Here is a 576,716-nt window from a genome sequence, read left to right as displayed (position 1 = left end):
CCCTCCCCCCTCCTCTGAACCACATGAGTCATGCTGTGGGAAATTCCCAGCCGGGCTTGCTCACATTGTACTCTGATCTCCTCTCTCTCACCCCAGGTGCTGTTCATCTCATCCTATTCCCCGGAAAACCAACTAAAGCCAGCCACAAAACACAGCATTAGAATCAACTTCCTCGGCAGCAAATCTGTAGTTCTTCAATTTGCTTATGGTTACATGTAACAAATTTGTAAAAAAAAAAAAAAAAAAACGTCAGTTTTTCAGAAAACAGTGTTTTCTGTAGTAAATCAGAGAAGGCAATTTTATTGCACATATATTACTCTTTTACAGCTCAGGAAACATGGAATCCACCAGTTACGGTACACGTCAGTGTTATTTTTTAAATTAATTTTACACTATTATTATTTTTTTCATATTATGAATGAGCTCATTACATTTTTATATTTTCAGTTTTCATTTTAATTTTAGTTTTAATTCGACTAGTTTTATTATGTGCTTTTGTCAATGTTTTTGGATCTTTTTAAATATATTTCTACATTTTAGTTTTAGTAATTTTATAATTTAATAAAAATGCTCAATTTTGATATCTTAGCGCATCACTGACACGTGATCTGAGATTACAAGGGTCATACCTTTGATGTCCAGGTGAAGGACGCGCTTCCTATGCAGGTGATTTAGTGCCCCCAGTACTTGCTGAAGGTAGTGCAGGGACAGATCCTCTGGCAGGCGGCCTCGTTCCTCCACCAGCTGTCCTAGAGAACCTGAAAAGAGTGCAAAGGTAAAACTCATTTTACATACAGCACACAGAGAAAATGACATGAATGTGGCAGTGGGCGAATGCATAAAGTGCAGCATAATCTGAAATCACGAGTTTAAAGTTTAAAGCATTTAATTCACACAGAGAACATGTGATGATGCTGGATATAAATGCACACTTCACAAGATCTCACAGCTGGATTCGACTAAGTTTGCAAGGTTTCTGATATTAAATGTTCATTAGTCATTCAAAGATTTGTTTAAATTATATAAATGCGTATTTGCTTAATGCTGACGGCAAACGATAAAGTATTATAATGTTTGCCTTTCTATTACTAATAATATAAAAGCAATCGTTATAATTCTTTTATACATTAATTCCTGTTTAAACATTCTATTTGATTATTAGACAGACTTTTATCTATATTAGACAGAACTGTTAACAATGACAGTAAACAAGAGGGCGTGTGAGCACTGTGTGCAAATATCGGCCGATATATCGGCCTTGGTGATATATCGGTTGACCACTATAACTCTACGAAGGCACTTCTGAACACTTACTGGATTTAAGGTCCATGAAAAGGATGATGGAAGGACCTTCACGCACAACACCAAAGAGTTCCACCACCTGAGGAGACTGCAGGGCACTCCACGAGCCCACCTCCTCACTGCTGAAACTCACCAATGGCACCTGAAAACACACACACACACGAGCACCAAACATCAACAGACAGTAACTTGCATCTGAATACCAGCTCTGCCATCAGCCAGAACAATAAGATGGACACAAAGGAGGGCACAAATACCTTTTTGGCAGCACATGTGAAGCCGGTGCCTTTGTCTTTGATGCTGTAGACTTCTCCGAAGGAGCCCTGCTTGAGAAATCTACAGCGTTCATAATCCCGTCCCTCTCTGTACTCATAATTCACTGGTTGTAGCCCCTAAAAAAGGGATGTGAGATGTTGATGTCAAATGATGTTATGGTTGTTGATTGGCAAATATGGTGTTCAAGCCATGTTACAATACACAATATAATGACCCATATAACAAGCGACTGTGTTCATCACATCACAGCATGCATTTCCACTTTTTGTCACTTTTATTTTTTTATTTCTTTAGATAGAAACAGAACATTTAGTATCTAGTTATCTGTGTGTGTGTGTGTGTGTGAGTATGTAACTACACTACCATTCAAAAGTTTGGGGTTTGTGAATTTTGATTTAGTTATTTATTTATTTATTTACAACAAGCAAAATACAGTAAACTTGTTAGTACTTGCACTACTGTCTGTTCATCCAGAAACACTGAGTAATCTATTTGCACACTGAAATATTTTCTATGCACTTTACTGTCCATTGCACTAGTGTAAATTATGTTCATATGTTCACAGTTTCTGCCTATAGTGTACATACACTTGTACATAATCCATTTGTATAGTATGTTCATAGTACAACTATGTATATCATGCTGATAGTATTTAAAATCTGTAAATTATGTTCATAATACTTATCTGTATAGTTATTGTACATATTGTAGACCTTGTATATTCTGTAACTGCTTATTCCACTTCTGGTTAGATGCTAACTGCATTTCGTTGCTTGTACCTTACATGTGAAGTGACAATAAAGTTGAATCTAATCTAATCTAATCTAATCTAATTTCTAAAGGAAGTCTCTTATGCTTACCACGGCTGTATTTATTTAATCAGAAAATACTGAAATAAAATAACTTTTTTCTATTTAAGTATATTTTAAAATGCAATTTATTCCTGTGAGGTAAAGCTATTTTTTCAGCATCATTACGTCAGTCTTCAATGTCACATGATCCCTTCAGATTCTATTATGCTTAAAAATCATCATCATCAATTTTAGTTTATTTTAGGGTTTCATTTGAATATTTCTTAACATGAATGAACATGAATTACATTAGATGTATGGTATCTATCATGTTTTATAACTTAATTGTTAAAAGGTTCTACAGAACAACTGAAAATGTCATAATTCAGAGCACATGACGAGCACAGTAAGAGTGTGAAGATGTTTTTACTGTTTGCTTATTTCTATTTGCAAGGAAACTCCCTAAGCAGAAGTAGGCTGGTGAGGTTAACACGAAACCCCACTGAAAGCAAGAAAACAGGAAATCGACAACCGCAAGTCAACTAGGGCTATGTGTGTTTCTCACTCTCTCTCTCTCTTCCTCTCTGTATTAGTAAGCCTACGTTGTCTTTATCTGCATTGTCTTTCTAGAGGATTCAGTTTGTGTGTGCCTGTATGACTTTTAGGTTGTGTACTTGTATGTAAATTTGTATCTTTGCGTGCAAGACAACACATCTATGCATCATGCTCTTTCGGTATGAGTTCATACATGGGTCAATTTCAACATGCGTCAACGTCATGTGTTTTAAATGCCATTTCAAATCACCTCTTTGAACAGGATCCCTTCGTTCTTGTCGCTCTCCTCTCTGTCATCCTCATCCCTCTCCCTCTCCTCTCTCAGCACATCTTTGACAAAGCCGTATGCGAAGCAGCGGCCTTCAGTTGTAACAAAGTTCCTCAGGGCTGTATAAACCAGAGGGCATTCAGTCTCACTTCTCAGGGGAGAACTGAGCTCCTCACTCTCTTGGCCGAAGCTCTGGCAGGACGAGAGGCTCTGTAAAGAGGTCCGCTGGGGCTCCCACTGATAAGAGTCAGATGGCCCCTCTGTTTCCTGCACAGACACCCTCTCTGTGCTGAGGCCACTGCTGCTGTATGCAGCACCATTTATACTGCTGCTGATGCACACAGGATCTATAACCTGAAACAACAGGACACAACAAAGTTGACTGGACTGTTAGAGAGAAAGACTTTGAAAAGCACTGTATAAAATCAATGCAGATAACAGGAAAAATTTACTGGATCTGGCTTTTTTTATGATTTTCTTTTTTTTTTTCCAATTTATTTTTTTCAGTTTGAAAACCTCCAACCTAGGTAACATTTTCAGACATCAGCAAATCTACGCTGATGAGATACAGAGAAAACTTAAGGTGGTATCTCATGCATCCCACCTGCATAACATATTCCCAGGGTGCATTGAGATAAGATCAGTGAAAATTTGTATCCAAAAATGATTACCGTATTTTCCGGACTATAAGTCACACTTTTTTTCATAGTTTGGCTGGTCCTGCGACTTAAAGTCAGGTGCGACTTATTTATCAAAATTAATTTGACATGAACCAAGAGAAATGAACCAAGAGAAAACATTACCGTCTACAGCTGCCAGAGGGCGCTCTATGCTGCTCTGTTCTCATGTAGCCTACACTGAAAACATAGAGCGCCCTCTCGTGGCTGGAGACGGTAATGTTTTCTCTTGGTTCTAAATAAATGCAACTTATAGTCCAGTGCGACTTATATATGTTTTTTTTCCTCGTCATGACGTATTTGTGGACTGATGCGACTTATACTTAGGTGCGACTTATAGTCCGGAAAACACGGTAAGTAGAAAATCTGTTTTAGAAAAAATCTAGTTTTATTCACTAGTGAACAGTATTAACAGAAATTGTGCCGTTTTAGTAAAAATGCACTAATTGAGTTAACTTTGTGGTGCTTATTAGTTTAAAGCTGTTATCTTAGCAACATGGTTATGTCAGATTCTGCTGGATTCAACTGCTTAGTTCAATAACAGAGTTAAGGCCTGTTCACACCAAGAACAATAGCTATGTTAAATGTATCAGCATCCGCACCACTTTGGCTGACAAATCTATTTATTGTTCATAATTGGGAAAAAAAATTCTAAAAGCAAGTCCAATGATATCGGTCCTCTGTCGTCATACTTATAGCTGTGGTGTGGACTTTGGAATTTCTTACATAATCAGAATGATTATTAAAAACTACAGTTAACTTAATAACCTTGTCTGTCTGAAGTCACACGTCACCTTTTCTGAGTCCAAGCGCTTTATCAGATCCCAAAATCAAATGACAAAATATTCGAATATGAAGCCGTGGAATATATATTTTATTAAATTCAACCCAACCTGTTTGATGCCCTCCCCTCTGCTCTATGACAATTACAGCAATTAATTCGGTCTAACCTGAATAAGAGATGATGAATGGAACTCGCCGCTGTCCTGTTCTGGCACTCCGGTGACTTCCACAGACTTCTCACCCCGTTTTCGCCGATGTTTCTTGTGCCGCTTCTTCCTGGGCCGACTGCGAGAAATAGCGCCAAGAAGCGACTGGGAGGAGATGCTAAAATGCGACCCATTTTGTGATGGAAAAAATATGTCAGAACACATGAAAACAGAAGTAAGTTGCAGTGATATATTAAAAGAGAACATAATGAGTCATGCGTTTGTGTAACACTCATATACGACTTTACCTGCCATTGGGGCAGAACTCCTGTGAATCCTGGGACTCACCTGCGGAAAAGAGAAAAATTTAGCCCAAATCTATATTTGGATATAAGCACTGAGAAATCATCTGTTTGAGTCGGTACTTACACTCTGCCTGGGCAATAATGGATTGTTTCTCTGTCCTGTGTGTCCACTCATAATTGGCAGTTCCATTGCACATGACCTCCCTCAAGTAGTTTTGGAAGAAACTCAGATGATCTATTTTGTCTGCCTCTACTCCCTTGCTCTCTGTGCGAGATGCCGGGCTCGAGCCGGGGCAGTTTAGAGCTTTAATATTTCTTTGGGTCATGTGGGAGAACGGCACAGTGGAGTTCAAAGGTCGCTGCATCTTGAAATTCTACAAAACAAAGAAAAAGGTCAATACATCAGTTTAGTCTCATATTGCTCAAACGACAGAAGTATCACTAAACCTTACAGTGCTTAAATATGATCCGTCATTGTAGATAAAGATCCGCACCTGGCCTTTATTAACCGGTGCTTTTAATGCTAACTGGCAGGGGAGGGTATTTTCTTTCAAATACAAATGTATTAAATCTTCCCTCTAACAGTGATTGGTCACAAAGCCTGAACTTTGTACCTGCTGAGGGCAACAGAGGACATTGCTCTCAGTGTTTTCAGTCAACACAAAGACTCAATTCTTCACTCTTACACTTCCTGCTCCTCAAGGTTGATCTACGGTGCGGGAGGAGCCGCGGAGGGCGAAACATGAGCCTTCTGCAAATCGAAATGAAGGCGGGCCCTGTGCGGATCACACCACCGCAGCTGTGTTTTGGCACTGTTTGACAGGATGTTGTTGTACAACCCACATTAAACTAAGCTAACCAGTCTGACTATAAGGACTCATTTTGGTACTGGAAATGTCCTAATTTAGAGCAGTATGTGAAAGTATTATCTCTGATGAATTACAGAAGTAAGCTTGTTATCATAAACCTGACATCAGTGACTACTTCTCACGGCTTCATTGTGAGTATACGTGGGAGGTAAACGTATCAAGAAGATCTTTTTTCCTTGTTTGACTGGTTTATGATATATTTTCGAATCAAATTCCTCAGGTGTGGTTGAATTTTTCCTTCTACTTCCTCGTTGTTTTGAAATGCAGTAATGCTTCTGATAATGGGACTTAGTATGTATGAGAAATAGTAGTTGTGCGTTGCCTTAAGCATTAAACATAAAACACCTTAAGGCTGGAATACACCATTTTTGCCCCGATTTACAGTCTGGAGAAGCTGACCCTAGTTGCTGAAGTCAGAGCCAGTCTGCAGATTTTGTTAATTGCCAGATATCATAGAAAAGCACGCGGTTTATGATGGTCACAGACTGCACAGTGGCCAAGATCACATTTGCAACCACTAGCAGCCGCCCACAATCGCTCTAGCATTGAGCCGGCAGGCCCTGCAAACATCCACCACATTTTCTTCTGTCTAGCTTTTATAACTGCGCAATCTTTTACCTAGGTAACATTGCGTTTATAAAATGAATCAAATATGCAAACTGAAAATTTTAACTAATTTTGTAGCGATATAATTATTCCTAAAGGCTTTTCATGATATGAATACTCTCAAAACCTGACCAAGCAAGTCTTTTTCTTCTGTTCAACTGGAAAGATCTGCACAGCCTGGAGAAACTCTGCAAGGTCTCATGCAGTTACAGCATGTTGCATCAGTGAGCCTTTATATGACCCCAGTTGATTTGTCCCACATGCTCCCTTTCCCTTCCTCTCTCTCTCATACCTCTACACTAAGAGAAAACAGGCCTCCATCTAAAACCAACGTCATCCGTGTAGACGCTGCCAAAGGCTCATTGGCTCAAATTGGCGCAAATCCTCCATTTTAATAGCTAACGGAGAAGCTGTTACATCATCAAAATGACTTCAGAGAGCACTCACAGCACAGTGGGAAGATAAAAATCCATCTGACAGCAATCCATACATGAGCAATGGAAAAATGTTGCAAGAAAGTCGTGCAGTCGAGCAGCCTGTAGTTCCTCACACTGAGAGCAGTTTCACACAGCGCGATCACATGAGTCCTTTCCATTACACTAAAGCCATCTGCATTCAATGATGATTAGCAGAAACTCACCCATTTTAATCAGGCTCACCAGAAAAAGCAAAAGAGAGATGAAACATACCGCTTTTTAAATGCACAGAGTAAAGCGTGCGAGACCTCATCTGATGTGATCCAAACAGTCGTTTACTAACACTATCACAGCCGGTCCCTCCTCTCTCTCTTTTAGTCAGCTACACTTGTCTCTAACGTCTGATCCTGCTGGCACTCTGCCATGTTGAGAGCGGCTGCACTCTGATTGGATAGAGCTGATTTACGGGAAATCCATCTCCATTTCCCCTCTCTGCGGTGCCCTCCTCCTCCTCCTCCTCCTCCTCTCAGTTACTTCACCTGCCTGAAAGCCTCTCGTTCTTTAACTGAACTTTCTCTTGTACAATTAGATCCACTTCAAATCCTTAGTTTCCATTTATGTCTGTCTACGACTTTTAGCATTTATCATCTTAAAGGGATAGTTCACCAAATTATTATTCTCTCAACTTTTCCTCACCTTCATGTCATTCCAAACCTGTATGACTTTTTTTCTTTGTGGACAATCAAAAATATTTTGAGAAAGCGGTGTTCTTTAAAATATCTTTAATGTTCCAGAGAAAAGGTCCAATCATATGTTTTAGAACTCCACAAGGGTGAGTAAATGTGTTTTTTTTGGGGGTGAACAATACTTTTTTTTTTCTTGCAGGAATGTAGACATCGCTCAACCAAATATTAACAGCTTTTCCATGAAAGCACTAGCAGTGGCGCTTAAAATGTCCAGTTTATATGTTGAAGTGATGAAGACTTCATCAAGCTGAAAAAGGTCAGATCTTGCTCATCTGCTGTAGGCTAACCTCACAATTCGCTGACGTCAAGTCAGTCACTTGTCAGTGGATTTCCATATCTAAGCCTACATCCAAAATGCTGTCGTAATATCCTACTGCGTGCACAAAGCTAAGCTCAGTAACTGAAGCCCAAAGTGTACTTTGGTTTTTATATGTAGACACTAGACTAGGGCATGCATATAGTACAAAGTACTAAGAAGTTATCTAGTTGAAAAGACATTGAAAAAAAGCATCAGGGCCAAAATTCTCACAAAATGTATGCAATAAAAAAAGCAGCTAAAAAAAATACTTTTGTCCCTAAATGACTTCTATGTACGTGCACATAGCAGCTACACATGCTTGTTTTTTTTTCATGACTGGTTTGACTGAAAAGTTTTCAAGTTCGAAATAACTTTGTCAGCTAAAAGGTATGTCAATACAACAAACAACCTCATTACATCACTCTTTTCTCTTTGAAGGAAGCTGAAACATTTTTATGATGTCAAACCTTTTTAGAAAACACGCTACCATTCAAAATCTTTTTTTTTTATTAAGAAATTTATAATTTCATTCAGCAAGGATGCATTAAATTGATCAAAAGTGACAGTAAAGACATGCATGATGTTACAAACTATTTCTGTTAAAAATACTGTTCTTTTGAACTTTCTAGTCATCAAAGAATCCTGAAAAAAAAAAGTATTACGGTTTCAACTAAAATATTACACAGAACATCTGTTCTTAGCAACATTCATAATAATAGGAAATGTTTCTTGAGCACTAAACAGCGTTTCTAGATTTCTAGCATTTCAGATTTCTAAAGGATGATGGGAAACAGACATGTTTTTAACTGCATTTTTGATCAAATAAATGCAGCCTGGTGAGCATAAGAGACTTCTTTCAAAAACAACTTACTGACCCATACGTTTAAATAGTTGTGTGTTATTAACATATATGTATATTATTCAAAGCCATAAAAAGTGAGCAAACACAGCTAGTAAAGCCAATTTCAAACTGCAAACTTTTTCTAGGCACGTTTGTCACAGTCAATTAATGTTCAGGCTACTACAGAACGGGAGTGAAGCCGCACCCTGCATCTGTCATTTCTAATTAACAGTTCAGGGAAATGGTGCGGTTTGACTTGTAACGCTCAGACAAAATCTCGTTATTGTCAGTTAACTTTTCATCAACGCATCAAAAACTCACAGCCTGTAATTATCAACTAGTTAAAAAAAAAAAAGTAGAAATGCAGGTTCTGCAATTTTTATTTTTTTTTAATGTCGAAAGTTTTTTGCAGAAGTGAGAACACACAGCTACAGGCGGATGAGGAAGAAAGCACAAAACGACAAACAGTGGATTCAACGATCTATCTATGGTATACAGAAATGTGGATGTTTGGGCAGCTCACAGAGGAACAGTGTGGTATTGAGGCCAGGGATAGGGCCGAGAAAGAAAACACACATGCTAAGAGGGATAATGACAGCCTTTTACCACTGAAGTGTGTGACAAAAAACATTGGTTTAACCAAAGGGAATGTCCACATCACAATGACTGTGTGTGTGTGTTTGCAAGACCAGACATTAGGTAATTAGAGTCTTTATCACTTCATAGACCAAAGGTACTAAGTGGAAAAACAGCGGTTTTGTTGGAAAAGGTGACACTTGGGTCAGTGTGTGTGTGTTTTGTATATGATGCTCATAGACTTAGAAATGATATATATCAATTACTAAACTGCTGCCTTTTCACTTTACACATTCAAAAAGAGCAAACAGGTTAAGACATAAAAACCAACTCAACACACTACAGATGGATAGGGTAAAATTCATAAATATCACCCTACTTTCCCAGTTAATTAAATCACATTACATTAAGACATGAAGTTTTGTATTACAAGTTTTATAAATTGTTATGCTTACATATGCAAATTAGGAAAACAAATCTTATTAAAAGTGCACTAATTTGCACACATTTCCAGAACAGAAACAGAAAATTGGATAAATCAAGGTTCAAAACTCCTGATTGATTTTGTTGGCATGTTAGATCCATCACTCCATGAATCAGAAAATACTTTCAAAACGGCCAGGAAATAAAGAAATCACCATGTTTTTAAGAATGAAATTTCATATAAATCAGGTGACTTATATATGAACAACCAGCTCGGAATGAAGATAGGGATAAAACTGTAAAGTTTGGTGTATATATGTGATACTGAAGTGGAGATTTCTGCCTTCTGCATGAGGAAAGGCATGAGAAAAGGATTTTAGAAAAATGCTTTCAAAGATCCAAGATTGAAATTTACAGAGGCAAATATATGAAATGTAATAATTTAAACACTTAAACGTGTGTGTGTTTTGGATCTTTGCTTTCTGCAAGTCTGAAATAATGTGTGGTATTAAAACAAAACATATTAAAAATTTACCAGTGCATGAAAAAAAAAACAATCGTTTTGCCTATAATATCATGCATTGAAAGAAAACCGATTGTAACACACACACACACACTGAGACTTTTTAAATTAAGCAGTGAGTCAACCACACCCCCACACATGAACAAGATGCTTTTAGCCTGAGTAAGTCATGCTCTAAAGCCTAAACTCGGGGACCAGAGCCCACTGAATACCTGTCAGGGGCCCTTCTGCATATTTGCCGCCAGGAAACACACAAAACATAAAAGGATATTGCTATGAGACACTATTTCCATCGCATGACATAAAAAGCTTTCAAAGTTAGACAGTAAACACGTAATAATAGACTTTGGCTCTTATGTGTACTGTATATGAAGGGGATATGGACTGTACTTGCACGCGCACGCTCGCACCCTCAAGATAACTGTTAAAGTTGCGCGACTGAATATACGATGTCTGTTTGATAAATGTCACACATAATAGGGAGAAAATAAAAACTTGTTTTGTCTTACACATTACACGCCATGTCCAAGCGATGTGTGCACGAAAAACCTTTTCACAACGACTTTATTTCTTAACAATCTTTTAAAAGTCCGTGAGTTTTTGCATGAGGTAAAGCGCTGAAACATTTCTAAACGAAGAAAGGCAGAAGCGTTTAACTTCCTCCTCCGTGTCTCCGCCATTTCGGACAAAATCAAAAGAGAGAAAATCATTCTTTAATAGACTTCACGGGTGTGTCTATTAAAGACAGGCGTTCGTGACGGACACTATAAGGGTAATACAGTAAAGTCAAGGGGACTTACCGTAATTGTAAGACAGGAGAACGGTGTTGTGTCGGACGCTGTCGAGCTCTTCTGATCGCTCGCTTGAGAGACAGGAAGACGAAGGATGCGTGTAAAAACCTTACAGACTATGGTCAAAACCTAGTAAGCTGCCTACATAGATAGCATGCTTGGGCATCACATGCGCGTCCACGCGGCTGTCTAGATAGACAGCTCACCAGATTTTCAGACACACGAATGTGACATCACGAATGAAGATTCATTTTGAAAGTAACATTTTCTGAAAGCAGAGCTGAGGTTGACGTTACATGGCCAGATTGACTGTTTGTTTCAAAAGTGTTTTGTGAATTTTAATTAATTAAAAATAAGCTGAGAAAATGCAATAAAATGCATATTAAAATTGTACTGTACAATGCATGTGGAGTACCCATAAATATTTTTTTGCCTTGATAAATTAGTAACATAAGATCTCAATGTGGAAAACTTGTAACTTTGTATTCTTCTTTTTAATTTAATTTCACCTTTCTGATTTTATTTTATTCACCTACATAAAGGTGTTTGAGGTATATTTAATGTGAAATAATGTAAACGCGACTACCCACTCATACCTGCTCAAAAATGTAGGACAGTGTCCATATCATTATATTATTTCATATTATCTCACAGCATTTGAAACTGTGCAGGGAGGCTAAACTAAACTAAACTAAACTAAACGTTTTATTTATTTATTTATTTATTTAGAAAGTTAGAATTTAAAAAAAAAGTCTTAGTTTTAATTTCATTTTTAGGAAAATAAAAATTCTAATTTCTTTTTTGTCATTCATCTGTACATACCTAAGTTTTCAGAGTCCAATGTTTTGGTCTACAGCACCATCTACTGGTACTTTGGCATGCACACGTTTGCACAAAAGCAAGAAATATCTCATGAGAGGGTGTGGAAAAAATTGAAAGTAATATAATTCTGAAACTGGGCCACAGCCAGCCAGCCTGAGAATCCTGAGGAATGTTTTCAACTCATGTCCAACTCCACGTAATAGTTTCCTCTGCTCCATCCATCTTGGGTCGAATACAAGAAAATGGACTGGATTATGTAGAATTTGATCTATGATCTAATCTTTGACTTAATTATCAAATATATTTGTTGCTTTTATTTTGTCGTACATATGTTTTGGATTAAACTAAAACCACAAAAACTTTGTTTACTTTTCAGCTGTGGGAAGAATCACTTAAAAAATTTTGATTAGCTATGGGCAATGTCATTTGAATGACATTTGTTGAGCCACACCAATCATGTCTTTTAAAACTGGTGATGCAATACAATTACATATGAGAAATACTCCTGCTCCTGTGGGATGAGTATTTGACACTGCTTTGTAATTTGTCAGTTTTTGGCTTATATGAATGGCTATATCTATAACAGGTTATGCTGCAGGCCTACACTTTAGGCTTTTATGATGTATACTAACTTAGTACTTATGCTAAATTTATAAATAGATTCTGTCCCAGTTTTACTCCTTTTTAAAATACCTTGTACAATAACAGTTCACTGATTTTATTGGAGAAAGGTTGGATGTGTCACATTACAATACTATTGCATTAATGATTTTTATTTATTTATTATTTAGCTTAATACTGTTTTATATTAGCTACAGGCATATAAGGATGGGCAAGAAAGTTGAGATTCAAGAGATTTCCATTTTATTCAAAGGTTGTCTTTTTTCCTCTTTCTTTCTTTTTGTTATTTATTTATTTTTAAAAGCTTGTGAGCCAAGTATTTGTAGTTTTTGTTGTTGTTTTCTGGCACCAGAAGGGGCCCTCAAAGTACTAAAATGCAGCTGACAAAAATAATCACAGGAATGACAAATTTTAGATATATACACGTAATACATTATTCAGTCATTCATTCATATTAAATAGGTTTAAAAGGTTTATATACAATAATAGCCTACTAGGCAACTTTAAGCCACATTTTAAAGCGAATGCGAAAATGTTGTAAAAGTGTTCAGTACCCTTCTCTGCAGATGAAGCCATTGATACTGTGAACAATAAACTCCTGCGATGGTTCAAAATGCTGTATTCCAGAGCCAATGCGTTCGGAGTACGACGCGCTCAGGTGATTGGACAGCCAGCCCATCAATCAACAATGGCGCACTGCCATTGGTCTATCGCCCATCCGCTTACTTTACTGGACGATTCGGTCAACAGAGAAACAAGTCGGAACGCAGGAGACGAGGCGAACAGGAGAGAAAATGGCCGACAGATTCTCTAGATTCAACGAAGAACGTGATTTCCAGGTAAAAATGCTGCACGAACTGCACGTATCCGAAACATATTATATGAACGTCCTTTTTGGAGAGCCGATTTTCGTACAGTTTGGTATTGTTTGTTTGAGCCGTTGAGCTGGCGCTGCCTCTATGACACTGGAAAAGAGCAGTCGTCCCAGTTTAGCATTGACAAGCTCGAGACCAGTTGAACTGTACGTGTCGCTTTCCAGTTTACCTCATACATTTTTAAAAATTTCCAGTGAATATCCAGATGGTCGTCGAAGTTTGAGAAGTGTCGTTATTCGACCCCTTTGACGAGGTATGATGTTAATTTGAGAAGAGGTTTTGACCGCAGCTGTCCCCGGCCTGGCACTGAGACATAAACTCCTCCGTCAAGACAATATGAGCAAACGGCCACCTGACTGTAATATCAATGATTTGAATGTACAATGTTTGCTTTTACTTGTGAAGCTTCAAATAAATAAATAAATAAGCTATTTTTACTCAAAACTGCGCTTTAACTTTGCTAAGACGTTAGCCTTGATATATGTGAATAATACAGGCATTGTTTTGTTTTTTTTGTTTTTTTGACTCGGACTGATTCTCGTCTTGCACAATGGCATGTTTGTGCTGTATTTTGCATACCTGATTTGCAAGTAAGGCCAGCTGATATAAAGACTACTTGCCTGTCAGTTTGCAAGGTCTGTAGCATTGATGCATGATGAGAGAGATCCGTTGTTTATTTGCTGATGTCAGATCTGGCATCTCTTTGGTCAGTTGAGTTTTGCCATGTCATGATTAAAATAGTTTTTTTTATTGAGGGATGCGTGTAAGATTTTCTGTGCATCTCTTGAGAAACTGTGCTGTAGACCTTCTTTGGCAATGTAAGGAGGAATGTTGTTTTTGTCTTGACAAACCATGTCAGAGGGTTTCTTAATATAATTCTTTATGGTCCTTCTGGGAAGGATTTCTGTTGATTTATCTAGAGGCTGGGATAGTTTTGTCCTGCACTGATGTGTAGGCAGATGGTCCATGTTGTCAAAGAAGTTGTCCAGCCCCCATCTGAAAGAAGGGTTTCTAAAACCACCCAGTTGAGCTGTGCGTGGAGTGCTGACAGGAACAAACAGGCTTTTATTAGAGTGCCTACGAACTGTGTGAAGCCCTTAGTCTAGATTAGGGTCAGCAGACAACTGAGAGCTTTGCCTTGGCAATTTGTCAGGGGCCTTCAACAGAATTAACAGCATTTGTTTATTCTTTAAACAATTGATAACAGAGTGCTGGAACTACGACACAGGCCTATCGGCTGTTGGGATCACACTGGTACACTCGACAAAACCCATTATAATTTTTCCATAGGCTTTTGGATTATCGGAAAAAAATAAGCTCTGTGTTCAGCCATAGTTCATGATACTTGCACGTTTTGCTCAAGATAATTTTCACAAAACAAAGTTAGGCTATAAACAAACTACACCATGGTCGCTCACCTTCAACTTCACTTTATCAAACTAATTTTAGAAACGTATGCCAAAATAAAGATTTACTCTGTGGATGAATTGAATACAGATTTAATAAGTAATGAAAAAAAATACTATTTTGAATAGTTTTCATTTGGGGAAGAAACCATTTTTATGTTGCTTTACAGTTGTTTTAAAAGTTTTGTATTTATATTTGGTGCCTAAAGATTATTATCATGATGCATAATTGAATGATTGTGTAGCGTGCATGCGTTCCCCTGAAGTACAGCCTCTCTGAAGTGTGAAACCCTAACTATGGCTCTTGTCAGTTTCCAGTCTCATGTCATTTTTCAGATGACAGAAAAAGCATAGACAGGGGCAAGAATCGCTATAAACTCTGGGCATGTAGAGCACTGCAGGCTGCGCGCTGGTCTACTTATCTGTGTTGTCACTCAGGGCTAGCATGAGTGACAAGTCTATCAAGTGCTGTCAGGAAGAGTGGACAAAGTTATAATAGTTACATTGAATGTGTTCAACTGAATTTATATATATTTTTTTTAAAACTTAAACAAGATGAACAATCATTTGAAATTATAGGTTAATATAATAAAAAAGGATCAAGTTGAATTTTAGTGGGGGAAAATCAATTTCAGGCCAATTGCATCAGCAAATGGTTACTTTCCCAACAGTAACTATTTTTTCACATTTGTTTAGTTTATAGCCTATATTTTCTCCTGATTTTATTTGTTTATTTCTCTATTTTTCAACTGGTTATCCAAATACCCCCAAATGTGAGAAGCAGTGGTATAATAGCACAAAGAGGGTTTGTACTTCGAGCTAACCAGAAGCAGAAACAGAATGTACTATAGCAGACTGTTTCTTAAAATGTTTAAAAAATAAATTAGTAAAAAATAAAAATGATATATTATAATTGTCAACCTTTAAACATGAATTTACAGATACAGCTACAGGTCTGGGAATGTGCACTGGGCTTCCTGTCTGCTCATCTGGGGCACAATACAAAATATGCCAAATTAGTTTCATGAAAGATTAACCTTTATTATTCATATAAAAACAAAAGGAATAAATACAAAACTGGATGTAAACTAAAACCGAAATGAAACAAATTAATGTGTAAGTAGTAAAAAAAAAAAAAAACTAAAGCACATATGAAATGACCAAAAAGTTAATGTAAATTACAATGAAACCTTGAAAACATTAAAATAAAAGCCAATTCAAAACATGAATAAACATTAGTATATAACATTTAATAATTTAATATTGATAGGAGCACACATATCTAAGACTGCAATAATTAGGTGTAGCGATATGCCGGTATCAGATTTTCCTGTTGCGATTAATTGCTAATGCTTTTATCACGGTATTAAAATGTAATTTAAAAAAAAAAGGTTTTAATACAGTATAACAGGTTAAATAACATTTGTCTTATAACAAAAATAACTGAACATTCAAATACAATAAAGCAATACAGAAAAATATATAAAGTTAAAAGTTTTACACAGATTAAAGTGCAAAAGAACTATAAAGACCCATAGGTATCACTTTACAATAAGACTTCATTAGTTAACTTTAGTTAATGCATTAAAATTCACAATGAGCAATAGCTACATTAATATTTAAGAAATTTGAAATCATTTGACAATGGATTAAACAATAAATGTGTAAAATAAACATACTTTAGATGACAAGGTATTTTTCACAAATAAATATTTAATACAAATATAATAAAAAGGAAGTAAACACTGTAATCAACATGGCACTCAGTATTCTGGGAAGTTTGTGTGCACTGGGAATCATATTTTTCAAATAAAGCCAGGGTAAAACTCATTTTTCATACATCACACAGTGAAAATGACATGAATATGACTGTGGGCAAATGCATAAAGCGCAGCATAATTTGAAATCATGAGTTCAAAGCAGTGCTTTAAGTGGCCCAAAAGGGGTGCCGGTACTCTATTATAGCCTCTCTCTCAAGAAACAACAACATTAAAATCATGAACTCAAATGTCATTGTAAAAAAAAAAAAAAAAAAAAAAAACAATGACTGTTGTAACAGTGCGTAAATCAGACCTTTCTGTAACGCTAACGCTAATAAGCTTAAACGAAAATAATGAAATAATTGTGTAACGGAGTATTTTTTGTACACAGTGCCGCGAACTGTCAATCACTCCTCTACGCGTGCATCACTTTCCTCCTCGCAGCTGCAGCAACTTGCGCTCTCTTCATCAAGCTTTAAAACAAAAAAAGGGACAAAAAGGTCGTGTTGTCTTTGTGCATATAGATTAATTAGATAATGAATATCTAAATTCGTGCCTAGCCGCCTACGGTATTTTTTTTGAACTTAGAAAAAAGATGCTGCAGCCAATGAGCAGCCGGCGGGGGCTGGTTGCAGGACGAATCAACCTCCGCAGACAGTTTTTAATGTTTGTCAGACAATAACTACTCAAGATTTTGCTTTAGTATAATTTTCGGGAGAATTAGGGCCAGATTCGGGATTTGGGACAACAGTTTAGATTTCGGGACTGTCCCGAATTTTTCGGGATGTCTGGTCACCCTTCCTGAAATAGCTACTGCATTACTTCATTAGCTTGCGTCTGACCTGCAGTGATATCATTCAGGCTTGGTGGGGTGTCAGCCAGCGAGTCATCTGATTCTGACCGTGTTGTTCTAGTGCTCTGAATTTGAAGCCGGGAGAGCATATTAAATGTTGTTCACTGTATTTGAATTATTACAGAGTCGAGTGTGCGCATTTCACACACTCTCTCCGGCCACGTTGAGTTGTTGACTGACTGCGGCAAAAGCGATGCATGCTCTTTTCATTGGAAACTCAAGGTTGTATGGGTAATGTAGTCTCTGCTCTCGGTGAGACTAATTAGGAGGCTTGCATTGTGAAGGGCGCTCTGAAAAGCGGCAGCGGTGGCAAAAGATTAAAACCTCTATTAAAACAGATGTCCAAATGAGCGTACCGGTACGCTAAAAGCACGTTCTGGGCGCACGGAGAGGTCGCGGTAGGGCTGTAGCTATCGAATATTTTAATAATCGAGTATTCTACCAAAAATTAATCGAATAATCAGATAAAATGTGTTTTTGCTTAATTAAAGTGCAATATTAATTATGCAAGAGAAAATAAGACTCCTGGGTCTCTTAAAATTAACAACTAAGTTTCCTTTTTTAGAAAAAAAATATATATTTTTTTTAATGCATAGAATACAATGCATACATCAAAAATAAACATTTAATTATTACCCATTGTTTCTCTGTCTGTACTTGTACTGTGAACAATGACAATAAAGTTGACAGATGAATTAAGTGCATTTAAGTGCCATTCAGTTGGGGTTTTAAATAAAGCATTTTCTGAGATACACATTAAACATTAAACACATACAACATTAATTTAATTTATCTTTTAATTATTGAAAATTAACTTAACTTTTTTGTAAACAAAGGGGATTTACTATTAAAAATAAAACATGGAAGAAATGTTGTTCGATTAAACCTTAAAAAAAATAATGTTGGATTCTTTTTTTTAGTAGTAGGCTATGTATTCTGCTGAACAATAATCTTTAACCGGACTTTTATTTTGACGGGTTGGCGTACCTTTACAGTTCTGTGTATGTGATGTGACGCTAGTTTTACTCAAATCAAACGGTCAAATGCTCATGAAGTGACTGTCAGGGCAGTTCTGGAGATGTTGTTCGTGTGTTCAAGTCCTTATTTGGTGAGACAGCAGACGCTGAAATCACCGAAGCGTCACGCACGCTTCCGTGTATTTAATGAATGAAGACGCGCTTTTGCTCCATTCATTAACACAGACACGCAGAACATGCAGGATTCATATTTAATCCCTGCGCCCTCAAATCAAAACACTGCTGACTCCTTGCAGTATGTGATTTCGGAAGCAGCGCTTGTGTCTCCTTCTGCTTTCTGGGTGACGTTACCGCGTTGTCACATAAAAAAAATAATTGCGAAAGAACCTGACGTGAGATTTAAAATAAATTAAAAGAGGCTTCGAGGAATTTGCCTCGATCATTTTTTGTAATCGAATTACTCAAGGAATCGTTTCAGCCCTAGGTGGCGGAACGCTCAAGAGCTATATTTGGAAGTGGCGGTACTGAGTACCGGTGCGTACCGGCCCACTTAAAGCACTGGTTCAAAGTTTAAAGCATTCAATTCACACGGATCGACCATCACACAGAGAACACACGAACACGCTGGATACACAGATTTCACAGTTGCATTCGAATAAGTTTGCAAGGTTTCTGATATTAAATGTTAATTAGTCATTCAAAGATTTGTTTAAATGATATAAATGCGTATTTGCTTAATGTTGACGGCAAACAAGAAAGTATTATAATTTTTGTCTTTCTATTACTAATAAGTCTAATATAAAAGCAATCATTATAATACTTTCAGTATACATTAATTCCTTTGTTTAACCGTTCTATTTGATCATTAGACCGATTTCTATCCGTGTTAGACAGATCTGTTAAAGACAACTGTAAAAGACAACTCAGGCGCTGTCGCTCTCAGTGCCATCAAAATAAAAGTCCTCAAACACATCGGCCAACCAAAAAAACTTGTCGGCCTTGGGGATATAATTCGGTCGACCACTACTTGACACACCAAAATTCCGTCACCAACGGTCACTGTCGCTCGTGTCGCCGGAAGTCGCCAGCTCTTCTTTGAAAATGCATGGGATTATGTTGCTCTGTAGCTGGTGGTGTGAATGGGGCTTTACATCAGTAGGAAAGCGATAACGTAAGCATCTTCCATTCAAAGGCTTCCATTCAAAGATTTCGGGCATGTGGATGGATTATTCTACAATTAATTGTATTACAAATTTGAAAGTACTGTAGTTGGAAAATACTATAAATTGATAAACTGTTCAGCGTCATGATATCTAACATCAACAACGCCCGTAGTGCCATTTAGAAACTTTAAAGAAATGCCACAGCTTAAAAAAATCACAAGTGGGGTGTAATTGGTGTGATTTATGTCATAGAATAAAACGTGAAACTATCTTGAGCTTGTGTTAACCACAGATCTTATTTTAGAGGATTTAACCAAAATCCCATTAAAAAAACCCATCAAACATCCACCTTATTCCTACGCCCCATGGTGCTTTGTGTGAATTATGGGAGTAACTTCCATTTAAGATGTAAACAATCAGTGAAAGGCTCGCTCTATTTTTTATTTTATTTTTTATAACTGGGTACATGGAGATGACATTATTCTAATCACCCTTCAACCATCGAACATTAAAATGGCATCTTAAAGTATAAAAGCATAATCAAGATACTTTCAACAGACCATTAACCTCAAAAGCGCAATTGTTTGCACCGGAATAGCGGACGGGTAAAATGTCACTTTAGTATGAATCTGTATTAGGCCTACGTAACATACATTGCCTTCTCTTAATTTTACAATAAGTAGTGAAACTTACCCAAAATAAAGGCTTAAATATAAAAAAATGCACATTTAAGGGGCTACTCTTTTGTTCAAAGTTCTCAGACAGCTTTCAAAATTGCCACCAGACAGTGCGGACACATAGAGACTCATATCTCAGTGTGCAATGATCTGACTAACTTGAAATTACAGGATGTTTGTGGCTACAAACACATCGAGTTGTTAAGACATCCAAGTACAATAATACATTGTTTTCTTTTTCTAATTTGAGCTCAAATATGGAAGTGTGCTTAATGGGTGCGTGAGCTGAATAGGTACGTTTACCCTATTTACCTATAAAAATAAACAAAGCTGAAAAGATTTTGTGCATTCCAGTGAATTATTAATGGGAAATATATCGTAAGTTAAATCGAGAGAACAGACCACAAATGTGCAGTATTTGTTGTCCTTTTTCATACTATTACAGTGGAATGCAAAGGGGAAAAAGAAAATAAATATGAGGAAAATAATGCAGCGACTGAAAAGCCCTTGCCATGGATCTTCTTGTTATAACATGTCACGTTAAAATACCAAGCGTTACGTTATTCTCATGATGTCTGAAAATGAAACATGAAGGAAAATCGACAGCTCATTCAGTCAAACAGACGGATTAGTTTTATTTTGATTTGAAATGATTTGTTTCAGTCTCCTTGAATGGAAGTTCCCCAAACCGGAAGTGCCACCCATAATTCAAGATGCAGTCCGGAGTATGGTGGATGGTGTTTGGACACTCTGGTTTTTTTTTTTTTTTTAGTTTATTAGTTTTTTTTTATTAGTTTTTTCAGCCTTGTTGTTGATCAGAAGTTTAAAGTCAGCGAGATTTAGGTACTTTTATTTAACAAGAACACAGGCTCCAGACAAAAACAAAAAAACAATTAAGGAGCCATTGGCTCCTATATAAACAAAATTAGATGTCAAATTATTTTTATATGTGCCATAGAATAAATATGTTGTATTATTATTATTTTAACACTTTAACATTTCAGTAATAATGGCAATGTGTTTGTCTCACTTTTTCTTGTCTTTATCAGCATTTTAATCCATCTTTTAGATGTCCTGGGAACTATGGTTCAGTTAAATTGGGAACTAAGTGTCTTTTCCAATTTGATAACTGAATTCATTCACGAAGATTGGTTTATGAATTTGGCAGAATTTTAAATCTGATACTTTTAGTAAAATGAAAAAAAGCACAAAGCATATTGTGATTATTGGATGCACTATCAATAATATGAAGTTCACGCATTAACAGAACACAGCACTTAGACTGAAGATATTGAAAACAAGAAGTAGTAATGATTATTAACTTATTATTATTAATACAGGTGCTTTTCAATAAATTAGAATGTAGAGGAAAAGTTCATTTATTTCAGTAATTCAACTCAAATTGTAAAACTCATGTATTCAATAAATTCAATGCACACAGACTGAAGTAGTTTAAGTCTTTGGTTCTTTTAATTGTGATGAGTAGGGCTGTGACGGTTGCCGTGACAACCGCGTCACCGCGGTGGTCGGTTGCTACCGCGGTTGTCTACTGCCACCGGCGGTAGTGCACGTGACGTCACAAACATAATACAAAGTTTTGTATATAAGTGTAATAACTGTAATAGTTGCAAATTCTAAGTCTATGGTAATTAACAAATTACCTCAAACACAGCGTTTCCTTTAGATTGGCAGATTTGAGCGCGGGAAAATACAGTTTATACATTCAACAAATTAATTTAGTGTTGGGCGATGGATCTTGTTGGGAAAGCAAATACCACATCACCGATCTGGAGTCATCTGCATTCATGTCACCCATCAGCATTTACACAAGTTCTCGTGATCGCAAACGCTGGCTGGTAAGGTTTGGTGAGGCTTTCTCCAAACTGGCCAAATACAAACGAGACAGCGATAAATAAAAGATGGTAACAAGAAATATGGCAACGATTCCTATTTCAAAGAGAGCACGTGCAGATGAGGAGTTACTGAGCTTGCTTGGTGGCGGAAAAGTAAACCAGACGCAACAACCGCGTTGCGACAGGTTTAGTCTGTCTAGTATCTATACAGGACATTTGAACTCTGTGTCAGTAGCCTACATCACAGACCGGACGGGGATTTATCATGTCGTGTTGTGCTGCATCCAGTGTAGCATCACTGATTATAATGAGTATTTTCTCGTGTTGCGTCGCTCGCGTCCGTTAGGGTGTATTTAACTTTCTTATTTAGGCTACTTTCTTGTAGCCTAAATAAACATTATTTCTTTGATATTTATTTTAGTGTTTTGCAGGCAGCGTTCACTGACAGAAGTGCTCAAATAAACACGAACTGACAAGTTAAATAGGATGTGTTAGATGAGTGAGACAGTGCTGGGCTGATTTCTAGACGTGCATATAAATATATCCTGTATATAATATATATAAAATATATCACATGCATGCACAGTTTAAGTCAGCTTTAATCACCTTTTTTGGTAATTCCATGAATTAACTGACCACGACACTGCTTGCACATAGTTTATTTCACAGTTTGATATGAAAGGATACGCACAAAGGAAGCGCGCACCGCCTTTGAGCACAGGACCGTCCGCGCTCGCTTAACTTGCACCTGATAATAAAGTGAAGTGGAAAAAATTATCGCCTTGGTTAACGAGCAAATTTTGACACTAATATATATATAATTTTATTTTATTTTTTTCAAACACCGCGCCACCGGCGGTTGTTGGTCCATGACTACCGCGGTGGTAAAAATCAGCCACCGTCACAGCCCTAGTGATGAGTTTGGCTCACACATGGGCGGATCTACCCCCCCAGCTGCCCCCCTAACTTTAATGATCCAAAAACAACCCACCACTATGTCCAATACATTTACCAAAAGTGAACAATTTATTTTTAATTTTAAATGTATTATTCGCCCTCCCCCCCCCTGCCCCTCAAATACTTAGTTACGTCCCTGATTCAAACGTGCAGAGCGGCGTTCGCTCAGTCTGGCTCATACACACAGCGAGTCTGCTTCGGTGCGGTGGCCCTGCAACCAGAGACTGAGCTGCCCCAGACAGATCCTCTGAAGGTGAAGTGAGTTTCCCCAGGTGTAGTTTAAACACACGTTTAACTTAGTTACATTTGTAATGAATGTATTGTATGCTAAAGACGATTCAGCATCAGCAAAAACAGCGAGTCTATTACGTTCAGCGGTCAAATCGCTCCCTCGTGATTTGTAAGAGCACTCTTCTCTTTGATTAGCCTGATTTTGATTTTAGTAAAGACAAGAACAGCTTAATAAAAAATATAGAATATTGAGGGGCAGCGCTAGGGCTGGGCTAATGGGGCTTAAGCCCCGAAAGTTTTTAGTAAAGCCCCGAATATTTTGTTAAATTGTCTTTCTCACAGAGCAAAACAATTCATCAGAAAAACAAATGTGAATAAGATTACAGCGGCCGCGATTAACTAATCATGAACAGTGCATATTACATTTTCATTTATATTTTTCCCTTTGCATTAACGGTACTTTTGACGTGCTTTTGCAAGGTTGAGCATTGTAGCCAATCAAAGACATGTCTGTTGATCACATCGGCCAGTCAGAGGCGATTAAATGAGTCGCTGTGCTGAAGATGTGTTTTGCGTGAGCTCACCGAGTTCACGTTCGCAAACCTGTCATTATTATTGGCAATAAACTTAAGATGCAGATAAGAGATTCACTTGATATTATTATTGATGCTGCTCCGATGCACTACATTACGCAACGCTCTGTTTGTTGTTAGGAAGACTAAAAGTTCAGCAGTCTAGCTCATCAATGTCAAAATTATTAAATAAGTTAACAAATGCCTGGTAAAATGTAAGTAGATAATTTAATATTTGACTGTTTTACAATAGAAAAGTTCAACTTTTTTTATTTATTAAATTTTGCCTTTTTGAATTGAAAATATGCTATAATTTCCTTGATTCATTTATGTAAATTAAAAATAAAATTTTAGTTGCAAATAGTTACAATTATTTCACTAATACAACAAGCCTTTCTTTTTCTTTATTCCCTTAAATCGCTTTAATAATTAATTAATTACTTTAAATAAAAATACCCAATTTTAGTTTGGGCTGTTACGTTACAACACACAATACAGTGCCAGTTAGGAGATCGATCATTTGATTAGCTAAGCCTAAGCAGTCCTATTAAATCCAATTCCTCTCAGATATCACAGCAATGAAACCAGGTTACAACTGGGGAAATAACAAATACAATAGAATTAAGTAGTCTAAACATAACTGGTGTGTGTGTTGTGAATTAAAAAAACGTTGTAGTGTGTAAGGGCATGATTAAACAATAACTACTGTAGTTTAAAAGTGTTTTTGTGTTTTTTTTTTTAAAGCAATTCATATATAGGGATTCCATGTACCCCTGCCACCCTGCCACCCTGCCAAGACCTCTTGCCACCCCTTTGCCCCTCCATGCAAAATTTTCTAGATCCGCCACTGGGCTCACATTTAACAAAAACCCACCAATTCACTTCAACAAATTAGAATACTTCATAAAACCAATTAAAAAAAACATTTAGTGAATTGTTACGTATGTTAATTTACTCTACATGTACTCAATACTTGGTAGGGGCTCCTTTTGCTTTAATTACTGCCTCAGTCTGGAGGTGATCAGTTTGTGGCACTGCTGAGGTGGTCTGGAAGCCCAGGTATCTTTGACAGTGACCTTCAGCTCATCTGCATTTTTTTGGTCTCTTGTTTCTCATCTTCCTCTTGACAATAGCCCATAGATTCTCTATGGGGTTCAGGTCTGGTGAGTTTGCTGACCAGTCAAGCACAACAACACCATGGTCATTTAAACAACTTTTGGTGCTTTTGGGAGTGTGGGTAGGTGCCAAATCCTGCTGGAAAATGAAATCAGCATCTTCAAAAAGCTGGTCAGCAGAAGGAAGCATGTAGTGCTCCAAGATTTCTTGGTAAATGGGTGCAGTGACTTTGGTTTTCGGCAGATGACATTGCACCGCAAATCATCACAAGACTGTGGAAACTTAACACTGGACTTTACGCAACCTGGGCTATGAGCTTCTCCACCCTTCCTCCTGACTCTAGAACCTTGGTTTCCAAATGAAATGCAAAACTTGCTATCATCTGAAAAAAGGACTTTGGACCAATGGCAACAGTCCAGTTCTTCTTGTCATTAGCCCAAGTAAGAAGTCTTGACCCCAGTCTCAGAGCATTCCTTGTGAAGTTCTTTAAAATTCTTGAATCCAGTTTGCTTGACAATCCTCATAAGGCTGCGGTTGTTTCAGTTTGGTTGTGCATCTTTTTCTTCCACACTTTTTTGTTCCACTCAACTTTCTGTTAACATGCTTGGATACATCGCTCTGTGAACAGCCAGCTTATTGGCAATTCATTTTTGTGAAAGGTGTCAATGATTGTCAGAGACCATTTTGAAGGCTCAGGAAACCTTTGCTGGTGTTTTGCATTGATTTGCTGATTGGCATGTCACCATATTCTAATTTGTTGAAGTGAATTGGTGAGTTTTTGTTAAATGTGAGCCAAAATCATCACAATTAAAAGAGCCTGTATATTGTAAATGGCCACACAGCTGACAGCTTTACCTGTTGTAGTTTGTTCAAGGTGAACACTAAATAGACACTGCTTTTCTTCACTTTTACTTTGCATGTTTCTGCTCTCTCATGCCGCCACAACTGGAGCTGCTTTTAACAGGTGTGCTGTCAACGCTGCTGTTCGGCAGAGTTTTCTTCCAAAAATTTTGATGCACTTTGTCTCAGTTTATTACATCAACATAAAAAAGATGTTTTCACAAAACAAGCAGGAAAAAGTCATTACATGCTAATTTTTAAATCATACCATGTACATTTCTTTAGTCGCTAGTGGCGACCTCAGCAAAAACTTCACTTGCAAATTCATATTTTGTTGCAAATGCTGTCACAGTCCGTTGTCACTTTCCGAAATGCATAACTACTGTGGTCATTTTCTCTTGGGTCTCTGTCTTAGTCTACGCAATGCATCGTGAATTCAGATGCTTTGTGTGTTTACCTGCATAGAGTATGTCTATCTTTAAACAGCAATGCCTCTTGCTGACTGTGTTTAGCACTCAGCATACCAATGTGCTAGTCTGTTTACTTTACTTTCAGGTCTTGATGGAGGGGTCTGTATTGTCTGTTTGTTGCTTCGCCTTTATAACTTTGGTCCATCTTTATTCATGAGGTATGATTATTTAAATATTTTGTTTTATGCAGAACATACAGGCAAAATATGCACATTGATTCGTCGACCTGTTTTTATTTCTCTAAAAAACGTTTGCTATAACATTTACCTTATGTGCGCTGAATATACGCGATGGCCGGATCAACATTCTGTCCAACGTTATATAACCAATCCAGGGGTTTTTCTGCATTGATCTTTTTTTTTGGCGGCTGTCAAAGCCTTATTTGATCGGTGAGTGATGTAGAATAGAATGACTGTGCTGCGCCTGACAGGGCGCGTACGAGAGAGAGCCCCGGCTGTGCGCGCGCACTCACAGTCTTCAAACAACACGAGCGCTTCTTGCTCTCTCTCTCCCTCGTGCATATTAATCAAAATCATTAAACACGATAGAAAAAGGGCGAAACACCCAAGTTTCATGCGAGCTCGCGCACTCACAGTCTTCAAACTACACGAGCGATGTCTTGCTCTCTCTCTCTCGCTCTCTCTCTCTCTCTCTCTCTCCCTCGTGCATATTAACCAAAATCATTAGACACGATAGAAAAAGGGCGGAATGCCAAAGTTTCACGTGGAGCACTCGGAGATTTTTTTTTTCTCCATGACAGGCTGCTGGCTCCCACGGTTAATTTTTATTTTTTATTTTTTGGAAAAGCACTCTCTGTATTAGCTTAAAGCCCTAAAGTTTACATTGGTTACTGTATTCTTTCAATTGCTCTAAACAAGTATTTTGGGTGAACTTTTTTATTGAATGCTAGACATCAAGTTGTTGTTATTTTCATCTGAAAGAAGAACCTTTTTTCAGCAAGCTAGGCCCTATGTGTTCAGTAAGCTTGTTTCAGTAAGCTATGTGTTTTCAAGGCTTCAAGGTTTTATTGAATGCTATCTCTATACAAGTGCAAAGTAATGCATTCTTAGTCAGTCTTTTATTTTGTAATTTTAAGAGCAATAAACATATATTGCAATCTTAAGGAATTCATGTTTTTTTCATTCAGATATGTAAATCAACATGTATAAATTGTTAGTAGTCAATTAATGGGGAGATAATCGAAATCGAATCGGTCTGGAAAAATTAATCGTTAGATTAATCGATGCACTAGTCGATGCAGATACGACAACAACACACAGACAATAAAAATAAGATGAGAATAAAACTGCCCAAATTTAAATATAAATAGACAAAAATAGAATAAATAAACAATTTAGTTGATTGAAAGATTGGACATAACACCATGCAGTTTCATGTGGATTGTTTCTGCATTACATTCTGCAGCTTGCTCAAGGTTGAGATGTCTTTTATTGGGTGATGGAGTGGAATTATTTATCTTTGCTTTAGTGGTTTCTCGCTCCATGTTTGGTTGTGTTTTCTAGCTGCAGACCTGAGGTGTGTGCAGGATCTCAGAGATGAGTTGCAGAACATGGGTTGTGAGTTCAGCTTACAGTCAGATAGCCACATGTTCTGCTTGCTTGATCCGTAACAGAAAACCATCACATTTCTGCTTTGTGCTTCTGTCTAGGCTGCAGTTAAATAAGGGTTTTGTGTGCATATTGAGAAATTTAGGTTAATTTAAAACCCTTTCTGCTTAGAGCAAATCCTCAATTTAGATTTCTGACCACTTGATATATTTCATTGTGCCCCATGCCATAGTCTCTCAGTGGTTTTCAAAGTTTTGCTGATATGTGTTCAGCTCTGGCTCCTGAGGGGTCTGGACTCAAACTGTCACTGATCCTGCTGTCGCCGGGCTGATGTCTTTGCTACCAGCAGACGGGATGAGAGTAGAATACGTGTCGGATTGAAATGTATTTCCCAGAAAGGACTCTGACAAGCGGTGTCCGTGTCACAGTCTGTCTCCCATTTTCTTCTGGAATTATTTGTCCTCATTAGGTGCTGTTGGTCAGCTCTTTTAGTTGATTGAAAGATTTTTGTTTCTGCCCCAAAGAAGTGTCTCCTCAGACTCCTCAAAATCTTTACTGTCCATTTTTTTTATAACAAAAACAAACTGTCCCAAGCTGAACCGCTGTATTCCTGTAAATGATTCCTTTATTATTACAATATAAGTTTTTGTTATTTATCTGCTAAGTTAGATTTTAATTGAGATTTTTCTGTGGAGTTGCGTGTTTCTCTAATATGGTCTTAAATGATGGGGCTTATGAGCTGTTTTGTTTTTTAATGTCTGTGGAGTCATGAGTGACATGGAAGTAGTATGTTGCCATGGACAGCAATGAAATCCACTTTCATTGGTCTAGGCTTGCTGCGATAGTTGGTGTAGACATTGTTACCAGTGTTAAGCTGAAACACTTATCTCACTTGTTTTCTCACAGATTTTGGTTCAAAACTAAATGCAGAAGCACCTGTTTAGCGATATTTCCGATTTTGAAAAGCTTGTTGACTTTTGCTGTTTATCCAAGGTGATTTTGTAAGTAATTTTTTTTTCAAGATCTTTTTCTTATTCATTTAGTTCCACAGTGTTAGCTGATTTTAAACTTTGTAATTAATTTTATTTTGTCTAAGTTGTTATAGTAGGCCTATACACAAATCCGCCGCGAACTCTGTGCGCCGCCATCTTGCCTGCCGCCATTACTGCGTGCCTGCGAAATGTGATGGTGTGATACTTGCCGGTGCCCTCTAATGACATTTCAATGAAAGCGGATCCTGCTCATTAAAGAAAATGTCTGGTGAAAGGGAACATTGGGTAGATGATGTCAGGCAGTGGCCAAAACTTACTGATAAAGGTAAATTATTGACAACATAATGTAATAATGTAAAAATATGTAATGTAATTAAGAAGTGTATTCATTTATGACAACAATAAAACCGAACGCTGTCATTACAAGCTGTGTTGCTAATATGTTCACTAGGGCTGTAGTCAACCAAAGAAATGCTTAGTCGACCAAAGTCCTGTCCTGCGCAACGATCAGTCGACTAAAAAAAAAAAAAAAAGACGTGAAAAAACGCGATGTTTTGCATTTTGATTGAACATTTATTAAACAATTGTCATAGAGTATTTATAAAACAACAACGAAAAAACATCAATAATACATAAAACTATAATAATTATACAATTCTTTGAAAATTAAGTGATTTTTTTTAACTGCAAAGTGTGGAGCACACGTCTGGCCACTGACCGGATCCCTTCAGTAATTCCACCGAGAGCATGTTGACAGTGTTGTCCGTTACCACTGACACCCGCTTCTCTGGTGAAATGTGGTAAGCGTCCGCGACTTGAGTGACATTTTCTCCCGTGTGCGCTGCTTTGTTTCTAACACAACGCTATTCATTTTACAGTCCGCATCGATAAAATGGGCTTTAACTGTCATGTATGCCTCCATTCGAAGCGAAGATCACAAATCAGATGCGAGACCTACAGCCAGGGAGGATTGGAGTAACGGTCTTGTCGTTTTTTCTTTTTTTTTTTAAATGCGGCCAGACAAAAGATTTTAATTCCTTGGACATTTTGTCGACAAAAGCCAAAACAAGTAGCGTTCTAACTGAATGAATACAGAAAACCTACCTATATTCCTTACTGAGCGCGAAGCAGCAGTGCAGCCAGCTGCAGGTACAGTTCCTGAGTGTTCACGTGGTGCGCTAAACTCTGGCGCTGTTATGTCTAAATTAAAGCATTTAAAGTTTGGGATAAAACATAGGCTAATTATATTTAGAATGCAGTAATATATAACTGGTAATAAAGGGAATAAATATCAAGGAGTAAATCAATGAAAATGTCTTCATTGGTGAAAAAAAAAAAAAATGCAACAGGTCGACCAGTATAAATGTCAGTCGACCAAGACGTCATCGACCGATTAGTCGACTAAATGACTAAAGTTGACAGCCCTAATGTTCACAAGCTTCACAAGTTTCAAATAACTATAAGGCCATCCTTAAAAAATATTCTTGTTTGCCAATTTTTTCCCCTTTAGTCCAACCGACTTGCCGACTGTAATTGCGTTACGAACACAGTCTATGGTTAAGACCCATGGATTTTTTTTTTACTCTTCAAACAACTAATACAAATGCAATAAACGCTTTTCACATGCTCTCACACCACACATCAATTTTATCATGCACAGAAAAATCGTGAAGCAAAGAGGACACGGAGACCGACATACCAGACAGAGCAGGTTACTTATGATAGGAAAAAAAATTCAGCTCTCATATTCTGTCAATTTTATTTAGAAATTCAAACAATAAATACTCCTCCGCTCGACAAGGAACTCTGTGTAATCCATATGGCCGTAAACATGGGCAGTCAATGTGCAACAAAGGCTCGTGAATTTCACAAGTGGTTTTATTCCAGGCCTGTAGTTTTGTGCTGTTGTTAAAACAGCCAACCACACAACACGCTCTTCCCGGCATCACTGGACCGCATACGTACTAAAAAATAAAAATAAAAATAAATTTTCGTACAGCTTGAGCTAACATCTGCTACAGCTGCCTACAGGACCAACACGCTACTTCTGCTACTTCCTTAGCAGCAAAGGCACGCAGTAATGGCGGCACTGCTTTACTTCTGCGTTTTTCCGGATTTGTCTATAGCATGGTGTATTTTTTTTTCTTTTGTTTGTTTCGGTTTTTTTTTTTTTTTTTTACAAAAGTTCTGTTTAATATAAGTGTTTGTCGTTGTTGTACTGCTTTGTTGTTGTCCATTCAGGCAATTGATGCTGAATTGCTGCTAATTTGAAAGTGAAAGTAAAATGCGCATGGGCGTTTGCAAGCTATTTAAAAGTGAAGGAAAGCAGGTTTACCGGTGTCGTCAGACGTCGATTAACCATTGGGAAAGTTCCCTACATTGGTCATATCTGACTGTTCGATGCATCAACTGACCAATCAGAGTCAGGTATTCTAGAGAACTGTGTAATACATGAGTGCTGCCTACCTTGTTCACATTATCATTAGTAGAAGATGAGCAGCGGAATCATACAGATTCTAAGGATGGGGGCGTTTTCCACAAATATCACATTCGAACATTTGAGCTCACAAAAAACGAATATTCGAATATTCGTTTATTTAAATTAAGTTTAATGAGACAGATATTATTTTTCAGCAACATTTATTGTCTCCGCCATTTTTGAACAAGCTAACACACAATAAGCTTGCACATTACACATCGTGTTTTGTAGCTGAAAATCTTTACCAATTCGTGCAAACAAACAAAAGCAAACAAACAAAAGTACAGATTAAAGTGAACAAAGAAAAAACGTAAATAAAGCAGCCTGCAGCAATTAGGCTATTGTACAGAACGTAGCCTACACATAACTTTGAAACTTTTAAACTGTCTGCAAATCTTTTTTGCTTTTTTTCTATTGTTTTACATGTTCTTGTTAAGAAACACATGCATATAAACATGATCGGGGGAAAGTCGGCTCCTAGTCTGTTAACAATAAGGCTGGCCACGAGAAAACGCGCTCTGACAGCACAAATGTTGGCGGGACTCACAAATAACGGTGTACGAAGCAAATAAGTTTTGTGAAGCGCTTCATGTTTTCGGTTCACCACTGAATGGGATCCTCATCTGGTGGAATACATGGCTCCAGCAAGAACTGTTCCCACTCGTCTCGGCTGGACTCTCTGTATAATCATCGCTGAAGAACTGGCTCAGCCTTTTCCGACGTGGGCATTGCATCCTCTTCATCATTGGTGGCGGCGGCTGCACCACTCGCATCAAGGAAAATGTTCTGATAATGTTCAAAAAGTTTTTTTTTTTCTTACTTTTCTCATGTTTTCATCGAGAAACCTTAGATGTTTGGGCCGAGGGTCTAGGGCGGACGCGAGAAGAGGAGTTTTCACTGCATTCTCCAAGTTAGCGGTGTTTATTCGTTGCTTGAGAGACGCCGCAACAATGTTCTTGAATTCGGTCACTTTCTGTGATTCTCCACGGCATATTTGAAGTGCTGTAGAAGACCGCAGTTCTTATTCATTCATTCATTCATTAATTATTTTTTGCTTGCATACATCTTCAAATATGCCGTGGAGAATCACAGAAAGTGACTGAATTAGGTTTTATTGTGGATTTTTTTTTTTTTTATGGCAAGCAAAAATATAGCGAAATTCGAATATCATTTTTATTTATCGAATAATTAGAGCAGAACGAATATTCGAATGTTCGACTATCCGTGCACACCCCTAACAGAGTCCATAATGAGTCTGACCCTTGTCATCAGCTGTTCGGGTGAACGCAAAGCAAGCTTTCAAGGCGGGACAGCTACCCCATGATGTTTAACGGAGTTTTTTTTGTGTGTGGATGTGAGTGCCGTGCGGAGTGTAAATTCTCGGAACAGGTGCCATTTCATGCCTAACAGTAGGGCTGTAGTGATACACTAATCATACGATACGATACACGATATTCAGCTCACGATAAGATATATATCACGATATTCAGCCAACGATACGATCTGATATAATTCAATGCGATTCTATATAATTTGATACGCTTACATCATTTTCTGATAGATTTAAAGGGGACATGATTTTGAGTGATTTTGGTGACATCTTGTGACTGTTTCATTTACTTGGGTTGAATTAATCTAAATGAAAACTCAAAAAACATCAGACAGCTTTCAAAATAAATGCTGGACAAAATTAATCAAAGATGTGTTGAGAAAATTAGTTCCATTTATTGAAACAGTGCAAACTGTAGCTTACAAGCCTTTGAAAAGTAAATAAAGTGCAACATTGCAAGTGGCCTGTTCTGAACAGTTTCTTTGAAAGCTTTTTAGCTTGACACTGAACATGAGGTACCCAGTCTAGCCAGCAGAAAAAATAAACCATGGCAGCCAGACAATAATTGGCTGGGAGGCTTTAACCTGTGTCCTTGTCTGAGCGTACAGCCCGGGAATGCAAACCTTGGTGGAATAGGATAGCGGGGCTCCATCGCGTTCACCATGTGCCTAAAGCCGGGGTTTTCCACTGAATACGTGCTCAAATCCTGACAAATAAAGTAGGCAATGGACTCTGTAATTTTCTGCGACATTGGTGAAGCAGATGGAAACTTGTGGGAAAAACCACCATCGATGTCCAGCGTAGCTTTTTTTTGGGTCACACGGCCACTGCTGCTTTGGGTCCTCCGTAAGCATAAACTTGTCCAGGTGGTGACGTTTTAGGTGCGCTCGTAAATTTGTGGTATTGCCGGAATATTTAACGTTAGTGCCACATAGCTTACAAACTGCGACGGTTTTATCCAAGTCGTTGCTTTCCTTCTTTTTTTTTAAACCAAAGTGCTCCCACAGATCTGCTTTTAAGCAGGCGGGTGCCGGATTTATATTCGCCGCCATTCTCTGAATATCCTCGCTCTGACTTGGTAAACAGGAAGAGGTAGACGTCTGTGTAAAGTTAGTACGGGGAACTTGCTCTACAGCAACACTAGCGGCTGGCTGACCAAATCGCTCTTCCTGCATGCGGGTGGGTGTGTGCTTGTCATTGGCCTGTCATTGGGACGCGTAGACTCCCCGTAGCAGCACACAGAGCCGAAGAGCAATGGTGGTGTACAAAAACAGCTGAGAGCTTTAACCAGTTTTACATACTGTCAGGCTTTTGAGCTGTTTCTGTTTGTATTAAATCAATTTTCTGTACTCATTTGCCATGATCCTGTGCTTCATGAATTTTGACATTTTTATATCAAGATGCAAAGTTTCAGGTGAAGCTTAAATTGTGCATAAATTAGAATAAAAAAATATAATGGAAAGTCTGCCAATTTTGTTGACTTTTTTATTTTTTTTTGGACTGGTCTCTAGTTTATATTGTAATACACTCAATGTTTAAAAGGCCAAAGAGGTCCAATGGTTTGGATTTGAGCTGTGGCACTCGTAGTAGAGACATTCCTGTCTGATCTCATTCAACTGCCTGCAGATTTTCTCTGTAATATAGCGAGTGGCAAAAGATAAAAACAACAAGAAAAACTTGGAAAATAGTCTAGATTAACTGACCCATCTTTCTTTGAGGAAAAAGATGAGCAGGTGGATTGGAAATCACCCCTCTTCCCTTTCAAGGTGACCACATTTTTTTCTTATCTGATTAATATATTTATATATTAATATTATTTATATCTGCCCTTTTTTCCTCCCTAATAACCCATATCGGTCAGATGCTAATATTGACACACATCAGATTTTCTCCCAACTGTTTTTGTCCACTTAAGACTTAAACTGTGTTTTAGTAAATACTCTCCAAGCCGGCCATTTTGGCATATTTGTCTATTTTGGACATGCCCCAAGCTCAAATTGTAATTATCTTGTCTATTTTGGAGTGTGTACACATTTCAGCCTGGGGAACAGTGTCTCTTGGGCAGATTTTGCTTTCAACTTTTTATAAAATATGTCCTGCAATTTAGCAACAGACTTTAAGCATCTGACTTTAAGTTGGGTTTTAGGGAGGAACAAGTGTGCACCCCTGTGATGGGAAATAAGTTGCGCTAGAAGAAATGCAGCTATAATGCTTGGATGCCATAATAAAAATAAATAAATAAATAAGTTTATTAAAACAGCCACAGGCCTAACGTGTAAGCAGATGTTTGAATGTTGAGTTCTCTCTTCTATCATAATTAAGCAGCGCTTTCATGTTGCACATGCTGAAACTCCTCCGCATAAAAGCCTGATCTAGCTTCTGAATTGTGAATGGCAAAAATGCAAATAGACAAATGTTTGAATATTATTGCATATAAAAACAGCTGGCAACTTTTGTGAGATAGAATTTGCAAGATAATGTGTATATAACAATAATAAATGTATGTGTGTGTACTTAATTTCTCCAGTACCGATAGCAGATTCATCAAGGTCAGAGCTTATCAATACTCCTGTCTTTTATAGTTTAGCCGATTGAATATCAGGTTTCAGTACCCATCCCTAGATGAATGATCCAGTTAGTCTGAAGTTTAGCTTTGAGCATGAAGCTAAAAATTGGTTCACAATAACTGGATGTCTCTGTTCTATTTGCTCGTTTCCTTTTTAAGAAAAATTTTGTTTTGTATGTAATTTTATTTTTAGAGAGGAAACGCTAACAGGACATCTTTCATTTTAGCATATAAATCTTTTTACTGGTAATGTTTGCTATGCTTTAATCTGTCATCTTCCCCATTTCTCTCTCCTCTCAGGGTGGAAATCACTTTGATCAATATGAGGAAGGTCAGTTGGAGTTGGAACAAGCGTCTTTGGACAAGCCCATAGAATCGGTAAGGCTGCACACCTCACTTTGTACTGTTGACTAGAACAGCTGCTTCCTGTGTGTGAGAGTGTGGATGATTGGTCCAGTCAGGGATAGCCCCATCACCTCTATGGTCAGCCCCTTCCCTTATTTTAGAGAGAATTCAAATCACCTCCTTTACAGTAAATATGTCAGCACTCCCTTTCTGGAGGCCACCGTAGACCCCTTCCCTGTTCTCCACCTGTTCTTCAGTGAACACATCTGGTGTCATCACCTGTGTGACTCTATAATGAAGACATGGGTGAAGGAGATCTGTTGGATTGTACCAATCACTGTGATCAGCTTGTTTTTGTTTTGTTTTTTGATCACAGACGTGAGTGAGTATGGATGTCCACGTGTTATGTTAGATGGTATTCCACAATGAAGCATTTTATTTGGACACTTGTTTGAAATGTGGTGGATGGCACACTGTGGAAAAGGAAAACGATGCAAACAGACATGCGCATACAATACATAATTCAACACTGGCGAGACTCTTTGACTGACATACAGATTTTGATCTGTTACCCATGATTGCTTAATTTTATTGGCAACAGCCTTATCCAAGGCTGTTTCAAAGAACAGACCTGGAGTGTTTGTCTGCATGTACATGAGTAGGTCCCGGTTGACCTGGATAAGTTCCATTCACCTGCAGTGTAGGAGGATGCTAATGGCCCTCATGATAGCCAAAGTATATCCAGACCACGGTACAGTTAGCCCTCTTTATTTAAAGGTTACACAAGTTAATGAAAACCTGAGGATGATTACAAATACAACAGGTTGAAATCAACCTTGCAATCCAGAAATGACCTTCATTTGTTTATATGCTACTGATCAAATGTTTGATGTCAGTAAGTATATATATATAAATAAATTGTTTTTCAACAAGGATTCATTACATTTCTCAAAATGGCAAGGGTAAATTATCAAACAAAGACTTTTATAATGTTGCAGTAGATTTTTATTTTAAATAAATGCTGTTCTTTCTAATCATCAAAGAATCCTGGAAAAAAAATCATGGTTGCCACAAAAACATTAGGAAGCACAACTGTTTTCTACATTAATATTAATAAGGAATGTGCAAATCATCATTTTAGTATGATTTCTAAAGGATCATGTGACGCTGAAAACTGGAGTAATGATGGCTGAAAATACATTTTAAAAATATAATATTATATATTTTTTGCAACTTTGGTGAGCATAAAAGACCTCATTTAATAATCCAAATAATGTATAGTCTTAGAAAGTTATTATTATCAGAGCATGTGAGCAGAGCATAGCTTCACGAGAGGGTTACGTCATCTCACCAGCGTTGCGCAGTGCAGCTCTACTACACCATTTTAAAGCACAGTAGTGCTATTGCAAGCAGGAACAAATATGCTACATAGAAATTCTCTTGCTTTTCCGGTGAGCATGAGCAGTAGAGTGAAGCAGTTAGGTGCAAAACTCACGGTGCATAAGCCACCAAATAGTGGCTATGTTGTAGGTTTAATGTTGAACTGTAGTGGGCCCTGTAGTTCACTTTGCGCTCCTGCAAATAAACTCCCCTAAACATACAAGGCAAAGAAATAAAACTGCTCAACCATCCCTTCAGAAGATGTGCTTCAACTCTGAGTTCGACTTTGATACTAAAGGGCAGTCATCTATTCACACAGACATCCAGTGGTTCAACTTAACCCAGTCAGATTTGTCAGACTCTGAGTCAGACCTCTTATATGCAAACACACCACCAATTCAGTTGCAACTGGTCTGTGTGTCTGCTTCATTTGATTCAAACTAGACTGACCTGATTTAGATATAAACCACTTAGTGTGTCATCCACCTCACATAGTGGAGCTAGAGATAGTGTTTGTCTGTTTTGACTGAGAGAAAGTGGTGTGTGTGTGTGTGTTTATGAGCACATTAGGGCCCAGTATCTTGTGTGTGTTTATTTGTTTTTTTGTGTAAGTGCTTGTGTAGGACAGTTTATTTCAGATATTTTCAGTATTGTACACAACTTGGGGTGTTCGACATTTCTCTCCTGCAGCGAATTGGCCCCAATTAGCTAAGCAGCTCTGACCCGGTTTGTATCTGCACGCTCTGCTCTCCTCCTCCTGTCTCTTTAGGGGCTCCTTGTAATGCTTTCTCACTCTCTCTGTCTATCACCTTTTCTCTGTTAATCTCTCTTTCTGTCTCTCCCACTATCGCTCTGTCTCTCTCATCATTCTGTCCCTCTTTCTGTCTCTCCAACACAGTGATTCGGTGTACAGTACCCTCTGTCATTATGTGCTGGCATGGTGCTTGTGCAACTGGGACTGCATTTTTCGCTGACTAGGCATGTAGATAATATCGCAGGCAGCTCTGGTCTCTGTTTCTCTGTCTCATCCCTCTGGTTCGCTCTGTATTTCAGGGACTTGCATGCCTGATGCCTCTCCTCCTCTCCATGTTGTCCTTCCTGCTCTAGTTACACTCAGACCCCTTGACAAAGGCAAATTTATGTAAACATGATTAGGTAAATTGCCTGAAAATTCCTGTATCTTTCTATTCTATTATCAATTCACTTTTTGTATTATAGATTAAGTTAAGATGCTGGTGACATCTTTCATGAGTTTTGTCCCATATAAAACAACTACAGTCGTGTCTTTAAAAGCAGGTCACCAGTTTATATTGAAATGATTATTTTTCCATGTGCATTATTATCAGGGCTCAACAATAAGGAAAAAATGTTAGTGTCCCAATTGAGACAACAATTAATGAAAAATTTTATATTAAATTATGTATATTTGGATTATTTTGTTTTGTTAAATGGAATGTTTGAAAATTGTGAATACAAATTACATCACATAAAATAGCATTTATTTTTATATATGTAAATGAAAAAGATAATTATTTTTGGCCAAGGATAAGTGAAAATGTAAGTAATACAAATGCAATGAGCCAAGCAGCCTGGCCGAAAAAAAAAATATTTTTGTTGAGTATGACGACGAAAGTCATGTTAAAATAAGATAAGTTTCATCCCATAGTAACATCACTTGCAACATGTCACACTCAACAAAAAAGATTTTTTTTCAGACAAGCTTCTTGGCCCATTCTGTAGCATTTGTTAGCCTTTATTACAATGAGTCTTTGGCTTTGAATTATGTAATCAGGTCTAATAATCCCTTTTTTTAATGCAAGCTGTAGAAGCATGTTTACATGTGTCCAGCCATGAATTTTTTTTTTTTACATCAAGATTTCTCAGATTTCATGGTTTGATCTATTCTGTATTATTTAGAGCAGCCACCATCCCAGACTTTGGGTCAGCAGAACATGAGAGAGAGCTGGAGAGGTAGCCTGGCTGCCTGCCTGAACCAAACGATTCCCGCTCCTGCACTATTGTCTATGGAGGGGTGTGGATAATAGAGCTGCCACACGCAGTGTTCATGAAGAGCAAAGACGCCCCACACAGCAGAAAACGATGGCTGTCACTGTCAATAATTTTTCACTCATAATACACAGTTAATAATGTTTCCTCAATCACACAACAACATATGAACTTTCATTTATTTACCACCCATTTCCTCTACTAGATCTAGAGTGTCAGGGCTATTTTCCACCAAACAGCAGTGGTGTATTTATATCGCAGAAGTCCAAGCAGCTGGTCCGTGGATGGTGACAGCCATCGTTGCATATATGTGTGTGCTTCTTGTTTGAGGGCTGTGTTTGCCATGCTCTTGTTTTTCCCATGCCCCTCCTCTGCCAATCATTGTGTGTGATCTGTAGGCAGCTAGAGGTCTGTGGTAATCGGGATCTTCTCTTATTTTCCCCATATGCTTTTATCTACTCATCCCCTCTTCTTTCTTGCTCTCTCAACACCTTTGTTTGTTTGTTTGCATGTTAAGTCAGTAGCATTAGTTTCTCTCACACACTCCCCTTCATCTACTATGAATCTCAACCCTCATATTCCTTTCTCCCGTTCCCTGACCCAAGGAGATGTGCACTGGGCAGTGACAGTCAAATGACAAGCATCATCATATAAATCACACACATCACAGCACAGTAAGTGCGTTTTCTTTTCGGGTTCTGGTAACTTGCAGCGATGGTGATATGAGCTGTGTGACCTCTTAAGGTTTTGAATCCAGTTGCTATTGTTCCTTAGAGCAATAGCAACTGGATGTTTGTGGTCTGGGACCCAAAACATTGCACTATATAAATATAAAAAAAGAAGCCTTCAGAGTTGCCATCCATTAATCAAGATTGGAGTGATAAACCTGACTGGGTAAATGTACCCCATGAGTGACTATGATTATATATCTCACTGGTACAACAATGTACCGCTCAACAGACCAGAAATTGACACATGCATTATTTTAAAACATTCACTTCACACAGTTTAGCTTTGCAACCACATGCACACATATCCCCTTAATGAAGCTCTTGATGATCTTCTGTATGAAAGTTAAACCCAGGAATGTTCTGATGAAAAGGTCAAGGTTTGCCATTTCGAGACCGCACTGACCTGTTGTTCTGCTTGTTAAGCTCTGATGTAACGCATACTGTTTCCGGGTCAAAGCCTCCACTCCGTTTCGGTTGAGAATATTATCCCAACAGCCGTTAATGAGGACTATTTATTTATAGCACAAATTTAAGTTAAGCTTTTATAAACGCACAGACTCTTGGCTTGCGGCATCCCAGTCACCTATATTTTAATGATTCAGAAAAGAGGAATCAATCTGTCTGACCAACAGAGATTTCACTATGGTGATAAAAGTAAGAATAATGATATTTTTGCAGTATTGCACACATCTGACCCCAAAATGGTTACATGTGACATCAGTCTTAACAAGCAGATAGCTGAGATGTGTTTTCACTCAACTTTGTTGACAGTGACCTTTTTTTAATGGAAAGTTAAGAGGATTAATGTTCACCAGAAATAGAAAATTCTCATTTGCTCAACCTCAAGTTGTTCCAAATCAAGAGTTTCTTTCTTCTGCTGAATTCAAAAGAAGATATTTTGATGAATGTGGGTAATCAAACAGTTGCTGGTCCCTATTGACTATTGAAAAATATTTTGTATAAAAACCAACTAAAATGCATTAAGAAACACAGCTCACTTTTTAAGCAAATTTTTGTTGGGTTTTAAAGCATGCAGTCATATGTTTCAAATGAGTAGTTTGTTCAAAGTAAAATAACCTTAACCTTGCTCTAGCGTAATTTTTCAAATGTCTCTTGGTTTGATATTTTGCTCTCAAATTCGGTTACATTCAGACATTAAATTATGGCTGAAATACAGTGCATTTGTGGCCACTATGCTTAAAGGAACACTTTTTTTATGAAAATAGGCTCATTTTCCAACTCCCCTAGAGTTAAACAGTTGAGTTTTACCGTTTTTGAATCCATTCAGCCGATCTCCGGGGCTGGAGGTCTTCGGGTCTTTTAGCTTATTTTAGCATAGATCATTGAATCGGATTATACCATTCATTAAATCGGATTATACCATTTGCATCTTGTTCAAATATCACAGAAGAGCGTCTATATTTTTCCCTATTTAAAACTGGAGTCTTCTGTAGTTACATCGTGTACTCAAAATTAATAGTTGGGAGCAGCAGGCACAGTGATATTACACAGCGCCTGACTATAGTCCCCAGCAACTCTGCTATTGCTGCTACTACACAAACTAGCTGGGGACTATTTTCAGGCACTGCATAATATCACTGCGCCTGCTGCACCCATGGAACAGCAGCAAAGTTCCTTAATTGCTACGTCGGAATGAGAATATAGTTTCTAGACAGATCGGCCTAGAACATCGCAACTTTTCATTTTCTGTCGGTCTTAGTACACAATGTAACTAGAGAAGAGTCAAGTTTTAAAAAGGAAAAATCTAAAAACTCTTTGGTCATTTTTGAGCAATGCTAACTGTCTAATCAGACTCAATGATCTATGCTAATCTAAGCTAAAAGTGCTACGGCCAGACCCAGAGATCGGCTGAATGGATTCGAAAATGGTAAAACTCAACTGTATCTCTAGAGAAGTTGGAAAATGAGCCTATTTTCAAAAAAGTGGAGTGTTCCTTTAAGACAGAGAAGTGAATGTGACATTAAAAAGCCATTCTGCCATCTTCCCATTTGGTCCTGAGCAGTTTACACATTGTGGTGGTAAGGAAAGGGAATGTGTTAAATTTCCCTCTCCCCCTCTCTTCCATCAGCACACTGATGCAACACCAGCTGTCCAGGTCCCCAAACAAACACCCACCCCTTCCCCCAAAAAGACTCAACTGGCCCATTACCTCACCTCAACTTGTTAACACGTTCCTGATGTGATCTCTCTGGCTCTTTTCTGGTTATTTCACTGATTAAAGGACTGACCTTTTGGTGTCCAGCTATAGAGCATGAAGGTCAGCATGAACATTGTCACCTTACAAAGTGTTTCATTATCAGCCACCCCTGACTGACTCTTAACAGTTATTTGATGTGACATTTCAATTGGTCACTGAGACAATTCCTAGTGTGGTGATGTTAAGGTGGTTTTTATTTCCAATATATCAGAGTAATGGTTTTTATGCAAATCGAGAGAGCAAATGCTGTTTTCATTTACTTATTTTCACATTTTTCATTGATAGAAACACATTAGATATTAGAAATGGGTGGTTATTTATATTTTATGAAATAACATGTTTGTGTAATAGCACTATTGTGAATTTCCCATGGTTCAGTATTGCAAATTCCCAAAGTCAAATTTAGTGTGATCTCATTCTCCGAGACTCTGTTTCAAGCTTGTCTTAATGAAGCTGTCACAAACACCTACATATTGGAAATCCACTAGCTGCCCTGCACATCTCTGTCCTGTTTTAATTTAATTCCACCTTTCTCTCCCTCTCTCACTCCCTGCTATTACTATGTTGATAACATCACTCTCTATCACAATTTTCTTGTGGGAGTGTGTCTGTTTGGAAAATATAACATTCTTAATGTTGTTTTTAAAGATCATTTTATATGAATTAACTGCCAGTTAGTGGATGTGTAGATGTGTAGTGAATTCACTGTGGTAATGTAGTGGATCAAAGAGACAGTGTGACCAGTAGAAAGCTGAGATTGGCCAGTTTCCTCAGTTTGTGTGACGTTTGACTGTTCTTTTGACAGCCCAGGGTTTAAAAGCCAGGTTCGTATGGACATGTTTTCACTCCACTTGCACTGCTGTTGGATTCTTCAGCGTTGTTGCTCTCCATCTGTCTGTTTTCTTTTAGTGCATTCATCCCTTTGTCCCCACAAAACCCACCCGCCTCCCACGTCTGCCTGACATGCCATTCACGCAGCCGGAGATTGGCCTCTGGCCACGTTTGACTGATTCTGATTGGCTATTATGAAGAATTAGACTAAACTAAGACAGCTCTCTTCATCAAGTTTGATTTCTCTTGATCTAATGATCTCCTGTTCGGGAAAGAGAAGTTCACAATTGCTATGTAAAGTGCTCCACTCAGCAGGAAGAGGTAATATTAGGTCAGCTCAACACACACCCTGTTTAGATGCTCCTTCAGTCCTCAGAATGATGAAATGCTGTGTGTTGTTAGCAGAGGATGCTGCAGAGCCACTGCATTGCAGGCCTTTTGGGCTGGGCTTACTGCAAGTGCTTCTGCACTGCTGATAAACCAAAGATCCTGGGACTTGTGCTCCTTCGATGCTGCAGTCTGTCTTCTCGTCTGTAAGCAGTGAGCTCATGTGATTAATTTTGTTCTAACGTTGAATTTTTTGAGTCCCTTGCTGCAGCTGGCCATATGCTGGTTTTGATGTGCACTCTGTGGTCTCCTCTGCAGACTGTAAATACAGAAAAGGAAATGATCATTATCACAAGGTCTTGTTCCTTTTTTCATCTCTGTAATTTAAATGGAAGAACATGCACATAAATGTTTGGATGTCCAGAGGCCCAAAAGGGATTTTGTATAAGACAAGCATTAGCCCAGCTCCCCATGCTCGAACCATCTGGATAAAACTTTTCCATGTTCTATCACCACATACAAATGTATGCAGGTATGAAACAAATGTTTGAGCTGAGATATAAATGAACTGAAGATTGTACACTATTGTTCAACATGGATTACTTTGAGATATGTAAAAGGAGAGGCCGACCAACATTCATTCTGTATGAACAATAAGATATTGATTGTTTTGGTATGATAGCCAACATGCAGAACTGATTTTTTTAAGTAATTGTCAGTTTTGCTTTTTGACTATATACAGTACAGACCAAAAGTTTGGACACACCTTCTCATTCAAAGAGTTTTCTTTATTTTCATGTCTATGAAAATTGTAGATTCACACTGAAGGCATCAAAACTATGAATTAACACATGTGGAATTATATATGGAATAATATACATAACAAAAAAGTGTGGAACAACTGAAAATATGTCATATTCTAGGTTCTTCAAAGTAGCTACCTTTTGCTTTGATTACTGCTTTGCACACTCTTGGCATTCTCTTGATGAGCTTCAAGACTGTTGGAAGACCATTTCAGGTGACTACCTCTTGAAGGAGTTCCCCGAGAGATGCTTAGCACTTGTTGGCCCTTTTGCCTTCAGTCTGCGGTCCAGCTCACCCCTAAACCATCTCGATTGGGTTCAGGTCCGGTGACTGTGGAGGCCAGGTCATCTGGCGCAGCACCCCATCACTCTCCTTCTTGGTCAAATAGCCCTTGATGCCTTCAGTGTGACTCTACAATTTTCATAGTCATGAAAATAAAGAAAACTTTTTGAATGAGAAGGTGTGTCCAAACTTTTGGTCTGTACTGTGTATATATATATATATGGAATGATATTCCGGACATTTTTCAAAAGGAATTGCAAATTGTATTTGCAATTGCGTTTTCAATTTGTGGATGCATAAAATGTGACCAAATGCAAACCGCGCATTACCGTTTGCATTTTCGCTTTCGCGAACGCACAGTGGGTGCCAAATTTCAAATTGAAAAGCAAAGTTCATTTGCAAATGCAATTCTCATGTCTTACGAGCTATGAGCCTGTCATATTTAAAAAGCTTTTTCACTCTCTCTGCACAGCGCATGCAAACTGCCAAAACTCAAATGGAATCGCAATTCCTTTTGCATTTGAATTTCCGACGTCTACACAGAAACCTGTCAATCAAGTGACAGGGGTGGGGCCATTTTATTGGCCGTGTTTCCATTGGGATGTGACGTCACTCATAGTCGACCATAATAAACAATTATTAATAGACGATTTTGCACAATGTTTTGAAAAATGGAAGTAATCAAAAAGTTATAGAAGCAATATATATATAATATTTAGTTTCATTGTAATGGCTGAATATATACACATTTCTGAAGCTATTAATATGTTTATATGAAAAAACGAAAGGAGGCAGTGGTATTTTATATCCTTTTTCGTTTTATTGTAAATGTTACAGTGAGGAAAATTGCATTCGCCAAGGCGAGCTGACTGATGTTATTAAGTTCCCTGCTGTTTGCAGAATTACCGGATTTGCGTCGTCACGGACATCACACTCCCAAGTCGAATGCACAAAGTCTGAACTACCGAGGATGCACGTCCAAAATCAGCGTGCTTTGTATTGAGAAACATGCGCAGACCTACATCACCAGACTATTTTCTTAATCTTCCCGGTACTTTAGACCGCGATGGAAACACAGAAAGCAACAGGTTTGGGGGGAAAAAAGTTCCTGGGAAAAAAGTTTGATGGAGACATCGGAAATTCAAATGCAAAAGGAATTGCGATTCCATTTGAGTTTTGCAGTTTACATGCGCTGTGCAGAGAGAGTGAAAAAGCAAATGTGGTAATTAATATTGCTTTTTAATGACCAGCTCATAGCTCATAAGACAAGAGAATTGCATTTGCAAATGGAGTTTGCTTTTCAATTTGAAATTTGGCACTCACTGGGAGTTTGCGAATGCGAAAAAAAATATGTATGTTTTTATATATATATATATAAATAAAAAACAATATTATTAGTTGCTGTGAGATGCATACTACCATTCAAAAGATTGGGATTTTCATATCAAGACTTATATCAAGATTTGTTCTTTGTTTAGTTGTGAAAAATTTTCAAATTGTCAATTTTATTATTAAATTTAAACATAAAAATGCCAATTTTGCACTCTTTAATGTAGCATGATGGATCGCTGCAGGCCCCTCTGTATAAGTGTTAGTGCGGCGTGCCAGTGAACCAATCCCCTCTTCCTCTTTACTATCAGTTACTGTGCAATAGTGACTGTTGAACTCAACACTCAATCTGTGTTTGAACCACAGAAAGAAGTCAATGAAATTCATCAAAGGAAGAAATTATATTTTAAATTGTAATAATATTTCACAATACTAGTGTTTTTACTGTTTTGAATCAAATCATAAGAGAGTTAAGTCAAAAACATTGAAATGATTAACCCCCAAATTTTTGAATCTAGTATACAAATAAAAATTCACATGCAAAAAGTTCAGTTTTTATACAAACAGCAGTGCCCAGAGGAAATGTAACTTACATAAAGTTCTGGTTTAACGTACAGTAGTGTAATATCAATTTGGGCACTACTGTTTAGAAATCCATAAAATGGCATGCTTGATTATTGGTTTATGTAACAGCTAATTTGCATACCCTTTTGTTTAATTTCTTAAGGTGAGATGAACTTAGGAAATGGTCTTTTAAAATTTGCCACATTTAATCACAACCCAGTTGTTTAGCGAGTTAGGGACTTCTCAGGAGGCCTATTGCAATAACTCAGTTAAATAAATGGAAAAATATGATTAAACGCCAGTAGCAATCTTAAAACCAAAGCAAGGAAAATAAATGGAGTAGCTATTTGAAGCTTTACTTAAAACAAGCCTTGTGGACTGCTGACTTTATTATGTATTTTTATAATAATCAACATCCAATTTGGCCAGACTGCTGAAGAACGTGGCAAACAATAGGCAGTGCTAATGGAAAGTGGGTGTGTCTTGTGGGGATGAGCACTTCCTCCCTACCCATAATGCTGTAACCTAGTTCTTGCTCCACTCATCGCCTCTCACACAACACTCATGGCTGCTCCATCTTATGCTCACCCTCTGTAGGTTGTGACATCTGTTTAGATGACCTTGTGCATCACGCTCAGCCTCATCACGAACAACATCCTGAGCTCTCTGCTGCCCTCTCCCTCCCTGTATATGCATACTACTAATATACAGACATGACTAACACCGCCGTTTCTTTTTGTTAAAAGTGGTTTAACAAAACGCTGCATGCTGGTTAATGGTTTTTGTTTTCATCGCTTTCGTTTTTCTTCATAATGGCCTTTATTTGTGGTGTGTCTGTGTGAGTGTATAGATAATTATTATTTTTTCTCTCAATGCACATTTATTTTTCTTTATGGTTGTATCAGATAAAAAATATATATAGACTTTAAGCTTGATTTTTTTTTTTCTTGCATTTTCATAACCCCCCCCCCCCCCCAATATTTGTATTATTATTATTTTTTTTAATATATATATATACAAGGAGTTTATATATATATATATATATATATATATATATATATATATATATATATAAAGCATCAGATCAGTATGTAAAATGCAAACACGTACTCACCCACATGCAGATCGGGCCTCTCAATGGTAACCTGAGGCCTCCCTCTCTGTCCACTTTACTTTTTGTCTCTTCGTAAATCTGTCGATCTACTTGTCTGACTGTCTCGCTCCTCGATCTCCTCCTTTCGCTCTCGGTACAGCTAAACACTTTTTTTATTTTTATTTTTTTGTGGTGCCTCTTGTCATGATGATGAACTCACATAAAGCTTGTGAAAGTTTTTGTGTATGCAAGCTTTATGTCTGTGCCGTTACTTCCCCCTTAGTTGTTTGTGTATTAATCTCCCTCTCTGAGATGGTTTATATATGTATATTTGTCATGATACATATATAACAGTATGTCCCTCCCTCCCTCCTTTGAGACTGAAAGTGAATTAGTAGACTCAGAGGTTGGTAGCATTTACATCCCTTTTCATTTAGCTGTTACCTCCACTAGTTCTATTGACAAATGACCCATTTAAGCTATAGATTAGAAGTCAGACTATAGACTTTAGTATGAAGTTGGGTTCAATTAATCCTGCACAGAAACAGATGTGCCTTATTACAGAGCCCAGAGACTTTTCCTCCTCTTGTTCTTTCTTTCTTACTCCCTCTGGTCTTCCTCCCTCTCTTTCCCTTCTGCACCCCATCTAACAAGGAGTTTAAAGGTGTAGCAGATGTTGCTATTGTTGATGACAGTGAGAGAAGATGTTTTGACAGTTGAATGGCCACCACATGTACTTATGACTGAGTGAGTGTGTGCGTGTGTGAGGAAAGCATTTCTTATTATTGGAATATTGTGGTCTTTCTTTCCTCTCTTCCTCACATCAGGATAACATTGGGCACCGGCTCCTACAGAAACATGGCTGGAAGTTGGGTCAAGGCCTGGGCAAAACCATGCAGGGTAAGCAAGCAACCTTCTCTATCAAACTCAGTCTCTCCTACTCTTTCTCTCTCTTGATTTCCACCCAACAGCATCGATGCCCTATGGTTTGATCAGTTGTAAAAATGTATTCTTTCTTTTCTGATTTCTCTCTATTCTGTTCCAGCACACCCATTTGTATTCCTCATTTGTACTGACACGAATGTCTATGTGAGGAATGAGTTTGTTTGGGCTGTAGTGTTGATATATACAGTGAATGGGGGAAGACAGGGTGCGATGGATAGAGGAAGGAGTTGGTAGAATGGCTATGGGGAGGTATCAGATAAGCACTGAGTGTACTAGCTTTCCTGTGGAGCTTTATGGTTTAGAGTAGATATGGACATGAGATGGGCATCTGAGTAATTTTGTAGTCGAGTATTTGTAACACACAAAAAAATTATATATTGGTTCATCAATCCTCCTAGGCTGTTTGGATTTGATCAGTTACATTTTTGATTATTAAATGCAAATGGTTTCCTAAATCGGAGTCATTCAGACTTGATGACTTTTTAGATGCAGAAAAGCAAAACAATAAACTTCACAAAAAAAAAAGCCATAACTTTACCATTTAGTCCAAATAAAGCAACCATGGGACATGAATGGGAAATATATGAAACATCCAGAGTGCAAAAGATTCATATCCACCCAAAAGTTACACATTTTTTCTGTTTGCAAGGGGAAACAGTCGCAAAATTACCCCAGTTTAGGAGGGTAAAAAGTGCATAATTTTAAATTTTATTGTTACTACTTCACAGAAATAAGGTGCGACCACTATTTCATAGAACAGCCAAGGTGTGGCCATTTTTGAACAGCTTAGGAGAGTTCAATTTCAACTGTCATTTTAAAATATGTAGCCTATTCATTACAGAATTAAGGTATTGATTCAGTGGGAAGTGTTTCTACTACTTGACTGCTCAATTACTCATGAACATCCCTGATATGGAAAGACATGTTTTTATGTAGCCCAGGATTAAAGAGAATCCAAAACACAAACGGTCATGAGATCTTCTTGATCATACCAGGTAAAAGAATTCATTTACTTTGTGTTCTTTTGTAGTGCCTTTGTTGAGGAAGATCAGCTCTTTCGTTTCTTTCTCCTTCCCTCTGTCCTCTCCCAGTTCCCCTTTTACTTTCTCCCCTGCACTTGACTTGTGGCCTGCAGAATGTCAGTGATGCTGTATTCATGCAGTCTTGTTGTTGTTTGCATGTGTGTGTGAGAAAGTAATATATAACATGCACATGAGCCATTCTTCCCTACAGAAGATCACTTTCTCATTGTGCAAAAAAAGTTTTACAACCCGAATTCCGGAAAAGTTGGGACGTTTTTTAAATTTTAATAAAATGAATACTAAAAGACTTTCAAATCACATGAGCCAATATTTTATTCACAATAGAACATAGATAACATAGCAAATGTTTAAACTGAGAAAGTTTACAATTTTATGCACAAAATGAGCTCATTTCAATTTTGATTTCTGCTACAGGTCTCAAAATAGTTGGGACAGGGCATGTTTACCATGGTGTAGCATCTCCTTTTCTTTTCAAAACAGTTTGAAGACGTCTGGGCATTGAGGCTATGAGTTGCTGTAGTTTTGCTGTTGGAATTTGGTCCCATTCTTGCCTTATATAGATTTCCACCTGCTGAAGAGTTCGTGGTCGTCTTTGACGTATTTTTCGTTTAATGATGCGCCAAATGTTCTCTATAGGTGAAAGATCTGGACTGCAGGCAGGCCAGGTTAGCACCCGGACTCTTCTACGACGAAGCCATGCTGTTGTTATAGCTGCAGTATGTGGTTTTGCATTGTCCTGCTGAAATAAACAAGGCCTTCCCTGAAATAGACGTTGTTTGGAGGGAAGCATATGTTGCTCTAAAACCTTTATATACCTTTCAGCATTCACAGAGCCTTCCAAAACATGCAAGCTGCCCATACCGTATGCACTTATGCACCCCCATACCATCAGAGATGCTGGCTTTTGAACTGAACGCTGATAACATGCTGGAAGGTCTCCCTCCTCTTTAGCCCGGAGGACACGGCGTCCGTGATTTCCAACAAGAATGTCAAATTTGGACTCGTCTGACCATAAAACACTATTCCACTTTGAAATAGTCCATTTTAAATGAGCCTTGGCCCACAGGACACGACATGATAGAGCTTTAGTTGGCATCTGCTGATGGCACGGCGGATTGTGTTTACTGACAGTGGTTTCTGGAAGTATTCCTGGGCCAATTTAGTAATGTCATTGACACAATCATGCCGATGAGTGATGCAGTGTCATCTGAGAGCCCGAAGACCACGGGCATCCAATAAAGGTCTCCGGCCTTGTCCCTTACGCACAGAGATTTCTCCAGTTTCTCTGAATCTTTTGATGATGTTATGCACTGTAGATGATGAGATTTGCAAAGCCTTTGCAATTTGACGTTAAGGGACATTGTTTTTAAAGTTTTCCACAATTTTTTTACACAGTCTTTCACAGATTGGAGAGCCTCTGCCCATCTTTACTTCTGAGAGACTCTGCTTCTCTAAGACAAAGCTTTTATAGCTAATCATGTTACAGACCTGATATCAATTAACTTAATTAATCACTAGATGTTCTCCCAGCTGAATCTTTTCAAAACTGCTTGCTTTTTTAGCCATTTGTTGCCCCCGTGCCAAATTTTTTGAGATCTGTAGCAGGCATTAAATTTTAAATTTTAAAATTTCTCAGTTTAAACATTTGCTACCTTATCTATGTTCTATTGTGAATAAAATATTGGCTCATGTGATTTGAAATTCCTTTAGTTTTCATTTTATTAAAATTTAAAAAACGTCCCAACTTTTCCGGAATTCGGGTTGTAGGTTTAATGTAGACTTTTCTTAAGCAAATTGTAACAGTTTGGCACTTGTTAGGAAGCACAGTTACTTGGAAGGGAGTGTCTTATTTGGACAAGGACAGAGTAGATGCTTAAATTTTCCCCAAGACACAGAAACATTAGACCGCTATATACCGCTCTGTTTTTGGTCATTACCTCATGCTGATGCAGTCATTGGCAAACCAAGATCAGGAGTTTCTGAGACACACAAACACATCAGTCCCCTCAGGATGCATGTGTGCTGCAGTCACGATGCAAAGCCTGCATGAAATAAAGCACACAATGAGGAATGCTAGCATGCGCCATCCTCTTAATAGTAAGTGCAGAATAAAAAAAAGTAGTGTATTATAGCCTGAAATGATGTCTAGATATCTGAGCACATTTCAACAGGAGGAAAGATTTGTGATGTTCTAGTGGTCTTGATCTCTTTCTTCTGTTCTTTTCCTTTATTTCACACTACAACTTAAAACTGTGTGGAAGGTTTTGTTTGTTTGCACAGAAACATGAAAACACCCTCATGTTTCAGTAAATTGATGTGCCCACATGTAAATCAATACGATCTGTTCTCAACACAAGGTTAAAGGAAAATCCAGCTGCCTTTCTGACATGCTGCCTTTTTACAATGACCTTTGAAGATCGTTTTAGCGGAAGGTTTTGATTCAAAGAGAAATTGTTCTGACAGAAATCAATGACAGGAATATGAATGGCTCTCTCAAGACCGCTGTTGAATGTAAACAGTAAAGGTTTGTGTCAGCTAACTTTTGCAAGGTCATTTGGCCCATAGGGAGAGGTGTGTCTCTCCCTAGAGACTGCTTTAATTGCACACATGCGCACATACTCTTTAGACACTGCCCTGCAGCTGTTAAGATAGCTCTGGTGTTCAAGTGCTGAAGTCAGCATTGTGTAAAAGCCTAAGATCTTAATTCAGTACTCCGTGTGCATAAAAGGGGAAAGGCATCCGTTTTAATTGTTTTCAGTAAACACTTCCCTCATAAATTTATGAAAGAAATTACTATTTTTATTCAGCTAGGATGCTATAAATTTATCAAAAGTGACAGTTAAGACATTTATAATGTTGCAGAATATTTCTATAAATATTTTTTTTTCCAACTTTATGATATAATCCTGAAAAATTTATCAGCTTCCACAAAAATGTTAAGCCGCCCAACTGTTTTCAAGATTATAAAATAAAAATAATTGATTTCTGATGGATATGTGAAGAGTAGGAAGAAATTGCTTTTTACATTAAATTAAAATAGAAAACGGTAAATAAATTATAACACCACACAATATTTTTTTTTAGAGATGCATCGATCCGATACTCAGAATCGGTATCGACTCCGATAATGGCATTATCTGCGTATCGGGTTATCGGACTGATCCAAATCCGATATTGTGCGTATACTATCCTGTGTAATTGTTGAGCCCCACGAAAGGCACAAAAACATTATAAAGCGCCAAAAAGATTTTGTGCACTATATTTAAAGTGTTCTGAAGCTGTTCCATGTGAGGCACAGATTAATATTTAAGTCATTAAATTCAAGTTCACATTAAACTTTTCTTTCCACTGCGGCCTTTTGTCATTCTCCATTCAGCAATCAAACTGCGTGTTGCGTTTGGTTACTAAAGTCAAAACGATGAAACTCTCTTTAAGTGCGCACAGTAACTGAGGTTTAAAACTGTTAAAAGAAAAAGGCTCAAACTAATGAACAGATTTAATACACTATGTATTAATATCTCTCCCCTTCAAACTTTTCTACACAGGGTTTTGCAGCCTGCGCACTTTGACTCTGTTGTTTCAACAAATCATTCTGCGCATGAGATGTGCATAAGTGCTCTCTGCCGCTCAGTATGGGTGCCTTTAGTATTATAATACTTTTCTAGGCAATGAAAGATTATTAGTGTTTCTTGTTCTTTCATATCTATCATATGTTGTTGCCTTCATTACTGTGCTATACATTTAAAAGGAATGTCTGTACAAAGTGTGAGTAAAAAAGGAATGGAATAATTTACAAATCTCATAAACTTATATTTTATTCACAATAGAATATAGAATAAATTTATTAAATTTAAAATTTAAATTTATGCATTTAGCAGACGCTTTTATCCAAAGCGACTTACAGTGCATTCAGGCTATCAATTTTTACCTATCATGTGTTCCCGGGGAATCGAACCCCCAACCTTGCATTTGATAGCGCAATGCTCTACCAATTGAGCTACAGGAACACTAAAGTAGATAACATATCAAATGTTGAAAGTGAGACATTTTGAAATTTCATGCCAAATATTGGCTCATTTTGGATTTCATGAGAGCTACACATTCCAAAAAGGTTGGGACAGGTAGCAATAAGAGGCCGGAAAAGTTAAATGTACATATATGGAACAGCTGGAGGACCAATTTGCAACTTATTAGGTCAATTGGCAACATGATTGGGTATAAAAAGAGCCTCTCAGAGAGGCAATGTCTCTCAGAAGTCAAGATGGGCAGAGGATCACCAATTCCCTCAATGCTGCGGCAAAAAATAGTGGAGCAATATCAGAAAGGAGTTTCTCAGAGAAAAATTGCAAAGAGTTTGAAGTTATCATCATCTACGGTGCATAATATCCTCCAAAGATTCAGAGAATCTGCAACAATCTCTGTGCGTAGGGGTCAAGGCCGGAAAACCATACTGGATGCCCGTGATCTTCGGGCCCTTAGACGGCACTGCATCACATACAGGAATGCTACTGTAATGGAAATCACAACATGGGCTCAGGAATACTTCCAGAAAACATTGACGGTAAACACAATTCACCATGCCATTCACCGTTGCCGGCTAAAACTCTATAGGTAAAAAAAGAAGCCACATCTAAACATGATCCAGAAGTGCAGGCGTTTTCTCTGGGCCAAGGCTCATTTAAAATAAACTGTGGCAAAGTGGAAAACTGTTCTGTGGTCAGACGAATCAAAATTTGAAGTTCTTTTTGGAAAACTGGGATACCATGTCATCCGGACTAAAGAGAACAAGGACAACCCAAGTTGTTATCAGCACTCAGTTCAGAAGCCTGCATCTCTGAGGGTATGGGGTTGCATGAGTGCATGTGGCATGGGCAGCTTACACATCTGGAAAGGCACAATCAATGCTGAAAGGTATATACAAGTTCTAGAACAAAATATGCTCCCATCCAGACGTCGTCTCTTTCAGGGAAGACCTTGCATTTTCCAACATGACAATGCCAGACCACATACTGCATCAATTACAACATCATGGCTGCGTAGAAGGAGGATCCGGGTACTGAAATGGCCAGCCTGCAGCCCAGATCTTTCACCCATAGAAAACATTTGGTGCATTATAAAGAGGAAGATGTGACAAAGAAGACCTAAGACAGTTGAGCAACTAGAAGCCTGTATTAGACAAGAATGGGACAACATTCCTATTCCTAAACTTGATCAACTTGCCTCCTCAGTCCCCAGACGTTTGCAGACTGTTATAAAAAGAAGAGGGGATGCCACGCAGTGGTAAATATGGCCTTGTCCCAACTTTTCTGAGATGTTGATGCCATGAAATTTAAAATCAACTTATTTTTCCCTTAAAATGATACATTTTCTCAGTTTAAACATTTGATATGTCATCTATGTTGTATTCTGAATAAAATATAGAAATTTTAAACTTCCACATCATTGCATTCTGTTTTTATTCAAAATTTGTACAGTGTCCCAACATTTTTGGAATCGGATTTGTAGATTCTATAAAATTGTGCACGTGTGATTTTTCTAGAGTATCTCTTGCTGCTAAATTATCCACTAACCTAGTTTATAATGTTATTTTTAGTCATAGACTATGATTATATATTTTTTCATTTGTTATTTTTTATTAAAATAAAGTTGTCTGCATGTAGTAGAGTGTGTTTAACACACACAAGACTAATGATCAGCTCAGCACAGAGAAGTATCGAAATTCTACATTGATTAAAAAAAAAAAAACTGTGCTGGTATCGAATGGGATCATATCGCTAGATACTCAGAACTAACAGTGCTAAGAACCCAGAGGAAGTAGCCATAGCCAGAGGTTGACATCCTAGCCAAGTCAAGTGTGTGACAGATTAGGAATGTTGCCAGTGCACACCGGCGCTCCCGTCCATCTGTTTTGTAGCTTGGCAAGTCACTCAAAAGATCAGAGTTTTTTCCTTTCTTGGTTGTCATCATCCTGTCATCATACTGTTTGTGTTTAATACACTGAGCAGACAGGGAGTGGCTGATGTTATTTGCAGTGAGAGAGATTTTCCAGATCAGATAAAGTCCTAGAGCTTCCAGCGAGCTTGAGGAAGTAGATTAGTTCCATCTTGCAGGAGAGAAACAAGGGGAGTGGTAGAGTGAGAGCTTGTGCAAAGTGTGCACACCAAATTACACACAAATCACTTTTGTGGAAACAAGGAGTAATTGAGTCAGGCTTTCTCAGATGAAGGTGACCAGCGTATGTGTTTTGACTCAGTCAAGTGTTAATGTTGGGAACTATTTGAGAAAACACTCACTCTTTGTGCAAAGGGCTCTGCTGCATACATGCACAAACCTACACACAAACAAAACACATCTGTTCACCCATTCTGGTGCTCATGCCATGGTGTTTGAACCTTCTTTTTCCTTTTCTCTCTATCTTTTGGACAGAGCCTTGGTACTGAGTGTGAATTTGCTGAAATGTCTCCCCAATGCTTTGAGTTTCCATTGTATTGACTCTGTTTTTTTTACTCTTCTTTCTTTTTTACTCTTGTTTTTTAGGTAAGGTTTGTAGGACCTCCCCCACTGTATGTTTGTGTGTATGTTTGAATAAGTGTGCGTGTGGATGTTTTTCTTGAAATAATAAGTAATAACTCTCCCCCTTTTACAGTGTAGCCTAACGGCTTCTCTTAGTTCTGCTCTCTACGCTTACAATCACTAAACACTGCTTAAAATACCAGCGCTACGATTTGAATCTCATACCAAAATGGAATCAGTAAAGTATTTTATAGAAATGAATACTCAATTTTTTTCCCCTCTTGATTGTGTTCAGAATTCACCCATGTTAGAATAGTTCTTGTAAATATTTGGCTGCGATGGGGGTGTTTTGATTGGCTGAGAACATGAGATGGGGATATGATTCTGCCTCTTTCCCATGATTCCCCTGAATGGCTTGCCAGAATGAGCCTCAATCTCCTGCCCATCCTCTCTCTCCTTCCGCCTTCAATCGGTCTATCTGCCTGCGTCCACTTTTGTGAAGTGAATGTACACCTGTGGTACATGTGGGAGTGGAAATTGTATGTGCTGAATGTGTGTGTGTGTGTGTATGTGTATCACCTAAACAAGGGGTGGGGGCTCAGGTGTTTTAGCTTGCAGGGAGAAGTCTTCACACCATCTCACCTGCATCCCACTTCTCCTCTTATAAATGTATTTACTTGTGAAAGCCTCACCTGACCTGACCCATCTCCTTCCCCCTCTCCTGCAGAGAATGCTGGCTGTAGAGACCCAGTCTTGTGAAACTGAGTTTTAAGCAACGCAGCATACCACAAAACAGATTGGAATCGATTCTGGATAAATGGCGAGATGAAAACGCCTATGAAACCGATCTAGTCCTCTAAAGAACGATGCGCTGCTAAAAGCTCACTCACATCGTATGCTTCTCATAGCTCTTACAGCTGCGTGATGAAGTATGCATACGACGACCTCTCTCTCAACACTCATGCAGAGCCATGGACCCGCAGGGGGGATTGGAGGAAGGCGGGAGTGGGGAGGAGGGTACTCATTTTTTGAACTAAGTGATGTTTGATACATTTCTGTTGAAGGACAATCAACAAAGAAAGGGAAAATGAGAGAGCGGACAGCTTTAGAAGCGGTTTTCAGGCTTTCCTCGAAAAACCTTTGTTTTAGAGGGAAGTCTGAAATTAGTAACTGTATCCTCCTTACTTTATTGTGCAGGAACCCAGAAGCCTGAAATTATAGTACCAGAAATCAGCAGTAAAGAGGAGGAGAGAATGAGTGTCAGGGATGGTGAGAGGGTATCCCTGTAATCACCCAGGCCCATTGGTAGGGGGTACACCAAAGCCCCTGCCCCCAAACCCGACCCCTAACCCTTTACCCCTTACCCCTGAACGCTCTCTTTGTGCCTCAATCTTCCTGCTTAACCAATTGGTGTTTCTTTTTTGCAGCATTATGATCCTGGCCATGTTGTGCTGATGGTAAACTTAGTGGTAAATGTTATTTTTACCCCGATTGAATTGGTTATTTTATTTTGATTTGATTTATGCTTTCATTTTTTTGTTTTGTTTGATTTTACTTCCCCCATTTCTTGTTTTGATATGACTCTCATCATCAGAGCACCAGTGTTTAATAGGCTTAAACAGTCTCTACCTCTCTTTGTATTAGTCTTCATTCTGCTGCCCGTCTCTTAGTGTTCAATATGCACTCTTTTAGAACACTCTCATTCTGTTTGTTTTCAGTTTTTTGGGGGGTATTTAGATTTACTTCCCCCTTTTTGTTGCATTGCACCCTTTTCGTCCATTCTCATTGTTTTTTCACTGGAATGCATAATGCTAGTCTTGACCTCACATTGTTCCCAAAGATTGTTGGGAAGGGAAAGGATTGAGATCGTTGACTTGGGGGCCTGATTTTGGGATTCCCACCTACATTTTATGGAAAATTCTCAAACAACCATCGGAAATAATCAATATTAATCATTACAAGAAGATGCAAGACATTTCCATGTTTGCAATTATATGGTAGTGTATTACAAGACACTATAACCAGATGCCTCGGTATTGTTTAGTTATACAATTCATACCAGGCTCATTTGTTATATACAGTTTCTCAGTTTTGTTATGGAACTCTATTGTGCACCCTGGTGGTAGGATGAATCCCTCAGCACACTTTCCTGCAAGCTCTGGTGGGGGCTGGAATCCCATCAGGCCCTTATCGTTTCCGCACACGCTCCTTTATCATTTCATTACAGGAACAGTTATACCACTGGGCTGAAACTCAAGTCTCTCTCTGCCACAAATTAGACTGTTAATTAAGTTTCGAAATTGTAATGCAGGTCTTTCTTCTCAAGGGCTCAGAATTAATGCTTTATCTATCATGACTCAAAAAAAGCTTTCTCAAATTGTATTTGCATTACTGATGTCTTAATTCCTTTTAATTTAGAGAAATGTGAAAGACGTAGTTATACACGGTGAGTGTTAAGACAGAGATATTTTTCACTCAGTTTTCGAAGGTCTTCGGGATTCTGTTTGTGAAACTGATTTTAAAATTATGGGCAATACCAGTGGACCAATAATTATTTTCATATTATGGCATATTTGGAAAATCTACACCAAAACTCGTCTTTGTCAGTGTATTTAGGCCTCACACAATTATAATGTACATGGGTAATGGATAAAGTATTATATATAATTACATTTTACAATATTATTAGAGAAGAACATCCTTAAATATCCATCTGATCTGAAAAAAAAAATAAAAACCCTTATATCAACCTTCTTGGTTTGTGGATGTGTAGAGCTCCTAGCCCTTTAGTGTGTTCAGTTACTTCCAATGTTATTCAGAAGTTTTTCTTTTCTTTTGTCATTAGATCAGTCCAAGGGTATAAACTGATCCTGCTTTTAACTTTAATCACCCCCCCCCACCCCCCGAAACAACAAAAATTGTCAAAAAAAAGAGGAAGACTTGCAGAAATAAAAAAACTGAAATCCAAATGATTGATTGGAGTCTGATTGACTGTGACAATGGTGCTAGCCTGTGCAGACACAAATGATTATGACTTCTGTTCTTGTGCCTTTTCTCCTTTATTTGAGACCCCACCCTTTCCTGTCTGTGTCTGTATGTTTGCCACCCCCACCCCATTCCCACACTCTCCCAGGTAAGTACATCCTTTCCCCCAACCCTGCACTGTCACCATGGCAACCTCTGGCCTTTGACGTCACTCTGCTGCTGTAGCTCAGTGCTTGTGTCCTTATTCTCTCTGTCTTTGTCTCACTCCCTGTGTCTCTTTCTTTTTCTCTCTTTCTGCTTCGTTTGGCTGGTTATGAGTGGATTAAGCAATTATGTGTCAATCTTCAATGTAGTTTTGATTGTCCTTTTTTTCTTTTGTTTCATTCTGATTTGTGTTCATTTTTCTGATGTTACTTTTCCTCTGATCTAGGTCTTTTCACAGCTTGTGTATATAAAACATGACAGACTATGACTATCAGTAAAACAGAGTACTATTTCAGGATATCATATGGGTCATAAACCTTAATTTGCATCCAGGTGTGGCCTGCAGTCAGCTAGAAAAATTAGTTGATGAGCAGAGCTCAGAGAGGGTTCAAACCTAGAAAAACTAGATAAATGAAAAAAAAAAAGAGTAATATGAAAGGCATACTGTGGATCAGGCAGTCAGTGTTGTCGCAGTACTGTGAAAAGATACAGTGAATGCTGATACCTACTCCCTCCGGCAACCCAAATGCCTCCCTGTCAAAACAGTTAAAGGGTTAGTTCACCCAGAATCAAAATTATGTCATTATTCACCCATGTATACCATGCACACAGTTTCAATGGAGGCACTGAGAGCTCTCTGACTACATCTAAAATATCTTAAACTGTGTTCCGAAGATGAACTGAGGTCTCACGGGTTTGGAACGACATGAGGGTGAGTCATTAATGACATAATTTTGATTTTTGGGTGAACTAACCCTTTAAGAACATGAGTTGAACAGAACACAATGCATACTGCATTGAGACATGGCTAAAAAGAGAGGGAGGGAGATAACAGAAAAATTAAGGAAGTAAGAAAGGAAGCATAAACACCTCCTTAAGCAGGCCACTGTAGAGACGCTGTGGCAAATTCATTGAAAACTTCGGCCCAACCTTCCCCTCCTTGTTTTCTGTTCCTCGCTTTTTTAGGGTATTTAGTTCATTACAAAATAAATTGGCAGCAAACTCAAATGGTAAACAATTAAAATTAGGCTTAGTTACAATCACATCGCAGCACCTGGAATGGCCTTTCAGAGGAGAGCTGCACATGAAGCTGTGAGAATGGCTAGAGGTTGGTTCACTGTAGCTTTCTGGTCTCTTGCACTTGAAGGCAGTCTCTCTAACCCAGCACTCTGTGCTCTAAGCAGGCTGTCCCGCCCCGAGTTTTCTCTTGCATCGAAACAAAAGTCTAATCTCTGCCCTATCTCTCTCTCTGCCTCTCCCCCTAACCTCATAGGACGAACTGACCCTGTGCCTATCATCCTCAAATATGACGTCATGGGAATGGGGCGCATGGAAATGGAGGTGAAAAGATTGTTGTTTCTGCTTTTCTTACTTAATGTTAAAATTAATGTATGACCTTCTAACCTTTTTGTGTATGTGTGTGCCCACAGCTGGACTATGCAGAAGATGCCACAGAGAAGCGCCGGGTGTTGGAAGTGGAAAAAGAAGAGACAGAGGAACTGCGTCAAAAATACAAGGTGAAATTCTATGATAGCAGCATTATTCACCCTTTTCTGTCATTCTAAAAAAAAAAAAGGTCAAATCTATGCACATAATTTATCTTTCTTTACAGTCCTCCCCAATTCCCTGTTTTGTCATAGAGTAGCTATGAGACTTGTAAAAATTCTGTGAATGTTTGAGATCGATTTGTCACAGTCACTACCCTTGGACAGATACAAAGCTTCTCTTGTTCCACTGCAGTTCAACCCACATACAAGCAAACATACAAAAAAATAATTGAGGGTAACTGTGGGTAACCGAAGCAAAGTGTGTCTCTCTCTAAAGCTGTGTAGTGTTTGAGATTATGAACATGTTGATATGTACGCTGCATTCTCCTTCACACAAACTCAGTGTTTTTTGACAAAATATCCTACATATGCAGTACATGACTCTACATGTTTTTTTCCTTTTGCCACTAATACCAAAAATTGCCTGTGCAAGTCCGTTTTCCATACCCATTCACCCTCAGACCATTATTATTTCATGATATGTTGTTCTGTTGTTTTGCAGGACTATGCAGAGAAAGAAAAGGCCATCGCTAAAGCTTTAGAGGACCTGAGGGCCAATTTCTACTGTGAACTGTGTGATAAGCAATACCAGAAACATCAGGAGTTTGACAATCACATCAACTCCTACGATCATGCACACAAGCAGGTATGAGAGATTTACATTGGCATGACTGTACTTTAACAGCATGAACTTTTGAACAAATTTGAAAAAATAATTTTTTTCACATTCAAATATTAACTTATCTTGTGACGCTACATCCCATAACAAGTTCTTATTCCTCTCTGATTAATCCTACAGAGACTGAAGGAGCTGAAGCAGAGAGAGTTTGCTCGGAATGTGTCTTCTCGCTCCAAGAAGGATTGCAGGAAACAGGAGAAGATGTTGCGGCGGCTTCATGAATTGGCCGAACAGAGGAAACAGCGAGACCTGTAAGTAAAATGAAGTCTGCCTTCTACTGTTTTTGAAGGAATTATTGCCAGTTGTAGCTCAAGATCTCATGTGTCTCATCTCTTTACTTTATTTCTCAGTGTCCCTGGTAGTGGTCCCATGTTTAAAACTACCACAGTGGCAGTAGATGGAGAGAAGGGGGAAGACTCCATGGATGGTGTGCCTATGACAGTGGATACCAACACAGAGGCTATTGAAGATAAGGGAATCTGTGGTATTAGTGGTCAAAGTTCCCCTAGAACAGACCTTGCCATCAGTTTTGGTTTTAACAAAACTAGCTCTTCCCCAACACCTTCTGGAGGCTCACAGGCTCCCAAAGTGAGTGTCTCCTTCTCTTTTGCTAAGAAAGCCCCAGTCAAACTAGAGACGACTGCAGCTTTGTTTGTAGACCATGGTGAAGAGACAGTGGAAGGAGAAGAAGGTCAGGAAGAGGGAGGAGAAAAGACTGGAGGAGAGGACGTAAGTGTGACATCCACCACTGATATCCCCCAAGCAGCAGCAGCAGGAGAAGGAGGAGGAGGAGGTGGAAGTAGTGGGAGTGGTGGAAGTGGTGGTGAGGGTGAGGAAGAGCAGTCACCACCAGATGATGGAGGTGCCCTGGCCTCAACTTTGAACAAACTGAAGATGATGATGAGAAAGGAGGAAGGTTACTCTGGACAGGAGCCACAATATTACCATTATGTACCACCTGCTCATTGTCGGGTCAAGCCGCATTTTCAGTTTCTGCTTTTCATGAAGGCTTCAGATCAGTGTGATAGCAAGGAAGAGAATGTGGATGGAGTAAAAGATGAGAAGGCACCAGCAGGTAAAGAGGGAGAGCAAAAACATATCAAAGTCACTAGATGCACATCTGAAAAAGATGTGGAGAAGGAACCTGCACTGACACAAAACACAAATCCTTCTCCCACATCAGCTAAATTGATGACAGAGGAAGAATCAGGTAGTACACCTGCAGGGCTAAGTGATACAGCAGTGGAAGATAACTTGTCCCAGCAAGCTGATCCAAAGCAAGGAATGTCCAAGCTTACATACACAGGTCCCCGCATGCCAACTGGGCCTTTCTTTCCTGTGCTAAGTAAGGATGAAAGCACGACCTTGCAGTGGCCTTCTGAATTGCTGGAGTTTACTAAGGCTCAGCCATCCCTCTCCTACAGTTGTAATCCTCTTTACTTTGACTTCAAACTGTCAAGAAACAAAGGAAACTGGGCAGGCAAAAACAGCAAACCTGCCAAGCCAGTTAGCACTGATGGACAAGAGGGGTCTAAGCATGAAAACACAGACAGTGCTCCTGTCACTAGTGGAGAGACTTGCACTGCTACAACAACTGCAGGACCCAGTACAGTTCAAAAGGAACAACCACCCTTGGAATTGGAGGGTGCTGAGAGTGTGAACAACGAGCAGAAATTACAAAGTAATGAAGATGTTTCTGCAGTGTCTAAGAAAAAGAAAAAGAAGAAGAAACACAAGAAGTCAAGCAAGCATTCCAAACAAAAAGAAAAAGCAGCAGTGGAGGGGGAGTTAGAAAAAGATATTCCAGGAGAGAAAACTAAAAAGAAGAAGAAACACAAAAGAAAGAAAAGCAAAAATAAACCACATAGCACTGATGATATCGAAGCAGAGGGAGGCGACATGAAGGAAAAAGAGAAAGACAAGGATGACAAAGATGGAGTAGCCATCTCTCAGTCATCAGGAATAAGCACATCCCATGAAGGAGGAAAGAGAAAACGTTCCCACAAAATGTCTCAGCAGTCTGGAGTTGAGGAAAGCAGTGCAGGAAAGCCTAGCTCTACAGATGAACACAATGGTGCTAAACGTCTTAAACCTGACACCAATACACCTGCCGCTTCCTGCTCTTCGTCAGCCCAAAAGAGCATAAGTGGAGGTCGACCTCCAAGTAGTGACAGCGAGGAGGATGGTGGATCATCCTCTCAACGTTCTAGACCAGCTCGCCGTCGCTCCACACCACAACGTGAGCAACGAAGACACGGCAGTGACGATTCTGGACGATCAGGACGTTCACGTAGTAGGTCGTCTCGTCGAGGAGACCATAACCATAGACGTCACAGAGGTCAAAAATCACGCAGTCAATCCTACTCGAGTAGCTCTGAACGTTCCTCAGCTGGGAGCAGTGCTTACAGTCGCCATAGCCATAGCTACTCAGACAGTTATAGTGACTACAGTGATGAAGACCGTCGCCGCAGCTCAAGAAGACCTTCATCAGACTCCGACTATGAAAGGCGTGATAGTGGGCGATCCCACAGGCGACGTTACACCTCATCTTCTTCAGAGGAGGACTCTCGTTCACGATCACGCTCACGCAGCCGCAGGAAGCATGATCGGCGGAGACACCAACGGAGCAGTAGTCGCAGCTCCAGTCGTAGTAGTAGGAGTAGCAGTGCTCGTTCTTACAGACGCAGCAACTACAGTCGCAGCCGTAGCTCTGCTAGTCGTTCATCTAGCTCTACCAAGGGCTCTCCACAACGGCACGGTCACAGTCGCCGATCTGACAGCTCAACACGGCGGCGGAATTTCAGCCGGTCACGAATCTACCGTTCCCAGTCTCCAAGGTCCTCTTCCCGCTCACATACCCGAAACAGCAACTCTTCATCGGCACAAGGAACAAGAGGTAGTGGGGGTGCTTCCTCAAAGGATGGAGGAGGGGCTGCAGAACATCGAAATTCATTCACAGCTCGACAACTGTTGGAGAAAATCCAATCTAAAAAAGAAGGGAATGAATCCGGTACTTGCACCAAGACAGGCCTCAAGTTCAAGGACCCTCCACGGGGATACTTTGGGCCCAAACTCCCCCCTGCCCTTGGAAACAAAAATATGTTGCCCCTTTTTGGCAAGCTCCAAGCAGGGAAGAAGCTACCATTACTTCCTTTTACACGTTTAACTGAGGGTGAAAAATCGAAGCAGGGGAAAAATTCGGATAGTAACGAAGTTATCCTGGTAGAACCCATTCGTGAGTTTCCCCCACCACCTCCTCCACCTCAGCCACCAGTTCAACAACAACAAAAGCAGCAATTGGAGGAAGAGGCTGTGTCAAATGCTGCAGCATCTGAAGAGACAAAACATCCACCCTCAGACCCTCCAGCCCTTCATGAGTCTCAGCCGCAATATGAGCAGGATCCAGCGATGATGATGTCTCAATACCAAGGTGAACCAAGACAAGACCCCAATAATCCCATGTTGGATGGACATTTAATGGTTTCTGAAATGGGTCCCCAGCCTACTATGCACACCTACCCTGGTTACCCTCCCAACATGGAGGATGGGGAAATGGGCATGGAAGCTGAAGAGGATGGTCTTGCACCTTTAGAAAGTCAACCAATCACCTTTACCCCAGAGGAAATGGAGAAATACAGCAAGTTGCAGCAAGCAGCTCAACAGCACATTCAACAGCAACTGTTAGCAAAGCAGGTGAAGACCTTCCCCTCAGCTGCAGCTGCTGCAGCAGCAGCTAACTTGGCAGCAGTGGCTAACCTTGCCCCGGCACCACCGCCACCACCAGCTGCACTGCAGCCTATCCACATTCAGCAACCCACAGTTTCTGCAGCTTCTGCTACCTCTATTACCACAATGCAGCACGCCATCCTGCAACACCACGCTGCTGCCATGGGACTCCATCCCCATAACCCACATCATCCCCACCCTGCCCATGCCCAGCTAGCCCAGGTGCATCACATACCTCAACATCATCTAACCCCTATCTCATTGTCGCATTTAGGCCATTCTTTGGGTCATTCACTGGGTCACTCTTTAGGACACACTGGCTTGATTCCTGCCCACCACACTGCCTTCCTTTCAGGCCAACCCATACATATTATACCAGCCTCTGCGCTCCATCACACTCCTCTTGCTCTACACCACTTCCCACATGCTGCCCTTTATCCAACTCTCTTTGCCCCTCGGCCAGGCACTGCTGCGGCAGCAGCTGCTCTACAGCTACACCCATTTCTTCACCCTATCTTCTCAGGGCAGGACCTTCAGCATCCTCCAAACCATGGATCCTGAAAATCCATCTCCTCTCAAAGAAAGGGCCTGGCCCAGCAGTGTGAAGCTTGGGTGACACCATCTTGGGGACCCACTGTCCTCTACATGCTGTGCTACCTTACAGATACTTCAACAGTGCTGTGTAGGAGTACATTTAAATTGAGGAAAGAATAAGATCTTATTGGCTGCCTTTTGAGATTGCAATTAAATGGTATGGCCTGAACCAGAAGGTAGGTTGGCAGGTCGACATATGTAACATCGTATATATTTTCACACAAGGAGTATGAGTTGCAAGAGTTGGTTTATAGTCCAAGACATGGATCTTCATAGATCAACTAGGAAACCACTGGCATATTGTTTAATTTTCTATGGTATGTCATCTATTTTTGTTCATTTGTCTAATGTGTTTATATATCCAGAAGCCCACTGGCTTAAGCCATAATCAAGATCTTCATGTAGGCTTTTTAGTGTGGTTTGCTACAGTTGTTATGGGTGGTCATTTTTGGAGACTTGGTTTTCTGTGTACTAAACATTCATGAAAGTTGCAGAGTTTATTAACTCACTGTATGAATATGCAAAGATACACTTCAGCCTGCTTTATAAAACCAGTCTGTGATAAACTGATGTTTGGTTTGCTGAAATATTATAATATTTGATCATTTTTAGCTCATTCCAGTCATCAAAAACAGTTTGATCAAAGGGTTTCACAAAACATGAACAAGATTATTCAAATAAAAGCCATACTCAGCACTCAACTGTGTTAAGCTATTTTTGCTGATTGGTTGTAAATCACTATAAACTATCTGAAAATGGTGAATAGAAAAGACATGTTGATGTCAAATGATTTATGTCACAGGCTGGTGAAACTATGTAACAGGTTACACTTTTGGGATTTGAAGGTTCCCTTCCCTTGTTGAAATTGTGAAATCTTGCACTGAAAAATGTACATTAAGATGCTGTTTTTGCATCTTGTAATAACTGTATGATTGTAGTATTCTGCAATATTTTTATTTTCCATTTGATTTTAAATTATTTTCATTTTTTTTTCTGAATGTGTTTTCTTTCTGTACAATTAGTTAACTGTAAATAAAGTTAACGTAGTGAAACTATGTAAAATAAAGGTTTGTAACACCTGTTTAAAAATGCTAATAAGAAAATTATGAAAAAATTGATGGAAAAGCATATGTAAACATGATCAGGGCTGGTACTACCAAGGTCAGGAGTGTCTTTGGAAAGTGGATGGAAAGCAAAATGTGGCAAAACTTGTTGACATTGTTTTACTGTAAATGGCAGCAATGACATTAGCTTCTTTTTTTTTTTATTCCTCCTCTGCATCAGCAAATAAAAACTTTTGACTTGTAATTCTGGTGTACAGGTGTGATTAATTAATTGAAGTGTGTGTGTTTGTGTGTGTGTGTGTGTGTGTGTGTGTATATATATATATATATGGTAGTAAAATAAAGTAATAGTATGAAAATGTTGCTACAGCAAACCACCTTGTATAGTACATATACATTATACTAACATTCCATAATTTAAACATCAGCACTACCGGATATTTGCAATGAAATTAGATTAGAGAAATACAGAATAAATGAAATTTCACTCTCTAATGACAAGCTAGCTATTTTGCAAACCACCATGAACCTTTCCCTCACTATTTAAGAAGTGGTGAACCCCAGGAAGTGCAAGCCATCAGAAAAGGACATGCAATCTGTGCCTGATATTGTTTTCATTGGACAAATAAATTAAGCTCTGGGCATTCGTAATAATAACCTGAAAAAGTAGCATACAAAAATTGTTTGTTTTGCAAATCACGACAATAAAAGTAGTCTATGCATAGTCTGGTCAGTGTGCAGGTACGGATGTTTAACCTTTTTATTGGCAATATTAAAATGCCCATCAAACATAGGCATTTCAAACGTTGTACCAGAATTGTGTGAGTGTAAACTTTTACTAAGCGTTTGGCAAGGTAGCCTAATTAATCACCCCAAAGAGATTCACCCGCACACTCAATTTTAAAGCTGTCCTGGCTCTTAACACTAGATGGCACTATTGGCATTTTTCTATGTGAAATATGCTTACAACTGCTTACAGATTACAGAGGTGGGCCTTTATAAGACCTTAAAATCAGTATTTGGTCGATAAATAAATTTGTTCTACTCTTCTAATTCGATGATCTGTCTGTCCGTCTGACTGACTACAGTGAAAAGAACTCTAGGAGAATCTTTTTTTTAATTAACTTTCACATCATTTTTCACAAATAATACAAATAAACTTAAAATAAAATGAGTCTACATTAAGAAATTATGTGGTATTTTTTTTGATGCATGTCTGTTGCAGGAGGACATTGTTGAGGATTTGCTGCTGGGGTCTTGAGCATGTGTGAATGTGCGCACACAGAGTGTCAAGATCCATGCAGCAGATGTCCAATAAGACGTCTCATTTCCTGTTTGCCGGAGGCTGTGGCTCCTGCTTAGATCCAGGCGTACACACTTGCAGTTTAACAACATGAAACAAGTGTAGAGTTTTACATCTCAAGGCAGCTGGATGTATGTGGCTATTTGAGTTTATTGCACAGACATTTGTATTTAGAGGTTAGGACCTTTATGAACAATACAGTACACAGCACTGAATAACCAAACATTTTTGGTTTGTTGTCCATGTGGCGGCAATGAAGAGCCAGATAACAGACCAATTCTCTAACCATTACATTTTAAATTAAATTATTATTTTTTATTATTATTTGCTCCAATGCTTTTATAATACCGGGGATAATAAAGGTTTTAGTTCAGTCTGGACTACAAAATAAAGAGCAGTAAGACAAATTTGCTGCTTATTTCTGAATTAGCTCAGAGGAAAGTTATGAAAGGATTTCAAAACACATTTAAAGACGAAAGACTAGAGACACAAAAGGTTTGTGATGTTGAGAGTGGCAGTCATCCTGCAAAGAGGCAGTTCTGTTATGTTTCTTTCAGGACACCTGTGCAGTTTTCATAGATGTGATGCATGTGGCATGAAAACCGCAATGATCCACTGACGCGATCGAGCAGCAGGGTCGGATAAAGCTGGGAGAGTTCAGCTCAGGTATTTAACCACCAGGAACATGACAAAGCAAGTAGCCAGCATTCCAGCCATCATGATGAACTTGTCCTGTGACGCTCGCTTCTCAATGAAACGCATGACCGTGTTCGACAAACCCAACATGTTCGCGACATCCAACATCTTCTTATGGGTACCCTAAAAAAACAGAAGGTGTGGAATGTTACTACAAATCTGCCGCACCAAAACAGACACGGAGAATGATTTAATCAGTTAAGCGCTAACATTTAGAATAAGTTCTTAAATTTCTTTTACTTAGAGCTTTGTAGTCTCACTAAATCACCAAGACAATTCAAACTATTTCATGATATTGAATTTAGAACTGTTTCACAGCCATCACTGTTACCAGAAATAAATTTACCCAGCGAGGGTCAATCCGGAAGCCAAAACACGGAAGTGTGAAATTGGCCTATAGTATTTTTTTTTTCTTTGAACACAATGAGCAACAGATAAGCTTTCATTCACTCAGTAAAATATCTGAGGTACACATCACCCCCCATTTCCCCAAAAGCACAGGCGAGGCAGTCTCTCACGCTCTGAGATAATCAGAGGAGCTTCAGGAAGAGCACACACTCCTCCCTGGAAACACACAGTCAGTGTCAATATGTGCAAACCTAACCTCAAACCAGTGGTGTCATTGATAGCAAAACCTAAAATGTTTTCCTTAACAGATATAAAGCAGAAATAATATATATTTAATGAAAAAATTACTGTCAATTTAATTGAAAATGGATCGATCTGTTGTGTCAATTAATTTGATTTGGCTATCATTAAAATGATTAAATCAGCCATCAGCACTTTATCAGTCAAGCACTATTTGAAATGTTTAGAAACACCCTGATAAGAGGATGGGGAAAAAAAATCCCCTTTCCTGGTGTATAGTTCAATCCGCCCTGTGTTGTGAGCGTCACACACACCTTAAGCGTGCTCCTCTGGTCTCTCAGGCCGTTAAGGATGCTGGAGCCAGAGCCCAGCAGGTCGTCCATTCCTCTGTGAGCGTTCTGTAGACTGCTATTAAACTGCAGGGTTTCATCAATAGGGATGGAGGTGTCTGCATCCTACACATAAAAAGCACACAGCACTGTCAAAATCTTGCCTTCTAAGTAGTGTGATGTGCGTTTATAGACAGAGAAAGTATGCAGAAAGAATGTGTGTGTGGTCTACTGACGTTTGTTGTAAAGCTTCGGCTCAAGAGCTCCTCTCTTTCTCTCTCCTGAGCCTCGCGAGCGTAGCGTCTGTGCTGGAAGTTCCTCAGGGCTGTCTGAAGATGCTGCACATCATACTTCAACTGATCAACACGCCTACAGAAAGAAAAACACACTTGAGTGTTCTTCGGACCACACAGCAGCCCACAGGGCTTGCTAGGTGATGCAACAGTTGTAGACTACCAGCTCATTTATACAGAAAGAAGTGTTGCATTCAATAACGGCTAAAACTGAATTTTGAGTAAAACTTTTCACATCTTGTTTACGCCACTCAGGATTCAGCAAAAAGGATGTTCTTTTAAAATTCTTTTAAAATATATTGCAATTGTTATTATACATAATTCTAATAATGATGTTAAAAAATATATTTATTTTTAATTCAAAATAGTTTAAATTATTATATGCGCTACTGCTTAAAAATACTATAATTTATATTTTAAAATAATGATAATCTAGCTAAAAATGCTATTTCTTTTCTTTTTAATTATATAAAATATATATAATATTTGAAAATTAAATATTTTTATTACCGTATTTTTCGGACTATAAGTCGCACCTGACTATAAGTCGCATCAGTCCAAAAATACGTCATGATGAGGAAAAAAACAAGTCGCACTGGACTATAAGTCGCATTTATTTAGAACCAAGAACCAAGAGAAACGTTACCGTCTACAGCCGCGAGAGGGCGCTCTATGCTGCTCAGTGTAGACTACAGGAGCACTGAGCTGCATAGTGCGCCCTCTGGCGGCTGTAGACGGTAATGTTTTCTCTTGGTTCATTTCTCTCGGTTCATGTCAAATGATTTTGATAAATAAGTCGCACCTGACTATAAGTCGCAGGACCAGCCAAACTATGAAAAAAAGTGTGACTTATAGTCTGGAAAATACGGTATATAAAATCTGAAAAAAAAAAAAAATTTGTTGTAGGGTCAATGAAAAACATTACAGGACAAGTACAAATTTGAACTAATGGGTTGACTGGGTGCAGCAGACAAAATCCTTATTGTTGAGCTATTTGGACTTAAATGCATAAAACCCATGGGTTATTAGAACAGATAAAAATATAACAATCACTTCAATGACAAAAGTGTCTGAAGCTCCCTCTGTTAAACTAGGATTCACATTGTTAAACTAACTTATTAATGTTAACCTGAAATGTGAAAAGCCTCAGTTGTTTCTGGATAGCGTGAGTGTTTGAGGTCATCCACACACACACGCTGTCACACAGGAAGAGTCTGCTCTTGGTCTGTAACAGGTGTGTTGGCCTCAGCTGTGTTTGTGCAGTGCTTTAGCCAGGCTTTGCCACACATGGCGGGAATGTTGGTGATGAGGTGACTGCAGACAGCATGTTTTCACTGGATCCCACTGCCACGGGGAGCATTCAACACAAACACTCTTCACCTTCATCACCTCACATTATTCTTCATTTGGCAGGGGCTTTCTTATTTAAAGTTATTTAGATTATGTATTTACTACAAGATCAATCCTCCAAGAGCAACTCATGTTCTTATGGGTTATGTCATGGTAGAGAGGCCTCCTGATCTTTGAACCTACAACATTCAGGCAGTCATCTATCCAACACTACTATAGTCCAGCTTCCACATACTCACATACTGGACTGTGTGTGGTTAATGATTACAGATCAAACTGGATTCTAATTTTATCTTCTGACAGGAAGAATCATTTGCTCTAGTTGGCTATTCTCCAGAAACCAACCTCAGTTTATGACGAGGACCTTTGCATCATTTAAGAAGGCACTAGTGGATATTTGTACCAATGCACTCACAGTTTTGCATTTTGCCAGCGGTTTGGCGGCTCTTTACTGGCTAGTATCTCGAGACGCTCCAGCTGATTAAAGATCTGGTCAATTCTTGCTTGAAGTTCATTCTCAAGTACTGCAGGGAAACAACCATCAGAAACATAAGTACACAAAGAGCAATCATATCAAGTACATCACAAAATACTTTATGAACTATTAATGGTTTTAAAAGAAGTCTCTGATGCTCATCAAGGCAGCATTTATTTGATCATGAAAACAGTAACATTGTGATTTTTTAAAAACATTTTAAAACTACGGTTTTCTATTTTAATCCATTTGCTGCTCAAGAAAAATTTCTTATTCTCAAGTTGAAAATAGTCAAGCTTTACATCAAATTAAGCATACTTGCTGTATAAAACAAATGTAATTTCTTTAAAAAAATCTCAAACACCAAACCACTGAATGACTTTGTATATACAAATAATAAAAAACACCCACGTATACATACATATACATATATATCTATACACACACAAACACACACATATTATATATATAGAAAAAAGTTAAAATCAGGCATGCACCAATGTTTTTGTAATACCCATTTTAATTGCTACAAGTGAATTTAGTAATATAATACACAGTATAAAAATATATATATATTTCTTGCCAAAGCTTACATTTAACAGTGTTTTTATTTGAGTGTTAGATGACGGCAAAAGTGATCTAAATGTAAAAGTAAGGGGAAATGAGCACATGTATTTCCTTAATGTATAATTAATGCATAAAAACGTAGCACTAAGCTGCAATGAGTTAAAATAAGTAGCAGGCAGAGTTTGAATCAAGCACTAACATGCAGATCTTCTGATTGGGACTGAGTGCAGCTTCCTTGGAGAGAACCACAGACTGGTGGGAAAGTTTTAATCACACATGCAGTCTGCCCTGACCCCCACCCTCTGAGACAATGCAATCTCACACTGGCTCTCACACAGACATACGTATGCACACATTATGCATCTATCCTGCCTGACGACATCTCATATGATGTTATCTTATTCAGACTCACCACAGAGCCACGACACCACCTCAAACACACACACACACACACACACACACACACACACCACAACACTCCACATGTCTCGCCCTCCAGCATCTGCATGAGACTGAGGCTTCTCCATGCCCTCACACTGTCACTCCTCCCTGTCCTTCCTGCTGTGGCACCAGCCTGGCTCCTCTACAGAACAATCAGCTGGTCAGTGGCACCACCATGACTCTGCCTGATGCTCCAAGCAGATTGGTTGGAGCCAGTGTAGATGCGGTTTTACATCTAGATTATCCAATCACGAGTGAAAAATTTTGGGGTACATGGGGCGATATGATTACTGAAACCACATTAGGAGGTCATGGTAAACATGCAGTGGATGTTGTGGTGGTCACATGTAACCACACAAATTGTTAATCGTTACACACGTGTAAATAAGATTGGGGTTTCCCAAAAGCACTGTAGGCCTAAATAGATAAACCATTGGCACAGATGGTCTATACAAACTAATTAGGCTTATGAACCTTTCGGGAAATGCAACACTGGACCGGATATATGTCAAAATATTCTGGTGTTATACCTGGTGCACTTTCTTAGTTCTTTTAATATGTTGCAAAATAAAGATTTATATTTATATATGATTTATATAGTGATTAAATACAAAAAAAAAACCTGAGAGTAGGATAATCTCGTAATTACATTCATTGCAATTATACGTTAACAGAAATGGTTTGTTGTAGGTCTGCACAATTATAAATCATAATGGTCGATTATTCCCTTGAAATTGTAATTGGGATTATTTATGATTATCACAATTTACATTGAATGATGTTTATACCATTGTTTGCTGCAACTGCATGCCGTATTTTTATATGAAAATAAACAAGTTGAAAACACTCAAACTGAAAAACTTTTAGTGCTTTTCTATAGTATTAAGCCTCAAATGTCAACTATACATTTGGATTGGTTTCTTCTTTAAATTGATAAAAAAGTAAAAATATGAATGGTATTATAATGTTATACTAAAACTAAAATTTTAATAATTGGAAAAACCCTTAAGATGACATGTAGGGGAAAAAAACGCATCTTAAGCACACTGCATAACATAAATGGACTTCGAAAGCTTAATTGCCACTTTGAACGATTACATAATTGTGGCATCCATAATTGTAATCGCAATTAGAAATTTGATAAATTGTGCAGCCCTAGTTTGTTGTATTTAAGTTTATTGCTATATCAGCTTCACAGAATTTTGAATGGCATGGCAGATCCTCATTTAACAAATACAAAACAAAACATTTAGTAAAATTCAACTTAACAACTTAACCATTTTAGATATAAATAATAACTATATAAAAGATTCTTCAATTGTACTTTCTGGGTCCATCTTACAAAACAAGCCCTTCAAAGTTTGTCCTATTTAAAATCATTGTTTCATGACATTAACAAAATTTTAAAGTTGTACGGTCAATGTAGTGCTAAAATATTGACATTTTGGTGGTTCTACACACTTCATTAAATACTCATGAATCAGTCTGATGTGACCTACATGACACCTTGCACACACAATTGAGTCATATCTGGATATAAATGTCAAATCAATTAATTGGCAGATTAGAGCTGGAGAGATTAAATAGTTTACATATTGCAATGATATTCAGATTTTGTATATAGTATATATCGCTATATTGTATATATTCATATGTACATTGTATAAAATATCTATACATGAGTGCACTAAGTATTTGCTAGATGGAGATTTTTTCCCCACCACAGGATTTATTTCAAATAATTTGTTATTTTGACACACTTCCCATTCTGCTAGCCATTTATCTAATACATACCGGCAATAAGGGCTTGAAAAAGAAATGGAAAAGCTCAGTCAAAAACTACTAATCTACCAATCTGGAATAATGAAGTCGCATTTGGATGATGTTCATATTCATAAACCACACTGCCTAGCTCTAATTGTCATTATGCTTTGGAGTATATGTCCTGTTTGTATCCTCTCGTGGGATTGAGGATATTTATTCACTCCCCCTTACACACACACACACACACACTTACAGTGGACTGATTGTCGATCTGTTGTCTCCAGTCGCCCCATCTGAGACTGAACATCCTGAATTTGTCTAAAAGTTAAAGACATGGACGATTGAGAAAAGAGAGGGGGTTAAATACACTGGGCATTATTAAAGTCATGATTCACTGAATGAATGGGCCCTTCAGGTTCCTACAGGAGTCCCTCTATCTAGTGTAAGGTCTCTGCTGTCAGACAGATAATAGCATTATACAAGCTCTATCTTACTGACAGTACAAACACACTAAACAGCTGACAGACCGTGATGAAGCATAATATCAACCAAACATGCTGATTGGAAGTCATAAACAAAAAGAATAGAGAAATCTACATCATCTTTAATTCACACACCCTGTCAGACCAAAGCAGCTTATATTGCATTTCCATACAACAGATTTCAGAGAATTTTAAATGTTACATGTTTATCGAGCTTATGAAAACGTTCAGCTTTTGATATCAGAGTACGTTATTAAATAGTTATGTTTGCTGGTAAGCCAACAAAATCAGCAGCAGTATGAACAAACTCACTTATTGGTCTGATGGTAAAGCATATCCATCTTCAGTGACCGTTAAAGACGCCACCAAAACACGGTAACAAAACAAACAAAAGCCTGTAAACGAAAGTTATGCAATGTATTGTTTTCTCCGTTTCGTTTAGGTTCACGTTGATCTTTCAAGCATACACATCATCAGGAAAAAGGACCTCTTTTAGGCGCCTTCTCCGCCTGCCTAAAAACACTCCGCTAGAAACAACAGCGCCAGCAGTGGCGGGTGGTTTTCAACATTACCTATCTAATTTTAGTTAGTTAGTTAGTTAGTTAGTTAGTTAGTTAGTTAGTTAGTTATTTAGTATGGTATTAAACATTACTTTCTTATTTTTTTTAGTTAGCTACAGTAAGGTACAACAGACAAAGGTTAAAATACATTCAGAACTACAATAATATAGTGTAAATGAAAGACAATGCTTAACAAGTGAGATAGACTAACCATTATAGAAATAAGCATTAAAAATTACTTTTTATTTGAATAGAGAATAATTAAAATTAAACCATCAACATTTTATTAATGATAGCCTACATTATTTATTTATTTATTTGTATTTTTTATTTGTATTTTATTTATTTGAGGTGACATTAAAGGTAAGTGATATTCATGAATACCAATTTGGTCTATAAGGACTACATATATACTGTGAATTAATGTTAAAAAAAAAAAAAAACATTTTACCTGAGCAGTGAGACACATGTGGTGTAAGAGCCTTTATGCTGAAACCTTTAAGGTTAAGTGCAATTTCAAGTTTTCCTTTCTCATTGGAGTGTTACAAACTGTTAGTGAATAGATACGATCCCTAGAGTTGCAGTCTTAAGTCTCGAATCCAAAGAGATATTCTTTATAAAAGTTAAGACTCGCTCCCGCCCTCCTAGAACGTCTCATTCTAACACGCCCCCACATGTCTACTTCACTGTGTGGGAAGATTTGCATAATGCCGCCCAAATGTTCATGCAAAGAAAGAAGGTGTAACTTTTATTCTCGCTGCAGTATTGGTGCTACTGCCATGTCGTGGAGACGCTGGCTGCGTGTTTCATTGTGAAAGTGAAATTACTTTGTTTGTTCTTCCAAAAGAGGGCACAACTAGAAATCAGTAGTTAAGTTATATTTATGACACTGTTCCAGAACAGTTCAACCCAAATATTCAGATGTGTGCTGCGTATTTTACAGATGACTGTTTCCTGAAACAGTAATCTACATTGCTTCTGTGCACAAAGGTTGTTTCTATAAAGTGGGACAATTTCAACTTTGCAAGGACAGTCTGGTGCTTCTGACTCACAGTCTGTAAGTACGTTTACATAATTAAAGAATTTGCCACTGATTATTCAAACATGAGTTTTGAGCAGTGTAGAGTAGCGCTTGTTGCTTTTCAGATCACAAATGCAGACATGATTTTATGTTTATGCAGCACGATATGCAACACATAAATAAAAAAACAGTCAGTGATTATGTCCCCACTGGATGCTACAAATTCCTCGTTTGTAATGGGTTTTATTGTTTCGTTTTGTTTTGTTTTCGGGACTCAGCATCACATGATGAGGGGCATAACATTTCCGTCACATGCTTGAAGTATTCAGCCAATCACAATGCACTGGAACACTGGCCAATCAAACCACAGCTCACTTTTCAGAACGATGAGCTTTGTAAAAATCTAAATGTACAGTATGTGGAAAATTATGGGTATTTTGTTATCTTAAACTGCATAAACACATTGCAAATACACAATATAATGTTCGTTTTAGCAACGTCATATGACAACTCCCACCCCCCCCCCCCCCATATGGAGATCAATTTGTAAATTACACATGAACTAAAATTTTAACTAAAATGCACACCTTTCATTCAATAATCACAGAATAAAACAAAAAGTACGAAAATAGTAGAGAGAGAGAGAGAGAAAAAAAAGAATGTGTCAATTATTTTGTTGTTGGATGAGGTCCATAAAATTGTGTCCCCAGGAAAAAAATGCTTCCCTGTATTTTGGTGGAAACTATTAATTATAGGGTTAACTTTTTGTAAGGAGGATCTGAATGTTTAGTTTAGAATGTGAATAGCAATTAGTAACCAGCTTTAATCTTAAATAATGTGAATTTTCCCATATGATCTCTACATTTAGAAATGACAGCTATTAATATAAACCTCATTCCCATTCATCATTTATGTGAAACATGAATCATGCAATAATTGTAGTTTTATGAAAGCAAATACCATCATTCTTATAGTAATGGTTACAGCTTGAAGCCTGGGGGAAGATGTGTCAACTTTCATCCCTTGATGGAGCGTCAGTGACAGGAAGAACATAATGACAGAACTTCTTAAGGCTAGATTTTGTCAACTCTTTTCACTCGTCCTGGCCTTGTCTAGTTATGTTGGTTTCCGCAGCCTTGTATCAGAACAGACCAGTCTGATCTGGTGCCTCCCATGCCTGGAGACACAGACACTAATGATATCAAAATTTCCAAAAGGGAGACAGACAGACGAGGTGGTTGTTTGTTGACTTGTTCATCACAGTTTGAAGCGAATGAGTGGATGAATGTGACATTGATTTCAGCTTGTTGGGTTTCTTTGCCCTGTGGTGAAACCTCAGCAATGTCATCACTGAATTATCCAGAGACAGGTCTGTGTATGAGTATGTGTAAAGAATAAGACACGGCGGTTTCATACAAAATAAAACAGTTGTATTATTCATGTTTAGACTTTTTTTATAAACTATGCTGTCATCTGATTAAGGCTTTTTATTAAAAGGTTTACCTGACATTCTTAAATATGTACAGCTCAAGCTCAGGTATTAAACATATGACTTTTATAAATAAATCAATTAACAGGATGTGTTTTATAGAATCAATTTACATCAGAGTGTCAATTTGAATTAATTTACTATGTAAATAATCTGTCCAAAAATTTAAAAACCAACAACAACAAAAAATTGAATATATATATATATGTACAATAAAGCTATTTAACTTACATGTACTAAATAATATTGGGCAATTATGATCAAATATATATATTAAAATGTACAGCAACTTCATTAATTTAATAAAAACAGCAATTCATTTTATTCATGATTATTCATCATTATCTTGTTGCATTTTTGCAGAAAATCAATATCTTGCTCCAACCAAGGTTATTTTAATGCAATTACACAACAATTACGACTCCCCAATTCAATAATACAAATTTCCCAGTTGGACTTGAACACGTCATTATCTCCTCTAATGTTGTGTTGAAAGAAAAACAATTCATATGATTCCATCTTTAAAAATTGTGAACTTAATATTTTTTCTAGTACTTCTAGACATTTATAATGTGAACAATATAAAATATAAAAATATACTGCATAGCAGGAATGACCCAGTCAGTTTGATCCCAGTCATTCTTCTGCGGTCAGGTGTGTAATTATAGGTGTCTGTATGTGTTCCTTAATGTCTGTGTGTGCGTGTGTTTATGTGCTACTCAAGATCATTTTGACTGGTGTTGATGTGCCCCCCCCCCCCCCAACCATTAGTGTGGTGGGTGAGACAGGCAGGTCTCAATGGAGAACGAATGGTGGTTGATGTCTGTCTCTCCAGGCTAGCTTTCTGAAACAGTCCCCCCTTTTTAAGTCCTGTCTACCCTCCATCCAGCTCGCCCCCAGCTCTACCTCTCTTCATGCTCCTTCTTGCTCTTCACACACTCCATCCTTACTGTCATAACACCTCCTGAGGCCAAGAGGGATATTCAGGGAAAGAGAGAGGGAGGGAGACTTTCCCAGGAATAAGCAGACAGGAGTAATGAGGAATGGAAGTGAGGAGATTACTCTGGGAAGAGAAAGTTGATAGAGAGCAATAAGGATGGTTGATGTTTTTCGATCATATTTTCTAAGGTTGGTTACACATGTCAAAGCAATCAGTCCTCCAGCAACTAAGTATAATTCAACCTTCTGCCATCACACACACACATAGGCACAAACTCACACAGCTGTGAACCTGAGGCAGGGGGTTTTGTCAGGTACCAATGATTTGATTTGTCCCTGATGATCTGTTTTACTAATAAATTAATAAAAAAATGCTACAAAAAGTGTGTTAATTGCTATTTTTTTCAGTCTTAGCAACCATAACAACAACTCTATTGATCAGTGGTGGTATATATATACAGCACAAGGTGTTTTTGTGTCTTTTTCACGCATAAAGAGAAAATAATATGTAATTAAGTCACTTGAGTTTCATGTTTGGTGGAAAGAGCAGTCGGTGTCTTTTATCTTGACAGCAGGTGAAGGTGGCAATCCATGATGTCATGATGAAGAGGATCACGAATGCTGCTGAAATCGCTCCAGGGAAAAAATGTTTGGATGTCAGATGTCTGTTTTCTCATTCATTATTGTTTTCTGAGGTTTCTCTATTTGCAGAGAAGAATAAAGCACTTGTGTTTCAGATGATGATAGGTGTACTGCAGAACTAATAAAAACCTGTAAGCCTTTGTGATTCTGCCTTTGTGTTTTTAAGTGGATTGTTCAACTGTGGGCCCACTCAAATACATATTTAGGCATAGATTTAAGATTTATATATTTGCAATGCATGTTAAATTTATATCCATTTGGATCACACAGTTTTATGATAAACTGAGTAAACTTAATGTGATGCATATGTGTCAGTCATAGGGTACTGTAAACAGGTAAAAAACGTAAGATTTCTGTAATAGTAACAATAAACTGAATGTGTTTTAAATACACAGTGAGCAGGTTTATATATCCAATTTGTGTCAATCTCATACATTTTAATTAAATGAACATTGCTTGTTCCACAACTGTATCCCTGAATTAAATGAATTTGGGGGAACCTGTCCCGACTGAACTTAGTTTCTCCCAAGGTTTTTTTCTCCATTTATTGAAATAGTTCATTAATAAACTATGTCATGATTTTTTTTTACATTTATTTTTTTTATTTATTTTTTAATAATAATATCATTATTATTATATTTTATTTTACCTTAAACTGTGTAATCCAAATGGATTAACATTTTATATTTGTAAATCAACAACATCAATCTTAAGTTAAGGCATTCTATTTATTTATTTATTTATTTATTTATTTATTATTTTAGTAATTTAGTGTTTATTTTAACTTCCCTCAAACTTTGTATTGAAATCATCTGCCTCCATATCTCTCACACTCAGTCTGGGTCTCTAAAGCTTGAGGAACTTGAAGATCTTGAACTTGAAGAACTTCTGTGAAGAACAGCTGTGGGTAATGAACACACACACACATACACACACACACACACACACACACACACATACAGTCCTGTGGTCATATACCACCTGTGAGACGAGCACCTTTGACCCTCCAGCACATATTCAAGATGAACATGTCACCCATTCCCTCTGTCTCTATATTATAAACATAAACAATAACCCAAATCTATGATGATACCCACATACCTTTCTGAAAACTTTACAGTACTGAAAGAATTTAAAGTTAAAAAGGTTACATTACAATAGTGTAGCACTATTTCAAGTCCACAGTGCACATCACCAAAACCTGTATGTTTGTTTATTAAATAGTTTGACTAATTACTTTTAAATACAAGTAGATGTGTTTAACTCTGAGCATCATTTAAATAGAAATACATAAATAAACAGTCTACAGATACTGCCTGGGTTTACCACTGAAAAGACTAAAGGCCTATTCATATTAACAACGATAACTATAACGATAACTAAATTAGCGCCCACACCAACTGACAATAACCGTCTGTTTATTATAAACATGCACTGCACTTGTGACCAACCAAAATAAGTACATTTGATCATATTTAATGCAGAATTTTGTATTTCTGTCAAATTCAAGTCTTAGTTGTTTTATGAGTTTAAAGGGTTACTCCACCCCATAATGAAAATTTTGTCACTAATCACTTACCACCATGTTGCTCCAAACCCGTAAAAGCTTTGTTCATCTTCGGAACACAATTTAATATATTTTGGATGAAAACCAGGAGGGTTGTGACTGTCCCACTGAGTGCCAAGTAAAATACACTGTCAAGGTCCAGAAAAGTACGAAAGACATCGTCAGAATAGTCAATCTGCCGTCAGTGGTTCAGCCGTAACATTATGAAGCGTAGAGAATAAGTTTTGTACGCAAAGAAAACAAAAATAACGTGTCTCTTGCAACCATTTTGGAGAATATGAGCTGAACATAGGTAGTGTACGCTCTTCTGTGTCAGCCCTGCCACAATAATACGATTTTTTAATCAAGATAAGTGTTTTTATGCTGTAATTTGAAAGAAAACAGCAGCTGATATGTCTGACTGTTGTTGACAGTCTAGTGTATTTTGCAGTGTCTCACATACAACACAGAGCTCTTATCACATAAGATGTTTAGGTGAAAACGTCATTTGTGTGTGTATGAAACTTTGAAAGCTGATGTGAACAGAAGAGTGCCTCCTATCTGTTGTTATCTTCAGTTCACTTCATGATCAGTCTGGGAAACTCTTTTGTTTTCTCTGCTAATGGAGGTCAAGTCAGGTCCAATACTAGATCTGATCGCACAGGTGCTGAATATGATTCTCTGTGATTTTTAGTTAAATCTTTGGTTGTACATGGTATTCCAGTTCTCTTAAAACAGTGTAGTGTATTATATGTGTGGAATGAATCTTATGCCGGGTGGCTTTGGGTTTTAATCCAGCAGTGTTTCTTTAACACTTTGCCAAGGCAGTTTTTCCAGCCCTCAGCCACCCAGTCAGGATCATGAGGTTAAACTCTGTTAAGTAGTGAGAGATGCAAGGCCGTAAAACACAATGAATGAAGAATAGGCTGAGAAAGGTGTCACTACGGCATTTCACACCGCTTTAGTTCCTGAACTAAATGTTCAGTACTAAAGTACTGGAACGATTTTGTGTGAAATATTTCCCAGTACAAATTAAAGGATTGCATTTGCACCGACAGTGTGTACTAGGACATGACGTAAGCCAGTCGACAGCGATGTCATCTTGTGTGCGGTGTTCAACAAAGTTAACAGAAGAAACAGGAGGATGGAGGACGCAGTGATTGGAGCTGTGTTGTTGTTGTGTCTCACAGGTTTCACAATAATGGACATAGAATGTCGACGTATACGTAAAGCGACTGAAAGAATCGAAAGGAGGACGACAACTGGCAGTGCTACATTTGATACAAGTGCCTGTGTGGGTAGTGGGTAGTTCCACAATTAGTTCTGGTACTATGAAAAGGTTCCCGTGAAACAGACTATTAAAAAATACAATAATGCAAGATTGAGGCTGATTGTGAGAAAAAGGCGGGGTTTAAGCAGACTAGATGATTAGAAAAGTCTGGCATAACCAGAAAGATGCTTAATTGTTAGTTCACTGGAAGATTAAGTAATAACATTTTTTTAAACATATGCATTGACAAATTGTTTAAAATAAGAGATGAGGTTTTAATTTCATGCCATCTTTAACTCACTCATAGCACAACTGTAGGAAGGATGCTGCAGGTAATCACAGCAACGCTGATTTTCAGACCAACAGCAAAATTGTGACAGCAGCATTTCTTAAGTGTTCATTAAACAGTATTTTAACTTACATTTAGACCCAATATTGCCAGTTACTGTATTTTTTATTTATTTATTTTTTTTTAACCCCAAAGGAAAATAATTCCCTGTTTCCTTCTTTACTGAATCAGTCTTTTGAACGAATCAGTAGAGTGAGTGATTCAAATGAGTCATTTGTCGTCACCTACTGGCATAACTATGACAGAAAAAGTAAAATCTCCACCACTAGAACAAGACTAATGGTCTGTCTGAAACATGCAAACCCTGACAGGCAACAAGCTGGTATATATCACTCATAAAAACACTGAAAAGACCTGTTGGACTGTTCAGCTTATTAGTGGTCTTTGAAAGCCACTGTTGTATCCCTCTATAACTTACTCTACAGGGACTGGATATTAGATTAAACCTTTAACTTAAAACAGATACAGTACCAATAATTATAGACAGCTGGACAAATGAAGGGATAAAGAATGCAAAAAGTACACAGAGATGTGGGGATGGATGGAGGTATGAAGATATGCACTCAGCTTTTCATAGCTCCAGGCATTGTGATGTGGGTTGAGCAATAACATTACTCATTTCACATTCCAAATTCTTAACCTGTGTCAACGTCCACCTCTCTTTCTCTCTCTCTCCCTCACTCCCTCACAGAAACTTTTCAGACAATGCAACACTCTTTTTTCTTTAGCATTTCATGCGGTAGTCTCGTAGGGTTCATAAAACATAAGGTAACAAATTCATAGAAATGTGTTCTTGCTCAAGGCTAAGGAGCTAAGCATTAGTTTGTTCCAATAGGTAACACATAAACCAGTGATCAATGTAAAACTAAGCCATTTTGGATAAAGGACATTTGCCAAGCAACGGAAAATATACTAATATCGTAATATTTATGAAAATATACACTATAAGTGATCTACTTACTCTCTTAAAAATAAAGGTTCTCTATTTGCATCTATGGTTCCATGAAGCACCTATAACATCCATTAGAAACCTTTCACTCTAAATATATATATATATATATATATATATATATATATATATATATATATATATATATATATATATATATATATATATAGTGAAAAACATTATTTATATGATTAAATAGTTCTTTATAATAGGAATGGAATGGTTCTTGAAAATTCACTGAAACTGTTCACTTAAAATTTATTTGAGAAACACGAAAATGGTTCTGCGATAGCATTGCTGTGAAAACAACCATTTGGTGTGCTAGTTCACCCATAAAATAAATGGGATAGCTCACCCAAAAATGAAAATTCTATTATCATTTGCTCTCTTGTGTTGTCCCAAACCTATATGAATTTCTGTCTTCTGTGGAACACAAAAGGAAACATTTTGAGGTTATTTATTTTTAATACAATGAAAGTCTGTGTAGATTTAGACACTTTTGACTTTCATTTATGTAAAAAAAATTGATTTTGTATTCCAGAATAAAATAAATAAATACAACAACAACAAAAATCTTTTACATATCACTGTCTATGACTGGCTTGCAGTGTTTCATCTTATCATGAGCGTAAAATTAACTTACTTCTAATTTATCAAAGAGCTAACTGGTATTTTTATGCTGTGTGTGTCTGTTTTCTATCCAGACTGACGATGGCAGATAATCCTGTCCCCAGAGGGTAACAGCCCTATACCTGCTTGACCTCGCTGACCAGGCAAAACATTATTACATAACAAACACATTGTGATCACATTAACACATCCTCAGGTAGTAAATATTTAAATATCCGCAACTCAAAGAAAAATGCACTTGCATATAAAACTAAAATGAAAAATTATAAGGATGAAAATACGCACATCGAAGCCGCTTGTTGAGTAACACACACTCTCCCCCGTTGCAGCCTCTCTGTAGGGGATGTGTGCGTGAGATGATGGCTGTGGGGAAATGAAGGCTTTAGGATTCATTATTAAACTTGTGCTGTATCATCCCTCACAGACCCCCTGCAGTTTATCACAGCAGCATATTAATCTACAGTTTTGTTGCTTCTGTGTGAAGCCAACGTCAAATAGTAACTTATTTACAAAGTAACGATCTCACTGCTGCACAATTTTCATTTATTCATCCATATGCTTACTCACTCACTCACTTCACGTCACTCACTTCACTCACTTCACTCACTCACTCACTCACTCACTCACTCACTAACTTCACTCACTCACTCACTCAGTCAATCACTCACTCGCTCACTCACTCACTTCACTCACTCACTCACTCACTCACTCACTCACTCACTCACTCACTTCACTCACTCACTCACTTCACTCACTCACTCACTCACTCACTCACTCACTCACTTCACTCACTCACTCACTCACTCACTCACTCACTCACTCACTCACTCACTCACTTCACTCACTCACTCACTTCACTCACTCACTCACTCACTCACTTCACTCACTCAATTCACTCACTCACTCACTTCACTCACTTCACTCACTCACTCATTCACTTCACTCACTCACTCACTCACTCACTCACTCACTCACTCACTCACTCACTTCACTCACTTCACTCACTTCACTCACTCACTCACTTCACTCACTCACTCACTCACTTCACTCACTCACTTCACTCACTCACTCTCTTACTTCACTCACTCACTCACTCACTCACTCACTCACTCACTCACTCACTCACTCACTCACTTCACTCACTTCACTCACTCACTCATTCACTTCACTCACTCACTCACTCACTCACTTCACTCACTCACTCACTCACTTCACTCACTCACTTCACTCACTCACTCTCTTACTTCACTCACTCACTCACTCACTCACTCACTCACTCACTCACTCACTTCACTCACTCACTCACTCACTCACTTCACTCACTCACTCACTTCACTCACTTCACTCACTTCACTCACTCACTCACTTCACTTACTCACTCACTCACTCACTCACTCACTCACTTCACTCACTCACTTCACTCACTCACACTCTTACTTCACTCACTCACTCTCTCACTTCACTCACTCACTCACTTCACTCACTCACTCACTCACTCACTTCACTCACTCACTTCACTCACTCACTCACTCACTCACTTCACTCACTTCACTCACTTCACTCACTCACTCACTTCACTCACTCACTCACTCACTTCACTCACTCACTCACTTCACTCACTTCACTTCACTTCACTTCACTCACTTCACTTCACTTCACTCACTTCACTCACTCACTCACTCACTCACTCACTTCACTCACTTCACTTCACTTCACTTCACTTCACTCACTTCACTTCACTTCACTTCACTTCACTTCACTTCACTTCACTTCACTCACTTCACTTCACTTCACTTCACTTCACTTCACTCACTCACTCACTCACTCACTCACTCACTTCACTCACTCACTCACTCACTCACTTCACTCACTCACGCACTCACTTCACTCACTCACTCACTCACTCACTCGCTCACTCACTCACTCACTCACTTCACTCAATCACTCACTCACTCACTCACTTCACTCACTCACTCATTCACTCACTTCACTCACTCACTCACTTCACTCACTCACTTCACTTCACTCACTTCACTCACTCACTCACTCACTCACTCACTCACTCACTCACTCACTCACTCCACTCACTCACTCACTCACTCACTTCACTCACTTCATTCACTTCACTTCACTCACTCACTCACTCACTCACTCACTCATCCCTCCCTTCTGTCTGAACTCTACCTTTCTCTCCTTAACATGCCCCAAGGGTTAGAAATTCCTTTGTTGAAGCATGCGTGTATCAGTATGCGCGTTTAAATGTAGTCAATGAGGCTTAAGTTAACTGTTTTTAGACTTTGGTTTTGTACCAAATTGGCTTTTATTCACAAAGCCGCCACATGACCTGGCTGTTGTCTTGTAAACAACAAATCTCTGGTCCGTTTCACCTCCAACCTTTTTCTGTGTGCCTTTAATAAAGGCAAGTACTGATAAACAGCCATTAGACAAGGTCTGGGTTGAGGATCTGGGCAGACAGTAAAAGCACAGATTTGTTTGATGGAGCACAACTATTATTCTCATTATGTCTAAACAGAGAATGGGAGAGACTTTTGGGGCTATTACCTTTAAACGCATCAAACACGGTAATACACACATGCTTTAATGTGCAGATAATAAAGTTCTTTGTACATGTGAACATGAGTTCTGTGATGAGTTAGCTTGTGGATGTCACCAAGGCCAGATGGTATCTGGACACTCCTTTCTGTGAATATTCCAGAATATTTAATAAACTAACATACAAGGGGCACTTTATGAATGATGGGTGCTCCAATTACAACTTATAATTTTTTTCCCTCATTCAAAAGTATTGAAGGGTTTACAAACAATGGACAATCTCCATAAAATTGACATTTTGGATGTCAATTTAATTTAATTTAGTTTAATTTGGCTAAATTAAGTGAACTGAATTAATGAACCAATACACTAGAATTAATCTAACGTCCTTTGTTACTCGAAAGCTACACTATTACATTCTTAAAAATAAAGGTGCATCACGATGCCATAGAAGAACCTTTTTGTCTAAATGGTTCCATAAAGAACCTTTAACATCTGAAGAACCTTTCTGTTTCACAAAAGGTTCTTTGTGGCGAAAGAAGCTTCTTCAGATTCCAAAAACATAAGAAAGAGATGGTTCTTTAAAGAAGTTCTTTGTAGAACCAAAAAATGATTCTTCTACGGCATCCCTTGAAGAAACTTTTGAAGCAACTTTATTTTTTAAGAGTGAAAGTAGCTGAACTATAAGACACTCACTTGGATCATGCCAGATTCCGGAGTCCATTACTTAGGAATTGTGTTTGTGCATGTATTGTGGCACATCATGTGCAAGCTCAACAATTTGTATATGTTTTGGGTGAGTGAAATTAGAATGAGGCTCAAGTTGAGAGTAGGTCAGGATCCATCAGCTCCATTATTAGCTATTTAACTAGGTGTTTGTGTGCAGAGCTCTGGACAGGTGTGCAAACACAGCAAGAGAGAAAGTGAGAGACAGAGAGAAAATCAGCTTTTTAAATTTAATTTAAAGAGTTTAATCTGTTGTCAAATGTCAGACACCATTTTTACAAATGTACTGTTTTATTTGAATATGATACATTGGTTCTTAAATAAAGAAATAGGTCACAAAAGTTAAAAAAGAAAAAAGTAAATGTAAATCTGTATTTCAGGCTAAAGCTTTTAAAAGAAGCATTGTCTTAAATATCTAAGAAAAAAAGAAACTACTTAGTACTTAATTTCCCCCCTTTGTATGGGTGAGGTAGTAGCAAAAATCCCCAGCATGAAAACACAAAGTGAAACATTACACTGTTAAAGCTATGACAACACAAACAAACAAACACATAGACTCAATAACCCACAGTTTGACAGAGGGTTCATTTCTCATTCAGTTCATTTAGATATCTGTGCTATAAATGTTACCATTTCGGCTGTTGCAGCAAAGAAACACACTCACACACACACACACACACACACACACACACACACACACACACACACTCAGAAGTAGGAAACTATCTAATTTGTATTTTCACAGCCACCACCGGGGTTTCAGATATTTGCATGTGCTGACTCAGTGTGATAAATCTCTTTCTTTAGTCTCTTTCATAGAAACGGAATCAATTTCAGGAGAAAGCTTTCATAACATGCATATGTACTTCAACAAGTTCAACAAGTCAGCTGAATGACATGTCACTGAAGGCTTGGACTTTCTTCCACTTGATTGATGTGGCCAATTTTACTGCAGTTTTCTGCCTTCCCAAAATCACCACACACACACACACACACACACACACACACACACACACACACACACACACACACACACACACACAAACAAGTAGACAAGAACATGCTCACATTCACATACTTCAAATTTGAGTTTCAATTGTTAAGTGATTAAATGCATGTATTGTTTCATTTGAACAGAAAATATTTATGAGTAATACTTCATTGTCTCAAAATGTGCCACCTATACAACTGATTTTCAACATTTCCACTCATATTTGGCCTTCTTAAAAAAAACTAAATACTTTTAAATAAGAACTATACAAATGAAACAAGAATGAGTTGAGCAAAATGAATAAAAAATGAAGCTAAAACCAAATATACAGTATATATAATTACTATTATCTATTTATTTTTATTTGTAAGTCTCCCTGTAACAAAGGCCTCAATTGGGCATCCAGCATAACAACTTTGAACTTCTTCTGCTTTCGGCACATTCTGAAGAAAAAGCACTGGTATTTGCTCTGATTGGTAATGGGCTAATAAGGGACTGGAATGGAGTTTGTCAAAGGCTTCACACACATGAAAGAGCTTACGGACTTTATAGGCCAGAGAGCCTTGCTTACTAGGGAAGGAGATGTTTTCCTTTTGTTCTGGATGGGACATACTCACTTTCATTACCCCTTGATGGGAAACTGAATAGAAACTACATACTCAGAAGCCCAGATGTTTGCACACACTATACGCAGCTGTAGGGAGAGGTGATGTTTGGGTCATGCTGTAATGACACGCTTTGTTCTGGTCGATCCCTAATGCTTGTGTTTTTGACATACTTCTACATCATGCAGCAATGTGGCAAATGAATGCAGTCTGGAATACACCAGCAAGTATACATGAAGTTGCAGAAGTTGATCAGTTTTATCTAATTCTAATGAATACATTCCTATCAGCCATTTAATGGCCATTAAATATATATATATATATAACATTTCTGATTATATAACTTTCTCTAACATTCATTAGAAGTCTATGAATCAGACTGTTTCCCAGTAGATTTCCAGTTTATCAGCATAACCCCCCCCCCCCCCCCCACACACACACAATATACAGTATTTGTAATGTCTTTGTTAAGCATTATAACTGTGAATACCATAACAGATGCATGTACTTTCTTCCTTACATATAAATGACTATTCACAGATAAATGCATTCATAAGTGCTTCATACTCTCAGTATATTTTGAAGCCATAAGTGGACTCTCAGAGCAACAGAGAGATATGCATGTACATTATAGGCAGGTAGAGAGATGAGCAGTCAGAAATGTAAGTGAGCAGACTGCCATCTCTCTTTCAACTATTAGTTTGAGTATAACTAAACCTTGCAGATCACTAGTCCATTTCCATAAGTGTGCAATCAACACAGACCGTTCAACAGGCAAGCTCCCAGTGAGGCTGGTTTATCACTGCAGAAGAAAAGAGTAGTCTGGTTCAATTCAAACCTCCACTGCGTGTGAGAAGCTGGGAAACGTATGAAACGTCCTATTCGGGTTCCTTGACAGCAGAAGAGCAATTTTCATTCTAGAAACTCTGGGACCCATGGCCAGGTTTGTCCACACTTGTTTCACAAGTTCACATAATCTTTTATGGAGAGGAGGTATACATATTTGTCTTGCTGTCCATGTTAAAGGGTTTGATCTGGAGACTTGACCCAAGCCCGAAAGTAGGAACTCCTAGGAATTCCTTGACTGGTTTTAGACTACTTTAACCAATCAAGAAGGAGAAGCTGGGGTAATGGAGGAATGCTGGAAGAACTGTCATACTGTAGGCTTTTTCAGGCACCAATTGGTCATATTAAATGAACATGTTCCTCCCAAACTTTTGTTCGGAACAACCTGTATCACAACCTCCAAACTTCTCAAAATTCTACCAGATGTCTAGTAGATGCCTTAAAATCCTCAAGCTTCCTCACTTTCCACTTCTTCTTCTCAGTTTCCTTCTTATCAATGTTTCTTGCAGGTGTAGACCTCTTCCTCTCGGAGGCAGGTTTGACACTCGACTTGACAGCACCAGCGGACCTGGCAGTGGCAGGAGAGGGTGGTGAGGTGGAGGGCCGTGTTGTAGCCCCGTCCACAGCACAGGCTGCTGCAGCTGGTGTCCTTTGAACATGGTCTGCCAGCCGTCCCGGGCGAGTAACGCGACGGCCTGCAAAAGCTGGGCGACTCCTCCAGAAATACCAGCTCGGTGTGTCGTGGGCGGGGACCCGTGTTGCTATGACGCCATGGGCTTGCCAGCTCGCTCTCCCCAGTGGCGGAATTGGTAACACTATGCACTCGAACGGCTGTGTCATAGCGGAACTTCAGCAGGTGGCCTGTGTCTTGAAACAGGGAGAGCTGCTTCCAGCATGTTCTCACAGCACATGAACCGGAGACACCATGACATTTACAAGTAGTCTTAAGACCACTCTTCACCGCCTGAGAGGAAAAGAAAAGACGGAGGTGAAGACATGAACACAGTACGCCAAATACAACACTATGATCCTGTGAAAATGAGACAGAAACTAAGAAATCTGAGGCGAGGAAGAGAGGATTCGATATGGGATGCTGAAATTTGGTCTCACTTTTTGGATTGGCTATGACCCTTCCACGTGGATATCTGGTACTGAAGAAGACTTTAAAGAGAAACAAAGCTTAAAAATGACTGTGAGTTTCACTAGAGTATACTCGAGATTCACAAGAGTATACTCAAGATTAACACACAAATCATGAGTGGTTTCACTCTTGGTGTGAAAAGACCTTTTTGTTAGTGATTTATTTTCATTTGTTTCATATTGCTTCGGTGTAAGATCAGTGGTTCTCAACCGAGGGGCCAAGATTAACTTCCAAGGGGGCTTCAAAATGACAATTAAACTTCAAATTATTTCTTATTTTATTTCACACCTCAACAACAGTTATTTCTTTAAGGAATCCGGATTCCCGTGGCCTTGGAAAACTGGTATAAATGAGGTTTTAAAAGAATATTTTTTATACCTTGTCATGTAAAAAGTCATGTAAATTAAAATCTTAAAGCTCCATGGGCTTTGAATATATAAATGAATATAGATTTTACTAGTTATGCCAAGCTCTAAAATGTTTAATTGTTTAGATATTTTGAGTTCAAATATATATTTTTAAATCCTTCTCCTTAATCCTTAGTCAAAAATTATGAACAACTAAAAAATTTATGGGGCCTTCAAATATTGGAAAAATATTTAAATGTAAAGTCACAACACCAAAGCTCCAAAGGCATCAGAACTTTATTATTTAAAAACTATAATAGACTGTGTCTGATGAAGAGCCTGCGTGTTCGAAACGTCACATAATTCGGTAGTTTTTAAATAATAAAGTTTTGATACCTTTGGAGCTTTGGTGTTTCCGACTTTACATTTAAATATTTTACCGCTTGTTTCTTGGTCGAGCATCCAGTTTAGATTGATGTGCATGCTTTGGCCTGCTTCTTTTTTTTTGCCTTCAAATATTGGACAATTATGGGCCTTGGAGTCCAAAGCATTGAGAACCACTGGCCTAGAAAGAACTATTTTACATGTTTGGGAGTGTCACCTGAATACACTGGTTTTGATTATCTTAAAATGGGGAGGGAAATTGTAAAAGTGGGACAGCATGTTATCCAAAATTGTTCAAGTAATTCAGCTTATACTAAGACTCCATAGCCCTGAGTTAAAAACATTGGGTTAACATGGTGTAGATGATGGATGCAGGGGGAATGCCTGAGCTGGCAGTCTTCCAACTCTGACCTGCACCTCTTGAAGACCACCATCCCTGATCTATGCTCAGATCAGCACATTTCCATCTTTGAACTGATGCTCTCTCACTCTCTATTTTCAATTTAGAAGTATTGGCATTCTGAGTTTGGGAGTCAAATCTCATTGTTTAGTCTATCATAAAGTGCCCAGGGTGAGATGGGGAGGTCAAATGGTCGATGGGCGTGTTCCACCCTACACAGGTATGAGCTCCCACCCCAGGGCCACCTGAGCAATACAGAGGAGAAGCAACGGAGAGAATCTGAAAGAAGGGAAAACAAGACCTCAGCCACCTTTGCTTGTTTTTGTTAACCGCCATCTGTGGCCTGAGGTGTCAACTGTGGAAAACAACAAAACCGGAGACTGATAAGATAAGATCCGAGTTTGTCCAGCTATTCTTTTCTTACTCTTTCTGTGAACCTCATAAACATTCCCCTTTTTTCGTTTTCTCTGTCTTTCCCTGAGGCTTTCAGTCTCCTGGTAACAGAACTGTTTCGAGGAATGTTTATGAAAGTTATGGGAGAGTGGCGGCGACGGTGGCAGTGGCAGCAGTGAGACTTGTAGAGTGGGAGGCATACAGTAGGTTGAAAAAATGCTCATATATTACAGAGGCCTCTGTATAATCGCCCTCATGGTAGACCTCTAATTTTGAAGAGGGTCCCCACAGCAAGCACTGTCATGCCTGGACCAGGGGAAGGAACACCTGGCTCCACAGAGCTGGCCAATACCTGCTCACCTACCTGCCTCACCCACCCACTGAACTCTCCTTTGGGCTACAATAAACTATAAGACTGCACCACATCAACCAAGAGAGGATGGGAAGGTGTGAGACAGTTAACCCTTACAGATGTTCTCTTCTATGAGTTTTAGAGGAGAATGTGCCCTGAACACTTTTTAAAATAAAGATAACATATTTGCATATATGGTTCCCAAGAAAAGGTTCTTTAGATTATTAATTTTTTTTTTTAAATCTGCATACAACTGTAATATTCTCTGTAAAATTGTTCTTCTATGGCATTGTAGCGAAAACCCCTTTTGTAACCTTATCTAATCTTGATTATTTTCTTTTTTTTATGTTAATATCTTGCTTCTTACCCGGATGCCGACGTTAATGTTGTGAGCGTCGATTTGGGCACGCAGATCCTTGCTGACCCGTTTTTGCCCCAAGAATTTCTTGAGAAACTTAGTGCTGTATTTGAGGTTGTCCCCGCATACGCCCCACTGCCAGGCCTCGCGCTGCTGCAGACCAGGAGAATCGTCGCAGGTGCAGCGCTCCATGCGCCCTGAGCTGCACGCTTTGGCCAACGCGTGAGACAACGCTGCTGATGACACCGCGTGCAGAAAAGCCGTCTCCTTAAAGCCTGATGAAGTGATGCATTCATGAGCAAATGTGCTAAATGTGAACATCTCTCTTTACACATTAAAAAGTATACACGTAAAAACATCTGTGCTTTTGAAAAATATGTTTTGAATCACGTAGGCTACATTGAAATGAGATGACGACTCACTCCAGTCATATCAGTAACGTAATAAAAGATTTTATATGTTATAAATCGCCTCAGTGGGGCGACATGCTGAGTCCACATGACAAGCTAAATACTAAGCACTAATTGGAATATTAATAAAAATAATCATCACTTATTACAAATAATGCAAATCTCAAACAGTACCAATTACTGATAACAAAATGGATGAGTATAGGCATGTCCACAATAATATAAATATGGATCTGTTTCTATGCGTTATTGTTTCTTTTAAAATAGTACATTTCTATTACCACATTAATAAATTTAAAACTCACTTCATGTAGATTTTAAACGAAAATGCTTCCCTTATCATGCCTGCAAAATGGATTTCTCTTACATTTAAACACTGAACTAGCTCCAACTTTTCCAATTAAAGGGATAGTTCACCCAAAAATGAAAATTATGTCATTAATAACTCACCCTCATGTCGTTCCAAACCAGTAAGACCTCCATTTATCTTTGGAACACAGTTTAAGATATTTTAGATTTTAGTCCGAGAGCTCTCAGTCCCTCCATTGAAGCTGTGTGTACGGTCTACTGTCCATGTCCAGAAAGGTAAGAAAAACATCATCAAAGTAGTCCATGTGACATCAGAGGATCAGTTAGAATTTTTTGAAGCATCGAAAATACATTTTGGTCCAAAAATAGCAAAAACTACGACTTTATTCAGCATTGTTTTCTCTTCCGCGTCTGTTGTAAGACAGTTCAAAACAAAGCAGTTTGTGATATCCGGTTCGCGAACGAATCATTCGATGTAACTGGATCTTTTTGAAACAGTTCACCAAATGGAACTGAATCGTTTTAAACGGTTCGCGTCTCCAATACGCAATAATCCACAAATGACTTAAGCTGTTAACTTTTTTAATGTGGCTAACACTCCCTCTGAGTTCAAACAAACCAATATCCCGGAGTAATTCAATTACTCAAACAGTACACTGACTGAACTGCTGTGAAGAGAGAACTGAAGATGAACACCGAGCCGAGCCAGATAACGAACAAAAGATTGACTCGTTCACGAGTCAAGAACCGGTTGCATCGGTTTTCAGATCACCAGTAGTTTTTTCTGACAGTTCGATTCAATAAACCGGTTGAAGAAAACGGTTCACCGGTTCTTTTGCGCTCGACGTAATGGCGTCATTGGTGATGACTGCAAGCCTTCGGTTTACCTGGGCCCATAACATTAGCACAGAATCAGTTCAGAATCAATCACCAAAAGAATCAGTTCAGTTCAGACGCTCTGTGTGTCGGTCTGCTTCACGCTGAATCACACATGCGCAGTATCATCAGCTCCTCAGTTCTCGAATTGGACACGTCTGACAGAAACGGTTCTTGACTCGTGAACGAGTCATTATCTGGCTCGGCTCTGTGTTCATCTCTCTCTTCACAGCAGTTCAGTCAGTGTACTGTTTGAGTACATGAATTACTCCGGGATATTGGTTTGTTTTAACTCAGAGGGAGTGTCAGCCACATTAAAAAAGTTAACAGCTTAAGTCATTTGTGGAATAATGCGTATTGGAGACGGGAACCGTTTAAAATGATTCAGTTCGATTTGGTGAACTGTTTCAAAAATATCCGGTTACATCGAATGATTCGTTCGCGAACCGGATATCACAAACTGCTTTGTTTTGAACTGTCTTACAACAGACACGGAAGAGAAAACAATGCTGAATTAAGTCCTAGTTTTTGCTATTTTTGGACCAAAATGTATTTTCGTGTTCCAAACTGTGTTCCAAAAATAATCGGAGGTCTTATGGGTTTGGAACAACATGAGGGTAAGTTATTAATGACATAATTTAGCAAATTGGGCGAACTAACCCTTTAAGTGTTAAGTGCAGTGTTTTGTCACGATCCTTTAACCATAATCCCTCCTTCCAACCTCTTCTTATTGTTTGTTTGCTTAGATCAGAGCTGAGACAAGGCGTGTATTTTGATCCAATCCATTATTATTTTGACTAAGTTTTTCTGTCAGATGAAAGCGCTCGATCAAGCCGCCCTTTTCCTCTGAGAACTGGGTGCTTTTCCGCGAGATAAAAATACTTCAACTGGCCCCGCGAGGCCTCACCGCACAGGGATTCCGCACTTCCCAAGTCCCTAATTACCAGCGGACTGACCTACGCATGGCTTTCACATTCACATCCTGCACACTACGCACATGTTCGTTTGGAACTTGGAAGCATGCACCACATGGAGGTTTCTGCATAGTTGTTAATGCTAAAGCATTCCCTGTCTGACAAATAAGTAGGCCTACTGACTTATTTCAGGCTACCCAACAGCAAATTATACAATTGTGTTTTGTGGATTTTAAATTCATGTATTTTAGTGGACATATTTTATTTGAGAGAGAAAAAAATATTAACATTTCAAACAATTTCCTAAACAACAGCTTATAATTTCATGACCTTGAGAGCAAGGCTAAAATTGATGAACTGTCAACCCTGTCATAGCTACATTCTAACATTTGTAAAAAAAAAAAAAAAAAAAAAGAAAAAGAAAAAAGAAAGATTGGAACACCTATTTTGTGCGATTGGTATCACATCGTACCTCGTTTTAAAAGGCTTCCACGGCCATCCATACTACAGTTCCAGCGCTCGTTGCGGAACTGATAGCGGCACTCCAGGAGGCTGAGACGGACAGATTCCCTCAAAGTCTCCGCCAGCCCAGGTTCTCGCCGGCACAAGCGTTTTTGCCGGCGCGTCAAAGTCATCTGCTCGCATTGCTTCAGGTGCGCTTTACTGTTCGGAGGCTCGTTGGCAAATGGACCGGCCAGAAAAACCATGGGCTCGCGACCTGTAAGGCTAAAGACAACATGCACAATACAGTCACTGAAACTCTTTACATTTAAACCATTCATTTATTTTTTCAGCGGTGGGTTCATTTTGATTTGTTTACAAACTCCATCCATACATTTATACACTAAAATAGACCTTCAAGACCTTTTAGAACATCACATAAAGTGTAAAACGTTTTCATCATAATGTTATGAAACATCTTTGTTTCAGTTTAACTTGTCACAATTATTTATCTAACCCCAATTTCCAAGAGTTTAAACTTTGGCACTAAAGTTACTGTATTTGAAAACTTAAGGCAGCAAATTAACTTTTTTTCTAGAATGCACGAGTGATGGCGCATGTACTTTGAATATGTTTAAATACCTTATTTGAATAGTCGTGTTTGAATAGAGAATGCACCAAACTGCACGTGCTCTTTCCCCAGTCACTCAGTAGGCTATCGAGCGCCCTTGGCTTTTTAAAACGCTACTGTGGCTCTTAACAAACTTAAGCACTCTTAAATAAAGCCCATTGCACAGTGTTTTTACGTGTTTATATGATTCTTATTATAAAAACCATCGGGCAACTACCTATGAACGTAAGCCAGAAAGATCTTAATTATCAGGTAGTGCGAGGGTAAGGACGCGGTGCCAAACCATCAGAAAACATCTGGATCTATACACTGCACTGCGCTCAACTGCAATAATCGAAACAACAACTATATATACCATTATACATCAAACTATATATATATATATATATATATAAATGATAATGGTGTTACTTGTAGCTAAAAAAAAAGTCTAAGCTTACACATTGAAATAACTTTAGATCTTTTTAAAATACCACCTTCAACAAATAATTATTTATTATTGCCTCATTTGATTGTTACAGACAAAATGCAACGTAGGTTTTAAACATGATTAAACATACAAGATATGCGTAATTGCGCATGGGATATCCAACATCACCAAATATCTCCACCTGTTGCCGCAATCTAAAATGATTATATTCAGTGTAAAATACAGCAATAACGCACTTAGAGGCTGTTTCAATTAATTCCGAGATGACAGAGGACATAAAAGTCTTTGCTGACCCGAAATAGGCTGCTGCGTGGGAGAGAAGGATGCAGAGGGCAAAAAGTCGCAGCGGACAGGCAGTCCTCGGAAGCCCGGTGCACATGATGACGGGTCGACGCTGCTCTTCATTGCGCTATCTGTCCGTGTTGAAATCCCTGTTGTGCTGGACAGCTCAACTTCTTAAAGGGGCAGAAACTCCTTTCAGCCCTTGGGGAGGCGCGGTCCCGAGAGGGGTGATGAGCGTCAGACTTATTGGATCATCAGTCCATATTTCCCTAAATATTAGCAGGTGCGTTTACCTTCTGAAGGGCTCATGTTTACTTAGGGCTGATTCAGACAACTTTACTTTTCTTTCTGATCTGGATTATTGTGGATTATTTTATGGATTATTTATCTGAAATATCTTCCTCCGGTTTCACAGATAACTTAAAGCTAGTCCCAGATTAGAATGCATGTTTAAACTGTCTCAACTGAAAATAACTTGTTCGGACATATCTTAAAAAATGGCAGTTCCAATTTTCTGTCTCAAGATCCACACATGTAACGTTTTCCTCTGAGGCATTTTTATAAAAGCTGCTTAAATATCTTAATTTAAATAAGACCTCGTCCTGTTAAAATAATACAATAATCCCTGTTTGTGAAACAGCGCCCTTATGGATAAAGATATTTAATTCCCCAACAACAAAATAGTAGGTAAAGTGCATTTTCTATAGGTCCCAGATGCAGTTGTCATTATTAAATGTCCTAAGTTTGGGACCGAATATTTAATGAATATTTAATATTTTGAATATTTAAATTCAAAACATTTAACACACATTTTCACCATTAAAAGTTTAAATAATTCATTCACCTTCTAGAGTTCACTTCCGAAATATTCAGTCTGTTTAATAAATATCATGTATAATGTTCGACAAGGTATTCTCGGTCCATATAGACATATATTGATAACGGTTCGCATTGTTGCCTTAACTTTTTCTCATGGCTTGTGTGATGTTGCGTTGTAATCGGGCTTTTTCATTCACGTGCGTTTATTATGTGTGACGTCACACCGTTGCATTGGAGCGGTAAATACAAATTAAATAAAACAAAACAGGAGAAACAGAATCAAACCAAAGAGATACGATAATCTCAGCAAAGATTTCAGGAAAAGTAATTTATATAAATTGATTAACACATTTGATTAACACTGGTCCATACAACCTGAGGCATTGCTGCCTCCAAAATATTTGGATATTTACAATATAAAAACTTATATGGTTAACTTATACTTGATTATATATTCTGTTTTGTCTAACCTTTGATTTGCACACATAATTTGCACAATTGCAAGTAATTACGTCATGTGAGTCACTACCACTAGTCAAAACCGGTTTGTTCAACATTTGGTTTCTGTACTTCATTTGGCTGTCAAAGTACTGGTAACAAGGAGACAATCAAAACACATTTATGAAAATGGCATTGTAAATACTTTATTCCTAATGCAACAGTGGGTTAAACAGTAGTTTTAACATGCATAATAGAAGACGTGACAAGCTTGATAAACCATCAGCATACTGTTTTCTTAAGTGGACACAGAGTAAGTACAAAGAAAGTTGAATAAATTAAAAAAAGAGAAGATTTTATGCTTCTGACAAATATTTCTGATGACCCTTTCTACATGGATACTTAGATGTGCTAGATGATCGGTCAAATACTTAATAGTGCAACGGTGCTTGGTGCATTTGGTTTGATACACACTTTGATTATGAAATGAAAATGTACAGAAATGTTCAGTTTGCAAAAATGTTGTCAATATTTTTCAGAATAAGAAGTAAAAAAAAATGTTGTCCTTGGAAAATGTATTTAGTACTATTTAGTATAGTAGTATTTAGCAGTAGAAAATCTCTTACTTACCATTGTGAAAATGTTTGACATAAAACACACATAAATGGAGGATTTTGGCAAAAGTGATGGTTTTGCATATAACCGCTGTTAAACAGGCCATCCGATGCTTCTTGGTTATTTCCGCTACATGCTGTCCATAGTTTTGTAACGACTGGGGTGAAGGAATGGCAGGAAGCAAGTGCGAGGTTGAGGTAATTTAATGAAAACAATGAAACAATACAATACTGGGACACAAATAATGCTGGGAGGAATGCACAGTCCAAGATGGTGGTGATGAATGACGAATCCGGAAGGCAGAGGTGAGTTGGCAGCAGGAGAGGGTGACACAGGAACTGCGGGGAAGCGAGCCAAAGGTAAGTGGTGTTGCTTGGTGGTGGGTTGCGTAGAGTGCACGGGGTTCCGGGGAAACACGGACATCCAATGCAGAAACACACAAGAAAGCAAAGCACAGGTCACAAACATGAAACAACGCTCTCACGAACACAAGACGCTAGATAAGCCAATATATAGGGATGAGAAATGAGTGACAGCTGTTGCTGATGACAATTAACGGAGACGCCTACAAACTAATCAGTGCTGACGCGTAACACACAGACTTCACCCACAAAGTGCAAAACCCAGAGATCACGGTTTACCAACCGTGACAGTACCCCCCCCCCTCTAAGAACGCCTCCTGGAGTTCCCAGAAGGGCCTACCTGCTGATTGTAATCATCAATAAGGGAGTGATCCAGTATGTCCCTAGCAGATACTCAACTCCTCTCCTCCGGACCGTAACCTTCCCAGTCCACCAAGTACTGGAATCCTCGTCCCCTCCGTCTCGAGTCCAGAATACGATTAACCGAATAGGTCGGTTCCCCATCTACGAAACGTGGCGGCGGGGTAACCGGGGTAGGCGGATTAATACGTGAATAAAACACGGGTTTAATTTTGGACACATGGAAGGCGGGATGTATCCTCCTGTACGCTGGAGGTAGTTTGAGACGGACTGTCACCGGACTAATGATCTTGGTGATAGTAAACGGGCCAATGAATTTGGGAGCCAATTTGTTCGAAACGGAACGGAGAGGAATATTGTTCGCAGAAAGCCACACTTTTTGACCCATGATGTAAACGGGAGGCTTTGACCGGTGGTGATCGGCCTTGGCCTTAGTGCGTTCACTCATCCGGAGCAGAGTCTCGCGGGCTCTGGTCCAGGTGCAGTGGCACCTCTGGACAAATGCGTGAGCGGAGGGGACCGCAACTTCAGATTCCAGACTAGAAAAAGCTGGTGGCTGGTAACCTAAGCTGCCCTGAAACGGAGAGAGGCCCGTGGCTGACACTGGTAACGAATTGTGAGCGTACTCCACCATAGAGAGTTGTTGGCTTCAGGAAGAAGGATTCTTGGAGACCAAACATCGCAACGTTTTCTCTAAATCTTGGTTGGCTCGCTCAGATTGCCCTTTACCTTGGGGATGATAACCCAAAGATAGGCTAACCGTCGCTCCTAGCAACTTACAAAATTCTTTCCAAAATTTGGATATGAATTGGGATCCCCTGTCAGAAACGACGTCTACCGGGAGGCCATGTAACCGAAAGACGTGATCTAGGACAGTGACTGCTGTCTCCTTGGCTGTCAGTAATTTGGGCAAGGGAATGAAATGTGCCGCCTTCGAGAACCGGTCCACTACAGTCAAAATGAATGTCATGCCATTAGAGGGCGGGAGGGCGGTAACAAAATCTAGTGCGATATGTGACCAGGGTCTCGAAGGGACAGACAGCGGTTGAAGAAGCCCATCAGGAGGCCGGTTAGACGACTTACCACTGGCGCAAACTGAGCAAGCCAAAACAAAATCATGGACGTCACGAGCCATAAGTGGCCAGAATCATTGTTTAACTAACCCCTTGGTTCGGCTTATCCCTGGATGACAAGCAACGTTAGAGCAGTGACCCCACTGAATAACTTCGGACCGTAACTCTTCTGGCACAAATAAACGATTCGGTGGGCAACCGGGCGGAGGCGTTACCCCTTCTAAGGCCGTCTTGACCTTTGATTCGACCTCCCATATGAGTGCTGAGACGACTATTTTCTCAGGTAAAATACACTCGGGAGTCACCGGGCGGGCGGAGGGATCAAAAAGACGTGACAAAGAATCGGGTTTGACATTTTTGGAACCCGATCTTGTGATCGGTCCAAATAATGAAAGGTACCCCTGAACCTTCCAACCAGTGACGCCACTCCTCTAAAGCTAATTTGACGGCCAACAATTCTCTGTTACCAATGTCATAATTGCGTTCAGCAGGATATAACCGATGAGAGAAAAATGCGCAGGGATGCATCTTATCGTCTGAGGCAGCACGTTGGGAAAGAACTGCTCCTACCCCCACCTCTGATGCATCGACCTCCACCACGAACTGCCATGTGGGATCAGGGGCTACAAGGATAGGAGCCAAAACGAAGCGGCTCTTGAGGTTGGTAAATGCAGTTTCGGCTGCATCCGACCACCTGAACGGAGTACTGGGGGAGGTCAAGGCCGTCAGAGGTGAGACTAGTTGGCTGAAATTACGAATGAAACGTCGATAGAAATTGGCGAACCCCAGAAACCGCTGTAGGACCTTACGGGAATCTGGAGATGGCCAATCTATCAGAGCCTTAAACTTGTCAGGATCCATTCGTATTCCCTCAGACGAGACGATATACCCTAGGAAGGGGACAGACTGTGCATGGAATACGCATTTCTCCGCCTTGACAAAAAGCCCATTTTCGAATAATCTCTGGAGCACTCGTCTGACGTGTTGAACATGTTCCTGGAGAGATTAAGAAAAAATCAGTATGTCATCCAGGTAAACATATATAAGCTGATCTACCATGTCTCTCAACACGTCATTAACGAGTGCCTGGAAAACCCCTGGCAAGTTGGAGAGCCCGAACGGCATCACCAAATATTCAAAGTGCCCTCTAGGAGTGTTAAAGGCAGTTTTCCATTTATCCCCCTTCCTTATGCGGACCAAATGATAAGCATTACGTTAATCCAATTTTGTGAATATGGATGTTCCCTGTAACCTCTCGAAAGTTGAAGACATCAATGGTAACGGATAGGTGTTCTTTATCGTGATGTTGTTCAGCTCTCGGTAGTCAATACAAGGTCGCAAAGGACCATCCTTCTTACCCACAAAAAAGAATCCCGCCCCCACTGGAGAAGAGGAAGGGCGGATGAACCTCGATGCCAAGGAATCAGAAATGTATTTCTCCATGGCCTCCCTCTCCGGAAAAGAAAGAGTGTAAAGCTTGCCTTTAGGCAGAGACTTACCTGGCACTAAATCTATAGCACAGTCGTAGGGACGATGCGGAGGAAGAGAAGCAGCACGGGACTTACTGAACACCTCCTTCAGGTCCAAGTACTCTGCGGGCACGTTTGATAACACCATGGTCTCTTTCTGAAAGTCAGAAACAGGCACAACAGGACAAGCAGAAACCAGACAAGACTCATGACAACTTTCACTCCACAAGGTGACTGTGTTGGAACCCCAATCCACTCGTGGATTATGTTTGATTAACCAGGGGTGACCTTAAACAATGGGAGCTACAGGGGAGTCCATGAGGTAAAAGGATATGGTTTCACTGTAGTTACCTGAGGTGAGCAGAGTTATGGGTTCAGTGTAGTGGGTGACGTGTGGCAGTTCCTTGCCATTGAGTGCGGTGACATGGATGGGATGAGACACAGGAAGGACAGGAAGGTTCAAGTGACGTGCAAGGAGAGAGTCAATGAAATTATTTTCGGCCCCAGAGTCCAGAAGGGCGTGACAGTCGTGAGTGTGATTCTCCCACCGCAGTTTCACCGGAAGGAGAGTCGATGATGTGGTTGAGGACTTCCCGGTGGAGATCCCACCCGATAGTAGCCTCAAACTTACTACCGGGCTGGCTCTTTTACGGGGCATGAATGGATGGAATGCTCCGAGCCACCGCAATATAAACATAGTCCTTGGGACTCCCTCCGGGAAAGCTGAGCTCTACCCACCTGCATGGGTTCGTGATCGTAGACGGGACCGACCATGTTCTCTCGACTCAAGCGGCCCCTTTCCGGGGAGACGTAATGGCGTGTAGGACTGACTTGTCTACCCAGGCGGTTAATCTGAGCGTCCACCCGGAGTGCCAGGTCAATTAGGCCATTGAGCGTTGGAGGCAGCTTGAGGAGGTAGATTTCCTTCTGAACACGGTCGGCTAGCCCATGCAGGAATCGATCCCACTGCGCCACCTCGTTCCACTGGCACGCTGCCGCCAGGGTGCGGAACTGAATGGAATAGTCCGCCACTGATGATTTTCCTTGTTTAAGGTCTGAGAGCTGGTGAGCGGCCTCCCTGCCGGCCACGGCTCGATCGAAGACCCGTTTCATCTCTTAAGAGAGGGAGTGGAACGAGGCGCAACACGGATGTTGATTCTCCCACACAGCCATCCCCCATAAGGCGGCCCTGCCAGAGAGTAGGCTAAGAGCAAACGCAACCTTGGACTCCTCTGTCGCGAAGGTGCGGGGCTGCAATGCGAAATGCATGGAACATTTGTTAAGGAAAGTCTTGCAAAAGTTTGGCTCACCGGAGTAACTCTTTGGCGCCGGAAGTCGCGGCTCTGGCCGGAAGTGGTCCTGGGAGGTCTCCCGGGGGACGGGCGGCACAGGCGGTATGGTGGGCGCAGTGGGAGAGGTGAGTTGATGAATCTGCTGGGTGAGCTCGGACACCTGTGTCACCAGTGCTTGGATCGCGTGTCCAGTGTTCACGATGCTCTCCTGCTGCTGATCCATGCGGTTGACGCTGTGGTGAATGAATTCAGACAGTGAAGTGGTGCTCGCTGCTTCCATGTTTGGGTGAGAGCGTTCTGTAACGTGAAGTGGGGTGAAGGAGTGGCAGGAAACAAAGTGCGAGGTTAAGGTAATTTAATGAAAACAATGAAACAATACAATACTGGGACACAAATAACGCTGGGAGGAATGCACAGTCCAAGATGGTGGGGATGAATGACGAATCCGGAAGGTGGAGGTGAGTTGGCAGCAGGAGAGGGTGACACAGGAACTGCGGGGAAGCGAGCCGAAGGTAAGTGGTATTGCTTGGTGGTGGGTTGCGTAGAGTGGACGGGGTTCCGGGGAAACATGGACATCCAATGCAGAAACACACAAGAAAGCAAAGCACAGGTCACAAACATGAAACAACGCTCTCACGAACACAAGACGCTAGACAAGCCAATATATAGGGATGAGAAATGAGTGACAGCTGTTGCTGATGACAATTAACGGAAACGTCCACAAACTAATCACTGCTGACGCGTAACACACAGACTTCACCCACAAAGTGCAAAACCCAGAGATCACGGTTTACCAACCGTGACAAGTTTTTCATCTAAGTGGGAGACCTAAAATATCTTTCTTCATGGTGAGTGTGATTTAATATCGCAGATTTTTAAGTACCAGAACATAACATTTTATAATTGATTCATAATATATAATTATTATATATTTTTTTTCCATACACACTGTCTTGATATCTTTTTATTGGCGTCAAAAATAAATAATTGAATAAACATGAAAATAATTCAGACTTTGAATGTCATCATCACTAAGTTGCTATAAGTATTATTCAGTATATACTGAGTGTCTTTTTACTCTTGTTTAATTCCAACACCTTGTTTACAAACTGTGGCTCCATTCTCATTTCCTCAGCATCATTAACACACTGGCGTCTTTGATGCTGTTGTCATCACTATAAGCACGAGATATAATGAGCTAATCATGACTGATCGTTCATCTCAGTTCCTATTGCCTCCATCAGTGATTGACCAACAGGGCTCCACATTTCCCCTAAGATGTCACCTTCTTTGTCTAAGACAACCACCTTTACGACGGAGGTGTGCCAGGTGCACTTCCTGCTTGTGCTAACCAATCCAAACAACTCTGCTTCTGAAATGCGAACAGTGTGGGTGAATATAAAGTTTAAGAGGAGGCACATTCCTCTTTCTTTCATTAGTGTTGGATTCCTGAATATAGATTAATTAGTTTAGTTTAAAATAGTTTTGATGTCTTTGAAATGATACAGCAGATATCACTTAAACTGATACTAAATTTAAGAATGTTATGCATGTCATTATTAAAATAAGTGTATCTTGTTGACAGTAAAACCTTGCATACCTGACTCTAGATCAGCGCGACTGTTGGTTGATGAACTTATATTTTAGGAAGTTAGTTCTTGAGAAATTTATTTTTCACACTCAAAAAAAAAAAAAAAAAAAAAAAATTATGTTGGGTTGATATGTTTTTAAAATGGAATTATCATTCCAACAATTGGCTCATTTATGTATTTTTTAGGTCTGAACTCGAAAAGGCCCAATTTGGTCATATTTCTTTGTCACTGCTGTTTGGTGTTTCTTGAAAGAAGCTTCAGCCTAAAAATAGAATTAGCTTAATTTAATGGCAGATTCTCCAGGTACCCAGCTTTTATGTGAACAGTCCACTGCTTACACATCCGAGTATAATTTCAAATAAATAAATCAACAACAAAAAGAGTAGCTTCAGACAGGGGCGTAGTTTGTGGGGGGGGGGGGGGGGGGGGGGGCGAGATAACCCCCCAATATTTACATCTATGCATTACAAACCCACCCCCCCCAATATCTATACCATGATCACAATATCAGGAGGCATACCCAAACGTCAACCCCCCCAATGTTCAAACCAAATCTACGCCCGTGGCTTCAGATCTTCAGTGAATTGACAGTCGTTGTGGCTTCAGTGGACTGGCAATTGCTTGGTTTTGTCTTATCTGTAGCACCCTCTGCTGACTGAACTTTATCTCCACACGTGGTCCGAATTGTTGGTACCCATGGTAAATATGAACAAAGAAGGCTGTGAAAATAAAGCTGCATTGTTAATCCTTTTGATCTTTTATTTAAAAAATCAATTGTAAAATCACAAAAATTACAAAATTATTGACACCCTAAAATTCTTATGAATAAAATATCTGTGAGGTATATTCCCATTCATATTTCAGCAGCGTCGTGAACACACTCACAACAGACCCGGAAGAGAAGACAATGCTGAATAAAGTTGTAATTTTATTTATTTTTTTATATTTTGGAACGACACCAGGGTGAGTCGTTAATGACATAATTTTCATTTTTGGCTGAACTAACCCTTTAATGTTGTGGGTCTGTATTTCTGCTTCTGCTGGAGGTCCTGGACATCTTATTTAAATGCATGCCATCATTAATTCTATCAAAAACCAACAGGTACAAAATCTAAACCTGACTGCCTCTGTTAAAAATCTTATAATGGGCCATGTTTGGATCTTCCAACAAGAAAATAATCTCAAAACAAACCTTAAAAAACAACACAAAACTCGGTCACTGAGCACAAAACCAAGCTTCTGTTATGGCCATTTCTGTCCTCTGACCTGAACCCTGTAGAAAATGAGTGTGGTGAACTGAAGAGGAGAAGCTGGGGATCTGAAGGATCCGGAGAGATTCTGGATGAAGGAATGGTCTCTGATCTCTTGTCAGGTGTTCTCTAACCTCATCAGGCATTATAGGAGAAAACTCCTATACTATTTTAGCAAATGGAGGTTTCAAAAAGTATTGAATAAAAGTTGAATAAAATACACATTGTGTCCAATGTGTATTAGAGAAAAACATTTATTTCATAATTATATTTTCCCCCATTTTAAATTCTTATTCTCCAGTGAAAGGTTCGATTTTTGTGATTTAAAAAAAAAAAAATCAAAAGGATTTACATTGCAGATTTATATCAACAGACTTTGATCACATTTAACATGGGTACCAACATATGGAAGCAGATTAGTCTCAAATATAATTCACGCAAAAAACATGATTCACACATGCGTAGACAATTTTACATGCATGAAACCTAATTCACGTACACACAAAAAATATCCACGTGCGTGAAAAAAAATATATTCACAAAAAGCAATTCACATGCGCAAAATAAAATTATATACTCGTAAAATACATTTCACAAATGCAAAACACAATTCGTAGATATACAACTGTGCACAAAAACCTTTGAATGTTTAAAATGTATGAGTGTATCCTTGCATTTGAATGTGCAAATCGTCATTCACGTACGAATCGCCTTAGATATGTGTGTGTGTGTTTTTGAGACTTTCCTGGCAGCATAACACTCGTAACACAGAGCATTCGTACTCTTTAGCCAATCAGATTTAAGCTTATCAATCGACCAATCAGTATCACGTGAGGGCGGGCCTACCTGCATGTTACGTCATCAGCTTTCGACCAGTTCATGGCTGAGCAGAGGTAAGTGCAGTTAATCGTTCATTTCTGTGTTAACTGAAGTTAAAGAGTTCGAGATCAGTTGAAGCAATAGTTTATGAACTATTAACTGATGTAAGCAAGTGTTGTTGTAATCAGATGTCCCATATCGTGTCAAAAATGAAGAAGAAGGATGCTTGTTTTGTTGTATTTTAGCTGAAGGTACAGACAGCTCTCACAGCTACAATCACGCTAATGATTGCAAAACAATCATCTGTGGTCAATACCCATAGAGATTGTTCTTTAAATAGTTAATAGACCTGTTTTAATGAGCAGCCAGTGTTTTTTTTTTGCCATTTGTGTATGATGTTAAATTATTATTAACACTTGTTTCCCTGCATTTTTCAGGATTACTCACCTTTGGTGTGACATCTGGATAGCAGTCACGAAAATCTTAATTCATGTTGTTTCTTTATATTCTCTTTTATACTTTTTTTGTATTTATGTCTTAATTGGTAACACTTTATTAAAAAGTTTCATTAGTTAACATGAACTAACAATGAACTGCATGTGAACAGCCTTTATTATTTTTTGTTAATGTTAACATTTACTAATACTTCATTAAAATCTTGTTAACATTAGTAAATGCACTGTAAACCAACACTGAACAGCTGCATTTTTACCTAACGTTAACAAAGATTAACAAACACAGCAACAAATGTATTGCTCATGGTTATTTAATACATGAACTAATGTTAACTAGTTATTGTACCTTATTGTAGACTGTTACCACAACATTAATTTCCTTATGCTGTATTGTAATGTCAAGGTTTTTAAATAAGGTTTTTATTGTCATCTTAAGGTCTCACAGGACAATATTGTGAAGCATTCATTTTACTTTGCCTAGTAAAATAGGCAAATCTGATTTTATGCTGATAAGACAAAGGTACTTATCATAGAGAGGCAATTAAGATTATGCGATTTAAGATTACTCAGTAAACTCTATTCAAATACCATCACTTAATTTCCCACATCCTCTGTCTGCACCTCTTGTACTATAGGGCTTTAGTACTTTAAATATCAGGACAAAATCTTATATGTCCTAACAGAGAGGTCTACTGATGACCAGACTGAACACAATTCATTTTTTAACTTTTCACTTGATGTATTGCAATTATATTTATATACTTTAAAAGCAAAGTACACTCTGAATGGATCTCACAACTCCTGAAGAGACGTATATTTCTCTGTACTGAATATTGTGCTTCACAGTTTAGACTGTCAGTTCATGATCATATGTAACAGGAACATTAATCATGATCAAGTCATTTTATATATTTTATTCCCAAATGATTCGGAAACTTTCAAATTAATAAAACGTGTACAAATTGAACTATGTCTGAATCTTATAATTCTTACAAGAACATTTAATAATGCATGCATAGCAAGGCTTTATTCCTAAAGCGTGTACATATAGTCCGCAGGAGACAAATTAATACAGTAACAATGCATCACTTTCAACCACTTGTTGAAACAACTATCAAAATGGATTGCTTGCAACATGACTTTTTATAAAGAATTACAGTAGAAATGGTAAGATCCCAGTACTGGTTGTCTGCATCTTCATATATCATCTGTCTTGGAAATCTGAAACAATAAAACAACATAATATATGCAGATCAAAACATGTCTCCTATATGCACGTCATTACATACATTATCATCAGTTGAATGTGTGGTGGACAGGACATGAAAATCCATCAGTACTAAAAATAAATGTTTATATTCACATGTCGACTAAACAGCAGTTAATAAACTATTGCTTCAACTGATCTCTAACTTCTAAACAGAAATGAACGATTAACTGCACTTACCTCTTAGCTTAGCCATGAACTGGTCGAAAGCTGATGACGTAACATGCAGGTAGGCCCGCCCTCACGTGATACTGATTGGTCGATTGATAAGCTTAAATCTGATTGGCTAAAGAGTACGAATGCTCTGTGTTTTACGAGTGTTATGCTGCCAGGAAAGTCTCAAAAACACACACATATCTTAGGCGATTCGTACGTGAATGACGATTTGCACATTCAAATGCAAGGATACACTCATACATTTTAAACATTCAAAGGTTTTTGTGCACAGTTGTATATCTACGAATTGTGTTTTGCATTTGTGAAATGTATTTTATGAGTATATAATTTTATTTTGCGCATGTGAATTGCTTTTTGTGAATATATATTTTTTTCACGCACGTGGATATTTTTTTGTGTGTACGTGAATTAGGTTTCATGCATGTAAAATTGTCTACGCATGTGTGAATCATGTTTTTTGCGTGAATTATATTTGAGATTAATCTGCTTCCATACCAACAAATCTGACCATGTGTGTATATTCTGAAAAATGTATGCTGTATCACTCAGTAGATCAAGAAGAATATACCATCTGATAGACTATTGATTTTATGATTTGATGCTATTCATATATTCATGACCAGTAGGTCATCCCAATTTAAGACAAAAATTACTAATAAATAAATAATGTAACAAAAGGAAACTTATTTTATTTCACTTAACGTTAAATGGTTTAGGTATTTTTCTGTATTTGTGTTTTTTTTTTTGTTGTTGTTGTTTTTTTTTTACCACAATAACCTTCCTAAGTATTTGCATAAAGGATTGAAGATATGAAAACAGCCTATAATGATTATATTATTATTAATATTAAAGGTGACGGACGGGCACCTGACACGTTGTAGCATCTTTGTCACTAGAGAGTAACCTCATACAGTACAAGCCTACATGTTAACGTTACAGGCTGCACTCAAAACAGCTAATCTGTGAAATATTTATAAAATCGTCTTGCAACATAACCTTCAATTCAGTTATCCAGTAACTTTATAATTGGTAATCCCTCTGGTTAGCGCGTTTCGAAAACATGATGTTCTCATCAGGGGCATACATTTGCTAAACGTATTCAGGTCGACTCCTCTTTCAGTTTGCATGGGAAGAGGCTCGGCCCTCACGCCCGAGTGGGCGGGGTTTCGCATACACTTTGTGCAACGTGATTGGACAGCACTTTCGCGAGGGCGGGGCCCATGACGCCGCTGACTTGGACTAAAGAAAGACGCCATTTTGTTTTTAGCGGCGAGGAGGAGAACCGGAAAAAAATTGTAGCGAAACTGCACCAAAAGGTAAATAATGGCGAAAGCGACACATTTTGCGTTGTCATTAGACCTTATGTATTACGGAGGTATTTTCATGTACATGTCGTCTACATTTGACCAACAGAAAACCAGACTTCGGTTATGAATTATTTCTTTCAGGGAGGCTAACAGGCTAACTAACGGATGTTTGCTTAGATGATGTGGAACTGCACAACCAGTTCGCGCTTACTTAACTCAATATACAGACATTTTCAGCGCCCCCTTTTTGCGTAAATATGTTTTTACCGTTTTTGTATAGCTCTTCGGGAGAGAGCGGAGTAAAATAAGTAACTAAGCTGCCAAATAAACAGTAGAGTGATCTAACGTTGGTTACCTTGCCTGCGCCCTTAGCACATAGCAGACGACAAGGTGTCGCTCCCGACACAAGTAGAACGCTCCCTTAATATGACGGTCGGTCTGCATTGTTTATGCGATCTAGTTCGTCTCGTAGCAGTGTAAATAGAAATGTTTGAGAAATTGAACAGACTATTAGATCACAGTGACTCACACTCGGGCACACAGACTCGTATGCATGCACTGTTCGTAGTCTTATCAGTGTGAATGATTCTTAGGCCGTGTTTGAGATCGTTCGGCACGAAGAAACGGACGTTGATTCTGTTGCGTGTTTCAGATGTTAAGTATTTGTTTTTGAGAGTTCGCCAAGAAGTGATTCTTGTATAATTGTTGGTAAGAGGCTCTGTGTATATCTAGAGTGGTTTGTTTTTGACAAGCGAGAGCAGGTTTGATCCAGTCTTTGGCCTCATGAGAAACTAGAAAACAGTATGTGAAGCCAGCATTTTTAATAATGCTAATTGCTTTTGATTGTGATAATAAAAAAAGTGATAGAATGACATCTTTCACTAGTCTATATTACTAGCAGGTGTCAAATACCAGGTTTCTACTGTAATGCATGACGGGATCGATAGAGTGGAATATTGTGTAATAGTATTTCTCTGGTAATAATACTTCATTTAACCCCCCATTCAGTTCTTGGTCAGATTGGAAAACTAACTAACTAACTATCTGTTTTTATACGCGTGGTTGTACCACTTGTGTTGAATTGTAAGTTGTTTCTCAGTTACTGTGATTATGAACGACTGACGTGTTGATTTTTAGTTAGGAAGCATTTCTCGCTTTTATTTGTGGTGCCTGTCGCAACATTGAAACTGTGGATAGGATCAGATGTTGTCTTGTGATTTTTCTCTGGCCTCTGTTATACTCTCACTTCCTAGTATGCCTGATAAATGTGTTGTCCTAACCATTTCAGTCTTTGATCTTTTTGCACATTTGATGAGCATTTTCATTTCCATATAGGAATACCTCATATTTTGAATAAATGTTCTTTTTAACTTTTTATTCATCAAAGAATCAAAAAAAAAATTTGTAATAATACATCAGCATATTAGAATGATTTCTTAAAGATCATGTGACACTTTATACTGGAGTAATAACTGCTGATGGAAATTCAACTTTGCATCACAGAAAAAAAAATATTTGAAATAGGGCTGGGCGATATACAAAAAAAATTATATCTCGATATTGTCAAAAGTTTTACGATATTCGATATATATCTCGATATGTTTGCATTTGCATTTATATAATAAAAAATAAAACATGATTTTCTTTTGCCCATTAAAAAAAAAAAACTATTTAGATTAAACAGCTAATTTAAGCAGTTAAAAAATCTAGACCAAGAGATCACTTACTGCTTTTTATTAAATGAATACATGTAGGCCTATATGTAACTGAAGCAGTGCAAATTAAGTAACAGTTACAGAAAGTGCATTCTGTCAACTTTTTAGTGCATGCAATTCACAATTTAAAATATGCAACTAGGATAAGTATTTTATTTTAATTTTTTTAACAAGTTTTTAAGCTAAGAACACAAGTCTGTCAACTGTCTGTGGTTTTAAGAAAAGCTCTGTGGCATGAAACTATGTTCCTACTGACACTAAAAACCCTCTTAGATGGGGAGCTAGTTGCTGAAGCACATAGCTATTTCTTATATATAAATATATATAAATGAATACCAAAGACTTTTGCATTCTCTCTGTCTATATTATGGGAACTGTTAAACATATCAGTGAAATTCCCCAATAGTAATTCCAAATGGCCATAGCCTATGTTTCTCTATTCAAACATCAGCGGTCGAGTAAGTGCATTTATTTTGTTATTTACAAGTGCATGTAAGTGCATTTACATCCGGCGCGTTCTTTTGGGAAAGTATGCTTGAATTTGAAATATTCGATATTCCCGATATATTCAAATTGTACATCGTCGTCAAAATTATTCCGATATTATCGCTAATATTCGATATATCGCCCAGCCCTAATTTGAAAGGATATTAAAACAGAAAACATTTTATATTGTAAATTTCTTTTTCAAGATTACTGTTCTTTTTCTGTATTTTGATCAAATAATTGCAGCCTTGATGAGAAAAAAACATTACTGATCTTAAAAATCTTTCTTATCCCAAACCTTTGAAAGGTAGTCTTTATATATATATTATATACATACATACATACATGCATACATGCACACTCACACTCAATGGCCACTTTATTAGGTACACCTTGCTAGTACTGGTTTGGACCTGCTTTTGCCTTCAGAACTGCCTTAATTCTTCGTGGCATAGATTCAACAAGGTGTTGGAAACATTCCTTAGAGATTTTGGTCCATTCTGACATGATAGCATCATGCAGTTGCTGCAGATTTGTCGGCTGCACATCCATGATGCAAATCTCTCATTTCACCACGTCCCAAAGCTGCACTATTGGATTGAGATCTGGTGACTGTGGAGGCCATTTGAGTAAAGTGAACTTATTGTCATGTTCAAGAAACCAGTCTGAGATGATTTGAGCTTTGTGACATGGTGCATTGTCCTGCTGGAAGTAGCCATCAGAAAAGGGGTGGACATAGTCAACAATAACATTCAGGTAGGCCTTAGTATTTAAAGAGACAGAGTGGGATTATGGCGTCTACAGGGTTAGGTCAATAGTTAGGCAAATTAAAACTAAAGAAAAACGTTATGTAACTTAAACTTTAAAGAGACCGACAACGAACAAAAAAGATAATTTTACAAGAGCTGCGTCACAATGCATATCCATGCATACCCTTATTGAATGTTCGCTATTCCCCATTCAGAAGACCGCACGCACAGCCTGTGTCTCTAAATACTTCTCATACTCGCTCCTCTCTTACGCAGCCTGTTTCGTAATGCTCAGTTATATTCTCGCGCGGCCCTGCACCGCAAATCTCCACGAGCGCATCTGGCAGTATGGATGAGACTCGCGCCTGGCTTGGCGTTTAAAACTAATGTAAATTCAGACTAACTGCTTGCTAACATTTTCCACTTGTTCTTAAAATCCCAAAATACAATAAAATCTATATTTATCTATAAAAAATATTTCCAGTGAAATTTAGTAACTAAGTTAATTCTATAAAATTATTTATACCATTATAATCCTGTCTGCTAAAAAAAAAAAAATATATATATATATATATATATATATTAGTGGTGGGCCGTTATCGGCGTTAACGTGCTGTGTTAACGTGAGACTCTTATCGGGCGATTAAAAAAAATATCGCCATTAATCTATTCTCAGAGTTGGGTTGGGAGCTGGGTCTATACTAAGCAAGCTATGATGACTTTCACCTTGATATTTTATATAACCGACTGGCTGAGGCCAGCCTAAAAAGATGCTCAGGACATTTGGCGGGCCACTGCTGCGCATAGTCACGGAAGCTTATCTTTTTCACGTGTTTTTAAGCCTTAGCGCTTGTCGATTTAAACATTAAAGCATCCAAACACTAGGGGTGTAACGGTATGCAAAAATCACGGTTCGGTACGTACCTCGATTTTAAAGTCACGGTTCGGTTCATTTTCGGTACAGTAAGGAAAAAGAAATGCAAACATTAAACTGCAGGTTGTTTATTAGTATAAACTTTTTTTTTTCAATTTGTTTTTAATAAAATATATATACAATAAAAAAAAGAATAAGAAATAAAATACTGCTGCAAAGTTCTCCACTAAATAAAATACTCTCAGTCTCAAACCAATATCATATAATAAAATATAATGAAATATATAAATAAATAACTATGATTAAAGTGCAGCATTACCAATCCCAGCTTGTAGGCCTGCTCATATTTAAAAAAATATATATAACTTTTCCAAAGTGTAAAGTGCAGCATGAACAGTTTCAGTTTTTAGACCTGCTCAGATTTCGTTACCGATCAGAATTAAGAGCAAAGGTCTGTTTAAATGCCGACGGGAGCTGCGTTTGAATTACAATTGTTTTTTTCCTAGTTGTAGTGATGTTCACACTCGCGTGATGCCTTTTGAAAACCTTAGGCCGGTGACTCACTGGCATATTGCACCTGTCAAACATAGTCTATTTTGCTGTCAATACTGTTGACTGTGTCCTTTATCAGTAGGCTTTATATTTATGCTCAACATGAAGTATAGATATTCTTGTCGTCTGTCGGCGGTCTCCCTCTATGTCACCTACAGTAGCAGCACCTCGCCAGCGCAGCGTCAGGCACGATTCTGGTGTGTAAAGACCATAGACTGTATAAACTGTATAAAAACATGGACGTAGTGTCCGTGACGTCACCCGTAGTCTCCTGAAGTGTGTTTTTGAAGCCTAAAGTGTGTAGAGCGGGCCGTCGCCATCTTGACAGCGCCACGCAGCCAGGTGTGTCACCGGCCTTAGAATCAGCTGCAGGACGGGATTTGCGCTGAACGCGGAGACTTCCGCCACTTAATATGTTCGTTTGGAAACACGAAAATGTTGTTGTGCAAAAAAAATGTGTTCCGCAAACAAAATACTGCATTCGGTCAATCAGTACACACGTGCACTGTACCGAAAGCCCTGTACCGAAACGGTCCGGTACGAATACACGTACCGTTACACCCCTACCAAACACAAGACGCGGAAAAGCTGAACAGATTAGCTGGTTACTCGCACGCTGTGTTCGGTGCGCAAGAGAGAGAGAGAGAGCCGCTTATCACGGACAGCGACACTGAACCGAGCTCTCTTCTGCGAAGTTCACTTCGAAGTCCCTCCAGCACCTGAACGAACTAATACAAATCGCAGTTTGAACAAACAAAAAGATGTGAAAGAGCCCAATTCATATGGCGTTATTTTTGTGCCACAATCCTGAGCGAGTAATTGTACGTTTTGAGCAAAGATAACTATATTTTCATGCACATTACAATATATTTTGAACAGAAATTAACAATCGAAAAAAAAAAATTCGCTTGAGCAAAGAAAAAACGATTCCGTGCTCAATAAATGTATCTATTATCCATATTAACATGCAGTAATAACTCCTCTCTCGCAGTTTACTCAGGTGCTCTCTCACAAACTTATTCTCTGCGCTCCTGTCAAGTCCCTCTCTCTCTCTCTCTCTCTCAACCTCTTAATTCTGTGCGCGCTCAACACTTGATACACGCTCGCTCAACTTACAACAGCGTTACAAGTGTGCCACAAAATCAACCAATCGGAAAATTAAAGGTCAATTGTGATTGGCTGTTGGTCTCCAATCAAATCGCTAGTAGAACCAAAGCCCTATCATTTCTTATTTAGAATTCAATAACGAGAAATGGAAAAATGGCTCGTTTATTCGTTTTTCCGTTTAGTTTAACAAACGGAAAATGAGTTTTTGGCTCTATATCTCATTTTGTCTTTTGGGGTTTACAAATCGGCTTATGGCTTCAATATTTCATGCGCACTTGTGGGCGGTGCTGAAACGCTGCTTTCATCTGATTAGTCGAATCGCTCCGCTTTCAGCACATCTTTTCATTCTTTCGGCAGAATAAGAGTCAGTACGAGTGCGGCACTGTAATGTCTGAAACCACCACTCACTGTTAATTAGAACAATATTTGAAACCGATGTGGCTGGGCACATAATTCTTGCTGCTGTGACTTGCAAGTGACCCCTTTAAATTATTTCTAGGTTATAGTATTGTATGAATATTGTCCCACTGTAAATACAGTGCAAATAGTTCTGTCTCCTTGAATAAAAGTGAAGTGGAAATCAAAATAAATAATAGACTGAACAGTTCCATGATAATATGTCTGTAACATTTATTACTTTCGTCTTTTAAGTCTAAAGGCACTAGGTATGTGTGTGTGACATTAATAAATAATTGTGAAAATTAATATAGTTAAATATATGAAATAAATTTGTAATATTAGTTTTATTACATACTAAATTGAATGATGTTTCTCTTCTTAGTATTCTCTGTTGGGCTTGAGAAAGCCAACATATATTTAAACATTATTATTATTATTATTTATTATAAGAGTAATTGACACCGACTAGAACTTTAATGTTTCACCAAATTCAGCTCAGATCTTCAGACTCATCTGACTCGCGTTGCTGTATAACTGGTCAGCCTTAACTTCCCAAAAAATCCTAGTGACTTTTGTTACCCGAGCAATGAAGGCCTTAACACTTAATGTCCACTAGAGGGGGCGACAGGATTTCTGTTTACAATAGTTTAAGGGACAAATAAATACATGAATTTCATGTGTACTGCCATGAATATACCATATCTGTGTACAAGAATAAACTTCACACTTCAAGCTGTACAACTTTTTAAAACTTCCCAATCTGGCTTTTTCAAGCTACCTCCAAATTTATTTTAAGATATAGTTTATTCACACTGGTTTATGCATTTAATGATTGTCCATCTGGAACATTTATTTTTCATGAGCGGTATATTTTAAGATGTACTAGGTGTTGATAAATCACATGCAAAGAATATAAAGAGCTTTGACTTTTCTAAATAGAATTCTAAATAGGAAATGAAATGATCAAAACGTACACTGACCAGACGGGCTTTGGTTCTACTAGCGATTTGATTGGAGACCAACAGCCAATCACAATTTACCTTTAATTTTCCGATTGGTTGATTTTGTGGCACACTTGTAATGATGTTGGAAATTGAGCGAGCGTGTGTCAAGAGTTGAACGCGAGAGAGAGGTACTTGACAGGAGCGCAGAGAATAAGTTTGTGAGAGAGCACCTGAGTAAACTGCGTGAGAAAGGTTATTACTGCACGTTAATATGGATAATAGCAAACAAGCAAATACATTTGAGCACGGAATCGTTTTTTCTTTGCTCAAGCGAATTTTTTTTTTTTGCGATTTGTTAATTTCTGTTCAAAATATAATGTAATGTGCTTTCAAAATATAGTTCTCTGTGCTCAAAACATACAATTACTCGCTCAGGATTGTGGCAAAAAAATAACGCTATAAATTCAGTACTCGCGGTGTTCTGGTGTTCAGGACTCACGCAGAGAAAGGCGTCTCAAAACACTTGAACACCGAATTTGCTTATTTTTGCTCTTGTGCCGACAAATACATACAAAATATGTGCGTTACATACAAAATAACCGTGTGCGTTACGTATGTGGTGCAGCACGGACTCGATGTGTAAACGATTGCTGCACTGCTGCAGACGCAACACTCCTGGAACGCAACTGGAATCCGTTAACATGGGTGCGTAAAAAAATATGCAACGATACGCACTGCAGACGGAGTATGTGTGAAACAGGTGTAAGGTTGTTTGCACTTTGTGCGATGTGGAATTCGTTTACAACTTTTTCAAGCACTTTGTGGTGCATTTTGGAAACAGGAGATGAGCCCCTTTTCTAATGCACCAGACTTACTGTTTGTCAATTTTTTTTGGGTAACACACATATTCTGAATGCCGTCGGCAGAATTCGAATGAGCCATTTTAATCTAGATTAATCTAGGTTAATTTCAAGATCACAGTGAGATTAATCTAGATTAAAAAATTAATCTATGCCCACCACTAATATATATATATATATAGAACCCTCCAAAACACAATTGAAAGGATTTCAGGGTTATAATGGGAATTGTATTGGATAGAACAACAGTACCGTATTTTCCGGACTATAAGTCGCACTTTTTTAGTAGTTTGGCTGGTCCTGCGACTTATAGTCAGGTGCGACTTATTTATCAAAATTAATTTGACATAAACCAAGAGAAAACATTACCGTCTACAGTCGTGGCCAAAAGTTTTGAGAATTACATAAATATTAGTTTTCAAAAAGTTTGCTGCCAAACTGCTTTTAGATCTTTGTTTCAGTTGTTTCTGTGATGTACTGAAATATAATTACAAGCACTTCATACGTTTCAAAGGCTTTTATCGACAATTACATGACATTTATGCAAAGAGTCAGTATTTGCAGTGTTGGCCCTTCTTTTTCAGGACCTCTGCAATTCGACTGGGCATGCTCTCAATCAACTTCTGGGCCAAATCCTGACTGATAGCAACCCATTCTTTCATAATCACTTCTTGGAGTTTGTCAGAATTAGTGGGTTTTTGTTTGTCCACCCGCCTCTTGAGGATTGACCACAAGTTCTCAATGGGATTAAGATCTGGGGAGTTTCCAGGCCACGGACCCAAAATTTCAACATTCTGGTCCCCGAGCCACTTAGGAGCCACGGTGCTCCATCGTGCTGGAAAATGCATTGTTCTTCACCAAACTGTTGTTGGATTGTTGGAAGAAGTTGCTGTTGGAGGGTGTTTTGGTACCATTCTTTATTCATGGCTGTGTTTTTGGGCAGAATTGTGAGTGAGCCTACTCCCTTGGATGAGAAGCAACCCCACACATGAATGGTGTCAGGATGCTTTACTGTTGGCATGACTCAGGACTGATGGTAGCGCTCACCTTTTCTTCTCCGGACAAGCCTTTTTCCAGATGCCCCAAACAATCGGAAAGGGGCTTCATCTGAGAATATGATTTTGCCCAGTCCTCAGCAGTCCATTCACTATACTTTCTGCAGAAGATCAATTTGTCCCTGATGTTTTTTTTGGAGAGAAGTGGCTTCTTTGCTGCCCTTCTTGACACCAGGCCATCTTCCAAAAGTCTTCTCCTCACTGTGCGTGCAGATGCGCTCAAACCTGCCTGCTGCCATTCCTGAGCAAGCTCTGCACTGGTGGCACTCCGATCCTGCAGCTGAATCCTCTTTAGGAGACCATCCTGGCACTTGCTGGACTCTCTTGGACGCCCTGAAACCTTCTTTACAAGAATTGAACCTCTTTCTTTGAAGTTCTTGATGATCCTATAAATTGTTGATTTAAGTGCAATCTTAGTAGCCACAATATCCTTGCCTGTGAAGCCATTTTTATGCAACGCAATGATGGCTGTTCTTTGCAGGTCACCATGGTTAACAATGGAAGAACAATGATTTCAAGCATCACCCTCCTTTTAACATGTCAAGTCTGCCATTCTAACCCAATCAGCCTGACATAATGATCTCCAGCCTTGTGCTCGTCAACATTCTTATCTGAGTTAACAAGACGATTACTGAAATGATCTCAGCAGGTCCTTTAATGACAGCAATGAAATGCAGTGGAAAGGTTTTTTTGGGATTAAGTTAATTTTCATGGCAAAGAACGACTATGCAATTCATCTGATCACGCTTCATAACATTCTGGAGTATATGCAAATTGCTATTATAAAAACTTAAGCAGCAACTTTTCCAATTTCCAATATTTATGTATTTCTCAAAACTTTTGGCCAGACTGTACAGCCGCGAGAGGGCGCTCTATACTGCTCAGTGCTCTTGTAGTCTACCCCTAATAAACAGAGCGCCCTCTCGCGGCTGTAGACGGTAATGTTTTCTCTTGGTTCTTGGTTCTAGCTTCTATAGCTGCGATATTCTAGTGTTAGTAATCCTTCGTCAAACTCTTCTGCAATCAAAACACTGACCCATACTCAAAAAGCAAATTTCACAAGGAGATTTCAAATAATGTTTTCACCATGGCAGTTCTTAGGGCTCCTAAAGTAGTTTAACACCCCGAACAAAGCTTATTAAGGAATCTTTCAGAAAATATTTTCATGAAGAATAAGAATAAAACAGAATAAATTTGCAGTACATTGCATTTTATTATTTTTTTCCTGTAAACACACAACTGGGAAACAGCTTTATAGGTTATAAGCTCCTTTTGCTGTGAAATTGTAAACAATCCTTCGAATAAAGAGCCAGTGGCATGAAACCTGAATGGAACTAACAATTTAAAGTAAAATCCATCAGAAGTTTGTAAAAAAAAAAAAATATATATATATATATATATATTTGACACACAAAAAAACCTGTTGTGTGAAAAAGAGCAGTGAATACTTAGGAAAAAAAGGGCATTTCAAATACATTTAAACATTTACCTCTCTCATTCAGTCATAATTAGGCTGCAAGACTGAATTATGAACGGGTAAATGACAAACTGATCACAGAACATGTTTGTAAATCTTTAAATGTTAACTGTTAAAAAGCAATGTTATTAGCTTTTTCGACTAAACATTTGCAAACAACAACATTGCACTGGAGAATCTGCACAAATAAAAGTCTTAAACAGTTCAGTAGTGCAGAGTTTACAGGTTACTCTTCTTTTTTGAAGGCTCAGAGTAAAGTTCTCCCACACTTTGGATGACTTTGTTCGATTAGTTTTATCTTCCGCTTTTTTCTTTTAATTTCTTTTTCTTTCTCAAGCTTACTCCACTGCCGTCTGTCTCAACCAGCTATTGGCTATTCGCTACTTCTCCTACTGTACTGGCTGAATAAAACCTCTGGTGGCTCATTACTTTGGTCACCGCAGATTTAAAATATGCACAAAATGAGCCGCTTACGGCAAATAAGTTATTTAGCAACTAATCGATTACTAAATTAGTTGACAACTATTTTAATAATCGATTTTAATCGATTAAATCGATTAGGTGTTTCAGCTCTAATGAGCAGCAAATCAGCATATTAAAATGATTTCTGAAGGATCATGTGACACTGAAGGCTGGAGTAATGACTGCTTTGCATCACAGGAATAAATTAAATTTCGAAATATATTGAAATAGAAACTAGTTCTTTTGCATTGTAATAATATTTAACAATATTACTTTATTAAACAAATGTAACCTTGGTGAGAATTAGAGATTTCTCACCGACCCCAAATGTTTGAATGGTTGTGTATGTGAATGTTACACTCCTTTTTGTGTATTAAGCTGAAGATTTCAGAGTAAGAATAGGGCCGTTAAGATAGGGCTTAACTTTAAATGCCTTCAGTTTCAGCGTGACTAGTCCAGTCTGTCATAACCAATGTGAGGAAAAAAAAGAAAAAGAGTCAGCAATACTCATCACATCTGATGCATAATTTTTAAATGTGTCACTGCACAGAGAGACAAAGTGAATCACAGTGGAGAAAGCTAAATTTCACTCAACACAACCATTTTTAAAAAAATGTTAAGACACGATGATTGAAACATGTTACTGCATAATTTCTTTGATAAAATTTAAAGGCACTATGTAAGTTTTCGCTGCTCAAAGTCACATTTTCAAACAATAACAAAAGCAAAGCTTGATGATGCTATGAAGGAGAGTGGAACGAGTGGAGATGTCATTTTCATCATCCAGAGATGTCCGAATCATGTTCACGGATGTAATGAATACATGTTTTATTACCTGTCCTGTACCTTCCAAAGTTATTCAAACAGTGAATAAATTATACAGAGAAAGTGAGCAAAGAACATTTACATTGTCAAGGAACAGTGAATGACTGACTTCAGTCTAGCACGAGTTTAAGCGCTCTCAAAAAACCTCCCCTTATAATTAGTAAAGCTGTCTATGTTTGATGAATGAATCTCCTATTTAGATCATACTTACATCTGCACTTTATTTATGATGAGAGAATTTGCAAGAGAGCAGAATTCAGTCAGTGAGTGTGCACAATGAACAATAAAAATCCGGTGTATCAACAATGACTCCCCTGAAACACACATTGACCATAATGCAACCCATCTGACTGATCAGTGAATCAACCTGTGAAAATATGTGCAAGTTACAGAATGAGTCTTTTTTTTTTTTTTTGTAGAACTTCCTTGTATTTGCATGGTCTTCTTTCAGTGATGTTGACCCTTGTAGAGGACATCATTTTTTTTAAGGGTGTTTTTAAAATAGTTTGAGGGTTAAGTAGTAGCTTTGTTCTGTTGGGACATTGTTTCAACTCTAGTGTCTCTGCATTCTGAAACCCCACCTCTCTTCTTTTTACCTAAAGGACACTGCTCTCACAATATCAATGGTTGTGTTCATCTCACACCATTCTTAGCGCTTAACTTTTGTGCCACAATTAGACTCGGTAGACAAAGTAAAGTACATTCCTTCACATTAAGTACGACATCTTTATCTTTTGTGCTGCTGCAGTCTTCTGAATTATTTTGCATAGGGCAGGGTATCACTAACTGCTTCACAATACAGTACGCATCATGATATACATGTCACAGTTCAAAATGTTGCAGTGGAACATGGCATCATAATTGTAAGGCTGCTTTATGTTTGATTTATGTTGAAGTGTTTAATGCCTTTTAATGATGAGACTCTTTTTTTTTTTTTTTTTTTTTTGGTAATCAGGCTCTCAAAAATTATGTAAAACTGTATAAAAAAGATTTATTGGCCAACATATCGGTTTTCATATTTAAAGAATTATTAAATAAGGCTCTTAGCTTAGGCTACTCCTCAATGAAAATGTTTTAAAAATGTCTTTTAAAACTGGTTTATTATAGCCTACAAAGAATTATAGGCTTATGGCCTAAATAAAATTGTTACACTTCAGTAACACTTTATCAATTTTATGCATCAAATTTAAAAAACAACCTGTTCAACATAAATAATGTTTCTTCTCATTGTTTACACTATGTTTGGGCCACAAGAGAAACAAGAAATAAATTCAAACAGTTATACATACCACATATTAGGAGATTCGTTGAGAGAAAAATCTGATTTATATTTACAATATTACAGAGTACAGTTGCACATAGACTGTTAATGCATTCTGTAACATTATTTTACAGTAGCTAATAATCTCATTATAATATGACAGACTTGCCCTGCACATGTTGCAGTTCACTGTTTTTTTCTTTTCAAAGTGTTTCCAATGATATTTCAAGCAATCAAAAACCATCATGGTGAACAGTGCGCATCTAAAGTGTCTCAGCAGTCAAATCCTTTTCGAAAATCTATTTGTGGCTGTCAGTTTTGATATTGTTGCAGGCCTCCACAAATAAATCAATGTATTGGGAAACACTGAAGTCTCATATCGTTTAGGCACAGTAAAGGAGAGATGTATTGACTGGGTGAGTAAGGATATGGTGGCCTAATTGTCTAAAACTGTAGTTTATTGCTTGAGTTACAATTGGGATTAGAGTGTAACTCAGCTGATGGGGACCAGGCTCTCTAGCCCTCTTTCTCTTTGTCTCTGATTAATTCAGAGGGCAGGTGTCTCTTCTTACAGGTTTGTCAGGTTTCTGGTTACCTCATGTACTCTTCTTTCCATCTTGCATTCACATCATTACTGGGCCTTTTGTTTCTCTGACCCCAGCCCCCCCCCCCCCCCCCCCTCTTTTCTCTACACATGGTGAATCAGTCTTGACCTACACTCAGATGTTCCCCAGCGTCAGATGTGGTTGAACCATAATAAGCATTCAAGGCACATTAAACGCTTAATCAGTTCCTGTGTAAATGATTGTGGATTGTGCCATTTGGGTTTTAAACTTTTTGATACTATGCATTTATTTAGCAGATACCCAAATGTGCAACTTATGAAAGGGTGATTTGAGGTTGAATGCTTTGAAGCATCACCACTCGCAGAGTTTAAGCTTCTGTTTTTCAGTTTACAGCCAGATCATTACTATTATGTGACACCATCTTCAGGCAGTCAAAATATTGCTTGCCAGTAAAAAAATGTTTTTTTTCTGCCGTTGTCACTCTGTTGTACTACGGAAGCTCCTGTCATGATTCTTTCATGATTGTCACACAACAAGTTTCTTGTATGTGTAAACCTACCTGGCAGTAAAGCTAATTCTGATTCGGTTTTCATTTGGTGAGTAATTTTAATTGGATGGTCTTTAGACCGTATCTTCAATGCTGCACTAGTTTTCTTCTGTCTTCCACCTGTATTTCCGCAGCGTGAAGGTAAGGTTGTACAAATTTATGAATGAACGACTCGCTTTAAAATCTTCATAGTTTGCTGACATTTGTTATGACATCTGCTTCAAACATTAAAATGCACATTAATTAACGCTACAGTAAGTGAATCCACATCACCAGTTTATTAGTCTTCAACACTGATCCGCAAAAACAGAAGTTCAAAGACAAAATTCTAAAAATGGCTGTGCACTAGTTTCTCTGATATGTAAGGTGTATAACCCCATCTACCTTCTCTGTTCTTCTCTGTAGATCTGCCACCATGGGGAATATGTTTGCAGGCCTCTTTAAGAATCTCTTTGGGAAGAAAGAGATGAGAATTCTGATGGTGGGCTTGGATGCTGCTGGAAAGACCACCATCCTGTACAAACTGAAACTGGGAGAAATAGTCACCACCATCCCCACCATCGGTCTGTGATTCTTGCACTTTTACTTTGCTTTCTTTTTCAGTCATCCCCATTTCAGACTAAACTTGTTTTGAACCATGTATTGCTGTTTTTTTTTTTTCTCTAAGTGGGCTTGGTTGTGGACATATTATTTTCTCCATGGACATAAAAAAAATCTATAGAAAGTAATTAATCAAACCAATCAACTCAATTAGATAATTTGATTAAAAGTGGTTCCCTGTACATTGAACTTTTTTTCACACTTTTATTCATTGTCCCTCCCCCTCTTATTCCATCTTTTTGTGTCCTATCTTATCTTTCTATCCCATCTCTTTCTCCACTGTCTGTGTGTGTATATATCGTAAAATTCTTTGCCTTTGGACTGTAGTGTAATTAGAGTGGGACCCCAGCATGAGAGACAAGTTTATGCCTTTTCACCCTCATTCCATCTGCCCCTCTTTTCTTTAAACCAGTTTTTAACTTGCCCCCTCTTTTCTTTGCAGGTTTTAATGTTGAGACAGTAGAGTATAAGAACATCAGCTTCACTGTGTGGGATGTGGGTGGTCAGGATAAGATCCGGCCACTTTGGAGGCACTATTTCCAGAACACACAAGGTCAGTGTCCACACAAACACATACCCAGCAGTTTGAGTGCTGGTTCAGAGCTAGAGCCTAGTTTAAAATCTAGGAGGGGTTACCGTGAGCAGCAAGATGAACAGAAACATTTGATAGCCATTTTTGAAATAGCAACTGAACACGTTGAATTGGCTGTGTTTGGATGCCATGAACACCAATAGCAATGAAACGTCCATCACTGTTGATTGTACATTTATGCTTGTTCGGGATGCATTGGCGCTGCGCGGACCTGTTGGTGTGCCGTGGGAGTGACTGAAAAGCAGACGACTCTTTATGCTTTTGGATCACTGTCGCCGTGCTTTGGTGTCTTGCGCCGATCGGTCTGCATGGAGCTGATGCATCTCCAACAAGCCTGTTGTGTTCGGCGCTGCCACGCTAGCATTACTAGGGAAGATGAAACGTATTCAGTGAGGTAAGACCTGTCTCTGTGGTGGCTCTCTAGCTAGTGGAAAGGCAAACTGGTTCTCAGAAGGCTCGCCCGTTGAACCAACTCAATAGCTATAGAACCAGCAATAGCAGTGGCTCTGAACTAGCACCCGGTTCATGCTGGTGGAAAAGAGGTAACAGAGAACCGGGTATGGAGCAACTCTTAAGCTCATATTCAGTCTCTCGCTGTCTGTTCCACAGGCCTGATTTTTGTTGTGGACAGTAACGATAGAGAGCGAGTGAATGAGGCGAGGGAGGAGTTGACGAGGATGCTGGCAGAGGATGAATTGAGAGATGCTGTGCTGCTCGTCTTTGCCAACAAGCAGGTAAAAGAGAGAAAAACCAAATTCACCATCAGCAGCCGAAGTGTTTATGTGGTTCCTTTTCTGACTTATGCTAGGGCTGTTGTCATTTATGACTGTTCCATTGATTGGTCTGTATATTAATGGAGTTGATCTTATTTGATTTTAATTCTGATGCACCAGCTCTTAATAAAATTCTGATTGAATTTCATTAAATTCCGATTAACATATATTTCAGATTTATAGATTTAGCTTACACTGCTGTTTGAAAGTATTTTTAAATAATACTTTCATTCAGCAAGTATTTTATTCAGCGGCATTAAATTGATCAAATGAGCGTTAAGACTTTTACATTACAAAGTATCTGTTTTAAACAAATGCTGTTCTTTTGAACTTTTTATTTATCAAAGAATGCTGAAAAAAACTATCACTGGTTACACAAAAAATATTATGCAGCTCTTTTAAACATTGATGATAAAAAGAAATGTTTCTTGAGGACCAAATCAGCATATTAGAAATAGTTCTGATTTGCTGCTGAAAATCCTGCTTTGTCATCACAGGAATAAATTAAAATGTATTCAAATTTAAAACTGTTCTATTAAAGTATAATATTTCATGAAAATACTGTTTATAATATTTTTTGTTTAAATAAAAATTGCCCTGGTGAGCATAAGAGACTCCCTTATTTTATTTATTTATTTTTACACTTTCGATGTAAGAAATTCTCTCTCTGGTAATGCTGTAAATGCTGTAGAGCCAGGGCTTTAGACTGATTCAAACCAGTAACTCATCTTTTTTTTTTGGTTATGTTGTTGATTCATTAAAATGAACCAAGTCGTTTAAGTTTGTTTAGCAGAACAGTGACATCTGCAGGTTGAGCAGCACATTTTCACACAGCCAGTTAAAGTGATAAGTGATCTTGGGATTTTATGAATCAATATTGCACACATTAAAATTGATATTTTTAAGAAACTCAGTGTTTGATTGTATTGCCCTTTCCATCTGTTTCACTACAGGATCTGCCCAACGCGATGAACGCAGCCGAGATCACAGATAAGCTGGGCCTTCATTCCCTGCGTCATCGTAACTGGTACATCCAAGCCACCTGCGCCACCAGTGGGGATGGCTTGTATGAAGGGCTCGACTGGCTGTCCAACCAGCTCAAAAACGCTAAATGATCCATTCCAACCTCTTCTCTTCTGTCAGCGCTGTGTGTGTATGAATGTGTGTGAAGGGTGACAGCACTGGTTTCAGTCTCGCCGGTTACCCAGTTGATCTATTTCTTTCTCTTGTTCAGTCTTGTATACATCAGAGGCTCTGCCCAGTGCTGTCTAAAATGCACATGCAAGAGTGTGTGTGTGTGTACATGTATGTGTGTGTGTGAACTGAGGGTGGGAGTAGCCTTGCTGTGCCTTTCAAAATAGACACTCAGTGTACAGCACGGTTCTCTCTTTCTCTCTCTTCTCCCTCCTCTCCCCGTGGTTTTCTGCACGCAAAGAATGACCCAGGATGTTAAATATTTGTTACCTAATACACTGAAACCAGACTATAGGCCTGATTTGTCCCTTTCCCAATGTTTAAAGCAATCACGCATGTCTAAAATGTTGCAAGGTGTGAGTTGCCATCCTTTGACCCCACATTTGATAGAACTCATTGTAACCTGCATCAGGTTGGGAAAAAAGAAGGAAAAAAATCAGACAATAAAGTGACATTTCTTTTGCATCCATTCTTCTTCGCGTTATTTGAAAATCATGCTAATGCTTTTAGGTATGTCACATGATGCTTTCCATGTGAACACCAGCTCTCTTTCCCTACTTCGGTCCTCAGTATAGCACATTCAAGCACAAGCCTGTGAAACCTTTCGTTTACACAAAGTCAGTTTGTAGAATGTCTTAAAACTATTGCCTGTGGGGAAGAAATCATTTGACCCTGAGTTTTTTTGGATCTTGCTGATCATCCAAGCAGATCCCAGGCACTAACTAACAGCCTTACATGTGTTTTGATTGCCATGTAAGAGGCGACTGCAGAAGTGAGGAGTGTTTGTAGGAGGATGGAAGGAGTGAGCGCCTTCTGCTGGAGTAGCGAGGCCTTTTGCGAGCTGCTCCCGCTCCAGTGATTCTCTTTTAGCTCTTTTTCTTTTTTTACGGTTGTGATAATTTTTTCATTATTATGGTCTCTTTCAAGTTGTCCTGCATCATATGTACAGTCAGAATCTCATGAGTGTTCAGGTGAAGCCACTAAGGGCTTTTTGAAATGCAAGATAGATAGATGAAGATCCAGGCTGATGCAGAGTCGCCAACGAGCTCCAGTGGTTCCTTAGTTGGTTCATGATGTATGAGAGAATTGCAGAACAGCTGCAGGTAAAAATGCTAACTCGTCCAACCAGCTATAGTCCTCCCTGTTTCATATTTCACATTTCTTTCCTCCTTCCTTGTTTATCTCTTTATCTGTTGATGGCTGCTCTACCTGATGCACCAGTCCATTAAAAAAACAAGTCACTGATAGAATCAAGCACCAGCAGAGAGTTGTTCGCTTGAAGAATGTGTGCATGCATCTCCTAATATTCTAAAACTGACAAACACGATTTATTTTCTGTCATATTCCAAAGGCAACTGCAGTGTTGAATACAGCATTAAACATTCTGCTGTAAAGATCCCAGTGGTTCTAACCCTGTACTGACCTCTCACAAGGGAATAGGTGACGTTTTATGGTGTGTGGAACTTGATAGCATCTTGAATGCATTTTATTCATTTGTTTTCTTCCCCTTTTGTCTGTCACCAAAATTCATGTTTCATAACTCTAATAATAATGTTTTTTGGCCTTTTAGTTATTATGATACAGATCTACTGTAGATAAAGATTTATTTGAATAAGCATCATCAATGATAAGTAATTAAAGTGTATGAGTATGAAAATGTATTTAGCTTGCAGATTTCATGTAGCTATCCTATGTTCAGATGTGAAGCTTTAATTTCAAAAATTCTGTAAAATAGTAGAAGCAAGGCACGTGTACACGTTTTCTTTTACTTAAATGGTTTTTGTTTAGCTTTTTTTTTAAAACCCCATCTTGTAACATCTGATAAATGCACTATAATAAAGAGATATCTATTACAATTGATTTGTTGTTCTTTTATTTTACAAGTTATCTATATTCTAATCTGCATGGTTCCTATTGGTGGAGCTCAGATGTGTCCACGTCGTACTCTAGTTCATCTTCCCGTCGTTCATGATTGTGTTATGTATTTGTTCTATTTCACTTGATTGTTTTATGGAGGTGTAAAATTCTTTAGCATGTATTCTAATCATACCTCTTTTAAGGGTGGCTTGTAATATTCTGTCCAGGTACTATGGATGAAAAATAGCCTTTTGGCTAATTCTGGTACACTTCCAGAAATGTTTTAAATGTACAATGTGCCTGTTAATAACTAAGCAAAATAAATCTTTAGGTGGTGCTGTGGAGCTGATTTTGACAGTGCCAGTGTTACATAATTATCAAGTTATCAAATTAATAAGCACGTGCCTTATAAAGCCAAGACAAAAGTTTGAGCATTCATCATTTATTTGCCTATTTGCTTCTTATTCCAGTCTTTTTGATAAGTGGACATCCAAACAGGTTCTGCATGAGACATTACAGCTTTCAAATAGAGCCACTTATACACATTCTAGTATCCTGGATATAATGGAATAATTTCACAATGACCCTCTTCTCAGAGCTGTCATAAATCAATACTGAAATATTACATTTTCTATTAGAGGCTTTTCATTAATTAAATATACCCCTTTGTCACATGACTCGCCAATTCAGTGGAGATGAGACTTTGCATCTTATTTCCTATCATTAGACAGGTGAGCTATTTTAGCATATATTTGACACTGGCCAGCAGGTAATGCCATTTCGTTAAAACTTCATGTTTAACATTTTTTCATGTTGTTGAATTATTAATCCAAGTTTACTCAAAAACACCAACGTGGAGAATGAATTAAAAGTTCAAAAGGACATATCTATATTTGGTTCCATTCAGGTTGTCCTTGATGCTAATAATCTTTCCAGTTCCTCCTGTTGAAATGAATGCATGATGTTGCCATCAGTGTTATGTGAGGGTTGAACTATATTTCGTTTGCACCCAATATAGTGCTTTCCTTTCAGACAAGAAAGTTCAAGGCTTCTGCAAGCTTTCTTTCTCTTTTTTTTATTTCTTACAAATTCAGCTCTACAGCCCACAGACAGCAGGATTAATGTGTACTTCTATTTCAGTTATAAAAGCTCAGCCGAGCAAAACTCTCAAATTGGAATTAATGATGCCATCTAGCAACTGAACACAGGTGGACTCGAATAGTTGTACCCTGTATAGGCAATTAGCTCGATTGCTCATAATAAATTACTTCATCCAGTTCATTCTGTTAAACACAAGGGCTTGAAATTAAAATTAATTCCAGAAATTAATTTTGAAGTTGTCATTAAGTGTAAAATTCACCATATCTATTTTTTAAAGCATCTTGTTTGGCGTGAGGTTTGCTGGCCTTCACCAGTCACTGGGCCTGTTGACACTTAATGCATTTTCTCAGATCAGTTTTGATATCTGAGTTGTAAAAACTGTTCCATTTACACTTCAAAGATATGTAAAAATTGCATATACGACTTAATCAGATGCATTTACACTTGTACGGTCATGGCTGGAATGCATCTCAAACCTCTTCCTGTAGATTGCAATCCATCTTGAATGTGTTTCAGAGGGCATTTACATCTGGTTACGTTTTATAATCGGATAGCTACAGGATCAATATATCATGATGTGGCCAAGTGTAAATAGGTCAGTTTAGTCTGCTTAAACCCTCTCCATCTCCCAATGAAACCGCACCTGTCACAAAAATGAAAAGACAGTGATATTATTTTCATATTAGCAGCTTAATATGGAGAACAACTCATTATGTGTCGCCAAATTGAAAAAAAAAACACTTCATGCTTACTAGAGGGCATGGGAAACTCTCCCCAGGATTGAGATCCCGTAGAGGAAACTGATTCATCTACCTGAAAAAACAGAGAAACATTTTGGCCAAAAGAGCAAACTTAGTCATCTACAGTACCAGGGGCCAGGGTGAGAAAAGTCGCTGTTGGTATGGATCGATCTCATTACTTACACTGAAGGGTGTGTGTTGCTCCGGAGAGATCTGGTGTGAATGCTTCATTCTTGTACAAGCTTCCTCATGTCAGTCACACATTAGAAGAGGTGAAGAACCATCATTACACATTCGCAAATGAGGTTTTGTTAAATATCAGATTATGAGCATCCAGTTTTCCCATTTGTCTCTCTCTCTATTTTTTGGTACATACTGCATTGTTTCTACTACACCTTCACGGTACCCCACCCATCTCTTTTCCCTGCATTTCCCAATCCCCTTGACTGATATTTGGGATGATCACTGGATAATGACTTCAGGTGGACTAATTGTGATCATTTAATGCTTTGATGTTTCATGGGATCTGCTCAGCTAAAAGATGTTAATTAGGCTTATCGAAAAGAGAAAAGACAAGGAGGGATTTTATGCTAGATACTCTTCCCACTAGATTTGGTGTGTGTAATCAGAAAGTTAATACTGTATTCTCATAATCCCTAGTGTACTCCATTAACACCGTAACATAGATTCTTTGACTGGAGCACATATTAATCTTTAGCTTCAAGAAGCTTACTGCGTGCAGACGAAGTCAGTACTTCATTACTAGAAGAACACATTCACCTAAATAGGGAAAGGCAGCAATTTCCTAAACAGTTAATATAAAATCAAATTAATAAAATTTTACAGCAATCATATATCTCTCTAAACACACTGTTCAAGATACACTAAATCTACATTTACAACTAGGCCTCAGTTCATCGATTTAGAAAAATAGCCTAGCCTAATCATAAATAAACATGTTAGGTTATAAATGAATGTTTCTGAGCTATGTGTATTTTTTTTTTTTTTTTTATGTTAAGATGATTAGGCTATGGTAAAATTATGTAATAGCCTAAGGTAGCGTACTCGTGAACTGTTTTGACCGGATATTGAGTCATTTAAAGGTTCCATGGGCAGGTATTAAACTTAATAAAACGTCTTCAAGACTGAAAAACGATAAAATGATTTTGTAGGTTTGGGTTAATTGATTAAAGGTAAAAATTTAATTCATCCAGCTATTTTTGGTGTCTGTGTCATAAAATGTTTTCTAAATCGCTCCAAACGATTCAGCACGTGATTGGGCTGTCCGAACGATTCATCTGAATCGCGAATCGATTCAGACCGTTTTGCTTACGTTTTGCCCTAGTAAGTATTGGAGTGACTCGTTTGTGAATCAGTAGTTCTGATTCAAAACAATCAACAGATAACGTGGCACAGGTGTTTTTTTTCTCCAGACGCTGTTTATTATAATATCTCTCGTCAAATAAACACTTGTGAGTTAATTTGACTCAGGTATACTAGTGTTTTACTGGTCAACAGCCAAGTGAAAATGGCTTGGTTAAATCGACCATTCAGCCGAATGGATTGTTCCGGGCCACTGATCGACTTTCAAACACCAAAACCACCACAAGAGGGAGCCGTTCACAATAACCGCAGGTGAGAGGCCTTATTATTTATCCAGAACTCGTTAATGCAACTACAATGTACCTGTTAATGCTTAAATTATATTAAGCTTCTTTGGTTTTATTAACAATATAGAATTGAGCAAAGTCAGCAGTCAGATATATGAACTGCAATAAAGAGTTAATTGCAGAAGCAGCATTCAAATAGCTATGGCTTGGCATCTGTTCTCATTGTTGCTGATGCTGTAGCAGTGTACCTGTAAACTTCCCACCAGTTTATGAGCACTTATTCATGCATCTCAGCACAAAGCCGTCCCCATATGCTGTGATTTAAAGGGGACTGCTGATAGGAAACGATGCATTGACGGCAACACAAACACGGCAGGAGGGGATGATGGGAAACACGAGGCATAGATAGATTCATGACTCCAGCTTATGTTTGATTGTAAACATCTGTGTATAGATAACGTGTGTTGAAGTTGCAAGAACTGTGAGACCTGTTGTGTTTTGGTTCCTCTCGCACCTTTTCCCCCTAATAGTAGAAGGGACCATATCTCAGGGGGCTTGCTACCTTGGAAACATAACCTTATTTATTTATAGAGTCTGAGAGGAGAGAGAAAAAGAGCAGGAACAGATAAGAAAAAGAATCCCCCTGTCTTTCTCTCTCCTTAACATCTGGGGGCTGTTTGTTCGTTGAGGCACGTCTCTTAAATATTCATATCCTATTCTGCATCACACACCTCTAGTTCAGTGCCATAATAACCCCACCCAGTGTCTCCCAGGAGAGAAAACAGGCACATGCATCACACATGCACGCACGCATGCACGCATCCACTGCCCCGGCATTAATCGCATTGATCGCTGAACCTATGGGCCCTTTCAAATTTGAGGGCAGTTATTCATTTGACAAGCTTGACAACTCCACCACACAGAGCCCTCTAAATCCCGAAGGAATGTTTGAAGGCCATCGTGGAGGAAAGATGGATGGATGAGAGTTTTTTTCTCCATTATTCCCCACACTGCCATAAAGGAACAAAGTATAATTGAGAAGACATGTTTCTTCATATTTCTTTGCAAAGTTAGTGTTTTGTTATAGCTGATCGAAGTATGTTAAAGGTCAATTCATAATTCCATGCCTTCTTTTTATGGAGGACTAGAAGTGACACATGGAAATAAAATGAAGGAATTTGTTGTTCATTAATTCAAGAATTCAAACATCAAAAATGTAAATAGAAAAATTAAATGAGTAGAAAAAAAATGATCAGATATTTGAAACCATTTAATTCATGTAGTTAAATAAAAATAAAATGATAAAGTGATAGTTTATTTATTAAAATATCTGAAATAAATATTTAAAAATGTTTATTTAATTCATGTTCAAATAGTAAATTCCACCTTCATGCACATCCATCAATCGCAACAAAATGTTTGCTCTACAATTCAAATTGAGTTTTTGTCCTATAGTAGGCTTTGTTTTTTTTTGTAATTACAAGTTCAGAAATTTCTAAGAGTTGAGAAAAGGCTTATTGTAAATGTCTGTTTTATCTTGAGTGCCCCTTTAGTTATTCATTGTATGCAGGTGTGAATGTGCACGTGTGATCTCACTTGTATGCAGGTTTGATGCATTTTGTGTTTTTTATATAGTAGGAACATGGTTTTGCTCTTTGCTCAGTTTGAGTGTTTGCACATGTGTGAACATTTCATTGGTTATCTGACCTCTTTTAGGGTGTCAGATCACATTTTGCCCTGCATCAAATCGACAGCTCGCACGCAATGCTAATGTGTATATTTAAAATGAAAACTAGAATAATAGTCTAGAATAGTAGAATCATGGAATAAATCCTGCATAAAAAACAGTAATACAACTTTTTTTATTAGTACAATTTATTTGTGTATTTAAAGACTTATTCTAAATGTCAAAGTAGAGAAAAATTTACATTTCGATTCAAGACATTCCATTTTTCTAAAGGCAATGTTTTGATGAATAGTGATTTTTGTGCACAGACATGCACAGGTTTGACATACATGAGTGTGTACAGTAAATTAAATTTAGTGTCTGTAATTCTGATGCCTTTTTTTCTGTCCCCTCCTAGAACATGCTGTGCAACAGATGCTGTAATGATCTGATCCGTGCCTTGTAAACACAGCTCCTCACAGTTTCTTTACTTTCCACATCTCACGCAACAATGTAAAAATAAAGCACCCCTCCACCATCATCATAGTCGCCATGGAAACCCAAAGGTCTGGGTTGGTGTTTGATGATGTGTGCTGTGCTTTAAGGTTATGATTTGAGGGGAAATTCACTCTTTATATGTCAGAATGGTCGCTCCATAGAATCTGCAGAGATTAAGCTATTTTACATTTTCCAAGGTAACAGTTGTAATGCAATATTGTGAAGGGACTGCATATGAATGAGGCTCGCACAGAGATGGGTGGATAATTATTATCGAGAGAGGACCTGAGACTAATGGCATATAATATGCTGATAATAATGTGCTTTATTGGTCCACAAGGAAAGACAGACAGCTGTTATTCTCATTCATTATAGCACAAAACAAAAAGAAGAATCCTTAATGATTTTGAAGCAAGTAAAAACAGGATTTATGGAGAGCTGTGATTGGATGCACAATATTCTAACGATATTAGTTTTTTTCCTCAAACATTAGGAATTGGTGAATTGAACTTGATGTATCAAATCTTTTGATATTAATGGTATACTGTTATATAACATATCTTATGTGTGTGCATTTTTAGTACGAATGATTTTGTTTATTTAGCACAAAAATTTATGCATTTTGTAATGGCAGTAATCTGTTTTTAATAACTCTGCCATGTCTATTTTGATCAGAAACACATGAAACCACTAATTTAAAGTGTAACAGTTTTTGCTCATTTGTTTAAATACAGAAAAATCGAACGTTTTGCAAGCTTCAAAGTGAACATGATTTCATGCTCTAGATGGTCTAGATTAGCATATTTAATATTTAAAATTTATGTTCATGCATTTAATAATCTACATAATTCTGCATAAACATACACACTATTTAATATGTATTTCATGAATCTGGAGTCTAAATATTTTAAAAATGCAAACTTAAGCATTTAGAAAATATTCTTAATATCATAAGGTCAAAATTCGTAATTAGAAAAATATTAAGAATATTTTATGGCCCTAGTTGGCTCTATTATGGTTGAAAATTTGAACTATGTAACAGGGTTATTATTGTTAATTTAAACAAAATAAATTTCATTACATGAAATAAAATAAACATTAAATAAAATATAAAAACTTTTAGTTGGCTAGTTGCCAAAGCATTATTTCTCATGTTTGTTTAGTTTTAATAAACTGAATCTAAAAACAAATTAAACTGAAACTGAAAAACTATAATAAAATCTAGACATTATTTAAAAATAACAAATAAAAACAACTAATTAAAGCAACAACAAAAAAAAATTACTATATCTTTTAAAGATGAAAACAGAATATATATATATATATATATATATGTATTAAAATATTAACAAACTATAATAAATCAATGATACTAAAATAACTTTTTCTGTTTTGGGTTGGATAGGCAATATTTGTCCTTTTATATGTTGATTTTTGTTGTTGTCGATGACTGTAAACACAAAGGCTTTTAAATGTAAAAAGGTTATAATAACCAATTTTAGCAGAACGCAGTCAAAATAATTTGATGTTTATTAGAGGCATTAGCATTAGTATCAGTATTAGTGATACTGACCCTAATAGTACTTGGAAATAATTTTTTGGGGCCATTTGTATTGTCATGATTTGTATTATGCATAGCTTGAGAAGTGTGTGTGTGTGTGTGTGTGTGAGTGATTACTGTCCCACTCAACTGCCCTGTCTGATCCAGTCTTCTCAAGCCACAAGCCCAGCATATCACATCATCATCTCCACCTCCAGAGGGCTAACGATTGCCATAGCAATGCTGTCACTATAGCGAAGGAGAAATTCTTTTAGTTGAGCTGCTGTTTAGTGCGCAGCATTCTTCAGATGGGCAGTGCTCGAAACAAAGTTCTAGTAGAAACCAGTTTCTGACACATACACATGCACAGAAAGCAATCGAGTTGAGCTGCTCCTGGCCTTTCTGAGGAAAATGGCAGGTGGAGAAAAGAAGAGGAAAGCAGAGATGAAGAAGGTTAAAGAAACACTTGAATCTGTTCACTGTGTTGTCAGAGCTGTGAAGGAGGGATGACATGTTATTAGAAGGCAGGAGGGAAAGAAAGGTTGCAGCAAAGAGCCTGAGGGAAGAGAAAGAGGAAAGCACACCCTCTCTGTGCTTTATTGAACCCAACCACAACCACCTCACTAATGAGACACGCACATACATATACATGCATATGGGTCAGGCAAACTGTATAGGAGTGAAAGACAAAGGAAGGATGGAGGTTTGAGATAGAAACGAGAGAAATCATATAATGATGCACCTCAATTGCTCTTTTTTGTTGTTGTTGATTGATGTTAAACATTAGACCTCATTAACACATTGGTGGATTTTTGCTGATGAAGCAAAGAATGAGATAAATATATATAAAAAAACATTGAAACCTTATATTCTGCAACTGCATCTAGACAGACCAGGAACTTAAGTGAGGATCCTATTTGTGGATTTCAGCTTGGCTTTTAACACTATCGTTCCAAATCTCCTCCTGCCCAAATTAACTCAGCTCTCCGTGCACACCCCCATCTGTCAGCGAATCGCCAACTTCGTGACAGACAGACAGCAGCTAGTGAGGCTGGGAAATTCTCATTCAGCACCCGCACCATTAGCACTGGAGCTCCACAGGGCTGTGTTCTCTCCCCACTGCTCTTCTCACTCTACACTATTGACTGCATTTCGAAGGATCCCTCTGTCAAGCTCCTAAAGTTTGCAGATGACACCACACTCATCAGCCTCATTTAGGATGGAGTCTCTACAGACAGGAGGTTAAAGAGCTGGCTGTCTGGTGCACTCTCAACAACCTGGAGCTCAACACGCTCAAAACTGTGGAGATGATCGTGGACTTTAGGGGAAACCCCCTTACACTCCCCCTCTCACCAACATGAACAGCACTGTGACTGCAGTGGAGTCATTCAGGTTCCTGGGCACCACTATCTCTCAGGACCTGAAGTGGGACATTCACGTTGACTCCATTGTGAAAAAGGCCCAGCAGAGGATGTAGTTCCTTCACCAGCTGAGGAATTCAACCTGCAACAGGAGCTGCTGAAACAATTCTACTCTGCCATCATTGAATCCGTCCTCTGTACTTCAGTTACTGTCTGGTTCAGCTCAGCTACCAAATCTGACCTCAGAAGTCCGGACTGCTGAGTGAATCATTGGTACAATCCACCCTACTCTCTAAGAACAGTTGCCATCTGGTCCACACTGCAGAGCACTGAGCAGCAGAACGGCCAGACACGGTAACAGACAATTCATCTTATGAACACTTGACAATAATTATGGAACACTTACCTGTACTTATTTATCTAACACACATACTTAGTTTACATTTCTAATTTGCACATAATATACCTGTACATACAAAACTGCCTGTTGCAATATACCTGTACATACAATTGTCAATTTTTATATTGTAATTCCCACTTTACTTGTTCTTTTTTTAAATTCTTTTATTATCTGTGTTTTTGTCCTGTCACTGTCATTCTGTTGCAATATGAAAGCTTCTGTCACGAAAACAAATTCCCAGTATGTGTAAACATACCTGGCAATAAATCTCATTCTGATTCTGATAAATACACATACAATGTACAAAATCTGTAAAAAAAAAAAAAAAAAAAAAAAAAAAAAAAAAAAAAGTAATGAAAATGTAAAAAATTTTTATTGTTTATTAAAGAATGCTGAAAAAATTATAATAGTTTCCATAAAATATTAATAACATTGATAAGAAATGTTTCTTGAGCAGTAAATCAGCATTCTAGAATAATTTCTGAAGGGTCATGTGACACTGAAGACTGGAATAATGACTATGAAAAATAGTCATATAAATATAATGAATTCAGCTTTACCATCACAAATACATTAGTTTAAAAAAAAAAAAAAAATAGAAAAGTTATTTTAAATTGTATTAACATTTGACAATATCACTGGCTTTACAGTATTTATATCAAATAAATGCAACCTTAGTGAACAAAAAATCTTTCAAAATTTTTTACTGATCTCCTATTAGTCTGTATATATATATATATATATATATATATATATATATAGTGTGTGTGTGTGTGTGTGTGTGTAAGTATATGTGTATAATAATTTATGTGTATATCTATAATTTGGAAAACTATATACAAAAGGTATTTGTATTAGATTAAAACAGTCCAGAAAATCACATTCACTGAATACAAGATTAGTTTAAAGAGCAGCATAGGAAATAAACGTGGTCAGTCTCTACCAGCCAGGCGCTGTCAGCTTTGCACATCCATATCATTTGTGCTGCTCTAGAAGGAAGGAATTAAAAAATGTGAAACTCCACATTCTGCCTAAAAAAAAAAAATCTAATTCTCAGAGAAAATAATTTCAGTGCTGGCTGGTAGAGCTCAAAATCCCTGGCGATATTTAAATTGCAGTAATCAAATCCCTCAGTTGGTCTCAGCATGCCTCCACTGATTACCGCTCATAGATGCTTTTTAAGGGTACAAATTACTGTCCAAAATTAAATAGGGTGAAAAATGCAGAGTTTTTGCATGGTGATGTTTTCCTGGAATAAATCAGAAAACATCTCATGATTTTTGGCAGCTGTATTAGTTTAGTTCAGTTTTCTCAAACAAGTTACTTTAATATTAAGACTTTGATATAGTCACAGGCCTCATACCGATACTTTAATACCGATACCGATAATTTAAACTGCATAACTAATTTAATTCACACAACTAATTCAATTTTGGAATGACTGCTGGAGAACAAAATCACATCAAAAAACTTCTAATAATGAAAGCTTACATTTGGCAAATTTATATCAATAGCGATGCTAAACCATATTAATTATTTTGATAAAAATGTCTTAAATTATTAAGTAGTCGCAAACTCAACACTACTTTCCTGGCAATTATCGTTTTTTTAATGCAAAAATCTTCCAAAAATTAGAAAGAGAAGAAGTTTTCTCATAATGGCATCAAAGCTGCCTTTAGGAAACAATATTCTTCATATGCCATTGATTGAATGAGCAACAAAGAAAAGACCTTTAAACATCTCTTTATAGATTTATGCCTTTAGCGTCATGTCAAAAGTCACTGTAAAATTTGCTTTGTGATGATTTGGTTGCTTTCAAAGGGAAAAGCAGCTCAGCCTGACATTCCATTTGACAATTTGAATGGCCCCTTAGTATTGTTTTTGAGTCATTGATCATTTTGAAAAGGGCCTTGTAAGTACGTGTAGTTATAAACACCCTGAAATGTCCTATATCAAATAAGATGAGTGTTGCTTCCCAAAATATGTCAGATTTTCATTTTCATTGAATGATTATAAATGATATTTTTTTTATTGAAAATGTTTTAAAATATTATGCCAGTTGGCTTAGCCCAGGGCTATTCAAATCTTGCCCTGGAGGGCCAGTGCACTGCAGAGTTTAGCTCCAACCCTGATCAAACCCACCTACCTGTGATTTTTCTAATGACCCCAAAAACACTGATTAACAGGCTCAGGTGTGTTTTTTATTGGGGTTGGAGCTCTGCAGTGCACTGGGCCTCCAGGGCAAGATTTGAATAGACCTGGCTTAGCCCCTCCCACATAATAATAATAATTATTTATATATAAACTAATAAAAATTTTTTGCAGAGTCTGATGCTTTGTCCTAATATATCAAATTAGATGAGCAGAGTGCTGTTTACACTCCATCAATATCTCAGTTGTTTTGCATTGTTCTCTGCTGGTTTTGCCAGTTTGTAGAGTCCAGTCTTGGTAGGGGTTCAAGGACTAAACTGACCCTTTCACAGTTTTCTCTCTTGCTGTTTCCAATAAATCCATATTGTTTTCTGCTTTTCTCACACTCATCGTTCCTTTTTTCCCTGTCTGGTTCCTGTTTCTCCTACTTCACTTTTTTCCATCCTGATAATAATGACCTTGAGAAATACTTGGGTATTAAAATCATTCCCATCATCATCGTCATGGCGCATATGCTCTAGATTAGAGTGACAGTGAAAGATGAGTGTGATTGAGGGTGTGTGTTTGAGTGTGTTTAATGAATCATGCTCTTGTGTTTGAGTATGATAGACCCCTGTGGTCCAACTGTATCACATGCAGTACTGCATATTAATAAGAATTCAAATGTGGTGCCTTTTTCTTCTGACTCATCCGTCCTTTTGCTCAGTAATAACCACTAACAGAAACCGCACTGAGGTTGATTTGCAATCAGATCTGACCCATCTCATTATAACACGATGGTGAGTTTATTGGCTTAACTGATCTTGGACCTTGCAAGTGATAGATTGAACTATGCATATCTCTCTGGCACAATGCCTGAGATCTGTGATCTCCCTCTTTTTAATAGAGGTATAGCAGCAGGTTGGATCCTGAACTCTTTTCTTTTTTTCCTGTCATTTACCAGATGGACTGCAGGCATGCAGTCATGTTCCCTGAGCCTGAGCTTGCCTGGCCATACATTATTAATGATACAAATCATTAAGAACTCTCTCTCTCCCTTGCCATCCCTTTATCTGTCAATCTTAGGAATTCTTTCTTTGAAGCATCCATAAAAACACATGCACAAAACACTCGTGCACAACTCGCATGGTATATATTCTTCTTCTGCCTTAGTTATTATCAGAGGGATTTTTAACCCATGAGTCAGTGTTGTATCATCAATGTGCTCACATGGATTCATAACACTTTCTATAGCTGACTGAATTATGACCTTAATGCGACCAAAAACTGATTTTTGAGCCACTTGTGTGTAAATATGTGTGTATTTTTAATAATAATAATAATAATAATAATAATAATAGGAATAATAATAATAGTTATCATAATCTTTAATTTTTTGTTATTATCCATGTATTATATATTTCACGCACACACACACACACACGCACACACACACACACACACACACAAACACACGTTTGTTTTTGTGAAAAGTGGGGACGTCCCATAGGCATAATAGTTTTTATACTGTAAAAACTGTATATTCTATGGCCCTACACCAACCCTACACCTAACATTAACCCTCACAGGAAACTTTGTGGATTTTTACTTTCTTTTGTAATACCTGTGTCATACCCATGTCATTATACAGAGTTGTGTCCTGATATGTCACAAAAACAAGAGCACACACACACACACACACACACACACACACACACACACACACACACACACACACACACACACACACACAGAGAACTCCTTCAATTCAGTTTTTTATTGTTTTTAATGAAGTTTCGTAATGATGTTATTACTCCAGTCTTTAGTGTCACATAATCCTTCAAAAATCATTCTAATAAGCTGAATTGCTGCCAAGAAACATTTCTTCTTTTCAATGTTAAAATCAATTGTGCTGTTTAAAATTTATGCAAAAACCATGGCATACTGCCATTCAAATGCTCGGTTATGTATGTGAGTCTTTATTTATAATGTTACACAAAATTTCTGTTTCAAATAAATTATGTTCTTTTGAACGTTCTGTTCATCAAATAATCCTGCAAAAACTCTTTCACAAATTATAAAGCAGCAAAAACTGTTTTTAAAACTGATAATAATAAAAACCATTATTAATAACAAGCACCAACAAAATAATTGAGCTGCAAATCTCTTAAGGATCATGTGACTGAAGTAATGATGCTGAAAAGCTTTGCATCACAGGAAAAATTATGTTTAAAAATATATTAAAATAGAAAAAAAAAAATTCAAATTGAAATAACATTTCACAATATTGATGCCCCTTGGTGTATCATTAACATGATCTTTCAGATTCATATCATGTTCTTAGCATGACTAAGTGTGACTTAGTATGAGCAGAGCTGAACATGACCTTCAATTAAAAAAAAATATTTATTCCATTGCTGTTGCTCATGGTTTTTCCATGTACTATGAATTGTTGTCTTAGCATGTGCTCATGTGTTCTTTACATGATCCTTCATGTATTTCCACCATCTGTTCCATGTCTTTTCTCCTGTAGTGCATGATGTCACAGTTACACCGTGTCCTCTGCAGGCGCCATGTGATAAAGTGTGAAGTGATGAAAGCTCTGAACCTGAGCTTTTGTCTTAACTAGCTGCACCTGTGGCAGGACATTTTGTTGATCACTTGGTTTCTATTTTCACAACGTCCAGAGCTTCCCACAGGTCTGAAATATACTTGCAGTGGTAGCCAGGTGGAAAATCCTCCACTGCACAAAAATGGTCTACTATATGTGTCAAATAACAAATAATGTTTGAATTTTAACAATATTTTTATTTATTGAAATCCATTATACTGTAATTACGTGGCCTATTATTTTTTGTAATTACATACTCATATTATGCACTTTAAATTATGCAAAATTACAGCATTTAAATGGTAGAGTTCTTCTTACTTTCTCATATATTGTCACAGTTAATGGAACACAGATTTTTTTGATACTAGTAAAGTCTATGTTCAGTATGTGTCAAATAATATTCTTTGACTTTTCTTCCTTTGGCATAGCATCCCAGCTTCAGAAGTTTACTATGAATTAAATGGAAATTAAAATTAAATGCATTTTATTGTGTAACCAAAATACCAAAAATGCAGTGTAAATAGGAGTTATCCAAGCATTAATGGCAAGGACAGCCCCTTATACTTGAAAGTGGCCATGTATGAGGTGTTTCTGGTATGTTATAGTACATTAAAGGATTGATCATGTGACATTTACGTACGCCAAGTGACCTGTAAATGAGACAAACTGTTTTCATTTGCAGATTTGCTAAATATGCCTTTTTTGGAATTGTCTGAAAAACCACCTCATGCAAGCATACAAAGATTATTGTGTTTTATGCTTATATGGAGCTTTTACGAAATTGAAGTGTTTCCAATGGGGCAAATTTTCCATTTCAGTTTGCGCCATTTGAAAGGTAATGGAAATACATCTTATATTTCCATTAAATATAAGATGTAGAATAAATATAAGGATAAAGAATAGAGGGAAGAATTGTTGTGTCATCAGTCCATGACAAAGGAGCCAGATCGTACAGATCTTTAGAACCTGTTAGTTTGTCAAAATATAGCAACCTTTCCTGCTTACTATGTCCTTCTTTATATGATAACAGCTTCCACATGTTTTTTCCATGGTTTAGACATCATGATATTGTGCAATCCATGCTGTTGTTTACATTCGAGTATCTCCAATATGGCTGCGCATCTGGGTAACTGACCAAATGGTGACGTAGGTGCAAACGCTTTGGCAGATAAAAAAAAGTAAAAGAGGATAAAAATAATAAAAGCAAAAATGTTCCCCAAATATATTTGGGCGGCCCACCCAAGTAAAGTCTATGTTTTGGGAAACACTGGCATTGCACTGAGTAGCCCAACCCACAGTGAAATCTCATTGGTCTAAAGGTCCCACTCTGCATAGCTGTATATTAAACATCAAACATCTTCTGATTGCTATGATTGTGTCACATTGTACAGCAGTTTCACATTCAAACCTCCCACATTGTACTTTTAGGACAGATTTTCTATGTGACCTTTAGAAAACCTTGATTAATTTAATTATGTTAATAAGAAAGGTGGCTTGATTTGTGGTCTATGGTCAGAGGTAAAGGACTGATTTAAAAGAGTGTTACTGTGACTGCTTATTAATGTCATTATTGTATATCTGTTTTTGTGCATGCTTGTGTGTGTTGCACCTAATTGCCATAGAGTCATGTCCTTCATCAGCTTCATCTGCTAAATTGGGCAAAAATCCTCCCCTTCCCATGCAGAAGGACATGCTGCTGTCATGGCAACCTCGCCTTGTTTCATTGCAATCATGCAACACTTCCTTGACATTTCTACACTGAGCTTCTGTCAAACCCTCACGCACACAGGATCACTATCACAGTGTGTTTCCTTAGGCTACACACACTCATGACTTCACACATCCATCCTTTCCTGTCTTCAATTGGCAATACCATTATACCTTTTCACTCATTCTTTGTTAATTACTGTCATTATCTTAATTATTTAAATGGATAGAGGATCCAAAAATGTAAATTTGCCATCTTTTAATCACCCTCATGTTGTTCCACACCTGAATGACTTTCATTTTCCTGTGAAGCACAGAATAAGATATTTTAAATTCTATATAATGGACAAGATATGCTGGACTTTATAGCATGTTTTTAAATATGCTGAAATATGATCTTAATATAACAAAAAAACATGTCCGTTTTAAGTAATGTTTGAGACACCCCCACTTATTTAATAATAAGATTAAATAAAACAGCAACAACAATAATAATATTTAAAACAGCAATAACACCACAAAAAATAATTAAACATAATAATAATTAGTAATATATTTAAGAATGAGAATGTTTAAAAATAACAGCAACAATAACAACAAAAACAATTATAATACCAATAATATAATACATAATAAGTAATAATAATAATAATTTAAAAATAACAATACAAGAAAAATAATAAACATCAAATATCAACAACAATTATTATTATTGTAGTGATATTATTTCTAAACAATACATAATAATAATAATAATACACAATAATATAATAATATTTATCATATAATATTTAGAAATAGAATAACAAAAACAATAATAGTAATAATTATTATTAACAATTAATGCATTGCTGGCGTTATTATTATTGATATAATACAAATACGTTTTTTTTTTTTTTTTAGAATTTAATTTATATTTATTTATTTATTTGAGTAAACTAACCCTTTAGCTCCTTCCCAAATTCATTTCCATGTTAAATTGAACCCAGTGGTCTTACTGAGCTTATAGAGGGACCTCCATGGCTTCCCCTCCCTCCCCCGCCTCAGCACTGCTCCCTGGGGCCCTTACGGTGACTTTCTGAACCACGGAGAGCTCCAATCCCTAGAGCACCTAATGTTCCTCTACAAAGGAGTCTGCAGGGACCGAGAAAGAGAGAAGGGCAAAGAGAAAAGAGATTAGCACAATAACTGCAGAGAACAGACTGTACCTTTAAAAAAGAGAGAGAGAGAGAGGAGAACAACATAACCATGCTAATCTGTTAATTTTTTTTCTTCTTGTTTAGTTCAAGCAAGTGTGTAAAAGCTCTAGTAAAAGCTCTTTGCAGCTTCTCAATTCTCCAGCACTCGTAAACCAGCTCAATTGCACAGCACTGAGCAAGGACATATACACACACACCCATGAACACACGACCGCACATGCTCGTTCTCCCTGAGTTGCACGAAAACACACACACACACACACACACATCGCCTCACACGCGTACGGTGCTGCCTGCGAGAACCAGCTGGAGAAAGCCCATCTCACGCGCAGAGAGAGAGAGGGAAAGGAACAGAGGACAAGAGTGAGAGAGCGAGACAAAGGAAGGTAGGGACGGAAGGAGAAAAGGAGTGAAAAAAGTGCAGCTGGCTCCAGGAGAGGCTAACGACACGGAGTGAAGACAAGAGAGAGGAGGAGGACCAGGAGGGTGGATCAGGAAGCAGGCTCGTGGCTCTCTTTTGAAGGCAGCGGAGCGTGGTGAAGGCATTATGGGAAATGCACCATCACAAGGCATGTCAACCTTATCTTCATCCATTCTTACATAGCATGTATTTTGTTAGTTGCCATGTTTTTTTTTTCCTCATCTGCTGTGTTTTATTTATTTATTTATTTTTTTACCAATTTGATGAGGGGGTGAGGCAAGGTTGGGTTGGAAGGTGTTTGTGTGTGTCCTTTGGTGGTTCATGTCGATTGCTCTGTGTCTGTGGGATCCAAGGGCTCTGCTGGTGAGCAGGGTTTTGAGGGATGGGTGGGATAAGGATCTATCAGTGGGTGTGGGAGCTCAGAGAGGAATTGAGGGATCCATTCCTGGAGAAACAGGAGGATGGGAAAGAGAGAGAGGGGGAAACAAACACTGCTAATGATGCTTGAATGTGTGTGTGTGTTTGTGTATACATTTGTGGTTTTGTCTCCGAGCTTTCAGTGGATGTGTTGGAATACCATAGGATGCAGAGGAAGTCATCACACCCATTATAGCTGGAGTGAGTGTGTGAGCATGTTGTCACAGAGGAATTTAGTGGTTTTGTGAAGGAAATTACTATTTGAACCCTAAGGAATAAACTTCTGTGCAACTTGAATCACATTGTGTGCACTACGGACCTCAAATCATGTGGCTTGCTGAGTGGAAGTGTGCTATTTGATTGCTATTACTTTTCTAAGCATTTGGACTTACCTGTTGAACTAAAAAATAATTAAAAAATGTGCATTTAAGGACACATTTCACTCACAAGTAAATATTTTGTTATCATTTACTCACTTTCAATTAATTCCAACCCTGAAGATATTTTAAAGAATGTTTCAATTGTTTTTGTCCATACTGTGAAAGTCAATGGGGTCCATACATTGGAAATCCATTGACTTTCATTGTAAGGACAATTTTATTCTCTTAAAAAGTATATATTTTGTGTTCTTGAGGGTAAGTAAGTGATGCCAGAATTTTCATTTTTGGTGAACTCTTAAGGGGCGGTCCGACTATACTTTTCATTTCATTGCCTTCCATTCCTATACATACAAATTCAACACATAGGAAATGCAAAGGAAATGTGAATTTTGCAAACTCATGTGAATTTTGTGATGTTTGGTGATTCATACGATGAAAAGACGTGGCCAATGAAAGACTGATAAGTCACATTGTGACCTCTTAGCTGAATAAAAAGAACACAAACTTTAAATCTGAAGGATTGCAGTGTTGCAGTTGAGTAGATTGCATATTTTTACATTTTTGATGTATGTTGAATTATGTTTGTGTAAACAGATGCTACAGAGTTTGACATTGTTACAGAAATTGCAGTGTGTATAGAAATAAGGCATGTTCAAAATGTAATGTGACCATGGCTTTATGACCACCAAGAACACCCTAGCTACCATATAGTCACATGCTCAAAAAAACTCTTAGTGGAAGGAATACTTAGCAACACACAGGCGACCACCCACAACAGTGTAGTATCATGGTGGTGAGTTTTGCTTTACTTTTTCTTTTTCTTTAGATTCCGCTTTTGTCTTGTATTTGAAAGTGAAAGTGACGTGACTTTACAGCCAAGTATGGTGACCCATACTCGGAATTCGTGCTCTGCATTTACCCCATCCAAAGTGCACACACACAGCAGTGAACACACACACACACACACACAACCGGACCGAGACTCGCAATCTTTGGATTACGAGTCTGAATCTCTAACCATTAGGCCATGACTTCACAATTTTTTAAAGTAACTCCCCCAGAAAGGAGGCTGCGAAATGGAGGCAGAAAAACAAAAGAGAAAAAGGAAGAGAGATGGGCAAAGAGGGGCTTAGAGGCATTTGTCCCTGAAATCTGCTGGGAGAAGAAATAAAGCATGAGAAGAATGACAGAAAGATTTCCTATGAGGCCTGAGACAGAAATGCTACAAGAGAAAACAAGAAATTTCTTCTGCAGAGTAAAGCACATACAGCAGATGAGAGATAGAGAGATGGATTGAAACTAAGGGAATGCTTGCTTGGAGTGAGACTGAGGAAGGCAGGGAGAGAGTAGGAGAGAAAGAGATTGGCTGCTGAAGGCATACCCACGCTCTCTTGGGACAGAACAGCTTTGGTAAGCACGACAGGGAGGGCCGGTATGCCTACAAAAGAAGGATTGGTCGAGGATGGAGAACACTGATGCTCATTACAGGAGCTTCACTACAGATAATCAGAAGAAGAGTAGAACAGGAGAGAGTATCTGACAAGTTCTCTCCTTCTGTTCTTTCATTTTCTGCTGGAAAATCGATTTGAGTTGTAACAAGTCATAAGTTGTTAGACCAGTGGTTCTCAACTTTATTTTAACTCCAACGACTTTTCCAGTCATTCGTGAATAACTGGATAAGGAGAAGGGCTTTAAATTTTGTAACTTTTATTTTTACTCACAATTTCTACCCGATAAAATATTGAAGAGCTTGGTACAACTAGAAAAAAATGCACATTCATAAAATATAAAATATGGCAATTTATAAGGTTTATAAGATTATATACACTTACAAGACTTTTCCAGGTCTAGATATCTCAGCTTTTTAAGTGGACTACCTCATATATCCAGGACTGTAAGACCCTTTATTCTTAAAAGAAAAACAGTTTTGTAAGGGGTGACATAAAATAAGGTATTTTTTGTTAGACATTTTAGCTTATTTGATTGTTTTTAAAATTTTTGATTAAATCAATTTAAATAATCTTTTAGAAGTTTGCTGAGGCCCCCTGGTTGAAAACCGCTGTGTTAAGGTTGTGACAAACCAAATCAACATCAAAGAACTAGCGGCGATGAAAGCTGGCTGTGTTGTCACCTGACACTGTGTGCATCTGGCCCAAAAAGTTCCGCTTTTTCAACATGTTCCTTCAACATGAGGAACTGAACAGGAAAAAGACGAGCAACATTTTTAGATCGGAGGTTTCAGCTATCTCTAGCTCTCCACAAAGGTTCAGGAAAGCCCCTTGAGCTATTTGCTGTAGCAATCCAAGATTTCACCCATTTAGTGCGGTTTTTCCGAATTATGTGAGAGCCATTTGCAGAATATCAGACATATTCGCACAAGCAAATCCCTCTGTGGTGAGCGAAAAAGTACTGTGAAAATGGTACACAAATGCTGTTTTGTTTATGTTTGTATGTGTGCAGTACTAGTTCCAGTTTCCCTTTTTGGAATGACAATACAAACTACTGCCACCTACAGTTATGGAAAGGTATATCTCAGTTTTCAGTTGGCATTATCTATTTGGTGTGTTCAAGTGCAGCTTTTGGGCCCAGACGCAGCCGATATGAAGTAACAACACAATCGGCTTTCGTCGCCGTTAGTTGGTTGACGTCGGTTTGGTGGGTCCTGGGCTCAACACACTGCAAAGGCTGCAGCCAACAGCCAGCTATTCTGTAAATGCACCTGAGTGAAAGGAAATGAATGTCTTTCAGGTAGTTTGTTTTTGTCATTTGAGCATTTGTTTAAAAGGTGTGTCAAGGCCTTTAGACAATTTTATAAAAACAAGTTGAATTAATGCGATCAGATGGGTTTAACAAAAGCATATACAATCACTTAACAACCTCAGAGCTCACAACATGTCTGTCTTTAAAGTTTTATCAGTTATTGTTAAAAATTACTTTCCCTTAGGAGAAAGTGAAAGGAGTTTTTACTTCCGGAACCTGACTGTTGTGCTCTATAGAGAGTGAAGAGTGCAGAAAATGGAGGTGTCGAAGGTGACAGTGTGTGTAATGAATGAAAAGGAGAAATAGGTGTCAAGGAAGACAGGAGGGTATACCAAACGAAAGCATAAAGTGGAGATGAAAGAAAACAAGGGGATGAAAGCCCTACTAGGATGAAAGGAAGGGATCGAGAGGTGAAGAAGAAAGATTTCCTGGATGAATCTTGTAGACGCTGAGATTGCTGGTGTGATCTAGATACATTCTCATGGTCATGTGATATTTTGTTGTGTAATATGCCTAACGGTGTTTCCCAATGCAAATGTTGTAGTGTATAGATTACAAAATCTCTTTCCAAGATCATGATCAATCTAATGCATCCTATTTGAATAAAATTATTAATTTCTTAAAGACAATTGAACATACTGCTGTAAGCGTAATAAAATCTGTATCGTACTATAGTAATTTATTTATTTACTTATTTACTTTGCTTACATTGCAAAGCCATTAAATTATCATAGTTGATGTACAGAGTCATATACTTGGTCATTACATTTGAATAAAATTGACATTCAGTTTAATACATCTAATACAGGAGGCACAGTGAAGAAGCTACTTCTTAAAGGGATCGATCACCCAAAAATGAAAATGTGCTATTAATTTATTCTCCCTCAAAAACGGGCAACGATCAAGTTTCAGCAAAAAATTATCTTTACTGCTCTACTGTAGAAAAAAGTTACCTACAGTCGTGGCCAAAAGTTTTGAGAATTACATAAATATTAGTTTTCAAAAAGTTTGCTACTAAACTGCTTTTAGATCTTTGTTTCAGTTGTTTCTGTGATGTACTGAAATATAATTACAAGCACTTCATACGTTTCAAAGGCTTTTATCGACAATTACATGACATTTATGCAGAGTCAGTATTTGCAGTGTTGGCCCTTCTTTTTCAGTACCTCTGCAATTCGACTGGGCATGCTCTCAATCAACTTCTGGGCCAAATCCTGACTGATAGCAACCCATTCTTTCATAATCACTTCTGGAGTTTGTCAGAATTAGTGGGTTTTTGTTTGTCCACCCGCCTCTTGAGGATTGACCACAAGTTCTCAATGGGATTAAGATCTGGGGAGTTTCCAGGCCATGGACCCAAAATTTCAACATTCTGTTCCCCGAGCCACTTAGTTATCACTTTTGCCTTATGGCACGGTGCTCCATCGTGCTGGAAAATGCATTGTTCTTCACCAAACTGTTGTTGGATTGTTGGAAGAAGTTGCTGTTGGAGGGTGTTTTGGTACCATTCTTTATTCATGGCTGTGTTTTTGGGCAGAATTGTGAGTGAGCCCACTCCCTTGGATGAGAAGCAACCCCGCACATGAATGGTGTCAGGATGCTTTACTGTTAGCATGACACAGGACTGATGGTAGCTCTCACCTTTTCTTCTCCGGACAAGCCTTTTTCCAGATGCCCCAAACAATCGGAAAGGGGCTTCATCTGAGAATATGACTTTGCCCCAGTCCTCAGCAGTTCATTCACTATACTTTCTGCAGAAGATCAATCTGTCCCTGATGTTTTTTTTTCCTCTGCACTGGTGGCACTCTGATCCCGCAGCTGAATCCTCTTTAGGAGACGATCCTGGCGCTTGCTGGACTTTCTGGACGCCCTGAAGCCTTCTTTACAAGAATTGAACCTCTTTCCTCGAAGTTCTTGATGATCCTATAAATTGTTGATTTAGGTGCAATCTTAGTAGCCACAATATCCTTGCCTGTGAAGCCATTTTTATGCAACGCAATGATGGCTGCATGCGTTTCTTTGCAGGTCACCATGGTTAACAATGGAAGAACAATGATTTCAAGCATCACCCTCCTTTTAACATGTCAAGTCTGCCATTCTAACCCAATCAGCCTGACATAATGATCTCCAGCCTTGTGCTCGTCAACATTCTTACCTGAGTTAACAAGACGATCATGGCAAAGAAGGACTATGCAATTCATCTGATCACTCTTCATAACATTCTGGAGTATATACAAATTGCTATTATAAAAACTTAAGCAGCAACTTTTCCAATTTCCAATATTTATGTAATTCTCAAAACTTTTGGCCACGACTGTACATCTTTGATGGCCAGAGAGGGAGTATAATAACAGTATAATAACTCATTTTCATTTTTGGTGATCTATGAGCTGTGAAGTTGAACTTGTTAAAGAAAGAAATGTAAAAAAGTGAAAGTCATGACATTTGCCAAGTATGGTAACTCAGACTCGCAATTGGTGCTCTGCTTTTAACCCATCCAAGTAGAACTTTAGAACTGAGAACAAATCATTACAAGCAGACCACATGCAGTACCAGTGTGGTTCCCTGTAGTAAACAGTAACTGTGATTTAAAAAATAAATTTTACTTATAATATATAATATATACAGTACAGACCAAAAGTTTGGAAACATTACTATTTTTAATGTTTTTGAAAGAAGTTTCTTCTGCTCATCAAGCCTGCATTTATTTGATCAAAAATACAGAAAATAATTTAATATTCTGATATATTATTACAATTTAAAATAATTGTTTTTAAATTTATTATACTTTAAATTATCATTTATTCCTGTGATGCAAAGATGAATTTTCAGCATCATTACTCCAGCCTTCAGTGTCACATGTAACATCCAGTCTATCACATGATCATTTAGAAATCATTCTAATATGATGATTCATTATCAAAGTTGGAAACAGTTCTGCTGCTTAATATTTTTTCAGAACATGTGATACTTTTTTAGGATACTTTGATGAATAAAAAGTAAAAAAAAAAAAAAAAAAAAGAAGCTATGTTTTTAAAATATAAATATTTTGTAATAACAATATACACTACTGGTCAGTAATTTGGGGTCAGTAATTTTTTTTCTTTCTTTTTTTAAATAAAATCAATACTTTTATTCAGCAAGGATGTGTTAAATTGACAAAAAGTGATAGTAAAGACAATATATTATTAGAATATATATTATTAGAATTTTTTATTTTTATTTTGAATAAATGCAGTTCTTTTTAACCTTTTATTCATCAAATAGATTAGACAGCAGAACTGTTTCCAACACTCATAATAAATCAGAATATTAGAATGATTTCTAAATGATCATGTGATAGACTGGATGTTACATGTGACACTGAAGGCTGGAGTAATGATGCTGAAAATTCAGCTTTGCATCACAGGAATAAATTATTTTTTTAAAGTATATTCAAATAGAAAACTATTATTTTAAGTTGTAATAATATTTTACAATATTACTGTTTTTTCTGTATTTTTGATCAAATAAATGCAGGCTTGATGAGCAGAAGAAACTTCTTTCAAAAACATTAAAAATAGTAATGTTTCCAAACTTTTGGTCTGTACTGTATATATATATATATATATACAGTATATATAACCTGAGTGGATGCTTTTTTTACAAGTGTCTTATCTTATGCTGTAAACATTAACCTCTCTTCAGCTGTTTAAATTATTGTGCATCACATATATCAGGACAGTCATGGTTAAAATAGCATTTATCCTTGTGATCTAAAAAATAACCATCCTGACACCACCTTAATTTTGCCTCCGTTCTGATTGTTTGAGAGCTGTTGAGTTGATTTGTGTCTGATTTGAGTTTCTGCACAGAATATGTCTGATGGGTTGAAGGACAGGTAGAGGAATGGTTACAAATTACATTTTACAGTTCCGCCAAATAGATATTCAGAGGGACGTGTTGTTAAACTCAAGAGGTTAGAAAGTTATTCAAAATACAATGATTTACTTTGATTGTGTGCGGCATTGTAAAATTAGTTTTCTTTTTATGCTTATACTCTCAAACTGTCCTAAATATAAAACTGGAGTCAGTCCCCTTTTCTTACTCCTATGGCCTATAATCATAGTGATAATGTTGGTAATGAGAGAACATTTAATTTAACAGTTTAATACTTAATCTAAACACTTTGTCCTCACAGATACAAGGTCAGAAACTCTCTGGCCCTATTATTGTCCTGTTTATTTATTTAGATTTTTTTGTCTGTTTTCTCAATCAATTGGTACAGCACAGTTTGGCAGAGTAAAAGTGTAAAAACACTGTGAATCAGACCCAGCTCAGATTTGCTCCTTTTCTGATCCATGATCAAATCCTCACCATAAACCATTGTTATTTGTGAACTTCATCAGATTGCAGGAAGCTAAGAAGCTCAAAGACATTCAGTAGCCTATTACTCAAAAAATCTCAAGCGGTCCAGTTGGTTGAAGTCCAGGATTTTGTTCATTAAAGGCCAGAATGGGAAAAAGTGCAACGATCAAAATTTAATTGACAAGAGTGTGATTCGTAAATATATATATATATATATATATATCGTAATTCCTCAAATAAAAACCGGTATTCAAATAAACGCCGGGTCTCTTGTAGTGGCCGGGGGCGTGGTCAACACGGACAAATAAAGGCCGGTCTTAAATAAAGGCCGGGGGAAAAGTTGTGCAGCAGAGCAAGAAAACGAACGTACACACCCAATGCCGGAGCGTTTCTCGTTCGAAACGCATGCATCGGTTTTTGGATCACCGGTACACTGAACCGAGAAGCGTTTCTGTCGGACGCGTCCGATTCGAGAACCGATACTGCGCATGCATGATTCAGCGTGAAGCAGACTGACACACAGCGCGTCTGAACCGAACTGATTCTTCCAAGAGGGTCTGGCTGCAGACTTGCACTTGCACTCTCAGACCTGCATTCTCAGACTTGCACTCTCAGACACTTGCACTTCCGCTAGTTTTTTTTTACTTTTTGTTTGAATTTCCCAACATTTTATAACAGCCAGGTGGCGAAGACAAGAAAAAATAAACTAAATTACAATGTCACTTGCAATCTCTACTTGCACTCTCTGCTACCTGCGACACTTGCAATCGACACAAATCGTGCTTGTTGCCAATGGAGACAAGACGCTGTGGTGGTGAATAAACGCAACGCGTAAAGTTTCGCGTTAAGCATTTTTCCATATAGAATAAACTGTCTACAACTCGTTTATATCACTGTCTTTGTCCATTAAGGTACATTATGTGTTTTATTTATAATGATTTTCTATAGGAGGAAAACGTTTAATGTACAATTTAACGCACTGCGTTCTGTACTCGTCTGCTTGCCTGTATGGAGCTGATCCTTTTAAAATCACTTAATGCATTTCATAATGCACGTTCATATTTGCTGGTCTGTATATACGTTGAGTCATCAACAAGACATATAGGCTAGGCCTACTGAATTGTCTTTATCATCTTAGTCTGTTATTAGGCCACATTAAGCGTTCGCATTGTGTTCATAGCCATCTGATTGCCTTCTAGTACATTAAATAATAACTATAAATCGAATTTGGTCTTTTAATTGAACTTAACGTATCCTAATCGAGCGCCAACCTCCCGCTCTCTCTCGTGAGGCCAATAAGGAAGTGACTAAAACTGCAATTCATCGACTGGCCGATTGAGGCTGGCTGCAAAAGGGAGTCAGTTCCATACACTCCCCATGTTAAAATGCCCAACTTTACAGCAGGAAAAAACATGTTTACAGCCTGGTTCAAAAAATGATTTTGGTCTAAATAGCTAATTTTGCCCTTCATGACAACTGTGAGGGGGGTGAATTTTTTTTTAACTCATCTGTTTAAATTATATTAAGACGTAAAGTTCTGCATAATTAAGGGAGTAGCCACTTGAGTGACAGGTGGATTGCCGCTGCTGACACTGCCGTCGTGCTAGGTGGGTGTGGCTACAGCAACTAGCTCCAGCCTTTTTGCCCATTTTTGATTGTCCGGCAGAGTCGCACGGTGACGCGCTGCCAAGATGGCGACGGCCCGCTCTACACACTTTTAGGCTTCAAAAACTCTCTTCAGGAGTCTACGGGTGACGTCACGGACACTACGTCCATGTTTTTATACAGTCTATGATCCTAATACATTATGCCATATTAAGTGTTTGTTTTTTCTACAGGAGGAAAACGCTTAGAAAGACTTTGTGCATTGCGTTCATATTCTGCTGTTCTGTGGCCACGGATTTGCCGGTCTTGTCTTTTTCTTGCAGGACCCTGTACATTATAGTAGTAGGCCTACTAATTTAGTTTTAATCGTTTAATTACCACCACAGCGTCTTGTCTCCATTGGCAACATGCACGATTTGTGTTGATTGCAAGTGACGTCACAGGTAGCGGAGAGTGCAAGTAGCGATTGCAAGTGACATTGTAATTTAGTTAGTTTTTTCTTGTCTTCACCACCTGGCTACTGCTGTAAAATGTTGAGAGATTCAAACAAAAAGTTATCAATAAATACAACCCGAATTCCGGAAAAGTTGGGACGTTTTTTAAATTTTAATAAAATGAAAACTAAAAGACTTTCAAATCACATGAGCCAATATTTTAATCACAATAGAACATAGATAACATAGCAAATGTTTAAACTGAGAAAGTTTGCAATTTTATGCACAAAATGAGCTCATTTCAATTTTGATTTCTGCTACAGGTCTCAAAATAGTTGGGACGGGGCATGTTTACCATGGTGTAGCATCTCCTTTTCTTTTCAAAACAGTTTGAAGACGTCTGGGCATTGAGGCTATGAGTTGCTGGAGTTTTGCTGTTGGAATTTGGTCCCATTCTTGCCTTATATAGATTTCCAGCTGCTGAAGAGTTCGTGGTCGTCTTTGACGTATTTTTCGTTTAATGATGCGCCAAATGTTCTCTATAGGTGAAAGATCTGGTCTGCAGGCAGGCCAGGTTAGCACCCGGACTCTTCTACGACGAAGCCATGCTGTTGTTATAGCTGCAGTATGTGGTTTTGCATTGTCCTGCTGAAATAAACAAGGCCTTCCCTGAAATAGACGTTGTTTGGAGGGAAGCATATGTTGATCTAAAACCTTTATATACCTTTCAGCATTCACAGAGCCTTCCAAAACATGCAAGCTGCCCATACCGTATGCACTTATGCACCCCCATACCATCAGAGATGCTGGCTTTTGAACTGAACGCTGATAACATGCTGGAAGGTCTCCCTCCTCTTTAGCCCGGAGGACACGGCGTCCGTGATTTCCAACAAGAATGTCAAATTTGGACTCGTCTGACCATAAAACACTATTCCACTTTGAAATAGTCCATTTTAAATGAGCCTTGGCCCACAGGACACGATGGCGCTTCTGGACCATGTTCACATATGGCTTCCTTTTTGCATGATAGAGCTTTAGTTGGCATCTGCTGATGGCACGGCGGATTGTGTTTACCGACAGTGGTTTCTGAAAGTATTCCTGGGCCCATTTAGTAATGTCATTGACACAATCATGCCGATGAGTGATGCAGTGTCGTCTGAGAGCCCGAAGACCATGGGCATCCAATAAAGGTCTTCGGCCTTGTCCCTTACGCACAGAGATTTCTCCAGTTTCTCTGAATCTTTTGATGATGTTATGCACTGTAGATGATGAGATTTGCAAAGCCTTTGCAATTTGACGTTGAGGAACATTGTTTTTAAAGTTTTCCACAATTTTTTTACGCAGTCTTTCACAGATTGGAGAGCCTCTGCCCATCTTTACTTCTGAGAGACTCTGCTTCTCTAAGACAAAGCTTTTATAGCTAATCATGTTACAGACCTGATATCAATTAACTTAATTAATCACTAGATGTTCTCCCAGCTGAATCTTTTCAAAACTGCTTGCTTTTTTAGCCATTTGTTGCCCCCGTGCCAACTTTTTTGAGACCTGTAGCAGGCACTAAATTTTAAATGAGCTAATTAAGTGGATAAAAGTGTAAAATTTCTCCGTTTAAACATTCGCTACGTTATCTATGTTCTATTGTGAATAAAATATTGGCTCATGTGATTTGAAATTCCTTTAGTTTTCATTTTATTAAAATTTAAAAAACGTCCCAACTTTTCCGGAATTCGGGTTGTAGAACAAAATAAAAAAAATAAAGACTGCAAGTGACGTCGCTAGCGGAAACACAAGTGTCTGAGAGTGCAAGTCTGAGAGTGCAAGTGCAAGTCTGCAGCCAGACCCTTCTTGATTCTTTTGGTGATTGATTCTGAACTGATTCTGTGCTAATGTTATGATCTGTGTCCACTGGAACGCAATCGCTTTTAATTTAAAACGGGTTATTTAAAACAATTCCTTATATAACAGATGGAATTAGAAATAAAGGCCTGCCTCTAATAAAAGCCTGTTACATACAGTTCAGGTAAATAAAGGCCCCGGCTGTTATTTGAGGAATTACGGTATATATATATATACTACAATGTTACATCCCAAATATGATTGATTTCCAGTAAAACTATAACCCACAAACCCTTCTCAGAATTTGGTTGTTATGACTGCTGAAAATGTAAGGTTGTGTCTTTGGTTATAAATGTAGTTGTATACTGAAATGTCTATGAGCAGAAGAGTATTAGCACTTCAAACAGGACTGACAGCTGTATTCTGCTGCTGCGTGACTATAACCCGAGGTGCTGTGCTTATGATGCTTTGGATGCTTTGCATGTATGTGAATTTGCATAGAACAAGTCTTGAATGAATATTACTGCCAGAAAATAAAACGTATTGAGTGAGGATTTACATTATGCTAGTTCCTCACATCAATTCATAGCTGTAAGGATTTTGAATTAGTGTAACTGGGTTTAAGATAGAGTCTCTCTTCTAGAGATTGTATCATATAGTAGCACACTTACCGTCTCATATGAGAGAAGAGAAGAGGAGATTTTGCAGATGACAGAACGATAATGGGGAAATTACTAAACCTCCATGTCTAGAGTGTCAGAGTGAACGTTTTTTACAGTGACTAAACTATACAAAGACCTAACTCATGTTATTCCTTTTAAAAGTTTGGGGTCAGCAAGATTTTCTATGTCTTTCAAAGTAGTGTCTTACTCTCATCAAGCCTACAAACAAACAAACAAACAAACACACATAGTAATATTGTGAAATATTATACAAAAAATTACATAGTTAATCCTTTGATGGTAAAGCTGAATTTTCAACAGCCATTACTCCAGACTTTAGTGCCACTTGATCCTCCAGAAAACATTTCTTATTATTATCAATGTAAAAACAGTTGTGCTGCTTGATAATTAGGTGGAAACCATTCTTTTTACTTAAAAAAAAACTTTATTTACATTTATTTGAAATAGAACTCTTTTATAACATTTATAAATGTCTCTTACTGATCCCAGTCGTTTGAACAGTAGTGTTTTGATATATGTTCTTATTTTTTGGTATTTATACACTGTGTAAAATGTGGTAATGTGCAATTGTTATATTTTCAGTGCAACTAAAAAAGAATTTGGCTATATTAAACACCTGGCTTATTTAATTATAATTATAATAATAACAGTAAAACAGTATAGCTATAAGAGTAAAAAATCAGGGACAAATATGCATTATAACTGCAGCTTGTGAATTTTTGATAGCTGTGTGATACTAACTCAATATTCCTATCTTAAATTGAAATTTCTCATGTTAATCTGAGTGCATTTAACCTGAGGAGAGTTCTGCCATCATATCGCTGTTTTAATGTGAGCTCTCGTGTGATTGGCTGATGATAACATAATGGTTTAATGACAGCAGGGTTTTATTTAGGAGGAAAGCATATAGTGTGTCACTGCTGCTGCACTAAACATCATCCAGTAGTGTATGGAAACATGGGATACGCCAGCCTCCAGCAATGACATTGCTGTGACAGGAAACCTTGAGGGGCGTCCATCTATCCTTTCACTCGTTCTCTTCTTGTTTATCTCAGTCACACACACAAACAGGTGCATGCTGGTATTCGTTGGGGCTTTATAACAGCAGGGGTGCTTAAATGACAGTTATTTCTTTCCAGACTCAATCTGAATTAATTGAAGTGCTGTCTGTTTCTACAAATGATAGATTTTTCTTTTCATTTTTTTCTGCAGTATTGCAGTAATGGCTAATTTAGGCCCAAAAATCCTTTACTAAGTTGTCAGAGTCAGTCTATTTAAGTATTTGTGCTTGTTTTTGTGTATAAAAGAGGATTTACTGGGAGCTTTTAGGTCTTGGCTCACAAGATAAACCCTGAAATAAATGAGAAAATTACTTCCCTGAACACAGCTGTGTATGTGCTGTGCTTTTGAATGTGTGTGTGTGTCCATATCTACAGATTTACTTCATAAATCCGACACTTGGTGGCTATAGGATCCATATCAATCAGTGTGTAATTTGCTGGGAGCACAGAAAGCCCACAAATGCTTTCTTAGCACTTTCTACCTGTGAATCGATTAATCTTTATGAACAGCCAGATCCCCCTTTGACATCCTTCCTGTCCTCTGTGTCTTGCTCAAGCCATTTTTTTATTTGAATGAATTAATATGAAGTGTAGGTTACATCAGTGAAAGCCATTTTTAACTGTTTGTTGAAAAGACAACAATTGCTCGTAACAACATTTTGCAGTGTATATATACCAAATGAGTATGTACATATAAAAAAATAGTGTATTCACACTATCCCTCAAAAGTTTGAGTTGAGTAAGAGTAAAGATAATAATGTTAGAGATTTCGATTTCAAATAAACACTGTTCTTCTGAACTTTCTACTCATCAAATAATCCTGAAAAAAAATGTCAAAAAAAAAATGAAATCACAGTTAACACAAAAAAATAAGCAGCAGCAAAAAATGTTTTCAACACTGTAAATACAAATAAAACATGTTTCTAGAGCACTAAGTTAGCATACAATGATTTCTAAAGGATCATGTGACACTGAAGACTGAAGAGTAATGATGCTGAAAATTCAGCTTTGCATCACAGGAATAAATTACATTTTACAATATATTAAAATAGAAAACATGAATAATGTAAATGTAAGATGCATTAAAAAAGCTAGTGTGATCTCTTTCTTAAAACCTAGAATGAATTTTTTTTTTTTTTGGGCTTTAAAATAATTTTAGGGGACAGAAATTTCCTCTGATTGAAGAATCACCCATATATGAAATTCAATTATGTGCTAACCTTTATTGCTCTGATTCAAAATGGTCTCTGATATTCGGCTGAATATGACAGCAGGCTTTCAGAAGCTGTTACTTCTTGATAATATTCGCTTCATGTCATTCTTCAGTGATTCTTATCATTACCTGATATAATTCAAACAGTGAGGCAATCACACAGCACCACTGAAACCACACAGGTGTCTGAGCCTGTTCTTCCTCTCCTGCAGTCACTGAGCACACTGGCTTTTTCAGACTCACTGGCCACTTTGGCAGGTACCTGCATAATCACTGTCTTTCTTTTTTTGATTTGGCCTATTTTTTGACTGTCAATCTCATTAGAAAAATCATCTACCCATACATCATTGTCATGTATTTATCTTAAATAACATGCTCACAGAGCTTATGCTGTAGGTTCACTTTGATCTCACACATTCACATGCTGCTAGACATATTTGACATATGTCATATTCTATTCTATTCTATTTAATTCATGTATTTAAGCATTTCTCTCTGTTCTCCCTCTCCATGTCATTCATCTGTGAATGATTGTTCATCTGTCAGGACTGGAAGTAGTGCTGCGATTTGTGGCTGGACTGCTCTTAATTCTCTTTTATCGGCAGCAGAACTAGGTCAGACTGGAGCCGGTGTCTGAGCCTGCAGACAGAAGCAAGCTATCACCACTTTGTCTGGCCTGAGGAGCCCACAGTTGTTTGCTGTTAGCCATTAGTACTAGACAATGAGCCTCCATCAGCAGCACACTTCATCACTCAATTCAGTGAACACATTCAGTGGAGCATCCCATGCAGACAAATATCTGCTTTTAAAGACATGTCTCCCTATTCGCAATGCTCACTCTTAACACTCCCTAGTTTATTTAAATTGTCCAATTCCAACATTTTCATTTATAAAAAAATTAATGAATACTTTTATTCAGCAAGGATGCATTAAACTGATCAAAAGTGACAGTAACAACATTTATAATGTTACTGAATATTTATATATTTAAAATAAATACTGTATTTTTTACTTTCTACTTATCCAAGAGTCCTGAAAAAATGTTTCATGGTTTCGAAAATATTAAGAGGCACAACTCAGCATATGAGAATGATTTCTGAAGGATCATGTGAAGTATTACACTATAATTTAAATACATGAATAGAATAGAATAGAATAGAATAGGACAAATGTTAAATATGTCTAGCCGTGTGCAATGTATGACATCAAAGTGAACCTACAGTATAAGCTCATGTGAGCATGTTGTTTAAGATAAATACATAACAATGAAACATTAAAATTAAAAATATAGTGTAATATATAAAGTATATATATATGTGTGTGTGTGTGTGTGTGTGTGTGTGTGTGTGTGTGTGTATTCAGTATTTAAATTGCAATAATATTTCACAGTAGATCTGTTTTTACAGTATTTCTGATTAAATAAATGCCGCCTGGGTGAGAATAAGAGACTTTATCCCAAACTTTTGAATGGTGTATGTGTTGTGTTTAACAGCATGCTGTTGTGGAAATGACTGTTATATAAATGACATTTTAAACATTTTAGTTGACTAAGGATTAAGTCTATACTAATAATACATAAAAACAATAAAATGCTAAATTACACATGATTGTGGTGAATATGATGCCACAACAAAGGGATTGTCATCATTTTTGTAAATGTTTATATAAATCTTTTTCGCAAATTTCACACAAAAGCTTCTGAAAAGATTTATTGCACTTTGCTTTAGATTATCATTGTTACATAATGTTACTATTTAATATTTTTATGATTGGTTTTTATGTAAGATTGAAAATCCGCTTTTTGCGATTGTACAACAATAATATACATAAAAATAGGAAGTAATGAATGCATAATAAAAAGTTAGGTGACCTTAATATAACAAAAAGGGGGAAAAAGCTAGTTTTATTCAAAATCAGCTCTGCAACATAAAGTTCCAACAGATGAAGTTGTCTGTCATGTATGAGTTCATACTATAGTATAGAGATGAGGAAGAGAGCAAAGTTACAGTTGCAGTTCTGTAGTCTGTGTGTTTGCAGGATGATTTTTAATATTGAGTGACAGAGGGAAGGGAACATCCAGTACCAGCTGCATACTTAAACACTCATGGATTTGCTTGACTCTTTCTCAAACACACATTCACACAGCTGCATCTAATCTGTAAATGTTTAAATAGTGGCCTTCAGCATAAGATGAAGGATCCCCGGGTATTCCTGGCACAAAAATGTCATATATATGTACAGTATGTGTGCACGAGTTTGTTGTGTCACTCTGAAACCGTAAAAAGTGTGTGTTTGCACTGCAATGGTAATCGGCTGGTCTTCCTCTGACACTTGTCTCCCTCCCTCTGTTCTTCAGCCATCACTGCTGGAAAGAGAGATAGAGAGAGAGAGCACACGGCAACGCGACCAGAATACAAAGCAGGCCGAGATGATGTGGAAGGTGTGTGGGGCAGAGGGGGTTATGGGTAGGGCTGAGGTGATGCACCCATGACACCTCACTAACAATCCACAAACCATCTTTCATTAGAAAATCATTGTGTTTCTGTTTTCTATCCCAACAATATGCAACATACAGTGAATTGCACTTTTAGATGTTATATTTTTGCTACACCTGATTTAATAATCCACTTTGGGCATTCTACTAACTATAAATAACTTTGCAACTACATGTCAACTAACTCTAATTAGACTGCTTGGGTTAGTAGAATAAGTTGACGTACTTGCAAATTTAGTTATAATCAGTAGAACGTCTTTTGGGGACAATCCAAATGAAGTGTTAGCAGATATTAAGCAGTCTACTAATACTCTATGACTGGTTGACATGTAGTTGAAAAGTTAGTTATAGGCTCATTCCGTGTCAACTCAAACAGAGGTTTCTGGATAAAAAGTTAGATTTTGAGAAATGCTTTTTCTTGAGTTAAATTTATTTATATACATATAATTGGCCATTGGCATATAATGCAACAGGCTGCTTACGTCAATAGATCTTACTAATAGACTTACCAATCACTGTGTAAAAATAACATGATGCCACCATTCTAAAGTCATTTTTACCCCCTTTAATTTGGCTTCAAATTATTTAAAATTTTTTTAATTGTATTTTGACCCCTGTATAAAATAGTGGATTATACATCCATGACATTTAATATTTTGGCTTTCTTCATTTATGTTTATTTATGTTTGTCTTTCTTAAGAAAAGTATTGACAAAATCTAAAATTTGAGCCAGGGAAGTTTCTGAAATTAGGTTGTTTTAACACAGTATGAGCTTATAGTTAGTAGAATGTCTAAAGTGGACTATAAAAATAAAGTGTTAACTATATATTTTTAAAAAGCTTGTTGAACTCCTTAAGATATTCTTGTGTATATGTTCAATTTTTCATGTCTGCCACCCATTCTGTCTGCTCATGGTCTTCTGTAATTGTGACATGCTCAATCATTTTAATTAAGTGTGTGTGTCTGAGACACTGTTTGTTTGTGAGGTCATTTTGTTGTCTGTAATTAGCAAGTCTTTTAGCTCAGTAATAAGAACACCAGGGTTTTGTTTACAAGCAAAGCTGCAGGGGTGCAGTGCAGTGGAATGACTGAAAAAAAATATATAATGCACATTTTAGTGGCTTAATGTTACATGTAAATTTGGAGCAAGTGGTAGTGAGCTAATGTTTGGCTTTAGCGTCTGATGCATTACAGTAATGTGCCGTTAAATGGCTTATGCTCTCTATGGATTTGTGATGTGAGGATGAAGAGATGTGGAAACAAAAAAGGAAAAGCTGGCAGCCTGGTGAGGAGTGAAATGATGGATAGGGAATGAGTAGCTTTCATGCCTTTGAGTGAGTTAAACTGCCTGATGTTTGACCTTCATCAAGATCAAAATCACACTGAGTGCAACGTGGATTGATGCACACACAAATCAATTAAATTAAGCTACATCAGATGGCTTTTAAATGTTATTATTGCACTGTCCATCCATTTTCTTCTCCTATTTCATTGTATTTCATTCTTTGTGGTGTGTATTTGTGAGGATGCAAGGAGTAAAACCCAATTAGGACTAGACTAGTTTTCCCAGCAGAAGTCAGGTAAATTCATGTTTCAGAAATGTACTTTGTGTATATTTTAGTCCTGTTCGCATCAAACACGTCTGTGTTTTCCTTGGACAACCTTGGAAAAAATAAAATACAGAAAAAATTACATGTTTTGGGGTAACTCTGAGAATTTTAATCCTGTTCAGATGGGATTAAATGTTTTACTGTCTGGTGTGGCTCCATTATGGATTTAATGGAATAAAAGTATGTCATCTGATTTAAAAAAAAAAAAGCAGTGTTGTAGTCAATACCAGCTCACTTAAGACCAGCTCATTTATATCCAAGTCAAACCTGAGAACTGGGTAGGTTGAGTCTGAAGGTGCAATCCTGTTGCCCATAAGCATGCTGTGAAGTGGACTTCACAGGGTATTTTGTCATATTAAGTGAGATTCCAATCCGAAAGGAACATACATGTTCAGTGCAAAGGGCACTTACATACGGAATGAGGGTACACAATACATTGCTTAGCAGAAAACTGAGAGGGAAATTTACCCACCAGTCAATATGCATCACTTTTTGAAATTTGAATAAAATAAATGCACAAAATAAGTTAATACCTCAGTGTTTCTGTCTAATTAGTGCCAGGTGTGGTTTGTATGCAGATGTTTGTGTGTATAAAGTGCACAGGATGTGAAAGTTATAATGCAGCTATAATGATTATGGTTAAATAAGATAAAATACATAGCTGTTAGAACTAAATTATGTTTGTTTTCATATTAAACATCAAAACAGCATTTGTAACTCAGTTTAGCTCTTTCAAATGACAATTTATGTCTTGTATGATGCTCATCCTGACGACAGAAACTCCCAATTTCTGAGACCCTAGATTATAATTTTGTCCAAAGCTGTGCATAAAATCACAGTTGCCCTTGGCCTATATTAATAATTGTAACTCCGATGTCATTTAGAAAACAAATCTCACTTGTTCATGCATGCACAGATGTGTAACCATAAATAATAACAGCCTCATTTGGCCAGGCAGATACCGTTGTCATGGAGACATTTGAAAGAAACCTCCTTCACTTTTATTCCCGCTTTTATGTGTTCTTCTTTTCATCTTCCATCACCACATCTTTTGTGAGGCAGAAGATGTTTTAGAAAGCACCCGTGGTAGATAGCAGATGACACAAACCATCTGTCGCCCCCTGCTGTGTGGACTGGATGTGATGTCATCACAGTTGGACAGGTATCAAAGTGGCGTCTTCTTCTACTGGCTGGCATCTGCCTGGGCAAGTTGCTCTGGGTGTGTTTCAGTGAACATTCTAGAACTTTGCTAAGAGTTGCCTTCCTCTTTTTTTTTGACCATTGTGGAATGCCATCAATAACTGTTTACAGCTCTTGTCACTCAGAAATCCACTTAGATGACCAAAACCAAAAACGGTGGTATTTCTTTCACTCTCTTTCTCTCTTTCATTCACACACACACACACACACACACACACACACACACACACACACACACACACACACACACACACACACACACACACTCTCTCTCTCTCTCTCAGGCTGTAAATCTCACTTGTGCACTCAGCTGCATTTCTCTTTAACATTCGTTGTTCCTGTCACATCTCAGTTATGGAATCTTCAAATAGTCATGAACTTCTGGAATTATTGATGCAGGGCATGAGTGTTTCCCTTGGGAGGGCTTCTGTGTTTTATGGGTTTCATTTATACAGCCTATTTTTCCAGTTGGTTTGAAAAGCCAGAGAGTGTGAAAGAACGTGTGTTAGACTGAGTACTGCATGTGTGTGTTTGTCCACTGAGAAACAACATAAACGTCACTGCACTGAGCCTAAAAATCATCTGAATGCTAACGTAAACGTCACTGAACTGAACCTAAACATATTCTGAATGCTAACATAAACATCACTGCACTGAACCTAAACATTTTCTGAACACTAACATTAACGTGCCTGAACTAAACCTAAACATATTCTGAACACTAACGTAAACATCACTGCACTGAACCTAAACATATTCTGAACACTAACGTAAACATCACTGCACTGAACCTAAACATATTCTGAACACTAACGTAAACATCACTGAACTAAACCTAAACATATTCTGAACACTAACGTAAACCTCACTGAACTAAACCTAAACATCCTCTGAACACTAACGTAAACATCACTGAACTAAACCTAAACATATTCTGAACACTAACGTAAACGTCACTGAACTAAACCTAAACATATTCTGAACACTAACGTAAACATCACTGAACTAAACCTAAACATATTCTGAACAATAACATAAACATCACTGAACTGAACCTAAACATATTCTGAACACTAACATAAACATCACTGAACTAAACCTAAACATCCTCTGAACACTAACGTGAACATCACTGAACTAAACCTAAACATCCTCTGAACACTAACGTGAACATCACTGAACTAAACCTAAACATCCTCTGAACACTAACGTAAACATCACTGAACTAAACCTAAACATATTCTGAACACTAACGTAAACATCACTGAACTAAACCTAAACATATTCTGAACACTAACGTAAACGTCACTGAACTAAACCTAAACATATTCTGAACACTAACGTAAACATCACTGAACTAAACCTAAACATATTCTGAACAATAACATAAACATCACTGAACTGAACCTAAACATCCTCTGAACACTAACGTGAACATCACTGAACTAAACCTAAACATATTCTGAACAATAACATAAACATCACTGAACCTAAACATCCTCTGAACACTAACGTGAACATCACTGAACTAAACCTAAACATCCTCTGAACACTAACGTAAACATCACTGAACTGTACCTAAACATATTCTGAACACTAACGTAAACCTCACTGAACTAAACCTAAACATATTCTGAACACTAACGTAAACATCACTGAACTAAACCTAAACATATTCTGAACAATAACATAAACATCACTGAACTGAACCTAAACATCCTCTGAACACTAACGTGAACATCACTGAACTAAACCTAAACATATTCTGAACAATAACATAAACATCACTGAACCTAAACATCCTCTGAACACTAACGTGAACATCACTGAACTAAACCTAAACATATTCTGAACACTAACGTAAACATCACTGAACTAAACCTAAACATATTCTGAACACTAACGTAAACGTCACTGAACTAAACCTAAACATATTCTGAACACTAACGTAAACATCACTGAACTAAACCTAAACATATTCTGAACAATAACATAAACATCACTGAACTGAACCTAAACATCCTCTGAACACTAACGTGAACATCACTGAACTAAACCTAAACATATTCTGAACAATAACATAAACATCACTGAACCTAAACATCCTCTGAACACTAACGTAAACATCACTGAACTGTACCTAAACATATTCTGAACACTAACGTAAACCTCACTGAACTAACCCTAAACATATTCTGAACACTAACGTAAACATCATTGAACTAAACTTAAACATCCTCTGTACACTAACGTAAACATCACTGAACTGTACCTAAACAGTCTGAATGCTAATGTAAATGTCATGTCTCTTTTTGAACACTGTTTGAACACCAACCTAAACATCAATGCACTGCAACCTGTCACTGTGCTGCACTTAATAACTATCTGAGTGCTAGCCTAACATCACTGCAGTAAGCTCAAACTTAAACACCTAACCTTTAAATAATATTCAGCCCATTTTTACTGTCAAAGAACTTTGCTCAGAATCATTGGGAACCACTTATGTTATTTTGAAAATAACACAGTAGTAATACCAAACAATTGCATTATGCTATTTGGGTTTAATGCTCTGTGAATAATGCAAGATCTAATTGAGGCAGTGGTATACACAGCACCCAGTTTGTATGTGCGTAACTGATATGGAGAATGAGAACGAATTCCTCGAAACAAAAAAGGACACCAATACCACTGTACCTATTTGTGTCTGAAATTTCCTCTCCTCCCCACTCATCCTACTCCTCCTGTCCTGCATGATCTGACTTTTACATGCACTGCATATTAAACAGTATTGATTTAGCTCTCCTCTTCTTCTTCCTTTCTGCTTCTCTCTGTTTGACACATGAATTGCTGTGATATTACAATCTCTCTTTCCTCTCTCCCTCTGGATTACTCCTTCCATCTTTTGTTCAGTGTGCATAAAGGCTATTGACAGCCAATGTCCACCCACTTTTCAACATGGAGCCCTGAGCCACAGATCCTGCTGTTGTCTACATGGCTGTAAGCTACAGTATGCTCCGTGAACTCGACCTTCAGCATACACGGTGCTCTAGTGAACAAGGCCTGCCATTTCTATGCTGTGAATGTGTTTTGTAAAGTCATCATTGCTTTACATGTTTTACACCTGTGAAGCTGCTGAAAGTGTTTAAAGGTGTGTAATTGTCTGTGCCACTAGCATCACCAAACAGATGTGCAAATATACAGTAATGAAATGTTCTAGTACAATGTTTTCTTGACTTGTCAATAGTTTTTAGTGAGTTTTCTCTGCAGTTTTAGCTTTAATATAAGGTACAGTCAAACCAAAAATTATTCAGAGGCCAGATATAATGTGTAATATATTTATAGTGGGTGCAGGACACTATAGTTCATTTATGTAAGTGAGGATAGCAAATTAAACTGTGACAAATTATACCCAAAAATTCAATACAGTGGACTACCAGTAAAACTGATAAAAATTTGGTACCAAACATTATTCAGACACTTTGACCTGACTATGTTTTGCTTAAGTGTTATCTGACATTATCAAGATGAATTTGTTCTGAGACAGTTTAACTCTGAGTTCTTGTCATATTTTATTACCATTTTCTATCATCTAACACTCACGTAAAGTTAATCTTAAAAACAATTTAATAAAGCTGTTAAAATTAGTATTAGCAAATCCCAAAATAAATATTTATTTTACATACTGTACAATATAAATTAAATGCTAAATTCTCTTTGTAAAATTCAGCCTAATGGGCTGCCTAATATGTTCACGATCTAATGAAGTCCCAGTGGATAAAATGAAGTCCTTGCAAACATTACTTTCCAATAAAAATTGGGTTTCCTTTAGATTCATATCACATTAAGTATATGCTTCTAATGTCATTATGTTGCCATATAAGTTTACATCTACATTAATGCATGTTCATAAACACATTAATGGATTTGATAAATGGACAAATTCTGATGGATCATTTTAAGACACTGACGACTGCAGCCACATTCATGCTTTCATTTAGCTATAATCAGCATGTTATTCCTCTTTTCTCTGCACACACACGCTTCACACCACAGTCTCATAATCACTTTAATCGGAGGCAGCAGAAAGGAGGTAATTTGGCAGAGAGCAGAAGAGAAGAGAAAAAAGATAAAAAGAGCAGGATTGAGATGTGTTTACTGAGCGACTGATGACTGGCTTTTTGCTGCTGTTTTTTGTAGATGTGTTTTCAGTATTGTCTGTGGGGTTGAAAAGAGGTTAATTCTATCATTTAACAGCAAAGATCAACCTTTAGCACATTTTTACTGCAGGTTGGTTTATATGCAAAGATTTTCTTTTTTTTTTGCATGTACTATCCTTAAAATTTGTATCTTCATACAGTAATTGGATTTAAATATGAATACAGATACATAATTTAATATATGATGCATTTAGCATCACTTTGTTAATTTATTTTCAATTATCATCCTTTCATCCCCATCTAGAAAAAAAATGAAGGGGTTTTATCTTAAGTGCTTCTGTGCCCTCTGGTGCATGTTTCTGTTCAGAATATTGATGCTGTACAGTACAGATGTAAGTGCTTAAAGTGTGTAAGTGTGTGTGTGTGTGTACCATTATGTAAAGAATTTCCTTTGTGTGGTCACATATGTGTACACACACACGGGAGGATATGTGTATTTGAACAGTAGTGAACTGTAGCATCTGGAGGTTTTACTTTTTGGTTTGTGCTGGAATGTGAAATACTGTTTTAAACCACATAGATGAACTTTAATGCAGGAAGCAGCTTTATTCCCTCCGTCTGCTGTGCAGATTAGATTGTGTTGTGTTTGGATTGTGAGACAAGGAATTGAAAAGCTTTTGTATTTTTCTTATTTGTTTGCACACATCATTAGCAGGCATGGGATAAATGTTGTGCTCTATAGCATTTTCCGTGTGTGTGGTGCAGCTTCCATATTTGATGGAAATATTGATGCTCTGAGCTGGAAATTTAGAAGAGATTATGAATGTAATTATGGGATACATATAAAAATATATATACAGTGCTGCTTGAAAGTTTAGAATTGAGAATTGCCTTTAGAATTGTCTATATTTCTGCCTAAATATAAACAAAAAAATCATCATATTTTCATGCAAGTCCTGAAAGTTGACAGAGAACCCAATCAAACAAATGAGATTAAAATATATACTTTTTTATTTATTTATTCAGGGAAATGATTCAATATTACATATCTGTGAGCGGCAAAAGTATTTCAATCTCTGATTAGCTGTTAATTTGAAGGTAAAATTGTGTTTTTAATCAGTGAGATGACTATCAGGCGTCAGTGCATGTCCTGTTTTATTTAATGGACAGGGTCCAGGGATCTATAAAAGTTTGGTCATGTTTGTGGAAGTGTATCATGGCACTAACAATTGGACCTCAGAAAAAGAATTGGTGTTGCTCATCAGGGTAGAAGAGGTTTCAACGCCATCTCTGGAGAGATTGGACTCAACCAATCTACTGTCACACGGACTGTGTACAAATGGAGGAAATTTAAGACCACTGTTTCCCTCCCCAGGAGTGCTCCATCAACAAAGAACACTCTAAGAGCAAGATGTGTAAAAGTCCACTAGGTTTCAAAGGACTGCACGCTAACTTCTAAGCAACTAAAGGCCTTTCTCACATTGGCTAATGTTAATGTTTAATGAGCCCATCATCAGGAGAAGAGTAAACAACCATGGAGTCTATGGCAGAGACGCAAGAAGAAAGCCACTGTTCTTCTAAAAGAGCATTGCTGCCAATTTGCAGTTTGATAAAGATCATGTGGACAAGCCAGAGGAATACTGGAGAAATGTTTTGTGGATGGATGAGACCAAAATAGAAAAATTTGGTTTAAATGAGCAGCGTTATGTTTGGAGAAAGAAAACACTGCATTCCAGCATAAGAACCTTATCCCATCTGTGAAACATGGTGGAAGAATGGGCTAAAATTCATACAAGCCATTGTGCAGAACTGATCAGTCACACCAGATGCTTAAAGCAAAGATACACATACTTTCGCCACTCACAAATATTTAACACCGGATAATTTTTCTCAATAAATAAATGACAAAGAATATATTTTTGTCTCCTTTGTTTGATTGGATTCTCTTTGGCTACTTTCAGGATTTGTTTGAAAATCTAATTATGTTTTGGGTCTTATTCTAAATGGTTCACAAATTTTCAAGCAGCATTGTATATATATATATATATATATATATATATATATATATATATATATATATATATATATATACAACAAATGGCCAATTATGGAGACAAACCTTGTCTGTTGACGTGAGTGACATTCCCACAGTCTGTCCTATCAATGACGTGATCTGAGAGAAGCGCTGATGCCTGTGAGCTATTTGGCCTGCTAAATATCTGGATCTCTCTATGGCTCATAATCCTGCAGTGTGAAATGTGTTTTGACTGGAAATGGCATCGGCAATGACATACTACCAATGAAAAAGCATGATACAGGGCAAAGGGAATTTCAATGGGAGGAGTCATAAAAGACCTGCAACAGAACATCTTCTTCATCTTCATATTCTTTTTTGTTTGTTAAAAATTTTTCACTGCAAATCAGTGTACAGACAACTTGGATTTAAATCTGAAATTAAATCTGTGCAGCTGTGAGGAATGATGGAATGAATGTGACAGTGAGGAGAGATGGAGTAGTTTTCTCACTATAGGTGCTCCGGCTGAAGTCTTTTGATGCCGACACTTTCTTCTTTCATATTATGCTCTGTGGCCTTTGACAGCACAGGCCAATTAATGCAGCACATCAGAAGAGAATGCCAGAGCCAAACTACCCTGGGAAACCATGAAGCAATGCACTACTCATATTGAGTCAGATCATTCGGAGAGCCGCAGTCTTTGCATATGTAAAAGTGGTTTCTGTAGGTCTATTTACAATGAGATTTATATTATGTAGCCAGGGGTCATGCACAGTAAGCTTTAAAATTCATGCACCCTGTAAACTAATGTTTTTCTGAACTGTACTGTGAACGTTTCCCATTGTGCAAGGTGTTGTGAAGTAGGCAATTTACTTGACAGCCACTGCGGCATATTGTAAATGCATTCATTACACGTTAAAGATAACAGAGCGTTGTTGTAGGCCCTGATCCCATGATTAAAAGTGGTTTAAGCTAACTTTTTCAACTGAATAGTGTTATATTCCTCTCATGTGCTCTGTGTTCTATCGAGGTTGTGATGGATGAGTCACATGCAGCAATCAGTGACAGGAAACAGACTGGTCATGACTTTCAGAGAGCATTAGTGAGCACAGGAAGGCTTAGCTAATGTTCCTCCACCTAAATTCTCTTCCCAGGGACTTTTGTGTTTTGTATGAATGCATGGAAGCTGATAAGGATTGTCATGAGTTCATCTGGTGTGGATTAATGTAATTTTTGAAAGTTTCTCAAATTTGCTGAAGCTAAGTGATACAGTGTATGGTAATGTGGTACGTTATGTTAAATTAAATAGATTTTAGGGGCTAGGGTTAGTGGGCAGCTCAGACGACACATCCACAAACCAGAATCAGATGCATACTGCAAAACTCTTCTGTAGTAATAATAATAATAATAAGTAGAGTAGCAGTACCACAAAAAAAAAAGTATTATATGTTTACAATACGGTTCAGAAGTTGGGGTCAGTAATGTTTTTTTTATAAGAAAAAAAAAATTAATTGATCAAAAGTGGCAGTCATGATATTTATAATCTTTAAAAAATTTAGTAGGAGTAATTATGCTGTAAATACAGCTTTGCATCACAGGAATAAATTACATTATACAACATATTTAAACAGAAAAAGCTTATTTAAAATTTTAATAATATTTCTCAATATCTCAGTTTTTATGGATTTTGTTTTTAATCAAAGAAATAGAGCCTTTTTTTAACAAAACTTTCAAAAAATCTTACCAACCCCAAACTTTTGTATGTTAGGGTATATAATATTGTGTTTTATTATAGTATGACACAATAAAAGTGATTTAACAGTGATGTGACAGTCTCTGCAAACTATTGTTTTTTATATAACAATGTACACGGACACCTGCATCATTATTTAAATACAATTTTATTTATGCATCAATTGTATTATTTATAAAATGTAGGTTACACTTTACAATAAGGTTCATTAGTTAACATTAGTTAACTAGTACATTTGTTAACATGAACTAATAATGAACAATACTTCTGCAGCACTTATTATTCTTAGTTAATGTTCATTTCAGCATTTACTAATATGCATTATTAAAATCACAAGCTGCGTTTGTTAACATGAGTTAATGCACTGTGAACTAACATGAACAAACAAAGAACGGCTGTATTTTCATTAACTAACATTAACAAAGATTAAAAAATAGTGTAATAAATGTATTGTTCATTGTTCGTTCATGTTAGTTAATACATTAACTCATGTTAACAAATGACACCTTATCGTAAAGTGTTATCAAAATGTATTGTTGTATGATTGTGGTTTAATCTACTGTATTTCACCATCTAAATCTAATTGTGCTTTCAAACAACGCATAACACAAAAGTTGCTATGATCTGTTGCTTTAGTCTGTCAGTCTAACAGTCTGTTGTATAGTGGGTGGTACTTGGCCAGACTAATTTGGATCAGATCTTCTGTCATTTAGTGAACGTTTTGGCGAGGCGAGACTGTGCAGCATATAAGACTTTATTTGCACACTCGGGTTGATATTTATTCTGTCCTTCTCTAACTCCCTCTTTGTGATTATTGTGTGTATATTGTGTTAAGGTTGGCTATTGCTTTGGTTGTTGATTGTTTATCTTACAGATTTCAGACAGCAAACCTGCTCTATTTTATCACATTAAAATCAAGCTATAAATTGCTTCAGATGAAATGTTTTAAGGTCGAAAAAGATTGATCAACTTTCCACGAACTCTTTTCAGCATAATGAGTCATGAAGTATGCAACAGTGCTAAACTCTTCGGCATCTATCTATAGCCGTGCATTCGCTGTTCTTTGTAAATGACAGCTGGGGAAATTTAACAAGCACTCTAAAATCAAAAGACCCCATCCATCTTTTCTCCTCAGTTGTGTTTTTTTCTCTTCCTCTTTTCCGCTCCTCACCCATACTCCGGCTGAGTGACAGATTGAAAAGATGCAGAGATTACTTATTCTTTGTCCCCAAAGTGAACAAAAAAACAAAGCAAAGGAGGGGAGAGAAAATGAAAGCAGCGATGTCTAGTTTAGGCAAGGAGAGAGAGGGGAGGAGGCAGGAGAAGGCAGAAGTATGTGTGATAGAGATAAGCACAATAGAGACAGAGAGGGTGCTGGGGTCTTTCTCAATATAAAGATACCACCTACTAAAAAGAAAGGGAGAGAAGGCGAAAGAATGAGTGGAAGGGAACAATTTTCCACTTTATTTAAACAAATCCCAGCCTTAAATCACTTCCACTGATTTGATCAAACACTGATTGTTTTCTTTTACACTGGACACAAAAACATCTTTTGATATTGAATTGACCTGGTAATTTCTGAGAGTTTTGTAGACAGACCAGAGAGTCCAATCCATTTTAAAAACCTTGTAGGGTTCATATCTTACTTTTTTGGATGTTCACTTTTTGTCCTCTCAGGTCTCTAAAAGAGTCATAATGTAGTTCAACATGGCCATTTTCCAACTTCTCTCTCAATTAGGCAGGTTGTGTTTGCTACTGTACCTAAAAAGGGATAGTTCACCTAAAACTTAAAGTTCTGTCATCATTTACTGACCCTCATGTCGTTCCAAGCCTGTGTTCTGTTTCTTTCTTCTGTAGAACACAAAAGCAGAGCACAAATTGAAAGACAACATTGACTTAGATTCATTTTTTCTTTCTGACATTTCAGGCTTGGAACATCATCAAGGGTGCATGACAGAATTTTCTTTTTTGGGGTGAACTTTCTATTTAAATCTATATGTAAATGATCTCAGTTGTGATTGGCTCATTTCCTTTTTTCTTGCATTACATTGTGACAGGTGTGAAAAAAAAACATACTAATATGTACTGCACAACTTTTTAGTCAGACTGAAATTCACTTTGGGAACAAAGATGGTTAAATTACACATTTTGTGTATTTTAATTTTCATAAATGATAGGCTGTTTTTATTCAAAAGCGCAATCTGATTTACATGATATGCCTCCCTTTAAAAATGAAAATGCCTGAGGAAAGAGAACAAACGATGCTGTGAGTTGAAGGGCAAGTGATGGGCGGCTCTTGAGAAAGATTGCGCTTTTCCTGTCCCACTGAGAGTGCTATCATTCGATCTTTACATCATGACTCTCCCATCTGAATCTCCATTAGGTTTTTTTATTCATTCCCTTCTCTATCACAGATTTACAATTTCACTTGATCCTTGTGCATGGCCCAAGATAGAATGCTTGGCGCTGTGATATTTGCATTGTGTATTCAAAATGCCTCTAACATTTGTCTACCTCTACATGGAGCTGTTCTTTAAGATCTTTGTTTGTGCAGATCTTAAAGGGTTAGTTCACCCAGATAGCAAATTTATGTAATTAATAACTTACCCTGATGTTGTTTTAAACCCGTAAAACCTCCGTTTATCTTTGGAACACAGTTTAAGATATTTTAGATTTAGTCCGAGAGCTCTCAGTCCCTCCATTGAAGCTGTGTGTACGGTCTACTGTCCATGTCCAGAAATGTAAGAAAAACATCATCAAAGTAGTCCATGTGACATCAGAGGGTCGGTTAGAATTTTTTGAAGCATCGAAAATACATTTTGGCCCAAAAATAGCAAAAACGACGACTTTATTCAGCATTGTCTTCTCTTCCGTGTCTGTTGTGAGAGAGATCAAAACAAAGCAGCTGGATATCCGGTTCGCGAACGAATCATTAAGTTCACCAAATCGAACTGAATCGTTTTAAACTGTTCGCATCTCTAATACGCATTAATCCACAAATGACTTAAGCTGTTAACTTTTTTAATGTGGCTGACACTCCCTCTGAGTTCAAACAAACCAATATCCCGGAGTAATGCATGCACTCAAACTGTAAACCGGTTGAAGAAAACGGTTCACCGGTTCCTTTGCGCTCGACGTATAATGGCGTCATTTGCGATGATTGCCCTTGATTCAAGCCTTCGGTTTACCCGCGCTCATAACACTAGCACAGAATCAGTTCAGAATCAATCACCAAAAGAGTCAGTTCGGTTCATGCGCTCTGTGTGTCGGTCTGCTTCATGCTGAATCACACATGCACAGTATCATCAGCTCCTCGGTTCACAAATCGGACGCGTCTGACAGAAACGGTTCTTGACTCGTGAACGAGTCAATGTTTTGTTCGCTATCTGGCTCGGCTCGGTGTTCATCTTCAGTTCTCTCTTCACAGCAGTTCAGTCAGTGTACTGTTTGAGTACATGAATTACTCCGGGATATTGGTTTGTTTGAACTCAGAGGGAGTGTCAGCCACATTAAAAAAGTTAACAGCTTAAGTCATTTGTGGATTAATGCGTATTAGAGATGCGAACCGTTTAAAACGATTCAGTTTGATTTGGTGAACTGAATAATTCGTTCGCGAACCGGATATCCAGACTGCTTTGATTTGAACTCTCTCTCACAACAGACACGGAAGAGAAGACAATGCTGAATAAAGTCGTCGTTTTTGCTATTTTTGGACCAAAATGTATTTTCGATGCTTCAAATAATTCTAACTGATCCTCTGATGTCACATGGACTACTTTGATGATGTTTTTCTTACCTTTCTGGACATGGACAGTATACCGTACACACAGCTTCAATGGAGGGACTGAGAGCTCTCGGACTAAATCTAAAATATCTTAAACTGTGTTCCAAAGATAAACGAAGGTCTTACTGGTTTGGAACGACATGAGGGTGAGTTATTAATTACATAAATTTGCTATCTGGGTGAACTAACCCTTTAAGTGTTGTTGAAAGAGCTGCTATTTGCATTGAGAGGTGCACTGGTGCTGTCCATGGTGCTGATAAACTGGGCCAGCCTGGAGCTGTCCTGACAATAAGGCTGACTCCTCTGTCACCATAAATGTTTGCTTTTACTGCATATTATGCATTGTTGCAATCTAAAATGGTACAGTTTGTGTTGGTCGCAGTGATATTGTTCTGAGAGCATGTGATTAATGTAAGCCTTACAGTATATTTGTGTTGATGAGCTGCATTGCTTCTGTTTGACGCTGTGCAGCCATGTGCAGCACGTGGCGCTGCTGCCTCATTCCCTTCATCTCTTAGACATTTAAATTTTTACATCAACATTGAAGATAAAGTGTGTTGAAAGAGGTCAGTCTTGGTCTCTGCTGACTGAGGCTTTCTGATGAATGACTGTTGAGGCAAATATCCATTTTAAAGTGTTCCTTCACTGCAAAAAACATTCAGAATAAGTCAGATTAATCGTGTGTTTGTGTAAATGTGTTGCTGACGCATCAACAACACATTTAATATACTAATATATACATATGTTGTATATTAGTTTTTAATTACAATTGAATATATCTGATTAATAATTAATATCATCACTATTAAATAACAATATATTAATTATGTGTTAATTTAATAATTATTTATATATTATATTGATATGAAATTTATTTATATTATGCTGTGACAGGCTATGATTTCTCTTATAAATTTCACTGTTTTCATCAGCTTAATTTCTTCACTAATTCATTATGAATGAGTTTTTAAAAGTATAAATATATATTCTCTCAAGTAATGTGAGGTCAATAAAAATTATAATTATTCATAAGTAATAAAAAATTATATTTAATTAAATTACTTAAACATAATAAAGTTTTGTTTTTTGACTAAGGATAGGATTATTCTGTAGTTTTATAAATAGCTATAGAAGTATAACACCAATAGAAGTCTAAAGTATGTCTTGATTTATCTAAAAGAGAGAGAGTGTGTGTGTGTGTGTGTGTGTGTGTGTGTGTGTGTGTGTGTGTGTGTGTGTGTGTGTGTGTGTGTCTGTATGTATCATGCATGCTTACCACAGTGAGGCGCTGTGTGTTTCTTCAGAACTCCTCCTACTCCTCTTCCTTTTCACACACTCTTTCTCGCTCTGTCCCTCTCTCCTCTTTCTCTCTTCTCCCTCTTTCCTCTATCTGATGAGGATCTCTCATCTCTTCTGCTTCATGGTCAGCCGTTCTAATCAAATCACCATGACCACGCTACCTTCCCCACTTCCCCCACTCTTTCTCTGCTCTTCATACTCTCTGTCTCTCTTTCACTCCATCCAGCTTCTTCTTCCTTTCTCCCTCTCTTGTTCTAAATCTGGGTCATCCTCTAGCATGACGGACAGTCTCCCATTATCACCCTCTCCACTTCTCCCCTAAAGCAAGAGAAGGAATTAAGAGAGGCAAAGCAGGTGAGAGAGGGGTAAGGGATGAGAGAAAGTCACAGAGTTCCCTGTTTGTCTGAATGCATGATCTGATTGGCTGCTCGTCCTGCTGGTGTCACATTCTGCCCTCTTCACATGTTCATGCATCGACAGTGTCCTCACATGAGTATAACACTCGTTAATGCACGCTCACTCACACACACACACACACACACACACACACACACACACACATACACACATACAGAGAGACTCATAAGTGCTGCTGGACACCGCTGGAATAATGACTTTACACTGGATTGCTTCAGTCTGTGCTCTTCCAAAGCGGACTAACCATCGTCCTTGTCGGTTCAAATGAGTAAGTGACAGCGCAGTCTTCTTCAAAGATGCCTGTTTCTTACATGTTCTTCTGTATGTGTGTGTGCTTAGAGATGCATTCTGTTTCATCAAAATTGATAAGCATGTGGTCAAGCTCTTAGATATGCTTTTGCATATAAGCTTGTATATGTAGTTATGCTTTTTTAACAATTTTTTATTTCAATCAGTCGTTCATCTGAGAGTGTTGCTCAATCACTCATGTTCAATCCTTTCATCGTACTGTATATATATATATATATATATATATATATATATATATATATATATATATATATATATTATAGTTTATATTATTATTATTGTTGTTGTTGTTGTTGTTGTTATTATTATTATTATTCAACTCAATAAATAATAACTGCCTGAACTATACTGGAATATTTTTTTGTTGTTGCTAAGAAACCAAAGTAACTTTTAAATTAACACAGTATATTTGGCAATATGCGAGTCATGTTATAATTAAGAAATAATTGCTTATAATTTTGTTGCAGTATAATGTTTAGGTGGTTTTGTTGTGGCTGCTGATTTGACACTATGAACAAGCTCTGGTTTTTGTGCTTTTGGTCCTTTGGTAACTCAGCTCAACTATTTTGAGCTTTATGTGTGTCAAGTGCAGCTCTGTGAGGAATTTCTACTGTAAGTGCCACCATTATTTATTTTCAAAGCCGGGGCATGAAAAATTATGATTTCTTGACACATTGTTCTGTGGCTCGAGTCTGTAGGCGTCAGATCAGAGAGGTTTCCTCTAGTGATCACCAGATGGTCTTATATTTCAGCTAACACATGGACACATCCAGTGCATATGTGGCTTTGTACACAAATACTTACACACAGATTCTTATACATCAAGCTGACATTTCCAAGCTCTCTATATGAAAACTCAAAAAAAGTGATCCTCCATATCCTTCACAACTGAAAAAATCTAAAACTAAATAGTTTGAACAGTGGAAATATGACCCCCCAAAAGGTTAAGCATATTGTGCTCTATTTCTCTCTGTAAATATATATAGGCTATACATCCATTGCCAGTTTGAAATACCTCCAGTCTTTGTAATCGTGCCATCTGAATGTGTATATGAATGTGTGCGCTTGTGAGCCTGTGTTTTGAAGTGTGACTGATAAATTACATGACAGATTTCCATGTGTGACATTCTTTTTTTGTGGTGAATTTGGTATTATCAGCATTCAGAGAGACACTTTGTGCTTGTTTGAGTCTGTGTGTGTGTGCAGCTCGCCATAAATGTTTCATTTTAATACAACCAAAATCTAGAAAAGACATACATACAGAATACATTCGGCCTGTCGGTATCAGCCAAGAAACATACCCACAACACACTGCTGTCATGCAGACACACTCACCAAATGTGTCATTTAAAGTTTGGTGGTATAATTTGTAATTGTTGTATGTGATGATAATGTGTCTGGCAGCTGTAGATAATTACATTTTTGTGTTGTGTTTTTTTCCAAAATGCAATTCCCATTTACACTGGCATGAAATGCAGAGCTACTGGCTGTCTGCTGAAAAAACTTTTACCCTTAATAGTTTCATGGCTGTTTATCTATGTTGTGTAAGACAGTCTAGGGCTAGAACTTAAACATGTGCTTACAGATATACACACAGTGTGTGCTCACACATACACCATTATATTTATATATCAGTTAGAGTATGTTGACATGTTAGATATTGCACCCACGCACTCAGCTTTTACTTTTATTAACCTGCTGTTAATTTTAGTCACTGCCACTACCGTGTTTTCTAACTTATCATTCCTTATTTGCTGATTTCTGAAACACTCAACTGTTGTCCACAGAAAAGCTTAAGCCTTGCCATGTGTAGCCCTAAAATTATTCAGCACTGTTTTGGATCTAGACGTCTGGGCTGACTGGGAGTCTTCGTGGTCTCACAGTGTTGTCTGGTGAGGTGTGAGTGTGTGTATCTCTGAGTTTGTTATCAGTCCCCAAGAGCTTGCCAAGGATGGAAAACAGCCAATAAAGTGCATCAGATTTTAGATACACTTCCATGTCCCCATCTCTTTCACTCACTAAGAAACATTCTTTTTGTTACCGAAAAAAAAAAAAAAAAAAAAGTTTACATGTTTAACTATGGGCTCTTTCAATAATAAACGTTGTAATTTTCTGAGATAACATTATAAATAATAAACAAGATAACAATAAAAGTTATGCAAGATTTTTTGTTTAAATGTTGTCATATTTATTATTTACTTATATTTTTAACAAATATATTTATTTATTAATAGTTTTAATATAGATTAGTCTGGTTCTGGAAGAATTAAAGGAATTTGAAATGTGGCCAAAATAAACTAAGCCAGTTTTTACATTTGTTTTTGCTATTTATGTTGTATAGAGGGAACAGATATCAAAGTGGGAGAGAGATGGGTGACTCGAACTTGTGTTACCCGAAGTGCAGCCACACTATATGCTGGAGACAATATCTGTTAGTTTTAGTGCCTAAACTGAAGAAATTCTCAATCTAACTTTCTACCCAGTTTTGCCAGATTTCCAGGAGACATACAATATACCAACACCTACTCTCTCAAAGTTCAGTGCTGTGTGTTTTTGAGTGGTAATTAAAAGGCTGTTAGTTTGGACTCACACTGTTTCAGCCCTGCACTAATTAAAGAATCATCTGTTAATTCTACTGAAAGACGGCAGACCTCTGTGCTCAAAGAACACACTGGGAGGATGCACATAAATTACAGAAATTAACTCTTGCCACCCCCAGGGTGTTCCACTTGATGTATATCACTTGATGAATATTCAAACCAAAAATTATTTTTGGCTGAAACTCTGAGATTCTGTATCTAACGACACTTAGAAACTCTCTGTGTGAATGTTAGTTCCCTAAAGCAGCATTCTCTTGTGGAACTGAGGGAAAAAATTATTCACAAACACACACACGTTTACTTAGCTTTCTTAATGGGGACATTGGATAGACTTCTATTGTTTTAATAGATACTGTAGTTATAAACTTTTTTAACCTAAACCCATCCCTAACCAAAAAATGAGTTTTTGTCAGGTTTTGCTCACTTTTGGGAACAAACTTGTCCCCAAAACATGGTTAAGTAGGTACACACACACAACTCTCTTCAAGCAAACAATTGAAAATCATTGCTCTTGTTGAAATAAACACTTACTTCAATCATTAGTTGCCAAAGCACAGATTTTAGAAAAGAGCAGATCTGTTTCTCTTTCTTTTGTCTCTAATACGGAGACATAAACTTTTTTGTGTTCTTTTTCTTTTTGTATGTATTTTTCTATGCTTTCAAGGTGTGTGTTTATTTTTCTTTATGTATTTTAATTGTGTTATTGTAGCATTTGAATTTATTTTAAAATGTAATTTATTTGTGTAATTAGAAAAGCTAATTGAGCAGCTATTACTCCATTACCCTGTTTTGAAATAAATGCAGGTAAACATAAGAGACAAATAATCATAATTTAAGTTAACAGAAGTTAACTTTTTTGTCCCAATGGTTTATGTATTATCATTATATTATCAGGGAAAAGATAATTCATGCACACTCACATTTAAACTTGATCTCACTAAAAGTGAGCAGATGTTGAACTACATTACAGGAGGAAGCTGTCTGAAAAGCTCCTGAATCCTGACTAATTACCTGACAAGCAATTAAAACATGGTTCCTTGGTGCAAAGGTCCTGACACTGGCCAATTAAAACACAGCACTGGGGGTCTAAACCTCAGGACACGAGCTGTCTGTGCACTCATGCTTAAAAGAGCTGTTCTTTGCCCAAAAATGTAATTTAGCCACCTATAAGATTCCCTTAATACATACCAGACTGTTATTTATGGCAGGCCAAGAGTAGATTAAAAATAAATAAATAAATAAATAAAATCATTAACCAATTTACTGAAACCTTGATTCACTAACAACCTGATTTTTATTCAATGATTCTCTATTTACAAAACCTTTCATTAATAATTCAAATTGGTGAGCAGTTAACTGTGGGCTTAAAAGGAGAACATTTATGTTATTCAAGGTCATGATGCTGAAGAGTTACAGGAAGTATAAGTCACTCCTAGCTGTATGTTTGGGCCATTTAGCTAAAGCTGTTTTCAGACTTTATCACATTTTTTTGGTTTTGTTTTGGGTTTAGCTTGTATAAGTATGTTTGGTTACCTCTGTGTTGAGCAATGTTTCCAGCAGAATAAAGTGAGTTCATTGGGTGATGGAAAGAGAAATGATTGCTTTAAGCAGAGGAGGAAAAAAATCTGCCACTGTTGGTGACATCCAAATGCTGCTGCAGCCTCCTACGCTCTAGATGTTCATCAATAAAGATGCCCTGTGTGCAGACCTAGCAGAAGGTTTGCTTCTATAAAAGAAGATCTGAAAAAGATTGTTTTGGTGATGGAACAGTTAGTAAGCAGACAGGTAAAACAAGGAAACCGTCTGTCTGAAGTTCGTTAATTATGGACGTCAGTTCTTCAGTTCAGTTGAATTGCAGTATGAAGAAAAGTGAAACGGAGAGAATCATTTGTTCTTTGATCAGCTTTTGCTATGTTATGCTGGAAGATCAGAGCGTATAAGCCTGTACTTGTCTTCTGTTAATAGCGGCTCAATATTGTTGGTATCAAGGGAATTGTCTGATTCAAAACTCCTAAATGTGTGTTCTGAGTTTCACAAAGATTTACATAGGCTCATGACCACAATGCCTAGATATCCACTTTAGAGGGATAATTCGCCCAGAAATGAAAATTCTGTCATTATTTACTCACGTTTATGTTGTTTTTAAACCTGTGCGCATGTGTGATATTTGACAAGAAAGTGTCCTTAACGGCAGATCCTTCCACAGCGAGTGATTCATAGGGCCCTATTTTAACGATCTAAATGCAAAGTGTAAAGTGCACGGCACAGGTGCACTCAGGGCGTGTCCAAATCCACTTTTGCTTTTTTAAAGACGGAAATACGGTTGGCGCGCCCAGGCACATGGTCTAAACGGGATGTCCCTATTCTCTTAATGAGTAACGGCTGTTTTTTGGGCGTAACATGCAATAAACCAATCAGAGTCTCATCTTCCATTCCCTTTAAGAGCCAGTTACGCCAGTCTATTTTCAGCTCCTTAAAATAGCAATGCGCCAGCAATGCGCCTGAACAAACCTCTTTTTTAGACCAGCATGCCCATGGGCGCACAAATGGGTGCAAATGCATTTGCTAATTAAACGACGTGGTGCTGGACGGGAAAATGCGTACGGCGCCAGACTGAAACTAACACTTGCTCTGCGCCTTGCGTCGCATTGCGCCGGGTGTATTATAGGGCCCATAGTATTGCAAACTGGACCCAAACTATTATTCAAAATATGTTATCTTCTGCAACATTTGGACAAGTGGTAGATGTAAAAACTTAAGAAGAGAATGAGTCTAAGTATGCTAGGGTTTTTAATGCTTTATTTAACACACTCAGAAAAAAAGGTATAAAAGTTGCTTGCGTTTCACCACTGGGAAATAACAGATTTTTTTAATAAAGTAATGTAACTGTGATTTACTTGCATTGCAGGGTAAAACGAGTTATTTAAATAAAATGATTTTTGGTAGTTATCAGCATATTGGTGTGCATCTAAACATGCTCATTGTTTTTGTACCTTATTTACTCCTGTTCTATATAGTTCACATATATTTAGGTACCTTTGCTTTTTTTAATATAGTTTTAGTTATTATTTTAGTTTACAATAATGACCCTGGTTTATGTACTACTTAATGGTACTAATGTGCACTTTTTAGGGGTAGATAAGGTGCAAAGTTGTCCCTCTACATGTACTGCTCCAATGTAAATGCTAAAGCTGCTGTATCACTAGAAGTGCAGTCTTTGCAATGTTTTTCTCAAAGCGTCAGTCTAATAATGCAATATGTCAATATGCCTTGGCTGTTGTGTGTTTATGTGTGGGTCAGGTTTAATCTACTCTGTGGGTGCAGTAGACGTCAATGGAAAATGGAATTTGTGTGTGTGTGTGTGTGTGTGTGTGTGTGTGTGTGTGTGTTTTCTCAGTAGGACTGTCAGGTAGCCAGGTTAGATATTACTGATGCCTCAGTGACACATCCAACCTTATCCATCACCCACTGACTGAACAACATCACCTTCTGCTCAGTTACTTGCTTGCACAGACACGGACGCACCCACATTAAATCCTCCCTTGAGGGCAAAAGCTTCTTTCTTTCTCTTTTCTGTACTTTGTGCAGTGAGCTGTGGATAATGAGAGAGATGTGAGCGAAACCGAGAGAGGGAGAAAGAGTGAGAGAGAGAATTCTGTAACCAACCCAACCCACTGGAGCCAGCGCCCCCCCCCCCCCCCCCCTCTCTATCTCTCTTTCTCTCTTTCTCTGACAGTGCTTAGACATTTTTAGTCATATGGTTGACTGTTTTGGGAATGGATTGGAATGATGGTTGGATAAAGCTGGACAGAAGAGATAGGAAAAGTGATGAGCAATGAGGAACAAGAAGAGCCAGGTTGGATGCAAATTGTTCTCTTCTTATTCATCTTTAAGTTGATATTCCCAGCTGATTTCCATCTATTGCTATTTTTTTGTTTCTTTGCCCGAGAAAGTAACAAGATTGCCCTTTTTCTGTCTTATTTGTTAAAATTACTTGAATTTATTGGTATCAAAAAATCTGAGACTACAAAAGAAAATCATTCTGTTTTGTATAAATATGTAATTTTATACTGCATGTTTCATTACAACATACTGACTAAAGTCAACAGTTCAATTAATGTAATTTATTATTATTATTATTATTATTTTGCTTTAATGACCGCACTCAAGATGAATGAATCGAATGAAGTTTGTGTCAAACCTGATGATCATGTTCTCCAGCATGATTTGAGATGATTCAGTGAGCATCTTGAGAAGAACAACTGACCTTCTGTACATTAGACACAAGATCAGAGTCACAAACTTCTTTACTCTGTGACCTAGAAATACTGCAGAGTCTGAAACATTTCCTATTCATTTTACTTTATAAATAAAACTTTGTTTAACTTTGTATACTTTTAAATTACATTTTGAATTCCTGACTTTAAGGGATTTCATTTTTTAAATTAAATTAAATTAAATTAAATTAAATTAAATTAAATTAAATTAAATTAAATTAAATTAAATTAAATTAAATTAAATTAAATTTTATTTTATTTTATTTTATTTTATTTTATTTTATTTTATTTTATTTTATTTTATTTTATTTTATTTTATTTTATTTCCTATGCAATTTATTTTAGGGCTTTTGCAATTTACAAGTTTAAATTAGATTCTGATCGCGGTCTCAGACTTTTGAACCTCACAGTATATTTGCTCTGAGAGTAAACACATTAGTCTTGTCGTCCACTATAGAGGGGTTGAAGAGGAGATGCAAAGTGCCTGTGAGGGTTTTGTTGTATCTGTAGAAATAAATGAGACCATTTCCCCCTCCCACCAATCAGAGAGTTTAGAAAAAAAAAACAGAAGCAATGTAGCAGTGATGCTGGAGGGAGGATATGGAAAGGGAACTAGAAAGTAAAAAAGACCAGATGGAAGCAACGTAATAAAACAGAATAGATTAAATGCAATCAAGAGGGAATGAAAGACAAAATATAGAAAGAGTAAAAGAGGAAAAGAGGAAAGCAAAATCAGAGAATAAGGGGAGGGAAATAAGGTGTATATGTAAGAACCAAGACATCTATAGAGGTCATGTAGATATAAAGGATCAAGGATGTTTTATATAAGCAGATAACGACCTGATGAATTATGTAGAAAGAAAGAGTGTGGTGCTTGGTTATGCTAAAAGAAAAAGAGGATAACTGAAGGAACAGGGCTTTCTTAAAAGATCATTAGAGCTTAGAACAGTACATGTAATTAGCACTGGGGTTTGTGCTAGATTTTAGGAGGAATAAACAGAAGGAGAAGAGGCTGTGTTGGATTTGGGGAGCAAGAGAGACAGAGATGGAGAGAGCGAAAGAGAGAAAGGTTATGTTTGGCACTTTAGAGGCCATGTGATGATAAATGCTCAAGTGGCACAAACCAGAATGGACCTTGTTCAACATGAGCTATGAGATATTTTTAGCCAATCACAGTGTGCGGAAGGTTGAGGCTAACAAGACACCAAGTGCTTTGCCAAATCCCTCATGCCTCTCTCTGTCACACCCCAGTCCTCCAGCTCGGGCCATTCATAAGTCATTCTCATCTCTTCAGCTTCCTATTTCCTTACTTTTCTTCTCTGACCACCTCCTGCCCCAGTTTTGCATGCTCTTTCAATTATTCTTGCCTTCTTTGTTTTCTTTCTCTTTACCACAAACTTTTCTCTCGTGGATACTGCTGACATTTTGACTTTAATAATCTTAAACAAAGATCACGATCTGTTTTGAAGTAAGGTTAGGATTTTGGTTGGGAAATTAGTATAAAGGTGTGTCCACTGCTCTACTCACAACAGCACCCCTACACACACACACACACACACTAACACACACACACTAACACACACATGCACAGACAGGCCATTTGACATTTCCATGCTTTCTGAAGGGCAGTTCGGTCCCCTCCGCTGTGAATATGCTGAACGGGATGTCATGGAAAAAAAGCTGAATTTCAGATGAAGATCATGAACATTCTTCTTGACAGACATTCACAGACCTTATATAAGACAATATATCTGATCATGTGTTTGTGTTAGTGTGTATGAAGTTGATAACAAGTATAAAACTTTAAATCCAGTTCTATTTTTTTACCCATTTTAAAATGGAAAGTAATCACATTTGTATTCTATTATTATTTTTAACAATAAAATATATTTGTTTATGATTTTAATAACTATTATTATTATTATTATTCTATTACATTACATTGTCTTTAACAAAATTGTTTGGTATGAAAAATTAAATAAAATGTTGTTAGTTTATAAAACCAAATATTGACATTTATTAAAAAATGCCATGCACAATTATTAATTTTACATATGGTGAATAATAATGGAAAATAATGTCAGTTTTGTAAATTCATAAAAAAATTAAAAATAAAAATGCAGAAGTGATTATAACTGTGTAAAAGAGTTATTATTATTATTATTATTATTGATAGGTGAATGTGTGCCGAATATCTGATTGTATATACATTTGAAATAAACAATGCATGTATGGCAGGGAATCCCCAATGTTTTTTGTTTTGTTTTGTTTTTTGTCATCCGAATTCCCATAACATAAGTAGTCTCTGAGATTTAAAGATAATTTTTAACCTTTTGCACGTTGACGCTGATGTTGGTTAATGCTAAATAAATGACATGACATAAAATGTTTAATCTTTGTAATAAGTGTTTTGATTTGTCTGTTTTGGTTTTAAAAATATTTAGCATAGAGCTGCTCGATTTGTTTTAAAACTTTTATTGAGATTAGTGTCATTTTAATGATTTTGTTAATTATTTACATTTAGCATTGTTTTCTCTGTCTGCCCATGGTCCATTTTTAAGAGTGACTATTTGAGAACTACTGAAGTAATAAAGGTAATAATTCATGTCTGTTGATGGCAGTATTTTACTGTTGAAGTGCATGCTGGTTAACTCCTCATGCCGCTGTCGCTGTGATCACCTATGAATAGTTTTACTTCGTTTTAAAGCCTAGGATTACAAACGAAGTTGGTATGATTCCTTCCAGGTGTGAGAGCAGGTGTTGTCATTAAATGCAGCTGTACCTGTAAGGTTGATACCTGTAGTTTGTATAACAGTTGGTGGAGCGGAAGGCATGTTGCCGTGTGTGTTGTGGGTGTCTTGGGTGAGGGGCAAGACACATCATCTTGCCAGATGGCTCCTCTTCCTCTTCTTCCTCGCCTGCAACCATGGAAGCCTACCCACCAGCCCATCTGTGAGGCTGCCCCACCAGTTCCTCCGTCCCTATGGGCTTTCACGAGAGACTGACAGAGACACTGAGAGCCGGAGGGACTGAGAAGAAGAATGAGATTTAGAGTGGTCTTCTGGGGTTTCAGGCTCTGTTAAAGCTTTCCACTTAGATGCAGCAAAAAATAAATAAAAAATAAATAATAATAATAATAATTAGAAAGATTCTCCATTGACAGGGTTTAATTTTATTCATTTTTTCATTTTATTGCATTATTTTATTTTATTTTACAAATATATTGAAATTAACTGAATTTAAAATTTTACCAGTGCCCAATAAACAATGAAACATTTTTGTCCATGACTGAGCATCCATGAGCAAAGATGGCAAATTTTGAAGTGGGGAGTCCTGTACCAGCAGCTCCTATAAATGCCTTCTATTCACCATAACAAAAATAGAAAACTTTCTACAATACATTTAAATTAAAAAGATTCATTAAAGAAGGATACATTAAATATATTCAGTCTCTTTTGCTCTGTCAGTTTAAGAATGCCCTTTGTTTGACTTTAATATTTTCGCAGGAGGTATTTATGTATTGCATTGGATCTTAGAGAGAGTCTCTGAGTCAAAGTCAATATAACAGAATCAATGGAGGAAACAAACATTCTCTATCCAGAAACAAATGAGCAAACACATGCGGTAAAACACAATGCCCCCATCCTGGATTAAAAAAACAAAAACAACAACATCAGCCTAATACAACAATGACTCATCATTTCCATTGGAAATGTTCAACATATGACCTGCTAAAGCTGATGACATGGACAGTTATCAAAGAGTTCTTCAGTTTTCTCGGAAAAAGTATAATTTCTCAATTAATGTCCTTTAACTTCACATTAAGTTGACTGTGTGTTAATTTATAGCAGGAACAGCTGGAGAAATTAAAGGTACAGTTGTCAAAGTCCGGTCAAGTCACCTTTATTTCTATACAATACAGATTGTTAAAGCAGCTTCATAGAGTTAAACAAGAAAATAGAAGAAGCAATAATAGAAACGGCTATGGATACACTTCAGATTCTGCTCTAAAGCAGCTCAAAAAGACAATAGTGTTTTTATTTAGTCAGTTCAGTGTTGGTTTAGTTCAGATAAATAACAGTGTCAATGTTGCAAGATGCGATTCAGTTCTGAAGCAGCTCTCTGGAAGACAGTAGTGCCATCATCTAGCTTCATTTAATTTAGGTTTTGATCTCATTCTTGGCCATAAGGCAGGATGGGGGAACTCTCTGGGGTCATAGGTCACCTCCACCTAGTAGTCTTAAAGATACAGTTCACCAAAAAATGTATAATGAAGTTGAGTAAATGAGGACAAAATATATAAATGTGCTCTGGTTTGTATTTTTTGTGTTTAGTATATTTAATGTTTACATCCACTCATTTCTCATAACCATGTGCAGCAATAGACTCTATTTAATCAGGATAAAGTTAAGATTTAGTTTTTTCTCTAATTCCCCATGACCTTTCTCCTTCAGAGGTCAGCCAGAAAAACCGCAGGTTGATTCATCATGCAAATTTATGTGAGATTTATGCGGCTCTAATTATTAGACATTGTCTTACATATTTATGTTTACATTGTATTATCGGTGAGGAAATGTGTGAAAGGGATTTTGTGTGTGCGTGTGTGTTGAACTGTGAAAGTTACTATAATCTCTTATTTGTATAGATGCACAGGACTAAAGTAATTTAATTTTACTGTCAAAGGCTTAATCAGGTTTTATCCTCAAGTTATACATCATTATGACATCATCATTATAAAGCTTCAGCCTCCCGTAACAGGCTTAACATCTGCCGTCTCAAATCCAATAAAGGAATAGGCTAATCATCAACTCTGATTCATTAATTCCAGTTGTTTTAAATTAAATCCATCACTTAATGAATGGCAAAGCGATGCATGCCTAAATGGTATGCGAAATCTCAAGGATTTTTAAAGGAATTATGAAGGCCTAAAATGAAAATGTGATGCTCTTTTGTATGTGCGTGAGTGAAGTGGGCAGCGTGGAGTGGGCCGCTTGTCTTTCTTGAGAGAACTTGGAAGTGGGTCGATTCTTCTGCCTGCTTCTTTGCTGTGAGGTAAAGAGATGAGTGAAGAAGCACGTGTAGCGCTCTAAGACGTCTGACCTGGCCGACCCTGTGATATAAAACGAGAGAGAGCGAGAGGAAAAAGAAGCAGAGAGTAAAGGAGACAAACAATGCTGCTGGTAACAATCCCATCCAAAAAAAAAATAAAACAGTTTTAATGCTGGAACTTCCTGTTCTTTGCTTGCATTGTGTAACAGTTAAATAACTGGAGATGCTGAACCTTTTGTGACTCAACGTCCATGAAACAAACACACATGTCTCTTCCTCCTGCTTTGTGCTCGTTTTCTTCAAGTTTAAGAAATTTCCTTTTAAAGTGGTCTATGTAGATCCATTTTGAGAAACTGATTATTTTATGCAAGGTTCAAGCTAATGAAGTCTCATGTAGACAGTGAATTTAGATCATGTAGGTGGGAACAGATTGATGTCAGTGTGTGTGTTTTTGTGAATGCAATGATTTCCTACTGATTTTAAGGATTATTCTGCATTGGCATTAAACTAAAACCCGACCTTACTCCACCTGACTGGTACTGTCACATTAGCAGACCTGAATCCATCAGTATTTTGGTTCCTCTTTAATAGGCACGCTGATATGGTGAGCTAACAGCTAACTAAACTCAACAATAAATGAGGGAGTGAGTTTGTGCACAAAGAACATGTTAAAATTAAATCATTGTATATCTATAGTAATAATTTAGTTTTTTATTAATTACAATCCTGTAAATATGTATTGTTGCAGTTTTCAGGGTCCTGTTTGGTTTGAATTTGGTAGCAGTCTTATTATTGCAGTGATTGATAGAAACCTTTTAGTTTAAAAACCACTGATTCTTTCCAGAATGAAATGAGTAACTGCTTTCATGAATGAATCATTGAGTCATCACTTAACCAATTATCTTAAAAACACTGATTCATTCAGGAACAAGTCAGCAATAAAGGTTCACACTTTATACTTATTTGAAACAGTTACTAAATACAAACCCGATTCCAAAAAAGTTGGGACACTGTACAAATTGTGAGTAAAAAAGGAATGGAATAATTTACAAATCTCAGAAACTTATATTTTATTCACAATAGAATATAGATAATCAATATGTATCAAATGTTGTAAGTGAGACATTTTGAAATATCATGCCAAATATTGGCTCATTTTGGATTTCATAAGAGCTACAAATTCCAAAAAAGTTGGGACAGGTATCAATAAGAGGCCAGAAAAGTTAAATGTAAATATAAGGAATAGCTGGAGGACCAATTTGCAACTTATTAGGTCAATTGGCAACATGATTGGGTATAAAAAGAGCCTCTCAGAGAGTCAGTGTCTCTCAGAAGTCAAGATGGGCAGAGGATCACCAATTCCCCCAATGCTGTGGCGTAAAATAGTGGAGCAATATCAGAAAGGAGTTTCTCAGAGAAAAATTGCAAAGAGTTTGAAGTTATCATCATCTACGGTGCATAATATCATCCAAAGATTCAGAGAATTTGGAACAATCTCTGTGCGTAAGGGTCAGAAAACCATACTGGATGCCCGTGATCTTCGGGCCCTTAGACGGCACTGCATCACATACAGGAATGCTACTGTAATGGAAATCACAACATGGGCTCAGGAATACTTCCAGAAAACATTGTCGGTGAACACAATCCACCGTGCCATTTGCCGCTGCCAGTTAAAACTGCATAGGTCAAAAAAGAAGCCATATCTAAACATGATCCAGAAGCGCAGGCGTTTTCTCTGGGCCAAGGCTCATTTAAAATAAACTGTGGCAAAGTGGAAAACTGTTCTGTGGTCGGATGAATCAAAATTTGAAGTTCTTTTTGGAAAACTGGGACACCATGTCATCCGGACTAAAGAGGACAAGGACAACCCAAGTTGTTATCAGCACTCAGTTCAGAAGCCTGCATCTCTGAGGGTATGGGGTTGCATGAGTGCATGTGGCATGGGCAGCTTACACATCTGGAAAGGCACAATCAATGCTGAAAGGTATATCCAAGTTCTAGAACAACATATGCTCCCATCCAGACGTCGTCTCTTTCAGGGAAGACCTTGCATTTTCCAACATGACAATGCCAGACCACATACTGCATCAATTACAACATCATGGCTGCGTAGAAGAAGGATCCGGGTACTGAAATGGCCAGCCTGCAGTCCAGATCTTTCACCCATAGAAAACATTTGGCGCATCATAAAGAGGAAGATGCGACAAAGAAGACCTAAGACAGTTGAGCAACTAGAAGCCTGTATTAGACAAGAATGGGACAACATTCCTATTCCTAAACTTGATCAACTTGTCTCCTCAGTCCCCAGATGTTTGCAGACTGTTATAAAAAGAAGAGGGGATGACACACAGTGGTAAACATGGCCTTGTCCCAACTTTTTTTAAAATGTGTTGATGCCATGAAATTTAAAAGCAACTTATTTTTCCCTTAAAATGATACATTTTCTCAGTTTAAACATTTGATATGTCATCTATGTTGTATTCTGAATAAAATATTGAAATTTGAAACTTCCACATCATTGCATTCTGTTTTTATTCACAATTTGTACAGTGTCCCAACTTTTTTGGAATCGGATTTGTAAGTTATAACGTTACATAATTTTAAAGGTCTAACTCAATATTAACTTCTTGTTTATTGAATTGTTGTATATAGTCTCACAAGTTGTAGTGGCAATGATGATATGAGTTAAGAATGTGTCCCCAACTGTGATTATGTAGCAAGTAATAACAACCTTTTTAATTTATTATAACTCATATTTTATTTTATTTTACATTCCTGTACATCTGTGATCAAATGCTTTCTGAGACTGTTTGACAGTAAGTGTTCTGCTAGACTGAACGTCTGTGGAGCAAAACTGCAAGCAGATGAAGTGTTTCTCTCTCAGCTTCTTTAATGATGTCTCCGATGGTTTTCAGAAGCGTATTAAAGATGAAACCCACATAGACATACACTCACTTATGTGTAGTAAAATATTTGTTTTTAAGATTAAAAACCGCCTCTGTCTCATCAAACATTGACATTGTTAGCAGTCTTGTTTTTGTCATTTCTCGTGGGATGAGTCTCCACAGTGACTGAGTAAGAGAGACGGCGGATGGCGATCTCTTGTTTAGTTTAATTAAAAAGCCTGCTATTAACACCAGGGGAAACAAACAAGCTGGTAATCCGCCCCAACCGTAGTGAGTTGAGTGTTTTTGTAATGGTATTGCGAACATTAAGGGAAAAACCAGATTGATTCTCAATCTCACTGTTAGAGTGTAATCAAATCTTCCAGAGCTGAGCTAAATAATGAACACTTCTCAAACATCTGATGCTGAAGATGGGGAAATGGGGAGAACACCGCATGCAACAGATAGAGAGGCGGCTGTGCACTGCTACTTTTGTTTGCTTTTCTCAGTCCGTGTATGTCTGTGAATGTGTTTCTGATTGTGTGACTCATCCATAATGGACTTGTTAGAGAAAAAGTTGTTTCTCAGTCAGTTTGATGGCCCCAAGGTGGTAATAGCAATTATATAACAGCGAGGAAAGGTCTCTTTTCTCTGTTTACAACCACAGAAAGAGAGAGGAGGAGTGATTGAATAGTTGCAGTTATTTAGTTTTGTTTAACAACATCTGACCGATGGCATCTCCTCCCACTGGATGGATTTTACATATCTCCTGGAATTAACTGAATTATTGCTTTTTGTGTTTTCAGCCATTCTATTACTGTATATCCACCAGAATAATTCACCCTGAATAACTCATTACATTTAATAGGGTTCCATTTAGAATATGCCTTTGGCTTTTTAAAATAATTGCAATGTTTTGAATGTGAAATTTGCATCGTTTAATACCAAAAGAATTAATTAGTTTAAATGAATTAGTACTTAACTGCACTTACTATACTTTATGGTTCTGATGGTTTAATCTAAAAGGGAATTTATGAGATTTATTTTCCCATTTTGTCAGTTAAGACAGTTTAAGTCTTATTTGGTTGGGCTTTGCAAACCCCAAGGGGTTTGTGTTTTCATGAAAAGCTATTAATTAATTATAATAAATAAAAAAAACAATAAAACAGTAAAAACTATAAGTGAAATTTTTTTATTGAATGTTGTGTGACCATTGGCCAATACCAGGTGACCGTGATCATGCAAATTTGTTGTTTAATTATTTAAATATTTCTCATGTTAGATCATGTTCATGTTAGGTCAAAGGGGTTTGGCTGACAAATATACGTTTGGGATGCATTGTTAATTTTGAATTGCTCAGTGGAGAAATATGTTTTTTTGCCTACAAAGTGAGTAGTAACTACATTTTCCAAGGACGGCCTAACTACTGCTAACCAGATTAAAACCTTGTTAAAACATTGATAACTTGGGTAACACTAGTGGCACAGAAATTACACATTTCTCTTTTAAAAAGATCCTTGGTGAAAAGCCAGTGTTGTTGTTGAGCAGCCAAACTCTAGAGGCCATTGTAAAAATAGGCTGGTGCTGTTTTAGTGTGCACTAAAACACTGATAAACAACTGATGTTAAGTTCTGGCTTTGTGTGTTTGCAGCATAGACAGCATAATGGAGGGTTCTGTGCACATTTGTAAGTGTGTGTATAAAGTAAAAGATGTTTTTGCATAACTTGGTAGCATTTACATAATGTATTACAAAAACAAAAAGGTAAAACAAGACTGAAATAGCAACAGATAGGAAAAGTGTCTCCTGGGTATTCAAGAACAAATACCAACTCAATTAAATGAAACCAGCCTAAAGTTTACATACCATGTACATGTGTGTGCGTGTGTGTGTATATATGCTAAAAAATACAGTCACAAATGTTAAACGCTATGATTTCAAATCAATACTTAAAAAAAATTTAGTGTTGGCGGGTTTTCTGTTGTAATATTAAAAAATGTGATTTCAGTGATGGCAGGCCTTAGTCGAGTCTTCAGTGTCACATGATCCTTGTGAAATCACCGTATGCTCTTCTGCTGCTTAAGAAACAATTCCTTGTATTATCAATTTGGAAACATTGTGGAAACCATAATGCATTTTTTCAGGATTCTTTGATGAATAGAAAGTTCACAAGAACTATAAATATTACGTATTGTCACTGCCACTTTTGGTCAATTTGATGCATCCTTGCTGTATAAAGGTATTCTTGATGAGCCTAATATGTATGTATATATATATATATATATATATATATATATATATATATATATATATATATGTATACATACATAAATGTTCAATTTAGCCAGTCCAGGGGTGTCAGGATTGCCAGTGGTCTCCCTTCAAAACAAATTGGTGCATGACTCCCCTGCCTGTTTCTTTCCTGTCTCTACTCTGCCTCCCCATCATTCATAACCTCCTCTCTCTCCTCTCCATATGCTCCTGATGGGCTCCCAGGCGAGCAGAAGGCAGTCGTGTCTCCCTGATGGCAGCATGTGTGTGTTTCGCTGTGGTTAAAGGAACAGCCAGGGGGTAAAATGAGAGGGGAGTCATTAGAAGATGAACGTTTATTGTATTTCAATACAAAATATGTAGCCTTTGTTTTCATTGCTGTTTCTTCAATGTACAGATTCCTAGAATGTGCCAGGGGTTTTCTTTACTCTGATTGGTCACCTGTTCCACAGGTGTATTTTGATTGGGTGCAGCTACTGTCACACAGTTCCACTTAACTAGAAGTCACACACTCTTACCAATATATATATATATACAGTACAGACCAAAAGTTTGGACACACCTTTTCATTCAAAGAGTTTTCTTTATTTTCATGACTATGAAAATGGTAGATTCACACTGAAGGCATCAAAACTGTAAATTAATTAACACATGTGGAATTATATATGGAATTATATACAAAACAAAAAAGTGTGAAACAACTGAAAATATGTCATATTCTAGGTTCTTCAAAGTAGCCACCTTTTGCTTTGATTACTGCTTTGCACACTCTTGGCATTCTCTTGATGAGCTTCAAGAGGTAGTCACCTGAAATGGTCTTCCAACAGTCTTGAAGGAGTTCCCCGAGAGATGCTTAGCAATTGTTGGCCCTTTTGCCTTCAGTCTGCATTCCAGCTCACCCCTAAACCATCTCGATTGGGTTCAGGTCCGGTGACTGTGGAGGCCAGGTCATCTGGCACAGCACCCCATCACTCTCCTTCTTGGTCAAATAGCCCTTGATGCCTTCAGTGTGACTCTACAATTTTCATAGTCATGAAAATAAAGAAAACTCTTTGAATGAGAAGGTGTGTCCAAACTTTTGGTCTGTACTGTATATATATATACAACCCGAATTCCGGAAAAGTTGGGACGTTTTTAAAATTTTAATAAAATGAAAACTAAAAGACTTTCAAATCACATGAGCCAATATTTTATTCACAATAGAACATAGATAACATAGCAAATGTTTAAACTGAGAAAGTTTACAATTTTATGCACAAAATGAGCTCATTTCAATTTTGATTTCTGCTACAGGTCTCAAAATAGTTGGGACGGGGCATGTTTACCATGGTGTAGCATCTCCTTTTCTTTTCAAAACAGTTTGAAGACGTCTGGGCATTGAGGCTATTAGTTGCTGGAGTTTTGCTGTTGGAATTTGGTCCCATTCTTGCCTTATATAGATTTCCAGCTGCTGAAGAGTTTGTGGTCGTCTTTGACGTATTTTTCGTTTAATGATGCGCCAAATGTTCTCTATAGGTGAAAGATCTGGACTGCAGGCAGGCCAGGTTAGCACCCGGACTCTTCTACGACGAAGCCATGCTGTTGTTATAGCTGCAGTATGTGGTTTTGCATTGTCCTGCTGAAATAAACAAGGCCTTCCCTGAAATAGACGTTGTTTGGAGGGAAGCATTTGTTGCTCTAAAACCTTTATATACCTTTCAGCATTCACAGAGCCTTCCAAAACATGCAAGCTGCCCATACCGTATGCACTTATGCACCCCCATACCATCAGAGATGCTGGCTTTTGAACTGAACGCTGATAACATGCTGGAAGGTCTCCCTCCTCTTTAGCCCGGAGGACACGGCGTCCGTGATTTCCAACAAGAATGTCAAATTTGGACTCGCCTGACCATAAAACACTATTCCACTTTGAAATAGTCCATTTTAAATGAGCCTTGGCCCACAGGACACAACGGCCGCCGTGAGAGCCCGAAGACCACGGGCATCCAATAAAGGTCTCCGGCCTTGTCCCTTACGCACAGAGATTTCTCCAGTTTCTCTGAATCTTTTGATGATGTTATGCACTGTAGATGATGAGATTTGCAAAGCCTTTGCAATTTGACGTTGAGGAACATTGTTTTTAAAGTTTTCCACAATTTTTTTACGCAGTCTTTCACAGATTGGAGAGCCTCTGCCCATCTTTACTTCTGAGAGACTCTGCTTCTCTAAGACAAAGCTTTTAGAGCTAATCATGTTACAGACCTGATACCAATTAACTCAATTAATCACTAGATGTTCTCCCAGCTGAATCTTTTCAAAACTGCTTGCTTTTTTAGCCATTTGTTGCCCCCGTGCCAACTTTTTTGAGACCTGTAGCAGGCATTAAATTTTACATGAGCTAATTAAGTGGATAAAAGTGTAAAATTTCTCAGTTTAAACATTTGCTACGTTATCTATGTTCTATTGTGAATAAAATATTGGCTCATGTGATTTGAAATTCCGGTTGCACTTTATTTTACAGTACGTGTACTAACATGTACTTTTAGTGTACTTACAGTGTATTTATCTAAGAAAGTTCTGGTAATACAAGGTAACTACATGGGGTAGGGTTAGGTTTAGGGGTAGGTTCAGGGTTAGTACCTAGTTATTACATAGTTATTGTAATTACTATAATAAGTACATAGTATGTACATGAGGAACAGGACTGTAAAATAAAGTGCTACCGAAATTCCTTTAGTTTTCATTTTTTGAAATTTTTATTAAAATTTAAAAAACGTCCCAACTTTTCCGGAATGCGGGTTGTATATATATATATATATATATATATATATATATATATTATGTTAAACATGCTGGTGTTGCCACTATGATGCGAATAGAAACTTTTTTAATTAAGGGATTGTGAAATTGCTCGTCAATTTATTTATTTATTGAAATATTTATTTTATTTAAGTCATTCTGATCTCTGGAAGATACAAAAAGGTCTCTGGAATAAATATGCAGCAATACAATGCTGTGCTATAAAGTTATCAGAGAATTCACACACTCATTGTATTCAGCACGGTTATTGCCTTTGCACACAGTATTTCTTCATAAAAGTGGGATAAAGATGGCTTTAGTGTTTAGAGTTTGTTAGCTCTCATTTTCTCTCCCTTACTCCTTCTTGCTCGCTAAACGTCATTGTTCTCTTGTACTTTTTGAAAAGGTCTTGCTAACAAGTTCTCAGGCTGTTATTTTGCATTGATTTTGCCTGTCACAGTAATTCTAGCTTGGCTTCTGTGATGGATGGAGGCAAACAACCCTTCTCCACTTCCGGCATCGTGTGTTCTCTCTCATTTTCTCAGTGCCTGCGGCAGTTACCTGCTTTTAGCACATGGGTCGACTCTCTTCGCTGATGATATGTGCTTCCATGCACATGTCAGATCAATGCCCTTTGTTTCCTTACACTCAAGATGGTTATTTTGTTCCAGCATTTTGTCTTTATTAGAAGAATGAGTAGCTGAGGTATATGATCTGAGATGAGAGAATGAGACAGCAGGGTGCAGTTTTCTTGTAATAAATGCTTGAAGGCTTTTGGCTTTATTGCATTAATCTGGTCCAGTGTGGACTCAAATTTAACCAAAGCGGTCCCCTTTGACTTACTTTAATCTAATGCAGCTCTGAGCAGAGCTACATGTGATTGCATTATTATTATCATACACATTAAAGGTAAATTTACTGTAGTTCTTGCATAGTAATCATATTTCAGCGCTAGCATTTTGTATGTATTATGTTATAAGCCACAGTATCCATATGTAAAACCATGAATGTCTCCTCATTACCATAGTTAGAGGACTACAACTGCTATTACTGATACCCCTTTTTAATATTTAGAATATTACAAAATTTCTATTTCTATTTCAGATCAATTCTGTTCATTTGAACTTCTTAAACAGTGATACCAATAAGAAATCTTTTTTTTTTTTGAGCAGCAAATGAAAATAATTTCTGAAGGATCATGTGACACTGAAATGAATAAGATTCCACAATATACTATATTAAGTTAAGAACATCAAACTACCATTGGCTGGGCTTTATTAGTACAGTCACCAATATGCAGTTGTTCTCTGAACAACTTTAACACCATGATATCACTCAATTATTCAGCCTGTTTAAGTGAAATGAACATGTCCTTCTTGCTTCCATTCAAATCTCTTACTGCTAAAGCTAACACAGTTTAGTCACTTTGTCAGGGTATATTAATGGTTCAAACTCCCTAGAGCAAGTATCATGGTAAGTCGGTATCAGTTCTGTCTGTCCTTCAACAGGCCGCTCGCTGAAAGATTATGCTCCTCCTCAGGAGAGTATGAGTGCTATTAAAGTATTCAATGCTAACAACATTAACCACAAGGTCATTAAATTTATCCATTCCTCAGGAGCTCCGATGCTGTCTATTTCTCTTAAAGCACCAGCTCTGCTTAATAAAACACCAGCTGCTTTCAGATTCAATGCTTAAAAAAAATCTGAATAATTCATTGGATGGTGATGGTTTTTTTAGCCCCAAGCTTCCTGGAAGGGGGTGAAGGGGCAATAGGCAGACCATGGTGAAAGTTGAGTCATAAAGAGTGATTCAAATCCCACTCAGCTGGAAACACATGATCTGAGTATTTTTTTTTTTGAGAGAGAGAGAATGACTTCTTGAGGTCTTCATTCTGTTTATTTTTTCACGTTTAAAATGGCACATATTTAAATATACTATACTATACTATACTATACTATACTTTATATAATATACTGTGCTAATATATAATATAATATAATATAATATAATATAATATAATATAATATAATATAATATAATATAATATAATATAATATAATATAATATAATATAATATAATATAATATAATATAATATAATATAATATAATATAATATAATATATCAAGTGCCAGTTCATCACAACAGTTTTTTACTTCTTATGAAAGGCTGTCAAAAATGTCTCACTTCATAACCTTAGTAACTAATTTACATTTACAAAATTAAAAGAATGTGAATAATCACACTTTAATTTGGTATTCCAGTGAATAATTTGTTGTTGTTTGTCACTACACTACAGTTCAAAAGTTTGGTCAGTTTTTAAAGAAACAACTTTTTATTAAATGAGGATGCGTTAAACTGATCAAAACATTAAATAAGTTAACAAAGTGCAGTTCTTTTAAACTTTATGTTATGGTATTGTCTCTATAAACCTGTTAAGCAGCACAAACTATTTCAGGCATAGACAAAAATGAAACAGGAATGTGAAACTGAACACTTGCTTTATAGTGTACTATGTCACCTGCAGTTTTTTTTATGCTTGTGTGTTCCTGTAATCTGGCCTCAGGTATAAATGGAGTATTCCATCACCAGGGGCTAGATTTAAGCTCATTAAAACATTCAGATACCTCATTAACATTTTATTAACAAAATTACACCACACAAGCGATCAAGACCGATACGTACCTTTTCTGAGCTCACTCCCGCTGAAAACCTTGCAACACACACAAACACCTTACAACATCAAAAACATATACTCTTTGTTCTTTTAAGATGTATTTATTGATGTTAGTTATAAGATGCTATAAGGTTTGAAAATGTTAATGTGTGAAAGAGAAAATAAGTAAGAGTAGTAGCTAGAAGGAGGAATGGTTGATAAATTTAAAGTTTAATGTAGTGATTGTGTGGGTGTTTGTATTTGTTTTTTCAGTGGCTTCAAGGAAGCTGACAGTGAGACTCATAAATTCCTGACAGAAGGTGCTCGGGGAGGTTTTTCGGTTGGAACCCTTGTCTTATTGAGGATGTTTACAGAAAGCTTCTGTTTACACAAAAAAACAGCACCAGCAATGTGAGAAGCACCTTACTAGTTTTCGTGAACAGCAGTCAGAGAACTTGCTCCTCGGTGTAGGATTTTATTTTTTGTATTATGACTGAACAATGTTCCTGTTCCTTTTGCATAAAATATAGAGATGATTTGGGAATCAATTCTTGCCAAAAGAACCAATGGCAATTATCGTGCGTCTGTATGAAAGAGAGAATGAAAGAAAGAGAGAATGAGGAACTTAACTGTGGTTGATGTTTTGTTTTTTTCAGCCAGTGTTGGGGCCTGCTTTCCGAAGCAAGGTAACCACACCCAGCCACTCCCATATCCCCTCATGTCGTCCTGCCTCTGGCCAATCAGAGCCTCTGACTGGCCTGCCATTTTATTCCACTGGTTTTGTCAATTGTATGTCAATGTCTTGTCTCTGCATACTGCCCGAGTGTTGTTTTGTGTGCCATGTGCATTAGCCGCTGTTCCTGTCAGTCTTTATGAGCAAGTGAGGGGGTGTGGTGAAGCTACATGTGCATTTTGGGAGTGCGTAAACATATTTTTGCCACTTTGTCAGAAGTATCATGCACTTTTAAGCTGAGGGGGCCCATACAGTAAACCATGGTGTCAAAGTTTGGCTGGTTAGCATGATTCAGCTTGCCCCTGCTGGTCACAAATATTTCGCTATATTATAGAATCACCCTTTTATAACAGATTTTAAGAGCTTTCCTCACCTATATATTTTTCCCCCATCTTCTTAATTCGACTTAACTAAATGATTCAATGAAATGTCTGTCAGCATTTACTCACCCTCATGTCATTCTTACCCATTAATTGTTTCTTTTTTGAACCAAATGAAGATACTTTTATTATTCACTCATCCTTTTTGTTCATTCATTGAAAGTCCATGCAACCAAAACTTTTACACATTAAGAAGTACATAAAACATTGCAAAATTAATCCATATGAACCATGCATTTAATCCATGTTTGGATGTTTAATCTAAATCTTCTTAAGAGACATGATTGCTTTCATGAACGGATCTAATTTCGCATATAAACATTGATTAACATCAAATATGGTAAACACGGAAGCTCGAATCTGACACATGAGAAACCAGTGAGGTTTGTGTGATTACTTTTGCAATGTCTTATGCTGCATCTGAAATTGCATAATCTCTTGACTAGTTACTTAATCTGAATAAGAAATTACTTTGGTACTGCTAAAAAAAACAGTTGTATATAGTATAAATGTGTATAGTGTGAATGTAATCTGGTATGCTATATTCGACATGTTGTCATTAGCATGTGACCAGCATTAGTTGCTTGCTTCACTGGCATTCAGAAATCCTCTCCTAATAATTTCCTAATAATTGGGTGTGCACTTGCACAGGAGTCTAGCCTGAAGTAGTAGATCATGGTACTTTTTACCTACTCTTTTATGAGTACTGTGAATTCCAAAATACTGCTTCTATCATACTGTTTTTCGCCTGCTACTGTATATTGTAGGAAAGTATGTTATTGCAGGTGCAGCCTTAAAAATGATGTGAGGTTAATGTTAATGATAATGATGACAGAATTTTCATTTTTGGGTGAACTTCCTTCTTTTATCTCATTTTACAATTACATTCATTTCGCAATCCGTCCCTTTACGTCACCTGGCGGTAGTTTCGTAAATGATTTTAACACGCGACTGAATTACAGCGCGGCGGTAAGGCCCAGATAGGCTGGCCACCTACTGTATTTCTTTAGGTTGTGGAAAAGTGCTTAAAAGCACTTATCTCATCTAGGGCATAAAATGAGCCTAGCACTGGTGCCCCCCTCAGAAAACATTGTACATGACACCCCTGACCACTGTAGCCAACTTTTTAATAGTTTTTTTTTACTTCTAGCTTGTATAAACAAATTTTCATGTGTATATGTGAATTTGCATGCAGTGGTACATGCTCGTGCAGGATGTGTGCCAGCATGCGTGCTTGGAAAATAAGAAATCCACATCAGATGACAACAGACGAATCACCAGGCAAAGCAAAATGTAATCTCCTACAGAGAAATTTTGGCTCCATTCTTCTTCTTCTTCTTTTTTTTTTTTTACTGATCTATAGCTCAGTGCTTTTATTTTTTCTTAGTTCCCTCTTTTTGACCAAACCTGAGATCAATAGCTTTGCAGGCAGCAGCCACTCGCTCTTCAAATAAGTCTAACATTTCATCCCATTTTTCTCTCTTCCTTCCCTTCACCTCATTCTCTGTGTATGCATTTGCGCTGTTGGGTGTGTGTGGTCCTGCATGACCGAATGGATGCATGCATGCTGGTGCCACACTCTTCACATTCCTCAACTCTTCCTGGCCCCCTTTCATCTCTCTCTCAAACCAGACCCGGAGCGTGGCGGAGGTCACATGATGTCCACCGATGACCTGGAGTACCCGCGTGAATATCGGACACTGGGAAACAGCACACGACGCTTCTCCAATGTGGGGCTGGTCCACACCTCTGAACACCGGCACACGGTCATTGCCGCCCAGAGCCTGGAGGCCCTCACCAACCTGCACAAGGCCGACATGGAACGCAAGCGGGACACATTCATGGACCACCTGAAGAACAGGTACCCTCCTCAGCACTCCCTACCACCCTCTCCATCCCCCTCACACGGCAGCATGAGGGGCACTGCAGAGAGAAGCGCACGTGAACAGGTATGTACGAGGTTTACCTTGTTTGATGTTGCTGGATCAATATTATTGTTAGTCATGGAACAACATTATAATTCACCAGTCATATTCCAGGGTTAAGTTTAGGGCTGGGTTAGGGCTTGAACAGTGTATTTTATTTTATTTTATTTTATTTTATTTTATTTTACTTTATTTTATTATATATATATATATGTATTTTCAAAAAAAAAAAAAAAATTATATATATATATATATATATATATATATAATTTTTTTTTTTTTTTTTTTTTTTTTGAAAATACAGTAACTTCTAATCATGGACTTCTGTAAATAAGCAATTTTTTACATTTTTAGTCTGTTGCTTAATAAGCTGATGTCGTATGAGAGATGAAAACATTCTAATTTGCTGACTTGCTGCTCAAGAAAAATGTCTTGTTATCATCAGTGTTGGTATTGTGTGTGTATTTAAAAAACTGCACATGCACACACAGGACAGGTTCTTGGTTCAACATCCTTGCGGCATCATTAAGCCTCTGACTGGTTAATGGGAGTGTTACTCCAGTAACTACAAAAGAACGTTGATTCAGCTGCTTGTGTAAATAACATTAAGTGTGCATGGACACACTCTCACACACAAAAGATGCACAACATGTGACTTTGAAATTGTACCCATCTTAGAGGACTTCCGAAGGAGCCATTGACACATTATGAACATTCAGATTGGATTTAGCATGGGTCTTTTACGTTCTTCGGCCATGTAAAACGTAAGCACGTCTGACGTTTGTGTAGTAATGATTCTGAAAGTCTTTGCGGAAACAAGGGTGTGTTGTTGCGTAGTAAAAGTCAAGAAGAAAAAGACAATATACAACTAGTATACACACCTCTTTGAGTTTTGAAACCAGTGGAGACGGCGGCACGGAAAGTCGCACATTCCGGCTTCCCGTGTTTCTGCTGCTGCCTCATAAAATTAAATATAATGCAGCGGGATGGCAACATGTAGTCATGTTGTAAGTCGACATCTGGATTGCAAACTGTATTGCTGTTATAGTTGTTTTTGAGCATAGGAATGAATGCAACAGCATAGGGGTGATCCCAAATAGTCGACGATTAGATGCTTCGATTCGAGGAGCCTGATTTGACTACCAATCTCACAGTCGAATATTCACGGTCTGTTATGATTATGCCCTTCTGACTATATGTGAGCGCTCAAATGTCTGATTTCACATAGAACTTGTGGTTTTCTCCCAATTAGTTAATATGCAGCCTCTTATGAATAAGAATCTAAAAAATAAAGAAGCTTCAAATAAATATTTTAAAGTGTGTGAATAAATCCAACCACCCCTATAGATTTATGTTTCACTTTCCATAATCCGTGACCAAACAGGAGCATCTTGGCGGCAGGGATTTAAAACTTTACCAAGACTCAAACTGACACAGGTAGAGACTGGATTTTTTCGATCAGGTAGGGTACAAGTGATTTCAAAACATTTCAGCTGGTGTAAATATATCGTGCATATATTATTTACCTGATAAGATGAATTTGGTTCTGAGTCAAGCGCTTCATTGTAGTACAGTACTACGGTATCTCTTCCACGTGCAGCGCGAGCAGGACAAACTACAATGCAGAATATTAATAACTATGACTGGACTGTCACACCCATACCACTATAATGAGAAGACCATTATAATAAAATGCTGTGAATTTTTAGAGTTTAGCTGCCGTGTTTCTGCACATTGTTGCGTGAAGAAGGCGTCCACAAAAGGAGTTCATTCAGAGCCGCGCAGACACGTTCATTTGCAATCGGTCTCTTTTATGCAGATAGCCTATAAGTCCTAATATTAACATTATATTGTATAAATAACGAAGCATATTCTACACAAAATTATGATTTTAATCCCATTGATTAAAAACTTGCTATCAAATGCGTCACTCTACTGGTCATCTTCAGCGCGCGCAGCTCAAAACAGAAATGCTAAACATTAATATAGGCTAACTTTATAATGAGAGCACTATTGTAAAAATTGTAAATTGTTAGGGTTTCGCTGATGTTTAGTGTTAAATATCTTTTAATCAAAGCATTGTTACGGCCAGCTCGTTTTAACCGTACATAAAGTATACAAGTACACTGAAGAAATGACTTGCAAGATTTTATTAGTCTTCAAAAACATAAATAACTTAATATAACGAAGTCTAGGGATCAAAATCAAAAGGGGAAAAATCATAATCCAGATGGGGAGGAGAAAAGGTTGGTATGGACTGTAAACAAATAAAGGCTCGCAAAACAAGTGACTTCTCCAGAGGGTGTCGATCCCCTGGACGAAGTGAAGAGGAGTGGTTGAGTCCAATGTTTTATCCTCTCCATAATTAAGTGGTGATCAGGTAACAGGGGTGTGCGATCTCCCAAGCTCTCCTGGAAGAACACCGCCACCAGCAGGCGAGCAAGTAGAACGCAGGGTCGTAACAACATCAAAACATTATTTACCCCGTTTGTATCTGCGAGGCATTTGTTACACATTTTCCCTGTGTTAACATCAGTAATTATGGCTGTCGAATGTCTGACTTGACTCAATGTATTTTGCCCCGCCCCCAAACATATGATTCGACTATTAGTCGAATATCGGCAAGATTCGAAAATTCCGATTCGACTATAAAAATCCTTAGTCAGGGACACCCCTACAACAGCAGTGCCATAGAAACCAATGCAGATATTTAGTAAAAAGAAAGATACGGGACACGCTACGGGACACACTATTCAGATTTGTACAGTTGCGATACACAGTGTGGACAGTTAGTCATCTAGATCTGATTCCAGTTGGATATATGCACAAAAAAAAATCGGATTTAGGCTGACAGTCTGAAGAGCCTGCAGTACATACAAACTCTTCAGTCACTGGTGGCATAGGCTTAATATCCCCAGTTTTCGCACAGCTTGAGAGAAGCTGTCAAAAAATGTAATTGAAACATTTTGTAATCACCATAAAAAACAGGCAGTTGCATGCTAGAATACAGCAAAACAGCACAGCACCACTCTGTGAATGTAACAACTGGTTCTCATGGAAGAGGGTGACGTAATGCTGTATTCAAATACGGATTCTGTCACTGCATCAAACCAGTATCAGCCAATCAGCTGTGTGCATGAAAAGAGAGAGAGAGAGAAAGAGAGTCAGGAATAACAGACATGTTTACGCTCAAGTCTTTCAAAATCCATTTATGCTGATGTTTTTAGAGGGATGAGTGTTGAAAAAGACACTTTTGAACTTGACGGACAAACGGACAGACGGATTCAAACTAATGAAATTGTTAAAAACATTATAGTAAAAAGGAAATAAACACTGTAACCAACACAGTTTGTTAAATTAAATATTTGTTAAATCGTTTAAAAGACACAAATTTGTTTTTGCTGAATAATTTGCTTTTAAAAAAGGAAAATCTTATAAAGATGGAAAATGGGAGCTGCTGTGCATCTGAGCTCAGGTTCTGCCGTTTTCAGTGCTGTGAAAATTAAAGTCCTACTTATTAAAGCACTTGTGCAGAGAAAAACTTAAAGGCTGAAGGCGATAATCAAAAAGTTCTAATTAATTGGTCTAGGTTATATACTGGTCGATCACTAGTTTCTAGTTGCTCTCTTCCATGCATTTACTATGAATGCTATTAAAAGAGATGCAGTGCACCATAATATTAGTTCTTATAACTACAGTTTAAATCATTATTTGAAGCTTGAAAGCTACATTACTCTTATTGACTAGAATGGCCAGTACATTCATTTTGTGCAACAATGAAAGTCATAGAGATTTAGAACAACATGAATAAATGATGCAAATTTTCTTTTTTGTATGAACTACTCATTTAAGTAGATTGGTCAATGAGCATTTTTTGTTGATGAACAACATGACTATGATAGTCGATTACCTAGAAAAGCACCAAATCAGCATAAGCATGGAAACTCATGCTGGTCGGAGCTAGTCTTTTCAGCAGGGCTGTTTCGAAAGTCTCTCTTTGTCTTTTCATCATCTATTTTACAGCTCTTTCATCCAAATGTATGTGATTCTCATCACATACCTGAGCATGACATTAATGCCCAGCAAGTGTGTGAGAGATGACAGGATCAAATGAGAGAGAGAAAGAGAGAGAGAGAGAGAGAGAGAGAGAGGGAGGTTGGGTGAGAGACAGGTGGAGTCCATGGTTGCCAAGGCAACACCGCCCTTATATGGAAACTGGTGATATCATATTGCAAAGGTCAGGCTGGAGAGAACGAGAGAGCGAGAGAACAAGGAATAAAAGAAGTGAGAGAGAGAGAGTGACAGAGAACGCAAAAAAAAACAGTGGAGAAAACGGGGAAGGGATTCAGAATAGCCTTACCTCTGAAGGAAGAGGCTTCACAGGAATTCTTATTTATTTGCCTATCTGCAGCCGTGGTGGAATAATGGAAAGGGGGAGGGGAAGAGCAGGACAAGAAGAGAGGGAGAGATGGGACAGATGAGTGCAACAGTGTGTAAACCGGCAGGAGGAGAGTTAATTATCCTCTACCAGCCTTTTCCCAAGACTCCAGCACGGAAGAGTTAAAGCAGCAGCCAGTAGCCAGCCGATGCTGTAATGAATTAAATAAAGAACCTGCCGTCGCATGTGCTGGAGAGAGAAAGAGAGGGCAGAAATAAGAGAATGAGTATTCTGCACACCTGACAGCCAGCTGCTAAGACTGAAGGCATCTAGATAGTGTGCATGCGTGTGTGTGTGTGTGTAGGGAGGACGCACACTCACTAGTGCACATGCATACAGGTGCAGGTGAGATCCGCGTTGGCTTTATTTGTTTGGTTATTATGAGATTGGTTGATGTGGTGACTGCGTGCAGATGGACACTACTCGGGTTTGAGGAGTGCAGGAGTGTGTGACTAGTGTGAGTGTAGCTGCATGTCAGCGAGAGGGAACATGTGTGACTGTATGTATTTGTATGCTTGTGTGCATGTGAGGGAAGGAAGAGCTGTTTTGCATTCAGGTTAGGTGGTGTAAAACTCCGGTAGGCTCTGGATGTCGTCTTGCTGGGCTGACACATGTTTCTCAGGTGGAGACTAATGCTGGTCACGGGATCAGATGCAACTAGTATTCAGGCCTGATTGTTGTGTTTAGTGCGCATGAGAATGTGCTTTTGCTTTAATAAAGGTGGATTGGTTGTAATGCTCATGTAGGTTCACATGGTGGCATTTGATTTGCAAACAAAAGCTACGTCTCTGATGCATGCAGGAGGTGGATTTAAAGGGAGCATGTTCTATTACAGTTTTAAAGTATTTCATTATGTACTCCTGATTAAAGCTAGTTAAGGATTATTGCAGGGACATAGTCCTGCATAGTCGCTTTACTATTTGTACTGCAATGCCAGTTTTAACTTTCTTAGAATTTAACAGCAAGCAGTTTAGTTGGGTTTATTGCTGTATCTTTAAGACTTACTATAGGGTTGAGGTTAGGTTGTAAATAATCTCTGATAGGTTCACTTCCATGTGCCAGTGGAGTTCAGTGCCAATAACTACTGGTCGGGCCATTTACACCTGATAGTAAGATGTTTAAAACGTGTCCTGTGACCATGTGTGTTCAAGACTCTAATTCTGTGACTACACTGTAAAACTGATTTTTCGAAGTTATAAATTAAACAAAGAGTATTTCAGGATTTTTGAGTGAAAATGGTTTCAACAACCATTTTTTTTTCAGTGTATATAAGTCACTTTTTAATTTAGTGCATCAATGCTTGTTGATAAAATAGCACACTATTATCAGATTAACTTTTTTTATTTCACCACAAGCATTATACTTTGAGCAGAATTTTCATTGATTTTAGCCAAGTAACTGTATTAACTGTACTTTGGATGTGCTTTTTTTCATGTGATCTGTAATGCTGATTCAGATGCACCTGTATCATCTATTAACATGCTGTTAATTTTCTGCTGGCAAAGGCAGCCGCAGTTTAGACAGCCTTTAAGAGTTGTTTCTAAGCAACTGAGGATGCTGGCCTTCTCCATGGAATTCTGCTTGTTATGGGAAAATAACATCACCAAGCCTCAGCTCACCGGCCCTGCAGTGCATAAATCCATAAGATGCCAAAGTGTCCCCTAAATTATGATCCAGTATGATGGCGTCGGTAGTTGTGTTATTTCTGTTATTTATCAATAGCTACGTCAAAGAGAGAAATTTAGGGTTGTCACATTGAAATGTGTGTGTGTGTGTGTGTGTGTGTGTGTGTGTGCTCTTGTTTTTGTGAGATATCAGGACACAACTTTGTATAATGACATGGGTATGACACAGGTATTACAAGGAGAGGGTGACTTATGAGGACATAACCCATGCCCCCATTTTTCAAAACGCTTAGTTTTGTTGAGAAAGTAAAAATGCACAAAGTTTCCTGTGAGGGTTAAGGTTAGGTGTAGGGTTGGTGAAGGGCGATATAATATACAGTTTGTACAGTATAAAACCATTACGCCTATGGGATGTCCCCACTTTTCACAAAAACAAACATGTGTGTTAGGCCTATATATATATATATATATTTATATATATTATTGTACAGTATTTTTGGCATTATGGCATTATTAACAATAGAAAGACAGTAAAATTATAAATATTTAATTGATATAATTGATATAGTTAAAACAAATTTAATTTACAATTCATTTAATTTACAATTTACAATTAATTTACAGTTTAATAAAACATTTGCAGAGTTGTTTTTTATATATATTTTTTTTACCTTGTGTCTATGTTGATAGATGTCATTTTAAAGATCACTTTTTTTATTGGCCAATGAATCCTGAAAATAAAATTACTTAATGCACCTTTAATTTAAAATTACATTTTTGGTAAAAGTTTGAGTGTGTGTGTGTTGAATATAAGGGATGTATAGACTGGCTACACTGTCATTCCTTTCATGCTACAGACAGTCATGTCCCACATAATATGAGAATGCTTTGGTTTGAAAATGCCACTGGGAGACATTTAATATTGCGCCCTTGAGCAGCACTTGAATCTCAAAGCTGTTCCAAAGTTCGGTTTATCCCCCTGGATTGACCATCAGCTGCACACAAGGCAAGACAAGTTCAGTACCAGTAAACACCTCCTGGGAACAAAACAATGGGTCCATCTGCTGCTCAGTAGTACCTGACATCAGGTAACCCAGAATCAATCCTTGCAGGTGATGCCCTTCCCCCTATATCTGACCCATTTCTGTCCGGAGGGGCAGAATCAATCATTAAAACAGCCTAGATGTAGAAACCAGTTAAACCTGTTTTGAAACAGAATAAACACAGGATTATCTGAGAAGGGTTGGCCAGTTTTTTCCCAGATATCAGCAACACAGGAACACTGACCAACACTTAAATATAGATATTATATGATTTAGGTATATGAGGTATTTTCTTTTTGGAGAGACCCTGATGCAATGTGTGTATGCTGATGTCTTAACTTCAACTTTGGAGTGTTTGTGTGTATTCAATATACAGTAAATAAAGCACTACTGCGAACTCGTGCTGCATGTATTTTTCATAGTGCTGCTCGCTGTAGGGCATTTCCAGGATGAGCGGCACGAAGTTGAATGTAGGTGATTGAATACACAGAATATTATTTTAGAATAAAAATATAATGCGTAGAAGGAAATATTTCGTTGACGTTTTTTGCTGTAATATGTTTTACTTTCTAAATGTATGTTTGTACACGCACACACATTTAATCAGCTGACTATATAGTCTAGACTTGGCCATGAAATATTCAGAGGTCTTGATCGATCAGGGTTGGGTTCACCAAATTAGCAGCAGTCTGAGTTTTATTCAAAGAATATATGGGAACTCGGGGCACTTTAAGTCATGTGGCTTTAATGAACTGAATAAAGAAAATAAACCACTTTATTAACCACACTTTTCACACTCAGTAGTTCATTTAAAATGTCTTCTAATAATGTAATGTCTGTCTAGTAATGCAGTGGTCATATATTCATGACTCTCTCTCGGTCTGTCTCTTTAAAAAAAAAAAATCCAACAAAAGAGTTACAGTTAGAGAGAAAGTAAAGAAAGTTACCAAGAAACAAAGACAACAATATCAGAATCTGGTTTTAGCAGGCGATGTCTCTGACTTTCAGTAAAAGTGAAATTAACAGATGAAATGGGAGAGATAGGTGAGAGCGCTTTAGACAGCTGACCAATTTCCATATGATTGATAGATCTGGGCTGCAGGCCAAGCATAGACACAGAAGGGGATCTTTTTAATTAATTCTTTTTCCCATTTGCTGCAATCTTGTCAGTCAGGCAGGGCAGCTGATGGACGGATGAGAGAAAGCCTCAAAATACCTTCATGCAGACTCATTTAGAGGGCCAGCCCATTCAGGACCGCTCCATATGATGACCAGACTAGAGGAATTATGTGCCACTGTGTCACCATGTGCTTTAATGCTATCTTTACTCTGCAAATCGCTGTATGACGCAGCATATGTGGTGTAAAAAGTCTGTTTATTGCTGCTTATTCACTACCAACAGTTATCGGCTCAGTACGTTTTTTAATGGTTTGTAGTTTAAATTGACCAAAAGTAAGAGTAAAAACATTTATAAGATATATAAGATTTTTTATTTAAGTAATGCTGTTTTTGAACTTTCCTCAAAGTATTCTGGAGAGAAAAATACATCACGGTTTTTACAAAAATATTAAGCAGCACAGCTGTTTCTTGAAAATGCGGAAAAATAAGTAAACTCAAAGGAGTAAATTACACTTTAAAGTAATGAAAATCATATTTCACATGTTTTACTGCATTTTTGATCAAATAAATGGAGCCTTGATGAGCATAAAAGATGATTTTCAAAACATGTAAAGATATTTTGGCCCTTAATTTTGAATGGTAGTGTAGGTGGTAGTATAAATGCATATTGTAGTAATGCTCATGTTTTAATATGACTTGTGAATATAGAAACATGAAATGGTGGATGGAAATATGAAGTTATAATTAGAGAATAAATAAGAAAGCAGTAATTAGAGCACCTCTGCTTTGCTTGTGTAAAGATGCCTTACATTATGCAAATATATTAGTTTAAGTTATTTTGCTTACAATTGCGTATTATAAAGAGTTGAAGTGAATGTAAGTATATCCAAAATTCTCAAAAATTCTGACAAATATCCTCAGTGAGATGTGTTCTCTCTCTTTCTGTCTCTGTTCAAATTTTCCTTCACATTCTTATATCACAAAAGATGTCAAATGGTTGCAGAGGGTGACTGTGTAAGAGGTGTCACCACACACAGAGATAAATGTCTAAGTAACGCTCTCTCTCTCTCTTTTTCTCTCTTTTCTCTCTCTTCCTATAGCAGCAGCCAAACTACTGGAGCTTTAAGGTGAGTGCTTTGATTACTTCTGTGTGTGTTCTTATATCAAAAACTTGTTCTTTTGATACCTGTTTGTGTTCTTATGTTATATGTATGTGGTATGTATTGATGTCAGTTGTAGGCCCACTCTACATTTACGTTTACATGTATTCATTTAGCAGACGCTTTTATCCAAAGCGACTTACAGATGAGGACAGTGGAAGCAATCAAAAACAACAAAAAGAGCAATGATATATAAGTGTTATAACAAGTCTCAGTTAGGTTAACACAGTACACCTAGCATGGGATTTTAAATAATATAAAAAAAATAAAAATAATAATAATAATAATAAATAAATAAATAACTCTGAATCCGCACCAATTTTTATACAACTCACATCCCAAAAATCAACCAAGAAATACAGCAGATTTTGTCTGGGCTGAGTAGCAGGTACACAATTGTAGCCAAAATTGAAATAAATCTCACAAAAAAAAAACCTTTGTCGGCTCACGTGGACATCCCTAAGTGTTTAAAATGATGAGTCTGTAGCAATTACAATGAGCATCATATGAAACAGTTGGTGTTGAATAGGTTTGTATCATGTGTCAGGTCACAGTTGTGTTAAAGTCATTCATTTGTGAGGCTGATTTGTTATGATCTGCTTCACTGGGTTTTATCTTCTAAATCTCATTCCCCTGTTCTTTCTTTCTCTTTTCCTCACTTCCATTTTCTTACACACCTGCACATTGAACCCATAAAAGTCTTACAGCTTAAGTCAACTTGATAGAACAGAACACAGAACTGAGTTTCTATAGATGTTTTTAAAAACTTCTTTTAAGTTGTCACAGCTGAATAATACTCTACAAAAAAAAAAAATCGGAAAGGCACAACAGTGAGTATGCTGATAGGATGGTTCAGAAACTTTATAGGCCTACTTACAGTATTCCATCAAATCACTCATTGTTGAACCTGTACTATATTGTGAATGATATTTATTCTTTCAGGGATAAAATGTCTATTATATGTTTTAGAGATGTTGGAGGGTGTGTATAATTGTACAAGGACACAAGAAATGGCCTCAGGCTGTGAAAAACAGACTCAGTAATGGGATCCTCCTGATTCTGTTCATTCATGTTCACTCTCACACTTATTTATTCATGTTACACTCCTGTCAACGGACACACTCTCATTCTCTATTTCTAACATTAATGTCATGTTTGTTTGTTTTTATTTGACTATCCAGATAATAAATATCATGCAGAGAGCATGTCGATGAGTACATGTCCACACTGATTTGGGACTAATGAGATCATGCTGTGATTTTCTTCCAGAGTCTGTCGGTGTTGGACATCTCAGTTGGGATTTTTAATCACTATATTATTTGTTTCACTCTAGACTTTCTTGACTAATGGACTCCTTCTGACCTGACCCTTCAAATCCCTCGTTACATATTCACCTCAAACTCTGTCATTTATCCAATACTTAATCCTTACATTTTCTTGTCTATTAGTCTCTTCCCTTCCCTTCCCTTCCTCAATTTTTTTTATTATGTGAAATATTTTAGCTGCTTATCACAGTGTATATATATATATATATATATATATATATATATATATATATATATATATAATTAGAGTGTTTTATTAGTTGTTATTTTTGGTAAATATTTCTCAGATCCAACTTAGGCTGATTGGGAAAACGTGGCTGGGGTGACATTTCTGTCAAGTGAACTTCTTGCACATTTCACAACACTTTCAAAATGAAATGTCCCGTTCAGTTCAGTTTCATCCAGAACAAATATGGGTGAATGCAGCAACATTTTATTAAGTTGTTTTTTGAAGAAATCAGCAGATTTTAAAATGAAATGTAAAGTGAGTGGTGCTGAATGTTAATGCTCTGTCCCTTTGAAAATAGTTTAACCTAAACCCTTGTAAAGTGTTAACAAAAGCAAACGTGACATAAAAACATTTTTGATGAAGCAACCATGCTACGTTTGGCTTGCTTCTACAAGCCTTTTAGATCTTTTATCATTACTCATACCTGAGCTCTCCACATCAAAAGTGCAGTGCTGCACCAGGTGAGCAACTGAGCTAGTTTACTATATCTGGTTCTGTGATCCAAACAGCAAAATGTTAGTTTACAAATCATGCACTTTGATAAGTGTTCTGAGATCAAAACATGTATTATGCAAGAAAAATAAGTCTTTATTAACTGATAATCTGCCCTGTAATCATTTTTTATTTTTGGTGAATTACTGCCACTAGTTTTTCCAATGAGACTTGGTTGGATAAATACTGTTTTAACTGGCTGATTTTTTTTTTTTTTTGTAATCAAGTCAAGTCACCTTTATTTATATAGCGCTTTAAACAAAATACATTGCGTCAAAGCAACTGAACAACATTCATTAGGAAAACAGTGTGTCAATAATGCAAAATGATAGTTTTCTAGCAGTAATCTGTGAAACAAGAAATAGTAATATTGTTTATTTACGTAGTTTCAATATAATTTGGTATTTTCCAAAGAGTAACTTAAGTACTGTAGCATGTCAAACTACAATTTAAAGTATATTTCCCAAAAACAGGCATTACCAAATTCACCCCATCGAGTGAGCTTCAAGGTGTCCTAAAAATCATGTGCCACAAAAACAAAGGACACAGGTCGCACTGCCTGGTTACCCAGTTTAGCATTATTTGTATGTTTTTGTTAAACTGTGTCACCTGTTAGCTCTTGTTTTTGGGAGACCGCTTACAGCTGGTCCTCTAGTACAGTGGTTCCCAAACTTTTCCATTCCACGACCCACCTAGACAAGTGTAATATATTTCACGACCCACCAAAATATTAAAAAAAAAAAAAAAACAACGAGTGAAATTACTTTAAACCTAATCTTACTTAAAATTTTTATGACAGAAATTAAGTATTTAAGAAAAATAACCATTTTATTTTAGAGTACAACTGAAAATTTCACTACAAATTTACAAGTTTTAATTTTTGTTTACTGGCGTTAAAATATGTAGTGTCCATAAAAACGTGAAGCAGGCTCACTCCAGTGAAGTGTGATCTGCGCTGCTGTGTTTTGTTGCATTCATGATCCTTCCGTGTGTGTCGGCGAGAACGGAGCACAATCCAACACTTTTTTAGAAAAGCATAAGAAGCAAAGCAGAACTATCTAAAACAGTTTGGAGATTAAAATAATTGTGAAATAGGTAAAAAAAGACCGATTGAACCTTTTAATGACATTGCTCTGAGACCTTCAAAACACGCAACGCACACGGACTTAATTGCAATTTGAAAATCACACTAAGGATATTGCAGTTCATTATTAATGTTGGTGGGCTATATCGTTGTGATGAGTGGGTTCCCAGTTCCCGCCTCCTTCTTCCTGTGATTGTGAAGATTTTAATGTTTTACACTGGTGCCGAAGCCAGGGAGGAAGGAGGGGCGCGCTGCCGAAGATCCTTCGCCGCTGGGGTGAATCCGCAGTGCCATCGAGCAGGGCGAAGGAGTCTGCCGCCGAGGGTGCTCGATGTGGTGGGCTGGAGTGAGTTGCCGGGGGGGGGGGGGGCGAACTCACTCCAGCCCACCGCCTCGATGACTCCTTCGTGGAAAGAGGTGGGAACCGGCGGACAATCAAACAAAGTTTTAATAACCAAATAAACACAAAACAGCGCGACAGCCCCTCTCGGATGACTGCCGTGCACAAATAAAAAACAAACACAAAATAAAACCCAGGCCTGGTCCTCTCTCGTCCTTCACTGTCATCGCTCCTCTTTTGTATCTTTCCGATCTCCTCCGTGGTTCTTGAGACCGGTGAGTGTTGCTCATTTCCCAATCACTCCACCGGCCTAGCTCTGTTCCCATGGCACTAGGCCCCGCCCCACTCGTCACATTCGTGCAGCCCTAGACTGAACTGTGTTAGTGTCTGTGTGTCATTGAAACGCAAAATTAGCTGCAGCCAAGTGACTTTGTGCGACCCACCTTGTTCCATTCCGTGACCCACGAGTGGGTCGCGACCCACAGTTTGAAAACCCCTGCTCTAGTAGACAGTAAAGGTGTGCTGAACTAATCCATTTTCCTCCTTCTCTTCTCGTCTCTTCCTCTTATCATTTAAATCTTCATCATTGCTATTAGTCCCCAACGATAAGCGCAGAGAATGCCGCCATTTTATGACCACATACCAGCTTACCATTTCCCTGCTTTCTGTGCCTCTCTCAGCATTGGACTGAACAGGCCACAATCTACTGCAATTTGCTGGAGCAATTTCTGCTCTGCCTTCAGCCTGTCTCTAACAATAGCATGAGAGAGAGAGAAAGATTATTCTCAAGAGCAATTATTTTCTTTCATTTTCTCTCTCTCCATCACACTTCTTTTGCTTCTCTGTCCGTCTCTTTGTAATAGCTAATAATGTTATTCTAATAAAATTGTGCACATTGTATCTTATATTATACTATGTCTTCCATCAAGTTCTCTGAAAATAGACACACTTCTCTCATGCATAAAGAAAGAAAGAGAGAATGCTCCTCTCTTTTTATTTAATTCTCACACACACAAAAGAGGTTTATGTAATATCTTAATTCAGTAGTCATTCGTAGATGGCAATGAAATTAAATGGAAGTTTTTTACTTACATGTTCATATACTTGTCAGATTTTAGTATTTAGTATTTTTCTCAGATTTTACTCACATAAAAACATATTAGTTGTCTTGCATGTTAGAAGACTTTCAAAATAGTCCTCAATAATGTATCAAACTGTGCTCAGCTTTTAATAATCATAGATGTTGATGAGATATTAGCTATTAATTATAGATCAGCTTTTAATATTACTGCACTATACGTCTGCTGTATTTTTCAGCAGTTATCTCATCTGTGATTTTCAATTTGTCAGGATTTTAGGATAAACATATACATTTGTGTGTGTATATATATACATAATATAAACCCAACAAACTCAATCTGTTTATCACTCCGATTATAAAACAAAGTGAATCAAAAACAAACTTTGAAAATTTAATTATGTCTCCTGAACAATCAAAGTGTAGCTTTTGTGTATTAAAATGTTCCTGGGCACTTTTCTCTGAACAGCTAAACAATGTTGTTCACTTGTTGTTCACAAAAATTTAACCATAAACTAAAATAAAATAAAAAAGTATAGCTCATTACATGGGACATTATCCATTAATCTTATGAACATTTCCGTTAACTCTAAAATACAATGCAATGCCGTGTAAAATTCTAAATACCTGCAAAACACCTATACAAATATATATGTAAAATTCCTTCAAATTAATACAGAACATTGTGCCTTTATTTAGAGGACAGTGAAGAACTCATTAATTTCATTGTTATTAATTTCATTATTGCATGGGCATGGTATTTGCATCCAAATTTGTTTGTTGTTCACTATGTGGTACTCACTATATAGTGAATGAGCGAATAACTAAGTGATTTCATCCTCAGATTTGTGCTACCTTGTGTTGCATTTAATACTACTGCTTTCATTGTTGTAGTAGATTTCTCAGCTATATCTGTATTTACCATAATCGTATGCTGTTCATACTACAGTCCTGTCAGATGCTGTTACATTCAGTTCATTTTCTTGTCAGATGTATTTTGGCATGAGGTTGTCCTCCTTCCTGCTGCTGGAACAGAAATAAAGTGCGTGTGTGTGTGATGAAGGTGGAGATTTATTGCAAAGAACCATATAGGGATCCCAGATTTTCTTTAATTCAGAAAATACAGACACTTTAGGAAGGTACTATGACACACACACTGACACGTCTGTTGATGCAAATACAAATTAGAAAAGGAAACTGAGAGCTGGTGTGTTTATTGCATTTGACAAAAAGCTATTTGAAAGAGCATTAGTTCTTGAGAGAGGAGATCTTGATTAGATGTATGGGCTTAAGGGGTTTTTTCACTCCAAATTAGTTTGAAGCATTGATCAACAGTGTGATGCATTTTCTCCGTTAGTTTAGATCATGTTTGAAACCACACCGAAACAATTGAGAGTTTGCCTTTTGTTGGCCAGTAGTCAGAAATAACCATCACCATTACCAAGGTATTTGCAAGTTCTTGCACACATGTGGGGGGACACATGGTTGTATGTGATTTGGCTCTGCAAGGACATTCAGCTGTGTTTCCTGTCTCCCTGTAGGGTCGCCGTGATTTTGCCAAGTAAGACATGTTCCTGGATCAAACATCTTTTGATGATCCTGGATCAACATTATTGTCCAAAAATGTAGACTTAACCTAATCCCTACCCCTAAACCTAACCCCACCCATAATTAGTTCCTAAAATCATTGGAAAATGATTGTTGATTAACGAGAGTGTAGAAGCTCCTAACCCAGATTGTAAGCCTAAAACAGATATTTGCTGAAAAGTTAAATCTCTATTCTGATTGGTTGATTGGAATGTTGTTCCAGGATCAACAAGGATGTTGATCCAGGAACATGTTGTACTTGGTGAAATCATACTCACCCTTCCGGTAGCACAGTCTTATGCTAGTCTTAATTGTGCGTTACTGGCATTTTTGTAAGTGTGAACGTAATTGCCTTATTTGCTTGATTGCATGCGCAAAAAAAATGTGTATAGCTCATTGAAGTATGAAAATATTGTTTCAACCATTTACAATAAAGATCTGTAACACTTGGATTTTACTAAATTATCCTTCAAATACAGTTTCCTGAAAAGGGGCATTTCTTTTTTGCTCAGTTTGTATAGCATTTAGCTTAGCACAGCATACATGAAAGCTATGGCGATTTTGGCAGTGTGTGTCTCTGTGTGGACAAACAAGCTCTTATTTTGTAGATGCACTGTATGTATGTGCGTTTGTGTATGTGTAGCACCCGGACCACTCTCTGCTGTGGATAAATGACCCCATTATAGTTAGACCGGGGGGTCATCTATCAGCTCAACTCTTTGTGCTCTGACACTGTCTGCAAGGGGATAGACACTACACTGCTTCTGTGTATCTGTGTGTCTGAGATTTTACTTTGTGTGTAAATAACACACACTGCTTTTATAAGTTTTATTTTTATAAATATATATTAGCTGATTTGTTTTATTCATTTTTTTTTATTAAATCATTTTCTTAATTGATATTATATTTTGTCTAAATTTTGTTAATATTAGTTTTATTTTATTTATTTTTTTAAGTATAAACTTCTCTGAACGTTATTACATTTATGGTTAAAACAAGAAATAATAATTGCCAAGACGTTTACACAGTTTATAACTGAAATACAAGATATACACAACCCTTGAAACATCAGGGGTCGTCTGCTAAAAACAAACAAACAAAAAGAATGTGAAACTTTTATTTTCAACAAAGATGCATTAATTGGATCCAAACGTACAGTACATACTTTTACAAACCAAACCAAAAAGGTTTAATTACATTATGTAGGATCATGTTACTGCCTGGAGACTGGCCATATATTTCAATAAAAACAGTTATTTTTTAATAATAATAATAATAATAATAATAATATTTCACAGTATTACCATTATATTGTATTTTTGAATGCAGCCTTGTTGAGCATTAATGATTTCTTTCAAAAACATTAAAATATCTTTAGCACCCCAAACTTTTGCACAGTATTTTATATTATCTGAAAATAGTTTATATATTTATTTCACAAATGTGCTTTTTAAGTAAATTTGTCTAGTTTTAAATATGTTCAGCATTAAAAAAAAGAGGCAGTACAGAGGAGAATTGATTTGATGTTTCCTGATGCAAACCAGCTCGCCAGTCTTTCCTCATTGCAACCCTGGGAGCACCTCATTACAGCTTGTGAAACACACCAGGATGTGGTTGTGTGAATCCTCTTCATTAAATACTACAAAACAACCACAGCAATGACAGAGAAACATCTGACAAAAAAATCCACAGATGTGCGTTTCACCTTTACTGTATATGTCATAGTGAGGCAGACCGGTTTGTTCTGCATAACTGTTTCAATCTGTTTGTAGAGACACAGCTTAAAGACTTGTTTGTCTTGTGTCTTGTGACAAATTTTTCTATCAGTATGTTGCCGTTTTTCCCTTCACTACACAAACAGAGTTTTAGGTACTTTTTTTTTTATCTCCCTTACTTTCTCACTCTGAGCTAGAGCACTGATGTTAGGTATAAACTTGCAAGGTTTAATTGCAGTTTACTCTGGTTGGAGGATTTTGCTCTTGGTTTCTCCTTGTGAGTAATGTCTGTATTTTACGTCATGCCATTTAAAATGCTGGAAATCTCTCTCTCTCTCTCTCTGTCATTTAGAGCCGTAGTCCACGTCACTCCCAGTCAACTCAGTCAGGTTTGGCAGACCAGGCGTCTAAACTGTCCTTCGCATCTGCTGAGTCTCTGGAGACCATGTCTGAGGCTGACATACCGTTGGGCTTCAACCGCATGAACCGTTTCCGTCAGAGCCTCCCACTCTCCCGCTCTGCAAGCCAGAATAAACTACGTTCTCCAGGTAACATATACACACAGGCCTCATCTGAGTATCAGTAAATGACTCTCAAAAGACTAATGTGAAAGTGACTTGACATACAGCCAAGTATGGTGACCCATACTCAGAATTCGTGCTCTGCATTTAACCCATCCAAAGTGCGCACACACACACAAACACACACACACACACACACACAAACAAACTTCACTTTCTGTAACTTTCAAATGAAAAGATTGTTTATGAAACTCTTCTGAACTGTTACGGCATAACCAATTTAAATGTAACAGCACTATTTCAAAACCATTTCAGGTCGCAATTCAAAATCAAAATGATTTGTTAAAATGTAAGCATCAGCCCAAAGCCAAAAATTACTTGGATGTTTGATAGACAATTAAATATTCATTATGATAAACATTTCCTTGTAAATAACTCAAAAGGCAAGAATAGTTGACGGTGCAATGATGAAACATAATCAAATTAACCTCAGGAAATATCTGTGCTATATTTTAATGCGACTATTTTAATAGTAATCACTATTTTTCATGTCACTTTGTATTGTGCGTGCAGCTTCACAGTTGAGTGAGATGACACAATAATAAAACACATTCTCCTGTTTTTCATATGCAGTGATGGAAAGTCTGATTTGTGAGTATAAATGAATCAATGGAGAAAAAAAAAGTATTGCTTTCGGCAGAAGATGAGATTTCGCTGTCCTGCAATTAGATGATAGTTAGTTGATAGTTAGTAGCAGTGCTTTATTACAGCAGTACAATGCATTCAGATGAACTTACCTTCAGCTGTTTGTTTTTTAACTTTTGTTTCCATGGTGCGAAGTATCTCTTAGTGGTGATACAGTGTCGTTGAACTTTTATAGCTGAGTCCATGTTAGCAGCAAGCGCACAATATTTGCTGAAAGTGATTCGGTTGGAGCTGTTCCCCACAGAGAGATTATTGTCCCATCAGCAGGATGTTTAGGATCGCCTGCTGCCCCGTTAGGTGAAGTGCACCGAGATAAACTGACAAAAACTGATGACAAAAAGTCTGCAGGAGGAGTTCAGCAGTCCTGAACGAGAGATTTCTGTTGCTGACATTCCTCCTAAAATCTGTCTGTCACTCTCTCTCACAGCGTTTTACAACACTCACAAAATATATAGGCCTAAATTTATGATTTCTATAATATAATTACATATAAAATTTACATCCATTTTAACATAAACAGACTAATAAACCTAATGTGATGTCACACTTTATATACATAAATAAAACAGGGAAATAGCATCATCAGAAGTTTTCATAATTTTTCCTTCAAAATGCATTCATTCAGATTGCTTGGAATCAGCATTAATTTAAATCTGAATTAATTCAGTTAAAACATATGAACATATACTGTACATACCCAAAATGTATGATCCTGAAACTAACTGGATTTATTGATGATGAATATATAAAGCTGTTTGTGTGTGTGTGTGTGTGTGTGTGTGTGTGTGTGTGTGTGTGTGTGTGTGTGTGTGTAAACACATTTAGTTCATTAGCACTATTACAGCAATCTTATCTGTTTCATTTATGTATGACTGATGTGAATACATCACATTAAGTTTGTTAGTTCATAATTATGGGATTTAAATGCTGCCATGATTCAAAACTGAAAATAAAGTTCTGAAAGGTTGAAACTAAGTGTTAGAAAACTCAAAATCTTACAAAAAAAAGTTTTGCAAGATCGAAAGATAAGATTTGCAAGCTTGCAAAATGTAAAAAAATAAAAATATCTCTGCTAACATTGTTGTTTTTGAGATTTCCTTCTTCAGAACTGCAACATTTTTTTTTACAATGTTGCGCAAAGAATTGTTCTGGGTTTCAAATTTGTCACTGTTCTCCCACTGTATTAGATTGTTTTCCAGGTTTGAAACCTTCTAAATGGTGATCTGAAAACTGGTGTGCCAATAGGTGAAAAAAAGTTTTGAAACTCTGAAAACTGAGGTTCGAAAGGGCGAAACTTATTACATTACATTACATTTGCAATCCAGTTGCAGACAATTTTTAGAACCTCAGTTTTCAGAGTTTCAAAACTTTTTTTTCCACACATTCGCACACCAGTTTTCAGATCACCATTTAGAAGGTTTCAAACCTGGAAAACAATCTAATACAGTGGGAGAACAGTGACAAATTTGAAACTCAGAACAATTCTTTGCGCAACATTGTAAAAAAAAATGTTGCAGTTCTGAAGAAGGAAATCTCAAAAACAACATAATGTTAGCAGAGATATTTTTATTTTTTTACATTTTGCAAGCTTGCAAATCTTATTTTTCGATCTTGCAAAACTTTTTTTTTAAGATTTTGAGTTTTCGAACACTTAGTGTCAACCTTTCAGAACTTTATTTTCAGTTTTGAATCATGGCAGCATTTAAATCCCATACATAATAAAACAGCGTAAGCCAAGTGGATGGAAATTTTAAATGCCATTCAAATACACAAATCTTACATTTAGGAGTGTATGATTCACCACTTCAGTCTTCATCGTGGTGGTCTTTGCTGACTTTCTTCTTTACTTCTGTCCTTCTCTCTCCTCAGGTGTCCTTTTCCTTCAGTTTGGAGATGAGACCAGACGTGTTCATATCACTCACGAGCTCAACAGTTTGGAGACCTTGCACGCACTCATCGTGCACATGTTCCCTCAAAAGCTGACAGCGGGAATGCTGAAGTCCCCGAACACAGCCATCTTGATCAAAGACGAAGCGAGGAACGTTTTCTACGAGCTGGAGGACGTGAGGGACATACAGGACCGCAGTATTATTAAAATCTATCGAAAAGAGCCCATCTATGCCTCCTATCCTGCGGCACATCTGGCCAACGGAGACCTCAGGGTGAGATATTCCAACAGCATTCAATGATTCATCTTACATTGTCTCAGCATGGGGTTAGGGGTACAAGAAGGCATCAAGCGTGATCCATATTTAAAGAATGTTTTCTTTTCCAAGTCAAAACAAGAAATCACAAGGTTAAGGATGTAGATCCCAGTATGTGGTAAAATGAAAGGCAGACCTAACCTTCAAATCGACGTCACGGCCCTTTTTGTGTGTTAAATGTTTTAAAGGGAAGAACCCGTTGTTTGATCCATTGAGCGACGTCTTTCAGATTTGGATGTTCTTGAACTCAGCGGTTTTTGAACTATGCAGAGTTTTTGGGATATCACTTGGGAGTTTGTTTTACTTTGTGAGCTTGCTGTGCTACCACGGGAGTTTGATGTGGGATGACTTTGAAATGTGATCATGTTGATCAAATGTTCGTTTTTACCTCTCTGGTGTGAGACGGCTTTACCATTTCATACCCACTGCTATTAGACACAAGTCTCTCAGCTAAATTAGTCATGAGTCTGTTAATGTATGTAAATGTTTCTATTTATTGTCTGTTTGTGTGGGGTGTACAGTATGTGTGTACACTGATGTATGAGTGTGTGTGTGTGTGTGTGTGTGTGTGTGTGTATGTGTGTGTGTTTTAGAATGTTGTCAGGGTTAGGAAAGTAAAATGGGTTTTCACTCATTTAGACTTTAATAAATGTAATGAATTTATGACTGGTTGCTTGTATGATAATGAGATGCAGTCTGGCCTACATTCAGGACCAGTAATTATTTTCACACTAAAAGAGTCACTTAATTCAGGGGATTTCAAACTTTATGATGCCAAGAACTAGGATAAAATATTATGACTTCCTATGCAGAACTGTTTGATAAAATGTATAGGTGGTGATATTTCGTCTTCATTTATTTATTTATTTATTTATTTATTTATTTATAAAGACCCCATTCTGTGTGAAACAAAATATTAGACAAAATGTTTCTACAAATAAATTTCTTCTTCAGAAAAAATTTTCATTTAAAAATGTCTTTGAATTATTTCAAATTACCACTTGAGTTGAAACTCTACAGCCCTTTGCTCTGTGTGTGTGAGTGTGTGTGTGTGTGAGAGAGAGAGAGAGAGAGAGAGAGAGAGAGAAAGAGAATATATAAAGCCCATGTCACTGTCATCAGCAGAACTCTGGACAGAACACGTCAACTGCACCCTGGAGTGTGTACTTGCATTCACTTCAGTGTGTCCCTGTCCGCAGGCTAACAAGCTATATCCCTATAATGCTTCAGTAAGTTCCACTTCTCTCAGACTATGGAACAAAAATAGACGGAGAGGGGAAAGGAAACAGAAAATATATAGAAAAAATGGATGAGTGCCTTAAGATAAAACAAAACAAACTGTGGAATAAATGCTAGTTAAGGGACAAGCAGATATAAAATGTATAAAATGATATGCAGGATGTAGCAAGGAGAGGTGAGAATGAAGAGAATGAAAGATACTGAGACGCAACAGGGCAGAAAAAGGGATCTGTTAGATGAGTGTGGGTTTCCTGGTGTTTGTGAATGGAGAGTTTAAAAGTTCTTCCTTCTGCTCATTATAGCTTAGTAAAGTATATGTGCTCACTCAGAAGTGCTGTTTAAATCTGAATACAGTGTCATGTAATCCAATTTTATGCCAGTAGCTTTAGCCAGGCTGTGTGAAAGGAGTGAATAGGGTGAATGGAGCTCCCCGGAGTTGAATTACAGACCAGTGAAAAGAAAGAATGAGAGAGAAGGAGAGAATGGGGACAATGAGTCTAGATCTCCACTCTTGGTTTCGTGCTAAACCTCAGAGGATTGCTCTTTCTTTGAGATATTTGATTTGTCATCAACACATTTTGCCTTATGAATGATTTCTGACAAATATCCACTCCTCCTTAACACTACTAACTATGAATGTAACCGAATTAATCTATTGAACTGGTGGCTTTTCAGTTTTTGAAAGAAGCCAGTTTACAGTACATTTCTGTAGGATTTTAAACATTCTATCAGACAAATAAAATTATATTATACCATCGGAACGTAAATGAATAAAATATTAATGTTGAATTCTTCTTCTTTTATGAATAAAAACAAACACTTTTAGAAAAATGTAGATTTGTTGTAGAGGATATGTAATGCAGTTTTTGAAAGAAGCTAGTTTTTACCATACAGTAGATTTCTGAAGGATTTTAAACATTCTTTTCTCCTGTCTTTTTTAGAGAGAGATGGTTTATTCATCCCGGGACTCCTCACCTACCCGTCGCCTCAACACTCTCCCTTCTTCCTCTGCCTCGCCCTCCTCCGGTTCTCCTTCTCGATCCCGTCTCTCCTACAGTGGAGGTCGGCCCCCTTCTTTTGCTGGTCCGGGTCACCCTCACTCACAAGGGCTCCCGCATCAGTCCCACTCCCACCACCCTTCACCCTCTCATGGACAGACTCAAGGCCTAAACCCCTCCTCCTCAGCCATCCTGGAGCGGCGTGATGTCAAACCTGACGAGGAGATGTCTGGTAAAAGCATGGTCCTCCTGAAGAATGATGGTCTTTATGCTGATCCGTACAGCTTGATGCACGAGGGTCGGCTTAGTATCGCTTCTACTCAGTCCCTGGCCACCATCGCCGACCCCTTTGGCTTCCCAGTGTCAGGAGGTCTGTACCGCAGAGGTTCGATGCGGTCTCTCAGTACATACTCCGCTGCAGCACTGCAAAGCGACCTGGAGGACAGTCTGTATAAGCCTGTAGGTTCTCTATACTCCGATACCTACAGCAGCTCCACGCTTGGCATGGGCTTTCGTCTGCCGCCCTCTTCCCCGCAGAAGATTCCCGACGTGCAGCTGCGGGACAGGGAATCGTTCACAGGGTCTCCCAGCCGAGGGTCACCTGTGAGAACCACCTTCCGCAAAGACTCCGCTTCCTCTTCTGTGTTTGTGGAGAGTCCCAAGTCCAGACCCAGCTCCAGTTCTGAACCCCTAGGAGATGGGAGTAAGGAACCTGGATTTGGGTCATCATTGTCTGGGCCCGAGACGGACACACGGTGAGAACTAGCAAAAGTACATTATGAATGCACTTTTTTATTGACAAACACACATTTTCATTGACAAGAACTGTACATGAGCCTACAAAACACTCTGAACACAAATGAATTAACAGCATTTATTATTATGCAAATTCCAGAACGGAATCTTTCTTAAGCACAATACTGTTGAATAGTTTGGCATTGGTAAGAAAAATATTTTCTTATGCTTTCCAAGGCTGCATTTATTTGATCATAATAGTCAAATTTGTAATATTGTAAAATATTATTTAAATTTAATAAAGCTGTTTTCTTTTTCAATAAAAAAAGAGGAACTGATATCATACAGGTGCATCTCAATAAATTAGTGGAAAAGTTCATTTATTTAAGTAATTCAACTCAAATTGTGAAACATGTGTATTAAATAAATTCAATACACACATACTGAAGTAGTTTAAGTCTGTGTCTGTTCTTTTAATTGTGATGATTTTGGCTCACATTTAACAAAAACCCACCAATTCACTATCTCAACCTATTAGAATATGCCCATCAGCTAATCAACTCAAAACACCTGCAGAGGTTTCTTGAGCCTTCAAAATGGTCTCTCAGTTTGGTTCACTAGGCTACACAATCATCGGGAAGACTGGTGATCTGACAGTTGTCCAGAAGACAATCATTGACACCCTTCATAAGGAGGGTAAGCCACAAACATTCATTGCCAAATAAGATGGCTGTTTACAGAGTGCTGTATCCAAGCATGTTAACAGGAAGTTGAATGGAAGGAAAAAGTGTGTAAGAAAAAGATGCACAACCAACCGAGAGAACCGCAGCCAAACAGAATCGATTCAAGAATTTGAGTGAACTTCACAAGGAATGGACTGAGACTGGGGTCAAGGCACAAACGTTTCAGGAATTTGGCTACAGTTGTCGTATTCCTCTTGTTAAGCCACTCCTGAACAACAGACAACGTTAAAGGCATCTTACCTGGGCTAATGACAAGAAGAACTGGACTGTTGCCCAGTGGTCCAAAGTCCTCTTTTCAAATGAGATCAAGTTTTGTATTTCATTTGGAAATCAAGAGTCTGGAGGAAGGGTGGAGAAGCTCATAGCCCAAGTTGATTGAAGTCCAGCCTCTGCAGTGCCACAAACTGATCATCGCCATGCCACGCCGAATTGAGGCAGTAATTAAAGCAATAGCTCAATACCAAGTATTGAGTACATGTACATTAAATGAACATACTTTCCAGAAGACCAACAATTTACTATAAATTATTTTTTATTGGTCTTACGAAGTATAATTTTTTGAGATTGTGAATTGGTGGGTTTTTGTTAAATGTGAGCCAAAATCATCACAATTAAAAGAAGCAAAGACTTAAACTACTTCAGTCTGTGTGCAATTAATTTATTTAATACACAAGTTTCACAATTTGAGTTGAATTCCTGAAATGAACTTTTCCACAACATTCTAATTTATTGAGATGCACCTGTTGAGAAGATCCTTGCAGACCCTTATGATTGGGTCAACATCAGTACGTCTTATAAAATATATGGTCATTTTATATTTTTATGTCACGGAAAGGTTGGTTTAGGTTAATAAATATAACTGAGTTCCAAAAACTCTATGTATATTTAAATAACTTATTTGAAAGTAATTATTTAGTAATATATGTTTTTTTTTGTTTACTTCATGGTTACACCACATTATTCATTAGTCATTAAACTGAAACTTGTGATTTTTCCTCTTTTTTTTGTTTTCATTTGAAACCAACATGAATATACAGAGTACATTTATAAGAACTTTGCACAAGAAATAAGCTTTTTAATATCTTGTTTGCTTTATCTTATTTCTTTATCTTATTTTATTTTTGGCATTGTTTATTTTATTGAGAAATTCTGGGATGGTGTGACAAATTTTCTAAAGATGCTGGATTGACTGAACAGCTAAACAGTTTTTACTTTGTGTTAATCTACCGCTACTGATTAGAAGAAGAAATCTGCATCAGGGCACTGGCACTTTATTATTGAGAGGTCTTGAGTGATGCCCCTAGAACAGAGTGGTCAAATCCGGCTCTTGGAGGGCCACTGTCCTGCAGAGTTTAGCTCCAACCCCAGTTTAACTGAAGTAATCAAGGTCTTAAAGATTACTAGAACCTTCTAGGTGGGACTTGGAGCTAATCTCTTCAGGACGTTGGCTCTCCAGGAGCAGGATTGGACACCCCTGCCTTAGACAATCCACAGTTGGGGAAATTGAACAAATATAACTGCCAATAATGGAGCATCTACTACTGTAACTAGGCTACAGGAAGTAGTACTTAGTAGAAAGTTTAAAGGAGCCGTATGTAGGATTGTGGCCAAAACTGGTACTGCAATCACTATAAAAAATACTGTAGAGCGGTGTATCCCCTCCCCCTACCCCCTGACTCGAGGTTGCCAGATAAGCTGCAGGATTCAGCAGAAACGTAGGCTGCTTCAATGAGCTTCCAATGGCAAGTGACGAACAGACATACACATTAAGTTTTTTTTCCTGTTAATTATGTTTATGCTTCATGAGAGATATTTTGATGGTGCAGTCAGGTGGTACTTCTTCAAGTCTCTCTTACTGGGTGTTGAGGTGCTGGGGCCATAATAGCTGAAGAGATAAGCGTTTTTGATTTGATTTCTTTTTTTTTTATCATATAAATACAATGACAATAAAAAAATAAAAAAAATATGAGAAAAAAAAGGATAATAGTACAACAAAACAAAAAACATATAAACAACAAAATAAAAACTCCTTATTTTTCAATAAGAAAAAAAAAGATTTACAAGTACTAAAGTTTTTGTCATAAGTAGGCTAACAAATAACCAAAACATTTGCCACAGCAATTATAACGTGGGACAAATTCAATATCACCAATGGCTATCACAGGGTTGTTTTCAGTTCCATCAGAAAATATTGTTAGAGTAAATAAATTACATTAGCAATGGTCATACAGGTCAACTTGCAGCATGTGTAACTTAGTCCACGATATACGTGAAGAACAAATGACGAATCATTTTTACTGAGGTAACATTAGGCTACTGTCTCAATTACGTTTCAAATTACCATAATGGGCGAGCTAATGTTGTTTTCCTCAGCATCTCAGCATAATGACAGAGAAACGGGCTCCTATAATGCATTGCTAATGTTAGCATATGTCCATGTGAGCTAACGTTATGTTACTTTGCACAAACATGCATAACTTTGTTCGACTGTCATGAATATATGAAATGTCCATTGACATCAAGTACAAGTTAGCCAAGCATAGATGAATCTTACCTGTCCAGGTGAAAATTAGCAACGTTGGCGTCTGTGTTCAAATTCTTCTCCGTTTTCAGCCGTCTCCATCTTTCAAAAGCATCTCCAATACAAATTCTGGTTTTATTTCGGACTTTGTCACAACGAATTTCTGAATTATAACGAGGTCTTTTTGATTTGGTAACATTAGACATTTTTATCCGACTGGAGTTAGGGTAGGTTACAGCAAAGCTGGCAACACGGATCCCGAAACACTACTGACTTCGTGATTGGTAGATAGGTGGAGGGAGGCGCGTCAGGCCAAAACACAAAATGACAACATCAACATCAGTTGACGGCTGCAAGTCCACTTTTTAAATGACAATATCCTTGCCGGACTATTGTTGTCAGTGATATAAGTATTTGAAATGAACATGATTTCTTAATGTCTAGTGACACATCAGGGCCATTTTATGATTAATTGAAATAGATTTCTTACATACAGCTCCTTTAAGTGAAATCTCATGTAAAAGAAATGTTAAAAAGTGTACACATAGATATTTTCTGTCTGTCTCGTTAGCAGGGATCGTATGGAGGCAATGGAGAAGCAGATAGCCAGTCTGACTGGGCTGGTTCAGAGTGTCCTAACCCGAGCACCGGACAGCGACAGCACGTAAGACATGACAACATCCAAAGAGCCATCTATGATCCATTTTCATGGAACCAGTCCAAGCCAGATGCTAACACAGTCTATGCCATCTCTCGTGTGTATGGAAAACATCTGTAGCATGTAAAATGTCCTTAACACTAAATTACCAGATAACACAATGCATTCAACCATTTCACACATGCTCACTGTTTTTATCATGGTACCATTTTGCAATCATGCGGTAATATCTTGTGTTATCTATTTTGTTATATAGCCACTGGCTTTTCTTATGTTTCATAAGCTTGCAAAAATGTCTTAAATTGCGGACTGTAAAGTGTTTGTATTGAAATTGTGTGTGCTTTTGGTCTTCTTTGTCTTGCGATTGCCATGGGTCTCTTGTACCTGATGCTTTGATGTCGCTGGTCATTTATTATCATTCATATCCGATGTGACAAGACATACAGATCAACTATTTTATGAAAGTAAATGAACAATATTTAGATCCTAACCTCAAAAAGAGAGTGTCAAGTAAAGAGCATTGAGTAGAGATTATAGGATTATTGTATAAAGAGTAAGTACGGTGTTTAATTCAGATTAGGCAAAATTAGGATAGAAATGCCCGATGCAAATCCTGTTGTTGTTGTTGTTTTTGTTTTGTTTTTTAAGATAATCACAGTGCAAATCTGTGCACTTTGGTGTTCAGAAGGATTTTGTTTAAATATATTATATATATATATATATATATATAATAGTTAGCTAATGAATAGTAGCATATTGGGTTTTATATATCAGTTCTAGTACATACACTACCATTCAAAATTTAGAGCTTGGTAAAATTTTTAGAAATATGTCGCTTATGCTTATTAAGAGAGCATTTATTTGATCCAGAAAAACAGTTAAAACAGTAATATTGTGATTTATTTTATATATATTGTGATTATTTAAATTAAAAGTGTTCCTCTAGCTCAAGAGGTAGAGCATTGCATTATGAACCGCAATGTTGGGGGTTCGATTCCCCGGGAACACATGATAGGTAAAAATTGATAGCCTGAATGCACTGTAAGTCGCTTTGGATAAAAGCATCCGCTAAATGCATACATTTATTTATTTATTTATTTTAAAATGAATAATTACTTACCAACTCCAGTCATCAGACAAATCATTCTAATATGCTGCATTGCTGCTCAAGAAACAATTCTTATTACAATTAATGTTGAAAATAGTTGTGCTGATTATTTATTCAGGATTATTTGATGAATAGAAAGAAGTGAATTTCATTAAAGATGTCTTTACTGTCACTTAGAAACAATTTAACATATTCTTACTGAATAAAAGTATTAATTCCTTTTAAAAAACTAAATCTTATTGACTCAAACATTTTGAACAGTAGTGTGAATTGTTTAAAATGATAGTTTGACAGAATAAATAAAGCTGTGTTAAGGAATTGTAATGTGTGGAAATAGAAATGGTCACTATAACAGTAGCATAGATAACAGTAGCTTTCAAGATAGATGGCATAGCCCTTTATTAGCCACAGAGAAGGCTAGTGTAGTCCTGCGGTGTGTATTAGTGTAGTGTAGTGTCGGTGTAGTAATAGGTGCTATAGTACCGTGGTAGTATCATGGCTGTATGATCCTCAGATGTGGCCTTCTGCGTCTCTGCATGATGGCGGGCTGCCCTCCGGACCATGGTGCGGACTTTTCACGGCCCTTCCCTTTCTCTTCCAGCGAGAAGACCGAATCCACCAGCGACGGCTCAGCCACAGGAAGTAAGTCCAGCTACTTCTTAATGGTTGTCCAGAGCAGTTGTGAGGCAGGCTGTAAAACTAATGTCTGATATATCTTATATCATGTTCTTAGTAGATCAGGCTGGCCCAAGTTTAAAAGTTCCTGATCTCAAACAGGCGTTAGACATTAAAAAAAACAACCAGACATGAGTGCACTTGAATGAAGGACCCTTCTTTGTTTTCACTCCTTTGTTCTTGTCAGAATAATCTTGATGTTTTCACGGATATTGCTCAGTGATCTTCTTTTTTTTTTTAAGTTTTGGATTTTGTTCCTTCTCAAATCCATAAAGGTCCTCAGAGAGCATCTTCATCAGTGGTCAATCCTTCAAAGGCTGCAGCCAGAGTTTTAATTGGCTAGATTTGTCTTTGAAGGTTCTCCGCGGTTAAGAGAGTTGACTTGCACCTCAGTAAAGAGTCATAGAGAGAGTTTCCCATGTGTCATAGTCTCCCCTTTTAAATCTGATCCATGACAAGTCCAATTCAGCACTGATTCTTTACTTCATTACGGTTATTTAGTTACCTGCGAGCTGAAAGCTTCTAATGTATGTTACAGCTGGCCGGCTGAAGAAGAAAGGTAGCCTTGTCTCTGCTCTCTCATATTTACTGTGGATTGATGTGTCTTTCCTGGTGTAGTGGGTGTGTTTGTTTTTATATATATGAAAATGTCATCCTTCTGTTTATTTAACGGGATAGTTCACCCAAAAAAATCTGTCATCATCATTTACTCTTTCTTCTGCTGAACACTAATTAAGCTATTTTGAAGGATGTTGGTAATCAAACTGAATTTTAATTTTTTGGGGTGAACTATCCCTTTAATGTCTGTTCCTACTGTAGTTTTCCATGGTATCTCTCCTCTATGGCCTGCCTGCACTAGATATTTCTCTCCCTCAGTCTGTTTTCACTCCTAAACAAGACACATTCATATACTGAAAATGAAGTGTGGGGAGGATGGTTTGTTTTTCGCATTTCCTGAATTTTGGGGAAAATGCACCCTTTTGTTAAAAACAACTGACTGGAAAGTGCTGGTATCTCTGTATTCCTCACTAACAGCATGTTCCTGAATGGGATCTGGAGGTGACAACACTCTTTGTGTGTGTGATGGTTTAGTGTATCTCTGTCTGAACACAGTGAAAGATGGGTGTAGAGCAAAAGTGCTTGATCTGGTTTCTGGAGATCTTCCTTCCTGCAGAGTTTAGCCTCAATCCTAATCATCTGGATCATCAATCCAGATAGTCAAGGTAATGGGGTTCACTTGATTGAAATTACAGCCAGATGTGTTAGAACATGGCTAGAAATAATACTGTGTTCAAATCCTACTGGGAAGTTTCTCCAAACAAGTTCGGAAATCATAATTCTGACATTATAAAGTGATTTGGCTCAGAATGAAATAGACTCGCTGGGCAATTTCATATTTCTTTCTGTTCAATTCAACTTACCTACTAAGACAGCAAGCTTTTTAGAGCTAATGAAAGAAAATAAATAGCAAAAATGCACATTAAGTATGTAATTGTGTATTTATTGGTGTGTTTTATCAGTCCATGCTTTCATGGAGAATGATGAGAAATGTACTTTGATCTCTATGTTAACCAACTAAATGACTAGTGTTTTCTGGCAATATTTTTGGTTATTCTTGTTTAATCTGCCACAAAAGCTTAACCTCAACTTGAAAAGTCTGGCCTTATGCAACCTTCAGGTTGGAAATATCATAGTTTTGTGAACATGAATGTCATATTATTAACCAGTGGTTTCCAGAAAAATATTAAGCAACACATAGAGCTTCCCAGGTGGACTTGAATGCAGCATTATCCTGAGTTTCTGAACACTAAATATGAATTTATGTTTGCATTCTGTGTGTTAGACTTTTAAACACGGTCATTGTAACATGAAAGCAGCATAAACTCTGTTGTAAGGTCGATCTCCAGGAGCAGGACTAAACAATGCTGGTGTATAAGGTGTAAATGGGTAAGAGTGAAATAATTCAGATTGGATTGAGTGTGTCTCTCGAGCTCAAAGTGTTGACTATTTGTCCTGTGTTGTGGTTATTAGCGCTGACTCCATCTGCACCGCTGGCACTGATGCCTCCGCCTTCATCTGGAGGCTCTCAGGCCTCCACCGTCTCCAGGCTACAGATGCAGCTTCACCTGCATGACCTACAACAGAACGCCACCGATCTGCGCAAACAGCTCGCACAGCTCCGTAAAATGCAGGTAAGATGTTACAATCTCATGCATCTCGACACACAGCAGGTAACTGAACAGTAATGATGTGATAAAGCGGCATGTCATAAATCACATCTCTTCCATGTTAATCTGAGTTTTTGTCCTCACCGTGGGTGGCCATCAAAAACGTAGCATCTCAAGACAGTTTGTCAGTTGCTTGGTTTCTATTTTCGACACATCTCGTCGGGAGTCCTCCTCAAAGCTAGATATTAAACTTTACATCAAACTTCAAAGGTTTTCTGACTGACTCATTTTATGGCTTAATGTGGCATTTAGCTTTCAGTGAGTCAAGTTTAAATTACATTTATTTATATATTGCTTTGTGTAAAACATTGTGGCGAAAAACCAGCTTCAGAGAAATATAGTAACAGGAAAATAACAGTGTTAATGTTGCAGAGTTCATTAATTATTAAACAAATTCAATTTCAGCTGTAAGCAGCTCTGCAAAAGAAAATAGTGTCGTTATTCTGCTCAATTTAGTTGCATGTTGATTCAATTTAGTTCGGTAGCAGTGTAAACTGTTGTGAAACAAATTCAGTTCAGCTGTAAACAGCTCTACTGAATGTAATAGTGTCATTATTCAGCTCAGTTCAGTTCAATATTGAGGACTCAAATGTTTCTTGACGCTCAGAACTTTGTAATTTCACTCCTACTTAGAAAGGTGTATGTGTTCTGTTGTCAACAACGCTCACAGTGTCATTTCAAATGATCATACATTACATAAAATATTGCTTTAATTTGATAGCTGAAAATTATGATTGCTGTATTTTTAACTGCTTAGTTTCAATTGTAGAAACACACACAGTTGGAAGGTCAGGCATAGTTATTATCACAAGACCTCAAGGTCTCAAAGTAAGGAATAATTGACAACGGACGACTGAAATATTGAAAATGTAATGCATACTTGAGGTCAAAATGCAGAATTGATGCGAAGCCAGTTGCCTGTTACACCTTAGGTGTGTATTAACATTTCAACTCTTAAGCAGTTCAGTGTCAATTATTCCACTTATACCATGGAAATCAATTGTACATGTGCTTATGTTTAAATATTGGTTAAATGTAAACCGCCCTTATAAGTTAACTGTAATTAATGAATGTCATTGGAATGAATGTCAACCAATCAGAATCAAGAATTGAGCAGTGCTGCAGTGGAAAGTGTTGCACTAACCTGCACCTCACACTGCAAGCCTTCTAGATGTGTGTCTGCTGACAGGGAGGACGATTTAAGGAGGTGATACAGAAGGTGGTACAAAAGGCCCAGACTGCAGAAGCAGCAGTGCCGATTTATAGTCTTCACAAGATCTCACAGTCTAATTTGTTTATACACAGCAATGAAAAAACCAAGAGGATGTGCTGAATGGCCTCATCTGGTATTTACGGCAGATTTGTTGCTCCATGTCCTGGTGGTGTTCAGTGTGTGTGGTGTGGAAGAGGAAATGCATTGATTTCGGTCATGTTGAAGTCCAATATGGAAAGTTGGCGTGCATTACGCTTTTCAGCATCCAAACCAGAGGACTTGGAAGATAAAATCAAACCTGTTCAAAGATTTTTAAACATTTTTGATTGTGTTACTTTTGATTGTAATACATATTTACAAAACATAGAGTGCGGTCTAAAAGTCTGAGACGACACTGAAAATATCAGATTCAAAATCGCTTACTTTTTACATTACAGAAAGTTTATATTGAAATGCTGGTGTTCTGTACCAGTGTGTATTAAGTTAGGCAGAAAAACTGAGAAAAAGACAGAAAAAGAGGGAGAAGAGTGATATTTGAAAAGTTACCTCTATGGGATAAAGGGAAGGTCTTTGCAAACATAAGAACATTCATATACTGTATCAGTCAGAAATGTATCTGTCAAAATGTCAGATTTTTTTAGATATGAGCCCACTATTCCAAGACAACAGTCTCTGACGAGCAGGATGGATATAGAATCTGATGTCTGAATGAGGGCAAAATGTCTTAAATAAAATATATGGATAGTGTTGTAAACTGTTGAAATTCCTTGTACGGGCAGCTGTCAGATTATCATGGTGACATGTTGAGCAGGAGTATGATAAAGGGAAATGTTTGTGTTAGGGAATCTGTGAAGGAGGAGAGAAAAGGAGGATGTGCAGAGAGCTTTAGGGAGGGCTGAAAGCCAGCAGAGAGGAGACGGAACACTAACAGTCTGATAGATCCTGTTGGATTGTGTGTCATACTCTTTCCTTTCTGTACTTACAGTCTTGTATTTACAGAATAATTTAGATTTTTGAATTTTGAATTTTGAATTTTAGCCTCTGAATGTCATGAAAATTTTTACAGCGGAAAATTATTTTTTTCTAGTTATGCTCAGCTATTAAATTGCATCAGTCCTTTCTCTTTCTGAGTGCAGTGTCTATAAACGGGGCTCTCACACCAATAAATCTTCAAGACTTTTCTAGTCATCTGTGATTTCTGGATAAAGATTAAGATTATTTTTATATGGATTGCACTCACAAAGAGCAATTTTAGCTCATTAAATATTTCAAAGCCAAACATGAATAAAAAACTAAAATATATATAAACATAATATTTGATTTGATATATAGAAAAAGATTTATTAAAATATAATTTTAAATACTTTTATTCAGCAATGATGCATTAAATCAAAAGTGATGGTAAAGACTTCCACAGCGTTACAATACATTTCTGTTTGAAATAAATGTTCTTTTAAATCATCAAACAATCCAGAAAAAAAATAAAAAAAATCACAGTTTCCACAGAAATATTATGCAGCACAACATTGATAATAATAATAAATGTTTCTACAGCAGCAAATCAGCATATTAGAATGATTTCTGAAGACTGGAGTATGACTGCTTTAAAAATATATTACACTGGGAAAAAAATAGTTTTAAATTGTAGAAATATTTCTTAATATTACCATTTTAAGTGTATCTGTGATCAAACAAATGCAGCCTTGGTGAGCATAAGAGACATAATTTTATTAACCCTAATTATTTTGTCTTATGTCTTCTTTGATAATATATAAACATATACATATACACTGTACACACATTGTGTTTATAAAAAAAAAAAAAAACATGAACCATGACTGAAATATTGTTGGAAAGTCATAGAATTCATGAAAGAATTTATTAAAAAGTGTGAGAATGCTGTATTTCTTACACTACTGTGTGTAAGTATATCTAAGTGTGTGTGTATTTATGTGTAAGTGAGCATGTGTTCAACTAGTCATTAATTTTATGACTGCTGCTATGTGTGATTCACTCCTATAGCAGGGCAGGCAATAACTCTTAATATCATACTCAATGATGAGATGGTATGGGCCAGCAGGGATATATAGATGAAGAGAGTGAGGAAGCTGGCCCCAAATCAAGTCAGCTTTTCAGTCAGTAGTGGTTTAATAAAAAATGACTGTGGAATGATAGCTACTGGTGTGATTCATGAGTGAACACCTGCATCTCAACTGTGTATTCTCTGAATTAACACTAAAAAACAGGAAAGAAAATTCAAGAAAGCCATTGAGTTTCTATCAATGGAAGCAAAGAAATTTGATCTTTTATACTAATGAGTTCACATGATTAATTTGCTTATTCAATTAGTGACCTACAAAGTGTGCACAATCTTAAACATTCCTTGTTGTTTCCTACACAATGGTTCATGTTATTTTTTTTTTTCATATGGAATTTTAAACCCCTAGAATTTTAATGTGATAACAGATTTTTGGACCCTGCTGTACATATGTCTAAAAAAAAAAAATATCACATGCTATTATGTATAATACTATACTGCAGCAATTAAGAGCAAAAAATGTACATATAATTATAAAATATAAATGTAAATGTTAAATAAATATATACAGTATATATAATGTATAATAAGTATACGTACAGTACAGTAAAAAATTCTTAAAAAAAGATAAATTTGTTGGAGAAGCCAACTTGAAATACTGTACCTGAAAGCAATACTGCATGAAAAATTAATTTGTTTGGTAAATTTTTAGAGAAAGATTTAAATATATGTAATTGTACAGGAAGTCTTTTTTTCAGTTCATTAACTTTTACCATACTGAAATGCAGAGTATTGTATAATTTTGGGGTGGATGTGAGTTGGAAGCCAAAGAATCAAATGCATGGTCAGTGAGATTGGTGTCAATTGCTTTGCTATCGAGAACCAAGCCGCTGGTGTCATGACAACTACAGATTGCTGAGTTAGACAATTACCTGCCTGAATGCCAGAGCTCCAGACACAGCCCCTGCACTCATCCTGTTACCTAGGAGACATGGATATGTTGAATAATGCATGAGACTCATAAATAATTCAGCTCGAGGAGGAACTACCACCAAATGACACTAAAATTGCATCTTACACAAAAACGTACAGTGTACAAAAACACAGCTTTTACACACTTTTCTCGTTATCGGAGCTATGCAAGTGACAAAGCCCGCCTGTTTTTTCTCTCAGGGCAAACAAACACTGCAGAATGCTTACACATCACAACATTATGGTGATGTCTGGCACTCCAACTCCCACACAACCTTCAACATACACAGATCGAAAATACAGGAAAATAAACTCAAGGACATGGATGCGCATTCCCATTAGGGCATTCAAGGGACCTTAAATGAATGTGATCCATCATAAACACTATCAAGGGTAGTATATATATGATAACTTATAAGTACACAAACACGCACACTACCAAGGTCAATTCTATGATATCATACCTTCACATTCAAGATGGCCGCTGCATATGGTCAAAGACAGGTCAATGTGACATGCACACATATGTGAGTCATCTGATGGATGTGTTGTGATGGATTGTGACAGCTGACCTTCCGTAAAACTCAAAACTCCCTAGCAGTGTAGCCACCTATTAAAGCTCCTACACTGATACACCTGAAACATCTGAAGACTATAATGCTTAACAACCATTCACAGACTAATACTTAACCTAGAAGGGTTGCGACTGGTTGAAGGGAGTCTTGTTCTAGGAACACCATAGGAAGTTGATCCAGTAACGTGTCCTGCATTGTAAAACATCTCAAAGCAGTTGTTCTCAATTTGTTTGACAGAAAGCCACTGCTGTCCTACACAATATTTGACCCCACCCCATATAGTGTTCTAGTGTTTCTATTGTAGTTATGAAAAAGTGATATTAGTGATATGAAACGATAGAGATATTCTTTATTAAAATTAAGAGTCAACCACGCCCTCCTAAAATGGCTCATTCTAGCCCCCATGTCTACATTTGCATAACGCCGCCCAAATGCTCATGCAAATTCATATGTGTTTGTGTGTAGTTGCAGAACCAGGACTCCATATGCAGTCTGCTGAAGAGGACCGAGACAGAGCTGAGTCTCCGTCTATCAGATGCGCTGAGGAAACAGGAAGACCCTCTCCAGAGACAGCGCCTCCTAGTGGAAGAGGAGAGACTCAAGTACCTGAATGAGGAGGAACTCATCATACAGCAGCTGCAGTGCGTCTCGCATACAATATGTGCTCATAATGTGCTGATAATGCAGTCTGAGGTGCTAGCTTAGTGACACTGCAGCATAATGTGCAAAAAATATTTTCCCACTTATTCTTATTGCATAGGTTCTCATCAACTCATTCCTAGAAGCGAATAAATGCCTAACAATGAGGTATAAACAGTCTCAGTTAAAGTCCTGCAGATCCGCACCTCACCTTTAGCTTGTACAACAAACAGACAGCAACTCATTGATTTATTTTGTTCCAATGAAAAGCAGCAGAGTGACTAAATCCGTCTCTTTAACCCGCTGCCAGATCAGTCGTGTTGCTTTTAATTGATAGCGGTTATTAAGTATAGCTAAGAGCCAGCTATTGTCAATGTTATTCAGTTATTAACGGGACGCTGTTTGTAGCAAACTATTTTGTAAGGGGTGGATTTATTTGACGTGGTTAAATTGGATTTCGAGTGTAAACACTCCGACTGTGTCTCAGTCGTTTAGTGCTAATACACCCTGCTGCAATGACACTTATTCAAATTCGTGCCGACGCCACACCGCAGGGAGGTGGGCCTGGGATTTTCACACTCATCTCTGATGTCAGAAACATCAGAATGTAAAAAATGCCCTTCTGTGTAATAACACTGAGGTGCTTTATGACAGCATCAATTAATTTGTCATGCATGTTTATGCTCTTTCTGAAACAATCAATATGTGATAAAACTAATGAGCGGATGTTTGTGTTTGACAGTGATCTGGAAAAGTCAGTGGACGAAATCCAGAAGGAGTTGTCAGTCAATCACCGACATGTGACAGTGCAGGAGCTGGAGGAGAAAAGCTCGCTGCTGAGGAAACTGGGAGAGACTCTCACAGAGCTGAAGAGTGAGACAGACTCAGACTCTCTTCTGTCCTTCACAGCCTGGCACTTGAACCTTAGTTACAGAAGAGAGATGTTCACTTCTCTGCCTGTCTGTTTTTGTCTTTGTCTCTCTCGTTCAGATCAGTTTCCAGGCCTCCAGAGTAAAATGCGTGTGGTGTTACGAGTGGAAGTGGAAGCTGTGAAATTCCTGAAAGAGGAGCCACACAGACTGGACGCCCTGCTTAAACGCTGCAAATCTATCACAGACACTCTCTCCACGCTGAGGAGGTAGACAAACACTTACTAACCACTATTTAATCATTCCTTATCTAGCCACACATTCTGACTGTGTCTCAAATGTAATTTACTCTTCATAATTTTGAGTGCCATTTTATGGATTAATCAGGCAGGTGAATGAAGGAGTGTGGAAAACCCAGGATGAGTATTCCAGCCCCTCTCCTAAACTCGGAGGAGGGGATGAGTACAGGAAGAACCCAGGCTTTGACATTCCAACCAGCCCACCGCTAAACCTCAATGAGACCAGCCTGGCTAACTGGAGCCCTCACTCTGCTCAAGGCCATGGTCACTCGAACCCTTCTAGTGCACAGCGTGAGAGAGATTCTCATGGGATGGTAGGCTCGTTGAAGGGACGGGAGCTGGGCGAACTGGGAGGTCGAGGCGGGTCTGATAAGGCCTCATCTGTGGAAGTGAGACTGGTGAGGAATGGGATTTAAAATGAAAGTAATTGTTTGTCTAAATGTATGTAATAGCAATACCTTTTAATTTAGCAATGTTTTTTGGATATGTAAAGGCCATGTCAGAATATGTCATTAAATTAGACAACCGTATGAAGGTATATTTTTAAATTGGAAATTAACATTGGATAATTTTGTTGCTAAAAAGAATGACAATGGTTTAATCGACAACTTAAAATACTTACTGTGCAAAAGTGCCAGAACTGTTTAGTAATGAAATTCGTAAAGATACACTACTGCTCAAAAAAGATATTAATGCTTTTATTCAGCAATGATAAATCAGATTGGTGATGGTGATGGTAAGGACATTTATAATGACATAAACAATTTCTATTTATTTATTTTCTTTAATGATGTTGTTTTTTTTAGCTTTCTACTCGTCAAAGAATCCTGAAAAAATATCACAAACATTTTAAAATATTTCCACAAAAATATTACGTAGCACAACTGTTATCATCATTAATAATAACAAAAAAAATATTGAGCAGCAAATCAGCATATTGATATTAGAATGGTTTCTGAAGGAACATTTGACACTGAAGACTGGAGTAATGTATGCTGAAAATTCAGCTTTCCTATCACATGAATAAATTGCATTTTAACATATATTAAAATAAGTGTTATTTTAAATAGTAATAATATTTCACAATCTTACTGTTTTGACTGTTCATTTCATTTAACAAATGCAGTCTTGGTAAGCATAAGAGACTTTTTTCAAACACAATAAATGCTTACTGTCCTCAAACTTTTGAATAACAGTATTACTTTTGAAATAATAGTAAATAGTACTACTTTTGAAATATTGTTGTGAATGTGTTTCGAGATTAACATCCAGACTTGGTGTGAATCGGCTTTAACAGTTCAGCTTCTTTAGCTGTTTTGAAGCACTAAAGATCTTGTATGTCTCCTCAGGCAGCAGAGCGGGATTGGGAAGAAAAGAGGGCCAGTCTAACACAGTACAGTGCTCAGGACATTAATCGACTGTTGGAGGAGACTCAGGCGGAGCTCATGAAGGCAATTCCTGACTTAGACTTTGCTGCCAAGCAGATCAGACCTACTCAGAACCAGATTCAAAACCAAAACCAGAGCCAGAGTCCATCTAACACCAATGCCACACCTGAACACAAGCCAAATAAACCTCAGAATAAACTTTCCAGTAAAGATAGTGGATCCAGACGAGGCTCGGATGAGCTGACGGTGGCAAGGTATCGAACGGAGAAGCCCTCAAAATCCCCCCCTCCTCCACCTCCACGCCGGAGTTTCCCCTCCTCCCCTGGCCTGACTACACGCAGCGGAGAGATGATCATTCCTGGAAAGAGTATAAAGGTGACTGGTGACAATCAGAATTACACACAGATGATTTTGCATGTGTGCGTTTATGCATGCAAACTTTCTCAAACATTTACATGCAAGCTGTTTTTGAAAGAGAAGCACACTGACCGTCAGAGGAGTCAGGGAACACACTACATCACTTTTATTTGAGTGCAGGCTCTGAAAAATGTCAGGCTTCTCATAAAATCCGCCTGTGTTTGTAGGTGTGTTAGTTATGGTTGATATTCACTTTATCACCTCAATTGATCCTATGGTGATAAATGGCCTGTTGGTCACAGATGAATTTGAGAGAGACTGAGAGCGATTAAGATGGTTCTAGGTGTTAATTTCCCTTGTGTTTACTTTTAATTAAGATTCAGTCATTACATACAATAGGATATATTCTATACTTCTGTAGCCTTTTAGTTATTATTTTCTGGAATTTAATTGTAATGTCTCAAAACAGCCATAATTTATTTTATTAATTTATTTTCATCCATCATAAATAAGTAAACTAATGTTTATATCTTTATATATTATTTGTTTGTTAATCCATAAATAAATTATTATATTTTATATGATTAATTCATTGATCGGTTCAGTCATGAATAAATAAATGTTTATATTTCATAAGAAATTTTCCTTAAAATAAAAATTAAATAAATAACAATTATACATACATACATACATACATACATATGATTGATCCATTCAATATTTTCTTGTTGCAGAGAATATCCGTATGCATAAGCAACAACATTGAGACATTTTAAATGTGAATTAAAGGGTTAGTTCACCCAAATAGCAAAATGATGTCATTAATAACTTACCCTCATGTCGTTCCAAACCCGTGAGACCTCCGTTTATCTTTTAAGATATTTTAGATTTAGTCCGAGAGCTCTCAGTCCCTCCATTGAAGCTGTGTGTACGGTCTATTGTCCATGTCCAGAAAGATAACAAAAATATCATCAAAGTAGTCCATGTGACATCAGAGGGTCAGTTAGAATTTTTTGAAGCATCGAAAATACATTTTGGTCCAAAAATAGCAAAAACTACGACTTTATTCAGCATTGTCTTCTCTTCCGTGTCTGTTGTGAGAGAGATCAAAACAAAGCAGTTTGTGATATCCGGTTCGCAAACGAATCATTCGATGTAACCGGATCTTTTTGAACCAGTTCACCAAATCGAACTGAATCGTTTTAAACGGTTCACATCTCCAATACGCATTAATCCACAAATGACTTAAGCTGTTAACTTATTTAATGTGGCTGACACTCTCTCTGAGTTCAAACAAACCAATATCCCGGAGTAATTCATTTACTCAAACAGTACACTGACTGAACTGCTGTGAAGAGAGAACTGAAGATGAACACCGAGCCGAGCCAGATAACGAACAAAAAATTGACTCGTTCACGAGTCAAGAACCGGTTGCATCGGTTTTCAGATCACCAGTAGTTCTTTCAGACAGTTCAATTCAATAAACCGGTTGAAGAAAACGGTTCACCGGTTCTTTTGCGCTCGACGTAATGGCGTCATTGGCGATGATTGCCCTTGATTAAGCCTTCGGTTTACCCGCGCTCATAACATTAGCACAGAATCAGTTCAGAATCAATCACCAAAAGAATCAGTTCGGTTCAGACGCTCTGTGTGTCAGTCTGCTTCACGCTGAATCACACATGCACAGTATCATCAGCTCCTCGGTTCACAAATCGGACACGTCTGACAGAAACGGTTCTTGACTCGTGAACGAGTCAATCTTTTGTTCGTTATCTGGCTCGGCTCAGTGTTCATCTTCTCTCGGTGTTCATTCTCTTTTCACAGCAGTTCAGTCAGTGTACTGTTTGAGTAAATGAATTACTCCGGGATATTGGTTTGTTTGAACTCAGAGGGAGTGTCAGCCACATTAAAAAAGTTAACAGCTTAAGTCATTTGTGGATTAATGCGTATTGGAGACGCGAACCGTTTAAAATGATTCAGTTCGATTTGGTGAACTGGTTCAAAAAGATCCGGTTAAATCGAATGATTCGTTTGCGAACCGGATATCACAAACTGCTTTGTTTGAACTCTCTCTCACAACAGACGCGGAAGAGAAGACAATGCTGAATAAAGTCGTAGTTTTTGCTATTTTTGGACCAAAATGTATTTTTGATGCTTCAAAAATTCTAACTGACCCTCTGATGTCACATGGACTACTTTGATGATGTTTTTCTTACCTTTCTGGACATAGACAGTATACCGTACACACAGCTTCAATGGAGGGACTGAGAGCTCTCGGACTAAATCTAAAATTTCTTAAACTGTGTTCCAAAGATGCATGGAGGTCTTACGGGTTTAAAACAACATGAGGGTAAGTTATTAATGACATAATTTTGCTATTTGAGAACTAACCCTTTAAGTTTCTGAAAACACAGTATGTCTCTACAATTTTTTTGTGTGTGCATGTGTGTATTCCCTTTTAAAAAAATGCAATAAGTATATAAAGATTTGTCTTTTGTCTTTGTGTATCTAAACAGAAGTCAGAATCAGAGGAGACTGAGTCTCAGAAGCCACACGTTAAGCTGAGGAGGAGTGTATCTGAAGCCCCCCGACCGGCCTCCACACCTCCAACCATTGCTGGTGGAGAGCGAGAGGAGGGCGCAGAGGACAAGTTAGCAGCTGAGCTGGAGGTGAGCACTTGTATTACCTGAAGATCTCAGGTAGACCGTCTGTACCCTAACGGGCTGAAGTGTTAATGTTGGTGATTAATGTCCATATGTCACAAGCACCAGATGTGTCTAGTGTGCTGTACATCCACAGAGTAGTGCAATTACATTCACACACACACACACACACTGGTGGCTTCTACCAGTTGGCTGGTACACTCATTCATTAAGAACCCATTAGCAGGCAGGAGATCTGAATATCTGTCTGTGCTCTTTGGCTCATGAACTATTAAGCTCAAATGAATGGTTTGATAATGTCTTGTGCTGTACTGATGTAAAGTGCTGTTAGTTAGGCACAACATTGTTGGATACCGTTTGTGTCTAATTTAACTGTTTATATGCCATCTCACTTACCCATATACTTTATCTCTAGATGCATGTGCAATGTCAGAACAAGGTTATGCTCCACTCAAATTGAATTGTGAATGCCTTCTACATGCTGATACTATTCCAATTTAAACTGAATTTGAAGGATGCAGAATTGTAATTTAAGAAAGTTAATAAATAAATAAATAAAATGCTAAGAAATTCATATAAAGTACCTGCTGTAATAGTGATATTATGTCATACCTACGACACACTGGATTATTTCCAAAAAACAGTACACCATATTAATAATCTTAGTCTTTGTAAACTCTATAATTTATATACATTTCATTTTGTATTTTATATTACATATATACATTGCTGTTCAAATGTTTTAAGATTTTTTTAAATGTTTTTGAAAGAAGTCTCTTATGCTCACTAAAGCTGTGTTTATTTGATTGCTAATACAGTAATATTGTGAAATTTATATATTTTTTAAATCTTTAATAACTATGTATTGATAAAAATTTTATTTAAAAAACTATTTTAATATAGTTCAAAATGTAATTTCAGCAGTCATTACTCCAGTCTTCAGTGTCACATGATCCTTTGAAATTATTCTAATATGATGATTAACTGCTTAAGAAACGTTTATTATTAGCAAGTTTGAAAAGTTGTGCTTCTATGCTTAATAATATTAAAGATCAAAAGAACAGCATTTATTTGAAGTAGATTGTTGTAACATTTTAATGTCACAATATGGCATATAATATGGCATGCGGATGAAGGACCGAACTTGGGTCGCCCAAAGCACCAATGAATGCATCCTTGCTGAATAAAAAAATTTAATCTTACTGTCTTAAACCTTTTAACAGTGATCTATGGGACGATTATTGTTATTATTTTAAAAATCGTACTTTTTGATGGTTTTGAAATACAGTTTAGTTGCTTCAGAACATGCATGGATCATTTTATATTTGTTTAATCGATGCACAAATGAATTCTAACCTCTCTCCCTAGCTGTCTCTATTATCATTTTACCAGGGGGCCATAACAGTGCATTTCTCCTCATTGACACTGCGTGAGCTGTGTTGGGGTTGATTTTAGGCTTCCTTGACTTGCTTCAGGGTAGCAACACACACAGACACACACACACACTCGCACACAAACTACAAGGCTCATTAACACCAACAAGCAGACATATTTTGTTGTCTTGGTTGAGTGGATGATAGGGTAAGCGTACAGATGTCTCTTGTCCTCCACCCCACTGCATGTCTCTATTGGAAACCCTGTGCAGACCTGTGGAGATCTGGGCACTGCTGCAGTGACACCATACTGACCTCCCTCTCAAACCTAATGAGGCTCACAAGCTGCTTCTCAAACGAACCCATAACTCAATAACCCCCGCACTCTACATACACATTCATGAACATAAATAGCTAAAGTCTAAACATTGTTGAAAGGTACAGTGTGTAATTTCTGATGTTCGGCAAAATTATAATGTTTTTTTTTTATATCTGATTAAATAAATTATGGGATTTACAATTTTGTATATGAATGTGCATGTCCTAAATGACATTGTAGCTTTTCATGAAGAGTCATGAAATGAATTGGTCTGAACTGATACTGTGCATCCCATATTTTTCATTCATTCTCTTCGATCTCCCTGACTGCTCAGCTCTTTGAGCGACATCTGACTCTCCCCCTGCCCTCTCCCAGGAAATATCCTCCTCCCTCTAGTTTACAGCTGTTGCTCTCATGTGCCCTCGGCTGGACAGGTAACAGCCCCCCCTGCAAGCTAGTGTGGACAGCTGTTGTACACTCATACACATGAATCTTAATTTACCCCAAAAAGTGTCCCTCTAAAATGTTAGACACTGAAAGTAAAGACCAAAGATGCTCTTAGGCACAAGAATCACACATCACAGTGAGCACAAACACAACTACTGGTACACAATCACAATACACTGTACACAGTGTGTGAGTGTTCACTTGCCAGTGCATGTCTGTTTTGTGTTGAAATGCCAAATATCCATTTTCCTCCATTCAAGCTAAAAGTGGTTTGATATTGTAATGTAGTAGCACTTGCCCTGATTTTTGCTGTTTGTACATTTTTTAAATGATGTTTAAAGGAATAGTTCTTCAAAAAATGTATGTTCTATCATCATTTACTCACCCTCATGTCATTCCAAACCCATATGACTGTTTTTTTTTTGTCTTACAAAAAAAAAGAGAAATTTTGTTTTACTATGCTCTTTAAACAAAGCAATATGATTGGATCCTGAAAATTTCAACATTCAAAAAGTATTCAAAATTATTAATGGTATCGTAAAAGTAGTCCATATTCCATATTCCAAGTCTTCTGATTCCATAATATTTTTAATACTAAAAGGAACAATAATTTAGGTTTATGAGAGAAATAGCTGATTTGTGAATTTTTTTTAATTGGATGTTTTGAATCTGTTTAACAAAAGTAGTCCAAATGATTTGTTCATGATTTGTTTGTGCACTCGAGTGCTCAACTGACTCAATGATTCAGTCGTAACATTTAACAGCTCAAGAAAAGAGTAAGATCATGAGTGAATGTAGATTTTATTTAGTTCCTCACAAAACAAGACTAGCATGGGTCAAATTGACTACTTTGGGCTATTTTTATAGTTCTTGTGCATTTTTTGAATTCAGACATGAAAAAGATTGAATAAACGCAAGTAAATGAGGACTGAATTATTTTTGAGTGCTTTTAAGTGATTTTTGAGAACTATTCCTGGCTAAATGTGTTTAAATATTTATGTTTTTTTAATTTAATTTAATTTTGTATTTGTATGTGTGCTATACTACATATGTGCCAGCAGATGATCACATCTAAGCATAGTGATGATCACTCCAGTGATTTTACAGAAAAACCTCTGGTAAGTTCTTTTTAGCCACCTTTACATTAACCTTACAACTTCATACATTTATGATTCATGGGTTGCAGATGCAGCAAGGGATGTCCTCCACTCCAGTTCCCCAGATAGTCTTAACTGAGTGTAACTCTCTCCCCACGTCCCCTTCTGAGGACTCACCAGAGACCCGGCCGTCTGGCAGCATGCAGACAGTTAAAGACAATAACACTGGAAATGACATCAGAGTAAGTTACTTCAGCCACATTGTGAGGATTCCCCGTCTGTCGCTATGGAAACAAGACTTGTCAACCAGCCAAAAAGTCCCTCGGATACAAGATTTGGATGCGGCCCAGAGGGAGCTCCAGAGTCCTGTCCAGGATGTGACCCAGTCGTTCCCGCCCTTAACAAGCGAGAGAGCAATTAAACAGCCCCTGAGGAGGGAGCCAAGGGTTCAGGAGTCTCTCGAAACGAAAGAAGAGCGAATGAGAAAGTCGGACACTACGTTCTCTGTCCCGCTGCAAAATGGGCCTGTAGAGACATCTCAAGTGGGTTTGATCCGCACTCAAGGCACTGGAGGGGTAAAGGAAGACATCTGCCACAGCACATACCGTCGTCTGGACAGTTTGGAGGAAACCATCCGTGAGCTGGAGCTCAGCCTGATGGAGTTCAGCACTGATCCTCATATGGGGAACATCTTCCCAGCATCCGTCCAGGCGCATAGTTCCTCCATCAAGAGATCTGGCAGCACTCGACATACAGCACAAACCCCTGCAGACGGAGGAGACACAAACAAACCTGTTGTCCCACCAAAACCATCCTGCATCAGCACATCCACAGAAAAGGTTCAACCTAACCTTCAGTATCTTCTTCAGCCCTGATCTTTTTATCTTTTCCATCTTCTTTCTTCCTGTCTGGTGGAAGATTTTTGGTCTCTTCCGCTGGGTTGCTCAACTAGATCAGTTTTTTTTGCAAATGCTTTGATAAATTGTTTGCCTTCAGCCTACAACCCTGTAGAAATACATATTGTATCTTTTGCACAATAAATTCTCTTGTTAACTCCTCTTCTTTAATAGCCTGCTACTTTTCTTAAAATGAGTTTGCAATTTGATTACTTTCCCCTTGTCTTATTTTCCTCTGGTACATAAGATATTATATGTGGTTTTCTCATAAAATAAAAAGATAAAGCCCAGGGAACCTCTCCATAAATACTCGAGTGATTTTGTAGAGTAATTTATGTGGTATTGTCTCCTCGCATTTGTCTTTCATCTTGGAGAGTAGTTATAGGATAAACTGCTATGAAGCAGCATCAGATATCATGTGTATTACTCAACTCCGCTGAGAACAGGGCTGATCTCCATGTGTGACAGAAGGGAAGGATTTGGATGAAGGCACTTGTGTTTTCCTTGCGTTGCTTTCAGCCCACACATTTGTATACAAGCCAGCATTGCTTCATCCCTCTTAACTGTTGTGTTCAAGCCCCTTGCTCTAGGTCGTTGCACGCTGTTTTCATTGGACAGATGGAGCCTGGCAACCGCAGGTCCACCTGATTGCATGCATTAGATCCTCTTACCAAGCCCTCATTCAGTGATGTGCTAATTTTCATAAAACACACAGCTAATGGGCCTCCTTTAAGCTTTGAAAGGTCTTTTGGCTGGTTGTGACTCTAGACTTTGGTCAAGTGCTTGATCTTTTATAGGTAATATATGCAGAGAGTGAAAAGACTAGAGAAAGTGTTCATTATTTCGTATTTCACGGAGAGATTTTGTCAACTTTGTGCAGAGCTGTATCATTTATATTTTCTGAATTTGATACAAGAAATTATAGCTAATATGTGTCTGTTTGTGTGTGTGTGCTGGGATGCATGTATTCTATTAAAAACACATTACCCTCCTGCTTGTCTTGAACACTATTCTCCTCCAGCACTTCCACTGACTGCCGGCGATGGCAAATACACTGTTGGAAATTGGATGAAAAATATTACCAAATATAGTGCACAGATTCATCTCTTCTTCTCTCTCATCCTTCTCAGACTGGTGGTGGAAAAGTGTTGTCTCGTCTAAAGCACCTGCAGCAAAGTGGATCAGAAAAGAGCAAAACAAGCAAACAGAGAGAGGACTTCCTAAAGAACCAGGGTCAACAGCAGGTATGATCTGTCTGTCTAGGCATTCTGTTGTTCTATATCTCAGTTGTTCTATCATTCCGTCTATCATTCCGTGGTTTCATCTATCGTTCTCTGGTTCTGTCTCTGTCTTTCTGTCTCAGTCTAGTTTTGGTCTAGCTTTAATCTTTGTTTTGATCTTGATTGTGGTTTATTTTGAGTTTGGTCTAAAATTTAAACGTGGTTTTAGTATTAGTTATAGTTTTGGTCTAGTCTTAATCTAGCCTAGGTGTTTAGGCCTAGCCTGGTCCAGTTCAGTCATAAATCTGACTGTAGTCTTGGTCTCGTTTTTTTCAGGCTTGGTATTACATCGAACATGCTTTTAATCTCATTCTTAGCCTTAATGTTGTGTAAGTTTGTATTAATATTTAAAATGGCTTTCTGCAAGCTAAGAAGATAATTTTCTGCTTAAAACCGATTCATAATGTCTGTCTGAGGGCTTTTCAGAGCTCAAAATCCACAGCTCAGACTATTGCCAAGAGCTTGAGGGGAGATGTGTGTGTGTACATGCACGTATTTGTCTGTGTGTGTCAGTCACAAGTGAAGTGAGGCTGGGAGAGAACTTTCTTGCAGTGACGCTTTGAAAAAGCTGAATTGGTGCATCAATCGCAGAACATTTGGGACTCTCAAGTGCACTTGAAACCCCCTAACAGAACAAAGAAACCAGAGACAGGTGGGTCTCAGGAGAAGGGGTAGAATGAAAGTGTGAAGCCAGAGACGAGGGAAATGTGAGCTCTGCAACATAAGCGAAGTGAATGAGACAGGTGGAGAAAACAGTGGAGGGTTTTATAAAGACATATTAGAGGGAGAAAAAGACAACTGAGGGCCTGTGTGCTGTACGTATGGAGAAGATAGACATGCGGTGCCCTGTAAATCTCCTCACTCTGTATTTGATAAATCTGGGCCTTGTTCAACAGGCCATGAATATTAGAAAAGAATCTAATCTTTTATGTGGAAGGAAGAGAGAAGCAGATATTGGCAAGTCTAGAGAGCGAGCAAGATCAGAGGGTTCATATAATTACAGGAGAGCATATTTGCTGTTATATGCACTCCTGCTAAGCTGGATATGATCAGGATGTAGTCTTGTCAGTGTAACTGCTAATTTTTCCCCTTGAAGTGGACTGGGTATATCGCCTTTTTGTCTTAACCCTCTTAGCAGAAAATGGATGCAAACATTTATGCACACATATCTTTTCACCCGGACTCATTTCATTGAGGCTCTTTTTCTGCTTGCTGTACCTTTCACTTGTGCCTCTCAGCCTCATCCACATTTGATTTAGTTTTGTACTCTAGCCTTCTCTTAAAAGACTTTATCTTTGAAATGATTGCTCTCTCTCTAACTGCTCGATTAACACATCACTGCTCCAACACTCTTTTGGTCCGATTTACTTGCCATTTCTGAACTTTTCTCCTTGTCTTTATTGGACTAATTGTAAATTAAGTCAGAAATGAGTGCAAATGAAATGTACACCCCCTTTCAAAATTTTGGGGTCGTTAATCAGTCTCTTATTATCTCTAAGTCTGCATTTATTTGATAAAAAATACAGTAAAAACAGTAATATTGTGAAATATGATTTCATTTTAAAATAAATGTCTTCTGTTTTAATATATTTTACTTCAGTGTCACATGATCCTTCAGCTATTCTAATATATTTGGTGCTCATGAAATATTGCTTATTATTATCAATGTTGCCATTTAAAATTTTTGTAGAAATAGTAATACATTTTTTCAGGGCTCTTTCGATAGAAAGTTCAAAAGAACAGCATTCATTTGAGGTAGTAACCTTCTGTAACATTACAAATGTCTTTATTGTTTTTTGATTGTCACATGGATCATCCTTGCTAAATAAAAGTATTAATTTCTTCCAAAAAAAATAAAAATAAACAACTTTTGAATAGTAGTGTGCATGCAATTTTTGTTTATTTTTCCAGAAAACTATATGCAGATTTTATCATACGGTTAAAACTATTATGCTGTCAATAGAATGAAATAATCTTGCAGACAGCAGAATAAAATAGTTTTTCTCAAATTTATCAAATGCCAAAAAATCCTTACGTTGCACATATTTCATTAAAGCATCTTTTTTTTCTCTATCTCAAGTTGTTTGTGCACCCCTCTAGCACCCATTTTCATTTCACATATGACTTCCTTGGACAGCTTTATGTCTATTCTCAATTGCATGAGCTTTTGACACATGAATTTTAAAAGGAAAGTAAGTGGAAAATGGCCAAAAGGGAAATGTATTCTTTATGACCGTGCAGAAGCAGTAGCTATTTTATCCTTCTTCATAGTTGTGTTCTCCAGGTACTTTTTGAGAAGGCTCTGTGAAAAGAACATGGGCCAGCAGATTTGGAAAAGAAGGACTGAAATGAAAGAGAAGGAGAAGGTTAAAGGGAAGAGCGATACGGGCAAGAGAGAGAGATGGGAAGTCTTTTTCTGCTCTATCAGGGTGGAATAATTGGCACGTCATGTGGAAAGACACAGGCTCTCTGGGCTCTCTCTTCACCCCCATCTCTATGTCCTCTTCTCTCCTTGTATCCGTGCTGTCCATCCATCCCCCTCACAAGTGATTAGAGTTTGAGCAGATTTCAATGGAACACTTTCAGCATCCTGTCACACAGTAACCGAAAGAGTGTGTGTGAGTGACTGTTGGTAATAGAGATGCGTATGTGCACATGTTCAATAAACCAAACAAGATCTTGGGATCAAATGGTCCGTTTCTTCTAGCATAATGCATTGTGAGTGTTATAAATGTATGTGGATTGGCCTTCATGTGGTGAAATCCACACGTAGAGTGTACCAGGCTAGCATCATGCATGAATGATCCTAACCTGAATAACGTTGTCCTGTGTTTGTCTTCATCCTTCCTCCCATCCTCCCCTTCCTCTTGCATTGTTCTCTTTGTCACCACAACCTGCCTGCGTGTCACATGCCATCCTTCATCGGCCCTCAACCATTCACGTCCAACCCCTCGACCCAGTGAACAGAAGCAAGCGACCCAAAACAATCTGACTTGACCAAGGCTTATCCACCTCCTCCTCTACTGTCTTCACCACCACTTCTTCATCAGCATCTCCTGACTGAAGCCCACAATCCTTTACCCAGTTCCTCCCAGTCAATCCTGTGTACTTTTAAGGAAACGGCCTAAAACATTATGCAGTTTTCAATATTCACCAGAGCTTCATTCGTTGCATAGAGAAAGTGTCTTGTGAGAGAGATTAATAACACATTGCAGCCAAACCAAACCTAAAAAGCCTCCCAAAATGTCTTTATTTCTTTAGTTTTTACTGTTTATTCTCTACCCACTCTTCTGTCCTTTATTCCCCGACTCCTGCCCTCAACTCCTGCCCCTCAGGCTCTAAGTCTGAACATCAGCAGAGCCAGAACAACCGAGTCGCTCCTCGCAAGCACCAGAGCCGCTAGCTTCTCTGGCAACCTGCCCTCCAGATTGCGAAAGTACCCCCAGGAGGGGGCGCTGTCCTCCTTAACAGCCTCCTCCAACCAGGCCAAAGCGCTTCTTGCTAGCCTCTCCTCATCCAGTTTCTCAGCGGAGGCCCTCCTGCTCTCGTCCACTTTAAGACAGCATCGGTTACTCAGAGAGCAGAACTTCAACTCCTCAAGCCTTCCTCTTCCCATCTCCAACGGTCAATCCCCTCCCTCTCCAACTTCACCTACATCCTCTTCCTCAACCTCACCCTCTGCTCTCACCTCACTGAGTCTGTCCTCGCTGCCCCTGAAACCCTCAGTCTCCGGAAGCTTGGAGTTTGTCAAGGAGAGGAATAAGACTAAACCCAAGATGGTGACTCTGGACAAAAGTGATTAAGGAGGATGTTGCTGGAAATGTATATATAGGATGCAGACAGCACAGGCAGATGAACTGAAATGCTGAAATGATGAACTTTTTTTTTTGGAGGCTTAGCTTCTATAGTGTTTTGTTTCTGATCCTTTCCCTGGCTATCCTTACCAAGACACCTTGCAGAGAATGGTGACGTAGTGCAAGGAGGCTTGATGCAGCGTTTTGCATCATAGGTTCACTTTTCTGTTCACCCTACCTACTCTGTATTTCTGCCAGTTCCTCAAACTAGAGAACCAACAGATGGGCTTGGACACTCACCACCAGCCTGTTTCCAGCTCCACTGCACAGCCAGCATCACACCACCCACGGGAGGCCTGGGGAAGGACTCTTTACCCAAACCTCATTCATTTGCCAAATCTCACATGTTGGAGGTCTAGCTGAGTTCGGTAGATGTCCATCAAGTGTAAAATCAAGACTGTAAGACTATGTAAAACCAAGTAGAGTTGCAATAATCGAAAGTGAGTACTGTAGTAGTCAGTGTTTGTCAAGATGTTTTATTGCTAATATCTATATTAACAAAAAGAATGTTAAAAAATAATAGCAAAAACTTAATGTGGAGGCAGTGTTGCTCGTTCTAATGTAGATTTTGTCTATCAGGCATACTGCTAAAGGAAAATAACTGAAATTGGTGCTATGATTAACATTTTGATTATTAGAAACTCCCTTAAAGGGATAGTTCATCCAAAAATTTACATTCTGCCATGATTTACTCATTCTTGTGTTGTTGCAAACTGAATGACTTGCCTTCTGGAAAAAAAAATCCTTGGTTTATTGTCTATACAATAGAAGTCAGTAGGGTCTAACAATGTTTCGGACTCCACTGACTTAAATTGTGTGGGCAAAAACATTCTTCAAAATATCTACTTTTGTGTTCTACAGAAGAAAGAAATTCATGCAGAATTTTCTTTTTCAGAGCTTTCCCTTTGATACACATACACTGCCTAAGAGTCTATTTTTGTTCTCATTTGCACTCAAATAGGTCTTCATGCAGCCATTTTACATGTTTGCTGTAACTTAGCACAAGTTGTCATGGCAACAGAGGAAATGTGAGAAATTGGAGGGCTGCCTACTTTTTAAATAACTTATTATGGGATGGTGTTGTTAGGCATTTGTTTTCTAAAAAGTCAAAGTTTTCCTCTGTAAGGATATATTTAGGATAACTTCCCGGTTCTTGTCATTGCAGAAGCACAACAGGTTTTAAAAGCTAGAAAAAGTACAATGATCTGACAATCATCAAACATTCGGCACAAGCTGTCTAAACCTTTGGGCCTACCAGATTGTGAAGCTGAATTCCAAAATTTAAAATGAACAAACAGATGGTTAGGTTCACCGTGTAGGGGTTGCACAAGCAAGAAGACAGAGGGTAATTCCACAGCATGTATGCCAGTGGACGTGATCCATTGAGTAGAAGACATCTGTGCGGTAGAGAGTTCCAACTCATCCTTTCTCCTAATGAGCAAGTCAAACCCTCCGACATTTAGATTCAATATCATTTTTAGAAGGTAACTGTGTGCCAGTTTATGATTACCTGGAATGGTGATGTAAATATGAACATCACATCCGTTCTTTTAAAGGCTCTGGTTATGCCCACCCATCTGCTTTTCTTATTCCATAACATGCACGCACTGGAACACACGACAAAAAAAATTTTCTTCTTCTCACAGGGGTATTCCTATGTTGCGAATTTATCAATGCCACAACCTGCAGGTTTTCTCATGAGCCCAGAGAATTTAAATGTGAAAAGGTGAGTGAGAGCAGAATAGAATGAGATGAATAGAGCAAGGGGGGAGATTTTTCTAACTTCCTGACAAAACCAATGTGTGAAATTGATTGCTTGTGCTGCAGGGTTTAAAATAATGGCTTAAGCACTAGGTTGACGTCGAGAGTAAATGGCCAGAGGAGAGATTAGTGGTGTTTCTCCGTGTCTCGCAGCCAAATCGGCCTGTAATTCATGTCCGAAATGTATAATGATTCATGTGGGATGTGCTGCGAGAGGGGAAAAGGTCAAGCTTAGGCTGTTACATGCATGGAAACTCCTTCATTTAAGCCACTGAATACAGTGTTGTTTAAATGTAACATCTGTGATTGAAAATGCCTGGATCGGCTAGTTATACAAAAAGTTGAGCAACTCAGTGGTGGTTTGCAAATTCCTTAAAATTACATTTGTTAAAATGATTAAAACTTGTCTTGATTTGTACTCTAGATCTTTCACACACTAGATTTTTCTAGTCCTGACTGGAAAGTCCACAGCAACCATCAGATTCACAGCTCAGCCTATTTAAGGACTCCAAACCAAACTATTATTTCAAACTAGCAAGTTTAGCCATTTGTCCTGCAGTGAGCACACTCACACGATCAAAACGCTACCCTTGTGCCTACAGTTTCTCAGAAACCAGAACCGGGTTTCATGCTTGGGTGGAGATGCTAAGAATCTACAGCACTTCCTGTCAGGAAGTGCACTTCATCCTCTTAGTAAAGCCACGGGTAGAAATTTGTGAGCTAAGAAAAGACTGTCTTGACTCCCCTCGGAGAGTGTGATGGATAAATGTAGGAAGCTGGTGAAATCTCCCTTTTTAAAGTAGTATCTTTCTCTCTTAAAACATGGTAAGATGTCAGCTCAGAAATGATATATAAATACATCTTAAAATTTAGTAATTTATTTTTCACTTAACATGGTTGGTAAAAAAATATGTATGATACTAGATTTGCGTTTGTATATTTTTTGTTTGTTGATTTTATATTAACTGAGATTTATTTGTACATACTTTTGTTTTTGTAATCCTGAAGAAAAATATAGCACACTAGAAAATTATTTATTCATATGAAAAGTGTTTTGTATATTGAGTTGAAAATATTACTCTGTACAGCCCAGCTCATGTATGAAGTATAACTGCATCTAACCACAGGTTGATATTTTGTTAATTTTATGAGTTTATAAGTTGGGTGAATCTGAAAAAGCCTGCCAGCCAGTCAAAAGATTTTATTTAATGTGATTCGAGTGAAATCAGTTGCATTGCTGATACTTATTAAACTCTAATCTGTATTGTTACCTGAGAATGTCATTTGCTTATTCTTAATTTGTTTGCTTTGGGTGGAATCATAGATGAAATGTAGCTATAATGGCAAATGTAAATGAACTGTCACAGCCCTCTCCTGCCATCTAGTGGTAGGGAGTACGTCTGAAATGTATTGCTTATTCAGTGAGACACTACTGAATAATAGATGTTTAAACTTTCAATGTACAAATGCCTTGGTCAAGGAAACAGTTTGAGTTGCAGGTTAGAGTTTCCCCCCAGAAAAACTGCAGGAAGTAGGAGGAGCTGGATGCTTCTGCTAGTTGTGTCTGGTTTACCAGGTCAAAAATAACAGAGTACTTTGGAGGAAGCACATTCTTTGTTGAATGGTCTTTGATGGAACGTCTTTATGTAGAATATTTTAACAGAGCTCTTTAGTCCCTTAAGTGAGATTTTTTTTCTATATGGATGTGTGGATGTTACAAAATTCTAACATCAAATAATAACATTAAAATACTACAAAAACTGTTAAAGAAAAAATAATGAAAATACTATAACATGTAAATAAAACCATAATTATTAGAGTCCGACAAAATTATGTCCTGAAAAAAAAGTTTTATTTAAAAGATGGAGTTATAAGGTATATATTAAAGGTTTTTAAAAATGTATTAAAAACAATAATCATAGCAATGCATGTAAATCCTAAAAGCAATCGCACGGTGCAGATGATTTAAAAAACAAAGTTATATACATGTTTGTTTTTTTAAGTCAATGGAGAGAATGGTGAGGTCAAGTGCACTGAAATGAGGTTCACAGCTGTAAAGTAGGTAAAAAGAGGTAAAGTAGGAAAAAATGACTTTTTCTATGTCTGATTTCTTTGTGGCTCAGGCATGTCCAGTCTTACTGTAATCTGTGGTGATCAGACTTGAGTGGCAAGCTCTGAATGTGTTTTACTGAGTGACTGAGCAGATTCAGTTCAGCTCTGACCATCAGGGCACTATTAGTCGTGCGAGCCCTTTACCTTCCCATCTCTAGAGTAGAGAATTATACCAACAGAGAATCACTCTATATATAAATAAGATATATAAACACCTATAGATACAGAAGAAAAATAAGTTAATTTGTCAGTGTGGATGCCATGATAACTTTGTGAGAAATGTGACTATTTTTTTTTTCTGTGAGAAAACATTGAGAGCTGAAACATTTTGTACATAATTGCTGTGGTTGTGTGTCTAATAAAGTACAGCTCTCTTCTATGACGATATTTCTATTGTCTTTTTTTTTTTGGTTTCTCAGAATTAAAGAAACATGTTTGTTACTGTACAATGTTTTCACCATTTTATTAAAAATATCTCAGAAATCGTACAAATGTTTGCATTTCAATATAAACACAGCAAAACCATGAAAATTCAAGCTCTGCAGTTGCTTACATATTCACGAGCATATCCAATGGTACAAAAATCCTTTTTATGCCTTATTTACAATTATATTACTTGTATGAGGGCATATGTAAGCGTGTGATGATGGGTGTCTGTTAGTGTGACTCTTTGTTTGTGTGCAGCATCAGTGAATGTGTATGTATGTTTGCCAGTCATTTACTTTATCACTGTACAGATTGAAAAGGTTTTAATATATAAAGAATAAGACCAGGTGTTATATACAGAAGTGAATGAATTATGCATTTATATAGCACTCTTTTTGGGGGGGTCTCTCCTCATCCACCTGAAGTGTCCAGTAGGGAGGAGGGAAGTCTTTTTAGGTAACTCTCAGTTATCATGTCGTGGAGTTGCTCTCCGACCATCACCTCTTCTGTAGGGTGTATTTCTCAAATCTGACAAACAAATCAAAATATATATATATAATTCTTAAAAATATATATAGAATAGTAGGTGGCAAATCGTTCTTGCCAGTTAAAAATTAAGGGAAGCATAAGCATAAGGAAAGTGCTTGGGGTATATTTTGACAAGACTATTTTGGTTGTAAATCGATAACACTTTTGTACCTGTTATAATGTCATCAATGGCCCCATCTGTCACTTGGGGCTTCACCTGTCTCTTCTTCAGCTCTGCAATCAGATCCATCTGAGGCATTTTGGGCATCATGGGACTCTGGTCAGAATAGGAGAAAATTTTCAGTTGAGCAGTTCCACTCAATGCTTTATTTAAATAAAATAATAAATATAATTCTATAATTAGTATATTTATAAAAAAAATCTAATTAAATAAATGCATTTACCTTTTGAGGAGTGCTATCTTTCTTCTTTAGGTTAGGGGTTTTTTTCTGTTCTTCTGCTGCACTCGCTTGTTTCTTCTTCTGTTCATTATCTTGTTCTGCTTGCTGTTGTGACAATAACACACCACAGTAATGAATCAGTTGGTGAAAAGCTTGCAGTATCTTTGTTTTTTTTGTTTAGAGCTCAGCTCCTTTAACACGCTCATTCAACATTTTATTCCTTTACTGTACTTACTATATTTAAATCAATTCCCATAAGCATGTGAACAGTCAAAAAAATAAAAGCTTGTTATTTACCCTTGAATATGTGCATGTGTTGACACAAACGTTCAATAGCTGTATCTCTCACCTTATAAGCTTTGACGAACCTGACGAAGAGTGGGAAGAACATGGAAGGCTGTGTCGTTTTCGGATTCTCTCCGTAGTACTCCACTATAGACGTGTATGCCTCCTTGTTGGCAGAAGAGAATAAGTCAGCAAGACTAATTGAGCAGATTTTATGTCTAATAGTTTGTGTGCATTGAGCATACTCTCACCTGTGCCGTCTTGCCATCTTTAACAAGTGAGTCTAATACGTCACTGTTGGCCTTAACAAACTCCTTCAGGGCCGGGATGTCGTCCTGCACCAGGAACTCTTTCTTGGTCCCTTCCATCCCTCTCTCTAGAGATCTCACATCCTGGAGCACACTGTCCAAAGACACTGAGAGAGCAAAGGAGTGAGAAAGAGGAAACACTCTCCAAATCTATAATTGATATGCAGTGATATGTGTCTCATTGTTTGTAGCATGTACAGTATGTAGTGGGATGAACCGTTATTATGGTATTTCTTACCCAGAGCAGCCTTGTCTACAAAGCGGAGTTCAGTGTGGAAGGAGGCAAGCTCAGGGTATTTCTCCTGCACCATATTCGCAATGAAATGCATCAAAGTCTGAGTGCGGTCTGTGGACTTTGTGTCCAACAGCTGAAACACACAAGAGAGTGACACTGAGTGAAAACACTTTTTTACTGTGGCAACTAAGAAAAGATTAAGAGGTGAGATGTAGTTATTGGAGAAATAGAGGTAAGGTAGATGCAAAAGTTGTTTTTATTTTGGGTAAATATCCTCCATCACTAAGAAATGAAACAGATCAATATATTCATACAGTAATTATAATGATATGTGTATATTTAGATGGAAACTGCTTAAAGATGTACAATATAAAATTTGTAAATTTCAATTACATATAACCTGCAAATTTTCAGTGTTAAAATTTTAATATATTTTAATCAGGGTTATTATAGATTAAAACTTTCATTTCTTGAAATAAACTTCAATTGAAATATAATATATTAATATACAAACTTTTATTTTAGCTACTTGCCAAGGCAACTTTTCACATTTTCAATTTTGGATTTTCATTTAGTTTAGCTAGATGTACTAACATAACTGGAAATAATAATAACAATTAAAATAAAGACAGGAAGTATAAATAAATCGAAAGTATAATAGTATAATGAAATAAAACTGATTTTAATTATTTATACGTATGTATATATATATATATATATATATATATATATATATATATATATATATATATATATTTATATTCACGGATCATCAGCTGGAGTGCCCATGAACTTCTATAGAGGGCACTCCACTCAGGACTCTGGCATGTTGTATTTCCATTTCCATTTCCAACTCCATTCCCCAGAATCCCATGCTTAGGACTAATCACCACCAGGTGTTCCCCATTACCACTCCCCTATATAAACTGTGTTTGGACTCTCATTAAGTGCAAAGTCTTGTTTAGTTCTGTCTGGCATTTCTGAGCATTTTCCTAGTGTTTGTTCCTTCCGTGTTTGACTTTGGTTTGTTTAAATCGACTGTGATTCTCTGCTGCCTGCCCCGACCTCTGCTTGTTATTGTTATTGATTCTGGATAACCCTTGACACACCTGATGCTGTTACCTGAATTCTGCTTGTTTTACCATTCTCTGTTAATAAAGTACTGCAGATGGATCCGAACGTCTCTGACTCCTTGTTACATATATATACACACACATATGTAGATAGATATAAAAGACTTAATAAATATTGTGTGTATAATTACCGTATTTTTGGACTATAAGTTGCACCTGAGTATAAGTCGCATCAGTCCAAAAATATGTCATGATGAGGAAAAAAAATATACAAGTCGAACTGGACTATAAGTCACATTTATTTAGAACCAAGAGAAAACATTACCGTCTACAGCCGCGAGAGGGCGCTCTATGCTGCTCAGTGGCAGACTACAGGAGCACTGAGCAGCATAGAGTGCCCTCTGGCGGCTGTAGACGGTAATGTTTTCTCTTGGTTCATTTCTCTTAGTTTTTTCTCTTGGTTCATGTCAAATTAATTTTGATAAATAAATCGCACCTGACTATAAGTCGCAGGGCCAGCCAAACTATGAAAAAAAGTGCGACTTATAGTCCGGAAAATACGGTAGTTTTGTTGATGTTTTTGAGTTTGTCAAAAAAAATACATTAATTAAAAAAAGCGGTAGGGGAAGTAATCTGAAACATTTGAAAAACCTGGAAACCAATGGAAAATGAAGGTGAACGTAAAAGAAATTTATAGGAAATTTCAGCTACAGAAGATTATTTTGCAAAGTTTTCATTCCCATTCAGAAAATAAGTTTCGATCTTTGTTTCTGCATCAAAGGCCTGGCCTCTACATGAAAGGTCTGCCATAACTAATACAATGAGAGCTTCCCAAAACTCTCACCTGGGCCTGTAACTTTCTGCTCTTATTTACAATGCATACATAACACTTCAGTCCTGCCTAACAAAAACATGAGCCTTAAAGTTCAAATCTACAAATCCACTCACCAGGTCAAGGCTCTGCAGGCGGAATCCATACGCTGCCCCTCTTTTACTGCTGTTCATGTAGTTCCCAAAGGCCAAGATGATCTGAACCAGAAGATTGATAAGTGAGCTACATTGAATAAGCACACCAAACATACCTTTAAGCACAAATGAGGTCTACTCACCTCTAACATCTTCTTCAGCTTTGATGAAGACTTGAGGGACACGGAAGCTGCAATGATTGCATCTAATTGCTATGGAAACAGGTGGAGAGAAAAAAGGTTGATTTTTTTATAAAGCATATGAATTATACTAGGTACAACAGCCAAAGAGTGATGTTAACTGACCGGCTGCAGACGTTTCACGCTCTCTTGGAAGTTGCCCATGAAGGTGAGGGTGTTGATCCGCTGAGCAAGGCGTGGGATTTTACCAAAGCGGATCATGAAACGGTCCTCCTCACTCAGGTCCTCTAGTGGCCGCCCTTCCTTTTCGTAGTTCTGGAGTGACTTCATCTCAAATTCAGATGGGACGAAACGTTCCAGAAGCTCCAGAAAGTCAAGACTCAGAGACTGCTGATCATATCTGAGAGCAAGACAGAGAGAAGAGAGTTTCCACACCCGTTCAGGTTGGTTTAAAGCTATTTTTGGTGCAGTTTGCTGTTCACATTGTTGAAACATACCTCTCAATGGCTGTGCAGATGTCGTTGGGGCTCATGCCTCCCTTGCGGAGGGTGATTGCAAGGTTTTTGGATTTGTTAGGCTCCAGCAGGGACACCTTACTAGGTGCCTTCTCAGCCACCTTAACCTTGAGCTTCGAAATATCTGTTGGAGGAGCTTGAGCCTTGGTTTTAAACTGCTCTGCAAATAGATCCATATTCAGCTCCTGAGACAGAGAGAGTGTAATAGATTAAAAGAGATAATTCACCCAAAAATGTAAATTCATTTACTCATCCTCTTTGTTCCAAACCTGTATGATATTCTGTCTTCTGTGAAACATCCATATAGTGAAAGTCAATGTGTTTCAAAGTAATTTTGTACCTCACTGGCTTTCATTATATGGACAAAAACAGAAAGCAAAACGAACTATTCAAAGAAACATTCTTACAGTTCCACTCAATGCTTTGAGTCATACAGGTTTATTTTTGGTGCATTTTAAGGATTTCTTTGCTGTTACCCCTAAGAGTTGTTCATCATTCAGCTCAACGAACACCGTTCCCGTCACTTGATTGGGCTTCAATGCCTGCCAGTTCAACAGGGGCATCTTGAACTTCGGTTGAATGGGTTTACGTCCCTTTGGTCCTGTGTGAAAGGATGAAAAAGATGGATATAAGCTCACTCAGCTCAGGTTGCATGTTTGAATGATTATTTCTTTTATTGTTAAATGTTTAGTCCCTTCACCTGTTTCAGCCCCAGTGGCAGGAGGAGCTCCTGGAGGGGGTGGTGGTCCACAGCCAGGTGGGGGCGGGGGTGGTGGTGGACCTCCACCAGGAGGGGGAGGAGGAGGGGGAGGCGGAATACCTCCGCTTTCAGGAGGAGGAGGTGGTGGTGGTGGTGGAGGAGGGGGAGCTGCAGCAGCAGGTAGTGGAGGAGGTGGAGGCGGTGCTGCGCCTGCAGGGGATGGCGCTTGAGAAGCTGGATCTGTTACAGTCACTATGAAAGGACGTTGTGTTAATATCAATATAACCAGCTAAAGATAAACAGTTTGAGTTCACTAGAAGCATTCATTTTAGACGCTAAGCAGATGGAGAACTTTTGCACAAGTGCTCCTACCTGTTTGAGTGACAATTTTCTCTATGGTGACTGGAATCACTTCGATGTCCAGGCTTCCAGAGGCTGTGCGCTCCAGTCGAACTAAGCCCTTCTCCTCCAGTTCCTTCAGCTTCACCTCCAGTTTGGACTCCTTTCCACTCACCTCTCCGTTTCTTTCTCTGTCTACCTGTGAGGGCTGTGACAGACGCTCCTGCTCTTTTTCTCTCTCTCTCTGAATCTCTCGTTCTCGTTCCCTCTGCTGCAAAGTGCTCACTTGGGCACAGGACTCTCGCAAGCTCTCCTGTTACACACACACGTAGAGGTTAGAGACAAAGACTGATTCCCAATTTTGATATACCTAGTACAGAATTATTATTCTAAGAATGAACGTACTGAACTTTGCATGGAGACACACTACTTCTAATCTTGAATACTAATTGTAAATAGTATGAATAATATGCAACAAAAGGAAAATGCAGTGGGTTACCTTAAGCACTGCTGACTCTTTAGTGGCCTGCATTAGTTGTTGTTCTAGTTCTGCCATTTTTTCCAGTGCTCCTTTCTCATGTTCCTGCAATCTGGAATTCAGCTACAACACAAGAATATCCATACACTTATGAGGAACAGAACAGCCTTCCTGCAACGAGGCATGTGTGCTATTTAGTATATGATTATGTGATTATGTGTAAATGTATTAGTGTCCATAGAGTATAGTTAACCTGTGCATTGGTCTCCCGCAGTTCGGCTAAATGGTCCATTATTTCCCCTTTATTTTCTGCATCCTCCATCAGAACTCCAACATCAAACAAATTATCCAAGTACGCCTGGATCTGTACTTGTAACTTCTCACTCTCCATCTGTTTTAAAGACTGCAGACACACATATTTCGTTACATGGATAATGTGCAACTTCATGCATACATGCCGCATATAAAGCATCTCAAATCTAGGATCCAGTCCTGTGTTAATTATGTGTAAGATGTACGATTCGCTTTTATAATGTATTTATCTCTTCTGTACACTAGACATACCTCTAAGTACTGGTCTAGACGCAGCTGGGTGAACTCATACTGAAGATGCACACGGAAGTTCATGTTCTCCACTGAGTGGACCACAATGTTTATGAACTGCATGCAAGCCACCTGTGAAGAAAAAGATCAAACGGATAGATTTTAAAATCATTTATATAAAAAAAAGAAAAAAAGAAAGCAGGCTAACTGTTATGTAATTCATAACTGATAACAGATGTGATTGAATGCAAAGCTCACCATGAAGTCTATATTACTGTCATCATGCATGAAGTAGTCCATTAGCTTCTCGAAGCGGTTCTTCTCTCCACTCACCTGTGAGAAAGTGGGCCGAACAGAGGTGAGGTTTGAGCATGACATTTGTTATATCCTGTGCTACAAAACGTATAGACTTTTTACTTGTCGCAGAAAGGTATTTGTGTAGTATTGCTAGCGTAATATCTGATATTTATGTCACTTCAACTACCATTTCAAGTTTTTTTTTTTTAAAGAAACTTTTTTTTTTTAAAGTAAAGACATTTATAATATTACAAAAGATTAATATTTCAAATAAATGCTGTCCTTTTGATCATTCTATTCTATCGAGAGTCCTGAAAAAAAAGTATCAGTGTCCACAAAAACATTAAGCAGCACAACTGTTTTCAGCTTTGATAATAATAATAATAATAATACATGTTTTTGAGCAGCAAATCAGCATTAGAATGATTTCGGAGTACACTGAGAGGAGGTAAAAGATTAAAAATAGTTAATTAAGTTTTTAAGCAATACTTCTGGCCCTGGGCAGAAGAAAATGTATCTTGTACCTTCTGCAAAACCTGACCTAACCATTTTATGAAAACATCCCATTTATGAAAAAAAAGTGTTTGTATATGTGTAGAAGGCACGTCATCTTACTTCTTTAAAGTTGTCAAAGGCCGAGATGATGATGTCATGTCCTCCTCTAACCAGACACACTGCAGCCAACAGCTCCAGCACAAGAGCCTTAGTCCTATAAATGGTATATATAAATGTATTACAAACTCATACATTAAACTCACAACCCCTATACCCCACAAAAAAAAAAAAACTCACCTGGGATTTTTGTTGTTGAGACCAAGAGTAATTTCATTGACACATCTGGGGTGAGTCATGACTAAATTGAACCCAGACTGTAAAAAAAGAAAAAAAGATGAGTCATATAAAGTTCTCCTCAAATGACCTTTGAGTAATAAGTCTAGTGTTTGAATGTGTTTCTCACGCCAGCATACCTGATAATTCATGATAGCACGCAGACACATAATACAGAGGTGAACGTCATCTCTCTGGCTGGCCAATTGAGAATCTCGCGTAGTTCTTCTGCCATGGGCCAAGTTGCTTATTCTAATGTGGAGAGGCAAAAAATTAACAAAAGATGAACACTGAATCTGTACACTTATCAGAATAAGAACAATATTTAAATTCATGGTTTCTTTATTTTAGTCCTTATACTGAGCAGCGATCGCTGATTCTGGGGTGTGTTGTAACGTTAACTCACCGGACAGTGAATGCACGTGCCACTTTACGCACGCCGTATGTGGGAGAATGGTTGACATTTTTGGCTAGATCCTCCACTGATCTCTCTGACAACCTCCTGTTGTCGGATACAGAACCGCCGTTTTCCACAGATTCCACCTCAAACCTGAGAAACACGTCAGCACAGAATCTGAGGTCATTTTCAGCTACACACTTAAGAAATAAAGGTTCTTTATAAGCATATGGTTCCATTTAACATCCGTGGAACCTTTCCATTCTACAAAGGGTTCTTTTGATTTTTAAAATGTCCTTCAGACTCCTCTGTTACAAAAAAAAAAAAAAGAAAAGAAAAAGACTGCAAAAGTGGCTTTTCACATAAATGGCAGAACAATTTGGTTCCAACAGTTTCGCGAAGCCATTGCACGTTTCAAGTGTCATTCACTTCTTTGATAAGAATAAATTATAATTCGAATAAATATTTACATGTGTATGTATGTGCATGTTCAGTTTGTAATAATCCCTGCTTCACACGCATTTCAACTGACTATTCCACAATAGTCTTAATTTATTTTGATTTATGCCTACACGAGCCATGCCTATTTTTTCGTAAAATTACTCTGAATCAGTTATTCATATTTTGTATAAGTACAATGACATTTTTATTTTAATTGCTTTATATGGTTTTCGGAGCACAAATTGTTTATATGAAAAAATTTCTGGGACGTCTGGGATGCAAAGGCACCTTTTTCCACCTTTGACCAGAAGATGTCATAAGCGTGCAATGTATTGAAAAGCTTCGAGTAATGAACCATTTTACAATACAGTTGAGGGGAAAGCTTCATTTCACCATTGCATACCAAGTTTTGTTTACTTGAGCAAAGGAAAACCAGGCTCCTCCTGGCTTATATAAAAATCTTATGACAATTGTCTTTACAAATCCTTGTTTTGTACTTGTAATTTGTGAGCAGTGTTTTGTTTTGCTCTCTGCTCTGAGCTTGGGCATTTGGCACTTCTCTCCGGAGCTTATGCTGCGCTTACATCCTACATCATCTGCTGAAACGCCACTCTCTCGTGGACATGGGTAAGACAGTTAGCGGAAACTATAGATTACCGTTTAAAAAATGTTAAATACATAAAACCTTGAGCTGTTTGGAGCTCTTTTTTATGATGGATTTTATGATGGACTTTTATTGGACTATTAAATAACACCTATTCACTGCCATTATAAACCTTGGAAAAGTGATTGTATTCATCTGAAAGAAGAAAGTCATGAGTAAATCATTGGGTAATTTTAATTTTTGGGTGAACTATCACTTTAAAAAAAAAAAGAAAAAAACTTTTTTCTTAGTGTAAAGAAAGTAATAATCCAAAGAACATTTATCCACTATGAAGAATCTTTTGTGCAATGGAAAGGTTCCATGAATGTTAAAGGATCTTAATGGAACCATCAATACCAATAAATAGGACACCAAAAATGGTCCTTCTTTGGCATCTCTGCAAAAACTCCTTACAGAACCTTTATTTTTAATATTGCGAGTGAATTGTAGTTACTTCTTGTCAAAATCTAGGATTTATTCATAAAATCTTCTTGGACAATTACTGCATTAGACGACTGTAATGGTGTTGATGGAAAATGTTAGAAATGACAGAATGAACATACGGCACATCACTTTGAGCATATGACAAGTAGTCCACCAGGACATCCAAGCCTTGGTTTTCCTCATTCAGAAACTCCTGAGCCCACCTGTAGAGTATAAAAGGAGTATCATGATATGTATCTGTGGACGTCTTCTATTATTCAGGTGCAAAATGATATTTTCTTTTGTTTAGAAGTAGCAGTGAAGTGAAGCAGTGATCTTTGCATTGCACAAGAAAAATAAAGCTGCCACTAACCCAATGTGATTGGTTCTCAGCGAGATCTCCAGCTCTCTCAGGACTTGAGTTGACTCCTGCACACGTTTCTTGAACTGTGGAGAAGGAATCGCAGAGGTAAGCTGACTTGATTGACAGACAATCATTCACTTCACATTGAGACTAAACTGAGATCTCATTTGGGCTTTTTGGGCAGGTGGGTGTCTGCACATATGTAGGATAAGAGAAATTAGAGTATAAGGAGGAGGTGAGGGAAAGAACAGAAAGAGAGTGATGTACTGACCCTGCGTGTCACTCCACCCTGGTCCTGGTAGAAGCTCTTGATTTTAGTCAGATAAGCCGAGGGAGGGTTTTTCACCTGAAATCGCTCCTAACAGAAATCAGGAGAAAGAGGAACAATAAATGGACTGATTTCCAGCTGTGATGATGGAGACGTGTAGAAGATATTTAAATGCTCTTTGGTCGTATAGAATAATATGGTTGAATAATGTTTGGTAAGCCTTTTTAATGTTTTTTTTTTTTTTTTAAAGTATTTGCTCATAAATTAATTATTTGATTACAATACACTAAAAACAGTAATATTGTGAAATATTATTACAATTTAAATGACAGATGTTAGAACAGTTGTGTTGCTTAATATTTTTGTGTAAACCAAGATATATTTCTTTGATGAGTAGAAAGTTAAAAAGAATGGCATTATCTGAAATGGAACAAAATCAGTCTTAAGTGTACATTTTTCAAAATCAAGATTTAAACAACATCTGAAAGCTGAATAATTATGCTTTCCATTGATGTATGGTTTGTTAGGACAGGACAATATTTGGCCTATCCTAAAATCTGGAATTTCAGGGTACAAAATTTTTTTTATAATGACAAAAAATTGCCTTTAAAGTTGTCCAAATGAAGTTAATAGAAATGCATATTACTAATTAAAAATTAAGTTTTGATATATTTACGTTAGGAAATTTGCTAAAATTTTCATGGTACATGATTTTTACTTAATATACTAAAGATTTTTGCCATGAAAGAAAAATCTTATCATTTTGACCCATACAATGTATTTTTGGCTATAGCTACTGGTACAAATATATCGCAGTGACTTAAGACTGCTTTTGTGGTCCAGGGTCATATATATATCTTGCTTTATATATATATATAAAAATCTTGCTGATCCCAAACTTTTAAATGTTACTGTCAATCCATCTCAGATACTGTACTGTATATGTATGAGAGAGATATGTGCCATTTATTGAGGTTTCTTAAATTGTATTAATACATATTTTCCCCGAAGGTGGTATATAGCCTACATTATGCCCATGGTAAGAAATACATTTTAGTTGTGTGCATTGGTTGCTAAGACAACCCGTGTTCACTACATGCATAGCTACAAAGCCTGCATCCTACAGTTGTCATAGAGACACAAATATTAACACAGGAAGTGCATTCACTGCCTCTTACCGCTGCTCTTATTTTCCCCTTTTCTCCCGTTGAGATGTCTGCTCACTATCAGCATTCTTTGTAAGCCTACTTAAATTAACATCATTTACATAATGAGTCATTTCTGTCTGCCACTGTTGTTTTTTCCCCGTCTTATAGGCTATGCATTCTCTGAAACTGATCACTACAAATGCCTCAACCTGTATCTTAATTATACTGCCACAACATAGAACAAGAAAATCAGGCTAGATCATTTAAATTTTAAGCATTTTTAATAAACACTAGAGATGCTTCAAACATTCTGAGGGCCTTTAACGTTTTCTCCTGATATGATATGCATGCATGATTTTATATATATATATATATATATATATATATATATATATATATATATATATATATATACAGTACAGACCAAAAGTTTGGAAACATTACTATTTTTAATGTTTTTGAAAGAAGTTTCTTCTGCTCATCAAGCCTGCATTTATTTGATCAAAAATACAGAAAAAAAAATGTAATATTGTGATATATTATTAAAATTTAAAATAATTGTTTTAAAATTTAGTATACTTTAAATTATCATTTATTTCTGTGGTGCAAAGCTGAATTTTTAGGATCATTATCACATGATCCTTTAGAAATCATTCTAATATGATGATTCATTATCAAAGTTGGAAACAGTTCTGCTGCTTAATATTTTTTCAGAACATGTGATACTTTTTTAGGATACTTTGATGAATAAAAAGTAAAAAAAATAAATAAGAAGCTATGTTTTTAAAATATAAATATTTTGTAATAACAATATACACTACTGGTCAGTAATTTGGGGTCAGTATTTTTTTTTCTTTCTTCTTTTTAAATAAAATCAATACTTTTATTCAGCAAGGATGTGTTAAATTGATAAAAAGTGATAGTAAAGAAAATATATTATTAGAATATATATTATTAGAATTTTTCTTTTTATTTTGAATAAATGCAGTTCTTTTTAACCTTTTATTCATCAAATAGATTAGACAGCAGAACTGTTTCCAACACTCAAAATAAATCAGAATATTAGAATGATTTCTAAATGATCATGTGATAGACTGGATGTTACATGTGACACTGAAGGCTGGAGTAATGATGCTGAAAATTCAGTCTTCATATAACTTGTATAAGTTTGGTTTTTGTATTTGTGTCACAGTGTCAAGATCTTGTTTATTCTTCTGGTGTGTCTAAATCTAGTCTATCAGATAACTTCCTCTCAAAGGTCACACCAACGCTGCTGACATGAAGTATTATGAAAATACAAAACTGCTCAAAAATGCAATGACTTAACGTATTTCTGTATGGCTAATTCATTACGTATTTCATGAGTAATGTCTCACTCTCTAAAAGAGAACTAAACAGGGAAACGATCATGATACTCTCAGTTCTACTTTGTTGCCATTTAAAAAACAAAAAACAAGGTGATCAACAGATGACAATAGTAGTATCTTACCTGATCGCAGACAAGCTCCCATTTCTTCTCATTGTCGTACTGACTCAGAAGCTTCATCTTGTCAGGAGGCAGATTCATGGTGCTCTGAAAAAAGAAATTAAAAGTTCATCACAGCAACCTGGAGATCATTGTGAATAAATATACTAATAAAGAAACATATTGCTATTCTTATTGGTCGACATGCTCCATGCACATCCATCACAAAATACTGGATTTCAATGGACAGATTACATCCATAATACTGGATATCGAAAAACAGTTGTACGTGACCTAACCAGGCTAAAACTGTTTAAGAAGAAGTTTGTCAGTGTTATAATACTAGTTGGTTACTAACGTATAATTCTGAATACTAATAGCATGGCAAAGTCTGAATATGATATATGAAAGAGGCTGGCATTAACAAGTGTAAATTGCAGCTGGTTAACTTTTTCTTCAGTTCCAATTATTATCTGATTTGCCATTTACATCATGTATTTGTAACATTGATAAACACCATTTATATCTGATGCAAGACAATGGTTGAACGGACAGAGAGAGGCAAATCTCTACATTACAAAATATACATGATGCAATTATTGTTCGTACTTAAGTCTACTTCAGATTGTTAAATGGACAATTCGGCCAAAAATGAAAATCCTGTCATCTTTTAGGCTACTATTTACCTTCATTTCATTTAAAACATGCATGGTTTTGTGGAAATGTAAAAAATATAAATACAAATAAAAGTCTATGGGGTCCACTGTTGTTTCACAGAAGTCATAAAGGTTTGAAATGACACGAGTGTGAGTCAATGATGACACAATTTTCATTTTTAAGTGAACTATTATATTATGTGCATATATCATACGTTAATTTTCCCATGCGTTCATATTTATCTACTTGAGATCATATGCTGCGTGTCATCAGTCGGACACAATGTGACTTCCTGAAAAGAGGGCACAGGGCTGAGTCTTGTACTTAAACATTATTAGCGACAAAAATTAATCATTATTAAGAGGGTGCCAAATTAAGAGTGTGTGTTGCTTAAAAAAGGTGTCTAGTTTAGTGTTGAAACGCTGTGTTCTGGGGTGTTTCTTTCTAAAGCACTAAGACGTTTCCGCTTTGAACAGGTTTTTTTAAGGTTGTGTGCACAATGAGCGAAAGTACATTTAGAAACACACTGAGCGGTTAGTGAAGGAACAGAGAGAGCGTGGTGAGCAGGGTGGGTGGGGTAGGGTGGGGGACTAACTGTGGTCTACTGTTTCAAAAGAGTGAGTAATGTGCAGACTAGATTAAGTTGATATTATATATAATGCACCAAATGCACAGTTCAGGGCGTGTGGCAGTAGCCTGCAATGAGGACATCACTGTTAAGTGTGACCATGTGTGATGCACATTTTCATTAACATACAATGGTAATTTAATCAGAGTAGTTGCTTGAGTTTATAGGGTCATGGACAAAATTGCAGTGAATGTCCCAAACTCGCCCATCCTCTGAGCATTGTAAAGATGAGTTTAGTAGGTCCAACTCGTCTCAGGGCCTGGGACAGTCTGGGACAGCCTGGTTGTGCTTGAACCAATAAGAGTATTTTCATAAGGATCAAATGGCCATTTGTTCTATAGAAATGATTTTTTTATGTTAGTAAAAATAAAATGTTATTTTGAGAAGTAACAATATTCAATCTATAATGGAAACAGGCTTACACAATGTGGAACCAAAACTGAAGATAACTTAGCTTCCATTAATCAATGAATTAAATGATACAAGAAATTGCTTAATAAATGGGATGGCATATCTAGGTGTATGACCAATTGAAAGTGGTGTCTTGCACTTAAACGAAAGACGAAACAAAGGTCAGTCATAACAGAGAATGTAGAACTCTTGTTGTCTCATGACTTCTCTTAAGAAGTTGCCTAATTTGTCATCCCGTCACTGCCATTTCCTATATCAAAAGCACATGTGGAACTAAAGTGACAGTAATCGGATTGTATTAGGTCAGAAGTGTTTTTCCTAGTGTTACTTCATTTTGCATTTCAAGTGGAAGATTGCATTTTCATTGAAATGTTCATACTGTATTGTATCATCCTTTTAATTTGTTGTGCATGCACTGTCTATGCATCAAGAATACAAGAAGATCCTCTGTTTGTTTGTTTGTTTGTTGCAATACAGCTATTATTTATGTTTCTATAATGCGAAAACAGAGAATGTAATACTGTTGTAGTTCCTAGCACAGCTGTTGTTTTTATCAGAACAGGAAGTGTAATGATAAGCTGCTTTTGCTGTGTTTATATAACATTTTCATGTCTATGTATCAAAAAACTCACCAAAACCACACTGAAGCGTTCTTCGAGCTCTTCCTCGGGAGGCATGGGTAGTTTAGCAGGGGCACATTTCTTTTTAGGGGTGGAGAGAGCAACATTTGACCCTCCTGTTGAGCCTTTGGCCTCCTGCCCCTCCACCTGATCAAACCCACCGACTGTGTTACCCATCACAACTTTCCTTAGGAATTTCAGGATACTGAACTCTTTCTGGATCAACCACTGGCAATTCCAAAAGCCCAAAGGAACCCAGGAGGAATCCAAACAGATATCTCTGCAATCCACAGGTAAAAATCCACTGAAGTGTTTGAAGTTTTCTAGTCACTCAGATCCACTGTTAGATTGAAGCACATGGAGTCTTTTAGGACACGCTGTCAAACAGAATTAGGATTAGAGTTTAAAATCAAACTCACAATCAGATTTTAGAATTAAGACAATAGAGGTCCTTTAAAAGTTCAGTTCTTCGGTCTGTAAGTGCGGCTGAATGTGTTGATTGCCAGTGTTACAGGCCTTTTCTCCAGTTGTCTGCCTCTCGTGTGAGTGCTTCAGATGTTGGAGCATCTTTCTCGCAGCTTCCTTTATGTCCACCCCCTCTGATCAAGACTGCAGGAGTTCCTTCCAAAAGAATATACAGATGTTGGCATACATGAAGGCACCTGTCCAAGCACACTTGTGTGTTACAGAAATGAGAGACAAGCAGTTGTGACAGCAGAAGGAAACCACAGAAAAAAAAAAAAAAAGCAGAAGCATCAACATTTCCTGGATACCTCGCGCTACAGACAGAGAGCCTGCTGGGTGTGTCAATTTAAGTTCTGTTTGTATTTAAAAAATATATATTATGATCTAAAGCATATCACATTACTCATGTGCATATTATGTACTGTATAACACTGAAGCTGTTGATTGGGCTTGTTTTCACAAGCCTACTTGTTTTCTCTAGAATATTATTTTTGTGAATTCTAGCCTAATATAATAATATTTTTGTAATGGCCTAAAGCATTTACAAATCTCGGTTAATTTCCACATTTACTAATACATAATTAAAATTTTAAAAGTGTCTCTGTTCACAGTAATGGACCTCAGCTAACAAGTACAGCTATATTTTGATTAACTAATAAATGTATTGATAAATACTCACAACCAATAACAAATACATTGCAGATTGATAGCTAATGTTAGTTCATGCATTAACTAACGTTTGCTAATGTGACCCTATTGTAAGGTGTTACCGCAAAACTTTTAAAGTTTATATTTATACAGAAATTACAATAAAAGTATAGGCATCTGTAGACAGACAGATAGACAGAGATAGATCTATGAGATATATGAGAATCAACTCTCAGTTTGAAGTTTGATAAACTCTCTTAGAGCACCACCATGTGGAATAAATGACCACACTGATGTTTATATTGACTCGCATAGGAGATGATCAGTGTAAGGTATATGTGTATAGGCTATACGAATACATAAACGATGCAATGAGTAAAAAAAGGAATGGATGGATGGATCGAATGCATCAATATATTAACAATAAACTTGTAGAGTTAATCGGAATTCACAGTCTTCATTAGTTAGCAGAAAGAGCGACAGAGTGGAGGATGAGTCTCTAGAGGTCAGACAGATAATGGCCAGTAGGGGGCGCAGCTCGTACCATCCCGTCATTGTTTATTGCAAAATGACGGAAAACAGCGCGTCGCCGGAGGATCCCTGGCTCAAAGTAAGGAAAAATATTCAGTTATAGATGATCCGGTGATTTTAAACAGCCATATCCTCTCAAATCGCCCTCGTAAAGTGTGTTACTGTTTATCTGTGTAGGTCTGCAGTGGTTGGTTTCACTTTCTAGCTCAGCTGGCTAACGTTAACGTTAGTTGCAAGGTTCAGCAAGTCAAAAGAACAATTACCCATACTTCCCACATTATCGTGGCCTTAAATTGCAGTGTTTTTTAGTGGTAAATTAGACAACAATTCACTACAGAAACGCGGCCGAAAACGGTTCTGCGCTTAAACGGACTTATTTATGTTGTTAATGTTAGAATGTAAGCTATAACAGGCGTGTAAGACTTGAATCCGCTAAGCTAACTTGCTTGTTCGCTTCATTGACTCTTTCTGGTTGTTTCAAAACGTTTTTAAACTGCCTCACTAGACTAGACAGAATTATCGGGCATCGAAAACGAGTCGACTCCCTAGAGGACGGGATTCGATTCAAGTGACAGATGTTGCCCCAAAATACTGCCAAGACAGCAAGACTCACTGGCTCTCTTTGTTTGTGCCTTTTTATATTTATGCTGATATTCCAGTGCATTCAGACTTACTGCCGCATTCATATGCAACGAATAAAATAAATAATAAAATGTGGTCGCTCAGAGTTTGGAGACACATTATGCTTTTATGCTATTATGCTATTATGGTTTTAGAAAATTTGGCAAGCGTCCCCTCTGTAAAACCACCATCCCCCTTACCATCCCCTTTAGATTAATAATGTTGTGCATAATGTAAAACTTATCAGACAAATTAAGTATTAATATTCTCTACGTATAATAATTTATTAAACTGAATAACGGTATTAACGAGCTGCAAGCTCACGAGTGTTTTAGTCATTTTTCGCGCAAAATGTTTCAAGAACAACTTCACACGTTCTTTATAAATAAGACAGCACAATAAGGTATGATATTAACCTGATTACAGTTTAAAAACATTCTTTGACATAACTTTATTCTGCTGATATGCGAGACTGCAAGCACGAGGGATGCGTCCCATTCAGAGTCATTATGATCGGCCTGCTCTAGCACTCCTGTTATTATGAAGCAGGGGCGTAGTCAGACCAGCTGTTGTTCTCACAAAGATTTGTGACTGACGCCGGCGACTAACTGCACCTGTTTCAGAATATCTAATTTAAATAACGAATTAACAAATAATAATAAAAAAAACTCAAACATGACATTTCTGAATACAGTTATATATATATATATATATATATATATATATATAGGGGAGAGCGGGGTCGAAAGTAACGTGGGACGAAAGTAACAAAGCGATGTTCTCTGAGCCTCTTTCTGCATTTGCATTCCCAGCTATGACAGCATATTCAGCATGCAATCCTTGACGGAGCTGAGAAATATCACGTGATTTCCTCATCATTTCCCGCAGTTAGGTCGGTAAAACTGTTTTCGAGTACAAAAAGTAAATTATTGAAGCGGTAATTTTTTTAAATTAGTCGTGTTGTTTTTCTTGTTTCATGTGTCACAGTAATGATCAATATACAGGTTATTTAGTGCTTTAACACATCCTAAAGTTTGCATTATCAAAGTTTTTTAGTATAAAATTAAATTGAGTTTAAATGTCAGGAGTTCCTGTTGGGACGAAAGTAACGATTGTTACTTTTGTCCCGCTACAGTGACAAAAAGTATTTATTTTGTTCCAGTGCATGCTATATTGTGACTTTCTGCATCTTGCATCATTTCTTACAAATGTTTATGTCATATTATACCAAAAGAACATGTCTGAGTGAGGGTCAGAAAGACAGACAGAGGTCTGGTTTTATCCAAATGTTTTTGAGAGGGCGTTTCTGGACATAGAGGAACATCACTCTCTGGGCAGCTGCTACATCGCATTTATATTTAGGTTTTAGCCATATCTTAACCTTTACACCTCCACCTATGAATTTGCAGTGTTTCCAGATGTTTTAATGCACATTTTCAATTTATTCATAAAAACAACTGGATGGAAACATAAATAGGCCTAGTGTTACATTATGTAGAGGTTTTTTTTATTATGCTAATGTAATTACATTTTTATATTGTACATTCTGTTGAATAATTTTTTTTTTAATAAAAATACATTGAAATTGACAATAAAAAAATACAGTCAGGTTTTGAGACATGTGATGAGACTTAAATTTAAAATGAAAATATGAAGATGTAATTTAATATTTTTTTTGCAAAGATAAAGGACAAAATATGTTAGCAGTTACATATTAACAAGGTCACAATCAGGTATACTTAAGAAAAATAAGAGTAACATAAAAAAATCTAGCTTATATTGTTGTGTTACTTTCGTCCCAACCGATGGGGTCGAAAGTAACAATGTGCAACTTATGTTCAAAGTGAAATTATACTGAAGTCTTGGTATTGATAGATCACACTTCTGAGTTACTGGCCACAGCAGAAACATATCTCTGTCTACAACATGATCTTTTAAAATGATGTTTTTTCTGAAAAATGGTACTTTCGCCCCTGCTCTCCCCTATATATATAAAATAGTGTATATATATATATATATATATATATATATATATATATATATATATATATATATATATATATATATATATATACACTATTTATTATTATATGTTATTAAGGTTACTTCTATTATTAAATTAATATTACAATTAATTTGCCCCGCAATAATTTCTTAGATACTCGCCGCAAAAACCGATGCGCTGCGAGGTAGGCTATTACTACTCATTGATTATTTAAAAAAAAAAAGATTTTTCAGATCATGTTTATTATATCATTAATTATAGACCTATAATTACAATTATTAACACTGAAATCGTCAGTGAAAATTAAGAGCAGCTTAATTTCAAGCACTGACCTTCAAAAAAAAAAAAAAAAGTTTAACACAACATAGACCTATGTGTCTTCTCTCTCTCTTTCTCTTCAGTAGCCTATTGACGGCCACAAGAGAAATATTGAGTAGGCTAAATTAAAACCGTTATACACCGTTATCAGCATATGAAGATTCGTACATCTCGTCGTCTCTGAGGGTGTACTCACACTCAGAGACGACCCCCGCTGGCTAATATTCTGCCGAATAATTCATTTATAATTTACTTTGTGCTTTGATTTTCCCACGCGTGTATCAGAGAATGATTGCGGAGGCAGCTGACGTTAATTAAATAATTAGCAGCTTTATAGCAAATTTTTCCTGTTCATCATAGTAAGAACCAGCCATTATAAACCTAAATATACTTGATTGAATTAAAATATAAAATAAAAAAGAAAAGAGTAGTGTAGTAGTAGCAGTAATAGAATATGTTTGCGGTCGTAATGATGACAGTAGCGCACACAGAAACAGTCGCTGCATCCGAAAACTTAGGCAGGTGACTTACTGCCTCGCTGTCGTATCAGGCAATGACTTTGTTTTTGCACGAAGACACCTCACGAAACTGATTTTGGACAGGCTTCTGAGGCAGTGTAATGGTTTAATGATCTACAGCAAAATATATAGAGCTTTGGTGATAACCAAGTGGATATTTCATTACTGCAATATTGATTTCTCGATAGAAATGACATCAAAAGTGGAAAACGATGATCAGAAACATACATTTACACACAAACTGACCACCGACCACAACTTTCAGACGCCATCTTTATTTTTTTGCTTAACTCTCACAGAATGTAACACTAAGGATTGTGGGATATCAAAGGCAGCGAAGGATACATCTATGCTGCCTTCAAAAATCGGCCAGATGAAGGCATCTCAGGAGACAGGAAGTGAAGCTAACATTGAATTCGGAGGTGTCTTGATGCCTCACAATCTTGGAATGCGTCCCTTCAAAGGCAGCATTTTTCAGTTTTCGGATGCAGCCAGTATCTGTTCCGTGTTCCGGCACGGGTATCGCTCACACTGCATGCCCGGCCCACCACTTCCAACCGGGTCGGGGATGGCTAAACGAACCGCGGAACGCTCACACTAGTCAAATGCGCTCGAGTACGGTTCAAAGAGGCCTATTGTGGGTACACCCTGAGAGAATATGCGGCTTCAGATGCGGAAACCTATAACAGCTGATGAGTTTTTACCTTTTACTGTCACTTTCTGGTGAACTGACTGAGATACAAGGAGTGGACTAGTTCACTTCCAGAACAAAAATTCACAGATAATATAGGCATACTCACCCCCTTGTCATCCAAGATGTTCATGTCTTTCTTTCTTCAGCCATAAAGAAAATATGTTTTTTGAGGAAAACATTTCAGGATTTCTCTCCATATAATGGACTTCTATGCTGTCACTGAGTTTGAACTTCCCAAATGTAGTTTAAATAAGCTTTAAAGGGCTCTAAACATCCCAGCAGAGGTAGAAGGGTCTTAGCAAAACGAAAAGCAGAAGTTAAATGCTTGTCTTGTCTAGCTCTGCAGTGAACTTTTGTGTTTTGTGGTGTTACAAGATTTTCAACTTTCTAGTTCATTGGTTTCAGTGGGCGGGGCCACATGAATATTCATGAGTTTCCCGGACATGCACGTGGAGGTGAAACTGAGAATTTCAGTTCAGGCTCACTGCATCTCAACAGGTTTAATGCTATATATATATATATATATATATATATATATGTTGCTGAAGTTTGCTGAGCCTTATCTTAACATTACACAAATAATGCCTGCAATCATTCAGTCGGGGACGACTGCACGAAATGATAAACAAATGTAGTTTGTGCAACGCCGTAAATATATATATATACTGTATGTATACTATTTGTATATTTACAGCATTGCACAAACTACATTTGTTTATCATTTCGTGAATATATATTTATATTTTATTTCTCTGGTGTGATGATCTGTGTTTCAACTTCCCGTTCAACATTCTCCATGTTGTCTGGTTATGAATTGTCTTCTAGTTGTAAACTATGATACAATCATAAACTGCTGCAAAAACATATTGCTGAAAGTTCTTTCTTTTTTTCATGTTTCCAATGTAAAACAGTTAAACATTTTTACAAAAAAAAAGTACATTTACCAGTAAAGATTATCACAAAGTTTAAGGTTCCATTTGCACAGTGAAACCAAAAATCCCAGAACACCTGGATGATTACAGCTACACAGGTTTCCAAGATCCAACTATGCAACTATCCAACTAAAGAAATTTATAATGTTTAATGGTTTCCACACTTCATTAAGCAGAACAACCATTTTCAGCTGTGATACTAATCAGAAATGTTTCTTGTGCAACAAATCAGCATATAAGAATGATCCCTGAAAGATAATGAGAAACTGAAGTTGAGATCTGACATCACAGGGGGAAAAATCTTTATTTTAAAGTGTAAATTGTTCTAAATCCTTAGAACAGTGTTGTATCATATCAAAACAAGCGCACTTGTGAACATGTTAATAAAATTATTTTTAACATGAAATTAGTTTCTTATTCCATTCCATAAAATGCAGTGAAGTATTTGTTTTCTTATTTTACAATGTACAAAAAGTAGGCTACTTTTTAATCTTTTGTCCATACAATTTGGTTTAATCCAAAATTGGATTGTGTGTGTGGTTTAAGATTCCCATTCATTTTTGCAAATAGCCTAAGCCTAACAGTTTCAGAGCAAGCACACTATGCAGGACAGATAAAAACCAGCCATAAATACAAGTTTATTTCAGCTGTTGTACTCAAATGATAACAACTAACAACAGACACAGTTTTAATCATTGCAAGCTACAGCACAACGAACTGAAATCAAAGTAAGTTACAACTAGCTTAAGTGCATGTCTGCGATCATTCAAACAGAGACGACTGGATGTGCAAACTAATAAAAACATTATAAACCGTTACTGAATGATGAACAAATGTAGTTTAGGAATGTTGTAAATATATTTACATTTTTTTTAAGTATTTCACTAAACCTGCGGAGATACAAGGAGCGTAAACGGAAATTCTCCGTTCCACGCGCACGTCAAGGAAACTCATGAATATCCATGTGTGATCCGCCCACTGAAACCAAAAATCTCGTAACACCGGTTCATACAGTTTAGGTATGTCAATAGCAATGGGTGCCTATGCTAAAAATCTGCCTATGCCACTGTTATAAAGTGTGGATAAAACAAACAAAAATGAAAACATACGAGAACAAAAGCATTCATTGCATGATGAAGTCTATTTAGAATAAAGTTAGAATGCCTTTATAAATAAAATAATAAAAATATAAATATCCCTGTGATTTTTTTGCTTTATTGTTATCTTTAGTCTATTTAGTTAATCTCGGCATGTGCATGATCGCAAATGTTCTATTCATTTTATACAGCTGCTCAACAGACTATAAGTTAAGTGAGTGAGTTACAGACAAATTTAGTCTTTTTTCCTGTTTTGCAAATTAAATACAAACAAACCTGGAGCAGATCTTCCGTGTGTCTCAGAGCATGCAGTGTTTCTTTCACGAATGAATCTCTTTTTGAAGGAATCAAGTGAGCCAATTATTCAGTGAGCCATTCATAAACAGCCAGTTTGCTTTGATTAATTGAATCAGCCATTTTGAAAGCATTGTTTGATTAAAGGATTCAGTGAATTGTTAATTAAAACAGATTAAAATAGATATTTCAGCACTCAGCAGAATATTAATTATCGTTATTGACAAAAATAAAATACCCCCCAAAATATTCTATAATTTTTTGTCAACACACAAGGGGCATCATTTAGGTCATTTGGCACACAGATGCACAGAGATTGTGTGTGTGTGCTTCCATTGGTTTAACCAACATTGTGAAGACCCCCCCCCCCCTATATATATATAACAGCTCATAAACCATAGATCACTTTATAAAGCTTTTTATTTATTTTATTTAAAAAAAAAAAAGTTTGTAGTCATTTGTAATCACAGGATCCCCTGTCCCACAATCCCCCTTTACATTTTTTACAATTCAATTACTGATTATGTATGCAGATTAAATGTCACCTTTTAAAGGGGTTATTTGGGGCACATCACAGTGGGGCGTTAGAGGTGTCCCAGATAAAGGTAAGGCAGGACAGGTCAGCCTCAGTTTGTGTATGTTTTTGGCTGCTGGTCTCTGGATGTTTAGTCTGGCTGGCTTTGACTGTTCTTGTCTGTCTTTTTTTTACATCACTGGTCACCATGTCTCAGCAGACGGACGGCACCTTCAGCGACAACGGCTTCGATCACAGTGAGTGCCTGAGCTATTAAATATTACTGAAAAACTCAATTACTGTTTTTTTTTTGTCTAGCTTATATGCCAAGACAAAGGTTAGATATGCAGTTATAAAAAATATAATTAACCCAAAGGGTGGACTTGACAAAGCTGAAACTATTTTGTGCTGTCAGATGTTGTAAAAGTAAACCAAAAGTAACCAAAAATGTACACAAGTTTATATATTTATACTTAATACATATGTCCATATCATTAGGTTTCTTTGCCGAGAGTGCTCACAAAGGAAGTTTGGTGTCAAGAGCCAACAGCATTGGATCCACAAGTGCCTCTTCAGTACCAAACACAGGTGATTTACTAATCTCAATTAATCTAATATCAAACATGGCCATTACTTAATAACTTTACTCTAAAATGGTCATCGTTGCCCTGTCATGAAAGAAAAAATTCAGCCGTCTGTTTTCTAAAATGCATGTGTTAGATCTAATTGTGAACAATTAAATCCATGCATTCGTATGCCAGACTCTTCCAAGCATTTAATCCCTGCTCCTGCAGGCTCACAGTCATCTGCCTCTGATGCAAAGAACCAAGTCCATGACCTATATTGTTCTCTTCCTCAATGATGTCACACTACACTATGTCACAATTATAAAAGAAAATATGTGTTGATTATTGCAACTTTAAAGACAGACATCAAGATACAGTCTGCTAACATATGGTTCATCCCTTTGGTTTAGATGATGAAGACAGTGATAACAGACATGAGACGCCCTATAAGGAGTCGTATAAAGACCGGAGAAGACAGGCACACACACAGGCAGAGCAGAAACGCAGAGATGCCATCAAGGTAAGAGTGAGAAGAGCAAATTGTTTTAGGGAAAAGGAAGACTGAAAATATAGAAGCTTACATAAGTGACAGCAATAATCAGTCATAAAAGCACAGTAATTACTTGACTTGATTACATTCAAACTTCAGAATATTCCATTTGTAGTATTACAGTAGGTTATGGTGGTATTCTGGGTGTTAACTTGGGTGCTCTGTGGTTTTCAGTTCAGGGCGGCAGCATTGCAGTTCCATCTGATGCAATGAAATGGAAGTGTCATGAGATGCTTTTTTTTTTTTTTTTTAAATATGTTTAACTTGACATGCTGCAAGATGAAATGTAACTGCCAAAGATGTCTGTATTTTGTTCAATTTAACCATTTCATACTATTTTTAATGAAAAAATTAATAAATAAAAAGCCAAAAAGAAGTAGATTGTCAACATAGGTCTGCACAATTTGTGGGGGGAAATTGCTAATTATTTTTATTAAATATTTTCCCTGATGAAAAATGTTTTTTTTCAGCTTGTTATGCTTGTTTGTAGAGCTGCTCAATTTGGCCAAACACCTTTTTTCAACAATATGGAAATAATAATAATAATAATCCATCGTCAATCTTTAGTTTTGGTGGAAGTAAATAAATTGCCATCACAGGGATCCTTTAAAGCTTCTTTTGCTGACAAAAGCTGGTTTTAGAGCGCTTTTCATTACAAATTTGTGAAATTGGTCAGCACATGTGGTGTTCCCAAATTGCAAGCAACCCAAAACATGCAGAGATGAGTTCATGTGGAGCAGAATTTATTGGGAACTGGGTCACTATGTGATCCTGTAAACACTGGACGGTGTATAAAAGAGAACAGTGCCGTGCTTCTAGCATTCTACTTCTGTCGCTCAAATGTGTCTGTATGGATCTCTGTCCCACAGAAAGGCTATGATGACCTGCAGTCTATAGTGCCTACATGCCTGCAGCAGTCAGACTTTGCTATGGCCACACAGAAGATAAGTAAAGCTACAGTCCTGCAGAAGAGTGAGAACCTTCATTATCTCTTTAGATTTCCTCGTCACATGTCTTTAACTCTGGAATGGAAACGCTTAGTGACTTTGGTGTGTGTTTGCAGCAATCGACTACATTCAGTTTCTCCACAAAGAAAAGAAGAAACAGGAAGAGGATGTTTCCACTCTTAGGAAGGAGGTGATGGCGTTGAAAATTATGAAAACGTGAGTGGTCGGCTATTTAAAGGGGGGCCAAAAACATTTGAACTGCTTAAGTGGACAAATGTAGTTCCACTTATTCCCCTACAGGGTTGTTATCAAAGGGTTTTATCTGACACTGTCTCTCTTCTGCCAAGAAAGATAACACCCTTTAAGAGGAAGATGATTCTTAGATACTGTGTCTCTAATGGACGCTTTGTGGGGTTTGTTTCAGGAACTATGAGCACATTGTGAAGGCCCATCAGAATAACCCTCAGCAGGGCAGCGAGCAGGTTTCAGATCAGGTGAAGTTCAGTGTGTTTCAGAGCATCATGGATTCTCTGTTCCAGTCCTTCAGTGCCTCGGTGTCAGTCAACAGCTTTCAGGAGCTCTCTGCTTGCATCTTCAGCTGGATCGAGGAACACTGCAAGCCCCAGGTAGCATGCATGCACATGCTCATGCATTCAAGACGTTCATACCTGAATTATCTGCTATGTTGCTGTTCTCAGCTTTTTTTTACTCTAAGGTCCACAACAATATTTAAAGGCCTCATGAGTTTTCCAGTTGTTTGTGATTTACTGGATAAGGATTCAGAAGGATTTTATTAATTTACATGGCTTTCTAAGTCTAGCAATTACACTTAAAATGAGGCTATCCAGGTTTTTCCAGACAGTGGGAACCCTGGCACTTCAAATGTATTCATACCAACAAGACAAAACAACCCGGAAATGCATTAAACACGCAAAACGTGCCTTAAAAACAACCAATGTAGACAACCTGATCACTACACAAGAGACAGCAAGCTTCAGTTTTTCAGTCTGTCACATACACAGGCTTAGATAAACACTGACAACTCCCAGACTGACCGTGTTTTTCTGTATTGTTGACAGACGCTGAGAGAGTTTGTGGTGACTGTGCTGCAGCAAGTGAACGGTCAGCTGTACTGAAGCTGTCGATCTGTATGTCTGACGTCTGTCTGTCTCTCAGGCCATTATCTCATTCAAGAACAGTCTCTCTAATGGACCGTGGTGCATTCAAGAACTCTGAAGAGACACAGCAGCGCTGGCTCAAGTATCGACTGATATAGTGTTAATGGCAATGATTCCAATCAAAAAATGTGGAACTGCAATAATTCAGTCAGATCTGTCATTTTCTAGCTAATAATTTGGAAGGTAATAATCTGTTCCAAGATGTTTGCGATTGCATACTCTGTTTCCTTCCACATCTTCAGCTGGTTTAGAAATGAAAGAATGTTTAAGTTCTATTTAGGTGATGTTGTTGAACACACAGATGTGTCTCAATTTGCTGCATGATAAACCAGAAGCTGCCTTTGAATGATTAAGCTTGGTATGTTGCATTCAGTTATCATCTATACCTCATGTTCAAGTCATTTTCCAAAGCACAACTACATTTTCACCTTTTCCGAACAGCCTTAGTGCTGGAAAGGGGAGCCAAAATGTCTAGTTACACTGTGATGTATCACTGTCAGTTGGTTTTTACATCCAAAAACAGCTGTCCCTCATGCTTTAATATAATTAAAGTTAGGCAATGCTGAGCCATCTTTGTTCCTCTTAAGCCACTTTCCTTGGGAAGTGTGTCCAAAGATTGCAGTGTCTATGCACAAATAATAGAAGATAAACCTCTTGTTTGTCATGTTATGTCAGTTGTTGTTCAGCTGCGTGTAGTGCAATCATGTTTTATTCTACATTTATGTTGTATTTTTTTGTGCTGCATAAGCTATCAGTGAAGACACAGTCGCATCCGTGCATGGCAGCAGCTTCACTTGGTGTGACCGCCCAATTCTATTTATATTTTTAATTCATGTTAATCAAGACATAATGAAAATTAGAATCGAAGTCTACTCAGGACACTATTAGGTATTGAGATCTTTTTTTAAATAACAGATGATTGTACAATCAACTGTTTGACCTGTGCTGGAATAAGGGACGTCTTTAGAACTCAAGCCATAAAGTGGAGCGAAATGCCAGCTCACAGAACGAGACTACGTCGTGCTGAACTACTATACTAGACTCTGTGCTTCTGCATTTCTGACTTCAATGGAACAGTCTGGTTGAAATATTTTTGTATCAGTATAATTTTTTTTAATTGAAAAATAAACAATGTTCAAACTTATTTACAGCTTGTTTGTTCTCTCTCGCAACAATTGTATAAATAGGATTCGTTGTTAACAAGAATCCTCTACTTTACTTTCCAACCTTCCCAAAGGTTAGGTGTCCCGGCAACAATGTTGGCGGCATCTGCATTTATTCAGTGAGTCCTCCATCAGATGTTGGGCATTGTCACTTTATAGTCCTCATCTGTTTCAATCCCAGCCTCCTCCTGATTTCAAACACAAGATGTAGAGGAAAGACTCAGTTATGCAACATTGACAATAAAAAAACAAATGAAAAAAAGGTTTTCTGTGAACAGAAATATATATATATTTTTTCTTTTTGTAAGTTGATGAAAAGCTAATAATTGGTAATATCCAATGTAAAATTAAAACTTCAGCTCAGCCTGTGCTGCAATTTTAATGTGCATTTAGTAACCCCACTTGAGCTAAATTCACTTTATTTACAGTCACATGAATTCCAATATTTTTGTGGCCAGAAATTTGCAGCATTTCAATAGCATTAAGGCAAAATTAAACCGTGATCGTCAAAAAGTGAAGACATCAGTATTGTTAGTGTAGTGTAAAAATTACGATTATCATCAAACATTCATTTTACATTACATTTGTAATTTACATCAGTAACATATTTCTTCATTTTTGTGATAAGGGTTGAAACGAGTTAAAAATTCACAATCTATTTACTTGCTTATCATGACGTGAACATGAATCGTGAACAAGCAAATGTGTTGTAATTGAAATTAACGTCAAATATCAAGGGGTACTTCAAGTAAATGTTACTTATAAGGGGATTGGCTGTCAAAAGATAACCATTTCTAATGAAATGACTCACCAGAAACTGTTTCTTGCTCTTTGGGTACCCCTCCAAAATAGCTTCAACCATATCAGTAACCTGCCAGGTAAAGAGATGAATTAAAAGACAAGATCCATCAGCGACCAATTCTCCACACCGCAGACTGAGGACAACTTCACAATGACCGACGCACACTCTTTCTCCTCCTTCTCCCCACTCTCAGAGATGGACGTCTCCAAACTTCTCCTGTCCAATCATCCTACTACTTGTCCACTTGATCCGATCCCCACTCACCTCCTTCAAGCGATCTCTTCTTCAGTCATACCTTCGCTTACTCACGTTATCAACTCTTCTTTTCACTCTGGAACATTTCCCTCAGCATTCAAGCAGGCTCGGGTAAGCCCACTGCTCAAGAAACCATCTCTAAATCCAGCGCTTCTTGAAAACTACAGACCGGTATCCCTTCTTCCATTCATTGCAAAGACACTTGAGCGAGCTGTGTACAACCAGTTTTCTATGTTCCTTGTACAGAACAACCTCCTGGACAGCAACCAATCTGGCTTCAAAAGTGGCCACTCAACTGAGACTGCTCTGCTCTCGGTTACTGAGGCCCTGCGACTAGCAAGAGCAGCTTCAAAATCCTCGGTACTCATCTTACTGGACATTTCTGCTGCTTTTGACACTGTTAATCACCAGATTCTCCTGTCCACCCTCAGAAAGATGGGTATCTCTGGAACAGCACTCCTGTGGGTTAAGTCCTACCTCTCTGACAGATCCTTCAGTGTGTCTTGGAGGGGTGATGTTTCAAAGTCACACCACCTTGCTACTGGGGTTCCTCAAGGCTCAGTACTTGGACCACTTCTCTTCTCAATCTACATGACATCATTAGGATCTGTCATTCAGAAGCATGGCTTTTCTTATCACTGCTACGCTGATGACACCCAACTTTACCTCTCATTCCAACCAGATGACCCGACGGTAGCTGCTCGCATTTCAGCCTGTCTGAGTGACATCTCTAGCTGGATGAATGACAATCACCTTCAGCTTAACATTACGAAGACAGAACTCCTGGTGATTCCAGCTAACCCATTGCTTCATCACAACTTCTCTATACAGCTGGGCTCATCAACCATTACTCCTTCGAGGACAGCTAGAAACCTAGGAGTTGTGATGGATCATCAGTTAAGCTTCACAGACCACATTGCTACAACTACCCGGTCCTGCAGGTTTGCCTTATACAACATTAAGAAGATTAGACCCTTCCTGTCAGAGAAAGCAACCCAACTTCTTGTCCAAGCTCTTGTTCTCTCCAGACTGGACTATTGTAATGCTCTCCTGGCGGGCCTTCCTGCATGTACTGTCAAGCCTCTGCAATTGATCCAGAATGCAGCAGCGAGGGTTGTCTTCAATGAGCCAAAAAAAGCTCACGTTACTCCTCTCCTCATCAGGTTACACTGGCTACCAGTAGCTGCTCGCATCAAATTCAAGGTACTGATGCTAGCCTACAAGACGACCACTGGCACGGCACCAACTTACCTAAACTCATTGGTTAAATCTTATGTGCCCTCCAGAAGTTTGCGCTCTGCAAGTGATAGACGCCTTGTGGTACCATCCCAAAGAAGTTCAAAATCACTCTCAAGGACCTTTTCCTGGACTGTGCCCAGCTGGTGGAATGACCTCTCAATCTCAATTCGTACAGCTGAGTCTTTACTCATTTTCAAGAAACGGCTAAAGACTCATCTTTTTCGCCTGCACTTAACCAACTAACACTAGCACTTTTTCTTTTCTTGTCTTTTAATTAAAAAAAGAAAAAAAAAAAAACTACCTATGCGTTCTATACTAGACTAACTGAGACTTGTCATGGCACTTGTATACTGTTGTTGTTCCCTTGTTGACCTGACTGCTTCTATTGTTCTCATTTGTAAGTCGCTTTGGATAAAAGCGTCTGCTAAATGATTAAATGTAAATGTAAAAGCTGCACTTGGTTCTTTTCATATCATGACTTAATAAATATAGTGCAAAAAATATAATGTGCAAGAGCTGTTTCCATTCATACAAAAATAAACCATGGTGTTGAGGACACAAAGATAAATCTGAAATGAATGCATTCTCATAAAGGCATGCCTTACAGCTGTATCATTTAAAATAAGCTGACATTTTGTCTCCTGGGCAGAATCTGAAGTTGTGAATAAATGTTTTTACGGATCATTACCAGTCTTTTCCTCTTCCTCCACTCCTTCACATAAGTCTCTCTCTCCTTGTAAACCTGAGGGGCAAGAAATACATTTGTCAGCAACATAAACAAGCATAATGTACTACTGACTGCCCCAGGACAGCCACATTAAATGTATAAACTTCACCTAATGAATCAAACATATTCCAGAGATGCTAGAATATAAGTCTTTTTGCATTGCTTACAAAAAGCAATTTAATGTACAGGGCTCAACAGTAAGAATGGCCCATGGGCAGTGTGGGAGAGATTCATGTCGGTGGATGAACGGTCATTTATTCAACATTACATTTTGTGTTCATTAATCATGCACAGGGCTGGTAAACGTTAACACTTGGTTTTGGTGCCAGGATAAAAAAAAAAAAATTTCAAAGAATGCAGTGATTTCGAACCTTCTGCCTCTCCTCAGGGGTCACATGGTTTTTAGCGGACTTGATTTCCTCCAGCCTCTCTCTGTACCCAGAGCACTCCGCCTGCAGCTCCTGGATCTGTGCCTTCATCTCCGCTGTGGTTAATGAGCTGTTCAGCTCCTTCAGTTCTGACGACAAAACCATGAACTTTCTATCAAATACAAACACTCTGTGCACAAGTTCAACCAACATATCTTTACCCAGCAGTGCATGCTGAGTGCACACCTGTATCCAGCTGCCTGCAGCTCTGTGATATGGTCTGTACTTCATTGCCGATTTCCGCAATACGAGCATCCATCTTCTTAAGTTCAGCATCACTCACATCCGCAAACTGAGACTGAAGAGATTGAAAGGCTGATTAACCAACACCACCGGTTCTCTTAATATTAAAAGCAAATCATCTCCATCCGATTATATTAAATGAGGAATCAGATCAACCTGATCTGCAAAGTAGATCTTCTGCTTCCCATAGACTTTCTCTTGAATTTTTCCCTCCTGGGCCAGCTGCTCCATTGCTTTGACCACAGCCTGCGTAAGTTACGTGCAGAGAAAATAAAGGCGTTTAACATCATAAAACCAATCCATATAATACACTCTGTATACAAACTGTAATATTAAATGATCACATTTAACGCAAACGGCGAGAACCTCAAAGAGCTCTTGTAAGTTCACTTTCTTAGCTCCTGGACATTACTGGACGTCAAAGCTGAACTGGTCGAAAGTGTTAAATAATCTTACATGTAATGTTGCTATTTACCGTTTTACCCAGACCACACTGCTTCTGTAGGTTTGTAAAGACATCCTGAGCACTGAAGGGTCTGTTTTTCACATTCAGGTAAGCGAGGATCTGAGCGACCCCTGAGTGTGACACGAAGGAGGAAATCTGATGCAGTAAGTTGTAACTTTACAGCTGATTATTGTATTGTAGCGTTGTGCATTATCATTTATGAAATCACAAGCAAACGAAGGCATAACATGTCCACTAGTGTAAGAAAAAGAAGCATCGCGTACCTGCACTGTCTTTTTTGCTCATTGTTTGTTCCGTGTAGGTCTGCACTCCTCTGTTGTTTACCTCCTCCGTCAGCTTTCGCGCGCCGAGTTGAATTGTGGGACTACCGGTGACGACGCTACGCACGTCATCTTGGAAACGCCATTCTGGTGTGTGTTGAATTCTCTGGTTATGAATATGTTTATTTTTGTGAACTAAACGATGTTAAGCTTAGTTAAGCTTATTTAAGAAATCAAACATCTACAACATTGTATCATTATTATTAAAGCATGACCTTTGTTAATGTAAGTCTTACATTTTTTGTTTGCTTTTTAGACAATAACAGTCTTTTTTTATTGTATAATATCACTTTACCGGTAAAAAAAAATTAATGTAGGATTTTTTATTATTATTGATTTTGCTGTTTATAATATTTCTAAATGAGTTAAAACAACTGGGAAGAATCATAAAAAGCATGTAAAAAGGTTTTTTTTTAATTATTATTATTGTAATTTGAGAAAACGTGCATTTGTGAAATATATATATAATTTATTTGGTCAATGGGTCAAACTAAATTAAATGTATTCAACAACTAATAAAAAAAAATCACACTTTTTACTTAAAGAATACATATTCATTCAGCTCTTTATTGTCTTGCACATCAAAATTGATCAAAAATCAATTACAGAGAATGTAAGAGGGAAATAGTTCTGTACAGAAATAAGACACTGCAGAATCCAGCTATAGAAAGATTCCTGTAAAATGCACACACAATGAGAGAAAAGATGAGTGATTCTGTATTTTGCATTCTCCTCAACATGGCAGACTGATAACTGATTTATGTGTGAATCACTAACATCAACACAACATCAATAGATGATGCTGGGCATATTTTCTTTCAATGTATAAACTACCACATTGTCCTATTTTAATTGCTGGTGACTTTTATTGTAATGGAGCACAAAAGGTGAATGGACAGGGTAAAATGGCCAGATAATTTTCCTACTGAATGGTAATCACACTGACACACTTAAAAATAAAAAAAATTCTGGTCATGCTTTTTTTTTTTTTTTTGAAAGAAATATGGACAGTTTATCAAATCAAATCAATCTATATTTATAAAAAAGGGTGTCCATATAAATAGCAAAGTATTATTAATAATAGTTTTAATAACTACAATCATAAAAATACAGGGAAAATAAAAAGCTTTCCAATCTGTAAACTTACTATGCATTAAACTTCAATCATTTTTAAAGAATCTATCCCACAAATGTAACGTTTAATACATGAACTACCTGAAAAAAATTAAAAACCTTTAACACAGCAATCATCCAAAAAATACCATCAGCAATTCAAAACCTTAGGGCTCACAACAAAGCAAAAACAAACAAAAAAAGAGGTTAAGTAAAATCACAGCAAAGTGACCAAATATGAAACACTCCAATAAACAGCATTGCTCTTCTAACCGAACTCAACTTGACTGCATATAGACTTTTTCTGTTTGAATTGTAATGAACAAACTGGAATAGCAAGAAGTGACAGATTGTGAAGATAAGCTGCTTCCTTATAATTCTTTGACGCTCCATCACTTTAAATAAAAAATAAAAAAACTAATTTTATTGTACACTTAGAAAATAGAAAACACTTCACTGATCTCTGGTAACAGAATGCCTTTTTATCAATACAACAGTTTTCCGGTATGTTTCCTACTTTCCAGCGTACACAATAATGAAAGCTTAAAGCCAGCAATGATGGGTCTCATCAACATTGGTTCAGGAACAGAAACAGTTCACGCGGCAAAAGTGTCAAACATAAAGGGTCAGCATCTACTAAAGGAACAGCAAATAAAACAGCAAATTCAGCTTATTTAATTCCACCAGCTTCATCATACTACAAGAAAGGTGTTTTCTCAAACTCTTTGTGCTTCAGTACTGCACTGAATGTTACACTTTGCTTTAAATCTCATATCAGACCAGACAAGATGACAGGATGCAGAGGAGATCTATAGTTTTTTCTGCTGCTATCTGTATAAAAGTTCCTGCATAAAGTCAGAACGGTTAAAGGTATGTTTGAAGAGAGGAGGCTGTGTATGAACAGGTGGCAGTTACAGCCGAATGTCTTGTTTGAGGTAGAGTCAATGTGCTGCTGTTTTATCCAGATCAACAGCATTGCTGAGCTGTTCAACAAGTTGGTATTGGTTGATTTGGACTTTTCAATTGACAACTGACAAACAGATGAAAAACAGTCATTTGAATGACAATATTCTGCAATTTCCCCATTTTTCAACAGAGATCTTAAAAAAATTAGGAAAGGTCTACTGTCATTTAATAACCCTTGGTGTTCAAGTAATGCAAAACAAAAAATAATAATAATAATCCAGCCCGTATGAATTTAAATGTAAATATCATTGTGAAAGAAACAGCTTCTGTTAAGCTGAGCAAATGACATGTTTAAAAATAAAATAAAAAATTAATAACTTGTTGAGAACAGCATTGCTGGCTACCATATAAAAACATAAAAAAACTAACGGGGGTGAACAGGTACAATTCAATGACAAAAAGCATCCCGATTTACCTGAATTCACCCCATATAGCAAAGTGAAATAACAAGACTGTTGTTTATCACTCAGTGACCTTAAAGGGTTAGTTGAGCCAAAAATGAAAATTAGGCTGCGTCTTACTCACCCCGAGGCATCCTAGGTGTATATATTATTCTTTCAGACCAATCCAGTCAAAGTTATATAAAAAATTGTCTTTGATCTTTCAAGCTCTATCATTGTAGTCAGAGGGTGTTGTACTGCATCAGTCCAAAAGAAGTGAAATAAAAAGTGCCTTTTCATAAAAGAAAAATAAATAAAACCGTTGTTTTGTTTTGATCTCTCGTCTGAGCAGCGCATGCACAAAGCTGACCTCATAGTACATCATTCCCCCAGAACTGCTTCATTTACAACAGTTGGTGCAAGCTAGATTCAAGTGATTAATATGTTTTGAATATCGATATCTTTCTTAGAATAATGCATGAATTCCCTACAGAAGCCTTTTGTTCACAGCCATGTGAGACTTTTTTTTTTTCATGGAAGGGTGCTTTTTATTTCACGTCTTTTGGACTGAAGCAATGCAACATCCACTTATTGCAATGATACAGCTTGAAAATCAAACACAATTTTTAATATAACTCCGGCTGGATTCGTCTAAAAGAATAAATTCACATACACCTAGGATCCCCCGGGGGTGAGTAAAATGCAGCCTAATTTTCATGATTGGGTGAAATAACCTTTTAAGAAAAGCTTATGTCTCAGAGTCTTAAAATGATAGTCCACCCAAACAAGACATTTTTGAGAAAAAGAAAACTTAATTCACTCACCCCACATGTTGTTCCAAACCCTTATGACTTTCTTCTGTGTAAAGATGATGCTTTGAAAAATGTTGGTAACTGAACAGTTTTTGTTGTCATAGAAAAAAATACTAAGACATTTCTCAAAATATCTTCTTTTATGTTCTACAGAAGAAAGAATGTCATACAGGTTTCGAAATGGCACGAGTACAAGTAAATGAAGACAGAATTAAGATTTTTGGGTGAACTACCACTTTAACAACATGAGATGAGGTTGCTGCCTTAATATGTCACTGCTCCTTCATCAGACTCCTCAGACTGTAGATTTCACAATCTTTCTTACATGCGATGGTGGAATGCCTGATTTGGTCCCACGGGTTATTATTGAAGACAAACAATACAGTGACTGGTGTGAAAGATCTATAAGATTTGGATGTAGTAAAAAGGTTTGATGTTTGTTTTGCTGGTTTCTAAGAAGTTAAAGAGATTTTGGATCTTTTTAAATGTTTCTATGATCGTTGTCCTATTGCTTAGCCTACAAAGTAAATCATGAGTCTCACACACACAAGTGTCATACACTCTCAGACGAATGAAAGAGGACACGGAAGCTCACAGAGCAAAGAAGATTCAGATTACAAACAAGATTACTTCACAGTGATATCAACTGCAGCCAGTGTAACTAACCTGGCAAGTGAATCTAATATTACAATAACAGTGCAAAACAAACACACTCTTTCTTCGTCGCACTCACTCAGAAAAATGTTAAGCATCTCAGTAGACATTCAAACCAACACTGCAAACTTCTACACTAGGGGTCTCAAACTCAATTCCTGGAGGGCCATAGCTCTGCATAGTTTTGCTCCAACCCTAATCAAACACACCTGATCCGGCTAATCAAGTCTTTCAGGATTATTAGAAACTTCCAAGTAAATGGAGCTGGTTGGAACTAAACTCTACAGAGTTGTGGCCCTTCAGGAATTGAGTTTGAGACCACTGTTCTACACGGATCAAGGTGCAAGGGACATGAGGAGCAGACAGACGGAGGGAGTATCTGCAAGATGGGCTCACTGTGGCTTCCCCAGTAAATTGGAAAGGAAACTGGATCCCTGGGTTCTGTTTTGGCCCCCCTGCCCCCCTCCAAAAGGATCCAACTGGTTCAGCTCGGACTGATCCAACATCTCAAAGTCCTCGCCATCAAAGTCCAGGTCTGTGTCCAGCTCCGAGCTTGACTGCTTTCTGTATCCCCTCGGAGCAGCTCCTGCCCGTGGGCCGCTCTCTCTCCGAGGACCCTGCGGTGGGCGGGGCTGCATGGCTCCTGCGATGGCTGCCTGGATCATGTTGCTGGCGATGACCCCTGCCAAGTTACTAGTGAGGTCAGAGGTAGTATTTAGGGAGCCAAAGGAGATCTCAGGGTCGAAGTCTTCCTGATCAGAGTCCATCTGAGTGTCCATGTCCAGCAGGGCAGAGGTAGAGCCGCGAGGGCCAGAGAGTGCGGCTGAGTTAAGACTGGGCAGCCCGATGCTGGCATCATCATCGTCCTCCATCAGGGTGGCATCTGGGTTGATGGAGGGGAAGTCTGGAAGCCCACAGGCAAATGATTCTTCTGGATCACTGTGTCTGTCTAGATCTATTAAGTGATTAAATAAAGATTAAGATAATATAGCATGAAAAAATGACACTCATTTATTAATTCTAAATTAATTATTAATAATTGATCATTTGATAAAAAGAGTAAAAATAGTAATTCTGTGAAATATCATTACAATTTAAAATGACTCTTTTTGTAATGTAATTTGTTCCTGTGATGGTAAAGCTGAATTTTCAGCATCATTACTCCAGTCTTCAGAGTCACATGATCTTCAGAAATAATTCAAATATGATGATACATTTCTTATTAATATCAATGTTGAAAACAGCTGTGCTGATTAAAATGTTAGTTTCAGGATTCTTTTATGAATAGAAAGCATTAGCATTATTTGAAATATTTTTTTTTTGTGACTTCACTGTCACTTTTGATCAATTTAATCCATTCTTTCTAAATAGAAGTATTAATTTCTTTAAAAAAAAAAACACAAAAAAACAAATAATCTTACTGACCCCAAGCTTATAGACAGTATTGTAACTTTGTTTATTTTAACCTTAAAGATTTTTTTTTTCAATAATGATTTCGATTAGATGTGTAAACTCAAATGTATTCTGTGAGTGGAAAATATTATAATTTTTTACTTGATGATTGCAAAGTGAATACAAAAAGCGCATTTATTAAAAACTGCAAAAGCTTTTAAACCAGATTATTTTTCTTCCTTTTCTTTACTGTAGACACTCTTGTCAATGACTTGCATACAAAGACTGAAAAGTGTCCAAGTATAGAAGATGCCAAGGTGTCTTACCCTCTGAGCCATCTGTTAGGGGTGTTTGACCTCTGGAGAGGTTAAAGGTGCCGTTATCCATGTACGACACCTCAGCATCTGAGTGCTCAGAGTCAGTCAGTGCCAGCTCCTTAGCAACCGCTGCTTCATCAAACTACAGGTACATAATATTTAGGTAATTGTGAGTGTATAAGAAAAACAAAAACAAAACAATAATCTTCCAATTGGCTTTTTACAATCATAAACCCCTACAGATCCTCTGACCTCACGACCATGTAGCTGCTCTAAATCCCTGTTATAAATAACCCTGTTTCTGGGCTCACCGATGGGCAGAATGCAGCCAGTTCTTCTTCGCTGTCACTAGCGTCATCTGAGGTCCCGCTTCTGATGGGCTTACGAAGAACTGCAAACACAGAAGGGTCAACATTACTTTGGTTTATCAAAACTCCTGAAAACAGCAATATACTGTAAAATACAGATAAGAGAGAGCTGCAGTAGTTGATTCTTCTGTCAACCAAATATATATCAACAAAGGAAAGCTTCTTTGCACAGATTTGTAGAAAAAGAGCTACAATGTATTGGGAGTGACTTAAAATACACCTCTAAAGAGGCAGAATTTGTCTTCAGCATGACATTGGCCTGCACTTCATTTTGTGGGAATCACACTGTATAGATTTGCAGTGTACTTACACTGGTTATCTATAGGCTTTGACATCATGTATCCCTTGGCGCTGAAGTCCAGCCACTGCAGGGCTGGCTCCAGCTTCACACATGCAAGCTGCCACAGCCGATAATACAGAGCCAATGGACACAGCAACACACCCATCACTGAGAGAGAGAAAATAAATATTATGCAGTTGTTAAGATGCTGGAGAGGATGAGCAAGCCCTGAAGTATTTCTGCTACTCACAAGCCATGTATGACAGCACCAGTCCAGGGATGTAGCGCCCCACCGTGGCCACTAAGGTGAACAGACCACAAACCAGCATACAAAACTGCAAACAGTGGAGTTGAAGGATTTTATAAATGTTTAGAACTAAAACAAGTGTCTTTGTTTATTATATCAACAATGTAATAATACAAACTCATAAAGCGGTCATAATAATAATAATTAAAGGCCGTCTGTGACTAAATGCATTGTGGTTGGTCACTTTACATGTTGCTCAGATAGTCATGGGCTGCTCTTAGTCAGAAAAAAAGCTGCAAACTGGAGCAAACTATTTTCTGCAAGTAAAAAGTCTTGCTACACAAAACTATAGGGCTTATAACATCACTATGCAATTGAAACAAAGTTGGTTTAAATAGTGTTTCTGGTTTGGACAATCTCACCTTCCCTGGATTTTGCCGTTTGAACTGCACAAGATCTGTTGCACAGGAAGAGCCTGTAACCCAAACTTTAGCCAGGTGGTGGCATAATTCAGGCACACTCAAAGTCCCAGGCTGCACCAGACCCCAGCTGTGAGCCAATCAGAGAAGAGCAGAAATAATTGACACTTACATTAATCAACTCTCACAACCACTGGAAAAACCTAAAGGGTTAACAAATAGACATTACCTTTCATTCTCACTCTCATCTTGTCTTTTAACTGTAAGAGAGCAGAAAAGGTACATTTTAGTGTTACAAGGTTTTTTTTTACCATTTGCTTGTTTCACTTATTTCACATTGCTTAATTTTTATTTCCATCAAAATATTAGCATTTTGACAAGTTTTAGGAGAGTATCATTGACTATTCATTTAGGATTTGGTTTTAATTCTATTAAAGACTTCCCAGAAAGTAGATCAAATGCTAATAAGCCACTGTGTAATGGCTACATGGGAAATATTGATTCAGGTCGATATTGTTCACCTCCTGGTGGGAAATGCCAATTTCATAACTCTCTAGAGGCTGTGTAAATTGTCAGTGAGAAAATGAAACCCGAATGGGTCTTAATACAGGGAATACAGAGGTTTTGATTACAGCCAGAATGATTAATATTTTTAAAAAAATGCACGGAGAAAGATCATGAGGTCTTATAGGTAGTAGTTGCAGACAAGCAATAGAGGAAGGTCAATTTTACCTCTGATCTTAGGCCAGATCTTATTCCTCCAAGTGTCGACACAAACAGCCAGAGCCAGACCTGATGCCAGCAGAAAGAGCAACCTCAAAGAGCTCAGAGCAAAAAACCTGAGAAGAGATCAGAAAGACTGTAGTCCAGCACTTTTAACTCTCTTTTTAAATGTTTTCTTTTTAACAATTTTGTGCAGTGTTTGGATCAGTTTTGTATTTTTTTATGGATTACAACGTGGACTTTATACTGCATCAGCAGCTCTGTTGGGGAAAGTCTGACCAAAACCTTGTGATGACATCTGCCACACATTTATCATGCTTAATGTATGAGGAAACCTTTGTTCCACAGGTGTTTCCGGCCCAAGTGTCTTCCTGTGCAAATCTCAGAGATGTAATGTGCTGCTTGAGCAGTTGTGTTTTCTGACGAGGGGTGTAACGGTACACAAACATGATGGTTCGGGACCTACCTACCTACCTACCAGGGCTGGACTGGGACAAAAAATCGGCCCGGGCATTTTTGCCCAGACCGGCCCACTATATGATCATAAACACCACCCATCTTTGCACGCCCTTAATTATATGCATACCAACTCCTATTCATTAAAACCACTAATGCCATGTAATGAGTGAGTATAGGAACGAGTGAGAGTTAACAGATCAAATAAGTCCAAATTGTATATTTATTAGTACAGTTGAACTATACTCCACAGCGGTGAATCCTAAAACAAGCTATAAGCGGCTCAGGCGTAGCAATACCAGTGTTTCTTACAGGATTTTTGTTAAAACTATGGTGGTGTGTCCTCGGTCCTTCTAGGGGGGTTCGGGGGCATGCCCCCCCGTGAGAAAATTTTGTGCATTTTAATGTTAAATTCATTAATCTGGTGCACTTTGAGAGTTCAAAATTAAAAGCTCCAACCCATATTCAGTGTGCAAATTAAACAAAGAAAAATTCAAACCGCTTTTAGTTACAGTGTCTATTTACATTACACCTATACATAATAATAGTTATAATATTAATCCAATGACAGTAATAGCCATATTTTGTAAAACGAATGCACAAAGAAATAAAGGAAACTTTCTTAATTAGTTGTACCAATTTCTATACTTGAAAGAGATAAGCACATGATCTTTTATTTTGACGCAAACTGCATCAAGCTTTTATTTTTGCGGAAAACATGGTTTACAAATGCCTCTTATTAAATTTCTAGTGAATTGCGGTAATCGTCAACTATGCAGATGTGGAAATAATCTACACTCATGACATGGCCTAAGTGTTTTGAAAGTAGTTATGCTTACCGCAGGCTCTACACTTTCTCATCTCTCTCCTGATCCTCCGTCCTCACTATCATCATCTGCCACAGGAGCTGATGAAGGTCAGAAAACATATATTTTGACACAGTTTACAGTGTCTGCTTTAAGGGCCTGGTTCTATTTTTTCACGCTATTTATCTGCACATTCCTTGCGTTTCTTCTCCATCTTTTTTTACAGATACACACGGACACTGCTGCCGCTCGCTCACTCGTTTAAAGTTGTGATTGGGCCAGCCCAGTGTCAATCAAGAAAAGAGCCAATGGGCTGCTGATCTACGTGTTTCATGGGCTGGTCTGTCAGAAAAAAAACTAACACTGACTTTGACCAATGCATTACACCGGCACAAACCCAGCGCCGCCAATTAAGCAAAACAAAACAAAACGAATGGGCCGACGATGTACAAATTTTATGGGCCGTTTAAAAAAAAACAAATGCCCGATGGCCAGTCCAGCCATGCTACCTACCTACCTCCGATTATGCTCTAAACTATGGGAGCCCTTTTACATTACTATAAAGTTACAATTAACAACAGAGCCCAAACTTATATTCAATTACTATTTATGTTTATATAATAATTAACACTCAAGTAAATAAAAAAATATAAATATATCCATGGTAATAGTTGTAAATGATTAGATAAATAGCGGATATTATCCAAATTGGCACTATGTTAATGCGGAGAGACACAGAGGAGACAAATTGTTGAATAAAGTTGTTATTTTTGTTTTCTTTGTGCACAAAAAGTATACTCGTCGCTTCATAACGTTAGAGTTGAACCACTGAAGGCAGATGGACTATTCTGACGATGTCTTAAATACTTTTCTGGACCTTGACAGCATATTTTACTTGACAGTCTATTGAACAGTCACAAGCCTCCTGGTTTTCATCCAAAATAACTTAAATTGTATTTCGAAGACGAACTTAGCTTTTACAGGTTTGGAACAACATGGGGGTAAATGACTAATGACAAAATTTTAATTTCGGGGTGGAGTATCCCTTTAACATTGTGGTTACTTTAGCAAATAGCTTGCTTCATAAATTCATTTCAACAACATTAAGTTAAAGAGGGTAAACTTAATCTCTCGACTGAATCTGCACAAGCATTTTAGACACTTACAGTGGCTATAAAATTATTCATTCCCCTTTTTGTTTTTTGTTTTGTTATGTTAAACTACTTTTTTACCCCACATCAATCTTCACTCCATAAACCATACTGACAAAGCAAAAAACAAGTTTGTAACAACTTTGCAAATGTATTAGAAATAAAAAACTGAAATGATTCCATTGCATACCCTTTTCTGGGACAGTTGAAATTTCGCTCTGAAGCATTCGTATTGCTGGTAGATGTTACTAGACTTCGAGTGGCATTTAGATTGATGTGTGGGGAAAAAGTCATTTAACATAAGGCTGCAACATAAATTAAAAATGCTCCGTCCAAGCGTTAACACACATCCTTGAATGTGTGCTTTAGAATATTCTTCAATCGCTCAGGTAATGTCAGAGTAACCCATTTCAGGGGCTGCCAAAATTACAGTTTAAAATTAGTCAGAGTTACAGAAATGCATCTTAATATTTACAAGTAAAGCTTAAATTTTGTTTAGGCCGCTTTCTATCCGACTCCCCGTTACATCTTGTTTGGACATCCATTGGGGGGTTCAAGCCTTCTTTAGGGACCTCCCCAAACATTATTTCTGCATTGCCTAGACTGTGTTTAAAAAAATTATATATAAATGTCTTTACAAGCACAGAAATGCCACAAGCGGTTCCTCTGCTGTTCACTGAAGCAAATAAAAGGAGATAATAAGATCAGGGAGAATATTTCTCTGATGGAGAGGGTGACTGCACTAAGTGAATGAAGACTGCATGCCTGAACAGTAAAGATAAAGAGAGGGAGCCATCCAACAATTCTTCCCTGCACATCTTTCCCTCTTGAAGCATTTCACCTAAAGCTTTTCAGAATTGTTAAGCATTTTTTATAGCATGTACCATGTAGTCAACATGAACTCTCACTCACAACCCAATTCTGTGAGATCATATTTTTCAAAGAAAGGAGGCCAAATTATCAGGACTTTATCCAATAAGGATTTGAACAGGATGGCAAAAAGTGGGTGTTACCTACCAGAATGGAGCCTTAACACAAGTTTGCATGAATTCTTAAATAGCAATTTTTTGGCTATTTACTATTATTATTTTATCAACAGAAAAGAGAGGTCATTTCAGAGGAAGACCATGTTATTAAATTTGATTAAAGGCAAACAATTTTCTTTGTAATAAGTTATAACTGCACAAATGAATAACTCATAGTAAGACCAGGATATGCATTAAGTAAGTAAATAGGGTCCATTTTGAACTTGTGTTGACTTTATTATCTCAAATTTCAAAGTGTGTATTAACAGCACAAGGCTTCCCAAGTTAGGCTCAGGTTGGCCCTGAGAAAAGTCTTAAAGTGGGTGGTTGATCAGTTTTTTTCGAAGGCTTGATTGTGTTTATAGGAGTGCAGTGGAAAGTGTTCATGCTTTGTTTAAAAAAAGAAAGAAAGAAAAAAAAAGTGATGTCACAAACCTGGGAAGAAGCTTATTGTAGTCCATAACAGCCGTTTTTTTGTAAAAAAATCTCCCTTTGCATTGAACCTTGAGTGCCGAAAGTTTGCAGACGGTGTTTATGATCTAACCAGCAACATTACACTTAACTAAAATTTCAAAAGTGAAATCATAATCAACCACCCCTTTAAGACATAAACAAGAAATCATACCACAGTAAGGCCAGGCCCAATAAACCGGTTTGGGAACATAACATGTAAGTTGGCTTAAATATGACATTTTAATAAATAATAATAATAATCATAATAATAATAATAATAATAATAATACATTTTCTTTTAAATCTTTTAATAAAACTAGAATTGAATCTCAGCGTCATGATTAATATAATACTAATATTAGAATGTTATAACTAATATTAATATTACACTAACATATAAAACGTATACAGACAGAGCAAATTATACAATAATGTGCATGGCAGTGTCTGTTTTAGTGCTACATAGTTATAGGAGGAGGTGGAAGACAACATGCAACATACTTAGGACACAGAAATACATTGCAAACTGATTTCTGCTTAACAATCAAACATGGTAACTATTACAAGATTAAACGTAATTTCCCCGTCAATAACAAAGTAATTGACAAAGTGTGTGCACACAGCATTGTCTTCACAGTAGCACCAATACAGCCAGAGCTCAGTCTAAATATAGGCACCCAGTTTCTTATCTTAAACTAAAGGGGCTAAAGTCTGAAACACAGAGACATGTATGCATCCAGATAAAACAAGAAAGGCTTATACAAGATCCTGAAAACCATCATGAATATTGTAACCGTTTCAACTAAAAGCGCTAGATTGTAAACACAGCCCGAGCAGAGATAAATCCGTGAAGATAAAGCTCATCCACTCACCAGAACATGACATTGGCGGCCGTGTAAAGCAGGACGCTGTGAAAGGGTCTCTCCCACAATAGGACAGACTGCAGGTATGTGAGCAGGCGCTCGTGCGGTCCCAACCGCTCAAGCAGCGCTGCTTTCACCGCGCGAAGCTGCTCCTGACTCTCAGCTGAGCACGAGCCGCTCCGGAGGCCGAGGCGGGAGCGCAGTTGCCCCGTGCTGCCGCTCCCTCCACCCGCGACTTCCGCTCCACCCGTGTGAGCCATACTTACGTGTTCGGAAAAACAAAAATACCGAGACAATCTAGAGTAATATAATGCTTCAAATAAATCCCGTGCTTTGGAAGTGATCTGGATGTATGTAGCGCGCTAGCTTAGCCTGAAGCCGCTCAGGGCAGAACAGCAGTAGGCAAGAGGCGGCCGCCGTTGATACAGAGAAAATGTGAGATAAAGCCCATTATTGGGTCCAATTTGACATATGTATGGGTTTAAGTGTCTTTCTGGGTGCTCTTTAATGTTGTCACCGTGCTGCTGTCATGTCCAGTCGCTGTTTTTGTCGCGGGAGCAACAGTGTGAGAGCCGGGGAGGACGGGCTTGATCTGTGGCCAATGAGATCAGGATTACATCAGAGAGAGCACCTCTCAGTCAACTCTCTCTTCACGTGCCTTCACAGATCACTCGTTGAGTAAGCCTAGTTTCAAAACTTCCCAAACAAACCTACGTTTGTTTGTTATAAAGGTGTTTCATTGTGGTAGTTTAATGTAAATTACTAATAAGTCAAATAAGTAATCTGTATTATTGGCATAGTATCCAGGAAGATGAAGAGTTTACGGTATGGTTTATGAAACAGCTGGACATAACATCCCATATATATTTTATAGTTAATATATATATATATATGTATATATATATATATATATATATATATATATATATATATATATATATAAATTACTAAAGACATTTTTTTTATATATCTAATACTTCAGTACAGAGGTGCCCAGACTTTTCACGATGAAGGATCAAAAATCCAACTTGACTGAGGGCAGAGGGCCAAACGTGAATGTTGCAATATATCGAAATTCATAATAAAAAAAAAAGTATATTGAAAAATGCAAAAACAGAACAAAATCTCTTAAATTAGAAATTAGAAAGCTGAATTAGAAATTAAGATATGCTCCAATGGCATGTTTTCCCCTATTTTTATGCCAATAAATGGTATGGTGGGCCCTATATATATATATATATATATACACACACACACACACACACACACACACACACACATATGTGTGTGTATGTGTTTGTAAAATGTTATGTATGTATATACAATTTTAGAAATTGTTTTTATTTTAAACCAAATCTCTTACTACATATTTACAGAATGTATAAATCCATGTTATAAAGACTCTTGGTTGGAGCTGAACTCTGCAGGACAGCGGCTCTCCAGGACAGAGTTTGGTGACCCCTGATTTATTGCAATGTAATTTTGCCTACGGTAATTTAGTGACTACAATTATCACACTATGTTAAATTAGGCAATTCATGAAATAATTTAACTTCGTTAATATTTGTTGCTATACATTGAGACATTTAACAAATAACTTGCAGTTGAAACTTTTTGAATTACCTCTGTTTGCGCAACTGACGCGCAGCTTTGATGTAAACGCATACGTCTTACGTCATGCATTACGTCAGTGATGCGCTCTATGTCTGTTCTTTCTGCCTGTTTGTATATTTATCTTCGGCTTATTTCGATAAAGAGTTCTTTTGGTACATTTCAACAATTATTGATCGCTTCACGTTTGCTGGCCTTCACATTGTGAAAGCATAGCGTGGCCGAAGTCTGCGCATGCGCAGTGCGTGTTCGTTAGGCCCTTGCTGTTGGAGCGGGAACACGCATAGTGATTGACTGACTGCAGAACATCTCTCAGCTTTACTGGTCGAACAGCTGAAATAACAGGACAGCATGCCTCGAGAAATTATCACCCTGCAACTCGGGCAATGCGGGAATCAGAGTGAGCCATTCGTTGTATAACGTATTGTTTGATCATCTCTATATAAACAGTTAGCTAACGTTAGCTAGCTAGCTATCACACTGGATACCTTTGGAATGACACAATGAATATAACTTAGTAACGATATGGTTTTGATTATTCATATGAGCCTTTCATCAGCAAGAAGCCAAACACTTATTCATTAGTTTCCACTTAACTACTCTTTTGTATGCACATAATTCTAAACGTTGCTTTGTATTATTTACAGTCATGTTTGACAGTTTTATCTATAGTGATTTGCATTGTTTTCATCTTTTACTTTGAGAAATATGGGGTTCATATAACAGTTACCCGAGTCTGAGTCTCGTGAGCTGAAGGAGACTGTGTTAGACTTGGTCATTAAAGGCAGATGATCACTGAGTGCAAGATTTGATGTGGCATAAACAATAGCCATTAGTTTAATAATCTTCAATCACATCAGTGTATAATGGCATATGACAATAGTTTACAGACTTCTTACAAGTGTTGTTAAGAATCCAGCATTAATGGACTGATTTGTGTGTTTATTCTCTCTCTGCAGTTGGTTTTGAGTTTTGGAAACAGTTGTGTGCTGAGCATGGCATCAGCCCGGAGGGCATCGTAGAGGAGTTTGCCACTGAGGGTACAGACCGGAAAGATGTCTTCTTCTATCAGGTACACAAATACAGACTAAGAAGGCATTTAGAGCTAATCAATCACAAACCATAATCACAGCACATTCGGATTGCTGCTCTAAAGTATATTCTATTATATATTATATTATATACAGTAATATAAACCACTGGAATAAAGTTCCGATATTCATCGGCATAATTGTGTTTGCATATAATATTGCCAAAGTAGTTATAAAAAAGTAGAAATAAATACTACAAGGACAAATATCAATACAAATACTATTAAAGCAGTGTTTTTAAAATAACATAACATGTCAATAGCTATATTTCTATCCAAAGATGTGTTTAACTTCTCGGCAAAACTGGAATATCGCATAAAACATTTACGAATAAAGCACCGTTTCCATCCAACGAGTCAAAGAAAACAAAATCGTCACTAGGGCTGTGACGGTGGCTGATTTTTACCACCGCGGTAGTCATGGACCAACAACCGCCGGTGGCGCGGTGTTTGAAAGAAAAAAAAAAAAAAATTATATATATATTAGTGTCAAAATTTGCTCGTTAACCAAGGCGATAATTTTTTTCCAGTTTAACTTATTCAAATTATTTTACGTAGGGGCGGGGATGGCCACCCACTAACAACTGCTGCTTCTGTCACTTTTTCTCATGACAAGAAGTGAATTTATTCAGTCGCAGACTCGCAGAATGACTGAACAGGAAACGTTTCAGACACGCGCTCCACTTCACTTTATTATCAGGTGCAAGTTAAGCGAGTGCGCGGTGCGCGCTTCCTTTGTGCGTATCCTTTCATATCAAACTGTAAAATAAACTATGTGCAAGCAGTGTCGTGGTCAGTTAATTCATGGAATTACCAAAAAAGGTGATTAAAGCTGACTTAAACTGTGCATGCATGTGATATATTTTATATATATATTATATACAGGATATATTTATATGCACGTCTAGAAATCAGCCCAGCACTGTCTCACTCATCTAACACATCCTATTTAACTTGTCAGTTCGTGTTTATTTGAGCACTTCTGTCAGTGAACGCTGCCTGCAAAACACTAAAATAAATATCAAAGAAATAATGTTTATTTAGGCTACAAGAAAGTAGCCTAAATAAGAAAGTTAAATACACCCTAACGGACGCGAGCGACGCAACACGAGAAAATACTCATTATAATCAGTGATGCTACACTGGATGCAGCACAACACGACATGATAAATCCCCGTCCGGTCTGTGATGTAGGCTACTGACACAGAGTTCAAATGTCCTGTATAGATACTAGACAGACTAAACCTGTCGCAACGCGGTTGTTGCGTCTGGTTTACTTTTCCGCCACCAAGCAAGCTCAGTAACTCCTCATCTGCACGTGCTCTCTTTGAAATAGGAATCGTTGCCATATTTCTTGTTACCATCTTTTATTTATCGCTGTCTCGTTTGTATTTGGCCAGTTTGGAGAAAGCCTCACCAAACCTTACCAGCCAGCGTTTGCGATCACGAGAACTTGTGTAAACGCTGATGGGTGACATGAATGCAGATGACTCCAGATCGGTGAGGTGGTATTTGCTTTCCCAACAAGATCCATCGCCCAACACTAAATTAATTTGTTGAATGTATAAACTGTATTTTCCCGCGCTCAAATCTGCCAATCTAAAGGAAACGCTGTGTTTGAGGTAATTTGTTAATTACCATAGACTTAGAATTTGCAACTATTACAGTTATTACACTTATATACAAAACTTTGTATTATGTTTGTGACGTCACATGCACTACCGCCGGTGGCAGTAGACAACCGCGGTAGCAACCGACCACCGCGGTGACGCGGTTGTCACGGCAACCGTCACAGCCCTAATCGTCACTTGATAAACTGCCACTAAACATCTCTAAGAAAACTAGGAGAAGCCACTGAATATAATAATTTTCATATGTAATATTTTACTTGCGCTTCAGTGAGAGCAGATGTAACATAACACAATAAATGCAGTCATTGCTTTTAGAGTTGCATGCCTGCTGTTTGGGAACCCAGTCATGTAAGACAGTAATTATACAGAAATACTTTGATGACAGACCTACCTCACAGGCATTTCAGAACGACCAAAACAACATATAGATGCTGTGAACGAGATCGGTCCGCTCGTTAGTCAAGTTATCCCATCCCATAGCGAAAGTCACTCGACTTTTTCAATGTGCATGGTGGAATTTTTTCGGTAAATGTGTTTCCATCGTAGTTTATGCACGTTTTTCATAAAAAAGTTTTACCTCTTCAAGTTTTTTATGCACATTTTTGGAATTTATATGCATCTTGGCATCTCCATCCAGCAGTTTTTTTATGTGATAATCCAAAATGTGCATAAAAATAGGTGGATGGAAAAGCTAATAAGATTCTTCATTGCCAGTTAGGAGTTCACATATTTGACCACCAGGTGGAGAACGGTTCACATATATCCAGCTGAAGTCATTATGTGGAGCCCTTTTCACAATCTGATGGAAAATTAATTTGAAATAAATGGCACAGCTTCTAGTTCAGTTTTTTCAAACCAAAAAAACTATTCCATTTAAAGACCAAAATTTGTTATTTCACAGAAACTGTAGTGAAGTCCTAATGTTTTCAAAGGGACTGCTTATATTTCTTCTGAAATGAGGCATTCAGTGTTAAAACTGTCCTCTGATGTGAAAAGATTGTGTGAGTCACAGTATTATAGTAATTTCCTCTGTATTATGGCTAGTTGTGTGGTATGTAAACTAGGGATCGACTGATATGGATTTTTTGATGGTGTTGCCAATATTTTAGAGAGCAGGGTGACTGATAAAAATATGCACACTTCTAACTATCCAATTGCTAGATTCACAAACTTTTGTGGTTGGTGAAGTTAAATATTTATTAGATATTCAAAGACTTTAAATGATGTGTATTTGCTGGGATATGAAAGAGTAATATTGCATTTGCCTTTCTATGAAAACTTTGACTTTCTCAGCACTGTGAAAATAAAGTTAAAGTGAAAGGTAAGTGACGTGTGGCCAAGTATGGTGTCCCATACTTGTGTACACACACAGCTGTGAACACACACACACACACACCTGGAGCAGTGGGCAGCCAATGCTGTGGTGACCGAGGAGCAGTTGGGGGTTCGGTGCTTGCTCGAGGGTCTCACCTCCTTGGTATTGAAGGTGGAGAGAGCGCTGGTTATTCACTCCCCCCATCTACAATCCCTGCCGGACCTGAGACTCAAATCCACAACTTTCGGGTTATAAGTCCGACTCTCTAATCGTTGACGAAAAGTAAAAGATGCCAACTAGAAAAAGATGCCGGTATTTCAGCCTTGTCTGTACATTGTTCAACCATAATGTTAAGCAGCAGTAGTCAGTCTAGTGCTGATGTCATACATTGAAAGATTTATTCTCTATCATTTTGCAGTCTCAAGCTGCACGAGTAATCATAAGCATCTTAAGTAGCCCTGAGTTGCTTCTCATTTGTGAAATTGAGCATCCTTTAGTTTTTTCCTTGTAAGGAGTATTGAGAAGCACTTATGGAAATGTGATTTCCATTGATCTTTTTCTCCTCTGTTTCACCCCCTTCAGGCAGATGACGAGCACTACATCCCTCGTGCTGTGCTGTTGGACCTGGAGCCCCGAGTCATCCACACCATCCTGAACTCCCCTTATGCCAACCTGTACAACCCGGAGAACATCTACCTGTCAGAGCATGGCGGTGGAGCCGGTAACAACTGGGCCAGTGGCTTCTCTCAGGTACACTGAGTGATGTTAGATATCAGACAATTGCTGACTTTTATTTTAGATTAAATTTATGTTATGGTTTAGGTGATATAACTGGTCATTATTTCTTTTAAGTTTCCACTGTTTAATCATTTTTTTTACAGTTCACATAGTATGACAAATGACAATGTAATTTTAAAACAGATATTAATACTGACTATTAAGAGATACTTAATCCAGTCACTTGGGCCCTGAATATTGGTGTGTGATTGCCTAACTGCTGGACATAATTTTTCCTCCATCTTTGTAGTTTTGTGTGTAATGCTATGAGAGTCTGAAGGCTGATTATTAAACAGCGTCCATTCCTGTTAGACTCAGTGATACCAGTTATACTTGCTAAAATTGCAATTTCTCATAGTTCCTATTTTAATAGTCAAATGAACAGTACATCCTCGTCCAATCCAATAATTTGTCAGAGATTTATCTTTATCGATGCATTAAAAACTAGCAGCACATACAGAAGATGATATTGATGAACAACTCAAAATTAAAGGGGTCCATGAACTGCCTCTTAATTATTTTATACTGTTCTCTGAGGCCCACTTATCCCCCCATCTTATCAAGGTTTTTTTTTTTACATCAAAAAACATAATTTAAAAGTAATAGACTATTTTCTGTCCTGTTTTGACCCCCTCTTCAGAACGCTCTGTTTGAATAGGTGTGGCGGATTTTGGACTCAGATGTAAACAGTAGTGTATGTTTGACACTAGGGCTGCACAATTAGTCGAAATTCAATCGTAAAGGCAATAAATCGGCAGAAGCTGTGTTTGTCATGCGTATCTTTCAGTGAACCACGGTTCTGTGATCAGTCGTAGATCTCCATCCAAAGGCCAGAGGGCGCTCTCACACTGAAACTCCAAATACACCCCTCAGAAGAAATCCAGGAACTGCCTATTGCTGCAGCTGAATAAACAGTAGATTTAACTGCTTTCGTGACTAAACACATGACTATGACAATAAATGGCTTATCTAAGTTTGTCTTATTATAATTTTTGTTATAAAGTATATAATAATGCTATGCTGATCGAAATAACCTTTATCACTGCTTAATATACAATTAAATATGTTGCATGCCTTATTCTGTGGAAGAAGCCTCATCATCTCACAGAAGGATTTATTTCAAACACTCAACTGACATTATGAAGTGAGTTTGGAGTAAAAACATGTTATTAAATGTGGTATTTTCACATGATTTCAGATGGAACAGCATTTACTACACAGAGCCGTAGTTCACTGAGAAGCTTTCATAATTGCAGAACGATTTCTTTGATTACATAATCCTGTGCTTAAATGGTTTGTGATTTATGAATACGGTTTTGCGTAGCTTGTCAGTGAACTATGACTGTGTAGTAAATGCTGCTCCATCTGAAAGCACATGCTGGAGAATTACTACTATTCACAGAACCGGCTTTACTGATAAGATATGGATGACAATCACATTTGATTAATCATGCAGGCCTACTTGGCACTGACTAGCCATTTAGGCTAAAACGCATTAACACTCTGTACATATCAAATGATCTTTAATAACAGACAGAGCAGTAGTGACCATGTCAGATCCAATATAGTCGCCACAGCATCGTCCCAAAATCCTGCGTTGAATTGTGCCTAGTTTGTAAATGAATCCACTGTAAATGAAGTGAACAAAGGACCAAGTTCTTACTGACGAGGTCTGGATCTTCATTAAAAATAAAGGTCATCCACTCTTTCCTAATGTTGGGATCAGAAGGAAGGCGATGCAAATCATTTGTTTTTTGCATTGAACTTCATTTGCCTCTCTTGTTATTTACACTACATGCGTGAATCAGTGGGCGGGGCTAAACAGGCAGCGATGTAGAAGCAGGCGTTTGTCTTCTGCGGAGGCGGTGCTTAGCAACACTATTACATCATAAAGTGACTCATTCCACAACCTGTCGTTTCTGGCAGACTGGCTTCAATATGAGCTGTTTTTAGACTAACGAGAAAGTTTTGAGTTCTGAAACTTGCAGGATGTTTTTACAGTAAAGTAACCTCTTATATGTCAAAAGATCGAGGTTATTTTGATTTCTCAGTTCATAACCCCTTTAAATCTGACTGCACTTTATTTTTCCAGTTACTTTATTTAAATTCAATTAAAAGTTTAAAATCAAATGCCTTTTTGTGGTGTTGGCAGTTGCACAATGAAAGTTACCCCATTCCATAATTTAGCTAAAGTTGTACACTTTCAAATTTTAGTATCTTTTAAGTGAGGTAACTGTAATTTCTAAAATTGTCTGCGATGTTACGATAAGATCATAAAAATGCATATATAAAAAAATTGTACAAGAATTCATGTTCATGTTTGACAACTTTATCTTGTTTTCTAATTAAACTGTGGTCAACATGTTTGTTAATTTCAGGGAGAAAAAATCCATGAGGACATCTTTGACATCATTGACAGAGAGGCAGATGGCAGTGACAGTCTGGAGGTATGACTCTCAGTGACTGTACACATCTCTGTCTAAAAGAAGTGGTTTAGCTAACAATATCAAATTCAGTTAGAAATAAAAGCAGAAAAAGTAACTTATTATGAATGAGTTGGTTGTGTGTCATTCATTAGGTTTTCTCTGACTTTTGGAGAATATTTGGGGTTTTTAAACCGATTCAGATTATTAAACTAAGTAAAACACTTTCTCCATCTCCTGATGGTAAAGTGATGACCATTTTATGTGTTTCCATTTTCCCCCGTTGCTTTTGTTGCTCCTCTACCCCTTTCAACAGTGCTCTGTCTGTTCTTTTTTTAGTTTGCTAACATACACAGAACTACTGTATGTATTTATATAGTTACATTTATGTACGTGATTGCCCACACATGGTTATACAAAAGTGCTATTTTAGGCATTCTTGCACACTTAATTTACAAGATACAGATGTTCCTCCCATTAAATCAACAGACTCAGCCCTCCCTGTGTAATCTGTGTCGTTCACTTTATTACCCACAATTACTGGTGTGCGTGCACATGTATAACTTGTGTGTAAGTGGAGGTTATTGGTTTGGGGGATGATGTTAGCAGTCAGTTAGTTGCATGCATAACCGCTGAAAGGTGAGTGACCATGAACCAAATTAATTGGGTTTGAGGCAAAAAAAACTGCCCAGATATGTAAATGTGGGGGCCAAAAAAAAAAACTCCCTCAAATTACCCAATGTGATGTATTCATGTTGTTCTGAGAGGGAGATTGTGATAGAATTGACCATATTTTTTTTTTTGGCTTAATTATAGCTTTAAAACAGTGTTTCTATTGCTGAACAAAAATGTGTTTAAAAAATATTCAGTCAAATAATTCAGTTCAATTATTTGATTTAAATTAACTTAAAAAATAAATTTGGGGACAGTAAGATTTAATGTCTTTTATGTTCACCCAGGCTGTATTCATTAGGTCAAAAATACAATAAAAACAGTAATATATTGTGACATTAGAATTTAAAATAACTGCTCTGAATGTTTATTTAAATTAAAATGTAATTCATTCCTGTGATGCAAAGCTTAATTTTCAACAGTCATTACTAAACTTTTGAACAGTAGTGTAAGCATTAGTTATAATTAGATCAATATTTCCTGTTGATGCATCTTAGTACTCATATACATGTGTTTTGTATGTTAAACATTCTATTTTTGCTTTTTTAGGGGTTTGTGCTTTGCCACTCTATTGCGGGGGGAACTGGATCTGGTCTCGGGTCCTACCTACTGGAGCGACTGAACGACAGGTGCCAAAACACAATTCACTGATATAGGACTCAAAACAACTTTGAATCCCCCTGCTCTGACTGATTTTTGCAGTCCACACTCCCTTTCCTGAAGCACAGATCCACGCCCTCTGCATTGTTCGTCTAGACTTTCAGTCATGAAGCGTTTGGGTGGTAGTCAGTGTAATTAGAGGGAGATGCAGGCAGCAGCCATCACCAGGTGTAATTAGCTCTCTTTAGGGGTGTCTTTAATATCATTGTGTGTGCAACCTCAAGTTCAACCTCGTTCAGCTGGGTGTGTGTTCTTGTGCCTCAAACATTCTTCTGTCTTTTTTAGGTATCCTAAAAAACTGGTTCAGACCTACTCTGTCTTTCCTAACCAAGATGAGATGAGTGATGTTGTCGTACAGCCATATAATTCTCTTCTGACGCTAAAGAGACTGACCCAGAATGCAGACTGTGTGGTGAGTGAATGAACACACACTTTACATACTATCTGCTAAACTTTTCAGCTGGCCTAGAATTCGGGAGGCTGTTATACACCGGTACACACACACACACATTACAGGGTTGTGGATCTCAAATGAATGTGTTTCTATATGAAACCGAGCCCCTCTCATACACAGCCTGCAACTCAGTTACACAATCCACCTTCCCAAACAGACCTTCTTTCTTTCTCTCCTGCTTTCGTTTCCCAAACAGCAGCCGATGGAGAAAAGAGGGTCAGTCCTGTGTTTGATAATGCACTTCTATCCTTTCATTTCCTCCTCATTACACACAATAGCTTGGTCCCTGGGCTCATTTCATAAACCATGCAGAGTGCTGTCATATCTGTACTTCTGGACTGGAGGTTTATGGATATGTCAAAGCTTGCTATTTTACTTTCATACTGATATCAATCAGAAAATGATTGGATAGATATTTATCCAACAAACACATCCAATGTACTCTCTGTGGAGCCAGTAATTGTGTTTGTATATCATCCTTATATAGGTTTGATCACCAACCATAGCAAAAGACTAAAGCATAACATTATTATTTATATCTCCAGCAAATCTCCATGTGTGAGGGCTGTGGATTAAAATAGATTAAGCTTTAGTGGAGTGAATGTCATTAGTAAAGGGTAAGATCTGTTTTATGCGAATTGCGTTTCTTGCAGCTGTCTGCTAGCTTTATTATAGTCTCTGGCTGATCTGATCAGATCAGATCAGAGAGTCAGCACAAAAGATGAGGAGGTTAATAGAGGTAGATGACTTTGTTTTTCTTTGAGAATACAGATCTAGACTTAAGTCTGAGGCATATAACTCTTATTTGAAAAGAAATACATTTCTGTCATAATTTATTCACCACCATGTTGTTGCAAACCCATTGTTCGTCTTAGAAAAACAAATTTAAAGGAAATCAAGCAGGATTTCAGTTCTTTAAAAAGTAAATTTGATGCAAACATTCCAGCTTATATACAAAAATATTGTACATATACAATATATATTGTATAAATATAATACAAAGTTTGTTTTAAGATTCAGTTGTCTTTCAGTTCATTAGCTGAAATTTGAATTAGATTGGCCAAGACACATCAAGTTGAACAAGACAAAAAGAAACTCAAAATAATTACAATAAAATAATCATCAGTACATTCAAAAAATGTGACATCAAAAGAGATTATATTTTTTCCATACCACATTATATTAGCCACATTGTTTTCAGATGACTTCAATAAAAATAATTATTATTAAATTTTAACAATCTCTAATAAAAAAACGTACCATTAGGTACAGGTATTTAAAAAACTGTGCCATTTTACCAACATATATTATATACTGTATTTATATGGCAGTCTGGTGAGTAAACTAAAAAAAATTACTAGCCAATGGCGATTCAACTGCCAAGGTGTCCGTAGAGGGTTGTAGGACCCCAGAAGACCCTGACATGTAGTTAAAAACCTCTTTCATTTCATTCTCTCTCCATGTCTCTTTCAGGTGGTGCTGGACAATACAGCTTTGAATAGAATCGCCACAGACCGACTGCACATTCAGAACCCCTCGTTCTCTCAGATCAACCAACTGGTGAGTTTAAAAGTCTGTCATTTACACGTTGACATGTGAAAATACAGGGCCCTATTCATCTGTCTTGAGCTGATGCATCCAACCTAGTGTCCTTTTTGTTTCAAAGCCCATCCCTGCAGCACATAGAGGGACTGACCCAGTGTGCTTCATGAAGGGACAGTAGAGTCACTCCATATTAATCACAGTTGGGCGCTTGCAGCTCTCCTTTGATAAGATTAACGTTAACATATTTAAGACAATCAGAAAACCAACCTAACTTTAAAGCCAACTGTGAGTATGTTTGGCCATGAGACAAATGAGAGAATGATTTCAGTATATGTAGAGAAAATGTATAAGCTAAACCACAAGGTGTCAGAAGGCAGCTGGTGGCCTATCGCAGCTGTATTATATTAATGGCTGTGTAAATTTGAAATAGCACAGTCTGTTAGTTTCGGGAGGATGAAGCATGGATCCGAAAGTTGTAATCAGCAGTCTGACATGCTGTTGTATCACATTTTAATTAGGTGGTGATCAATAACCAACTCATCTATGCTTTCCTCTTGTACACCCATTGTACACCCATTCTTACAGCACCCTGCTCCGAGGTGAATAGTTGACTTTGTCAGTTAATCCATCACTGTCTTCATCACCTCTAATAGACTCATAAGTCATATAAAATGGTCAACTTTAACAACACAGTGCATAGGTTTCTGTAAAGGATGACCAGAGTGCGAATAGAAAATCATGTTCTTAAACAACAGCTGCTTTTACACATACAACACATTTCAAGTGTACCATTAGCACATCCAAATAATTAAGACAACACAATAATATAAAATAAAAATAAAGGTTTTGACTTCAATGTCAAAAGATGCATGTGCCTTTCTTTAACAGGTGTCCACTATAATGTCAGCAAGCACGACAACCCTCCGTTACCCTGGATATATGAACAATGATCTGATTGGTCTGATCGCGTCACTCATTCCCACTCCCCGCCTCCACTTCCTCATGACTGGATACACGCCGCTGACCACTGATCAGGCCGTAAGTTGGTCAAACATGGGGATTTGCCTTAAGATACTTAGCAGAAATACAAAGGAGTTTACTTTTTCTTTACTTTGTAGATTTGTTCTGAAAGTCTAGTAAGCTGCTTTCTGCAGTTTATATAGCCAACTATCTAGTCTAGTTTTAATATTTTTCTTAAAAATGAACATCTTTTCAGGTGGCAAGTGTGAGGAAAACGACGGTTCTTGATGTGATGAGGAGACTCCTGCAGCCCAAGAATGTAATGGTGTCCACAGGCCGAGACCGTCAGACCAATCACTGCTACATTGCCATTCTCAACATCATTCAGGGAGAGGTGGACCCCACACAGGTGTGAGCAAATTAGATAAACACAGCACATTTTAAGTTATATGTGCAAGTCCTCATGTTTTTATGCTTCTTTGCAGGTACATAAGAGTCTGCAGAGAATCAGGGAGAGGAAGTTAGCTAATTTCATCCCTTGGGGTCCAGCTAGTATTCAAGTGGCACTGTCCCGCCGGTCTCCATACCTGCCTTCAGCTCATCGTGTCAGTGGACTTATGATGGCTAATCACACCAGCATCTCTTCAGTAAGACCTCACCCTCATTTCTCCATGTCTACTGCTCAAAAATGGGTTAAACTAGGTACTGTATAGAATTAATCTCAATAAATTAGAACGTCGTGGAAAACTTGTCCTCTCCTTCACTCCTAGCTGTTTGAGCGCACCTGTCGTCAGTATGATAAGCTGAGGAAGAGGGAGGCCTTCCTCGAGCAGTTCAGGAAGGAGGACATATTCAAGGACAACTTTGACGAGCTGGATAACTCTCGCGAGGTGGTTCAGCAGCTCGTGGACGAATACAGCGCCGCCACGCGTCCCGACTACATCTCCTGGGGCACACAAGAGCAGTGAAAACCCCGTCACTCACTTCCTAAAGACAGGCTCTGAACTCATCCTATAAAATACAGTAGCGAATTTCAGTAGTGAATGCACCTCCAGAGACTCGTGTCCACAAACCTTTCATTGCTCACCATACAGTTCTGTCAGAGCTTTCTCTGCATTACGCTGTGGTAAGAACCACTCACATATGTATAAATACGTCATCTGTCATCTTTACGGACCTATAGTTCTTCAGTTCTTCATAACCTGGTGCCTCTGTCCTGAGCTGTAACTTCTCTCTCGTCCCATTTTCCTTGATTTCTTTGATCAGAGAATTTATGGCTCCATCTTAATCTATTTTTGTACTGCACAAAATCTACATCAAGGTGGCCTGCACACAACCTTTCCTGACCACACACACGTTAGAGGTCTACACCGATAAGACTGGGTGGTCTTAGATGAATGTAACCATAGGAGGGAGTGTGAAAGATTAAGCCTTTTAGAAGAGATCAGACTAGAAGCAGCTTATGAATACACCATCTCACTCCCTCACGTTCACACATGCATGCTTTTAGACAATAGGGGCTTACTTTCAGGGGATAGACTGTGATTGTGTGATTGAATCAGTTTTCCTCTCTGTCTTGTTGTTACAGATTACTCTCGAAGATTATCTTCGAGTTTTGAGAGACGATCAGTAAAGTCAAGTGTAATGCTGTTCCTCAATCCATCCAATCAGTGAACCCTCGTCAGGTTCATTTTCTAGTCAATCAAATCAGTGAAGTTACCTCATAGTCTGGCAGAATCAATCATACACCAATTCCAATGCATCACATTTCCTCATTTGAATAATTTATTCTTCTGCTCCATTCTTGTGTGTGTGTGTGTGTGTGTGTGTAACTTTCATGCCAAATTTCATGGCAGTGCTTTTGTTTGCCTGGTTAGCACATGTTTTTCTTATATTATACTGTGTGTATATAGTTTGCCGTCAGACTTGATGCATTTACTTGTTCATGAGATTGAATAAATGTTTTTCTACAAGAATATTTCAATAGTGGGCAAATACTGATTACCCTCAAAACCATCTGTGCTCTTATCAGTCACTCACATGGGTAATTTGGCTTTAAAACACATGGAATAGCTCATAAATTAATGCCTTTACCTTTTATTACCTCTCGGGTCTTAGTCTCTTATATTCAAAATCCAATACTTACCAACAGATACCATTAAGTTGAATCAAGGGCATACTGTACATCAGCTGTGTCCTGCTCCTGAAGGGCCTTTTTTTAGCTGGTTCAGGTGTGTTTAATTGTAGGGTCTTAATGTCTGATTTAATTTCATGCATTTTTGAAAAAATCTTTGACAAAATTGAAAACAGGCAAAACAATATTGATTTTGACCATATAGATTCCTTGTAATATTTTTCTATAAATCTGCTTTAAAATAGTATTGTGTGAAAAACACTATATAAATATTATATAATTCTATAATATATACAGTAGAGTAATCTTTGGTGAATGATTTCATGATTTCATAAGTATGTCATATACTAATAATACATTTTTTATTTTTCACATATACTGTATAACTGACACTCCAGTGATGTTGTAATGGTGCTGCTTTATTACATACAGTATTCATCATTTTGCATTATTGCACATTTAAGTTAGCTATACAAACAATAGTGCAATTGACTATTACAGGTGTAACATAATTAAGGTACCATGCAGCATACAAACCGTCTAAAGCATCAGAGGTTGTCGTTCGAGTTGTGTTACATGTATGACAGTGGGCGGAGCTGCCTGCAGCTAAACACGTGACATGAAGAGAACACAAAAGCATGTGAAAACCGCTACTGCCATCACTGGGGCTGTAGGTGGAACGCAGTGTGGGCAAAAAACACTGCTTATAACAAAAACCAAAATAAACATTGAAGATGTGATTGCATTTCACCTCTACATTTCAATGAGCTGGTAACCTTTTTTCAGTTTTGTATTCATGTAGACAAGGTGCACTATAGCAAAGATAGTGCACAACCGAAACAAATACTATGAATACAGAAAAAGCTTAGCCTGATTATGGAGTATGGGTGAATTAAAGATTGTACAGACTGTTTGACAGGCACTAGTGGCTCCTCTTTAGGCAACCTAAAGCCCCATACTGAAAATGGGCTCATACTCAGGAAGACTGGGCAGGCTTTATTGCTTCAGTAATAGTTTGGCAGTCATACAAGGAGAGAAAAAAAAACAAGGGAAAAATGACCACAACCACTAGATATTTGGTCCATGTGAATTTAAAAAGGGGGAATTACTCTTATTTTGGGTTATGACAAACAGTAAATAATCCTACTGGATCTACAAAAAGAGATTATAAACAAGTTATTTGCCATATGTAGACCTCTCATGACGGGGGAAATAAATGACAAATAACCAAAAAAGTAAATAAACCTCATGACATCATATTTTAACTATGACATCATCTGCTCTTTTGTAATTATTCCAATGCAAGCACTAAAATACAAATACAGGTCTTTATGAAAGATATATAAAACAAAAGTAAAAAGGACAATAAAAACTCACTTCCACAGAATGTATACAACAGACAGCCATAAATAAAACTAGTAGGAAGTAACACATTAAAGAAGGACAATATGAACTCTCAGCAGATAAAAAAGCACAGCTTTTGATGAAAGCACAGCTGACAGAGGCTACAGATTACGCTCAAAGGGATAGTCCACACAAACATTATAATTCTGTCATCATTTACACAGTTTCATATTGTTCTAAACCTGTATGACGTTCTTTATTGTGTGGAACATTGAAGCAGTCTTGGTGTTTTTACTTTTTTCTTTTCATACAATAAAAGTCAAAGGGATGCAAATTAATGTTGTTTTGGACCCCATTTACTTTCATAATTTTGTGTTCATCAAGATGAAAGAGAAACAGGCTTGGAACAACATGAGAGTGAGTGAATTAATTTTCATTTTTGGGTGAACTACAGAAATGTCTTTACCATATGGGATGGACAATGTTGCATATTAATAGTGTTGATTATTTGTCTATTTTCAGTGTTTGAAAATGTGCTGAGAGGTCTTGGAAACATGGTTTCAACCAAAATTGTCTGGGGGGTTTTTTGTTGTTGAATGTCATTTACCTTCACATGCACCAGACTGCAAATGTGTGTCTTAGTTGGTTTTAACCGGATCTAAAGATCTGAGGCTCTCAATGGTTAAAGGACGCACAATGCAGAGTTACTGTAAGCTAACAGCACAGTCAAGCAGCACCAGGTCAGGCTCAAAGCATTTCACAATTACACTCATATCATAGAGACGAGCTAAAGGTCCTTTGGTTTCTACAGCTTAAAATGTTCAAGTCTGTCTCGCACACACATACACACCACTGTCGGTTCAGTAATGGACAGTTTTGAAGGTCGACATGAAAGTGACTTGCACCTGATTTCATTTTAAGGTCATGTATGGTTTGATGAATGAGTTTAATGGCGATCCAGGCAGGAGTCTGGAAAGGAACGTTTAAAGCAGAGCAAGTGTTTTCTTGTGAGTACAACGGCAGCGTATTTGTGTCTTGTCTTCCTGTAGTGCAATATAAAGACATCGCTGCAAAATAAAATCTGTATTTTTGTCATATTTTACAATAAAAAATAAAAAACATCCTTTAAACAAGGTACATTTACATGAGAAGCAAAATAAGAAAATGTAACTAAATTTGAGATAAATTCTTTGAAGTTAATCTTAAAATTAGTCATAATACTTGATGAATTTGAGGATTATTAAATGTATCTTAATTGTTCAAAATAAGTACAAATAAATTAATGTTGTTTTAAGGATGTTTAAATATTTTAACACTAATAAAACAAGGCAAAAATACTACTTCAGAAAATTATTTTTGTCTGTCTGAAGTCAGGCTATTACCGTATTTTCCGGACTATAAGTCGCACTTTTTTTCATAGTTTGGCTGGTCCTGCGACTTATAGTCAGGTGCGACTTATTTATCAAAATTAATTTAACATGCACCGAGAGAAATGAACCAAGAGAAAACATTACCGTCTACAGCCGCCAGAGGGCGCTCTATGCTGCTCAGTGCTCCTGTAGTCTACACTGAAAACATAGAGCGCCCCCTTGTGGCTGGAGACAGTAATGTTTTCTCTTGGTTCTAAATAAATGCGACTTATAGTCTGGTGCGACTTATATATGTTTTTTCCCTCATCATGACCTATTTGTGGACTGATGCGACATATGCTCAGGTGCGACTTATAGTCCGAAAAATACGGTATGCTCTCTGTGATTTTGGAGTAATCAGGGCCAGCGGAGGGCCCCGTGTTCTTTCTGGATTCGGCTGGTGGTGTAGCGAGTGAGTTCCAGAACCTGCTCTCCTGTTTGTGGCTCCCTGGACACCTTCCACTCCTCTTCTATTTCCACAGCATCTGCTCCTTTCCGTTCTAATCTGAGCTCCACACAGGGAAGCAATCGATCAGGACTGCATATGCATGTGTACATCAGTCAGAGTCAGTGTGTGCGTGTGGGTGAGCGCGAGTCCATCTCTCTTCACACCGGGTGAGAGGGGAGCTCAAGTAGGGAGGGGTGGAGCTTAGGGTTTGTCTCCATGGAGATGCAGTCATCCTTGCCCAGCTGGTGACGGGTGGCACTGAAGTAAGCATTCATCAGCTGCATGATCTCAGTCAGCTAGGAGAGAGAGAGAGAGAGAGAGAGAGAGAGAGAGAGAGATAACTCGAGTCCACGGTTGAATATGTGCTAAGCATTTTAGAACAGTACAATGACTTGGTTTCAATTTTTAGGTCAGCATGGCTCTTGATTTGTTTTTAAAAGAAGTCTTTTTTTATTCCTGTCGCAAAAAACAGGATATGCAGGTTAGGTATGTTTTGAAGCATGGCAGCTAATTTGAGCTGGTCTTTAGTTGGTTCTGGGCAGGAGCTAGTTGCTTAGGACCAGCAGATGACCAGCTTAAACCAGCTACCATGCTTCAAAACATAACTATGCCGTTTTTTTCAACAGGGATGTTCACCAAGGTTGCACATACATGCATATATATATTTTAGTTTATGACCATAATCAAACACCAAATGAAATCCACTGACAGATGCACTTGTTTGTCATTTTTAATTAGTTATTTTACAGTTACATTTACAGAACATACATGTCATGTATTTTGTATTTTGGTCTAAAACTCAGTGTGGGTATATGCTTCCCCATTATACCTGGGGTGTTTTGGCCAAATACTATGCATGCATGATGCTAACATGAAGGCCAAGTTGCATCTCTCCATTATCGCTAGAGTGAAACTATGATAGGTAGAGCTAGCAGCTGTGTATGTAAAATGGTATGGCAATAGTATCATACTTTAAATGTTTTAGATTTACTGAAAAACAATTTTCAAAGTGTGATGCAAATGTGGTATTTTGTGGCTGCTAGTATTTCAGTATTATTTATATATTATTATAGCACTTTGAATTGTTATATTTGCAGTTTTCATTTTAATAAAAAAAATAATATATATACACATTAACCCTAATCTTTATTTTTACTTTAGTTTTAGTCACTTTGGTACATTAGTTGTGGTTGTGGAAAGTGATGATATAATGACTATGCCTCCTGCTCACCTTGGAGGTCTCGAAGAGCAGATCTCTGTCTCCTGCAGTGATCCTGAATGTGTTGCTATCAGAGACGCCATAGGAACAGATCTGACCAATCGGCAGAGACTCCAATGCTTCAGCGTCACCCTGACGATACAAAGACACACAGGAAGCCGCCACGCCCAGCCACAACTTCTGAGAGAAGCTTCCTGTCGAGCTCTACAAGACACAGGTAAATGATAGGCACAGCTCTGATTCTCTGGCAAAATGATCCTGGGGTACAAATGTTTAAAACTTCAATTGTCAATGCTTTACAAGAAGTTTCTTAAGCTTATCAAGGCTGCATTTATTTGGTGAAAAATACAGTAAAAATAGTTTTGTTTTCTATTTTAATTTTGCATTTCTCCAGTCTTCAGTGTCACATGATCTTTCAGAAATCATCCTAATATGCTCACTTGTCACTCAAGAAACATTTCTTGTTATTATCAATGTTGAAACCGTTATATTGTGGGAACCACTCACGATGTAGAAGTCCACTTCATAGAGCGTACAGCCAAACCCCGACCACTGCCGAGCGATGGTGAGATAGGCGGCCATGCTGTCCCTGTGACTGTATCCCGTCAGGGCTTTCCAGCGCTCCAAAATGGCCGACATCACCACGGCTCCCTCTTCCCTTAGTCTGGCCCGCAGTCTTTGGTCCTGTTCCTGACGCCGCTTGTGTCCCCACAGTGTCCCAGCCAGCAGGCCCCCAGGGAAGGAAGGGCAGCCAGGGGGATCGACGGGGGCCAGTAGTGCCCGGGCCTCCACCACTTCAGCTGGAAAGAGCTGCTCCAAGGGTGGGTACGGCGAGAGGGCACTGAAATCTCCCAGTAGACACTGCAGTCTCAACGCTGCCAGGGAAAGAAGGTCGTCCTCACAGGCTGGCAGCTGTCCCCGCACCACCATCTCATGACACTGAGACCGAGAGAGGGAGGAAGTCAAACAAGGGAAAGTTTACAGAGTTCATTAGTGTTTGTATGCTTGCTTTTCACTTGACTGATAAAGATGTTATGCACACATCTATTCACACAAGTGTGAAGCTAGTTCGCATTTAACACAAACAGAGAGGAACAATTGGAAATCCAGTTTTTTTGTTTAGTCATTATATATATATATATACAACCCGAATTCCGGAAAAGTTGGGACGTTTTTTAAATTTTAATAAAATGAAAACTAAAAGACTTTCAAATCACATGAGCCAATATTTTATTCACAATAGAACATAGATAACATAGCAAATGTTTAAACTGAGAAAGTTTACAATTTTATGCACAAAATGAGCTCATTTCAATTTTGATTTCTGCTACAGGTCTCAAAATAGTTGGGACGGGGCATGTTTACCATGGTGTAGCATCTCCTTTTCTTTTCAAAACAGTTTGAAGACGTCTGGGCATTGAGGCTATGAGTTGCTGGAGTTTTGCTGTTGGAATTTGGTCCCATTCTTGCCTTATATAGATTTCCAGCTGCTGAAGAGTTCGTGGTCGTCTTTGACGTATTTTTCGTTTAATGATGCGCCAAATGTTCTCTATAGGTGAAAGATCTGGACTGCAGGCAGGCCAGGTTAGCACCCGGACTCTTCTACGACGAAGCCATGCTGTTGTTATAGCTGCAGTATGTGGTTTTGCATTGTCCTGCTGAAATAAACAAGGCCTTCCCTGAAATAGACGTTGTTTGGAGGGAAGCATATGTTGCTCTAAAACCTTTATATACCTTTCAGCATTCACAGAGCCTTCCAAAACATGCAAGCTGCCCATACCGTATGCACTTATGCACCCCCATACCATCAGAGATGCTGGCTTTTGAACTGAACGCTGATAACATGCTGGAAGGTCTCCCTCCTCTTTAGCCCAGAGGACACGGCGTCCGTGATTTCCAACAAGAATGTCAAATTTGGACTCGTCTGACCATAAAACACTATTCCACTTTGAAATAGTCCATTTTAAATGAGCCTTGGCCCACAGGACACGATGGCGCTTCTGGACCATGTTCACATATGGCTTCCTTTTTGCATGATAGAGCTTTAGTTGGCATCTGCTGATGGCACAGCGGATTGTGTTTACCGACAGTGGTTTCTGAATGTATTCCTGGGCCCATTTAGTAATGTCATTGACACAATCATGCCGATGAGTGATGCAGTGTCGTCTGAGAGCCCGAAGACCACGGGCATCCAATAAAGGTCTCCGGCCTTGTCCCTTACGCACAGAGATTTCTCCAGTTTCTCTGAATCTTTTGATGATGTTATGCACTGTAGATGATGAGATTTGCAAAGCCTTTGCAATTTGACGTTGAGGAACATTGTTTTTAAAGTTTTCCACAATTTTTTTACGCAGTCTTTCACAGATTGGAGAGCCTCTGCCCATCTTTACTTCTGAGAGACTCTGCTTCTCTAAGACAAAGCTTTTATAGCTAATCATGTTACAGACCTGATATCAATTAACTTAATTAATCACTAGATGTTCTCCCAGCTGAATCTTTTCAAAACTGCTTGCTTTTTTAGCCATTTGTTGCCCCCGTGCCAACTTTTTTGAGACCTGTAGCAGGCATTAAATTTTAAATGAGCTAATTAAGTGGATAAAAGTGTAAAATTTCTCAGTTTAAACATTTGCTACGTTATCTATGTTCTATTGTGAATAAAATATTGGCTCATGTGATTTGAAATTCCTTTAGTTTTCATTTTATTAAAATTTAAAAAACGTCCCAACTTTTCCGGAATTCGGGTTGTATATACACACACACACATACATACAGTACATACATACATACATATACACATATATGTGTATATATATTTATATATATATGTGTGTGTGTGTGTGTGTCTTAAATGGGTGTCTGCAGACAGATCCAAACTTGTAATATAAATGTTCAGAGGAAGATATCCATTATTAGCCTTTTATAAAACACAAAAAAGGCCATTTCTCTTTTAGTCTTCCATCAGCCTTTTTGCTGTATATTTTATACTCAACAGTCAAGTCATATTTAGTTTTATAGCACTTTAGTTTTACAGTAGAGATCGTTTCAAAGCTACTTCACAGCATTGAACCGGAAAGTAACAACATCAATGACGCAAACTTCAAAAAATGAGGCAAATCCAAAAATCTGACAATAGTGTCATTATTCCGCTCTAGTCAGTTCAGTGTTGATTCAGTTCAGTTCAGTAACAGTAAAGGTCATTCGTCATTGAAACAAGTTAAACTCTGTGATAAGCAGCTCTACTGAAGACAGTAGTGGCATTATTCAGCTCGAGTCAGTTCAACGCTGATTCAATTTAGTTCATTAACAGTGTGAATGTTGCAAAATTCACGACCTTCAATAATCTACATTCAGCTTTCTCCTTTCTGCTCATCCCCACCCGTCTCTTGCCGGATTACCTTCTCATAGAGGAAGAGGTACTCAATGCTGTCTGTACTGATGTTTTCTGTGTCCAGCAGACAATACAGTTTGAAGCAGAGTCTGCACTTGCAGTCAGAGTCTGGATCTTTTGCTGACAAACTGGAAGACAGACAGAGATTTGTTAATGGAAAATGCATATGAATCAAATGAATGAATCAGGCCCCTGGTTGAGAGCCTCTGTGTTATAAACTTTTTTTATTTAACCCCTTCTAAAGCACACTCAAAGTATGTCTTTGTCTTAAACTATGTCTAAGTCTTCAAGTAGCTAAGGAGAGAAATTTGCAGATGCTTACTAAACACACTACTAAAGTCATGACATTATTCTGAACCATGTGACTCACCCCGATTAGCTAAGCTTTTTCTGCTGATTGTGCATTTTTCCTCAAGCGGGTTTGTTTGTGTGTGTGTGTGTGTGTGTGTGTGTACACATAATACGAGTGTGAGAGAAAGACTAGGCGTGTGTCCATGAACCTACTTCTGGGAAGAGTTGGCACTGAGATGTGCAAAAACACACGCAAACACAAACACACTTCCCAGAATAAAGTGGATGCCTTGAATTCTGGCTGGCTTGGGTTATCTCTCCTTCAGTTTGCTTTCCACATCAGTTAATGCTCATGACATCAGTCTCACCCTGAGATCCCTACTGGAACACTGAATACTAATAAAGAGCTGCTTGTCTATTCCCACAGTGTGTGTGTGTGTATGCGTGTGTGTGCGTGTGTGTGTGTGTGTGTGTTTGTGTAAGAGAGAGCATCAGGGGGGTTGAGTTAAACTTTGCTAAAGTGCTGGGAAAGTGAATAAATCGATGAAAATACAGATCTACACTGTACTGCTTAACTGCTTAACATAGTACTTAAAAAATACCATAGTATTACCGTGGTTCAAAAACATGGTATTGCCATGGCACCATATCCAGCAAACTATAGTGCCATGATACTTTTGGTTCAGTATATTGCTATATTACACTAGGTGGAAGAGATTTTTTTTTTTAAATATCTACTTTTCAAATCTGGTGATGACATCGGCGATTATGGTGCTGCCTCCGATAGCTTTTTCCCAGCATGTGTTCTGCTCAAAAAGAGCAAATGTGTTTCGGCTGTCCTGCAGCCCAAGACGTTCCACCATCTTCCTCACGACCTGGAGAGAGAAAATGAGAATGCGAAACAGTGTTATTGTAGTATTATTTATGTACTATTATAGTATTTAATCAATTTGAATTCACTTTTATTTTTTCCGTTTTAATTTTAGTTGACGTTTTTACTAATTTTTGCTACTAAGTTTATTCGTTTATATTTCTGTTCAGCTTTTATTTCTATTTTAATTCTAGTTTAGTTTTACTCATTTTAGTACCTAAACTTCAGTCACTTAGTTTAATTTTTTCATCTAATATTTATATTTTAGCTTTAGTTCAATTAACAAAAACCACTTTGATTTAAAAGTAATTATTTTAGTTTACAACAACAACAACTGATTGAAAGACAGAAAAAATGTGTGCAAAAGTAGCAGAGCAAATGAATAAATTAATACATATTCTTACATTTTTGTGTACGGATAATTGCAAAAACAGAATTCAACATTACTAAAATCAATACACTTATAAATAAATACATCTCTCTGGTTCTTATTACTTGCGTGCTAATGCTTAATCCTTTGTGTGGCTTAAGCTCCCCAACCCCTGCTATAGAAGAAACAGTTGATGCAATACCTCATTAGCTGTGGTGTGTGAGGTGATCGGTATCTGGCAGCAGCCCGGTCCAGGGTAGTGCACAGTACACAGTATCTCCTGCCTTCCCATCAGCCCCTGGATCTCCTCCCATGAGGGCACACACTCACGGCCGCGTGTCTTCTCCAGAGCCTGGGCTATGAAGGACGCGTAGCTCTCCACCTCTGGGTCCACACTCAAACTCTGAACCCTGACAGCAAAAGAAAGGGATTTTAAAAACTTCACATTTACAGAATTTCACATTCAAACCACAACACATTTCCCTCCCAAAAAAAAGTGTGTGGCCCCTCTGTTTAGTTTATCTATTTGCGATATAAAGTATCAGCCACTTAGTAATTACACGCATGGCAGAGGCCCTATTTGTGTCAAGTAAACACATGCGGGAAACATCTGGGCGCCTCAGGAGAACAGAGTCTTGTCCGTCTCCATCACACCAGCCGCTTCTGTAATCAAAGCCCTGTGGTCAACGCACCATTTCCCCACGGCACACTTGTTTATTTAGCCATTCTCTTATTTTCTGTCTATCCTCCAGACCTAGCAGTAATTTAAGAGTCAATTAGCCATGGGACGCAGAAAGCATCATGCCGTTTCCCAGCCTCTCGAAGAGAGGAAAAGAACATGTGAACAGGAAGTGCACTTTCCAATCCAGTCAACCTCAGGCAGCCCATGTTTCCTACACACTCGCCCACAGAACCGGAGGCATGTTCATACTCAAGCACTTTTAGGTAATGTTTATGCGTGTATGTTGAGATCCGGCTGGTGGGTTGGTTTGTGAGTGTGCGCATCCAGTGCACTGTACAGATGTGATGTGCATAACCCACCTCTTCAGGTGAAAGCGCAGGTATCTGAGTATGCTGGAGCTGGGCAGAAAGGTGCAGCTCATGCAGGTAAGCAGCTGCCAGTATCTGAGCTGCGGATTCGGCTGCGTCTGGACAAGTGAGCTGAGGACGCTGGTCTGTTTGATAAGCTGGCAGTAGAGTTCATCTCGGAGCGGCCGGAGGTCGAGGCAGGTCTGGAGGATCCCCTGTATGAGAGGAATGGGCTCGCGGGCCGACTCTAACTGCTGAAGGCAGTTAAAAAGCCTCACCGCCTCTTCACAGATGGATGTGTAGCCTTTACCTTTCATATCTAAGAGGAAAAGCAAAAGGAGGTGTGTTAACTGTATACATGTATACAGTGGGTATAGAAAAGAATCATCCCACTTTTTTGTTTTATTCAGCTGTATTTACTCAGCATCCAATAGTTATAGCATCCAAGTAAAAGATATAATGCCAACATACTATATAACTATACTATATAAAAAAATGTATAGGATTTATAGGGACTTGATTTTGTCTATTGGAAATTGATTTGGAATTTATTGATTTTTCGGAAACCTCAGGTCAGCAAATTTTTCGAGGTGAAAGGTAATCAGAGAAGACCGATAAATCATTTCTTATTTAACACTGCTTTGCCTTTGCTTTACTTCTACCAGACAGGTAGCTGGGTGACCATGGAAACACCAAAACGGCAGAGCTGTAGAAAGACGGGGTGTGTCTAATCTGATTGGTTCATTGACATGCTCTTCATGTGAGCAGTGGTGTTTATATGTGATATATGCCATGTGAGTATGTGTGTGGTTGACTCACGTGTGTGGTGGAGGCTGCCGTAGGGGAAAGGCAGCAGTGGGGCGTAGAGGGGGCTCTGCGTGTACCTCAGGATGGGATTATGCTCATAGATGTGCTCCACAACCTCTGGATTGAATTTATTCTCCTATACAAAAACAGCGCACATAAACACACCGAGCAATGCAAGGCCAATGAAACACCCTTAAATAAATAAACGACACATTTATCTGCTGTGTATCATTATGTCCCCATAAATATTTGACCTATTTGTTATGGGGTCCATAATGAAATGACGAAATTATGTTTTATATGAAAATGCGATGTTTGGGAAAATGGCTTGTGGGGGAATGAATGAAAAGGAAACCGATTTCAGCTGGATTTGGCAATCCTGGTCAAGGTCTGCTCTGTTTATGTATGTATAATGAACGCTGCTGTGTTCATTCAAGGGTGAATAAGGACACTTGATGTTTGTTGTGGAGTATTTGCTTATAGCAGACATGATCATCCAAACTAAGAGCAGTTAAATGTGATCTCCTGCCATAACCACTATGTACTGTATGTTTGAGTTTGAGAGTGGTGAAATAAATAGTACAAACTGATATTAACTTAACTACGTCGTCTAACTGAAACCTAACACAATGCTTCATGAATATTTTATGGTACAGTTATATATATTTTTTTTTTTAGCAATAAGGCAAAATATAGTAGTGTCTTTTAGCCAAGAATTTATTGAGAACAGCCTTCCTTATATTTTTGATTATTTAATATGCATACATATCTTATCTATAAGAGATCTATAGCAATCAGCAAGGTCATTTAGGGGTCTGGGCACTTAACATTTTCAACCACTGTGGTTTTCACGCCTGTCAGTCTGCTTGCCTGTTTATCTCATCCTCAATGGGATTCCAGGGAGTTCTGTGGGCTAGCAACTAGCATCCTATTAATACAGATCTTTCCAAGAGTGCCGGCATTACATCATAACAACACGGTTATTCTCAAGAGCTACTCGCTGCCTTCAAAACTATTTCCAGAGACACAGGATACTGATGAGCACATCTATAAGTGTAAAATCACTAGCCAACAAACTAATATTAATATACTTGGGCAGAGAGATGACAGTGGGTGGGGTTTAAATGGTTTACACACCGTGTCTCTATATGTTTGCCATCTTGAAAATTTCTTTCGTAGCTTATCTGCCATATATATATATATATAAATACACACACACGTATATACTGTGGTGACATCATTACTTATCAATGTTGAAAATAGTTGTCCTGCTTAATATTTTGTGGTATGTTTGTTGATACACTGTATGTTGATACGCTGTCGTGTTCATCTCCGCTGCTGCTTGTTCTCTCACCTCAATGTCTTGTATGAGGAGCTGTGTTGGCGTCTCGACCGGTGCTTTGCTGTCTATGAGTTTCTGCACAGCACACGCCCAGTGCACCGCCTCATTGTAGTGCTTTGTGAAGAGTCTGTAGCAATGTTTGCGGCCATACACTGTCAGACTCCAGTAACCTGCCACACATACACATTAAAGAAGACCATATTTAGTGCTACTCTTCAATACAAAAATAGCATCTCCTAACAATTAGGAGAGTACATATATAAAGAACAGTAAACAAATGTAATAAGGCATACATATGCTTATACTGTTTTTGATTAAAGACTAATGTGCTAGAGCGCCAGCATTATGATGACAACATCATATTTCATGTGATCAGATGTTCTGAGAGAGCTGGATCTAGAGCTTTTATGAGGATCTTACTAAGATCTCGTTTCTCCCCTTTTGTTAACATTGGCAGTATTTATTTTAAAAACTGAGTATTTAAAAAAAATCTAATTTCCATAAAGCCCACCAATCTCTCTAGACTGTTTGGGGGAAAGTTTTCGCTCTACACAAGCACTCACAAAAAGTAAAATTAAATATTTTGCAGCAGAACAATGTACATTCACTGTGGAAATGAATTTCTATGACTATTTCATGGTTACATTCCTTGATATTTCCAGATTTTCAGAACCAGTGGGTGTGCTAAAATTTACAGGCCAAAATATTTGGTGTCCACTGTAAAAACATCTCCAATTTCTTAGCCACAAAACTGTACATTATTTATTAATTTCATTAAAATATATGTTTTACTCTGTGGATGAGCCATAGCATTAGCAATGATATTATATGACAACTTGTTTATAAAAAAAAAAAACATTTCCATCATGTCAACTGTGCTGAATAATGACTTTTGACCAACCACTGCTCTTGTACACACACACAAAAGCTTTACTTTCAGATATGCATACACACTTTTATCTAGGAAAGTCCCTAAAGCTAATCTGGGAAAAGCTCTGGGTTTTGTGGACTGTACTGGTTGAAAGTTTGTGTGTGTGTGATTCAGAGCTCCAGCAGAACATGTGCCATGTGAACACACACACACACACACACACACATACATACAGTATGACTAAGCCTCTGAGTCTGTCTGGTCATTCCCTACCATCTTCCCAGACAACAATGCCTCTCGTTTGTCTGCCTTCGTTTCTCTTTTGGTCTTCTCAAACAATCCTGCATTTCATTTCCTCAATCAAAGTCTTTCCACAAGAAAGAATTCACACCAGTGCCGACAAGAGGTCTCACGGCTGCTCCGATCTGACCAAAAGATCAGCTCTCTCCGAAAAAAAAGCATTTCACTGTGAGTACAAACTCTAAAATAGTGAGTGAAGTAGTGTTTTTATTTTCCACTGAACACTGAGAGCTTGGCTCACACCATCACACCACTAACCAGACACGACAAAAAGTGACAAACGACAAAAGTCATCCAGGGTTTCTGGAGGTTTATGAAGACTTTAAAAACATTTTTAAGACAAAGTAAAGAAAGTTTAAGGAATACATTGAAGAGAACAATACATCAATATGTTCTATAATTTCTATAAATGTCTAGGGAACACAAAATGAACTTCCAATTCTCCATCACTGAAAAAAATAAAATAATGTATAGATTTAGTTACAAACTAGCTAGTAGTTACTAAGCCTCCAGTGTAGACTTAACTTTTAATTTAAGAACTTGCAAATGGCTGGTGTGACAAGCTGTTGAACCCTTAAATCTTGCACACTTTCTCTGAGAGCATGTACAATGAAAAGTGGTGGTGACTGAGGCTGCCCTAGTTTAACTGCAGGTGTGTTACCTGTCTGTTTGTAGGTGTGTTTATCCGGCCACAGCACTGAACAGAGGGATGTGAGTACAAGCGTGCCCAGTCTGCGAGCATCTCTTTCTGGACCACTGTAATAGTCAAGAGAGTCTGTTGTCAGCACAAACCAGAACCTCCTCTGCCGGAGCCAACCTCCCTGCACCTCCCGCAGGAGCCAGCCTGAAAAACAAAACAGAGAAGAAGACCCATATTACACATGATGAATACTGTAACAGACCAATCATATGAGAATATGGTGATTCCATTTCAAAACCTGACAGAAATGAATCATGTGTCATTTGAAACATCATTCTTTGAGAGCTAGTTCACGGTGCTCGTGCAGAGTCAGACTGAGGGATCATGGAAAAAAGCAGAACAGCACAAACCAGCCCATCCACATTCAAACCACCGCTCACCCAGCTTAATAGAGGGTTGTGTTAAGGTCACACTGGGGATAAAATCTCCCGCCAAACCTTCACAAAGTTTGTCTATGCAAAAATGTGTATCAGAGCCAATAATCAAGAAACATTTCATGGGAAAAGCACTTTTTTTTGTAAACCCTCATGACACCCGGACCATGTTACCTTTTTTCCACTGCTGCTTGCAGATGCATTGCACCTGCTACCTTTCCCTTTGAATATTTGTGTGTGTGTGTGTGTGTGTGTGTGTGTGTGTGTGTGTGTGTGTGTTCTTGTTTTTGTGACATATCAGGACACAACTTTGTATAATGACATGGGTATGACACAGGAATTACAAGGAGAGAGTGACTTATGAGGACATAACCCATGTCCCCATTTTTCAAAACGCTTATAAATCATACAGAATTCGTTTTTTTGAGAAAGTAAAAATGCACAAAGTTTCCTGTGTGGGTTAGGGTTGTTGTAGGGCCATAGAATATACAGTTTGTACAGTATAAAAACTATTATGCCTATGGGATGTCCCCACTTTTCACATAAACAAACGTGTGTGTGTGTGTGTGTGTGTGTGTGTGAGAGTGTGAGTCAGCCACATTTACACACTCTGAAATCATAGATGACTCTGAATAACACACTGAAAACTGTGGTCAGCAGCTTTAGTGTTGGTTAACGCTGTCTAACGGTCTCAACTGGTGTGAAGTGTGTCAGCCAATTCATGTGTCACTGATAAAACCACAAGCTATAGCAGATGCGTGTGTGTGTGTGTGTGTGTGTGTACTGGGGACTATCCCGAAAGAGAGTTAAGCCTAACAAAAACTTCCTTTTAAGTATATACTTTCTAAAAAAGTATACATATTTAGAAATTAAAGTTTACAAGTCATTTTTAGGGCGAATTATTATATTTTTTCTTTTTTTGGGTGTTATATCTTTGACTTGGATGTTTTAAGTTACACGGAGTAAACACAGCTAGATTAAACAAACATCTGTGTCCATCTTCATTTCAGGCTGCAAAGCAACAAAACGTGATTCTTTTTTATACCCACTGTACTATTACAGACTGTTTTTAAGTGTACAATGACCGATGTATTGTCAACCGATAAATATGGTTTAGTTTTCTGACATAGTATTACTTGGGAATGTAAATTCTGAATATGTTACAAAAGATTTCTATTTCAAATAAAAGTTCTTTAAAAGATAAAAGATCAAAGGATCTTGATTTTCACAAAAATATTAAGCAGCAAAAATGTTTTAAAATTGATCATGAGAAATGAATAAATTACACAAACAAAATATATTAAAATATAAATAGTTTAATAAATACTTTTCTATTTTATAATATTTCATATTTTTACTGCTTCATAATATTTTTTATATTTTTTATCGTGAGTATGAGACATCTTTCAAAAACATTAAAATACTAACTTTTCAACAAAGTTGAAAAGAAGCGCTGTTTCCGGGTCCAGGCCTCAATTCGCTTCACTTGAGAATACGACCTCAGCAGCCGTTTATGAGCACTGTTTATTCATATTAATAATTTAAGTGAAACGCTTTCAAACTTACGGTATACACTACAGTCTCGGTGCTCACAGCGTCCCAAACACAAATAATTTTTATTTTTATTTTTTTTATATTTATATTTTTATTGTCTGGCTATCTGGGACTTCTGTATGGAGTTAAAGGTTAAGATTATAACTTTTTCGCTAGTATTCTATCACATTGTGAATTTATATTAGCACCTTTTGTTGTTTTCTCGTGGTAACTGATAGAGTGTTTGGACACGGAAGCGCTGCTATGTGACGTCAGACTTAACAAGCGAATAATGACATGGGTATGACACAGGTATTACAAGGAGAGTGTAATACCTGTGTGTGTGTGTGTGTGTGTGTGTGTGTGTGTGTGTGTGTGTACTGTTTAGCCGGCTACACCCTGGTAGAGAAAGTTATGAGTCAGATTTGAGATTAACTCACTAAAGATCACAAAGTTTAAACACCTTTTAACCTTTGAAACTGTAATCTATAAGCTTTAAAACTTCAGATAAACGATTCCAAGTTACCAGCAAAATAAAACAAGAGAGACATAATACACACACATGCAACAATGCACGCAAACAATACATTTAGTTTTATAATCATAATGACAAATATGACTTGATCTGGTCAATAAAAGTCAATAAAAGTCCTCACCCTTCACAAGCACCTCATTGTCTTCGTCCATCGTCATCTTACTCTTCTTTGTGATGAGACTTCTCTTCTCCTCAAGAACTCCTGACAGACTGAACATGAAACACAACAGACATAAGCAATGTGCCAACTGTAACCTAGTAAGTACTGTACAACCCCCTCCCATATCCCCCCAAAGACACACACACACACACACACACACATATATAAAAAATGCACACTTATTCCTTGAGGGAAGCTGGGGTCAACGTCACACCTCTGCTGCTAAAACAGACCCCAACATAGCACAAAAGCACTCCACATATGCAGACATTTCACATCACACACACACACACACACACACACACACACGCACATCCCTCCACCCTCCACCACCATGGCCAGGCAGGCAGAGCTTTATCGGTCTGGCAGCCAGGGAAAAGACTGAAAATAAATGTGAATAAGAGATGCCAAGGACACTCGCACGCAAAGAGAGAACTACGAAGAGACTAGGAGAACATAAAGGTCCTATAAAGGACCTTAGTGGGACACTCCTCATCACTTTAAACTGTTCCTTTGGGAATTTGCTGCTATTGCTAATTTTAACCATGTAATATCTAGCAGGGATGAAATTTCACTAATTGCTAATGTTGTTTTGTTGCTGGTTTGATTCCTGCAAAAGAAATTGATTAATAAAAAAAAGTCTTATCACCATGAACATGGATAAAAATCAAGGTCTAGTGAATGGCTAATTGTATACTGTACCTGGACTAAAAGACTATTGTTAAGAACAGAATAGCAGCTTGTAATGAGCTGGTAAAAGATTAGTCTGAGGACGTCATTAGCTAACAAATGATAGATGATTTGAGGAATGCTGGGAGCACAAGCACCTTGAAGCTGACAGTGACAAACAGATAATCACTCTGAAACACTGGCACTAACACACACACACACACACACACTTTGAGCCGCATCAGAGGAATTGAATGTGACTGCGTGTTGGTTAATCAAACAAGACATTCCTGAACCTCCTGTTATTTGAAGTCAGAATTTCATTTGGCACTAATTATCTGGACTTGCTAGTTTCTCACCCAAATTAGCCATTTGTTAAGTCAATCAAATGGAGGGTCCTGAAAACTCATTTCCTCATGCTGATGATCTGGAAAAATAGAGATTGTAACCAGAGATCATATGATCTCTGACTGGCCCAGTGTCTCTGATAAGGGAGTCCGATTACACGCATGTGTGTGCATGACGTACCGATATCAATATTTTGGCTGATACCATTATCATGATATGACCTATAACAAATTGCTTCCAGTAAAATTATAAAAGTGACGTGACATACAGCCAAGTATGGTGACCCATACTCAGAATTTGTGCTCTGCATTTAACCCATCCAAAGTGCACACACACAAACCGTGAACACACACCCGGAGCAGTGCACAGCCATTTACAAAAAAAAAATGGAGATAAATATACAATTAGATATCTGCTCTACATTCTGGCTCCAGTCTTTCTAATGCTGTATTTTAAAGCCTGCCAATCTAAGAGTCTACGAGTTGCCTCTTCATTGACCTCAGATACGATAGCTGTGTGTCTGAATATTTTTGTCTTCTTTGAATATCTTGAACCATATCAATGTTCTGTACATTTATTTACAGGTCTGTTTACAAGTGTATGCGTTTAATGGAGATGCAGTGGTAGATACATCTCTGCGGATTTGCATCACTCTCTAATTTAAGTTGAAGCTCAGACGGAGTCAAGAGTTTACAGAGAATGAGAGAATGAGAGAGAGAGAGAGAGAGCGCAAGAGAGCAAATGAGAGAGGAAGCCTCCAATCACAGGAGCTGTGAGAGCTGGAATCAGCCAGTCAGAACCTGCCAGAACCGGTTCATGGATCCGAGCAGAATCAAGATCAACAACCCGGTTTTAACAAAAAAAAAAAAACCTTCTCTGTCCCGCAGGCATGAGAATAACCCTCATTCTAATCTAGACAACATTAACACACACACACACACACACACATATAAGATGAGCTGAGGTCTATCTCTGCAAGAGGCCGCTGGAATGAGACCAGCACGCAGATACAGATACAGATAAACATGCTCTGCTATCTAGAGACTTTAGAGGGCAGTAAGATATCTTATGGATGGATATGGGGTATAAATTTGGAGATGAGCTTTATGACTCATATCTCAGGGGCTAGAACGGTTTTCTTATCTGTCTAGACTATCAGTAAAAAAACATTTTTTTTTTTTAATATGGGGTTGAGAAAGGTCTGTGATGGTGACCTAAAAGGACAGATATTTGGTGCTAAACAGAAAAATCGGAGCAGCAGACGACAACTGATCCAGGTCGACGCACGCCTGATTTCACTTAAAAGCTATAGAGAGATACGAAACACTGACTCATTGAATTATCTCTTACCTCTGTTCAGGACAAGACAGTACAGGAGCCTGTAATACTCAACAGAGAGTGTGCACTACAAAATAGCAACTCACAATCTAAGGCCTGTTTCCAACAGCAAGCACATGCAGTGGCACTGCAGCGTAACTGCTAAGACAGACTCACAAAATGCACTGGCAATGTTTTTGCTGCATATGCGCCGTGGCTCAATATAGAAAGTAAAGTGATTTCTAGGTTATACTGGAGAATTTTCAATTTATAAATTGAGGTTGGGCAAAAGATAATTATTATACACTTGATTGCTATGAAATTCAATGTACATGAGAAGGACTGCACTTACATGTAAATCTATGTGATGATAGACAGACTAATAAACAGACAGAACCTTAGTTAAGCAATAGGCAGATTAATAGACAGAACGATAGATGGAAATAAAAATCTATGGATAACTTAAGATAAGAACCACACCATATCCAATTTAAGATGCCTACACTGTGAAGAATGGCTCTTGATAACAGAATGGTTTCTAATGGGGCTGAAGAACCTTTATTGTTAAAAGTGCAGGCATGAATGAAAAATCTTGTTATCATCCCTTTTCTCTGGGAAAATATAGTTAGTGACTAAAGAAAGCAATGAGAAAAGCAGGAAGTGAGGGTTACAGTAGTTGGCCTTTGGCTGTCTAAACAGCGGTGCCCTTCTAAGTGAATGAGCCAATCTAGATCAATATGAGCACCTTGGACCCTGGGAGCCAGATAACGTAACACAATTATGTTGTTGACTACCTAACAATACCAGCTCCCAATCAACATGAAGCAGGTCACGTCTCATTCAAAAGTATATGTGTAAATATGTGCAGTAGTGAAAATACACACACACACACACAGACACACACACACACACACACACATCCGGCTTACTATCCTTTTGGGGACTCTCCATAATGGTGGTGTAGTGATTTTTATACTGTACAAATTGTATATTCTATCACCCTACACCTCACAGGAAAACTTTATGTATTTTTACATTCTCAAATCGGTGTGTATTCAAGTAGAACCCACCGGGATAGAAAACCATGTATACACACACACACACACTCACACACGTGTCAGTGCACTTCTCGTGTGTCTGAACTTGAAATGCCACACCTACACACAAAGGCACTGATAAAGCACAGGGTTTGGCGTGGTGTGACTGTTTGATCCATTATATAGGATAAGAGTGGTGCACAGTGACATCAGCATGGCATTAAGCCAAACCTTAGTGCTCAGACTCAGCCATCCTGTCAGAGGATGAAGAAAGTAATACTTGCTCTATAGAAAAAGGCAAGAAATAAAATGAGACACTGCCATTCTGACTGAAAGGATGGTTTTAAATGATGATGATGTGATCCTATCATGATGAAATTATGAATGTTTACAGACTGTGTGGATATGTTTGCCCAAATGAATATTTTATTGCTCAGACACTGATCTTTGATCGCTCTAGAGACTTTATGGAGTTCTCATTTGTGTTTCATATAAAGTATCAACTTTGTCCCAGAAGTTTCTCCTGCAATTTATTTAGAGAAATAAAAATGTAATTCTAGAACTATAAAATGCATGTAAATAGCACAGCTCAAACACTGTAATTCAATATTGGGCAAATTAAAATTCATAGTGAAATTCATATGAAATTTTTCAAGATGTGAAGATTATTTGCAAAATGCTAGAAAAAGGATGTGCTCACATGAGGTGGATACAGTTTTTATCTGGTAAGAAGACATGTACAGAAACTGCAATGGAAGCACATTTACCAAATAATTTCTTTGTCTCAACATGCCAAGTGACTGAACAATTCACATCTCAAATTTTACTACCAAAATGACTGGCTCATTTACTGTTGCTCCCTAAAGTATCTACAGTCAATCACCTTTGCTCTTAAACAATACATTTATTACATTTAATAAAAGAACCATAGTTTCCAGTATACCACTTCCATTTCTATTTCCATTTCATATTCTATTTTTACAATGTTTGCAAAAAACTAATTATCATCCACAACTTGGATGAAAACTCAGCTATGATGAGATCTGTTATTTAAAGAAATGTCATTTTGCTTGTTATGTGAGACATTTAGAGGTCTCGTTTGTAATTTTCCTTCCAATGTGAGACTGTGGATTGAAATTTATAGACAGATTTGTGTTGTGTGATCATATGAGTGAGTATGTGTTAGACGTCGAGGCACGTTTGAAGTGTCTGTTAACTGTAAAGTAGAGGTTTATTCAACACTAACAGCTGGAATGCAGGTTTGGACTAGTGTAGTAGATCTGTAAAGAGGTGAGGGTCATGAGAGAAGTGTGTGTGTGTGTGTGTGTGTGTGTGTGTGTGTGTGTGCGCGCCCACAGCTTTCCAATCAAACCCATCCCAACCCAACCCACTGCTGCCTACTCTTTTCCCAGAGTCCACAGCAGTGCCCCCCAAGAGGGGCCTACAAGTCGACTTCCTGTAAGAAGGAGAGCAGAGCAGGAAGCAATTTGTCACACAGGATTAAACGACAGGAATAATAAAATGAGGCGAGGAAAATGAGTGCGCCTTTCTCCAAATCTAGACATGAGAGCCCTGAGAGAGAAACAGAAAGAGGGAAATACAAATAAACGGAAATATAAGAATAAGAAACCTAGACAAAATATTAAACCAAACTGTCAGTCAAGTGGCATGACACATGAACGAGGGATAGAGACAAGACATTAATTCGACTCATTCTAAGACAAGGTAAAGAAATTGAGAGAGTGGAAGAAAGAACAGGAAGGACGATTTGGAAAGGAAAGTGGAAAGTGTTGTTGTGAATGTAGCTGTTGTTTGGTGATGGATGAAAAATTAAACACCCTGAGTTAGCACTGATTTGATGAGGAGGAAGAAAGGAAAATAAGCAAATTGTGCTTGTTTACAGAAGTGAAAGCAAATTCACCCTCACAAAGCTATGCAAAAAATACAGAAATAAATGAAATAAAAGTCTTCTCTCTCCTTGAGTCACAAGTACAAAACTGTGGCTGGACATTAACAGTCTCAAACTCAAATGACCTGAAAACCAGCTGAGTAACTGAAGTACTTCTATAATCACAATTAAAACAACCAAATGTTATTTTAATAGTTAGGATCATAAGATACATTTGAAAATAAGTAATACTTCAAGTATGCATTAAATTGATCAGTGACAGTAAAATTACATTAAAAGATTACTATTTCTAATTAATGCTGTATTTTAAACTTTACAGTAGTTAAAGAATCCTGAAAAAAGGTCACAGTTTCACCAAAAGTATTAAGCAACACAACTGAGTGATTTCAACATCTATAATATTAAGACATGTTTCTTGAGCAGCAAATCAGCATACATATGCCATCAAAGGAATAAAATGCTTTAAACCGTATTAATATTTCACAATATTACAGTTTTTAATGCATTTTTTATCAAAAGCATATAAACACTAAAATACATGAAAATCAATTGACAATTTTATGTCACACAGTTTTATGCTTTTTGGTTGGCACAACAGTGCTCTGGGCAATCTGAGGGGTTTTTCTGAACCCGTTTCCCTCTCCACAGACTTCCTGTCTTTACTTTGACTATCTAATCATAATAAAAGGCATAAAAATTTTACATAAAATTGCATAATTTTATTTCAGTTTCAGATGTGGTGTAGTTATACATATGTGATTAATAATACAAAACTAAAAAGAAAACAATAATAAAATTAAAAGCCAAAAAAGACGGTGAAAACTGATTTGCAGATTTAAATGTGTGAGGGGGGCGTATGAAAGCATCTCGTCATTGGAGATGTGAATTCGAATGTTTTGAATGGTTTCAGAGAATAGCGTCATGGAACGGGAAACTCTGGTTGGCAATACTGCCAGGCAGAATTGTTAATATAAAGGCAAAGTAGCCCTGTGCGTGTAACCTTCCCTCTCTGACGCTCTCTGTGGCATAAGTTTACTAACTCAAACCATCTGTGTGGCCCACACTGACAGGAAACTGCTAAAAGGTAAAAAGAAGGGAAACATATTTTATGCGTCCCTCTATAAATGTCCACTGAATCAAGGGGACTTTTTTTGTGTGTGTGTGTGTGTGTGTGTGTGTGTGTGTGTGTGTGTGTGCGCATGTGCAACTTACAGTAAAAGACATCAATAGCCTGTTTAATAGATGGTTAACACAATCATAATAAAAGCTAATATAACCCATCCATTATACACTCACACACGATTTCCAGATTTAAATACATCATTGGTTTGTCACAAGAATACAATAATCTGTTTTTAGGCAGCTCTGAGAGGAAAAGGCTAATTGCTAACTACCCAATGTCACAACATTATTAAGACATGACAGACAAAAAGAAGTAGGTGTTCTTGATTCTTTGTTACACTTTATGAGTGTATACTTCTCTCTGTAGTACACTTAATCTCTGTAACACACTATTCTCTATAGTACACTTACTGTAAGTGGTATGTTGAACTCAGCAGATGATTGATTTTAATCCAATTAAAATGCAGTGCTGCTTATTTATTAACTAAATAAGCAATGTCCTTGCTGGAAGGCTTGCACACACTGGAGTAAATGTGTTTATATCTGTGTGTACTTAGCCATGATTGTAGGCAAAATTATCCCTACAAGAAAGAAAATGTGACAAAAAAAATGCCCTCTGGGGACATTCTGGTATGCTCTCATTTTGAATTATATATATATATATATATATATTTTTTTTTTTTATGTTTTCATTCATTTTTGGGTTAAAATGTTAACATGTTAAAATGTTGGGAAACACATAAGCACCAAGCTGTGACCCATGAGGATGACCCATTAATGGACTGACAGTGCAGAACAGCTGGTGAACAGGACAAAGACCTGAAACCTACAACCAAAAATGAACAAAATGTTTCTTTTGATTGAAATTTTTTAAAAGGCAGAAAGAGGGCATAAACCAAGAGTGACAGATACAAAGACAATGCTTTCTTTCAGATTTGGTGGTTGATGAGTATGATGGAGTGAGTCTTTCTGACCTCTGCTAAAATAATATGGTTTACTCAAGAATACTACCAAGAAATTCCCCGTCCAGCCAGCTGAGCGAGACAGAAATCACTCAGGATGACAGTGCGTGTGTGTCTAATCCGTGATGAGACTGAACGACCTCTACATGCGATAAAAAAGACTGAGTCACTGTCTGGCTGAAGGTTTCGTGCAAATCTCAGCATGCTAACACACACAAACACTTACACTTCCTCTAGATTCAGGGCTTCAATCTTGATAATACAATGAAATTAATGCTCATTTACACTGAGTTTTTGACGATTAATGGTACACATTTTCTGTGTGTGCTTGATACTTTGTGCTGCGACACAGCCGAAGACAGTTGTCTTATTGCGTGTCATGCTGCAACAGCTTGAGGCGGTCTACACTGAACGCGGCAAATTTAATGTTGCAAATCATTTGAAATTTGAGTCAGTACATCATAAAAGAATGAGGCGTCAGTTTACAGTGGGGATTTATCTTGTCGCGCTGCATCCAGTGTAGACAGCATCACTGATTATAATGGGTTCTGTAGTTTTTTATCACGTCACGCCGTTTTCGACATTGATAATAAGAAATGTTTCTTGTGCACTAATCAGCATATTAGAATTATTTCTGAAGAATCAAGTGACACTGAAGACCGGAATAAAATTTTTTGAGTGGATTATATTAAAACATATATATTAAAATAGAACACTTACTATAGAACAAATAATTTAATATTTTATAATATGTAAATGATTTATTGCATTTTTGATCAAATAAATGTAGCCTTGGTGTGCTTAAGAGCTCATTCTGTATGCTGTTTTTTTATTAAAATAAGATATATTATGATCTAATACAATCACTGTACCACCACAGTACTTTTTTGTAAGGATATGTACTTTACGCACTGATGAATCCATCTGTCCAGGATGTGAGGGAGATGTAGGACACACACACACACACACACACACACACACACACACGCACATCCTATTAAACATCATTATTGGCTGAACTCACCAGGGTGTGCCATTGGCTGTGCGAGTGGGCTGAGACAGAGTGACCTCTAGTCGCCCCTGTAAAAGAGAAAAGACAAAACACATTGGGCATCTGGCAGGTATTGATCTCTCACTTCCCTTCCAGTAAACTCTGCTAGATATTCTCGAAGGATGTACAGTACATGGAGAAAATTCAGTCTCTTTCACTTCTTTTGTTTTAAATATGTTCAACAAACACCATACGGTTCCATTTGGTTCTTCAGTTTTATATTGCCATGATATCAAAATTTCAGTTGTTGATACCAACTGTAAAAAAAAAAAAAAAATGATATACAGTAAACACTTGTTAATTGGTTAACTATAAGTTACATTACCATATATGGTGAAAATTGTAAATGGTTTAGCATCACACTGTGAGACATTATTGTAAAATTATCTCAAATACATGGTTTTGCAAGTAAAAACTATGAATTACTGAATAATTTACTGTGAGAAAGAGTAAAAGGACATTACCAGAAGTCCTTGTGCGACACATCACATATTTTATATAAAGTTAGTCTCTTCTCATTTGTGTCATCAGTAATGTATACTTCAGAGTGTTTTGTGTTACATTTTCTATACACATTAGCAGTTGGGTAAAACACCTTTCTGTAATCTAACTACTTTTTTAGGTAACGCAGTAAAGTAATGTGTTACATTTAAATTTTTTGTAATTTGATAAGTTACTTAAGTTACAAATGCAGTGTTAAAAATTATGAAGTAAAAATCATGTTTTGCGTGTCAGTATGCCCTTGAGAATGTGAGTTAAAATGCAGACGAGTCCTACATTGGGAGTGTAGGCTATAAAAATAATAGGCTACTTTTTTTTAGGGGTGCGTGATAAATATCGTCCTACACAGAGCCGTTGTTAACTGACTAGCTGCGCAAATAAACCCTGATAATGAACGTGGATTTGCGCAGATGGAATTTACCGCTGATTAGAGAACCGGCTTTACTGACGAGATGCGCATTAATTATCGGACGATATTTATAGCGCACCCCTACTTTTTTTCTGTCATTATAAAATTAATGAAAGAACTATGAGTTTCTCTTTGAAGTGTATTTTCTAGGTTTGATAACTTGAAAAGTAAAGTAAACTTGAAAGTAACTTGAAAAGTAAAGTAATTAGTAATCTGATTACTTTTTAAATGCAGTCATCAGTAAAGTAATCAAATTACAATTTTAAAGAAGTAATTACTAACACAAACCATCCACAATGTGTAAGCAGTGGCCTCAGAAACTAGCTGTCTGAGATATTTTGGCCGTTGACACCTGATGATTGGGCTATGGTTCGAGGGATGTCCAGATTCTTTAGTACATTCCTCAGGTCTGGCTTACCCTTCCCCATCTCAGAGCTCATATTAAAGAAGGGAAGACAGAACGAGAAAAGAGCTCTGGACTGCAGCAGGGTCCATGAAAGGTAAATCTGAATGCCCTGGAAGCCCTTTGATGTGGTACACAAAATGGCTATAACCAAAAGAAAAAGTAGCAATTGGTCAAAATGGCAGTTAGCCGACTGTATGGTGTTTCATCAGTCATAATTGTGAACTAATGAGGAGTTACGTCATGTAATTTGTATGGTAATTGTCAAACAACTGTATAAATACCCAGTCTATGATATGAGTCATGAGGTCATTTACTGGATTCTAAAAGACTCCCTTGGTTAAAGAAAACCCCATGGGCTCTGAAGATATAAAGCGGAACAATACAAAACAGACGACACTTTCTACTTGCTACATGATACAAAGTAATGTTCTAGGTTAGGTATTTGAACGAACCCTGAGGTATTAAACTAGACTTGTTATACAGCTTATCAGGAAAGGGGGTGCCATTTCATATAATTGGACTTACAATTTCATATAATTGGACTTACAATTTCATATAAGTGGACTTACAATTTCATATAAGTGGACTTACAATTTCATATAAGTGGACTTACAATTTCATATAAGTGGACTTACAATTTTTACCTAGCATCAATGCAGTAATAAAAAATAAATAAATTAAAAAAACACACACACACACAAGTACTGCATAGCAATGTGCTAAAATCACACTCATAACATAACCACCCTAGCAACTAGTAGTCGACCGATATTGTTTTTTTTTTTTCAAAGCCGATGCCGATATTTTGGAAAGCAGGGTAGCCGATAGCCGGTATAAAGCCGATATAATTTTTTTTACAATTAATATTTAAGAAATTTGAAGTAATTTTACAATGGATTAAAAAAAATAAATGTGTAAAATAAACATTCTTATACTTTAGATCAGCGGTTCTCAATTCCAGTCCTCGCGCCCCACTGCTCTGCATATTTTGCACGTTTCTCTTTGTTAACACACCTGATTCAGATAATCAGCTCGTTAGAAATGAACTCCGTGCATGAACTGTTTTTCAATTGTTCATTGCTCCCTACTCTCTGAGCAGGGGAAATCTGTTGAAGTTTACCTCACATCGAAACATTCATTCACTGATTTGTGCTGTGCAGCGTCTTAAAACATGGACAACTGTGACATCATATACCTCTGTAAATCAATATAATTTAAATTCACGTCTTGCACACTTCAATGCACTTTGATTGGAACATATAGCTACGTTCGCTTCGAACTGGAATCATGACTGAATATCCTGTGATGACCACTTCGCAGGGCACTTATGTTCGAATAGAACAAATGTCTAAAGCGCTAAGAGAAACGTTCAAAATGTGCAGAGCAGTGGGGCGCGAGGACTGCAATTGAGAACCGCTGCTTTAGATGACAAAGTATTTTTCACAAATAAATAAATATTTTAATAGAAATATAATTAAAAGGAAGTAAACACTATAACCAACAGGGCACTCAGTATTCTGGGAATTTTGTGTGCACTGGGAATCATATTTTTCAAATAAAGATGGGGTAACACTCATTTTACATACATCACACAGTGAAAATGACATGAATATGACAGTGGGCAAATGCATAAAGTGCATCATAATTTGAAATCACGAGTTTAAAGTTTAAAGCATTCAATTCACAAAGAGAACATGTGATGATGCTGGATATAAATGCACACTTCCACAAGATCTCACAGCTGGATTCGAAGTTTGCAAGGTTTGTGATATCAAATGTTCATTAGTCATTCAAAGATTTGTTTAAATTATATAAATGTGTATTTGCTTAATGCTGATGGCAAACGAGAATTATGTTTGCCTTTCTATTACTAATAATATAAAAGCAATCATTATAATACTTTTTGTATACATTAATTCCTTTGTTTAACTGTTTTGATTATTAGACAGACTTCTATCTGTATTAGACAGAACCCTTAACAACAACAGTAAACAAGAGGGAGAATATGAGCACTGTGTGCTCAGGTGCTGAGATAAAATAAAAGTCTGGTTATTTTTATTTTATTTATTCATTTTTATTTTTTGGATCTTGTGGTGAAACAACAAACTTTTCTTTGGTTAGGTATACAGTATGCTGGACTTAAACAGTCATTTAAGTCTGTTTAAACCCTGCTACTTTCCTAAAGTCATCTACAAACTCGCCTTGGTCAAAATAATTTTTTATTTCTTTTCATATGATTTTTTTTCTTTTTGATTAACTTTTACGCAAATGCATGTCACACTACAGATGAAAATATCTGCCAAAACCATTTCCATTTCATTGCAACTCGAACATTATTTTGCTTCTTTATAAACCATGTTTGCATTTTGAGTTTTGCAGTTTTCAGTAAATTAGTCACTAGGTCATAAACACGCACGCACGCACGCACTTACCTTTATGAACAAGTGCACTTAGTAACAGCACCTCTTTGTAGTACTTGGCAGTTAATTCAAACACACAAACACTCAGCAGTCCAGGGCACTTGACTGCTGCATGCAGACCATAACATTCAAAATTAGGGCTGTTCTTAGAACTGAAAAAGACAGAGAGCTTTTGTGCTCAATCAGTCTACATGCAATATCAACCCAGTTCTACCCCACCCAGCCCCTCTGAACCAACTCAGTCCTGCAGTCAGCCCTCAGACCATTCACACCCAGTGGACAGTAAATGCACACTGTCCTTCCCTGTGAATAGATCTGAAGTCAGCTATAGTTTCCTCTCTGTGCTACCTGACATGCATGTACTTGAGCCTGAATATTAAAGGGATAGTTCACCCCAAAAATGTAAATTCAGTCATCCTCATATAAAACCTGGACTTTTCATTCTCCATTCACTTTATAGATTAAAATAATAAATAAATAAAAAATATATTTTTGGGTGAACTATGTCTTAAATGGCATTCAAGAGGAAGGGACGAATAGAAAATAAACATCAGAGGGAAAATATTTCCTGCTTTGAGCTGTGTTGCCTCTTAAACTAAAGCACTTCTGGGATGGCTAAAAAAAATCCTGAAGGATTAGTTGGCTCCTACTGTTTTGCCAGCAATTTTCTTGTGAATGGTCCTGTAGTCAATAAAAGTAGTGTTTGGTCATATAGGCAGCAAGCATGCTGCAATTTGCAATAAATACTGTTTATGAGTGGATTCTAAGTTGATTTCCAGGAAAATTACAAGGAGGCTCATTTATACAACCATATATTTCTACCCACTGAGATGACCATCTGACCCCTGTTATCCGCCCACCCACTGGCAGGCCCGGGCTGCGGTGCCACGCTCTGCTCGCCTGTGGGTTCCCGTTAATGGCTGGTATGCATTGGCTCTGATTCTGCCCTCTGTTCCAGTGACTCGGTGAGGTTCATCAGAATCGATCACGGCTGTAAACTGACTCAGTCTGACTCCCCCACATCAGCTTTAACTCTAGCCCCCCCTCACCTTGACCTCTTTCACAGACACGCACCTCTATGTGTGTGCGTCTAAGTCTGTGCTGCTCTGTGGCATTATGTTTCAGGGCTCTGGCACAACCACGGAGGAACGTTCCGTGCCGGGCTGGGGGCTCCCGAGGGTCATGAGGCTAAAGAATAAGGAAGACGGTTATTTTCTTACACAAACACTTTCAAAGAAAAAAAATATTGTTTACCTTAGTAGTTATTTCTTTTTCTATGTCATATGTTTACTTTTCTTTAAAACGGTCATAATAATATGCATACAAATTTGTATTTGCCATGTACTGATCAATGTTGAAGTGGTTGTAATATACAGTATATACATTCATTACTATTCAAAAGTTTGAGGACAGTAAGATTTCTTTTTGGAACAAAAATATTACTTTTATTCACCAAGAATGCATGAAATTGATCAAAAGAGACAGTAAAGACATTTATAATGTTGCAATTCCTATTTCAAAGAAATGTTCTTTTTAACTTTATATTCATCAAAGAATCCTAAAAAAAGTTTCCACAAATATATTAAGTAGCACAACTGTTTTCAACACTGATAATATTAAATGTTTCTTGAGCATCAAATCAGCATATTAGACTAATTTCTGAAAGATCGTGTGACAATGAAGACAATGAAAAAACAAGAATAAAATACATTTTAAAATATATATAATATAAAAAAAAATTCTTTAAATTGTAATATTTCGCAATGTTACTGTTATTACTTTATTTTTGAGCAAGTAATTGCAGCCTTGTTGAGCACAAGTGATTTATTTCAAAAACATTTACAAATTCATACCCAAGCTTCTGAACAGTGGTACAGAGGTTCTAAAGTTCTAAATTCTTGAAATGTAAGAATGACTGCTGTTAGATAAATATTGAAATATTAGTCTATTCTACAGTGACAAGTTTGGTGCTAAATCTATGAAATGTAATCAAGGTCAGCTGCAAGAAGCTTCAAAGTTAGAACGCCACAATTTACAACTAGAGCTGCTATGTTTAGTATAAACACACGCACATTTACAATGATGGCATAGGGAGTAGGGAAAGTTGTAAGTCCACTTGGCATAGTGGGATTGACTGGCTGAGGTCCCTGCCAGAGTAAGTATGGAATTAAAAGAGCAGGATGGAGGTGAGAAAGAAGGTAAAAGTGTGTTACAGAGCGAAAGGGGTGTGTATAATGAGATTGGCTTAATGTTTAACCAGGGTGGAGAGGCACCAGAAATGTTGGACAGGCTCAGCAGGAGAGACTGAGAGGTGTCATTAAATCTCTCTCTCAAGTGGCCCACGCGTCACATTTATTGGTTAATGTAGTCCACGTGTATTTCTCCAGGTGTTAAAGACGTCCTTTTAACCTGTAGGGTGTCAGGCTAAAAAGCAAAAATTAGACTTTAAATTCAGATGACTTTCAGAAAAGGACACATCCGAATACTTCTTCAGTGTCATACCTTCCACTACAAACCACTTCCCAAGACATATCAAGAGTTCACTGCACTCAAAATAGTCTGTCTGTTACACATGTTATTTAATAAAGCTTTAGCGGGGGGGTGTTTGAGTAGGTTAGGATGGGTGGGAAAGGTATGGCGTGTGAGCGGGACCTCTGGCAAGAGCATTCCAGGACGAGGAGCAGGATGAATCATCCGGTCAGGAGATGCTGTCATGGGTTCGTTCCGTGGCTCACTTCCGTTCCTGTGTTTCCAAAAGAAGGGGTTGAGTAAGTGGGCGGAAATGCCGCTGCTCTGCCAACCACAAGCCTCTGGAGCAGATGTTCGTCTGTGTGCTTTTTTTTCTCTTTTTTTATGCTTCTACCCTGAGGGGACTTTTAGGGACAGACAGGACTAGCCAAAAAAAAAAATTTCATTTACTATTTTTTTTTCTCTCAAGTGATCTGAAAGTCTACCAGTTCAACTTTTTATATTGAATTTCAAGACATCATTCAATCCCGTTTGTTTAAGTTACTGTGTGTTGCTGGGAAACTAAGACTAGAAAGTGAAAACATAAGGGGAAAAAAACAAATGTAGCATTATGGAAAATGTGTGTTTATTTTGCCCATATCCCTCCAACAAAAACAACAACAGAACATTAAACCTCAATTTAAAGCTGCATAGCGCAAGATTTTGGCTCACTGTAGAGGGTGTGGGGGAAATACCATCTCAAAGCTCTGTGGTTCTACCGTTATACATTAACAGCACTGAGTCTGTACAAGAAACTTCTGCCAGTTTGTGTTTCTTTCCCAGGATGCCCTGCTCCTCACCCCAACAGCTGCAGTGGGCAGGTGTCCTGGTGTCATAACATCTTCAAGACACAGCGTGAATGTCAAAAACAAAAAGAAAGAAAGTTTTGTGCCTCCTAAGAAACATGGAAGAGTGAAGCAAGGGATGTTCGTCACTCTAAAATAAGAGAGAGGGGGAAGAGCAAGAGCAAGAGCGTGCAGGACAAACAGAAGTGCTCTTTCAGTTTGCCCACTGTCTGTTTTGCCAGTTTTATTGGGGACCGCTGCTGATGTCAGTCTCACACATGGGGGAGCAGATCCCTGAACCTGCACTGCTGCATGCTTCCTATTATGATAGCCTTAAAGGGAAAGTTTGTCACCCTCAAGTTTTTCCAACCTGTATGACTTTCTTTCTTCTGTGAAACCCCAAAAAAGATATTTTGAAGAATGTTTTTTGGACCCAACTGACTTTCATTTTGTGGACAAAACCCAGTTAAAACATGTCTTCTTTTGTGTTTCAAAGAAGAAAGCAATACATTCAGGTTTGGAAAAACATGAGGATGAGTAACTGATTGAGTAACTTCTGAGTAAATTATCTGTATCATTTAGCAATAAAGCATAAGAGCTATAAAGAGCAGAGCAGACGGCTCCTTATGCATTCAAATCACTCTCTTGGTACTTTGGTGTCATACAATGATCGGTGCACAGCGACGCTTCAAATTGAATGAACAAACAAACACCTAACATGTACGTGTATTTGCATTGCTTTGATCGTTCTCTGTTGATCTCACCTTCTCACATGCCACGATTGGTTGATGTAACATACTTGCATGTTATTGGTCAAACTACTTTGGATGTTTTAGGCAATATAGAAATCCTAGCAAGGACGCGTCCTGGGAAAATGGCTCAAATGGTCACCCTTTACTATAGGATGAAATGCGAGGGGGGTGGATATAGTACAGATGTACATTTGAGTTGAAAGTGGATCTGTTGAGATGATACACTCAGCTGCAGTCTCCTGCGGCACAAAAAAAGGACCGTTAACAGTCGCTGCAGAGAGGAAGTTTCCAAGCACACACGTCTGTGGGGTCTGTACACCTGCTTGAGTGTGTGGCCTACAGAGGGTTGAGTGCAGTTGAGGAGGTCTTTGTGTATACACGTCAATGGATGTTTCCAGAGCGGGCTTTCCTAGACTTCAGCCAAACCAGGCCTCTATGTACCCTACATGTCTTCTAAGCATGCATTTCCTCTTCAGCAAAAATAGTTGCCAGTGAAAGCCCAACGTCAATAAGTATATGGCTTTAAGTCTGACTAGAGGAAAAGGCTGCTAATATTTCATCAAAACGGAGCAAAAATCATCAAGCAAAATGGGTAAGGAAACCAAGCCAAACTTATTTAGCCAGCGGAATTTTCGGCTTGAAAATCTAGTTTAAATCCCTAGCTATGTTTTATAAAATGGTAGATGTGGTCACATTTCTGAAATGTTCTGTGGGCAATAACGTCCATTGTCATTGGTATAGCACTGCTCACACAGAAGTGGACCTTAAGCAAATCATTAGAAAATCCAAAATGATCATAGGATGGTAGACAATTTTGGACTCACACCAGTTTAAAATGGCCAAGCTTGTTTTTGGTGGCACGTGGAGGCTGGTCAACCAGCGAATGTCTACGTTGAACAAATTTAATGAGAAACCAGCTACCACGTTGCAAAACAGTTACCAGTTTAAGCTTAATTTTCCAACATGTTTCAAAGTCCTTAAAGAATAAGCTTTGTTCGTTCAAACCACCAAAGGGCAGACTGCTAATTATAAACAACAGAAAAATAGATGCAACGCACCAAAACCTGAGCAGCAACCAGTTTCTCCTAGGAAGGACAACTGAAGGTTGTTGCTCGGTATATTGAACCTGCCTGGCATGAAGAGGAGATATGCACTGTAGATATCAATATCTTTTATCAATAATCAATAATGGCACCATGGCAACAGTGAAAACAGAACAAGTCAATTGTGGTTGTGCAACAGCAAGAAAAAGCTGACAAATCATAATAAAAGTTCAGGCTCTGTGTGCCCTAAAACAATGACTCAGCAAATGGTCATTCGTATTACAACAGCCATTCAAATGGTTAGAGCTGATTATTAAGTCTTTAAAGCTGCTTCATTACTGTATGTGATACCCATAGATGTGGCAGGTACTCTGTTGATTATGTAACATTATCTAATGGAGTTCATCAAATTTAATAATGCAATCAAACTCTGTCAGAAATCACCTATTCACATGTCTAAATTTGTCTGTACTATTAGACTCCCATCTTACACTTTAAAAAGTGCATTCTTTTTTTCTTCCTGGTCATGTCTTTTCTTGCCTGTTGGCTCCAAGGACTCCCATTGGTGCCTTCTTAAAAAAAATATGTGTCTGATGACCCTGGAGAGGAAGGGTGTGGATTGACCTATTGCCCTGACACACACCCGCACAGAAATCCTTCACATGGGTTAATGGCATGAGTCTTCAGCAAAGAAATATGGGGATTATTGATTTCAGGGCAATTAGTCAATAGAGGATGGATGGAGTGGGGATAAAGGGAGTGGAGAGAGATAAGAGGTCAGTCCATGAGAGATTGGCGCAAAAGGACCCTTAGGCTGTTTCTTATTGATTGGCCCAGTACATTTGTGTGTAACTCAGTTTCACAATATGTGACTGATTAGAAAACCAGTGGGTGTCTCATAAAGCGTGTGCGCGCATATGTCCAGATGTAATAATAATAATAAACTTTATTTTATAAAGCACCTTTAAAAGCAGCTTTTCAAACAATATAATTGATGCTATAAAAAAACAATACAAAATCAACAAGCAAATGCAAGTTAAAAAAAAATTCTTATGTTGAACCTTAATGCATTCCAATATTTTAAATCGCTCTCTGATGTTCACAGAGTGTGTATGTGAAGTTTTATCTCAAAATACCCCACAGATATTTTTTTATATCTTGTTGAAATTGCCAACAAGGTACTTTTAAGGTATCAGCCAAAACACACAGTTTTTTCTGTTTGTCCCCTTTAAATGAAAATGGGCTGGTGCTTCAGCTTCTCTTTTCAGAAGAATGCGGAGAATAGGGCTACTTCTACACTGTTGCCGCGGGATGTTTTTCATATCGACGGGTTGAAGCGACCCCAATAATGTGATATTTAGCCCATGGAATGCAACTTTTATCAGTGGAACCCTACTACTTGTGAGATGACAAAGGAATTTATTCGCATTTCCACGACTGTAAAATGTAACATAGCAATCTTTCAATATTCCTGAGGTGGAAAAATATGTTTTAACAGTGCTCTGGATAAAAGAATCAAAAGACAGATTTGCATCAAAAATAACTCCAAGCTTCCACACTCGACTCTGGATTTCCAAAACACAGCCGTCAAGAGTCAGGGACAACCAGTTTTAGAAATTTGATAACGGGAACCAGTAAGCATGACTTCCGTTTTACCACCGTTCAAGCACAGGAAATTTTTATCCATCCATATTTTAATCTCAGTAATGCAGTCAAGATGAATAAGCAACGTCAAGGTGCTCATCAGGTTTTGAATGTATATAAATCTGTGTGTCGTTTGCATACAAATGGTAATGAAGGCCAAGCGATCTCAAAAGGTGGTCTAAAGGTAGCAAACAAATGTTAAAAAGTAAAGGACCTAAAACTGACCCCTGAGGGACGCCAGCTGAGACAGAACTAATCTCAGAACTATAACCACCTATAGAAACAAACTGGGAACGGTCAGTAAAATAAGACCTCAACCACCTTAAGGCAGTCCCAGACACAAAAAAACTCTTTCAAGATGAGTAACTAGTAGACTGTGATCCACAGTATCAAACGTGGCTCTTAGATCAAAAAGAATAAGAATAGATGTTGCACCAGAGTCAGAAGCCATCAACAAATCATTGGTGACTTTAAACGAGGCCATCTCAGTACTGTGAAATTTACGAAAACCCGACTGATGAGGTTCAGAAAGATTATTTACTGTGAAACGGTTACAAAAAAGGGGAGATTTGAAATAGGATGTAAGTTACTGAAGTCGTCCAGTGCAACATTTTCTTTTTTAGGCAGAGGGGTTACAGCGGCATCTTTATTGCTGTGGGAACAACCCCAGTCTGTAAGAAGTCATTTATAATACTGAGAACAGCAGGACACAAAGCAAGATTTAAATAAGCTAGTGGGAATAGGGTCAAGCAAGCAAGTGGTAGATTTCATGCTAGATACCTCCCATTTAAGAGCCTCAGTATCAAGTTGAAGAAAGTTAATAAGAACACCATTGAACTCAGTGAAATTTGTTTACTAACATTATCAACTTTGATCAACAAGATATGTCAATATTTCTTTATACCCGCCTATCAGAGAACTGATATGAACTGTAGACAGTATACTTGAGGTAAGCCAGCATTACACGCGGGTTTTGGGTCATAAAGGGGTGTAGAATACTTAGAAGTGATTAGCCATCCCAAGAAGTACACAGGGTATTCTGAGTGTGAGATGGAAATATTTCTGCTTTAATTCAGAACTGCTTAAATCTGCCTTTGTGAGAAAGTCTCGCTGGCTGTTGAAAAACTCATTTAGTGTACAAGAGGGGGATCAATACCAGAGTTTTTACTGACAGAGGAGCCATTATTAAATATTTGATCATGCGGATGTGTTCAGTTGCACAGAGCCGTAAAATAGATGGAAACTGAGTGCTGGCTCAGCTGAATGTCCTTCACTGTTCATTACATTTCACAGGACCTTGTACCTAATCATGAAACACCTCAACAATAAGCTCTTGTGTGTGACAACAGTGGAATACTTTGGATGTACAGCTGCCTTATATATTGTGTGACATTCATGGTTTTCCTCTAATAGGGTTGCTAGGATTAAAAAGCCCTCAAAACCACATAAAAAGTGAACATTTGAATGAATGTCTCACAAATGATAACTTTGTAGCATTGGTATCATAGCACACAAACGCTTCTCTTTGATTCTCAAAATATGACTAGAAAAACTAGTTTCGCTAGATTAACCTTGCTGTTCACATCACACTCCATTTGAACGACTTGAAACTGAGAAATCAATACATTTGCATGTCAGTGCTACAAAAATATGTTTGTATATGTCTAGATTATAATTTATTCATGTTAAAAATCAATTCACTTTTGAGCATTACAGTGTACATGTTTTTAGTTACTAATATGTAATCCATTATGTTCATACCATCATTAGATACTAGTACTTATGCCAATAATGACTAATAGTTATTCAATAAATCACTAGCACTTACTCTTTACATGACCACTCATTCTTTACTACTGGTAATTAGTATCCTGGTTTTACTGGTAATCCCCGTAAAATTAAATGGCAATATGTAACTTGATTTTATTTCAAAACAATGAAAGTTGTTTGTTATTTTTGGGATCGTGACTAGAACAGTAGCAAACACAAACGTATACACAAATATTTTTACGTTTTAAAATAAGTAAATGGGGCAATCAGGATAGATATCCGTTAGTTTACTACAGCAATTAACTATTGGACATCATACTGTGCTTTCCATGTCGTCGGCTTACTAGGTTTTGTGACAGCTTAAGTTTTGTCTACATACCCGTCCTGTGTGTGTATGCAGGTCCTGATTGCGTAACTCGAACGACTCTTCCTCCTCTTTCTCCCCATGATCCCGAGCCAGCAAACTGAAGCCTTGTCTGCAGCACACAAGCCAGCAAAGTCCCTGCAAAGGCATTCAAATCACGGCGTGTCGTCCAGTTTCTATCCGTAAATGTCCAGTGATGTCCACCGTCCTGTCGTGCAGTTGGGACAGATGGAAACTGTCTAGTCAAATGAAACGGGCTGATCCGAGAGCATTAACTCCTCCATTTCGGTTGGGATAACTGAGAAATACCGCGTTTTATCACGCGGGATATATCCAAATACGTGTCCAACTTAAGAGAAAGACTAATTAAAATACTTTTGATCCCACGGGTCCATTCAAAGGGAGACTTAAAATAACGCTTCTTATCTGCTTCTGTCGCGTCTCTAATTCTGCGGGACATGAGCATGCAGACTCTCTCAGAAGAAGCGTGAACGGGGCGGGGCAACTCACCCCATGCGTTAGGATTCGCAAGATGATTGGCTCGTCACGCACACGCCCAGAACACGCCCCGCCCATCATCTGGCAAGCTGCACATGTGAAGTATGCATTTCAGGAAATGGAAGCATTCGATGATGGGATCAGAAATGTTTGACTCTTATTGTAAAGCCACAACAACTATTAAATCCCTGATCTTTAACCTTAAATTAAGGCCATAATCAAGAAAAGTATGCTTTTTTATGAACCTGCCTGCACTCTGTGCTCTGTTTACTCTGTTTCTGTTTACATAAGAGCTTTTTTCAAAACTGTACCCAAATCTGTCCTTGTCCAAACCATGATGTCATCACAGGAGGGTTATCTACTTTGAATGGCAAAGTGAAATTCGCTGTCTATTGTTTGGATAGTGCTGGGACGTGGAGACTTTGCAGTTGCATTAACAAGTTAGTGTGAAGTTCTGGGTGAAGGGGTGAATGATCACTCTGTGTTGTGTGTGTGTGTGTGCATGTGTTTGGGGGGTAATGTAGTCTCCTGAAACGCATTATGTGTCTGAATGGAAAGCAGATGGACTCCTTTATTCCAGGAAACTCTTGTCACGGGAGGCTCTGAAGAGAGGGAGACGGACAGAGAATGAGGGGAGAGGGTAGAGCACCAGAAAGACTTTTTTGTGTGACTTCCAAAAGGTCTGGTGATCCCCCTTCCTCTTTATTGTCTTGTGCAATGTCTGCCTTCTACATTTTGTTCTGTCATTTATTACATTTTTATGGCTTGGAAAGCAAATGACTCCATGTAGACACCACACAAACATCACATTTCATTCAGTTGTATTGTACCTATCTTCCTGGAAATAACTTGTCAGATCAGTGTTGGTATTTATTAATTCATGAGTTTACCTGCCCATTCATCCCCCATTTTGATGGTATAGCATAAAGGAAAAATAGAAGAAATTAAAGGAGGAGAAGGGGAGGTGGAGGTGATTGCAAGACTGGATTTTTATATTCATAATTGACAGGACTGGATGATTTGGCTCCTACGGAAACTGCATTGGGAACTTCAACAAATGAATCAGTTTGAAAACTGAATTTAAATACCTGAAATATTATCAATAAAAGTAACCATAAGTAGTGTAGTGGTTTATAAAAAAGGTTTCATGTCTCTGCTAAACCACATCGATTTAATTGTCTTAGCTGGTTTAATATGGTCTGCCAGTGTGCAGCCAGCTGGTCTTTGAGTCTGACCAGCTCAAAAGCTCCCAAAATCAATCTAGAACCAGACGAGATTAGCAATCCATTTTAGGAGTGATCACCTACAATTTTCACTTTTCCACGAGAATCAATGTATGTTATGATTGCCTAACGATTATACACTGGCCGGGAAGCCGATATTTAAAAGTGAAGCGTTTGTTTACCTCAGGGTTTGTAAAATAGCCCACGTGCACGCGCACTCAAATACGAGATTTTGATTTCTTCCCCGTCTTGACGTCAAGACGGGGCAGGATATACCATATATGGACACCACAGCAGGAAGCTCGCCCTTCCCCTCTCCCCCTCATATTCAGTCGCGAAAGATGCTGGAACGTAGTGCACACGTGAGTTGCTCTGTGGTTGACTGCCAGAATCAACATGTAAATGTGTTTTCTCTACCAAGAACGGACCTAGCTATCAGAGACCAGTGGATTAAATTAATTTTTAATGACGCGGTTCCTTCAACCCTTCCCACTGGCTTATCGTTACGTGTTTGTGCTAAACATTGTACGCCGAAATCCTTCACAAATTTGGGGCAATATCAGGCGAAGTTGGCATCGAAGCTCGGGAAAAGCGCCATTCCAACAAAATTGCCTGCAATTGAAATGGTAAGACTGTGTTTTTATTGCTCTACTGTGTGTAACAAACAGCATCTAACTGCTAATGCGGCTATTGTATGCTGCTATTGCATCTGTCACTAGACAAATAAACGAAAGACTCGTGGTGAAGTAATTATTTATGTTCCCTGTAAACTGACTGCAAAAACGGACTTTTGACTGCATTATAATGATTTCTTAATTCAGAATATGATCAAAATTGCGTAGGTTGATGTGTTCGGGGAATTTGCCAGTTAATAGTAACATTTAAAGCCCCTTAAGTGAACGAAATGACTCGAAAAAAGATTTGTTCATTTTGATGAACGAGTTCGAACAAGAGAGTCTGGTGTTGCCAGATTGGGTGTTTTTTCCGCTACATATTAAGGCCGGTTTACGGTGTGTTTTAGGTGTGTTTTCGCCTAGAAGGCTTTATAGAAATCTGGCATCCTACTGAACGAAGTTAAACTGAGAGAGAGCGTGGCGTTCACAGACACCAGAATGAACGACTTCACAGTAACGTTCATCAGGCAGTAATGCGGTACGTTCAGTTCATGTTCGCCCAAAATATGAACGAGTTCATGAACTATCGTTCAATGAACGCGTTCAGGCACAACACTGGCAGGAGTATTAGCTTCGAGGTATGGGGAATGGCTGCTAACGTACTTTGCAAAAAACAAATGACTGAGATCATCATGAATTCGGTTATTGTTTATTTGTTGCCTAATGCTTATATATGAGGCGCCGTCTAGTTTGTGTGTGTGTGCTGTGCTCGTCTTATATTTGTGTGTGTGTGCTGTGCTCGTGTCTCATATGAGTAACGTTATGTGCGTGAGTTCATATACATGTATGTGTGACCACTTAGTATATATGCAAGCGTGTTTCATATGTGTGCGTGAATGAAGTTTGATTTAAGCCCTAAACGGCGCCTCATACTTATACACTGGCCGGGAAGCCGGTCGCGTTCATTCACAACTTGCGCCATGATGTCAGTTTGTAATGATATGCTAAACAAAGCGTTACCTGCGGTGTCAACCCCCCCCCCCCTTCCTGCAACCAATCAACGCGCCCCTCATTTGCATTATTATAATGACCGTCCACGACAGCCAAAATATCGCATCAGATCTCGCGAGACAATAATGCCTACAGAAATAAGGGTCTGAGGAGCTCTGTGTTTATTTTTTTTCCACTTTTCTTTTTTAGAAGGGCCTGAAAGACTATAATACAGCAGTAGGTATCCAAGGTAATACGAGAGTATGACTCCTTTAAGAAACACTCCCTGTCAACTATTAGTCCAACAAAAAGATAGTCAGCCATTGGTGCTGTGTGTTGCTGGTTGGGCTGCTCAAAAAACTTAAACAACCTATACTACCATTTAAAAGTAAGATTTTTTAAACATGAAAAGTATGTAATTTTTTTTTTTTTTTTTTGCAAAAATAACTACATATTGTGAGTTTTTTCATCACACACATTGTCAGTCTTTCCACTCTAATCCTTCTTTTCCTGAAGTCTCACACAGAGCCCAGCTCATTCATTCTCTCATGTACACTCATAAATCATGCTTTCACCAAACACACTCTTGCTTGCGCACATTCATGCAGATGACACATGATATTTTCAGGGCCCCTCTGTGCCTGGACTCTTTTCGCTCTCTCTCTCTCTCTCTCTCTCTCTCTCTCGCTCTCTCTCTCTCTCTCTCTCTCTCTCTCTCTCTCTCTCTCTATGCCTTCATTTCCTCTAATTTGCTCTGCTTCACTTTTGCTGACTTTCTCCACGCATTCATCATTCTGCAAGCTGGCCCAGGTGTTTGTCTTTAAGTCTGCCTGTGGTTTTGCCAAACACATATGGACACAAACGCACACACTTGCAGTGCGGTCTAGCTAGTGTGCTGTCCAGTGAAAAAAAACCTTGCTTGGCATCTTTCTTTTTCTATCAGTCAATTCCTCGTCCTCTCTCTCTAACAGATTACAGTATAATTTTCTTCACGGCTTATACCTCTGCTTTTCTCTCTTCTCATCTTCCTTGCCATGACGGGTCAGACCTGCCTCCCACCTGACCTGCTCCTGGAACAGATGTTTTATTTTTAGAGCACTCTCTCTCTCTCCCTCTTTGTCAATCTCTCTGCCCACGCTGAGAAGAAAGAGGGAGTCTTGTGTCTATATATGGCTTGTGAGAGTGAGGTTTTCAAGAAAAATCAGACTGCCATTATAACCCCCATCTTTTGTCTCTGAAAACAAGGGAGTGAGAGGAATTTGACCACTCTGATGTTTTCAGTTTTCTGTCTCATTCTCACAAAACAATCCCTAAATCTTCATTTTGGGTTTTCATACAGTACAGTAGTAATACAGTAGTAATAACAGTAAGTTTTTTATGTTTAATTAAACAATATAACACTAATTTCCATGATTTTTTTTTTTAAATTTAGGTTTTATTTGTTTACATTTCTCAATTTCATCCCAAACAGCCAAGTTGTATTTATTTATTTATTTTATGACTTTATGATTTTATTTATTTTTTTGGTCAAAATATTATCTTGAAAGTCAGAGATATTTTAACCTCACATATTGAAAATTAATAAAGGTTAAACTGTTTTAATATCAGAAAATTTGAAACTTTATTAATTGTATATGCTTTACAATTAACAGAAAAGGGACATATTTAGAAAAATGTTTAATAATACCATGGCTTTATGGAATGCTTCATTCTGACCGATCAATAACAGAATTCTGTGGTCAGACAACAGCATTAAAAGGGTCCTAATAAGTGAAAGTCATGACATTTGCCAAGTATGGTAACCCATACACTGAATTGGTGCTCTGCATTTAACCCATCCAAGTGCACACACACAGCAGTGAGAAGTGAACACACCCCCAGAGCAGTGGGCAGCTATATATCCAGCACCCAGGGATTCAGTGCCTTGCTCAAGGGCACTTCAGCCAGGGTGGAAGAAAGTGCTGTTCATTCACTCCCTCCCACCTACAACTCCTGCCAGCAACGAGACTCGAACCTGTGACCTTTGGGTTACAAGTCCAAATCTTTAACCATTAGGCCACAGCTGCCCCTTTTTACAAGATGTAACATAAATCTCAAGTTTCCCCAATCTCAGGTTGAGTCTGTGAAGTTTCATCTTAAAATACCCCACTTATCATTTATTATATAATGCTGTAAATGCCCTTTTTGGCTGGAAGCAAAAATATCCTGTTTTTGTGTGTGTCTCTTTAAATGCAAAGGAGCTGCTGCTCATGTCCGTTACTACAGCAACAACAACAACAAAATCTGTTTGTTTATGATTATAATATCTAACATGTCATTCCAGTTCTTTGTCATAATCAAAAGTTCTTTGCAGCACGTTGTCAGTTTAAACTCCTGATATATGGTTTTATGAGCACACGCCTTATTTTTAATGCTTTGGGCAGGAATTATTTAAATGAGGAATATTGTTATGCATATGTTCCTGGAAGAAAACTGGACTGCAGTTGAGGCATTTGAAGTAGTTCAAAAACATTGCTTACTCATACAGAGAATACTCCCTTTTGGAGTGGACTTGGTGCTTTGTAACTGGAACATTATGCACGAAAGGCATAGCAGGACCCCTTTAATCACTAATTTCATGATTTGAATTAAAGATTTAAAGTCAGAATTGACATAAAATCATGTAGGAAATTGTTGTATACGTTTTTGGGAATGTGTATCATAGTCTTTTCACATTTCTTCTCACTCTTCATGACTTGCACTCAAGTCCCAACTTGGTATAATTGACATTTCCTGTCTGTGAGGTCGCGTTAGGACTTAAGGTGTTGATACTACATGAGAAATAGGATAGAGTTGATCCCTGAGTCAGCCTGACATTAGACAGACACCACACTCATAATAATCATCCTATAAAACTCTTCTATGAACTACTTGTTCATGAATACACTGACTCCTTCTCTTCTTTTGTTAGTATGCAGCCTTATTCTCCTGATTTTTTCTGAGTTTATTTGTCCCACTGGCTTGTCTGAAATGTGATTGAATAGCTCATAGCTGTAGAAGTCAGAGGTAACCTGAAACCTTGTAAATCTAAGTCGAGGACATCACAAATGACCACCATGCAAACATTTACTATACTGTGTCATGGTAGAGTTGTTAGACGGATATAGTGATGCCTTGAGGGCAAATTATTTGGCACAGGTGCCCTGCTGAATCAAGCAGTTGCAATTGTATTTTTATATTTGAAGTGTAGGCTAAATCCAAAAAAAAAAAATTAATAATAATAAATAAAATAATAATAATAATAATAATATGTATGCTGAATAAAAAAGCTGCCACTTTAATGAACATATTGTATAAAACTTTTCTGGGTAGAATATTGTGAACTTTGTTCAATGGAGAGTTTGAAAGCCTGTTTCCAGTGCCTAAATAAAAATAAAAAAGGTAACCGTGAGATGAAGTTTAAAAAAAATACATTATGACTTTAGCACATTTTGAGAAATAGTCACATTTTGAGATAAAGTCAACCTGGCAGATATAAAATCAAATAATCATTTTAATGATAACATAAGGTTGTCAGAGTTGGTGGTTTGGATTTTGAAATCTGGCAACTCTGAGCATTTTAAATGCAAGCTTGTTAGGTCCTGTTAGATAATGTAGCTATTAAATGAAAATGTTTTCATAATAAATGACCCGCAGCCCTGATTAAACCATATGAATGCTGAATCAAGGATGTGAGGCACAGTTTGCACATGTCTGCTTTAGGAGAATCAGTGTATTTGTATATGACTCAGTCTTCTTTGTTTTTTGTTGTGTGTGTGTGTGTGTGTGTGTGTGTGTGTGTGTGTGTGTGTGCGTGTGCGTGCGTGTGTGTGTGTGTGTGTGTGTGTGTGTCTCCTCCTTTCCAAATCTCTCTGGAAGAAGGGGTGTTAAGGAGAGGGCACATGGGGGAATAAATATTCTCTCTATAAACTTCTGACCTCTCTTCCCAACCCCCTCTCACCTCCCTTCATGGTCTCCATTACTCTATCTTTAACCCTGGTTCCTCCAACTTTTTTTCCTTCTGAAATCCCAAATCCCCCTCTCCTCTTGGACAAAAACCTTTAACAGTTTCCGTAAAGTGCACTGTATGCATCCCCTAACCATCTCCCTGGACACATTCTGTTGCTCTTTTACAGGAAGTTGTTGTTTTCCTCTTGAGAAAGAAAGTGAGTCCCACTCTTTTTCTTCATGTTAATGCTGTTCAGAGCGAACATCCTGATATTTGCATCTGCAAAATATTTCTGTTATGTTCACAGCAGTGACAGAACAGGATCTGAGACACTTCTAGGCTATCTGATAGTAGCTGATTTCGGTCCATTGTGAACTGGCCTTGAAAATGACAGGAGAAAGGAGGCCATAAACAAAAGCAGACCTTATCATGTTTTGCATCAGTGTCGTACAACAATATCCAGGAAAAAAGGTGCAGATCTGTGAATGCATATGCAAACACAGACACATATATTCTTATAGGGCTGGTTGGAGCATAGGAGGAATAAGACATAACAATGGCAAAGCAAAGAAAGATCCAGCATTCAGACACAGTCATACTGCACGGTATATGCACACTAAAGGGAGAAAGAAAAGACTTCTCTTCTCTTCTCTTCTCTTCTCTTACTTAATACTTTTCTATTTTATCTCCTGGATCTCCTCTTTTGTTTTATTATTAACTCTCTTGTTAACTACAGGCCCAGACAGAAAATGCGCAGAAAATCTGTGGTATTCACCACTTAAACATGGTAAAACTGTTTAAATTGGGCTGATAACAAACTCTTGGCAGCTAAAAGTGTTAGTGTTCCTGTACCTCAAGTGGTAGATGCATTGCGTTAGCAAGTGCAAGGTTGGGGGTTTGAATCCCAGGAAACACATGTTAGGAGAAACTTGTTAGCCTGAATGCAATGTAAGTTGCTTTGGATAAAAGCGTCTGCTAAATGCATAAATTTTTTTTTTTAAATTTAATTTTATTTAAAAGTAGGGAATGTATGTATGTATTCATTTTGGCGTCTGCCAAAACATTTTTACAGTTATTATATTATTAGTTTTATACAGATTCATTTTAAGTGAAAATACCAATAAATCAGCTGAAAGACATATTGAATATCGAATGAATACATTTTAAAAAATCTCTAATACCAGATGATAACCAAGTTTATTTTCTTTTTCATCCAAGCTTCAAAATGCTATAAATTACCCATCTAACGTTGCTAAAAGCATCCAAAATCCAGAATATTTATGACAATGTGTTTATGTTCATGTTAATGGCATATGCTCTCTTAAAAGAGGCTTTCTTACAGGTTTGCATGTGAGCAGAAGTGCACAGCCCGTAACTGTGGGGTAGACCCACTGGTTATTAAGAGTTAAGGAAGGGTGGGCAGTCATCCAGAGGCCTTGCTCTATTTATAGCCTCTAGAATGTGTGAAAGTACTCAGAACTCGTACAGTGCTGCCAAAATCCCTGAACCATGTGTGTGTGTGTGTGTGTGTGTGTGTGTGTGTGTGTGTGTGTGTGTGTGTGTGTGTGTGGGAGAGAGTGTCTGTGTTTTGCATGCATCTTTATACATCTGATGTGACAAAGTGTTAAACCATGTCCGTCTTAAAGAGGATTTCAATTTCAATGCGGCAGGGGCAAGGAAAAGAAAAAGGAAATAAATGTTGGCACATTTTAGGTAAATAACTGAGGGTCTGTTAAACTGAGTGGAAATCTGTGTGTTCCCAGACTCATACAACTGTGCTGTGATTTCATATGCATAAGGCTTAGACTTGCTTTGCTTTAGGGTAGGATGGAATCTGCAGTGAACAATCATAGAAACCTGCAATTTCACCCCAAATACACACATACATAAAAATATGGTTGAATGAATCCTATTTCAGTATTATCCATCAGAACTGTTTGTCGAATTTACAAGCTATTGTGATCAAAGCCTGAGTAGTTATGATTGTTGATGAAAGACATTAACATGCTTACAAAGAGATGTACAGTATGCAGGTGTAGAATCTACATATAAGCATATTCATATTGTATGTATAGCTGTGCACTCAGTCTTTCCAAAAGATACAGTCAGGAAAAAGAGACTGTGGGTTAAACGGTTGGCAGGGCTTCCACATGCTCGCTGGATCAGTTTGCACTTGGAGAGTTAAGTAAAGCTTCCAGCACACATAGACAATCACACTGCACATAAAATATACAGTCCTTTTTTCATATTGACACTTTTACAAAGCCTTAAGCAGCTGTAATTAATTCTGGCACGAGTGATTGTGGATTAAAGCTCAGACCCCTTTTATTTCAAATATTTACTTCACACGTCACACATACATCATATACACACATTCTCTCTTACAATCAATATGCATGCACTGAAAAAAATGTGGTGTTTGTAGAACTTCAGAAAAAAGATCAACAGTTTGCATGGTTTTTTATTATTTTATTATTATTTATTTTTTTAGTTGAATTCATTCATGTCATTAGGTAAATGTATTGACTGAATGTAGAATTTCAGGCTGTCATGACAAATTGTTCTCCGTATTTAAAGTTCTTCATTTTTAAATATTATATGCTTAATCTGTTTTTTTTTTCTCTGTGAACATATAGTACATAACAATGCAAACATACTGTAAAAAGAAAGTGTTAAATATTCTAGTAAAATAAAAAAATATATAAAAATAAAAAGAATCTGTCACCAGAAATTCACAGCAAAAATACAATGCAATCTAATCTAAGCATTAGAGAGGAATTCTGATGGCAAGGCAAGGCCGATTTTATTTACAGAGCACCAGGTCAAGACAAGCATAGTTGATTTAAAGTGCTTTACAATAAAAATAACTCTGAATTTTAAAAGAGTGAGGGCAGAAAAAAAGACATAAATAGAAATGTAAAAGTATCAAATTCAATCAACATTTATATTCATAGAACACCAACTATTCCAAGTTCATACACAACATCACTTGAATGCTAGAGAGTAAAAATAAGTCTTAAAGCTAGATTTACAAACAACCAGTGATGGAGAGGCCCTGATGTTCAAAGTTAGACTGTTACAGGCTTTTGATTTACAACAAGAACGAGAGACTGATAAAAGTAACTGATCACTAGATCTTAATGACCCAGAGGCTGTGTGTGGCCTAATAAGATCACAAATATAATGGGGCAGAATTATACAGTGCCATGTATGTGAAAGAAGAATCTTAAAGTTGACTCTAAATTTTATTGGGAGCCAAGGAAATGAAGCAAGGAGAGGGAAGATATGATCCCTTTTTTTTGAGGACTACAACTGACATTAACGTCTCATGGTTAAGTGGAAGAACTTAGTAGCCTATTTGAACTCTTGAAAAATTCCAACTGACTTGTTAAATTGCCTTAAAAGAACACGAATTACTTGCTTATCTAAGAATTTTTTATTTACTGTATTGACATTAACACGAACAAAAGACATACCTCTCACTGCTCACATACATATAGCAGCAACAGCTACATATAGACTACACACACAGAGTTTCATCTTCCACACATCTGATAGGCCTTGAATGTTTGGTCTGCCCGTTTGTTTGCACTCCAAAGTGTTTGTTAGATAGTGACAGCACTGTGCGGACTATCATACTTGGCAGCGGTTACCAGTATAATGTTTCAGTGTGACAGTCCAACATGTGTGTTTGTGTGTCTGCAAGTGTGCAGCGAGCGTTTTGCATTCTTCCATATACAATTGCAAATGTTTGCAAATTTTCTCCACGTGTAATTCACTAACACCTCTCTACAGGTTTGTGCAGTGACTTCAGTAAAATCATAGAGAAATGGATGGGTACTAATTTAATTTCAAAGGTGTTGGGTGATGGCCATTGACACCCTGATAAGGCAAACACTATTCTAGCCTGTGAGCTGAGCTGCAGTCATGGTTATTTAAAACTGTAAAGTGGAACTTGATGACAGGACTAGTCTGGGCTCTGTAAAATACAATACTTGCACCGCTTACACTCTAATGTGCCTGCTATTGAAACTCTTGCTGACAGAGCTAGCATGCTAACCTCCACAGTGTCTCCATGCAGGCCCCAAAACTGTCCAAAACAGATTATTACCTGAAGGGGAATTTGCAGATTTAGGAGAAAGTAAATGTAGGAGGCAGCTAATTTCTTTTTATTGTTTGTGGTAGATGGTGCTAGGCTGCTGTCCAGTGCTTTAAGTCAGAATATTTTTTTGTTTATCTGTTCAATAAACTCTACCACATCCATCTTATTGTGGCAGCTGTCCTGTCAGGGGATGATGAGACATGGAGAGGCTATAGGTGCCCCCCACCAACACCAGAAGTGTTCCAGGACCTGACAAGAGCAAAAACTGTTTGATGACATTATGCTATTTTTTCTCATTCTATATATTCATTTTAAATCTATTAATCCATTAAATGCATGTAATTCATATATGCATTGACTTTAATACAACTCTTCTATGGCAGTGGTCATCAACCTTTTTGACCCATTGTTCACAGCAATATTCAAAGGCCCACATGTCTTGTCCAGTTGTTCATAATTTATTGATATAATTTCTACTTGATAAAATATTTAAGAGCTTGGTATAATCAGAAAAATTTACATTCTTTAGAAAAATAGTCATGGAGTTTTAATATTTCATGCATTAACATGACTTTGTGATCTAAAAGTCACTTTTAAAATGAGGTTTCCTCATATATTGAGGTTTTCCAAGAACATGTGAACCCTGGTTCTTCAAAGAAAAATATCTTTATTTATTATTATAAGAATTATCTTAATTTTTTGTTGTTTTGCCTTATTTTAAATCATTTTAAGTCATCTTGAGGCCCCCTTGAAAATTTACTAAGGCCCCCTAGTGGGTTGAGAACCTCTGTTTGATAAGCATATATTTATAAAATGTTGAATTAAAATTACCTTTTGGGGGGGCGTAACGTACAAAATTTCAGGATGTCATTATGCATCATACTATTATTTCATTTTAAAAAACATTTTACACTGCTTGATTAGCATTGATATTTGAAAATTTGCCAAATCAAACCCATTAAAACAAAACAAGAAAATGATAACATAAAGCAGTACTTCTCAAACCTGTCCTGGAGACCAGCAACCACTGCCTCCCTCATTTAACATCAGGTCATCATCAGCTCATTAGTATAGTCTGCAAGTCTATGAGGGAGACAAACAAAATGTGCAGTTTTGGGGGGTCCCAGGACAGGTCTGAGAAGCACTGACCACTGAAGGCCCTCATCATACAGTATGTCATGGTCAAGAAGTCTCTTAAAATGGTAGATTTACCTTTTTATAGGATTTTAAGAACTTGTCATATTTAATCAAGATATTCTCTTTTTCAAGATACAGTATTCTCTCCTTTTTCAATGTGAACAAGATTGTTTGGGAGCTTTTTTACGCATTTTAAATGGATATTTATTATTTGCTATTATATTCTTTTAATTGAACTTACTGTACAGCACTTTGATCAACTTGGTTATTTTATTAGGTGCTTTATAAACAGAGTTGGAGTTGAATGTCATTGACTTTGTTCCCTTTATAAATTAACAATTCCTGTCATTTATATGTTTTTTGGCCTGTAGCAAAAAAACCTCTCAGCAGGTCTGTACTGGATCTCTAAACTTTTTTTGACAACTAAATGCCAACTAACATACCAAACTATGTGTTTTACAGTGCAAATTAACTTTAACTTTAAAATTTAATGCAAGTTATTATCTTAACTTTGAACAGACAAGGCCAGATCAGCAAAACAGTCTTGGGCATGTTTAGAGAATGACCAAAGATAGAAATGCAAATACCCATATGGAAAATGCATAAACACCATGTGACAACCACACACATATGCATACACAGATCGTCTGATAAGCAGTGAAGAAACCATCAGATCAAAGGAAAATCCTGCTGAAGGGAGGAAACAGAATAAAAGAGACTTGTTTAGGGGCATGTGTGGTTTTATGTTCATTTCTGGGTACAGAATGTGTGTCAGAGCAATACAAAGACTATGGAAACCCTTTACAAAGGGGAAGAGATGAAGAGGAAGTGCATTTACATTTGAAGGCATAGTTCCTATAGTCTCTATTTGCATGATTCTGTTACCTGAACGAAAGCAGCACACTTTGTTCGATCAGTGGTTTCACTTTCCATCCAAAGATGTTTCACAGTCTGAGAACTGAACTGAACTAAACCAGAACCAGCTAAGCTTTAACCTGACGAATGTCTGTCTTGAGACCAAAGTAAACCAAACAGCTGTGTGTACGTCTCAACGTGAAACTGCCCTCACGTGTAGAGATACAAAGACAAAAATCTGTTCCTCACTGAATCCCACGAACAGCTATATTTCCTCTTTTTCTGGAGAGGTCACTGGTTGGAACAGAAAAGGGAAGTGGATCTGATGGCCAGTCCCAAACTGTTTGACCAGCGGCTTCATTCCGGAGCTTGTAGGGTTGCTCGCTGACATTTGTTTCTTCTTCTTTTTGTTTAATGACGAATAGTCTCAAACATAGACTAGGAAACAAAGATGTCATGATGCTTAAGCCCCTCATGAAAGAAAAAAGACGTTGTGTTTACAACCGTGACAACAAGCGATCAGGATCAACTAAATGCTGGATTTTCAAAAGTATGAGAAATATTTAAAGTTTGCGACATAGAATCTTTAAAATAAGTCCGAAACAAAATACATTATATATATATATATATATATATATATATATATATATATATATATATATATATATATATATATATATATATATATATATATATATAAAAAATAAGTGCTCTGTATACTTGTCTATCCATTAAACCTTTTCCTAAAATATCTCCATGTCATTCTTTCCTCCCCAAAGTGACAAATAATGTCACGATATACACTATATTTCACACACCTTAAAAGTATGATATACATTTTCATATATTCATATTTATTTATCGCATAACCCATTTTCATGTAAACTCATAAGTGCCAGTGTTGATTTCAACCCTGTTTGTCCCAGTTTTAATCTAGACCGCCACACCTCTTCTTTCCTATTTCTTCACTGACAATTGCATATACAGTAATAATATGACCTTTAGTATTTGACAACAGGATTATCTAACTGGCTTGATAATCTGTTTCTTACTCTGTTATGATGCAACTGACCAAACAGAATCCAGTAAGAATCCTCAGCGTTGATCAAGCAAGTCCACATCTAAGCCATCTAGAGTGGGAATCATCTGGGGAGAAATCTTTGTAATGGATGAAACGACCAATCTCAGGCCTTCTATGTCCTTTTTCTCAGACTGATTTATGCCCTGCACCTGGACTAAGTGTTTGAAAGCACTTTATATTTTATTCAGCAGGTAATGCTCAACCTGGGAAAAGGTGAGTTAGCACCTAAAATTCATACTGCCAATGTTGTGGAATAAAACCTTACAGTTTTGATGGCGTTTGTTGTGAGTCTGAGATAAACTGTTTTATGTTAGTTTGTTAAACAAGTTTTTTCATGTTTATGAGGAAATGTTTTCAGATAAAAATTCATGTTTTGTTGTCTTTTTAAATTACAATTTGGAATTTAATTAAAATAGAAAATTGTATGAATGTCCCTTTATTTTTTTTGCTTTTTTTCTTAATTTTCTAGTTTAACAAACGGATAACAACTGATATAGATTTAACTTGGAAATTACACTGAAAATGTTTCATTCATCCAATAAAAAAAAATTAGGGTAATGATTTCACATCTATATTTTTTAACTTGAGCCAATGAAAAATAAGCAACTTGCCCTAAACAATTTTCTTCTATGTCTATGAAAACTATAAAAAGAAATTACTTAAATTTAGATTTATAAAATAGTTTTCATAGACATAGAAATTATTGTTTATGGCAAGTTATGTATTTTTCATTGGCTCAAGTTATAAAATATAGATGAGAATCATTACCCTAAATTGTTTTAATTGGATAATTGAAACATTTTTTTTTCAGTGTAGTACGAGTTCACAGGTGGTAAGTCAGGGGGTTGACTGTCGTTCCAGTGCACTTTCACGGGTAGAAGTTTGGAAAAACACGGGTGACGGTTTGCCTGGAAGGAATCTTCTTATTATCTTCTGAATCTCACGAGCCTGCTGTTGCACTGGACATCCTGCCCGCAGCGCTGTGCTCTCCCGACAACTAGTTCCTTCCTGACACTTCCCGTATTCACGCTCTTCTCCTCATTTTGCACACACCACAATGTCCCTTTGTAAACAGCAGCGGTATGCCCTGTATGTGTTGGCAATTATAACAATGTAAAGGAGGGAGGACATATTCCCGTACCACATAACTGATAAAACCTAGCTTCACATTTACTGGTAAATTGCTGTCTTCAAAGTGTATCAATACAGAGAGACTATCATCTTTTTTATTATTATTATTTTTCCATATCATCAGTCTTTTGTCCTAAGCAACTTTGCCTCCAATCAAGCTTCCTTTTACTTCATAGTTACATTCAAGGGCACTCCTGAAATCCCCCCACTCTTCCTCATACCTGCTTCAGCACAGCCAGTGATTTTAGTTTTAGTATCTTTGCTCTCTGAATTTCATCTTTACACTTCAACAAAACTCTTCCATTGGTCGTAAGTTTTGGCTGGGAGTCGTGGCTCTTTGGCGCCTGTTTTTAAACTGCCTTTGACACCCGTTTCACTAGAAACCTCACGCTTGACCTCATGACTTGTGTGCGCCACCTGGTGCTCATATGAGGCATTTTACCATATCATGTTGTAGTGCTTGCTTTTACTCTAACATACTGTACACAAAGACTATAAACGGTATTAATCAGTGTCATTATATAAAACTAAAACCATGAAACAAACATTCGTCACTTGAAAAAATATATATATACTAAATATTACTAAATAACATTAAGCATATAATTTCAATTTATTAATTTTCATTTAGTTTAAGTTGATGTAATAAAATAGCTAAAACCGTAATATAAATTAAAACTATGTAGACATTTTAAAAAATGACAAAAAAACAAATTACTTAAACTAAAATAATAAATAAAACAGAACACTATATAAAACAGAACAATATAAAAAATTAATTCAAATATTAATAAAAATCTCTAATATTATCTCAATAATAATAACAACAACAACAATAATAATAATAATAGTAAAATAACACTGGTCTAAATGCAGAGTAGATCATAAAAAAAACTTTTATCAAAAGATAATATTTTGAAAAATGTTGATAAGCAAACCTGTTTTGTTTACTATATTGAATTATTTTGAATGGACTACAAAATACACAAAAGAAAGAAAGTCATACAGGTTTGGAAAACATGAGGGTTAGTAAATGATCACATAGTTTTTATTTTCTTATCACAAAACATAGTTAAATGGGGAAGTCGTGGCCTAGTGGTTAGAGAGTTTGACTTCTAACCCTAAGGTTTTGGGTTCAAGTCTTGGGCCGGCAATGCCATAAGGTGCCCTTGAGCAAGGCATTGAACCCCATCTGCTCCCTGAGCACCGCAGCATAAATGGCTGCCCTCTGTGTGTGTGTGTGTGTGTGTGTGTGTGTGCGTGCGTGCACTTTGGATTGGTTAAATTAGGAATTCTGAGTATGGGTCACCATACTTGGCTGTATGTTACATCACTTTCAATGATTTTATAATGTAAATAAAGAATTCAGGACCCTGCTCTCAAAACCTATTAAAAATGCACATTGCCACAGTTGTGTTTTTGACTTGAAACAGATGGTGATTAGATGGACTTGATTTAGGGATGAGGTTAGGATTATAGAAATAGTAGATTTTGTCTGTGTGTAAAGAAAATCAATAGAGGATTCATGCATGGGTTTATAATTTAATCCTTGGCTGAATCTATTGGATTTATTTTATGTAAAAGCAATAACTGATGCTTTAAATGTAATATTCTTCACTTTTCTCCTGCCCATCCAAATGCCCATATGTATTTTCACAAATCACGTTACTTATAAGTTTTCCTCAATAATTTAATGATTGCAGTTTGAATTGTGTGTGTGCCTGGGGATAGAGACCTTGCTTAAATAAAAAGACATCTTAACCCCTTGCACTGCAGGTCGCTTCCCCATGCATATTTAAAACCATCAATGAGTATTGATGTGTGTAAAATGATTGTAAGAACGGAGGGACTTTGGTAAAATCCTAATCTGACGTAATTAGAAACACTATAAATCCCCCTCTGCCCCTGAATGTGCCCCTGCTCCCACCCTGCTTTGTTGCTGTCCTACAAACCCTTTTCTTAATCCCAAAGTCTTTTTATCTCACAGAATCATGGACAGACCGCCTCTTCCAACACAAATATGGATATTCTATCCACCTTGTAAAAACAACCCCCACAAACAAATCAGTTTGTAACAAGTTGGACTGATTATATAATGAACTTGTGCTTTCTGCAAAAAACCCATTGTGTAGGAAAGGGAGGCAATGTGACGATCGCGACCAGTGAAACACAGGGAGAGAGAGAGAGATCCAATAGCAGGTATTATTTAATAGGGTAATCCAAATCGTTTGTCAAACACAGCCAAGGTCAAAACCAAAAAGGCAGTCCAAAACAAATAAACAAAGGAAAGGGACAGGAAAGGGAACTCGGAAAACGAGGGGTCTCGGAGGGCGAGAAGACAATGAGGAATCTCGGAGGACGAGAAGACTGGAAACGGTTCTGGTAGTTCATCAGAGACGTGGAGAGGCTCTGGTAGTTCCACAGAGAAGTGACGAGACTCTGGTGTTTATACTGGATTCCAGAAGATCGGTGCTGACTTGACTCTGCTCATGAAGATTATTGGTGACTTGCATTTGTTCATGAAGATCAATGGTGACTTGACTCTGTCCTTGAAGATCACCAGTGACTTGACTCTGTCCTTGAAGATCACCAGTGACCTGACTCAACTCTGGAAGGTCAACGGTAACTAGTCCAGACTCTGGAAGGTCAACGGTGACTAACCCTGACTCTGGAGGGTCAACGGTGACTAGCCCTGATTCTGGAAGGTCGATGGTGACTAACCCTGACTCTGGAAGGTCAAAGGTGACTAACCCTGACTCTGGAGGGTCCACGAGCACCTGACTCGACTCTGGAGGGTCCACGAGCACCTGACTCGACTCTGGAAGGTCAACAGGAACTAGCCCTGACTCTGGAAGGTCAACAATGACTGACCCTGACTCTGGAGGGTCCACGAGCACCTGACTCGACTCTGGAAGGTCAACAGGAACTAGCCCTGACTCTGGAAGGTCGACGGTGACTAACCCTGACTCTGGAGGTTCCATGAGCACCTGACTCGACTCTGGAGGGTCAACTTGGAACCTGACTCGACTCTGGAGGATCAACGAGAATATGACTCGAATCTGGAGGGTCAACCGGAATCTGACTTAACTCTGGAGGGTCAACGGAAACCTGACTCAACTCTGGAGGGTCAACGGGAACATGACTCAACTCTGGAAGGTCAACCGGAACCGGACTCGACTCTGGAGGGTCAACGGGAACATGACTCGACTCTGGAGGGTCAACGGGAACATGACTCGACTCTGGAGGGTCAACGGGAACCTGACTCGACTCAGGAAAGGCTACTGTAGCCTGCCATCCTCTGCAGTGGCTCCGGGCTGGCGGCCGCCTTGTGCAGTGGCGCTGGGTTGGTGGCCATCTTGTACTGTGGCACTGGCTCAGCAGACGTGACGTGAACAGTCTCTGGATTGGCAGACGTGACGTGAACACTACTGGGAATCTCTAGGATTTTGGACAGCATGGAGAAATAATCCAAAAAGGTCTCAGCGGCCATTTTGTGCGTTGGCGCTGGACTAGCAGCCGTCTTGCATCGTGGCACAGGGCTGGTGACCACTCCTTGCTGCGGCGCTGGGGTGGCGTCCATCTTGCCTTGTGACGCTGAGTTGGCGGCCATCTTGTGCTGTGGCGCTGGGGTGGCGTCCATCTTGCCTCGTGACGCTGAGTTGGCGGCCATCTTGTGCTGTGGCGCTGGGGTGGCGTCCATCTTGCCTCGTGACGCTGAGTTGGCGGCCATCTTGTGCCGTGGCGCTGGACTTGCGGCCATCCTGGGCAGTGGTGCTGGGCTGGCGGCCATCCTGGGCAGCGGCGCTGGGCTGGCGGCCATCTCGTGCAGTGGCGTTGGATTGGCAGACGTACGCTTCCTTTCTCCTTTCTGTCCGCCATGGTGAGACGGCGGCTCCGATCTGTTCCACACAAGCCCAGGATCGAAGGGGGGCCATGGTGGAGAGTGATGCCGAACCTCCTCTCTACCACTAACTCCCTTGCGACCTCCCCTAGTCCCACGGAAAACCACCAGGCCGATTCCCTCAAAACCATTCCTCTCCCGCTCGGTGGAACAGACATACCACTGGATCTCAGTGATGGAGTCCTTCTGTGACGATCGCGACCAGTGAAACACAGGGAGAGAGAGAGATCCAATAGCAGGTATTATTTAATATAGGTTAATCCAAATCGTTTTTCAAACACAGCCAAGGTCAAAACCAAAAAGGCAGTCCAAAACAAATAAACAAAGGAAAGGGACAGGAAAGGGAACTCGGAAAACGAGGGGTCTCGGAGGGCGAGAAGACAATGAGGAATCTCGGAGGACGAGAAGACTGGAAACACGAAAGGTAAGGACTCCATACAGACAACATGGAAAGACAGGTATTTATAGGGAGGCTAATGACAATTAAGTGAATGCACCTGGTGCAATTAGCAGGAGTGCAATTACTGTGATGACAGGACAAGTGCCTAAGGGGAAGTGAGCCCACTAGTGGACACCCAGGGAAACAGAGACTAGACAGCGTGACAGGCAATGCAAATGCAGAATTTTAACTACATCAATACTAAGGCCATGATGTTAGATATATGCATTGGAAAGTAAGGTGCATGGTGCAGTACTTTATAGTAAGCAATGTCTGGATTGTGGACATATCATGTCCGATCTTGCTAAATTCAGAATAGCATATTTTACTGAACTGAGAATGAGCATGCGCCTGTCTCGTCACTATGACCCAGTAACTGATGCACAAGTTGATATGAGCATTTGGAGTGAACTGAGGATTTAACTAATTTGGTAAAAATATATTTGTAGTAAAAATAAAAAATATATTTCAGTTTAAATGGCTTCAAGGCTGCAACAAACTTATCTGAGACACATGACCATAAAGCTTCCTTATTTATAATTCTTTGTTATCTTTTAAATATTTAAATAATTTAAATAAATCTACATTTTATCTGGAAGTTTTTTTTAAATAATATATATAAACGTTTCACTTTAAACATAATTTATGTTCCTAGTCAACACCAGGATGTCAGGAACTACGTGATATCATCATTACGTAAAATAATCATTTTAAGAGGTTCTGTTCAAACGAACCGATTCACGGAAATGATTCGGACTTCCCATCACTATGACGAACCGCTTGAGTCCAAATTTGTTTTTTTCTTTCAGTTCTTATCTTGCACCCCTCCCTCACTGTGAATCCGGACATTACCTAGACCATACGACTCCATTTTCCGTCTGTATTAAACAACAGAGAGTATATAAATGTAATTCGACCAGATTGTCACAACAACTTTCCAAGTTTCAAGGAATTTCATTTAATCAAAGTATGCGCGCTCCCGCCAAAGCGCAGTATCAGCACCACAATCTCGCTCGTGCGCACTCCCGCCTCTAGCGAGCGAGTCTATCGCCATCCCGGCTGAGAGAGTTAAAGTTGGCGGAAAGGACGGATAAACGATGCCAAGAAAAGGATAACATTTGATTTATTCATCTAACAGCGGCTCTATCTCCCGGAGAGGATGGATATCAAAATTCTTGCCCCAAGCCTTTTACTCTTTCTCGCGTTTAGGCATTGCTCGTCACGTAAGTCAAACAGCAGATATAAAAATTCAGTGCAAATAAAATGTTTCTTATTTGCTATAAACGTGGCTATTATTCTCTATCAGGACAGGTGCATCAGTAAAGCTATGACACAATCTCAATATTGCGATATTTTAAACTTGTATTGTTTCAAATCGGCGCAAAAATGTAAACATTGCTGCCGATCTATATTAAGATTAATAGGTCTAGAGAGTTTGTGCTGAAAGCAAAGCATGTTGTAGTCCTGAGCCCGGGCTCGCGACTTTGCCTGTGTCTGTGGGCACTCTCTGCATTTCAGTGCTTCTGCGCGCTCACTTGGGCAAGTTTCTGCAAGGAAAGGTGCGTCTTGCGCAGGGGACACGCGGAAAAGGACACACTGCCCTGCTGTTAAACAGAGACTCTTAAAAACATGTATGTGCAGAATTAGCCGTGTCTTTAGTATCCCACGGGTAAAAAGTTGAGATTTTCGGTGTAATTGAAATGGCGTGGCTCCTATTCCGTGATGTTGCTTGTGGGAGCAGCCCAATGCGGAGACAGAGGGAGGCGCGTTAACTCACTGCACTCCCAAATTCAAATGACGTAGAACACTGCATACGAATCCTCATGTAAGGTTACCTTCAACACAGCATTAGAACCTTCAAACCACAAAATATGCCCAAACATAATCGATATTCTATTCTATAATTCTGAATCTCCACAAAACAAACATTTGGGTTATTTTGGTGCTGCAAAAAAAAGAAAAGAAAAAAAAAAAGCTTGTGATACAACACAGAAAAACTGTTTGAAAATCTATTTTTTATTGAGATTTAAGATGCCCTGTCTGTTCGATTTTAGAGTGTGTGGTTGGTAGGATACTGATAGCGAGTTTAAATGTGTTTGTGGCTGTGGCTACAGAATAGATCCAGAACAGAGGAAGGTGTGAAATATTCAGGAAAAGATTTTTAGATTGTCTTAGATTGACTCTGTAATTTTAAAGTCCTTTTTGAGCTTATCTTTTATTTAATTCAAAGACAGCCAGCTACTCCGCTGCAAGCCCTGTTATGAATAATTTATACCAACATGACCCCCCAGGTCTCTATCCAGCATGCTAATAATATTAACCACAGCCTCTCCACATAGACTGATCTGAACCAACAATCTCAGTCTAGACCCATGTGTACTGTGACCTCCTCCCTGTGATGAAAGATAGCTCACGTGATATGCATTTGATTCTCCTACAGCAAAGTGCTGCGTCAGCCTGCAGAGACTGGGGGAGTGCCTGTAATTCAACACGTTTTACAGAGAGAGAGAGAGCATTCAAGATGCATGACTGTCCCCCCTTATCTTTGAGTGTAGAGCAGCCAAGGGCTTTGCAGGGAAAGAGGAGAAGAACAAATGAGAGCAGAAAAAAAGCATCAGAAAGGTTGTGCAATGAAAGGGTTTTTTTTTTTTGAAATACCAATTTGTAAGCACAGATTGAGTGAGGGGAAGCAAGAGACAGAAGACCTAATTAAGTTATCAAGAAGTATAGGAAAGTGTGAATTTAATTTCCCCTACTTTGCCAAAACATCCTGTTCCAAAAGTCAGCTACCTACAGAGGCAACATTTTAAAGGCATTTTTGGTGAGACCTTCAGATGAAGACTGTTTTAAAAGGTAGCCATCTTAATTATAAAACCCGATGCCTTCATTGTGTCCCAAATGATGCACTACTTTTACAATACGCTATGTAGTCATTTTGTATACTTGTTGTATAAAAGGTTATTTTGTCATCCAGTGTAAGAGTCTTATAGCCACTCCCCTTCTACTACATAAGGAAATGTGTTATCTGGGAATATGAAGCGCACTTCTTCTTTTTGGAATGTTCCGTGTGAACACACTATGCTTTAAAATGGCATATAATAGTGCATAAGAACACAAATTGGGATTTAATCCAGATTGTAAAGCAGAATTGCTTGTGTGCTTCACAGAGAAGACAGTCCCAAAATGTAATGGAAAAAAGATGGTAATTATAGATTAAAAATAGTCCAGTGTTAATCTGATTTTTATGTGATCTGTGTTTTTATGGTTATTTAAGAATTGCATTGTGTAACATCCTTGCATCAAGCTACTCAGATCGATTGTGTGGTGAGTGTTCTGTGCTTTTTGCAAGGTGTGCATAGTTTCTGACTAGAGTTTCTAGCTTCCATAACAGTTAGGATGCTCCCTTTAGAAGGCAGCTGCCTATGTGGGCTATGGGAAGCAAGGTACCTCACTAGCAGGTTTTGGAACAGAGCTTTTGTATTTAAATAGGCAAGTTTGCACAAGAATGTCTATGTGTAAGTCTCTGCATTTATCTCCATGACTCTGCCATTGCTTATTCTCAGGTTATCTTGCAGCTCTTCTGCAATGAGTGCATTAATAACTTTAATGCTTCTCCTGCAGGGAAGGCGCTCCTCTCTGTTCTACACAGCTGCTAGTGGGGAAAGAATAGCACAGGGTGGAGATCATTGATCTCAGAGCTGGTGAAGAGAGACTGACAATCTTTGCATTTTATATTAAACAAAGCTAGATTAGACTGGGTCACATTCAGTCAATTCATTTATCTGCCTAATGTGAATCAGATTAATGCACTGGTGCTGGTGCTTTTGGGAAAGCATGAAAGCGAGGCTAATCTTAGATGAGTGCCTTAGATTTTACATGGATGTTTAATCTTTTGCTTATAGCACCATATTAATGTATATTTACTTTATTATGATGATTACTTCAAAGACAGTTGATAAATATTAAATGAGTTAGATCTTTTGTTGTGTTTTATTTATTAATGTCCAAATACTACAGACATCATAAAATCATAAAATTCAGTGGCATAAATGATTATCCCCTTTGACTAGCAATGAATCAAGACCACATCCTCACCAAACCCAGACATCTTCCAGACACACACATAGCTACACACTGTCTTTGACCAGCCGAGTTCATTCTCGGTCAGCGTGTCTTTCACTTTCACTTCATATCTCAGGGAACAGATGTGCAGCTCTTCCCTGAGGCTCAGCTTGAATAAATGAATGTTCACAGGATGTTTCCACCACAAGTTAATTCTTTCAGAAGACTTTCATAATGGAGTTCATGGCTTGATGAATCAGGCTAATCAAAGGCTGAAAGATGACAGAGCAGGGGACTGTGAATCAGATGGGAATTGAAATAATTTGAGAATAAACTAAATGACTTATGCCTTATCTTCCTCGAATTTTCCCTCCATCTCTCCAGTTCTCTCTCTCTCTTTTTCCATCAAACTGTTTCTTTTCCCTCTCTGTTCCCTCACTAGCAGTTACAGTAGTCAGAATACTAATGCCCACTGCTGTGTTAAGTGGTCTGATCCCTGCAGTCTCTTTTTGCTTGCTACAGTTAATACCTCATTGAGAAATACCACACAATTAAATGAGAACATTACATAATGGACTTCTGTTGTTTCAAAAGCTAATTATGAATACAACAAATTAAGCCCGATCCAATCATTAACTGTATTCTCGAAAGAAAACACTTTGCATTATAAGATTATATGACTTTATGAATCATTCTTCTCCTGAAATGCATCCCCGATGCTGGTTTTATAAGATTGTTCAAACTTCAGGGAATATTTTAGTAGGACTTTTTTTAAATTTTTTGTTTGTTTTATATTTATTTAAAAAAAAACACATTATATGATATTGATGGGAGGATTTTTATCAGCTGCGTACTTATGAGAAAGCTAAAGTTTTTCAGGCATCATATTGCAATATAAAGTCAAAGTTCAGTGATTTTAAGTCACAATTAACCCTTCACAAAGACCTGCACCCCTTAGTTACTGTTGCTATGTCCGACAAGACATGGCACTCTCACGCAACACATCATGTTCTCACGCAGTGAAAAAAATAATAATAACTAATAATAATATATACACATATGTCAGCAATCTCTCTCTTCATTTCATCTTCTCTTACTCTTGCTGGTTCGTGTGTCGGCTGTTGTTAGAGAGGTGAGGTGGATGAGATGTGATGCCATTTGGGCAGATGGCTTTATTAGAGCTCTGTTGAGAGGGTGAGATTGGGGTGGGTTTATCTGACTCTGCTGTTTAGATTAGGCTGAAATATTGCCAGGTCTAATTGAAACAGGGATTTGTGTAACAGAGGGACAAGGCAAGATTTGCATATACAAAGGCAGTGCAAAAGTGTGCTGTATGCAACTGATCCGTGGCTTCTTTTTACCACAAATATTCTATTCGTTCTCTATTATTTTATTTTAAATCTGAATGATGTTAAAGTTACTGAAAAGGCCTTTTCAGGATTGTGGACAGAAAACTTTGTATTATATAAGCATTCAGAAAAGGACCTGAATGTGGAGGATGCCAGGACGTGAAGTTAAGAGCAACACAGCACAGTAATACAATCTTTGATAGCGATATTCATGTTTAAACTCGATAAATATACTATAAAAAATATAATATTCTATTCATTTCCTTTAAACAGGTTTATATTTTAAGTTTCTAAACATGGTACTTCTTTGACCAAATGTCTGAGCATACCGTAATTTGTTCTCACAGACGTATTATGTTTTGTTGTTTGCTTTGGCAGTGAATAGGCTTACATGGTAGATTAGATGCCATTTTCAGCGCAATGTCAAATGTTATTGCTCATTAATCTCAGCTCGAACAGCCAAAGCATTCCATTATGTTTAACAATAGATTTTCCAGTCAATTTTTCATTTCGGAGAAATGCATATTTGAAATCACAGACACAGAGTTCTCATGATATAGTGTTTTTGTTGCATTTGTGGTGGTGCTATCAACTGCCGTTGTCATTAAATATTGTCAGTCATTTTCCTTTCCTTTCCCTTAATTCAGGGCCGTGCTTAGATCCGATGATCTCTCCTCTCTACGCGTCCTCTTTCCATGCTTCCTCCAGATATAACTTTTTTTACTCTGCACACTTCGCCAAACTGTATGGTAAGTGACTATGCCACAAAAATGATGGGTTGGGGAAAGAAGTTTGAATAGGTCTTATTGAGAATAATGAAGTCAAATAATATTATCCTTCTCTTCTCAGGCTTATTTAGCAGATATATTGTAAGCTACAATTAGCATCTCTGCTGGATGGGTTCCCTTTTGAAGCTAAATGCTTAGCTTTTTTGTGAATAAAAACATCTGTTACTACATGTGACATTACTGAGCTATGAATAATAAAGAAAATAATATATAAGAGAATGTAAATGTCACAAAATCACATGAAACACAGGTGAAATGCTGCCCTAAATGTTGACTTCTTAAATATTTAGCAAGTATCAGTCCTATTGTCCTATAGTGTTATACTGTCAACATGATTATGTTTTAGGCAGTAGAGCATGAAAAGGATGTGCCAAGAATGTTTTTTATCAACTGAATTTCTCAAATCTTTTTGTGATGATGCATTTGTAAGTTGCTTTAGATAAAAACATCTGCTAAATGCCAAGTTCTGTCATATAACTGTAGATGGCACAGGCTAATGGTTTGTTAACGCAAACGGATGATTTTCAGTGTTAAACTACTTGACACAAGCTGATTGGTTCATGTTGCATAGGCAGCCAATGAGCTTACTTAAAGCATTTCACAGCGCATTTGCAGAGTTCCTCTGAAACCCTCCCTATTCCCCAGCTCCACCTGTATAGATCGGCTGCAGGTTATTCTATGCTAGTTGTGCAACAGCAGAATGTCTTAACACTCACAGCACCATATCGGTGTATGTATTGCAGTAGCAAGTTCTTGTACTTGCTTTGCAACCGCAGCAGCAATTATCTACAACAACAGCAATAGCTAAAATAAACAGCAGCGTAGCAGATCTATTCCGCCAAGACCAGATACGTTAACATTGTCATATCCATTAACATGCTAAAATCTTCAGAGAGTTGTCATGATAGAAATTAATGAATGTAAATGTGATGATGTAGGGAGTAGCGGCTGGTCTCCATCCCCTTGGGACAGGCAGCCATGGATGCAGATTGACTTGGGGAGGAAGTATCGGATCATGGCCATTGCTACTCAGGGTACCTTCAACTCTTATGACTGGGTCACCAAATACATGCTGCTGTACGGGGACCGATTCGACGCATGGACTCCATATGTCATGAGAGGAGGCAACATGGTAAAAATTATCTTTGTTTTATGAGTGTTTGGAACATGAACAAATATAATTTGTCCTGATTAAGTGGTTCATGACAAGTCAAAAACACATTTTTATCTTTTATGACCTTGAATATGACTCATTCAATCTAAATTTAAAATTCAAATAAGTTTTTTACGTAGGATTAGTTGTATGGTGTGTAACATTCATAGAGCCTTTAATATCAGATTTTTGTGCCTCTCAGACGTTGCCTGGCAACTGGAATTACTACCAGGTGAAGAGGAATGTCTTTCATTATGCGATCACTGCCAAACATCTGCGTATTTATCCCACGGGCTGGAATACTGAGAACGGAGGCAAGATCGGCCTTCGTGTAGAGCTGTACGGCTGTCCTTACGGTAAACAGCACACCGAGTCACTGTGAACAGCTAATGTTTTATCAGCAGCCAAGAACTTTATCTTAACATGATACAGAAAATCTCCTCAGTGCTTTGTAATGTTAACTGATCCTTTGAGTTGTACTGCAGAAAATAATTTTTTGAATCAGAATTTTGATTGTTCTCCAGTAAATATATACTACATGTGCTTAAGAAGGAAAATAGAAAAATAGTGAGGTTTATGAAACATTTTAGCAATCTAAATGAAGCTGAAATAAAGTTATTTTAATCTTACTGCAAAACTTAATGTATAATAATTTTCATTAATTCAACAGCTAGACACATTGGCTCGTCTATTTTGGTTTTTAAGATGAAGAACATCTTCCAATACAGTTTTCAACAGTCTTTTTTAAACCCTTGACCTTTGACCCTAACAGACTCATATGTGATGCAGTTTGAGGGGGATGACATGGTGGCATATTCATTCCCACGGGGCAGGATGAGGACACTTCAGGACTACTATGCTTTAAACTTTAAGACCTTGGAGAAGGATGGTGTTCTCCTGCACAGTGAGGGTCTGCAGGGAGACTCCATCACTCTGGAGCTGAAGACTGGACGCCTCTACTTACATATCAGCCTGGGTAATGATGACAAATCTATCTATCTATCTATCTATCTATCTATCTATCTATCTATCTATCTATCTATCTATCTATCTATCTATCTATCTATCTATTAGTGTTGTCACGATACCAAAATTATTGTTTCGATACCGATACCTAGTCAAGAATTGTGATTTCGATACTTTTTCGAAAATACACTCTCAAATATCATTGATGTGCTTTATTTTAAAACCGGGACAAAATTCTAATAACATAACACACTAATAAATGAACATATGAACAGGAGATATATTAAACAATGTTTAATTTTATTATGTTCAATGTTCAATGATATATTTAACAATGGCATTCAAGTAAAAAAAAAAAAAGAAAAAAGAAAATTTAGCAGCAATATCTTAGATATTGTAACTTATTCTGTCAGTTGTGCAACCTTTTCTTTCGGAGGAGAAAACTCAGCCAGTGAGCTTTAATGAGCATCATCTTTAGTGAGTGTCATCTTTTTCTACCAGTCATGGACCGGCGGCCACAGTATCACTTGTGCTCGCACATGCAGCCCTAGTGATGCGCGGGTCGGTTTTTTTTCCCAACCCGCAGGTCCCGCTTTTATGAAATAATTTGGCCCGCCCCATCCCGCAAATAAAGTAAAATTTCTTTACCCGCCCCGACCCACACATCGGGGGACATCACGGAAGATACGTTGCTACTAGACTCATATTTCTTGTTCACTGAAGTTCCTCCCTCCACAGCAGAGCGCAAGCTCGGCGCTATTAGCAGCGCATGCGCAGCTCGTGAACAGCTCTGTGAACTGTTTCATCCTGTCAAAGAGTTACTCAAGATGTGACGGAGCATGTGATTTGTTGAATGTAGTGAATCCAAAAGCCCTTCACTGAACGAGATCGAGAGATCTTCTCATTGGTGAACGAGCTGAATGAACTGATACATCTCGTTCGTGAATGAAATGAATGAGTATACAGGGTCAGTGAGCCAAGCATGTTAATCTCGATCAGCAATCAGCAGATACAAAGCGCAGTTATAGGTGCTGTGCAGATACGCTCGTTTTCATAATTAGCATACAGAACATAAGTCCACATTTAATCCCCTTGGTCAGACAGTTCATATATAATATTCACATTATAATGTGAATATTATATATGAACTGTCTGACCAAACAATTAAAATGTTAATTATGCAAGAAAACCTCGTGCTTTTTTCATCTGACCAACTTATTTAAACTCTATTCATGCAATTTTGCACACATTTTAGTAAAGCCAAATCAGTTTAGTAAAGCCACTAATGCAGCCATCTCGCTGTAGTGCTCGCTGTAGTGTAGGAAGAAAAACACAGACGTCCATAGGGAGGCACTGGAAGCGTGCATTGCACACACCAAGATGAAATACGTCTCTTACTAATCTGGAACGCAGTCATTATTTGATGTATCGATACTAATAAATTTAGGAATCGTGACGTTTTTAATTTCCGAGAATCGCGATACTTTTGAAGTATCGGTGCACCGTGCATCACTACTATCTATCTATCTATCTATCTATCTATCTATCTATCTATCTATCTATCTATCTATCTATCTATCTATCTTAGGACATGTACTATCTTAGGACATGTATTTCTGCTCTTTTTCAGGGAGTAGCACAGTCCATAACACGGATGGGATGACCACGATGATGCTGGGAAACCTGCTTGATACTCAGCACTGGCACTTCGTCACAATCAAGCGCTACGGACGAGAGGTTAATTTCACCCTGGACAGCCAGACAGAGACTGCTATCCTCAAAGGAGAGTTCCAGTACCTTGATCTGGACAAGCAGGTGTTATGTTGGATTAAACACATGCACTTTTAATGCACACATCACTAAATGAATTACATTTGTTGAGAAGATTTAAATGAAGAATTCAATGATCCCTGCATCCTCATCATAACAATTTATACATTTGTCTTTAGATTTATGTTGGAGGTGTGATTGAGAAAGACGTGCCCCATCTGCCCGGTAAGGTTAACTTTCGTGGCTGCATGGAGAACGTCTTTATCAATGGAATCAATATCATCTACAGGACACAGTACCAGGAGCCTGAAATTCGACTAGCTCCGAAAAAGGTATGTAGAGTTTTCCTAATATTCACCCAAACAACAGCAAGAGTGTAATTCAGGGTGAATTATTAAGGGACGTCGAAAATCATATGGTGTTACATTTGGATGAACATTGTACTGCATTTGCTAAATATTTGAAATATTTATTTGTATATTTACATCTTCTCTTCTGCCCTTCTTCAGAAAAAGATGCATTATACTTGCCGTGATCTCCTCTGGAAGCCTATGACCTTTGCAGGGCCCAACAACTACCTACAGCTGCCCGGCTTCTTCCGGAAGAACCGTCTGGCGGTGAAGTTTAAGTTTCGCTCTTGGGACTACACAGGGTTACTGATGTTCACCAGGTTTGCAGATGAGTTGGGCTCTCTGGAGCTGGGCCTAAGTGAAGGACAAGTCAATGTCACTCTAATGCAGCCTGGAAACAAGAGATTACGCTTCGCTGCAGGTATGATTAAGGACTGTGTCCATATAGCATTCGTTATGACATTTTGAACTCTGGTTCTGTAAGATAATATTGGATGGAGCCCCTGTAGATCAAGAGTTTAGCAGAACCAAAACAAATATTATCCTATTTTGCCTTGTCCCAGGGTACCGTCTCAATGACGGCTTCTGGCACACTGTAGACCTGACCGCCAAAGACAACTTATTAACTATCACTATAGATGAAGATGAGAGCTCACCGCTGAAGATCACCAACCCCTTCACGGTTCGTACAGGAGACCGCTACTTCTTTGGGGGTAAGTAACAGATCTCAAAATATAGGGAAGATTAGTCTGTTATGATTCAGTGCCACATGAATAATACTGAGTGACTTTCTTCACTAAAACTGCCTCAAAATTTACCATAAATCAACATTAATATTTACAATAATATGCATGTTCAATCTGTTATAGATAAATATGCACATCTAATGACATAAATTTTGCCTTAATTTTCATAATCTATACTAAATGTGAATGTATTCAGTGCTTGTTTTTTAGTTGCATAGCAGATAACTGGATGCATATTTTATATGTGATGTGCTTCAGGTTGTCCTAAGACCAATAACACGGCTTGCTGTGTGACCAAGCTGTCTCGCTTCCATGGCTGCATGCAGCAGATCTTTATAGATGATGAGCCGGTGGATATAGACGTCATGCTGCAGAGGAAATGGGGCAGATATGCTGAAATTCTGCTGGGCACCTGTGGAATCACCGATAGGTGTGTGTGAGTGGGTGGGTTTTGCCAACACTGTCCTCAAGAAGCCAAGCGAACAGTCCTCCTGCATGTAAAATACAAAATGCCTTCTGCAGGAGCTCAGCTCTTTTATATCAATATATCAATGGGAACTCACCACCATGATCTAAAAACTAGTATGCATGTGTGGGATATAAGTTTAGTGTTCATTTCTTACCTTTTTTTTTTTTTTTTTTCTTAGGTGCTCTCCAAACCCTTGTGAACATGAAGGCAGGTGTATTCAGTCCTGGAATGACTTCCTGTGTGTGTGTAACAACACAGGCTACAAGGGGGAAGTTTGTCATAACTGTGAGTTATAAGGAGATTCCTCTGTATCGACTTTATATTGGTGAAACATGAGAATTAAGCCTCTCACTGTCTATTTCTCCATCTCAGCGGTCTACAGGGAGTCATGTGAGGCCTACAGACTGAATGGGAAGTACTGGTCAGGCAACTACACCATAGATCCAGATCTGAGCGGACCACTGAAGCCTTTCTCAGTCTACTGCAATATGTGTATGAAGTAGAAGAGACTGACATGTTGAATGCAATTTTGAATAATTTGACATGGTAAGCTAAGGTTTATCCTATAACATTTGTAGTGCAAAAATCATGGACCGTCATTGAGCACAATCGCATGAAAAGCACCAAAGTGAGTGGCTCCACCATGGATCGACCGTATATTGGGGACCTCCAGTATGTAAATGCATCGTGGGATGAAGTCACTGCCCTAGCAAACACTTCCTTATACTGCGAGCAATGGATCGAGTTCTCATGCTACAAGTCACGCCTCCTCAATACTCCACGTAAGTTATTAGGTTTATTAGGTAAGTTATTATTTAAATATTAGTTATTTATTTACAAGGTACGTATCACACTGACAGGTGGAAATCAGTATGTGGAATATCTTCGGTCATTTATAGTAAGTGATTGGAACGAATGGGATAATTAAAGAAAAAAATATTTTTCAAATTAAATGTACTTACCCTCGTGTTCCAAACCTTTTTAATGAGTTTAATCAGTGCTTCTTAAAATGTGAATTTCTGAAGACAATCCTGACCACTCTAAATGCGGGATTAGTCCATACAACTCCTGCACTACACTCCATGCATTCTGAAGCAATATTAAATGTTTTGTGTGAAATTTAACACATTAAAATCCTCAATATCTTACAATCACAAGCATTCGTGATGCAATTAGCAATGGTCGATTGATGAGCATATCATACACTAGAGCTGGATCTTTTTCAATTAATCGGTTCATGCAGTTCACAAAACTGGTCTGAATAATTTGTTTACAAATCAAACTGGTCCGGTTCTGGAGTTCAACTCACTGATTCAAAATCTAGCCATAGCAGTTGACAGCTTCCTAGACGTACAATAAGTAGAGTATTTGAGTTAGTAGTGTCTTATGCCTTAAGAAGACAGAGAATAAAATGTTGTTATGGTACATTATGATATTTCTTTTCTTATAGTTTTTTTTTTTTGGTTGTTGTTTTGTTTGTTTTTTTGGGTGCTTGACATCCCCAATACTAATTCACTTTTATTATATTGAGAAGCATAGACAAGGTGTTCTTCAAAAACTTTGCATTCCACAGTACAAATAAACTCATTTGAATTTTATGTTGCGGTGTACTATATAGGCAGTCATCACTATATAGCTGAACTATATAGCGTAGAAGAAGACAAATCTTGCATAAAGGAACCACAGCTGTGAGTTTTGGATGGATGTTGAAGTACTGATCTTAGCTAAGATCTTAGGAGAATCAGTGCAGAAACACTAGATACTACTGAACTGCCAGAAACTTGAACATACTAAGTGTCACTGAACTTCTCAGAATTTTTAACACTTCTAGGAATCCTATCAGTCAGCGATTTGGGTTTGCAAAGTGAGACTGGCTTGCCTACACTACCAGTGTTTATGCCACTTCTCCCCAGTTTTTCTTTGGTTTCATTTATTGTAAACAGATGGACGGCCTTACACTTACTGGATTGGTCAGCACAATGAAAGTCATGAATACTGGGGAGGAGCTTTCCCTGAAAGTGGAAAATGTGGATGTGCTGTCAATCAAACTTGTACCGACTCCAAGTACTGGTGCAACTGTGACGCAGACTACCGCCAATGGTGAGAATGAACAAGCAAACAAACTTATCTCTTTTTTTTGTCATCCAAGCATGACTTTTACAAGTGTTTGTATGGTGACGTTTTATATCATTAAACATAGAAAATAAATGAACTATTCATATACTATGTTAAACTATGTACAAAACCATGTATAAATGACTGTTAAAAAGTTTGGGGTCAGTAAGGTTTTTTTTTTAAAGAATTTCAAATAAATGCTGTTAATGTTAATTTCTTAATGGTGGTATATATACAGTATAAGTACAATTTAAACATTAATTGATTATTTTAAAGGCAAATTTTAAATCACTAGGCACTCAGATAAGGGCTACCTGTCGTTTCGAGACCACCTGCCTGTCAGGAGGATTGTCATAGGAGACACGAACCGCACCGGTTCAGAAGCACGCTATAGTGTTGGAGCACTGTACTGCCATGGAGACAGTGAGTAATGAATATTAAAAAAGATAACATGGATGAAAAGTCTATTTAGAGTAATAAGAAGATCCGTCCTGACATGTGAGTAAAGGGAAATATACAGTCATTTGAATTTTTTCATAAAATAAACATAAAGCAAAGCAGATTTATATGACCCTAAAGGGGTTTATTTGAATGGATGAAATTATCCATTATCCTCATTAACCACATCAACTCTGGGGACCCACCGGTGGGTCCAATATTGCATATGTCTAATTCTCAAAAAAATCAAAATAACAGCTGAAGTGGTTAATACACAGATATTTATTAAATAAATCAGTAAATTGGTGTGAAATGTTCATTTCTGTTGTATATTTGTATATTTTTTATTCTGCTGTATTTTTGCACCGATTTGTTGACGGGAAATCCCTCTCTTAGGGAGTATCTGGAACACCATAGCGTTTACTAAGCCCACCTATCTGACGTTCCCCACCTTCAAGCCTGGCACCAGTGCCGATATCACGTTCCACTTCAGGACATACCGAACTAACGGAGTGTTTGTGGAAAGCTCTGATGACCACCTACGTAATTTCTTACGAATTGAACTCAATTGTGAGTGTTGTTTCCATTGCAGTGGAATTGTAAATCCCATTGTAAATACAAAAAATATATGGTGTGCATCTGGTGATTCTGATGTCTCCATCCGTTTCTGCTTAAATTTTCACAGCTACAACTGAGGTGGTATTCATTTTCATGGTGGGTGATGGGATTAGAAACGTGACTCTGCGCTCTCCTAAACCTCTCAACGATAATGAATGGCACTATGTAGAAGCTTCAATCAATGTGAAATTGGCAAGTCTCAAGGTTGATTTCCTGCCTCCGGCCATTCATAAGTTTCTGGGTCAAACCTACCTCACTATGAAGTTCACACAACCCCTGCTTGTAGGTAAGAATCATTGAGCTGGAGTTTCAAGCAAGTTGATATGAAAACATTGCTTTAAGTAGTTGATGCAAAAACGTACCATGCATCTGTATTCAGGGGCAGCTAATCACACCCTAAGGCCTTTTCTGGGTTGTCTGCGTGGGCTGAGGATGAACGGGGTGCCTGTGGATTTGGAGGGTAAGGTTGACGAGAGAGCTGGCATACGTAGGAACTGCACCGGAGCGTGTCTTAATGCCTCCATACCATGTCGAAACGGAGGCCAGTGCATTGATGGCTATGTTTCATACATCTGTGACTGCAATAACACAGCCTTTGATGGCTTTTACTGTCATTTAGGTGAGTTAACACACATTTGCATATGCTCTCACTCTTATGCTGGCACAAATTGACATGGTGCAATACAGACTACAGCTGTTTCCTAATAAACATTTGCAAATTTGAAATTGTATCTTTTCATCTTCCTCTGGCGAAAGACTTATTATTACAAATGCTTTTTAATTTCATGAAATCGTGATAAGGAGACTTTAAAGATTAAAACTGATTCGAGTGAAGGATAAAAAATGAAAGAAGCAAGCAAACTGGTGCCTCTGAGAGTCTGTTAAAAAAATTAACTGCCTGAAAAAGAGAGAGTGACAGACTTTGGCTTTTGTGTCTACTTTCCATTTCAAGCCTCTGTATCACAGCTGATTTAGGCTAAAAGAGGGATTTGTCTGTTCCATGAATTATCTGCATTTTTGGATAATCTGTGGAAATTTGTAAGATCTTTGTCTTTGAGCTGAATGATTATTATTATTTATTTTTTCAATAAATCTTAAACACTCATCACTAACAGGATTCATAATGGGCTCATTAAGTCATATATTTAGCGTTCTGCAGATTGAATCTACAGTAAATTAGTAGGGCTGTCAAATGAGTGGAGCACCCATTTATTATTCACTTATAAATAAATTATAAATTAATGAATTATACACTTATTATTCAGAACATTTCTAACAAATCAGTTGTTTAATGATTCAATGACTTGTAAAACAGTGGCTACATAATATGCATAATATACATGCATAATATATAATATACATACTTCCCTACTAATGTAGAATTCATAAAACAGTACCCACTACTCAGATGACCTACTACTGTCCAGTGGACACTTTACAATCCCATGAGGCCACAGTTGAGGTTTGTGAATAGCCATGTACAGATGCAACTGATGCTGGAAGGTCATATGACAATGAAAACATGTCGAATGTTGTCCAGATTATATTCATTCTACATACATATATACTATATAGAACATACGTTCAGTCACAAAATAAGTTATTATTCATAAGATGGACCTCCTGAGAGAGTATGCAATTTGGGATGCTGTCAGTCACTTGTTTTGTTGACAAATCAACATTTTTGAATGAACTATTAGAGTAAATTATTCAATGACTCTGTGCTGAGTTTGGAACAACATACTAACAAATTACTCTTTCTATTTCAGTTCTGAATCAGCCCATCACTTGTTTTGTTTCTGAATGAATCAGCATTTTGAATGAATCACTTGAGTGAATCATTTAAATGACTCACTCATACAGTCAATTGTCTCCACCTCCTGGGTGTAACTATGCAACCTGCAGAAGAAAATACTGTAAAATCTAACAAACAGTAAAAAGAAAAAAAACTATTTAACTGCAGTGCTGCTCAACCAATAATGAATTAATAATAACTGCTTGTACTAGAATATTATAACAAGTCTATACTTTTTCAAGTTTGACATGTTATTATAATGATCTTTCTCTATCATGTCCATTTTTGGTAAAAACAAGCATGTGTCCATTAGACATGACTGGACATAAACAACATTTATGCTTGTGCCACATTCTTTTAGATATTGGGGCATTCTTTGATGTGGGAGCCTGGTTGCGTTATGATATCCGCAAAGAGCCGATTTCCTTTGATGCATGGTGGGCAAACTTATGGATAGAGCCTCACTGGCACAACTTTACCCTCGGCTACAACACGACAACTGATGACATAGAGTTTAGCTTCAGCACTCTACAGGCTCCAGCTGTGCTGCTGTATATCAGCTCCTTCAGCAATGATTACATCGCCGTCCTGCTCAAGAAAGATGGTAAACACACACACACACACACACACACACACACACGCACACAATCACACCAGATCAAGCAAAACATCAGCTTCAGCACTGACGTCACCACCTCTACAGGGACTCTTTCGTTGAGATACCGGCTCGGGATAATAAGCTACAAATTTAAGCTGACTGACAGAAATATGGCAGATGGCTTCCCTCATTTCGTCAACATCACCCGACACAACTACACCATATGGACACAGGTAGGATCTCAAACTAGATCTATGTTTAGTGTTATTAGCATAGCAAAAGCACACTGTTTGTATGTGTATTTGTACCTGGATCTAGGTGGATTACATGGATCCATGGATTGAGAAGTTAATACCAGGAGAGATTCCCAGATTTGACTCACCGAAGTCTATATTCTTGGGTAGAGTCATGGGTAAGATGAGCATGTTTATCTTAACTTGTTGCCCGTGGATGAAAAGTTGCATTTACTATATTTTTTTTTCTTCTTCACAGAGGTGGGAGGTGTTGACTACGAAATTCAGAGACACAACAGTCCAGGTTTTATGGGCTGTATATCAGGTGTCCGCTATAATATTTTTGCCCCACTGAAGGCCTACTTCCGACCTAATGTAACCAATCCACCAGTGACGACTCAAGGCTATGTGGTGGAGTCTAACTGTGGGGCGTTTCCCCCCGTCTTAGGATATGTCCCTTGGGAGGATGACCCCTGGTTCACTGGCCTGTGTAAGACTACACATCCTGCCTTCAAACATACACTACCATTCAAATGATTTTGGTTTGTTTGTTTTTTGAAAGAAATTAATAGTTTTATTCTGCAAGGATGCATCAAATTGAGAAAAATAAGCATATTAGAATAATTTCTGAAGGATCATGTGACGCTGCGCAGCACAGGAATAAATTGCATTTTAAAATATATTATAATAGTAAGCAGTTATTTTAAACTGTGTATATATTACAATATTACTGTTTTTTTTACTGTAAATGTTGTGATCAAACAAATGTATCTTTCAGAAACATTTAAAATCAGACCCCAAAACATTTGAATGGAAGTGAAAGTAAATAATTGTAGGGTGAAATAAAGTAAATCGGACTATTTCACATAGATATGGTTTAATTTATCTGAATTTAGCCTTTTATTACTTTTGATCAAGTTATTAGTGCATGCACTGTAAAAAGGATTGGTTTTAAACAACTGTAACTTTTATACTCTTACAGTATGTTATGATTATCGTACTCTACACTGTGATTAAAGGTTGTTTTAAACCCCCAATTAATGTTTTTCTTTCTTTTTAGTCTTTTATTACATTCATGATGATGTTACCCCACCTTGGATGACACGTAAGTTTACAGTCACACTCAATTGATCTTATTTTAAAGCATATTTACAGCTCTTTCTTAAACTTCTATTATACCTATTGCTTTTTGTCAGATTTCCACCATCCCCCTAATAAAAGTGACAAAATTCCCCCAAAACGATTTGTATTTATAGTTCTATATTCTGTTATTCAGCATTTCAGCGAGTACTGCAAATGATGCTGATCTTGAAGAGCGCATACCATGTTTTTAAAATCCTCTTAATTTGCAGAACACAGGATTAGGGAACATAAGCTTCTGCATAAAGACAGTCTTCTGCACATGACAGAAACCTGGTTTAATCATTGATAGCACGTCGTGTAGAGATAAAATTCTGGAATAAATCAAGGTGTGATAATCGTCAGATCTTTACAAATGACCATATTCCAGAAAGACAGTATGTAACGGTTACACTGATCTGTTAAATTAATTTCGTTGTTGTGAATGTTATCCAGAACTTCTATTCGAATACTAACAAGAATTAGAAATTAAAGTCCATCAGAACAATACAAGATTATTTTTTTAATTAAAAACTAAAATTTTCTCATTTATTTATCAGCATGCTTACTCATTTTTGCAATCCTCCATTGTTCCTTCACACAAATCCACTTCTTCTCTAGATGTCCGATTGTCATTTCTTTTTTTCGGATAAACTAGACTTGACCCACAACAAAACACATTTAATCCTTTATTCAACAAAATTTTTTTACATTATGTCATCATTTACTCACTCTCATGTTGTTTCAAACCTGTATACTGTTATTTTGCTAAATACCCAAAAATAGAATTTTGAAGAATCTTCATGCAGCTCTTTTCACAGCAGTTCTATGAATTGGGTTGCATGAAAATTCTCCAATTGTGCTCCACAGAAAAAAAAACAGTACACGTTTTGAACCATGTGAGAGTAAGTAAATGATGCCAAAATGTTCATTTTTGGATGAATTATCCCTTTAAATAGTTACAGTTTGAGCAGTCAGCAGTCTCTCCTGTGAATTCTGCAACATGATACAAATTATGTTAAAGCCATCATTTGCAGACAGCTTAGCTAGACCACTGTAAGAGTATTAAGTTTAAAGCCAACAACCGCTCTCTCTCTCTCTCTCTCTCTCTCTCTCTCTGTGTGTGTGTGTGTGTGTGTGTGTGTGATTTTCTTCACAGTAATTGTGACAGTGTCTCTGATGCTGCTCTTCCTGATCCTGTACAGCCTCTACATTTACCTGTACAGGTATAAAGGCAGTTACCACACTAACGAACCGAAGCAGCTGGAGTCTCCCAGCTCCGCTCGACCCCTCACTGATACTCTGCGCAAGGATAGAAAGAACCTGCCGGAAATAGAGGAGGAAAGTCCCAATGAATAACAGGGATTATTGAGGAAATGTCTGGAGGAAAAGAGAGGAGTGCTGGTGATTATGAGGGAGGTAAAGACTGAGAAATGGGTTGCAAATGTGATTTTTTTTAATGTATTTTTTGCCTTTATGGTGATGTAACTATATTTATTTTTCTGTCCCATTATTTGTATTGTAATCTAGCTAATATTCGGTGCTTCTGGTAGAGCTCAAAATAAGCAGGCTAGAGACAATTTCCCATTCGATCAATGAGCACTAGCAGTGCAGGCCGACTGAAGTGCCTCAGCCACATTACAGGAAACTTTAAAAGACCGATCCAGGGTTCCCACAGTCATAAAGATCTGGAAATATCAGGGAATTTTACAACTGGGATTTCCAGGCCTAGAAAGGTTCCGGAAATGATTACAATCATGGAAAAGTCATGAATAGTTGTGCTGTAAATATATATAGTCATGCCTGTATCAGTGGTGTTTTATTGGTTACAAATTAACTTTTTGTAAATAGAATCAAATTATTTAAACAAGAACAAAAACAGACATTTCTGTAGTCAAAATAAATATTTCTACTTATGCCTTATCTATCTAGTTATGTAATAAAAATCTAAAAATCATAAATTGATGGAAAAATTGAAAATGTACTGGTCTAAGGGTGTGGGAACCCTGTATAAGTGAAAGTTTTGCCTCATTATTGTGTACTGGCAGAAGTAGTGTAGATTTAAGTGAGTTCGATAGTCATTTCGTTGTGCTCATGAGAGAATCTGTACAAAATGCACAACAACAACCTTCAGAGTACAGCGTTGTAGAGATGTTTACACATCTGTTTTACCCACTTAAACTTCATTAACGAATGGAGGATTTAGAATTTGCTCAGACATAGCTAATGGTATATATGTGTTGTACAGTGCTTATAAGAGATGAAGAGGTAAATGGCATTGAATGGCTTCAGCTTCTTTAGAGCACTATGACTTAAATGTGCTGAACAATTATCTGCCTATTCTGTGGCATATCAAAAACTGCAGAAAGGTGTTTTTGTGATAGTAGCTGTATCACTTGCTGCTTGTGAACAGCATTATGAGGTTTAATATTCAGATACATTTTTGTGACAATGACACACAATAGGCCTCATGTAACAAGCTGAAGATATCGGAACCATGAAAGTGTTTTGAGCCCAATGAGCACTGAAACAGGGAGTGTACTGTATGTCTCAGGGTTGGTAACAGTGGTCATGACCCATGTTCTTCTCACTGCTGCTACAGCAACACACACACACCAGCCTTTCAAGCCGTTCTCAAGACATTTTGACTCTGAAATAAAGTTTCAATTCATATTTCAGAGACCTAAGAGTACATGAATGCAATGATGTCATGTCCACAACATATTCATGTCACGTGATTGATGAAAAAGCATTTTAGACCAGCGATTCTGAACCAGGAATATTTTTGACTTTACTGTCAAATATATGAAACAGAAAGAAAATAATAGATAAAAAAAAAAAAAACTTGTTCAAATTAATTATTATAAAAAATAATTTAAAAAATCAGTTTAATGAAGAAAATTTTGTAATGTGTGTAAGGTTTAAATTTTTGTGGTCTGTTTTTCCATCCATAATTCTGCAACTATTCTACATCTATAACTGATGAAGGGGTAATTTGCCTTATTGATGGGGCTAAGACAAAAATGTTTGGGAACACTGTTTTAGACTTTTTATAGTGTGACCGTGCTGTGCATGCTCTTCTGTGTCCTCTGCGACACAAGGATGCTGTGCTGTTTTCTTTCAAATCAAAGCTAAATACACGTAGAAACAATTCATCCTTGTGGTGCGGAGGACACAAAAGAGCACACACAGCACGGTGATGTGAAGTGACCCTTTAAAGGTAGTTTAAGATGAGATTTTGTACGGAAATAATCATGAAGCAGCCAATATTTTTACATGAGGTCACATATGAAAGCTTTCTTAGCACTGAGCAGATCAGCACAAGTCTGATTATTGTGGTCAAGAGGCTTTCACACATAACAGACGGTATGTGGATGAAAGACTCCCGTGTATAAAGTCATGGTTTTATTACATTCATGCGTTTGCTGTAGGACACCATTATTGCTGCTGCTGCTTCTTACCAAGAGCTTAGAGCACTTCCATCCTCTTTCCAGATGTAAAATGAGCCATAAAAAAAAGAGCAAGTAAGGTAGAACAGATGTATTATCTTTAGAAGCTATGCATTTTGCATGATTTTTCATCAAAATGCAATAAAAAAAAAAGAAGAATCCGCTGCTTGCAGTGCCAGGCACGTTTCTTTAACAGAGCCATAAGAGTTTTATTAAAAAGATCACATAATATTCATGCACAGATTATGCTGTTTATGTATATATATAAGTCCAGCTTTAACCTCTTGACCTCTGTCAGGTTTTGTCTTGTTTATTCTTTTTTTTATGTATTCCTCATTCTTTAACTTCTTCCCTTCTATTGTCCTCTAAAGCAGTGGAATACAAGCTATCCATTCATTTTTACTTTGAAAAGTCTTGAATGCAGAATGAAATGATGATCCTCAGACAAAAGTAAATGTAACCCAGAGTCTGTTCTAGATGAATGTTAATGTGAAATGAGAAGCGAGCAGATTGTGTAAATGGTGTTGAGGGCTGGTTATTCAGCACTAGCTTGTGTCATGTATGTTTGTATAAATGAGGTATTGTGTTTCAATACTGCAGCTAATAGGAGCGTTACCTCACTGACATACATTAGACTGAATGTTTGAAGAAAACATCACTTATTGGCACCTGGAGGTCCATTTGTTTCATTTGAAGAAATTTATTGAAAATTGTTTTTTTTTTTATTGAATTTTGAATTATTTTAATGCATTTTTCATATAAACACATTGATTCACTGTGAATCTTTTCCAAATGCACCACATATTTACAAGTTCTGTTTGAACAAATCTGAAATCTTGTAGGCCCTTTATCTTGTGGATAAAATGTAAGATCTCCAACGAAATAGAATACCTTTTAAAGGTTTGGGGTCAGTAAGATTTTATTCAAGGGTGTGTTGATTAAAAGTGAAAGTAAAATAAGATTTCCAAAGGGGAGATATATATATATATATATATATATATATATATACAGTACAGACCAAAAGTTTGGACACACCTTCTCATTCAAAGAGTTTTCTTTATTTTCATGACTATGAAAATTGTAGATTCACACTGAAGGCATCAAAACTATGAATTAACACATGTGGAATTATATATGGAATTATATACATAACAAAAAAGTGTGAAACAACTGAAAATATGTCATATTCTAGGTTCTTCAAAGTAGCCACCTTTTACTTTAATTACTGCTTTGCACACTCTTGGCATTCTCTTGATGAGCTTCAAGAGGTAGTCACCTGAAATGGTCTTCCAACAGTCTTGAAGGAGTTCCCCGAGAGATGCTTTGCACTTGTTGGCCCTTTTGCCTTCAGTCTGCGGTCCAGCTCACCCCTAAACCATCTCGATTGGGTTCAGGTCCGGTAACTGTGGAGGCCAGGTCATCTGGCACAGCACCCCATCACTCTCCTTCTTGGTCAAATAGCCCTTGATGCCTTCAGTGTGACATAGTCATGAAAATAAAGAAAACTCTTTGAATGAGAAGGTGTGTCCAAACGTTTGGTCTGTACTGTACTGTATATATATATATATATATAGTACAGACCAAAAGTTTGGAAACATTACTATTTTTAATGTTTTTGAAAGAAGTTTCTTCTGCTCATCAAGCCTGCATTTATTGTCATGATTCTGCCTTCATGTCCTGATTTTCCTCTAGTCTTGAGGCAGGATCATGACAGGCCCGTGTTTTGTGTACAAGCACATGGCCTTGTCCTTGGGCCATGTGCTTGTGTTGTCTCGTTTCCTTGCCCCGCCCCCTTGTTACCCTAGTTTGGTCATTATTGATTTACCTGTGCCACCTGTTGTGTCATTATTAGTCTCCCTATTTATATTCCCTTGTGTTCACTGTCTTGTGCGGTTCATTGCTACTTTGATGTTTCATTATTACACTTTGTCTCACCTTGAAGAGTCGTTGTATTTCCCGTGAGTGTTTACCTGTAGTCAGAGTCCCTGTGTTAAGAGTCTTTTGTTTATTGTTTGTTTCTAGTATTGTTAAAACATCTTGTCTTTGCCCTAGTCCATGTTTTCCCCCTCGTGGGTTTTGTTTTCCCCTTTTGTTTATAATAAACCCTGTGTGTTGTGCATCCTGTCTGCGCTTGAGTTCATCCCTACCCTCCACATGACATTTATTTGATCAAAAAGACAGAAAAAAACAGTAATATTGCGAAATATTATTACAACTTAAAATAATAGTTTTCTATTTGAATATACTTTAAAGAAATAATTTATTCCTGTGATGTGATTTTTTTTTTTCTGAAAAAATATTAAGCAGCAGAACGGTTTCCAACTTTGATAATGAATCATCATATTAGAATGATTTCTAAAGGATCATGTGATAATGATCCTAAAAATTCAGCTTTGCATCACAGAAATAAATTATAATTTAAAGTATAATAAATTTAAAAACAATTATTTTAAATTGTAATAACATATCACAATATTACATTTTTTTCTGTATTTTTGATCAAATAAATGCAGGCTTGATGAGCAGAAGAAACTTCTTTCAAAAACATTAAAAATAGTAATGTTTCCAAACTTTTGGTCTGTACTGTATATACACACATACACACACACACACACACACACACACAAACAAAGATACTTTAGGTACTAACATTATAAGCACTAAGACAACATCAAATGTATCTTTAAGGTACTGATATATAATAATAATTTAAAGGTACAAAAAAAATCTATCTTTTAGCTTTTGCCTTTGTACTTTTTTTTCTCAGAGTATAGTAATATTTTATTATATTACTGCATTTACTGCAATTTTGGGCAAATAAATGCAGACTTTGTGAACATGAGAAACTTTTCAAAAACACCCGATTTTTAACGGTAGAGTAAACCGCATCTGCTGAAGGTTCTTCCAGAAGTCCTGCTAACTAAGACTATAAATCCTAACTTTGAGGTTGCAAATGTAAATGCTAAGCATTTGCCAAAGTAACTCCCATGAAAATGCCTAAAGTTAAAGATGAATTAGTTTAATGGAATCAGACAAAACCTTATAATTGTATCCTCTTGCAAACAGGTCATTTCAGCTTTGTGGTCAAGTGTTCATTTTGAGATTTCTTAATACTTTAGCACTGGTTTTGTTTGTGTCAATCCTCATTATAAATGACCATGACTGTGTAGAATTAACACAAATCCCAAATTACATTTTAATAAAAGCCTGAAGGAAAGACAAGCTCTGAGGACTCTTTCTATGATTGACTGCAGATTGGTTCATATCAAGTTTTTGTCATTTGGCAAAATTCAATTCAACAGATATACCTGCTTATAAATGAATCTGTAAATTCAATTACACTTGTCTTTTTCATAAAGCTCTTGTCACGGGATTTAGTGTTTTGGGATAAATATAATATTTCAGATAAAGTTGTAACTAAAGGATTTTACAAGACACTTGGAACTATTTTCTCAGCCTCTTAAAATTATTGCCCATATTTGCATTGAGTGGACATGTGAAATGCAATTAAAATTCTAGGGCATGTTAAACAAATATGGTTATATTGATTTAGCTCTTTATTTTACACAAAATGTAACATATGACAGTCGAGACCAAACCCTAACTCTCGTTAGGCCTAATTTGTACACTCTTAGAAAAGCCTGCTGAACAATATCCTTCACGTCACTCTTTAGCTCACAGTTCACATTCAGTCTGTCGGTTTATATGGTTACTTTTGTTTATTTCTACAGAACATTAACAATATTTGACCTCATACAGTTTAAGCAGAGATGAAGATTAACTGCCTTAGTGCTATGTTAGCTAGAATGCTAATCTCTGACAACATGAGCCAGCTTTGTGCAATACAGCAAGCAGTTTACAGCTGATGAAGAGAGAGAGGGAGATAGATAGATAGATAGATAGATAGATAGATAGATAGATAGATAGATAGATAGATAGATAGATAGATAGATAGATAGATAGAATAGGGGTGCACATTACGGTAACAGGCTAACATCAAATGACACCAGGTTGCAGACGTGTTTACTGAAGTTTGTATTAAAGAGAGAAAATACTGACCTGACTGACTATAAGTGCAAATGTAACTATGATATTTTGCTTCATGTTTTGCACGACAGAATATTTTGACCAGAAACAACAACAATGGCTAAGTGTGATGCATTCAGTTTACAGTATATATTGAGCATATAGATGTTATAGCTATTTCACAGAGCCTTATGAACGGACACATGGGATTAAAAAAAAATAATAATAATTTTTCCTTCCATAACACAAAACAAAATGGTGCCGTCTATCAATATTCTGTATTATTGGTCATATAGTGCAAAAGTGGATTTGTAAATCTGAAAACACCTTTTGGTTTCTTTAGGTCATCATAAACATTATCACAAAAATGTAAACAAAAACGCTTGTTCAGACAATTAATTTAAACCACAGGTTAAGGTAGTGACATCACCGTCTGATGGCATCATCAAATCAATCTGTGATGTCAGTGAAGTGCAAAGCATTGTGGGTAGGCAAAAAAATTTATCAGGTAAATATGGACTCAAAAAAAGCATGTTTACACAATGTAGATTTCCCTCTCAATACCCACATACTTCAATGCATCAGCTTGACTGTACCTAAGAAGCAGGGAAAATCTTATTAGATCACAAAATGAAATGAAACCGCATTTGTGTGTGTGTATTTGTGATGTAACAGTATTGATGAAACAAACTAAACATACCTGTAGTCAAAAAAGAGCTCTTCTCCTTGCTGTATGGCTCGCTTAGCAAAGATTCCAATGCGGTGATCACCATTAACCATGACAACTGTAATAACAACCAACACCAAACCGACGTGCTTAATAGCTTCAACTCAAAGTCTGTACTTTGATATTTATGTTATGAAATAAAGTACCTTTTGCATAACAATTGGGGTTGACAGAGTGGTTGGCAAATCGTATTTTATTCCCTTTTCGAGTGGCATCCACTACAAAGTCTGGAATGAAATAAAACACTATTTTTAAAACACCAAATTGACAACTAAAAGACAACAATAACATAACAACATGAGTGATGCCAATACCATTGTTCAAGTTGAACAGAAAACTGGACATGTACTTGTCATAGATTCTGCCCCTCCTGTCTGCTTCATCCTGGGAAATAAGCTACACACACACACACACACAATGCCTCAATCAGTTCACTAAGAATACAACTTTCAGAAACATTACATCTAATGCTCTTCATTAGGGGTGTGTGTGATTTTCCACGCACCTCTCCACAGTACTCAGAGATGAACTCATTCTTCTGGACTGGCTCTTTGATAAATGTACCCCACCCTGCAACATCAGATGGGGCCAGGAGCAGATGCTGGCAAACAGGTTAAACAACATTTATATCACCAAAGCATCTTCTGTATCTATTATTTCCCTTTGATTATCAGCATGTTGGCATACAATATTGGATAAATACTAGATAGACAGATACAGAATGATAGACAGATAGATAGATTTATCTTTTACAGTGGCACATGAACTTCATACCTTCTTGAGTCCTCTCTGAATGCTGCAGTTCTTACAGGTGACCTGTTTGCTGTCCCAGTGGTCTGCGGCCCCACAGGTCATGCAGAGGTCAGGGTCACACTCCCGCACCGCCAGGTAACACGGACACTGCTTGGTGTTACACTGAGTCTTGCAACGACAGCCAGGAAACCGATTCTGACCTAGAACGAAAACCCAGAGAAGAACTTAAAGCGACCTGTGAATATTTGAGGTTTTCTTATGAATAGAGTAAACGGATATTCAAAGTCACATAAAAGTCAAAATGGTACAATGATTTGTTAAAGTGTGTAATTTCTTCACTGCACCACTAGTTATCCTGTTTTGTTGGTGCCCCCTAGTGGTGTAAAGATATGGAAACAGGAGCAATAACTGAGCATTGGCCAGAAATATGTAATTCTATAGACATAATATATATCTACACAATAAAATATTTTGTAGAGTAAGATTAGATAAAGGGAGAGAGAAAGCAAAAACTTCATAGTGCATACAGTAAGAACTCCAATAGCTTTTCTTCAAATTCTTATTAAATGTAAAAAAGGTTTATTTTACTTATTTTTAAATGTTCTTATTTTTAAATGTTCAGCCACCCCCCCATTTATTTTAGAACAGTGTAATACGGTATACTTGAATTTGAATGTATTTCATGTGTTTGTATTTGTGTTGAACTCACACTCCCGATTGCACTGGCAGAACTTCTCACAAAAGTTTTGTGTCATCACACACGAGCAGGAGCTATCACACGGGTGCTCAGGGTGGTCACACGGGTGATAATTGTACACTTGATTGGATGAGTTGTCTGTAAGACAAATAGGAAGGGAAATAAAATCTATTCATTCTGAACAAAGACTTTCCAGTATGGTTCCAGCCATTTGTGATTACTACATAAATATTATTTTGTAGAACTTTTTGGAAACTGCACTCATAAAGAGCAATTATGTTAACATTTTAAATTAAGGTTTGATCAACATTTATTATGAACAAACACCAATAACCTAATATCAACATATAGTGTAGATTAATAAATTAGTCCTAATGCATAAACTGTTAAAAATTAACCTTATTGTAAAGTGTTACTGCTATTTAAAAATTTAATAATTATATTTAATAGAAATTAAATATTTTAGAACTGAATTAGACTGATCATAATTATTTTGACGATAAATAGGCCTTTTGCTATTTTTTTTTTCAAATTCTGACAGCATTTTTAAATACTTCAAAATAATTTAAATATTACATTAAGAGCTGAAACTTTTTGATTATATTCTTGTCATTCTATACTGTTCAATATTTGTTTACAAAGTAAAAAATTTGTTTCTGTGTTGAAAGTGAACAAATGATTTCTAAAGGTACGTAATAAGCACATAAACAAATCATTAAAGCGGACCTATTAGGCAAAATTCTCTTTCACATGTTGTTTGGACATAAATGTGTGTTGGCAGTGTGTGTACACAACCACCCTTATAATAATAAAAATCCACCCACTCCTTTTTTTAATCCCCATAAATAATAAGCAGTGTATGCAAGTTGTGTATTAAGTGTTTATTTGCAAATGCTAGTTTTGCTGGAGCTTGAGCTCTTGAAGTTCCGCCCTCATCCCTGGAGCACCAGCTCATTTGCATTTAAAGGGAAAGACATGAAAGTGGCGCGTTTTGGCTCATACCCTAAAAGTGGCAATTTTAAGAAGCTATAAAAAATAATCTGTAAGGTATTTTGAGTTAAAACTTCACATACACACTCTGGCGACATCAAAGACTTATTGTACATCTTGTGAAAATGGGCATGATAGGTCCCCTTTAAACTGATCATTAATTTAACAACTGCAATTATTTGTCTGACTACTAATACCCAGCCAGAATAATCTCCCTAACTATAAACATAATGGATTTTCCTTCTGTTTGCCCATTCCCGGACCTGGACTTTATCACAAGTCTGCTATTGAAATTGAGAGTCTTACCTTTCTTCAGCTGTATCTTTGCCCATAATCTATCAAACAAACAGAAACATAATTGAGCTCTAATGTTAGTATTTTGCTGCCTGTGTAACATCCAGCTTATTACAGCCTGAATCTAACTGGCAGATAAGGATGTGTTAACATCTTGCCTGTGCTTTCGTTTTTTCTTCTGAGGTGAGATTCCACCATCCTCCAGCGGAACGCGGTGAATCAGCACCTCTTTCACTGCAAACTCGTACACCTGACACAAATACATACATAAGCACATGAAGCAAAGCATTGCAACACGTTACACTCACACACAAACTGCATCACAATCCCATGAACACTTAATTGGTTTGAGTCAGAACTTTGTTATTATCATGTTGATCTTTGCCATATGAGCTCTCACACACACAAACACACGATCAAAACAACACTCCTCTAGAAAAAGATTTGGACCATTTCCTAAATAAAAGAAAACACATGATTTGAGGTAATCACATTTCCAGTTATGCAAACCATAGTCTTTCTGGGAAAAAACCCACAGGCACATATGCACACAGTTGTACATATGAATACACACATTTTGTTGCCTCTGCTTTTGAGTAAATACTGTAGAACTTTCTTCACATTTTAATTCACTTTAGATCTGCATTAATAATCTCCTTTACCAAAGAGTTACCAAAAATACAAATAAGCAAAAGTTGAGCATTTATAAGTTGTTCATTGTCATTTGCGTGCGTACCTCTCTACATGTTTTGGTACCAATGAGTCGTGCAATAGAGCAGAAGTTGTTGTAATATGTGCCGTGCAGGACTCTGAACAGAGACTCCTCTGCTCCGCTCCACTGAGAAGGCGAATCAGATTCCTCCGCTCCTTCCTCCCCTGGTCTCATTTTGGCGGGACTGGGACACCGAGAGTTACCCTCTGACACACAAACATGAACACAGCTAAATGTCAGGTTTTCATCCCAACACTCTTTACTATATTAAATCAGTACTGATGAGCTGATATTTGACATTAACTTATTAAATTTAAAGTCCATACTATTTTGTCTAAATACCCTAATGTTAAAACTTTAGGGTCAGTTTTTTAAGAAATTAATACTTTTATTCAGCAAGGATGCATTTAGTAAAGACATTTATCGTGTTCAGCTGATGATCAGATTGTGTACCTGTAATGGTACTGATACATTGTGTACGAGTTTGCAATGAGGTCGGAAGGCATTCGGAGTTATTGTTGATACATGCTATGTGGTTACAAGCAGTGTTGGGGAAAGTTACTTTTAAAAGTAATGCATTACAGACTGAAGAGAAAGTAAATTCACGTCTGTACAACAGAACACAAAAGAAGAAAGTTCAACAATAAAACTTCAGCAATAAGAAAAGAAGCACAAATCTTTATCTAGAGTCATTTTTGCTTATTAGTATGGTTGAATTGGATCAGTGTAGGTCAGCAGCAAAGACATCGGTTAATAAAGTGGGATTAAATACATAAAGGATATTTGTGTTATTTAACATTTAATTATTGCAGGTGTGCATCACATTCTAAATTGCATTTTACTGCTTTTATTCTTTTTGAGGAATACTGAATCTGTTTTTTTTCTCATTAATTAATGCTTGTTCACATTTATTCTAAAACTACAGTGATATCTTACTCCTGAATTCTATCATGGGGACAGAAGAGCCGTCAAATAAATACATAAATGGGAAAAAAGTAACTGACGTTACTTAGTTGAAAAAGTAACTCAGATATGTTCTTGTAAATGAAAAAGTACTGTGTTACTTTCCTAGTTACCTGATTACGTAACTCGCGTTACTTGTTACCCCCAACACTGGTTACAAGGGTGTTTTGGTGGTTGCTAGAATGTGATGATTTTAGCCTTCCTCCAAAATCTCTATTATACTCTCTTGATAAGGCTTGGATCCCTTCCTTAAATATAAGGCTGTAGAATTGTTTTTCCTGTTTTATCATCCGACAGGTGAAAATAATTATTATTTTCTTAGCAAGCACCACTAAAAATGTTCCTGTGTTTCTACAAACATCTTCAGTGATGTCTCTATTGCAATTCAGACAAACAACTCACCATGGGACAAGAGTTCTTTTTGGCAAGGGAAAGTTTGGCTGTGTGTGTGTCATCGCTGATATTTTGGTCTGGATAAACTGTTAACTCTTTATTTGCTGCACATTAAGGTGTGGTGTACCTGAAGAGCTGGTGGTCTCATGGTCACTGTCTCCTTCTTTCCCCTCTTCGCCGGAGCCTGAGGGGGTGGGGCCACATGAACTTGAGGGGCGGGGCTTTCGCTGTCGACGACGGGGCCTTTGAGACCTCTGCATGTTTTGATCAGCAAACTCTTTTGCCCCTTTCTGTGAACAAAGAATGAATCAAGAGAAATATAAATACTCAATTCTAAATTAATGTAATTATACAGTTGCACTAAAGTAGAAATAGTAACACTTTAGCATAGGGACCAATTCTCACTACTAACTAGTTGCTTATTAGCATGCCTGTTATTAACATATTGGCTGTTTATTGGTACTTATAAAACTTTTATTCTACATGACCATATTCTACATCCCTAATCATACCCAATACCTAAACTTAACAACTACCATACTAACTATTAATAAGCAGCAAATTAGGAGTTTATCAAGGAAAAAATCGTTGTTAATGGTTTGTTAATAGCAAGTATTGGACCTTAAAATAAAGTGCGACCATAGAAACATTTATGAAATTGTTATGTACTTAAATAGCTGTACCTGCAGCAGAAAGCAGTCCAGTCCACAGGGCTCCATCTCCATTCGGATCTCTTTATTCTTCCTCTTATATACATTAGGAGATGCATGGAAAGCTGAGCACAAACAACATTTACTTTTTATTTACATCCATTCTGGATGATTCAATAACAAGTGATCCCTGTTCAGTGCTAAAAATAGCATAATTATAAATACACTAAATATAACATAATACACAGCTGACCACCTGCCAGTAGATAATTTCAGACTAACTTTACTGCCAGGTTTAAACAGGGCTTGATCTACTGATGAAGATTGTACAATATGGTATCATAACTGAAAAGTATTGCATTGTACAGAATTCAGGAGCATGCACTAAAGGAAAGATTGCAGAATCACTCTCTTCATTTACATAAACACAAAAAGGCAGAAGACTAGAGAAGGACATTATAATATCTTACGGTGCAAGAAGCAGTCGTATTTAAAGCAGCGGCGACAGAAAAGTGTGTGAAATGAGTGTAGACTTTGCTCTCGCTGAACAGATTTGGCAAAGGGGCCGTCCATGTTGGGCGTGCAGAGAGGAGGTAACTTCACAGGGCTGGGTGGCTCCAGGAGATCCTTATACCTGCAAGAGAGAGAGAAAAATACAGCTACATTATTATTTGTAATAGCAAAACAAACTTAATTCAAACTACAGTAAAAAGTTTGGGGTTGAAACAAGTCTCTTATGCTCACCAAGGCTGGATTTATTTAGTCAAAAATACAGTAAAGACTGTAATATTGTGAAATATCATTACAATTTTAAATAACTGTTTTCTAATTTAATATAATTGTAAAATGTAATTTATTTCTGTAATTACAAAGCTGAATTTTCAGCAGTCTTCAGTGTCAGATGATCCTTCAGAAATCATTCTACTATGCTGATTTGCTGCTCAAGAAACATTTCTCATTATTATCAATGTTTAAAAAAAGAAACTATTTAACTTCTTGAGGAAAGAAATCTCTTGTAACATTCTCTGTTTACTATCACTGTTGATCAATTTAATGAGTCCTTGCTGGATAAAATGATTAATATCTTTCAAAAAAAAATCTGACCCCAAACAGTTCAATTTTGCCATTATTTATTCATCCTCATGATGTTCCAAACCCATATTAACAGCTTTTAAGTATTATTTCTGCACAATTTTTGGTCGTAGGGTTAGGGAAAAGAAACAAAGAAAGTAAGTCATACAAGTTTGGACTTAACAAAATGATGACATAATGTTCTGTTTTGGATGAACCTACTCTTTAAAGTGCTGAATTTGTTTTACACACACAACAGGCCATTAAATATGACTCTCACAGATTTCCCCCAGCCAGCGGAAAGAAATAAAATGAGCACAGCTGGTGGAATGAACAATAATGACATGAAAGCATAAACAGTTGGATGATAACGCAGACTGTGACGGGTTTTTGTTTCCACTGCTGCTGCGGGGGCTGCACAGCCAGCTGACAGCAGAGCCCGAGGAACTTCCCATGATCCTTCATTTACCACAGTTTTAAGGTGGCATGACATAGTCTATCCTAGTCATGTGAAGAATGTGCATGCATGCTAGGTTTGCCATTATGGTGAATAAAAGCTTTTGTTTGGGACGGCATCATGTAAAGTGTGCAACTCTTAAATTGATGCAACTGGACTAAACTGGAAATGACTAAAGCAAGGGAGGGGAGTGTTCAGAAAAACTGTTTGAAAATAGCTGTTTTTAAAATACACACTTCACATTTATATATACTTAAGTTTCGCTTTTAAGAGTACCAGATATGGACAGATGGTGTTGGATCAGCCTAGCTACTAGTGTACACAATCTAAATGGTGTGCATTTGGGAGAATCTAGTTTGAATCTGGACAATGTCAGCTGATCCCATTCATTGTAAAAAATTAAGGTAAAAAAAAAAATTAACAGGGTGGCCTACTTGTCCTTCAGCTCCTCCATGGTGCCTTTGTAAGGAAACATGTCTGGACAATGTCAGCTGATCCCATTCATTGCAAAAAATTAAGGTAAAAAAAAAAATTAACAGGGTGGCCTACTTGTCCTTCAGCTCCTCCATGGTGCCTTTGTAAGGAAACATGGATGCGATAGCTGTGAAAATCTTGTCGTGAGGAATCTTCTTATTGGTGGAGAGCTCTCTTCCTAGCAAGGGAAAAGCAAGACTAAAATCAGAATTTTCCTGAATTTGACTTTTAAACCAAAAGTAGAATAGTGCATGGGCTTATGTACTGTATATGCGCATGTGTAGGGGTCAGCGTGTACCATAACTCGATACGGTCCTAAAACAAACTGAATGAACAAACAGGTTTGTCCAGCACTTTCTGAGAATAGAGGTGACACTCAGAACAAACAACGGCACATAGACACAGAGGCTGATCTGATGGGTAACACATGAGAGCTCTGGTCTATTTGTTGTTCAACAACCAGTGACACCATCAATTTCCTATTAAAAGCCCTAATTCTATGACACAACATATGGTGATAAACTTTTTATTTAATTAAATATTTCATATATAAATTTAATACAAAAATAAATACATATTAAATAAAATGAAATAAATGTTTGGTCAGTAAACATTTCTTTTTTTTTCAGTTAATAAAATTTAATAATCTACTTAATGATTTTTGAATGTATAATATATTTTTACATGTAATTTTATTGCGATAATTATTCCATTATTTTGCTTCTGTTCAAATCCAACTCACCTTCAGCAGTGCTCCTCCTCTTCCTCTTGAAGAAGCCCACTTTTGACTCTTCTGGTCCTTCAGCTGTAGTTTTCTGTATCCCTTTCTCCTCCTCCTCCTCTTTCTCTGTTCTCTCTGAGGGCTCTTCCTCCTCCTCTTCCTCTGGGTCTGAGTATTGGCTCAGTGCCTCCACCAGCTCTTTAAAGATCTCATCATTTATGAAGCCTCCTTCTGTTATCAGGGTACAAGATACTTACATACACCACACTGTCTGTCTATCATTCACATGCATGTAAAATGCTGATTAGCATGTATACTATGGTTTAAAAGTTTGGGGTCAGTACTATAAGAAATGTATACTTTCAACCAGCAAGGATGCATTAAAGTGACCAAAAATGACATTAAAGACATGTTTCAAATAAATTCAGTTTTCTGTTTTCTGTAAATTCTGTTACAGAATCTTGAAAAAAAAAATCAGTTTCCTCAAAAATATTAAGCAGCACAACTGTTTTTATGATTTATAATAAGAATAAATGTTTCTTAAGCAGCAAATCAGCATATTAGACTTAGACTTCTGAAGGATCATGGGACACTGAAGACTGGAGTAATGATGCTGAAAATTCAGCTTTGCCATCATAGGAATAATTTACCTTTTTAAAATATATGCAAATAAAAAACAGTTACTTCACAATATTACTATTTTATTGTATTGTTCATTAAAAAATCCATGCTTTAACATAAGAAACTTACAAAATGATTTAGAAATTTTAAAGGGCTTTCCAGAAGAGCTTCAGCTCAGGTCTAGCGACACCTCTGGTCATGTGTATAAATACATATTGTGATGCTCACCTCTGTCTCCATGCACCCCGTCATAATTGTCAATAAGCTCTTCCAGGAAAGCTTCATCCTGTTCCAACACCTCATCTCCCATGTAGGGGATATTATGCAGAAATGTCTCATCTTCCACCTCAAAAGAAAAAGGAGGAAAGACATTTATTTGCTATTTTATTGATTAATATAAAGACATGTTCCATATGTATTCAAGGATCAGTGAGGTTCTTCTAATGAGAGATAAATGCACACTGATATTGTAAATGTGTGTTGTGGGTGGGAGTTTTTGTTATGCCTATATTTGTGCCTGGAATTGAGTGTAGGCGTTTAAAGATGCACATCCTCCTCTACCTGAGAGATGATTTAAAAAAAAAACGCTTACAGCTGTCAGAACATGTGAATGCGTTGCTGCAGGGTGACCTACTTTTAAAATGACCAGTGACATAAAAGGAATCTTTTCTTCTATTTTCATCTCTCTCTCTCTCTCTCTCTCCTTATTTTTCTGCAGACACAGGCTTCTAATGATGATTATGATTGAGTGGATTTTATGTGTGTGTGCACTTATTTTCCACATCCAGTACCATGAAGTTCTGCTGCAAAGGGGACCAGGAGTACATGAATGGTATCCCAGCAACAGTTGTCAAGGGACGCATGGCAACTGCCTGGTTCCGAAAAGATGGAAAGCCAGACTCTACCATGCACAACTGTGATTGGACAAGAAAGGGAAAAAGGAAAACAGAGGACAAGTCAAAATGTCATTAAGAACTATTAGAGGACTGTTAAATTGCTTTAGTCCTGCATATATTAATTAGCCAATGTAATGTAAAAATATTAATTTTACATTAGTTGTATTTTAATACATTTACTCATACAGTAGATTACTGAATATAAATCTAAATAAAAAATTACATTTCATGTATAAAAGAAAAATTCAACCAAAAAAAAAAAATGACATCATTTAAATAGTTCCAAACCATTATGATTTACTTTCTTCTAGGAAAAAAGGAGAAATGTCAAGAATTAAACTGGTCACTCCTTTCCATGCATTTTACATTGAATATTAACTGAGGCTTTCAAGCTTCAGAAAGGAAGCAAAAGCATCATTAAAGTAGTCCACACAATGCATGCACTGTATTCCAATCCTGAATTTCCTGAAGCCACATGATAGTTGTAAATAGAGTCAAGTTTTGTGAACTGGCTCAAATGATTTGTTAAAAAGATTTGAAAATCAGTCACCAAAACTTCTCTAATTAACACAGAAATGTGGGCGAGAATAATGACTTATTTTATAATTTTGTCTGTTAATCACTCAAACCTTGTATGGCTTCAAAAGAAACATAATGCACTAACTGAACAGACCATTTTATGATATTTTTGTGCTTTTGTTTCCTTTTTGAAGTTCAAATGCTTCAGTACCAAAAAAAAAAAAATGAATAGCATTTAATATGTCTCCTCTCCTTTGTTTCACAAAGAAAAAAAGTCATACTGGAACAACAGAAGGGTGAAAAATAATGAAAGAATTTAACCCCACACCAAATCAGTGAAAAAAACATCATTAGATCAAGAAGAACTGAAATGGGACCAAAATGGGAAATTGTGACCAAAATCATAACCCACTAATCATAGTATTTGGTTTGGCTTTATCTAAAGAACATCAAGTGTGGTATTGTTTTCCAGTGCTGTTGTATGAAGGATCCAGCTGGGCAGGTATGTTGAGCAGTCTCTTTATTCCACAGAGAGCTAAGCTCTGCGGTGTCCGCTGGCTGCTTTTATTGTGGATATCACAGGATTTTAGACACTGAGTTCTGGCTTGGCAAACATACAAATACATTCTTGGCAACAGAGCAATTTAGTGAGGGGGGGGGGGGGGGGGGGGCACTTTGCTGCATTTTACTGGACTGCTGATAATACTTGCCCTGACTAATTAATTAGAAGTTAACTGTACCACAGTCTGTCCGTTAATAACATAATTAGATTGATTTAAACGCTTGTCAGGTAGGATATGATAAAGTAGGTTCTGCAGGAAATGGAAGGCGAACTGTGGCACCTGATCATTAGTCATTACTGGCATTTTGTTAGAATAAATTATGTTTGGAAAATGGCAAGGCAAAGCTGACTATGTATTGGCTCGGCTCATAAATCATCTGGGGGACAGTCTTGTGCTGAATAATCAGGGGCAATTCACAGTAAAGCTATCTAGAAGCAAGATGATTGACACTGGGTAGTGGTAGTCAAGGCCCCCAGCTGGGTCATTCTTGCCTTTTTGCTGGGCAGAGAGCCACTGGTTGTGGACAGGGGAATGGACTGGAATCGGAGCTTGGACCATTCCTCATTCAGCAGCTCAGTTCTTTCTTCAATCTTGCGGCGATTTGACTGGAAAAGAGCCTGTGAAATCACAGTTTCATAGTTAGAAAGGTTGAATTATATTAATTGAAAGCTAAGATACATGCCATTAGAAATGGCACAGAAAACAAATCGAGGAAAAGAAGGCAATGATGACAAAATTCTAAACGAAATACACTACCAGTCAGATGTTTAGGGTTGGTAAGGTAAAACTTTAAATTAATCCAAAGCGACTTACAGTGCATTCAGGCTATCAATTTTTACCTATCATGTGCTCCCGGGGAATTGAACCCCCAACCTTGATAACACAATGCTCTACCACTTGAGCTACAGGAACACTAGGGTAGGGTTGTTGTTGTTGTTGTTTTTTTCTTTTCTTTTTTTAAGAAGTCAGCTGCATTTTTTTATGGAAAATACAGTAAAATAGCATTGTGAAATAGTATTACATCTTAAGTTTTTTTTATTTAAAATTTTTTTTTTTAATTATTTTAAAAGTAATTTATTCCTGTGATGCAAAGCGGAATCCTTCAGATATCATTCTAATATGATGATTTGCTGCTCAAGAAACATTTCTTATTATTTTGAGATTTCTTATTATTTGGAAGCTGATTTTTTTTGGATTCTTTGATGAACAGAAAGTTCAAAGAACAGCATTTATCTGAAATTGAATTATTTTGTAACATTATTAATGTATTTACTGCCACCTTTGATTAATGCATCCTTAATGAATAAAATTATTTGCTAAAAAAAAAAAATCTTACCAACCCCGAACTTTAATGGCAGTATAAATATATATATATATATATATATATATATATATATATATATATATATATATATATATATATAAAGACCTTCTACCTTGACCTCCTCAGCTTTGCGGAAGCGTTTCAACTGTCTTAACCTCATGTACTCAGACTTGACTCTCTTCTTCCATTCGAGCAGACTGCGGGGGGGCTTGGCAGTGCAGGACCGGGGACTAGACACCTCCTCCATCATCAGTCTCACCTGGCTACAATGAACGGGAGCAATACTTATACATGGAACAAATGCACATCCAGCTGAGCTGAGCTCACATTCAGACAACACTGGAACAAACAGTAAGTTTAACGATTTTATCAAATTGACAAAACAAACTTATGATATAAAATGAAATATTTCAGGATGTTTTTACATTTGTAAAAATAAAAATCATATATATATATATATATATATATATGTGTGTGTGTGTGTGTGTGTGTGTGTGCATGATGTTTTAATTATTTTATCTAATATAATATATTACACATAGTAATTATTATATATAAATATAATATGGAGCATAAAATAATCTGTATTGATTCTCATAAATCCATAGATTCATCTTTATGGGAAACATATTCTCTGGAATGTGATAAACAGCACCTTCCATAAGGGTTCCCATCAGATGTGACTCATTCTCGGGAAACATATTATCTGTGATGTGATAAACAGCACCTTCCATAAGGTTTCCCATCAGATGTGACTCATTCTTTCACATACACACAAGGGACCTATAAATTGCATGCCTCGAACTTTATCATTCAGTAGTGACTCCATATAGGACTCACTCACTGCCCCCTGCAGTTCACAAAACACAACTATCATTCCGCATCACACACACCATTTAAAGGGCTTTAATTCAGATTAGGCTTCAGATGAACGAAACACGACAGAACCAATTAATGGAAAAGAAAACGACAAGAGGGAACGCGCTAGCTGCCACAGAGCAAAACTGACCGTGCAAACCGCATCCAAGTGACACTGTGTGCTCGGAAAAACACGCGCTCCTGACCAGCACACATTGGAAGTGGGCGTGTCTCTCTCGCGAGCCCATGTCACCACGGTGCGGATAAGTGCGTAGTACACTTTTCACCATTTCTTAACCCTTCAGTGTTGTTTTCCCGAACTTTCGAGGAACTAAAATGAAATATAAAATGATGTTTGGGGACGAATAGCGTGAGGCTACACGGGCCACGAACGAAAGCGTTTATAATGAAGGACGCGAAGCTTCAACAACGCCACGCGTTGAAAATACTTGCACGAGACACTAAGCAAACGATACACGCCGAGACGATTTAAACGTGTTGTGTGCAACATGCTCTGTCTCTTTTGCACATGCTGGATAACGATACGGAGACAGAGATCGCCGTCGCAGTTTGAAATACCTTAAGAGTCCCTGCTCCTTCCTTTAAATCCTCGCGAATCAGCCTCGGCTCCAAGTGCGCAGCAAAGAAGTCCGCGTGCCCAAAAACGTCCTGTAGTGAAAAACGGTGTTCTGGCTACCGACCCACTGCAGATGTCGGTGCCAGAATGCTTTTGTTGACGAGCGCAGGGGATGTTTGGACTCCTCGGTCGTTCGTAAGCATGTCGAGATTGTAGTTGTACAGTTAAGAGCTGCGCACTTGGTTGGCACGGTCAGAGCACAGGGTGACGTCTTTATTATGAACATACTCCAGCTCTCTCTGCTGGACCACAGGCTACGAGTGCGCCCAGGAGGAAAATAATAAAGCAACACATTTTTCTGAATATTTAATAGCCTGAATGCAAACATGTGCTTGACCTTTGACATTTAGTAAGTTTCGTTGAAAATTTGATTAATCGATTAATAGCAATTATTACTATTATTATTATTACTATTATTATTATTATTTAATAGTTCCATAGTAGCGTGCTTTATATTGTGCATGACCTCAGATATTTAGTAAGCTTCGTATACAATTTTAGTAATAGATTAATAACGTTATCCGTCTAGTATTCTTATTATTATTTAATAGTTCCATAGTAGCGTGCTTTATAATTTCCATTATAAAAAAAACATATACATATAAAGTGCTGATGACAGAAACAGCTTACAAATAAACCATTTGTAGTTTTAATTACTTTAGCAAGAATCCTAATCAAATGTATTGACGTATTATGTACACGTGGATGTTAATGTATGCAGAAACCGAAGTCTCCTTGCAAAGGGGCCTGGCTTGAGGATCCAATGCTTGTTGTTTTTGCACGGCTCCCTTGAGATCCGCAGCGCTTAGCATGTGCTGTTTTCCTCCGGAGAGCGAGCGAGGGCGGCGTGGGGTCCGCCCGCCGCGCGACGCGGAAGCCACTGCCCTTCTCTGCACGTCACACGTGACCCAACGAGAACGCGCTGAATGGACGCGCTCAAGAGATTGTAACGCAGTATGAAAAGCAGCATGGGCGTCAGTTTGGTTTGAAATGTGGTGGGGACAGAGACGCATTCAGAAGTGCATTTTCAGAAGTGGTGGGTACAATGATGCATTTTTTTTTCTCTTTCGCGCAGGTCATGTTTTGAAATACGTCCTGTATCTTATTAATGTAAATAAATAAAAATGTATACAAAAATGTGATGATGTCCGACTTGTTTTATGAAGAAGAAAGCCGTACAAAGCATTAGACATATGATATATGACCCACTAATCTGCTTCATATCATCATATAAGTACCATGTTGACAATATGACATGGCCATGACGTGGTTTAATGTACCTAAACAATGATTACCAATTTTCTCTTTCATGTTGCTTTGTTATAACCACTGAAAACGGGGAAAAAAATCTAACCCAAAATCGGGCCTCGCTCTACATTATCCCGCTTATTACATGGCTACCCACCAAATAAATCAATAATTTGACACAAAATATTGATTTAAAAAAGAGTTTATTGATTTAAACACTTATTTGTATTGTATTGTATTGTATACAATTGTATTGCTTCCGCTAAAGAAAATAGTTCCGTCTCTACGATTAGAATCCTGCCGCGTCCACAGCAACGCTCTGTTTTTCATGGCAACGGTGTTATTATCAAGAAATAACAGACAACACAACTTAAGCACTACAAATTTTATCAAGATTGAAAAAGCAAAAATACGTGTAGCACATGAACACTATTGACTATCACACCATGATCTGAATGCTCTCAATTCACAACAACATGCATCCATCCAATCTACATCAGGCATTTTGACTAAAACTTGATCCATTCCTCATCATCATCATCATCACAACTATTTCAGAATTCAGCAATAGATTCAAGCAATAATTAAACAAGATACTGACTACTCAACAATCATCTCCCCCAACACTTGCTGTATGAACGCAAACCGTAACTAGCTAATTAAGTTGGTGGCTAAGGAAGTCTAACGTAACATTAATTGCAAGAGAAGAATTAAAACAGCCGATCCCTTGTGTGCAAATGCACAAGACCTAGCTATAATACCAGAAAATCTTAATAAACATAAGTTATCGCGTCTTACCTTTGTGTCAATGGTCTGCAGACCCATGCTGTGTGTACAACAACATCCATTTGTTCTACAGGTTATCACTTTGATATGTTATAGTCCATGGCACTAGGATGCAACCTTGTGATATTGTATGAAGGCTAAATGACTTGCTCGTCTATGATACATTCGCCAGAAATTCTGGCCAATCCCAACAAAGACTAGGTAGCCTCGTTCCCGCTCGTTCACTGTCCATTTCAAACTGTCAACTCATTTGAAAAACATTCTTTAAAAAAAAGAAGCGCGATAGTCATATAGACGGTTTCATCGGGCGCACGCGCCTGGACCTAAGTTAACTTCCGGTCTGTGTTGTGTATATCGGTCTGGCTGCAGTGCCTTCTACAAACGCGGTTAAAGTCAAGGCGATGAGTAGACTGAGGGCTCAGGTGGTTGTGCTGCGGGATGTGTTTCCCATACATTTATTTATTTTTGGAAACTCACCACAATTTTAAAACTGATCGATTTTCAAAAAGGCTTCGCTGAATAAACATGAGTAACGTTATGTACTGCACGTTTAATAATAATAATCCCTTACATTTATATGTTTAAATATCAAAACGAGGCACAGGTGTTTTTTTATATCGCTGTATTTCTGAAGGAAGACTTGCATGTTATATGCCTGATAAAGCAGCGTGTGTGAGCGTACTTTGTTTACAGCTGTTACTGGGGAAACCTCTATTTCTCGCGCTTTATGTCTATGCTTTAAAACATCTCCTATTGGCAAAGAATGGATTTGCATTCTCATTAAGTCCGCCTGATCCATGCAGCAAACATATTTTGTTTGTTATCAAAAAATATCTACTCTAGAGGGACTTGGCTGTTGTTATTGATTCTATTTGGAAGTCTACCGGAAGTTAAGTTAGGTCCGCAAAAGCGCGCATGCGCAGTAACGTTTGTTTATGTTGTTGCCGTTGAAACCGTCTATAGAGAAAATAATAACAGTGACACGATGACTCCCCCTCCCCCAACCTAGAACGTATCCCAATGTTACAGTTGTTGCAGTTTTAATGAACAGAAAAGCGTTTAGCCATCGCAGCAGCAGAACTCGAGGTTTAAAAACCCTCGAGTTCTTTTACTTAAAAAAAAAAAAAAAAAGTGGTGGGTACAAAATGACTCATGACGAAATCTGGGGGGGACGCGTCCCCCCCGTCCCCCCCGAAATCGACGCCTATGAAAAGCAGTCAAATGTTTTATACATTTACCGCTCCCTGTCCCCAATTATATCAGTAATAGGCTGCTACTATTAGTTAGCTCCAATGACTGCTATTGCGACTACTATTAAAAAAAAAAAAAAAAAAAATATATATATATATATATATATATATATATATATATATATATATATATATATATATATATATATATATATATATAGGCATAGTATAATAATGCTGCAACTACAAATGCAACAATAATAATAATGTTATATTATGTTATATAATTTAAGGATACATCTCACATAGCACGCTTTCGACAGATGTTTTGATATTCATGAATCCACTAGATGGCGACATGTTACCATTTACACCTCAGTCCTAGTTATTTTTTTATTTCTTTCCTTTTTTAAAAAAATTTTTTTTTAAAGAGACGGTTTACCCAAAAGTAAAATGTCTAACTCAAGTTGCTCCAAAATTTTTGGGCTTTCTTTCTTTCGTGAAGCACATAAAATGAGATATTAGGCAGATCTTGTTCTGAAAGAAATATGCAATGAAAGTGAATGTCGTCTCTTCACAAGCATGTTTGGAGCAACATAAGAGACTTTAATTTACATTTTTTTAGATAACCATCCTAAAGTATTCATTGACACTGTAGGTTCTTAAAGAAAAAAAAATTCAGTCGTGTTGCATGAACATGGAACTTATATTTGGTTTATTGGTTTCATAAGAGTAATAGCTTAAGGATTTTTTTTTAATTAAACATAAAAAGACAGTATATATGTAGACAAGGTCACAAAAACTGAAAACTGGCTCATTATTTACCCACTCTCATATCACTCCAAATCTATATAACTTTATTTTATTCCGTGGAACATAAAATAAGATGTTATGAAAAATGTCTCAGTGCTTTTGTACAATGGAAGTCAACGGTAAACTAAACTTTGGTTACAACATTCTTCATAATTACTTCTTTAGTATTTGCAGAAAAAAAGAAAAAACACAGATTTGGAATGACATAAGGGTGAGTAAATGATGATACAATTTTAATGTTTGGGTGGACTATCCCTGTAACCGACAAGGAAAATGTTCTGACATGTGTAAACTATTATAATGAACAACTTTATTTTTTGTTGGGTACTGTTTTGTCTACTGTATCTGAATTTCACCAGATTTTTTGTCTTCTGTTTTCTCATATTGACATTGTGTGTGTTAGTTTGAGATTATGCAGGCTTGGTTAAAGACTGGCTACGTGCAGGTGTTTCAGCTTCTTCTGTCTATAGAGTTGAGGGGGTATTGCTCAGCACTCCAGTATGTGATAGATGGAGTGGTAACACAATTTTTCCTCACACCCTTATCCCAGTAATGGGCCCATCCTAACAGGGTTTTCTTAGGCCAGTCCAGTGTTTATCTTGGACCACACAATAGAAGCAAACACAGGCAGAAAGATAGACATAAAAGGGAGGTCTTATCTGTGGAAAGTTTTTAATTATGTGCAGTGTAAACCCTGGATGTTGGTTTTGGCATGTCAAATAAAAATTAGTATCAGGTGGTGTGTAGGTTACTGAGGGATTGTCATTTTGCTCTGAGGTTACAATCTTAAAATTAAAGATTCCAAAAGGGGTTTTTCGCCGTGATGCCATATAAGTATCATACGGCATCACCAACCCCCCAAAAAGACTTTCAGCTAAGAAGCCTTTTCTACTATGCATAACCATTTGTACAATGGAAAGATTCCTGTAAAAAAAAAAAAAAAAAAAAAATTCTATTTTTAAAAATGTTGGCTAGGTCTCACTTAAAACTTTTATCAGAAGAAAATAATAAAAAACAAACAAAAGCCAAATTAATTTAAGACCAGATTATTATTAACAGAGAGACTGACATGGAAGCTGAGTAAGATTCAGTTGTCAAACTGCTGGATTCAGTTAATTCATTATTTGTCTAAGGGATTCAGACTTAACTCCTGAGACTGTGATTCTTTTTGAATGATTCATTAAAAGAACTGACTTAAAAGAATAGACCACATTGCATTCATTCATCGACAATCTGAGCACATTTTCTGTTCACAAACATGAGCAGCATGTGTCTTCCTATGGATTTTTTTTATGTGATCTTAATTATAATCAGCCTTTCTGTTGTTTATCATTGTAAAATACTGTAAAAATATATAATTGTACTTATTGTGCCATTTTGAACTCCAGTTCTGCGAAATTGAGGTGTACCAAACTGCTAAATAAACCCTGTGTTTTCCCTCTAACTTAATCTGTTTTACAAACAGAGCAAACCAATTAAGGGTGGAAAACAAGCCTCTCCTTAATAATGTGAATCAAATGTGGAAGTAATTTGGGCCCTCAGAACTTCACCAGGCACCAGACCAAGCCCAGCTGAGTGGGAGAGGGGGAATCGCCAGATGACGTTGACTTACACAACTGTGGCTGTGAGAGTGTGTGCTCTTGTTTCTGTGACATATTAGGACACAACTGTGTTTAATGACATGGGTATAACAAAGGTATCACAAAGAGAGAGTGACTTATGAGGACATAACCCATGTCCCCATTTTTCAAAACGCTTATAAATCATACAGAATTAGTTTTTTTGAGAAAGTGAAAATGCACAAAGTGTCCTGTGAGGGTTAGGGTTAGGTGTAGGGTTGGTGTAAGGGCATAGAAAATACAGTTTGTACAGTATAAAAACTATTACGCCTATGGGATGTACCCACTTTTCACAAAAACAAACGTGTGTGTGTGTGTGTGTGTGTGCAGAAACTAAGGGAATGAAACTTTCTGCTCTTGCATCACTCCTGAGCTGAACTGAGTGCACACCAGTGGTGGTCATAGTGTACATGCGTCAATGGCAATGGTGTAGCTCTGTGTACGTCAATAGTGAGGGGAAACACTCCTCTGAGCCAATGCTCAGGGGTGGATTTGTCATCAGTCGTTATCTCTCCCTTCCTCTCTGCAGCACAGTTCACTTTTCAAAGCACCTTGGGTAAGACCCCCTGTATGGCCAGATGAGGTTAACAGAATCCCTGCCAGAAACATGAAAAGAAACGGTCTGTTTGGAATGAGCCTGCATACTCAACTCTATGATAATAAACACTGTGAGACCTACCACAGAAGTCAGTTCTGGTGTGATATTTTAAAGAAATGTCTTATTTACAATGTAATTATTCTACATTACACATGTATATTAATTTGGTTGTTGTTGCAGAATAACATGCAAGTTTGGGATTTTGAATGCACTCTATATTGGGATTTTACATAATTGATAATAAATATTTAACAATGGAATTAATAAGTGAAATATATGTAAACAACCATGTAGAAAAGCATCCTCAGAACTGTTATATAGCAGAACTGTTTCCTCAGTTCTGAGTGTATGCCATTTGGTCTTCTACCAAAACATTATACATCACATCGTATATATACACATGATAAACAAATGAGCCAAACTAAAAGCAAAATTTGGTTCATGCTCTGTTGATTAAAAAAAAAAAGGTCACAGTCCATTCAGACTTTCCTACTCACATTGATTGAGTGTTAGAGAAAAAACATACAATAAAAGTGCTGTTAAACAAAAGTGTGCAGTGACAAACACAGATTTTCTATGTGCTCATACTTCACTATAGTATATATATGTATCAGTTGACATGTTTGTCAGAGCCAGAAAAGTTTGGCAGACATAAAATGTGTTATTATTAATGATTTGAATAATCTGGAATTATTAAAAAACAAAGCAATACTTAAAAATCCTTAGAAGCAAATACAATAGATTTCATACAACAATACGACAGACAAATAGACAGACATACAGATAGATAGATAGATAGATAGATAGATAGATAGATAGATAGATAGATAGATAGATAGATAGATAGATAGATAGATAGATAGATAATCTATCTATCTAAATAAGGCAATATTGGGATATGTCATACAGCCTGCCCTATCTTGACTGCCTCTCCATTTGTGAATCCACCACCCCTTGAAGGAAATGAGCACATCCTGTTGTTTTAATAGAGTCTTCCTGTTGAAAATTTCATACAGTACATGCTGAGGAGGACAGAACTACCACAGGATTAAAGCGTAATGGCACACATATCTTTACCTGCTTCAAAACCAGTAGGGGCTCTTCTGTTTTGGGGTGAGTATCTGAATCTTTAGAATACAATTTTGGTTTATTGTGCTTGAGACTTAAAATCAGAGGCAATCTCCAGAAGAAAATGCTTGTAAATGTGCAAAGACCGAATAAAAACTCACTCTATTAGCTATCTTCAATATTTTTTCAGTTGTAGTTGCACTTTTTCCTAATCGATCATTCAGAATACTATTCTGAATACTAATAAGTGCCATAATTTAATTGAAATATAATTAATAATCTATTATTAGTTCTATTATCATCTATTAAATAATATTATATAATATGTGACCCTGAACCACAAAACCAGTCTTAAGTCGCTGGGGTATATTTGTAGCAATAGCCAAAAAAACATTGTATGGGTCATTAGGATATAAAAAAAAAGATCATGTTCCATGAAGATATTTTGTAAATTTCCTACCATAAACATATCAAAACTTTTTTTATTAGTAATATGCATTGCTAAGAATTCATTTGGACAACTTCAAAGGTTATTTTCTCACTCAGTTATTCAGATTTTTTTTTTCACCCTCAGATTCCAGATTTTCAAATAGTCGAATCTCGACCAAATATTGTCCGATCCTAATAAACCATACATCAATGGAAAGATTATTTATTCAGCTTTCAGATGATGTATAAATCTCAACTTTCAAAAAATTTACACTTAAACCTGGTTTTGTGGTCCATGTTCACATATGTCTTAAGTCACTGGGGTATAGTTTTAGCAACAGCCAAAAAAACATTGTATGGGTCAAAATTATCGATTTTTCTTTTATGCCAGAATCGTAAAGATCATGTTCCATGAAGATATTTTGTAAATATCCTAGCTCAAATATATCTATGTATTATCAAATGTATTATCATTAGTAATATGAGAAATTTTCTCAATATATTTAATTGTTTTTTTCTGTTGTTGTTTTTTTTTTGCACCCTAAGATTCCAGATTTTCAAATAGTTGTATCTCGGCCAAATATTGTTCTATCCTAACAAACATCAAAGGAAAGCTTTATGTATAATTTTTTCAGCTTTATGTATAAATCTTGTATATATCTATAAAATTGACCCTTATGACTGGTTTTGTGGTCCAAGGTCACATAATATAATAGAATATAATAGAATATTATAGAATATAATATAAACTTTATAGCCTTCATGACCATCAAGAAGATTTGATGGGATATCATGTAAATTATACTGCTAACTTCTTTAAAACAATGCTTTAAGTTACTAAATGGTATATATAAATAAGTTGGAAAGTTTCTGAGGAAATGACTGTCATGATACAACTGGTCAGGACAAAGGGAGGATGTTCCATCTCCTCCCTTCCTGAATCTTTTTCCATGCCTGTCAATTTTCCCCAAACTGCTGGAATTTGCTGTTTTATAATGACAAATAATGTTTCTGAATACATGTGATTCATGTGTGTAATCCACTGTTTTTTGTTTTTTGTTCATGATAGTCTGTCTTTGTCTAATGGTCTCGACTCTGCAGACCCTGGTACCAAACGAACAGAGACAAACTGTGGTAAGTTGTGTTAAGATGGATTTCTATTTGCTCTAAAATGTATTTTTGTAAAATACCCTCTTTATCTCATGAATATTTATTTTTCTTCTGTGCTCTAGAGACAGACTGCATCAACCATGCCAACAGAAGTACAAACCACCACATACACCAGAGCAGGTGAGTGATACAGCTGTGTAAATATGATAGACATGTCTGCTAATTTTATTTTATTTTTTAGTTCTATGTCCAAATAAACCCGACTGTGAGGTTGTTTTGGGTGTATGGCTTCAATTGAGTGCTCACTGAGCACCTCAACAATAAACAGCAGACAATCAGTGCTTTGAAAGGTTACTGCTACAAAGTTGTTGATAATGTTGAAAAGAATATTGTGTTGCAGTTCTACATTGTGGTGAGAGATTTTGTTGACACTTTCGATCACTCTTTCTTCTAATATTTACATGCATGGGAGAGTCTCTGGAACAAAGAATAAACAAACTGCTTCAGTTTGAGATTTGAATAAACACATGGGCACTGGGGAGATTTAGACTGGCCTGTTGTTAGGAGCCAAAGACAGAAACAAAGTCTGCATTGTTCAAATATATGAAATATTATAAATTATAAAACTATTGTTTAAAATATATAGGATGTTTGATATTGTAGAGCGATTGACTTAAGCCATTTTCAATGCTTCATGGGAGAGAGTTCTTGTTTCAATGGTAATGAGTTATGGTAATTTATGAGTTATTTGATTGGTGGATCTCTCTTCAGGGGTATTGTGTTCAGTGGATTGTACTTTAATCAAACTGTTACTTCAGCTAAAAAAGTGTTAAAAATGTTTCCAAATAAAAAAGTGTTAAAAATTTAATTGAATGTTGTGAGCAAGCAAAAATTATATGACATGGGGCCTTTACAAAGTGTGTCCCATTGACTTTAAGTCTATCCCTTACAGCCTCGTTTTCTTCAATGTTACATTCAATATGACTTCTAACCGGACTGGTCTATAAGGTTATAGGAAATTCTGATTTCTTAAACTCATCTAATCAAAGAAAATTGATTTAAAAAAAAATCAAGACTTTTCAAAACATGAATACTGCTCTAAATGCTATTTTGTAGACTTAATCTACTGGTACTGGTTGAAGACAATCTCACATGGTCAACATGAGATCCACAAGCCTAAGTGTTACATAAACTGTTCCAGTCCTCCCTCGGCCCTGGATTCACTTCTTTCTCTTCCTTTGAAGTGAGTGAGCTGAGAGTTTGTTTCAATCACAGCTGGACTCAAACCAAAAGTGCAGCCCTTCCAGCACAGATGGCAAACTCTGATTATATCGTTTCACAAACTTAATCTGCTTAATACGACCCAGTTTTTCTTAAAAGTGTCCATTCCATCAAGCCGCCCTGCTCTACCCTTAAATGTTCACTTATGTTTCCTGTTTGGAAACAGATGCGAAAACACAAATAAATCAGAACCACTGAGCCGACGAGGCATCAACCTGAGAGAAATGGAGTGTTTTTTCAAGGGGAAGACCCGTTTGCAGATGTGCATCTGGCCTGGGTGTGCTCAGCCCAGAAAAGATCCGCGCCTCGGGGAAACAGCAATCTTTAAGCACAACAGTGCTTTACAATATCAAGAGTCAGGTCTAGAACTGAGAACCGGTTCTTATACAGCAACGGTTCCATTTAAACAAAAATACTGAAGGACTTTAGTGAAGCTTAGTGAACTTTTCTCAAACATGCTTTTTTTGCAAACATGCAAGGTTTTGTGTATGGGTGACGGCATTTTCAAAATGATCCACTGACATGGATCTCATAAAATGACTAAAAATGCTGTTAAGAACTTGTGCATGCCTATAGACTGAACGTGTACTACACATGTGGGTGACACCATTGTCATAAATTGTGTCTCTAAGGATGTGTTTACACATCCTGCAAAGGGGGCCTGCATTACCCCCTTTGGAGCCCTGAAAACACAAACTTTTGAAAACTGGTTTCAAAGTGTCCATTTTTTTTTTAAATAATGAGTGATAGTGTTGTCCGATTCAGTACCGCCGCTCCCTATACACAGAGTGAAGTTTGCGTAGGGCACCAGCTCCTGGGGTGGGGCACCATCCCTGTTGCTCAAAAATAAAAACTTTAATTCTATATTAATATTAACATATAGCTTACATACAGGTTACATAAAAAAATCTAAACATATATATTTATATAAAATTATGAAAAATGCATTTTATGATGAACACAGTAGACAGTATAAGCACACATGATGCACCATTCTGGATCTGCACTCACGCTGGCTCTCGTCTCGTGTTTACAGCCGAATACAAATGATCATCATAATTAATGGACAACTAGGCTATATCAGGGAAAAGACATCAGTGCAGTTAGGCACAGAGAAAATAAAAAAGATGAATCCCGTTCATTACTTTCAGGTAGCTATGTTCATAATCCTGTAAAACATTTTTGACCGTTGACGTTAGTAACGTGTTTAAATGTTAAAATGTAATAATTTCACTACCAACAACAATGCATCTGACTTAAAATTATAGTTTTCTTTCATGACTTAAAAGGTATTTCATAAAAACAATGAGGCAGTAATGATTGGTTAATTAATAATAATCATGTGGTTTCATTGAATAACACTGTTAAAATAGATAATGTAATAACAAAATAAACAGTTTGCATTATTATAAATGCCTGTAAAGGGCACCAAAGGCCTGATAATTGCTGTTGTTACACTTACAGGACGATCAAATCCTTGTTTAATATTGACCAAACATTTAATTCAAATTCCCACTTAATTTAAAATTTTGGCGACCTTTTTGTGGTGGAAATGCTACAGCCTCAATAATTTCTTCAACAAAACATGTGGACATCACAACCCTTACCCAAATTAACCATGGATTTATTATAGTAAAACTGCTTAATTTTATTTTGTGTGATTTCTGAATGCATGAGACTATAAAATAAATCAGACAATGGTATTAATAAAATCATAGTCATAGGTAACTGTCTATAGCTACAATTTTAATTTATAAATAATACAATTTAATTACAATTTATTTATTTTCTTTTATGCTTATTAAAGTTCTATTTTAACCCCTTATAAGGGTTTTGGTTTTAAGGATTTTATTTTTTTATTTTTTTAAAGGAGGGGGCACAATAATACCATTCTGCTTAGGGCACCCATTGGGCCAGCAGCGGCCCTGGTCCGATTCCTGAACGAATGACTTCGTTTAAGTGAATTACTTAAGTGAAGCTGAATACTTTAATTTATCTCATACACTTTTTGTAAATACACATGTTTATTTAATATTTAGCCTAAGTTATGACAAATTAATGGATTGTATTTATGGCGCGTCTAAAAATCTGTGGAAAGTTATTAAACTTTTTTTCTGTTGAAGACTGAGAGAGAGAGAGAGAGAGAGAGAGAGAGAGAGAGAGAGAGAGAGGTGGAGCACTATACGTGGGAAAATTAAAGCGTTCTCGGTTAGCAGATTTCTGAACATCTGGTAACCGTGATTCCTCGTGTGTTGACGGCGCATCACGCTTCCACCCGTCGTGTTTCCTGTTATGCCTAGCTTTCTTCGGTGCAAAAGTTCAGGAACATTCAGCGGTGGGTTGAGAGCAGCTCGCCAGCGCTCGTTTGCTCTGATATGAGGGTATCGTTCAGCTTCTTTGGCGTCTTTCTGTCTGTTCTCTGTGGTAAGTTATTGTGTGTCTGTGTGTGTGCGTCGGTAGACAACTTTAGCTTTCATTTAAACTGCATTAGACAATGTAGCCTACAGTGCATGACAAATCTGTGCTTTCAAGAATGCAGATTACCAACATCACAAACGATCTAATAAGATGAATAATATATGTTATGATTTTTGTCCTTTTTATATTTGGTTATATTTATTGTAATTGTTATTATTTTTTATCAACCAAAGCGGGTCTCATTGCTGAATGTTTGGACATATTATATGCACGTTCTGCATACATTTACATGTGTATATTTTATGTATGTATTTATTTACAGTACTTATATTTTTTAGAACCTGGCTATGGAGATGGAGGAACATTTGGTAAGTTAATGAGCTAAGCTAATATAATTACTATTTGCTTAACTGTGACAATATATATATATATATATATATATATATATATATATATATATATATATATATATATATATATATATATAAACTCCATTATGCATAACAGTATTATTCACATTGACTTATATCAAAGTTCATTATTTATTTCATTTCGTTTACATCCCAGGCTGTGCTAACATGAGCACCTGTGACCCATACTGTACAATTTGTGTGAGCAATTCCTTGAGAACCCAAGAATGCTATGAAGTGCTGGTGGTTTGGTGTCAATATCATTTTGATTTTGCTATGATGTCTATGAACAGTACCGACTGGTGTTCCCTGGAAAAAATAAAAAGGTACATTCTAAGGATTCATTATCAAATACTATATAATACTGTATTGATAGCAATTGGTGACTATCTTTCTCCATATGTCTCTCTGGCAGTGCATACAACAATTTCACTGTGTGTACGGAGTCTGTTGCTGACTGTCTGCTGATTCCCTGGCCGAATCAGTTTGTTGAACACATATTTGTGAATATCCACACCACCTATTTTCAAGAATGCCCCTCAGAGGCACTGAAGGACCCCCCTCCCAGCATTATCTTGGCCCTTGTCATGACCCCCATATGCCTAATCCCTGTTATGGTGGTGCTAGTTGTTCTCAAGACTAAAAATGGAGACAGGAGGTCCTAGAGAAAATTCCAGGTGCAAGAAGATTTTGTATGCATCCTTCTGCTCTGTCTCTTCTTCATTTGGGATCGTATCCCACTCTGGGATAATGTCCTGGCCCAACCACTCCCCAGTGAATGGTCTCCAGGTTCAACTAAACCAGGATGGAGATTAATTTGTTCTAGGTGTGACCTCTGACTGGAAAATGTTACTGTACTTCAGTGGAATAATTGTTGGTTGTATGTATTTATCATTAACCTGCAGCAAATGTACAGTACAGATATTTCACAGCATTATTATCTCCAACTTGCACATATAGGTTTGGTTGTCTTCGGGATGTAAATACATAATCCACTGAAATGTGAAATGGCAATGGAAAAAAAAGGTTTATTTGAAGCATTCAGAAGAATTGTGTACATAACCAAATGTACAAAACAACAATGCATAATCACAAACTAATTTGAGTGTCCACTTTATGCACTGTAAGAAATCTTTAACCCATATTTTAATGCAGATTTTGTTGTTAGTTAAGTGACAAGAGCTGTGTAGCTGACTGCGAGAATAACGTCTTTGTGATTTCATTTCTATTGTGACACAAGTCATAACGATTGACTTTTAAAATGTATTATTACAGCTATTGAGGAATTAAGCGTATAAGAATCAATCTGAATGCACGACAAAACAAAGCCGACTGAAAGTCACCCTTTTCAATAGGCAGCTTATTAAATATCTGTTTATTTATGTAAGTTAATGACATGCACATGTCTCTGATAAGAAAACATTTAAGAGGGAAGGGAATGTCAGCAAATGTTCATTTTAATTTTACTGTGCCCCTCACACAGAACTGCATTGTACTTTACTCACAATATAATTACTGTATAAATGTAGTCACATGAAAGAGATTGGCATTAGTTTTTATTTTATATATATATATATATATACAGTACAGACCAAAAGTTTGGAAACATTACTATTTTTAATGTTTTTGAAAGAAGATTCTTCTGCTCATCAAGCCTGAATTTATTTGATAAAAAATACAGAAAAAACAGTAATATTGTGAAATATTATTACAACTTAAAATAATAGTTTTCAATTTGAATATACTTTTAAAAAATAATTTATTCCTGTGATGCAAAGCTGAATTTTCAGCATCATTACTCCAGCCTTCAGTGTCACATGTAACATCCAGTCTATCACATGATCATTTAGAAATCATTCTAATATTCTGATTTATTATGAGTGTTGGAAACAGTTCTGCTGTCTAATATATTTGATGAATAAAAGGTTAAAAAGAATTTATTGCATTTATTCAAAATAAAAAAAAATTCTAATAATATATATTCTAATAATATATTTTCTTTACTATCACTTTTTATCAATTTAACACATCCTTGCTGAATAAAAGTATTGATTTTATTTAAAAAATAAAAGAAAAAAAAAATTACTGACCCCAAATTACTGACCAGTAGTGTATATTGTTATTACAAAATATTTATATTTTAAAAAAATAGCTTCTTTTTTTTTTCCTTTTTATTCATCAAAGTATCCTAAAAAAGTATCACATGTTCTGAAAAAATATTAAGCAGCAGAACTGTTTCCAACTTTGATAATGAATCATCATATTAGAATGATTTCTAAAGGATCATGTGATAATGATCCTAAAAATTCAGCTTTGCATCACAGAAATAAATGATAATTTAAAGTATAATAAATTTAAAAACAATTATTTTAAATTGTAATAATATATCACAATATTATATTTCTTTTCTGTATTTTTGATCAAATAAATGCAGGCTTGATGAGCAGAAGAAAATTATTTCAAAAACATTAAAAATAGTAATGTTTCCAAACTTTTGGTCTGTAAAGTATATATATATATATATATATATATATATATATATATATATATATATATATATATATATATATATATATATATATATATAATTACAGTAATTGGTAATGAAGGATGAGTCTTACAAGAGAAAATTGAGAAGTTTTTGTAAAGTGTATGTTTGCAGATTGTTCTCTTTGTTCTCACTTTAAGAGTCTGCAAACAATATTATACTTTAAATACTTCACCTCCTACTTTGATTGGAAATTTTTTGATATAATTAAATATTAAACCATTGTGATTTTAATAAAAGTGTCCTTGTTTTGAAATTTTATTCATTAAGAATAAGTCATGCTTTGTGCTGCCTCTAAACAGATAAGGTGTTTCTTCTGTGAAAGAGAGCTCAAATATTCAGACAGAAGGGTGGATGCTGCAGTCCAGGAGTGGAAAATGCTTTAATAAGTACAGCTTGTTCCAGTGAGCTATGTTAAAGTCAATTAAAAGTACAAGGCATTATTTGTTTATTGCATGAAACACTGAAATTCAGATGAAATCACTGCTGGGAAAAAAAGCTTAAACTATCCTGTACTGGTTTAAGATGGTCTCCAAGCCTGGACAGCTATACAAAACAAACCTCCCTTAAACCAGTTTAAGATGACTCTTTACAGCATTTTGTAGATGTGCGTCGATGCCACTCTAAAACACACACTCAAAGTCTTCAGTGAACCAGTTTGCGTTTGTCGGGGACTCGGTTTGGCAGGGTGTGGTGGGAACGAGAGCATTCACCCTCCTTTGTCTCGTCCTCCTCCGGCTCAGGTCAAGCCTTCCATAAGCCCCGCCCTCATCCAACAGCTCATCCAATCCGGGGTCAGTCTCACAGGTCCCACGGGAGAGGACACACCTCACATCTGAACCATTCAGCCATTCACAGCCGGCCAGATGCTCCATGTCAGATCCCCGGCACTGATCCAAAACACAGATCCACATCTGTACCCTCCACTGGCCAGCGACTTGTGCAATTAACATCTTACAGTTGCATTGTACAGCACTACTCACGAGCTTCCGACAGACCCGTGCTACATACGGAATTGACATTACGGATCCATAAGCCTATATAAAAATGTTATTTTAATGCGTTTCCAAAGACACATTTCAGTCACATATTAATGTGCTGGCTTGAAGTTATGGACACTGTTTTGTTTATTCATGTTTCTGTTTCAAACCTTGATTTATTATTTGTATTTGTTATATATATATATATATATATATATATATATATATATATATATATATATATATAAACATTTTTCATTCATTCATGTACTTGACTGACAGAAAGGGAACGGATTGCTGAAAGGGTTCATGTGATATTGCTGCCACCCAGTGGTTAAGTTAGTTAAATGCTGGAGATCAATATTTGTTATTAATTTAGCTATTATTCTCTAAGTGTCAGTTTGTGCTCTTATTTCTGTAACTTGTGCATCTTCTGTCCATTTACCAAATTAACAGAAACACTGTGGTGAGCTATGCTTACATTTTTTTACTGTTCTATACTTCTATACTGTTACAACAGAGTGCATTTTAATTAGTTAATAAATAAAAAAAACACAAGACCAGCTAGATTTTGACACACTTCTTGCATGTGTGGATATAATGGGGAGAAAACATCCCTATTGTAATACATTGTTTGTAACTCAGTGTTTTCATTGGATACTTATGCTTCTACTTTAGTATAATTTTTGAACTAGTTTAGTATATTATTTGCCCGTGACACCATTTCCAACAAAAGATGAAACAGGTTCAATCGAATGACTGACTTATAATAAAAGAAAAGAAAATTAGCACATAAAAGACTCAAGTTACATAATAACTAAAACAAAGCTTAGAAACACTTACTGAAGGAATTCTCATCCTTTTCCCAAAACTGTCCCTACATACTTATTTAGCCACAAGCTCTAATAATAAAAAGAGTAATTGATTTATATATCGAAAACACAATCATTCAAGTTATTTTCACAATTACAAAATGTTGAAAAATACTAAGATTTTTTTTTTCTTTTTTTTAACTGTTCTTCCAGCCAGGAGTCGCTCCAGACACAGCAGACCAGAAAAAAACACATTTATATACTTATATATAATATCTTGATGATCATATTTCAGTTTGACTGGTTGCACTCATACCGCAGCTGGACTATCCCTCTAAGTGCACAGTCAGTGTTCTTTCCAAAATCTATCAAAGCAAATAGAACAATTCACATAACTCTTTCCCCGCAGACCCCTCAGAGAAACTCAGATGATGCTAACCCTGAAACAACATACAGAACTATCAAATTTTGCTATAAGTTTGATTGCATTATATACTAATTGCTGTTAATAGGGTTCATTGTCTGTTTGATGATGCCTTTAATTGATTTTTCCATACATTTCTGCCATATGCACATAAGCTGACAGTCACCACTGATAAGCTACAACTAAATGTTGTAGAAACTTAATTTTCTGTAAAGTTGCTTTGCAACGATTTGTATCGTAAAAAGCGCTACACAAATAAACTTGAATTGAATTTTGAAATTCAAAATTGAAAATGTTAATCCAGGAAGTGGTATATGTATATGCAAGCTTTGGATGTATTGATGGAAGCAATTTACTGGATTTATGCTTTAATAATCATACTGAATATTATCCAGATGTAGTTTTTGACAAAACATTTATATTCTCAGCTTTTTGCTCAAAATTATGCATTTTTATGAAACCAACCTTTATATAAGTGTTGATAAAGAAAAATAATGCTTTAAGAATAAAACAGATTTTGGTTTAAAAGTGGAGGCTGGTGGGGAAAGAGTTAAGTAATAAAGATGACAAATTATATTAAATAGTTATGAAGCCTTGTAAAATTGATACTAAGTGCTCTGATACAAAGTAAAATGTAGGATTTGAAAATAATTGGATGAGAGGTTTGAAGAGGTTGGGGCACAGGGAAGGTCTAGTAAGTCATTAAATTCTTTGAGATGTAGCTATTGCTGTTTACACAAATAGATGGCAGCAATACTTGTGAAATGCTTTGTTTTCATCCAAGAAAATTGTATTTGCTTATTAGTGTTTTGGTAAGGCTTTTCATTTTTTAAATAATACAAAAAATGTAGCAAATTATAAAGTTGGGATCTTTCCCAATCATTCTAATACGCGAATGTATTCATAACATAAGCCGCTTAAAATTATTAAAGTTATTAACGTTACTAATATTCAAATGGTAATCAAGCGCGGCTTTGTTTACATTACGTATATCTGCGTTTATCTTTAGAAAATAAAGCATTTAAATTTTGTTATTTAGTTAATTGTAATTTCATTGTAATGTCATTTTTTGTAAAATGTTAATTGACCAGTGTTGACTTTTTCCACATTTGTCATATTTTAAGGTGGAACTCTTGAAATGTTTTGTAAGAATTGCCTGTTTATGCACTGCAGGGTTATAGAAATATTGCAAAGATCATAGGTTATTTGTACATCTTTGATTTTATTTAACAGTGAACATATTTTATAACATTAATTTTACAATATAAATTTAAAGGACAAACTGACTGTAAATTGTCCTGGAAATTTGTCATGAGAATCCAGTACTTAAATACAAAACAGCCAATATAATATATCAGTGGCTTGTGAGAAAGCTTTTACTGAACACACCATAAGGAATGATCATGGGGACTTTATCACCTTTCAACAGGTTTATAGCCGATTGGTCGACCAAAAAGATGATGTGGATACCTTCATAAAGGGAAGGTTTTCGGTCAGCCAGCATCAAAGAAGAGACAGGGAATGAGGTGGTGGTTGAGCTTGTCAGCAAAGATAAAATCCAGAAAATGATCCCACCCAAGTTCAACATGGTTGAAGACATGGGTGCCTCAGTGCTGCACAACATCAGGGAGAGGTATTTCTCAGGTCTCATTTATGTAAGTTAATTCAAACTTTACCTTACACAGTTGGTTAAACTACAGAATCTTTATTTATGATCATATCGCGGTGATATTAAAAAAAATAAATAAATAAAATCTTATGAACCCTAAACGTTTCATTGGTACTGTATACAAGTCTGTATACACTGAAATATATGCCGTATATTTTTCATATTTAAAATACACGCAGGTGACTTTATACTTTAAAAGGGGCTTCCTCCCAAGGGCATCATCATATCTTGGGGATCTTGATGTCAAAAAGGTTGATAACGTCTGATTGGATGGAAAAAAGAAGCACATTTGTACCAATATACGTAAAATATATAATAAAATTGCAGCTTCCTGACGTACATTTTGAATATATATTTATTTCAAATCCAGACTTATTCAGGCCTCTTCTGTGTGGTAGTGATCCCCTACATTATGGAGATGTACAAGGGGAAGAAGTATCATGAGGTAATTCCCCATATCTATGCCGTCACTGATAATGCCTATAGGAACATGCTGCAAGGTGAACACCAGCCTTAGGTCTCACAGAATGCACCCTATAAAAACAGAAAATTCACAGGCTTAATGTGGTTATGGAAACTAGAAAGATACAAAAATCATTCCCAAAAGTGTAATTGCACAACACAAATATAGAATAATAAGGAAATTGTAAAAATGAAGATCATTCATAGTTATTCAGTCCATCACAGCCGTGTATTGGAGAGTGTCTGTCAGGGACTTGGTTTCAGAGTCTATGTCATCAAATTGCCATACATGTGGCCTTTCCCTTTCTCACCGAAGTTTTTTTACAGCTATTTTTGGAAGGATGAACTGAAGTTAATCTCACCCTTTACTCAATTTCAAATATGTAATATTTTGGAAGTAGGGATCTCTAGTGAACAATAGTGGAGTTTGTGTTTAGATAGCTAGGCCCATTGTTAATCTCATTCAGGTTCTTAACTGTGACAATTCATGCATTTCTTGTCCTGTCTTTGTACTGAGTTCAAATGTTTCTTTCTCCACAGAGCACGAGGACTAGTCTATTCTCTGCACGCGAGTTCTAAATGCCCTACATGTTATTTGCTCCATATACTCTTAAAGGGGTCATATGATGCGATTTCAAGTTTTGCTTTCTCTTTGGAGTGTTACAAGCTCTTGGTGCAAAAAGAAGATCTGTAAAGTTGCAAAGACTAAAGTCTCAAACCCAAAGAGATATTCTTTATAAAAGGTAATGGGGTCATATGATGCTTTTTTTAAAGATCATTATTTTGTGTATTTGGTGTAACAGAATATGTCAACATGCTTAATGTTCAAAAAACACATCATTTTTCAAATACTTTACTTTATTGTAGGTCCTCTATGCCCCAACTCTCTCAAACGCATTGTTTTTTACAAAGTCCATCCTTCCGACAAGAGCAGTCTGGTCTGATTGGCCAACTGGCCTAGTGCATTGTGATTGGCCGAACACCCCAAGCACTCGTCAGAAATGTAATGCCCCTTCCCATAATCATGAGCGTCATCTTTCAAAATAAATGTAAAGACAGTTAATAATGTCCTTAGTCTTACCATCAGTTTAAGCCCGAAAGGGAAACGGAGTCGCATGACAGACACAGTGATGAAGCTCATATATGTTTGTAGTACACAAGCCATGTTTAAGACGGCTGACTCCACTGGTTTTTCTCTCTCTCTCTCACACTCGCACACGATGCGCAAAACTCAGCATTTGAACTTTCAATAGCAAAAACTTAAACTAAACACAAAACATACTTCCAGCTGCTGATTCAGAAGCACCAGACTGACGTAGCAAAGTCAGAATGACCTCCTCTCCTAGGTCTCCTATGGTCATCCATAAAATGCATGGTGTTCTGTTGTAAGTAATCTTAAACATTCCTAAATGCATCTACTTTCAGTAGGCCAGATAAAGTGTTTTTGCTTTCGTCTAGAAACACACAGCATCTGCCAGACACGACTGCTTCGACACTTACTGTGGTTACTGAAACCACACCTTCTTTCTTTGCGCGAACATTTGGGCGGCATTACACAAATATTTCCACATAATGACGTAGACATCTGGGGGCGTGTTTGAATGAGACGTTTTATGGAGGGGCGTGGCAGAGTCTTAACTTTGACAGAGCTTGTAACACTCATATGACATATGGCATCATATGACTCGTCCACGCCGCCCTAAAACACCTTGTTTAAACACCCCCACATGTCTACGTCAATCTGTGGGAAGATTTGCATAATGCCGGCCAAATGTTCACGCAAAGAAAGAAGGCGTAACTTTGTAAGCCATGTTTTGGAGACGCGGTTTCTTTGTGAAAGCGAAAATACTTTGTTTGGCCTTCCAAGAGAGGACACAACTAGAAATCATTGGTTAAGTTGTATTTACAACACTGTTCCAGAACAATTCAACCCAAATATTTAGATGTGTGCAGCACATTTTATGGAGGACTGTTTCCTGATCCAGGGAGAGTAGACTACAATGCCGGCTCAAAAGATGACAACTAAAGAAATCATTCCCAAATTGGTTTTTGAATAATTTATTTAATCTTGAGTATCTCCTAAAATTAGCACTTAAGTCTGTTCTTCATTGATACCAACAGTTGGCTAATTCTAATGGGGTTTTACAAGCAACAAAATTGTACCATGGTAACTCCACGGTTTTTGGACATCATGTACAATAGCAATACCTCGTATGTGTCATAGTATATATCCAACTACTACAAAGTGATAAAAAGTTATACCACATTGTGCCATGGTAATTTTTTTAAGCATTAATGGGATAGTTCACCCAAAAATGAAAATTATCCCATGATTTATTCATGCTCAAGGCATCCTAGGTGTAGATGTCCTTCTTCTTTCAGAAAAATTCAACTGGATTATATAAAAAAATAAAAATTGGAGTATTTTCTAATCCACTGTCCATTGACAGGATCACAAAAAAAAAGAAGTTTGATCTGTAGTTTAATTCACTTAATTCAAAGTGTATATGGCATTTTTGTTGACATAAAATTTATTTTCTGCTTCTACATAGATGGCTAGCTGTGCCTTATGTGCATGTGATAAAGCATTAAGTAACATAACCAAGAGTTCTATCATTCCTCTAACAATACCGTTTCTGGAGAAAAAAAGAAAGTCAGTCAAATAAGTAGTCCTGTTAACAAGACATTTATTTTGAAGGTTATGGATTAACCAACAAAAAATTGTTTTACAGACAGGATAAATTAAGCATGGTCTTTGCTGAGGAATGCATGGACATTGCAGATGTTTAGGTTCATTAATAGCAAAGAAAACCCATGTTGACAATAATTGGCAATAGTGCATACACTGACAAATACTTGACAGAAACTAAATTGTAATTACATCTTTAGTGAGGTTATTGCTTACAAGAGGCCCTGAGATGATGTGGTCAAGTGTACTAAATCTTTCTATCAACCATCATTCTATATTTCTAATTTTATATCATTTTTCATTTGTACCTCTAGGCAAAAATGGATAATATAATGTATCAATTCTTCCTTACATTTCTATTTTTAACATAAAAATATATGTACCCTTCACTGAAGTATTCATATTGCTTGTTACTTAAATCAACTCCAAGAGAAATGTGAAAACTAAGCAATTAAACTCAGAATTCAGTTTCTCCTCTTCATGGAATCCCTGACATATCAGAGAATTAATACATTGGGAAGAATAGTGAGAGAAGCTGCAACTCACTTTGGGCTAGTAAGTAACCCAGTAACAAAGTCAACTTTGAGGCAAATCTTATATTAAGGCACATTCAATTCATGTTCAGTGCATGATATGACAGCAACTACTCTCCAGTACTGAAGTGCTGTAATCTTTGAAAACAAAGATGGCACTGACTCTTCAAATGAGGAGTACATTAGCTATTACTAGAAATAAACACAGACTACTGTTGGTTATTACGTCAGCCCCAACGAGGCAATGATATGAACACTACAGCTTCAGCTGACAGCATCACACAAACCTCCTTGTAACAACATTTTTTAAACTAGATACTATTCAGTAAGTAACAAACTCATATATTATTAAAATGCTAGATAAAAAAAAAAAAAAGAAAAAAAATTAATCATGCAATTCTAAATGAAAAATTAATCTGCTAACCAGTCCTGTGAAAAATAATAAGCATGTGCGGTAGACATTTCCCTGGACACTGATCAGTAGTTTAGTGCCAAATATAATGGGACTGCAGGGGTAAATCTACGGACCCACTTTCAGTCGCCTGCAACAGTCTCCCCCCATTTATGGTCCCAAAAGAGCAAATAACAATTACAGTGCAGATTATACATTTAAATACTAGTATACATCACCAGATACCTAAAAACAACACTTAAAAAAAAAAAAAAAGATACAGTGTATGTGTATTTAAGAGTAAGTAAATCTGCAAAACACAATGCAAATCTCCAACAAAATTGTAAAACAACAGGTAATGGTTTAATTTCACAGACCAGAGAGAGCTGGTAAACCGTTAGCATAGACACGATAACATTATATATGATATGATATGATATGATATGATATGATATGATATATGAATGTAAAGGCAGAACCTTCTCAGATAGTGGAAGACTTGGGGCATAAGATATGATTCAGCTCCTGAAAATAAAGCATTTCCACATTAATGGATAAGGAGTACTGGCATTCCCAATGATGTGAGAGCAAAAGATATGCATGTGCACTGGTAGCGAATAGTGCTTTATTCACAGCATTATCTTGGGTCCTGTTCCAAAGTCCAACCTTTTCACCATCCTGCAATACACAACAGAAAATTTGGAGAATAATTTTTATGGACAAGCCAGTGGTGGTACAATCTAAATTAGAGCCCAACCGATATGTTTTTTTTTAGTTGCCCGATACGATATAAGGGAGTAAAAATTATTCTTTCTTTCTGAAATTCTTTGTGTATATTATAGTGGTTTAATGTATCGCAAATCTCATGGTTTGGATCACATTATAGTTTTTGACCCATGGATCAGATAATTTTTCGGATCAGCAAGAAAAGAAAAATATTTAAATTGAACTTGCTTTCCATTTATTACTTAAAGCTAAGTACTTCTTTGATACCACAGCAAATACTACTAGATTAACTAAGAAAGTTTAAACCTGATTAAAGAGACAAGAGAACAGCCAGTAAAAATAAGACCAAATACACAAATTACAATAATAGATAAATACAACACAATGTGTTACAAATAAAAAAAGGTTGGTAGTATTCAAATACAGAATGTAATAATTAGGGGAAATAACAATGCACAGTGTTTAATGTATAAATTAATCCTTTCACGCGTACGGTCACACCGGTGTGATCGGTCTTGGCTGGTCCCTGAAGCCTACGGTCACACCGGTGTGATCAGAACTTTCAGTGCGTCACGTCATCAACTGCTGAATTTAAATCCGTTTTCGCGCTTAGAGCAGAGCCAGATCGGACGCGCTGAGTGCTTGTCATTATCACAAATATTCAGTGTTTTCAACCATATAATGTTATTTTAGGTTTCAGATATTGAGTACAGAGAAGTACTTGCAAAACCTTACATTTACAGCTTGTAAAATACACGCTGATGTCTGTGGAAACGTTAATAATGATCCTTATCCTAATATATGATCATAATCGCAATGGAAACAATAAGGCATTACACTCTAAAATAACGGTCAACTAAAAAAAAAAAAAAACTCACTCCGGGGGCTCAGCTAGAATATTTCAAACTCATGTGCAAAAGGGTTAAATATAGATTTTTAATCACAGCTGTTTTATTGTTTGATGATCAATGACAGCAGCAGTATTTATAGGCTGCTGTCCCTTTATGACCTGATGCACGGATCCCATATAACGATACACATCACATCCCATTTCTTTTTCAACTGTTTTCATTCACTTGAGACATAAATGACTGTCGAGATGGCTATTTTGTCATAATTGTATTTGTATGTGTCTATTCAGAGGATTTGGAAGAAGATTCAGTTCGGTGTTTGCGCGCTGTCTGAAACACGTGTGCGCTTCATGTGTGTTCATGTTCTGTGCGCCTAGAGAACAGCGAGCGAGTCATAAATTTGGACACTTTCCCCATGTGTGTGTCCAAATGGATTTGCACTACTGTCTTCACACACAGACCAAACTTCGGCACAGAAGTGTGACATAATATAGCCTACTCTGTAAATTAATACAATATAAATTCACGTCTCGCACACTTTAATGCCCTTTGAATATAACATGTACTTTCCCTTGGAACTGGAATCATGGCGGAATTTCACGTGAAGTCCACTTCACAGGGCAAATTCGGGGGATCCCTTCAGCCCTCTCGAATGACACCCTCCAAGCGTCAGTAGTCCCCCGGGATCGCGGATTTGCCACGCCGTTATGGAGATATGGTCGTTCAAAGTTTCAATGGTTTTCCATAGACTTACGGTTTAAAGCGTTTCATCCAGATCGCCAGTAGCAAACTGGCGCGCGCTCTGCTGGACAAACTAAGTAATTACGCCATTTCAAGCATTTTATCTGCATTATGTTTTGTTAAAAAAAGAAATTCATATCAGCTGCATATTCACCAATACCGATATATCGGTCAGGCTCTAATCGAAATCATTTTGGTCAATTACAGAAATGTATGGAAATTAACATTGAGACTAACCCCTTATCATACAAGCCATTTGTGCTGGATGGGATTTCAGGGGTTTCCCGTGAAACGCTCCGTGTACCCTGGCCAATCGCTGCACGTCTGGGTGTTTTCTCATGGATGTGTAACTCTCTGCATGATGCCAGCTTTGATTCAAGGTTCTGAAAACAGAACAAAGGGACATAAAACATGATTATCAAAACCACAGACCACTTCAGTTGAAAGATTGTGTATTATTTGGAAATAGAGATCGACCGATATGGGTTTTTCTATAGCCGGTGCCGATGTTTAGAGTCCAGGGTCAGCCGATGGCCGATATGTGCTAACAATTTTTAGGGCCGATATCTTGAAGTTTTCCCCTTTCATTTGCATGCTAAAATGTCACACTAATAATAAGTGGATGCACAACATTTCTAAACTTATCATTTATTGAGCACTGACAGAAGTCAATCAGAAAGTCAATCATTTACAAAAAAGTTTTAGAGCATTTATCAAGCAGAATTTTTCAAGTTTTTTGGAAGATAAATGTAAACTTAAATATACATTTAAATAAAATAAAATGTTATAAATAAAAATCAATTAAACTGAAAAATATAAAAAATAAAATCTATTAGTATTATTTTAGTATTAGTATTATTATATTAGTAGAACCTCGGATTCAGGAGGAACAGTGTGGTTTTCGTCCAGGCCGTGGAACACTGGACCAGCTCTATACCCTCTACAGGGTGCTGGAGGGTTCATGGGAGTTTGCCCAACCAGTCCACATGTGCTTTGTGGATTTGGAGAAGGCATTCGACTGTGTCCCTCGCGGCGGCCTGTGGAGGGTGCTCCGGGAGTATGGGGTCCGGGGCCCTTTGCTAAGGGCTATCCGGTCCCTGTACGACCGGAGCAGGAGCTTGGTTCGTATTGCCAGCAGTAAGTCAGACTTGTTCCCGGTGCGTGTTGGACTCCGGCAGGGCTGCCCTTTGTCGCCGGTTCTGTTCATGATTTTTATGGACAGAATTTCTAGGCGCAGCCAGGGGCCGGAGGGGGTCAGGTTTGGTGACAACACGATTTCGTCTCTGCTCTTTGCGGAGGATGTTGTCGTGTTGGCCTCATCAAGCCAGGACCTTCAGCATGCACTGGGACGGTTTGCAGCCGAGTGTGAAGCGGCTGGGATGAGAATCAGCACCTCCAAATCCGAGGCCATGGTCCTCAGTCGGAACAGGGTGGCTTGCCCACTTCAGGTTGGTGGAGAGTTCCTGCCTCAAGTGGAGGAGTTCAGGTATCTTGGGGTCTTGTTCACGAGTGAGGGAAGGATGGAACGGGAGATTGACAGACGGATCGGTGCAGCTTCTGCAGTAATGCGGTCGATGTACCGGTCTGTCGTGGTGAAGAAAGAGCTGAGCCGCAAGCCGAAGCTCTTGATTTACCGGTCAATCTACGTTCCTACTCTGACCTATGAAAGGACAAGATCCCGGATACAGGCGGCCGAAATGAGCTTTCTCCGCAGAGTGGCTGGGCGATCCCTTAGAGATAGGGTGAGAAGCTCAGTCACCCGGGAGGAGCTCAGAGTAGAGCCGCTGCTCCTCCACATCGAGAGGGGTCAGCTGAGGTGGCTCGGGCATCTGTTCCGGATGCCTCCTGGACGCCTTCCCGGGAAGGTGTTCCGGGCGCGTCCCACTGGTAGGAGACCCCGGGGAAGACCTAGGGTACGCTGGAGAGACTATGTCTCCCGGCTGGCCTGGGAATGCCTCGGTGTCCCCCCAGAAAAGCTGGAGGAAGTGTCTAGGGAGAGGGAAGTCTGGGGTTCTCTGCTTAGACTGCTGCCGCCTCGAACTGGCCCCGGATAAGCGGAAGAAGATGGATGGATGGATGGAAATATATAAAAAAAAATTGTAGTGCTGCAAACACACTAGCAACCAGCAAAATTTGTGTTTGGTATAAATGACAGAACATCTAAAGTGCATTCTAATTTCAAACTTACACCGCAGTCTGTTCATTATTAAAATAAAGTACAGTCAACCAAACATATAAAAGGTTACACTGGTCAGTTTAAATAGACCGTAGTATAGCGGTCCACTCTGCTTTTATGCCAAGGATGTTTTTGCTCATGTGAAGAGGATGATCTTTTCCGTCTAGTTTACATTAAAAAAAATAAAAAAATATTATAGTTTAACATTCAGATACATTGCGAATGTGGAAACATTTGGATATGCGCAGAACGAGACCTGAGCAATAACCTCCAAATACATCTAGAGTCGTGGCCAAAGGTTTTGAGAATTACATAAATATTGGAAATTGGAAAAGATGCTGCTTAAGTTTTTATAATAGCAATTTGCATATACTCCAGAATGTTATGAAGAGTGATCAGATGAATTGCATAGTCCTTCTTTGCCATGAAAATTAACTTAATCCCAAAAAAACCTTTCCACTGCATTTCATTGCTGCCATTAAAGGACCTGCTGAAATCATTTCAGTAATCGTCTTGTTAACTCAAGTGAGAATGTTGACGAGCACAAGGCTGGAGATCATTATGTCAGGCTGATTGGGTTAGAATGGCAGACTTGACATGTTAAAAGGAGGGTGATGCTTGAAATTTGAAATCATTGTTCTTCCATTGTTAACCATGGTGGCCTGCAAAGAAATGCGTGCAGCCATCATTGCGTTGCATAAAAATGGCTTCACAGTCAAGGATATTGTGGCTACTAAGATTGCACCTAAATCAACAATTTATAGGATCATCAAGAACTTCAAGGAAAGAGGTTCAATTCTTGTAAAGAAGGCTTCAGGGCGTCCAAGAAAGTCCAGCAAGCGCCAGGATCGTCTCCTAAAGAGGATTCAGCTGCGGGATCGGAGTGCCACCAGTGCAGAGCTTGCTCAGGAATGGCAGCAGGCAGGTGTGAGCGCATCTGCACGCACAGTGAGGCCAAGACTTTTGGAAGATGGCCTGGTGTCAAGAAGGGCAGCAAAGAAGCCACTTCTCTCCAAAAAAAACATCAGGGAGAGATTGATCTTCTTTGAGAAAGTATAGTGAATGGTCTGCTGAGGACTGGGGCAAAGTCATATTCTCCGATGAAGCCCCTTTCCGATTGTTTGGGGCATCTGGAAAAAGGCTTGTCCGGAGAAGAAAAGGTGAGCGCTACCATCAGTCCTGTGTCATGCTAACAGTAAAGCATCCTGACACCATTCATGTGTGGGGTTGCTTCACATCCAAGGGAGTGGGCTCACTCACAATTCTGCCCAAAAACACAGCCATGAATAAAGAATGGTACCAAAACACCCTCCAACAGCAACTTCTTCAAACAATCCAACAACAGTTTGGTGAAGAACAATGCATTTTCCAGCACGAAGGAGCACCGTGCCATAAGGCAAAAGTGAGAACTAAGTGGCTCGGGGACCAGAATGTTGAAATTTTGGGTCCATGGCCTGGAAACTCCCCAGATCTTAATCCCATTGAGAACTTGTGGTCAATCCTCAAGAGGCGGGTGGACAAACAAAAACCCACTAATTCTGACAAACTCCAAGAAGTGATTCCGAAAGAATGGGTTGCTATCAGTCAGGATTTGGCCCAGAAGTTGATTGAGCGCATGCCCAGTCGAATTTCAGAGGTCCTGAAAAAGAAGGGCCAACACTGCAAATACTGACTCTGCATAAATGTCATGTAATTGTCGATAAAAGCCTTTGAAACGTATGAAGTGCTTGTAATTATATTTCAGTACATCACAGAAACAACTGAAACAAAGATCTAAAAGCAGTTTAGCAGCAAACTTTTTGAAAACTAATATTTATGTAATTCTCAAAACTTTTGGCCACGACTGTAGTCAAACCCGCGCTCCCTCGTCCTCGTATGCACGCACGCATGCACGCACTCATGCGTCTCGATCTAATGCTCTGTAAATGCAGGATTTTTTAAAACAAATAGGCCTAGCGGAACACAAAAATTCTAAATCGAATATTTTGCAGAACAGGATTAAACAAAAAAAGTACTGGTCATAATACTTGCATAAAATGTTTGATGTGAAAAAGCGGTTCACTGACTGCGCAGCACAGCCACAAGTGCCACAGTTACGTTTGGGATCATTTTAAATTTAATGTTATAGTGTCATTTGAAAACATTGCAATTGTGTTTTAAAATACAACAACGAGCACCACGAAACAATTTAAAGAGACGCATTCAGCACAGCAGTTTCCTTGACGGGAAACAGTCAACAAAGTAACATGATCTACAATGTATGGCGCACTCTCTTCATTTTATCAAATGATCATAATCAGATCTATTCATTTTACAGTCCTGCTACTAGCATTTTATTCAGACTAAAACCCCTTTAATTGGGTTAGAAAGCTTTTTTTCCAAGTGGCTTTGCACATAATAATAATAATAATAATAATAATACCGCTGCAGACGCATTTTGCAGTTTTAAGGTTATTAATTGATCATTAATTTAAACGTTGATCGATCATGGAAATGATCGAATATTGACATCCCTAAATGCAAATGAGTTGGATGGAAACCTGGCTATTGTCTGCATCAAACCATGCTTCCGAACAAATGTGATTCACGGTTCTGGGCAGCTCCAGGACAGCTGTCTCTCCGAGCACGCTGCTGTCTGTGAGCGGGTCAGAGTAACGGAGCCCTCAATCACGCTGCAGTGTTTGTAAGTGCTGACAACTTCTCCACCCCATTTACAGAGTGAGATTCTCTGACCAGTGATGCGCGGGTCAATGTTTTAATAACCCGCAACTCGGACCTCAAAAAAAATTAAATAAAATAATGTACCCGACCCGCATTTTTAAAAAGCATTAAATGTTCATCGTAGCGTCATTGGGCCATAGGAACGTAGGCAAAACTAACTAGGCAAAAAAATAATAATAATATAAAAAAACTTAATATATTATAATTTTGTCAAGAATTTTAAAAAATCGTCAGTAAACTCAATTTGTACTAAAATAGTCTAGTCTGGCTATGTCTATTTGTATGTTTCTGCAAGGTCAGCAGACATTGAGGCTCGGGTTTGTTCCGATCAGAGCTCGTGAGCAGAGAGCACATTTCTGAATATCCCGATCCGCTCGCTCATTCCGTGGGGTCTCCCTCAACCCAGAATGGCCTGCTGGTTCGAAAATATGCAAGGATTCATTTTATTGTTTAGTAATAAACTGGTGTTTTCCGTGTCGCTGCAAAGATGAAGTTGACAATGCAGACTCGCCATGAACGCCAGAGAGAAATGCACATTTCATAAGGATTACATCATCAGAGAGTATAGCCCATTTATTTTGGTTTGAATATTTTAGTTTAAAAGAAGACATTTCAAGCTTTCTGTAATATATAGCCTATATTTCTCAAATCTGAGGCACACGCTGAGTTTAGTTCACATGCAATGCAAGCAGAGGTGGAAAGAGTACAAAAATATTCTACTCAAGTAAAAGTACCATTACATTAATGAAATTTTACTTAAGTACAAGTAAAAGTACCAGTCTAAAAATCAACTCAAGTAAAAGTAAAAAGTAGCTCATTTAAAATTTACTCAGAGTAAAAATTACTTAGTTACATTTTAACAGTGGGAGGGAGTCAAAAATGGGACAGGCCAAGGGTGTCAAACTCAGTTCCTGGAGGGCCACAGTCCTGCACAGTTTAGATATAACCCTAATTAAACACACCTGATCCAGCTAATCTAATCATTTAGGTTTATTTGAAAACTACATGATATGTGTGCTGGAGCAGGGTTAGAACTAAACTCTGCAGGGCTACGGCCCTCCAGGAACTGAGTTTGACACCCCTGGTATAGGTCTGTTAATCTCAAACTAGTTGTTTTTAATTAAAGGAATCAGTTATTTAGAATAATAAAACATTTGGGCTGTTACCAGGCAAATCAGTATCAACAAACTCATCTTTTAATGCAGAGGAAATGCAGAAGATTCATTGGAAGTGGCATTTAGATGTATTACACTAGTGCAGGACAAGAATGCATTTAACCTGCAGTTACCAATGCATGAATAATGTTTTGATATACAAAACATAAAATGTTGAATACTCATTTGAAATTATAAGAAATTAATTATTTAAAAAAATCAAAATATACTTTAAATGTGATATTAAAATGGCCAGTATGTGTCAGCAAGTCACTGTTAATAAGTGAGTCATTGCGATTGAACCGAATCATTTAAACGGTTGATTCATTCAGGAACGAAACACTGTCACGTTGCTCAGAGACGCAAAACTGTGCTTTGGTGGCTGTGTTTGGAATTATTTTCTGTTTTAGAAATAGAGCTAAAAAAGGCAATATGGTGTCTAAAACGCAAGTCTCTTAATTAACTTGTTTACTGAACTGTTATATATATATGTATGTATGTATATATTCATGATGATTTTTGGAGGAAAAGACGGCATTCTTTGTGTGATTTTGATTTAATGTATGAAATTATATAAATATGTGAATTTTCTGCCCCTATATCTTCAATTTTGTGATCATTCTAAACATAGGAGCCGATTTATGTTTTTCTCCGTGGGTGCTCAAGGGCGCAAGCCATTTAAAAAATAAAAAAATAGACTAGGCTATTAAAAAAATATTGCATTTCAGAACCTTAGGCTAATGGACAGCGGCCGATACAAACACACACAACAGCGTCACTTCTCAAAAATACAAACAGGATTGGAGATGAAAAGTTTAACTGACACGTAACCGCTAATGCGTTCAGCTTCTTGGGAAATTAATGTTTTGTAAATATTGATTAAAAGACTATTGCGAAAGGACAGCGTTTCCATTAACCGATTGTTGCGACTAAAATAATGAGTTTCTGGGAATGTCTACCTCATTTATGTTTCGAGGTTTCTTTTGATAGTGGCATGGCTTTTCTTTGAGGTTTCGAATCCATTATTCATATAGGCTAAAAAAATATTTTTTTATTTTATGTATTTAACAAAGAACTTGTATTCTGTCCAAAAGTAGGCTACTTTTGTGTCCATTAGTTTTTCCTCTTTTAAACCGTATATAGTCCTATACTTGAGCAGAAAAATGTTCCCATTTAAACCCTGTTACGAACTTTAAGGAGTCTAGGGAATGTACCTTAACATTTACATATTAACGTACTGCTGGGTATGAAATGAGGTGGAAGAACATGACAGACAAAACTTTGAAAGAGAAAAAATACTGGACGTTTATTCACAAAAAGCCAAAGCCACTAGATCCAGTAAAATAATGTCGATATATCAATATTAATAGGTTTGGCTTTTTTTATAACAAATCTGTCCATTTTAGTCTGATTAATGATTAGTGATTACGGAAAGCATTAAATGATTACATACTCGCACGGCACTGTATAGTGGGGGATGGGACGTTTTCAGAAACGCTGTGATTGGTGGATAGGATATGGAACATGCATGCGACTGGTTATGTCACTGTCACTGACAACAACATAACCAATCACAGTGTGGCAGACGCTTCATAGCGCCAACTGCAATGTTTAATTTTAAATAAATGTAGCCTACTGGCAGTCTGGCACTGGCACACGTGGGTGCTCATTTTCCGTGGGTGCTCGGTATTTTCCGTGGGTGCTCCACGGTATCGGCGCCTATGATTCTAAATGCATTTTAGGAGACTGAATCACACAGTGAAAGAACGCACTATAAGCGCGCACATCATTAAAACAAAAAATATGATATTATCGCAGATGATATATATAGCACACTCCTCACCACTGTCTTTTTGGCTAATTTGTGCAAAACCTCTTGCTAAAATGTCAAAGCTTCATTTTAACCACCAATGCAACGATGCAATTATTTAGCTTACCTCTACATTCTTGCGAAGGGTTGATGTCTTGTCGAGATTTTATAAGCTGCTAGTTTGGTCTTCCTAAGCAAGTACAGCTTACACTGCATAATAGAGCATACATATGGCCAGGGGTTCACTTCATTTCCTTCGAGTTCAACTTCAGAATATGACGGGGTTTCGTTTTCAGCGGTGTCTGCACCACTAACGCCTGTTTTGACCGTCTGCATCTTTCTTGTGATTTTAGCGCCAGTTTGCCCTCCTGCCCATTATTTACTGACGTAGTTTCCAGGGAGCGATTTTTTTTTTTGTTTTTTTACTCAGTAATTAATGTGTTTTAAAATGTAGCGAAGTACAATACTTTAAACAAAATATACTTAAGTAAAAGTAAAATTACAGATTTAAAAAAATACTTAAAAAAGTATTAGTACACAAAAAAGCTACTCAATTACAGTAACGCGAGTAAATGTAATTCGTTACTTTCCACCTCTGAATGCAAGTGATCGTGCCAGCGCCTTATTACATTGTCTGCTAGGCTATATATTTGCTTCTTATTTATTAAATACGGGCAGCTGATTGATAAAACATTGATCAAAATTAAGATACAATTTATACAAAACGAAAATCTTTTAAAAATAGTTTTCTATGAAACAAAACTTAATGAAGTCGTCAAAATCATGTTTTACCAAAAACAGCGCTGTTGCTCCCCATGCAGTCTTCTTTGCCGCCTCCATCTCTACGTGCAGACTGAGCTCGTGCGTCATCTTCATGCCAGTTATTCAGCCAAAAAAGTGTAGGCCTATATATTTCAAAAATGTGTCTAGTACTATATACATTTTATTTCAAAGGACCCGACCGGCCGCGACCCGAATATTATAAAAAAAAAATTTTTTAGACTCGTAACCGCGGGCAACCGCAGGCACCCGCTCATTTTGGATCAACCCGCGCATCACTGTCTCTGACTACCTTTATCTCCCAAAGACTGTTGTTGAATCTTCCAAAAGTTTTGGCTTGGGGTCCTTCACATGCGCAGCAGCACTTTCCACTGCAAAAATAACACGGTGCTGCCCGCCGACGTGCCTGACTTTAAATCGGCGCTACTAAACATGGATATCAGCCGATGCTGATATATTAAAAAATTTCAAATATCGGCCCGATATATCGGTCGACCTCTATTTGGAAATATTCACAATTAAAGCTGAACTCACCCCAACTTTCCTCAACAGTTCTCCAACGATGTTAAGGGCAGATATACGTGCAGATGTGGTGAGAGGAGTTCCAGTGAGGCCTTCAACTGGACGTGACAGAAAAAAATAAGTGAATAAATCAACATTTAAATAAAACTTACGCTTTAGAAATGTAAGAAGTTTAATTTTCCTCCTCTCCATCCTTCAAATTTATTCTTTCTCCGCACTCTTGGTATCATTTAAACTGCAGTAACTTAAGTGTTATGCACAGCATTGAAAATAAATGTGCAGGAAACCTTTAGTTACACTACTGGATACTGTCCTTGGGCCAGTTAGGTGGCCCTTACAGAATTAAGTGGCTGTGTTTGTGCTCACTTCTGCCGTAGGAAGCTGAGGGGGTATTAAATGCACTCCCTGAGCCTGGAGGTCTGGAGGGTGTGGGATGGAGTGATGGGAGAGCGGAGGTAACAACAGAGGAGGGTCTGGAGAGTGTGGCCTCTGGCTTCTCTACATCTTTAGAAAGGCTGATTGAGGTCTTGCGCTCCTGTTTCTGCTGAACAGCAAGTTCATGTCTTAAATCTGCACCGAGGAGAAAGACAAAAAGGAGAAAGAAGAGAACACAATCAGCACACAAACACTTAATCTGTTAAAACATACGAGACTGGCAAATCAGGTGATTATACTACTAATTATCAAAGTAAATAGAAGTTCACAGTTAGATAAGAGGGAATAGTGTATATACAAACAGGTTTCCACTGAGTTTACCTCTGGCTTCATCTTTTAATCTCTGTACGGATTCTAGAAGATTTTCTTTTTCATCAAGCTCACTCTCAAGGAAGGCATTTCTCTCTATAACATGATTCATTCTCTGCTCAAAGTCCTCAAGTGACATTATAGTCGCCCTATAAGAACAGAATAGACAGATATTAGCAATAAATTGTTTAACTCCTAAATATCTAAAATGTATGACAAATATTTCTGGCAAAAGCACTAAACACACCTCTTAGCTCTCTCCAGGTCATCGTTAGCTTGCTCTAACTCCCGGATATACTTGTGCAGTTGGTCTTTGATGGCTGTGGTCTCTGCCAGGTCTCCTTCTAGAGTCGAAATCTGCCTGACTGCTTCAGAGTGCTGTGTTTCATACTTCTCCTGTTAGTAAACAAGAAAAAAAGACCACACAAAAAGAAGGTAAAACATACATTTGATGAGATAAAGTAAAACAATTATGAGAAACAACACTCAGACTGTAGGCCAGTCATAAGCTTATGTACAATTATAGGAATAAGAAAATACAAATATCAAACAAAATAAACCACCATTCAAAAGTTGGTAATATTTTTTAAAAATCTGGAAAGACGTCTGACGAAACATTTCTTTAACTGAAAACAGTTTTTGCTGCTTAATATTTTTGTGGTATCCTTGATACTTTTTCAGGATTCTTTCATGACTAAATGTTCACAAGAAAAACATTTATTTGAAATAGAAATCTTTTGTAACATTATAAATAGTCCATGCTAAATAAAATAATTAATTTCTAGTAATAAATCTACCTAAACCATAGACTATAAAAACATGGACAGTGTCTGTGATGTCACCAATGGTTTCTGAAGACCGTTTTTGAAGCTCAAAGTGGGCGGAGCCAGCCGTCGACACCTTGGCAGCGCATCACTCCTGGATAATTGAAAATGGGCAAGGAGACAGGACCTGGTTGCTAAAGCCACGCCCACCTAGCTCGAGAGTGGTGACAAGCAGCAGTCCACCTGTCAATCAAGTGGCCACACCCTTAACTACGCAGAACTTTAAGGCTTAATATAATTTTAACGGACGAGTAACAAAAAAAACAACAACAAAAAAACAAATCCCCACTCACAGTTGTCATGAAGGGCAAAATTAGCTATATAAACCAAAATAATTTTTTGAACCAGACTGTTAACATTTTTTCCTGCTGTAAAGTTGGGCAATTTAACATGGGAAGTCTATGGGACTGACTCCCTTTTGGAGCCAGCCTCAAGCGGCAAGTCGATGAATTGCAGTTTTAGTCACTTCTGTGTAGGTTTCACGAGAGAGAGCCAAAGGTTGCCGCTTGACCTGAACACAAACTGTAGTGTATATAAATTAAGCCACATTTTATTGCATTTATCTGCGACAAAGTAATATCTTTGAATGATCTACATTTGGGGGCTTTCTCAGCAAATAATGATCCCTAGATTTAATTAAATAAAAATCTGTAGTCAACTGAAATGCCTAATGCTACGAGATTAAGCATTAAAATGTAACTTGACTAAGGTCTTTTTTAAATTAATCCTGCAATATGGCTTTACAACCATGTTTGTGCAACAAACGGCAAGTAAAACCATGAGTGAGCCTCCATGCCCTCCAGACACTGATGCAGAAATAAGCATCAGCTGCTCTCCTCATCCTGAATTGGATCTCTGTTGTTGGTCTGTGAATGTGTCCTCAGTAAGTAATGAAAAAACCTGACAGACATTCTGGATGTAAACATGCAGCCAACGAAGATTCAAATGGCTTTTATCTGTGGTTATATGCTAACAAATGAACGTCAGTTATAGATAAAATTTGTATTCAAATATTACAGATACAACCCCATCAATGTGCTTTATGAGACATCAGTGACAGCTATTCACAGTAGAGTTATTCAGTTTACAGCCTATTATTATGTTGTTCACATATGGTTTGAGGTAATAGATCAAATAGATGTATTAGAAAAATATTTTTTTTCATAATATTTTGCTAAACCACCTTTTGCAGCAAAGACTGCTAAATCAGGTTTGTAAACTGTTCTGGGGTGATTTAGGCATGTTTTCATTTAAATGGACCCATTATTTTTATTTAATTTTTTTAAAGAGGTTGGTGATGAATGATTATGTATACTTCAATTTACATTGTGACTGTGCCCCTGACTGTAATGTGTTTGCAATCAACTGTAGTCAACTGAATTTTTGTTTACAAAAGTGTGACCCAAACGGGTGTTATATAATTGATCCTGCGCAAAGACCCACTCCCTTAGTTACTATGTCTGACAAACCATGGCACTCTCGTGCCACACGTTCTCACGCAATGAAAAATACATTGCGGATCAATGAGGAAACTGACAACATGCTGACAGATAAGACGGAGCAGGTTACTTTAGGTATGAAAAAGTCTTGGCTTTCAAATTGTCATTTTTTTAAGAAATTCAAACAAACACAGTTTTGTGGCTCTTTAATGTGTCGTGAGAGAACACTGTAGTGCTTCAGTTCTAATGGCACTTGAACCGATCATCTCTCTCTTTACTAGTAGAAGACTGAAATACACAAACATCAGAAGGTATCTTGTTTCAACTATGAAAAGATGTCAATACACACCATTTTTCAAGTTCAAGACCACCAACGTTAATTTACTCTACTGTCTGGTTTGTTGGACAAAATGGCAGATTTGGCATTATGATTGGTCAGATCACCAGTGAATCAAACTCAGTGAAAAAAAGAGTCAATTAGCATCTTAGGTCTGCATTAGAGCAATGTATCATGGGCTCTCCATGGGTTGTTATTGTATTGTTTGTGGCACATTTGTTAATATGTATAAAGGTCTGGTCTCAAAGACATCACCTTGGGTTAAGATGGTCCGAAGGATGACATGCTATCATCGCTCCTGAAGAACTGCTACACTACAACCTTCAATTAATTTTTCTCCCCACAAGAACTTTGGTCAAGCTTAGTTTATGTGTTAGAGAAATCTAGCACATTAGCGAGTCACCCAAATGACTGCTCAACCAATAAAGCAAAATCTAACAGTGATTACTATAAATCTTCAAAAAGATTAGTTTATTAACCATGTGTCAATGATGCACCACAGTACCTTGTAGTTTTCTAATTCTATGCGGAGTCTGTTGCTGGTCGTAAGAAGCTCACGATAACGGGCATCACACTGCTTCAGCTCTGTCTCCAGCTCCTCCTCATAGTCTCGACTCATCTGCTGAAACTCCTGCAGCTCCTCCTGCGCCTCCTCAGCCCTGAACAAGCATCGATTCAATAAAGCCACTTTTCCACCGAAATTACCTGGAACAATATGTCTTAGGTACCCGCCCACCCCCCCCACCCCAGACCTGTTGCTGTCTGCATTTCCATCGCGATTTAAAGTACTGAGGAGATTAGGCAAATATTCTGGTGACGTAGGTCTGAATGCATTTCCATACCAAGTATGCAAATTTCAGACTTGCATTCTCAGTAGTTCGGACTGTGTGAGTTTGATTGAGTGTGAACTCCCGCAGATGGGAAGACGCAAGTCCGGTAATTCTGCAAACAGCAGCGTACTTGATAACATCAGTCAGCTCACTTCGGCTACTGCAATTTTCCACACTGTATTTACAATAAGACAAAATATATCAAACACCAATGCCTCTTTTCATTTTCATTTAAACATTAATAGCCGCAGAAATGTACTGTAGTTCAGGGAACATACATGGCCTACATTACAATGAAACAAAATATTATATCAAACATTGCCTGTTTTCATTTTCATTTTAACATATTAATAGAATAATAGAATAAAGACCAAAAATGATCTGTTAAGATTTACCGAAAACGAATTATATCTTATGTTTATACACTAGTGATCAGAGCAAGCGACAAATGTCAGAAGGACTAGCCGAGTTGAGGATGCTCTCGTTGGGATTCATGAACACTGAGCGCCCGCTGATCGTGTGGAGCTGATCGTCTCCGAAATCAGTGAAGCACATTTTCAAAAAAGATTTGAGTTTTTAACAACAACATTCTCCCCTGAAATACTTTTAAAACCATATTTCACGATACAATAACAGTAATATTTAAAAAGTAAACAATTATGCAAATGATGGTTGAAATACAACGCTGCGTGAACTCAACCAATCAGCATGTTCAGTGCTCAAGTCCCGCCCCCAAAAGTTCTGGATCTTTGAAAAAGTACTACCCTGTAGGCAGGAACTTTCTGAGGGACAATTTTTTACCCAGAACTTTATTTAGACCCTGGTTCCTGCGGTGGAAACACACCAAGTCCCAGCCCAAAGTCCCTAGATCCTGCGGTGGAAGAGGGGCTTAAAATGACTGAATCCTTCGTTCTATCTGAAGTGTTTAGCAACAAACCTGCCTTACTTTTCCTTAAGTTCCTTTATGTCCAATGTAGATCAAATGTCATTTTGACTGAAAAACAACACTGAAGTACCTTTGCTGGTATTTGGCAGCCTGTTCCTTCCAGTAGTCCCTCTCTTGTTCAACAGATGCAAACGTTGCTGGCCCTGGGTCACTCATTGCTGTGTGGTCAGGTTTACTTGCAAATAAATGGCCATCAATACATTCAAAATGTTCATAATAATAATAATAATAACAGGAAGAATAAATTAAGTGATCGATGAAATATACAAATTACATTATATAAAAACATTGTTTGGAGTAACATATCAAATTGTTTGTGGTCTATTTCAGTTTCATGTGGTCATCCAAAAGCATTTCTAAGTAAATACAATAATAAAGGACAAAAATCTTTGAAACTTGCAAGACTATTTTGTTACTAAAACAGTTTCGTCTTGAAAGGGTGCAGAGCTTTTTTGGAATAATGAGATAAAGACAGGAGATGAATGGCGTCTTGTTATGATTTTGAAAACAAAAAGATATTTTCCCACAGGCCCACGACTCACTATCTGAAGACTTCTTATGGATTTATAACCTAAGCTAAACTAACAACAGGAAATGTATTACCCATCTAAAATCTTAAGTGGTATGCAGTTATGCTTCGGATAACAGTAAACATTTTAGAGCACATCAACTTTCTTTCACCATCATATGAAAAGACTTCAAGTTTAAGTTTGCTAGCTGGCTAACAACAAACCGGCACACTTAAAGTTTTTACGACAGTCGGAGGATTCAGGTTCCGACCGAAATTTACTTTAATAACGAATGAAGAACACGTTGGCCGTGTCTTTTGGCTGAAATTGCTGTTTATTAAGATAACGATATACTTAACAGCATGTTTAGAGATCTAACACGTCAGTCTTCAACCGAACTGATCACGCTAGCTAACAACTTAACTTACCTCCTCCGGGTAATGCTCAAATCTGCTTTCTCCCAAATATCTGTCTACTTCCTGTGAGAGGTATGTTGATCAAAATAGTATGATTACGATTCTGAGATTAAATAACGACTATTTTCTGGCATGTCACACTCCTGACAATGGGACTAATCCGACTGTTGTGTAAAAACTCTCAGCTCGTGGTTTGTTTCATGCCTTCTTCTGATTGGCTGATTTGTAATGACGCCATCATTTTGCATGCCAGCGGTTGGTTTGTTTCATACTTGGAGGGCGGTCCTCCCTTATCTACCTCGGACACTAGAAGGCGCTCAAAATACTGAAAGACACCTATAAAATAATAATTATTCACTGTAGATTAAATATTTCGTTGCATTGTTTGTTGGTTTTTCGATCTGTTTGTTTCGACTCAGTAACATGGCTGGGGATATTAGCTTATTATGCGCTCTAATACATTTCATATTACATTTAGCATTTTTCCTTTCCCCTTTTTTTCAGTTTTATAAAATTATTGCATGTCACAGTTCTGTTTGTAGCAGTCATGATTCAGCTCTTAAAAAGTCATTTAAAAAAAATAATTGCATTACATTGAACAATATTAATCTATACAATGACAATATTTACATCTCTCAGATAAAAAAATGTGTGAATGAATAAGTTAACAAGAATAAAATAAAAGTATTAATAAATACAGAAAATAATAATTATTAAGGAAAAGTAATACAAAATTTATGATTAAATGTAATAAAAAAAATTAATTATAACATTTTTTAAATTTGTTTTATCAAGTAATTTATTAATTTATTTCCCTGTTATTACATTCATGTATTTATTTATTTTATGTATGTGTCTTTATGTCTGTTATCAATACCGTTATCCTTTAACCCTTTAAAACTAATTTTTGCATGTGAGTTAACAAAACTGTCAATTATAATACGTTTTATTCATAAAAACGCTAGTCGGAATAACTTTTCAGAATAATTTCAGAGTCGATTCAGAGTCCGTCTACGGGATATTAGACATTCTCTGGTCGATTGTTGACCGCTCAGACCCATAGGCGTCGATTTCGGGGGGGACGGGGGGGGACGCGTCCCCCCCAGATTTCGTCATGAGTCATTTTGTACCCACCACTTTTTTTTTTTTTTAAAGTAAAAGAACTCGAGGGTTTTTAAACCTCGAGTTCTGCTGCTGCGATGGCTAAACGCTTTTCTGTTCATTAAAACTGCAACAACTGTAACATTGGGATACGTTCTAGGTTGGGGGAGGGGGAGTCATCGTGTCACTGTTATTATTTTCTCTATAGACGGTTTCAACGGCAACAACATAAACAAACGTTACTGCGCATGCGCGCTTTTGCGGACCTAACTTAACTTCCGGTAGACTTCCAAATAGAATCAATAACAACAGCCAAGTCCCTCTAGAGTAGATATTTTTTGATAACAAACAAAATATGTTTGCTGCATGGATCAGGCGGACTTAATGAGAATGCAAATCCATTCTTTGCCAATAGGAGATGTTTTAAAGCATAGACATAAAGCGCGAGAAATAGAGGTTTCCCCAGTAACAGCTGTAAACAAAGTACGCTCACACACGCTGCTTTATCAGGCATATAACATGCAAGTCTTCCTTCAGAAATACAGCGATATAAAAAACACCTGTGCCTCGTTTTGATATTTAAACATATAAATGTAAGGGATTATTATTATTAAACGTGCAGTACATAACGTTACTCATGTTTATTCAGCGAAGCCTTTTTGAAAATCGATCAGTTTTAAAATTGTGGTGAGTTTCCAAAAATAAATAAATGTATGGGAAACACATCCCGCAGCACAACCACCTGAGCCCTCAGTCTACTCATCGCCTTGACTTTAACCGCGTTTGTAGAAGGCACTGCAGCCAGACCGATATACACAACACAGACCGGAAGTTAACTTAGGTCCAGGCGCGTGCGCCCGATGAAACCGTCTATATGACTATCGCGCTTCTTTTTTTTAAAGAATGTTTTTCAAATGAGTTGACAGTTTGAAATGGACAGTGAACGAGCGGGAACGAGGCTACCTAGTCTTTGTTGGGATTGGCCAGAATTTCTGGCGAATGTATCATAGACGAGCAAGTCATTTAGCCTTCATACAATATCACAAGGTTGCATCCTAGTGCCATGGACTATAACATATCAAAGTGATAACCTGTAGAACAAATGGATGTTGTTGTACACACAGCATGGGTCTGCAGACCATTGACACAAAGGTAAGACGCGATAACTTATGTTTATTAAGATTTTCTGGTATTATAGCTAGGTCTTGTGCATTTGCACACAAGGGATCGGCTGTTTTAATTCTTCTCTTGCAATTAATGTTACGTTAGACTTCCTTAGCCACCAACTTAATTAGCTAGTTACGGTTTGCGTTCATACAGCAAGTGTTGGGGGAGATGATTGTTGAGTAGTCAGTATCTTGTTTAATTATTGCTTGAATCTATTGCTGAATTCTGAAATAGTTGTGATGATGATGATGATGAGGAATGGATCAAGTTTTAGTCAAAATGCCTGATGTAGATTGGATGGATGCATGTTGTTGTGAATTGAGAGCATTCAGATCATGGTGTGATAGTCAATAGTGTTCATGTGCTACACGTATTTTTGCTTTTTCAATCTTGATAAAATTTGTAGTGCTTAAGTTGTGTTGTCTGTTATTTCTTGATAATAACACCGTTGCCATGAAAAACAGAGCGTTGCTGTGGACGCGGCAGGATTCTAATCGTAGAGACGGAACTATTTTCTTTAGCGGAAGCAATACAATTGTATACAATACAATACAATACAAATAAGTGTTTAAATCAATAAACTCTTTTTTAAATCAATATTTTGTGTCAAATTATTGATTTATTTGGTGGGTAGCCATGTAATAAGCGGGATAATGTAGAGCGAGGCCCGATTTTGGGTTAGATTTTTTTCCCCGTTTTCAGTGGTTATAACAAAGCAACATGAAAGAGAAAATTGGTAATCATTGTTTAGGTACATTAAACCACGTCATGGCCATGTCATATTGTCAACATGGTACTTATATGATGATATGAAGCAGATTAGTGGGTCATATATCATATGTCTAATGCTTTGTACGGCTTTCTTCTTCATAAAACAAGTCGGACATCATCACATTTTTGTATACATTTTTATTTATTTACATTAATAAGATACAGGACGTATTTCAAAACATGACCTGCGCGAAAGAGAAAAAAAAATGCATCATTGTACCCACCACTTCTGAAAATGCACTTCTGAATGCGTCTCTGTCCCCACCACATTTCAAACCAAACTGACGCCCATGCTCAGACCGAGTCTGTCTATTTCGTAAACAAATCGTTTTGTGCACCAGGTAACTAGATTAAACGAGGAGACCCAAAACCCCATTCGTTCATGAATCAGGCGTGCTTATTACTACTGCTTCCTAAATTAAGGTAGAAAGAACATAAAGATGATCATTTCTGGGGAAATATAGGCATAGGCCTACATTAGGGTGCAAACAGTCACTGTGAACATAATCATCAGTGCGTTATAACAATATTATTTTAACAATAATTGTTTAAAAACCGAATTCATCAAATCGTAATCAATGAACGACTTAATGGTAGACAAACACAGTGCTTTATTATTTTCAATCTGAAGGTTTTTTTCCCTCAGAGTCGACCTACACATTCGTGCTTATTCAGTTATTCTGTGTGTCCCTGCCATTCGGTTTGGTCTGAATTCATTTTTACCTCTAATGACATCATAGCATTTAAAGCCATTTTAATCCAGTTGTAGGGATTTTCCAGGGACAAAACAATACAAATACAAATAAGCACTTACAACAGGAGACATCTCCTTGCTCAGGTAGCAGAGGTCTGCAATGGCTCAGTTGGGTTATGGCTGTATGGACCATCTTCTGCTTAATGACGGGCACCCAGACAAATGAGTGAAGTGAGTGAAGTGACATTCAGCCAAGTATGGTGACCCATACTCAGAATTTGTGCTCTGCATTTAACCCATCCGAAATGCACACACACAGAGCAGTGAACACACACACACACACTGTGAGCACACACCCGGAGCAGTGGGCAGCCATTTATGCTGCAGGGCCCGGGGAGCAGTTGGGGGTTCGATGCCTTGCTCAAGGGCACCTAAGTCGTGGTATTGAAGGTGGAGAGAGAACGGTACATGCACTCCCCCCACCCACAATTCCTGCCGGCCCGGGACTCGAACTCACAACCTTTCGATTGGGAGTCCGACTCTCTAACCATTAGGCCACGACTTCCCCAAATCCAGTGACCAGAAACGTCAGCCCCATGTACAAGAAAATAGGTCCTACTAAATAGGGCACATTGCCCACCTGGGTGTAGTACAACAAGGATAGCGCAGTGCCCGTGTCAAAGAGAAGTTCCCCAATGAAGATGGACAGGGCTGGATTTTTAAAGTGACCTCTACCACATTTTACTCCTTTGTGGAAAGTCTTTCCAGGACATGACCCAGATTCATCAGTCTGCGTCCGCATAGAAGAAATGTTGGAATGCATCTTGATCTACAGAAATGTACGACCACCAATATGAACTCAGCCTTAGAGCATTGAAAATAGACAGAGAAAAATAATTCATCACTTAACTGTATTAATCAAAAAATGAAGCACACTTACTCAAAGCTCAGGTCTAATCACTGGTTATACAGAAGCTCTTGTTCCACTTCTGCCTGCCAGTTACTGTACTTATCCACAAAAAACAGTGGAGTGAAAGCCACTCCCTGTGGGTGTGTCAGTATGAACATCTGGAGCTGGACCTCACTGCCCTATTTGTGTTTCAGAGTAATTGCACACACAAATACAAAAATCACATTGCAGTTTAAGCAAAGGGCTAAACAGTTCACAACCAGCCCATGTTTTGCAGGACATACAGGATATATAAACTGGAAATAACCATTGCAGTTTGCATATACAAGGTATTGAGTAATATAGAAATTAGTAATGCACAGTACTCAGAAAAGTACTTAGGATTTCTGCTAGGGCTGTGCAAAAAATCGAATGCGATTTTCATGCGCATCTCATCAGTGAAGATGCTCCTGTGATTAGTAGTATATCACCAACAGGTGCGTTCAGATCAGGGTTGCCAGGTTTTCACAACAAATCCTGCCCAGTTGTTTCTCAAAACTAGTCCAAAACTAGTCCAATCGCGCTTCCAGGAGGTTCCCCGATAAAAATTGCTTCCCGGGGTTAAAATATACATTTTTTGGAAGGGTTGCCTTGGTAAAATTCACATTTTAGGTGCTAAATATCACGTTATTTGTATTGGGGTTGCTTCACACCGCGGACATGAAAAAACAATCGCAGACTTGGCAACACTGGTTCAGGTGGAGCGGCAGTTACTTCACAGAGCCGCAGTCTACCGACAACTAACACAAAATCGTTTTCAAAATCGACAAAGAATCGCCTGCGATTTTAACATCGATTTTGTGTAGATTGCCAGTGAATTACGGCTCGGTATAGTAAATGCCAACCAGTGTTGCCAAGTCTGTATTGCAAGTTCGCATTTTAGCCCCTAAAATGCGAATTTTACCAAGGCATCCCTGCTAAAAAACGTATATTTTAACCCCGGGAAGCAATTTTTATCGGGGAACCTCCTGGAAACGCGATTGGGCTAGTTTTGGACTAGTTTTGAGAAGCAACTGGGCAGGATTTGTTGTGAAAACCTGGCAACCCTTATCCGAACGCACGTGCTGGAGATATACTACTAATCACAGGAGCATCTTCACTGATGAGATGAGCTTGAAATCGCATTCGATTTTTTGCACAGCCCTAATTTCTGCCTTTGACTAAACATGGAACAAAAATATATAGAAATAGAGTCCAAGTTGTTTGACGTGGAAATATAACACAGATCAAGAAAGTTTTTTTTAAGGGGTTACCAAAATACCCTTATAATTAACAGGGCAGACATGCAAGTCAAATATATTTCCAACACATTTTCTTTTTACTTTTTTAAAATAAAAACAGCTCAAAACATTTTATAAAGGGAAAAGAAAAATTCAACAATTAAATTTTTCCCAATTTTATATTTTATTGTCATAGAAGATGCTTTAATAACGTGAACACGCTCATGCACTTTGCAAGAACGTTATGTGAACCGAAACCAAAATGGGAATAAGCAATGGGAGACATGTACAACCAAGATATATAACATTTTGGTTTCAATTGGTTATTCATTCAAACTTTTTTGCTCAAATCATTTTATGTTAACAAGCAAATCTTGGTCCACATACATTTACTGTAACTGCTGCCATTATATTTCTCTGATGGAAGCAAAAAGAAAAATTATAAAAAATAAAAGGTTTGGAAGAGAGCTAGATCTCTTGCCGTTCAACGTGTGAGACTGATGAAGAACAGGTCATGGGGGAGAACCTAGAACAATGGCATCGCTGAGCTCTCAATATGAGAAAGCTGACACATGTGGACTTGATTTCATTTGCTTAAAAACTGATTTCTTTAAGATAAGTTTTTCAAGCTGGTCTTCGGGAGGCGGAGAGGAGAAAGGACAGGAGGGCTATGAAGTGTGCTGCAGCTGAAGCAGCATCTGCCTCCGCCTCGGTCAGTCGTTTCAGAACCACCAATCATTCTTTTCAGTCCTTCTCAGCAACAAGTTTCAACACTTTTCCAATGGCAATGGTTTTCCCTACAAGAGAAAGAAAGTACATATTCAGAACTCAAAAGAAATTCACAGAACAGATATAAAACAACAAATCCAAGTTGAAAATAAGTTACAAACTCGCATTTGGCGATAATGTCCACTTACCTTCATCTCGTAAGGTGAAACGTCCCATTTGAGGGAAATCTTTGAAGGTCTCAAGGCAGATGGTCCCAGCTGTTCTCAGACGAGCAATGCACACCTGGTCTTGTTTGACGAAGCGCGGTCGTGTTTTGCTCTTGTCCCCCGTCTTTTTGTCTACCAGACAGATTAAGGCCTGTAAAGGGACCAAAGGCACATTTAAACCACTTTGATACAGAACCAGCTGTAAATGAAGGCACTCACCCGAGCTAAAGTCTGCAGAGCTTATGGTCACAGTTTTACACAAGAGAACTTCTGTCCAAATACTAAATGTAAAAACTGAAAATGTGCAGCCATTACCGTAATTTGCACTTCTTCAATGCAGGTGTGGATATGAAGAACTGCATTGTAACCTGGGCAGATGATTGACTTGTGTTCAATGATGACTATCTGAAATGGCAGAGACAAAAGCACAATTCCCATGTAGCAAAACAAAAACAAGGAAATTGAGTAATCATATATACTGTTGATAGAGCTGAACTTGTATTTAAGTTGGATCATTCTTTTAATTACAGAGGACTTTACGGAGTTTCAACTGACCTGGGCATCAAAGGTGCGCCCAGTGTGGCAAAGGTTCTCAGCATTACAGAGGATGAAGCCTGGCAAGATCTCCTCTTCTTCAATGCCTTTGAGTCGCAACTTCAAGTTCTCTCCCGGGGCGGCATCATCGGTTTCAACATCGTCAGAAAGCAAACTCAGCACCTCCACAGTGTGCTGCACACAGTTGAGACAGGTACAGATACGTCAGCCAATTCTTGCAATAAAACCTGATGTTTTAAAAGGGATATTTTACAATAATCTTACCCTGTTGGGCATCATCATAAGTTGCTGAGCTTTGCTGATTGATCCAGACTCCAATTTCCCCAATACCACAGTGCCCATGTCCTGCAAGAACACACCAAAAATCAGTATTTTTAAATAAAACATCTAAATAAAGCCATGCATGACATATGATGAATTTCAATGCATTCATACAGCTCAAAATAACTCAAAGTGAAAAAAATTCCCCCAACAATAATTAAATAAACATTTATTCATTCTTTTTCATAGAAGATGATTTATTTTACACTTTACATACCTTATATTTGTCTACTATGGGTAACCTGACTGGTCCATCATTTGATCTGTTGAAATTTGGCAAACTGTCCAGATGTGGAATGAATGGTAACCCTCTGTTCATAATACATGAAAATAGAGACACATTAATCATGTACTTTTATGTTATTCAAAGCAGTGGTTCTTAACCGGGGGCCCGGGAGAACCAGGACGTATGAGCTAACTTCTAATCCCATTAACCCCATGATTATAGAACTAAAATTAAATATTAATTAAATGTTAAAAATTACAATAATAAACTGACTTCATATTTTGAGCTCATTACAGAAGCACCACAGGTATTTCAACTTAGAAGGAATGGCCTTCCAATACAATCTTGGACAAAAAAGAGCCTTGGGAGTCAAAAAGGTTGAGAACCACTTAATGTATTTTTATACTATATGTAAAATATTACACAATAATTGTCAAAAAGCATTCAAATACAATTTAAATGACAGCAAGTCAGCACACTTACGTATACCAAGGGCAGTACTCTGCTGGCTCCTTCAGATTGGCCCCAGTAAGTCCCGAACACGGCATGAAATGAACATCTTTCCTGGGGTTGAACCCAACTTTCTTCAAAAATGGAACAAGTTTCTCCTTACATTCTTCGTACCTATGTGCAAACAGTGTAAAAAATTTCCCCTCAAAAAAATAAAAAAAATAAATAAAAACTAAAATAATAAAAGAGATAAAATACAAGACCAACAGCCTTTGTATATAAATGTCTGACCTCTCCAAACTCCAGTTCACTGTTGGATCATCCATTTTGTTTACAAGTACAATCAAATGCTTGACTCCAGCAGTTTTGGCCAACATGGCATGTTCCCGCGTCTGGCCACCTTTCTCAAAGCCCGTCTCAAACTCTCCTTTCCTTGCAGAGATTACCTTCAGACAAAAATATGACAGTGAATTCAGAGAATGGAGTTAATGAACAGACAGCAGTTTCTGGTGTTTGAGTTGGGGGGGGGGGGGGGGGGGGGGTACAATGGTGTTTCGTGTATTCAGAGTTGTTCACAGTGTTAAAGAGATGGATTCTCATGCTAAACATGGCCAGAATTTTAAAAAATAATTTAGAAGAATGACTGAGAATTTCTGTGCCGAAAATCTTACTTCCGGGTTGGTACAAGTTTCGGCTGTTTTTTTTTGTTCGTGGATCTAATGACGTAGACGAGAGCGGAACTCCTTATATGAGCATTTCTCCAGGAAAAGTGCGCCCGTGCACACACATTGACCAGAGGAGAGCGAGACCACTCACACACACGCGCTTCAAAATCGTCGACAGCGCTGCATAGGATTTGTTTGAGAATGCCTCCAAATAAGTGTGTTTTTGGATGTGAGGGAAAGTTTAACGTATTCAGTTTCCCCAAGAACAAAGCGTTACATGAACAGTGGATGCAGTTTGTTTTTCCAAGTTTCGGCTGTTTTTTTTTGTTCGTGGATCTAATGACGTAGACGAGAGCGGAACTCCTTATATGAGCATTTCTCCAGGAAAAGTGCGCCCGTGCACACACATTGACCAGAGGAGAGCGAGACCACTCACACACACGCGCTTCAAAATCGTCGACAGCGCTGCATAGGATTTGTTTGAGAATGCCTCCAAATAAGTGTGTTTTTGGATGTGAGGGAAAGTTTAACGTATTCAGTTTCCCCAAGAACAAAGCGTTACATGAACAGTGGATGCAGTTTGTTTTTCCGGGGCAGCAACGGAGTGTATCGAGTGCGTTTGTGTGTTCTGGTCATTTGAGTGACGAATGTTTTATAAACAAGGCCCAAGTCGACGCTGGATTTCCCGGTGATAAAAGACCCCATTCATGTAAGTACAATTGCATCAGATTTCTGTCTTTTGTTGGAAATCAGCACATAATTGAATATATGTTAATGGAAACAACACGAAACATCAGTATTATAGCTCCTCCCATAGCACGCCTCCAGGAGCTCAGCTTTTTCCGGAAAGAATTGGAAAGCTGTATTTTTCTTTTATAAATATGATAAAACTAAAGACTTTTTGGATATATAAAGGATGCAGTACTACTCTATAGGTACTCAAGATTAACATGAGATTAGGTGAAACGGTGTATGTTATGTACCCTTTAAAGTCAAAGCCTTTTGAGACTGACATCGCCATTCAGACAGCGCCCTCTACTGTGTCATTAACACATTCAACTTGCACACAGCTCAGCAAGGGAGAGGATTTTTCCATGGAGACTTCCTGAACAGCAGGTAGCATGAGTGGATATTTCTCACAGCTGTCTTTCAGTGCCTAATCAACGCTACAACTCACCAGCACTGCCAAGTCAGCTTGTGAAGCTCCACCAATCATGTTGGGCACGAAGCTTTTGTGGCCTGGTGCATCCAGAATGGTAAAGTGCTTTTTCTCGGTCTCAAAGTACGCACGTCCGACTTCCACAGTTTTTCCTTTGTCTCTTTCCTCCTGGTTTGTGTCAAGGGCCCAAGAGAGGTACCTGAGAAAAAACATAAACTATGAAAAATTACTCTACCTTAATCAAAAAATAAATACAAATACTGAGGTGTTTCAACTGTGTTTAGAGGACATCTGTTTGACTTCCCACTAGATGTTCTGGTAAATTAACTTTTTAACCAAGCTAATTACCAAGTTTCACGGTTCTTCTCCTTGGCTTCTTTCTCATACTTCTCCAGAGTTCGTTTATCCACCATTCCTGTTAAATACCTGTGGAGGAGGGCCAGAATATAAGCTATCAGAAACATGGGCCGGAAAAACCAACAATATCTGCCAAACACACTGTGGCAAAATCAACAACTCACATGATTTGTCCTCCAATAGTTGACTTGCCAGCATCTGGAGCAAAACGAGATAAGAAAGAGACAGGGTGAGGCCAGGACAGATAAAGATGGCAAAATTCTGTTCCTAAAGACATTTTAAAAGTGTTCCCCATGATGCTCTTGGGATATGTATGCACTGAGATGCCTTGAAGGTAACTGATTAATAATAAAGTGGTTATATAACAAATCCAAGTAAATTAGAGCCAAGTGAAAAAACTATTCCAGCAAATGAGATGAATGAAACTTGTGAGTGTTACTGAAACTGCTTATCTTAAGAAAATGAAGTGGAAGCTAACAGATGAAAAGTTAAAACAATAAAACCAAAAAAGCACCAGCACAAAGATCTTGACAAGTTACTGTGCGATTAACCATGTTTGTTCATTAATAATTTACCATTATACCAATTACCACAGCTATTTATTAATGAATCGGAAAAAAAACAACTGAATAATAGAAAAAGTCAAACTATATACAGAAAACAACAAAAAAATTATATATTTTTTAAAGTCTATCTAAATCTAAATGTGGCCTTTTATGGACTTTTAGGACATTAAAACTCTTTTCATGAGAATCAACCCAAAAGTAAACAGGCCTTAAAGAGTTAAAACTGGATGCTGGCATCAAATATATCATGTAAATGCAGTATGCAAACACTAACCGACATGGCCAATGAAGACCACGTTAACATGTTCCTTCTTGGGGGTATTTGGCTGTGCGGGGACTACTTTAGGTGTTGGCACTACTTCCTCCTCCTCCTCCTCCATTCCTTCCTCTTGAGGGGAGTCTTCTTCAGCCTGACCCCCATCTCCTCCAGGGCTGCCTCCTGGCTCTGCCTCAGCCTTGCTGGGCTCACCCCCTTTCTGCTCCCAGGTGTCATCTGCTCCCATCTCCGCATCACCGTTCTCCATGGGCGGAGCTGGTGTCAAAACCAACATTATCTTTTTACACCATCTATCCAATCAGACTAAGAAACACCCCAGTTCACAATGCCCTATGCAATTTTCCATTTCTGATACCAGCTCCTCACTTAAAACAATGTTAAACCATATTTATACGTCTTCAAACATCCATTCAGATTTTTCACTTCACTATTGTGTTGATCAAACTACACCTAAATACAAGACTACAGATTGACTATTCACCATCACTTAGGAAAATACTCTGCTCGTGAGCACCACCAAGTCATGGTTTTATGTTTCAGCGCTGGGCTTGTGACCAAGAGCATGGTTCGCATTGGTTGAACAATAGTTTTCTTCACAGCAGAATGGAAAAAATTGCATTGATGGCACACAAATGTTCTGCTAGAACGGAAATATTAATGTGTCAGTTCAAATTAACATGTTTATCACACTGAATGATCCACACCAAACATCTGTCTTGGTGTGAACAGGACTTTTGTTGGAAATGTGAACAAGCATAAGTTACTAGACTAATCTGCATGTTTATTATCATTATTACAGGGATGTGAAGCACAATGTGGTTGTGTGTCTCGGCATTTACTTACCCTCAGGCTCTGATACTTCCACATTGGCATCTGTATCAGGACCTGCAGGAATATAAAATGCTTATTTTTACAGCTGTAATTACACAGGACAGTCTGGTTGCTAAGAATAATCATCTTAAAAGGGAAACTGCATAACAACATTCAACAAATTTGCAAACATCAAACTGGAGTATGTAATAATAGTATGTGAAATGTGAATGGTATATCTTCCACATGTAGCAAGACAAAAACTGTTAAAACAAACACGTTTTTGTCCAAATGACAGTTTTGTAACAAGATCACTGATTGAAATTTCCACTTAATTTCTTTTTTTTTTTTTTACTTTTTTCATAAATTGTGTTAATATCTACCACTCTTTAGAGTTTTCTTATATTGCACATAAGCTTGGAAAAGTTTAATAAGTATATCAGATCACATCGCTGCGTTTACCTCCATTACACGCTACATTGATCTTTCCCAGAAGACCTCCAGTGTGAGCCTTAAACACACTGTATTCAAACACAACAGCTGACACAAAGGCTTCAGGTAAGAGTTTAGAAACTTAGCTGAAGTGAAACAATTTTGCTGCCAAATTCTGCTGGTATTTTCTGGATCTGCCTTTGATCTAAGACTAGATGGTAATGAATATGTCCAGTTTTGTAGTGTCATGATTTAAGCGGATGAAGGCAACAACTGACTTTCATTGTTATACTGTAACAGCACATACATAATGGTACATTTTGTTTGCACCAAGACAACATGGGGGTCAAATCCCACCCTTACAAAATCACTCAAAAGAGACCACTCAAACAAAACAGTCAATCAACAGGACAGATGTTTTTTTATTCTTATTTTTTTTTATCGAAGATACTGAAATAACAAACGGAAGCACATTTTGACTAAGTTCACGTGCGTTAATAAAACGGCAAAACACGTCGAAAGTTTCAGCAAACTGTCCAGTTAAAAAAAAAACACTAACCGAATACACTTTTAATTCTGCAACACCAGCCAGGTTTATGTTGTTAGAAGTCTAAAATTGTTTTATAAGCACCTACTATACACACAGTCTCCACCAAACTGATTCGCTGATAAAGCACGAACAACTGTTACTGCATTCTTACCGCGTAAACGAACACTTCCAATTCACGTCAAGCAAGTTTTTCAGCTTGTTAACTTGTAAATTAAACGTTGGCCCCGTTTCCGCTCCGAGCCGTTGACGGTAACTCTGATGTAGCATCCATGCTAAGCTCATGCGAACAAGCGTGTGTGAGGCTAACAGCTAACGCGGCTAACAGTCATTAAATAACCGGGAACTCACCCGCTGACTCCACCGTTTCATCGGAGTCCTTCTGTCGGAAGGTCGGGACGAATTCTGCGGCGTGCACGTTGGGGACAAACGGCTTGGCCTCCACGTTTAGGCTGGTAGTAAAAGCATTGGAAAGTTGCTCGTCGACCTGGGCCTCGCCATCGTCCTCCTGATCCCAGGAATCAGGGGCAGTGTCTATCGCCTCCATCGCCACACAGCTGTTCCACACACGCACGCTTTAAAGCCACGAACTTGATCACTTTCGTGCCCGGCCTTAGCCGCTGGTCAGTTCACCCCGTGCGCCGTTGAACTTTCTGTCAGTGGACTATGGCCTTCCCCCCTGTTTGGTTGAAATCAAACAGCCGGTGTCTCGCAGCGGAGGGAAGAGAGAAAAGGGAGGTTTAACTAAGCTCTCGGAAGTCGGAATGAGTCCTCGTGTGTGCTGACGATTCCCCTGACCTCGCGGAGCAATAGCGGATGGGATTCTGGGAAACGTAGTGTTTTGCTTCTGAAAGAACGCGAGAGGCGCCTGAGCGGTGTCGATAATAAACTACATTTCTGCATTATGGATGAACCCGATCGTTTGCTGACCTCATTAAAAACTACCAAAGAGCTTATTACCGTTCACTGCAGCTATAAAACTATTAAATATATGAAAATGTATTTGAAGTGTTTTAATATGCTTTTAAAATGTATTTGAAGCTTAACTTTAGTCATTTTAGAAGATTTTAAAGGTGTGACAAAGCATCCGGTTTTAACTTCTTCAGTTATATATAAGTTACGATTAGAAGTTCAGGACAGAGTTAAAATAAAAAAAATAAAAAAAACCTCCAAGCTATTTTTTTTGTGTGTTTTAGTACCATTTTCTTTATTGTCATTTACATAACTGTTCGTTGTAAAATAAAATTGTAATTATAAAAACCACTCTATTCTTACTTTTAACACAATATTTCAAGTCAGCACTTGCCTCCCCAAAGGAAAATCCCAATTATTTATTGCACCAGTTAAGACAGAATCATTTTGAAAAAGTTGACAGATCTACAATTCAGTAAGGAAGCACAGTTATGAAAAGAAATATAGAAAATATGGATGGATGTGTTCTAGTTGTAGTGAGTTTACTTCTCATGAATAATTTACACAATATCTATATGCTAAATGAAACCACATAATTGCCCCAGAAGCAAAGCTTTGTGTGTGTGTGTGTGTGTGTGTGCTAAAACAATTAACATTGGTGTAAACAACAAACAAGGATCTTAATTTCAGTACATTATATTTAGCCTTCATACACATCCAAAAATGTAACATTTACTCAAAGACACTTCTTTGAAACTTCACAGTGAGAACAGTATAATAATCATTTAACTATTGGAAAAGCCAAAAGTTCTGGATGGATATCGGTTTGGTTTGAAACTTATTTTAGACACATAGCAAATGTTACTTAATTCTAAATAGCCTAACGTCCTCTAATAAAATTATTTATAGGATAAATAAATATTTTGCTGTTCTGATTAAAGTGTGACCTTTCTGTACATGAAAGTGCAATAAGGCTATTTTTTGATTAGAGACAGCTGAGTGAAACTTAGGGAGAATACACAAAGAAAGACCAGCTTTTGGCAAACAAGATATTTTGAAATTAATATACATGGCGGTAGAGCCACAATAGCCCTTGTGTTGTGTAAATAATGTGTGGAAATGGATCAGAAAAACCTGTCAGACAGGCCTATAGATGACAAAGACAAACATCCAAAACCAAAAGGTAACGACTATGTCACCCATAATGAAAGGATATACTTGCAGTGCACATAAAGACCCAATATTATATGATTAACCAAAAAATGTGCAACTGATTATAAAATAATTAAGAAAAATGGATGCATTTTCAGACATTATTTCCATGAAATTCCAGTGTTTTGTTATTTGCATTTAAAGCTGCTTCTTTTCTTAATTTCAAGAGTGGTTTGCTCAAGGCATCAAGGTCATGGACGCAAAATTCCTCCATAACACAAAGCCAACCTCTGGACATCCATTTAGGAGTGGTCTTATCTAAGGGTGTCTACACTCTCTGTCTCTTGGCCCTCTGGTACACGCTGGTCTGACAAAGCCATTCCCTCCACTAAGTGTACATGACGCTCCTCAGGGACCTCTGCCTCATCTGCATTATTGGACTGCACATGTGCTGTTTCCCTGAACGATTCTTCGAGCTGGCTGAAAGAACTGGTATCGCTGACAGAGTCTGAGCCTGCTCCGTGCCGCCGGAAGAGTTTTTGACCTGTGAATCACATGTTATGATTAACCCGAGAGTTCTGTAAACATCAATAAAGACCAATTGTGATTTAATTATTTAATGGACACAAAGAAATTAGATGCAATTAGGGCCACACTGATCTTAGATCAACATGTTACCGTTACCTGGAAACCGTTTGGTGATGGACTTGGGGGAATCGAGGGAAGCTTCTTTATTCATCTGGGCTTTTACAGAATACACAGGCTCTGTGCTGTCCAGACAACCTATGAAGGAAAAACAGATGCTATAAAAACCTGAAAACTACAATTAATCCAAAATTCGTTTTACACTATGAAATTTTTGTGCTTTACAAACTTTTTTAAAGGGGTTATGAACTGAGAAATCAAGATAACGTTGATCTTTTGACATATAAGAGGTTACTTTACTGTTAAAACATCCTGTAAGTTTCAGAACTCAAAACTTTCCCTTTAGTCTAAAAACAGCTCTTATTGAAGCCAATCTGCCAGAAACAACAGGTTGTGGAATGAGTCACTTTATGATGTAATAGTGTGGCTAAGCACCGCCTCCACAGAAGACAAACGCCTGCTTCTACATTGCTCCCTGTTTAGCCCCGCCCACTGATTCACGCATGTAGTGTAAATAACAAGAGAGGCAAATGAAGTTCAACGCAAAAACCAAATGATTTGCATCGCCTTCCTTATGATCCCAACATTAGGAAAGAGTGGATGACCTTTATTTTTAATGAAGATCCAGACCTCATCAGTAAGAACTTGGTCCTTTGTTCACTTCATTTACCGTGGATTCATTTACAAACTAGGCACAATTCAACACAGAATTTTCAGAAAGATTGAAACTAAAGGACGATGCTGTGGCAACTATATTGGATTTGACAGCAATGTCGCACCACACAAGTGTGAATTACTGTTTTTATTACATGGTCACTATTGAGCTTGGTCTGTTATTAAAGATCGCTTGATATATACTAAGTGTTTATGCGTTTTTAGCCTAAATCACTGCAGCGTCTATCTGTGAAGGCTGTAGGCTGTCAAACATACACAACTGTTAGCCAATCGTAGCAGTGGGCGATTACTTCCGAGTCTACAATCCGCTGCACCTATTCAAACAGAGCGTTCTGAAGAGGGGGTCAAAACAGGACAGAAAATAGCCTATTACTTTTAAATGATGGTGTTTTTTTGATGAAAAAAAAATTTTTTTACATAATAAATGTGCCTCAGAGAACAGTACAAAATAAACAAAGAGGCAGTTCATGACCCCTTTAAAACATCTATACCTTCAGCTAGGTTGAAAGTTCTTCCTTTGACAGAGGCCTGAACCGGGGAGAACCAGTTAAGCACAGGGCCCACCAGGGGGATCTGTCGAAGTACTCCCTGAAAATAAATTACAATTTCTTTTTAATATTTATTACAATTATTTAACTAAGCATTGTTGAATTGGAAAGTGAATTACTGAATGTCTTAGTATTTGGTATTTTAGTATTTTGCTTATGTAAATCCTGATGACCATGTTGTCTATTATTTAAACTGTATCTTCAATGGAAAAAAACATGATCCCACATAAGTCACATGATCAATGTCACACATTTACTTTTTTAACCTAGAAATCAATTGAAAGAAAAAACTAAAACTTATAAAATTAATATTTCATCCATTTTATGTCATAAAGTTTTATTTTACAGGTTTAAATGAGATTTTGTCCCTTTACACTTACCTCTTCCATAAGTTTCTCTTCATTTGCCTTCTGAAGCTGCAGCTCAGCTTCCTGGATGCCTCTTCTCACTACCTCCGTCATGTTCTCAAACAACTAGCCACAAACATAGATGTAATATATCTTATTCTGTATCTGATTTTCATCGTCTACTTTAATTATTAAACACCTGTCCAAAACAACAATCAATACAAACCTTTCCACTTTCCTCAATCTCTCTTCCAATCGATACTATAGTTTCCACCAACTCTGTCACATCCAGGTCTTCTGTTGCCATTCCAATAAATATGCAATTTTTCTCCTCACAAAACTCAGGACCTGCACACAAGACAGAGGGTTTGAGGTCACTGAGTTCATGTGAATTAAAGCAATTCTACAATCATAAGATCATCAGATATTTACCACCAGAGAAGTATAGGTCAGTGTCCAGCTCCATCAGCTTCTTAAGCAAGTCACTGTTGATCTTCTCCACACTATGTTCTCTCTTGTTTTCATCCAGGTCTGTGGTTCTGGGCTCATACCTGATAAAAATGAACAAAAATAACCTGTTTAGCACTGTGAAAACTTACAACAATGCAACAAAGTTACCTTCTTTGAATGAGAAATAGAACCTTGGCCTCTTTGAAAGGGAAGGGCCGCCCAAGAAGACATATGACTGACAGGTAAAACAACCAATCATGTTTTGGTTTGTGCCGTGTCATGTTAAGGGGTGTGGAAATGTCCCCACAATAACAGTGTATGTGTGTGTGTAAAACTCTTGGATGTATTTTAAAGATTCTATGCCGCGAACATTAAATATTTCACATACTTTTGAGAATCCAGCATTTAGTTGATCCTGATAAGCGCTTGTCGTCATTAAACATGACGGATTTCTTATAACATTAAGGGGTTTGGCATCACATCAAATTGTTTCCAGATGGAACGTTAAAGAATGCGACACGCACATCTCCCGGAAATCTTGTATAATTTAACCAATCCGATGACGACTTGGAAACTCCCGAAGGATTTCCAATTTTGTGTGCCATATGCATCAGGCATTCAGCCAACATCAGTAGGCGTGATGTCTGAGGCTGAGAGTCAGAGGGTCACTGTATCATTTTAGCATAGCTGGCAAAATAGGTCACATTTTCGATTTCCAAAGAGCACAAAACTGACTAAATTTATACCTCAAATGTACTCTCGGTAAAAGTGCATGTCAAATGCATGAATGTTATGTAAAATGTGCTGTAAACTGATGGAAGTTTGACTACAGAGTCTCACCTCACACCTCCGAGACCAGGCCAGCTCAGGTCCTCAATGTACGAGAGTGAAGCTTGTTGTAGAACCTCATCTTTGAAGTCCTGTCTGTAGCGTAGGGTGCAGCTCAGCACTGGAATCATCTCTCCCAGCTTTTCCACCAGTGAAGCCACATCATTCTCCTGAGTGCCCAGAGCTACACACACATAACACCAATGTTAGCATGAACATCTTAACATGAACTGTGTCTCATCACCGCAAAACAACTGACAAGTCATAAAATCACTGCACACTATCTTTGCTATCTTTGCACACTAAGGACAGAGAATAGTTCCCTCAAGCCTCTAATTTTGCTGAAATATTTTTCTAAAATAATAAAACTAATACTAATAAAAACTATTTTGTAAAATGATAATAAATAGATATTATCTTATGGTACATATTATTTGTATAAATATTATACATCAGAATAAATTATATGACAGAAATATATCTAGCCAATTTCCTGTTATTTCTTCCTTGCAAATATTTAAAATAGGCTTTAGAGCTTGCACCTAACCCAGGATTTCTTGGATTATAATTTCATAACTAGCTCTCACCTGTATGTCTTCCAGTTCTTAAATTAGTATGGCTTGGGCCTGAACATTGTGTTAGTTTTTCAGATTTTTATTTATCTTCCAAATGTCTTACCTGCAGCGGTCATGAGGGGGCTGAAACGAACACATGTGCCCTCATCTTCCAGCTCAACCACATCGACACCACTTAAGGGAACCTGCTGCGCCAACTGTTCACCCAACTGTCAAATCAGATCAAAGCAGTCGGGTCACTCTTTCGTAAGAAAAGCATCTCGGCACTAATATAAATGCTCAAAATTCAGCCTACTTATTTCTCATAATACATTGTAAGAAAGAGAAGCATTTACCCATCTGTTAAAGACATCAAGGACATCCCTTTCCCTTGCAAAAAATCCTTCCACTGAGCTACCACTTGAGGCTGAAAATGAAAGTTTTGTGTATTTTAGTGAATGTCTCTTAGTACATACATGCATTATTTTTTTGGTAAAAACCCATTTGTTTGCAATATTCTTTGATGGATCGAAAGTAAAAAAGAAAATAGCATTTATTAGAAATCTTTTGTAACAAACATCTTTACGGACACTTTAATTTTCAATGTAATGTAACCTTGCTGAATAAAAAAATAAACAACTTTCCCAAAACTTTTCAATGGTTTATATATACACACACACACATCCAAGGAAAGAAAACTTACGAGTGCTGTCTTGTGAAAACCTGAACACCACCACAGGAGAATTCAGTTCATCCTCCACCTACAAACATCAGAGAGACACAGAGGGTGGGGACAGGGTCTCAAAAAACCTGTTACACGTCTGAGCATACAGGAGGCTTTAATGTCATGCTGTGAGCACTACCATGTTGTTGTGAAATTGGTTTGGTATTTAAATGTTTTGATGCAATGTCATGAAGAGGCTTTTTGTTTACTAGCTACGGGTTTGGCAGGTCAATCTGGAGGTCAATGTGGCACATGACCTAAAGTCAAGCATTAGTGTTGCTGGAATGTCTATGTGACGCTGGATCCTGTGTTAAAACTAAGAAAAGCTTATGTCATTAAATTACAGGAGAAATTACCCATTTTTATTACTATCAAACAATGCTTCCTTCCTGATTAATGGGCATTTTCATGAAAAAAAAAAACCCAAGAAAAAAAGTAAAGTAGTGAAAGCTTAAAAATATCCATCAAGTGTCTCTACCTCTTTGAAACTCTTAAAAACATTAAATAAATGTTGTACTGTGGTTCCTGTTATAGCTAAGTAGTCGTAGCTATCATATAATTAACTTAATTTTGAAGAAACAAACTTAATAGAACGAGTTTTAGTATTATACACAGGAACGTCACGGTTTTATAAACGGGCCATTTTAATAATTTCTACTTAATTCCCATGATGCTGCAACATTGCTCCAAAGCAAGGTCCAGCATTGATGCCCAACGAGTCATCAAGCTCTGTGAAGTGACATTTCCTAAATGTTTTAGCACATGCCTGTAGCACTGGCTGGCCTTTACACGGATAAAAGCCTTTAAAGTGAGCACCAGCACTTATGGGTGGACATGGTGAGGGAGGGAACAGTGGAGAAACAGCGCGAGTGAAAGTGAGAAGGAGTGGGGTTGGGATCAAGCAGGCAGAGGGTTGGTCCCACCTACAATAGAGAGTATAAGAGAGCCCAGCACGTCCCGCAGCGAGCCCCCGGAGATGGGAGGGACCCGGGAATGAGACACCACATCCTGAAACCAAGGCACCCACGCTCACTACCACACTACGTATACAGTATAAGAGCTGCACACAGTGCTGACGCTCACAAAGCACACCGCCAACATACATATGATGAACACTCTGCTCTTTACCATGCACAAAGCCTCGATGAGAGACACCTCACTGTCAAGGATATCCTAATGGTGGCGACACAGAACAGAGGTGTTTGCTTTTAAGGTTTTAGCCTAGATTCTCTGACTGACAGGAAAACGTGGGCCACTGACATATGGAAAAGGACTAAATTTCAAGAAGCTGCCAAATAAAGTGCAGAGTTGTTTTTTTATATGTGTCATTAAGCTACCAAATGTATTATGTATTAATATTTTCAGCTGACATATTTTAACATGGTGATACTGTCTGGTTGTAAAAGGCAGAAATGTCTGATGGCATCCAAATATTAAAGGGATAGTTCACCAAAAAATAAAAAGTATGTCATCATCTATCTACCCTCAAGTCATTACTATATATAGTAAATGTATACTCTATATATAGATCTTATTTGTTTTCTTTTTGTTTTAGTAATTGTGACACATGCTTGCTTTTATTATTCTTTTTTTTAATTAATATTTCTAGTTACCTTCATTTACATTTATTTCAGTTTTAGTAAAGTAATTCAATTTAAAGATTTTTTATTTGTTACTGTGGCAACATTTCTAATTTTCAAGCTTTTAAGTTCAAGTTTTTCTAATATTTTATTTCAGTTATATAGAATAGTTTTTGTTTTAGTTACCACTATTCACCAAACCTTTTTTGTGGTGCCATTTGAGGAAAGCTGATACATGAATAATGTCTTATATTTAAATCTGTTCCTCGCGCAAAACTATTGTATGGCTTGCTATATGGGTCACAAATCACATGGGCCACTTTTATGTTACTTGTAAGGAGTTTCTTTTTCCAGTTCCCATTTTCATTATATGCCCGTATGAAAAGTGTGAAAATTTCTCAAAACATTTTTTGTGTGTTCCATGAAAGAAAGAAAGTCATTCGGGTTTGGAACAAAATGGGGTTGAGTAAAGACATTTTTGGGTGGACTATCCATTTATAAAATGAAGGGAGAAATACCAACTCAGGACAGAGGAAATATTGATATGCAGAAGCTTCAAAATAGTTCTGATTCACATACTTATTTGTGGGGATCGTGATGCAACTCTAAAAGTCTAACAGCTAAATGGAAGAAGACAGTAGTTCACCGGTAGTTCACCTACCGAGGTTTTTATTGAAGCCAGTGTCTTCAAATGCTCCAACAGCTGTTGACTCTACAGGGAGACAGATCAGTTCCCACAAGGTCAGATTCATTCTTGTGTTTAAAGTACAGCGCATCGAAGTTGGTAGGGTACTCACTAGCTGAGAGGCATGCTTAATCCTCTGTAAAATCCCATCATGCCCAAGGTACTGAAGGGACAGCCAGAGAGGCAAAGCCCGAAGCTTCTCCACTGGCTGGCTGGAGGTCAGACCTGCTGCAAGAGACTGCCCCCAACCGGCAGAGAGGATAATCAACATTAGGTATTTGATTACTGTCATATCTTTGGATTGCATTTCCATATTATGTGCTGCAAAATGATGATTGGTCCTTAAAATAACAGTCCAACTTACCAGGGCCGGATCCTCATGTCTGTAAAGAGTGACAGCAGGCACAGCTGGCAGGCCCAACCATGGGCCCGGAGTTAAAGTCATACTATCACACTTGGTGGCTGCCTTGATAGAGAGAGGAAGAAAAAAAATAGCATGTACTTTACAACAGGAAACAAACGCCGGCATATGTGTGCCTTAAAAAACACAACATACCGTCACAGCAGAAGAGACCTGACCAAGAGCAAGTGTTGCCAAATTCACCCTTAAAGAAAGGCACAGAACGTCAATTTAAACTACGATGAATATTAATTATACACATCAAATCTGTTTATTTCAATATATAAAAGAAAATCAAGTTAAAGAGGTACTCCAAAATTAGGACCAGCTAATACCAACCCCTCCACATGGAGCCACATGTTGCACTGAACACAGAGCTCTTTCAGACGACTGAGTTTGTCTGTGTGACCTGCACCTGGCGTTCCTGAGAGATTAAATGGATTTAATGACTGCATGCAAAACTGACAACCATCAAACTGGCAAACAAGCAAAAACGCTACTGCTTGAATAAATAAGATCTAATAGCAAACTGACCAGCATTAGCTATCAACAGCAGTGGAACCTTCCCTGATTCACGATCATCTCTGATGAGCTTGTCAAGCAATGCAACATCCTGCGAGAAGATAATTAAGTGGAAAAACACACCATTTCAACAGGTTTTCTCTTAATTGTATCAACACTGCCTTGTTGCTTGCACTTTTCTGAAAAAATGCCGGTAGTTTCTTTTTAATGTGTTATGTTAATATGCCTTATATATTTCTATTTCAAATAAATTCAGTTTTTCTTTTAATTTATATCATCAAAGAATCCTGAAAATATAAGTATCATGGTTTCCACAGAAATATTACGCAGCACAACCGGTTTCAACACTGATAACAATAAAAATGTTTCTTGAGCAGCAGCAAATTAGAATATTTATTTATTTTAGATTTTATTCTAATGATTTTTTACTTTTATAAATCAGTTAAACCAATTTCTAAATAAATTAGTTGTCTATTTACATTAAAAACAAGCAAGTCAGCAGATTAGAATGATTTCCGAAGGATCATGTGACACTGAAGTTTAAACTAATGGCTGCTAAAAATTCAGCTTTGTGATCACAGGAATATATTACATTTTGAAATATATTAAAATAGTTAATTTAAATTGCAATAATATTTACAGTATCAAATAAATGCAGCCTTGGTGAGCCTTTTTTAAAAACATACATAAGTTCTAAACTTATCTACCAAAAGCCAGCTTCCTACCATTTGGTGCAAGGAGCCAAACATGGTGTTACAGGGCACAATACAAAGACATGACAGAGGCAGTCCCAGCTGAAAAGCAAACACAAAAAAAGTTGTCTAATCAAAGCAAGCAGTATCCACTACATGTAAACACACATAATGTGAAACATTTCAGATCCTGCAGCATTGAGGTGTGATGTGGAGGTGACATTATACCTGGCTGCAGAGATGTTGTCCCAGGCCGGGTCTGCATGCAGCACTTTGGTAAATCACAGGATGTTTAGAGCTGAACATTGTAAAGCCCTCTGTAGCATAGTCCTCATAAAGAGTATTAATAACTAGCCGACACAACTTCACCAGCCCCTCACGGTCATCTTCATGATAGTATGCGGAGCCATTTTCATATCTATGAAAAAGAATTCATTAAAGAAATATATTAATTAAACGTTGTGTAATCTCAAATCTCAAAATGGATATCTATTTTCATTCTGTACATTTTAACGTTGTGATGTCTAAAATCAGTAACATTTAAAATGACTGATTGTATTTTTTTTATTTTTTTATTTTGACAAAATATTATAGAACTTAAATATTAGCCATTTATTGTTTATCCATCATTACATGAAAGCTAAAATTATAATATTAGTGCATCCTTAAAATATCTGTAGGACATATAAAACCATACAATAATGTGCTTAAAAAAAATGATCACCTTATAAAACTGGAAAAGCACCTATTTTAAAGCATGACCTAGCTGTCTTAAATGAAAATTGCACACAACAAATAAAAAAACAAAAAGCTCCATGTTTTTAAGTGAAGACACCACCAATTAAATTTGTTGAGGTGAGCCAAAGGGGGAGGTTATTCTTACTCCTCTAACACACATTTCTATAAATAGCTTTATATCACTTTGAGGAATTTGTATAACAGGGAGAAGAGAATTCCCCCGAAACCACATGAAATCAAAGAGAGAACCTGAGCGAACCTGAAAAGCCTGCAGAGCCAGAGAGTGGTATCCGAAAGGATTCGGGTGGTCAGCTTTCTCAATCTTTCTCGTTCCAGGACAGAAATATATGCGGCCAGACTGTGTCCCAGTAGAGCCATGTGTCCCTGCTCTCCGATGTTCTGCATCCTGCTAGACAGAGGTTCATAGTTTTAAGACACACGCAGAAGGGTTTACACATGCTCTCGGTGCAATATAATGCAGCTGTTCTGTCTTAACAGTAATTTGTGAACCAACCCCAAAGACTAATTGACCATAGGTTTGGTTTATCAGTAAAATAAGGCTTACAACTAACCTTTCTTGAGGAGACTTTTCTGTGTTGCTCTATGTATAACAGACTTTATTTTACTGTTCTATTTTACTTGCACCACCATTCAAAAGTTTGGGGTCTGTAAGACATTTTTCTCTTATGCATTCCAAGCCTGCATTTCTTTGATCAAAAATATAGTAAAACCAGTTATATTGTGAAATATTACTACAATTCAAGAAACTATTGTTATGTATTTTTAAATTATTCTGCATTTCTCATGATAGCAAAGCTGAATTTTCAGCATCTTTACTTCAGTCTTCAGTGTCACATGATCCTTCAGAAATCATTCTAATATGCTGATTTGCTGCTCAATAAATATTTATTATTATTACCAACAGTTGCGATGCTTAATATATTTCTAGAAGCATGATATTTATTTCCAGGATTTTTTTAATGAATAGAAAAAAAAGGGAAAAAAACAAAAAAAAAAAACAGCATTTACTTGTAACATTACAAATGTCTATAACATCACTTTTTTTTTATCAATTTAATGAATCCTTGACCTTGTGAATAGAAGTATTATTATCTTTTATTAAAATAAACCTGTTCAAAATTTTCAAGGGATTCATTTCTTGGCTTTAGGACCACAAAGTAAGCAGCTCTATAATGCTGTGACCTACCGTTGACCCAGTTTGTCATCATCTCCATGCATCAGGTTCTGGACAAGCTGGAGTATGCTGACAACATCCTGTCCACTGTCAGAAAAATAATAATGGAAAATGGAAAAAGGAAAAGGATAAGAGAGGCTCCAAAGTGTTTTATAGCTAATATGCGCTGACTGTAAACCCCATAAAATGCCTCAGAAATACGCAAGGCAGAATTACAGAGCAAGACAAGAAACAGTGTAAATGTAAAGTGTGATTTACAATATTAAAGGCTCACTCACTCTCCTTGCAAGGGTCCTGGAATGTCTTTCCAACTCAATTTTCTTCTTTCTTTGCCTTGTTCAGATTCCCTGAATACATGCACACAACGTTATATTAGTATAATAGTAACTGAACTATGGACATACTGTCAACCTAACATGAAGATGGCTTAGTATAGGCATTTTAAATGCAGTTTCTGAAAATACTGGAACATGAAAGGTGAAATCTCACAATTTTCCACTTTCCAAAACCTTCATGGCATCAGAGAGATGGTTTCCCATCTCAGCAAGTGTAGGATCCATCATCTACAATTACACAGTAACATGTATATGGTTATCCTTGAAGGGCAATGCAGTGAAACATAGAGAACTCACAAACTTGATGACAATGGCTGTCGATTAAATTTTCTTGTCACATTAAATAAAATGACTCCTCAGGCAAAGTTTAGGGCACTTTCGCTGACTGAGAGAGTAAGAAACATTTAGGCCTCTGTCCTTTTGAGATAATAGTGCGTTCATAACATTATAATACACCGAAGCACAAAATAAATAACACATACTACTGACAGACTTGACAAACGCTGTTCAACTTGTAAACTGTGCCAGCTTGTTTAAAATAGCGCTGTTTTAAATCTTCCATTATCTTTTCTTCACTTATAATTCCTGATATTCAGGATGTGGGATGTGTTAACGACGAAAACCTGTCGGATGACAAGGCTCTTTTCAACACACTAGCACTCATTTGGTACGTCCACCTTGTCCAGACGAGGAAATATTTCATGTCATGTCCTCATGCGCATCCTGCTACAACACAAAACTTAATTTTGCAACACAAATGATTTTTAAATCAAACTTTATCAAGCCTTACGCAAACAAATACTCGACTGTGGCTTATATTGAATCCGGCATAGCTCCGCATCATCCTCTCTAAAGCAATGACAGTGAAAAAGCTTCCTGCACTTCAGTCATTGAGCGAGTCCGTCTGCTGCTCTACATTACCTTCACGGGCAGCTTATCCATGCTATGTTGAAAACTCAGTCGCAGGGACTCTCCGTGCCCCTGTGTGTCGTCGTGTGCTGTGTAATTTTACGGAAGCAAATCCAAAAGGCACAAAAAATCCTCCTCGGGTACCCTCTCTCTTCGTTATTTGTATAGTCAATTGAATAGTGTTACTTCCTGGTGTCATGTCGCTCCACGCTGGCAACGCTGACGTAGCCTTAACATACGCCCCCTTTACAGTCTCCGTGAGCTCCTCGGTTTACCACCCTGAGGTTTGGCCCCATGCAAAGACATAATGGCTGATGCAGTGTAGTGTGATGTTGAGTCCGATCCGAATCGACTCTTTCGAACAGTTCGTTCGAAAACAATTTGGTTCGAAAAACCTTTAACATCATCACGTGGTCTCTGGCATCTCGAGTGGCGATCTGTTTTTATACAGTCTATGGTGGCGATCAGATGCTTTAATAAAAGTAACGTGAGCCATGTTCAGTTTGTTGTTGCCACGACTGTGCTCAAAAAACATGGTAAATGAGAACCAAAATAAGATTTGCATTAAAATTAATCTACTTCACCTGCACACCAGTTTTTTGCATTTTTTAAATTCAAATTCCATTCACCAAAACTAATCTGATTTGTGTGCTGATAAAATTGTCATACAAGTAAGTCGTAAACATGTTTTTATCCATTTTTATTGGTAAAATTGCTGTTATTCAAATATTTTATGATTTACTTTTTTTCAGAAAAGACACAGAACCCTGCATTCAGATCTAGAGATGAGGTGGGCCTGAGAACAGCCAGGGCCAACCTGTCCCGCGGCATCAGAGAGGCTAAGAGACAGTACTCCAGGAGGATAGCCCATCAATTTAGCGACAGCAGAGACACTCGGAGCCTGTGGCAAGGGATACAGTCCATTACAGACTACAAGCCCCACCATGGACCTGTGACAGCAACATCTCTATGCTGAACGAGCTGAACACCTTCTTCGCTCACTTTGAGCAACAAAACAGCACCACTGCACAGAAGACTGCATGGCGACCAGGTGATGACACTGACCCCAGACAGCGTAAGCAGATCCTTCAGCAGGATCAATGTACGCAAAGCTCAGGGTCCTGACAACATCCCTGGCAGTGGCGGAGCTAGACTTTTAAAACAGGGGTGGCAAAGGGGTGGCAAGGTATTATTTTGGGGGGTCAATATACAAAGTGTTCAATTACACTAAAAATTAATTATTTTCCACAAAATGTATACAGATTAAATTAAAGTTGTTTATTTTCCAAAATGTACACAATTATATATGTATTAAGTATACAGCAAAAATAGAACAATTTGCTTGTTATTATTTACCATGAGTACACCGTTACTAAAAATACAAATACTAAAGTAATACATTACGACAAAATCTGAGTATATTGAGGTCTAGCCTATTTGACAACACAAGGAAAATTACTTAAAGACGTCTAAACATGTTATGTTAAGTGCTAATAAATTGTATGTCTACACAACGTTACTTCAGTACTTCAGTACATCTCTACAGTCACATCTGCTATCAGGGATGCAAACACATGTATGGTCAAAAAAGAGAGAGGTTATTGAAGCCCTCGCCCCGTAGCAAATATCCAGATACTTACATATTTGTGATGAATTTAATCCTTTGTAAGTTATCATTTTGCATTGTAAGATTACAGTTAACACCTTTAAATATTACATAAATGTATTATGTATTTTTATTAAACTTAGTGAGTGTATAAATGAGCAGCAAAAAAGAATTCTTGAAAAAATCTGCACAGTAACTTTATAAAATCTAAACATGTTAATAAAAACAAATTACTATTAGTATATAGTATATTTATATAGCCTACACTGCACATAAATAATAGACAATTAAATTATGCTTATTTTAAATGTATTGTGTAGGCTAGGTATAAAAAACATAGGCTTTTAATAATCTTTCAGTGCGCAAAACCATGATAATATGAAACGCTTCAAAACAGAGCGCACAAAGCGCGTATGCGCATCGCGGGTGCAGAATGATGTGCTCAAAGCAAAATGGGTTCACAGTGTGCTGCGCTGCACAAGTGCGCATTTAGAAGTTCACGGCACAAAGTGAAAAAATGTCGAGCGCACAAAGCTGCTGCGTGCCAGCTTAACCAATGAAAAGAGTAGCAACAGCTGCACGCTTGTGCGTGCTGCGTAAGAATGCATTCGCGTCCGCTGGGAGATTTGAGAAATGTTCGTAAAAATGAACAGTGTAATGTTTTCAGCGGGGTGGCAACAGGGGTGGCAAGGACTTCGTCTGGGGTGGCAATTGCCACCCCAACTAGCCCTCTGGCTCCGCCACTGATCCCTGGGCGTGTACTAAGATACTGTGCAGTGGAACTCACTGATGTCTTCACAGACATGTTCAACATCTCACTTAGTCAGGCTGTTGTACCCACATGTTTCAAAACTACCACCATAATTCCAGTCCCGAAGAAGCCATCTCCATCCTGCTTCAATGACTAGCGTCCTGTTGCACTTACTCCCATCCTCATGAAGTCCTTTGACACATCAAGTCTGCCCCCCCCCCCCCCCCCCCCTGGACCCCTTCCAGTTTGCATATCGGTCCAACCTCTCGACCGACTTCAGGAGAGTGTGCACACTCAGCAAGTTCCTCTGACCATCAACGGTGCGACTGTAGAGAGTGAGCAGCAACAAGTTCCTGGGTGTGCACATCACAGAGGACCTCTCCTGGACCGACAACACCACAGCACTGGCTAAGAAATCACAACAGCGTCCTACTTCCCATGGGCGTCAGTTTGGTTTGAAATGTGGTGGGGACAGAGACGCATTCAGAAGTGCATTTTCAGAAGTGGTGGGTACAATGATGCATTTTTTTTTCTCTTTCGCGCAGGTCATGTTTTGAAATACGTCCTGTATCTTATTAATGTAAATAAATAAAAATGTATACAAAAATGTGATGATGTCCGACTCGTTTTATGAAGAAGAAAGCCGTACAAAGCATTAGACATATGATATATGACCCACTAATCTGCTTCATATCATCATATAAGTACCATGTTGACAATATGACATGGCCATGACGTGGTTTAATGTACCTAAACAATGATTACCAATTTTCTCTTTCATGTTGCTTTGTTATAACCACTGAAAACGGGGAAAAAAATCTAACCCAAAATCGGGCCTCGCTCTACATTATCCCGCTTATTACATGGCTACCCACCAAATAAATCAATAATTTGACACAAAATATTGATTTAAAAAAGAGTTTATTGATTTAAACACTTATTTGTATTGTATTGTATTGTATTGCTTCCGCTAAAGAAAATAGTTCCGTCTCTACGATTAGAATCCTGCCGCGTCCACAGCAACGCTCTGTTTTTCATGGCAACGGTGTTATTATCAAGAAATAACAGACAACACAACTTAAGCACTACAAATTTTATCAAGATTGAAAAAGCAAAAATACGTGTAGCACATGAACACTATTGACTATCACACCATGATCTGACTGCTCTCAATTCACAACAACATGCATCCATCCAATCTACATCAGGCATTTTGACTAAAACTTGATCCATTCCTCATCATCATCATCATCATCACAACTATTTCAGAATTCAGCAATAGATTCAAGCAATAATTAAACAAGATACTGACTACTCAACAATCATCTCCCCCAACACTTGCTGTATGAACGCAAACCGTAACTAGCTAATTAAGTTGGTGGCTAAGGAAGTCTAACGTAACATTAATTGCAAGAGAAGAATTAAAACAGCCGATCCCTTGTGTGCAAATGCACAAGACCTAGCCATAATACCAGCAAATCTTAATAAACATAAGTTATCGCGTCTTACCTTTGTGTCAATGGTCTGCAGACCCATGCTGTGTGTACAACAACATCCATTTGTTCTACAGGTTATCACTTTGATATGTTATAGTCCATGGCACTAGGATGCAACCTTGTGATATGAAGTATGAAGGCTAAATGACTTGCTCGTCTATGATACATTCGCCAGAAATTCTGGCCAATCCCAGCAAAGACTAGGTAGCCTCGTTCCCGCTCGTTCACTGTCCATTTCAAACTGTCAACTCATTTGAAAAACATTCTTTAAAAAAAAGAAGCGCGATAGTCATATAGACGGTTTCATCGGGCGCACGCGCCTGGACCTAAGTTAACTCCCGGTCTGTGTTGTGTATATCGGTCTGGCTGCAGTGCCTTCTACAAACGCGGTTAAAGTCAAGGCGATGAGTAGACTGAGGGCTCAGGTGGTTGTGCTGCGGGATGTGTTTCCCATACATTTATTTATTTTTGGAAACTCACCACAATTTTAAAACTGATCGATTTTCAAAAAGGCTTCGCTGAATAAACATGAGTAACGTTATGTACTGCACGTTTAATAATAATAATCCCTTACATTTATATGTTTAAATATCAAAACGAGGCACAGGTGTTTTTTATATCGCTGTATTTCTGAAGGAAGACTTGCATGTTATATGCCTGATAAAGCAGCGTGTGTGAGCGTACTTTGTTTACAGCTGTTACTGGGGAAACCTCCATTTCTCGCGCTTTATGTCTATGCTTTAAAACATCTCCTATTGGCAAAGAATGGATTTGCATTCTCATTAAGTCCGCCTGATCCATGCAGCAAACATATTTTGTTTGTTATCAAAAAATATCTACTCTAGAGGGACTTGGCTGTTGTTATTGATTCTATTTGGAAGTCTACCGGAAGTTAAGTTAGGTCCGCAAAAGCGCGCATGCGCAGTAACGTTTGTTTATGTTGTTGCCGTTGAAACCGTCTATAGAGAAAATAATAACAGTGACACGATGACTCCCCCTCCCCCAACCTAGAACGTATCCCAATGTTACAGTTGTTGCAGTTTTAATGAACAGAAAAGCGTGTAGCCATCGCAGCAGCAGAACTCGAGGTTTAAAAACCCTCGAGTTCTTTTACTTTAAAAAAAAAAAAAAAAAGTGGTGGGTACAAAATGACTCCTCCCGAAATCGACGCCTATGCTACTTCCTCCGCAAACTGAGGAGAGCCAGAGCCCCGCCCCCAATCATATACACCTTCTACAGAGGCACCATCGAGAGCATCCTGACGATCTGCATCACTGTGTGGTATGGCGCCTGCAACTGCAACTTAGTCCAGGCTAGGACCAGCAGACTGAAGGACAGCTTCATCCATCAGGCTGTCAGGAAGCTGAACTCACTCCCGAACTTGCCCCACCATCCCTCTTCTGCCCCAGACACCACTGAACTATGAACATTGGTCTGCTCACTACCTCATTCAGTGGAACTGACGTCATTCTACCACCTCATCAGTCAGTTAAATAAAAACAACTGCTCTTGAGCCCTTTGTCACGTTAATCAGACTGAATAAGCTTTTTTTGCACTAAAATCTTTTTATCTGCACTGTTTGTTCACTTCACTGGTTTGCACTCTATCTGCCATGTGCCTTGTGCTGCTTTATTTAACTTTATTTTTAATTTTATTATATGTCTTTTTTATATTCCCTTATTGTATAGCTGTATCTTATATTTTATATTTGATCTAGATTTTTAGGCTCTACTGTTAGTGTTATCTGTATGCACGGAGGGTCTGAGAGTTACGCAATTTCGATTCTCTGTATGTATGTACTGTACATGATGTGGAAGAATTGACAATAAAGCAGACTTGACTTGACTTGACTTGACTTGAGAACTTAATAGTTCGAGGGATTTTTCAACTGCTGTATATTTGATTTAAACATCACTGAATTATTCTCTGTAACTAATATAAGATTCATTTTTTTTGGTGGGTCATCGATAGGCTAACTTGTATAAACAACTTTTCTCACCAGTCTGCAAATATGCCCTCTTTGCCCTCCAAAAAAAAAAAAAAGAGGAAAAAAAAACAATGAATGTGATTCATAGAAAAAGATCCGATTCATTGAAATGATCCGACTCAAATAATCATTCGTTCAAACAGTGGCACATAACATTACCTTTATATGAGGCAGTTACTATAAGGATGAAATATGTTAACATTGTGTAAGCATAAACGTCTCAGTAAATATTGATCGCACGAACATAAAATTTAGCAACTGGTCTTACTGAATATGTGGTCATTCTTTATTATATACAGATAAGCTTTAAGCGCGCGGGCAGATTAATGTGGGATTTGAGCACCTGACTAGAGTAACGGGAAACTGCTGATCACTGGATGAACGCGCGCTGGATCCTTTTAATTTATTTGCTAAATGGATTAATGAACCGTAATTTTTATTTTTGCTTTGCTGTCTCTTTTAAAGTCAGAGAAGACGGACTGAACCCAAGCACTCTATTGATCTGTGTTTTATTTGGCAGTGCATTGTAATGATCTTCTGTTTCTGAAGGATGTTCACCAAGAGTCACAATGAGTTGTCAAACCAATATTTATTGTGCCTTTTCAATAGAATGAACCAGACTGACTAGAGATAATAGAGTTTATTAGAATATTTAACTTGTAGAGCAACATATTTTATGAGCCACCGTCTGTCAATGTCAGGTCACCGCTTTGTTTCGTGTCCATCGACGTCATTTACAAAGGTTACGATTAAGAAGTAGGCCCACAACGTTCCGTTTCGTTGAACATGAGAAAATCTTTTTTCAGACGAGCAAAGTTATTGCCTTGGATAAGCAATGTGACTCTGTACGGATGCTTGTTCGCCGGCGCGGATTTCGTGCATCAGTGCGTGATCGCGCAGAGAGATCAGATGGACTGGAGGCACACGAGAAACGTGGCGATCGTGGCGCTGAGCTTTCAGGGGAACTTCAATTACTTCTGGCTGCGCGCTTTAGAACATCGTTTCCCGGGAAGATCAGCCGGTATGATTATACGCAAACTGCTTTTGGACCAAACTTTTGCTTCACCTTTGGCGACCAGTGTCTTCTACACAGGTAAAGTACTGTTTTAATGTCAAATCACTTTAGTCACATTCGCACTTGTTTGTTTAATCACTCGATTCATTGTCTTCACAGGTGTGAGTTTCTTGGAGGGCAAAGAGGACATATTTGCAGACTGGCGAGAAAAGTTTTTTAATACATACAAGGTAGGCCCCACTGATGACCCAACAAAAATAATAAGTCATCTTTTACCAATTAGCCCATTAACAACTTCCTTTACAGAGAATAATTCTAAATCAAATGTGGAGAGTACATAATTTTTTTTTCTAACCTTCAAGTTCTGAACCTTTTGCATCTTCCAGGATTTTGTACTGATGTGTGTGTGTGTATATATATATATATATCTTTCTCTCTATAGCCTATACATGATGTAAATGTAATAGATTCATTTACAAGATGACATTCAAAATCCACAGAAAATAAGTACTTTTAGTGTCATTTATTAGGTTTGTGTTTGAAAGGGTTAAACTTTTATGAATGTAATACATTTATTATAAAATGAAATTGAGAACATCTAACTTTTTATGGATGATAGTGTAAATATATTTTTACTTTACAGACTGGACTAATGTACTGGCCATTCATGCAGGTAAGAAAAACATTCTGTCACCATATATATATATATATATAATATACACAGATAAACGTGCAATAAGCACTTTTTGATCCTTTGTCAATATTCTTAAACTGCATTCTGTTCTTTTTTTTCATCTAATAGATTTATGTTGATTAATCTGTATTTTCTTTCAGTTTCTGAATTTTGTGCTGTTGCCTCTCTACCTGAGGACAGCATTCATGGGCTGTTCAGCATTCCTGTGGGCCACGTTCTTATGTTTCTCGCGGCAGAGTGGGGATGGCACAGCAGCGGTAGCCTTCGATTGGATCATGTCCCCCAAAAAACGGATTCTACCTCGTAGTACAGATGAGGAGAAATAGAGACACAATGGTGCTTATGAACAACATTGCGCCGTTGCAGATGAACCGTTCAGTCCCACAATGGTACTGTATTCAGGCTGCGTTGTGTTTATAAATCTTGTTGCTTAGTTTTACTTTATATAGTTTTATGTTTTTTGTGATCCAATTTATTTATTTATTACTGAAAGGAAATGCATTGTGTTTTTATAAATTTCACTGGGTGGGTTGGACGGGCCTTGTGACTTTCTGCCCCAGGTTAGGTTGCCATTCAACCCAAATAACTTACAGTAGGAATTTATTGAAAGATTAAAAAAATGTACATACTGTGCAGTGTTTTATCCAAACATAACTGTCTTTCTAAAGAGAAATGAAGAAGCATTTACTCATAAGGTTTTATTGCACATACTCATATGGGATGCAGTATTAAAAAGATTTGTATCTTATTAAAATTTTAAAAAATATATTTATTGTGATTATGTCAGGATCAGGGACTGTCTGTGTCATGTTTTACCCCATTTCTGTTCCCTTATTTGGTCACGTACCTGTCCTCATTTTGTTAATTAGTTTGATTATGTTCCATTGTTCACCTGATTGCCCTGTGCCCTGAGGGTGAGCTGTATTTGGCGCAACTAGTGCCAAACCGAAGAGGGCTCCAGTCCCTGAGTCCAGTCCCTCCAGTCCCCGCTCCTAGAAAATGCCCTCCAGTCCACAATCCTCGAAGACACCCTCAAGAGACTCCCAATCCAGAGTTTAACCCTGAATGCCTGGAGGCTCAGAAATGCCCCGCGGGTAGCCCATGGGTTGGGTCGGGGCGGGTTAAGAAATTGCTACTTTATTGCGGGGCGGGTCACTAAAAACAAAATTTAAAAAAAATCCATTTATGTTTCATGGAATTTAGTGGTGGAAATTTTGATTCTTTCAAGAGATTCGTTGATTTTCAGTTCGTTCACAAAAATGATTCCTTCACTGATTCGTTCAGTGACCATTTCTTCATATTACACAAATACGCCAGCAGTTGGCGAAAAAGAGTGTCATATGTGTTATGTCTTAAGTCAACGAACGTATTTACTTGTGACAAAAACTAATTTGGCTTTATTAGTGTGTGCATGATCGCATTAAATAAATAGTTTAAATAAATTAAAAAAAAAAGCAAGGAGGTTTAATCGGGGTTAAACGTGGAGTTATGTTCTGATCGAGATTTACATGATTGGCCGACTGACCCTGTATACTCTCATTCATTTCATTCACGAACTTGAGTAACTCTTTTTGACAGGATGAAACAGTTCATAGAGCTGGTCACGAGCTGCGCATGCGCTGCTAATAGCGCCGCGCTCGCGCGCTGCTTTCAGGCGGGAAGGAAGTCGACCGGAAGTTGAAGTCGGCTGCATGCCGCCATCTTGTAGCAGAACTTCACTTGCGTTAGCATACCATTGACTCCCATTCATTTTGGGGTCACTTTGACACCGAATAACTTGTGAGTAACTTGTGAATAACATCTGAGGCGTTTAAAGACTCCGTTTGTCCATTATTCATTTCTAAAGATACACGACAATGTATAAAGGGCTCCATTACCTTCTATGTTACATTATGGCCCCGTAGAAAAAGTTTTTGTAAAAATAGGCTAACGATTGCGTCATAACCACTCGACTCTCTGTCGCACAGTAGAGAAATTACCATACAGACAGGAGGAGAAGCTCGCAGGCAAACTTAATATGGCGTACTGGCGTTACATTTTAAAATACTATACAAAATAATTAATCAGAATACTTACTCCTGCTCACTCACGCCAAAGAACTCCCCGCTCAAGCTCGCCGTCTCTGCAAGATTAACGATGGCAGTTTGCACACACAGCTACAAGAAGATTTACATCTGTCAGACAGGTTGCTGACGTCATCAAGCTTTGTTTGAGTCTGCGCATCAGAAACGGAAGTGCTAAAAATCGCTAAAAATGGGCTTCACTTGTCTCAATTGAGTTCCAATGGGGTCGCTGTGTCCATTTCTTTTACTGTCTATGGCTGCTGTGGGAGGAACTTCATTGAACGAGAAATGAGTCTTTTACTGTCTATGGTCAGTGGATTACCTTAACGAGAACGATTCGTTCACCTAAAAGATTTGTTCACGAACGAACCATCATAGTGCAATTACCTATAGCCTAAAATTGATAAGGTTACGATACGAAGGTCTAAGTAGCAACGTAACTTCCGTGATGTCCCCGATGCGCGGGGCGGGTCGGGGTGGGTCAAGAAATTTTACGTTATGGAAAAAACTCCGACCCACGCATCACTAATGCCCGCCCTCCCATCCACACCTGCCTCCTCCGCTGTCGTCTGCCATCCCCTCTGCTTGCCCTCAGCCCACCATCTATGCGGTGTGAGCTCCGTGGGTCTACGATTCTCCAGTGTCACAATGGTTGAAGAATTCCTCACCTCCGTCTCCAGTCTCTGAGGCCCAAACCTCGGCCCATAGACCCAGTGGCTCCACCTATAGGTCCCTTGCCTTCACTGTCACCAGTCGATCCACCAGCTCCACCAGGCTCCCTCGTTCCTCTGGCTCCGCCTTGGTCTGCCATCAACCAATCTGCACCTCGGGACTCCACTTCTCCAGCTGCACCTCATCCCTTCCTTTATCCCCTTCGGCTCCTCAGTGCTCAGTCGCTCTGGCTCCACAGTGGATGTCCGGATCTCCATCTCCGCCTTGGTCGCCAAATCCCTCAGCTCCACCCTGGCCACCGGATCATCGGCATCCGCCTAGCTCATTGGCTTTTACAGTCTCTACCTCGGGCTCCTCCGCCACCTGCTCTGCCACCACTGGTCGGACCCCTGCAGTCAGCAGCCATTCCTCCTCCATTGCTCCTTCCTCCGTTGGCTCCACCGTGGGTCGACATTATTGCTGTGGCCGGGGTTCAGCTGGGTTCCTCCTGCTCCAAGCCCATCATCTCCTCCCTGGACTCTGTCTGCTGGCCCCTTCCTGGATATCCATCCTCCTCCTTAGCCTCCTCCCATGTTCCCACCCATCCCTCCTTCTGTTGTTTCTAATGTCAGAATCAAAGACTATGTCTGTCATGTTTTGTCCCGGTTTCTGTTCCCTTATTTGGTCATGTTCCTGTCCTTGTTTTGTTAATTTGATTATGTTCCATTGATGGCACCTGTCTTCCCCTGATTGCCCTGTGTTTATAAGAACTAGGCTGTTCAGTTTGTCTCTATCAGGTCTTACAGTGATGTGTGTAAACCTCCTGTTTCATGTGTTGTATTTACTCTGTATTGGAAACTATTAAAGTCTCTTTTGATTTATCCACTGCTCCGTGTTCCTTCTGGCAGTGTAATGTGACATTACATATTGCTTTCCACAGTTTACACAATGCATTTTAGATAAACCAGTGTTTTCTTTTGTTTGTGGAGAGTTGTACAGTTTCTTGTGGTGCTGTTTTTATGAAAGTCTATGTGAGGTGAATTGTGAAACGTGACAGCTAAATGTAGATTTTATGAGATACTGAGGGTGATGCTGGGTAACAGATAAACAGCTTTTCTGGTACTGATTGTCTGTGTTGGATTAGGCAGGATCACATGCTTACAAAAATGTCTGGTGTGCGCTCACTGCATGTAATGACCTTTGACAAAAGGACAGAAAAAAAAACTCTTAGGTACTGTGTACATTAATGTCATGACTTTAGCATATTAGTTTCAAAAATGCATTTTTTTTATTACCAATTAAGAATGATGAGAATAAACATCAGAAAGTGCATTCGTGTTGCATTCAAAGTTGCCATAGATCAAATATTTGCCTTTTCTAACTCTTTTTTTTTTCATATTTTTACATTTGTTAAATGTGTGGTCGTTCTCAACCAGGGAGCCCACAAAGGGGGTCTGAGCAAACTTCCAAAGAGGCCTCAAGATTATGTAAAATGCATAAAAATAAGGTAAAACAAAAAAATCAAGATGAAAATTGGCATACATTTTGAATTAATACATTTTAAAAGTCAAGGAAAGTTCTTTAATAAATATATATTTCTTCTGAAGTTATGTATGCTCTAAAATATTTTATAACCGAAACTGTGAAGAAATTGCTAGTTCTGAGTTAAATAATTTTAATACCTCATCCTATAAATCACAATGTGGGAAAAGTCATACACATAAATAGGCCTATTGTCACTCCTGGACACATTTCGTTGTGTTTTCCCTCCCCATGTTTTCCGTGTCCCATGTTAATTGTCTCATTCTATGCACCTGTGTTTTGTGATTATCTATAGTATTTAAGTTTCTATCTTTGTGTATCTCCTCTTTGGGGTCTTTTTCATCCATAATTGTTGGATGTGCTGTATTACCATTGTGGATTATTCCTGGATTAAAGATTTTTACTTGTACTCCACGTTTCTCTCTCATTCCTTCCCACAGTGAAGTGTGACACCTTAATATAATTTTACAATAATTATTATAATTATTTAATATATTGACATTCCTGGTTACTGTAAATTAAAATGTTTGAAAACAAGAAACTTTGTCGCTACAGCTGAAGTACCAGAAATCTTCATAGGAACCTTAAAATATTGTCTTGGATAATGAGAGGCCATCATTCAAAAAGGATGAAAGTCACTGAAATGTATTTATGTTCTAAATGCATGTATTTCTAGAATTACTCTTTTTTTTAGCTTTTAAGTTATAAAAAGACAGTCTAGGGTTGCATTTCCCAACAAGTTCTGTAAGCAAATTTATTGACCATTGCCACTAGTGACATGACATTCATGACATTCAGCCAAGTATGGTGACCCATACTCAGAATTCGTGCTCTGCATTTAACCCATCCAGAGTGCACACACACAGAGCAGTGAACACACACACACACACACACACACACACTGTTAACACACACCCAGAGCAGTGCGCCTGTGGAGCAGTTAGGGGTTCGATGCCTTGCTAAAGGGCACCTAAGTCGTGGTATTGCCGGCTCGAGATTCTAACCCACAACCCTAGGGTTAGAAGTCAAACTCTCTAACAACTAGGCCACGACTTCCCCAAATATAAAATAGGCTCCTTACACTTTCATTACAAATTGGTAGCCTCTACTGTCAAAAATAAATAAGCAAATAAATAAACAATAAACAAGTATTTTATATTTGTAAAATAATATACCTTATTATCATTTATACAAATTCAACTATAATTTTTAAACAAATTATTCAAACTTACCACATTGATTTATTATTTTAATGTTATTAACATATTATTAATATAGCTTACACTTTATTTTATTACATAGTCCTTGTTGCCTCTACAAAACTCAGTTTTTCCTGAACATCTGGTATCTTGGAAAACCAGCACTGCCATGCAAAAAAAAAAAAAAAAAAAAAGAAACATTCTAAAACCATTCTGATACTAATGTAAAAAATCTTTCAAAGTTGTAAATAGTATCAGAATCAGAAGACTACTGAAGTACGTTTCAGTCTTTCTACTTCAAAATGTCACGTTCAATTCAGTGTGTTCCTTGCACACATTCTTTGTATATGAATTGTGAAATTTACTGGCAATTTTTGAGTTTAATGTTTTCCACACTAAATTATTTTCAGTGCATGTTTTTGTTTCTTCAAAAAACCTGAAAATATCAAACAAAACCCTTCCATCGAATGTACACAGTCAGTGATTATACTGAGCATTCCTGAAGTGCTAGTGTTGTGTCGGACACTCGGGGCAGCACCGCGCCGCGCCGCGTCGCGCAGGCCGCTGTACTGTATGGAGGTGAGGTAAGTCTGTATTTAAGACGCACCCACCGCTCTATGCCACTCCCTTCAGGTGAAGTGGTTTGAGAGATCATTTCCTTACCTATGAAACAAACGTAAACCCGTTTATAGTCTTAATGTAGACGCCTGCTGTTTTCAAATAAAACAATTCAACGAGCAAAGGTAACTAACTTTAAAAATAGTTTGACGATGGAGGCAGCGCCAGGCGGTCTCGGGCGCTGTTCTTGCGCGTTCTGGCTCGCGGTGGCTTTCGACGTTCTTGGTCTCATCATATTATTACTCGGCGTGTTCGGAGACTTGTTCTTCTACGACTTCTTGATATATGCAGGAGCCATCATCATTTTCCTGAGTCTCATTTGGTGGGTTTTCTGGTACACGGGTAACATTGAGGTGCCTCCTGAGGAGCTTGAGGACGATGTGGGTTTGCTGAAGAAGGACAGAGGTTTGGCAGGAGTTGTTAGGAGGTTCTCCAGCCGCCTCTCGAGCGGAGTGCGAAACTCTTTCAGGAGAAACGGGGGACCGCGTGGTCAAGGTGCAGTGGTCGGTCAAGCAAAGCACAGGAGAGATGGAGGTCAGGTACCAGTGGCTTTTGCAATGACCCCTCAGGATAATGTGAGCACTTTGTCTGCGACAGTGACCGCAGGAGACACCCTCAGAACAGAAACACAGGCCATATGAACAATCACGTACAGGTTAATACCATTTCATTATGTATAGCTGTCTCTATTGCACCACTTATTAAGGTAAAGGCAATGGCAACTTCACCAGTTTATCAATTAATGTCTGCTGAAATGTTTCAATCTAGTTTTTAAAAATGTTTATAACTTTGTTTCTACATATTCTTGATTTAATAACTGGAATGATATGAAAGCGGGTCATATAAGGAAACATGTCAGTGAAATGACTTTGAGAAAGTATTTGCATCATAAGTAAGGGCAGATCACTCTGTTAAACATCAACCATGGAACCTACAATAGCTAGTATAAATAATGTCAAGTATGACAGATGTATCTTCATTTTTAAGAGGATTTACCCACCTAATGTACTTTATGAAGTTGGTTTTGCCACCTGATTTAGGCATAACTCATAATTTACACAATATTAAGTGAAATAAAGTAGCAAAACTGTGTATAACATAAATGCATTGTTTTCCAAGTGGATTCAACAGGTTAAATAATTAATTATAGATAGACACAGACAGTGGGATAAAATAATAGATCAAATACACACTAGAGAGAGAAAAAGACCTTTTAAATGACCAAAAAAAACATTTTCTTGTTTTATTTTAACAGGTTACAGAAGAGGATATTCAACCATATGGCACTGCCGAAGCGGACTTTTGTTTTTCTCTCCTGTTGAAATATTCATTGTTTTTATTGAAAATGTTTACAATTGAATTAGGTTTTGTACTATGTTTATTTGATTGATTTTGTGTTTCGTGCTTTGTATTATACACTATTTTGAGATTATGCACTGATAAGAATGGCTTTTTGGCAAAATAAATACAATTATGTATTTTCCTACATGTCATAGTCTGTTTTATGAGTTTTGACCAACGAGAACGGGAACGTAACCAAGTTTAGTGTCCTGCTTTTATCGAATCTCATCTCTACTGTACAACCTTTGGACATTGAGAAGTGTTATTAGGTGTGCCTCCTCTTATCTTTGTTTGTTCACTCCAGTTTCGAAGCAGCAGTGTAAATGAACCGGATGGGTGGCAGACGGTTTGATATCTCAACGACAGTTTCCTTTTTTATTCACAACATTTTTCTAGATATTTATATGCAGCTACCAGGTGGATCTCAGGTGCTTTTTATGCCGTTTCAGATGCATTCATACATTGACACCATTTATTTTAAATACTTGTTAGAAACTATTGCACAGTTAAGCTAACCATAGAATCTGGAAAAGATCATTTACTTTCACTTAAGGCTGTATTGTTCAACAGGGCACATCCTATGAAAGAACATTTGTATTGTGACATTATTTTCATGACAAAACAAAATTCTCAAATCCTATGTGCCAGTGGTCTTCAATAAAGAGTCCATCAATTATTATTCGATTTTTCACAGATTTTACAAAAATACTGTAGCCTATTAAGAACACAATAACAAAACCCTCTGGCCTTCTTCGGTCCTTTTTGACCAACAAATTGTACATTTTGAATTTTTTTAAATCTTAGCTTCATCGAAATGAAGTGTAACTTTTGTCACATTAACAATATGAACACACAAAAGAATCATGGACATGGTTTGGATATGTTAAAGGGTCAAAAAAATAAATAGACAAACTTGACTTCTTCATGGTCAAAAATAATAGTAATAAGTTATAGTAAATTAATGGAAAATGTAAAGAAATGTGAAAACTCAGGTACAAACTACATATCAGCCACTGGTCAGAAAAAAAGTGTGCAGCTATCAAGGGGTGAATCTCTAGAATATCAGGAGTGCAAAATAGATACCGACACAAAATAAACTGGTAAGACTGCAACAGAGCAAATTTTGAAAATATTTCCAAATTTTGTTAGATTTTTTATTCATCAAATACTGAGTGACAAAAATGCTTTCTGTGTGATTTTAATGTTTGACTAATAATAATGTAAAACCTGATACTTATCTAACCGAAAATATCTAAACCTTGACAAAATGTAAATGCAAAACCTAAAAAATGAAGAAATTATCTCTAGAAAAAAAATGGGAATCCAAAAGCTTCTTTATATATCTATACAGGGTGCTAATACAAGAGGTTACGCAACATTACACAAGTTTTTATTTGTTTAATGTCTCCAGATGGCCCAAATCTGACTTAAAAAATGGATTTGAAATGCCTTCACTCTATTTTAATGTGAAATATTGCATTTATTTAAAAATAGTAAATGTATAAAGAATAAAAAATATATATATTCTAATGGAGAAGATAGTTCAATAAAATTGTATAAATATTGCATAGTATCATAAAATCCCTCAAAATCACAAATAATAATAATAAAAATGATCGAACAAAAATATATTACATTGATTTTCATGAAGAAAAAAAAAAAGTTACATTTCAAGGCTTTGGTCACTTTTGACCGTGAAGGAGGCAAGTGTGACTCCTAAACAAAGAGGGCCAGAGGGTTAAAAGATTAGTTCACCTCAAAAATACATATCTGTCATCATTTACTCACCTTCATGCCATTTAAAGTTGTGGGACTTTCTTCTGTGGAACATGAAAGAAGATACAGTGGGTCTGTTTTTTATTCGTTAAAGTTACCAAAACCTCAGATAAAAAAATCAAATCCCACATTAATTTCTTACATAAAAAAGTAATGTAGCCTAAGAGTATATAATTATTTTACTGCATTTACAATGCAAGCGTTGTAAAATGTGTGAAATATTATGTAGGCTATACAGACCAGGCTTAAAATTGAACAATAAGTTGTGTATAATACATACCTGCTCCATCTCTCTATCCACCAAGTGGCCCTTGTGCAAAACAACCATTCGTCGAGTCATAACACTTTTTGCCACTAGGTGGCAGAAACTTCCTTTATTGAACGCAACCGAACCAAACACGCTACTTTAAAATCATTCTTTTTATATAAAGATCTTGTGAAATATAAAGGAGTTCAGGCTATTGTAAGGAAAACAATTAAAGCTTCAAAATATTGGAGGGATTACTGTGGTAATATTGGATGGGATGTACAAATTTCCGATATTTGGGGCATGATTAGGAAAACGGGTGGAAAGCAAAAATTCAAGAATGCCGGTGTCCTGACATTACCTTCAGATTTTCCTATCAGGCTTTACTGCGCATGTGCACATCAATATTGCGTCCTTTTTCGCATGCTGAACAACATTTAATGTATCTACTTTACTGTAAGGAAAGGTTTAGGGTTGTGGTAGGAGTAGACTTTAATAAACCATAATTTTACAGGTTTTTTCCACTGTTTTAATGGGAGGTAGCAAAATCTGACAAATCGACAGACTTTACGAAATGGAGAAGAAGTTGTGATCTCAAATAAAGAAAATGCTAAAATGTTTAATAATATACATATAGCAGAAATAATTTGTTAGAAGGAGCAAGAAATATAAGGGAAAATTTTAAAGAGAGACAAATGCTGGAAACATAATACGTTATCTAATAGACATGGGAATGTAAGGATTAATTGTGTTTAAGTATACATTTTTTTATTTAAGCCTTCTCATTGTCACTTCACACTCCAGTTCAGTTGGTACATTCACTCCCCACCTACAACTACTGCCAGAACTGAGACTCAAACCTGCAACCTTTAGGTTACAAGTCTCTAACCATTAGGCCACGACTTCCCCTTGATCAACATTATCAACACTGATTGTGTGAGGATCATGTGACACTGAAGACTGGAGTATTGGCAGCTTTGCCATCACAGGCATCATTCTACCTTACACCATACTTTATAGTTCTTTTTTTAATTCACACAGATCTCCCGGGGACATTTGATCGGTGTCATCAAGCCTTGCACCTGTTGCAAGATATGTTCCATCATAAGTGTCTTACAAAACCTCCAAAAGCATAGCAGAGTTGATCAGTTTATTGATTTAGCAGTTTAGCAGGCACTAATAAACACTTTAGTTCTTTCAGAACCAGTTGATTCCTGATGGCATTCCTTTCTGATAAGTTCCCCTTTGTGCAGAAATCCTCCAGAACACTTTTGAGTTATGTTTGTGGAGAGGTTCTTCACAGCATTTATATCCAGTACTGGAGTAACGTCATCACATGTGTGAATGTGATCGTACAGAGGCCGTGTCGTCTTTCCACACAGGAGTGTTACGTGCACAACCTGTTGAGAGTTTCCGTCTACATCCCTGACTTGAGGAGAGACATCTTTGAGCTCACCATCAGCAAGATGCTCACACTGTAAGTGACTTGTGTTTAGGAACTGTACTGATATATTTGCAACTGTGCAGATGTCTGATGGCTGTTTTTGACTTTTAGGTTAGTGCACCATGGGGTGAGATTGAAGAAGTGGAAAGTGGAGCTCAGCAAGATGCTGATGGTGCATCACAGGATGACTGCATCTTTGACATGGTGAGTCCAGAACACCTCAGAAATCAACAGAAAGCCAAACGCATATAATGCAGGACATACTCAGTGGGACACATTTTAAAGGGATAGTTAATCCAGAAATGGAAAGTTGACATGTACGCTCTTTCATGTTGTTCCAAACCAGTACAACTATCTTTATTCAGCGAAGTCCAGAAGAATGTACTGTAGTCATTTCATGCAGTGAATGAGGACTGGAGATTTCAAGCCTCCAAAAATATCCGAAAGCTTCATAAAAGTAGTTGATACAACTTATATTTATATAACCGGTTTGTATGAGGAATCAAATTAAGCCCTAACTTATGTCGTAGTCTTTCTCAATGTTTAAGCAGTCATAGGTCTTCCTGATTTCAATTTCTCATTTTGTGTGGTTTATTCAGGATGAGAAAGAAGACTCTCCACTGGATTCATCGAGACCCGATGGAGCTGTAATGGTTCATCCTGTGACAGAGGGACTGGACACGATGATGACTGTCCTGCTGGCTTATATTAAACTGTAATATTTCATGATATTACCATTTTTACTGTATATTTCAGTAAACAAATGCAGCCTTGGTGAGCATAAATCCCTTTCAAGAACATCTAAAGATCTTACCAATCCCAAACTTTTGAACAGCAGTGTAAGTGTAATTTTTGCAGCATGTTTATACCTTCATGTAAAGAAGTATATTCAAATGCACAGGCATTATACATAATTCATAAATAACATTTGAAGTGCATTCATAATTTAACTTTGTATCTGAGTTATTTTATTCTTTTAAATAATATTTTTTGTTTCAGGCTCATTAGATATTGAGAAGACCAAAGCTATGTACAGTGAGCTGCTGTCTGTGTTTGATAAGGTGCTGCTTCCCACTCACTCTTCCTGTCACGTGCAGTTCTTCATGTTCTACCTGTGCAGCTTCCACCCGGTAAGTTCCCACTTCTCTGTTATTCTCAAACAAACAACCCCCCCTTAGGGTTTGGCTGAAGCTTTTTTGGATCACTTATGGAAGATGTTACAAGCCTCCAACCAGCCCCCCCATCCTGAGACAGGCTGCTGCTGGACACGTGGACAGCTTCATGGCAAGAGGCAAGTTTTTGCCAGTATCGTACATGAACTTATCATGCAGTTTTATCTCATCTAATGCAGTGGAGCTCAATATTTAAACATCTTTATTGGCAGTGGTTTGTTACCTTGATTAAGTCATAAAACATGAATGCCTCTTTGTTGTTATCTGGAAAAAAAGGGTTTGATTGGACACAGGTACATATATTTGTCAAAACATTGTTTGAAATCATGTCAAAACTGGCTCTGTAGAGTTTCCTCTCTTCCACAGGACAGTCAAGGCTTGTCTGGACCTGTTGGTTCCCTGGTTGCACCTTTACATTGACAGTCAGGGCTCTAAAGGGATCTAAAGTGTTCTGTGACGTCAATCTGCACGGCCCTATCTTCAGACACAATGCAGTTCTGGAGGGCAATATGAAGAAAGGTCAGTACATATAGAAATTTTCCTGTCAATACATGAAGCACAAGTGTGAAAATTTGAGATGCCAAAACTTTTTTCAGTTGTCATAAATTGTGTTTGTGGGTCAAGGACACAATTTTTTGACATGATTTCAAATTTATTAAAGAGATCATGCAAACAATTACCCGGCCTCAACACTTCTAGAATGTTTGTTTTATTTCTAAATTTCAAATTATTTTTTTTTTTTGGGGGGGGGGGGGGGGGGGGGTCATAAATTAAAAAATGTTGCAGTGATCTATTTTGAAAACATAATCAAGAAAGAAGCCTTGTTAGAAGAACAAAGTGCTTGAAAAGTAAACTTTTAGTTTGGCAGGTTTTATAAATATTTCTTATTAATTCTTAAAAATTATTTTGACAATAATGCTTCATTACTTGTTTATATTTGAAAAAATGTTTGTCTTCAAAATCAAAGTCACGTGATTCAACTTCAACCAACATCAAAAAAAAAATCATAAAAAATCATAATTTAATACTTTTTACAAGGAAAGGTCAGTTCTGGGTGTAAACCTTGTGCGACTCCCTAAAACATTTTTCAATTATATAAAAATTAATACTAACACTTTATTATAGTGTCCTTGTTACACGTTACATATCACATGCAACTAACCCTAAACCAGACCCTAATTGTAACCTTAACGCCATAGTACTATTACTCAGTACTTAAATTGACAATTCGAAATTGAGCGTTTAGTGCTGTGCCAGCTCAACCCGCCAAGGGTCTGTCTTCTTGCTGTCACCAACATGTTTGCAGCCATCACCAGGTACAGCACAAGAGAGATCGATCATTAGATTACAAAACTTCAAGAAAATAAAAGCATGATAAATGAGGGCAATTTCACCCATCTGTTGGCAGGAAGTACCAGCTCGTCGTCTGTTACACCGTCATTGAGCGGAACAACAGCAAAGTGTTGCCAGTGGTGAGCTCGGTGTTCACTAACACAAACCCTCTGGATACCATCTTCCCTTTTGATCCGTATCTCCTGAAAAGGTCAAAAAGCTATGCTCATTCCTGTTAAACTCAGTCTTAGAATAGCTCAATAAAAAACATTGATTTATGTATTCATTTTTAACAACGGCTCTGGAAAACTCATTGAGCCGATCTACCAGGCGTGGGAGGAGCCATCCGATTATATTATAGATTTGCCCAAGAAGGAAATGAAAAAGGTGATGCACATTCTCAGCAGCCTCAAAGATATTTGTGTTTTGTCTGCCTATTCAGGCAATTTTAAGTGTCCATGTGTGTGTGTGTATTACTTCTACAGTATAGAAACCCCATAAAAGGACTGATCCACCTCCAAGTTTGACGATGGAGATGGCGTTCTTCTGCTTTTGAGCTTTGCTTTTTTTGCAGCAGACATACCGCTGATCCACATGCCCAAAAAGTTCCAGTTTGGTCACATCACTCCATAAAACATTCGTCCAGAGCTCCACAGGTCTACACAAATGAATTTTATCAAGTTCAAGTTGGCCTTTTGTTCTTCTTGATCAAGAGTGGTATTCATCAAGATGTCTCAACATGAAGGCCATACTTGTCTAGTGTTCTTCTTACACACTGCATTGAAATGGTTTTCCTCCTTTCATCGGGTCATCTTGCAAGTCTTTGGCTGTACATGGCAGGTTTTTCTCAGTTGCTCTGATTAAACATTTTAAGATATTGTGCTTTTTCTTCCACAACCTCTCAAAGGTTTTCTGGTAAAACACACTTTAAGCTAAGGAATAAGGCTGAGAGCTGTGTCTCTAGGAACTTTCAATGTCTTGGAAATCTTCATATAGCCTTAGCCTTTCTAAAGTAATACAATATTTATTCTCTTTAGCTTTTGTGAGATCTCTGTTGACATTTTTGCTACTCAACTTCAACACATGCATTGGCTAACTGTATGTGTAACAGCTCAAGCTAATTCTGCTTTTAATAGAGTTTCTAAAGACCTAATTGTGTTTTGAGACTGTTTTATTCCCCACCATGCAAATAAGTGATTTAAAAACAGCAATGTTGAATAGGGGTTGAATAATTATGACATAGCAGTATTATAAAAAAAATCTTATAACTCAAAAGTATTACATTATATATTGACAATATCACTTTTAATATGCCAGTGAACTGTTATAAATACAATTTTTATTTTATCCTGGATCTTCAAAAAAGCTTGTATTTGTAATTTGTGTCGTCTCTGAGGGGTTGAGTAATTTTCATTGCAACTGTATATATATATATATATATATATATATATATACACACACATATATATATATATATATATATATATATATATATTTATATTTATTTTTTCTTAAAGCTTTTTGGCTCATTTCAGTAGTTTAGCCTCTTCAGAGAATATCCAATACCACTTTGATCTTGTCTCACAGGGGTCTGTGGAGGAAGAAGATGGCATTCTGCATGGAGAAACACCTCATGGAGACTCAGTAGTGGTTATGACTCCAGGTTCTTATGACTCTCATCTGCACAGTCCACAGAGTGTTGGCTCTCCCCGGGTCTTTCTGATCCACTGTTGTAGCACTCAGCTGGTCACAGATCACAGCAGGAGGGGGCGCTCAGGGACTGCTTGTGTTTGTGATAGCACAGATCTGACTGGAGCCCACTCACACCAGCATTACTGACCCCAGTGTTTGGCAGTAGTTTCACTAAACCCTCTACTTCACTTTAAGACTGCATCATAAAATACAAAAATGTGCTTATTGGACATTTGTGCTATATTAATAGTAATATGATAAAAGAATTGGTGGTTTATCAAGTAGACAGTCAGATGTATTTTATGTTTTCAGGAGAAACTGTCTGTTCTCATTTTAAGTAAATGTAAGCTTTTTTGTCATATTTTCAGTTTATTCTGAAATGATTTGAGAGGTTAGAATTGCCTGGTGGTGTGTTTAAAAGATAAATGGGTGTCACTTCCCATGTTGTGAGTTTAAGCTCTGACTAAACCAGTGATTGTTTGCACAAAATATTCTGTAGGAAACCGACATACAGAGAACACCTTCATTTAAATATGGTTTTCTATGTTATCTGTTAACTGTATTTTAATTTTAACTGTTGTCGTCATAATCTTCTCAGTGAACTGTACTTTTGTGTACAGTTTTGAAATTAATTAACATTAAATAATAAAATGGTCTAACTGATTTATTAAGATGGAGTGGAAAATATGATCTAATTGTTATGATCTAATGTGATCTAATCTAAGAGACATATTACTCTTAAAATATTTATTATTTTCTTCCAACAGAAATGTAACATTTCAATTATAATTATAAAATGTTGACTCATTGCAGATTAACAAAATTGTCATTGCCGTAATTTTTCTCATGTGGATGCTTACTAGTAAATAAGTGATATATATTCCAAGAAAAAAAAGTTATTTTAAACTGTAATGATATTTCACAGTATTACTGTTTTCCTAAAACCATAAAAAGGTTACTGGAAGGTCAAACTCAGTGATGCATCTTTAATAGAAATGTGTGTAGTCATATCTAAGAAAAAAAAGCTGTTGCAGACTACACACGCATTCAAATTGTGTCAGCATGCAGCCCTTGGTAGCCAAATCAATTTTATAAATATTGTACGATCAGACAGCTTTGGCTCAGCAATGTAGACCATCACACATACACTACTACTCCAGCAGACATGTAAGCATGTCTGTCTGTTGACCACAGTGGATTTCAAAAGAACAGACATCCTCTAGTATTTTTAAAGTCTCTATTGTACTGAAGTCCACTGCATATAATACACAAACACATCACACATTTGTTCAGACTTTAATAAAAACATTCAAAGAAAGATATTTAGGCCACACATATGATGCAATCTAATTGAATCACAGGACTACATGTCAGCATTTTCAAAGCGTGTGCTGTTATTAATATCAACAAACCATCTGCATAACCGTACGCCTCTATCCTTAGGAAATGAATGATAACCAGTTTATTACACATTGATATAAGTGACTAGATCCTATATGGCAAGACAAAACAGAATACAGTGTGCTTATGAAAACAGTAACCCGATCCATGTGCATTGTTCAGCTGAACGGATGCATTCAGGGTGGAACACTGCAATATGACTGGAATTACTCGATATATGAGTGTCATGATGAGCAATATCCCTCCCAAGAACAGAATCATAGTCCGAGGACCCCGAGATGGAGCAAAGTTACTGTCGATCAATGAAACAAATCATGAAGGATCCCCTCAAAGCACTTAACAGAGCATAGCTGATCATAATGCAGTGAAGGCTGGGTGACCCTGGACCCAGCATCGCCTGACAAGACCGGCAAAGACATGAAGAGCAAATCAAAGGGTTTGATGACAAGATTGACCAGGTTTATGACGGCAACCGCGCACATACTTAGAAGCGAGCGTGTCTATATGTCTCTGCATAATAAAAGATTCGGACTGAAAATATAAAATCTTCAAAACGTCATAGCACTTCTCAGAACAGATACAAATAAGCATCATATCAAATGATGAAGAGTGGGGACTGTCCTGAAGATCCCTAAGTGAAATCTAATACATGTACTGTATAATAAACCTAACTCTAATAGAGAGGTCAGCTGCACAGCCACATGTGTTTTCATTACAGTTGTTGTAATGGGGAAATATACCATCTGAATGAGAGCATCTCCAAAACTGTGTGTGAAGTAACCGCTTCAGCTGTTATAAATGTTACACACGGCACATGCTGACACAGTTGAAATCATATCTGAGCGTTTCAAAGTCACCGCTGCTGTTAATGGTGCCGTTTGTGTTCCGGATTTAAATTCCCTTGGTTGGTTTCTGCCTTTATGTTATGAGTTCTGCTACATGTTAAATATGTACACGGACAGCTTTAAAAAATGAGTGTGAGTTTGATTCGGAAAGCTTAGGTCTCTGGTAACGACTTGAAAGAGTACAAACCACACAGTCTCTTATGTTCCACAGTATAGATGCAGTTCGACCTTGATGTCCTGAATGAGCCCGGTTTGTCTGTCCATCCCAGATGATCTACTGACCTCGCCGCTCTAAAGCAAGAGCCCCGAGGACAGGAGGTTGTGGCCACTGAGTGAGGCTACAGAGAAAAAAATATAACAAAAAAGTATTGCAGATTAAGTGTGGCATTATGTAAGTCTGTAATCTTCTAAATTAAATATGAAGAATCTCACTATCATGTTTATGATTGTGTTTCATTCTAAAGTGATTTACATTTGCCATATTCCCTTAAGAGTATGCACTTTCCACAGTGAACTTTAAAAGTTAAAAGGGGTATAAAATATAATTGTCATTTGGAGTCAATGTCACAATCACACAATGGCTGACACTATTGTAATAATAATAAATAAATGTTAAAAAATGAGTAAACAAATGTACAGAGCATGTACAATAATAATTATTATTATAATATATATATATTTTTTACAAAAATCTAGTTAAAATTTCAGAATGATAATTAAAGACTAATAAAACTAATAAAACCTGTTTTGTTTTAAAAGGATCTTCTGTAGGATTGACCTTATGACAAGGCTGCCCTGACTGTCCTCATTTCAAAATGGCATGATTAATACCATTTCAAACTCGAAATGTCTAAAATATGAGCCACACTTCTTTGGTGTTTTATCAAAACTCGTAGTCACACTGGATAAGTAAGAGACTTTGCAAGGCCAGCAGTGATAGTGAAGGGTAATGTGGTGGTGAAATGAACATTTGGCCAGAGCTCAACTTAGCTGACAGCAGCAGTTGAAGGGAGAGATGCTGATGGCTTCATAACACAATAAAAACAGCCACTCACTCTGAATCACGGTCCTCTTCGGCCTTCACAATGCTTCCCTCAACGTACTGCAGTAATTCTGCGAAATAACCAAACATTTTGTGAATAATACTTATAATATCACAGATTCGAAAACACAAGTTCAAATGAGTAAATTACAACAAAAAGTCCAGAAACTGTCTTTTTGTCCCAGATTACTCAAGGAGAGAGGCTTTAAGCAGCCACTCAGAATAGCAGCCCATTGCTGTTGATAGTGCACATTTCTCACTTACTGTGATCCTCGGTGCAAAGTGAGCAGACACCATCTACGAGCTCTTTGGCCTCAGCTGCGAGCTGGCAGGCGGGATCTGGGATCGGGGAGGCTGTGTCGGGGCTGTCAGTCACTGGAGACGCTTGTGTGCACCTGTAGGATGAGGAAGATAAGTCATGATCTCTGACAGAGTGAGACACTACAACTTTCAGTGTTTGTCTTGAGAAACATACCCACTTTCAATCCCAAATAAGTTGGCATTGGTGAGAACTTTGTGGACATTCTGTAAAAACAAGAGAGCAAATTTTAAACTTGGATAATCTTTTGGATGCAACACTGATATCTAGATACAACAGTGTACTTTAAAAGGAACTTTAAAACCAAAATGAACGTGGTTTGTGTTTACCTGTGCAAATCCAAGGAGCTTCTTGTTGGATATCTCCAGGTGTTTCCGTGTGAGTTCAGACCTTCTCAGCTGACTGTCAATCATGGCCAGCCTCCTGTTCAGCTCCATCACATTCTCCTGGGAAGAAAATGGTCTTTAAAACCTTTGCTAAAACGTCAACTATTCAAATCTTTTTCGATAATTGAAATAAAACTGAATTATAAATATTTGATGAAAAGCACACAACTTAAAAAAATTAAAATTAACAATAGAAATGTTCTCACGGCAACTAACTGAAATAAAATAAGTATTAAAATTACTCAAACTAAAAAGTTAAACAAAAATCAAGTTATCTAGAAATATGTTTTAAAAACGAATTCAAATAAAACTAAAACTAAAATGAAAATGTACAAAATAAAAGCTAATTCAAGATTGATAATAGTATACAAATACTAAAACAACACTAGTTCATCTTAAACAGGACTGTGTTGTACTGGATAACTATTATCTGCCAACTCATTCTTGTCTACAAAAGTTTCAGTCATTGCATCATCTTATAACTCATCTTAAAAGTTATATAAATAATTTTTCAGCAAACAGACAGATGTGTTGAGGAACATTTACTTTAGTAGCCTCCAGGCCTCTCGGTTTCTTTCCGGCTAGCTGGTTCTTCAGATCTTTGATTTCAGCCTCCAGGAGCTGAATGACCTCCTCATAGTCTTGTTCAGCGCTGTTGGTCTGTCTCTGAACAGCCTCAGCAACCTGCAGCTTACTTTTCAGAGACTTGTTCTCCTCCACTGTGGCTGTGGTCTTCTGTTTCATCCATACACATGGAAATAAGCAAATGCACAAAAGGACGAGTGGAGAAACGTCTTCAGATGCTCATGTTGTGATAGTATAAATTTGGTATACACAAATAAAGTGAGGTAAAATGGGCATCACAAAGTGTTGATGTATTAAAACTGCTCACATGACTCTTAATATTTGGATTTTGAGGCATTTAAGTCACATTAAACAAATCATGTGTTTATTTGTGATGCTGCAGGTTTTACCTCAGCCGTCTTGTGCAGTTCCTCCTCCAGAGTCTTCTTACTGTCTTCTGTGTCTTTCAGTAACACCTGAGAGCAAAAAATGTTCATATCAAAGGCTTTCTGCACAGATGTTCAGCTCTGTCTCACTAATTTAATAGAAGGGTTCAAACTTAAAATAGCTAGGACATGGAAATTCTGTTCTCTAAATGTATGATATTGATCTTATAGAATGATTCAACTGTGCATATATTCTTTTTTTATTTATTTTTCTGACCTTGTTATTTTTCATCCAATGTTTATAACTTGATTTCCAGTGAAATGACACGGTGACACATACCAAACTTCAGTCATTTATAACTCCGCCCCTTTCCAGCATTTTTCATTTTTAAATAATCAATTTCACTCAGGTACACAGTACATCACAATACAGAAAAAAAGATGTGTCACTATTTCCATTTAATTACAATTTTTTTTTGCCACACCAATGGTGGTAAATAGAAAAAATGACTGTTCAGAAATATTTCTTACCAGTCGTAAAACTTTCTTTAACATTAAATCACCTGTCACATTGTGATTCTGTTACTCATACTTTTGTTTTGGTGGTTTAATGTGAGAAATATTCCACTTGAAACAAAAACGTATGAAAAAGAAAAGCGTGCCTGATAAAGGTGCTGATGATAAATAAATAAAAGGTGGTTATAAAAAAGTTGTGAAATGTGTTTTCTTAAGTTGATTTGTATGCTTCTGAATCAGTCAGACTATCGCTCTAAAAATTTGACTTTTAATAATATGTATTATAAATAGTTAGTAGTAACTGTTTATTACATGCCAGTTTTACAAATCGTTCTTGACATGAATTTGGCACTTAACGAGTGTTCATTTTGGAACCTGCAGGAAGGAAGCCACACAATCCAGTGTTTATTTCAGTACTCACCTTAAGTTGTTTCATTTGCAGCTGAAGATGTTTGACTTCAGTCTGAAACTCCTCCAGTTCCTCACTGCTGTAGCTGCACTCTGACTCACAGGTCTGAAACAGAGAGTGACACTATGAAAACAACTCTTTCTTGAGTGTGTGACCCTGCCCCTGTGATCTGAAAAGAACATGCATATCCAAAGGTGCAGGGCACAGAACAGGCAAACCCTGACAATTGAAGCATTTAAGGGCTTAAAAGACAGCTTTGATAACTCTCCTGAGCAGCCGAAAAGCTCCTTTAAGAACACAAAGTAAATCTCCCGACATTGCGCTGAAGTTTAGCCCCAATCAAAGTCAAGTTCTCCGTTACTAAATCCTGCGGGTCTACTTACTGGGGAATGAAAGGCAGAGGTGTCCATCAAACTAGCTGCTTCCTGATAGGAGAACATGAAGGGACCCTGTCCAAGTCCCGCCTCCTCCAGCTTCTCCTGATAAACGCTGCGGGTGGCTTCCACAAAGTCTGGTTAAGAAAACAGAGCCGAAGTTAGAAGTAGCCAAGAACAACACTCAAAATATAGTAAAAGCATGTAAGAAATTATAGCATCAAAACCATCAAGACCTCTGTTATGTAGATTTGAAATTATGTGGTCAACATTTGCTTGCTAAACTTCTTCTGTCACTCTATCTATCCAGAAATCAATCTGAAAATCTATCCAGAATAATCTTCATAACAAGAGAAAGAGTGTCTAGAGGGAATATTTATGTTCAGGTGTCCTTGCACAGCTGAAGTACAAGAAACCAGGCAGTGCTCTTGCTCCACTGCAAGCACTTTTGATCAGGATTTGCCACAGAGGAGCGTCCCTGTCTCCCTGTCATGAGCAACCTGGAAATACACTTAGCTCTCTAAGTTCATACTGAATCCAAATATTTTCCCCCCATGACAATCTGTCAAAGTGTTTCAAAGTGTAAACCTAAGCTCGATATCCAAATATGGATTATTATTTTCTTTTCAAATTGGGTATTTCCACCAATGCAAAACTGTGATTATTTCCGTAGTTATTTCAGAGGTTGGGAATCTCAGGCACGCATGATACACCGGTTACTCACTAGCATCTTAGCAATATGTGCGAGAGAGATTAACATCACATTGTCTTAGTTATTTTAGTAATGTTGAATTATGCTACATTTGCATGCTAATCCAAGTAAAGTTTTTTTTTTTCTTTGTCAAACTAAGGGCTGTGCTAAAGAAGGCTTGATTCTCCTGAAGGACAAAAAACAAGTTGTTGGCCTATAAATATGAAGATACATTTCTAGTGAAATGTAAAATGGCAACCTCTGAATTGGTGAATAGCATTAACATTACCTGAGCAGTTAAACTGAATACCCCACTCTTTAAAGGATGTTTGCACTATGAACTATGTGATTTTCTAAAAAAGGGAATGTACGTGAAAATTAGTAATTATTTCCTTTATCTAGTTGACTGGCTGAAGATCATGTTATGCAGCTGCAGCATAAAGATGTAAAGCATGTTTCTATACCTCCATACGACACCGTTCCCTGAGGGTCTGTAGTGAGACTCTCTCTGAGCTGCCGTCTCTTCTCATCTGTTAGATCCAAACCCAGGTACGACAGAGCCTGCAAAATGACCAAAATGTCAAAAACCTTCATCATTACAGTGCTTCTGACCTATTCAATGACATCCTGCATATCTCCTATTCTAAAAGGCATTATTTTAATTATTTACATATTTCTATAATGTTATATATTACAAAACTAGTTTGAATATATTGCTCAGAGCAAATGTTTCTCTTGAAAAAAACAACTTACAAAAAAAGGTGCTTAAAGGGGTCATATGACTTGCTAAAAAGAACATTATTTGTGTATTTGGTGTAATGAAATGTGTTTATGCTTTTTAAGGTTCAAAAACACATTATTTTCCACATATTGTACATTATTGTTTCTCCTCTATGCCCTGCCTTCTGAAACGTGGGGATTTTACAAAGCTCATCTGAAAAGCGAGGTGTGCTCTGATTGGCCAGCTATCCAGTGTGTTGTGATTGGCCGAATACCTCAAGCGTGTAACGGAAATGTTATGCCACTTTACATTGTGTTGCCCTGTCCAGTCCGGAGCGACGAAACATAAACATAAAACCCCTTTATAAATTTGATATAAATTTGATATAAACATGATTTCTAATTGTGTCCTCTTTTTGGAAGGCCAAACAAAGTGGTTTCGCTTTCTCAACAAAATAGTGTCACAAACCGCGGCCTTGAGTGAGCGCAGGCCGAGGCCTAGAGTGATATAACGAAGGACCGTCCATTGGGCTTGAGGCAACCACATGTGACGACCCCGGGCTGGTCTCCGCTTCATCCATGATGAAAGCCGATCCGGCAATCCACAGTGCAAAGTTGATGTATTTCTTCAGCGACCAGCATGGATCAGCTCCAGGCATGATGAAGCAGATATCGTCCTCTTTTGGAAGGCCAAACAAAGTACTTTCGCTTTCACAGTGAAACACATAGCGTCTAAACGACATGAAGGCAGCAACAACTATACTACAATGAGAATAAAAGGTACACCTTCTTTCTTTGCGTGAACATCTGGGCGGCGTTAAGCAAATCTTCCCACATAGTGACGTAGAGATGTGGGGGCGTGTTTGAATGAGCCATTTTAGGGGGGTGTGGATGAGTCTTACATTTTATAAAGAATATCTCTTTGGATTTGAGACTTTAGTCTTTGCAACTTCACAGATCTTTTTTATGCACCAAGAGCTTGTAACACTCCAAAGAGAAAGGAAAAATTGAAATCGCATCATATGACCCCTTTGAAAGTGCTGACTGATGACTATGATTCTTTTTTTGACTGCACAGCATCCAAGCCAAGTTTGAAAAGAGTGTTACAGCTATGAGCTATGTTCACAAGAGGGCAGTGTGGTAACAGAGGTCAAGACACTGGCGTACAATAAATCCAGGCTTATGGTCCATAAGAGTTCAAAAGGCATTAATAAAGCTAATCAGACTAAGTTCAAACCTTCAATCTGATACTGCCACAAAAGTAAGACACACCGATCAAACACCACTGGCAAGAAAACTGTCCCCTTCCAGATAAAACATCTACTTATAAATGCAGAACAGCAGAATAAACAGCATGATGTCACATTGAAACTTTGGACCATGTCAAATACCTGTTTGTGTATCACTTAATATCATGTGCATTGTGCCTTTAGTCCACATTTAAGTGCTCTTGTCCAGTGAGACCTGATCCTATTAATGAGCTAGTAGATTAGGGTCAGCCTCGGGATCAGCAGGATTAAATTAAATCTCTGCTAAACAACTGCACCATAACAAAGAGCAGAGACGGAGATGTATGAGGATAACGAGACTGAGATATGATAGTCTTCATAAGTTCTCTGTCAGTTACTTTGCACAGAGATACAGGCTCCTTCTGAAGTCACTGGTACAGATTTCAGTGGGGATAAACCCTTTAAATTCTCCCTTATGTTTTCTGAACTGCTGGATCCAATCCTGTCATTACTAAAAATACAGGTACAAGCACATGCCACTAACATAATGCAAAACAATTTAGGGAATGAACTTTTTATTTTTCTCAATAAAAAATGTACATCTAAATTAACAGTATTTATTTTAAATTATTGTTCTTAAAGGGGTAGTTCACCCAAAAATGAAAGTTATGTCATTAATGACTCACCCTCATGTTGTTCCAAACCCGTAAGACCTCCATTCATCTTCTGAACAGAGTTTAAGATATTTTAGATTTAGTCCGAGAGCTTTCTGTCCCTCCATTGAAAGTGTGTGTACAGTGTACTGTCCATGTCCAGAAAGCATTGTCTTCTCTTCCGGTCTGTTGTGAGCGTGTTCACAACACTGACGCAGCTGACGTGTTATCTTTGTTATTTGGCGCACCAGAAAACACGTCAGCAGCGCCGTGAACTCTCTCACAACAGACACGGAAGAGAAGACACTGCTGAATAAAGTCGTAATTTCTTTTTATTTTTGGATCAAAATGTATTTCTGATGCTTCAACAAATTCTAACTGATCCTCTGATGTCACATGGACTACTATGATGATGTTTTTCTTACCTTTCTGGACATGGACAATAGACCGTACACACAGCTTCAATGGAGGGACAGAGAGCTCTCGGACTAAATCTAAAATATCTTAAACTGTGTTCCAAAGATAAACAGATGTCTTACGGGTTTGGAACGACATGAGGGTGAGTTATTAATGACATAATTTTCATTGTTGGGTAAAAAAAAATGATTTAAAGACTATAAAAAACGGATTTATTTTATCGGGTTGTCTCATGGGGCCACCAGGTTAATACCACATGACTAGTATAATACTCATTTTATGTCAAACTTTCACTCACAGATATAAACTGTTGATATTAAATCCAGTAATTTAATTTTGTAACACTATCCAGCACAGTGGTTCTCAACCGAGCATCAACATAACTAAAAAAGTATATAAAATAAGTAAATGAATAATTATTTTTAATAATCAAATTTTAATCTAAATTAAAAATGCTAAAAAAAAATGTAAGATTTATTTTTAATGAGATATTAGAATCCTATATATATATATATATATATATATATATATATATATATATATATATATATATATATATATATATATATTAATCAAAGTTGTCAGGAACACATTTGGTTTCAACTTTGGTGTATGGTTTTGATCCACCTCAAATGTTGGCTAGTGTATATTTTTTCCGCCTGAATAACTTTAATTGAACAACATACAGCCGAAATCACAAAATGAATTACCTTAATATGCAATGTTAATTAGTTTAATACTCAATAATCTATTCCATTCTGTTAATAAAAAAAGTAAAAAAAAAAAAACAAGCAGCTTGTTGGAAATAGTCTATATCAGCGAGTCGTTGAATATTTTGTTGGGGAACAAGGGGCCTTCAGGTTAAAAAGGTTGATAACCACTGATCTAGCTAGCTAACAAAATTGCGAAAATTATTTTTGATAATCTTAGAAAGCAGGTGGAAAATTGCAACAGATTTAAATTAAAGCTACAAAAATGTGGAAATTTGTATGTGTTAAACTGCAATATGTTAACATTTATCAAACATTATATGCTAAAAAAATAAAAAGCAATTTCTGTGTGAGGTCAGTGAAAATATTATCGGTTTAGTCAGCAGAAAAAAAAAAACGTTGTTTCGTCCAATTTTATAAGTCAAACATAAACTTACCATGCTCTGTTCCCGACTGCTGCGAATGTTTCATAAAGTAATAGCATCACTCATTGTACACATGCAAAACTGTTTGTATAAACTAAACCAGGCTTACCAGATCGAGCTTCTCTGATTTGAGCCGTATGTGGGGGTCCAGCGAGATCTTGGGTTTGGAAACAGTGGCTTGTCTCTGTGCGGCAGAGGCTGAGGGGGAAAGTGGGACAGTAATTCACCTACTTTAAGAGTCATACTCACATTAGAGCAATTAGTGGTGAACGCTAAAGTTAGCTGCACTGGAAAACCTGGCCTTTGGAAAACTATTTTATTTTTTATTTTCTGGGAGCTCAAATGAATGGGTATTATATTAATACAATAAAGATTATGAACTGTGTGAGGGAATTGAATCGAGGGGGCGAGAGAGATAGCGATGGAGAAAGAGAGGTATTAACACCAGTGCTTTCAGAGGCATGTGTATTGTTAAGCAATGCTCGCTATAAGAGCTATGAGATGATCACCCCCACCCTGGGGACACACTCCTGCAGGGGATTTAGCTGCCTTCTGATGCTCATGATTGACAGCTTGAGCTCAGACGCGTCAGACTCACACAGACTCAGACAGGTCCCAGCAGGAGCTCACTTAGGAGGAGTGGATTTAACAGGTGGTACTGATGAGACACAATCCAGATTAATAATGCTTCTATCAGTTCCACCAGAATTACAAACATGTAGAAAGGCAGCATAACTATTTGTTAAAGGGTTACCTCACACAAAAATGTAATAACTTACTCGCCTTCATGTTGAGAATTGAAGAAAATCCTAGCCACGGTTTTCCTTATAATAAAAAGAGAATGGGGACTAACTCTATCAAGCTCCAACATCACAAAAAAATAAAAATACATTAAAAGTGTAACTGAGCACTATATTCCCAGTGATTTCAAATTAAATACGGCAAAATTAGACTGACATGGCGTTTTGTCATGATGACTTCTGTAGTCCATTTCAGAGCATTATGGAGGGATGATACAAAATAGTGGAAAATAGTACATGATTCATTCATACAGACCAAAACTTTAATGGTGCTTTTTTGCAATTTTTAGTGGTTGACAGCCCCAGTCCCCATTCACTTTTATTATATGGAAAAGAACAGCCTAGATATTCTGGAAAAGTTCTCTTTTGGTTTTCATGCTATCTGGGTCATGAAATGAGTATATGATGACAAAATGTTTATTTTTGACTGAGCCATCTCTTTAATAAAACAATTATTAAATCCAAAGGCCAAGATCAAAATCTGACACATAAGCACTTATAAATCTATTTATAATAATACTGTCATGTTTAACCTACACAAAACTGTCACTGGGGCAGTACCATTTCAAAAGGTACGAATAAAAATACTTTAGGTTATAATATGTACTAATATTAGGGGTTAATAAGGTGTACCTTTTATACCTTGACCCAGTGACAGCTTTGAACCATTTTTTCCAAAAGAGAGTTTTGTAATACATTACTTTATCTGAAATATTCAGCTTTTATATTAGGGTGCAAACCTCACTCTTCCATGCAGAGCAGAATTCTACAACAATCTCTACATCTCTACAAATCACAATGATTAAAGAATGACAAGGAACGAGGATAAGCATGTCTCTGAGTCTAAACGCATCTCTTTCTTTCTAGGAAGGACACCCAGAAGGGCTTTTGCAGGATAACAGCACCTATTTAATTCAGATAAGACAGATCTTCCTTATTCTTATAAGATTTTATCAGCTAGTCTGGATAAATGGATAATTAAGCACTATACACTTTATAGATGTCACAAATGATTAGAACGCTATGCCTGTAAACACAAAAACATCCAGAGTTCAAGGGCGAGCCGGGCATGTTTACATGTTTACCGGTCCAGAGTAACTTTAGGCTCTGGGCCAGAGAAAGCCTGATGGACAGGTGCATGGTGCACATCCAGTTTGGAGACTGGACACTAAAGCCACACTTGAAAATGTTTGAATGTCAATGCTTCAAATTAAACTTTACAAAAACAGCAATAATGAGTTCACTGAAAAAAAATATTATAATAATAAATATAATTAATATTAATTATTAATATTTATAATTAGGTTTTTGAACTTTACCCAATGGCAATTTTTAATTTTAATTATTAATATTTATAATTAGGTTTTTGAACTATCCACTGGCAATTTCTTTTTCAAAGCATAAATCTTTATAAGTTATGTTAGATTTGCACTTTAAAAAAAAGCCAATAGGAAATAGACAAATGCTGTTTGTTTTGGTTCAGTAAGCTAGTCTCTTATACTCATCAAGGCTGTATTTATTTGATAAAAAAAATTAAATAAAAATGTATTTATTCAGAAATAATGCCTTTCTATTTTAATTTATTTTAAAGACAGATAGCGCACATTTAAAAAAAAAAAAACTTTTGGGTTTTAAATTGTAAAACAATTAAACATTGTTAGGAAAATGATTTCAGCGTCTGGAAAAGCGACTTGACACGTCAACATCGACTCAGACTGCTCCTTCAGAGTATCTAAGAGCATAAAATAGACTTAAGTGGCTTTCTCTGTTTGGCTTCTTTAACAACTTATCAATCCCGTTTTGTGCCCCGAGAAAGGATTACACACTATGCACAGCAAACCAATCTGTACTAAACAGCTACCCAGCTGCTGTGAACTAAGATAAGAGCACTATCTGACTCAACATGAAAGACGCCTTCCTTTCTTATTTTGGTACGTCTTCTAGAATTTGATTGTGAAATTTAAACACCTCACATACATTCCCGACCCCTGGAGCACCGAAAGATTATTTTGCAAGTGGCCGTTGATTAAAATCCAAACACTGCTACTGACTAATCCCCAAACTTTCTCTCTGAAAATAAATAATTGCTTCACTAGAAATCCTGTTTCTCTGAATGACGGTTAATTTTAGATGCAGTCTGTAAGGTACAGTAACTCAAAGAGAGCAAGTACTTTCTGTATCCATCAACCTTCACCTACACACCTCTAATATTTTCCCCTCTTAGTCTGTAACCTTGAAAGATTTGAAAGTATGTCCTTTACTAATTTGCTAAATATCTCTATTAAACAAAATGTTGATTTAAAAAAATACAAATTAATAAATGCTTGTCTCTTTTATTCCAGTAAGAATATCATCCTATCTTTTTGTACATTTCCTTATGACAAATATCATCAATGCTGCAGACAGTTGTGTTGCTTAATAATTTAATAATTTTTAGGATTCTTTGATGAAATGAATGTTCGAAATAATTATCTTATATTATTAGAAATAGAAATGTTTTGTACAGTTATCAATCTATTTACTGTCACTTTTGATCAATTGAATGCATCCTTGCTGATTAAAAAAAAAAAAAAAACATTTTGAATGGTAGTGTATTTATGAAATTTTGCCTCTCAAGTAAATGTTTATATATATATATATATATATATATATATATATATATATATATATATATATATATATATATATATATAAAAATTATCAAAAAAATTATGTAGTTTGATAGAAAGGCACAAAGACCACAGGATCTTGTGATTACTTTGCACAAAATGTAGTCATTTTAAAGGTTATGAAATTAGAGTAATAGTAAACTATCTGTAAAGCTTATTAAGATTTAAGAGTTAAGGGGGTTGGACCTATGAATCCACCTTCGTGACATGTACCTGAAACCTGTATCTCTGGAGGACAGATATCTAGGGAGGATGAAAGCACCGGAGCTGCTTCCTCTCGTTGCATCTATGAGAAGAAAATTATTAAGCACTGCTTAGTAAAAAGGCCATAACAAGTGTGTGTATTATGTAAGCCACAAGACTCTCTTGTTGTTGAAATGCCAAAGACGTGACATGATCTGTACACTAGTAAACACTCACCTCAGGAGATCGGACATGAACCTTTAACCGGCTGAAGTTGCATCCGTTCCCAACCCCCCTCTGAACTCCAGTATGCAATGATGGGCTGTTGGAGAAAGGTCCTTTTCCTGGTATGAAGGCAATATCCACCACTGGTTCTTGACTTCAAGGGCAAAGAACAGTACATTATGTAAAAAAAAATAAAAAAATACTGATTAATTATTAAACATTGATCAAAAGACATAAAGCTACATTGAACATTATTACCTGAATTTGACTTTGTTGAGCACACTTTTGGCCTCCTCATACGTGACTCCTATCAATGACTCCTTGTTAATGGCAATAAGCTGATCTCCGGGTCTGAGCCGTCCATCCTATAAGGCCAAAGGAATGAAAATCCTTACTAAATGTTGCTGATCAGTCACAATTCATGGCAGACATTTAGTATGAGAAAGCTGTGCCAACAGGATCAGCAGGAATATATACTCATCAGCAGGTGGAGAGATCTCTCGTGTCACAGAGGACACCACTACAGCAACACTATTCCTCCAGAGACACCAAAGTCACTAAAACTACACAACTTTCCAATCCGCTCCCTATGGGTTTAGGAATGCTGAATATAATATCAGTATTGACCAAACAATCCAAATAAATAGCTGGTCAACCTATAACACAATTAAAATCATTTTTACTAAGATTTAAGAAATTTTTCTTTCTCTTTTTTATCTTTATCTTTTTCTTTCTCTATTTTTCTCTATCTCAGATAGCTCTGAGTTCTGATCATTGATTCTGGTTAAACACTTTAAAATGGACATGGGACATTATATAAGTGTCACAGATGGCCAACAGTCTGACACTGAAAATCTAAGTGATATTGAATATCTGAGTTTCAGCACAATAGTCCTGTAGGTGAATGCTAGAGTTTTATATTCCACAGGGAGGGTAATGCCCTGGATGGCCTTCTGTACACCTGACCTCTGCAGTCTGCTGTGACAGCACTGTCCGTCCACAGAACAGCCCAGCAGAGCCTTAAACCTATTTTCTCTATCAGGAAAAACACTCAAGCCAATGTAAAGAAGGGAATAAATTGCTCAGACGGTTTCCAGGAGATCTCTACCTGCTTAAGACGAAACCTTTGCACAGGCTCAGGCTATAACGCAGTAGTCTGACATTCTAGGATGTCATCCTCACATTAATCCTAACCCCCTCTGCGATAAAGATGGCTAAATGTGTAAGAGCTTAATGGTAAGGTGTAAAGAGCTGAGGGATCCTTGCTTTGGAAGAGAAGATTCTTGAAGGTTTATAATCTTCTCCAGCTCAGACAAAACACTTCCTCGAATTGTATGACTTATCCCACTCATTATGTCCATTGCCCTCTCTGTTTCTCTGTCTCATTTAATCAAAGAATAAAGACAAATGACAATGCTTACATCTCCATATACGAGCTGTCTGCACAACCTCACCTCCAATTCAAAATGTTAAAACACAATAAACCAGTGGTTCTCAAACCAATGGGCCTCAGTAAACTTCCAAGTTTACCCAGGCAGGTTATGCACAAATAAATGTGCACACCGCTCATTAAAGAGTCCCACTCTCTCACCCGATGACAATCTCCTCCAGACAGTACTTCCTGGATGAAAGCTGCAGGGCCATCAGGTCTGTTGGAGCCACCGCCAATGGTAATACCCAGACTGCCAGAGCGAGCGACTGATATCAGCTGAATCACCCCTTCACCTGGGTGACTGAAACTCAGTATTACTAGAATGAACTGTTGGTCAAAATAGTTAAACAATTCAGAAAGTAAACACAACTAAATCATTGTTTTCCATTGTTTTACCTTAGGGAGCGTAGCAAGGGTCCTGTGTTGTTGTAGTTACTCTGAGAGCCAGCAGGACTAAGCAATAGAGGACTCTGAGAACTGGATGAAGACCCTGATGATGTGCTGTCCAAGTTTCTGCCTGCTTTAGCACAAAAAGATGCATAAAGACCTGAGTGAAAAAATTAATGATCACAATGCCTTATATCAAACTTGACATAATAATATGTAGATTTAAGAGCCACCAGAGGGCAGTGACACAACCCATCAATTTATCTGAAAAATAACAGTGGTGTCAGTAATTAAAGACCAAGAGTTAGTATATCCAAACTAAAAATAAATATGCAAAACCTTTGCTTGTTATAGCTACCATTCAAAAATTTTAGGTCAAAAAGGTTTTTCATTTATTTAGATATTTTTAAAGAAATTAATACTTTTATTCAGCACGAGGATGCACTAAATTTATCAAAGATTACAATAATCTAATGTATAAAGTTATCAGATTTTCTATTTCAATTAAATGCTGTTATTTTTTACTTGCTATTCATCAAAGAATCCTGAAATAATAGTGTCAGTTTCCATAAAAATATGAAGCAGCACATCTGCTTTCAACATTGATAATATAAGGAATATTTCGTGAGCTTTACTATCAAATGTATAAATTACATATTAATGGAAAACAGAAAACAGAATGAATGGTAGTGTATATAAAAAGGGTTGCTGAAATCAAGAGAAGCTCTCATGGTCATTAAAAGTCATGAGTTTAAAGTTTGCAAACTTTGTGGTATTGTCAAAGAAAATGTCCAGACAAATACTTCAGACCAAAGCTCTTATACTTCGGTCTCATTCGCACTTTTAAATTAAACACTCAAATGAAACTATTTGCTGTGCTTAAAGCAAGTTCCATCATTAGAATATTCTACACTGAGGGGAGAGCAGGGATCAGACACGATGAGCACACGCTCCGTTCTCAACAGCTTTTCTGTGGAGTGTCTTTCCTCCGGCAGAAACAGATGTTCAGAATTGCATAATAGACAAATGGGCTGTCTTAAGCCATTTTCAAGGGCTGATTTGTTTCTCCCCTAAACATTATAATTATAATTGACTTGAGTCTTAAAAAAGAGATTGCTTTTTGAAAACACAGTTCGTATTTACATATATTGTTTTCATTCATATTTGAGAAAGACTAAAACTGTAAACATTAAAAAGAGATAATGAAGAAGAGCTTTCTCCCTCTCCTCTTCCTGTTTATTAGCCAGTTGTGAGGATCATATTGCATGAATCAGCATTTCATAACCTTTGTTATGTCGGGGAGGTAGGGAGGTTAGGAAAGAGATATTCTAGCACACCTGCGCACAGAAATGAAAGAATTTACAGAAGGAAATACTATGCCTTTAGAATGTGTATTTCTTGTACTATAAACTAGACAATGAATGAAAAATAGAACGTACTATGCTGAATAGGTGAATTCCTGGTAGATCCTGTGCTGCCATTTGAGCTGTATTTTTCAAGGAGCTCTGCAAATTCTCGCCTATATACAGACAAAAGTGGAAATAAAAATATTGTAACCAACCAAGAAAAAAAAAATTAAACATTCAATAACATCATATGAAAATAACCCAAATACCTTTAGACACCTAAATGATATAACAATTCATACTGCGCTCAGATTATGTAAGAATAGTTTGCACTATTCCAAAATAATATCATGTCAGTTATTTCATTTGTGAAATATTCAGGAATGTTATATACACAATCAAAATATGCTCTAAGCAGATATGACCCTCTAGAGATTTGAATACATATATGTGACCCTGGGTGTCATTTTTTCAAGATTGAGATGTATACATCTGAAAGCTAAATAAATATGCTTTCCATTGATGTATGTTTTTTTTAGGATAGTACAATATTTTATTATAACTATGGAATCTGAGGGTGCAAAAAAAAAAAAAAAAATACTGAGAAAATCGCCTTTAAAGTTGTCCAAATGAAGTTCTAAGCGATCCATATTACTAATCAAAAAGTTTTGATATATTTACGGTAGGAAATTTACAAAATATCTTCATGGAACATGATCTTTACTTAATATCCGAATGATTTTTGGCAAAAAAATAAAAATATATAATTTTGGCCCACACAACGTATTTTTGAGATTTAAGACTGGTTTTGTGGTCCAGGGTCACATATATCTTACATATGTGGCAGAATATTTTTATAAACCTTTATATTTTCTAAACCTTAGTTTGTTACAGGAAAACAACTGATCCTACCAAATTATTGTACTGAAATATAAAGCAATGTTAATGGATTTCGTGATAAGTCTACTGAGTAAAAATAAACATGCTGAGTTCTCTTTAGTTCCCTTTAGTTGGGCTGGGCACCGTCTAAAGTCTATTTAAATATTCCCCTCCATCTCAGTCCATTTTCCCCTAGACACCTCTTGAGTGTCAAATATAGGTCAACAGAAATGTCCTGTCAATGGACTCAAACCATTTCCATTACGCACTGGTTCACAGCCTCGGCCACTGACATCTTTACCTGCAGGTGTCCCTGAGTGGCTCAAAAGACACATGCAAATCTAAGCAGACCTTTGCTTCTTTTAACTACAATGCAAAGTGACTTTGTCGGTTGAGGAGACTATACAAAGACAGCCAAGCCTTCAAAAATTACTGTAGACCCATAGATCTCTGCATTCCTCCAATCCAGGACCAATTTATATTTATTCTAAACCCAAAATATCCAGGTGAACTCAAAGTAACAGCTTTCGAAGTATATGATGGAGTGTAAAAACAGCTTTTTCCTCCTTTTCCTCTGTCCTCAGGACCTGTTATCAGTGCGGATTAAAGGGAGGGAGGTCAGACAAGGTTGTGATGCATATGGTAAGAAGCTGATTCTAAAAGGCTTGAGCATTTCCTCAGTAAACCAACATCGATATACATACACATTCTAAACCGTCTTCCTCATAAATACACACAAACAAAAAGCCCAGAAATGTGTGCTCAGTCTTTCGGTCCCTGAAGACTTTCAGGTTGTTGATATGCGTGTGAAGGCAGCGGAGGTCTTTGAATGGAGGCAGAGACGTAATCCCTTCAATGCGCATTGGTTAAGGGAAGAACGCAGATTAAAGCATGGAGACACAAGGACTCAACTCATCATGGCTTAAACTGGGAGTCTGTTCTCTTTCTCCCTTACGCCGTATCTCCATGCACGCAATTGAGGTTTCTTTCCTTCATTCATGCAAACTGCTGCCAGTCCAAACCCATGGGACTGAATCTCCTGCCAGTCCGTCCATATATAAAGTTCAAAGTACACTGCGCTCATGCCACTGATTCTCACAGGAAACACATCTGGGATTCTGCATAATATATGTCTGTTGTGCACCAAACTCTGGACTATCCTTTTATCATAGCAGCTTACTCACTCATTTGAACTTGATACTGCATGAGCAGGTGTTATTGTGCTATTCTGTCTAAATCAATAAATAAAAAGTGAATTTTAGGGATCACAATAATGTATACTGGAAAAAAATTATGTAGAAACAATTTTTGCTCAGAAATTGCTGTTAGATTTCACAAATATTTGCAAAGAAATGGGAAATATCACATTGAATTAAACATGAACATTTAATAAGACTGAAATAGTATTTTCTTTTAAAACATACATATTTATTAAAATGTATTTACAACTTCTTAAAATAAATTTGTACAATGTACACTATAAAAATGGATCTTCATTTTGAGACTAAAGGTTACATTTAACTGTTAATTTAGTGGTTAGTTGTGTCTTTAAAGATTAACCTCAAGAGAGCATTCCAGATAATGACAAAATGTAAAAATAAGCAGAATAAGTAAGCATCATTACATACACTAAGAATATGCAATATTATAATCAAGTTTGAGGTCAGTGTAGTTTTCTTTAAGAAATGTATACTTTATTCATCAAAGACGTATTAAAAAGATAAAACTTGACAGTAACGCTGTTATAATGTTTCCAAAGATTTCTATTTCAAATAAATGAAAATATTGTTTATAAAGTGTCCAGAATCATGGTGTTTTAGTTTCTTAGATCAAATCAACCCCGTGAATGGCTTCTTTATAAATTGTCTGTGTATATTAAACTAGAATAGGGAAAAAAATCACATTGGCATGAAAAATACTCATTAGTTAACTATTTCCCCGCCAACATTTTTTTTTAAGTTGCCAGCCACTACCAGCGATTTTGATGATTTTCAAAAAAATTTGATGGCCTCCAGTATATTTTGCTATATGAATATTTGAATAAGCAACACACTAAAATAAAGATAAGAGCCTCTACATTTAAACAAAAATATGCATTGAATATAGGTAGGTTTCATTCAAAAAAATTCTTAATTTTGAGCAAAAAGGTGAGAAAATTTAATTTTTATAAAAAACTACATCTGGATAATATTCAGTATGATTATCAAAGCATAAATCCAGTAAATCCCTCCATCAACACCTCCAAAGCTTGCACAGACATATCCTGGATCAACATTTTACTCCATAACATTAGGCAGTTTTCATTTTTATGCTGTCTACTGCTGATGATCGCATTATTTCTCAAATGCATTTGTGTATACAAGAGATTGCTCGTTTCTCCGTCCTGTTCACGTGTTTTTGTTCGTGAGGTTTTGTACTCGTTCAGAAGATATGTAATAGCGCCCCCGAGTGTATAACAGTGAAAACACTAAAAGCCGTTAAAAATCTTCAATGGCATTGAAGTGTTTTATTTAAAAAGACGAGATAACGAAAGAGTTAAAAAAACAATAGACCTAATTTAACTAAAGTTTTAAAAAGTGAAAAAGTCAATAAGCAGGAATGTTGTTTTTCCATTGATAGTTTTTTCTAGTGAGTGAAGTAAACAGTGGAGGGAGGCAGTATGGGAGCCCTGCGGGCCCAAAGTTTATCTTTGAATAGCACACCAAGAGACTCACATGCACTGCCAACACTCGGTCAGATCTAGTTTATGAACAAAATGATTCATCTTTCATTGAATTATTTAACATGTCTTCTAAGGGGTGGACATTCAAATGAAGGATGCTCAGGTCAGACATTCACAGATCAGTATCAGTGAATCAGAGTGTTTAAGTGATGGCAAGTGTTTGGTTAAATGTCACTGTGACAGGTTGGCGATGAAAGGGACAATAAGAAGTAGAGTCAGACAAAAAATAAGGCAACTCTTTGGTTTGCTTAAAAGGTTAAATCTTTAGTAATAATCTCTCAAGCTCTTTCATGCTCACCAAGCCTGAATTTATTTGATCCAAAATACAGTAAAAACAGTAATATTAGTAAATATTATTTTCTACAATTTAAAATAACTGTTTTTCATTTTTTATTTTAAAATGCAATTTATTCTCATCATGACAAAGCTGACATCAGCCATTACTCCAGTCTTCAATGTCACATGATCCTTCAGAAATCATTCTAATGTGCTGATTTGCTGCTCATGAAAAGCATCCTTGTTGAATAAATGTATTAATTTCTTTCAAAAAAAATTGCTGACCTCAAACTTTTAAATGGTAGTGTATATTTTATAATTTTGGCTATTGTGCTCAATGTGCTTTGATAATTTAATGTTCAAACTTTTTTTGTTTGTTTGTTTTTTCCTTTGGAAGCTGTTTTAAAATCAAGAATGTGTGTTTTTAATGTGTGAATTGAAATTAAAATTTGTGATCTTCAGAGCTGATGTTCTAATGAATAGATCAGTGGCTTACCTGGCTTCCTCGTCTCTGGCTATGAGAAGGTGCATGTGATTGGTTGAGGATGCTGCTCTAAGGATGTCCACCGCTCTGCAATCAAACAACAATATCATACATTAAGTGTTTTAAAGGTGATAAAAGATTGACAAGTGGCAAATTTTCAGGTAGAAAGTCAACACAGAGGTCATACAAGCAAAATAGAAAAATAAAAAACCAAGAGAGCAAGGTATGTACCGTTCACTTGTCACGCCAATCAAGCTTTCACCATTCACCTCTAAGATCTGGTCTCCAGGCTCCAGGTTTCCTAATAAAGCATTAAGAAAATAAAAACCATAAAGACCATAAATAAAAACCCATGAAATTACTTGATAAATATATTACTATTACATACTACATACACAGGGCATCAATGTTAACACTCTTCATTTACTTTGAATGGGTGACGTTATGCATTGCCAAATTGAATTGTGGATCCATTGCATCGTGCCACCGACAGAAGTTCAAAAACGTTTAACTTTTCAAGTACCAACGTTGTCACTATGACGGTCGCGTCAGCACCAAGCTTCTGACACCCTACAGTACGTCAAGCATAGACGCCGATGCCCCACGTGAATGTAACCTTCCATATTATTCTTCATACTTTTTGCCATATAAACCATTCAAACGTATAGTGGGTCGGTCAGATATTTTTCAAAAAAAATTAATACTTTTATTCAGCAAGGATGCATTCAATTAAACAAACCTGACAGTAAAAACATTTATAATGTAACAAATGAATGCTGTTCTTTTGAAATTTCTATTCATCAAAGAATCCTGAAAAAACGTATCATGGTTCCAAGAAAAATATTAAGCAGCACAACTGCTTTTCAACATTGAAAATAATAAGAAATAAACATATTAGAATGATTTCTGAATGATCATGTGACACTGAAGACTGGAGTAATGGCTTTCAACAGTCATCAGCATCAATATTCCTTTAACGTTTTTTTATGTATGTACATTTATAGCACTATACTTTGTACTGTATTACATTACCTTTGCATCAAATTACAAAAAATGAATAAACGGAGCAATTCCAATAGTGTCCTCGCACTGCAGTCCTCATGCCCTAATTAACGCAAATGTGAGGGTGTTTCTAAAAGTGTCTATGGGAGTGATGGTAAATTTGACATTGTTCTCACTACTGACTGCCGTTCTGTCAGTCTCTATATTATCCTTTTTTTGAAAGTCATGATAACACTATGACAGAGTTTTTCTTTTGCTATTTGATAAAATGGGTATGCAAATTTTAAATTAAATAAAGCATAAAAGGCCTCTATCAACAACATTTAAAAAAATCTTACCAACCCCAAACTATTGAACGGTAATATATGTAGTTATTAAATCTATAGTCTGCAGTAAATTAAAGGAGCTAAAAATTAAGAATTTAAGGACTACGAACATAAAGAGGTAATGCTGATAACCTAAATAAATGAAATAAATATGTTTGTCATGTCAAGGTAATTGCAAGGTGACGGTGATGTGAACTGCAATGCTTCTGACATAATTAAGCGACACCTCATGTGTTTGACTAAACTGTAGCACTAGAAGAGACAGCATACAGCCCTCAATCTTTTTTTCTTTTTCTGTAGGGTATATTAGCAACATCTCTCTCAAATATAGGTCAAGGTTATGTCTTTTCGACCCCTTCTACCATCACTTCAGAGATATCTTGTCAGAACAAATAATTTGCAAAAAGGAACAAGCTGTAAATTCTCAAAGGGGTCACCAATATCACACTCACTTCGCTTCAGTCAAATATCACCTTTCCAGTGTCAGATTTTACAGACAACCTGGATTATAGACACTGTGATTTGTCTTTCCATCAAACCAAAGAAATCAGCCAGGAAGCTTGTTGACTTCTCTGAATGGTGAGCTGACAGCAATCATGTGAGCGGGGCTGAAAACAAGCAAAGCCCCCTCAGAGCGCATGTGCCCATATAAGCTCCCGTATACCCCATGCTCAGCAGCAGCAGAATGGGAGGCAGACTCTAATTCCAGTCCGTCAGGGGCATTAACTCTAAGCACAGGGATGACGCTAAACTCCCCCTCACATGTGAGAGACTTAAGCAGAGGTATACGCAGTGAGACAGACAATCTGTTTTGCAGAAATGTAAACAGCTGCACTGACACAGTTTCCTTTCTCAATGTGTGTTTCAATTTCTCAGGTTCAATTTATGTGGCTATTCTACATTATTAATAGATTTCAGTGTAAATGTAAAGTTTATATCTAATACAATACAAGCAATTTAATTAAACTCTTTTTTGAGAAAACTTACCATCACTGGAAGCAATGCCACCAGATAAGATCCTCTTCACATAAACGCCATATTCCTCTCCTGTTAGTTCTTTCACACCACCGATCACTTTGATTCCTAAAGAAGAGACAAAGCATGCTTCACTCAATGTAAGATATTATTCTTCCATGCTTTTGTTTAGTTACTGATATTGTATTTTTCAGTGAAATAAATTAAAGCAAAAACAGAAATCATATCGCAGTTCTTTACAACAGGCTGCATGACCAATTTCATTGCCAAATGAATGCTACTACATTGCCAGTATGCACTTACAATTTGATCACAGGTGACTGTGAAATGAGAGATCTGAACATTCACTACGGTTTTCTGACAAAACAGACTGTGATTCAGCCTTTTTCTATCTAAACAAGAGGAAATAAAGCATACTTATGATGTTTACCATGAACAATAGACAGCTTTACCTGATGCCTGCTGAAAGAGCTTAAACTCTAAATTGTTACAATTTACATTCAGCATTTAATGTACTTTGTGCTATGTGTAATGTGTAGATTGTGACATACACTATCATTCAAAAGTTCATAATGGTAGACGATATGATTTAAAAAAGAGAAATAAATTAATACTTTTATTCAGCAAAGACGCAATTCAATTTATCAAAGGTGACAGTAAAAATATTTATAATGTTACTGAAGATTTGTATTTGTAATAAATGCAGTTGTTTTGTAAATGTTATTCATAAAACATCATATGGTTTCCACAAAAGAATTAAGCAGCAGTACAATTGTTTTCAACTTTGATAATAATGAGAAACATTTCTTATCATTTCTTATTCTTATCTGCATATTAGAATAATTTCTGAAGGATCGTGTGACACTAAAGACTGGAGTAACATATCACAGGAATAAATTATGTTTAAAATTATATTAAAATAGAAAACTTCTAATACAATACTGTTTTTACTTTACCCTAAAATGTTTGAATGGGTAGTGTACATTATAGTATTTGTCACTTTGGTAAGGAAACTAATCCTAATGTAAATATGATAAATACTGCACCCGAGCTGCTGAAGGTGTGTTCCCATTTGTGTCTGATTTCAATTCTGATAACAGAGGACTTAAACAGCTTATGTTCAATTGACTCTCGCTAAAGTAAGGATTTACAGCTGACTTGGGTCAGTATTACTTTTAAGTATCACACACATAGGACTTTCAGAGCTTCAGGTATATGCCGTGAGATTTGCATCCCCCCGACGTCATCAAGCAGAGTGAAATGAGTTTATTGGATTTCAGGGGGCCACAGCAACTCCGTAAAGCTTCTGTAAATCTCCCTGCATGGTGACAGAATGATCTTCTTCCAGTGATGTAAACTCTGTGCTGCACTGAATCGATTACTAAGTTCGTTAAACACACAATCCTGTTTCACTTCATGAGGTTAAAGGTATTGAGGTTAAAAGTATCTCTAAAGAGAGTTTTACATCGACCAAAAATGAACAGTACCTTTGAAATATTGCATGTGAAGCAGGTTGCCTCGTGGAGATTGCTATGTTGTGATCACATGACCAGCTAAAAACAATGCACTTTATCTCAATAACCTCTCTATTGTTACAGATCACTCGGGAGGCTGAGGAGTAACAGACAGAAGGGTTTGTTAATAGACACAAGCAGAGGAGCAGGTAGTGTTGGGTAGAGTGATGAATGGATCCGTGAGAGCTGGTTGAAGACGTCAGAGAAGGGAGGTGAACCACACACACGCACACTGGGGATCTTGATCTTCGGAGAATCGCTGGAGAGAGGTAAGTAGAGGAAGAGTTAGTCCTTTGAGTTAGCATACAGGTAAGACCTTGTCGCGAACGAGACCGATTGATTGAGTGCGTGTGTGTGGTATTTATGGTGCCGAGGTGATTGGGTAATGATGAGGGTCAGATGGAAGTGCTCAGTACTCAGGTGAGGGCGTGCGTTGTGAATGAGTGGGTGGAACCTGGCGTGTTTGTAACAGTACCCCCCTCCCCACGGCCCACTCCTGAGGGCCGAGGACCCTGACGACGTGGTGGACGTCCTCTTCCCCTGGGAGCTGGTCGGTCAGGATGATTGGAGTGGAAGGTGTCGAGTAAGTAAGGATCCAGGATATCGTTGCGTGGGACCCAGGAACGTTCCTCTGGACCGTATCCTTCCCAGTCCACTAGATATTCCAGTTGTCCACCACTCCGCAGTGGGTCCAGGATGTCACTAATTTCATAGGCCGCGCCGTCGTCTAGGAGGAGTGGAGGGGGGAACACGGTTTCGGCAGGTTCTGTGGAGGGAGAGAAAGAAGGATGGTGAGGTTTAATCTTTTGGCCACTCGAAGATACTCCAGGTTTTTATGATCTGTGAGGACCAGAAAGGGGTGTTTGGCTCCCTCCAACCAATGCCTCCATTCTTCTAAGGCCAACTTGATGGCCAACAACTCCCGGTTGCCGATATCATAGTTGACCTCCGCCGGGTTGAGTTTCCGGGAGAAGAAGGCGCATGGGTGGAGGCGACTGGGATTCCCCTGCTGCTGAGAAAGGACCGCTCCCACTCCGGTGGTTGAGGCGTCGACTTCCACGACGAAGGGTCGGTCGGGATGAACCAGGAGTGGGGTGGTCGTAAAGGCCTCTTTGAGGGTGTGGAAGCCCTCTGTGGTGGCAGGAGTCCAGGGGAGAGATTTGGGTTTGTTACGGAGGAGACTGGTGAGAGGGCTGGTGATGGTACTGAAGTTTTGGATAAACCGTCTATAGAAGTTGGCAAAGCCAAGGAACCGTTGTAACTCTTTGATGGTGGTAGGAGTGGGCCAATCTCTGACGGCATTTACCTTCCCCTCGTCCATCCGGATGCCACTGCTGCTGATGTTGTATCCAAGGAACTGCACTGAGGGCTGATGTTAGTGTTGTCACGGTACCAAAATTTCAGTATTCGGTACCGATACCAGTGAAAATCCACGGTTCTCGGTACCAATTTCGGTACCAAAGCAAAACACAAAAATATGCTAATTAAAAAAAAATAACTTTTTAGCACTAAAAATAAAACCAATGCCATTCTTTATACTTATTTACAATTGTGTTTAAAGTTTTTCTACAAGTTCTATAATTATGAAAAACAGTAAACAAGTTTCACCCAAATTTAATTTGTCTTTTAATTTATGAAATTTAAACACATTTTATTTTTGGTAAATAAAGGGGATTTGCTAATAAAATTAAAACATGGAAGAAAAATTGTGATTTATTTCTTTTAAAAATAAAGTTTTATAAATTTTTTAAACAGTAGTAGCAGTATCACATACATATTACTAAATAATAGTAATATTTCTAGCACAATGCCTTTATTTAAAAATTTACTTTTAGGCCTAATGAATGCATATTTGTCATTTTAACTGAACTTAAGACTGGTGGTGATGCTTAAGATATTTTTGGTCATTGAAAAAAATAGTAATAGATCATATTAATTATTATTAAAAGATAATACTACTACTAATTCTACTATCATACTAGTGTTTATACAATGCACTATGAATTGATGAGCTGCTGGGTTCATGAATATTAATCACGTTGTCTGCGTTCGGTCAAACTGATTTGCTGAAATCAAAACAGGGACGGTAGCCTACTAGATCAGCGCCAGCCAATGAAATTGCCATTTGCGCATTAGCTCCGCCCACTACCGGATAAACCGGTATGTCTTCTGCTTGTTTGAAAATGAATATGAATAATTCTAAACGAACTCCATTATTTTGACTGGAGAAGACAACAAAGAATAGTTTACATATAGCGTGTCGATTCAGCGTGGTAAGACTCTCGCTCTCTCTCTCTTTGCATGTGTGAGAAACAGCGCTATCAGTAAAGCGACGGTGAGTCGTGCGACTTCACAAGAGTTTACAGAGCATCAAATACAGGTGCGCTGTGCGTGCATTGAGATGAACTGAAAAGTTCAGATCGCTTGATGGAGAGAGAACTCTGAAGCTCAGATGCTGAAATTAATGCAAGCGTCATGCGCTTCGGTCTATGTAGTAAACAAACCCGCACGTCTCTGCCATTCATTAATTCACACAGAGACGCGCAGAACACGGATTCATATTTCAAACAACTTTTGCGGCTTAACATTTACAGATACTGGTCCATATGGAGATTTGATTTGATTAATTTATGCTAACTTTGACAAATTCCATGACTGTCCATATTAAAATGTAAGTTTCATTTTCATGACTGGATTTTGAGATTCCGTCCTCGTTTTCTGCTTCGCGGAAATCATAGCGCTGAACCGGGTTTGAACGGGACCTCGGTACTACCGGTACTTAAAGAAACCTGGTACCGTCACATTTAAATTTTTTTAGTACCGACTTGGTACCGAAGTACCGGGTCTTTTGACAACACTAGCTGATGGAAAGACCTCAGGCGTTGCAGGACCTCCGCAATGTGGTGTTGATGTTCTGCCAGGCTCCGGGAGTATAGAGGATATCATCTATGTACGTAGACGAGGACGAACTTGTGGAGGAACTCCCTGAGCACCTCATGGATGAAGTCCTGGAAGACGGAGGGGGCGTTAACAAGTCCATACGGCATCACACAGTATTCATAGTGGCCAGTAGGGGTGATGAAGGCTGTTTTCCACTCGTCCCCCTCTCGTATCCAGATGAGGTTATAGGCGCTGCGGAGGTCCAACTTGGTGAAAACAGTGGCACCACAGAGATGTTCCAAGGCAGCTGGGACGAGGGGAAATGGGTACCTGAACTTGACAGTGATATTGTTGAGAGCCCGATAATCAATGCATGGTCTTAAACGTCCTTTTTCTCCACAAAGAAGAAACTCGAAGCAGCAGGGGAGGTAGATGGACGAATATAACCCTGGGCCAGCGCCTCCTTGATGTATTCCTCCATGGCCTCCGGAATGGATAGGGGGTATATCCTTCCTTTAGGCACTGGTTCACCCGGCAGCAGATCGATGGCACAGTCCCACGGCCGGTGTGGAGGCAGCTTGGAAGCCCGTTTGGGGCAGAAGACGTCACTGAAGGGGGCGTAGCAGGTAGGGATGGCGATGGATTGGTTTTTCACTGGGCTCTCTATTGAAGTGGAACAAACTGGAAGAGGTTCAGGGGAAGATGTGGCCGGAACTGGACAACCTGAGATGCAGCTCTTGAAACAGGCGTCGCCCCACTTCAGGACTTCGCCCGTCTTCCAGGAGATTACGGGATTGTGCTGCTCTAACGCCCTAGAATCACGTCAGCGGTGGATTCCTCCAGAACCAGCAGATGGATTTCCTCATGATGGAGTAGTCCGGTTTTGAGGGAAATGGGACCCACACTATGACGCACGCATCTTCTACTTAACGGTTTGCCGGTGATAGTGTGGATTGGTAGGCTGACAGCGTTGCCGTGGTAGCGAGCTTGAGCTGACGGCAGAGGGCGCCGGAGATGAAGTTACCGGCTGACCCAGAATCGAGGAGGGCGGAAACTGGAAGAGATATGTCAGCGGCAGGAAGTGTCACAACAGTGGTGAGTGGTTTCATTTGGTATCTTTAAGAGAGAATGGCACTCACCATGGGACGAGGAGGACGGACGGGGCATACAGCGATGGCATGCCCCGGGGCTGCACAGTAGAGGCACAGATTCTGGGCCAGCCGTCTTTGTCTTTCAGCCATAGAGAGACGATATGAGTCCACTAGCATGGGTTCGCTGGCTGGTTCTGGGAAGCTGATGGCCTCTGGTCGGCAGAGTGGCGTAGAGGAATACGCCTGGCCCTGGTGCTCTAAGCACGACTGCATACGGGTGGCGAAGCGGATGGACAGCTGGATGAATCGTTCAAGCCGATGGTGTCCTCGTATGCAGCGAGATGCAACCGCACTCGAGGTTCCAATCCCTGACAGTAGGTAGTCAGTAAAGCCTGTTCGTTCCATCCACTTGAGGCCGCTAGAGTCCTAAACTGAAGGGCATATTCATTGACAGACATTTTTCCCTGTTTGTGATTATACAGCTTCTCACCAATGGAAGAGTCCCAAGCTGGTCTGCCAAAAACTTCTCGGAAATGGTCAATGAAGCTGGAATAAGACTGGATAACTGGGTTATTTTGAGTCCATATTGAATCTGCCCACAGTAGTGCTTTACCTTGCAGTTGAGAAATTATAAAGGCTACCTTGGATCTCTCGGTGGGGTACAAGTGCGGTTGCATCTCCAGGACCAGCAAGCATTGTAGGAGGAAACCGCTGCACTCCTCCGCCGAACCAGAGTATGGCGGCGGCCGGGCCATGGGACTGGTGTGAACGGAAGGTGAGGAAGTGCTGGCATCGTTGACAGAAGTGTTTGCTGGTGTTGGGGATGCAGGTGTAGCCGTGAGTGTTCTTTGGAGTGCATCGACCAGATCTTGAAAGGGGTCCGTGAGGCTCATGCTTGTGCCTAGCGGTGTTGGTCCGGTCTTCTGTTACAGATCACTCGGGAGGCTGAGGAGTAACAGACAGAAGGGTTTATTAATAGACACAAGCAGAGGAGCAGGTAGTGTTGGGTAGAGTGATGAATGGATCCGTGAGAGCTGGGTGAAGACGTCAGAGAAGGGAGGTGAACCATACACACGCACACTGGGGATCTTGATCTTCGGAGAATCGCTGGAGAGAGGTAAGTAGAGGAAGAGTTAGTCCTTTGAGTTCGCATTCAGGTAAGACTTTGTCGCGAACGAGACCGGACGCTGATTAAGTGCGTGTGTGTGGTATTTATGGTGCCGAGGTGACTGGGTAATGATGAGGGTCAGGTGGAAGTGCTCAGTACTCAGGTGAGGGCGTGTGTTGTGAATGAGTGGAGGTGGAACCTGGCGTGTTTGTAACATCTATACTGGAAACTTTCTCTCACAGAATAAAATTAACTATGTCTGACGGCAAAAAACATCAAACTTTTGCACAATGCTGCATCCACACCACTATGTGTTGTTTTAAAAACAAGACGAGTCCAGAACAACATTTAAAAAAACTAGTTGTGACAAAATGTAAGTAGCAACAGAGCTTTTCTTCCATATTGTGTCTTACGTCCGAGTTAAACATATGCATAAATTAATTTGTTCACAGTAAGAGCAATAACATGTCACAAAAAAATAGATAAACTTATGGCTCATCTAAAAAAATAATAATATTGAATAAATTAATTGTCTAGATGCCAATGTGAAAGAATGGCAGATCCTTTATTTGAGAGAGCAACTGCAAATCAGTGTTGTCAGGCAATTAATTGTTGAAACAACAGGAACAAGCTTAGACGCCAACAAAACATGAAAGCCTTTAATGAGATGAGCATCTTTAACACCCAAACCTGTGGAAGATTCATTTGCAGACAGTTCAGAAGCATAATACATGCTAAAAGACACTTCCCTTGATGGACAGTACAGATGATTTAGATTCGCTTTTGGTCACACAGTTTAGTCAAACTCATGGAATATTAAATATCCTATTTTTGCTTCAGGCTTATCTGGTATTAATAGACAGACGATGTATTGGCACTAATTGAGTTTTGAGCTGGCATTGCACATTAATAGATTCACTTCAAGATAAATATTGAAAACACTTTTATGAGAAGAACAGCAAACCGGTTATCCACGGAAAGGGTGTTCTGAACTAAACTCAAATTCAGAAAATTTCATAGAACTCAAAAATAAATGCAAAGTAAGGACTGTGTCCTGGAAAAACCCTTAAATGCTTATGACAGTGTCACACTTAAGTCTGTACATGATAACACTGCAAATATGTGTTGTAAAATATTACATTTATCTGTGCTGTTTTCATCCAGAGCACCTCTTCCTGAGTCTGTATTCATGACAATGTCTCCTAAAACAGAATCGTCTTGTAACACAATGGATTGTTGACTGTGCAAGTTAGGATGTAAAGAAGGACAGGTTTAAGGAACTTAGAGCTGCCTTCAAATAATGTTTTTGATCTATTGTGAGGAGGGAGATCAGGCTGCGGAATATATATAACAAAGACAGCGCAAGACTTGAAAGACTGGAAAACAACCACACCCTAAACCTATCGCATCGCTTCGCTCCGAAACTCCACCATACATCTTATTTCACTTCCCCATGGCCATTAGAGATCAGAGACGCGTGCTTTATAATAGGCCTCATGAAAATCGACTAGAAGATGTGCTGCTCCATACCTTTCTTATGTCTTGAATAATTATTTTTCACCCTTCAGTCTCAATCCGCACCCTTCTATGAGAGCATTTATTAAAAAACATAACTTCTAGAGTGGTCAGCAAAGAAGACTGAAGACAGTGTTCTGATAGAAGATCTGATGGGATCTTTGGTAAATTATACAAACACACAAATGTACAATGAAATAAATATGTTCTGAGGCACTTACCTAATCCATTCTCACAGTCTGTAAACTCCATAGAATGCACTGCTCGATCTACTCCATACGGACCCATCAGTGTCCTGTGCAGGACAAAGATTGTATCCATGTTAAAACATGCAAAAATAACGCAGTAACATAGAGAGACTTGTTAGATTAAGAGAAATAAACAAGGTCCTATCATTTTTTGTTGTTGTTTTTTGTAAAAAAATTATCTCCAAATTTAGATAAATTTGAAGCTGTTGACTCAGTTCATATCTGAATATTGTAAAAAAAAATGTGTGGGGTGAATTTTCTGTACTCGCTGTGTCTGTGAACTGTTATTAGTATCAAGCCCAGTTCTTTCCAGTGGGGAGTCAGAATAAATTATTTAGGATGAATGTCCTGCTTTTTTAGGCTCCTAAAATGGCCTCTTTACTCATGAACTCAGAATCTGTGTGTGATTCTGATTTTTGAGATTATATTTTACTTGGCTACTGAAGTCATTAAGTAAAATGAATGAATTAAAGAACACAATACTTTTGGCAGTGTTTTCATGCAGTTGTAGGAATGAATATAATGAAATCTCCGACATTCTTAGCGCATTTTGTTGTGACTTACCAGCACTACACCATTTTAGGGCTGTTAAAGTTAACCTAGCCGCTTCTGATATTAATTAAATGGTTAATGCAATAATTTAAACATATGAATGAAATATGTGTAATGCAATCATTCATCACATTTACCAAATGTTATATTATTTACATATATATATATATATATAAAATGGGTCAGAAATCCTTGGACTAATCATAGTTATTATATTCTAATAATAAGAAAAAAATGTTTCTGAGAGTTCATCAAATGTTTATACATAGGTTCAAGAATATTTACTTGTTTTGTATCCTTTTTATGTTTTTGGTTTGCTCACTGGTGATGTTTTCAATACTGTAAAAGCACAAATACATTTTAATGTAACTGAAACTGAATATGTTAACATTAACACACTGTCACCTTAACTAAATATTCTCAATATTCCCAAATATAACTGTTCTCCAGATGACTTATTTTGGTTTTAAGATAAATGGAGTTATAAAAGCAATTATTTAATTTTGCAAAAAAATAAAACGTCCTAAATATCATGCTTCTCACATATCGTCTTTCACATTCACATAAAAATGTCCAGCTGCCTTTCTATTTTACAAAGTGGGTCCCTTGCAAATGGATCATCATTTTGGGTGGGTTCTTGTCATCAAAATGTTTGAAAACTAAAACAAACAAAAAAGCATATAATGTATTCCATGAGGTAGGCCTATGTATGAAATGATTTAGTGAGTAGCTACGCACAAATACATTATAATCTCCGGGTGATTAGAGCACATTAATAATACATCCTTTACAGTGTTGTGGATTCTTTAAAGCACAGCGGGCAAATGAAATCAAACACGCCCTTTTTCACACTATAACATCAAGCAATGCAATATAAGAACGAATGGTGAAGAAATCGTCGTTCAACACTTTTACTCGCGTTTTCCATTCTTTCGCCAGTTACATTGAAAAGTGCGCGAGCACGTTTTTTTGCGGACACACCTGAGCACAGCCCAGCTCAAAGTACCCAAAAGTCCCCAAAACCGTCAATACCGGACAAAGTGAAGACGCGCGTTACGTCGACGCTTCTCTCAAGACGGCTCAAGCGCTTATTGCTCACTGGAGCTAATGAGATGGAAAAAAGAGCCATGATGCCGCTCAACCACCACAAAATTACAAAACAAAGATTTTTACCTGCTAATCATGACTGCTCCCTTGTACATGACCGAAAATGTAGGCATTTTCAAGAGATTTCTGCGCATCCACCGACGTGTACCGTCTGCCCATTCCTCTCGTGATCAGCGCCTCGCGGAGGTCCGACACAGCGCGAGCCACATGATTCACTGCTAAAGCACTCTGATACAGATGCTCCTAAACATCACCAACTTTGCCCACAGATTAAATCTTATGCAACATAAATGGGGGGGGGGGGGGGGGGGCTGTTTTGATATAGATATTTTTGCCATTTTGCCAAATATTTACATTTATGAAAGGATTTTAAAGGCTTAAAGGTTGTATGATATACAAAGTGTTGATGACATTATGCAAATTTCAATCCAAGAGGTCTTTCAAGGACGACAGGCTGATCTTTAGTATAGAAATATTGAAAAGTAATTTGCATCAGATCAAACGGGAATTAAAACTGACAAGCTAATCTCTTGTCTTCAAACAAGACACAGGATTAAAACACATCATGATGAAACCCACAGTCTCGTGAAAAAACAGATTAAATTTGACACAATAAAGTCTAAAATGTGATGCATGTGGTAATTTAAGTGAAAAACATTTTGTGTGTCTAATCAACCTTACTACAGTTGGTAGCACCAACAAATGTCATTGGAAAAAACAGTTCAGATAGTATAGCATATATTTTTACTTTTTACAATATACTAGAGGGTGGCTGTTATTTCTTAACTTTCTGATGATGTGGAATCACATTGCCACTGTAGTCAGGGAAAAAATTGAAAAACAGGATACGCTGATGCTTTGGGGGAAAACAACATTTGTGCAAAAAACTCTAAATCCTTTTCAACTCAGAAAGTCATATTTAATCTCTCGACCGTTTCCGTTTTTAGCCAGCGTTATTGTCTATGGTCATCCCAAGCAAAGCTAGAGTGCTTTCCTCTCACACTGCAATCAGATTTATACACACAGGCTTGAGGTAAAATTACACAATAGCTGGACTAAACTGTACAAATTTAATCAGGATATTGTATTCTTACAATATCATGTGTAATGTTTTCAACTCTTGTTAGTGGGCTTAAAAAACATTCTTTGAAATGACTAACTGCATTCATAATGTAATGAAGTGACTACCTGTTAAAAGAGATCATTGTCCTTTAGTGCTCAACAAATAGTGTTGCTTGTGCCCTAGTTAGAATCAGAGTGACACTTTGCCTTAAATGCATTGTCACCGTGTAACTCCTTAATGTCATTTACCTCGACACATGTCCTGTGACTCAGAGACCACTTTTTATCAGCAACTACCATCCAAAACAATCACACAAGGTTGTACCAAAAGCTGCTTTAGTCTGGAATACACAACATAACTTTTAAAATCTGAACTGATTTTAAAACACTGGGCATCATATACTTATTAACTTTGTAAACAGTCACAAAGGAAAAACTGGCCATCATACACTAAACGACTGAGGATCACACAAAAACCAGACTTTAAAGTCGTTCCAATCTCAACAAACTCACAGAGAAATATGCGCCTTGTTGCTAGGAGACACATGACAAAATAAAATAAAATCTAAAACTGTCTGAAAATATTAAATAAAAATTGTCTGAAACCAAAAAATCGGAGTCTGAACCCATCTCACACTACACAATTTCAAATACTCAAATCTGAACACTGGCTCTGCAGCTGCAAACTTCTACAGACTGTAAATCAGGGAAAAGTTGTGTTGTGTATTCCAGCATTTATTTTTTTTATGCCTGTTATTTGTGTTGTAGTTAACAGAATGCTATATCTTGGATCATTTTACCACTAGGCAAAGTGAAAAATGTGCATCAGATGTAAATAATGTAAATAATGTATCTGTTACTTACACTAACACAAAGTTCCTGTGATAGTCACAGTGTGACTGGACTTGGTGCCAAATTCACAGGCTATATTGATGTAATTTGAGGATTAGCTTTTACACACCCGGCCATGATAAGCGTTATTTTCAAAATTATCACACCAAACTACACTGACCCAAAACACTCTGTCTGGCTTGCCTTATATCTATCGTCTCATGAAGTTAATATGCCAAGTGTGATTTGCACATTCACATATCAAGCCATGACTGGCCAGAGTACTTTTGTTCACAATAATCTGCTTGGACAACCTGTCAATCAAACGCGCAGAGCCAGGTCATGGTCCCAGGAGACCCTTGGTCCCTCAAACCTCAACCGCCCCTCTTCACAGATGCATTATATGTTAAACAAGAGAGTAATTTGGCTAAAACAATTAAAAAGAAATATGTTTTTGTAGAGTATAATGAAACAAATACCAAAAATGTAAAATAGTAGCATTCCAGTGTGTATTACTGCTGAAATATTTTGAAACTGTGGGAGATAGATATGCAATCTGTTTGCAATACATATACAGGTTCCCCATCTACATGTTGCGGTGTCAGGGGAACTAGGGGAAGTGGATTAATGGCAGAATAAAATATGGGTTTTAATTTGGATACATGGAAGATGGGATGAATTGTCCTGTACGCCAGAGAAAGTTTGAGGTGGACATTCACCAGACTAAGGATTTTGGTGACAGTGAATGGACCAATAAATTCAGGAGCAAGTTAACTACAAACGGTGCGGAGAGGAGTTTTTGACCAATAACATGGATGGAAGGCTTCGACCGGTTGGCAATCGGCCTGGGCCTTGGTGCGTGAGCCCACCTGGAGGAGTTTCTGTCTGGCTGTCCTCCAGGTGTGTCGACAAGACAGGTTCTGTGAAACCAAACATTGTAACATGCGCACCAATTCTTGGTTGGCTCTCTCAGTTTAGCCATTACTCTGAGGATAGAAACCAGAGGAAAGACTAACACTAGCCCCCAACAAATGACAAAACTAACTCCAGAATTTGGAGATGAACTGTCTGATGTAACCGCTGTCAGAGGGTAATTTGGGCAGAGGAATAAAATGGGTGGTTACGAGAACCGGTCAACCACGGTCAAAATTACCGTGTCACCCTGTGAGGGAGGGAGACCCGTGATGAAATCTAGTGCAGTGTGAGCAGGGCCGGATTAACCATACGGGCAACTGGGCAATTGCCCAGGGGCCCAAAACCTCTAAAGGGCCCAGGGCAGCAAGGGCACGAGTAAAATACTGTATCTGGTAATCTCCCGCTTTACATTAAACAAACTGTCAACACGGGCTTTTGCGCTGCACAGAGAGACGCTGCGCTGCCTATGACTTTGAACGTGAGTTGAGAGCGGTTGAGAGTCAGTCTCATGCGGAATGACCAATGAAGAGAGGCCCTCAAGTTAAGACCCTCTCCTCATTGGTCAGTCCGCATGAGGTTGGTCAAATGTTATGCCGAGCGGGTTACGTCAGGCATTGCTACAACAGAAAAAAATCTGACATGGAGAAGCTAAATGGGAGCGCGAAGCGGAAATTAAAAAAGGAAAAGGACATCAGAAACGCAGAAAATGTAAAGTATATACCTAAAATAGGTAATTTCTTCATTCCTGTTAATGAAGTGAAGTGAGGAAGTGAAGTGACATTCAGCCAAGTATGGTGACCCATACTCAGAATTTGTGCTCTGCATTTAACCCATCCGAAATGCACACACACAGAGCAGTGAACACACAAACACACACTGTGAGCACACACCCGGAGCAGTGGGCAGCCATTTATGCTGCGGCGCCCGGGGAGCAGTTGGGGGTTCGATGCCTTGCTCAAGGGCACCTAAGGGCAACTAAGTCGTGGTATTGAGGGTGGAGAGAGAACTGTACATGCACTCCCCCAACTGTACATGCACTCCCCCCACCCACAATTCCTGCCGGCCCGGGACTCGAACCCACAACCTTTCGATTGGGAGTCCGACTCTCTAACCATTAGGCCACGACTTCCCCGAATGTTGCCGACAGTTCTGTTAAGTCAGCTTCCGTCAACGACGAGGACAACTCAGCTAGCCAGGACTTTTCTACAAGATGCCAAATGAAAGCAAACATGCACTTCCTCATTATTTAGGATTAAAATTTTGTGTTTTGCCAGGTTTTGTAGTATTTATTTTTATCTTGTCTTCTAGAGAGAAATTGTGTCACAGACACGGCTCTGCACTTTCTATTTTAGCTATTGGACATGAACTTGTTAGTGGCCTTGATTTTGAAGATGTTATACTGTACACCAGTTTGCACAGTCAAAGTCCAGAAAAAAGCCATTGTAAGATGTGTTTGCCAAATGAAGGCATTTCAAATTCAAACATGCACTTCCTCATTATTTAGGACTAAAATTGTGTGTTTTGCCAGATTATGTAGCATTTATTTCTGTCTTGTCTTCTTCAGAGAAATTGACAGATTTCTAAATGTTTATGTAGCACTACAATGTTTAACTGGTTAATTGTGCTGTGATATGTTGTTGTTCTATTTTAAAACAAGTTAAAATGAGCTTAGGATAAAAATGTTTATGAGCAGATAACAGTGATACTGCATTTTATTTATTTATTTTTTTCCTTGAGGTGCCAGCTCTATTAAAATGCTGTATATTGTTGTGGAGGGAAAACTGGCAGATTTCAAATTGTTTGTGTTGGACTAATAACTTGATTGCCTTGTTGAATTCTGAGGAAACAGGGTCACCCTGTCAGGGTGATTTCTGCTTAAAATGAGCTGAGGACCAAAATGTTTCTTGATGTGTTGTCTGTGGTCTTCTGTTATAGCTATATCAATTCAATACATTTCTATTGGGAATAAATGTTGTTAAATAAACAATGGTTTGAAAGTGGTTGCTTATTTATTCATTTTTGTGAAAATGGAGGATATTTCCCTCCCTCTCAATGTAGTGGGTCAATTTTACCAGATTATACAGATGCTGATGTTTTGTTTTCATAGCATCATATGTGAGTGAATGTCTTTGATAGGGGACATAGTAGTGCATTTGTAGTTCTATGAGCATTTAAATATTTGTAAATCAAAATACACCTGATGACAGTTAGAATTTGAAGTATTGAGTATATTTACTGTATATTACAGTAATATATTCTGTATATGACCATATTATGGTGATCCTGGGGTCGTGATGATGGGGCCCTTGAATATTGTTGCCCAGGGTACAACAAAGTGTTAATCTGGCCCTGAGTCTGAGAACCTCACAACTGATTGACAACATCAGTCAGTTGGGAGTCTTACAACTATTATACACTCAGCAGGCCGAAACAAAATGACAGATGTCATGAGCCATAGATGGCCACCAGAACTGTTGCTTAACCAAAATGAAAAAATCATGACGTGTGACGCATCTTTATGACCAGGAAGTAGCATCACCCTGATTGCCTCAAAAAATACATAAAAAAATTGAATAATCACTCTGTGACCAACAAAAGTTTATGACCTTCCACGTTTTGTTCATCTAGATAATATTCACATTTACAATTTTGTTATTAAATTAAAATTCTAGTGAAATTATTCAATTACCAGTATTATTTAGATAACTGTACATTTTACATTTTGTCTTGAAAAGAAAATTTGTTCAAACAAAATTTAAACAACAAAATAATGATATATTTTATAAGACAATTTAGACACTATAAAAAAACACAGAAAATGCATGTCATGTCAGCCACTCAAAAAAATATGTACAGTATGCTTGTATTAGTGTCTGTATGCAAACACATGAACACAGCTAAACACAAGCTAAACTAGCATGGACCACAATACATACACGGACGGATACTATCCCTTTTCCTTCTAGCAGCCGTGACAGCTACCCATTGGATCAGAACTTTAATCAGCAGATCTGCACAATGGGTTGTTATCAGATTATCTGATAATCCAGTCCACAATGAGAAATCATAACAGCGGAGAAGCGGGACTTGCCAAAAACAGTTTTTGGCAAGTCCCGCTTCTAGTTTTTCATCAAGGAAAAGCTCAGTAAACGTGCCACCCACTGCAGTACTGAAGAATGGGAAATGAGGGTGGCAGCTTCACTCAGGTGCCAAGTTTCCATGCTGGACCACCGTGTGTGCTGAAATGGGTTAATCTGAAACAGTCTGACAGGCCAATCTGACCGGTTTACTAGCTGCTGCATTCTGGGCCCATGACTGCCCCCCGTAGGTAACAAACAGAAATGCATCCCAGGAACTGTCACAACATACTGTATCATCACTTTTAAACACGAGCGTAAAACAACACTGAACGGGATGAACATTCCAGAAGGGATTGTTGTGACTTTTTTCCCACATATTACAGAAGGACTGTGATTGCAATTTAATGAGACGGTTTTGGTCCAACATGTCTATTAATGATCTAATTTCTGCTGATATTCAAAGAGAAAAAACCACAAAAAAAAACAGATTAATAAATTTGAACTTCAACAACAATAAAGGTGTATAAACAGTAAATATAACATGTAGGTATGTAATAATGTATATGTTTACAAATTTAATAATAATATACTTTTTCTGGTAATTAGATAAATAATGCTAAAGCTTTGGGCAGGTCAGCTAATGCCTGCTTTTTAATGAATATAACAATAATGTTGCAAAAAGCAGAGAAATCAGTGAATCACAACAAAGCTGATGCAACAAACCGGTTAACAAGACCTCATTATAAGGCAGGACTGAGACTAACAAGGCTGATAAAAAATTATATAAATAAATTTAACAAAAATCAGTGAAGTCTGCTAAAAATATGATGATAATTCAGCAATAATGGTTACTACCAAAAAAAAAACATGAAAAAAATCAATTAAAAAACACTGTGCAGACAAATATTTATTAGTGTTATCACAGTAAAATAATGTCTTAAAATATATCAGTTTGTGTCTCAACTGACTGTGTCTGTTCTATAATGCAGAGAAACAAAGGTTGCATTCAACACAAACGTTACTTTTGATTGTACTCATTAACTACATATTTGATTATAATGCCTGACTTCTGTCTTTATTTTATTAATTTATACATTACTGTGGCAGGCACATAGTGTGCTATACACTGCAAGAAATGACAAAGATCACTGGGGTACATTTGACCCCTTTTCATGTTTAATTCACTTGCCATTTCTTTGCAATTATCAGTGATATTCAGAGTGAAAATTACTCCAAAGAAAAAAAAATTGGTGTATAATTATGTCAAGTATATAATCTACAGTTAACAGTTACAGACTCTCTCATACAAACACAAACTGAAGCTTCATGTAGAGGGAGCCTTCTCCTAAAAAAACTGTATACAGGCCCAAACTTTTACACTGGGTATGAGATACTGTATATACAAAAAATATCTAAACAAAAAATGGGAACCCAAACCTGAAACATGATTTTTTTTAAACAGCTAATCCTCTGCCGTAATTGGTTTATTTGTTTCAAATCAGAAAGTCAAAGACAATAGTAATTGTTAATAATTTTTCTAGCACTGTATCAATGCAAATGTAGTGTTTGGGCCCTGTTTGTGAAATACCATATGCACTGATTGATAAAGGTAGAAATAACAGTAAACAGAGTCACTATTTGTCAAGTCACTATAAAAATGTTAAGTTGTTATGCTATTTGTGGCACAAGCATCACAGGTGTGTGAGGATGAGATGATTGCCTATAGCATCAATCAAAAAGTACCTTGAAGTTCACTTTGTATAAGTCAAACACAGCGCTCACAATGCTGAGATACACACACCATGTCCATGATCAGATCAACGACTTACACAAATGTATGCATTTGTTTACATTACACATTTCCTCAAGTACAAGTGATGTTTACGTTTTACAATTCACAAATGTGAAAAAATAACAATGAAGGTGATAAAAAAAGTGACAATGGTCAATTAAAAAGATTTCTTTTGTAATTTCTCTAACATTATGAAGTTAATAAATGTCCAATTAAATAACATTAAAAGACAAAAAATGGCATAACAAAACTGAAGTATCTTAAGGCAAATTGGAAGTAGATTTAAACATGAGCGATTTACCTCAGACTGACGTGCACAAGTTCAATTTAGAAATAATAGTATTTTTTTTCAAAAACAACATGCTTTTGATTGAAGAATATTTAGCACAGTCCTACAGCCCTCACATTACTGACTGTAATGTGTTATAGAAGTTTAGTTGTTTCTGGACATGCATTTGTAAACTGAGTAAATATCCAGTGAACTTTTGTGATGTTTTGACTGTCTCTTCGGGTCATGGGACAGCATCACTTCTCTAAGTCTCCTACTCTTACCAATAGTCTATTCAAGTCCCGGTCACCAAACTCTAAATTTAGCACATCACCGGGCAGATTTATGTTTCAGTAAAATATTCAAAATGCTTCCATTAATCACATGCAATCATTGACTTCCAAATGAATTTGAAGGCTGCTGGCAACAGTAAACTGTGTTAAAAGCCCCTCAGAATGGAACAGATTGCCTGTTCACCTTACTTAACATCTACATTTGAATAATGCCTTTAGATGTAAACAAACATAAAAATTCTGACATACTGTACCTAAAACGGTGTGAAAAAAATTAACTATGGGGGGTGCAAGGGGGTGCTTAGGCATCCTCTAAACATTTGAGAGATAATTTTTTTTTTTTTTTTTTTTAAAGGGCTGTCGAAGTTATTCTTGACGAAACGTGTTTAATGCATTAGCAGAATGTATTGTTTGTGCTTTCGAAACGCTGGTTGAAATCATTAGATTAAATAACTGAATCACTATCATCAACAATTTTATTAATTTAACAGCTTCGACTTTTAATACTAAGAAACAAACACTTTTTCAAAGGTTTAAACATTCTACATTACTCTAATAATTGTTATTTACAACAATTATTTAATTTTGGAAAACAACATACCTACTATATCAGGCTTAATACTTTCCGTAAAATAAAAATAAAAAAAAGTTTACAAATAAGTCTTGATGAAAATATAATTAGGCTATGCCTTTATGTAATAATCGGGGATTATTTTGCGAAGGGATCATCATATCAGGGTTTTTTGGCATCAAGAATCCCTGTTGTAAAAGAATATAAAAATAGGTTTTTTGGTCAGCACTTTTTTGTTGAATAATTACAGACTATTTGACATTGCGTGTGAACTTGACGTCTCAGTTTTTGAAGCGACTCTCATTAATCGTTTCTCAAAAACTGCCCTCAAAACAAAAAAAACAGACAATATGTTTCTGAAAAAGCTGACGGATACCTGTTCTCCGTCAATAGCGGGACCTCGTCGCTAAGAACGGTATGTAGGCTACTACTGCATACTTTTCATCAATTACGCTGATCTTTACTTGTTACATATACAGTTTGAGACTTTATATGAATACTACAGTTCACAGTTTCATTTACTGCCTGAAATGTCAAAGAAAAAGAGAAAGATAGCATGCCCAACTCAACAATATTCAAGTCTTACCAGTAAATGAGCGAAAGTCCATCAAAACGCTCGAGCTGTCTTCCCCGGGGGTTCAGATAGGACATTGCATCCAACAGAAACGTTAAGTTCAAAAATAGTCTGCTCTGGAAACGGAATTAAACGCTGCCTCCAAATATTAGCACTAGACACATCGCCGCGATTTCATGTGATGCTCGTGCTCGCATCCTCGCTCAAGAGTCAGCGTTCATTCAGCATTAAATCAATGATACAGTAAGCGCCAGGCGAGAGAGAGACTCAACTATGCCCGTTTCTAATCTGTAAGACACGTGGTTTTCATGCTGACATGGCCGTCTGTTAGACTAAATCTACATCTTATCGACAACCCTCTGGTCACATTACTTTAACTTTTCCTAGAGATACCATCAACGTTTGTAATACTGATTTGTGTGAGTATAAGATTCACTGATTGCCTCTCAAAAACTATGAGCTGTCTACCTAGAAAGCATTTTAAGGCATCATGTTCCTGAGATAGGTAACTAACTTTTGAGGCATAGATATAGATAATATATAGAGAATATTATAGTTTGTATAGCTACATGTGCAGTCAGACTGAGGTGAAGCCTATGACCGTACAGCTTCAGGTAACTGAGATTAATTGTGTGGCTTTTGACCTGTCCTTAAGAGATCTGCTGCACTGCAGCCAAAACACCAGGGGAGTTTCCGATTTCCTCACATAGACATTTGTTTGTAACACCAATCCATCTCTTCATACTGTAAGCTAAATCGAAAACTGTCTCTACATTTGTTCTTTTAGTGCATAAACCCAGATAAACCCAACGTCTGCAAGATATTTGTTAAAGATCGCTACATTTGGAAAGTATCTGCTGTGTACAAACATCTGATAGACATCTTTAAGATGTCAGTTTTACATACTTTCTAAATCAGAAACATCTTAAAGACATTTTCTAAACATCTATTTGACATCTTATAGGAAATGTTCTAAAGATGTATTGCAGATGAGCAAATACATCATGAGCAAAAATATGTCTTGCAGATGTATGCAGACATCATCTCCAAGATGTGCGTGTGCTATCAGGGACCTGTCGCTCAATGTAATTATTTGAATAACACATTTACCATGATAAATACACTTTCTGGAAAAATACTATAGTTAGGCCTATTAGTTATTAATGTAAAATCATAATAAATGAATTAAGGACAGGACTCATAGTGGAAATAGTGGAAAGACGCTTGAATAAAGGCAGTAATGCATAGATAAACTCCTAATACTCAAAGGTTTTTTTTTAGGACATCCAGTATGGTAAATTAAAGCCTTTGTAAATTCATTTGATAACAAAATACTCCCATTTCACATGAAAGAATGTTCAACATTCCAAATCAACATATTTGCATACTGAATTCTGATTGGGCTGTCCTTAATTGTATTTTTTTAACCATCTATAGCAACTTTACACAAGGAGGGTGTTGAATCTGCTATGGTTACCACGTTTTTTTATGTAAAAGATATCAAATTCGTTGTATTTACAATGTAAAAGAGATTGTATTTGTTGTAGCCTATTTGTGACAATTCTTTCATCAAACTTCTGATTAGCCTATGGTCATCAGACTTTATCTCAGAATAAGATCATCAAACACACATCTTATCTTATTTTCTATGTTATAAATGATGGCGCAAAATTTAGAGGTGATGTTTAGTACCTGGATTACCTTTCCAATTCTCAGTCAAACGATGCGTAGTGGCTTCCCCCTAGTGGTGAAGTTTGGTAACGCGCAGAGAAGCACGCATCCATGGAACATCAGTGCATGTATACTTCTACAAAGTATTTAAAACGCGAGTCATAGGTTACAGATGGCTGGCACTTCATCAGTATGTCCACACACTGCTTTTAATCCAAGTGTGCATAATTTCAGGTCTATATTACATTTAAGAGCAAGTGTTCATGACATCCTGCCTAAGAAAGAAAACAATGAAGAATCACTTCATGGAGTTTAGTGCCTTGGTAACTACAATGCTTGGCATACTTTGAATGATATCATGATGTGAGGTGTAAAGGGACAGAGAGAGTGACAGGATGGGTGTGGCACCATGTTTCAGATAGTGTAGATCAGTAGTACGCATTACTCACTCTGTCAACATTCCTCCTTATCTGAAAAGCACTGTCTTAAGAAAGCATAGAGGAATCATAGTGTTTGGCAGCAGATTCCCTTAAGTAACATTTTCAACACAGCATATTAGTCACAAAACTCTACTGTAATGAGATTTTAAAAAGCATGTTTAACACTCTCTTTAATTCAAATAAATGGCTGGGGCCAGGCACGATTGGCTGGTTTTCTCAGACGTTCCCGTTCCAGAATGTAGGTAGGGCAGCACTGTCTGCAATGTTCGACCCAGCTGAGCTGGTTCCTTCTCAGTCTCATTCGTGACTTGGGTGTGGTTGTCACCTGTATGTGTACTGTATGTGTCCATAACTGTTTTATAAAAACATGTTGAAGTTACATAGCCGCTTCCAGCTGTACATTTTTCAATTTACATTTTCCAGGCTTATGACACTCTATGATGACAAAAGCCAATTCTGAAGGGATGAATAGAGTGATTAGCCAACGGTGGCTGATAATCATTGCACCGTTGAGATTTTCTGCCGGGGATTTGAAACTATGGCCAGTTTGGTTTGCTAAACTGTGGCTGGGCCATAACAGGATTGCTACAACACAGCAGTTTTGTGTGTCAGAGGGTCTTTGGGAGGTTTTCAAACTCACTGAGCCTTGGCTTCCTGTTTTGTCCATTCTCTAACACACTGCATGCCCAAAAGAGCTCCTGACCCCAACAGCATGGCATCAAAAATACCTAAAACACACAGTTACACAGAAGTCTTTAGTTTGTGGTATAGAAAATTCTAATGGTAGCCTATACATAGAATAATGTTACAAAAACTGATCACCCTACAGGTGAGGTCACATTTATAATTGGTCTGTAAAATTATGTGCATGTTATCTAGTCATTTCAATAGAAAACCACACGATTGGCAATTTTTTTCCCCAATTGTTTTAAGAAAAATTTTCACTCGAATTGTATTGACCAACAAAATGTTGCTTGGTTTGAAAGTGAATTCTATGTGAGCGCTGCTTCACACATCACTACACTACTGACAATGGACCTTTTTGCTGGCTAGAAGGTGAATAATGTGGAAAAGTAGGAAGTGTAGAGTGACTATCACTGGGTCAATACATAAGAATCTTTATATATTATAATCGTCATCTTTCTGTCCAAGTGTACGTGACGCAAAGAATAATCAAATATTTCAAAGATTAAATACATGTTGCACAGCATTTCTGTCTTTCAGAGCAAATGCTCAATGGTGAAGACAGTTAAAATAAGATTCATGTGTATACATGCTGGACAAAGTTGAGCTACAATCACATTATCTAGTCCGACTTCATGAACTGAATAATCCAACTGTTACAGTTTCAGTAAGACTACAGCATGTACATAATGAATTATTGCTTTAGTCTGACTGAAACGGAACTGTTAAAATACATATAATGACCTTCCCACTGAAACATATCAGTTTGCATGCATGCTGGATGAAGCCAAGCAACAATTGTACTATCTAGGTCTGTTAGAACAACTTCATTAACTGAATGATTTCAGACAGACTAAAGCATTTACATGATGTGGATTCCAACTGCTTTAGCTGGACAAAAACATACAGGTGCTGGTCATATAATTAGAATATCATCAGAAAGTTTATTTATTTTACTAATTCCATTCAAAAAGAGAAACTTGTATATTATATTACACACATACCCATATATATATATTTTTTTTTTTTTTGATGATTATAACTGACAACTAAGGAAAATCCCAAATTCAGTATCTCAGAAAACTAGACTATTGTGAAAAGGTTCAATATTGAAGACACCTGGTGCCACACTCTAACTTAAAGGTCTTTAAATTGTCTCTCAGTCTAGTTCTGAAGGCTACACAATCATTGGGAAGACTGCTGACTTGACATTTGTCCAAAAGACGACCACTGACACCTTGCACAAGGAGGGCAAGACACAAAAGGTCATTGCAAAAGAGGTTAGCTGTTGAAAGAGCTCTGTGTCCAAGAACATTAATAGAGAGGTGAAGGGATGGAAAAGATGTGGTAGAAAAAAAGTGTACAAGCAATAGGGATAACCGCACCCTGGAGAGGATTGTGAAACAAAACCCATTCAAAATGTGGGGAAGATTCACAAAGATTGGACTGCAGCTGGAGTAAGTGCTTCAAGAACCACTACGCACAGACGTATGCAAGACATGGGTTTCAGCTGTTACATTCCTTGTGTCAAGCCACTCTTGAACGCTGAACAGACAGCGTCAGAAGCATCTCGCTTCAAAAAGGACTGGACTGCTGCTGAGTTGTCCACAGTTATGTTATCTGATGAAAGTACATTTTGCATTTCCTTTGGAAATCAGGGAAAGGCACACAATCTACGTTGCTTGAGGTCCAGTGTAAAGTTTCCACAGTCAGTGATGGTTTGGGGTGCCATGTCATCTGCTGGTGTTGGTCCACTGTGTTTTCTGAGGTCCAAGGTCAATGCAGCCGTATACCAGGAAGTTTTAGAGCACTTCATTCTTCCTGCTGCTGACCAACTTTATGGATATGCAGATTTCATTTTCCAACAGGACTTGGCACCTGCACACGGTGCCAAAGCTACCAGTACCTGGTTTAAGGACCATGGTATCCATGTTCTTAATTGGCCAGCAACTGAAAATCTATGGGGTATTGTGAAGAGGAAGATGCGATATGCCAGACCCAAAAATTCAGAAGAGCTGAAGGCCACTATCAGAGCAACCTGGGCTCTCATAACACCTGAGCAGTGCCACAGACTGATCGACTCCATGCCACGCCGCATCACTGCAGTAATTCAGGCAAAAGGACCCTCAAATAAGTATTGAGCACTGTACATGCTCATACTTTTCATTTTCATACTTTTCAGTTGGACAAGATTTCTAAAAATCCTTTCTTTGTATTGGTCTTAAGTAATATTGATATTTAATATTTTCTGAAATACTGAATTTGGGATTTTCCTTAGTTGTCAGTTATAATCATCAAAATTAAAAGAAATAAACATTTGAAATATATCAGTATGTGTGTAATACATTAATATAATATACAAGTTTCACTTTTTGAATGGAATTAGTGAAATAAATCAACTTTTTGATGATATTATAATTATATGACCAGCACGTGTACATTTTAATGTAATTAACCTTTTTTTGGCCTCTTTCTGAAACCGCAATTTCAGTGGTTGTAAATGTTCCTCTTTGACCTAAAGAAAGAGAGGATAAGTAATCCATCTAATGATCATAAGTGTCACTTTTATCTATAAGAAGAGAAACAGGTGTAAAGCAGTGCCTCAAGATTGAATCGTAGCCCCAACAGGGACAAAAGCTGTGTTGTCACCAACAATGTCTTAACATACCACAGAGGATGTTTAGCATATTTGGACTTTATAGTTTCTAGGTGCATTGTTAGGCACATATTGCTAAGGGAAACTGTGTGACACACCTTCAGTGGCTAGAAAAAGCTGTTGTGTGCTTAACAAAACAAGTGCTGACACTCCTGCCATTGAACCTTAACTCTTCACACCCGGAAAAACTGACACTCCTCTCCCATTTGAAATTAGAGCACTGAGAGTGATTTCCACATATATTATAAAGATACATTAATCAATGTGATATATATGACTTGCTTTTTGCTTATGTTCCAGTTAAATGTTGTACTGTCTATGTTTGTCTACTAGCGGACAATTAGAAGGAATCCTTGGTATGAAATACATGCTTTGTTTATAAAATGTCAAGTAGGACAGTCTGGTTTGCTTGAAAGCACACATCTACCTGTTTGAAATACTCTCTCCACCCATGTTTGGATAATGCACCTTGCACTGAGAGACATGAAGTACACACCCCATAGTCCATACTACATGTTTATCACAGACAATATTCTCCTCCAGAGGAGAATGAACTTTCATTGGTGTCCCCCGCGACTAAAAACTTCACTTCACAGGGACTGATTGCACATAAGCACATCATTACAACTTTGCATAAGGTGTGCTGAGTTCCAAAGTCAGCCCATCCTGGCAGAGGAATGCTTAAAACCCACACACATAAATTCACTATGGTACTTCTAATCTGGCAGCACAGGTCTCACCGCTGAGTTGTGTCCACATAATGATCCACACATGTCAGCTAGGATCTCAAATCGTCGCCATTCCTCACTTGCACGTATGGGTGTGGAAGGGAATTCTGGCCTTTCACCTGTTTAAAAAATGATTGGTTCCAAACCCACTTACACTGAATATTATTCACTATCAGCTGTGAATATTTAACCCCATGGAATGGAATGTGTTCACTTCTAGCTAATTTCACACAAGAATTCCACAGTTGTAGCTTATCTTTGGGCATTCCTTTAAAGTAGTGATATCACATGGTCCCTATATTCATTATCGCCATAGAAAGATAGTATTATATTTCATGTCTTCTACTGTGTCAGGAGGCTCTTGTTACACTCATAACTTTGAATACTGAAATACATTTGTATTAAATTTGTACTGTATTCTGATGCGGGGGTTTGCAAACTTTTTAGTTCTATAAAAATCCCCTAGCCAGACAAATATTTTCATGCACAAAGACCCATTTCTTATAAGCAAGAAGTTCAAATTAAATATTTAGTCACTTTACTAAAGGCAAATCAGATTATTAATACACTTGTTACTGATAACACTGCTAATCAAAATGCATACTGCTAACACTTCATATTATACACCCTCTGAAATCATTTGTCACGTTTTGTTTACTCATGTACGCTCGTTTATGTTGGATCTCAATCTTCATTTGACACCTGTTGAATTGGTCTTTGAAAGAAAGACCTATTTATTTAGATAGCGTGAGGCCTAAGGCATGGTGTAAAATGGAATAGTAAGAGAGATACTGAAAACCAAACCAGTATTTCTGTTGCGTTTCCATCTGCTTCCATTCAAATACAGACACTGGAGCACACACAAATGCATGCATACACACCCCCGATGACTCATTGTTTTTACCCATCCAACAATACCTGGTTTTCATGACTTTTCCTCTGTTGGCATTAAAAAGGGTCCCTACATTGTCTTCTTAGCTGCTCTGAGCATGAGGCATTGTTCAAGGACAACTGCAATATTTTAAAACTGTTAAAGATATGTACCAGCTATAAAAATGAAAACTACTCAGGAAGTTTAACAAGCACATCTGCAGTCAGCCTAAGAACAGGTCTGGCTTTTAAAACTCTCAATGATGCTGAGTTTCACAAAGAAGCTGCATCCCAAACAAAGGTTGGAATACTGATTATGTAAACTCTCTATTGAGCTGAAACTCCAGCAGAGAAGAATGAAAAAAAGCCATTGATCAGTAAGACATGCTACATAAATAATGGGATTTTTTTTTTAATCACCAATCAATTTTTAGGTTTCAGGATTTTTTGTATAAGGATGATTCTCAACTATGTTATAAGAGATAGAACAAAATTATTTGATATACCATTTTACTTTATGCAATATGTGTGTAAAATTTCAATAAACTGGTTTTCCCGTCAAACACAATGTTATCTACAATGCACCTCATTTGCATATTAATGTGCTGTTGGGACATGTTGAAAACAGGAATAATTGGCCAGATTTTCCTAAGAAATATCTAACATTTCAAAATAATAATTATATATAATTTATTTTCCTATTCATTTGTTGTGTCTCCCAGCATGCATAGTAAACATGTTTTTAGTCCTGGTGTCCTCTACAGTGGACGTGTGAAATCAATATCCTATTTCATAACAGGAAGTCATATTTTGGTTTGAAACACCATAATATTTTCCTGAGATGTTGATTTAAAGCAGCCATATTTAAAGATTATGCAGTGGGAGGGATCATTGAGAAATTCCAAACATTTGTTAGCTTTTTCTGAAAAGCTCTGAATGTGCTTTGTACAGGACATCCAGACTTGAAACTGTGACATGTGAGAATCTCAGAGAAAGCCACTAAAAAATTATAATGTCCAACCACTACAGAGTCAAAGAAATCTATAGCTGGGTCTCAGGAGGCTATATATATATATATATATATATATATATATATATATATATATATATATATAGCATACAGAATATATATAAGCATACAGAATAAGTCTCATAAGTCATGAGACACCAAAGCTATTGTAAATGTGGACAGAGAGCCTTATGTGCACACTGGCCATGACCACAGTAAATAACAATGTAATTACATCTACATAATCACAGTAAAAACTCTGCTGTTACTGTTGCTGTTTACTTTTCTGAATGAAACAGCCCACTGCTGAGTACAAGTTTGCTCTCTAGACGGAATAACCTGTTGAATCTATCCCACGAAACTGGACACAGAAGAAGAAAAGGGACGACGCCTCCGTTTGGATAGGCTGCAGGTATGTCTCTTAGAAAGAGGCGGACACCAGCCCGCACTTTTAAATGGGCTTGATGTTAAGCACGGCTAATCTCGACGGGCAGTGAGAGCTCGTGTTCGTGCTCGTGGGAGGGTAGTTGCTGTTTCGTTCATTGTGGGCGTTGTATGTGAGGTGTACCTGTCCTGGAAGACGCGTCAGGTAGTTAGTTGAACGACAGACATCAGCAGAGTGGGACCCTAACTGTGGAGAGACTCCGCGACTGTCATCATGTTTAAGAGAAAGACCGGAAAGAACGGCGTGGCCATCAGTGATAAAAGGTCGGTGGCGACCGATACAATCTCACTCTGCATTGTTTTGTTTTGCTCCGCTCTTCTTATCGCGTCATTACGGAGCGTTATTTCGAGCGCTTGCTTGACTTGAGGTTACTGTAGTAAGGGAGTGGCACTGCTGTAACAGGTTGGATAACTTCTCTCTGATATACATATTGTGTGGTTTCTCTGCAATTCGCCTGGGTTTCTCTCAGTTCACATAAAACCTTTTTTTGTTGTGCTAGTTACAAAACTATTAAAATATAACCTTCATGTATGGTTTTCAACTGTAGGAAAAATGTTTATTGCGAGGGAGTGTATGTGTTGAATGTTTGCACTGACCGTAAATAGATTCTGGACTATGTCTACTTAGACCCTATTTTTTTCTAATGAACATCTATATAACCTTCAGACGGATCTTTTAATTCTGGCACTCTGTTTGAGTGCAGGCAAGACAGTACAACAAGAGAATGACAGGACTGAATAAACTATTTTGTCAAATAGAAAAGTAGTTTTTGGTTATTCTGTACTGAACAGGGTTGAGTGATGTAACTGCAAAATGCATATTACAGAAATGTGCATTTATATTAGTTTTACAATAATCAACATTGTTCTTATTGTTTATAGTTCTCAAGTTACATGTGTATCAGAAAAGGATGGAGTCAAATGATGCAGGGAATGTTTAAAGAAAGCTGATTGGTTAAGGATAGATCTGAAATCAAGTTCAAACAAGCATAAACTTCTGATGAATTGAGAGATGAGACTGGCTTCATTTCAGCTTCGTTTCAGCAGGATTCCAGTATCGGACACTAATATTGTGAAAGCAGTGCAAGGGTTTTACTCTAGGAATATGGTTTCAGTGTGAGTCAAGATGATTTTATTGGTCACAGATGTACAAAAAAAAATAGGTTTTCCTAAACACATAGTTTTCCGTTTAGGTCATATTTGGGTGTTGTTTGACTGCGCTATGCACAATGGGTCACTCAGTGTCAAAAGTGCCAAGTTTTGTGACTTGTCTGTCATCTTTTGACAGAAACAAGGCATGGCATACTGAGATATGGGCAGTTTGTTTGCATTGGGCTAAAAAGGACAAAACCTTAGGCAAGTTCATAGCACTGTACTTAACATGCATACATTTCTTATTTTATGTTTTTACATTTTGATTATAGGAACACCTCTAGGGAAGGGAAGCAAGCATTAAATAATTACTTGCCACACCCAGGACTTCATCTCAAATCAGATTAAATAATTTCATGTCGGCAGAAGTTTGAATCTCGCTGCTTGTCCCATTGTCTGTGTCATGTAAATCTGCCAATTTTTTTGTATACAAATAAGCAGCTTTGTTTTTGTATGTATTGCTGCTTTAATAGTTGTTTTTATAAATGAAAAAATACAACAACATATGTTACATAATCTCATGCTTTAACAGTCCAGCTGTGTTTCGGCACCCTGATGATGTAAGTTTGATGGGTTTCACATACAGATGCATTCAGATAAGATGACACAGAAAGTCTTTTTTATCTTTTGTTGCATGTATTGTGACACATTAGTAAAACTTGTTAGACCTGTTTGAGTTTCTATTCTGACGCCCTCATTAAAACCACCTTCTTGTTTTAATTATCAGCCTCATTTACATATCTCACTCATAGCTCAGTTCTACAGTGAACACAAAACTGTAAATTAAGACAAAATTATATTGTATTTTCTGACAGGACATGGTGTGAGATATTTATAACTGCCATTAAAATGCCTTAACCTGATTATTAATGATTCATACTGTAGGATGTTAAAATAACATGCGTTGTCCTTGTGACAAATACGGCCCAAGGCGTGTAATTCATTTCTGATCAAGTTTAGTCATGTCTACCATGCACTGACAAATGTCATTTCTCTAGAATTCACAGAATGCACTAAAAACTTTGCTAGGCTGCTGTAATATTAAACAGCATCAGTACTGGTTCAGCTGAGAGAACATTTTTGTTAGCACCATGGTTTCCTAACAGATCTGAAGTCTGTGCCAGATGAATGAAAGTGAAACTGTGCCAGATATGCCAGATGAATGAAAGTGTTTTAAGTCTGGTATTTATATTCAGAGCATCTCAGCATATTATTTAAATTTTTTATTTAAATAAAAGAAATGTTTAGTAAGCGTACTTTTCTTCAGTTTTCTTTTGTTTGTGTGAATCAAAAGGGTGTTGTGTAGCCTTCTGGATCTAACTCCGTGAGAGGTATTTAGAACTGGGATAGATGGAAAGGAGTTTTCTCACATTTATATATTTATGTTACAACACTTGTTACTCCCCTTGAAACCCCTTAGACCAAAAAAAGAGGGGAACGTAACAACAGAAAAGTGAAGTGAGGTGCTTCTGTCCTAGATCCAGAGATACAGCCTAACAAACCTACTGCATTTGCAATTGTATTTTGGGAAATGCTAACTGAAATGTGTATATTTGGCTCACTGAACCTATATCAAACTGCTGCCACAAAAACTTATTTCACCTCAGACTTTCTGAAACTGATTTGGCGACCCTGATTGACAAGTTGCAGAAGAATGCAGACAAGGTGGAGAAGAACATTGCTGAGACGGAACAGAATTTCAACAGGGTAAATACAGAACGACTCTTTCTGTGGATTACAAATGAGAGTTAGTTACTCCTCCTGTCTTGCCTACCTTTAAGCATGTTAATGCCCCTTCAAAGACATCAGATGAGAGTTATTTGGGGTAAAACAGCGGAAGGTGCATGCCAGTGTTATTTTAATTTTATTTATATACTATAATAGCATTTTGAATTAGCTTTTATTTTTTATATTCATAAAAAATATATTTTTACATAGTGAAATATACATATATATATATACATACATGTGAATGAAGCATCTCTTTAACTATAGATACATAACTATCCTTAGTTGTGTTGCTTATTGTTGTTTCCAGGATATCAAGAAGATCAATGAAGGCAAGCAGCCCCTGTACAAAGAGGACACCAACAAGAGGATCCTGAACTCACTGGAGCTGCTGAATAGTCTGGATGAAGATTCAGACCAAGCCTCTCGTTTGCAGCATCCTCAAGCTGAGATGATTGAGAAGGAGTGAGTTTGAACATCACTACTCTGTCTATTAAGTCACCTTTAAACTGTAACGTCCAATAGCATCTCATGCTTTATGCAGGCAGAATTATATGCTGTGAATGCTTTTGGGATTGTGGATGACTCATTTTTTCTCCTCAATGGAAAAGTATGAAACAGCTGCGAGCGCGTGTGATGAAGCTCCGCGATGAGCATTATCGCATTTACAACAACACACGAACGGAGCAGGTTCCCACAGTCAACTGGGGAAAGATAGTCGATGAGAAACTGGTGTGTATCTAAACGTACCTCTCTATCTTTCCTTTGAATATATGGTTTCAAATGCAGTCAGTCTCATGTCTGAATGTGTTCTGATGCAGGCAAATGTGAACAATAAAGGATACGGACAAGATCTGCTGACCGTCGAGGATGAAGTGGAGGAGCACAATATTTTCCACAGCGAAGTCGAGGCACTGGCTCCATACATCACTGGAGACCGGGTACTTTTTAACTGGCTCTTTAAAATGCAGTGCTGAATAAAAGAAGTATAGTTGACTCTTTTGAACAATCATGCAAATGACGTCTGTGACTCTTCTGCTTTCTTGCATAACAGGACGGTCCGGATGGCCAGCAGGCGAAGTACAACAAACTACTGGTGAGATTTCACTTTCTGCATTTTCTCATTTTCGACCTAGATATGAACACTGAAGTTTATATTAAGTTGTCAATTCTCGTGTCTCAAAACACTGTGGATTTGACCATGTCCATCTCAGGCGAGCTCCTCTGCACGTCAGAAGAACCTGCTCAGTCTGAGGGACTACATGCAGCGCTGCACCAGCGAGCTCTACTGGATGGAACAGCAAGCTGATGAGCGAACCACATATGACTGGAGCGACAACAACCTGGACTACCCTTCCCGCAAGAGGCAGTACGAGGTAAGGCTTCTGAATGAACAACTCTTTAATGATAAGTAATACAAAAACGAACCGTAATTCTAGATGGTACTAAGGCTACGGCTACATTTTAAATATGCTTTCATGATTCGAACCTCCTACAAATTATCGGAATATATTACTGAAAAGCAACAGAAACATTAAATCAATATATTTTTAACAAGCTGCTTTGTACTTGACATATTCGTCAGAACTTCATTAGCAAGTGTCTGGAGTCTAAGGAGAAAACCGTCACCAAGCTGAACGACGATGGAGAGGAACTTATTGAGCAGAACCATCCGGGAAAAAATGTCATTGGGGTAATATTACAAGTCATTTGCTATAAGATTGGATTTTTTTTTTGTCAAATTCACAATCAAAATAAACTGACACTGTTCAAGGCATGATGGGATGTATTTTTAAAGTGCATAACTGTACTGCACTATAAAGTAGTATGCAGTAACTATGGCAACACTGAAACACCAAAAACTTCTCTGAGTGCAGTTAAAACGAACAGAATATGTCATATATATAATCTCTTTGAAGCACAATAATCTGCTTCATACTTTAAAATAACCACCATAATTGATATGTGTATTAAAGAGGTGTTTAGTTAGATTCTCAACCACAGGCTTCTTAAAAACATTTGATGTGCGTTTTGGATAATGTACTGGCTGACTGTATACATTTTGCCAACCTATTTTATTAGTTATTGAATTAATTCTTTTTTAAATGTATTTGTGTTCTAATGTATTATTATATTGCTGGGTATTTCATTTTGTTGTCTTATTATATGTTATCACTTTAGGTTTTGTTAACTGGGGTGTTTGGGGTAATCTTGCAGAATTTGAACTTGAGGCATGTAAAAAAAAAACAGCATAATAATGTAGAAAGACAAAACACCATCGGGCTAGCACACATTATGTAAAAAGTACAGTGTAGCAACTGTCAATAAACCGAATAACTTTAAACATTATTTCAATGTGCATAACTAATAAAAAAATCAAATTAAATATAATCAGTGATGAGTCATATCTCTTTCTATATAAATTATTAATTATGCACACATCACAGTGGCATTGCAGTATATGCTTATTCTAAAACAAGTCTTGTATTTAGGCACACATGGATGCCGTACATGCAGACTGGAAGGAATACCTCAACCTGCTGATCTGTGAAGAGAACCACCTCAAGAACATGGATGATTATCACAAAGTCAGTTTGCATTATTCATCATTTCCTAGGTTTCCTCACGTTTGCTGTCAGTCTTGCTAAGTTGCATTTTTTTTCCAGTTCCACAAGGATGCAAGGGACACCAACGAATTGTTGAAGCGTATGGAAACCGAGATCAACCAGAAGTATAATCCTGAGTTTAAAGACATGTACCAGATGGAGGGCCTGATTGCTGACCTAGATGTAAATACATGGTTTTATTTTGGCATGCTCTACAATTTGTTTTTCTTGATGAAATGTTTAGTGAATTTAAAGGTGTCTTCACTATCTAATGCTGTCTCTGTAATGACAGGATCAGGCAAAGGCCATGGACCATTTCGACGAGCGACTGAAATCTCTTCAGAAACGCAGCGTGCAGGTGCTCCCTCTGAAGTACCGCAGAGAGACTCCTCAGAAACTGCTCCCTAGCGAGGCTCTGTGTGATTATGAGACTAATGAGGTATGGCGTTTTAAATGAAGTACGTGGCTTAGAGCTCCACTAATACCAGTCAGTGAATCATCAGCTATTATCATGAGTAAGCACATAAAAACTTTACTCTCTGTCTCCGCTCATGTTTTGGATTCCCCCATCTAATGTATTTAAATCCTTAAGACGGCCTTCACCCAAACGATTAATCTCATATAAACCTCTAGAGACGTGTGCGGGGGATTTTGTACAGATTTCACATTTATTTTAAGAATGTGTGCTCTTTTAGCTGCAATATCAAATTGAAACAGAGCTCACTTTGCTTATTTTGTATGACACAGGGTTCAATTTTGCGAGGGGAGCGGTACACCCTGCTCAAGAACAATGGCTCCAAATGGGACGTGAAGGACGCAAATGGCCGCACCATGAGTGTTCCAGCAGTGTGCTTCACAATCCCACCGACCGACCCTGAGGCTGTGGCCGTTGCTGATAAGTGGGTATTCCTTGATCTGTGTATGTGATTTGTAATGTATACACTTACAAATGTGTCTAATATGAAAACATCTGTGCAGTCTAATAAACCAGCACAAAGGTATCAAACAGAAAGTAGCCAGCAGCAAATCCGCACTACAGGCACGACTGGCAGAGCTGAAGAAGGAGAGTACAGGAAGTCAAGGTTTGTCTTTTATGTTATAATAAACTTAGATGCAGAGCTCTCCTAAAGAGAGTAAAATACCCAATTCATTCATTTCTCAAACCTCAGATAAACAAGAGCAGCAATGCCGTCAACTGATGGCAGGACTGGATAAAGTGGTCAGTGATCTGGATAAGCAAGAGAAGGCCATTTACTCTCGTGTGCGTCCCCCACTGGAGCAGACACGTCCTGTGCAAGACAGCGCTGACAGGCTACAGGACATAAAGGTAGAAAGTTTGGTGTTTTTTGTCTTTTTTTAAGTATGTATTTCGTAGTGGACATCATGCATCATGCAGTGTTGTCTCTGAATAAAGGTACATTTTATAATGGGTTTCATAAGTTTGAGCAGATATTTCAGTTACATTAGTAGAGTAGTTCTCAATTGTCTTTTGTAAGATCTTTTTAAAAGTATTAAATGTTAGTTTAAATCTTCTGTGCGCATTTCATAGATGAAAGGTGAAATATAAGAAACTGCACAAATTTTATTGTCTTTCAACAAAACAGTAGATTTAAATGTTTGTACGTGAATCTGACATTTAAACTTAAAGTATTACTTCTCATCCTGTGTTTCAGTGGCAAATGATATTATGACCTGATGCCTTAATCCAGTATTTTCTTCACAGGACATTGCTGCTGCTGTTCGTAAGATAGAGCCAGAAAAGTCTGCAAAAGTAAAGGAGGGTGAGACTTTCCTCAAATCCTCTCCAAAATGTGCGAGTGCACCACAGCTCTACTCCAAGGTGGACGAGGCTAACAAAAAATACAATAAGGTTGATTTGCTATTGAAGTGTGCTGATGACAAGTAAGTATACTTCCTTTTTTACAATGGAAGTCATACTTTAAGAGCTTGAAATGTGAGTCTAAAAATTGCACTTTTGTAGACTGCAGAACTCCTATCAGCTGGAGAATTCTCTGCAGAATGGCAAAGCTCTGCTGTCCACCTATGAAAACAAGCTGGCAAGAGAGGAGGTCGCCCCATCTGACCCCGCCTCACTGGAGAAGACCCAGCGTGAGTTGGCGGTAAGTTTAGTAATCCATGCCACTTTTTTTCTTGATCTTTTTTTCCAAGATACACTATGGACTCATGCCTCACATATTCCTATCTGCAGGACATTGCATCTGAGCTGAGGAGCAAAAGATCTACTGTCACAGATACTGAGCAGAACCTGAGAGATGCCAAGGCCAGCTGCAGCAATATGGCCAACAAAGTGCAAGAACATTGTCCTGATATTGAGAGGCAAGAGGCTGATGTTCAGAAACTCACCAAGCGCTTTGACAACCTGAACAGACAGGCTGAATCAAGGTGAGTTTATATCCAAGTTATTTTAAATGGACATGTGCTTTAAAAAATTACTTAAGAATATAATTCCACGGATTAGTTTTATTTCGTTTACTGTGTGCTGTGATTACGTTATTCATATTACTCCTTAAGATTTCCTTAAGACTGATTTCACTATTAATGTTTATGGTTGCACTTCCTGTAAGGTTGAATTTGTTAATATTAGTTAATGCATTATTTGTCAAGAACAGCATTAATTAATTTGTTTTTATTTGTAAATTTGTTATTGGGAAATCTAATGCGCGTAAATGTTAATGAACTGAACCCTATTGTAAAGTGCTATCCGGTTTATTTAATATAAATACATTATTTTTTTCAGTAGCATAGGTCCTACAGAAAGAGTATTTCATCTCAAAATATCAGCATCTTTTTAAATTATTTTAAATGTTTTCATTTGACAGATTACAATGTCTGCAAAGAGCCAAAACGGCCCACGCCAGTTACCACAATGACTATGACAACCTCAATAGCTGGCTTTCTCGAATACCGAACTATGAGCCACGTGAAACTGATGAGATCAGACAGATTGAAGAGAAACTGAAAAGTCAAAGAGTGAGACTTTAGCCATTTCTGTCATTACAATAATGGAATTATAATGTTACAAATTACATTTATTTACCAAACCTATCTTTGAAATGTACAGAATCTGCTCTCTGACATCACAAGAAAGGAATCAGACCTGAACAATGTGTCTAGAAATGCACAGCTTTATCAGCAAGCAGTCAAGGTAAAAAAAATCACTGTATTCCAGAGCATTATCATACTATCATGTTTATGCAAAGCCATGTGAACTCCTTTGTGTCGTGGCTTTCAGGACTATGAAAATGAAGCGGAGCGGTTTAAATCCATCCTTGACCTTGAAGATGGATTGGTCCCTCAGACATACAAAAGGAGCAGACTTGAATCTCCTGCCTTGAAAGTGAAGAGAGAGGTGAATATTTTCAAAAAGCAAATAAGTAATTTAGTACATTTAAACGCCTTGTAATGAAATTTTCTCTGACTGGTAAAGTTTAAACATGATTGTTGTGTTTTAAAGGAATCTGCAATTGAGGCCAAGTTCACTGAAGTGAATGCTGTGAACAAGCAGAGACTGCAGAACCTGGAGTTTGCTCAAAGCCTTCTTAACCAGGTAAAACACATTGCAACATACAGCATGCATAAAAATAAGCATAGAATGACATAAGCATTGCTTTTGCTTTTAGACACATTCAATATATTTGCAATTCATTACAGCAACCAGAAGTTACAGTGATCCAGCAAAATGTCCAGACGGTGAGATCCTCAGCCCCAGGAGAAGAGCCCTGGAGAATCAAAAAACAGCTTCAGGAAGAAATTCAGCGGCGAGACCAACTGGAAAGAGAAATTCAGAGTGTCCAGAGTGACATTTATTTACTAGAGGGCCAGAAACCACAGGACACAATTGTCAAGAAAGAGCTTATCAAACAGGTGCATGACCCTCAACTTGATGAAGAATATCATCGGGTTCAGCAGAAGCTCTTAGAAGAAAGCAGGACCACTCGTGTCTTAGAGAGCGAGTTGGACACCCTCAGTGTAAAGCTGCGTGGGATTGAGACCGAAATGAAAGAAGGAGCTCAGCAGTATACAGTAAAAGAGGTCCTCCGCATTGAGAGAGACAGGGGACAGGAGGAAGAGCTCAGGAGACTGAGAGAAGAGCTAGAGGAAGTCAAGAGGATGAAGATGATCAGAGAGAATGAAATCATTCAGATTCAAAAGCATGTTACTATTCTTGCAGAGCAGAAAAACACGGAGCAGGAAATCATCAGGGAGGAAGAAGTCATTAAGGTTCAGAATGACCCTCAGCTTGAGAGCGACTACAGACTATTGCTTGACAGGAAGCAAACAGAAATAAACAGCCGAAAGGAACTCGAGGATGAGCTTCGATTCCTGCAGGAGAAACTAAGGCGTCTTGAAAAGGAAAAGGCAATGGCTGAGGAAAAGATCTCCATCAAAGAAGTACTGAAAGTTGAGAAAGATATTGCTTTGGAGAGAGAGGTAGAGAACCTGAGGAGACAATATGAAGATGAAAAAAGCAAGCGTAGCTCTTTGCTGAGAGAGAAAACAGACATTAATCGCAAGATTACCAGCCTGGAGGAAGAGAAGTCGAGGGTCATCATTCAGGAGAAGGTGCGTGAGATTGTTCGACCTGATCCGAAGGCGGAAGCGGAGGTGGCAAATCTTCGACTTGACCTGGTGGAGCAGCAGAGAAGATACAGAGATTCAGAGCTCCAGATGAAGAGCCTCCAGGATGAACTGACAATGCTAAGAAACAGAGGCCCACAAATTGAATACAAGGAGACCATCAAAGAGGTCATCAAGTACAAGATTGACCCAGAAACAGAAAGAGAACTGGAGAAACTCAGGAATGAAATTGTGGACAAAACCCACCAAACAGAGAAGTTCGAGATGGAGATCCTCCAACTCAAAGATGAGATCCAAAGATGGAAAGACACCAAACCTCAGATTCAGACCAAAGAGATTGTAAATGAGGTCCTGCAATACAGAGAAGATCCTAAAACCAAGGAGGAGATTGAGAGTCTCAAACGGAAGCTGGCTGAGGAACAAAGGAAACGTTTGGACCTGGAAAATGAAAGGGCCTCCAATGAAGAAAGGATCAGGTTCAAGAAGATCGACTTGTCACAGGTGAGGGAAACGATTGTCCAGCAACAAGTAGTGAAGATGGAGCAGGATCCAGTCTTGAGGTCTGAATGTGACACTTTCACTCAAAACATCAACAATGAGCAGAGACAGAGAGAGATCTTGAAAGAGGAGCTGATCAGGTTGCAGCAACAAAAGGCAGAATTTGACAATCAGCTTGAGGAGCTGGAACGTGAACGAAGATCCCGCAGAGAAGCTGAGCTTGAAATCCAGAGGCTGAGAGTGCGGCTCAATGAATTAGAGATCAGGGACAAGGAAAACAGGGAAAAGGTTACAGTAAAGCAAAAGGTTGTTCTCCAGCAAGACCCTCAACAAGAAAAAGAGCACTCCATCCTACGTCTTCAGGTTGAAGAGGAGAGGCACAAGCGTATGCTCTTGGAAAAGGAGTTTAATGTCTTGTTGCAAAAGCAGGAAATACTCGATCGAACGGAAGTGCGTGAAAAAGTTGTGCGAACCGAAAAGGTTCAAGTCGAACGAGACCCCGAGGCCGAGATGGACATTATAAGGCTAAAGAAAAGCCTTGAAGAAGAGGAAAAGCGACGTCGTGAGCTGGACCAAGAGATTATTAACCTAAACTCTAAGCTGTCTGAGGTGGAGTTCACCAATACAAAATCATCCAAAGAAATCGACTACATTCGTGATGAAAGCAACAGGTTACAGCAGGAAAACCAGCGCCTACAGAACGAAATAAGGAAGCTTCAATCCGAGATCCAGATCACATCAAAAGAAACAAGACACATCACTGAGTCTTCTGCAGTGGAAAACAGCAGGAACCTGGAAATTCGATTGGAATCCTTGCAAAGAGAACTCTCTGAACTCAGGCGCATCCGAATGGAGAAAGACCAAGAAATCGAAAAGCTTCAGAAGAGTCTGTCTATGATGAGTGTGAAGAGGGAGCAGCGAGAAAGTCATCTCCGCCGCTCTATTGTCGTCATCGATCCAGACACCGGAAAGGAGATGAAGCCTGAGGAGGCTTACAAGCTCGGCCTAATCGACTGGAAAATGTTCGTCAACCTTCAAAGTCAAGAATGCGACTGGGAGGAGATCACAGTCAAAGGTCCGAATGGCGAGTCCTCTGTTCTTCATGACAGAAAATCGGGCAAGAAGTTTTCTATTGAAGAGTCTCTGAGAGCTGGAAACATCACAAACCGTCAGCTGCAACAATATCAGAACAAAGAGATCAGCATCCAGGAGTTCGGTCTCATGCTGTCAGGCAGAGTCAAATAAATCCATTCAGCAGAAAACCAACATCAAATGTCCTATTCTGTTTACTTGGTTTAAGATCTTAAGTAAAAATGCTGTTTGTGTTCCCAAAGTGTAGTTGAGATCTCCTTTTATACTCACTTACTCAATACAGTATGCATTTATTTTCACATGCATTCTTATATCAATGCAAAAGGGTGTTCCTTTGGTTCTGGTGCTGAATTTGGGTTAATGTTTCTTTCACTATACCTATGAATCTTCATTGAAGATTAGCAGACGAGACACTGAGAATGTTTTACTGAAATCTAGTTCAGTTTAACCATAATCTGATCTAATGTACGCATATAAAATGAGTGACTTAATGAAAAAGTAACCCCTATCAGTCTCTCTTTATGCAGTTTTCTACTTGTGTCAGATTATTCTACTTTCATGTTTGATTTAAGATTAAAAAATTAAATGTGGATAAATCTGATTACTGTGTTCTTTCCATTCATCTTTATCGTGAAGTAATAAAGCACAAACTGTCTTTGAAATCACTTTTTAGTTAACAAAACCTTCATCTATGGTTTAAATGGCTCTCAAACAATATACACACAAATATAAATAAATAAAA

The 576,716-nt window shown here is 37.6% G+C and overlaps 22 protein-coding genes, 3 long non-coding RNA genes and 1 pseudogene across 50 annotated transcripts in view; 13 read left to right on the top strand and 13 right to left on the bottom strand.

Moving 5' to 3' along the window:
- The window catches only part of LOC132149313 (mitogen-activated protein kinase kinase kinase 14-like), an 18,749-nt gene extending 5,046 nt beyond the window's left edge, over positions 1-13,703 (bottom strand). Inside the window, exons 1-8 of one of the 4 annotated variants that reach the window (XM_059558456.1) lie at positions 13,680-13,703; positions 5,228-5,477; positions 5,107-5,146; positions 4,820-4,976; positions 3,175-3,546; positions 1,560-1,694; positions 1,315-1,444; positions 630-758 (exon numbers count right to left, since the gene is read on the bottom strand). In XM_059558456.1, the coding sequence (XP_059414439.1) occupies positions 630-758; positions 1,315-1,444; positions 1,560-1,694; positions 3,175-3,546; positions 4,820-4,976; positions 5,107-5,146; positions 5,228-5,477; positions 13,680-13,688 (1,222 nt within the window). In that variant the 5' untranslated portion in view covers positions 13,689-13,703. Of the gene's footprint in view, positions 1-629; positions 759-1,314; positions 1,445-1,559; positions 1,695-3,174; positions 3,547-4,819; positions 4,977-5,106; positions 5,147-5,227; positions 5,478-7,025; positions 7,167-7,267; positions 7,413-13,679 lie in introns of those variants that run through there. The other 3 variants (XM_059558457.1, XM_059558455.1, XM_059558458.1) reach the window with 3 other exon arrangements.
- LOC132149311 (G patch domain-containing protein 8-like) lies at positions 13,361-66,775 on the top strand. Of its 8 annotated transcripts, none has more exons than XM_059558451.1 (11): positions 13,411-13,474; positions 35,621-35,698; positions 37,736-37,771; positions 42,807-42,825; positions 48,059-48,131; positions 57,160-57,201; positions 60,195-60,262; positions 60,352-60,438; positions 60,971-61,114; positions 61,268-61,398; positions 61,498-66,775. In XM_059558451.1, exons 7-11 carry the CDS (start codon positions 60,236-60,238, stop codon positions 65,432-65,434), a joined length of 4,326 nt encoding a protein of 1,441 aa, XP_059414434.1. In that variant the 5' UTR covers positions 13,411-13,474; positions 35,621-35,698; positions 37,736-37,771; positions 42,807-42,825; positions 48,059-48,131; positions 57,160-57,201; positions 60,195-60,235; the 3' UTR covers positions 65,435-66,775. The 8 variants fall into 8 exon arrangements, with proteins under 8 accessions (XP_059414429.1, XP_059414434.1, XP_059414432.1 ...); XM_059558449.1 differs by having other exon boundaries at positions 55,757-57,201; XM_059558447.1 differs by lacking the exon at positions 57,160-57,201.
- On the top strand, positions 48,725-49,412 carry LOC132149315 (uncharacterized). The gene is made up of 2 exons (XR_009435014.1): positions 48,725-48,860; positions 48,905-49,412. It is a non-coding gene; the product is annotated as an uncharacterized LOC132149315 (long non-coding RNA).
- A 922-nt stretch (positions 66,776-67,697) lies between the features above and the next one.
- LOC132149308 (Golgi SNAP receptor complex member 2-like) lies at positions 67,698-75,317 on the bottom strand. The gene is made up of 6 exons (XM_059558441.1): positions 75,132-75,317; positions 74,591-74,655; positions 71,506-71,614; positions 69,684-69,816; positions 69,433-69,573; positions 67,698-68,653 (listed from the first exon to the last, which is right to left on the bottom strand). The coding sequence occupies exons 1-6, from the start codon at positions 75,158-75,160 to the stop codon at positions 68,492-68,494; spliced, it is 639 nt and encodes a 212-aa protein (XP_059414424.1). The 5' UTR covers positions 75,161-75,317; the 3' UTR covers positions 67,698-68,491.
- A 12,392-nt stretch (positions 75,318-87,709) lies between these two features.
- On the bottom strand, positions 87,710-97,768 carry LOC132149307 (protein Wnt-9b-like). The gene is made up of 4 exons (XM_059558440.1): positions 97,615-97,768; positions 96,292-96,545; positions 93,320-93,585; positions 87,710-90,899 (listed from the first exon to the last, which is right to left on the bottom strand). Exons 1-4 carry the CDS (start codon positions 97,698-97,700, stop codon positions 90,429-90,431), a joined length of 1,077 nt encoding a protein of 358 aa, XP_059414423.1. The 5' UTR covers positions 97,701-97,768; the 3' UTR covers positions 87,710-90,428.
- Positions 97,769-110,779: 13,011 nt separating this feature from the next.
- LOC132149306 (ADP-ribosylation factor 1-like) lies at positions 110,780-129,792 on the top strand. Its single transcript, XM_059558438.1, has 5 exons — positions 110,780-110,907; positions 125,183-125,340; positions 125,820-125,930; positions 126,579-126,703; positions 127,696-129,792. Exons 2-5 carry the CDS (start codon positions 125,193-125,195, stop codon positions 127,855-127,857), a joined length of 546 nt encoding a protein of 181 aa, XP_059414421.1. The 5' UTR covers positions 110,780-110,907; positions 125,183-125,192; the 3' UTR covers positions 127,858-129,792.
- Positions 129,793-130,842: 1,050 nt separating this feature from the next.
- LOC132148618 (uncharacterized) lies at positions 130,843-131,708 on the bottom strand. Its single transcript, XR_009434946.1, has 2 exons — positions 131,647-131,708; positions 130,843-131,537 (listed from the first exon to the last, which is right to left on the bottom strand). It is a non-coding gene; the product is annotated as an uncharacterized LOC132148618 (long non-coding RNA).
- A 1,292-nt stretch (positions 131,709-133,000) lies between these two features.
- On the top strand, positions 133,001-135,519 carry LOC132148617 (uncharacterized). Its single transcript, XR_009434945.1, has 2 exons — positions 133,001-133,269; positions 135,329-135,519. It is a non-coding gene; the product is annotated as an uncharacterized LOC132148617 (long non-coding RNA).
- Positions 135,520-146,392: 10,873 nt separating this feature from the next.
- Positions 146,393-258,085, top strand: LOC132149304 (SRC kinase signaling inhibitor 1-like). Of its 5 annotated transcripts, XM_059558434.1 has the most exons (22): positions 146,393-146,925; positions 163,870-163,953; positions 203,722-203,751; positions 205,811-206,127; positions 215,429-215,455; positions 223,691-223,886; positions 226,434-226,726; positions 228,949-229,760; positions 233,576-233,668; positions 235,285-235,412; positions 235,984-236,004; positions 237,477-237,637; positions 242,937-243,112; positions 243,853-243,983; positions 244,101-244,248; positions 244,367-244,676; positions 245,628-246,041; positions 248,540-248,692; positions 251,887-251,943; positions 252,012-252,761; positions 253,949-254,062; positions 257,434-258,085. In XM_059558434.1, exons 1-22 carry the CDS (start codon positions 146,904-146,906, stop codon positions 257,899-257,901), a joined length of 4,905 nt encoding a protein of 1,634 aa, XP_059414417.1. In that variant the 5' UTR covers positions 146,393-146,903; the 3' UTR covers positions 257,902-258,085. The 5 variants fall into 5 exon arrangements, with proteins under 5 accessions (XP_059414417.1, XP_059414416.1, XP_059414420.1 ...); XM_059558433.1 differs by lacking the exon at positions 203,722-203,751 and having other exon boundaries at positions 243,853-244,248; XM_059558437.1 differs by lacking the exons at positions 251,887-251,943; positions 252,012-252,761 and having other exon boundaries at positions 243,853-244,248.
- A 4,174-nt stretch (positions 258,086-262,259) lies between these two features.
- LOC132149301 (formin-like protein 1) lies at positions 262,260-277,737 on the bottom strand. Its single transcript, XM_059558428.1, has 26 exons — positions 277,365-277,737; positions 275,061-275,144; positions 272,427-272,513; positions 272,165-272,238; positions 271,932-272,015; positions 270,294-270,437; positions 270,028-270,139; positions 269,852-269,928; positions 269,675-269,768; positions 269,021-269,095; positions 268,784-268,894; positions 268,473-268,622; positions 268,241-268,342; positions 267,775-268,054; positions 267,403-267,654; positions 267,179-267,303; positions 266,685-266,887; positions 266,353-266,587; positions 266,191-266,259; positions 266,030-266,110; positions 264,012-264,141; positions 263,717-263,880; positions 263,530-263,631; positions 263,184-263,285; positions 262,951-263,056; positions 262,260-262,779 (listed from the first exon to the last, which is right to left on the bottom strand). The coding sequence occupies exons 1-26, from the start codon at positions 277,527-277,529 to the stop codon at positions 262,715-262,717; spliced, it is 3,273 nt and encodes a 1,090-aa protein (XP_059414411.1). The 5' UTR covers positions 277,530-277,737; the 3' UTR covers positions 262,260-262,714.
- A 1,221-nt stretch (positions 277,738-278,958) lies between these two features.
- LOC132149302 (max-like protein X) lies at positions 278,959-290,374 on the top strand. 3 transcript variants are annotated; one of them, XM_059558430.1, is made up of 8 exons: positions 278,959-279,075; positions 286,207-286,246; positions 286,488-286,577; positions 286,966-287,075; positions 287,975-288,077; positions 288,169-288,268; positions 288,477-288,678; positions 289,132-290,374. In XM_059558430.1, the coding sequence occupies exons 1-8, from the start codon at positions 278,983-278,985 to the stop codon at positions 289,186-289,188; spliced, it is 795 nt and encodes a 264-aa protein (XP_059414413.1). In that variant the 5' UTR covers positions 278,959-278,982; the 3' UTR covers positions 289,189-290,374. The 3 variants fall into 3 exon arrangements, with proteins under 3 accessions (XP_059414413.1, XP_059414414.1, XP_059414412.1); XM_059558431.1 differs by having other exon boundaries at positions 278,968-279,075; positions 286,210-286,246; XM_059558429.1 differs by having other exon boundaries at positions 278,968-279,077; positions 286,194-286,246.
- Positions 290,321-294,968, bottom strand: LOC132149303 (homologous-pairing protein 2 homolog). Its single transcript, XM_059558432.1, has 8 exons — positions 294,817-294,968; positions 294,563-294,663; positions 294,244-294,333; positions 294,031-294,142; positions 293,788-293,933; positions 293,378-293,431; positions 291,205-291,264; positions 290,321-290,581 (listed from the first exon to the last, which is right to left on the bottom strand). The coding sequence occupies exons 1-8, from the start codon at positions 294,836-294,838 to the stop codon at positions 290,525-290,527; spliced, it is 642 nt and encodes a 213-aa protein (XP_059414415.1). The 5' UTR covers positions 294,839-294,968; the 3' UTR covers positions 290,321-290,524.
- A 3,307-nt stretch (positions 294,969-298,275) lies between these two features.
- On the bottom strand, positions 298,276-307,953 carry LOC132149300 (reticulophagy regulator 3-like). Its single transcript, XM_059558427.1, has 9 exons — positions 307,308-307,953; positions 302,554-302,660; positions 302,051-302,081; positions 301,825-301,951; positions 301,406-301,490; positions 301,186-301,323; positions 300,819-300,898; positions 300,517-300,649; positions 298,276-299,753 (listed from the first exon to the last, which is right to left on the bottom strand). The coding sequence occupies exons 1-9, from the start codon at positions 307,556-307,558 to the stop codon at positions 299,191-299,193; spliced, it is 1,515 nt and encodes a 504-aa protein (XP_059414410.1). The 5' UTR covers positions 307,559-307,953; the 3' UTR covers positions 298,276-299,190.
- Positions 307,954-309,136: 1,183 nt separating this feature from the next.
- Positions 309,137-322,414, top strand: LOC132149299 (tubulin gamma-1 chain-like). Its single transcript, XM_059558425.1, has 11 exons — positions 309,137-309,309; positions 309,869-309,981; positions 313,528-313,695; positions 316,101-316,169; positions 317,367-317,446; positions 317,763-317,889; positions 319,405-319,491; positions 320,365-320,514; positions 320,693-320,845; positions 320,922-321,083; positions 321,207-322,414. Exons 1-11 carry the CDS (start codon positions 309,261-309,263, stop codon positions 321,402-321,404), a joined length of 1,356 nt encoding a protein of 451 aa, XP_059414408.1. The 5' UTR covers positions 309,137-309,260; the 3' UTR covers positions 321,405-322,414.
- A 3,247-nt stretch (positions 322,415-325,661) lies between these two features.
- LOC132149298 (pleckstrin homology domain-containing family H member 3-like) lies at positions 325,662-361,074 on the bottom strand. Its single transcript, XM_059558424.1, has 14 exons — positions 360,594-361,074; positions 347,950-348,005; positions 339,523-339,611; positions 336,921-337,103; positions 335,101-335,258; positions 333,759-333,882; positions 332,952-333,258; positions 332,113-332,320; positions 331,408-331,544; positions 330,386-330,506; positions 327,498-327,929; positions 327,003-327,194; positions 325,842-326,067; positions 325,662-325,811 (listed from the first exon to the last, which is right to left on the bottom strand). The coding sequence occupies exons 1-13, from the start codon at positions 360,726-360,728 to the stop codon at positions 325,930-325,932; spliced, it is 2,280 nt and encodes a 759-aa protein (XP_059414407.1). The 5' UTR covers positions 360,729-361,074; the 3' UTR covers positions 325,662-325,811; positions 325,842-325,929.
- A 20,291-nt stretch (positions 361,075-381,365) lies between these two features.
- LOC132149297 (contactin-associated protein 1-like) lies at positions 381,366-400,946 on the top strand. The gene is made up of 24 exons (XM_059558423.1): positions 381,366-381,739; positions 386,575-386,676; positions 387,654-387,847; positions 388,071-388,224; positions 388,641-388,844; positions 390,465-390,649; positions 390,784-390,936; positions 391,114-391,375; positions 391,518-391,667; positions 391,959-392,130; positions 392,348-392,454; positions 392,542-392,661; positions 392,748-392,951; positions 394,113-394,269; positions 394,580-394,707; positions 395,119-395,292; positions 395,408-395,626; positions 395,720-395,959; positions 397,497-397,739; positions 397,839-397,966; positions 398,052-398,145; positions 398,226-398,456; positions 399,027-399,071; positions 400,245-400,946. The coding sequence occupies exons 1-24, from the start codon at positions 381,676-381,678 to the stop codon at positions 400,442-400,444; spliced, it is 3,930 nt and encodes a 1,309-aa protein (XP_059414406.1). The 5' UTR covers positions 381,366-381,675; the 3' UTR covers positions 400,445-400,946.
- A 5,130-nt stretch (positions 400,947-406,076) lies between these two features.
- Positions 406,077-421,132, bottom strand: LOC132149295 (histone-lysine N-methyltransferase EZH1-like). The gene is made up of 20 exons (XM_059558422.1): positions 420,823-421,132; positions 419,498-419,648; positions 418,553-418,678; positions 416,875-416,997; positions 416,312-416,429; positions 415,484-415,693; positions 414,817-414,919; positions 413,210-413,373; positions 412,773-412,864; positions 412,217-412,379; positions 410,758-410,939; positions 410,180-410,271; positions 410,034-410,062; positions 408,750-408,875; positions 408,062-408,240; positions 407,793-407,888; positions 407,602-407,683; positions 407,434-407,514; positions 407,261-407,345; positions 406,077-407,156 (listed from the first exon to the last, which is right to left on the bottom strand). Exons 2-20 carry the CDS (start codon positions 419,633-419,635, stop codon positions 407,096-407,098), a joined length of 2,250 nt encoding a protein of 749 aa, XP_059414405.1. The 5' UTR covers positions 419,636-419,648; positions 420,823-421,132; the 3' UTR covers positions 406,077-407,095.
- A 6,992-nt stretch (positions 421,133-428,124) lies between these two features.
- On the top strand, positions 428,125-434,774 carry LOC132149294 (receptor activity-modifying protein 1-like). Its single transcript, XM_059558421.1, has 6 exons — positions 428,125-428,247; positions 429,701-429,765; positions 429,864-429,921; positions 433,779-433,808; positions 434,008-434,176; positions 434,266-434,774. The coding sequence occupies exons 1-6, from the start codon at positions 428,193-428,195 to the stop codon at positions 434,513-434,515; spliced, it is 627 nt and encodes a 208-aa protein (XP_059414404.1). The 5' UTR covers positions 428,125-428,192; the 3' UTR covers positions 434,516-434,774.
- A 9,622-nt stretch (positions 434,775-444,396) lies between these two features.
- LOC132148616 (nuclear distribution protein nudE homolog 1-B-like) lies at positions 444,397-461,130 on the bottom strand. The gene is made up of 8 exons (XM_059557318.1): positions 461,030-461,130; positions 459,689-459,842; positions 456,831-456,979; positions 456,596-456,732; positions 456,206-456,409; positions 455,852-455,937; positions 446,914-447,059; positions 444,397-445,036 (listed from the first exon to the last, which is right to left on the bottom strand). Exons 1-8 carry the CDS (start codon positions 461,113-461,115, stop codon positions 444,988-444,990), a joined length of 1,011 nt encoding a protein of 336 aa, XP_059413301.1. The 5' UTR covers positions 461,116-461,130; the 3' UTR covers positions 444,397-444,987.
- A 6,823-nt stretch (positions 461,131-467,953) lies between these two features.
- Positions 467,954-475,921, bottom strand: LOC132149293 (eukaryotic peptide chain release factor GTP-binding subunit ERF3A-like). Of its 2 annotated transcripts, none has more exons than XM_059558419.1 (14): positions 475,438-475,921; positions 474,141-474,182; positions 473,295-473,552; positions 472,619-472,652; positions 472,446-472,523; positions 472,116-472,296; positions 470,507-470,719; positions 470,307-470,476; positions 469,815-469,908; positions 469,541-469,621; positions 469,277-469,450; positions 469,037-469,126; positions 468,704-468,872; positions 467,954-468,583 (listed from the first exon to the last, which is right to left on the bottom strand). In XM_059558419.1, exons 1-14 carry the CDS (start codon positions 475,631-475,633, stop codon positions 468,531-468,533), a joined length of 1,833 nt encoding a protein of 610 aa, XP_059414402.1. In that variant the 5' UTR covers positions 475,634-475,921; the 3' UTR covers positions 467,954-468,530. The 2 variants fall into 2 exon arrangements, with proteins under 2 accessions (XP_059414402.1, XP_059414403.1); XM_059558420.1 differs by having other exon boundaries at positions 470,307-470,447; positions 470,565-470,719; positions 475,438-475,914.
- Positions 475,922-476,678: 757 nt separating this feature from the next.
- On the bottom strand, positions 476,679-489,228 carry LOC132149292 (pyridoxal-dependent decarboxylase domain-containing protein 1-like). 5 transcript variants are annotated; one of them, XM_059558414.1, is made up of 24 exons: positions 488,990-489,228; positions 488,223-488,296; positions 488,012-488,080; positions 487,746-487,820; positions 486,798-486,947; positions 486,029-486,218; positions 485,834-485,902; positions 485,121-485,199; positions 484,926-485,010; positions 484,743-484,791; positions 484,551-484,652; positions 484,299-484,424; positions 484,163-484,213; positions 482,849-482,929; positions 481,901-481,958; positions 481,554-481,624; positions 481,322-481,427; positions 480,656-480,827; positions 479,798-479,916; positions 479,592-479,713; positions 479,399-479,491; positions 478,962-479,058; positions 477,835-477,933; positions 476,679-477,694 (listed from the first exon to the last, which is right to left on the bottom strand). In XM_059558414.1, the coding sequence occupies exons 1-24, from the start codon at positions 489,008-489,010 to the stop codon at positions 477,465-477,467; spliced, it is 2,388 nt and encodes a 795-aa protein (XP_059414397.1). In that variant the 5' UTR covers positions 489,011-489,228; the 3' UTR covers positions 476,679-477,464. The 5 variants fall into 5 exon arrangements, with proteins under 5 accessions (XP_059414397.1, XP_059414399.1, XP_059414398.1 ...); XM_059558416.1 differs by lacking the exon at positions 482,849-482,929 and adding an exon at positions 483,050-483,094 and having other exon boundaries at positions 488,990-489,227; XM_059558415.1 differs by having other exon boundaries at positions 486,798-486,944; positions 488,990-489,227.
- A 5,937-nt stretch (positions 489,229-495,165) lies between these two features.
- Positions 495,166-496,953, top strand: LOC132148615 (mpv17-like protein). 2 transcript variants are annotated; one of them, XM_059557316.1, is made up of 4 exons: positions 495,166-495,910; positions 495,992-496,062; positions 496,476-496,505; positions 496,763-496,953. In XM_059557316.1, exons 1-4 carry the CDS (start codon positions 495,604-495,606, stop codon positions 496,850-496,852), a joined length of 498 nt encoding a protein of 165 aa, XP_059413299.1. In that variant the 5' UTR covers positions 495,166-495,603; the 3' UTR covers positions 496,853-496,953. The 2 variants fall into 2 exon arrangements, with proteins under 2 accessions (XP_059413299.1, XP_059413298.1); XM_059557315.1 differs by having other exon boundaries at positions 496,667-496,953.
- Positions 496,954-502,645: 5,692 nt separating this feature from the next.
- On the top strand, positions 502,646-504,415 carry LOC132148614 (transmembrane protein 238-like). The gene is made up of 2 exons (XM_059557314.1): positions 502,646-503,254; positions 503,855-504,415. The coding sequence occupies exon 1, from the start codon at positions 502,752-502,754 to the stop codon at positions 503,238-503,240; it is 489 nt and encodes a 162-aa protein (XP_059413297.1). The 5' UTR covers positions 502,646-502,751; the 3' UTR covers positions 503,241-503,254; positions 503,855-504,415.
- A 2,275-nt stretch (positions 504,416-506,690) lies between these two features.
- Positions 506,691-511,908, top strand: LOC132148755 (RNA polymerase I-specific transcription initiation factor RRN3-like; annotated as a pseudogene).
- Positions 511,909-512,883: 975 nt separating this feature from the next.
- On the bottom strand, positions 512,884-556,005 carry LOC132149291 (syntaxin-binding protein 4-like). 4 transcript variants are annotated; one of them, XM_059558412.1, is made up of 22 exons: positions 555,810-556,005; positions 544,726-544,799; positions 536,409-536,504; positions 534,325-534,394; positions 534,106-534,180; positions 529,826-529,905; positions 528,396-528,519; positions 528,159-528,300; positions 526,826-526,932; positions 526,580-526,721; positions 526,373-526,445; positions 522,800-522,888; positions 519,001-519,097; positions 517,855-517,982; positions 517,484-517,576; positions 516,571-516,636; positions 516,143-516,331; positions 515,540-515,656; positions 515,367-515,416; positions 515,156-515,286; positions 514,905-514,962; positions 512,884-514,187 (listed from the first exon to the last, which is right to left on the bottom strand). In XM_059558412.1, the coding sequence occupies exons 1-22, from the start codon at positions 555,872-555,874 to the stop codon at positions 514,124-514,126; spliced, it is 2,130 nt and encodes a 709-aa protein (XP_059414395.1). In that variant the 5' UTR covers positions 555,875-556,005; the 3' UTR covers positions 512,884-514,123. The 4 variants fall into 4 exon arrangements, 3 of the variants coding, with proteins under 3 accessions (XP_059414395.1, XP_059414393.1, XP_059414394.1); XM_059558410.1 differs by lacking the exon at positions 555,810-556,005 and adding an exon at positions 546,478-546,621; XM_059558411.1 differs by lacking the exon at positions 555,810-556,005 and adding an exon at positions 546,478-546,621 and having other exon boundaries at positions 528,396-528,516.
- An 8,312-nt stretch (positions 556,006-564,317) lies between these two features.
- On the top strand, positions 564,318-576,570 carry LOC132149288 (periplakin-like). The gene is made up of 22 exons (XM_059558409.1): positions 564,318-564,563; positions 567,059-567,158; positions 567,490-567,644; positions 567,791-567,911; positions 568,001-568,120; positions 568,234-568,275; positions 568,394-568,555; positions 568,765-568,872; positions 569,672-569,767; positions 569,846-569,968; positions 570,078-570,224; positions 570,533-570,684; positions 570,764-570,867; positions 570,955-571,112; positions 571,509-571,687; positions 571,767-571,905; positions 571,995-572,188; positions 572,626-572,776; positions 572,868-572,951; positions 573,039-573,155; positions 573,261-573,353; positions 573,458-576,570. Exons 1-22 carry the CDS (start codon positions 564,514-564,516, stop codon positions 576,125-576,127), a joined length of 5,265 nt encoding a protein of 1,754 aa, XP_059414392.1. The 5' UTR covers positions 564,318-564,513; the 3' UTR covers positions 576,128-576,570.
- The last annotated feature ends 146 nt before the right edge of the window (positions 576,571-576,716 follow it).

Source organism: Carassius carassius, chromosome 9 (assembly GCF_963082965.1).
Source record: "Carassius carassius chromosome 9, fCarCar2.1, whole genome shotgun sequence".
Classification (NCBI taxonomy): domain Eukaryota; kingdom Metazoa; phylum Chordata; class Actinopteri; order Cypriniformes; family Cyprinidae; genus Carassius; species Carassius carassius.
This window is presented reverse-complemented; position numbering and strand designations above follow the sequence as displayed.

Bases quoted from the DNA above. Each gene is read 5' to 3' on its own strand.
- LOC132149311 (XM_059558445.1), top strand. From the start codon at position 59,981: ATGGCCTTTCAGAGGAGAGCTGCACATGAAGCTGTGAGAATGGCTAGA. The intron at 60,439-60,970 runs GTGAAATTCTAT...GTTGTTTTGCAG, and splicing joins AACTGCGTCAAAAATACAAG to GACTATGCAGAGAAAGAAAA. The intron at 61,115-61,267 runs GTATGAGAGATT...TTAATCCTACAG, and splicing joins ACGATCATGCACACAAGCAG to AGACTGAAGGAGCTGAAGCA.
- LOC132149308 (XM_059558441.1), bottom strand. From the start codon at position 75,160: ATGGATATGCTTTACCATCAGACCAATAA. The intron at 71,615-74,590 runs GTAAGTGTGTGT...GTTTCCCTGCAG, and splicing joins AGATCGACAATCAGTCCACT to TACTTGAGAATGAACTTCAA. The intron at 69,817-71,505 runs GTGAGTGCATTG...TTCTTTCTGTAG, and splicing joins CGCTGGCAAAATGCAAAACT to GCGTGTTGATCAGTTGAAGT.
- LOC132149307 (XM_059558440.1), bottom strand. From the start codon at position 97,700: ATGTGCACCGGGCTTCCGAGGACTGCCTGTCCGCTGCGACTTTTTGCC. The intron at 93,586-96,291 runs GTACGATGTGAT...TCACTTCATCAG, and splicing joins TGGAAGCCTTTTAAAACGAG to GCTTTAAGGAGACGGCTTTT. The intron at 90,900-93,319 runs GTAAGAAGCAAG...TTTTCCTCTCAG, and splicing joins ACATTAACGTCGGCATCCGG to GCGGTGAAGAGTGGTCTTAA.
- LOC132149306 (XM_059558438.1), top strand. From the start codon at position 125,193: ATGGGGAATATGTTTGCAGGCCTCTTTAAGAATCTCTTTGGGAAGAAA. The intron at 125,341-125,819 runs GTCTGTGATTCT...TTTTCTTTGCAG, and splicing joins CACCACCATCCCCACCATCG to GTTTTAATGTTGAGACAGTA. The intron at 126,704-127,695 runs GTAAAAGAGAGA...GTTTCACTACAG, and splicing joins TCGTCTTTGCCAACAAGCAG to GATCTGCCCAACGCGATGAA.
- LOC132149304 (XM_059558433.1), top strand. From the start codon at position 146,904: ATGGGAAATGCACCATCACAAG. The intron at 243,113-243,852 runs GTGCGTCTCGCA...TGTGTTTGACAG, and splicing joins CTCATCATACAGCAGCTGCA to TGATCTGGAAAAGTCAGTGG. The intron at 244,677-245,627 runs GTGAGGAATGGG...ATGTCTCCTCAG, and splicing joins CATCTGTGGAAGTGAGACTG to GCAGCAGAGCGGGATTGGGA.
- LOC132149301 (XM_059558428.1), bottom strand. From the start codon at position 277,529: ATGGGTAACACAGTCGGTGGGTTTGATCAGGTGGAGGGGCAGGAGGCC. The intron at 266,588-266,684 runs GTATGTTTCAAC...TCTTGCTCTCAG, and splicing joins ATCTGCACAGCCATTGAGAG to ATATGATCAGCAGTCTCTGA. The intron at 266,111-266,190 runs GTGAGTAGACCT...CTTCTGGTTCAG, and splicing joins AGCTGAAGAAGATGTTAGAG to ATCATCTTGGCCTTTGGGAA.
- LOC132149302 (XM_059558429.1), top strand. From the start codon at position 278,983: ATGGCCAGTAGGGGGCGCAGCTCGTACCATCCCGTCATTGTTTATTGC. The intron at 286,578-286,965 runs GTGATTTACTAA...CCTTTGGTTTAG, and splicing joins CTCTTCAGTACCAAACACAG to ATGATGAAGACAGTGATAAC. The intron at 288,078-288,168 runs GTGAGAACCTTC...GTGTGTTTGCAG, and splicing joins AGCTACAGTCCTGCAGAAGA to CAATCGACTACATTCAGTTT.
- LOC132149303 (XM_059558432.1), bottom strand. From the start codon at position 294,838: ATGAGCAAAAAAGACAGTGCAG. The intron at 294,143-294,243 runs GTTGATCTGATT...CAATCTCTTCAG, and splicing joins AGATCTACTTTGCAGATCAG to TCTCAGTTTGCGGATGTGAG. The intron at 291,265-293,377 runs GTAATGATCCGT...TTTACCTGGCAG, and splicing joins GGAGGAAGAGGAAAAGACTG to GTTACTGATATGGTTGAAGC.
- LOC132149300 (XM_059558427.1), bottom strand. From the start codon at position 307,558: ATGGCTCACACGGGTGGAGCGGAAGTCGCGGGTGGAGGGAGCGGCAGC. The intron at 302,661-307,307 runs GTGAGTGGATGA...ATCTCTTCTCAG, and splicing joins GCCGCCAATGTCATGTTCTG to GTTTTTTGCTCTGAGCTCTT. The intron at 301,324-301,405 runs GTGAGTAGCAGA...TCTCTCTCTCAG, and splicing joins GGTGCTGTCATACATGGCTT to TGATGGGTGTGTTGCTGTGT.
- LOC132149299 (XM_059558425.1), top strand. From the start codon at position 309,261: ATGCCTCGAGAAATTATCACCCTGCAACTCGGGCAATGCGGGAATCAG. The intron at 313,696-316,100 runs GTACACTGAGTG...TGTTAATTTCAG, and splicing joins GGGCCAGTGGCTTCTCTCAG to GGAGAAAAAATCCATGAGGA. The intron at 320,846-320,921 runs GTGTGAGCAAAT...GCTTCTTTGCAG, and splicing joins GAGAGGTGGACCCCACACAG to GTACATAAGAGTCTGCAGAG.
- LOC132149298 (XM_059558424.1), bottom strand. From the start codon at position 360,728: ATGCCTTTGCAGGGACTTTGCTGGCTTGTGTGCTGCAGACAAGGCTTC. The intron at 333,259-333,758 runs GTGAGTCAACCA...TTTTCCTCTTAG, and splicing joins CGGCAGCCTCCACCACACAC to ATATGAAAGGTAAAGGCTAC. The intron at 332,321-332,951 runs GTGGGTTATGCA...TTTTGCTGTCAG, and splicing joins CTGCGCTTTCACCTGAAGAG to GGTTCAGAGTTTGAGTGTGG.
- LOC132149297 (XM_059558423.1), top strand. From the start codon at position 381,676: ATGGATATCAAAATTCTTGCCCCAAGCCTTTTACTCTTTCTCGCGTTT. The intron at 381,740-386,574 runs GTAAGTCAAACA...CCCTTAATTCAG, and splicing joins GTTTAGGCATTGCTCGTCAC to GGCCGTGCTTAGATCCGATG. The intron at 397,967-398,051 runs GTAGGATCTCAA...ACCTGGATCTAG, and splicing joins ACTACACCATATGGACACAG to GTGGATTACATGGATCCATG.
- LOC132149295 (XM_059558422.1), bottom strand. From the start codon at position 419,635: ATGATGGAGGAGGTGTCTAGTCCCCGGTCCTGCACTGCCAAGCCCCCC. The intron at 415,694-416,311 runs GTGAGCATCACA...CCCTGATAACAG, and splicing joins CGGGGTGCATGGAGACAGAG to AAGGAGGCTTCATAAATGAT. The intron at 412,380-412,772 runs GTACAGCTATTT...CTTTGTTCACAG, and splicing joins TGGACTGCTTTCTGCTGCAG to AAAGGGGCAAAAGAGTTTGC.
- LOC132149294 (XM_059558421.1), top strand. From the start codon at position 428,193: ATGGCACACATATCTTTACCTGCTTCAAAACCAGTAGGGGCTCTTCTG. The intron at 428,248-429,700 runs GTGAGTATCTGA...TGTTCATGATAG, and splicing joins AGGGGCTCTTCTGTTTTGGG to TCTGTCTTTGTCTAATGGTC. The intron at 429,766-429,863 runs GTAAGTTGTGTT...TCTGTGCTCTAG, and splicing joins ACGAACAGAGACAAACTGTG to AGACAGACTGCATCAACCAT.
- LOC132148616 (XM_059557318.1), bottom strand. From the start codon at position 461,115: ATGAGTGACCCAGGGCCAGCAACGTTTGCATCTGTTGAACAAGAGAGG. The intron at 459,843-461,029 runs GTACTTCAGTGT...ATGCTTGTTCAG, and splicing joins GCTGCCAAATACCAGCAAAG to GGCTGAGGAGGCGCAGGAGG. The intron at 455,938-456,205 runs GTGAGCACAAAC...TGTCACGTCCAG, and splicing joins CTCAGCTTCCTACGGCAGAA to TTGAAGGCCTCACTGGAACT.
- LOC132149293 (XM_059558419.1), bottom strand. From the start codon at position 475,633: ATGGAGGCGATAGACACTGCCCCTGATTCCTGGGATCAGGAGGACGAT. The intron at 469,909-470,306 runs GTAAGTGTGCTG...TATTATGAACAG, and splicing joins GAGTACTGCCCTTGGTATAC to AGGGTTACCATTCATTCCAC. The intron at 469,127-469,276 runs GTCAGTTGAAAC...CTGCCATTTCAG, and splicing joins GGCGCACCTTTGATGCCCAG to ATAGTCATCATTGAACACAA.
- LOC132149292 (XM_059558414.1), bottom strand. From the start codon at position 489,010: ATGGATAAGCTGCCCGTGAAG. The intron at 484,425-484,550 runs GTAAGTTGGACT...GGTTGGGGGCAG, and splicing joins GACATGAGGATCCGGCCCTG to TCTCTTGCAGCAGGTCTGAC. The intron at 479,917-480,655 runs GTGAGACTCTGT...CATTTTTATCAG, and splicing joins CCTGGTCTCGGAGGTGTGAG to GTATGAGCCCAGAACCACAG.
- LOC132148615 (XM_059557315.1), top strand. From the start codon at position 495,604: ATGAGAAAATCTTTTTTCAGACGAGCAAAGTTATTGCCTTGGATAAGC. The intron at 496,063-496,475 runs GTAGGCCCCACT...TTTACTTTACAG, and splicing joins AGTTTTTTAATACATACAAG to ACTGGACTAATGTACTGGCC. The intron at 496,506-496,666 runs GTAAGAAAAACA...ATTTTCTTTCAG, and splicing joins TGTACTGGCCATTCATGCAG to TTTCTGAATTTTGTGCTGTT.
- LOC132148614 (XM_059557314.1), top strand. From the start codon at position 502,752: ATGGAGGCAGCGCCAGGCGGTCTCGGGCGCTGTTCTTGCGCGTTCTGG.
- LOC132149291 (XM_059558410.1), bottom strand. From the start codon at position 546,545: ATGCGCAGAAATCTCTTGAAAATGCCTACATTTTCGGTCATGTACAAG. The intron at 526,933-528,158 runs GTGAGAGAGTGG...TTGGCCTTATAG, and splicing joins CTGGAGGAGATTGTCATCGG to GATGGACGGCTCAGACCCGG. The intron at 514,188-514,904 runs GTGAGTGGCTGT...TTTTCTCTGTAG, and splicing joins GAAGAGGACCGTGATTCAGA to CCTCACTCAGTGGCCACAAC.
- LOC132149288 (XM_059558409.1), top strand. From the start codon at position 564,514: ATGTTTAAGAGAAAGACCGGAAAGAACGGCGTGGCCATCAGTGATAAA. The intron at 567,912-568,000 runs GTGTGTATCTAA...GTTCTGATGCAG, and splicing joins AGATAGTCGATGAGAAACTG to GCAAATGTGAACAATAAAGG. The intron at 568,873-569,671 runs GTAATATTACAA...TCTTGTATTTAG, and splicing joins CGGGAAAAAATGTCATTGGG to GCACACATGGATGCCGTACA.